General features: G+C 40.8%; 1 protein-coding gene across 1 annotated transcript; it reads left to right on the plus strand.

The window, feature by feature from the left end:
• The first annotated feature begins 114,495 nt into the window (after positions 1–114,495).
• Positions 114,496–353,098, plus strand: LOC120538322 (neuronal growth regulator 1-like). Its single transcript, XM_039767784.1, has 6 exons — positions 114,496–114,775; positions 221,465–221,590; positions 266,609–266,740; positions 295,630–295,750; positions 345,708–345,859; positions 352,853–353,098. The coding sequence occupies exons 1-6, from the start codon at positions 114,496–114,498 to the stop codon at positions 353,059–353,061; spliced, it is 1,020 nt and encodes a 339-aa protein (XP_039623718.1). The 3' UTR covers positions 353,062–353,098.
• The last annotated feature ends 223,618 nt before the right edge of the window (positions 353,099–576,716 follow it).

Consider the following 576,716-nt stretch of genomic DNA (forward strand, 5'->3'; position numbering starts at 1 on the left):
TATGTGTATGCACTGTACTCCATTATCGTGCTACTCTGTCGGTTCTATTGGAACATGCACCATTCCCACCGAACTAACTAATGCACTTGGTCCCTGGTGGTAAAGTGAAATACAAGCTAGAGAAGCAGAAAGTTAATATAGTTTAATATTATAATGGTCAGAAAATTCATTATTAATATAAACCTCTCTGCGGTGGGTTGGCACCCTGCCCGGGATTGACTTCCTGCCTTGTGCCCTGTGTTGGCTGGGATTGGCTCCAGCAGACCCCCGTGACCCTGTGTTCGGATTCAGCGGGTTGGAAAATGGATGGATATAAACTTCTATGCCAAAGTAAAAGAGAATTAAGATGTGACAATCCACACCATGCAACCTGGTAGTGCTAGATGTTCAGTCTCCTCGGAGGCTCTGGTCTTCTACACTGCACATCATGATGGTGGTGGAAGACTCTGATCAGCTCATTGTCTGATTTGATAAAGTTAATTTTAAATATGGTATGGTCCTGTCCCCAAGAGCCTCATAAATCTTGCCTGTCTATGAGCCTTTCAGTCAAGGGCTCATAACAGTAAATTTCCTATTTGCAAGGTGGCTGGCTTCACCTTGTCAGAGCTTCTGATGTCAGAAAGTCTAGCTGTGTAACTTGTCCTTCAAACCAGTAATTGTGCTTATCGGTTAGGATCAAGTGGCATGGCATACATTTAAGGAGTGTAAAACAGACAAAAGTCTGATAGCGCATGTGGTGCTAAATGATAATTCCAAAGTACCAGCTGAGTGATATTTCTAATTCATGAATTAAGATTTTATTTAAGTAGATTTTATGTGGATGACTTAGGCGACAAATTTACAGTTTAACATATGTCTGAGAAACAAAGTCTCACTGACATATTCTTCCTATAAAAATAAGTATGCTAGATTACCTAGAATTTTATTATCCCAGAAGGCTAATAGGGTGTTATTAAACAGATACAAGAAAATAACCCACTATATGACAACCAATAACAATTAATATATACACCTGTAAGAATTCTACAGATTAGAGTAATGAACTCTAAAGGCCCCTCCATACTAATACATTTTCATTTAAAAACACACATATTAGTCTTTGTCAGGGCATAGATCGTTAGATTGTATTATTTGGCAGGTACTATATATTGTCTGTATTCTGCTACTTGCGATTTAGAGAGCAAGGCAGATGTCTTCCTACTGGCCAACCAATCGTAAGCATTATCTTGTAGGTAACCACCCAAATATCAGATTATGATCTGACCTATGCATGTAATCCTCCGATCTACACCCTGTCAAGTAAGCAAACCAGCCACCGTGGTGCAATATCTGAAGCATCGCCTCAGGTGGTGACGTCTGAGGTTTGATCCCCACGAGGTGAAGGAAAATGGCGTACACCTAATAAGCCACAAATAGAGCGAAACACATGTTCAGTGTTGTTTGGCAGATACTATATCACATATATACTAGGGGGGTGTGTCCCTCTGGCCACCTGTGGTGGCCCATCCCCATGTCAGTGGCTTGGTTCGCTCACTGTTGGTCCATGGGTATATTCCAACATGATTGTCAAATTGTCCATGTAAGATGAATGGTAATGTACTTGCTGAAGTATCACCAGTATCTAACTTAATATGGGGAAGGAGTACGACTTCTCCTGCATGATCACCAGTCATGATTTTGCCAGAAATTGAATGTTTATGGAGTGTTACAGTTTGTAAGCATGTCCTGTTACATAGGCATGACATGGAACATTCCATGTTCTTAGTGAAACAGATGTATATAACGTATTTTGTTTGACATTTGCGTATTAAATTGGTTGTAATGACATGAGAGTATCGTTGTTGTATTCTCCTAATAAAGCTGTAGAAAATGATATATACTGTAGATGTTGTGAACCACAAAACACAACCACACAAACACAAGTCCTCAGTAAAATGTAAGGTTTATGATTAACAAATACCTTACAAAAGGATTATTTAACAATATTGCTCCTCCCCTCCTCCCAAGTGGGTGTTGCCTGTCTCCATTAACAGCTCTTATTCGCGGCTCCTTTCATCTTATACCCAGGAGTACTTATAGTGATGGGACATAGCCTGATGGAAGCACTTCCAGATCAATCGGAAGTCTTACAAGGTAGGGATTACTAGTCCAAATAGCTGCACCGTGGAACTACAGTTCCCATTATGCCTTGCAGGTATCCATGTGGGAATCCTGGTCTGGGTGGGCTACCATCTAGCCATATTGGGGAAGCCTCTACACCTGATACAATGTCTCCCCCATTTCTTAATTGCGTGGGTCACCTGGCTGCGTAATTAACTATTCCCTGTCATCCCTTACAATGCATACTACAGTATATGATATACAGATTGGAAGAAAAATGAACATTGCATGAAAACACTGTATGAAAATGTTATATGACTATAAATGTATATTATATATATTATATATCTGTATATTATATATGTATATATATATATATATATATATATATATATATATATATATATATATATATATATATATATTTATACTGTATATATGTTGTGGTCCCCGGCCACGGCTGGAGCCCAGCCGGGACGCCCAGGAGGACCGGAGGAGGGCTTGTGCCTCCTCCAGACCGCGAGGGGGCATCCGCCCTGGTTATGTTGGGGGCCTTGGGTGAAGGGCTTGGAAGCCCAGCCCTGTAGGGACCCGTAGCCACCGCCAGGCGGCGCCCCGGTGCCTGAGTATCCCGTGTGGTACCCAGCCGGGACATCCCATGAGGACCGGAGGAGGGCTTGTGCCTCCTCCAGATCACGAGGGGGCGTCCGCCCTGGTTATGTTGGGGGCCTCGGGTAAAGGGCTTGGAAGCCCAGCCCTGTAGGGACCTGTGGCCACCGCCAGACGGCGCCCCGGTGCCTGGATATCTCTGGAGCCCAGCTCTTCCTGGTGTGGGAAGACGACAGGGGACACCGGGGCGTGTCTGCGGAGGAGTGCCATCTGGGTTCCTATTTAAGGGGCCGCCTCCCTCCAGTCATTGGTGGATGTCGGGTGGAAGAGGACAGAGCTGGAGAGAGGGCGGGAGGCGGCCAGGAAGGCATAAGGACTCTGAGGCCTGGACATTGGGGGAATCGGTGCAAGAGGCACTGGGGAGTGCACGTTAAATTGTAAATATATTGTAAATAAAGAGTGTGTGGTGAGAAACAATGATGTCTGTCTGTCTGTGTCCGGGTTCAAGTCCACAATGTATACAAATTTTAATGGACAGTCTGTAGTTTATTCTGGCCGGGACTCCCCAGTAATGTAAGGATGGGGGAGAGCAGCTTATCGGGGACACTGCCTTCCCCAGGACGATAGATGGCAGCTTCCCTGGTCTGCAGTGGTGCCCCAGATGCCCGCAGGGCATTATAGGACTGGGAGTTTGGCAATACAGCCCTGCTGGGTACCGTGTGTGCTGCCAGGAGATGCTGCAGGGAGACTGGAGAGTTCCTACTGTGTACATAGCTCGGAAACACTCCAAAGTCATGGGGATGGAGGTACAGACGCACTTCCAGGCTGAAGAAAAATACAGTTTTTTATCTGACCTGGAAGTGCTGATGAGTCATGTGGACGGAAGGTCAGAAGCACTTCCGGGTCAAAGACTATTTAAAGGATTTGGTGGAGACTCACCAAGCAAGCCAGAGTTGGGAGGAAGGAGGACAGAGCTTGGTGGGAGGAGTGGAGGAGAGATTTGTGTGCTGATTATTGTTAGAGTCGTGTGTTATTGTGGCTGTGGTGCTTTGGAGGCACTGGAAAAGAAGGGATAATTAAAAGAATACTTCTTGGTGCTTTTAACCTGTGTCCAGAGTGTCTGTCTGTTGGACTGAAAGAGGTGACAGCGGCCTCTAGCGTCTTACAATATATATATATATATATATATATATATATATATATATATATATATATATTGTGGAGGACTGCTGGCTTCTCATGCCGGTCCTCACCCCCAGGCCGCTGGGAGGAGCTCTCCCGACAGCAGGATAGTGCCCCGAGGTCCAGCAGGGCCTTATGGACTTTATAGTATTTATACGCAGCCCTGTTGGATACCTTGGGGACCACCAGGTGTCGCTGTGGGGGGGCTTATGGGCTCTGTGATGCCTTATGACCCGGGAGTACGTCACAGTCACGTGATGGGAAGGAATGTCGTGCTCCCGGGTTAAAGTAACGGATTGATGGCCCTGACCCGGAAGGAGTAAGGAACTGTGGACTGCTGGGACAGGAACACCTCCAGGTCAGGGGCCATAAAAGGAAGAAGACTCAGTCCAGACGGTGAGCTGTGCTGGGAGGGAGAGGAACAAAGTGTCTGGGCGAGGAGGAGTGATTAGTGTGCTATTTGATTATTGTTTATGAGTCGTGTGGAAGGTGCTTCGTGCACATTGGTGCTAAAAAATAAAAAGTCTTGGACTTTTACCTGGTGTTTGGAGTCATCCCTGAGGGTTCAAGGGAGCAATAGCGCCCCCTACAGCCACAATATATATATATATACTGTGCTTTCTACCAAAAGTGTTGTTCCTCCTACAGCTCATTGAAAAACAGTTTTTAGCCTCCTAAAAAGTGATGAAATAAAAAGAAGTTGTTCCCTGTATACCTGCATGTCTTTCATATGTCATCGAGTAAAGCAAAGCCAAGTGTGAAAAGAGATCAAGTGCTGCTTATTCTACAAAGATATTCTAAAATGGCCCTGGACACATTTGATGGTATGGCTTGAAAAGATCATCAATAATTGGATTCAAGGGATTTTTCAAACTTGCTGTTTCCCTTGAATTCATATCACATGTGTCTCCAAACATGCAATCAGTCACTGAGCCAAATTAAAACTGGAGCTGTTTGACAAGTCACATTAGCTCTATGTTCACAGACAAAAAAATGAAGCTTTCAAAGAAAAGACCACCATACCTACTGTGAAACATGGAGGGGGCTCGCTCACTTATGCTTTGGGGCTGCTTTGCTGCGTCTGGCACTGAGTGCTTTGAGTCTGTGCAGGGAACAATGAAAATGCATGTCTTTTGAGACATTCTGGATCTAAATGTCCTGCTCAGTGTCAGAAAGCTCAGTCTAAGTCGCAGGTCATGGACCCTCCAACAGGATAAGGAGCCAAAACACACAGTTAAAAGCACCCAAGAAAGGCTAAGAACAAAACATTGGACTACTCTGAAGTGGGCCTTCCAGGAACCCTGACCTGAATCTGACTGAACGTCTATGGAAAAAAACTGGAGTCTGCAAAAGACCCCCTTCAAACCTGACCCAGCTGGAGGACGAGAGGGCCAACCTACCTGTGGACAGGACCAGACATCTCATGGAGAGCTCCAGGAATTGCTTGATTGCAAACTCTAAAGATATTTGGTGAAGGGTTCCATCATTTTTGTCTGTGCCATTGTCATTTGTGTTGTTATTTGAAATGTTCTGTTGAATCAAAACTCTATTTTTATTAACTACGCTAGAAACAATGATGGGTGACAATTACTTTTGACAGTTTGAAGTTATTTCAGAGGCAATTGACAGGTTCTTCTTTATTCGTGGAAGGGTACCGACAAATTTGTACAAGTCTGTAGGAAATAAATTGATTGACGTGTTTCTGCAAGCCTTTAGCAGAACTGTGATTTTTTGAACATATTTACCACATGTAGGAATTATAAGCATAAAAATAAATCATTGTATTAAATGATCAGTACAATTTAACATAAGACAATACAATACAGAAATACAGTACAATATTACAATACAATAATTAGATGTAATTCAGTGCCACTGTGACGTTATCTTCGGCTGCAACTTTCCAAATATTCCTCCCTTTGGTGGGAGGATAAAACAAAAGAAATAAGGTTAGACATTTTAACTTCTATTTAAGAATCATAATCTACATTATCACAGATGGTATGGCTCCATTTGTATTCCCATAACACTTTTAAAGAAAATAGCGAGCAAAGTGTTAAGCAGATGGCACTTATTTGATAGAAATTCTAAGCAGATTGTTTGCAGATGTTTCTGTTCATATAAAAATGGGGAAAAAATAAAGTCAGCATTAACAACTAGATATGAAATATAGCTGTATTGTATGCCAACAAATATGAATAGAGAGGCAGAAATAAAAAAAAAGTCATTTTAGATTAAAAAAAAGTAAGAAGGGTCAAATTTATCAAATTTGTAATTTCCGACTTTTGTTAAAAAGTAATCATTTTGCAAAGAAATGGCACTTTAATAGAGTATTAAGCTGATATGTTGCCAAGTGTAACACAGAATCTCTTGTTTTACCTTAATTATTAATTACGAGCGATCCCCACAGGGCAATGGTGTTTGTCAAGGACTCACGTACGCTATGCACATTTTAAACAGCCATACAATCCACGCTTTCTCCTATTGTAAAGGGTAGTTTTTTTGAAGGATTCATAATATTATTCACCGTTTGCTTTCATGGTGTTCTGTATGAAAGAGTTTTATTCAGAAATTTCCTTTCATACAATGACTGCATTTCTCTGCATGTTCTCTCCATACAAAAGCCCTATCAGAATTAAATATAGTTCATCTGTACTGATTTAAGCAACACATACGTTTTCAGAGTGACTGTGGAAATATTTATATTTTCTAAAAATAGAGAGGAAGAAAACACAGTCAGATGACATCAAGCGTGTATAAGCGGGGCCCAAGGTAAGAGTGAATTCAAAAGACAACAGAAAAGGTGCAGTCATTCTTGTCAGTTTGATATTCATCCACTGTTTGTAAAATGTTACTCCGCAGAATAGTAAAAGACTTGTTGCTTTATTTTGTTTTACATAATGTGGTGTTTCATATGGCACTGGCAATGAATTGGTAGTAAATGGGTTCAATAAAAATAGAACATGATTTGAAGGCCCTGTAGATTAAATTAGATCATTAGAACAGGCCATTCAGCCCAGCAAATCTCACCAGTCCAATCCACTTAATTCTTCTAAAATAACATCAAGTCAAGTTTTGAAAGCCCCAAATGCTACGGTCTACCACACTACTTGGTCACTTAGATGTCCCGTATGTCTGTGGCTCTCTGTGTAAAGAAAAACCTACTAACATTTGTTTGAAATCTCCCCTTAACAAGTTTCCAACTGTGTCCACATGCTCTTGTTGAATTCATTTTAAAGTCACAGCCTCAATCCACTGGACTAATACTCTTCATAATTTTAAACACTTCAGTCATGTCACCTCTTAATCTTCTTTTGTTTAAACTCGTCGCTCTTCTCTGGACTTACTCCTCTGCTGTTATGTCCTTTTTGTAGCCTGGAGACCAAAACTGCACACAGGACTCCAGTTGAGGCCTCACCAGTGTGTTATAAAGCTTGAGGAGAACCTCCTGTGACTTGTACTCCACACATCAGGGCGCTAAATAACCTGACATTACTGTTGGTCTTCTTAATGGCTTCTCAACAATGTCAGGAAAGTACTGCAAAACACCAATAAATGTCTGGAACTCACTGCATGATTTTTTGTTTTTTATAATAATCATAATATTGCCAGCCCACCAGTAGGTTAAAAACTGTACATGAACATTGCTAGCAAAATGTCCTCCTTTTCCATGGCAGTAGAATTTTGCACTGTATATGTTGCAAGATGAAATTGCCAATATGTAATTGCTTTATAGGATCTGCATTATCAGTTTCTCCTGCTCAAACTGTCATATTCCACAGATCTGCATATTCCATCACATTCAGTTTTATACTTATACATATGATAGATAGATAGATAGATAGATAGATAGATAGATAGATAGATAGATAGATAGATAGATAGATATCCGTCCGTCCATCCATCCATCCATCTATCTATCTATCTATCTATCTATCTATCTATCTATCTATCTATCTATCTATCTATCTATCTATCTATCTATCTATCTATCTATCTATCTATCTATCTATCTATCTATCTATCTATCTATCAAGTCACACATGAGCAAGAGGGGCCACTGTTGCTAGCATCACTTGCTTCTGCCTCCACAGCTCAAAGAAGTTGCCTAGCAAGGTCAACTCATTCTGCCCCTTCTGGGCCAAGTCCTATAAAGTCGACGTCACCAGAAGAAGGCGTCTCACTTGGGTTTGAGCCAAACCAGAAAATTGTGCTCCTCAAAGCCAGACCCATTCAACTGAGTAGCATTTGCAAAGCAAGACATCTATGTCTTTGAGGGCATCGTGCATTTGTCTTGTTTTCAGTTTATTTCTTGAATTAAACTGGACAATGCAGCTCTTTTAGAGCTGATACTTAGTCCCGCTCAGTCATTCAGTCATTATCCACCTCACTATATCCTAACACAGGGTCACGGGGGTCTGCTGGAGCCAATCCCAGCCAGTACAGGGCACAAGGCAGGAACAAATTCTGGGCAGGGCACCAACCCACCGCAGGACACATACACCAGAGACAATTTAGGACCGCCAATGCGTCTTTGGACTGTGGGAGGAAACCCACGCAGACATGGAGAGAACATGCAAACTGCACACAGGAAGGACCCGGGAAGCGAACACGGGTCTCCTAACTGCGAGGCAGCAGTGCTATCACTGCACCACCATGCCACCCAAGATTAGAAATGCCGCCTGTCAATAGGTAGTTAGACTAATCGATGTGAGATATGATAAAAACATGGACAGGTTTCTCAGCTTTAGTCAAGATTGGCATCTGGCCCTGAAATTCATGTCGAAACCTCTGTTGGCGAAGTCTAGGCAAAATGAATATGGTGACCCCATATAAAAATGGAAATGGCTATGGAAGAATAATGAAACAAATATTTTGTCCAGTTGTGTCTGTGTTATCATGCTATTAGATGGTCTATGACATGCATCTAACATGAAAGATACCAATATAACCTCTTAAGTTATTTTCTTAATGGGGGCAGGAAGAAGTTTCAAAACCGCTAACGTGCTGCTGTTACTCCAATTCAACCACTATATATATATATATATATATATATATATATATATATATATATATATATATACAGTATATATATATATATATATATTTTATATCTATATATATATACAGACAGGAAGACACCGATGGTTCAAACACACACGTATTTATTTACACTATTTACAATCCCAATAAAGTCCCGCACAGCACACAGCGCCCCTGCACCAAACACCCTTACATCCAGGCCTCTCAACAGTTCTTCCTTTCACCGCCCTTGCTCCTCTCTCCCAAGCTTTGCCCTCTTCCTCCCGACTCCAGCTGATGACTGGAGGAAGGCGGCCTCTTATATACCCACCCGAATGTGCGCCAGGTGCCCTCTGACGATCATCCTGCGGCACTTTGTGGTGTGACGGAAGTGCCGCATGAGCACCCAGAAGCACTCTAGGTGTAACAGGTAATGCTTTTGGCAGCACTTCCGGGTGTGGTGGAAGTGTTGACGTTCAAGACTCCTCAGTCCTCCGGGTGCCCCCTGGTGGTGGCCATGGGCCCTTACAGGGTTGAGCTGCCATGCTCAGTTCCAGTGGCCCCCACACAAACCAGGGCGGCTGCCCTCTTGTGGGTCCCGGGGGTTGGCATAGTCCCTCTCCCAGTCCTTCCAGGCATCCAGCCCCCAGCTGACCACCACAATATATATATATGCACTGTGTATTTTTATATATGTCTGTATATATATATATATGTGTGTGTGTTTGTGGTTTTATATCCATTTATATATTCCAAATTGAAACAATATGTTCTCAGAAAGCTTAAACTGTATAGGAATGGATTAATAAAGGTTGACTTTAGGTAATATGAGATTTCTATGATACAATATTTGAAAACCAACTAATGCTGATGGAACACTGTGGTGATACAAACCATTTTTTTTGCTCTGTCCAAATTAGGCTTTGTTTTGTGCTCTTAAGGGGAAATATGAAAAATATTAAAGATAACATGATGAGAAAGCAACTTTGAATGAACCCTGACGCATCTGCTGAACTGACAGTCTTCCAGAGGTTTTGCAAAAATAAGTCCATAACAACATGCATCAATGACTGACATAAGCAATTATCAGGAAAGCCATAGTTCAAAGCACAAACCTGCCTATCGTTTGTCTTTGTCTATCTCTTTATTTATGTTATACATTACAGAATCGAGATATGCGGTGTATTAAATAATTTTTTATTATTATACAGTCCCTTGCAAATTTTGATTGATGTGGGTATGATTGATTCATTTTAAGATTTGCCTTCTATTTCATGTTCTTGTGGAGGCGGCACAGTGGTGCAGTGGAGACCTGGGTTCGCTTCCCGGGTCCTCGCTGCGTGGAGTCTGCATGTTCTGTCTCTGTGGGTTTCCTCCCAAAGGCATGCAGGTTAGGTGCATTGGTGATCCTAAATTGTCCCTAGTGTGTGCCCTGCCCAAGGTTTGTTGGCTGGGATTGACTCCAGCAGACCCCCGTGACCCTATAGTTAGGATATAGCAAGTTGGATACTGGATGGATGTTCTTGTGGGTATTTTCGTTTCTTCAAGGCCCTATGATATGCTATGAGCTTTATTTGTAAAATTAAATGAAGTGTTTGTGTGTCCTGAGATGTTACTGGCATACTACATATTGACAGACTCAACTTCTCGCTATTCTTTTTGATTATTCCAATTCCCTCAATAACATCAAATGGCGGTGGTGATCAATACCGTGCATACCATACAGTCAGTACTACACATAACACTTCTACACAGTTTATTAACTGGTCTGTTTTTGGAGATGTTATCTATGGTCATATCCTGAAGTAAGAATGCAGTAGCACCTTTTTTTATCACTGAGAGGACATATGGGAAGTGAGCTTAGAAAGTGGACGAATGTCAGTTGTTAGCACAATGGTTATCAGTCCTAAGTGGTATCACAAGTCAATTCAAGGCCTTTGTCCACTGTTTTTCTTGCATGTGGTGCTTTCAACTATCCTCTTTTTTTTTAATCTCAAAAATAGAGTTTTATTAGTGAAAGGAAAAAAAAATTAATAAATGCGATCCATCGTTGGCTCACTAACAGGAAGCAGGTTTACCCATTAATGTGTCACTTCCGAACTTTGTGAAACGGGTGAATTACTATCTCTTGGCACAAAGTCTCGTCTCGCAGGGCATTAAAGTATCTCTCTGAAAAAGTCTCGTCTCGTCCCAGGATTTTTTTATTATACTAGGGAGATACATTTAACATGCCTAATATGCCCTGAAGCAGAAGCAAAGCAAATAATTGTAACAATCACACCATACAACCTGGATTTTTAGCAGCTGTCCCAGACGTTACTGACCAGAGCATCCACTGTGTAATGGTGTAGCTCAGATATCTCAACACCATCGGTCTTCTGGTCTTCATTTCTTTCTCTTCCTCTATTGGTACTTAAAGCCTCACGAAAAACAGGATGACAACAGTCTGCCTGTCAACCCCCCAAACCCCCACTCCCTGGACCGTGCAAACCTGTGAATTTTTCTTATTTACAAGAATGAAGAGGGACCTTAAAGGAAAGTGTTTCCAGGATGTAGAGGAGGTCAAGAAGCATACAACAGAGGTATTGAAGGCTATCACTTTACAAGAGTTTCAGAACAGTTTTGAACAATAGAAAAAAGCGGTGGGACAAGTGTATTGTGTCTCAGGGAGAGTATTTTGAAGGTGATTACATTTTGGAAATGTTCAGAATAATAAACAATTAAAAAAAAAAAAAAGATTCTCGTTATTTTTGGGTCCCCCTCGATTACCCTGCTGTCCTTCCTGAGACTCTATGAATTGCCATGAGCATGGGAAAGGCACTATCTAAATAATAATAATTATTATTATTATGAACATCTCCTTTTATCTGGGCTTGGGAACGGCTTCAAAATGGAGGCTGGGTTACCACTGGAGAAATATTTTTGTCTAAAAGAAAGGTAGAGCTTGCTATTGAGCTGAACTCAAGTGTAAGTGCTAAGCACTGGGCTACTACAATATTACTAATAATTACATAATATTTTTATATCCTCCTAATCCAAATCAGGGTTAGGGTTTGAGGCCAGAGTCCAGAGTCTGTCACATCAGCTACAAACACAAGATAAGTACCATCGCTGGATTGTCCGTCTGACCATCGCAGATCTTTCTCACACACACAGGGCCAATTTAGACTCGCCAGTTCACCAAGAAGTCACGTTAATTACAAGTGTCGTGTCTTTAACTAATTTAAAATATGTTGCTGCTGATGACTGTGGGATTCTTTTTAAATGACAGCAAAAAAATGACAGAACAGTTTTAAGTACTTTAACGTAAAATATTATCTACTTAATAACAAAAAAAATCTTTCTATTAAAGAAATTACTGCAGTAAAACCTTTGATACAAAACAAAAGGTGTGTCATTCTGCTTTTGTCTGATGCTTCATTTGCTGGGCTCCGTTCTTTTGAAATCTGCTTGTGCAGCTGTCGCTTTTTGCTATTGGGAATAATGAATGCATTCAGAGGAGCGTTTATTATATATATATTTCCTTATTAAATTGTTTTCTTCTTGGCCTCATTTTAAAAATATATTAATAAATGTGCTTCTGATTGTGATCTTCTTGTGCCTTCCACAAAACCAAAATTCCTTGCTCTAGATAATAGTTAAATTCTCCTATCCCTTTCAAATATTTATTTATATATAATGTATATATATATATATATATATATATATATATATATATATAGTAACAAAGGAGCTATATAGGCGCCGGACCCGACACAGATGGACACGGAGGCACGTATAAAATAAACAAAGACTTTTATTTTCTTCACCTGTGGGGCACGTCTTCTCCGTGAACCCCACAGGCAATACACAGTCCCAAAGCACCACAAAAAGACCCACCACACAGTTCTTTCTTTCTCCTACCACCACTCCTCCTCAAGCTTAGTCCTCTTAGTCCGACTCTGGCCCTCGAGTGGTGGTGGCTGGCCCCTTTTGAAGACTCACCCAGCCGGGCTGTTGATTCCAGGCAGCACCCCCTAGCGGCCACCCCAGCTCCCAACCAGGCTGTGGAAGACTCCATCTCCCATGGAGCCATGCGGGAGGTTGGGGGATCACTGTTGGCCAGGGAGGCTGCAAGCGTCCTGGGGGAGGTATTGAGCTGCCCATGGTTGCTCCCCTGGAACATATGCAGCAGAGGAGTTCTGGCTGGGCATGGGTCCCGGCCGTCCATCACAATATATATATATATATATGTATGTATATTTTGTCTTATTTGTATTCAGTAAAGCAGATTCACAAAATAGATGAATAGACTGATTTTCAGTCAGTCAGTCAGTCGTTGTCCAACCCGCTATATCCTAACCACAAGGTCACGGGGGTCTGCTGGAGCCATTCCCAGCCAGCACAGGATGCAAGGCAGGAATAAACCCCGGACAGGGTGCCAGCCCACCGCAGGGCACACACACACCCACACACCAAGCACACACTAGGGACAATTTAGAATCGCCAATGCACCTAACCTGCATGTCTTTGGACTTTGGGTGGAAACCGGAGCACCTGGAGGAAACCCACGCAGACACAGGGAGAACATGCAAACTCCACGCAGGGAGGACCCGGGAAGTGAACCCAGGTCTCCTTACTGTGAGGCAGCAGCACTACCACTGCGCCCACCATGCCATCCTAGACAGATTTTAAGCTTGAAAACTGTTTTGGGTTTATTTTTAACTTTAGCTTAATTATTCTGTGATAAGGGACCCACTTATCAAGTAGTCATAAAAAGTGGTACAGGGTAGGGACAGGGTCTAACAGAATGACAAAAAGAAAAAAAACCAGGCCAACGTTGTAAGATGAACTCTATTATATTGTCTTGTTTGAATAGACCTGGGCCCATGTGTGGGTTGTGCAGAATGTTAGAAGTGGCAGTGTTTCTTTGCTACCAGACGATTCACGTTTCCTAAGATGGGACCACATGAAGGCCTCTATTGGCTAACTGAAGGATCAGTGATGATGATGATGCCACTAGAGGGACTTCTTGACTGGTGTCCCTGTCTCTCTTGATTGTCTCTCTCTCTCACACTTTCTCACACATGCACACACACGATTGATCATATTGTCCATGTGTACAATGCTGTTTGACATGAACTGAAGGAGACAAGCTTCAGTGGATGATCACCTTGCTGCAAAAAAGATAAAGCAACACTTGAAGCTGTGCACTGAAGAGCAACCAGATGCGTCCCCAGGATGTAAGGACATGTCCTGCTCTGAAAGACTCAGGGAAAGACAGAGGTTGGGAGCACGCGCTTAGTGTGTTGACGCACCCAGCACACGACGAACCACCTTGATTGGAATCCGACTGCAGCAGGTGACACCTCAGCACCACAGTATTTTTTGCTTTTTTATGGTGGCTGGTTTGGTAATTCTGGTTTAATTTCTCTGTAAGTTTGAGGACCTCATTGTAAGGCTGGATGCAGATTAACGTTAACAAAGCAATTGCAGGTTAAGGGCCTTTCTCAAGGACCCAACGGTGAAGAGTCACTTCTGCCATTTACGGTATTTGAACCGGCCACCATCTGAGTGCTGGGACCCAATGGCTAAGAGTCACTTCAGCCATTTACGGGATTTGAACCGGCAACCTTCTGAGTGCTAGCACAGATCCCTAGCCCCAGAGCCACCATTCTGCCCCAGGCTCAGGGAGGCAAACCTATTTAGTCTGGAACAGAAGAGGCCTAATCGAGGTCTTCAAAATTCTCACTGATGATTTTAATTCCTTTGACTAGAGAATCACATACATGAAGACACCATTGGAAATTAAGGAGAAATACATTTAGGACAGCACCCAGAAAGTATTTCTTTACACAAAGAGTTATGCGACTTGTCACGCAGTTGAAGAAGACACCTCAACAACCTTTGAGATGAATGTGGATGAGATATTGGGACATCTTCTAGGGACTGATAAAGATTCAAGCTTGATAGACTGAATGGCATCCCCTCGTTTGGCAAATTTCTTATATTCTTGTGATTATCATTCAATTCTTTTTGTTTTTCTTAATCAGACAGCTAAACTCACACTCACTCTTTTGGTTTTGAGTCACTTGCTATGTATCAGAATCCCTGACAATTCAGCCGTTGCACCCTGCTGCGTTTCTGGATTTGCAGGTTTGTTTCAAGTTTGTTTTTACGGAAGAAATGACTGAAAAATGGACTTCTGGCTTTCAGACAAAAAGAGGCTCGGAAATGATCAAAGACATCAACGGTAGATGGCCTGACGTTTAGAGTCATTTTCTTTAATTTCCCCTCATCACACTGGTTTTGTTCATGCCTGTTTTGACATTGTACATCATCAGTGTACAGTCTGCCGAATTAATTAGTTTAAATCCACTTCCCTGCCTCTTAATTGCTTGCTTTAAATGCATAGTTTTTATGTAACACATTTTAATGTCATTACACTATATGATATTGAATTACAATGGATTCACTCCAGATATGACAATGGAAATCTTCTGAAGCTCTGCTTAATAATTCATATAGTAATTCAATCAGTTCTTGTAGAAAAACTCAGCTGTCAGGGGTTACTGTGGGCCCGGAGACAATTCTGCATTGTTTTGCCTCCTTCTAACATACACAGATTTCAACCTAATCAATCTTTTGTTTCAGATATACTCTTGAAATTGAGAAGTGTCACACTTAATTTACAGCAAAAGTGACTGAAGTTTTTTTAAGTCAGAAAAAGAAAAAAAAAAATCAGGTCAGCGAAATGGGCCAAGTAGACCACCGTGTGTAGACTTCCACAGAAAGGTGGTGTTGTGTGTGAAAATTGCGACCCAAAAAGCTGTTTGAGAAACCAAGGAAATGTTCGAATGATTAGCACAATTGATCTGTATGTTATTAACACGTTTCAAAATTTTTGTAAGTTATGGGTTGTAAAATGAGCACAAATAATGCTCAAAAAGGGTTGAAATTCGAGGTGGAAAACTCTATTTAATACTGTTGATTTGAGGTGGACTACAACACCGCAATATATTGCGAGTACAACTCTACGTGTTGGTCATCAAACAGATGGGTTTCTGGAGCCCAGCGGAGGGGGCATTGGAAGAGGGCAGAGAGGTAGGAAGGAGCTAGTTGGGGTCAAGGATCTTAGAGATATAGAGGAAGTAGATGGATACACAAACTCCCTGCCATCTGCTACAAGCTTCTCTTGTGGGTTCCTTTGTTTTGAGATGTGTGAATCATCACACCTTCGCCATGAGATTTATTATTACAAAATGTATTATTTTATAGCAACATCCTACATGACTCTTAAACATTTTGCAGCCTGTTACAATGAATTCAACCTCATGTATTTATGGCTGTGAAGCACAACCTCCATCCATTTATGAATCGTCTACATCCAGTTTATTCTCAAGTGAGACAAAAGTCTGTCTTGCAGCACTGGGCACATAAACAGAAAATAACCCAGGGTGGGATCTCATCACAATAGACAGCCATCCTCTTTTTTAATATTTGTATTCTAATCCAGGACTCTGGTTTGCATACTCAATGACCTGACTGCACTTTGGACCACACTCTGTGAAGCTGTGAGGCAACAGCATTCTTTTCTCTACCATCATGTTGGCCATAACTCTCTATTATAAAAAAAAAAATCCTGGAGAGAAACAGTAGGTCGACAAGACGTGATCTTCACGTTAAGATCACGGAAGACACTTAAAAGACCCGCGAGACTAGAGAGATTGACCACGGAGCATCTCGCGGGGACCTTAAACATGAGACCCAGGACAATCTCGCGATGACGCAGAACATGAGATTCTTGCAAGACACGTCCTACTTACAAAAAAATAAGAGCACTACACACTCAGTAGTGTTTTGGCTTTGAGCACACACAGATCCAGGGCTCTCAGCACATATAAAGCGTATAAGGACAATCTATACATATAAAGGAGAGTTGGGATCCGAGAGACTGTGTTTGTGTGTTTGTGGAGGGATGGAGAGTTAAGGCGGGTGGGGGAGTCACGTGATCATCTCCCCTCCCATTCATGTAATTTCATTCACTTCATTTCGCTCCGAGCTGACGCGGTCTTGCCGTTCTTTTTCCTTAGTGTTTAGTCGTCTCTCCTTTAATGATTTACTGTTTATTAAACGCAGTACTTACTGAATAGTATTTTTCCCTTTAGTGTTTCTACTTAGTATTTTTTAGTGTTTAGTAGACGCGGTGTGCCGGTGTTCCCGGCGGCGTTGCGGTTTATTGTTACTTTCTACTTCGTTTTTGTACTTTAGTGTTTAGTAGACTTTTACTTTATCTCATTTACTGTTGTTTTTTACTGTTCCCGGCGCTGTTGCCCTTTTTTTACTTTATCTCATTTAGTGTTTGGTAGACTTTCACTTTATCTCATTTACTGTTGTTCCTGGCGGCATTGCCATTTTTTCCCGTTTCTATTTTTTATGTAGCATGTTCACGAATTAGTCATAGAGAAAATGTATATATTTTGGCTCCAGAAGGACAAACCAAAAATGTTGTATATAAAGAAGCTCTATAAGTCACATGTAGATACATAATTATTCCAACTACAGCGACTGCAGCGAAGCGCACGTGGTCTGCTAGTATGTTATAAATGAAACGTAGACGACTAAGCGAAGAAGAAAGCAGCATGGAGAAAAGAGACTCAAAAGCGTTGGAGAGAAAAAAAGAAAAAGAAGAATCTTGGTGCAAGTTCAGAAAGTAAGGAGAGTAATTATCAGCCCGGAACAAGTGGAATTGAAAAAAAAGCAGGTCCAATCTGGAAGTTGGCGCTATACACAGGCAGAACAGGTTAGAGATTATGAAAGCAGTGGAATTCAAAAGGCTCAAAAAAAAAAAAAGTTGGCATGATACACATGTGGAGAAAGTTAAAAAATATGAAAGTAGGAAAATTAGAAAGTATAAAAAAAATGAAAGTAAAGATCGCAGGACCGCAAACAAACAGAAATTATTACTTGAAAAAGGGAAAATAATCACCACGGACCAGGTGTCATTAAAAAAAAAGCAGGATAAAGCGAGGTCAGAAATAAAAGACAGAGTAGAAAACAAAGTAAAACGCCATAAAATGGTTAAAAAACAATGAGGCCAAACACATGCAGAGCAAGATACAGAATATGAAAGCAGAAAAGAAAATGACAGTGTCAAAACAAAGAAAGTAAACATCGCATTAGCGCAAAGAAAGAGAAATTATTACTCAGAGAAATAACGAAAAGGCGAATAGTGATCGAATATATGGACATAGGTGATATGTCAGAAGTATGTAAATCTTGTAAGGCTTTGAAGTTTAAGTCAAGAGAATTTCAAAAACAGAGTTTACCTCACATGCATTTATTATTAACTGCTGATGTTGTTTGTCTGTGCTGAAATTCCAAATAGAGAAACCTATCCTGAATTATGGTACAAAGTCATTAAACACATCTCATGGAGCTCATTTAAAAGATTCAGAATGTTGGGACTCGAAAGACTCCAAATATTGTTTTTGCAGAAGTTCTGAAATAAAAGTAAAACTAATGAAATAGCAACAAATCGAAGCAAAACAAAAACGGGGGTTGACGAACGAAGCGAGCAGGGGGCGAAGCCACCTAGTTAAAAAAAAAGAAAAACAGAAAATGAAAGAGAAAGTGTACACTGCTGGCCACAAAAATTGCAACACCCAGCATAATGCTTCATATTGGTCTTGCAGGATGATTAGGTCATGGCAGAGTGTGAAAATGGTGAGTTACACCTTCTGGATTTTCAACAATGGATATAAAATATCCCTACAAAGGGAACATCATTGGTTGTCCTCTGGCAGTTTGTGTACCCATAAGGATCTAACATGTCACATTGAAGATGGTGACAGCCATACGTCCAGCTCTCGGACTTTGAGTGAGGGAGATTCGACGGATTGGTGGGTTATCCTTCTAGGACATTGGTGCTAATGTTGGATGGAATGTGACCACAGTGACAAAAGTAAGGGGGCAGTGGGTTAGGAAGGGCTAAACCCACCAAAGTGATGGATCTGGAGCATCCCAACACACAAACGAATGGGAGGACAAACATCTTGTGAGCATAATACTAATGGACTGAAAAAAATGGAGAGAATAGCCAAATTATAAACTTTAGACCAGGGGCATCCAACTACTGTCCTGGAGGGCCATCTTCTTAATTAGTGAGCTGTTTTGCTGCTGTTATGCCTCAGTTTTAAATTGACGTGACTCAGACTCCCTTAGTTGTTTCTTTTTCTTTACTGAGCAATACAAACAATACTGAGACATAAAGCAAGCCACCACATGACCAGCTCACCTGAAAAATCAAGAAAGGTGAAGGGTCTCTGTCACATTGGTCTGCTCAGGTCACCAAAACATCTTGACAGTGGTCTTAAAAAAAACAGATCAGCAGTCTGCTGTGGCCGAATGAGAGCATCGACAAGTCATGACATTCAATAACAGCTTTAATTAACAGAATCGGCTTCTCATTAAGAGACTGGTTTGAGTGAAACTGGCTAGAGTTTGACATTCCAATGTCGGCTCGTTTCACATCTCATTTCTGTTTAATGAAGAAACAAATTCATTCAGAGGACTGAATCCTTAAAAACAGGGCTAAAAAAATGAAGGGAAAAGGAGTTCATTAGCAGTGAAAACTGATTAAGAAAAGGGTGAGAATGGAAACCTGCAGCCACTGTGGCCCACCAGGACTGGAGCTGGACACCCCTGTTTTAGACCAACAATTAAGGTCTTTCACATATCAAAGGTTGTCCACACATACTCCTCAGTGCTGTGTGCAGCAACAGGGCCTTTTCACTCAATACCCATTGCTTTAGATATCCTTGACTTGCAACCAGAGACATCTGTCACTGCACTGGTGTCAAGCATGCTGCCAATGGCAAGAGGACTGGCATCACATTATTTTTTCAGACATGTCCTGTTTCAGACATTTTCCTGCACCATGATGGCTAGATCTATGTATAAAGGGACCCTCCTGGAAGCAAGGCGCTACACAGGCCCGCATCAGTTAAAGTAGGGAATATGGCACCAGGGGAACTCCTGCCAAAAGGGTACCACCCAAATCTCCAACACTTTTGTGATGTATTGGTGGCCGGTACTGGCAATGCATATGAGGCTGAACAGGAATGAAACCTAATGGCATCCCTGTCATATTCCTGCATTGGCGATACACATCACTGTGTCTACTTTCTTATCTTTAGCCAAGTCTGAAGTTTTCTTCTTTTGTTGTACTTCCTTTTGTACATTCTGGAGGGTGGGACTGGACTGCATGTCTGCCTGGAGGGTAACCCCTGAGGAAGACAGGAATAGTTCAATCAATCAGTCTTTTATCCAGTCACAGATGAGTACTTGGATTCATGCTTTGCAAAGCAGAAGAGCAAAATTTTCCAGTTTCAATCAGCTTTTAATATTAATTTTCCTCCCGGCCCCTTACTTATGAAACAGCATCTAAGTATTTCATCAATTCGGCCAACCGTTTCTTTTTTGTGTACATGTTAAGAGGGGCCCCAAAAAAGGAATTGTCATCTTTCCTGTGTCTAACAGACGTATTTTTAAAAAGGAAGTTATCCAAGGTCAGCTTACTTCACCTTATCTTATGACAGACGCCTGTATGAATAACCTGCCTTTATAATAAAACGACTTTTAATCCTTAGTAACTTGCAAGCAATTACATTTTCTTTCACATTGCCAACCAGGATCCCGAGCTGTTTCGTCATGTGGTGGTGCAGCAATGTGCTGTACCAGTGCATGCTCCCCAACCTGACCTGACCTGAACCTTGTGTGTTTAAAGGGGTTTGTTGTTTGTTATATATCTTAAGCAAAATTTCCCCTATGGACAATTCAAATTCTATCTACAGTGTATCTGGAAAGTATTCACAGCGCATCACTTTTTCTACATTTTGTTATGTTACAGCCTTATTCCAAAATGGATTAAATTCATTTTTTATTCATCTCAGAATTCTATACACAACACCCCATAATGACAACGTGAAAAAAGTTTACTTGAGGTTTTTGCAAATTTATTAAAAATAAAAAAACTAAGAAATCACATGTACATAAGTATTCACAGCCTTTGTCATGAAGCTCCAAATTGAGCTCAGGTGCATCCTGTTTCCCCTGATCATCCTTGAGATGTTTCTGCAGCTTAACTGGAGTCCACCTGTGGTCAATTCAGTTGATGTGACATGATTTGGAAAGGCACACACCTGTCTATAGAAGGTCCCACAGTTGACAGTTCATGTCAGAGCACAAACCAAGCATGAAGTCAAAGGAATTGTCTGTAGACCTCCGAGACAGGATTGTCTCGAGGCACAAATCTGGGGAAGGTTACAGAAAAATTTCTGCTGCTTTGAAGGTCCCAATGAACACAGTGGCCTCCATCATCCATAAGTGGAAGAATTTCGAAACCACCAGGACTCTTCCTAGACCTGGCCGGCCATCTAAACTGAGCGATCTGGGGAGAAGGGCCTTAGTCAGGGAGGTGACCAAGAACCCAATGGTCACTCTGTCAGAGCTCCAGAGGTCCTCTGTGGAGAGAGGAGATCCTTCCAGAAGGACAACCATCTCTGCAGCAATCCACGAATCAGGCCTGTATGGTAGAGTGGCCAGACAGAAGCCACTCCTTAGTAAAAGGCACATGGCAGCCCGCCTGGAGTTTGCCAAAAGGCACCTGAAGGACTCTCAGACCATGAGAAAGAAAAATCTCTGGTCTGATGAGACAAAGATTGAACTCTTTGGTGTGAATGCCAGGCGTCATGTTTGGAGGAAACCAGGCACCGCTCATCACCAGGCCAATACCATCCCTACAGTGAAGCATGGTGGTGGCAGCATCATGCTGTGGGGATGATTTTCAGTGGCAGGAACTGGGAGACTAGTCAGGCAAAAGGGAAAAATGGCTGCAGTAATGTACAGAGACATCCTGGATGAAAACCTGCTCCAGAGCGCTCTTGACCTCAGACTGGCACAACGGTTCATCTTTCAACCGGACAACGACCCTAAGCACACAGCCAAGATATCAAAGGAGTGGCTTCACGACAACTCTGTGAATGTCCTTGAGTGGCCAGCCAGAGCCCAGACTTGAATCTGATTGAACATCTCTGGAGAGATCTTAAAATGGCTGTGCACCGACGCTTCCCATCCAACCTGATGGAGCTTGAGAGGTGCTGCAAAGAGGAATGGGCGAAACTGGCCAAGGATAGGTGTGCCAAGCTTGTGACATCATATTCAAAATGACTTGAGGCTGTAATTGCTGTCAAAGGTGCATCAACAAAGTATTGAGCGAAGGCTGTGATTTCTCAATTTTTTTATTTTTAATAAATTTGCAAAAACCTCAAGTAAACTTTTTTCACATTGTCATTGTGGGGTGTTGTGTATAGAATTCTGAGGAAAAAAATGAATTTACTCCATTTTGGAATAAGGCTGTAACATAACAAAATGTGAAAAAGTGATGCGCTGTGAATACTTTCTGGTAGAATCTATCTATCTATCTATCTATCTATCTATCTATCTATCTATCTATCTATCTATCTATCTATCTATCTATCTATCTATCTATCTATCTATCTATCTATTACAGTATATAGTGCCTTTTCTATCTATCTATCTATCTATCTATCTATCTATCTATCTATCTATCTATCTACAGTATCTATCATAGTGTCTTTCATATCTATCTATTTAGAGCCTCTATCTATTATATAGTGCCTTTTCTATCTATCTATCTATTGTGCCTTTCACATATCTATCTATCTATCTATCTACAGTGGTGTGAAAAACTATTTGCCCCCTTCCTGATTTCTTATTCTTTTGCATGTTTGTCACACAAAATGTTTCTGATCATCAAATACATTTAACCATTAGTCACATATAACACAAGTAAACACAAAATGCAGTTTTTAAATGATGGTTTTTATTATTTAGAGAGAAAAAATCCAAACCTACATGGCCCTGTGTGAAAAAGTAATTGCCCCTTGTTAAAAATAACCTAACTGTGGTGTATCACACCTGAGTTCAATTTCCGTAGCCACCCCCAGGCCTGATTACTGCCACACCTGTTTCAATCAAGAAATCACTTAAATAGGAGCTGCCTGACACAGAGAAGTAGACCAAAAGCACCTCAAAAGCTAGACATCATGTCAAGATCCAATGAAATTCAGGAACAAATGAGAACAGAAGTAATTGAGATCTATCAGTCTGGTAAAGGTTATAAAGCCATTTCTAAAGCTTTGGGACTCCAGCGAACCACAGTGAGAGCCATTATCCACAAATGGCAAAACATGGAACAGTGGTGAACCTTCCCAGGAGTGGCCGGCCGACCAAAATTACCCCAAGAGCACAGAGGCGAGTCATCCGAGAGGTCACAAAAAGACCCCAGGACAACGTCTAAAGAACTGCAGGCCTCAATTAAGGTCAGTGTTCACGACTCCACCATAAGAAAGAGACTGGGCAAAAACGGCCTGCATGGCAGATTTCCAAGACGCAAACCACTGTTAAGCAAAAAGAACATTAGGGCTTGTCTCAATTTTGCTAAGAAACATCTCAATGATTGCCAAGAGTTTTGGGAAAATACCTTGTGGACTGATGAGACAAAAGTTGAACTTTTGGAAGGCAAATGTCCGTTACATCTGGCGTAAAAGGAACACAGCATTTCAGAAAAGAACATCATACCAACAGTAAAATATGGTGGTGATAGTGTGATGGTCTGGGGTTGTTTTGCTGCTTCAGGACCTGGAAGGCTTGCTGTGATAGATGGAACCATGAATTCTACTGTCTACCAAAAAATCCTGAAGGAGAATGTCCGGCCATCTGTTCGTCAACTCAAGCTGAAGCGATCTTGGGTGCTGCAACAGGACAATGACCCAAAACACACCAGCAAATCCACCTCTGAATGGCTGAAGAAAAACAAAATGAAGACTTTGGAGTGGCCTAGTCAAAGTCCTGACCTGAATCCAATTGAGATGCTATGGCATGACCTTAAAAAGGCGGTTCATGCTAGAAAACCCTCAAATAAAGCTGAATTACAACAATTCTGCAAAGATGAGTGGGCCAAAATTCCTCCAGAGCTGTAAAAGACTCATTGCAAGTTATCGCAAAAGCTTGATTGCAGTTATTGCTGCTAAGGGTGGCCCAACCAGTTATTAGGTTCAGGGGCAATTACTTTTCACACAGGGCCATGTAGGTTTGGATTTTTTCTCCCTAAATAATAAAACCATCATTTAAAAACTGCATTTTGTGTTTACTTGTGTTATATTTGACTAATGGTTAAATGTGTTTGATGATCAGAAACATTTTGTGTGACAAACATGCAAAAGAATAAGAAAGCAGGAAGGGGCAAATAGTTTTTCACACCACTGTATCTATCATAGTGTCTTTCATATCTATCTATTTAGAGCCTCTATCTATTATATAGTGCCTTTTCTATCTATCTATCTATCTATCTATCTATCTATCTATCTATCTATCTATCTATCTATCTATCTATCTATCTATCTGTCTATTACAGTATATAGTGCCTTTTCTATCTATCTATCTATCTATCTATCTATCTATCTATCTATCTATCTATCTATCTATCGTGCCTTTCACATATCTATCTATCTATCTATCTATCTATCTATCTATCTATCTATCTATCTATCTATCTATCTATCTATCTATCTATCTATCTATCTATCTATCTATCCAACAAAAAACCAAATAAGATGAGCTTAGCCTTAAGTCCTGGAGAAAAGAAGGGGTGGGACTTCAGGCACTTCTGAGGTGGGCTCATAAGTAATCCTGTTTTGAAATCCTGTTAATTTGGAGGAGTACAAACAGTCAGTCAGCGGTGTAACCTCAACATATTTCCCCACTGTTCCGTTGTGTGTTTCAAATACTTTAACCTGTTCAGCTTACAGATTTCAAACAAATGGCCTAAGATTTAAAGACTTGTCAAGCTGGACAGGAGTGAAGTTTATTTTGAGAAAGTTGAAAAGCAATTCAGGACCTGGGGATATTTTGTACAGCCAATCTGTTTGCAGCTTGGTGTAACTTTGATTCCCATGGGAACTGATCTTCAGCTTGTGTGATACATTTTCCTGTGTTTTGAAAAACTGTAAAAGTGTTAGCCATTTTGATAGCTGACAGTAAGCCGGGTCTGTGTACTTAATTTAGACAAGGGGGTGGGAGAGAATGACTGTCTTTTATTAGAACTTTCTTCTTAAGCAGTCTCACTTCAGTTTATAGTTTAGCTCAGTTGGTGCTTGGCTTCAAGAGCCTTTGGTTCATTTGCTGCCTATCTCCAACTTTGAGAGGAGTCTCTGACATTTAAATGGAGCTTGCTATCTGCTTAGCAGCTGGATACTATCTACGGAGCTCTGTCTCCAGCAAAAAATCTTTCTTTTCATTTCTCACTTAAGAATATATAATCTGTAACTAAGGAAATGGATCGTCTGGGAATTGTCATCTGAAACCGCATGAACCCACCCAGGTTATATAACTCTTTGTGCTTCTTATATTTGATGCTATTGGTTGTTAAGCAAATAAATATAATTTTTAAGTAAAAGCTGAAACTCAAAGTCTCTGTTTAATTATTGATTACTTGTATTGCTGAGGGCTATGATGGTTCATTCCTTGTCTAACTGCAGTCCCTTTAGGGCACAGGAAACATTTTGTAAAATCTTTTATTGATGGTTGAAGTAAAGGAGTGAAACTAAAAGACAGCCCCGGTCAGAAAGCAGTCTGCCATTCGGGTCTTTACAACAACAACCACCTTTATTTCTATAGCACATTTTCATACAAATAATGTAGCTCAAAGTGCTTTACATGATGAAGAAAGAGAAAAAAAGACAAAATAAGAATTAAAATAAGACAACACTAATTAACATAGAATAAGAGTAAGGTCCGATGGCCAGGGAGGACAAAAGGACTGGAGGGAAAAAAATAAAATCTGCAGGGGTTCCAGACCATGAGACCACCCAGTCTCCTCTAGGCATTCTACCTGACATAAATGAAATAGTCCTGTTTGTATTTAGGGTTCTCATGGAAGGACTTGACGATGATGGTCATGTAGACTTCTGGCTTTTAATCCATCAATGTAGGACATCACGGTGCTTTGATTAGGTGGTGATGGCGCAGGTCACCACCACAGAAAACCGGGAAAAGAAACAGAAGAGAGAGTAGGGGTCAGTACGGATTTTAGAGCCACCATGAATAGTTAAGATAATAAATTGAATATACAGAGTATCAGGATTAAGTTAAAATTAAGTTATGAGAAGGCCATGTTAAAGTAAGGAGTTTTTAGCAGTGTTTTAAAGTGCTCCACTGTATTAGCCTGGCAAATTCCTATTGGTAGGCTATTCCAGATTTTAGGTGCATAACAGCAGAAGGCCGCCCGCCTCACCACTTCTTTTAAGTTTAGCTCTTGGAATTCTAAGTAGACACTCATTTGAGGATCTGAGGTTACGATTTGGAATATAAAATGTCAGACATTGCGATATATAAGATGGAGCAGATTATTTAAGGCTTTATAAACCATAAGCAGAATTTTACAGTCAATACTTTATGACACAGGTAACCAGTGTAGTGACATCAAAACTGGGGAAATTTGCCCTTTAGGGTTGAATATGTGAGGTACAATAAGGACATGGAGACAGTTTAGAGGTTACAAGTAGCATATACATAGCTAGTTTTGGCATTTCTTCCTATTCCCCAATTAGAAAATAAATAAGAGGTTAGTTGGAACCTTTTGTGTTAGGTGCATGTCACAGGTAATCTGAAAACACGACATAACACCTTGATATCAGTCCCTGTGAGTTTTGTGACTCATCCTCTCTTGTGACATCCATTCAACAGAGAATGAATTGCATAGGCATGCTAAGATGCCGCCAGCTTTGTCAGAGGTACAGTATATAAAGACAGGTTGAGATGCACTCGTGGTTATAACAACAATGCCCCTCTTGAGGACAGCATGGTCCTTTTAAAGAGAAGCAGAGTGGAGATGACAAAAATTGGAGAGGTGGAGGATGTTAACTGGGGACTTTGGAGTTATGGAGGGAATGGTGCCAGTTCCATGGCATCTCCCATAACCCTCTTCTGTGATTCCCTTTGCTTAGTACCATTAGGCCTGTATGAGCAATCACACCCTTGACACCAGATACTATACAGTAGGTTGTTTCCTGGTCTCACTTTACATTAATTGCCAGCCATAAACTGGCTTTCTATGAGAGAGAAACAGTGGAATGGCTTCTCCAGGATTGACTCTTGACTGAGGTCCATCAACCTTAAGATGGAAGTATTTTTTGTTATGTACATATGAATAATGGTCAATTTTGTATTGTAATCTTGTTAACCAAAACTAAATGGAAGTATAAAACAAATAAACATTCACCCATCCATTCATTTTCTTCACCCACTGATGCCACAACAGGGTCAATGGGATGGGGTTGTCTATCTTACATGCATTGGGCAAAACATATGGATTTACCTTCGGTGGAATGACATTCCATCACAAAGTACACCCAAACACATACACTCAGTCTCATTGAAATGGGGTCACTATAGAGTTGCCGATCAACCTAACATACAGTGTCAGTTGTTGAGATGTACTCTGGGAGTAACCATGAAACCCACAGACACTCGGAAAACACGTCAGCTCCACAAAGACAACCACTGGGCCAGATTCAAACTCAGGTCTCAGCAGCTGTGAGGAAACGTGTTATAAGATAGATAGATAGATAGATAGATAGATAGATAGATAGATAGATAGATAGATAGATAGATAGATAGATAGATAGATCATGAAAGGCACTATATAACAGAGATAGATAGATAGATAGATAGATAGATAGATAGATAGATAGATAGATAGATAGATCATGAAAGGCACTATATAACAGAGATAGATAGATAGATAGATAGATAGATAGATAGATAGATAGATCATGAAAGGCACTATATAACAGAGATAGATAGATAGATAGATAGATAGATAGATAGATAGATAGATAGATAGATACTTTATTAATCCCAAGGGGAAATTCACACCCAAGCAATCCCACCCCAAATTAATTCCCTTTTGGTCTAATTTTGGTCAGCTGCAGAAGTTCTGATTATTAATTTTGAACTTCAACTGTTTTAATATTTAAATTAAATTTTAGTCTTACGTAGATGTAAAGTTGCCAAGACAGGCTTTTGTTTTTGTTTGTCAACATTATGGCCATATTACAGTTTCTTTCCTCAGCATATGCTGTGACAGAGATGCCTGCATTTGTTCTTTTACCTTTTAATTACTGTGATATAAATTGTGTTGCTTTTCAGATTAATATTTCAAGTCATCTGGAGTAGATAGGCTATTAGCTGTGAGTGAGCAGTGCGCACTAAACATTTTATTTCACAATGACACCTTCGACATTCCATTGAACCCTCATTTCTTTCCTTAATTACCTCATTTCTCTGATCGATAATGCAATTTTATTTACGTCAAAGTTACTTCAATATTCACACACAGAATATCTTTATTGCTTTTATGATATTTTGGCTATTTTGTGTGCTCTGTTGTCTTTGTAGCATCGATGTGATACATAAACTAGTTAAAAGATTGCATCACAAGTGGTCTATTATATTATAGATTGATTGAAAGGAACTACAGTTCAGACAGAAATTCTTCACTTTCTCTTCAGTTTTTCTGATGATGGTGGCAACATGCTGAGCTGGACAGACCAGGCCACCCTTTCATCAGCCTGACTCTGGGACTCCTACCAATGGGCTCTGCATGGTACAAAATGGAGTCCCAGCTGAACTCCAAATTAATCTCCGTTCGTGAAGCAGTGGTTCTGTATTCCCACCTTATCACAGAAGGAGAACCTACTGACTTTGCATGGGAACCTCTATTTTTGACCCCTGTACTCACAATCCCATTCTTTTGGTGACTACTCACAACATGAGACTAGATGAGGACTAGAAGATTGAGGACTTACTCTATCTCTTACCTTACCACTGTCACAGTTCTAAATAACTACAAACAGAGCATGCATGGAGGGAATACAATGGGAACCATTTTTGGGGCCTGACCTGGTTGTGTTGTTCGTTTTTTTACTCATAATCTACTTCTTACCTGTAAAGTCTGTCAGGTTTTATAGTTTTGAAGTGTGTGTTGGTGCAGAGTTTTGTAATAATGAGGAGTTTGAAAATAATTCCACTAAACCTGACATAATTCATTTGTGTGTTTACTTTTGCTAGTGCTGAATCTCATAGGATGCAGAATTGTTAATGTTAATCTACTGAACAACTAGAAAGTGCCATTCACTTTTTAATTAAAGTAGTAAACACTCAGATTCCCAGAGTTTAATGTGCTTCTGATGAAACACAGCAATCCAGGTCTCCCTCCACTGAAGATGTCACCACCCTAACGATGCGTAGCGATTTCCCTTTCGCGCTCAGAGTGTAAAACTCTCCAGTGTGAATGTGTGTGTGTGTGGGTGGGACACATGATAGGCTCGAGAAAGTCCAGGGCTGTTTCCTGCTGTGCACCCAATGCCCATAGCATGGCCCATCCCCTTGCCCACCACCACAATATACTACATAGCCCTATATGTATTGCTACCAATGCACCTGCGTATGTGTTAGCACATCAGAAGACAGTCGTTGAAACAGAAAGTCACTCATTTTCAAGTCATGGATGGGGTGTGGCCCCTTGCTTAATGGGTTTCTTGTCCTAATGAACTTTATTGATTTTAAAGAATGCATTACAATGAGTCAATTACAATACTACATCTTCATACGGAACTAATCACATACCACCCTCCCACTATCCAGACAGCAGAAACAGAAAGAACCAAGAAGACTTAATTTGAAGTTATCACTCAAACAAATTGAAGTGTCCAAAGGGTCAACAAGGCTTCAGCACGCTCAGTTAATTGAGGGTTGCATAAGTACATGAATTGTTGGACTGTTCCCTTTAAAAGTAACTGGTTTTTCAGATTTTAAGTAAAATAGGACACTTTCCCATTGTGTTATGGTAGGATTCTTCCATTTAGACATTGTGTTCATGGCATACTATATCTCATAGCAAAGGATTGCTCTTTACACAATTTGTCCAACAGGGTCGTTCTGTGAAAGGATTTGGAATTATGGTCTTTCCATGAGAGTCTAATAGAAGAAAATGTGTTTTTATTCCAAAGAAGGCCTGAGTAGAGGACTTTACCAAAATATGACCCAGTGAAACAGGAGCTCAATTACCTCACTCACAGATTGGATTTGCTCGCCAATTTTGAGTTGGATGACACTTTTATTACACAAATTGACAACAACAACCACATTTAATGTGTTTCTATAGCACGTTTTCAAACAAATGATGTAGCTCAAAGTGCTTTACAAGATGAAGAAAGAAGAAAAAACAATCTAAATAAGATTAGGCAATACTAAGTAACACATAATAAAGTAAGGTCTGATGGCCAGGAAGACAGAAAAAAAAAGAAACTCCCGGGGGCTGAAGAAAAAAAAAAAAACAAAGCAAAATCTGCAGGGGTTCCAAGGCCATGAGACTACTCAGCTCCCAATGGGCATTCTAACATAAATGATCTAAATCAGTCCTCATGCTTTCCAGGCTTCACGTAATAAATTACAAGAAGTAAATATAAACAATATAAAAAATAAATATATATAGGGCGGCACGGTGGCGTAGTGGTAGTGCTTCTGCCTTGCAGTTAGGAGACCTGGGTTTGCATCCCGAGTCCTCCCTGCGTGGAGTTTGCATGTTCTCTCCGTGTCTGCGTGGGTTTCCCCCCACAGTCCAAAGACATGCAAGTTAGGTGCATTGGCGATTCTAAATTGTCTCTAGTGTGTGCCCTGTGGTGGGCTGGCACCCTGCCCGGGTTTTATTTCCTGCCTTGCACCCTGTGTTGGCTGGGATTGGCTCCAGCAGACCCCCATGACCCTGTAATGAGGATATAGTGAGTTGGATGATGGATGGATAAATATATATAAATATAAAAAATATAAAATCACAAGAAGTGTATTTTAACAAGAGGTAACTTCCACTTATTATCTAAAAATCACATTGCAAGATTGTTCTTCTGGTTGTGTTTCAGATAATCTAACAGTACAGTCTCTTTTTATAGCTTCAAAGTACTTACTATATCTTCATCACAGCTAGAATGCTGAATTTCTACATTGTGTCATAATGCACATTATTTTCATGTTTTTTTATTGTTGGTAACTCATTTTGGAGCAGTTTGAATTTATTTCCATTTTTCCCATTTATAATTTACGCAATGCGAATTACGACTCGCATGATTGCTATCGTCTCTCTTGTGATGTAACAGGAAGGTCCAGTGTAAACTCGGCTGCGGCACAAGACAAGATTATCCTTCGGCTGGATCAAACACAAACAGCAATCTGTAGTGCTAGCCACTTTCTATTCTAAGTATGCCAAAGTGAGAAGTTCATTTCAGTTTCATTCTTTTCTTTGCCTTTGACATCCAAGTTACGGTTTGTCCCAGTGCTTTGGTTGCTCAATATTTATTTTTCCATCTCTTGGTTTTAACTTTGCTACATTTCAGGTTCTTGTTATTATCTCATGGTCCTTTCCCTTCTCACAGTAAAATCTGTAATTCCGTCTCATTACATGCAAGGTATTAGATTAGATTAGAAGGAGATGGAAGGAGAATATTTGTTTGAATATACTATGTTGGGCTGACTTATGCCTGTGAAGGTACTACTATAAATTAAATTCCTTTGTATTTTCACCAGGAAGAGATCAGTCTTGTCACTGGGGCTCAGTGCTGCCCTCTACTGGTTTTAATACTCTAGAGGTTGCCTCTTTCAACCAAACAGACAGACACTCTGGACACAAGTTAAAAGCACCAAGAAGTTTTCTTTAATTATTTCTTCTTTTCTAGTGTCTCCAAAGCACCACAGCCACAATAACACATAAATCAGCAACAACCACAATATTCTCTGTCCTCCACACCTCCACCACCTCAGGCTCCCATCAGTCCTTTAAAATAGTCTGACCTGCAAGTGCTTCTGTCCTTCCGACCATGTGACTGGCTGGCACTTCTGGGTCTAATAAAGAACAGGGATTTTCTTCGGCCCAGAAGTACTTTCGGGGATTCTGTTGTCATAGTTCATTAGTACTTCCAGGCTTGGAGAGAATTTGTTTTCCCACCAACTTCCCACAGCATCCCTTGGCAGCACCCACGGTACCCAGCAGAGCTGTGCTGCTGAACTCCAAGTCCAATAGTACCCTGAGGGCATCCGGGGCATCGCTGCAGTCCAGGGATGCTGCCATCTATCATCTTGGGGGAGGCAGTGTCCTTGATAAGCTGCCTTCCCCCATCCCTTCTATTACTGGGACGTCCCGGCCGGAATAAACTGCCATCTGTCCCTTACATGGTCGATATATAAATACACATATACATACAGGGGTGGCAAAAATTAGGTTTACAGTTGTGGGTATGAAAAGCTGGCAATATGAGCACTTACGAGATGTGCACTGTGCTATTGTGACATTCTTTATAGGTAATAAAGTTATTGAGTTCATAAAGCTATTGTAATAATCATAAAATGCATGTTTGAAAATGAAACAAAATGATTCTGACGGTGGAAAGAGCTTCTTGCTGTCAGAACTTTTGTATACCTTCTCCTTCTTCTTATTATTATTATTAAAAGTGTGTAATAAAGGAATGAAGAGAGCTTTAGGTTGTTTTGGTGTGAAGGTGGAAGCACCATTTAGTAACGGAATAAAATAAGGTCCTTCATGGGAACATACAACAAAGTAGATGGATCACTAGTCCTTGAATAAGCTTGGCTTCCTGTTGCCTGTAGGTAGGCTTGTCTTCGCTAGGATTAGGGGCTGACTTCCGATGGCAACTTGTTTTATATTGGGGCTGGGGTAGAAGGGGTGGAGCTTCATTTGAGAGGCGGAAGTGACATCATTGTTTCTCTTCCACTACTCTACGGGAAATAAACATAAAAGTGACTGTGTGACCGTCCTCCGTCCCTAACTGTGTTACCTGCTCAAAGCCAAGAAGCTACTCCTGTGGCTTCCATGTGTGATAACCTAGTAATAGTAGCAGTAAGAGTAAAGAAGATAGATAGATAGATAGATAGATAGATAGATAGATAGATAGATATGAAAGGCACTGTATAAAATAGATAGATAGATAGATAGATAGATAGATAGATAGATAGATAGATAGATAGATAGATAGATAGATAGATAGATAGATATGAAAGGCACTGTATAAAATAGATAGATAGATACTTATTAATCCCAGAGGAGATCAGTATTAGACATAAGTCATAATATTAAGTTACTGGACAGAAATATTATCAATCCCAACACTCAGGGCCCAATTAAGACCTTTAGATGCCCGAAGGTTCTAAATTTTGATGTCCTCATATATACCAAATTCAAAATATAACTGATAATAAACCCTAAAATAAAATTTCATTTTTTGAAATAAAACATAGCTTACAGTAAGAAGAAAAATAATGTTCATTTTTGTATACTTCCACTTTATTTTTGAAAATTTTTCTCTTACATCTTGTAACTGGTGGGCTGGTGCTCTGCCCGGGGTTCATTCCTGCCTGGGATTGGCTCCAGCAGACCTCCATGACCCAGTGTTAGGATATAGCGGGTTGGAGAATGACTGACTGACTGGCTGGCTGATTTTCTAACTGCAGAGTGCTTGATTAGATCCTCAAAAGTAATTTTACATAACACATCTGCTTCTATACAGGGTGGTCCAGATTTAACTATGCAGATCCAGATCGTCTGGATGACTTTGATTTATTTCAGCTCGGTGCGAAGATGATTCTTCATGTCGTCAGTTCTCACACTTCTCGATGGTCCGGGATTTTTCGGGTGATTTTCTATGTAATAAACTTAATAAGTTATAGCGTAATGAAAATTGCATAACTAGATCCGGACCACCTTATACTTAGTTGACATCAGACATCCAGCCTGCCTTGTTTTGAATGTTCTGTTGGGATTTTGAATATGAGAATATGAACACTCACCTGAGCAAGTTGTGACCATTAATGTTGAAAGTATACAAAAGCAAATGTCTACATAGGGAAAAGCACACTCAATATTGTCTTCTGCAATCATTTTTAAAGTTCAGCATGACTGAATCTTGTTTTTACATTTTTTGCCGCACGGAACTTATGACACATATAAGCGATAAACTGCTAACTAAATTAGTATTCAAGTTCTCTAGGTGAGAACCCTGAGAATACGTTTCAATTTCAGCAGATGATGAAGTGTGTAAATTCAATACAAATGGCGTTAAAACTATTTATTTTGTTTCGACATAAAATTTCGTTCAAAATTACATTTTTTTCAAAGTATTATACAAAATGTGTATGACAGTGTTATGCTCTGCATTATTGTAAGTCTAACAATGCTGTGCTGCACTCACTCTCAGTGGATGACTGAACAGGACAGCCGTCAAGACCAAGACAAGAACGACTGTGTGAGCATCGGTGGACCGTGCGCCACTTACCAGATTCGAATTTTGCTGTATTAACAAGATTAAAATATATCATTGATCCATCCATCCATCCTCTTCCGCTTATCTGAGGTCGGGTCGCGGGGGCAGCAGCTTAAGCAGAGAGGCCCAGACTTCCCTCTCCCCGGCCACTTCTTCCAGCTCTTCCGGGAGAATCCCAAGCGTTCCCAGGCCAGCCGGAGACATAGTCCCTCCAGCGTGTCCTGGGTCTTCCCCGGGGCCTCCTCCCGGATGGACGTGCCCGGAACACCTCACCAGGGAGGCGTCCAGGAGGCATCCTGATCAGATGCTCGAGCCACCTCATCTGACTCCTCTCGATGCGGAGGAGCAGCAGCTCTACTCTGAGTCCCTCCCGGATGACTGAGCTTCTCACCCTATCTTTAAAGGAAAGCCCAGACACCCTGCGGAGGAAACTCATTTCAGCCGCTTGTATTAATATCATTAACCTCTATTATTAATATTTTATTACTGTATATTTATGTATGTAATGTTTTTCATTTAATGTGTCTGCCCGGCTTTGTGGTACGTGGTTCAGCTGCACCATTTGTAGCTTTGCACCACACTGTTCACGGTAAATCCAGCAATGGAAAATGTCTGTGGTTGCCCCCCTTCCCCTGATGCCCCAAGGACACGCTTATTTTGCTTAACGATTAATCCAGCCCTGCCAACACTTCTAAGAGGTGTCTTTTAATATATAAATTAATTAACTTTCTTTTGAGCAATGTCTTGGCCTTTGAATATTCAGAATTTCAATACTTGCCACCCAAGAGCATTGCAATTCAAATTAAATCAGAAGGCCAGCTGTTGTCGGGCTGTTAATTCTTAAAAAAGAAAAATGAACCATTATATCCCCCTAACAGACTTCAAAATTATTGATAACAAAATCTGTTTCAATGCTGATTCCCTTTTTGATTTTCTCTTGTGCTATTGCACATCTTATCTTCCACAGTAGCATCTACAGCAGGCATTTTCACAAACTCTTACCAAATAAATGATATTTTAATACAGTATTCAATAGTAAAGATAAAAACATACAGCTAAAGATGACTCAGGATTTACAAATTGTCAAAAAAACGGAAACAGCGTGGATAGAAAGTTACATATTGTTAGAAAGAGAATCAGCTGAGAAAAGTTTAAGTGTTGGGGTTTCCATCTTACAAATGTACAGTCATTTAAAGTTTTATCCCCTCCAACAATGCAGTTTTTCACATTTCTTCACCCAGAAAAGAAGTTATAAATCTAAATAAATCATTTCATTAGCTTTGAAAGTCCCCGGCTTCTTCACGTGATAAGTTGGCTACAGACCAGGTAAACTGTACAGCAGGCTATGCATCATATGAAATGAAAAGCTGCAATTGCAAGAAAATAATTATAATGATAAAGATGAACAATCCTGTGCCATCCAGCTTCCTTTTAAAGCTTCTGGTAGCTTGGAGGCAGTTTTTACACTTACCTAGGATGACAAGAAACAGTGGCTTGTAATAAAAGGTTTAATCAAAAAATACATATTTTATGAAAGAGAAGAATTAGTCTAGCAGAAGTGACACCGAGGACAAAGGTTAGTGATAAATCTTCTTCTGTTCACCTTATCACAAAAATAATAAAAAGGAAGCTTTTAAAGAAATGGTGCCAACGTGGAAAGCAAATATAAGATGAGGAAAGAACGATAAATCCAAAGCAGGACCCAACCCAGGCTATGTTTCATTTTTTTTACTGACTTTTCTTTCTTTCTTGGTCAAAAAAATATAATAAAAAGAATGAACAATTTGAATGAGACACAGCAGTTACTGATGTGCTTGGAAGTAGAATCCTTTATGCACATTGTTACTTGCAGTGAAGAAAAGTTTGACTTGATGACTGCTTGGGGTGGTCTAGCGATGGACATTTTGATTCATGTTACTGATTCGACTATTTTATTTGTTTGTTTCATTTAGAGTTTGTGGTATATGGAAAGTGTAGGGAAATTTGTCAGAATAATATAATGTAATAAGTGATATAGCCCTGCAGTGGGCTGGCGCCCTGCCCGGGGTTTGTTCCTGCCTTGCACCCAGTGTTGGCTCGAACTGGCTCCGGCAGACCCCCGTGACTCTGTAGGTTGGATAATGGATGGATGGATAATTCATATAATATGTTGCTATATCTCTCTATATATAAAATATCCAACATCTGTACGTCTGTCCGTTTTTCACGAGAGAACTACTTAACGGATTTAGATCTGATTTTTTTCTTTAGTTTGCTTGAACATTCCGGTTGATTTTGTGACTTCTCTCGTCGTGCTAATTGTTATAGTTCAGTTGCGGTATCGATGTATTTATGCAAATCCAAGAGAGTGGCTGTGGGCCGAGGGGAGGGGGAGGCAGGACCTCAGGAGTAGGGAGCCGGGTGGGGCCCACCTCACTCACGCGCCAGCCTCTGTTTGAGTTGTTCTACCTCTCACCATGTGTTAGAGCACACCTTGCCTCCGCTCAGCTAGCGATACCTGTTTGTTCAGCAGACATTATCATCTGGAGATTGTTAAGGAGTAACGTTTGGAGTTTCTTGAGAGAGAGATCACAGCTACGTGTGTTTTAGAGGGTAGCTGCTGATTGGCAGAGATATCATGACCACGTGCTTATCTCCCCACACGGGGGGACACTCTCCGATCAGATACAGTGGCAACGTTTGACATTGGAGTGTACCTACCTTCAGCTTGTCCAGAGATACCTTGACAACTTTTTTATATTTTTGCCAAAGCGATCACAGCTGCATTCTTGCCTCTGATAGCAAAATCAAAAATATTGTATATCTAGAGACCCTCAGATACGAAACCTACCAATATAAATTCTCAATACAAATTATAAATTTTTTTAAAAATATTTTTATTGATTTTTAAAGTTTGTCCTGTTTCACTACTACGCGGGCAGATATATACACATATATACACACACACACTGTACATAGTCATACACATGCAAATGGCAGACAGCTTGAGAGCTTTGATGACTGTAATTACCCAATGGACCAGGGGTTGGCATCTTGTACTAAAGCCGTCTCTTCTCTTCCCTCTCCAGAGTGGGAGACTGACAGCCACTCCATCTCTGACGTCACTTCTGTGTCTGTCCCCTCTTCCTGCCTCATGAACTCATAAAATGGAAATCGGACATCTGCATCTGTGAGGACATTGCTGCAATTGTTGTTTGTTTTTTATTTCCGTTGGGTCTTTCAATTATATGGGGTCACCAAGGTGGTGCCCCATCACTTGATTGTTGTTTGTATATACCTATACAGTATAGATTGATAGACAGATAGATAGAGTGCAAAAACCGATGGACGAGTGTCCCGACTAGGATGCCAAGAGGAAACTAAATGGATGGACAGGCATTCCGGCAGGTAGGTTGTTGATATCTTCAATATCTTTCCTGGTTGGAAAGCCACAGTGGAAGGACAGAGGATGTCTGCTTCCCGGGGTCATATATTCCCAGATACATAGGGCACCAGCATTCCCCAGTGTGGGGCTCCCATTGGTACACATGCAGGCCATGGCGACAGTTGCAGTCTGGATGGTTAGCCCTGTTGAGGTACTTGGATGCCACCAGGGTGGAGTGCATGGGATCTCTGTCCCTATTTTGGGGGATTACTGCCTGGCCCTGAAGTGCTTCCAATGTGCAATGTTGTGGCACCGGAAATCGCTTTGTCTTTAATCAGGTAGTCTGAGTCTGGTGGAAAAGGACAAGCCAGAAAAGGCAATTATTTATTATATTATTTGGGGTGAACTGATGCAGAAGCCTGTTTAGGTGTTATTAAATAAAAAAATTACCTTTATTTCAACTTGGAACTGTATTTTGCAGATTTGTGTTGGTGTTTGGTGCTCAGATCATAGAATGTTGCATAGTTTTACTGTCAAATAATGCAAAGAGTACGCAACACGTGTTTCGCCCTAATTCTGGGCTCATCAGGCATACACACTCACTGCACCCCCTCTCGGAGACATGAATGTAATTACCCCGATTGACATGCTGTCAAATACACGAACCACTCGCCGTTGCGCAATGTAAAGAGGCTTCACCTCTGATGCTGACATCCGAGGTTCGATCCCCAGTGAGTGTGTACACCTGATTAGCCCAGAATTAGGATGAAACATGTATCACGTACTCTTTGCATTATTTGGCAGTAAAAATATATATACTGTATATACTAGGGGGTTCCCCCCTGCTTGCTTCGCTCGCCAGCCACTTCACATCTCTGCCGCTCGCGTTGTGAAGTGGGGGGGTGAACACACACTAAGAAGATGCTGTTGCTCCTCTGAAACCCCCTCTTAAGCGGTGGTACAATGGGAAACAAATACAGTTTTTTTTAAACTCCTCTTTGCTCGATCAGCTGCTGTTGCTGCTGTCGTGCCGTGTCGCATGATCTCCATCTCACACAGCGCTTCGAACATTTAAAAGCCTGTAGAGCAGCTGTCCTACTCTTTGTCTTTTATTTCCGGCCCCGGGCGTGATTAAATCTTATAGCACAAATTCCTGTCTCATGAGATGTGAGTTCTTGATATTTTTTAGTTAATAATATAAAAATGGAATAAGAATCTGAAAAACTAACAACATGACATTAAAGTTCAATAAAATTTGAAAAGCATGATACCAAACATATATATGTGGGTTTTAAAATAAGCCTGATTTAAAGCGTGACAAGAAAGTGACATTAAAAACTTCACTGTTGCACTTTTAGGCTTAGGATTTTATATATATATATACATTGTATAGAGTATATACATATATATATATATATATATATATATATATATATATATATATATATATATATATATATAGAGAGAGAGAGAGAGAGAGAGAGAGAGAGAGAGAGAGAGAGAGAGAGAGAGAGAGATGAAAAGCAGGGTGAATGATGAGGCAGGGTAAAAGTCAAATGCTTGGGGTACCAAATAGGAAAACACCCATTTAATTTCAACAAAAAAAAACATAACTGTAACAGAGTCACGCTCTCATAGGCATTTTTTGTAGGGACAATTCTCTTGAATCAGTGCTCCTTCTGGGGTAGACTTTCTCTCTCTCTTTCTCCCTCTCTTTCTCTCTGTCTGTCTGTCTGTCTGTCTGTCTTAGGTGTTCACTACTGTGGTCAGGTCTGAAATGAGATGCCACCTTCCGACAGCATCTCCTTTTTATACCAAGCAGACAGGAAGGGGCGGGGCTTCCTTGGCAGTTTTTCAAGGCTATGAAGGAAAAAGTAAAGAAGACTGTTACTGACAGCACATCCTGTCATCCCAGGGTGGTCCGACATAACCTTGGGTAAGCCTGGAAGGCGACCCTCTGATGAGCATGTGTGACTATACATACATATACTGTATTAATACAGTTTGAGGTATCGATGTAATGGGCTCCAGCTCCCTAAATTTGTGGATTCAGTATTAACACTAAACCTGGTCAAGGTTTCGATGAGCCTGCATGGAACGCATAGTTCATAAACTTTAGTCACTCCTCCAATGTCAAAATATGGCCAAAGCTTCTAATGAAAAGTAGGAATCTGTATGAAACATCACTTTTGTTGCCTTCCTGCCTACAGAGTATGAATCATTCTATTCTTTCTTGAGGATTTATTCTTCAAAAGGCTAATGACGAGTTTCTAACCACAGTTATACATCACGTAGCACACTTGTAGGTTTTCCAGTGAAGCCTCAGCTTCTGGATCTTCATCAGATTGGCATGCATTTCTTGTCTTGTTGACATACGGTAGCAATGTGCGTGTGACATCAACATCCTATAAAAACTAATATTTTTTACCCCAGTGAGCACTGTTTATTTTTCCCATGCTTCACATTATTAACATTTTATCCCTTAACTGCTGTAACATGCAGATTTTTGAGCTCTAAAAACTAATGGGCTACAACTGCAGGATAACATTAAATGTGATCGTTTAACTGATTGATTGGGTACAACAGCCGTAATGGATAAAATGAAACTTTTCTCCCTGAATCAGAAAATATGATTGATGATTCATATGCTTTTTGTAAAGAAAAAAAAAAGAAAAGAAAAACTCACTCGTCCATTTTTTTTTTTTTACAAATTAAAATTAGAACTTAAATTTAATCTCTTCAAACACACTTGCCAACAACCCTCTACTAATTCTTTATCTCTCAATGCTGACATTTCCACAGTTAAAGCAGAGCTTAATTCTCTGATACGTCATTCGGGGGATTTTTTTTTTAAATCCATCATGCTAAGTGCAAGCATTTACAAGGTAGCAGGACCAGCAATTTACAATTATGGAAGCTTAAAGTGCATCTTCTATTTCATCAATAAAATCCCTGCCCAACACAGTAAAAAGCAGATCAGACTCACTTCTATGGAAAGGTTTGCGTATACAGTATGTTTCTTTTCTATTTCCATTCAAATTTTGCTTGCAAGAGTAGTGACCTTCACATCCATTTTTAAAAAGGTTGTTAGAGTGGTAAAGTTGGGCATAGTGGAGGCAGAAATAGCAACTTGTTGGGCACATTCTTGCAAAGTTTACTGTTATTTATCTGGAATTCCACTGTGAAAAAGCAGAGCTCCTGAAATGTGAAGGTTGTGTGGATATTACTTGGCACCAGGGAGGTGTGTTGCTCTACGCATGGCTTTCTGCTTTACGTTATAAAGCCTCAGGATTGTCTAACCTTTTACTTCTAATCTAGCTGTGCTACCCATCTAAGATCAACATAAATGATAATAAAATTAAATAATCAACAATAATAATAAATTAACCAGCATAGACATCAAGGTTAACATTTGCAGTGTGCCATTTATTGGAATGTATTTTCTAATGCATGTAGTAGTAAAATGCATCACATTTTTCATTCCAACAGATGGCGCATCACAACAAAATTGTAGTAATAAAAGGCATCAATCCAAATGTTTGTGATGCACCATTTGCTGGAATAACGCATGTTTCTGTTATTTTCGATTTGGTATGGGATTAAAAAAAGCAATTTTAATGTTTATATATACCATCTGTGTCATGACTCCGCCAAGGTTCCTCGTCTGGCTGAGGTTCCAAATCTTTTGTTCATTTTTGATTACTTTAATATTTTTTTTATGTGCATCATTCTTTAATTTTGCTTTTGTCTGTGTATATAAACTGCCTTTGTTATGTTCCATGTGTTTTGTTGGTGCTCCCCTAAGAGGCGAGGATACCTCCAAATCACCACCAGGAACTGCCCTTCGCCCAATAAATCCAGAAAGTCTTCCTCAGTTCCTGGCACTTCATTTCAAATTTGCTTGGGTGTTTGGTGAGTGTTTCTTAGTTTAGTTCTGTCCTTGTGTGATTAATTGGAGTTTGGACCACTTTGTTCTGTTTTTTTTTTTTATACTTTGCCATTGCATTGTGCTTTCTGATTTCTTCACCTTGGATTGCCTTTGCTGATAACTTGTTTTTGCCATGTGTGCTCTATGGAGCTTCATGTATTGACAAAGCATTTTGTGAAATAAACCTTTTTATTATATAAGGATTTGCCGATTGCCCTTATTGCTAGCTGGTGTTTGAAGGTGAGATCTCCCTCTAGTGGGCATTAGTGGAAGTACTTTGGGAACTTATTGGGACTTAATGTGCTTTCGGGCTCCAGGTGTACAACAATCTGTTGGAATAAGAAATGCAATACATTTTATTACTACACATGTTTGCAATGCGCCATCTGTAGGAGTGACTGAGACATACTGTAGCAACCGGACAGACACTTAGATACACAGCCACTTATCTTTTTATTAAGGTGGATTGTAGGGAGCAAATTAGGGCACCACCACTTCAAATGAAGTGTCCTGCATCCTCTGTTTTCAAACACTTTTCCTTACTTCAGTTACATTCAGAAAAATAGCAGACATTTTGTCAGACGTCAGAAAAACTAATTAATTGTGAATTATTATTGACTTCCTAAGAATTGCATTTGAACACTGAACAGGATCATCTCCAGACAGAGGAGCAGCTTCAGCGACAGACTGCTGTCACCGTCCTGCTCCACTGACAGACTGAGGAGACCCCACACTATGCGACACTTCAATTCCACCCCTGTGGGGGCTAAACATTAACATTATACAAAGTTATCGTCTGTCTGTTATACCTTCATTGTTATCACTCTTAAATTTAACATTGTTTTTATCAGTATGCTGCTGCTGGAGTGTGTGAATTTCCCCTTGGGATTAACAAAGTATCTATCTATCTATCTATCTATCTATCTATCTATCTATCTATCTATCTATCTATCTATCTATCTATCTATCTAGCTATCTATTATAGAGTGCCTTTCATATCTATCTATCTATCTATCTATCTATCTATCTATCTATCTATCTATCTAGCTATCTATCTATCTATAATATAGTGCCTTTCATATCTATCTATCTATCTATCTATCTATCTATCTATCTATCTATCTATCTATCTATCTATCTATCTATCTATCTATCTATAATATAGTGCCTTTCTATCTATCTATCTATCTATTATAGAGTGCCTTTCATATCTATCTATCTATCTATCTATCTATCTATCTATCTATCTATCTATCTATAATATAGTGCCTTTCATGATCTATCTATCTATCTATCTATCTATCTATCTATCTATCTATCTATTATAGAGTGCCTTTCTATCTATCTATCTATCTATCTATCTATCTATCTATCTATCTATCTATCTATCTATCTCTGTTATATAGTGCCTTTCATGATCTATCTATCTATCTATCTATCTATCTATCTATCTATCTATCTATCTATCTATCTATCTATCTATCTATCTATCTATCTATCTATCTATCTATAATATAGTGCCTTTCATATCTATCTATCTATCTATCTATCTATCTATCTATCTATCTATCTATCTATCTCTGTTATATAGTGCCTTTCATGATCTATCTATCTATCTATCTATCTATCTATCTATCTATCTATCTATCTATCTATCTATTATAGAGTGCCTTTCATATCTATCTATCTATCTATCTATCTATCTATCTATCTATCTATCTATCTATCTATCTATCTATCTATCTATAATATAGTGCCTTTCTATCTATCTATCTATCTATCTATCTATCTATCTATCTAATCACTTCAGTTTTTCTTTGTCTGGAACCTCCTGGCTCACCAGTACAAGAAAGCCCTCACATGTGATACACCATTAGTTGTGTCTTGATGTCTAGTTATGTAAGACGTCAGGCTTTTTGGGGTGGCCTCACGCCCCTCGATTACTCACGTCTAGGTCCTACCTTTCTTGTGAAATCTTCTGTTACTCTTACAGGTTGTGCTTCATTCTTTTACACCGTCAGCCCATGTTGATCTTAACCCCCACTCTTTACCAGTTATAATGGAGTAATTGCCAGACAAAGCATAATTAAACCCTAAACTATCCTATATTTTTCTAACACATTCATTTATCACTATTGTATTATGTGTTGTGGTCGAAAAAGTCATTGTAGCTTCCCATAAGAAAATGTCGATATACAACGTTTCGAGTTTACAGCACTCACTCCCATAAAAATGTAAAAAAAAAATGAGATGAGAGTGTTCTGGCTTACGTCGTTAGCGTCGTACTTACAGACTGTGTGGGCGAACTAGTTTGGTTGTGCACAGCGGAAGAATACGCAGCAACGTGATGTATGAGTGAGGGAGCTGGTGAACTAGTTTGGTTGCGCGCGGAGGAAGTGCTCTGTTTGTGTTGCTTTGTTTGCCGACTTTTTGGCCCTTATCATGGCTCCTAAACAAAAGTCAGAGTCTTCAGATGGTGGTGCTTCGAAGAAGAGGAAACCCATCACGGTGGAAGTGAAATTAGATATTGTAAAAAGATCAGAAGGAATAAAGGTAAGGAATTTTTTCACCTTCATTTTTATCATTTTTTCTGTTGCTACAGTCCAATGTACAGTACAATTTATGTCCATTTCCTTTTTCTGTGGCTTAGTTGTGTTTTTATTTCCTAGATTATGATTTTGCAAATGTATTAGGATAGGTAAGTGACTTAGGCTAGTGTGTGTTTCGACTTACACCAAAATTCAGGGTTACATCACTGTTGTAAGAACGAAACTGTGTCGTAACCCGAGGACCCCCTGTATTTAGTTCACCAAGCACTAAATGTTTCAAAATATTTACGCTCTGAAATAAAAGTTCACTGTGATACTTTGCATTTGTCATTTTTAGAGGTTGTAATGATGTAAGATGGAAATACGGTGGCTTTCCAGAGGGGGCTGAATACTTTTTCAACCCACTTTATAAGTCAGGCAGTGTGGAGCAGTGGTTAAGGCTTTGGACTTCAAACCCTGAGCTTGTGGGTTCAAATCCTGCCACTGCCCGCCTGGAAAAAGAAAAAAAATTTCAACAATTCTATCTTGAATGTTGTAAGTCAGTCGGTCAGTCATTATCCAACCCACTGTATCCTAACTAACACAGGGGTCTGCTGAAACCAATCCCAGACAGCAACAAACCCCGGGCAAGGCACCGGCCCACTGCAGGGCACACACACACACACCAAGCGTACACTAGGGACAATTTAGGATTGCCAATGCACCCAACCTTTGGACTGTGGGAGGAAACCAGAGCATGTTGTAAGTCACTTTGGATAAAGGTGTCAGGCAAACAAATAAATGTCAATGCATGAGATACAGGAAATGCACTGCACAGAATTGTCCATAGTGTGTCATTGCCCAGACCCCAAAGATACACAGAGCAAGTGTAACTTCAGACACAGCTTACATTTTGGCCAGTTCCCAGCCCCTGTACTTGACTAAGCCATGACTTCATTTCTAAATGGACATTTTCATTCTGATTCTGAAATGACAACATATTTAATGGACCAGCTGTAATCTTCTTTCTTTCTGCGATAAGAGACGCTAAACATTTAAGTCATTGCCATTTATTTTCAGGAAGTTCTGATGCTGTTTAAAACCCCCCTCAACTAATACACTCCCATCTTTAACACTACCGATCGACCTTTTCTTAATTTGCAGGCAATGGAAGTTCACCTTGCCTCGGACAAAAAAAAAAGTACAAAATGATTCATTAATATGAAGGCCTCCCATAAAAAAATAAAAAACGGAAGAAGTTTAAAATGTCACTTACAGCATATCTATCTGTAATTAAAGTGGCCATTCTTCATGTTTTATTTTTTCTTTTGTAATGTTTTAATGACTTTGTTTCCAGTCCTTTTAAACCTTACAGACAGATGAAAGGCCGGCCTTTCCAAATTTACAAAGAACAAGATGAAATAATAAGGTACAGTACGTGTCACTGCTACGTTTGAGAGAGTGACTGCTCCAGGCTTTCACTTTTCAGAGTTTAATAACACATTTAGTTCTACTGTATCTTTTCTTCACTGATCCACGACTTTTCATTTTCCCATCACACAGCACCTAAGCAGGTGTACATTTTTTAAACTTGAATTTAAAACCTTCTTTCCATTATGGGGCTGTTGTAAATGGACACTTTCTGGGCAGCATCAGGTGTAAGGCATCCAGAATGTGAAGCCAGACCTCCGTGGTCTTGAAAGAAGAGACTAACCACTTGCCTGCCGAGTAGCCAATGGGTCAGCTCTTACAGTCATATGAAAACGTTTGGGGACCCCTCTCAACCTGCATAATAAATGACTCTCCTTTCTACAAAAAAAGATAACAGTGGTGTGTCTTTCATTTCCTAGGAACATCGGAGTACTGGGGTGTTTTCCGAATAAAGATTTTAGTGATGCAGTATTTAGTTGTATGAAATTAAATCAAATGTGCAAAACTGTGCAAAAATGTGGGTCCCCTTGTATTTGGCTGATTTGAATGCCTGTCACTGCTCAATGCTGATTACTTGAAACATCAAATTGGTTAGATGAGCTTGTTAAGCCTTGAACTTCATAGACAGGAGTGTCCAATCATGAGTGGTCAAAGGTATTTAAGGTGGTCAATTGCAAGTTGTGCTTCCTTCCCTTTGACTCTCCTCTGAAGAGTGACAGACAGCATGGGATCCTCAAAGCAACTCTCAAAAGATCTGAAAACAAAGATTGTTCAGTCTCATGGTTTAGGGGAAGGCTACAAAAAGCCATCTCAGAGGTTTAAACTGTCAGTTTCAACTGTAAGGAATGGAATCAGGAAATGGAAGGCCACAGGCACAGTTGCTGTTAAACCCAGCAGGTCTGGCAGGCCAAGAAAAATACAGGAGTGGCATATGAGCAGGATTGTGAGAATGGTTACAGACAACCCACAGATCACCTCCAAAGACCTGCAAGAACATCTTGCTGCAGATGGTGTATCTGTACATCGTTCTACAATTCAGCGCAATTTGCACAAAGAACATCTGTATGGCAGGGTGATGAGAAAGAAGCCCTTTCTGCACTCACGCCACAAACAGAGTCGCTTGTTGTATGCAAATGCTCATTTAGACAAGCCAGATTCATTTTGGAACAAAGTGCTTTGGACTGATGAGACAAAAATTGAGTTATTTGGTCATAACAAAGCGCTTTGAATGGTAGAAGAAGAACACCGCATTGCAAGAAAAACACCTGCTACCTCCTGTCAAATTTGGTGGAGGTTCCATCATGCTGTGGGCTGTGTGGCCAGTTCAGGGACTGGGGCCCTTGTTAAAGTCAAGGGTCTATGAATTCAACCCAATATCAACAAATTCTTCAGGATAATGTTCAAGGATCAGTCACAAAGTTGAAGTTGCACAGGGGTTGGATTTTCCAACAAGACAATGACCCAAAACACAGTTTGAAATCTACAAAGGTATTCATGCAGAGGGAGAAGTACAATGTTCTGGAATGGCCATCACAGTCACCTGACTTGAATATCATCGAAAATCTATGGGATGATTTGAAGCAGGCTGTCCATGTTTGGCAGCCATCAGATTTAACTGAACTGAAGAGATTTTGTATGAAGAATGGACAAAAATACCTCCATCCAGAATCCAGACACTCATCAAAGGCTATAAGAGGCATCTAGAGGCTGTTATTTTAGCAAAAGGAGGCTCAACTGAGTATTGATGTCATATCTCTGTTAGTGCCCAAATTTATGCACCTCTCTAATTTTGTTATGATGCATATTGCATATTTTCTGTTAATCCAATAAACTTAATGCCACTGCTGAAATCCTACTGTTTCCATAAGGCATGTCATCTATTAAAAGGAAGTTGCTACTTTGAAAGCTCAGCCAATGAAAAACAAAAATCCAAAGAATTAAGAGGGTTCCCAAACTTTTTCATATGACTGTATATACACTCTATTGCCAAAAGTATTGGGACGCCTGCCTTTATACACATATGAACTTTAATGACGTCCCATTCTTAATACATAGGCTTTAATATGGAGTTGGCCTACCCTTTGCAGCCCTAACAGCTTCATTTCTTCTAGGAAGGCTTTCCACAAGGTTTAGCAGTGTGTTGATGGGAATTTGTGACCAGGAGGCACTGATGTTGGATGAGAAGGCCTGGCTCGCTCACAGTCTCCACTCTATTTAATCCCAAAGGTGTTCTATTGGATTGTGGTCAGGGTTGTGTACAGGCCAGTCAAGTTCCTCCACACGAAACTTGCTCATCCATTTCTTTATAGACCTTGCTTTGTGCACTGGTGTGTGCGCACTCATGTTGCCATCCCCACACTGTCCCCACAAAGTTGGGAGCATGAAATTGTCCAAAATGGCTTTGTATGCTGAAGCATTAAGAGTTCCTTTCACTGGAACTAAGGGGCCAAGTCCAACCCCACAAAACAATCCCCTCCACTAAACTTTACACTTGGCACAGTGCAGTCAGAAAGTACCGTTCTCCTGGCAAACGCCAAACCCAGACTGGTCCATTGGATTGCGTGATTCACCACTCCAGAGGACACGTCTACACTGCTCTAGATTCCAGTGGCAGTGGGCTTTACACCACTGCATCCAACACTTTGCATTGCACTTGGTGATATGTCAGGCTTAGTTGCACCTGCTCGGTCATGGAGACCCATTCATTCCATGAAACTCTCTCTCTACGCTGCACTGTTCTTGAGCTTTTGGAGGTCTGTAGCTATTGACTCTGCAGAAACTTGGCGACTTCTGCACACCTCAGCATGCGCTGACCCGCTCTGTGATTTGACGTTGCCTACCACTTCATGCCTGAGTTGTTGTTGTTCCCAATTACTTCCACTTTGTTATAACACCACTGACAGTGGACCGTGGAATATTTTGTAGCGAGTAAATTTCACGAATGGACTTATTGCACAGGTGGCATCCTATCACGGTACCAGGCTTGAATTCACTGAGCTCTTGAGAGCGACCCGTTCTGTCACAAATGTTTGTAGACGCTGTCTACAGGCCTAGTGGCTTAAGTTTATACACCTGTGGCCATTTAAGTGATTGGAACACCTGAATTCAATGGTTTGGAGGGGTGTCCTGTGTGGCGGGTGGCTAGGGGTGGTACCCAGCCGGGACGCCCAGGACCATGAGGGGGCGACCACCCTGGTTGTGTTGGCGTCCATGGGTAGAGGGCTTGGAAGCCCAACCCTGTAGGGGCCCGTGGCCACCGCCAGGGGGCGCTCCAGTGCCTGAAGAACCCTGGACATCAGCACTTCCGCCACACCAGGAAGTGCTGGGGGGAAGAAGACTGGGGACACCCGGAGGGCTTCCAGGTGTGCAGCCGGCACTTCCGCCACACGGGGGTGTGTCCGCGGAGGACTGCCAGGAAGCAGCTGGAGCCTATCCGGGCTCGTATATAAGGGGCCGCCTCCCTTCATTCGAGAGCAAGAGTCGGGTGGATGAGGACAGAGTTGAGAGAGAGAGGCGTGGAGGCGGCCAGAAGGAAGGCACTGGAGTCTGTGAGGCCTGGACTTTAGGGGATCGGTGTTGGAGGCACTGGGTTGTGCACTGAGTACTATTTGTAAATACTGTAAATAAATGAGTGTGTTGGGTGCTAAAACGATGTCCGTCTGTCTGTGTCTGGGTCCCGTTCCACACCTGATACTTTTGGCGATATAGTGTATATGAAGACACTCATGAAGTTGTATGCTCCTTCTCAACCACACTGGTGTGTCAATGAATGGAGTCTGGTGATGCCACATCTGCTTGGCATCAAATTTCAATCCAGACTCTTTTCACGTGTAGCTCCTAGCTGGTGGAACGATGACTCCACTGAAGACTCTGTTGCTCGGTGAATTCCTGTTAAACTCTAACTTTCTTGCCATGAATTCTGAGCTCTGCACTTGTGGTGATTGATTTGTCACATGGTTCTGAAGCAGATCCCACCAAACTGAAGATTACAATCAAATCAAATCAATCAAATCAAAATCTTTATTGTCATTGTAGCAATAATTTTTTTTTTGCAATTTTCCAGTGCAGAAAAAATACAATAAAAATAAAAACAAAACCAAAACACAATTACTCAAGTTACAACTAAAATAAGGGAATAAAATAAGTATCCAAAATTGTCCATAACAGCAGAACAATGTTTTCCACTCATACATACATACATACATACATACATAATATTGCACTTGTCCCTTATCTAATATTGACTTAGAATGAAGGTGCACTCAGTCAGATTGACCACTTAGCAGCATTCAGCATGGTGATGGTTGAAGGACAGAAACTGTTTCTCATTCTGTTTGTCTTAGTCTTTATGGATCTGAAACGTCTTCCTGAATGCAGGCATTCAAACAATGCATGTCCTGGGTGTGATGGGTCCTGAAGAATTTTCTTGATGTTCTTGAGACAACAGGAACTATGTAGAGGAAGATCCTATGGAGCTCTTTATTTTGTGCTACTGTGTGGTGCACAGAGACAGTAGACCAGGATGCTTTCTACTGTGCAGCAGTAAAAGGACACCAGCAGTTTCTCAGGGATGTTCTTTCTGAGCACCCTCAGGAAGTAGAGTCTCTTTTGGGCCTTCTTTACTACCTTAGCAGTGTGTGTTCCCCAGGTCAAGTCCTCCCTAATGGTGACTCCCAAGAAGCGAAAGTCTGAGACCCTCTCCACACAGTCCTCATTAAAGATGAGTGGCTGGATGTTGTCTGCCTTCTTCCTGAAGTCCTCGATGAGCTCCTTGGTCTTGGCTGTATTTAGGAGCAAGTTGTTATTTCTACATCACGTTGTCAGCCGCTCCACTTCATGCCTGTAGGCAGACTCATCCCCCCCAGAGATGAGCCCTACTAGCGTGGTATCATCAGCGAACTTAACAATGGTGTTACTGTAGTGGGGAGGAATGCAATCATTTTGAATAAAAGCGTCTGCTAAGCGAGTAAATGTCATCGTGGATCATTAGGTAAACCATTTTCTGAACAAAAATATTTATTGAACTGACAAAGGCAAGAACAAACTTACTTTTTTGGACAACAAAACCAATGTTCTAAATGTGAGATAACACAATATAAGAAGACATGACCTAACAGAAGCGAACGCACGCAACATTCTTGGTAATTCAATCCCAGAAATGCAATTTACAACTCAGTCACATTGGAGCAGCAAGCATCTGAGCCCAAGAAAGTTGAGTATGAAGTGTCATGTCATATTGCGATCAAACTATTTGACTTCACAACTTTCCCAACCTCTGAACTGTGTCAGATTTCATCTCTTAGCAAATTGCTTCCACGTGAAGATTAAAGAGATGGCTTTAATGCTTTGCTTTGTGACTTCGCTGCACTCGCGGGCGAACTTGGATTCCCTACCTTGTCGAGTTTCCGTGATCTTGCCCACATTTGTTGAACTGGCAACCATAACGTGGCTCAGGTGTCGAGTTGTGTGCACCTTACGGTGGACTGTCATCCCCTTTAAGTTGGGGTTTCTGCCTTTGAATTGTTTGCTACTGGAAAAGATGAGCTTATGAAATGGCATGAATGGGATCCCTAACAAGAAAAAAGATATAGTTCCATTTTCAGGGCTCTGAAGCCTATCATCAAGAGAATTATTGCTTTTCTGCTATTTTGTATTATTATGTATGAAGCTATTACAACGATAAACAAAGAGCCTGGAGGTATTGAAGCAGGAAATCGATGTGCATTGGGCATTGTTACTAGACTCTGTCAAAAAGTGACAGTCTGCCTATGACAGCTGTATGCCTTTGTTCACATGAATTGGTCAATTTTTTTTTTTTTTTTTTTAATACGTTCAAATCATGTACAATGTCACTGGAAGTCCATTTCTCTGCCTATTGTTTATATCTGCGGACACATCCAGGGCCAGACAAAAATGGTATTTTGATTGTATTGAAGGAATGAAGCCCAGCAGGGAGCATTAGCAAGAGACTTTCAAGTTTATCACAGAAAAAAATTGATAAGGACATCAAGCTAATGGTGGAGTCTTCTAAATTGCCCTTTTTATGGCTAATTTGACTGACACCTTTGTCCCAGGCAACTTACAAGATTGGGGGTATATTACAGGTATTTTATTATGACAGTTGGAGCACAGATAGGTTAAATGACTCACTCAGGGTCCTACAGTGAAACGGAAGTGGAAAATGAAGTGGCGACTTTGTGTTTCAGGGTCTTAGCCACTACAATACACTGCCTGCTGGATCAAAACTAAAAGTTGGCGGTTCAATTCCCACCTTCCCATATTGTGTGACCCTAAGCAAATCATGTAACCTTCTGTGTTCACAACTGCAAAAATGTCTAGAAAGGCCTTGTAGGAAATGTAATAGAAGTCAAGCAGCTTGAGGGAATCGTAGTCTGGTCGTTTTTAAAGAAGACCCTAATGATTGTGCTTGTCACAATGGCTTCAAGAATAACCTGTGGAATGGAGTATAAATGGCCACTCACAGACAGAGTTCATTAAACTTTGAGTCGGGGAGACAGGTAGATGACAGCTTACTGGCTTCAAGGAAAGTCAGTCTTACAGAACAGGAAAGATGGGTACAGTGCCATTCGTAATGTTTAGGACAAAGACACATTTTTCATTGATTTGCACTTCCGCACCACAGTTTAAAATTTCAGATCAAATAATTTAGATGTTGTGGTTAAAGTGCACATGGCAGACTTTCACTTAAGGGAATTTGCACACATTTCGGTCACACCATGTACAAATGGCAACACTTTTTCTAAAAGGTCCCCCCATTTTAGGGCACCATAATGTTTGGGACGCAACAATGGCAGGTCTATTAAAGTCATTGTCATATTTAGTTCTTTGTCGCATATCCCTTGTATGCAATGAGAGCTTGAAGTCTGCGATTTACAGACATCAGCAGATGCTGAGGGTCTTCTCCAGTGATGCTCTGCCAAGCCTCTAATGCAGCCATCTTTAGCTCCTGCTTGATTCAGGGGCTCATCCCCTTAAGTTTTGTCTTCAACATATGGAAGGCCTGCTCAATTAGACTGAAATCAAGTGTCTGGCTTGGCCATTCTAGAATTTTCCATTTTTTAGCTTTGGAAAACTCCAGTGTTGCTTCAGCAGTGTGTCTGGCTCATTATCTTGTTGTAGGATGAGGCACCGTCCAATAAGTTTGGAGGCCTTTACTGTATTTTGAGCAGATGAGATGTTTTTCTACCCCTCAGAATTCATTGAACCACTGCCGTCAGTAGTTCCATCATCACTGAAGAGAAATGTGCCAGGAACTGTGGCAGCCATACATACCCAAGCCATAATACCCTCAGCACCGTGTTTAACAGATGAGGTGATCTGCTTTGGATCTCAGGCAGTTCCTTGTTGTCTCCACACTTTGCTCTTGTCATCACTCTGATGAGGTTCATCTTTGTCTCGTCTGTCCACAAGACCTTTTTCTAGAATTCTGCAGGCTTCCTGAAGTCCTTTTTCACCAACTGTAGTGCGACCATCCTGTTTGAGTGATTAACTAGGGGTCTGCATCCTACAGTGTGTCCTCTGTGTTTCTGTTCATGAAGTCTTGTACAGATAGTCTGACACACACACAACGGCCCCCTGAAGACTGTTGCTGATCTGTCAGACGGGCGTTTGAGGCTTTTTTTCTTTACCATAGTGAGGATTCTTCTGTCATCAGCAGTGAAGGTCTTCCTTGGCCTACCCTTTCCTTTGTGATTACTGAGCCCACCAGTGCGTTCTTTCTTCTTCATGATATTCCAGACAGTTAATTTTGGGCATACTAAGATCTTACTGATACCTTTAATGGTTTTATTCTTGTGTTTCAGCCTCATAATGGCTTCTTTAACTTTCATTGTTCATGTTGAACAAAGGCAACTACAGACTCTAAAGGTTAGGAGCAAGCTGAGGTATCTCAGGTATCTCGAGATAAGTAGCCAAAAAAGACTCAAGACCCTAGAATTCTACTACATCTTTACCAGACACAAAAATCACAATCCAAAATCCGTGCACAAAACCAAACTAGAAGAAACTGAGGTTTGAAAAGTCCCTTCTTCAGACAAGATGTAAACATTTATATATTTATGGCAGATACAAAAGTAAGATTATAACAATAATACTGACAAAGAATACCAGAATATTTAAAATCACACACATATTCACACATATTCTTGATGTAAAGATCATTTTATATATCTGTAAGGTGGCAGCATTAGGGTTCTGCATAAACATTATTGATAAGACGATAATACTCCACATGGAGTGAGGTCTTCAGTTGAGTCCCTTGGGGCTGTCCTTGGTCCATTACTTTTTCTAATTTATTATTGATGACACTGATTTCATGAGTAGTTTGTGAACACATTTTTGTCATCTAATCAATGTGCTGAAGCTGTTGAAAAGGCACATAAAATGTAAAGTTATATTGTAAAACAATTGTTGAATATAAGTTAAAGGACGTTAGGCTTAGGCTATATGACGCACTATTGAGACCGCATCTGGAGTGCGGTGTGCAGTTCTGGTCACCACGATACAAGAAAGACATAACAGCACTTGAAGTTGTGTGGAGGAGAGGAACCAGGTGCATCACGGGACTTAAGGACATGTCCTACTGTGAAAGAGCCAGAGAATTAAACCTGCTTATTCTTGAGAAGAAGAGACTGTATGGGGACCTCATCCAGGTCTTCAAAACTCTCCATTGGAACTCTTTCAACTTAGTGGTGAATCACCCTACTCAAGGACATCAGTGGAAATTAATGGGAAGTGCATTAAAAACTGAAGCTAGGAAGCATTTCTTTATGCAAAGAGTTGTGGGAGTCTGGACCAAACTAGTAAGCCAAGTAGTTGAAGCAGAAACCTTGACAGCCTTTACAAAGTGTCTGGATGAGATACTGAGACAGCTTAGCTATTGGCTAAACAACAAGCTTGATGGGCTCAATGGTCTGATTTTGTTTTTTTAATTTCCTATGTTCTTATAAATAGAGCACTTATTATTATTATTATTATTATTATTATTATTATTATTATTTTTTTTGCAAAATGGTCACTCATAATAAATATTCTGTGAAAATCATCCCACAAGTACAAACTAACATTCAGCCATTTCTGTATCCGACAAACAAATGTTAGTGTACCATTCTGCTTCAATAAACCTGAGTGAAGAAAAAGGGAAAGAAACCCTGAAGGTGAATAAACAACGAGGGAGAAAAACAATAAAAATCAGGAAATGTCCGTCAGCCAGTACGACGCAACAAGAACGGACTGGCTACAATTTGTAGCTGCCTATTTTTTATGAAATTCACTAACTTTAGAAAAGAACATTCAAAACTTCACTTTTTTCAGTCACTGCGGGAAGCTTACTATTAAAAAAGAAAAAAAATCACTATTCTTGACATTGTTTAATCACGTTGATTATTATTAATGAATTAACGCTGTATAAAAATGAATGTTGTAGAACAATTTGGAGTCTAACTGAAGCAAACCTGAAATCATAATGAATCCACGTCCTGCAGTCCTCCCTCACTGTGTGTGATTATAACTGATGTTAATGAAGCAATGAATGCCGGTAACAAAATCTACATAAATTATCATAGATAAATTAAAAATGATTTCCTTAAAGGAAACAAGAAAAGTACATGTGATTATGCAGATACTACTCTTCTTTTGTGCTCTGCCTCATGCTGGGCATGCTGTAGACACAGGTACTTAAAGCAGCATGGCAGGTGCCCTTTTCTTTCACTTGGCTGTATGTTTCTTGTTCTTGTAGGTGGTACAGCATTGTCATTATTTTATTGAATCCTAATTCATTATAAATGAATCCCATTTATTTCCACTTTATCTTCTCACTTTACTGAAATGGTTTGATTAGCTATCGTCTTGGCATAATTGCCTTTCCAACCAATGCTATTAAAAACAGAATGCAAGGCCTGAAAAGTGTAGTTATAGGAGTAATGATTCGAAATTTGTGAAAGCACACTGTAAGTTAATTTTCTGTGCTGTTGTATGCAGGAAATGGGGGGATGGACTTACATGAAAACAAAAAAGAGCTTCCTGTTTCCACATTAAAGATGGAGTTAAATGAGATTCTATGCTGGAAGATACAGGCAGACAATGACAAGGAAACACAACTTACCCCTAGAGCAGCCGTTCCCAACCATTTCTCTGCCATACACCCTTAGAAAATGTTTGATTTATTGTTAGAACCCCCTACAAAAGGTATACCATATATGAAGATGAAAAAGTCAAATTTGTAATTTTTGAACCTCATATTGAACTTACAGTATGGCGGGTGAACAAATTGAACTCACAAAAATAAACCACCCTTGGATCTCTTCCTGCGATAATGAAAAATTAAATAAGATGATTAGCTTAATGTAAAGTAAGGGACCCAGCAAAACAGACAAAGCAAAGAACAAATGTAATAAATCAATTATATACAAATCACAAAAAAAGTAGATGGCAATAATCGAATCCATAACCACACACCCCACTACCCCAGCATAGACGTAAGGAAAAAAATCTTTGACAACAGACAACACACAACGTCCACACAGTTTTGTCTCTTCTTAAATGAAATTGTAGTCTCCACATGTGATATCCCAGAACAAAAAATGATTTACAGCTCACCCAACCAGGATCCCTTAACTGTCCTCTCTATTTTTTACTTTAGTATGTCAACTCAAGAACAACTGTACCAGGAAACTTTTTGAGATGGCCACCTCCAAACTCAAAATGGCTGACGCAAACTCCTGTCTGTGCATGGATAGTCCACGCCTGTGTCCTCCACCGTAACACTTATGTTCTGTATTGTTCTGCTTTTCCTGTCTTTTTGCACTACTTTCGAACTGTAGATTAGCATCCGTTACCATGGACACCTCCCAGAAATCATTGCAACTGACCGTACCTCACAAAGATCCTCCCTATTGGCGTCTGTTCAACATGTCTGTTTTATTCCTTATTCCTGTTTAGGGGAGAGAGAGGGTTTACATTGCAGACAACCCAGAGAGACAGAAGACAATGCAGAAAATGCAGTGCTACATAATTCCCCATGCCCCGTCTCTGTCAGAGGTGGTCCGACGTAAACCTTAAGGTTGACCACATTTACATTATCTACTGTATTTTAATATCTGGTTCTCTACACTTTTGTATGTGGTAGTTGTTTGGTCCTAGTCGCTTTAGAATTTAAGCAGGTCCTGTCCATTTAGGTGCAAGCTTTGAGGAATATCTTTCAGTTGAATTAGCGAAACAGTGAGTTCTAACCCAAAGCAGGTCGCCCGCAGAGTATTGAACTTTACTACACCGGGCATTGTGATATCTAAAATGTCTGGTTTGTCACACTTACCGATCCTTTCTGAACATTCCTCCTAAATTGTTCCAGGGTCGTGAGTGTATGGTATTGGGGTGTCTGGTAAGGGAACTGCCATTATCAGACAGTAACCCTAGTGCTACCAAGGCAGGAATGTATTTGTTGTTTTTGGTTGTGTGTGGTTACAGATCCAATTGTTGCCATTTATTTTTGTTATTTACATATAATTTATTTATCATATTTATTCTCTGTTTAGCTGGGTCATTTTCTTTACCTTAACTTAATCCATCCATCCATCCATTATCCATCCCGCTATATCCTAACTACAGGGTCATGGGGGTCTGCTGGAGACAATCCCATCATCTTATTTAATCTGTCATTATCACGGGAAGGGGTCCAAGGGTATTTTAGGCTTGGCCTGTTATCTGAATCAAATACATCTTCAGAAAATGTCGTGTCTTATAGCAGTATCGTCCGGGATGGGGTGAAGTATTATAGTAAGGCTAAGGCATCTAAGGCTTGTGCCGGCGTTGTTACCGATACCACGGAGTCAGTCCTTGGTTCCACACGAGCCTGAAATGGAAAAAGAAGTTTCAGAATATTGTTGGATATACACATAAAGTTTAGTTGTAATGAATCATGACGGTATTTTCAACTGAAGCCTTGCTGATTTGCAGGTAGATTAGTTTATGTCCTTTAAAACACTATAATCATATTTCCTTTAATGCTGCACCAGGGATGAAGATGCATGGTGAAAATGCATCTCATGATTATAGTTTCTAATCTTGTTACAATGGAGGCCAGGAAACCTTTTGTAAAACTCAGCACTAAATGTTTGTTTCTGCAGTTTTCTCAGTAGGGCATGCACTTCCACACATTGCCAACTTTTCCTGGGAGGAATTAATGTCTTCAGTTTGTACCTGCTGCTGTGTGGATGAAAAATTAGATAGAAGCATCATGCAGTACAGCGTTGCATTGTAAGATACCCCACTGTATGCACATCACATATACAGTGCAGAATATTTGAGACAATAACTTGCAGTAGAAAACTAATATTTTTGTTGTGAATATAATATTTAAAAAAAATCCTGTATTAGAGGATTTAATGTTTAAAAAATCGGGAGTATAAAATCTTGTATACCCAGATATGGGGATGGATATTTAAGGAGTAAACCACAAAACAATGGTTATATTTCTATATTATGTACATTTAAAGAACCATCAGCAACAAATAAAATTAATAATATATTGGACAATTATTATTAAAGTAAAGTTGAATAAATCAGACTCTGCAGCTGTATGAATAAAAGGTAAAGTACCACTTCTTTTTAACAGAAATAGCCCAAAAGTTAATAGAAATCTGCATTTTGTTCCTAATACTTGCTTGCAAAATTTGGTTGACTTAAGTGAAAGCGTACTCAAGTTATTGTGTTTACACACACACACACACACACAGATAGACACACAGACATAATTCCAAAAAATGGTATTTTCGGACTCAGGGAGATCTAAAACATCAATTTTTGGACGATTACAGTACTTTCCCAATACTTTGTATGCGAGAAAGTCAGGGAGGTCTAAAATGTCGAGATTCATCTAAATCTCGATATCAAATCTTCGGATGATTATAATACATTCTCCATACTTCGTGTACAAGAAAGTATAAAAGGAAAGATGTGAATGGTATTTTTCAGTACAGTACAGTAAAATAAAGTAAATAATGTGAATAAAGACAAAGGGAAGGAACTGCACATGTTTAATGCTTCATGCGTGTAAGAATCTACCCACAGCTTATCATGTTGTTTCAAACTTCTCCCTTTATCTATTGGTGAAGCTCCACAAGAAATCTGAAAATCCTAATAATCCTTCTCATCACTCCTCCATCTCCTCCAACTAAAATACAGTTAACCAGCCACAGCTAATGTAGAAAGAGTCGTTGTCTTCTCAAGTTAGACGAGTTAGAAGATCTATGCGTTGTGCAACATTCTGGTGTGCTTGGGCATTTAGTTACCTTTTTGAAAAGCTGGAACACTTTACTTTTTATTTATTTATTTGTCTATTAAACATTTCTGTATGAATGAGTCATGTTCAACTGTGATAATCAGATGCATTATTAAAATACATAAAACAAATGCTATTTAATTGCATTTTGCAATTATGAGCCCGTATAAGAGCTTGTGATGGCGTTTCGAAGACACCAAATTCTGACTCAAGCAATGCAAGAATTTAATTGACTGTACTATTGTTAGTTGTTGGTTGTGAAGGCTCTATAAATTAATTGCAATTTATATTTATTTAATTTTTTATATTTAAATTTTTATTTAGAATTCTCAATCTAACATTGTTGGCTGGAATGGTGTTAACATTGGCAGATATAGTAGCAGGGCTTGGTGGCACTTGTGGTAATGGTATTCTCAGTGAAACAATGACTCATTTTATTGAGCAGGTAATACAGTTGTGTAGTTGTGATTGGTGTATCGTAAATGCTGAGTACAAGTTTATTCACTACTAGCTCTGCTACCCTTCTAAGACGAGTTGGAATTTAGGTAATCAACGTAGATCTCAGCATTAACGTTTGCAGTGTGAGGTCGCTGAAGTCAATAACTACGGGAAAACAAACACCAATTTAAGAATATAGCAGGTTGGATAATGGATGGATAGATGGATACTTATAATCATTACAGTTAATAATGTTTTTTCCGCTTTCTCAAATGCACTATGTCCATGTCTCTGTTATATGCAACTTGGTGTGCGATTCATAAAAGTGTTACTGTTTATGAGGAACCATCTATTGGAATAAGAAACACAATGCGTTTTATAAAAATGTTGGTTGTACGCCATTTTTAGGAATGACAGAGACATAGCAGCCTTAAGGACACACAGACAATTAGCCTTTTACCAGCTGTGCTACCCATCTAAACTAGGTTGAAATCTAAGTAATCGATATAGGCCTCGGTGTTAACAATTGCAGTACTCCATGAAATGCATATGTCTTTGTTATATAGTACAGGATTTTTAAAGCAGTGTTAATGTTTATGATGTGCTATCTTTTGGAATGACAAATGCAATGCATTTTATTACTAAAAATGTTCGTGATGCTCCATCTTTTAGACGACAGGGACATAGCAACCGGACAAACACACAGACACATGCTGTTTTATTAAAGTGGATATGCATAATGACTTACGGAGCCACTCTTGGGGAGCTCATCTTTGTTATGTTGTCGTAATACAAAATACAGAAGTCTTCACTGGTCAGCCAAGTCTTTTTGAATGACTCTTTTCAGTGAATCATATTTACTGATTCATGAGTCCAAACAAATTGATTCAGCAGAGCTCAAAGGAACGCTAAAGCGCATGCATGTCCTTCCTGTGTGATGTCATCAGTATCCTTTGTTTCGGAGATAGAATTTTCAACGTGTATTCCCAACAACTGCCTGACTCTTGAGTCTCGACTCATTTCATTCTCTAACGAGTCACTACCTGAATATCATTTTAGCGATTAGCATTGTCACACACGTGCGTATGGGAGGCAACTAAAGGGCCTGAATAAGAAAAATTCCATTCCAGACCAGGGGGTGGCGGAGTGCACTAACTCTTTCTCTCACTTCTCTACAGACCAGTTACAGGAAATCCTGCCTGGCCCCGATGACGTCACTTCTGGTTCCAGGTTCAATGACACCAGTTCTGGTTCCAGCCCCACTGATGATATCACTTCCACTATTCTCCTTTAAAGCTGCCACCTTTGTGCTATCGAGTCAGTTCTGTTGTGGACTCCAGTCTGTACACATCTGTACATTATTAATATCCATTTTGCTGCCAGGAACAATATATGAGCCTTTTTGTGGCTCTTTTTGTCTTTTTTATGACAGCATTCATTTGATTCGTGAACAAATAATCACTACCTGAGAATCAGTCTTAACAATTGTTGCTCATTTCATTCACATTCACAGTCCAGTCATTATTGTTCATTTGAGTCACGAATGAGTCACTATCTGGGATCCTGTCTAATGACTCTCGTTCATTTGATTCACAAACAAATCATCATGAGTTACACAATTCTCATTCAATTGTAATTCAGGACTGAAACGTCTTACTTTAATTATGCATCCTAAATGTGTTATCATGCTTTGTGTATGGAAAAAAGGACAATGACATATAGATAATTAGTTCTATATAAATAATTATAAATTGATCCATCCATCCTTTATCCAACCTGCTATATCCTAACTACAGGGTCTCGGGGGTCTGCTGGAGCTAATCCCAGCCAACACAGGGCGCAAGGCAGGAAACAAACCCCGGGCAGGGTGCCAGCCCAACACAGGGCGCACACACACACCCACAAGCACACACTAGGGACAATTTAGGATCGCCAATGCACCTAACCTGCATGTCTTTGGACTTTGGGAGGAAACTCACGCAGACATGGGGAGAACATGCAAACTCCACGCAGGGAGGATCCAGGAAGTGAACGTGGGTCTCCTTACTGTGAGGCAGCAGCGCTACCCACCGCGCCATGTACATGATGTACAATTAATTAAATTCAACCAATCATCTGTAAATTAATAAGCAATGATATTATTTGTATACACACAAACATATACTGTATATCAAAATAATAAAACAAATTATGAAATGATATATTTGTGATGCCATTAGAGATGACCAAACCCCAGGCTTCCCGCATATGCCTGGCTGTAAATGAATCAAACAAATCAAAATAATCGATTCACTTAAACAGGTAGTTGAAAAGAAGTAAATCAGTAAAGTGAATCAAGATGTGCATCATTAATGAAGATTTCATACCTTGGAAACTTTGTATCATGAAGTATGAATCGCTGTATGAGTTGTACTGTGGGATAAGTGTGTCGTCTCCTGCCTAATCTTTACGTGACTGTTTTTAGTTTCTGTGTCTGTCACATGATTTAGAAGTCACGTGATGAAGCATCTATTTAAAAAGGGAGTGCAAAGCTTCTAACATTTAGGTTTCTGGATTTGCAGTAAAACAAATGGCCACAATTAGTGTTAGTTAGAGGCAAATAATGCAAGTTAGTGTGAGGACCATTTTCTGACTTTGACTCTTTCTATCTCTTTGTGCATCTGAACTCTGCTTCCTTTTCAACAAAGGCTGTTGTTTGGAATGTCCCAATTAGCTGTTTACATCTCATGCTCTTTTTTCTCCATTTCTATGGACATTAATTCTTTGAAAGGTGGCCATAACATTTATGTTTTAGGAATATTACTTTTGATACAACACAATACAGTACAATATACAATACATCCATCCATCCATTTTCTAACCCGCTGAAAACTGAATACAGGGTCACGGGGGTCTGCTGGAGCCAATCCCAGCCAACACAGGGCACAAGGCAGGAACCAATCCTGGGCAGGGTGCCAACCCACCGCAGGACACACACAAACACACACCAAGCACACACCAAGCACACACTAGGGCCAATTTAGAATCACCAATCCACCTAACCTGCATGTCTTTGGATTGTGGGAGGAAACCGGAGCGCCCGGAGGAAACCCACGCAGACACGGGAGAAAATGCAAACTCCACGCAGGGAGGACCCGGGAAGCGAACCCGGGTCTCCTAACTGCGAGGCAGCAGTGCTACCACTGCGCCACCGTGCCGCCATATACAATACAATACAATTTATTTTATATAGCCCAAAATCACACAAGTGTCACAATGGGCTTTAACATTCCTTGCCTTTTGACAGCCCCCCAGCCCTGACTCTCTAAGAAGACAATAAAAAACTCTTGCAGGGAAAAAAAATGGAAGAAACCTTGGGGAAGACAATTCATTCGAACGTTAGAACGCTCTAGACGAGAACAGGCCATTCAGCCCAACAAAGCTAAGTCCTATCCACTTATTTCTTCCAAGAAAACATCAAGTCGAGTTTTGAAAGTCCCTAACGTCTGACTGTCTACCACACTACTTGGTAGTTTAAAGAGAGAGTCCCCTTTCCTGGTAGGTTGGGCATGCAGTGGGCATCAAAAAATGGGGGGTAACTACAACACAATTCACAGAACAGAACACAAGTAATCCTCAGTACAATAGAAATATTACAAGCGTAGTGCAGAATTTAACAGTAGATGATATCACATATGATTTGGATTTGTTCAGAGTCCTGGAGACCTCCGCCATCACGCTGCCTCCGTCTATTGGCCATTCCACAGCTAAGTCAGTGCTGGGCCAGCCAATATGATGAAAGGACACCCTCTACCCGACGATTCAGGGATGACTTCACCTTAGGCAGGCAAAACAACTTGGCAGGTGGGCAGTGGCACCAGGTGCTACATTTGAGTACCAAAAAGAGAAACAGAATAAGTAAGGGTTAGTAACAAATTATAACTATCATGTTACTTATGTTTTAGTGCTAACGACTAACAACAGAGATGCAGTCTGTACAGTTAATCAGCAGCTCTAGTCAGGGTGTGCTAAACTGAAGTAGTGAGTCTTTAGGCCGGGATTTAAAAGCTGAGACCGAAGGGGCATCTCTTATAGTAGGAGGTAGACCATTCCACAGTTCTGATTGACTCGACGATGTATTGGCAACCATCCATAGCGGGCTCCTGACTTGTTCCCCCATTCAATAAATTAGTGGATGTGTAAATGAATGGATGCTTCAGAATGCTGTTGCCCCAGCATGGTACTGACTGTGACAAAGGTGTATCTATTTATATAAAATGCTAAGAGTTTTCTGTTTGTGCACCCCTGGGCTTTAAAGCTTTATCTTGGTCTCAATGGGGAGCTTATGATGTGATACGTGTAACATCACCTTAATCAACACAATAGCCACAGAATTTGGATTCACATCCTCCTCATGGTATGCAGCGACTTAAACACGTGCTACAAAAAGCTCTGTGAAGCACATTGCACAGGCAATGACGAAACCGATTGAAAAAGTGACATGAAGTGACATGGCTAAGAGAACAGTTGTGATGAACATCTTAGTAATAGCAATGTGAAGTGATCAACAGTGACATGGCAGAAAGAAAATCAGAGGTTTCCTAGTTACAAATAATCTCCCTGTCATAAAATGTATTTCTTGGCTTACTTTCTTTTCTAAGCTTCACAGTGAATGCTCAAACTAACACAAAAGATATTATGTTTTAAGGACTGTGTGTCACAGGGTCACTTTCCAGACTCATTAGATGTAAGCTCTACCACCCCGGGACACAAGGGGGTGCTGTAACTGACAGTATTGTCTGCTTTTCCAGCCACAGCCCAGAGAAACTGCCCTGTGAGGGCAACTGATTCTGGCCCAGCGACTAAAAAACCAAGATGCTCCAACCATGGTGGGCGGACCAGCAGATGGCGCTCCAACCTAACCTGTGTGATCTAAGCTTTAAGTTGCTGAAGCTGCACCTTCCAGGTGATATCGCCTTACCCTCTCAGTTGTAGCGCCATTGAGCGCCTGTAAAGTTATTAGTTATGAAAAGGGACAACCAGGTTGGTGCCCCATTTCTGTGGTGGATGTGTGTGTTCCCTCGGTCAAAGCTAGGATAACATTGCATGCTCTAATTTTCCAATTAATGGTTGTAATTTTCTGTAATTTTGAAAAAGTCCAGGGTCTCGTTTTGGGTTGGATTGCACACGACAGGCCGGTGGAATGACTTCCAGCTCCCGCAAAGCTGTATTGGATTATTAGAGAGGCTCCACTTGGCATTCCACCTAATATAATAACATTGCGCCTGCAGAAATATCATCTTCGCTTTCTTCCCAGCTTACCTACACATTTGTAATTTTTGAGCCCAGCATTCTTTTTTTCGTTTTGTGGCAGGCCCATGTGGGGGTTGTTGCCTGCAGAAATAACTGACTTGTCAGTTGACGCTGACTGCTTTCTCATTGAGATTTGTGTGGCTGTGCCTGTGCCCGCTATACTCATCCAGTAATCACTTGATTAGCTTCACCCTGAACTCCAAATTTGTCATTCTGCTGCTGCTATTCTGAAAGAGTAAGTATCTTCTTAGTTGTGCGGCATGCCAATTTGTTTCTGTGACAAGCAAGTTAATTAATTTATCCGGGGGAGAAAAAATGCAGGAAAAGGAAAAAAATAAATAAATAAGTGGTATATCCATCAGATTTGTAATACTATCATTGCAACAAATGTTCATATTTTGGAAATTCAGTATTTATGTATACATTATTTTAGCTTGAGTTTTGAGCGTTACAGCCATGCAATCAGTGTAAAAAATAGAAGAAGGCCCATGGATTGCGATTCCACTAATAAATCTTAATTACAAATAATGGCAAATCCAGTAATTCATAGGGGTAGGGGTAGAGGTAGGGCTGTGCCTAGCAGATTTACTCAAAGCTCTTCTCCCGACTCCATCCCTCAGTCCTGTTCGTTCCCACCTACATCACTAAATCTTTTGTTCTGCTGCCGCTTGCTTACCAGAAGTATCGTCCTCCTCCTCATTCCGTGTGATTCTGAATATGTATTTTAAGACTGTGCAAGACTGTATTTTATTGGTGCTGGAGAATCACTGCACTTCTATTGTTATGAATGTGGTTTTGTCTCCAGGTCGTAGTGATGTTCCCCAATTCAATCCCCAGTTCTTCATAACAAGCCCATTAACTGAAGCTTCCTCTTAGAAGTTAACATTTTGGGTATCCGCCAGTTTTGTAAAGGCTTCTTCCACTACCAGAGGGTTTTGTTTTGCCCCCATCTGCATTCTACATGTATCATCTCATACCTGAATTCATCCCCTCTTGTATGGTATCTAAAGCTAGAGACTTCATTGGACTGTAGTTTATAAAAGCTCTCTCTCCCTCTTTGTAAAGGTGTCATGCCATTCTCACTCAGAACTACCCTTCGATCCCCCCCGTTCCCACCTAAATTCTTTACAGTTGGGTAAACACAGCTTTTTTTAACACCAAAAACTAAGAAGAACCAAGCAATGCAATACTGTCTTTACGCAATGTAGCCTACTTGTTAAGGAACATCCACACCTTCTCTACATATAGAAAAGTTTGGGGCATTCAACCCAAGAAGCTCTTCCATCCTATAAATTTATATCGTCCATAATTGCATCAAGTCAAGATCTGAAGGACCCTGACATCCTACTTTCACCCACACAACTTAGTAATTTATGAATTAGGTTCATGGTTGTTTGCATGAAGGAACAACTTATATGCCCTTGACAAGTTTTGAACTGTGTCCTTGTGTTCTTGTTGCAGAATTTATTTTAGAAGTAATAACTGGGATCTACTCTACTAATTCCTTTCATAGTTTTAAATACTGTTCCTCTTTTAATCTCCGTTCTCTAACTATTAACATCTTTTTGTGGATTCAAGGGATTCCCATCCCCTCAGCATGACCTAACCACCAAAGACTTCTAACAATGTCACAGCCCTCTGTGAATTCATCCAACTCCGTATCCAGCTCTGTCCTTCTCTCACAGTCCTGTACATTTTCTTCACAAATCTTTTGACAAATACCCTGATGGTATCTCGTCTGGCACTGTTCTGGATCAGGTTTCTGACCCATACATTGCAACAGGTTGCACCAGTGACTAAATACATTTTGTATAGATCCAAGTCTAAATCTAAACTCCAACAAGATTGTTGAGTGAGGGGCTAACAACTCCTCCCTGTAAAAAAAAAGTTAAAACTGTTATGGAAACCCTAACTGTACACTTGAGGAAAATAAAGACGTGGAAATGCTGCCATAAAATGCTAAGCTTTTATTTCATCCCTTGACTCCAATGAATCGATCACGCCAGCTGGTTCATCAGCCATTTTTTGTATCTGGTTATTCTCCTTTAAGCTTTTGTCATCCAAAAATAATTATATGGGTCTTATAAGAAGATACTGGATGACAAGAAACATTTTTGAACACTAATTATTCCTAGGGGGGATTTCTTCTTTTTTTGTATTCATTCAAACAGTAATCAAAAAAGCCTGAGTGTGAAAAGGGCATTCAATGGTGCTGACTTTTTAAGTAGCCAAAGATTAGTTCCTGTGTATTAAAATCTATGCATTAAAAGTTTGTAAGATTTGGCATTTATAGTGTTGTCAAAATAAGTAAATCACATAATGTATTACTCTGTAATTTATAACACTAGAGAACAACATGTCTTCAGAGATTCCGTCAAGTCCACTTCATATGCCACAGTCCATAGATGGGCTGCAGGATTCAGTTGTGACAGCATGGCTCTTAAACATAAGCAAAGGTCTGGCCAGGCTTTATATTTCCAATTTGTCACCAGGAATGCGTGGACGTCATCGATGTAACCATATAAAGGTCTACGCACACGTTCCTGGATCATCCAGATCTGGATAACTATACTTTTCACTGAGCTTTGCTTTTGATCTGTTCATCCTGTTTCCAAGTTCTTGCTTTTCCATTTTAGCTTCTGTATGAGACTTTGATATAAGATATGACTTTTTGGTTTTGAACTTCGCTCAGGTTCTTACTCATGTTTTATTTCCTGATCCTTTTAAAATAATAAATATCTTCTCAGAAGGCAGTTTTAAAAGAAGTTTTTGATGCTGACATGGATGATATCATGTGACACACACTTCTGGTTGACCTCACCTAGCAACAGCATAGCAAACATCAACAAAATTGTTATAAAAATTTAAAGCCCATAAAATAATACAAGTTGGTCCTATGGGAGAATGCAAAAAAAATTACTGACATAAAAGAAAAGTAAACGTGTTCATTGGATTCTGGGGTCCCAAAATACCAATAAAATAATGTATAAAGAAACACTGAGAAAAAATAAAAACAGGAGTCAAATTATGACATATAGATAGTCAGACGACAAGAGGTTTTCCAAATTTTAATTGCGTAGAAGTTTGGAAATTCAATTCGATTTGCAAAATCATTAGGACAAAAAACATAAATCACATTCTAGTGATCCATCTTTAACAAAGTGCCAAAAAATATGTAACAACTTTATACATGTAGTAGTAATATTTTACTGCAAACATTATGGCGTATTTACAAAGTAAGCACCTAGTAATTATCTGCATAACTATTGTAACAAGAATAACCATTAGACATTGCAAACGTTTGGGGCAGTCACCCGTATAATTTTTCCCAGCTGCAAAACAGTTGTAAAAACATTGCCAAGTGTATACAATTGAGTCCAAAACAGAACTGCCTTATCATCCACAAGATTGCAGCTTTAAAGGCCAGTAGGGGAAGTGATGTCATCAGGATCGGAACCAGAAGTGACGTTGTTGGCTGCCCCAGAGCCGGGTGGGATTTCCCTAGAATGGTCTGCAAGAGAATTAATGTACTTTGCCACCCCCTGGTCCGGCGTAGAATTACTTGTACTCAAGCCCTTTAGTTGTCTCTTAAGCACACGTGCATGACACTATATTAATTATGTTTGCATGAGCTTTAATAACCTAGCTATTCATAGACATCTGGTTTTAAAAATGTCAATGTCAATTTATTTATATAGCACATTTAAAACAAAGTAGGAATGCTGTGGCCAAAGTGGTTTACAATAAAAGAAGAAAAAACATACAATTAACATAAATAACATAAATAGAAATAAAATAAATGAACATAAATAAAATACTGTAAATAATAAATAGAAGTAAGATTAGATAATCACAATGAGGAAACCATTAGTATTACTGAAGGTCACGAAATGAGTCTTTAATCTCGTTTTGAACAGTTCAATTGTAGACGACTCCTTTATGTGATGAGGTAAAGAGTTCCACAGACGAGGAGCAGCAGCTGTAAACACTCTGTCTGTCCCCCTTAGTTTTACACTTGGTACGAGGGACAACAAGAGACAACTGACCAGAAGATCTAAGAACTCTAGATGGCTGGTGTAAAGCACACAATTCAGATAAATAGGCAGGAGCAAGTCCATGTAAAGATTTAAAAACTAGCAACAAGATTTTAAAATCAATTCAAACTGACAGGCAGCCAGTGTAAAGAAGCTAATATTGGAGAAACAGAATCAGATTTTATTGCCCCAACCAGAAAGCGAGCGGCAGCATTCTAAACCAACTGTAACCTGCGTATCAGAGATCTGCTAATCCCAGAACACAGCGAGTTGCAGTAATCAAGGTGAGAAAAGATAAAAGCACGAGTAGCTTTCTCAGGATCCCTACAAGATAAAAAAAAGGCTTGATCTTACCTAAAAATGAAGCTGGATAAAGCAACTCTTAACTACAGAATTAATCTGTTTCTCAAAAGAGAGGTTACGTCAAAAATAACACCAAGATTGCGGACTTGAGGTTTGCAAAAGACAGAGAAAGAGCCGATAAGTCCAAGACCAATTTGGGCTTTAGCTGATGTCATTTAGGCCGTTATTCCGATTAGCTAAACTGAGTCAGATTTCTCTGTGGATTTCTCAGTTATGTGGCCATGTAAACTCTTAACTGGGTTAAACTTAAGGATTTTGTAGTCTTTGCGTCACAAATGCTTCCAACAGTGACGAGTAGAAAACAGTGGAAATGTTCCATAAAGACCAATTTCCTGTAGCAAATGGTTAAGCAATCACATTATTCCTTGTACTAGCTGAAATAATTTGTCAGAAAATTTCAGAAATCACTAAACTTATGTTGATGAGCTGAACATACAGTGCTGAGCTCAATGGTATAATCTCGAGAGAAACTGGCACCAACAACAACAACATGTAATTCTGTAGCATATGTTCATACAAAGGATTGAGCTCAATGGGCACAACAAGATGTTAAAGAAGTAGTTACATGCTGTGGGAGAACAACGGACATCCCAGCCCAGGAGGAGTGTGGGTTATTACCTGAACGGGAGGCTCAAGAAGAACAACAGAGGAATTGGCTGGGTGGATAAAAAGATAACTTTGTGCCCAGCTGGTATAAAATAATGAATGGAGCAGCAGAAGCCAAAACTTGGAAGTGACTTCATCCCCCATGCACTAGGTGGCAGTGGTCCTTGTATGAGAACCCAGTCAGGACACCTGCAGGGGTGCTAGAGAGATGGAGTCTGGAAGTGCACCCCCATTTTGGATTGGTACAGGGAGGACCATCCTTTGTTTACGGCCCGGAATTGTTTCCTAGTGGAGACAGAATGGCATCAGAAGCATTCCCAGGTCTGGAATGAAAGGAAGCCTTCTGCTACACGTGAGGGAGTCAGAGTCGGGGGGCATTCTGCCTAACACCATTGTTCTTAAGTAGTTCATCCTCTTATTTTTTAAGGATTTAATGCAGTGGGTCGCATGGCAGTATCTGCTTTTGTTAAGACATTACAGGACTTTGATCATGGGGTGGAAAACACCAACCTGAAATAAAATAAAGAAATAGAGAAAAGTTAAGATTAATAATGATTACATATTCACTGAAGAGAGTGATAATTATATGTGCATCTGTGTTATTAAGAAAAGAACTAAACTGAAACTACGATAAAGTAAAATTAAAAAGTTGGATTTTAGGAGTTTTTATAAAATGTTTTTTAACAGTATTAACCTGGCATATTTCAATCAGTAAAGTATTCCAGATTTTTGGTCCACTACAGTATTAGAAGATCTAAGATTATGACTTGGAGTGTTAGGGGGACAGGCACTTCAAGAGAGAGGAAGGTTAGTAAAGTTTAGTAGAATTTTAACGTTAGTTCTAAACGACACGGGTAACCAATGCAGCGATGCTAAGATTGGTCAGGTGGGCTCAGATTTTCTTTTTTATGGTTATGGATCTTTGCTTCTTCTGCATTCTGGACTAACTGCAACCGATCGATGTCTTTCTTGGGTATTCCTTTTGGGAGTGCCTTACAATAATCTAGCTGACTACAAACAAAAGCGTCAATTTTTAATTTTTCAGCATCTCGCATCTAACTGTTGAAATATTCTTTAAATGGAAAAATGTAGTCCTAGCAATCTAGTTAATATGCGATTTAAAGTTTAGGTTATAGTCCGAGATTACACCTAAACTCTTTACTTCCGCCTTTATTTTTAATGCTGAGCGATCAAGTTTATTTCTAAAACCCTGACTATTTCCATTTTTATTAACGACTGTTTACCGAAACTCGGCGGCCGTTGACGATGTTTAATCTCTTTTTTCATGCCTGTTTATGGGAACTCCATTAGTGGACTTGCACACGCAAGTGAAGGTTTTTAAGAAAGCAGGTTTCTGCCTTGACCAGGTTGCCCACCTAATCCCGGCTTTGTATGTGCATATAAACACACTCACTGTGGATTCAAAAATTGACAGATGGATGACTGGAGGGTGGATTGTTCCTGCTTGCTTGTGTACTCAGGGTAAGCCTATACAGCTAAGTACTCAATCAACATGCGGAGGTAGGATGACAAATGTGTCCTCACCCATGTGGCTGCTCCAGTTACGGATTTGCTACAGTTATATTGTAATGCACAGGTTGTCACAGATTAATTACTATGCAAGTACACTGTAATTATGGATAGAGAAACTAAAGTATGACCTCAATATTAATTCATGGGGCAGGTACTGTGTATAACAGAAAAATGCACTTCATTAAGCTCTACTCTGCAACAAATAGACAGCTTGAGCATTCTGCAGCATATTATTTACAATTTCAGAATGACGTGGACTGTTATAATGGAATTTTGGGCGCCTACCGTTTATGTAGGGGCTGGCAGGCAGCAGTGCTCTGTGCTAGGATGCAAATCATGATGGCTGAGTCTTAATCACCATCTGTCATCCAGCACAGCTCAGGGATGCAAACTGCAATATTCCCCTGACTCCTGTCCAGGCCTCTAGTGAAGAGTGCAGTGCAAAGTGATTGTCGCATGCTGGCTGAGGAGATGAGGCTGATTTGGTCGAGCCTGAGTTTGGCCCTTGGGGGTCTGCAGTTGTGTGTGTGTGTGTGTGTGTTGGAGAAAAGAGGGAAAGATCAGCACCTTTCCTTTAATTTTATGCAAAAGTGAAGTGAAGAAGCCTGCATGCTGAATGGAGTCCATTTATTTTCTGATAAAAAATGTCATTTTTACTGTGTGCACTTTTCAGCCAAACTTCAGTTTATTAATTAAAAAAAAAAAAACATTTGAAATTGGAGGCATACTGAATATTATCAGTCCCTGGCCCAGATCTCCTTTTGCAGTGTCTCAAATCTCTTCAAGGGCTCTTGAGAAATCAGAATGTAAAGCTTCTTTCCTCATTTTAACTTGCCACGTATATGTAAAGGTGTCAATGACTACAGAAGAAGAGGAGCTGTTTGCTCCACAGTACCATTCACACCGTTGTTGCCACCATTTTTCTCATATGGGTTAGCACAGCACACATGAATATTTAAAGGTTAAGCAGAGCAGACCCCATCTCCGCGATAAAGGCAAAATCTCTGTTTGCGTTTTATACATTACATTCATACGCTGCTGAAGGCTATGGAATCAGCTCCGCGGCAAAGGTTTATTTTAATGAACCAAAAGACGGAAAGTGAGGCGCCACAGATTACGGAGGGGAATGAGATGAGACAGAAGGTCCCCTGCTTCCAGCCAGCATGCACATGGTACTTCACACCGGCAGAGCTGCAAGCGACTTTCACAGGATCCAAGCAGCCCACTGCCGTGCCAGGCAGCCCACTTCTGTCCACCAGCAGTCTTGTTTTTGACAAAGTGATGTAAGCTCCTGTCATGTTGAAAATATTGCTATTTATATGCATATGTGTCATGGGTTAATAGAGCTGTGTTATCTAATGGTAATTTAAAAAAAATCAGGCTGAACAATAGAAGGCCTACCTGAATTTTATAACTATTATCAAATTATGAGTTAATTAGTCCACATTTAAGAATCCACAGATTGGTCCAATTCACTGGCCTGGCAATACACATACATGTGGATAATAAAGAAACATTCTTGGTGTTGTGCACCAACAGCATGAACATCCCAACATCAAGATTATCCAATCTATGTTGGATTGTCAAATTTTGTAATACTTTGCATATCTGTAAATGTGATCGATGCTTTTGTTTGAAATTTACTTTATATTGCAAAGTGCACATAGGCATTGCCATAAACACAACAAAAGAGCGAGAAAAAGGTTTGGGGGAACCATCCGTATATTATTCCTGGCTGCAAAATGGATGTTAATAATGTACAGATGCGTACAGACTGGAGTCCACAACACAACTGATTCGATAGAGCAAAGATGGCGGCTTTAAGGGAGAGTGGAGGAAGTGACGTCATCAGTGGGTCTGGAACCGGAAGTGAGATCGTTGGGCCCAGGACCCGGAAGTGACGTCACCAGTGGGCCCTGAAACCGGGAGTGGCGTCGTTGAACCTGGAACCAGAAGTGACGTCGTTGGACCCTCGGACCAGGAGTGATGTCATTGATTTTGGAGCAGAACTTCAAGTGAGGTCATTTAGCCCAGGGACCGGAAAGAGACATCATCATTGGGGCCTGAACCAAAGTGTCACACACACACACACACAACAAATCCACCACCAATCCCCCAATACCTGGTATGCAGAGAAGTGAGAGAAAGAGTTAGTGCACTCCGCCACCCGGTGGTCAGGCATGGAATTACTCTCCTTCAGGCCCTTTAGTTGCCTCGTGTGTGACAACATACACAAACCAACATAAATATTAATTTTATACTTAAACAAGGCACTTCTTATTTAATGTAATAAACTGCAGGAAATAGCTAAAGGACCTGTGCCATATCCTAAACGAAAGTTTAATAAATATTAAATCAAAATTCAAAATGAATAAACCAAGGAAGTAATTCAATGTTTAAATAGATGCAAAATAGGTTCTCCTGCACCACTGTGACTTCCTATAATATAGTGCCTTTCATATTGATCTATCTATTGCCTTTTTATTCCGTACCAATAAAAAGTATTCACCCTCTCTCGGAAGTTTTTGCGTTTTCTTGTTATTCAACATTGAATCACAGAGGATTTACTTTGACTTTGTTGAAAGTGATGAACCCAAAAAAAAAAAAAAGGATAAACAAATCTCTCTAAATTGGACTAAATTAATGACAAATATAAAAGACAAAATAATCAATTGTATATGTATTCACCCCTTTAAGTGAGTTGTTTAGTACATGGCAGCCATGAGAGCCTTGAGTCTTTCTGCTCAGATCTTCTATCAGCTGTCCACATTTCGACATTGCAATATATAACAAGCCTTCTGCAGAAAAGCATCACCACAGCATGGTGCTGCCTCTACTGTGCTTCACTGAGGAGATGGTGTGCTTTTAATAATGTGCTGTGTTCAAAAATGGCATTTGGTCTTCTTCCTCTTCATTTTTCCCCACTTCAGTGTGTGGTCAATGTGCTTGATTAACCTTCTCTAAACAGCTCAGTCCTGCAGCTCTTCGCCAGTCAAGCCTCTTTTCCTTCAGATCCTATTTTACTTTATCCATCCACCTCCACTTTGGCCTACCTCACTTTCTCTTCCCCTGGACTTCCAATCCCATCACTCTTTTGCTCACATCTTCATTGTCTCTCCTAATCACTTGTCCATAGCGCTCCATCCTACTGTCCTGTACGTTCTTAGATATCTCTCACATTTTTCTTATACTTCTGATTGTCTCATTTCTTATTCTGTCCTTTTTGTAACTCCACACATCTATCTCAACACTCTCATTTTTGCCACATCTAACATCTCTTGTGCTCCCTTTACTGCCCATGTCTCAGCTCCATACATCATTGCTGGACTTACTGGTGTCTTAAAAACCTCACCTTTAACATTCGCCTTAATTTTTTGATCACACAACACTCCTGATGCCTTCTTCCCAATGTTCCTTCCACACTGCACTCCACGGATCCTATATATTAAAAGGCATCCATGTTTTTCAATAGCTAACTTCAATCCTGATCGTCATTACACCTCAGATATTCTTCTTCCTATTTATCTTCCAAAGCCCTTCTCTGTTCTTCCAACGTCCTCTTCACTTCCTCTTTTCTGGTGCTACAAAACGCAATGTCATCATTTGAAAACATGGACCAAGAGGATTGATCTGATATCCCATGAGTCAACACATTCAGAGTCAGATTAAAGAAGTTAAGGACCAAAAGTAGGTGAAGACCTACTCGAACTGGGATCTTGTCAGTTACCCCAACAAGAATGGCATTTAGTCTGATGGCCAAAAAAGCTAAACGTAGGTCTCATCAGACCATAGAACCTTCTTGCAGCTTATTTCAGTGTCTCTGTTGTGTCATAATTTGTGTATTATGAGAATTTTGTTAGAACAATATGTGGGTATTTTGGCTCCTTTTTCTCTAGTTATACATTTCCTGAATGTAGTAATCAATTATTCACAGTCCCTCAAAATTATTTTGTTTTTTGATTGAGTGCCGCCATGTTAATATTCCTGTTGCCAGCACATGGCTCTTGGTTGTGTGACTCTAGGCCTTGCATTATCGACGTGACCCTTTAAAGAGTCTTTTGGTACCTGTGATTCAATAATAGAAAAATCTTAATATGTGAACGCATATTCTTTCTTGACTTTCTGATTCTATAGTTTCTCTCTCTAGCTTTCATTTTTGGTTTATGATAAGGCTTTGCTGTGGTCCGCATATTGATCTTGTGTTACAGTGGTGTGGACTGTGGTAGAAGTGATGGATGCATTCATCGTGGAGGTGGGATTACATCAGAGATCAGCTCTGAGCCCTTTCTTATTTGCAATGGTGATGGACAGGTTGACAAATGAGATTAGACAAGAGTCCCCGTGGACTATGATGTTTGCAGATGATGTTGAGATCTGTAACGAGAGTAGGAAGCAGGTCAAGGAGACACTAGAGAGGTGGAGGCATTCTCTGGACAGGAGAGGAATGAGGTGAGTAGGAAAAAAGACAGTATACATGTGTGTGAATGAGAGGGAGGTCAGTGGAATGGTGAGGATGGAGGGAGTAGAGTTAGGGAAGGTGGGTGACTTTAAATACTTGGGATCAACCGTACAGAGTAACAGGGATTGTGGAAGAGAGGTGAAGAAGAGAGTGCAGGCAGGGTGGAGAAGAGTGACAGGAGTGATTTGTGACAGACGGGTATCAGCAAGAGTGAAAGGGAAGGTCTACAGGACGGTAATGAGACCAGCTCTGTTATATGTGTGGGAGATGTTGGCACTGACCAAAAAACAGGAGACAGAGCTGGAGGTGGCAGATTTAAAGATGTTAAGACTTGCATTGGGTGTGACAAGGATGAACAGGATTAGAAATGAGTACATTACAGGGTTGGCTCAGGTTGGACAGTTTGGAGACAAAGTCAGAGAGGCGAGATTGTGTTGGTTTGGACATATGCAGAGGAGAGATGCTGAGTATATTGGGAGAAGGGTGCTAAGGATAGGGCTGCCAGGCAAAAGGAGAAGAGAAAGGCCTAAGAGGAGGTTTATGGATGCGGTGGGAGAGGACATGCAGGTGATGGGGGTAACAGAGCAAGATGTAGAGGACAGGAAGAGATGGAAAATGATGATCCGCTGTGGCAACTCCTAACAGGAGCAGCCAAAAGCAAAAGAAGATAAGGCTTTGCTGGATTAGGTTTAGTTTTAGAGTTTCGATTCATTTGTGGTTGATATACATTTCGTCTCCCGTTTCCCTTCATGTTTGCTTCTTCTGTGTGTATTTTTTCATTGTGGTTTTCTCTTTGCCACTCTCAAAAGTAGCTTTGACTGGTGAAGCACCTGCCCAACGATGTTGTTTGTTGGTGGCCTCCTTCACTCGTCTTCTTCACCCAGTGTTTGGCAGATTTACAGTTGTGTCATAATCATTTTATTTGTTTATGATTGATTTCATTGGACTCTAAGGAATATTTAGTAACTTGGATATTTTCTTGTCTCCAGCTTTTCAATCACTTTGTCACGGAATTGCTTGATGTGTTCTTTTGTCTTGATTGTGTAGGTCAGCCCATTATACTGACTCGAAAACTTCCAAGGGGTGCATACTTTCATATCGAATTGTATCTGTCTGTCTGTGTGACTAGAAGATGTGTTGATTTCATTGGCAAACAAAGAAAGATCCAACTGGCACAGACAGAAAAAACTGGCTCATTGCCAGAAGCCACTGTCTGTGTTAACAGGAGAATCTAAATTGTCAGGTTTCCATTGTTTTGGGAACAGCATTGAAGTTGTTGCTCTGGGGAAATCAATCACCTTCAGCCAACCAGCTTTAAACTCAACTTCTGACATCATAAACGAGAAGATGCATCCAAGTAGAAGAAAAGGACCTTTCCTTTTTTGTTCATGAAAACTTGCAAAATCATCTAAGCTTGAACAAAAAGATTCTCTAATAATTCAAATTCCTAGTGAATCTACTTTTTTATTCAATTTTGGTTTAAATATGTTTAAATTCTTTATGTTGTCAGAGGACAACTTTAAAGATGAATGTCTACAAGTTAATGAACAGTCCCGGAACAGCAACTTCAATATTCTACAATAAAACATGAACTCAAGAATATGAAATAGACCCTGTTAATATGTGTCTGGTCAAGTAATACATTTTGGTCACACCAGGTAGAAATGACAACACTTTTTGTGCACCATTTCAGGGCACCATAGTGTTTGGGACAATTGGAGTCAGAGGTATTTGTGATTCCTCAGTTGGGTTTCGTTGCTTCATAGGATACCTCGGCTTGCTTCTACTCTTTGGAGTCTGCAATTGACATTATTGAACATGAGGACAAGATCTGTGCTGATGAAAATCAGCAAAACCATTATGAAGCTGAGAAATGGAATGAAATCATTAGAGACATCAGTAAAACCTTAGAACAACTTAAATCAACTGTCTGGAATATCATTAAGAAAAAAGAACACACTGGTGAGCTCAGGAATCACAAAAGGGACTGCTAGGCCAAGGAAGACCTCCACTGCTGATGAGTGACAAATCCTCACCGTGGTAAAGAAAAATCCCCAAACACCTGTCCGACAGATCAGAGATGGTCTTCAGTGTGAAGATGTGGATATGTAAAAGATGACAATCAGCAGAAGACTTCATGAACAGAAATAAAGAGGCCACACTGCAAGATGCAGACCACTAGTTAGCCACACAGACAGAATGGCCAGATTACAGTTTGTGAAAAAGGATTTAAAAGAGCCTGCAGATTTCTGGGAAAAAGTTCTGTGGACAGATAAGACAACGATGAACCTCATCAGAGTGATGGCGAGAAGAAAGTGTGGAGACCTAAAGGAACTGCCCAAGATCCAAAGCAGACCACCTCTCTGTTAAACATGGTGCTAGGCGTGTTATGGCTCGGACAAGTATGGCTGCCATTGATCCTGGCACACTTCTCTTCATTGATGAATTGATGATGGAACTGCTGAAGAATTCTAAATGCCTCCAAACTCATTGGACGGTGCTTCATCTGAAAACGAGATAATGACCCCAAACATACTACAAATACACCAAAGGAGTTTTTCAAAGCTAAAAAATGGAAAGTTCTTGAATGGCCAATCTAGTCACCTGATTTAAATATAATTGATCAGGACTTGCTGAAAAGGAAACTTAATGGGACAAGCCCCCAAAAGAAACAGGAGCTGAAGATGGCTGCATTAGAGGCTTAGCAGAGCATCACCAGAGAAGACCCTCAGCACCTGGTGATGTCTATGAATTGCAGACTTCAAGCAGTCATTGCATGTGAGGGATATGCGACAGAGTGCTAAATATGACAACGACTTTAATAGACCTGCCATTGCTGTGTCCAAACATTAAGGTGTCCTGAAATGGAAGGGCATCTACTTTGTAGAAGAAGTGTTGTCATTTCTATATGATGTGACCGAAATGTCTGCAAATCCCCTTAAGTCAAAGTTTGAAATTTGCAGTTTAACCATGATGTCTGAATTGTTTGATTTTAAATTGTGGAGCAGAGGGGGATAATTCAAGCAAGATTTTATCTCCGACATTATGGAGGGCACTATATATATGTATATGTGTGTGTGTGTGTATATATATATATATATATATATATATATATATATATATATATATATATATATATATATATATATATATATAGTGACAGCAGGGGGAGCTGTCGCACCTCCAAACCCTCACACAATATGCCAAAACACCAGATAAAAAGTCACAATAATGAATTTATTACTATAATAATGTGCACTAAGCACCTCCACCTCCACTATACACAATTACAAATCAATAATCACAAATAAACACTAATCAATCCTCCTCTCCACCCAGCAGCTCTGTCACACACCCTCCCAACTCCGGCTCAGTCTGCTGGGGTTTCCCATCATCCTTATTAAGTCTGTTACCGGGAAGTCCTCCTATACCGGGTCATCTCCACATAATCCTTTCTCAAGTGTCCCGGAAGTACTGCAGTTTTCCGTCCTTGTGACTCTGAAGTACTTCCAGGTTGGCGTAACTGTAACAATCCCCAGGTTTTGGATGAGCTCCCCCTGGCGGTACCCACGGCACCCAACAGGGCTGAAGAAACGGGCTCCATTTTCCATGATGCCCTGCGGGAATCCGGGGCACCTCAAGGCTACAGGAAGGTTGCCACCTATTGTCCTGGATGTGTCGGCCGGGATGAGCTGCTGGCCGTCCATCACATTATATATATATATATATATATATATATATATATATATATATATATATATATATATATATATATACTGTAAGATCATATATATATAATATTTAAGAATGGGATGCAAGGCAAGTTGGCACAAGGGAAAGTTCAACGAGGAACCTACAAAAACTCCCACACACACATAGACATGCTCATGTATATACGGTAGCCATCCACTGAGTCAGTGTCTGAACATGGCGGAGTAGTTCATGTGATTAATGATCCCCTGAGCGATGCTGTCTTATACTCCTGATAGGACCACCCATGGGGACAAGGCCAGAGGTGTAGGCTACTCCTGAATAGGCTAACTCAACCACCCACATTGTCCCACCAAGGAATCCACTCAAAGTGTCGCGACTTCTTGCTGTCCATCGTTGTCCTATACATAGCTTGCCACGTTGGAGCCCCAACTGAAAGTTAGGTGGTGTGATTACAGATTGTGCACCCTCACTACCACCAGTATTAAGAACTCCTTTACGCAAGCTCTTCCTTCCATCCATCTACCTTCTTTTTATTATGCCCTTTACGTCTGCTTGTCAGGAATTAGACTGCTCTCCTACCAGCCTACGCACATGAGTGTCAGCGATGGACAAATGAATGGACAGCATCATCGTCAGATCAACGGACAGCCATGATGTATATAATAAGCAGTCACGACTGCCTATAATTTTCCCAATAGTGAGCCAGTATACACTAATTAAACAAAATAATTTTTAATGCACTTTTTTTTTTTTTGCTTCCCTGTGAAATCAGCAAGTTAATTTTTGCGAGCAGTTTAAAATAAGACATCAGTAGACATAAGATTGACAACAGTATCTGCTTAAGTTCAAGCGTAGTTTGCCTCGGTAATTAAAAATTAATTTAAATGCTACATATATCATAATCACAGCTATAATAATTACTGCCGTTATGATTCTGTTAAAATATCATCCATCGAAAACATACGGGCAGTGTACAATTATGTGTTATCTCCACTTGAAAAGAGCATGTTTTTGAGATAATGACATACAGCACTTGATACAGTATTATCCATTTATTGGCCACTCATATTGGTGACATTTACTCAGATCCTCTGCAGACCTGATGCGGGCTTAGATGAGGCCAGCGGTTGTTATGGCAATATTCTCCAGACTTCTGCTGGCCTTGTAGGGTTGTATATCAAGTACATTATTGTGTGAATTACAAAAACTGCCAGCTGTATGCCGTGGTGCTCTTAGTATATTATATCCTTTAAAGAACAGGCATATTTAGGATAATTAAAAAGAATATACAGGACTAAATTGAACACTAGTTAAAAATGTCTGTCTAAAGTGCCTAGAAACATAGTAGACACCATTGCATTTAACCACCATAAAGAAAATCTGATGGCTCACTGTACAAAACCAGCCCTGCTTTGTGCTGCTTGGCCAGACAATCCTAAATCACAAGAGGTTCTACAAAATGTGGAAATGTTGCTGAGAATCCCACTATGGTAACGTCCATCTGTCCACCTCTTTTCTGCACCCACCTACTCCATTGCAGGGTATCAGATAGTTGGAGCGAATCCCAGCAGCACTGGCCAACGAGGCACGTCTAATCCTACAAGGAACACCACTCCATCATGGGACACACTCACACACATGCACTCCCACGCTGGGATGAGCGAAGAACGAGAAGGACAAAGAGAGAAAAATACATGTTGACATGTGCTTGTGAAACTGAAATATTACAAGCAGGCGTTGTCTCCACATTACAAAAAAGGGCATACTGTGTAACTGCGTTTACCCAAAATTACCAAAATTCTGCAGCTTAAGCTTGTGGGGACGAGATCAGAGGTGTACTCCTGAATAGGCTAACTCAACCACCCACCCAGTCCCACCAGGGGATCCAGCCAAAGTGTTGCGACTTCCTGCTGTCCATCATTGTCGTGCACATGGCTTGCCACGTTGGAGTCCCAACAGAAAGTTAGATGGTCTGATTAAAGATTGTGCACCGTCACTACCAGCGTGTAAATGAGATTCAGCAAAAGCCAGATGCGTCGTAATGATTCCACAGTCAAAACATCTTCTTTTTTTAAACGTTTTAGTTAAAATTCAAAGTGAAACGTTTCTGAACTATTTAAGAACGGTCAGAAAAATGTATCAGTTGTCTCAGTTCTATGTTGAAAATGGGTCTTGTAAGTCCCTGTGCACTGGGTTCTGCTCTAAACGACAGCTGACTCAGTTATCACACTGTATCTTAATTTTAGCAAGAAAGTTCTATCTCGTACTAACTTACAGGGAGAAAACACTACCATTGTCTATGACTATGAAAGAAATTTATATTCTGTTGAAATTAAGCAAACATTAATATGAGTTTAACTCAAGGCTTTAAATTTATAAGACTGGCTCTTACATACTGTAAGTGTAATGATTGCAAGAATTAAGAAAATTGAAACCAGTACTGGACAGCATGGTGGCGCAGTGGGTAGCGCTGCTTCCTCGCAGTAAGGAGACCTGAGTTTGCTTCCCGGGACCTCCCTGCGTGGAGGTTGCATGTTCTCCCCGTGTCTGCGTGGGTTTCCTCACACAGTCCAAAGACATGCAGGTTAGGTGCATTGGCAATCCTAAGTTGTCCCTAGGGTGTGTGTGCCCTGCAGTGGGCTGGCACCCTGCCCAGGATTTGTTCCTGCCTTGTGCCCTGTGCTGGCTGGGATTGGCTCCAGCAGACCCCTGTGCTAGGATATATTGCAGGTTGGACAATGATTGACTGAAACCAGTACTGCTACCCGATTCTATAAACGGGTGGGACTAAATTTTATTTTATTGCAGTGAAAAAAAATTTCATTTAAAAATAAATTTTAGAAGTCCAGTCATACTAACAAAAATGGGGTCATCCATTTTTTCTTTTTTTTTTTGCATGTCTAGTTTGAATGATTTTTATTAACACTGATTTAAATGCACTTATAAATGATGAAAATTAACTGCCTACCTTTTGATGGTACATACAAGATACTCTCCGATTACCAAGTCACAAATGTCCAAACAACATCAGGTATAATTTTGAGTATAGTAACATTACACATTGTGATATGGCCAAGCGCGGGTAGAAGCAGAGCTATGACAAGTGAAGAATAGTTAGGACACCAGCCAGGTGGTTCCTTTTAATTTCTGACTCTTCTTCTTTAAAGTTAAGCAAGTGTCTTCTGACAACAAATGGCATAAGCCTGTAGGGCAAAACACAAAAGAAAATTAGGACTCTGCTTGGCCTCTTCAATAAATAGCAGGTCTCCCATTGAGCTCTGAAGCTGTCAGGTATCGGTCACAAAAGGCAGCTCAGTGGAGGCAGTCGAGCTTCTTATAAGGGGCGGAGCTAATTTCCCTCACTGGGGCGGCTTCTCAAAGCTGGGCGGAGTAAAGAAGATGACACAGTTAGCGACAGTGTCCCCTCTCGACCTCTCAAGTGAGTCACCAAGGAGATCCCCCGACGCACATGTATCACAACATGTATCAGAAAACAGACTGATTGCCATTCAAATTCTGTAAACGATTAATAAAATATCTATCTATCTATCTATCTATCTATCTATCTATCTATCTATCTATCTATCTATCTAAATGCCAAAAGTGACTCTACTTTGTTGGGCCCTTGAGTAAGGCCCTTAACCTGCAATTTCTCCATCCTGGGTATGACGTTAATCTGCATTCAGCAATACATGTAGGCCCTCCAAGCTGCAGGGAAAAACCTGGGGGTTGGTGGCAGAAATGGCACTCCAGCCACCATAAAAAACCTCACACTGTTCCACTCCATCTGAACTAGAGAGATGCTGAGGTGTCACCCATTGCATGGCTGCGCTCAGGTCCTAATCTGGGATCCTAAGGTGGTTTGTCATGTGGTGAGGTGCAGCAATGCACTGTATCAGTTCCTGCTTCTAACTTCTCTCTCTCGTATTTTATGTACAGTATGTACAACACTGCCTCATGAGCTTCATTTGACTTATGTTTTGAACATACATGATGCATCGGAATCAATGAGTGGATCGGCCATCAATTACAGTGCCCTACCCTCCATGAAGTTTGTGACAAAGACCCATCTCTCCTTGATTGACCCCTCTGGTCCACAGTTTAAAATTACAAATCCAACAATTTGGACATTGTGATAAAAGTACACGTGAATGAGTAGATAGAGCCGTGACCAGCTACAGCCTTAAACTGAGTTCTTTATCAAAGGCAGAGTTAAAAGTGGAATGAGAGCAAATTTCACACACAGTTTAGGAAGTAAGCCATGAACATGTGGAAAAATTTACCAAGGATTAAAGTTATGATTGGGACAATTTCACTTGATGGATTTTGCTAATTTTAGCTAAACAGGAGATGATGAACTAGGACTATGTTAGGGCAACCAGATGTTTTCTGATGATAGCACTGGGCTGTGGGCATTTCAGTGGCTTATAGTGCACAATTATTTTTTTCACAACTGTAGAATTTTGTGCTGTATCACTACTAAGAGAATACATGTGTATATGTTTAACTGCTAAAACTGCTTGCACATCCAGACCAGGGTAGGAGACCCCTTGGCCTCGCCAACACTTGTACTTGAGATTTCATTCTTTTATCATTACTCACACCTCATGATAATAGGTGAGGACAGGGATGTGGATCGACCGGTCAACTGAGAGGTTCCCCGCCAAGGACCAGTACATCACCCACAGAACCAATTCAGTCTAAGCTTTTTGATCTCACATTCTCTTCTTCCATCACTCATAATCAAGATCCTGAGATAGCTGAACTCCACCATTAAGGTCAGCTCAACCCCTACCTGGTAAGAGAAATCTGCTCCTTTCTGAGAGAGATCTGTGGCCTTAATGGTGCTGATATTCAACCCCAGTTGCTTCACAACTGCCAAAGATCACAGTCAGATGAGGCAAAGAGGACAACGTGATCTGCATAATGCAATGATGGTAGCCCTAACTTCCCCAACTGGACACCCTCACATCCTCTATCGCATCCTGATATCCTGTCCATGGTGACAAAACCCTACGGTATCTCTATCTCCGTCTTTCTTGTTGCGTAATTCTCATGGATTTATAAATAGATCTTCATTTGTAATTAATGTCAAGGTTTCTCCATGGTCAATTAACACTTAAGTGTAAATTCATTTTTATCGTGTGTATTTGATTAGATTTAATGTGGTGATTGTTTATGTTTGAATTTTAGGGTTTGTAGGTTTGGAGCATATTACCAAGAAGGTAATTATAGCAACTAATTATAAAAGCTGAATTTACATTGTTTGTCTTAGCTGGGAGTGCTGAAATGTGTGAACATTGTCTGGTGCTGTTTTTTTTCACCTGATGTGATCTTTCCTAATACGCGTACACAGCTAAAGCAAGCCATCTAGCTAGCGTGCATATTAATATACAGTAGACATGAGATTTGCAGACACGGGTCATCTTATTGAAATGACATTCTCTGCGTCAAACAGAACTGAGTGAACAATTGATGAAATGTGATGTTACTGCAGTGAGACATTCTGTAAATATTAAACAAATATAAATACTTGCTAAACAGATTCTTTGGAGAATTAAACTAATACTGGTTAGGACCTTCTTTTGCTGTTAAAACAACCTCAGTTCTTCCTGGCATGGACTCCGCTAGGTGCTGGAGACAATTTTTTTTTTGGAGATTCTGGTCCATGTTGACATGATGGCATCATGCGATTTCTGCAGATTTGTCAGCTGCAGATTCATACTGGGAATCTCCCACTCTACCACATTCTAAAGGTGGTCTAATGAATTCAGATCCAGTGACTGGGAAGACCACTGAGGAACACTCAGAATGAGAATGAAACTTCATTGTCACATTCATGAAACTAATTGGAGACAACTTCTGTCTTCTTCCATTGGGTGCATTAACATCTGGAAATAGCCATGAGAAGATGGGTTAATTGTGGCCAAGAATGGATGCAGATGGTCAACAACAACACCCAAATAGGCCGTGACATTCAAGCGATGACTGACTGGTATTAATTACATCTTGCCTGAAGAAGGGGCCTAAGTTGCTTTGAAAGCTTGCATATTATAATCTTTTTAGTTACCCAATAAAAGGTATCATTTTGCTTGACTTCTCACTAAATTCATAATGGCAAACATGGTACAACACCCTAGTGCTATTAACAAGCCGAAAGTGTGCCATGAAAACATTCCCCACACCACTACACCAACACCACCAGTCTGGACTGTTGACACAAGGCAGATTGGGTTCATGGATTCATGCTATTTGTACCAAATTCTGACCCTACCATCTGTGTGTCTCAGAAGAAAATGAGATTCATCACCAGCAGGCGTTGCTTTCCAGTCTTCAGCTGTCCAGTTTTGATGAGAGCCTGTGCCCACTGCAACCGGCAGTTTTTATTCTTAAGCTGACACTAGAGGAACCTGATGTAGTCGTCTGCTGTTGTAGCCCATCCACTTCAGTGTATGACATATTATTCATTCTGAGACACTTTTCTGCTCACCACGGTTGTACAGTTGTGTGAATCTAAGTTACCGCAGCCTTTCTATCAGATCAAACTAGTCTAGCCATTCTCCTCTGACCTCTGTCATTAACAAAGCATTTCTGCTTGCTGAACTCCCTCACACTTTTTTGTGTTTCTCAATATTCTGAGTAAACTCTAGAAACTGTCGTGAGTGAAAATCCAAGGAGATCAGCAGTTACAGAAATACTCAAACCAGCTTGTGTGGCGCTAACAACCGTGCTGCCATCGAAATTACTCAGATCCCATTTTTCCGAAATCTGGTATTTGATGTGAACATCCACTGAAGCTCTTGTCCTGCATCCGCATGATTTGATGCATTGTGCTCCTGTCACATAAAAGGCTGATTATATAATTAGCAGGTGAACGGCTGCTCCTAATAATTTGCTCAGTGATTTTGTATGTCTTCAGTTTAGGCTGGTACAGACATCTGTATTGAGGCTGATACAGGGGATTTTCCCAGGAAATGCTGAACTGTTAGTCATTTTAGCTGTTTTCAACTAAAATGCATGTTTCTGTCAGAACATTTCTTATGTTCTTCTTGGTGAGCACCACTGGAAAAACGTAACCAGCGACAAGATGTCAGCTCTAATAGTTCTTTATTATTTTGTATCTTCATCTTCATTAAAGCTAATTGCTTTTTGAGTTTATAATAGGGTAGTAGCTCTGCTCTTCACACAGTGGCCAGGAATATCCAGTTATGGGCAGAAGTCTAAATTTCAGAAAATAGATGGCACATTAAATAAATATGGTTTTGTTTTTTAAATATTTATTTTAAAACAGTTATTGATTTGTAATAACATAATGATCAAAGTAAAGCAGAAAGGGCTTCACAGAGATTTACTTCGCTATAACCACCCACAACCCACCATCGCTTATAAGTCAAGTAAACGTTCCTTGAACTTATGCAAGCTGACCTTCAGTTGAAATAAGATGTCTGGCATACATTTTAAGATAAAAAATAAAGAGTAAGAAGTGTATGTGTTTATAGCTTACGTCTGTGTATGAATTTGTATATACAGCATATATGAAGTAGCCCAAAGGGTTCACCGACAAAAGCGCGATAGACATATGCGCCCCGACAAAACCACGACTGACAAATGAGCGCCGACAAACCCGCTAACTGGTTTTCGACAAATGCGCGCTGACAAAATCACGAGAGAGGCCAAGAGAGTGGGACACCTTTGCTGCAATTCTTCCTACATATGCATGGCGTGATCTTAAGGACTATCTGTGTGCCGCATCTCATAATATTGACTTCTAAAATAAACATTATTATATATGCATTAAACTAGTAATTCATATTTAATGAAACTTTTGCGATTTTGACGGCGCGTTTTAATCGGTGCTATTTTGTCGGCACGCATATGTCTATCGCTCAAATGACGGGTCACAGCCCAAAGTCGATTGAAACGCACACAAGATGTTCACTGTGGATAGCCTCTACTCTGTTAGGCATGACAAGAGTTATAAAAGAAGAGCAATCAGAGCCATCACAGAAACTAGCAGAAAGAGCCTCAAGATAGCTCTGGAAAAAGAAGAGCGCTCTGTGGACTGTAGCTACTGGGATGCAAGTCAGGGACTGATCATCCCTGGCTGGGTCACCTGGGTGTGAATGTCCGATGTTGCAACACTCAAAACACCCAATGACCCCAAGATACATCACTGAAGATGTGCCCCAGTGCATCTGTAGGATGTATTTCGACACACACAAATTCTACAATGAAAAGTCATTAATAATTTCAATTATTGGTTTTTTTCAAATATTTCAGAATACAATTTTGTGGTGATTACGAGACACTTTGAAAAGGCCAAAAATTGAGTAGAGGCAAACATGGATGAGAAAGGGAAGCTTTCAGACTTTACTTTAGTAGAAAAACACATTTTATTACGAAAAAGAAATTATTGGAAAAACTATTGTTGTAAGTAAACCTCCCTATTACTTCTTTGGTAGGACAGCAACATTCATTCACACATCAATCTGTTTATCGATCCACCTTTGTCCGTGTCATTGGGTGGACAGACCACAAGAAGCCAGGAAGAATATTATAGGAACCCACCAGGCAAACCCCACTTGATTGGTAAGAAGAAAGAAATAACAGAAAGAGTACACATGGACACAAAATAAGGTTAGCTGGGATTTTTCTTAGAAAAAGGATTCCATTGATGAAAATGAACCACCACCTTCCTAGGACCGCTCGATTTTATGGCGTCCCGAACAGGAGTGGCAGAGTCTGCTCCTTGGTGCCGTGGGTGAGGCAAGTCATCCTCTCTGAGCGTCTCCTCGAAACTGTGGGTGAAAGTGAAGATACACTTAGCGACAGAACCTCTTTTCATCCTGGATTGGTATCGCTTACCTTAGCAAAGCCAGGAAGGAGATCCCTAGATGAAAATATGTGACAACCATTATGTTCTTTATAGGTTTGTGAGGACCCAGAACCTATTTAGCCAGCATGGTACACAAGAAAGAACCTACATTTGGACAAAATAACCTCCAACACAAGGCACATTCATATACACACTCAGCACTAATTCATTTTAGAGTTGTTCAACACTCAAATTGATTTTGAACAATGCTCTAAAGTAGTAATCAATGCAGATTGATGAGTTAACAAACTCATTTGTGCAATGTCAAAAACATTTTACATGGTAATAAACTACAAGTGACTGCACAAATGTGAAAAGAAATATGCACTTTGGAAAAATATTTGAGTCGGGCCACAACAGTGGTTCTATTTTGAATGGCACCATCATGGATGAGGTGTTGGGCTTTAACTGCTCAGGGGTCTGGAAAATCTGTAAAAGAATGGACAAAACAAAGTCAAAGTTTTGGGGATTCACTCCATTTAGTCAAAAACAAATAATTGATGAGTAACAGGTCTTAAGATACAGAAGTTCAAAATAGAACAGAACTGAAGGAAACAGAAAATGGCTGCCATATATAGTCGGTAAATGGGAAATGATGTAATTGGGGGAATGGTATTCTGGGAACTGGAAGTGACATCAGAAAGATCTGAGATCTTGATAACCAGAAGAAGAGGTGATGGTGCTTGTCTTCTGAGGACTGGAAGTGTTGGGAGGTTGATGGTTCATCTGTTGGTCTGGAAAGAGAGGGGTGAAAGAGTTAGAGGTCAGCACCAACTCCTGGTCTAGTGGGAACATACACTAGAAAAAACTCACATGTGTATCAGACAGGTCGTAGAAACTAAGCTGGGGGCAGCTTTAAATGTAAACTCACAGTTTTTTGTAAAGGTCTTCATTTTCTTCACCAAGGATGGAATAGGAAAATCTGTATGATACAGTGTAAATCTCCTTCTGTTGTGCCAGTGTTCCATGGTCCTCATAAGAGGTGCACCAGACTCACACATTGACAGCATCCATAATACACAATGGCATAATATGCTCCCCAAATCCTCTGCTCTTGCTGTGTACCTTTTGAGAATAATTTCCAGATTTCATTGCTGTCCATGTAAAGACTTTGGTGGCCATCTGACCTAAGGGAAAAGCAAAGTCATCACTTACAAATACAAAAGAAAGGGAAGGATGAACTGAGCAAAAATAAGTATTCAAAAGGTTAAAAAGTCAAGAAGAAAAAAGATGGAAAATGCAAAATGTCTACAAATATTAAACTAAACCATATTTTATGCTTGCCAAATATTTAACGAAAAATAGAATGTATGAGAAGGATTTTAAAATTGCAATTAATTGTTCCGGGCAGGTGGAATGAGAGTATATTGGCATAGCAGATACATTCAACAGCTGTTAACCACAGATGTGTTCTTAAGAAAATATTGCTGACCTACAATAGCTGATAAAAGTGTGAGAATAATTAGTATTACACTGTGTATTAGATTTAGTGTATTGTGTATTTTTCATAAGACCCTGCAAGACTTTCTAACACACTAGAAAACAGCTTATCATATTTCATTTTCAAAGTCAATCTGAAAAAGGAGTCTTTATGATAATTTTAAAATACATTAATTAGTAAATGTGTATGAACGTGCTTAATGATGGCATTCCATCTAAGGTTAGTGCCCACTCAGAATGTGTTATTTTTGTGCACACCTCACGAGCATATCATAGAATAAGTGGGTTCATAAATTAAAGTAATGCTCTACCCAAAGACGATGTGTATTGATATATCTGTTATCCTCTGTAGTTTACTGTGATGGGCGAGAAAATTGTTAATGTCATGTTTTCATCCAGAGTGTTATAATAGGCAGTGCCAGTCAGAACCCATTTGGATTGCTAGGTAGTGTTGGTGGTTGTTGTCCCTTGTTGTTCTAACATATACTGTAGTCTGTATTACTAGAATGGGGGGAGTCCCCCCTTCGGTGTCCGGAATGCACGCCTGGTTCTTCATATACCCTGGACTTTAAAGAGCACTCACACATTTGTGTACAAAGTGTGCACACTTTTACTCTCATAAATGGCAGCCATCTTATCTCTTTTTTCTATTTTTGAGCTTTTTATCTATGTTAATGCAGACACAACAAATCCAGACCATAGATGTAATTAAAGTAACACCACAATTATGTTCATAATTTTGTTTCTGTAGTCCCCAATAAAAAAATCCACTGGATATGAAAAAAATAAAGGTTGAAGTGGTGTTATATAAAAATCCTAGTTTCTTCTCCCGTTAGGGGTCGCCACAGCGGATCATCTTCTTCCATATCTTTCTCTCCTCTGCATCTTACTCTGTTACACTCATCACCTGCATGTCCTCTCTCACCACATCCATCAGCCTTCTCTTAGGTCTTACTCTTTATTTTCAGCTCTATCCTTAGCATCCTTTTCCCAATATACCCAGCATCTCTCCTCGGCACATGTCCAAAACAATGCAATTTCGCCTCTCAGTCTTTGTCTCAAAACCATCCAACCTGATGCTATCCATTCCTAATCCTATCCATCCTTGTCACACCCAGTGCAAATCTTAGCATCCTTAATTTCACCACCTCCAGCTCTGTCTCCTGTTTTTTGGTCAGTGCCACCGTCTCTAACCAATTAAAAAAAAACAAAAAACTCCTTCTTTGGCCAACAATACCTCTATTTCCACCAGTACCCTGTTGGCTAACAGTACTGGTGTCAGCCATCGTTAGCCCGGGTCTCGACTAATCCTGTATGGAAATCTGTATTGTTTTCTGCATATTGACCTGTATCGACGCTAGGGGTCGCTGTTGCTCCGTTGAACCCGTTAGACAGACGTCCCAGACACACGTCTAAAAGCACAGAATAATAATCTTTAATAATTCTTGAAATAAAGTGCCTAAAGCACTCTCCACAATTCTCAATAATAAACACAATAATAATTCAATACAACAATAATCCAATCCTCCACTCCCAGCAGCTCCGTCCTCTACCACCCAACTCCGGCTCCCTGCTGAGGTTTCCCATAGTCCTTTTATACTTCGTGACCGGGAAGTATTTCTTCTCCAGGTCACCATCACATCTTCCTTTATCAAGTGTGCCGGAAGTACTACGGACTTCCATCCTCGTGACCCCGAAGCACTTCCGGGTTGACGTCCTCATAATATCCCCCTGGTTCTTGGTGAGCTCCCCCTGGCGGCACCCAACAGTGCTGAGGATACAGACTCCATGTCCCATGCTGCCTTGTGGGAATCCGAGCAGCCATTTTCATTCAGGAGATCTGCCATCTAGCATTCCGGGGGATGTAGTATCCTGAAAAGGTTGTTTTCTTCCATGAAGGGACGTCCCAACCGGACTGAAATGCTGGCCGTTCACCACACCTGGTACAATTTTAAACCGGATGCTCTTCCTGACGTAATCCTCCCCATTTACTGAGGCTTGAGACCGGCATGAAGAAACACACTGGTTTGTGCATCCCCTGTGGCTATATAAAAATCCTAGTCTAAACATAGCTAAAGTTATTACCTTTAGGTCATTCTTTTGTTTTTGCAAAAGAACTTTGCATTTCTTGTCACTCATGATAAAAAATAATTGTAATTAAAAAAGCACAAAAACAAACAATGTGTTGACTATTGTTTCTAATTAATAAATTATTCAATAGATATTTATACCACTCAGAGTGTACACATCAAGTACAGGGCCACGGCAACTTTTGTCTTTTCTTTAAAATATTCATTTTTGCCGCACAAAGAATATTTGCAAACATACATATGTCTTATCTTGATTTCACCATAATTCATCAGACTGGAAGGCCAGAAAAGGAAAAGCTTTTATTGTAGGAAAAAAAAATAATAAATATGTGTCAGAACCATGCCCCTGATATAATTATGGCTTATAGATGAAGTGCTTAAATGAGTTTGGATAAAAGGATTAGTGCCTGCTTTACTTAATGATTGCCATACTGTAATTAACAGTAACATTTAATCATCTTCACCTCGTTGAAGGTGCTTTTCAACTCACCAATGATTTTTTGTTTCCCTACATAATTATAAAACTTTATTTGATGGGGTCATTTGACAATCATCAAAGGCCATAAAAATACAAAAATGTGAATATATGAAATTTAAACAGATTAACCTGCTTAAACAACAAATAAATTGTACTCTCTTATTTAGCAGTCCACCATAACATACTGATAAACTTTCTATTGTCATGCCTAAATAACCATGCATTGCACAGTAGGCATGGAAAGATGGTGGTCTTGAAGCAAACCATGCGTTTCTAGGGTATGAATGATACTCTACTAATGGGAAACGATGATTATTATGTGACCGTTAACAAAATGCCAAAGTACGAAATAAGGACCCAAAAAAGGTCCTGAAACTACCATTTTGTGTGTCTGCTTGATGTGATGCTACCTGCTTGCTCAGCAAATTATACACATGCCGTCCATATCATACAAAATGCCTACGCGTTTAAGTTGTGTCTAAATGTCAGAAAAATGAAAGAAAAAACATGTTGATGTTCTTTGAACAAAATAGATTGAGTAAAGACTTGATAAAAACTCTACAGTGGGTAAAGAAGGAGACGCAAAAGAAGCTGCAAAAGAAAAAACAGATGAATAAGCCGTATAAGAGTAATAACTCCAATGCTATTGAACAACAGTTAAAAAAGATATTAGGGAAGCTAAAAGGCTGTTAGAGAGAAATATTGTAGAAAAGGGGAAAGATGAAAGAGATTCTTTTAGTATTTTAGTAGTTAAGGACAGTCAAGAAGGTGGTTAAGTGCATCAGGAACAGTAAAAGTGATTTTAAATATACAGACAATGAAAGAGCAGATACCCTGAATGTTTTGCCCTACACTGGATAACCTCCCAGGAGTAACAGGGACTACTAAGGAGGTACTGAGGGATTTGGAAATTGTAGAGGGAGAAGTGTTTCTTAGATTAAATAGGTTGAAATCTAACAGATCACCCGGACTAGAAGTGCTTAAATAGGTTAGTGAGAGCACAATATAAATCCTTGAAACATATTTTTTCGAAAGTCAATGCACACTGGGAAACTTCCTAAGGACTAGGAAATGAAAAATATTATTTAATTGAATGTAAAGGGTGAGCAGGCAGATCCAAGTAACTATAGGTCAGCGGGCTTAACATGCCTCATAGGTAAATTATTGGAAGCAATTATTAAGGAGAAGATCGAGCAACACATGGCAAAAAATGGACTTTTAGGGAAAAGTCAGCATGGGTTCAGATGAGGGAGGTCGTGTTTTACTAATATGCTGGAATTCTATAAGGAAGTAACAAAAGGATACAATCAGTGTGGAGCAAAGGGTATTATTTATCTTGATTTCAGAAAGCTTTTGATAAGGTGCCACATGAGAGGATGGGCATCAAACTAAAAGAAGAGTTCAAGGTTTGGTGCATAGATGGGTGCAGGATTGGCAGAAACATAGCAATCAGAAGGTGATGGTGTGAGGAACCGGATCAGAATTGAACGATGTTAAGAGGAGTGTACCACCGGGGCAGTGCAGGGGCCACTGCTATTTTTAATATACATAAATTATTTGGATACAAGCATAAATAACAAGCTGGTCATGTTTGCAGATGATACCAAGCTTGGTGGATTGGCAGATAATCTAAAAACTTGATGAATCGTTACATGAATCGAAGGACAGCATACAGGCTTAGTTAGAGGAAATTTAATGTAAGTAAATGTAAGGTTACATATCGGAAACAGTGGCGTAGCTCGAATTTGTGCCACTTGGGGCGAGGTGGTGCTTCAATTTGACTCCCTCCAACATATCTGAATATGTTAACCTATTTAAACAGAAAATTAAAATGACGTATAGAGAAAAACTAAGATACATTTTGCATACATTTATACATATATAGAGAAACAACAGTAATTTTTCACATATACTGTAATTATTTATAAGCATCAACTAGACAAGAATATAGTATGGATGCAGTGATAAAACGTGTTCTGATTATTAGTTTAATATAATTACGCTGCAAGAAACAGAACCAGTGTAGTGTACAAGTGATAGGTGCGGATGTTTTCTGCGCAGAGAAAGAACGCACTTGGATTGATGATGAAACAAAATTATAAATTGTAAATTAGTTGTTTATCTTCCTAGAAATTATTATCGGTGTACCGCATAAATATCAACTGCTGTGTCTGATGCTGTTCACAGAAGGACAGTCTGAAAATTATTTTTTGTGGATAAAAATCAGAGAATTTTACTTTTTCATTCATGAGTGATATTTTTCTGAACCCTGCTGCTTACACACAAATTGTACTGAGCCTTTTGGCCAATAATGCCACCTCCAAAAATGGGTCGGCTGCCCGCCCCTAACGATGCCACTGATTGGAAATGAAAATGTTAGATTTGAATACGCAGTGGGAGGTTTGGAACTTAAATGTACCCCTTAATGCGGACTTCGCTGTCGTAGGGGACTTACATTGATGGATTGAATTCCACATGACCATCATCGTCTAATTCTTCCATGTGAAACCTGAAAACCATGAGGACTGATTGAGATCATTTATGTTCGGTAGAATGCCAAGTGTGGTCTGGGTGGTCTCGTGGCCTTGGAACCCCTGCAGATTTTTTTTTTTTTTACCCCAGCCCTCTGGAGTTTTTTTTTGTTTGTTTTTTTTTCTGTCCTCCCATCCATCAGACTTTATTTTATTCTTTGTTACATAGTATTGCCTAATCTTATTTTTATATTTTTCTTTTTTCTTTCTTCATCTAGCATAGCACTTTGAGCTGCGTCATTTGGATGAAAACGTGCTATAGAAATAAATGTTGTTGTTTTGGGTGAATTAGATGTGTGGGTTTGGTGAGCTTTGTTGGGCTGAATAGCTTATTCTCCTCAAAATATATCTGTTGTTCAAAAGTGTGTGACATGTGTTGCTATGTGACACAAATAAAGTGCTGTTATTGTGCATAATGCTGACTAATAAATGCACTATAGGCAGCCCTACTCTAATGTGTGGTCATTCATGCTTTGTGATTATTCTAAACATAACATGACATGATTAATGGCATTAACTGACTAACAGATGTTTCCTGGTAACCACTTTTCTGTAGTATTTGTTATTTTTCCTTTAAATTATATAAAATCTCTCAAAATGGTTTGTCCTCACTTCTTCTAATCAGTGTCATGATTGCAATGATTGCAGTGTTGTGTCTGTGTAAAAAAAACTGCCCCTCTCCTCCAAGAAGCACGATGCTGCTGGCAAATCATTTTGAAACCACACCGCAAATGAAAAGAATAATTGGAAAAAAAAAAACCTCTTTATGACTGTATTTATGTATTTCTCTTCTGCTAGTCTTATTTATTAACTGTATTTATCTTTACATCAACGCAACCGTGGCACAAGAATTTCACTCTCCTGTTGCAGTGTATGTGATCTCTTTTAACTTAAACAGAAAATGTAGACTGCTATGAGTAGGCGACTGAGGATGTCTGTCTATCCATTTTCTGAGCCTGATTCTTTCTGTTACTGGTTGCCATTGAGTCAGAGCCTATTGTTTTAGGTTGACCCGCTCTAGGCAGGATGCCCAGAGCATTGCAATGCACACTCACACCTTTAATAAAACTGGGCCGAAATAAAATTGCTAATGAACCTAGCAGGCACATCTTTAGGATATGGGCAGAAACTAAAGTACCCAAAGACAATCTTCACAGACACTGGGAGGAAATGAAACCTTAACATCTACGGCATACTGTCCATTTATTTGGAGGTGGAAGGTAGCAGCAGGAATCACTAAAGGGTCTGTGGTGCCCTAAGAATGAGAAGGCTCTGTTTTCTAACTGGTCGTTTTACGCAGGCCTTAGATAGAAAGCTTCTGTTGAGATGTTAACAGCCTTACCATAGCTTGAGACTGAAAGCTGTTTAACATTTTAATAGGAGGGTGCAGCCAAGAATCTGAAAGATAATTTGAACGAAAATTGTTTATGACATGGATGTCAGATTTGTCTTCTAGCTAAGTTATGTACAACATGGAATTAGCTCCAAGAGACTGAAAAGGCTGTGTATACCGTGAATAGCTACTGTGTCTTTAGGAAGCATAACAAGAGGTCTGTGGTGAATTTCCTCATTTGGCCCGTAATCAGTGACTACCTCTGGTCCCGTTCAAGGGTCATTGACTCCGATACCCCTGCTATACTGTGTGCTTCTGGGAAAAAAATAAAAAGTGTGTCATTAAAGCAATGCAGTCAAAGCAAAATGATGTACAGCATTGCCAGTGGCTCTGAAGGGGTCAGGGAAGAGGATACGGAGCAGTGCCCGGCACCTGATATTTGGCCATAAATCACTTCAGTTTTTGGTGCCTAATAACTGGAATGATTTATGACTACAACTGCAGTTAATGAGACATGGATGAGCTGAAGTTTCTGATCATGGGACAAATGTTTATGGATACGCACCGGTTGTACTAAGTAAGGCTTTGAGGTTCTATACATAAAACGCTTTATTAATTATACTATAAAAAGATAAGTATGGTAGTTTACTTTGCTGGTCTTCAGCAATATGTCATATACTGTCAATGGTTCTCAAGTTCAGTTTGGGGGGCAGTGCCGCCTGTGGCTGTTGGTTTTTCATCCAACCTATTTGACATGAACAAGTCATTTTTACCTTTAATTGATCTCGTTGTTTAATTAGCTGTCATTTTATGTATCTTATTTTACATTCAGGAAGTAAATTAGTGTTAGATTTGCATTTGCATAAAATGAAGAAATTCTTCTTATTTGGGGTGGCACGGTGGTGCAGTGGTAGTGCTGCCACCTCGCAGTTAGGAGACCCGGGTTCGCTTCCCGGGTCCTCCCTGCGTGGAGTTTGCATGTTCTCCCCGTGTCTGCGTGGGTTTCCTCCCTCAGTCCAAAGACATGCAGGTTAAGTGCATTGACAATTCTAAATTGTGCTTGGTGTGTGCCCTTCCTGGGGTTTGTTTCCTGCCTTGCACCCTGTGCTGGCTGGGATTGGCTCCAGCAGACCCCCGTGACCCTGTAGTTAGGATATAGCGGGTTGGAAAATAACTGACTGACTCTTCTTTTTTGCCATATCTTACCAAGCTTAACTACTGTCATTTTTTTTTTTTTGTCAATGAACTATTACTGTGCAGTTTAATTATTTCTGAATACTAACAATTCATGACAAGCACAGTAGCCACCAGGTCAAGTGACACCCCCTGCTAAAGGGAAGTTATTTTAGTGTTACCCATTTTCTGTGCATATTACTAAATAATGGTCATAAATAACCAGAAAATATAAAATGAACAAAACACAAACAATATAAACCAATTTGTTTGTATCTAAATACCTGAGTCATTCAGTAGAAAAAATGACCAATTTTTATTTTCTAAACTGACGCAAAAAAAAAAAACAAAAAAAAACACAAAGTGGGAAGTATGACGTAATGTATTTATATATAACGTAATGCTTGTTTGACTTGGGAGTTCAATGAAAAGAAGGAGTAAATAGGTTGGAATGAAAACCTGCAGCAGTGTGGGGCATCCGGGACTGAACTAGAGTGCAACACACTGCCTTCTAAAAACGCAACATTCTGTTAGTGTCAGTTGTTTGCAGTGATGATTCCATTGGGACTTTCATCAACATCATTTGCCCAACTTCAGACCCTACTGTATAATTATATTTAATATCTCCCTTTCCAGAAAGAATTTGATTTTTTTTTACAATGAATGTCATTTACAGAAGATGAAACAAATTCTGTATTTTGCCGAGGTTGATCTATAGGGAGTTTCCTGAGCCCAAAGATAGATAGATAGATAAGAAAGGCACGATATAATAAATAATAGTCTCAGATAGATAGATATGAAAGGCACAATATAATAAATAGATAGATAGATATGAAAGGCACAATATAATAAATAATAGTCTCAGATAGACAGACAGATAGATATAGATATGAAAGGCACAATATAATAAATAGATCGATAGATATGAAAGGTACTATATAATAGATAAATAGACAGATGTGAAAGGTACTATATAATAAATAATAGTCTCAGATATATAGATGTGAAAGGCACTATATAATAAATAATAGTCTCAGATATATAGATATGAAAGGCACAATATAATAAATAGATCAATAGATATGAAAGGTACTATATAATAGATAAATAGACAGATAGACGTGAAAGGCAATATATAGTAAATAGATCGATAAACAGATGTGAAAGGAACTATATAATAGATAGATAGATAGATGTGAAAGGTACTATATAATAAATAGATCGATAGATATATGTGAAAGGCACTATATAATAAATAGATTGATAGACAGATGTGAAAGGAACTATATAATAGATAGATAGATAGATGTGAAAGGTACTATGGGGAAATTCAAATGCACACAGTAGCAGAAAGAAGAATACAGACTCACATGATAGATAATACATCCAATCAATGAATCAATTGATAATGAATGAATAAATAAATAAACTTATCAAGTCTATCGGGTAGAAGCACTGAATTGTCTGAGAGCAGTGGGCAGAAAAGCCCCACAGAGGCGCTTCTTAACACACTGTGGTGGAGTGAGCCAGTGGTTTAAAGTTCTTCAAGACAGCACCTACTGGAGGGGATGGAAGGGATTGTTCAGCTTTGCATCGAATTTTGACACTGTCCCCTTTTCCACAACAGCTTCCAGCGTGTCAGGGTTCACCCGGTGCTGGAGCAGGCTTTCCTGATACGTTTGTTCAGGTATTCTGCTTCTTTTGACCTCAAGTTGCTTCCATAGAAGATCATAGCATGAAACATCACTGGCTACCACAGACTGGTAGAACATTTCCAGCAGTTTGCTGCACACTCTCTGGCCCTTCTAGTCCAGCATGACTGTGTTGTCAGACCAGTCCAGTTATTTTTGTTAATGTGTACCCCCAGGTACTTGTAGCTCTGCACCACTTCCACATCCTCCCCCTGATTGATGACTTATCTCAGAGGCTTCTTGCCACACTGGAAGTCCATCACCAGCTCTTTTGTCTTGCTGATGTTGAGTTGCAGGCGGTTCTCTCTGCACTACAAGACAAAGTCCTCCTTTTCTGTACTTAGGCTACATTAATAAGAAGATGAGTCAATTATGGGCAAGTCATCTGAAACTTTCTGTAGATGGCAAATTCTGGTATTGCACTGGAAGTCTGTTGTGTAGAAGGTGAGCAGGAAGAGAGACAAGGCAGTTCCCTGAGGTGTTCCAATATTACACATCAGCATTTCTGACACACATCCCCTCCACCACACAAACTGCTGTCAGGTAGTCCATGATCAAGGAGATTGTGGGAGCATTGATGAGGCAGAATGGTGTTAAAAGCACTAGAAAAGTGAGATGAGAGCATCCATCACACCTATATGTACCCGATAGGCCAGCTGTTCTGAGACCAGGGGTTGTAGCTGTTTTAGGACCAGCCTCTCAAAGTTCTTCATGATGTATGAAGTAAGATCAACTGGTCTAAAGTCTTTGGGATCACTGGAATATCATTCTTTGGTGATGGGACCACACAGGATGTTTTCCACAGCTTGGGAACCGTCTTCAAATTCAGGGAAAGGGAGAGCAGATGCTGAAGGACCCCACCGAGCTGGCTGGCACATGTTTTCAGCACCCTGGAGCTGATTCAATTCGGCTCTGAAGCCTTGTTTATTCAGAGTTTTCCCAGCTCTCTCCTCACTTGATCAGTAGAGAAACGCAGTCCAGGCAGTGGATGGGAGCTGAAGAGCACAGGTGTGATGCAATTGTAGGGGAATGTTGTGCAGGGTGCAGATGTTCTCAAGTTTGTTTCTAGATAGATAGAAAAGACACTATATAATAGATAGATAGTATGATTGCCTGTATTAGAGAAGCAGCTGTCCTGACCAGGATGAAAGCTGATTCCTTGCCAGGAACTCAGGCCGCAAAGGAAGGACAGAGATGATTGGGCATCCCACCTGGGATGGGTCTGGGTGCCTTTCCCAGAAGGGATGTCTGCTTAGAAGGACAGAAGGTGCCTGTTTCCCAGGGTCATGTTTTACTACTGGTGGGACACTCATATGGATAAACTGGGAATTGCTAGTGATTGTTAGTGTCCAGTACTGTCATTTTTGCTTCCTCAAATCTTAATAAAATGCCCATGCAGTGACTCTTAATTTAGCCAGATGTGAGTGAGTGAGGGTGATATGCCCTCTGATGGACTGGCAACCCCTTTAGACTTGGTGCCTGTTTTGCACTTGATACACTCTTGTGCTCCATGACACTGTAATAGTTTTGACATTTTCTGAGACGCTGCCTGACTTGTAAATAAAGAAGTGAGCTTATCTAAAAGTGATGTTAGAAAGAAAGCAAACTGAAAGCAAATCAGGAAAAATGTGAAGCAACAGTGAAGACCTGCTGAGCGTAATTAGATGGCAGTTGTCTTCTGTGCCTTTAGATATAGTCGAGTACATGAAACGGGAGATGAAGTGCCTCATTGTTGGCTGTGCGATTTATCAACTGTATGGAACCAGCCTGCCAACTAATATTAAAAATGCAATTCACTTAATCTGCCTGTGCACCATTAGTAAAAAAAAATACATCTCTTAAAACTTGAAAAATGAGAAAGAAAAAGAGTACTGTTCTATACATATGAAACACTGTCAATGGTGTTCACAGAGAAATATGTTTCTTGTATACTTTCTGTAGAAATTCTAATCTACTGCTTAGCCAGCAGAGTACATTATGAGGAAATAATAAAACATTAATTAGCACAAATGAACATGTTTAAACTGTATTATGTAAAGATTGGGAAATAGGCAATATTCAAAAGCAAAAGAAAATATAAAGGCACAATGCTTTCTATAAAAAAATAATACTTATAAAAATTATATATAATTATGTTGTATTTTCTTAAATAGGCAGGTAGATGAGGGGCACCCTCCATAACATTTGGAACAAAGACCCATTTTTCCTTGATTGACCCCTCATTTTACAATTTAAAATTACAAATCAAACAATTCAGATGTGATTTAAGAGCACATTGCAGACTTTCATTTAAGGGGATTTGCATTCATTTTGGTCACACCGTGTAGAAATGACAACACTATTTCTACATTTCTGGGCAGCATAATGTTTGGGTCATAGTAATGGCAGGTCGTATATAGATTCATGTACATTCTTTTTAACACACTATAAATATATTCTTTTTGATGGGCTAATATAATAATTTCTTGAACTTGACGGTATCTGCATGGCCTCATGTTTATTTTGGTTAAGGACCAATATTTGGTTGCTTTGCTTGCTGAATTTTGCTTGGCTCTCTTTCACAGGATTGTCTCTTACTCAAAAAAAGTGGGTTTGCTGATTAATTAGCCTTTTTTGGTCCATTACCTCCATCCATTACTAACATCGAGATCTGCCAAGCACTTTAAAGCCTTGTGTCTTCTCCTGATCTTTTGCTCTTCTTTCCAAATAATTTCAATAAGCACAGGCATTATACGTCTACTCCTATCACCAACGATATCATATCTAAACTCAGCTCACTTTCTCTGTGTCAGGCTCAGGGTGAACTGGACAAAGGACATCCATCCAAGACAGAATGATAGTTCAGAAGCTAAAAATATGACCACATGAACACTCAGTTCAAGGACATCCCTGCTGGGATTGGGCAAGATTCCTTACCTTGATGGGAGGCACAGGAAGAAAGGCAGGGTGTTCCTTGTCTTAGCCAAGAAGATGCCAGTCTGAAAGTGGGTATGCTGGCATCCTGGAAGGGTTGGACTGAGGAGCAGTACCCATCCAGGAGGCCAGTGTGAAGGAAAGACTGGGGGAGACAACCAGCCAGGGCTACATACTCCCCCAACACAGTAGGTGGCAGCATCCTTGGGTGGCATTACCACTATGGACACCCATAAGGTATACTGGAAACTGTAGTCTTATGGACCAGCCTTCCATTCCCATCTCTCATAGGGTGATGTGGGGATTTGTGGACCCTGTTTTCAGGGACTTCTGCTTGACTATGAGTTGCTTCACATGGGCTATGTCCCAGCACTGGAAGTGCTCCTAGGTCTAAGATAAAAGAAGTGGCTCAAGCTCATAAAAGAGATTCACAATTAGAAGAAGAGCTGGTCCACACTGGCCCGGGAGAAGTGGAGAAATGAACAAGAGAGAAAGAGAGAGAAGAGAGAATTTTGCTTGTGGAGAACCTGTGAAGGTATTTTCTTAAAATAAACATTTTTTGAACCTGTGACTCATGTATTTGTGGTTGTTTTAGGTTATGCTGCAATTCCACCTACTGGTCACACATTTTAGATCTACAAATTGTTAAAAGCGTGTGTTTGGACCAGGGGAGCACAGGTGGAAACCTATAGGAATGTGGTCAAGAATCGATCCAGGTTTCTGTAGATGACAAGTGCTGGTATTGCACTGGAAGACAGTTCCCTGAAGTGCTCCAGTATCACACTCCACCGTTTCTGACACACATCCCCTCTGCCTCGAAAACTGCTCTCTGTTGGTCAGGTACTCCATAATCCAGATTGTGGAAGCATCAATGAGGCAGAATGGTGTTAAATGCACTGGAAAAGTCAAAAAATATCCTCAGATGAGAGAATCCAACACACCTGTAAGTGCCTGATAGACCAGCTTCAGAGGATCCATATGTTACGAAACAAGAGGTTGTAGCTGTTTTAGGACCGACCTCTCAAAGGTCTTCATGATGTATGAAGTAAGAGAAACTTGTCTGAAGTCCTTGGGGTCACTAGAATGTCCTTTCTTCGGCATTTGGACCACACAGGATGTTTTCAAGAGCTGGGGAGCCTTCTGCAAATTCGGAGAAAGGGAGAACTGGTGCTGAGGCTGGTTGGTACATGTTTTTAGCGCCCTGGGGCAGATTATATAAAGCCCTAAAGCCTTGTTTATGCAGAGTTTTCTCAGCTTTCTCCTCAATTGATCTGCAAAGACACACAGTCCAGGGAGTGGAGGGGGACTGGAGACCACAGGTGTGATGTAATTGTAGGGGAAGCACTGGTGGAAACCTATAGGAATATGGTGAAGAATAGATCCAGGTTAAAGCAGGAGCAGTGAGGTTCCCAGCCCCTAAAACGTAGAACTACTGCAGTGCCTTGAAACAAATCACATAGCAAAGACATGATCATTTGAATCTCATATTTATAACTCCTGTATTTTTTTTTACAGCTAATGACTCATTGTTTCTATATTACGCCCATTCAGCTTTGAATGCTAATAGCCAATGTTGATCACAAAAAGCATGAATAAATACAACTGTGTGATGTTATTGCAGGAGAAACACAACTGCTTCTGTTTCTAGCAGGTTCCAAACTAAAGCACTCCCACAGGCTCATGTGATTAGTCAGAGAACGTTACTTTACAGTATTAAACACAAAAAGGGGCAATACTTTTACAGAAATGGGCGTCATTTTTTTCTGCATTGTCAGGGCAGTGTGATGTGAACTTCTTGTCAGTCATTTTCTATGCTCTTACAGTACCTTGAGGGGCTTGTAATTGCCTCTTGTGCTCGTTGTAGCAATGAGATAGCTGCTTTCAATTGCCATACCGTACAGCTATTAGACGCGGCGTAGATTTTTCAGCTACAATAATTGTCCTTCTATCCTTGGACACTTCAGTTAGTTGGTTCCCAAAGCTACAGTTTGAAATACTTCTCTTCAGGGTGCAAAGAATGAAATGAAATGTTGTTGGGATGTCTAAAGCACCCTGAGGCACGGGAGGAAGCAACTTTTATACAAATAAGGCCAAACAGACATTGCCAGAGCTAATGCATAATTTCTCTTTTATGGCAGTCGGGGACTTGTAGTGCTGTGTAGACAAGTTGCGTCCAGCCCTGCTGAGTTTCCAATGAAGTCAGATAATATTAGATCAAGCATCTTTCACAGTTTGAACATTTAACAAAGCAAATGATGTAATAATTTAAAGCATTCCGAGAACATTGAAAAATTGAAAGGTGGCAGTGTAGGTGGCAGCCATATTGCTTATTCATCTGTGGTGTTTTATCTTGTTATTAGTTTACCTGTGACATGCAACTAACAGAAAATATACCGATACAACCTCATATCTTCAGAAAGAAGAAGAAGAAATGTCAAAAACAGATCTGTAATTGTTACCTGTAACCTCTTACCTGTCTCACTGTCTGTCTTGTGTCCCACATATTCAGCCCTAGGGACATCTAATGGCTGGCTGCTCGCAGCCTGAGATTGTCTTTTAATTTCACTTCTTTATTTGGACCCGGTTTAACAGCAATAGATGACATCACTGCCCTTTGTACCCTTAAAGGACTACAGCTAGACAAGGAACAAACAATTATGCTGTCTGCAATACTGGAAATCTTTAATCAGACTGAGACACTGAGTTTACTTAAAATGATATTTATTTGAATGATAACCAAGAGCAGCAAATAATATAAGCAATACAAAAAAATTCTACGACCTGGGTGGGTTCGTACAGTCTTTATGTACTCTTCATTCTATCCCAGATGACATTTTTTGAGATGGCAGTTGCTTAGTTATTGAGTCTTCTTCTTCCTCTTCATCGTTTCTCACTTCTGTGTGGTTTCAATGTGCTTGGTCAACCTCCTCCTTACAATTTGGTCCTGCAGCTCCACACCAGTCAAGCTCTTTTGGTTTTTCTTCCCCTGTACTAACATTCCCTCTCTTGCCCACATATTAAATGTCTTCCCATGTACTCATTTCAGTGTTTAGTTTGGTTCAATTGGTGCTGTGTTGCAAGAATAGAGTGGTTCATTTTTTTACCTTTCTAACACTTTGAGAGGAACCACAGACATTTAAATAGAGTTTGATTGCTATTTGTTTAGCTGCTGGACACTTTCCAAGGAGCTCTGTCTCTAGTGAGAAGTCTTTCTTTTCAACTTTCGATCAAGGATATGTAATCAATAACAAAGGACTGTTGTTTGACTGAAGAATTAAGACAAAGTTTAATGGTAAGGTTTTTAAGACAGTGGTAGGACCACCAATGACGTATGGAAACATGGGCATTGAAGGGAGTGCAGGAGGAGAAATTAGATGTGACAGAAATGAAAATGTAGAGATGGATATGTGGAGTTACAAAAAGGACAGAATAAGAAATCAGAGGTGCAACAAAAGTGGGAGAGATAGCTAAAAAAGATACAGGAAGTGGTATGGACACTTGATGAGGAGAGACAAGAGAGTGATGGGAATGGAAGTCCAGGGGAAGAGAAAGTGAGGGAGGCCAAAGCGGAGGTGGATAGATAAAGTTAATGAAGGTCTGAAGGAAAGAGGCTTGACTGGGGAGGAGGTTCAGGTATAAAAAATAATGTGGGCTTTATTCGTATTGTAATCGAACCCCCAGTGCTAAACCTGTCCTGACACAGATCCTCGAGTTATTGACATATTGTGATTTTCACAGCCACTGATATCAAAATGTCAAATATTCTCTGTTTGCAGCTTTATTTTATATTATGAATTAGCTTAATAATATTAATGTAATTCAAATGTGATTCTTTTCTACACAATTTCAGGTTTTCAAAAAACATAGTATATTGAACTCTGATTGATTTTAAGTGGGCAAATTCACCATTGAAATAACACTTCTAGGTAGAGTATATAGATAATCATAAGAGAGAAGAGGTTGTTAGACATATTATTGTCCTGCCTACACGTACCTGCTGATCTGAGTGCCCCTATAGTTGGACAAAAAGAATCCTCATCTATCCATTTGTTCATTTTCTGAACTTACGCTGTCCATTAGAGATCCAAGAGAGTGATGCCTTACAGTATTCTGTCAAAAGTGGCCCAAAGCAGAGTGTCAGAGTGTCAATCCTGCTCCCACCGCGATTAACTCACTATACTGCTGTTACAAAACTGTGCATGTACAGTATGGTAAAAACGACTTGTAGTACTTAATTTGTATGTTTCATTTTAGCGTGTTTTCATTTTAGAATTATTTAGTCAAAGTCAAAGCGAACTTTATTGTCATCTCAACCATATACAAGTATACAGATAGACGAAATTACAAACTCAGGGTCCACAGTGTAACAACATGAAGTGCAAATAATAAACTAAAAGTAAGTTAGAAATAGAATTAAAATTAAAATACAAACAAGACAATACATTGTGCAAAGACAAGACAAAGAAGTAGCAGCAATATTGACGTGTAGTGAGCAATATAAACATTGATGCAATGTATGGTATTTGCAATCTAGATACATAAATATAATATAATATAATAATTCTTAACTTGCGGGCTCAGAGCTTATGTGGGAAATGTTCTGCAACTGAAACAGCAGGCAGGCACAAATGACCTCATTAATTTTCATGAGGTAGTTTACCAAGGGTGTCGAATTTTGGACTAGATAAAATTTTGGGATGTATGCAAAATAGACATAGACAGGAATTTTGGGAAGATAAGCATAAAACTGTTAAAAGAGTAGCATTGTGTATTAGAAAGAATATGTTTAAATAAAATGACCAGTGTGTATATGCTTGGAAGAATATTTGAAAAGGAGTTTTGGGGACCTTAAAATAAACATAACATTCAGTGAGATCATGGGAACATATCGGATGTTCCAGTTTTTTGACTAATACAGAATCTTGCATAAGGCAGTCAGCACGGCACTTTAAATTCAAAGGATTTTAAAAGAAACATTAAAAGAGTGTATGACCACAAGGAGGTGCCAGAGAGCCCAAACTACAGCCACAGCAATACAGCACTCACTGATGTGATAAAATAAAGAATATTTATTCACCAAAAGCAGTTTTTAATAATCCTCTCTCCAATAATAACTCACAATAACAAATAAATCAAAATATTTCTTTCTCTTTCTCCGTTTTGAGTGTTGCATCCTGACTCGGACTTGAATAAAGTGAGGCAGCAGACTCCTTTTTAGACAGACCCAGGAATGCTTCCGGTGCCATGCGTTGTTGTCTGGGAAGCACTTTCGGGCCAAAAATAAAGTAGGGAGGTCCTCTCCTATCAGCACCATCTGTCGGCACATGAGGACCCCAACGGGGCTGCATTTCCAGACTCCATCTCCCAAATACCCCTGCAGTTGTCCCGGCTGGATTGCCTCATGAGGACTACAGCCACCATATCGGGGACGGAACAGTTCCTGACTGTCATCTTCCACTAGTCTATCTGTTATGTCATGCCAGCCGGGCACAAAGTTATTCTTATTCCCACTGGCCAATTTGCCTGTGTCATTGTATTGGCGTCCCATCCACATAATGTAACATTCTCTGTTCTGGCCATGATGCCCGTTCTCCTCTTACGAGAGAAAGAGACTTTCTGTTGTGTTGGGAGACCACAGCTCCACTCCCAAGCATCATAACAAAGACCGCAAATCCACCTGATATGAAACTTGCTGTGTGACCCTGATTGGAATGATTCAAATTTAAAATTTACACCTTAGGTGTTTTTTTCTTCAAATAAACATATGTAATGATAGAAATAGTTTGAGTACCGCTTTGCTGAAGTTGTCCTGTTGTTTACTGACATTTAGCAATGACCGATGATTGTTAAACTGTGCCAATGTAAGTCACTTACTGTAAGGTGCAGTGATTAGCCCTTGGCTTCTGTTGATTGTGTAGTGGCTTCAAAGGTGGCCATCAGAATACAAAAATCGAACATGAGTAACGGCTTCTGATTTTTGCTAGTGTATTCTGAAGGTTAGGCCTTTCAGGAAAGCAATCTGAAGATGGGGTCGACACATCCGCGAATCTTGGCAGAGAAGTCTTGTGAGCAGATCGGTTTCCAGCCCCTTATAAGATATTAAAGTCGAGGTAGTCAGCCCCGGCCAGTGTTGAGATAATCTTGCTTTGTATTTGAGCCTATTTGTGCTGAGTGAATGTTGAATAGGTAACATTTAGTAGGACGTATGTATAAATTAACAATAACAGTTTAAGCATATCCAGTATTAACTTGTCCATCATTGGAGATGGCACTGGGGAAATTCCAAAGACCAAGAAAATGGCAAATATTATCCTGTTATATAAAAAGGGTGACTGGGCAGATCCAAGCAACTACAGGCTAGCAAACTTAACGTCCATCACAGGTAAAATAATGGAAGGAATTATTAAGGGAATGACTGAGCAGCCCATGGCAAGAACAGGAGTTTAACTGAACAGTCAGCATGGGTTCAGACGAGAGAGGGCATGTTTTACTAATATGCTGGAATTCTATGAGGAAGCAACAATAGGATATGATCAAAGGTGGAGCAGATGATATTATTTATTTTGACTTTCAGAAAGCACTTGATAAAATGCCACATGAGAGGTTGGGCCTCAAACTAAAAGAAGTGGAACTTCAGGATGATGTTTGTAGATGGGTACAGAATTGGCTCAGACACAAGAAGCAGAGGGTGACGATGTGAGGGATCTCATCAGAATTGGCCGATGTTAAGAGTGGCGTCCAGCAGGGTTCAGCGCTGGGGCTGCTGCTATTTTTAATTATACAAATGACTCCGCCCGCCTAGTAGTGAAATAGGACAAACTTTAAAAATCAATAAAAAAACAGGTATCGCTAGCTAAGCAGAGGCAAGGAACGGTCCAAAAACGTGGCCAAAGGTAGACCAATTCGAACGGAGGCTGGCGAGTGATTGATGAGGGCCCTGCCTGATTCTTCCCTCCTCACGTCACACAGTCCACTCAGCCCGGAGCCTCTGTCTCGGATTAGTGTGAATAAATCGCTCCTGTAAGCGAACTATGATACTAAACGTGATCACAGAAGTCACAAAATCAACCAGAATGTTCAAGCAAATAATAGAACAAAAACCTGATCTAAATCGGTTAAGTAGTTCTGTCGTGAAAAGACATACAAACAAACAGACGATGGATTTTATATAGAGAGAGATTTGGTTAGGAATATAAGTAACAAGCTGGTTAACTTTGCCGATGCTACCAAACTAGGGGGATTGGCTGATCATCTTGAGTCCATTGAATCATTACAGTGGGAATTGGACAGCCTACAGGCTTGGGCCGATTTCTGGCAGATGAAATTTAGTGTCAGCAAATACAATACAATACAATTTATTTCTGTATAGCCCAAAATCACATAAAAAGTGTTGCAATGGGCTTTAGCAGGCCCTGCCTCAAGACAGCCCCCCAGCCTTGACTCTCTAAGAAGACAAGGAAAAACTCCCAAAAAAACCCCATGTAGGGAAAAACTGGAAGAAACCTTGGGAAAGGCAGTTCAAAAAGAGAGACCCTTTTCCAGGTAGTTTGGGCATGCAGTGAGTGTCAAAAAGAAGGGGGTCAATACAATACAAATGTAAAGGAAGTAAAATGTTAGGTTTGAATACAGAATGGGAGGTCTGAAACTCAAAAGTCCACCTTATGAGAAGGATTTAGGAGTTCCAGTGGACTCGACACTATCAACGTCCAGACATTTTCAGAAGCCATTATGAAGACAAACAGTAAAGTTAGGTTATTTAGCACCCTGATGTGTGGAGTACAAGTCACAGGAGGTTCTGCTCAATCTTTATAACACACTGGTGAGGCCTCATCTGGAGTCCTGTGTGCAGTTTTGGTCTCCAGGCTACAAAATGGACATAGCAGCATAGGAGTAAGTCCAGAGAAGAGCGACTAGACTGACTCCAGGGCTACAGGGGATGAATTATGAGGAGAGATTAAAAGAGCTGAGCCTTTACAGTTTAAACAAAAGAAGATTAAGAGGTGACATGATTGACGTGTTTAAAATTATAAAGGGAATTAGTCCAGTGAATCGAGACTGTGACTTTAAAATGAGTTCATCAAGAACACGGGGACACAGAAACTTATTAAGGGTAAATTTCACACAAACATTAGGAAGTTTTACTTTACACAGAAAACCACAGATACATGGAATAAGTGACCAAGGAGTGTGTGTGGTCAAAACTTTCAAAATGTTATTTTAGAAGCGTTAATTGGATGGGACTGGAGAGCTTTGTTGGGTTGAAGGGTCTGTTCTCATCTAGATTGTTCTAATGTTCTAAATGGAATTAATATAAAAAGTACCTCAGAGATTAAAGTGCTTTTCGTTGATGCCATAAACTTTAATTCGGCTAATTTAGACACACACTTGGGGAAAAAAAACAATGTCATCATGGGAGAATGTGCAAACTCCATACACAAACACAGTGAAACAGATGGGAGTTGAACCCTGGTCTCCGGAGCTGGGAAGTACATATACTTTATTTTGATATTATTTCTCACATTATTTAATTACCGATATAATGTATAATTACTTATTTAAATATTTGCTCTGTATGTAGGTGGAATGAGCATTGCAAGGAACCAGAATATCTTCCAGAAATATTTTAATTATGTTATTTTGATTTTTCTTCAGCGCTTCTACCACCTACAGTGCATATACTGTTCATATTTTAAAGACCATTTTATTCCTATACAGCTCATTGGGAATAAGGCCGTTCCGGATGCTTACAGTCACTGTAGGTCAAATGAGCCATTAATTAATTACATTTGAGCTCTTCAGTAGAAATGGATGATGACGGCTTACTCATAATCACTGAAAATATTCAAGTAAAATGTCAGAGCTAAAAAAACGCATGAGAGTATCAGAGGGGCCCTTAAGCAACGGCATATGGGGTCTGTGTGATACTCTATCAGTATTTTAATTAAGCCAGTTTTTATTAATTAGGCAGTCATTATTATATAGTGACTTTCATATTCAAATTCACGCAATACAAACATCTTGTGCTCATTTCTGATCTTGTCATACGGCCGTTTCATTTCATTATTCACTTGCAAACTCAAAGCCTTATTGTAGTCTCAGGGTACAAGATACAATTGGGAAACGAGACGGGAGACCCTTTTGGCACCGCTGTCCCCTTTGACTGTGTACCAGGTGGCTTCAGAGAGTATCTCCTGATTAGTCTGCTATGAAATTTAAGACCGGCTAATACAAACACTTTTGTTTTCACTTGAGGGATGAAGTAGATCTGTGACCAATAATCCAAATAAATCAATGAACTTTGAATTCATAATAAATATGCACACTTTTTTTTTTATCACTGCAATGGCTCTACAAAACACAAAAAAATATGATTACTGAAACCTTAGTCTCTAAACTGTAGCATTTATCAAGCTCCTTTGTTCTGTAAATTGCCTCCCTAGCGGCTGATACACCGATGACTCATGTGCTAGCCAGCTTTTCCATAGTGGCGGCAAAAGAAATTCCAAGCAAGAAAGTAAGTAGCAATGAATAGAACCATATTATAATTTACCCCGCAGAGATCAGGCACGGTACATGACTTATTCCTTTTACATTTCACGAAAATGTTGCTACACAAATGAGATCATTTAAGAAATATCCATAAGGCTGCGACACATGACATATGCGCAGTGCAGCAGCATCGCATCTTGAAACCTACCTGATATGAAATACAAAGCAATGCCAGGTGACAGTCGAATCTTAGAACATAAGATTAGAAATTATTTTCCATTAAAATTTCTATCCATCCATTCAATTTCTGAATTGCAGTTAGACGGAGTGTGTAACGCACCTGGTAGGAGTCAAACCTGAATGGGATGCCGGTCTGTGACTGCAGCACTCGAACCCAAAACCATCGATAACATGTCCGAGGAGGGCAGACACAGTAAGCAAGAGGTAGTGCTTTGTGATTTTATAACGTAATGTTTTGTGATAAGGTGTAAATCATGCAGTGCCGTCAAAGAAATAGATAAACTCATAGACCAGCGTTTCTCAACCTTTAAGTATTTGCGACCCGAGTTTTCATAACAGTTTTAATTGCGCCCCCGTAATGTTTTTTTGAAATGTAGATGCATATTTCATTATACCTACTTAACTTTTATCGATATTTATCTAACTCTATGTTTATTTTTCTAGTATCAGAATGTAGTTTAAGTTAATTTGTTTTGGCTTCAACAGATGTTTTTTTCATAACGCCGCACAGGTTGAGAACCACCGTCATAGACGCTTCCGTGAGTTAAAAAGTCAATCGATGAGTAATTCAAATGATACAAAAACAGAATTAAGCCTTGCAGTCATTGGGTTTTTTCTCTCTATCTCGCTCTCAAGCCCAGTGCATCTTCTCAACTTCGTCTCTCCAGCTCAGCCAGTGGAAACTCCAGCAACAGCGTTTCCCACTTCTGGATTCTGTTCCTGGCTGCCTTCCTTGGTGTCTGCCGGACCACTCTGAACCAGCTGTCCTTCAGGTCTTCCACCATGCCCACTGCTACAGCTTTTATGGGTTCCCTGGGAGGAACACCTCGATCGTACCCCATTCCTCCACTTTACTTTCCACCCCTGGAACGCTGATCTCTTGTTCCTTTGATGGGGCTTCCAACTGCTCTGCCTCCTTTCCATCACATTGGCTTGAATTTCATGTTGATGGCATTCTCTGTCCCTTTACTTGATACCTTCGTGTTTCCTGCTCAGGTTTCTTCTTCTACCCTTTTCAAGGGATGTAGGTCTGCTGGTGTAGATTGCACTCTCTGGATCACTGATGAGGTACGCTGAGCCAAACATCCTAATTTGCAGCTTAGTATCGCTCTGCCACGCTACCACACGCACCTACAGCCCGCACAGGCCTGAGCGCATATTTATTTATTTAAAATGGTACAATCGCCATGGACCTCGCAATACCACACCATATATCAAAGGGCACACTCACTTACGCTGGTTAATTTAGAGATGGCAATGTAAGTAACATGAACAACATTAGGACATGTTAGAAAATCGTAACTGTATGACTATAGAGTGAGTGTAAATCACCAAGTTCTTTATGTATTGGTCAACTCTCACACTCTAAGCTTAACAGACACACGAAGACACAGAAACACATACACATCCCATCACTCCTCAGTACTCTGCATGGTGACTTACTAGCTTTGCCACCTCTGAATATAACCTATACACTAATTGCTAATATACTGTACCTTGGTCCCCATTGTCAAAGAATAGACAAAGAGCAACAAAAAGGTATGGGGCAGCCTCCCGTATACTTGAACCCGGCTGCAAAATGGTAAATTGATTGCACAATTGTGTACAGATTGGAGTCTTAAACAGAACTGATTTGGCTGAGGCAAAGATGGAAGTTTTAAACGAAGGCTAAAGTGGTAACGTCAGAAGTGACGTCATCGGGGCCAGGTGGAATTTCCCGTAACTGCTCTGCAGTGGAAAGAGAGAAAGGATCAACACACTATGGCACCCTCTGGTCTGGCGTGGAATTCCCTTCATTCGAGCCCTTTAGCTGCCTCCCATGCGTATGTATGTGACCCATGGTGGCTGACACGTCTACACAGTGTCCTCAGGCCCTTCTCAAAACTGTCATCTCTCTCAAGCAGGTCTGGGTCAGGGAGCTCCATCATGTCAGACGGCATTCTTCAGACTGAGACCCCCATTTTCTGGGAGCGCCCGTATTTATGTTGAACTGACTGAAGAGGTGTGGTTTATTTAAATGGGGAGGTGGCTTAGGTGCCCTCATTGGACAGCTTCTTGGAGCTATTGTGGAGAAAAGAGACGTCAATGTTAGCATTGATGACCCCTCTTGCCAGGGTGGGGTATTGCAACTTGTCTGAGCCGGGAAGTTGATCCTCAGACACCCGTGCCTGACAAAAGACATGCGCTAGGATTAATGTCGGATTAGTTAAATAGCGTATTAGACCATGTCTTTGAACTTTGGTTCTTAATAGGAGAAACTTTGATCAGTTTGTGTGCAAGATATATATTTGTTTTATTAACAAAATGGGTCTGATCAGTTTTAAAGTCAGCCCCTGACACCACCAAGCAAGAACAGCACAAAAAGGCATGCATAATCTCCAGGTTTAAGAAATAAAAATTCAAAAGCAACATTTCATGTTCAAAACTGCATAAACAAATTCCCCAAGATTGGATCAAAAATATCTGCCCTCATGTAAATCTGTAAGGTACGGAGACATTTTTCAAAAGATACTGCTAAAGGATGTGGATTCCCGTGCACACAGCCCCTGCTTTATGATGTCAGAGGCTAACTTTGAAGCTGATTGGTCGAAAGTGGATGACTATCCTGGAATAAAACATTGAATGTTGCTCCAAGAACAACAGAAATCCAAAGCTATCAGATCGCGGATGGATTAAGCAGATTTGGGAAACAGATGGATGTAATACACATTGTGGTGGAAAGTTGTCAAAGTGGGCATTGAGTCCTATCAATTTTACTATGTGTGAAAACAAAAAATGGTAAATATTCATAAATTTGTCAGTCAAAATGTTTCCTATTTTAAATAAAGACTTCCAGTGTAAATGAGCCAATCGAAAAGCATATGTAAAAGCTGTTCTGCAAAAGCTGGTAAATGCCTTTAATTCTAACGAGCGCCCCCTTTCTACTTTTCAGATGCTACCTTGCAGATGTAACTTCAAAAGGAGCCTGGCTGAACAGATCCAGTATCATTTTTGCCGGCGAGGACAAGTGGTCGGTGGACCCTCGTGTGTCAATTGTTTCGAGTATTGGAAGTAAACGGGAGTACAGCTTACAAATACAGAATGTGGACATCACTGATGATGGTCAGTACACGTGTTCTGTCCAAACTCAGCACAACCCGAGGACTGTGCAAATCTACTTAACAGTGCAAGGTACGTAACTCTTCAACATATGCATTCTCCACTTGTACGAGGATCCAAACATTATGTAAGCAAAGACAACAAACAAACCACAAAACAAAGCTGATAAGAGGTTAATGCTGCAGAAATCCTGGGGAAAAGTAAAGAGCAAAATTAGAAGTATGATGAAAGCATGGGGTAAAATACACGGCAAACAAAAACACGATCTTAACAAGTGCCGTCAACATTTCATTCTGTGTGTTTTTGTATTTTTTTTTCCTTAATGATATTTTTTAAAATGGATTTCCTACCCAAAGCTTGATTGTCAGATGTTTAATGGCTCAGTTCTAGTGTTGGATACCTGATTTAAGACGCCATCCCTGGTGTAATTGTCATTAGTTGTTGATGCAAAGTGCAATCAAATGCAATCAAGTCTACAGTCAAATTCATCTTTGGCTGTAGATTTCAGTTTTTAAAGGCTGACATTTTTATATAATGTCTACCCGATCCTGAATGAATGAGGTTATATCTGTTACAAGGTGTGGTGGACGGCTGTGGCACTTAACCGGCTGGGATGCCTGTGAACTGGAAGGACCTGAGGGAGAGAATATATATATTACAGTACCTCCTTTGGGCCACTAGATGGGAGTCTCCCTGGGTTGTGGCAGCATCATGGTTTCCCACAGTGCTTCATGGGAAATGGAGTTCTGTGACACAGCCCTGTGCCGTGAGTGCTGCCAGTGGGTGCTGTAGTGACTGGGGAACCCTGCTTAGTGCCGCTCCAGCCTTATCCAGGCCAAGCCTTCGGGACATCAGAAGTACTTCTGGGAATCACTGCCTTCATTCTGGGAATCTGAGTCAGGAGGGAGAGGATGATGCTTGCCAGATGAAGAGTGGAGGTGGAAGGACTGAGAGGCACAGAGAGGAAAAGAAGAGAAAGCCATTGCGGTGGGCTGTTCATTTTGTACTGTGCTTTGCTAGTGGAAAACACTTTGGGAAGAGTGAACAAGCTTCCTCCTGTCAGATTTCTTGCTTAAAGAGTTTCCACTAGGGGGCATTAAATGCCTGTGGGGCAACTGCAACAGAAGGCAAAAGAGGATGTGTGAATTGCAGCACAAGAACCCCAATTGAGTGGATAAAATGTAACGTTTCATTCTGTCTAGTGGTAAACACAAATGGTATCATGGACTGGCACTAAAGATTTCGATAAGAACATATCTATACGTTGTCACTAGGGAATACGTTGTCTGGTAATCGGGAGCCCGGGATTCCCTGACATTTTTCATTCCCACATTCCGGGGAATGTAACTGCTATAATTCCCGGGTGAACGGGAACGGCCAAGCTCGCATATAAAGCGTGTAAAAGTGTAAAAATTGATCAAGAAATAACAGAGTTATAGCTGAAAATAATTAAGTGGCATGGCTTTTTGGCCCACAGTGTAGTGTGTTGCCGATTAATTCAGTCAACAACAGACCAGCAGCAGTCGTCAGTCTCCTGGCTCCCACTAAGACTGAGCACAGTGGACTGGGAGGAGTCTGCACTCTGCAGCTCACAAATGCCGGGACGGGGAAGACTTCATGGACGTCTGTGGCACATGCTGTTGACAGTACAGGCTGGTGTCAAGTTTCCAACTGGGGCAGAGCTCGGGTCCAGTCGGCAGTTGGAACATCAGTTGTTCGTGTTGAAAGCCTCGTATGAATGGCCGAGTTTGTCAAATTTAAAAATGACAGAGTTTGGCAGCATTTTTTGTGCGACTGTGCAGCCTACTTCAGTGGAGGCAGAGCAAGCTTTCTTAGCGGCTGGCATACTCTGCACGAAGGTGCGCTCTCGCCTGGACGACCGTATGCTGGACATGTTGTGCTTTCAACGCTGTTTATTTTTGGATTTTTTTTTCTCCCTAAATAATAAAAACCATCATTTAAAAACTGCATTTTGTGTTTACTTGTGTTATATTTGACTAATGGTTAAATGTGTTTGATGATCAGAAACATTTTGTGTGACAAACATGCAAAAGAATAAGAATTCAGGAAGAGGGCAAATAGTTTTTCACACCACTGTATTATATAAGCAGAATAATAGCTGTTTATTTTTGGGAGCATGATTTTGGTGCAACGTTGCCAAAACCCTCTAGCACATAAGGGGTTAAAGTGGTGCCTAACGATTTCCTCTTTGTTTGATGATGTTCATCAATAATGGCTAAAATGAACAGATCACAAGCTGTCAATGGAAGGTAAAGAGAACCGACAGCCCCGCATCAGAGCTGTGTTTGCTGCCAGCAGTTACTCAAGTCCTACTGATAAAGTAAAGCAGCATATCTTGAATTTCCAGCTCCCGTTATTCCTTCATGTACTTTAAAGAGATGCATATTTAGTCTGCACTGTTCAGCTATTAAGAAAACAACCGAAGCGTTAAAATCTGATTTCTGATGTTTTCTCACAAGGTAAATGAAAGCCATCTCTGTTTAACAAAAGTAGACATTGCCTGCCCGAGTCTGTAAAGTGACTTTTTTGACACAATGAAAAATGGAATGCAGAGAAGCTGAGATTTTATGGTGCTACTTTCAATAAAAATGCTCTCACTAAATATTAAAAGAAATCTTACTTTTCTGCTGTGGTTTTGGAATTTGGATGAGAGTGAAGTTAACCTTTTTAACATTTTAAAAGTACAGGTTCTTAATGGGTTGTGTGTTTTTTTGTAGAACTATTGGTTGACAAAGCACCATTTTATTGTCATTAAGAGTTCTTTACATGTGAAGACAGTTGTTTCTGCTTTGAAAAACTCTTCAATACGTCGAAAAAATGTATGGTAAGCTACCTAGCAGGACACTAACAGATTAAGAAAACCTATGTTATTGTCGCCGTAGAGTCCTTTGAAAATCAGCAGCCATTGCTATTTCACAGATCTGTTGCCGTCTATTTGTGGTTATTTACTGTAGGGAGCCCGTTACAGATCCAAATAAATAAACGGATCTATCTGGAACGTTCATGTGGATGGGTCTTTTTGGGAACCAAAAATGGCTCCCCTATGGCACTGCTCTGAAGAACCACCCTGGCACCTTTATTTTTAAGAGCGGGGAACATGAAGGGGGGGACCTGGAACACAAACCATGGTCTTCTCAGCCCGAGGCAGCAGTGCCATCCTGCCCCACACAAAATGTTACAATCTGAAATTTATAAACAAGATAATATTTGGGAAGAAGCAAAGAATAACCTGCTCGCTAACAATAAAAAATATATTGAATGAAAATAGACAAGGGGCGGCACAGTGGTGCAGTGGTAGCACTGCTGTTAGGAGTAAGGAGACCTGGGTTCGGTTCCAGGGTCCTCCCTGTGTGGAGTTTGCATGTTCTCCCTCTGTCTGCCTGGGTTTCCTCCCACACTCCAAAGACATGCCGGTTAGGTGGATTGGCGATTCTAAATTGTCTCTAGTGTGTGCTTGGTGTGTGGGCTGGTGCCTTGCCCGGGGTTTGTTTCCTGCCTTGCTGCCTGTGTTGGCTGGGATTGGCTCCAGTGACCCTGTAGTTAGGATATGGCGGGTTAGATAATGAATGGATGGATGGAAAATAGACAATTCTGCACTTGTTAAAATCCCAGAATCACAACGTTTGCTGGCATTTCGAGGGGAAGCGTGAAATGGGACAACTGGCTGGAGGGAGCCTAAGAGTGTGAAGGTTAGGAGTCCTCTAATCAGGGAGTGGGTTGCTAAAAAACAAAGTTGTGACTGCTTTCCATCGATTAGGAGCTATTCAAGTGGATGGCGGTGCTCCAGGAGTGTCACAGACACCCGTATTGTTGCTTTCTTTTTTGAGTAAAGCCTAAAGCTTTTAATGAAATCTAGAGTTCTTCGACTCTCCTCATACCCCAGAGCCTATTTATGTCTGGAGAATCTCTGTGTTTTCACAATAGTTCAGCAAAAGCAGTCGCTGAAGAAACACTGGGCTCAACAAAGGGATTCCAGCTGCACAGTAATGATGAAAATAACTGATTTAAGTTTAACAAAGGGACTCATGGGATTAGTGTCTATCCAGGTCTCTATTAACTGCAATGAAACCAAACCAAAAGGGGAAAACAAGTGCTGGAATAACTGCCGAGCACATTGTCATTGGAGGATTCTTTTTCACATTCGTAGAGTTAAAATAAAGTATTGCCTTTAATATACCAAAGCTTTAGTAAGCGTAACTTGGGAAATTCTCATATACTGTTAAACCCATATCTGGCTTAACTACCATAAATATAAAAATGGCGTTTTCCATGAGAACATATCATGGCTTAAGGCAGCATTTCTCATCTTTTACGTATTTGCGACCCGAGTTTTCATAACAGTTTTAATTGTGCCCCCCTGTTTTTTTGAAAGGAGCCCACTAATACCAATCTGTTCTTTTTTAATTAATGATATATCATAGATGCATATTTTATTATACCTACTTAACTTTTATCGACATTTATCCATCCATCCATTGTCTAACCCGCTGAATCCGAATAGGGACATTTATCTAACTCTATATTTATTTTTCTAGTATCAGAATGTAGTTTAAGTTAATTTGTTTTGGTTTCAATAGATGTATTTTTCATATATTCAATTCTTGTTTTCTTTTTTTGACATCTTCGTGCCCCCCCTAGGGGGCCCGTCCTACAGTTTGAGAACCACTGGGTTAAGGTGAGGAATTCTGCTTATCCTTGCCCCATTTCTGATCATCTTCAGATATAAAGGGCGAATAAAGTGTGCGTTCATAGCTTTGAACAAAACAAAATTTTAACTGTGATGTTTTTATTTGTGCATGGAGTAATTCTTGAGGCACCGCCAGTAAAATATATATTCATCCATTTTTAAAAACCAACCACTCTATAGCTTGACCTCCATAGCTTATCCATTTAATTATCCAAAGTATAGAGGCGAGTGATCGAGAAGCAGTGGCGAACTTAGGACCTTTAAGAGAGCGGTGCTGGAGCTTTAACAGATTTAGTTATCTGTTTTCAGCGGTGGGCTGGCGCCCTGCCTGGGGATTGTTCTTGCCTTGTGCCCTGTGCTGGCTGGGATTGGCTCCAGCAGATCCCTGTGACCCTATGTTAGGATACAGTGGGTTGGAAAATGACTGACTGACTGAGTTACAGTTGTGCTTGAAGTTTGTGAACCCTTTCGAATTTTCTATATTTCTGCATAAATATGACCTAAAATATCACCAGATTTTCACTCAAGTCCTAAAAGTAGATAAAGAGAAACCAGTTAAACAAATGAGACAAAAAATATTATATTTGGTCATTTATTTATTAAGGTAAATGATCAAATATTATATATTTGTGAGTGGCAAAAGTATGTGAACCTTTGCTTTCAGTATCTGGTGTGTCCCCCCTTTGCACCAATAACTGTAACTAAACGTTTCCAGTAACTTCTGATCATTCCTGCACACCGGCTTGGAGGAATTTTCGCCCATTCCTCCGTACAGAACAGCTTCAACTCTGGGATGTTGGTGGGTTTCCTCACATGAACTGCTCGCTTCAGGTCCTTCCACAACATTTCGATTGGATTAAGGTCAGGACTTTGACTCGGACATTCCAAAACATTAACTTTATTCTTCTTTAACCATTCTTTGGCAAAACGACTTGTGTGCTTAAGGTCGTTGTCTTGCTGCATGACCCACCTTCTCTTGAGATTCAGTTCATGGACAGATGTCCTGACATTTTCCTTTACCATTCTCCGATATAATTCAGAATTCATTGTTCCTTCAATGAAGGCAAGCTGTCCTGGCTCAGATGCTGCAAAACAGGCCCAAACCAGGATACTACCACCACCATGTTTCACAGATGGGATAAGGTTCTTATGCTGGAATGCAGTGTTTTCCTTTCTCCAAACATGACGCTTTTCATTTAAACCAAGAAGTTCTATTTTGGTCTCATCCGTCCACAAAACATGCTTCCAATAGCCTTCTGGTTTGTCCACGTCATCTTTAGCAAACTGCAGAGGAGCAGGAATGTTTTTTTTTTTTTGGAGAGCAGTGGCTTTCTCCTTGCAACCCTGCCTTGCACACCATTGTTGTTCAGTGTTTTCCTGATGATGGACTCATGAACATGAACATTAGCCAATGTGAGAGAGGCCTTCAGTTGCTTAGAAGTTACCCTGGGGTCCTTTGTGACCTCGCCGACTATTACACGCCTTGCTCTTGGAGTGATCTTTGTTAGTCGACCACTCCTGGGGAGGGTAACAATGGTCATGAATTTCCTCCATTTGTACACAATCTGTATGACTTTGGATTGGAGGAGTCCAAACTCTTTAGAGATGGTTTTGGAACCTTTTCCAGCCTGATGAGCATCAACAGCTCTTTTTGTGAGGTCCTCAGACATCTCCTTTGTTCGTGCCATGATACACTTCCACAAACATGTGTTCTTTAAATAACACAGGGTGCCCACTCACACTTGATTGTCATCCCATTGATTGAAAACACCGGACTCGAATTTCACCTTCAAACTAACTGATCATCCTAGAGGTTCACATACTTTTGCCACTCACAAATATGTAATATTCGATCATTTTCCTTAAGAAATTAATGACCAAGTATAATATTTTTGTCTCATTTGTTTAACTGGATTCTCTTTATCTACTTTTAGGACTTGAGTGAAAATATGATGATGTTTTAGGTCATATTTATACAGAAATATAGAAAATTCTAAAGGGTTCACAAATTTTCAAGCACAACTGTATCTGTCATCAGTTCTGTCCCTAACCTTGCATGTCAACCAGGGGACACACCAGCTTCCCAAACCCGACACAGACAGACACTAGGCACAAGTCCAACAACACTCACAGCTTTATTTTAATGTGGGAAACGCTTCCTCTTCATTTCCCACCAAGGCACCGTACAATAAAGTACCAAGCACAAATAAAGCAGCACACAGCACTTTGCCTTCTTTTCTTTTTCTTCTTCCTCCCAACTCTAGCTTCTCATTTTTAATCTTAGTTTTGGTTTATAATTTGTGAAATGTCTCACACTTACTGTTTAATTGATTTGAGAAGCGTATCTCAGTATTATACTAAAATGTATTAATTAAACAATTTGTTGCGTAACAGAGAAACAGAGTAGGCCAGCGGCTCATTATACTTCTGAAGTAGGCAGTAAGCGTATGTACACTTTTAAGAACTGATATCCTTGTGGTTTTAACAATTTCGTCAAGACCAGCTGTCAGAAATTCATCAATGATCTGACTCAGCAGAGCCTGCTTGATTTCTAAAAAAAGTCATATACTTTATTCTGTTGTGCCTCGAGTATTAACTGCCAATTATAGGCCTGAATTGCTCTTGGGCCAAGCCTTTACTAATGAGGTCATCTTATCTGCTTATCTGCACACATACATCTTTTGGAGACCCCCCGATAAAATGCATGAGAACCTGTAGAGAACATGCAACCAGTATTAACTTAAGCAAGTGAAAATCTGATCAAGAATAGGCCTTAACTTTCCTTCTCACTCTCTGTGCAGTAGTGCTAATTGTCTGGCTTTTTCCATGTAAAGTAGACAGAAGTTTCAAGGTAAGGTAATCATACTCATTAATCATGGTGACCGAGAATGGTGACATGTTTCTGTTGTGATGCGGCAACACAAACACAACAAAAGGGTGGGAATCCTCCAAAAATAACTCAACAAAGCAAGCCTTGAAATATACTAGCCTGCCCAGAAAAGGCTCGCCACAAAGCAGACAAACTCCAAATGCTACACTCAGGCTGCGGCCTACACACGACTAAAAATGGACAACTGGCTGTAAAAGTTCAAAATGCACAAAAGTATGTTGTGAGAGTGAGGTACAGTTAAAACCTTTGGCTTGATGTGACAAGTCTACATGGAAACCTCTGCGAACACAATGAAAAGTAAACAGTTCAATAGCGTAAAGCCAACCAGAATGCGCCTAAATTGGCAATCCAAGGTAAACACATTCCAATACACAATTCAAGGGCAGACGTTCAATAAATGGAACAAAACAATTCAGAAATCAGAAAAGAAATCAACGACCTTTGTTACACCTGCGGGTCCAAGGATCTCCTCGCTGGTTCACTCAAGATGTGTGACAATCCGCCAAGGCAAGTGGGGTTGCTGTTGCTAATTGTGTCTTCTCTCTTTCTTCCTTCAGCTCCGAGAAACTGCCCAATGAGGGCTCCTATCCCCTCTCCTTCCGATCCTCACGAGTTTAAAAGTTTGAGTGCCTGGAACAAGCTGTATTTTGAGACAGAGACCTGACCAGTCTAGTGCTCCTCATTAACAACAACAACAACATTTATTTATATAGCACATTTTCATACAAACAGTAGCTCAAAGTGCTTTACATATTAAAGAATAGAAAAATGAAAGACACAATTATAAAACAAAATAAATCAACATTAATTAAAATTCAATAAGAGTAAGGTTCAATGGCCAGGGGGGACAGAAAAAACAAAAAAAACTCCAGACGGCTGGAGAAAAAATAAAATCTGTAGGGATTCCAGACCATGAGACCACCCAGTCCCCTCTGGGCATTCTGCCTGACATAAATGAAACAGTCCTCTTTGGATTTAGGGTTCTCACGGAAGGGCTTGATGATGATGGTCACGTAGACTTCTGCCTTTTAATCCATCCATCATTGTTGGAGCATCATGATGCTTTGAGTAGGTGGTGGTGGTGCAGGCGCAGAAACCGGAAAAAGAAACAGAAAAGAGAGTAGGGGTCAGTACGGATTTTAGAGCCACCATGAATAGTTATTATGATGAATTGAACATACAGAGTATCAGGATTAAGTTAGATTGAAGTTATACAAAGGCCATGTTAAAGTAATGTGTTTTCAGCAGTGTTTTAAAGTGCTCTACTGTATCAGCCAGGCGAATTCCTATTGGCAGGCTATTCCAGATTTTAAGTGCGTAGCAGCAGAAGGCCGCCCGCCTCACCACTTCTTTTAAGTTTTGATCTTGGAATTCTAAGCAGACACTCATTTGAGGATCTAAGATTACGATTTGGAATATAACATGTCAGACATTCCGATATATAAGATGGGGCGAGATTATTTAAGGCTTTATAAACCATAAGCAGAATTTTAAAGTCAATCCTGAATGACACAGGTAACCAGTGTAGTGACATTAAAACTGGAGAGATGTGCTCAGATTTTCTTTTTCTAGTTAGGATTCTAGCAGCTGCATTCTGCACTCGTTGCAAACGATTTATATCTTTTTTGGGTAGTCCTGAGAGGAGTGCGTTACAGTAATCTAGTCGACTGAAAACAAACGCGTGAACTAATTTCTCAGCATCTTTCAGTGATATAAGAGGTCTAACTTTACTTATGTTTCTTAAGTGAAAAAATGCTGTCCTAGTGATCTGATTAATATGCGATTTAAAATTCAGATTACAGTCAACAATTACCCCTAAGCTTTTTACCTCCGTCTTGACTTTTAATCCATTAGACCTATTCTTAGTTAAGGTTGGCTAAAGTGAGCCTCTTATTTATGTTACTTGTGCTGCCCTTGGAGCCATATTGCTTTGCCACCAGAAGAAATTGACTTTGAGTTAGAGAAAAACAAAAGAAAAGACATTAAATGGGACAACTCGGTTGCCATCCCAACTATTCCTTTGTTGTCACGGTCTGTACTACCTACGCTTGACCCCACCAGTAATACTCACAAAACCTCTACACAAACTCAATGATCCACTGCTGGGTCCTTCTTTCTGACTTCTGTAGTGGTCAGGGGCCGCTAAGATTCACAATTTATTTATTTTAGTGGAGGAGAACCCAGGGACACCCCCAGCCTTGGATCGACCCACACACACTAACAACAGAGACCAAATAAAGCACACTGGGAACATTAAACAATTAAGAATATAATGTAATTAAATTATCTAAATGCAAACAATAATACCACCCCTGACCCTTTCGGCGATATTACATTTAACATATAAACACAAACAACACACAGCAAAGTCCATGAAAAAACCAAACCGGATGCAATGAGAAGTGACGAGATTGAGTCCAGCGATCTGTATGTAGAAAGGGAATGGAAAACACAGTCCTACTGGTAGTGGCTGAAAGGATGATAACGGATGGATGGTTCAGGAGTGCTCCACTCTTCTGGGAAAGCCAATGAATCCAAACACAGTCCTCAGTATACAGTATACAGGTAGACAGACGATCCAGACCCCAACAAACAAATACTGTATTTACACGTGTACCATGCACACATTTTTTCCCGAAAATTAGCATTAGAAAATCAGGTGCGTGTCATACACGAGGAAATGTAATTCTGTAATGTTTACTTCTTCTGCTTGGGCTCGCACTCCGCTCTCTCTCGCTCGCTTGCTCGCTCACTCACTCGCTCTCTCTCTCTTGCTCGCACACTCGCGCGCTCTCGCTCACTTGCTCACGCTCTTGCTTTGACAGCGCGCTCTCTCTCTCTCTCTCTTAATGCTTCCTCGCGTCGTACACGGGGCAAAACTTTTTTCGCGATTTTCTTTGTAAAAATTAGGGTGCGCGTCCTACACGAGGACGTGTGGTACACGAGTAAATACAGTACAATCCAGGACATAATGATGATACAGTAATCCCTCCTCGATCGCGGGGGTTGCGTTCCAGACGCCATAGGTGAAAATGCGCGAAGTAGAAACCATATGTTTGTGTGGTTATTTTTATATATTTTAAGCCCTTATAAACTCTCCCACTCTGTTAACATTATTAGAGCCCTCTAGACATGAAATAACACCCTTTAGTCAAACGTTTAAACTGTGCTTCATTACAAGACAGAGATGGCAGTTCTTTCTCACAATTAAAAGAAAGCAAACATATCTTATCTTCAAAGGAGCGCCGTCATAAAGGAGCGTGTCAGGAGCAGAGAATGTCAGAGAGAGCGCTCGCAAAGAAAAGCAAACTATCAAAAAATCAATACATGCTTTTAAGTATACAGAAGCACCGTGATAAAGCGGCATTTTGTAGAGGAGCGTCCGTGTCCTCTGTGCAAACAGCCCCTCTGCTCACACCCCCTCCGTCAGGCAGAGAGAGCGAGAAAGATAGAGAGAAGCAAACAAGCACAGCGCGGGAGGCATATCTTATATCATTGAGGAGTTTTAGTTAATATGTAATACGTGCTCTGATTGGGTAGCTTCTAAGCCATCCGCCAATAGCGTCCCTTGTATGAAATCAACTGGGCAATCAAACTGAGGAAGCATGTAACCTAAATTAAAAGACCCATTGTCCGCAGAAAGCGGCGAACCAGCGAAAAATCTGTGATATATGTTTAGATGTGCTTACATTTAAAATCCGCGATAGAGTGAAACCGCGAAAGTCAAAGCGCGATATAGCGAGAGATTACTGTATATGGCAGAATAAACAGCAACATACAACAACAAAAACAACCTTTTTTTTTTCTTCCTGACACCTGTCCTCCTTTTAAACCTCTGTGGCCACCTTTGACCCCAATAGCCCATGCAAGGACTGCTGGGAGATGCAGTTCTAACTAATAGTAGCATTGCCACACTTCAATATATTGGCAGATGGAGGACCCAACAGCAGTGATATCAGGGTGGCCCTGCCCCATAAAATACAGGGAATGGAGTCACATTTAAATACATTACAATACAATTTATTTTTTTGTGTTGCCCAAAATCACACAAGAAGTGCCGCAATGGGATTTAACAGACCCTGCCTCTTGACAGCCCCCCAGCCTTGACTCTCTAAGAAGACAAGGAAACCCCCAAAAAAAAACTTTGTAGGGAAAAAAATGGAAGAAACCTTGGGAAAGGCAGTTTAAAGAGAGACCCCTTTCCAGGTAGGTTGGGCGTGCAGTGGGTGTCAAAAAGGGAGTAAATACAATACAATACACAGAACAGAACAAATCCTCAATACAGTATAAAAATAAAAATTAAAAATGAAAATTTAAGACAAAATAACACACTTGTCCTCATGAGTACTTGGAGAAAACCCAAGCAAACCCAGAGAGAATGTGTAAACTCGACACAGGCAGCAGCTAATCCAGGTTTCAAACCCAAGACTTGGGAGCAGAACTAAGTGATGTGCCATCCTTGAAGCCTTAACTCACCATAGTTAAAGAATTGTTAATAATAATAATAATTCTTTGAATTTATATAGCGCTTTTCTCACTACTCAATTGCAGGTTAAGGGTCTTGCTCAAGCTGGCTGTAACATTCAAATGTTATGAATAGTCTGGTTTCTTATGTGGTATTTAGCTGCAAGATAAGTAAACTTTTAAGAAATCATGACTGACCTGCAAGCTCAGGAAGTACTGACAGACATATGAAGCGGTGACAGACACAACATACTTGAGAATAAACCTCTGGGGTTTATTTTACTATGGAAACAATAATTTAGTTCCTAGTATTTTGATAGGCAGGCAGGTTTCTGCACTATCTAAAGCAATATAAGCCTTCCTTTAAACAGTTTACTTATACAAATTATTCCCTATTTGCTTCATCGGAGCACACAATTCATTAATTTGCACAGGCCAGAGGAAAAGCTTACTGGTCAATAATTGAACATATCCATTTAATCTTCTTTCTGGAACAGAGATACCGAGCTCTGCTCTTAGCAGGTATCTCTGCCATCTTCAGGGACCAGAAGAGTTTTGTTAATTAACAAGTTTGATATCATTTTCTTCTGAACTACTAGTAAAATCCCTTCAGGCCCAAGGGTTTTGTTTGTCTTTAAGGCACCTTTGGTAATGGTGTAATACATCTGACACTTGAGTTTTAAAATCCTTTAATACAGATCTTATTCTTAATTCAGCCTGGGGCCTTACATTAATTTCTTCTTTAGCATAAACTTGAGTTAAGACTTTATTTAGTCCATTAATTAATTTCTGGACATTTTTAAATATCACCCCTGACAAACATTATTTCAGTCTCTTCCTGGATTGTTTTTAGCTTTTTTCGACATATATTATAAGCATCTTATAACCAAAAAATAAATACTTCCTAAGGGATGCCCAATTTAAAACCCAAGATGAAAATAGAGCTTTCATTATAACTGATGTTACTAGCCAGGGTGAGGTTGTACTGCTATAAGGTCTAAACTCCTTGGTATCTGGACCAAGAATGAATGCCAGCATCCAGTTGGCAGGTTGTATATATATGGTAGGAACTGGAGGAAGCTTGTGATGGTCGGGCAGCAATGATGTCAGGTGTCTTCTGGAGAATTCCTCGATTCTAATGATGGAAACGGAGAAGAGTTTAGCGACTGCGTCATGCCCCTATTCTTCCCAGTTGTTTACCCTCCGCAGACCCTATGAAACACTCCACCATTCTCATTTGTTTAACAACATATATTGTCATGCATGCGTACTAGGGGGTCAACTTCTGGGGTCACCTAAAGTAAGTAGTACCACTTCAGGACGAGAGCTGACGCTGCCATTAATAGACTTGTCTCCTTTGTCCCTCACACCCTGGAGAAACTGCCCCTTGAGGGCACTGAACAGAAATAAGCCCTATCCCTTCCAGTCTGAACCATATAAAAACAGAGCCACCACAAAAGATGGTGGCTCATTTTGATGTGGAACTGGCTTTCATGTTGACTTAGCCAAACCTGTTGTTGATTGTCCAGATAAGAAAACTACTCTCTATTTAAAGAGTCTGCACAGTGAAGTGTTTAATTCTGTTGTCTCCTTTTCCTTTGAATTAAATGGGCTTTTTGTTGCTCACTTGGCAACCCAAACTTAGATTCAACATTCCTCAGGATTTGGCTTCATATTGATATGACAGCCTCACGCAGCTGCTGCACATTAATGATGTAAATCTCCTGTTACACCACATCTCAGAGGTGCTCTACTGGATTGAGATCTGGTGACTGTGGAGGTCATTTGAGTACAGTGAACTCATTGTTGTGTTCAGGAAACCAGTCTGAGATGATCTGAGCTTTGTGAACGTGGCACGTTATCCAGCCGGAATTAGCCATCAGAAAATGATTACACTGTGGTTATAAAGAGATCGACATGGTCAGCAACAGCACTCAGGTAGGTTGTGGCATTTAAATGATGCCTAATTGGTACTAAGAGGTCCAAAGTGTGCCAAGAAATATATTCCCTATACCATTACACCACCACCACCAGCCTGAACCGCTGATACAAGACAGGATGGATCCACACTTTTGGGTTGTTGACACCAAATTCTGACCCTACCATCCAAATGTTGCAGTAGAAATCAAGACTGATCAGACCAGGAAATGTTTTTCCAATCTTCTACTGTCCAGTTTTAGTGAGCCCGTGTGAATTGTAGCCTCAGTTGCCTATTCTTAGCTGACAGGAGTGGCACCTGCTGTGGTCTCCTGCTGCTGTAGCCCATTTACTTCAAGGTTCGACGTGTTGTGTGTTCAGAGATGCTCTTCTGCATACCTCGGTTGTAATGAGTGCTTATTTGAGTTACTGTTGACTTTCTATCAGCTCAAACCAGTATGGCCATTCTTCTCTGACCTTTGGCATTTTCATCCAGAGAAATGCCACTCACTGGGTATTTTCTCTTTTGTGAACCATTCTCAGTAAATCCTAGTAATGGTTATGCATAAAAATCCTGGTAGAGCAGAAGCTTTTGAAATCATCAGACCAACCCATCTGGCACCAACAACCATGCCACGTTCAAAGTCACTGAAATCCTCTTTCTTATGCTCAGTTTAAATTTCAGCAGGTTGTCTTGACAATGTCTGCAGGCGAAAATGCATTGAGTTGCTGCCATGGGATTGGCTGATTAGATATTTCCAATAGATAGATAGATAGATGTGAAAGGCACTTTATGATAGATAGATAGATAGATAGATAGATAGATAGATAGATAGATAGATAGATAGATATGAAAGGCACTTTATGATAGATAGATAGATAGATAGATAGATAGATAGATAGATAGATAGATAGATAGATAGATAGATAGATAGATATGAAAGGCACTTTAGGATGGATAGATAGATAGACAGATAGATAGATAGACAGATAGATATGAAAGGCACTTTGTGATAGATAGATAGATAGATAGATAGATAGATAGATAGATAGATAGATAGATAGATAGATAGATAGATAGATAGATAGATACTTTATTAATCCCAAGGGGCAATTTAACATTAACAAGCAGCTGAACAGGTGTACCTAATAAAGTGGCCGGTGAGTATACTGTTATTTTGGTAATGTACAGTATATGCACACATGCCATATTTAAACAGTAGTATACTCTAATTTTGTTTTCTCTCAAAGCTGGAGCATTATAAAAAAAATAGCAGCAATCAGTAATATTGTCATATTAAAATTTGTTTCAATCAGTTTTTCCTAAAATTGCCTTTTTAACAAAATTATAGCTATTTATTTATTTCTTTTTGCTTAAACATCATATTGTTTCATTTATCCTGCTAATAGTCTAATGGTGCCTCAGGTCAAAAACAAGGTTTGGTTAAATGAGTGGATGATGATCCATCGGATTGTCACATTTATATTTCATTCATAATGGAAACTGTCAGAGTACAATTTAGATTATCATTTAAATTTTTCCAAAATGTGTTTGATTGGATAGATCTCTTTTCTATAAAATTGTACTGTGAACTTTTGCTTGGTAGTCTCGGTAATTGTGATTCAAGAGGCTCTGTTTTATTGAGTGCCCTGTTACGTGACAAGAAGTTTTTATTGCTTATTTGTACTTTATCTTTCACAAGCATACAGGGGTCGGACAAAATAATGGAAACACCACATGACTTTGATGTAAATAAATCCCCATTACAAATTCAGCTGCAAAGGTGAGTCAAATGAGTTTGATGGTCAATTAGCAGTATGTGTCAGCTGTAAAGAGATTTGACAATTAACACACTGATGTGTGACTTTTTAAAGCACTATGCCGTACCTGAAAGTCCCGAAGTGGCTAAATAGTCAGAGCCCAAATAGCAATTGCATTAATCATAAAAACAAAATAACTTAATGCATGAAAATGAGCAATCTCATAAATAATGACAGCATATGCCATTCATGCACAAATTCCATCGACAAAGTGAAACGTTTACAAGTCACAACTCACCAATGTGGATAGATGGATACTTTATTGCGTAGCTTCTAAATGTTATAAAGTACTTCCTCAAAAATGGCAGCAGAACTGAATGGGCATCTCTGTGGGCCAGTCTTAACAATAAACTGTAGGCTGTGAGGTTCACAAAGCTGGAGTTCATGTCAGAGCTTCTGTTCAGATAAAATGTAACATGTAAAGATGTGTGGCCGGGATGTTATCCTGATCCCTCTGAAATGATTCAGCTGATCCTGCATTATCTGTCTTTTCTCCAAGTTTGCTATCATCTGAAAACTTGCTATTTGTACTCTTGCGCAGATCATTTATGTATATTAAAGCTCTGTCCGCGTAGTAATGAAATGGGACAAACTTTAAAAATCAAATAAACAAACAGGTATAGCTAGCTTAGCGGAAACAAGGTACCCTCTAAAATGTGGTCAGAGGTAGAGCGACTCGAACGGAGGCTGCCGAGTGAGTTCCCTACTCCTGACGTCACGTTTTCCCCTCCCCTCGGCCCAAAGCCTCTGTCTCGGATTAGCGGGAATATATCGCTCCTGCAAGTGAACTATGATTCTTAACACGGTGACATGAGTCATACCATCAACCGGAACGTTAAAGCAAATTATAGAAAAAAACCTGATTTAAATCCGTTAAGTAATTCTCTCGTTCGCTAGCTAAGTGGAGTTTAGGTACGCCCTGAAGCTTGAGCGTGAGTGAGGAGGGCACCACCCCTCTCCCCTCGGTCCGCTGTGTCTCTCTCTCAGATTCAGGCAAATAAATCGGTAACGCAAAAGCGAACTATGATACTAAGCGCAATAAGAGAAGTCGCAAAATCAACCAGAATGTTCAAGTAAATTATAAAAAAAAAACCTAATTTAAATCCAGTAGTTCTCTTGTGTGAAGCGAACAGACAGACAGACGTTGGATTTTATATATAGAGAGAAGAACAGCATCGACTCTGAGGAATATTACTTTTAACATGACTTAATTCTGAAAGGATCCTCTCTCCATAATCCTTTATTCTCAGTTTTTAATACAATTTTGTACCCACCTACACACAGCACACTGCAAGCCCAATTCTTGGAGGTTTCTCTAAGTGCCTGCACGTTAACTTTTATATTCAAAGATGACACCAGTTTTCAAATTACCAGAATATTCTTTAATCCATTAACACCCCTCACTCACACCTTTACATGTGTAAATCCGCACTCACATACACACACACACTCACATCCATTCCACCATTGACTTCTTACATGAATACACATCATGCTATGCTGGTTTTGTAATGGAAGGGTCCAATGGTAACCCTATATTCACCCTAGATTCCAACTTTTTAAGTCACACTGACCCCCAGTCTGTTGCAGAGAAGTAGCTGCAATTGTGGTCATCATTAAGGTGAACTAGAGTTGACTGCACCTATTGTTAGAATCCTTCCTGTCTTCACTTATCTCTGGACCCCAGGTGGGTTATCAGAAAGAGTTCAAGGCGAAACAGAAATGAGGGTTCATAGTTATAGCTTTTATTCCCTCAATATACTATAGAATAGCCTTTTCTACAATAAGATTCTTAATTCAGAAACAAAGAAAACGAAAAGCTGAGTGTGCCAACTCCTAACAGTACAACCTGGATGGATAGCAGCTGTTCTTGCCAGAAGTCTAGACACCCAATGGGTCTCGATATCAGGTGGCTCTTTCAGACTTTGATCTGGTGTGGTCTGTGGATGAAAATCAAAGGAAGAATAGACACATCAAGCTCCTGTCCTGGCAAGCCACTCATATTTATGCCAATCATGTACCCCTTGGACCAAAGGGATCAAAATTTTAGGGCCACTCCCCTTTCCATGTGCATGCTTTGTGCCTTTAAACCAATCCTGGTGTGAAGGATGGCCGGCCATATATTCCGGCCCACATCCCGGTCTACTGATCGTCTTCGAGATGTTTCTACACCTTGTTTGGAGTCCACCTGTGGTCAGTTCAATTGACTGGACCGATTTGGAAAGGCACACACTTCCAAGCCGCCAGAGGGAGCCCTCCCAGCAGCATGGAGGTTCCTTGAATTCCAGCAGGGCCTCATGGACCTTGTAGTTTTCATAAACAGCCCTGCTGGATACCATGGGGACCACCAGGAGCCGCTGTAGGGAGGCTTGGGGAGTGCTACGTGCTCTATAACCCGGAAGTACGTCCTGGTCACATGAACAGTAGGAACGACGTGCTTCCGGGGTGAAGAAAAGGACTTTGTATCTGACTCGGAAGTGATAAGGAATCTCATGGGCTGTATGGTGGATTCACTTCCGGGTCAGGAGATATAAAAGGACCATGGGAAATCCCAGACACTGAGCTGAGCTGGGAGGAAGGGTGGCTAAGTGTCTGGGAGAGGACTAGAGTATTGTATTAGTTGTTGTGTATTGTATGAGTAGTGTGGAGTGGAGGGTGCTTAGTGCACATTATTATAATAAAAATAATAAGTATTGTACTTTTACCTGGTGTTTGGCGTGGTGCCTGAGGCTTCAAAGGAGTAATAGCGCCCCCTACTGCTATACTGGTAAGGGGCAACCTATGCTGTCCAACCTTCTACAAATCAGTGTTCTACTCGTGGTCCTGGGCTAGTGCAAAACATGTCTTTCATGTTTGTAGACCTACAGATGTGGCCAAAAGTTTTGAGAATGACACAAATATTCATTTTCACAAAGTTTATACTGCCTCAGTTTTTATGATGGCAATTTGCATCTACTCCAGAATGTGATAAAGAGTGATCAGATGAATTGCAATTAATTGCAAAGACCCTCTTTGCCATGAAAATTAACTTAATCCCCAAAAAAAAAAAAAAATTCCACTGCTGTTGAGAAGAAGACTTCAGGGCGCCCAAGAAAATCCAGCAAGCACCAGGACCGTCTTCTAAAGTTGATTCAGCTGCGGGCACCACCAGTGCAGAGCTTGCTCAGGAATGGCAGCAGGCAAGTGTGAGTGAGGTGAAGACTTTTGGAGAAAGGCCTGGTGGGTGTCAAGAAGGGCAAGCAAAGTAGCCAAAAAAACCATCAGGGACAGACTGATATTCTGCAAAAGGTACAGGGATTGGACTGCTGAGGACTTCTGGGGTAAAGTCATTTTATCTGATGAATCCCCTTTCCGATTGTTTAGGGCATCCAGAAAAAAGAAAAGGTGAGTGGTGCTATCATCAGTCCTGTGTCATGCCAACAGCAAAGCATCCTGAGATCATTCATGTGGTGGGTTGCTTCTCAGCCAAGGGAGTGCACTCACAATTTTGCCTAAGAACACAGCCATGAATAAAGAATGGTACCAAAACATCCACTTCTCCCAACCATTCAAGAACAGTTTGGTGGCCAACAATGCCTTTTCCAGTATGATGGAGCATAAGGCAAAAGTGAGAACTAAGTGGCTCAGGGAACAAAACATTGAAATTTTGGGTCCATGGCTAGGAAACTCCCCAGACCTTAATCTCACCGAGAACTTGCGGTTAATCCTTAAAAGGCAGGTGGGCAAACAAAAGCCCATCAATTTTGACAAACTCCAAGCATTGATTACGCAAGAATGGGCTTCCATCAGTCAGGATTTGGCCCAGAAGTCGACTGACAGCATCCCAGGGTGAATTGCAGAGGTCTTGAAAAAGAAGGACCAACACTGAAAATATTGACTTGTAATGTAATTGTCTACAGAAGCCTTTGGAACGAATGTAACACTTATAATTCTACTTCAGTATACCATAAAAACTTCTGCCAAAAAGATCTAAAAACACTGAAGCAGCAAACTTTGTTAAAACCAATATTTGTGTCATTCTCAAAACTTCTATGTCTAAGAAGTGACTACACTAGACTTCAAGTTCTTCTATTCTCTGGTCTTGACTTGTTCTATGGTCACCTGGCCAATTATAACATAGCAGATAGACCTTTTTATAATGTTCTGACTTTTTATAAAACACTCATCATTACTACAGAGATGTATGCCCAGCTTTTATACAGTTTATTCAGAAAGTATTCAGACTACTTCAGTTTTTCACATTTTGTTATGATGCAGCCTTGTGCTAAAATTATTTGTTACATTTTTTTCCCACATCAAGCAACACTCAATACCCTAGAATGACAAAGTGAAAATAGGATTTTACAATTTTATTGTGAATTTTTTAAACATAACAAACTGAACTATCACATTGACAAATGTATTCTGACCCTTTGCTACTTTAAATTTGGCTCAAGTGCATCCCGGTCTACTGATCGTCTTCGAGATGTTTCTACACCTTGTTTGGAGTCCACCTGTGGTCAGTTCAATTGATTGGACCGATTTGGAAAGGCACACACTTTCCTATAGAAGGTCCCACAGGAGACAATGTGTATCAGAGCAAAAATTAACCCAAAAGGTCAAAGGAAATGCCTGCCAAGCTTAGAGATAGGATTGAGGCAAGTCAAACATCTGGGTAAGGCTACAAAGAAATTCATGCAGCACTGAAGGATCTCCAAAAGCATGGTGACCTCCATAATTCTTACCTTGCACTGTATTCTCGCTATAGATCACAATGTCATCTGCAAACAACATAGTCCATGGGGACTCCTGCCTCATCTCGTCTGTTATCCTGTCCATCACCATTGCAAATAAGCAATGGCTCAGAGCCGATCCCTGATATAATCCCACCAATACTTTACATCAGGCATGTCAAACACGTGGCCCCCAGGCTGCATGCGGCCCGCAACAGAAATCTGTGCGCCCCGCATGACAGGTCCTAGTTAGCACTGAACTTGTACAAAATGATTACTATCATTTGTGATTGAATCATTCTGCCTCTTCGGTGTTACATATTGACTTTTCTTACTTCTGCCTTCTGACAAAAGTGCGTTTTCCCATGGCATTACGGTACTGGAAACGTCATCTGCTAATATAGCCACGAGCCTTGATCAAAGTTAATGAGCTGCAACGTCACAACTGAAGTGCTACGCTGCAGCAGTGGGCAGCAGGGGTGGCCTTAGGCATGTGCAAACTGTGCACCTGGACAGGGACGCCAATTCCCAGGGGCCTCAATGCCAATATATATTGAATATAAAACAGAAAAAGAAAATAACGACACAGCTGATGGCAATGTGGCCGAAAAACATTGTGTTTCTTGTTAATTAGTACGCTGTATTTACTAATGTCTCTAGAGTCAGAGCAGTAACCTATATGTAGTATTGTAACGTTCTGCTGTAATGAGAATTTCATGGATCGCCACTTGGTTTTTTAAGTTACGGACACACGCATATAGAAGCGTGTCATGAGCACGAGGTGGCTATGCAGTGTCTGCAACGGATGTGGCCATCCACAATGCATAAGATACCATATTGACATTGGCGGGCAAAGGGGCCACCGATTCTTTCTCTGCCCAGGGCCACCACGAGCCTAGAGCTGCCCCTGCTAGGTTACACTATTGGCAGGGCTGCTGAGACTGGCCACTGGGCAGAACTGACCCTCACGAGTAGTAATAACTTGCATATTTTCATGGTTTTTTTTGCTCTAGTTTTATGTAATTTTGTGCTAGTATTGTGACGAACAGTTAGTACAGACTACAGCTGAAGATCTGAAGTGGACGCGAGAAGTTGGTGAGTTGTTTATTAACATATTTTTGTGATTTTGAGTTTGTAAAATTAGTGTACGTCAGGTGGCTTTTTGCATATTATGCTTATTTTACAATATAAACTTTGAAGTAAACTTAGTAAAGTAAAATTAGATTTTTGGAGGATTTGTTTTCCAACTTGAATTACTGAGCAATGAATTCAGTGAGTGTTTTCGTGATTTCAGTTCACACGAACAGGACTTTGCGCTGTTCTCTTACAACGCGCCTGAGAATATCCAAATGGAATTGATTGAACTGCAGTCAGATTCTATTCTGAAGGCAAAATACAACTAAGTTGGTGTGCCAGGCTTGTATGCTTATCTGCCACCCTCATATGTGCAGATCCGTAAGTTGGCATCGAGAGTACCGTCTATGTTCGGAAGCACCTACCTTTGTGAGCAATTGTTTTCATTAATGAAAGCTACCAAACCCCACATCGCTCAAGACTTACTTTCGAGTACCTTTCATCCCTTATAAAAGTTGCAGCTGCACAAGATTTCAAGCCTGATATTGACAAACTGGTTACTAACAAGAGCTGCCAAGTGTCGGGACAAAAGAAATAGATCTCACACTGTAAGACTCCTATATAATATAATGAATATAACATAATAATATAAGGACCTAGCTAAGAGGCTAAGACTCTAATTGTACGTTGTTGTACAGAGAGTGTATGGAAATAAATTGCTTTTCTTTAAACTTTAAGTGTTACATTTTTTAAAGTTTTTAGTATTGGAATGAAAGCTACAGTAACTTTGTATAATAGTATAATAGCATTTGTTACAGTGCGGCCTGGTGACGCACATATGGCAGCCGAAGCGGCCCACCAATGGTAGTGAGTTTGACATGCCTGCTTTACATACATCTGTCACTCCTACCACTTCCCTCATACATATCCTGTACCACTTTTACGTACTTCTTTGCCATTCCCGACTTCCTCATACAATACCACAACTCCTCTCGAGGCACCCTGTCATAAGCTTTCTCCAAGTCCACAAAAATGCAGTGCAACTCCTTTTGTTCTTCTCAATACTTCTCCATCATCATCATCATCATCATCAGAGCTAACATCACATCAGTGGTGCTCTATCCCAGCATGAAGCCAAACTGCTGCTCACTAACCATCACCTCCCTTCTTACGCTGGTTTCCACTACTCTTTCCTGTAACTTCATACTGTGGCTCTTCAATTTTATTCCCTTATAGTTACTACAGTTCTGAATGTCACCCTTATTCTTAAATATCGGCACCAGTACACTTCTTCTCCACTCCTCAGGCATCCTCTCACTTTCCAAGATTGCATTAAACAATCTGGTAAAAAACTGCACTGCCATATCTCCTAAACACTTCCATGCTTCCACAGGTATGTCATTTGGGCCAACAGCCTTCCACGTCATAGCTGTCCTTAATTTCTCCCTACTAATCCGTTATGCTTCTTGGTTCACTGTCTCCACATCATCTTGTCATCATTCATCTAAAATGTATAAAATAAACTCCCTCTCTAACAATACCTATCATAATACAATACAAGTAAGGAACGCATTCATCCATCTGTTATCGATCCATTTCAGGGTTGCAAGGACCAGATCCCACCACAGCAGCACCCGCCTCTGTTAAGGGTCATAGGGTTGAGAGCTTATTGGGAAAAATGTATAACACAAAAGCAGTGTACGGTATAAATGATGAAAGGCTGACAGTTTCATTGGAGGATTCAAAGTCTGATTTCAGATAAAGCCTGACTTCTACCCAGCAGGCACAGATTTTTCTTTCAGACCTAATTTCACATTTCCCCCAACAGATTTTTGCAAAGAGAGAGGACGGTAAATAATTGGGCGAAACAGAAAACTGGAAAAGATGATTAAAGGCTGGATGCTGTCGTTTTCCTAGCTTTGCTTTGAGCAACCTTCAGTGGCGTTTGAAACTTGATTCATTAATATTTCCTGTCTTTCATAACCAATTTTTTTTTTCTCTTTCATAGACATTTTTGAAGTAGATTGTTTCTGAGTTTTCCTCATTTCTTTCCTGCCATTTCACAAACACTGCATATTTTCCAACCTTTGTATAAGCACAGAGAAACTAGAGGCTGTCTTCCCAAATTTCCCCCCACCTGTTTATTTTTGTCACCCTCTGCATCCACCCCTGAAAGCGGGTCCTCTAATTTACAGGGAAAACTTGGGGGTTGGTGGCAGGATTGGCACTCCAGCCACCATAAAAAAAAATCTCACACTGCTCCAGTGTGGTGCTGAGGGTCACCCGCTGCACTCGGGTCCCAATCCAGGTGGTTTGTCGTGTGGCACTTCTCCCAACCTCTCCTCCTCTCTCCCTATTAGATTATATTAGACAAACTTTATTAATCCCAATGATAAATTCAGATGCATACAGTAGAAGAAACGAAAAAAACAAGGATACCGACTAACAGGACAGATAATACAGCCAATCCATCAATCAATTAATTAATTAAGATATAGTGTGCAGATATTTCATGACTACATTAAGCGAATAGGATTGACAAGCTTTGATTGGCTGAACGGCCTGTTCTCGTGTATATTGTTCTAATCGGGGGGAAGCATTAATTAAGTGTTCCAAGAGAGCACCTCCTGGACTGGATGGAGGGAGATTTCTTCATGATGGCATCCAATTTTGCCACCATTGTCTTTTCCACAACAGCTTCCTGTGAGTCCAGGGTTTGCTCTGTGATGAAGCAGCTTTCCTGATATGTTTGTTCAGGCATTGTGCATCTTTTGAGCTGAAGTTGCTTCCCCCGGAGACTGCAGCGTAGAACTCCACACAGGCTACTATGAACTGGTAGAACATTTCCAGCAGCTTGCTGCCTACATCAAAAGACCTGAGTCTCCTTAGCAAGTCCAGTCTGCTATGGCCCTTCTTGTCCAGTGCCACTGTGTTGTCAGACCACTCTAGTTTAGTTTAATGTGAACCCCAAAGTACTTGTAGCTCTTCCACACCCTCCACCTGGATGTTGACTATTCTCAAAAACTCCTTGGCATGTCAGCAGTCCACCACCAGTTCTTTTGTCTTGCTGATGTTGAGTTACAGATTGTTGTCCCTGCAGCCCAAGACAAAGTCCTCCACAACTTTCTGACTCATCTCCATTATTAAAATAGCCTATGATGGAGGAGTCTTCTCAAGATTTCTGTAGGCAGCAACTGCTGGTAATGTACTTTACTGCAGGGGAAGGTTGTGCAGGGTGCAGATGGCAATTGGGATTCCAGATCCTCCTCAGCTTGCACAAAGGGGCTATCTGTGCTGGGGGAAAGCTGGAACGCCAAAAATGAGTCAAACCTGTTGAAGAACTGTTTCAATTCCCATCCTCTGCATGTTTTACAGCCTGCTTGTAGCCGGTGATAGTCCTCATCCCATTCCACACTTCCTTCATACTGTTTTGTTGTAACTTGTGCTCAGGTTTGTCACTCTGTATTGGGCGTTCCCCTCATGGAGCTGCTTCTTCATTTCTGAAATTTTATTCTGCTTTGGGAAATTGGAGCCAAACCTTGCATTTGGCACACGGCACAAACCAACCCCTAAGCAAATGAAGATGAAGTAGTGTCATGTTTGAAGTTTTTAAAATTAAGAAAGTAATTAGTTCAGTGAATCCAGACTGTTACTTTAAGATTAGTTCGACAAGAACACAGGAACATAGTTGGAAATTTATTAAGGGTAAATTTTGCATAAATGTTAGAATGTTTTTCTTCACACACAGAACCATAGACACGTGGAATAAGTGACCCAAGTAGTGTGGTAGAAAAATCATGACTTTAAGGATCTTCAAAGATCGACTTGATATTTAGATAGGACTGGTGAGCTTTGTTGGGTTGAATGGCGTGTTCTCGTCTAGACTGTTCTAATGCTGTACAGTATAACGTTTTTTATTTTTATATGGCAGAAAACATTATGAAAGGAGCAATTTAAAAAGAATAAGTACAAAAGTTTTTTTTTTTAATGTTAAGCAAGAGCAAGGAAAGTTGAAAAGCAACTTGCCTCTAGGTGAGCTTGTTATTATGGTACTTATTTAGAGTTGAAACTTGATGACTGCTTGGCATCATAAACAACAGCACAATAAACTGAGGGCAGATGGAGTTAAAATGGTGTCAAAATTCCAAGTAGATTTTTTATTAATTTCCAGATATATGTATTACAGTCGAGGAGTTATAATTAGCAATCAAACACACATTGCTTTAACTAAAAATGAAAAATCAGTCCAATCGAAAATGCAATTAACCCACAGAAAGGGTTAACATTTATTAATCTTAAACATTAAACACTAAAAAGCCCACCTTTACCCAGTGTGGAGAGCTAATTAATAATGAAAAGCCCATTATATTATGCTTCATCATATTGACTGAAAAAACAGAGGAGTTAAGTAGAAACATTGGCAGGAGCCCAGCCAGTATCATTAATGTACTTTCTAGATTCAAAAGAAGCTCTGCATAGTTCGGTGCAATGAAAATTATATTTTTTGGGTTTTTTCTAACATAATATCTTGTTTTCCAAATGAGTTAGGGAGAGTGCATTAGGATTCATCCTGTAGAGCAAAATTAGCCATAACACAATAACAATGTAAAGTAGGAAATCGCACATAGTTGTATCTCATCGTAACACTACTTGTTGTAAGAGGGACTGGGATGACTGTAAGTCTGACGCTGTTATTCCAAAATAACATCAAGTATGGTTTTAAAGGTTCCTAAAGTCCTGTTGTCTACACACTACTTGGTCATTTATTATCCATGTACCTATAGTTCTCTGTGTGAGGAAAAATTTCCTAAGGTTTGGGAAAAATTTACCTTTACCAAGTTTCCAACTGTGTCCCTGTGTTCTTGGACTTATTTTAAAGTAACCATCTCAATCCGCTGTACTAATTCCCTTCATAATTTTAAACACTTCAAAATTATATATATATATATATATATATATATATATATATATATATATATATATATATATATATATATATATATATATATATATAAGTCAAGTCAAGTCAAGTTGGGGAGCATACACTGGTACAGTGCATTGCCGCACCCACTACATGATGAAACAACTCAGGATCCCAGTTGGCAACCCCCTGGCAGACACTCGGTCCAATCCCTCCCTCCGGAAATGACCCTCTATCTGCTGCAGCCAGGTGTTACGTGGGCGACCCCTTGGCCTGTTCCAGCCACTCAGGTCCCCAACAATGAGGATCTTATGAACTGGATCACCCTCAGGGAAATGCACCACATGGCCATAGTGCCGTAACTGACGCTCCTTCACAATGCAGATAATGTGCCTCATTCGTGACTCCATGAGCAACCGCTCATTCAACACAAAGTCAAACCAACGGTACCGAAGAGACACAATACCAAAGGAGTGACAAGAATGACACTTAGACATCAAAAAGGTTTGGGGCAGCTACCCGTATAATGTGCTTTGGCTGCAAAAAGGTGTTTTAAAGGTTATAAGTTGTTCACTCGACTGAGTCCAAAACAGAACTGCAATATTGATTCAAAATGGAGGTTTTAAAGGCCAGTGTGGGAAGTGACGTCATTGGAGCTGGAACTGGAATTGACGCCGTCAGAGGCAAAGTACTGAATTAAGGATCTGAATACTTATAAACAAAATGAAAGATTTCAGTTTTTGATTTTCAATCAATTTGAAAGCCTTTATGAAAACACATTTTCAGTTTGTCATTATGGGTCACTTAGAAGAGATTGATGTGCAAAAATTTCACATTTATCCATTAAAAATTGAAATCTACAGCACAAGAAAGTGTGTAGATAGTGAATGGGGTCTGAATAGTTTCTGAATCCACGTCAGATGTTGGACTCTAAAAAAGGACAATGCCAAGCAACAAAGAGCCACTGCTGTCACTACTGTCCTGATGGATGAATGCTGGTGTGCAGGGGTTTGCATTAGCCTTCCTTCTCCCCAGCCCACCTCCTTTAGGAAGCTGTCGGTCACAACATCTGGAGACACAAGCGTCTGTCTGGCCATGGCCAGCAAATTCATTACGCACTTCTGCAGGGATGGGATGACATTCCACAAGTGTGATTCTTTGGCTGTGAATGCCAGAGACGTCAAACAGTTGGGTCGACAAGAGGTCACCATGCAAGAAAATGAAGATCTATCTACAAGAGTCCTGTTTCCGTTCACAGCTGGTATTGTTTTGCTGTTGTAATGTTTTATTTCTTATTCTTGTTTTGCTTAAGTTTATTTCAGCAATGAAGGTTAAAATTTGTATCCAACAATGGGTATTGTGTTTTTTCTAATCGGTATATGTTCTGCAAACTTTAAAATTATATGTTTGACCAGTTGTGAATAAGAATTCCCCTGTCTGCAACATGTGAAAAATAAAACAGCTGAACTAAACTAAATCTAAATGTCTTGATTCTGCATATACAGTGCTGCATCTGGAATTACTGTATATTTAATGTGATGAAAAGCTGTTTCATTCAGTTTCGCATTTGGTGATACTCAGCTTAATGTTTATGGATTCATACATCTTCAGTTTTAAATCTCTGTATAGCTGAAAAACCATGGCTTTATTTCAACACATCTAAGTGGCTTATTGGTATCACTGTAAAATGTTATTACCACCACCAGCTCATCCAACATGTATTATTGATCTTTCCTTATATTGAAAATGTGTGTGTTATTCAGTGCTTTTTATCTGCACTGCATTCAGATGGAAGTGATCACAAAGGACCCGTCCATATTGAGACTCTTTAGGCCGACGTGGTGTCCCTGATAACACATTCACCTGCTCTGGTTATTCATTCAGCTGAATCTCCCATCCAAGGAAGATGGTTCGCAATTAGTACACCTTTCACACCATTCTGGTTTGTGGAACACTGGAATTCAGTCAAGCAGTCTATCAGCTTATAAGGCTTATCGCTTAACAATGGCCAAGTCCTCCTGCCAGTGGTAATGCAGGCATCTCCCTGGTTGCTCCAGTTCAAAACATCTTTGCTTCAGCTTCTATGATTTACTTAAAAACACCGAATTTCATAAAATCTGAGTGACATCAGTAAATAGTGATGAAGGTCGTCGGTGTTAAGTTTGGTGTCTATTTTAGGATATCGTCAGTTTTCACTTCTCCAGTCATTAAACGTTAGTATTACTCCATATCACTACTCTGTTGCATCTCATCACTCATCGTTACTCAGTAGTGGTGCATCACGACTCGCTACTCATTCATCATTCTTCACTACTCACTTGTTTATTCGTCATGTACACTTTTGTTCCCTAATATTCATATTTCAATAGTAACAAAGAGAAAGTATTTGACTGATGCTTTAGAACATTAGAATATTAGAACAATCTGTATGAGAACAGGCCATTCAGCCTAACGAAGCTCACCAGTTATATGCACTTAATTCTACCAAAATAAAATCAAGTCGAGTTTTGAAGGTTCCAAAAATTCTACTGTTGACCACACAACTTGGCCACTTATTCCATATATGTGTGGTTCTCTGTGTAATGAAAAACATACTAAGTTTGTGCGAAATTTAGTCTCAATAAGTTTCCAACTGTGTTCCAGTGTTCTTAATAAACTTATTTTACAATAACAGTCCACAGGACTAATTCCCTTATAATTTTAAACAATTCAGTCATGTCTCCTCTTAATCTTGTTTTGATTAAACTGAAAAGGCTCAGATCTTTTAATCTTTCTTCATAATTCATCTCCCGTATTCCTGGTATCAGCCTGGTTGCTCTTCTCTGGACCTTTTCTAGTGTTGCTGTATTCTTTTTGCAGAACTCCAGATGAGGCCTCACCAGTTTGTTCTAAAGCTTGAGCAGATCCTCCTTCGACTTGTACTACACACATCACTTCTCCAGATGAGGCTTCACCAGTGTGTTATGGACCAATAAGCTTCATTTATATTTATATTTTATTAATCTACATTCCCATGCCCCTGCTGTCACTCACACAAGCCCACATCAACATGGTGAATGCCTTCATCAGAGAAGAACGATGGACGACATTGTCCACTGTTTCTGCACATTTGCATGTCAGTTCAGATCTGCACATGCCATAATACATGATGACTTGGGGTTACCATAAAGTTTCTGCAAGATGTGTACCCAAACATCTTACTGATCAGCACAAGCCAACATCATTTGGTGAATACATTTTAGCAGGTTTCACTCCCTCTGCCCATGGAAATCTCTGACCTTAGAGCACCAATGTTCATTTGGCCTAGGCTTCATCTAGACCAGGGGTGTCAAACTCCAGGCCTGGAGGGCTGCAGTGGCTGCAGGTTTTCATTCTAACCCTTTTCCTAATCATTGACCAGTTTTTGGTGCTAATTAACTTCTTTTCCCTTCATTTTAATAGCCCTGTTTCTAAGGATTCAGTCCTCTGAATTGATTCGTTTCTTCATGAAATGGCAGCCAAACAAAAATGAGACGTGAAACGAGCCAACAGATGAGCAGCTAAACTGGGATTTCAAACTCCAACCAATTTCACTCCAACCAATCTATTAATGAGAAGCTGATTCTTGCTGTTAATTAATCAAGCCCGTTATTTAATTTTGAGGTCTGTTGCTGCTCTCATTCTGCCACAGCAGACATTTCCAAAACTGTTGATTTTCTGTTTGGCAAAATGTTTTGGTGACCTGAGAGATCAACCTTACTGAGACCTTCACTTTACTTTATTTTCAGATATTGTGTGATGGGCACAGGTGAGCTGGTCATGTGGCAGCTCGTTTTGTGTCTCATTATTGTTTGGCTGCTAATTAAAAAAAAGAGTCAATTAAGGGGCCTGAGTCAAGTTAATTAAAACTAAAGCAAAAGAAGTTTGAAACTGGCCACTAATGAAGAAGAGGGTTAGAATGAAACCTGCAGCCACTGCGGCCCTCCAGGCCTGGAGTTCGACACCTGTGATCTAGACTAACTGCATTGTGCATGTTCAAACTACCCATAAGTCACTGAGAAAGTGTTGTATTGCAACAGCTACTATCCTTTACAGTTACAGCATAATTTTAAAATTGCCTTTACTTTTTGATTTACCCTTGATTTAAGAGTTTGACAGATTCAAATATTAGCTACCAACATGCAGATTCTTCACATACTCACATCTCTTCAAAAATCTGTGTCTTCTGTTTCAAGGGGCAAAATAATAAAGGCATAACTAGGGGCTTTGCCCCTTTTCCGAGAAATCTTTGGGAAGAATATTCTCAGTGTTTCTTCTGGCAGATCATGAGAAAAACATTCCTTTCAGACAAATAAAAGCAAAATGTAAGATATGTATATGTATAATTCAAAGGAGAGTCATCGAATGTAACATAATAATGATAATAATAATAATGTCTACATGTTCTACATGAAAGAATAATACTTTTTAATTAGGTTATACATGTTAGTGTAAACCTTATTTAATACGCAGATATTGGATACTGATTGAACTTCACTGCGGCCTACAGAACGTTTGTTTCCTACTGCTGTTGGGAGGACAACACTACACGGTCTTTAATGCGGTTTTTAAAGAGACAGTAAGGATTTTAGAGAAAGGACCAGGAGAGGAGACATAAACTGAAACCATGGCAAGTTCATTAATTGGAACTCAAGCCTATTTTTCATCAGTCCAAAGTGCTAACCATAAATCAAAGTGTTATGATTGTGAAAAATTTAAGACAGGTTTTCACAGTCTGGAGTTTTCTTATCCAAGTAATCTAATTCTGATCTTACTTTCTATCTAACACTCGTCCTGAGCAAACAGTTACAGCAGGGTCAGGTCTGAAGAGGGTCTTCTCCAGACTGTATGTTTTGTTTCTTTCCATAGATGTTCCATAGGATTCAAATCAGGGGTCCTAGAAGGCCACTTCAGAATGTCCAATGTTGTGTTCTTAGCCATTCTTGGGTGCTTTTAGCTGTGTGTCTTGGCTCATTTCCCTGTTGGAGGGTCCATGATCGGTGACTAAGGAAGAGTTTTCTGACACTGGGCTGTACATTACACTCCAGAATGTCTAGATTTTCTTGAGATTTCATTATTTCCTAGATAGACTCAATGCACCCTCTGCCAGATGCAAAGCAATCCCAATACTAAGCAAGTCTCCTCCATATTTCACAGTAGGTTTGATGTTCTTTTCTTTGAAAGCTTCATTTCTTCAGATGTGGACACAGAACTGATGTGACTTGCCAAAAAAGCTCCAGTTTTGTCTCATCTTTCCAGAGGATATTCTCCCAGAAACATTGGAGGTGTTCAATATGCATCCATCCATCCATCCATTATCCAACCCGCTATATCCTAACTACAGGGTCACGGGGGTCTGCTGGAGCCAATCCCAGCCAACACAGGGCGCAAGGCAGGAAACAAACCCCAGGCAGGGCACACACACACACACTAGGGACAATTTAGAATTGCCAATGCACCTAACCTGCATGTCTTTGGACTGTGGGAGGAAACCAGAACACCCGGAGGAAACCCACACAGGCACGGAGAGAACATCCAAACTGCACACAGGGCAGGGAGGACCCGGGAAGCGAACCCAGGTCTCCATACTGCTAGGCAGCAGTGCTACCCACCATTCCACCATGCCCCCCATTTAATATGTATTTTTGCAAATTCCAGTCTGGATTTTGTATGTTTTTCTTTCAACAGTGGAGTCTTCCTGGGTTTTCTTTCATTGAGCCCACTGACACTCAAAAAGCAACAAATGGTGCAATCAGTCACGGATGGACCCTGACTTTGGGCATCAGCTTGTATCTATTTGGAAGTTGTCTTTGACTTGTCCTTGTCTGACATTCTCACTCTCCTTCTATCTGTTCTGAGGTTGATTTTCCTCCTGTGGCCGCGTCCAAGGAGGTTGGCTGCAGTCCAGTAATAAGATTTGCAACTGTAGTCACAGGAACATCAAGTTGTTTGGAGATGATGGTCTTCTAGCCTTTGCCTTTAGTATGCTTACTTTCTTTCTGATCTCCTCAGACGACTCTCCTTTGCTTTCTCTGCTCCATGTTCAGTGTGGGACACACGATGACACCAAACAGCAGAGTGACGACTTTTCTCCATTTAAATCGGCTGAATGACTGATTGCATGATTGGAGACCCGTGTGATATGAATTCAAGGAAGCAGATAATTTTAAAATTTGCTTTTCATTTCATCTATTTTGGGGAAGCATAGAACACTTTTTCAATGGGCTGTAATGGGACCAACAAATTTGTCCATATCTGTAGTTCAGAACATATACTGTTGCCGTATTCCAGTACATTTATTGGCTGATGTGCTCTTTTTGCAGTCTTAACTGAATGAATATTTTTTTCCCATGCTTGCAAAAGTTCATTGTCAAATGGCTATCTGATATGTACTATTAGCACAGCAATGACAGCTGAATTTTATGCATTGCCGACATCAGACTGCATACTTTAATGCTGAACACTTGTATAATACCCGTCAGCCAAAAATGCTCAATAGGAGTCCTTTTTAATGCAAAAAGGAGTAAATGATGTGAGGATTAGGAACTGCCTCCACTGTAGCCCACCTGTAGTTGTGTACAAGGTTCTTTTAAATTATTCACATACTGTTTTGTTCAGCAGGTCAGGGAGTGGCAGCGCTGAATGGTTTTCAGACCCCGAAGAACCAAACTACTTATTACATAAAAGAATCGCAGGTCTTATGTGCAAATGTCGGTTTCTTGTTGCTCTCATAGCTAAAAGGAAAGTAATCTTATTTGATTTAGAATGTACTATGAGATCGCTTGAGGGTTATACAATATTGCTTGCTAGCCGGAGACTCGTACAACTGTCATCTAGGGATCAAGGGATTTGTCTTGACAGAATGTTACAACAGCACGTCACCTCATTCAGAAAATCAGGATTCTGGAGTGGCTTTGCCCGTCCCATCTTTTTAAGCAGTCACCTGGTAATTAACTGGAATTAGAAGGAAAAGAGAGTACAGTCAAATTTATGCTTTATTTTTCCTATCATCAGGTAATATGCATCCATAACCTCAAAGAATTTCACTAGTGAGATTAGCGCGAAAAGAAATTTTTTTTACCATATTTCATTCTTCCGATCTTCATTTAATCATCTTCAGGATATCACGTATAACAGATGCAAAAGAATTTTGAGCCCCCACCTGTTCATCATACTCTTCACTTTCACAAGTGAGAATGTCTCATAACATGATGTTTTACAAATGATAAGCCGACGGCGGCCTCTGTTACCATCATAACCAATGTGTGATTTTCACAGATATTGCTCTGGTATAAACACTTACCCCGTTCTCAAGTTATGAGTTTTCTAAACTCCTGTGGGGGCTGGGTGGTCTCGTGGCCTTGGAACCCCTACAGATTTTGAATTTTTTCTGTCCTTCTGGCCATTGACATTCATGTCTCTGCTGACTTTTTCTATGAAGTCAGTAGATGGATTGGGAGAACATGGAGGGTCATGAGGTTGCTGGAAAAGGGTGTATGGCGCTGCCGATATCTACGCAAAAGGACGATGGTCCAAGTCTTTAGAGTCCTGGTGCTTCCTGTCTTGCTATACGGTTGCGAGACATGGACGATATCCAGTGACCTGAGACGAAGACTGGACTCCTTTGGTACCGTGTATCTCTGGAAAATCCCTGGGTAACATTTGTTTGACTTTGTGTCGAATGAGCGGTTGCTCATGGAGTCCTGAGTGAGGCACATTACCTGCATTGTGAGGGAGCATCAGTTATGGCATTACGGCCATGTGGTGCATTTCCCCGAGGGTGATCTGGCTTGTAAGATCCTCATTGCTGAGGATCCGAGTGGTTGGACCAGGCCAAGGGGTCACCCACGTAACACCTGGCTGCGACAGATAGATGTCATTTCCGGAGGGTGGGACTGGGTCTTCCTGTGGAGTTGCAAACTGGAATCCCGAGTTTTTCGTTGTGTAGTGGCCGCGGCAACGCACTGTATCAGTGCATGCTCCCCGACTCGACTCTTCTGGCCATCAGACCTTACTTTTTTCTTTGTTAATTAGTATTTCCTAATGTTATTTTTATATTTTTCTTTCTTCATCTTGTAAAGCACTTTGAGCTACATCATTTGTATGAAAATGTGCGTTGAACCTGACTAGGAGCCACAGCCCATCCCAGTATGACTGGGTGCATGATGAGTCTCAAGTGATTTGCAAGTGTTAATGATAAATTCAAGAAGCCCGTCTCAGGTTGAAAAAAGAGCCATTATTTCATGCATGGAGTCATCCAGTAAAGAGGAAGCAATGACTGACTTTGCTTCATTAATACACCGTTAATTACAAATGTATGTGAATAATTTTCACCATTCCTTATGAGTTACTGATAAATGAGACCATGAAGCAAAAATGTTTCTTTTCCTATTGTATCAAGAATTTATCAGGTTAGTCTTGCACATTGTAACCACAAGGGGTGCCAGAGAGCCCCAAATCATAGATACAGTACATCAGCACACGTTATTAGGATCAAATAAAGGCTTTTTATTCTCTCCAGTGTAAGACAATACACAAAACACGTGAAAGAGTTGAAGATCCACCCCATATACTTGGAATGAAGTTATGAAAATACGTCTTTACAGACAGGAGTCCAAAACAGAACTGAAGAAATAAACAAAATGGCTGTCATATGTAATCAGAAAAAAGGGAGTGATGTAAGAGCAGGAATGACAACAGGAGTAGGTGGGTTTCTGGGACCGGAACAGGAAGTAGTATTAGATTGTCTTCTGGGGATCGGAAGTGGTGTTAGGTTAACATTGAATGTTCTGCAGGAAAAGAGGAGACAGAGTTAGAGGACAGTGCCGACTCCTGGTCCGGCTGGAACATGCACTTATTTGAGCCCATAAACTGCCTCTAATCGCACATGTGTGACATGAGGCACTTCTCCCCAACCCTCTCTCTAATAATCAACCGCAATTATACAATAAATGAATAATAAAGTACAATTCTTCCTCCTTCTCTCCTCCAGTTGAGTGTTGCCTGCTGCCTCTCGAATCTGACTCAACCATGTGTGGCAACGGGCTCCCTTTTATATCGCACCCAGGGATGTTGCCAATGCCACATCCTATATTCTGGTAAACACTTCCCGGTCATAAGAAAAGTCTGGAGGCCCTCACCCAGATACATAGGAACCCTGACAGGGCTGCACTTCTGCACTCCAATTCCCAAGCATCCCTGCGAGTCTCCAGCTGGGCTCCCATATGAGGACCACTACCATCTAGAATATGGAGGATGGAACAACTCCCAATTCTGTCCATTATTTCCTGCCGGCTGGACACAAAGTTATTTCTCTGGTCTGCGAGCCAATATGCTTTTGACGTTGCTCTGGCCTCCTGTGAGGGGTAATGTATATTTCACCGTCTCACCTGGGACGCTCGTTCTCCTACAACATGCTTAGCTGAGCTGAGAGTTTGGTAAAACTAGGTGAAAGATCAAAGCTTATAAGTTTACAGTTCCCCCTTTTTTGTTCTTTAGAACAACAATTATTACCTGAAGCAACAAATTTGAGTAAGTCTACATTAGCATAAGGAAGTTCTAGTTCAGGTGGCAGATAGGAAGTAGTCACCATTGCATGAGTCACCAAGGGCATAAAGCTTGAGTAGCACATTTTAGAATACAATAGCACAACAAGATAATAATGACAATGACTCTTAGAACAACAAATAGTCCTTTTAACCATGCTGGACAAAAAGGAAGGAGAACAGTAAACCCATTGGTGTTTGGTCCAGAGATCCAGTTTGGGGTTTTATAAGCCAGGTCAGAGATGTTATGAGAAGGATCTAGAATGTAAGGGTAAAATGTTTGTACTATCACCTTGCAAGTGCCTCACTGGGCTTAGTAGAGCACATCCAGGTTCCTACAATTTGGTAGGCAAGAGCTTCAGTCAAGAGTTCTTGGAGGGCCTCAAAGGCAATATTAGCTCTAAGTTGCAGTGCATCAGCCAGCTCATTTTATATATCCTCCTTCCATAAACCCAACCACATGGGGTAAAAAGACTGATCCACATTGCAGGACATCTCCGATAGGAGACACATGAAGAACTGAGATGATTGCATGCATAACTCGAGAAGAAGGTGGCATAGAACGTGAATGAAAAATAACATCAGGGAGCATATAGGACAAGTAACAGATTCGCACCAGCCCATGTGAAAAAAAGAAAACAAGAATCAAAAATATGAAAAATACAGTTATTGAAACCAAAACAAATTAACTTAAACTACATTCTGATACTAGAAAAATAAATATAGAGTTAGATAAATGTTGACAAAAGTTAAGTAGGTATAATAAAATATGCATCTATGATATATCATGAATTAAAAAAGAACAAATTGGTATTAGTGGGCTAAAAACATTAGGGGGTTGTGTGGACACTTTTTCTATAGTATCGTTTCTTGTGACTGAAGACAGAGAGATATAATTAAAGTTAGTAAAAAATCTTTTATTAATACACACCAGGCAAGGGTAAGATGACAGAGAAGCACAGTCCTAGGACACCTGCCCTTCATCTGCCCCGAGGGGTCGGTGTCCCAAATCTTTTATAGAGCCTTTGTCTTAGGACTTTAGTTGCACAAGAATTTCAAACCGTTACATCTTCCAACATTTTGCTTGGATCAGCATTTACCACATCCTTTAAGTTCATCAGTTGGTCACTTGTGGTTTTTTGTTCGTTAGGAGAAACAAGAAGTTGCACTTGCACTATAGACAAAACAAGGCCTGCGTGGCTTTTGTCACATACACCAGATTGATCAATACTGATCAACTTTTTATTATTTTTCCACAGGTGCGATTAAAACTGTTATGAAAACTTGGGTCGCAAATACTTAAAGGTTGAGAAACACTGCTATGTGCAGCCACATATAAGCATGATGACCACAAATGAAATAAGAGTTGTTAGGTGTGCCAGGTTTGTTGGTGAGAACTGCTTAAATTTGAACATCAGACAAGTTAAATTGGTGTCCAAAACCCTTATACAAAAGCGAGAATGTATTTTGGCAGTTTTCCCTTCAGTAACGGCAGTGGAAGAACGGTTCATCATAAAACAGGCCGTGTACCTTTATAGTTTAGAGTGGAAAATACAGTGGCTTGGTAAAGTAAAGAAATATTTCAATCGAGTAAATCACTGCCCTCCATTCTATAAATCCGGAGCGTCTTCCCCAATTCCTGGCGGTTCATTTGAATGCACTAGAGAGTTGGTGAGTGTCACTTGTGTTTTTGCTGTGCTTTGCTATTTTGTTTCATTGAATTGTCAGACGACTTTCTTTCCATAGGTGGGTTGTCTTCCCACTTTGCCACCACCTTCTTCTTTTTACAGATTTTGGTTTCGAAGGGGTGGGGTTGGTTTCCCTCACTGGCCGGTGAAAGAAGACAAGGTGGTTAGCGATCGTGTACCCCCTGCTGTCCCAGGGTAACAAACCGGGAAAGTTACCAATCTGATGCGTATGAATGGCAATAGTAAATAAAGCTTAATAAATTCCCTTTCAACTAATTACATTTATGGCACAAGAACAAGGTTTTAAAATACTCGTGGAATGGAGCACAATCCCCTCAAACATGCCCTTAAAATCAAGACATTGTTAGATTTACCTTGCATTAAAATGTCTCGGTGCTTACCATATCAAATAAATGATTAAACAATTTAGCCAAAGATGCTTACACAGCACGCCATAGCGGGACCCTGTAGTTGGACTTAAAGAACTGTTAATAATACCTGCTGTTTGCAGTCAGGAAAAGTCAATTAACTCTCCAACTTTAATATGATTTGTCAGTTCATACAGGTTATGTATGGTGTGATAAGTCAGCAGAAAGGAATATAAAATACTCCAAATGACTTACTAATTACAATTTACATTCATGATCACATTATTAGCCATTCATTCCATACTTACATTGGGTGATTATCACCATTGACGGTATATTTTACTATCAAAATATCGTTTATTACTGTGGGCGAACATAATATTTTTTTTCTAGGCATGCTTTGGTAACTTGATAAAATTAAACACATCATACCTGTATAAAGTATACACCATCCAAGGCTGCAGTGTGACTATGCAGTGGAGATTCGTCTTCCTCTTCTTTCGGCTGCTCCCGTTAGGGGTCGCCACAGTGGATCATCTTGTTCCATCTCTTTCTGTCCTCTCCATCTTGTTCTGTTACACCCATCACCTGCATGTCCTTTCTCACCACATCCATAAACCTTCTCTTAGGCCTTCCTCTTTCCCTCTTGCATGGGAGCTCTATCTTTAACATCCATCTCCCAATATACCCAGCACCTCTCTGCTGCACATGTCCAAACAAATGTTGGAACCCTCATTAAATTATATGCAAGTGAACGGCAATTTCTGTTGCCTTTATGTAACAGAACAGGAGTTGAATGGAAATGGTGACAGGGGTCCTCTGGGATGTTCTGCTCTATTCTATAGTCAAGGACATTCCTACCTGAAACGCTCCCTCCAACTACCACTATACATTGTTCTACTCTACCAGTCAAAAGGTTTAGAATACCTCAGTTTTTATGGAAATGTATGCAGTTTAATGTCTAGTTTTGAAGTATTGCTGTAGGACAAACCCCTGACCTACCAAACGCAGACCAGTAGGTATTAGAACAATCTAATCAGTCCAATCCACTTATTTCTTCTAAGAAAACATCAAGTCGAGTTTTGAAAGTCCCTAACGTTTTATTGTCTACCACACTACTTGGTCGCTTATTCCAATTGTCTATCGTTCTTTGTGTAAAGAAAATCTTTGTAATGTTTGTGCGAAATGTTCCCTTAACAAGTTTCCAACTGTGTCCCTGTGTTCTTGATGAACCCATTTTAAAATAACAGTCGCGATCCACTGGACTAATTCCCTTCATAATTATAAACACTTCAATCAGGTCACCTCTTAATCTTTTTGGACGCTAGAGGCGTTGTTGTCCTGTTGAACCCACCAGACAGACATCCAGAATACACGTATAAAAGCACCTCACACTTCACAATTCTCCTTAATAAATCAATAATCAATAATACAATAACCAATAACACAATCCTGCACTCCCAGCAGCTCTGTCATACTCCCTCCCAACTCTGGCTCGGCTTGCTGGTATTTCCAGAGTCCTTTTATAGTTCATGACCAGGAAGTATTTCTTCTCCGGGTCAAATGCCACATCCTCCTTCATCAAGTATCCTGGAAGTACTGCAGGCTTCCGTCCTCGTGACTCCGAAGTACTTTCAGGTTAGTATAACAGGAATAGTCCCCAGGTTCTTGGTGAGCTCCCCCTGGCGGCACCCATGGCATCCAACATGGCTGAAGAAACGGACTCCATGTCCCATATTACCGTGATGGAATCCAGGAAACCATTTCCATCCAGGGGAGCTGCCATCCAGCGTCCCAGGGGATGTAGTGCCCTGAAAAGGCTGCTTTTCTTCCTTTTCTCTGTTGAGGGATGTATGGCCAGACTGAAACACCTGCCGTCCGTCACATCTTCTTTTGTTTAAACTGTAAAGGCTCAGCTCTTTTAATTTTTCCTCATAACACATCCCCTGTAGCCCTGGAATCAGCCTCGACCTTTTCTAGCGCTGCTATGTTCTTTTTGTAGCCTGGAGACAAAAACTGCACACAGTATTCAAGATGAGGCCTCACCAGTGTGTTATAAAGGTTGAGCACAACCTCCTTGGACTTGTACTTGTGTATTGCGTGGTGCTGCAAAATGCTGTGGTAACCATTTTTGATTCACAATGCCAGTCGCTCTGTTTAAGTCACCAGTCCGCCTTCAACAAAATAAGACCGTCACACTTCCTCCTCCATGTTTGACAGTTGGTGTTACACACTGAGGAACCATCCTCACACCAACTCGATGGCGTACACACACTGTGCCCGATGAACCAAAGATTTTAAATGTGGATTCATCGGTCCGTTTGACTTTCTTCCAGTTTGTGGTAGTCCAATGCTGGTATTTCATGGCCCTATTTCGTTCTTTAAGGAGCAGCTTTCTAACTGCTACTCGCCTTGTTAAACCTGCAGCACAAAGGTTCCTCTTCACAGTAAAAACTGAGACTTGCTTTTTTCGACTGTTATGCTGTGTCTGAAGATGTTGTGCCGTGAGGCCCCTGTGATCACACAAGCTAGTGGCCCTCAGAAACTTGTCTTCTGATTGGCTTGTGACTTTGAGTCTGACAGATCTCACCCTATCAGAGTTTCTTCCAGTTTCGATTTTGCCTTTGCATTGTGTAGGACACCACCGTACTCACTGACACTTTGATTTGTTTTCTAATTTCTCTAAATAAAAGGCCTGCTCTTTTAAGGGTAATAATGTTCTGTCTCATTTCATTTGTTAATTGCCATTTTCTTGCCATTATAGAGTGTAATATTGTCCAAGTAGTACTTCTGAGGGTGTACTAACACAGCCTGTTCCAACTCAGCCTTAAGACAGACAGGGGAGTTTTAAGTAATCAACAGAAGTTGGGACACCTGTGCTAATTGTCTGCTTCAACTTGAAAGGCTTAATTTACTGTAGTTGCTGCAGAACATCTGTAGGCTGGAATCTACTAGTTGTTCCCTGAAGAAGGCCCATTTGTAATATTCTGATATTTCCTTTTCTCAGGTTTTTTGCTAACCTAGACTTTAAATTTAAATATCTGTCAGTTTATTACTTACTGCTCACCATTTCAGGTCATTCATTGTACAGGTAGTCCCCAGGTTATGGACATCCGACCTACGACTCACGAATGAAGTTGCAGCTGCGATGCATGCGCCTTAGTAACTGCCGCTCCGTCATCTTCGGCCTGGGGATGCTGCAAGCGGTAGCTGGGTGGAGACTGGAGGGGAGTGATTTCGCTGCTTGCGCAGTGTAGTGTAGCGTACTTGCCGCAGCTCCCAGCGTCAAGCGGTTTCACTGCCCCCCGCCACACACAGCCGCCCGTTTGTTCTAGGTGGGCGGTTGGGGCTGGACGGAGGCCATTGAGGGTGAACGGGGAGGCGGGGGATAGCATTGTAGTGTGCCTTGGATGACTGCCTGTTGAATGGCAGTGGAGGTGACTGTGAGGTGGGCTGGTGATGAACCGCCTGTCGCTGCCCCCATTCATTGTCAATAGCAAGCCTGCTTGTACTGTTACGTACATAGCAGGAAGTTGTCTCGTGTCAGTACATCAGACCTGCTGATGAGGGGTGCCTTCCTGCTGTACAGTGCTGTGTATTAGAGCTCATCTGTACCTTTTGTCTTCACCCTTCAACAATGTCTGTGAAACATAAATCTGATGCAAGTGCTGGTGATAGAGTAAAGAAGAGAAAAACCATCACCATGGAAAATAAAGTAGAAATAATAAAGAGGTCAGAGAGAGGTGAAGCTCCATCATTCATTGGCAGAGCAATTGGTTACAGTCGGTCAACTATAGCATTTATTAAAATAATGTACCTGTTCTGACTTACATACAAATTCAACTTAAGTACAAACCTATAGTCCCTATCTTGTATTTCATCCATCCATCCATTATCCAACCTGCTATATCCTACCTACAGAGTCACGGGAGCCAATCCCAGCCAAGGCAGGAAACAAACCCCGGGCAGGGCACCAGCCCACCGCAGGGTAAACACACACACCAGGGACAATTTTAGAATCGCAAATGCACCTAACCTCCTTGTCTTTGGACTGTGGAAGGAAACTGGAGCACCCGGAGGAAACCCACGCAGACACGGGGAGAACATGCAAACACCACACAGGGATTACCCGGGAAGCGAACCCAGGTCTACTTACTAAGAGGCAGCAGCACTACCACTGTGCCACCGTCCCGCCCTCATTGTATTTCAACTGATTAAAATTGAAGAAAAACTGAGGTGCTCTAAAACCAGCAGAGTGTATGTATATATATATTTATATATATATATATATATACATACACTCACCTAAAGGATTATTAGGACCACCATACTAATCCGGTGTTTGACCCCCTTTCGCCTTCAAAACTGCCTTAATTCTATGTGGCATTGATTCAACAAGGTGCTGAAAGCATTCTTTAGAAATGTTGGCCCATATTGATAGGATAGCATCTTGCAGTTGATGGAGATTTGTGGGATGCACATCCAGGGCACGAAGCTCGTTCCACCACATCCCAAAGATGCTCTATTGGGTTGAGATCTGGTGACTGTGGGGCCATTTTAGTACAGTGAACTCATTGTCATGTTCAAGAAACCAATTTGAAATGATTCGAGCTTTGTGACATGGTGCATTATCCTGCTGGAAGTAGCCATCAGAGGATGGGTACATGGTGGTCATGAAGGGATGGTCATGGTCAGAAACAATGCTCAGGTAGCCCGTGGCATTTAAACGATGCCCAATTGGCACTAAGGGGCCTAAAGTGTGCCAAGAAAACATCCCCCACACCATTACACCACCACCACCAGCCTGCACAGTGGTAACAAGGCATGATGGATCCATGTTCTCATTCTGTTTACGCCAAATTCTGACTCTACCATTTGAATGTCTCAACAGAAATCGAGACTCATCAGACCAGGCAACATTTTTCCAGTCTTCAACTGTTCAATTTTGGTGAGCTCGTGCAAATTGTAGCCTCTTTTTCCTTTTTGTAGTGGAGATGAGTGGTACCCGGTGGGGTCTTCTGCTGTTGTAGCCCATCCGCCTCAAGGTTGTGCGTGTTGTGGCTTCACAAATGCTTTGCTGCATACCTCGGTTGTAACGAGTGGTTATTTCAGTCAAAGTTGCTCTTCTATCAGCTTGAATCAGTCGGCCCATTCTCCTCTGACCTCTAGCATCAACAAGGCATTTTCGCCCACAGGACTGCCGCATACTGGATGTTTTTCCCTTTTCACACCATTCTTTGTAAACCCTAGAAATGGTTGTGCGTGAAAATCCCAGTAACTGAGCAGATTGTGAAATACTCAGACAGGCCCGTCTGGCACCAACAACCATGCCACACTCAAAATTGCTTAAATCACCTTTCTTTCCCATTCTGACATTCAGTTTGGAGTTCAGGAGATTGTCTTGACCAGGACCACACCCCTAAATGCATTGAAGCAACTGCCATGTGATTGGTTGATTAGATAATTGCATTAATGAGAAATTGAACAGGTGTTCCTAATAATCCTTTAGGTGAGTGTATATATATATATATATATATATTGTCGCAGTTGGGGGCGCTATCGCTCCCTTGAACCCTCAGGTACCATGCCAGAACACCAGGTAAAAGTGTAAGAATTATTATTTATTATAATAATCAGGTGCACTAAGCACCACCACTCCACTCTTCTCAATAAACAATACTAACAATACACTAACCAATCCTCCGACTTTCCGTCTGGGAGCTCCCTCAGTCCTTTTATATTCCCTGACCCGGAAGTGTTCCCAATCCCCAGTCCATGTGATCTTGTATCACTTCTGGGTCAGGTAAAAAGTACTTTTCTTCACCCCGGAAGACCTTCGCTCTTCCGGGTCATAGTGCACAAATGAGTCCACTGGTCTCCCGACAGCGACTCCCAGTAGTCTCCTAAGGTATCCAGCAGGGTTGTGCATAAAAACTTCATAGTCCATGAGGCCCTGCTGGACGTCGGGGCCCGTCTATGCTCTCGGGAGAGCTTCTCCTGGCCTGGGGGTGAGGGCCAGAATATGAAGCCGGCCATCCACTACAATATATATGTATGTTGTCAAAGTGCTGGGGTGCCACCCTTTGGTAGAACCCATTTAATAGGACAATCGATAAAATTAACAGAAAAAAAACAAAATCATGACTGTATGTTGAAGGCTAATTGGCCAAACAAGCTCCTCTGCAAATAAGCCTTGGTGGAAGCAAGCTGCAGAATGAATACTAACTTCCAGTTATCTGTGTTCTTATATAACAGATGGACTAAAGGGGGGTGAGTTCAAATAACTGATCGAAGATGTGTTTGTGGGGTCTTCTTTTCCTCCATTCTAGTTACCAACTGTGCACGCTTTCCAATGCTCATGAGTCTCATAATATATATTGTAAAAGAATACAAAAACAAAAATTTGGGGCAATATTATAATACAAAAATAATAAATGCTTCTCAGTGATAAAATGCCTCTGCTGATGAGAGTCTGAGATTAGACTTCTTAAGATGGCGACAATCAGTCAGTCAGTCAGTCATTTCCCAACCTGCTATATCCGAACTACAGGGTCTGCTGGAGCCAATCCCAGCCAGCACAGGGTGCAAGGCAGAAAACAAACCCCAGGCAGGGCACCAGCCCACCACAGGGGCCCACAAACACAAACACACCAAGCGCACACTAGGACTAATTTAGGACCAGATGGCGACAATTCCAGTAAAATATAGGCCTGGCAGGAAGAGGTGGGTCCAGGTGGAATAGAAACTGGAAGTGATGTCAGAGGTGTTAAGGTTGTCAGTCATCTAGTTTGCAGAGAAAGGAAGAGAAGAGTCATTAGTTTACAGTGCCACCTTGTGGATTGGCAAGGAATTACCACCACCAGAGCCAGTACACATGTGTGTGACAGTATATATATAGACAGGCACTGCGGCCTAGTGGTTAAGGCTGTGGACTTCAAATCCCACCAATGACACTGTATGACCAGGAGCAAGTCACTTGACCTGCCTGTGCTCCAATTGGAAAACCCAAAAAACAAATGTAGCCACTTGTATCATAAATTTTGTAAGTCACTTTGGATAAAAGCACCAGCTAAATAAGTAAATGTATTGATAGGAGGCGGGCTTCATGTTGGCTGTCCAACCCGAAATGGTTCTAAGAAAAGTGAGAGAGAACATAAAGACTGGGAGAAAGCATTTTTTTTTTTGGGGGATACAACAAGAAAGAAAAGATTACAATTGAACACAACTGCTGTCACCCTGTTACCTCATTTCCTACCTGGTGGGGTAGCTGGCTTGCCCATCTAAATGTGTGATTAAAGCCATTGCGTCTAACACCACCTGTCCCCTGGCTACTTCCTGCCACCCGTCCGACTTTACCCAGGTGTGAAAGGCAGTGTGTTCCACAATGTGCTGGTGTCTCATCTCGGACCGACTTCCTTGTTGCTTCTGAGACCACTAAGACAGACTTTCATTAAAACCTGTACTGGAGTAAGTGCAGCCCACATACAAGTGCATCAATCAGTTAGCACTGCTATTGTCTAAATGCACACCTACTTCCCAGATTTTTTTGGAACTTTAAAACATGTTGAAAAGGGATTACCCCAGAACACCAACCCCTTCCCACCGTGCCACAGAGACGTTCGACATCTCTCAGAGGTTAACTCATTTACACAGGTCAGAAGGTATTCCTTTCATAGCAGCAGCTGTAAGGAGGCCCATGGGCCTGTCTCCACAACAGCACTTTTAGCAGGAACATTGACACACTACAGTTGCTCTGTTGTTCTTCCCGTGAGGGACTTCAGAATTGATGGGCTTTTACATTGACTCCCAAGTCCCTGGCCCGATTGGCTAGAGACAGCATTCTACAAATCATGGATCACTGAGTTGTTTTGGATAGGCGCCCCAGCTGCTGTTTCACATCGTCTGTGAGCCCACGGAGACATGAAATCATGAGGCACACAAAATGCATCATGACTGTCAGTAAAGATTTAACTCTCCCTGTTAAATCTGAAGAAAGCAGAAGCATAAAGTAAATAAATAAATAATATAACAAAAAAAAAAATTTCAACAGACCAAAGTAAATGATGCCTGGAAAGCGTAAATGTTTCAATTTTAATAAGCAGCTGCTCTGGACAACTGATTATCAAAGAAATAAGATTTCAAACAAAGTTGAAGAGCTTTACTAGAAAATTCCTTGCTGATATGTCAGTGATATCAATACAGGGCTATTCAAAATGAAAGAGCAGATTTCAAAAATGTATTTCAAACTACCTGTATAAGACAGAAACACATTCCGCACATCACTGGATAGAAGAAAGTTCAAAGTTTGGTCCTGTGGTCCTTGGGGTTGCATGCACTCAACATGAGCACCACGTGTAGCGCGACAAACATCAAAATGGTAGACCATTTCTTGCCACACACGAGTCAGCTGGGCCCTAGTTACTGAATTCACAGCTTCCTCAATTCGATGTCGCAGATCTTGAAGATTAGCGGGCATATGTGGAACAAACACTCTTTCTTTAATGTACCCCCATAGATAAAAATCACAGGGGGTAAGGTCTGGAGACCTGGGAAGGCAATAGATGATGAGCAAAATCTTGTTGTCCACCTCTTTCAATCCATCATCCTGGAATGGTGTCATTCAGGTAATGCCGGACCTCCAAGTGGAAATAGGGGGGCACCATCTTGAATGAAAATGAAGTCAGCGCTCGGTGGCATCCACTGGTACTTTTAGATGGGCTTTTAAACTTTGAACTTTCCTCTATCCAGTCATGTCCAGAATGTGTTTCTGTCTTATACAGTTTGTTTGAAATACATTTTTGAAATCTGCTCTTTCATTTTGAATAGCCCTGCATTGTGTGGAAGTCAACCCCGACACAGTCACACACAGTGACACAAGTCCAAAAATCACGTTTTATTTTCCTTCTTTTCCACAATGCTCAGCACAATGCACAAATCACCGAATCAATATGGCTTAGTCCCTTCTTCCTTTCTCCTACTTTTCTTCTCTCTTTCTTTATTTCTCTCACTTCTTCTGCCGCCTACACTCCTCTCCGCAAGCTTTGTCCTCCTCCACCTGACTCTGGCTCCTTGAACAAAGTGAGGCAGCCTCATTTATAGTGCACCCGGAAGTGCTCCAGGTACACTCTGACCCTCTTTTGGCAGCACTTTCCGAGTGTGGCGGAAGTCCTGCATAGCCACCCAGAAGAGCTCCAGGCAGCACTTCCGGGTGTGGTGGAAGTGCTGCAGTCCAGGACTCTTGGACTGTCCAGGCGCCTCCTGGTGGTAGCCACAGGCCCCAACAGCATTGAGCTTCCAACCTCCAAGCCTGTGGCCCAGATGCAATTCAGGGGGTTTGCCCTCTCACGTTCCTGGAGGTGTTGCCCCGAATATATCCTTTCCCCCGGTCCTTCCATCACAGGGGCATCCTGGCCGGGCAAGGGTCCCAGCCATCTGCTTTATGTGAATTTTAATTTAAATAAACAGATCAACTCTTAAAGCTCCTTGTAGACCTCAGCTGTGCCCACTTCATCTACCATCACTTTATGCCAAAAAATTATAGCACTATATAAGCTGTGACATGTGTTCATTTGCACCTTTACGCATCAACTTTTAAAACTGAGAGTTCCAAACCACTAGAGTTTCAAAAGCACTACTAAAAAAAAAAAACCCTCACTAGAGGGGGAAATCCTGTCAAAACCCTGGCTAGATACAAAAAGGGCCAAGTAAAATCTTTATTAAATAAAAGATTTACCATCACAAAAACTCTCTGTAAGTACATAAGCATCCAAGGAAAATCAAGGGCAGTCCAAGACAAACAACCCAATGGTGAAATCAAAAACCAGAACAAAATGGTCAAAAAAATTCAATGAATCAAAATAGCGAAACACAGCACTCCCCAACTTCCTCACGCCAGGAAATTCTCCAGATTTGCAGGGTGGAGGGAAGTTCCTGGCAGCAATCAGTAGTTCCTCTTGAGGGAACCACCCACAAAACACATGGAACACAGCACAGGCATAGAAAATAAAACTGACAAAATAATAATCCTTTGCATTTATATACCACTTTTCTCACTACTCAAAGCACTCAGCAATTGCAGGTTAAGGGCCTTGCTCAAGGGCCCAACAGAGCAGAGTCCGAATTGGCATTTATGGGATTTGAACTGGCAACCTTCTGTTTGCCTATGCAGATCCCTAGCCTCAGAGCCACCACTCCACCTCAAAAGACACGAATAACCTTAACATACCTCCTAAAAGACATAAGACTTTGTACCCCAGTCAGGGGAGGAACCCATGCTGAGATATAGCACAACCAATGTTAGAGATAAAGCCATCAAGTATCCTCACATGTGAGAGTGAATGGGTATGTTTTTACTTATATGTCTTATTTTTTTTTATTTTACACTTTTGGAATGGTCTCTGAGTAAGATCTTTAAATTCTGCTTCTGCATTGCACTCCATTTTTTTGTGAGTGGGTATTATTATGGTGTTGAAGGTACCTGCTGTAGCGATGGTGTTCTTCATCTGCTCTAGTATCTACTTTATGTGATTGAAGCGAATTGAGTCCTTCTCCGTGATATCTTTAGGCTGGCTGTACATAAAGTGTTGACCTTCTGGATGAGGTAGAGTTCACCCTTTGAGACCACCACACTTCCAGCCTACTATTGCAGCAAACCTCCCAGGCCTACAAATCATTAATGTGACAATATGAGGAGGGTGGTCCTTCATGTGTGCATATTCATTGACAGGGTAATGGACCAAGAAGAAAACAGACACTCGGCTCATTGCATTGGCTTACATTTTCTGAAAAACCTTAGAAATTTATTTTAAAAAATGTTCAGATCAAAACTTAATCTTTTTTTATCAATATCTAGTGCAAAAAGAATTATTAAAATTGGATCATTGTTTCTGGAGGTAATACCCTAATTAATAATGAAAAACACTTCTTTTGGTAAACTTAGAAAAAATAGTAAACACTAAGAATGAGATGCTCAGATGGTGCATTTATTTAGGATTCTACACTTTGAGACTAATTTCTCATTTGCTTTTGTCTACTCTCATGAATTGTTAAAAAGAATGATAGAACAAGAGCTATTTCTGAGCGTATTTTGACATGGTGCCATCTTGTTCTGTCAAGCACTTGCATACTATATTGAATCCCAATTAAATGCCTCCAGCTTATATTTTACTGGAAAAAAAAAAATATATATATATATATATATATATATATATATATATATATATATATATATATATATATATATATATATTAAAATCCAACATCTGTCTGTCTGTCCACTTTTCGTGGATTTTTTCAGAACTATTTAATGTATTCAGATCGTTTTTTTTTTCTATAATTTGCTTGAACATTCTGGTTGATTTTGGGACGTCTCTCGTCGTGCTAAGTATTATAGTTCGGTTGAGACAGGCTGCAGGCTGAGGGAAAGGGGGAAGCAGGACCTCAGGAGTAGGGAGTCGGGCGCCAGCCTCCGTTCAAGTCGCTGCACCTTTCGCCAAGTGTTGGAGCGTACCTTGCCTCTGCTTAGCTACCAATTATTGTTTGTTCAGCAGACATTATCATGTACAGATTGTTAAGGAGTAACGTTAAGGAGCGGGCCAAGGGGGCGGGGCAGGGCACTTCTCACTCACGTGCCAGCCTCAGGGCGTATCTTACATCCTCTACGTGGGATTGATGTGCTTTATCGGCTTTCTCTATACAGCTCAGCCCTGCACCTCTTCCTCAGTCAAGCCCTTTTCCTTCAGATATTTTTTTTTTACTTTATCCACCACCTCCACTTCAGCCTCCTTCACTTTCTCTTCCTCTGTACTTCCATTCCTATCACTCTTTTGCCCTCATATTCATGGTTACTCTTCATCAGATGTCCATACTCCTGTACGTTCATAGATTTCTGTCTCGCTTTTGTTGTACCTCAGATGGTCTCATTTCTTATTCTGACCTTTTTTTGTAACTCTACATATCCATCTTAACATTCTCACATCTAGATCCACATATAACTTCTTCTCCTGCTGTGTTCCTTTCACTGTCCATGTCTCAGTTCCACACATCACTGCTGGTCTTACCACTGTCCTCACCTTTAACCTTCACCTTAATTCTTTGATCACACATTACTATTGATACCTTCTTCCAATTGTTCTATCCACACTGCACTTTGTGGATTATCTCTGCATCTAAATTATCCACCTTGGACCATTACTGATCCTAGATACTAAAACGTATCCAGTATTTTCAATAGCTAATTTGAATCCTGATCATCATTAAAACCTCAGATATTCTGTCTTCTTCCTGTTTATAGTCAATCCTCTATCTTATACAGTAAAGCCCTCTCCATTCTTCCAACTTCCTCTACTCTGGTGCTTCACAACAGAATATCATCAGCAAAAAGCCAGTATGAGGGGGATTTATCTTTTACCCCATGACTCAAACTAGGATTTTGTCTGTTACCCCAGCACTGTTTTTAACCCAAGTCCTCACTCCCTCATTCACATCCTGGACAATCCTCACACACTTCTCTGGTCCTCCGCCTTTTTCTCTCATGCACGTCCAGTGCTCCTGATGTGGTCCTCTATCATAGGCCTTCTACAAAACAATAATCACCATATGCAAAGCTTCTTTCTGATCTGAACTATAATTCACTCTGAATTTTTAGGACTTCTCTTGTCTCAGTCCTCTGTCATGCTGGAGGTGCTCCAAGCCTCCTACTATCCCATCAATAACCTCTCTTTCTCCTTCAACAAAACAGACATCACTTGCCCCCTAGTCCTATTAGATTATACATCTTTTTTTTCATATGGCCTTCCTGGTTCCAGTCCTTTTCTAATGGCACCCCTTTATGCTAAGTAAGCACGTTTACACAGATCGATATTTTATGAAGTTGAATTGAATTATACCAGTTAGCTCCATAAAATACTGTAAAGGTGCAGTCATCACATTGTGCAGTTGCTTAGTATGTTGAGAGCTGGTAAAACAAATGAAAAGCTGCCACTCGGGTGTGTCGATATGCACCTGCTGTTCTGGGCCCGCCACACATTAATACGATCGAATGCATGGAGTTACTAAGATGTTGTCAAAAACACAGGCCTTTTTTTAAGTGATTTGGACATTGTCAGATATGAATGGCCATCTTTTACTCCTCTGATTTTGTCTGGCAAATCCCACAATCAATCTGAGATATCCATTGTTGGATATCAAGCACATGCCGGCTTGGTTTCCATAAATATAATGTAAGAATTAGTTAATGCTTGTAGGATATCATTATTGTGATGATGCTAATCAATTTCGAGATGCCGGCTCTCATCTGACTTCAGAGCAGATCAGAAGATCGAATTAGTGGCTGAATGACAATCTCTAATTATACCCTACATGAGATTTTTGAATGATCTACAGCTAATGTGCGATATTACCTCTGAATTGTGGCAGCTGCTGAACAGGATGAGGTTTGCCTAAGATGCAAAATGAAATAGAGGTCAACAGTCCAGCATTTCTTTGTGATTGCAATAAATTGTTTTTATGCTGCCGGCGAATTCAGCCAAATGCTGGATGGGAGCTGGAAGGTCCACAGCTGTGTAGAATCATGTTTTAATCAAAGGCACTTGAGCTTTTCCTGGAACTGTGAACATCTCGATTAACCACTGCTTACAAAAACACCACGCGAAGCTGCCCCTAAATAGTAAAATCAGACAGACAGGCAGACCGACAGAATGACAGTGTTAAAACATCAGGTAATGTACAGTACACATTGGCAGCAAGAAGGTTGTATGCATATTTTATGATAAGGCCCTGCTGGCCACTGCCAAGAGTTGATTCTACAATAAAATAAAATAAAAATAAAAAGAGGAATAACCTTGGAGGGCAATCATCACCCCAAAAGCAGATTGTAGACATCATGTAGTATATGTGTACCAAAGTTTAGGTCAGTAGGTAAAACGGTTTGCGAGCTACAGGTGATTTAAAATCATGGACAGATAAACAGACAGCCACGGTGGCGTATTATATAAGAAGATACACACACACACACACATATATATATATATATATATATATATATATATATATATATATATATATATATATATATATATATATATAGATATATGTATATATATATATACATATATACAGTACATACACATATATGTATATATGTATATATATTGTGAACGCTGGCCCCGGCACAGACAGACGGACACCATATTCTTTCCACACACTATTTATTTATATACACTATTTACAAAGTCTTTTGCTCACGTGCACCCCCAGTGCCCTCTCGCACCGAATTCCCCAAAGTCCAGGCCCACAGTCCTTTGTGCCTTCCTGGCCGCCTCCAGTCCTTCCTTCCGCTCAGTCCACTTCCTCCCGACTTCCCCACTCACTGGAGGGAGGCGGCCCCTTAAATACTGCCCCGGATGAGCCCCAGGTGCTTCCGCCATCTGTTCCTTGGCCACGCCCCAGCGTGGCGGAAGTGTCGGCTGCCTTCCTGGCAGCTCTCCGGGCGCCACATAAAGTCTTCCCCGGCACTTCCTGGTGTGGCGGAAGTGCCGGGCTCCCGGGATAATTAGGCCCTGATGCGCCGCCTGGCGGTGGCCACGGGTCCCTACAGGGTAGGGCTTCCATGCCCTGTACCCGAGGCCCACTGCCTAACCAAGACGGACGCCCCCACTCCGTCTGGAGGAGGCACTTGCCCTCCTCTTGTCCTCCAAGGCGTCCCGGCCGGGCTCCAGCCCCAGCCGCGGACCGTACGGGATGAATCGGCATCGGGGCGCCGCCTGGCGGTGACCACGGGCCCCTACAGGGCTGGGCTTCCATGCCCTTGACCCGTGGTCCCCAACAGAACCAGGACGGACGCCCCCTCGCGGTGTGGAGGAGGCACAAGCCCTCCTCACGTCCTCCAAGGCGTCCCGGCCGGGCTCCAGCTCCGACCGGCGACTGCATGGAATAAACCGGCATCGGGGCGCCGCCTGGCGGTATCCACGGGCCCCTACAGGGTAGGGCTTCCATGCCCTCGACCTGTGGCTCCCAACTAAACCAGGACGGATGCCCCCTCGCGGTGTGGAGGAGGCACAAGCCCTCCTCTCGTCCTCCTGGGCGTCCCGGCCGGGCCCCAGCCCCGGCCGGGGACCACAATATATATACATATATACAGTACATACACACATATATATGTATATATATATTGTGACAGATAGAGGGCGCTATCATCCTCTTGAACCCTCGGACAATACGTGAGGCACCAGATAAAAGTCCAAAATAATTACTTTTTATAAATACAAAGTGCACAAAGCACCCTCCTCTCCACAATACTCATTAAATAAACAATAATCCACAATAATACACAATCCACCACTCCCAGACGCGTTGCCACCCTTCTACCCAGCTCAGCTCAACGTCTGGGATCTCCCACAGTCCTTTTATAGTCCTAGACCCGGAAGTGTTTCTTCTGTCTCCGTCCATGTGACTGGTAACACTTCCGGGTCAGATAAAGACTCCTTTTCTTCAACCCAGAAGCACGTCATTCCCCTTGTCCATGTGACTCGGACGTACTTCCGGGGTATAGGGCAAATAATTGCTACTCCTCCCTGCAGCGCCTTCTAGCATCCCCCTTGGTATCCAGCAGGGCTGTGGATAAAAACTCCATTGTCCATAATTCCCTGCTGGCATTTGGGGCACCCTTATGCTGCAGGGAGGGCTCCACCTGGCGGCCTGGGGGTATTGGCCGGGATGACTGGCCGGCCATATTCCACAATATATATATATATATAAATAGTGGTCATAAAGCCTTGACACGTAGAAAGATTTTGTATCAGTGTCCCATATAATTGGAAAGTGGATGAAAATTTGAAGATTTGTTGAGAAAGGTCTTTACAGACATGAGTCCAAAACAGAACTGAGGTTATGATACAGACAGGGTGGTTTAAAAGTCGGAAGGGGGAAATGATGTCATCTGGGGTTGGAACTGAAAGTGGCATCATCTTGGTTGGAACTGGAAGTGACATGATATAACCCAGGTGGAATTCAGGCCTGCGGGGAAGAAAGAGAAAGGACCAATGCACTCTGCCACCCCATGGTCTGACCAGGAATTACCTTCTTTTGAGCCCTTTGCTGATATATATGTATCATTGATCAAGGGAACACTCAATCAACTGTCTACTCTCACTCCAGAACACAATGTCATGCATGAATATCACAGTCTGTGGAGACTCTTCTCTGACCTCTTCTCTCAACCTGTCCATCACTATTTCAAACAGGAAAGGGCTCAGAGCCGATCCTTGATGTAATCCAAACTCTCACCTTGAACCAACCGCACACCTCACCACAGTCACACTGTCCTCATACATATCCTGCACCACCCTCACATACTTTTCTGCTACTCCCGACTTCCTCAAATAATACCATAATTCCTCTCCATATGCTTTCTCTAACTCCACAAACATGCAATGCAATTCCTTCTGACCTTCTCTGCACTTCTCCTTCAATACTCTGAAAGCAAACATCCCATCTATAGTACTCTTTCCTGGTATGAAATCATATTGCTGCTCTCAGCCAAGCATCCATCACTTTTTCCCATAACTTCATGATTAGATATTTTGTAACGTTGACCAACTTACTGACTCATTAACTCAATGACAAAAATGCTATTTCATGTTTAACTTAAAAATTGAAATTTGGAAGCATTGTGCATGCCCAGTGTAGGGCGCAATTACATATGTTTTCGGCCATTTCATTATGGACGAAAATGCTTTTATAAATGATGCTGTAAACGGAGAACGTTTTCATTTTAAAATGCTGTTTTTAAATAAAACTGTTGTATCGTGGATGTAGCATAAAACTGCAGCTTTCCTCAGTCTTTGTGGGCACATTGTATGCATTTTACTTTCAGCCGAGTGCTTAAGGGTTGCCAGATCAGAGAGAAATAGATGCAGACGTTGTTTCCTCAGATCGACGGTGTTAGTTTCAACTTAGCTGATCCAACATGAGCAGTTCTCGCACACAGAAGTCCATCCCATGACTTTAGACAAAGCTGAACCATGCAGCGACACTGCAATACAAGAAACAACTAACACATAATAGAGACAAACTACCAAACAGAACAATGACAATAAATAAATACAAATGTGGTTATTGCAAATTAAAAAGAAATATGTAGAAAGTCAATCAGACAATCCCAATAGCCAAGCCATAGAGGGCTAGTATCTTTGAATCGCTAGTACAAAATGACTGGCTATGCACATGTTTATTGGGTGGAACGAACAAAGTATTGGGGTGCCTGCTGGGTTTCCTCCTTTATTCTCTGGGTGAATTTCCCCTTAGGATTAATAAAGTATCTATCTATCTATCTATCTATCTATCTATCTATCTATCTATCTATCTATCTATCTATCTATCTATCTATCTATCTATCTATCTAAAGTAAGCAGGTGCTCGATGGCGCTAATATAAACATAAATCACCTTTATGCCTGAGTTAATTGATGCATCAGAAACTTGGAGAGCTCCGATCTTGTCTAAGGTTCGGGTCCAAATGAGACGCCAACATCTGGGGGTGTCCCCCTTTTATGGCGGTCCCAGGTCAATTACCCTCAGGGGGCATCTTCTCTGAGCCGAGGAAGAAAAAAGAGGCAAGCCTGTTAGTAGCCAGTGTGGGGTATTTTCATACCTGGGATGAGTCCTTGAGGTGTTTCTCGCACACGCATTTGTGACATTAACACTTTGAGGGCTGAATATCTTTTCCAGTTTTCAGAAAAGCACACAAAGCAATGGTTTCACACATAAATCAATATAAAACATCTTTTGCTGCATGCCATGGCTGCTGTCAGTGCCCGTTCGGTGACTCTGGCAGCAGCGGCTGGACTGGCTGCCTGGCTGTCTTCATGCAGCAGTAGCAGTCGCAGTGTGACGCAATCTGGTTTGTACCTCTTGTCCTCATTAGAGGCAGTCCTTCCAGGTGGACATTGGCTAAGATGCATTAGCTACACGGACATGTTCAGCACCACAATTAGCTGACGCTGGCCCCTCACTTTCGTCTTCGATCTCCAGATCACTTACATCAAGGTCTGACAACTCAGAGTCAGACTCAGTGATATGATATGCAAAACGCCATCCACGGAGTATTATGCTTTGCTTTTTGCCAGATGTCAATTCCATTTGAGGGGTTGTTGATTGCTCTTCACTACTCAGGAAATCTCAGTCAAATCAGCGAAGCTAACTTTAAAGAGAATTAAACTAAAACATAACTGCGAGTTTTGTCACAGTTTACAACTAATTACTGTTTTCTACCCCTGAATTTCGACAAAAGTCGACATCCGCCGTGAAAGAGTTAAATAATTGAGTCTCAGGTAAGGATCATTTCATAAAGTTCATGACATGCTGATGTTGCTTCCAGAGGCAGTTTTCAACACCGTTTTGAGTAATAAAACAGAAGATAGATGAGTTTTACACACTTCAGCACACTGCTCTGTGAGTTTGGGTGGTCTACCACTTCAGGGATGAGCCATTGTTGCTTCTCCGTGCTTCCACTTCACACTTTCAGTTGACCAGTGGCGATCTAGCAAAGCAAAACTTTCACGTACAGACTTGTGGAAACCTGAGAAAGTGCCAGATTTAAAGTCACTGAGCTCTTGAGTGTGGCCCATTCTATCGTCAGTGTCTTGTCTCTGCAGATTGCATGGCTATGTGCCGATTTGATGAATATGTTAACAAATAAACCCCTGAACTCAATCACATACTTTTGGCCATTTCGATTAAGTACTTGTTATAGTGTATACTTCAACCAGCAGAAGACTTTGCAAACTTACTTTTAGATATTCTTTAATTTTGCTGTTTATAATTCCAAGAGAGACCCTTCTGAATTTAATGTGCTGAGTGAATGAAGTATACAAAAATAGTAAGACTGCACCAAGTCTGATAAGTTATCTAAAATTACACATGTGGCATTTTGTCAAAACTGAAAGCCTAATTGCATATCAGTAATTATTAAAACCAATTTTACAGTTAATTGATTTGTGCATTTGAAGGAGTTTTAATGTGCAAGGAAAAAAAATGAAAAAGAAGTAATTAGTAAACATTTTTAACACTTTGCAAATATAACCTTCAAAGCATGTTTTTAGTTATTACAGACAAATTCTGTTCACATCTGAGCAACATTTACGGTGCTGCTTAGGCCTTGTCAGCGTGTCCACTTTGAGATGTGGTGCCTTTTGTCGTACAAAAATACCAGAAAATGCCAAAATGTCACCTTTTTTCACCGACACACTCTTTAGGCATCCCTGTTTTAGCCACCAGCACAGGAAAGAGAAGCTGAAAGAACCTGAAATTACCATTAAGTCCCTCACATTTCCGACGCCAGTTCTTGATGGGTACCACCTCCAAATCATGCAAGCTTCTTGGCACAATGCTTCTAGCTGCCAGTACCTACCAGAGAGTGGCACACCAGTGTGGTAATGTAAATTGAATTTGTTGTATCCTTAAGTGGCTCAGTGTGAGTGAGTGTGGCTAAGTACAGTACGGTATTCAGACACCATTACTTTCTCAACACTTTATTGTGTTATATATTTAATTTTAAATGGAGAATTTTGCCATTTTACCCAACAATCTACACTCAATAACCCATAATGACAGTGAAAATGTATTTTCAGAAAGGTTTGCAAATTTATTAAAAAATCAAAAATTGAATTCTCTCACTTATTTACGTATTGTGGTAAGTGGCCCGGACACAGACAGGCGGATAAGTTCAACTCACCCAACAGACGTTTAATATGCAGTTCCATATTTACAATAGTGCACAGCAAACCCCCAAAGTCCTCAAAAATCCAGGCCTCTCACACTATGCCTGTTTCTCTTCAGGCCGCCTCCTTGCCTCCTCCAACACCTCGTCTCCTTCTCTCCCAACTCCAGCCATTGTATGAAGGGAGGCGGCCCCTTTAATAATCACCCGGATGTGCTCCAGATTTTTCCTGCCAATCGTCCACCGACACACCCCAGTGTGGTGGAAGTGCCGGCTGCATTCCCGCAAGCACTCCAGATGTCCCTGTTCTTCTTCACTCCATCACTTCCGGGTGTGAAGGAAGTGCTGAGGTCCAGGGCTCCAAAGGCATAGGGGCGCCCCCTGGCAGTGACCACGGGGTCACTTCAAAGCTCTGTACCTGTGGCCCCCAAAGGTACCAGGGAGGTCACCCCCACATGGTATGGGGAAAGCACAAGCCTTCCTCCAGTCCTCATGGGGCTCCCGGCTGGGTTGCCCGTCCCCCAGTCATCTCTGACAGTATATACACACTAAATTCAGTACTTGGTAGAATCTCATCTGTCAGCAATTCCTGCTAAATTTCTACAGACTAGGTACACCTGGATTTGGGCAGCTTGGCAAATCCTCTCAATCTCTTCATTTGACTGCATGGGAAGCTTCTGTAAATGGCCATCTTCAGGGTTCTCCACAGATGTTCTCTGGGGTTTAAGTCTGTTGCTTCATTTGAGCCAATCAAGGGCAGTGAGACTTTTTCTGAAGCTGCTCCAGTGTTGTCTTGTGGTGCTGTAAGGTGAACCCCCACTTCAGTCTGAGGTGGTGTGCACTCTGGAGCAGGTTTTCTTCAAGGACCTCTCTGTATTTGGCCACATTCATCTTTCTCTCATTTCTAACTGGTCTCCTTCTCCCTGCCCCTGAGTAGTACCTCCATAGCATAATACTGACAGGACCAAACTTCACTGAAGGGATGGTGTTGGGTAGGTGGTGAGCACTGCCTTGACATAGTGCTTCGAGAATGACCCAAAAACCTCAATTTTTGTCTCCTTTTCCCTCATCCTCTCAGAGTCCTTTCAACTGCCATATGCCCTTTACTCAACAGTGTCCTCTGACTGCCACCTGATTTATGGAGTGCTGCTGAGACGGTCGTCCTTCTGACTGATTCTCATAACACAGCAGAGGACTTCTGAAGCTCTTTTACTGCAGCCATTGGGTTCTTGGTCACCTCCCTGACGAAGGCCCTTCTTTCTCGGTGTAATTACATTTGTTAAGGGTTTCCAAGTAGTTCAAAAAATTTCAAATGCAGTCACCAGGAAGGCATTCCAGGAGTAGTACAAAAACGTCTACGTTTCAGGTGCCTATGGCAAGCCGAATGAACATTTAGAGATATCTCAAAATGCAGTTCAGATAGCTTAAAATGCAATTTACTTTTTAAGATATCTGAAATGCATTTTGAGATATCTTAAAATAATTTCCTTTACATTTTAAGATATCTGCAATTAATTTTGAAACGCATTTCAAGATATCTCAAAAACATTTTCGGAAATCTCAAAATAACTACTTGTGCATTTTAAGATATCTCAAATGTATTTGTAAGTTATTAGTGCATAGTCTATGGGAGGTTCTTACGACCCCCATAAGTTGAATTGAATTGCTATATTCTACCTATTTCTAGCCTCTCTGATACATCCTATACATTATATTCAGTTAGTGACCTGTATGGCAAGTCGAATTAACATTTAGAGATATCTCCAAATGAATTCCAGATATCTTAAAATGTAATTTACTTTTTAAGATATCTGAAACTCACTTTGAGATATCTTAAAATAATTTCCTTTACATTTTAAGATATCTGCAATACATTTTGAGATATCTCAAATGGATTTCAAGACATCTCAAATACATTTTCAAATATCTCAAAATAACCGTGCCTGCACTTCGAGATATCTTAAATTGACCTCTCATGCATTTTAAGGTATCTCAAATCACTTCCTGTAAAAATGCCTGTTCTTTCAATGGGACTTCCTGTTTATTACAAGGCATCTTAAAATGTATTTGAGATATCTTGAAATGAGCAGGAAGTGATTTTGGGATACCTGAAAATGGACAGGAAGCTGTTTTGAGATATCTGGAAATGCATTTGAGATATCTTGCAATAATTAAGTGTCTTTTAAAAGACATCTTAAAATGTATTTTAGATATCTTGAAATACAACTTGAGATATCTAGAAATGTATTGTAAGATATCTGAAATGGACCAGAGATCCATTTTAAGATATTATGAAATGAATTTTACATATCTAAAAATGTGTTTTAGACATCTCAAACAACATCCATCCAGTATCCAACCCGCTATATCCTAACTACAGGGTCATGGGGGTTCTGCTGGAGCCAATCCCAGCCAACACAGGGCATAAGGCAGGAACAAACCCCAGGCCGCACACACACCCACACACCAAGCACACACTAGGGACAATTCAGGATCGTCAATGCACCTAACCTGCATGTGTTTGGACTGTGGGAGGAAACCCACACAGACACGGGGAGAACATGCAAACTCCATGCAGGGAGGATCCGGGTCTCCTAACTGTGAGGCAGCAGCGCTACCCACTGCACCAACGTGTCGCCCTTCTCAAACTACAGTGAGTTATCTTAAATGCTTTAATTATATTTTGAGATATCCTAAAATAACTTCCCACTCATTTTAAGATAACTCAAATTCATTTTGAGATATCTGAAATGCATTTTCAGATATCTCAACATAACTTCCTGCACATTTTAAGATATCTCGAATACATTTCCTGTGTGCTATAAGAGCAGGAAACAAATTCTTCTGGAAGTTCAGCTGTTTCATAAACGTGATGGTTATCAGGCTTAACTCTCATTCAGTGTGTGTGTCTCGGTGTTTCCACCATGGTGTTTGTTGCAAAGAGACATTTACACACAGCTTAGTGCAATAGCCTACATTATTATGTTTTCCTTCCTCTTTTTGTACTTTGATGATGATTATCATTATCTTTGTGGTTAAGCATCAGCATTAGGATCAGAAAACTCCAAAACGTCATCACAAATGTTAACCTGCAGCGATGGCTGCCCTCACACAGTGAGACGTCGTTCATTCTCAGATGCGGCCCCCTACTCCACACAGGGATTGGGATGCTTTGTGAATGCTTCTTATGTCCAACTCTGAGGAGGATAAATTCTTATCCTACAGTAGTGTGATTTTCAGGACAATTCCTAGAAGTAGTTCTGAGATGCTTGATAAATACGGGCCCTGGTCAGGTTTGCTTTTATTTAGGGGCCTGTTCATTCCTTTTCTCCATTTTGTCGTGCTGCATTTGCAACACATACAGTAAATGAAAATCTTACAAACTGCAACAACAAAATTCCGGTTAAATTCTAAATAATTCTAAACCATACAAAACATTAAAAAATGCAAAAAGGGATTAAGAAAATCAGGATGGGGTCTGAGTGCCAGTATCGTAGCACTAATTTGTTTTCTTTGCCCCTAACCATTCTTGCCTTCGAGGTCACGATCAGAAAAATACAAATTTAACATTGTGTTAAAAACGGTCAGTCGTTTTCCCAAAATGAGTCATACAACATTTTGAGGTGCCATGTTAAGGATTCATCACACTAATTACAGCACCTACGGGCTGTTACCTAATTAGGGGTCTTGCCCCTACACTATCAAAAACCATAATGACATGATTAGCAAGAGCCAGAGGGGAATTAACTAAACTAGAAGGAACTGATATGAATTAACTAACAAACATAAAATGATTAATAAAGAAGCAACTTAAGGGAAGCATTTAAGGAAAAAGAATGAGAAAGAAATTAATAAACTAGAAATGAGACCCTCATGAACTCCCAACGATATTTTAGTCTCAGTAGCATTTTAGTATAATTGTATCTGTAGTAAGGCCGGACCACCAAGCCAAATTCTTGCCTGCAGTAAAGTTGACCTAAGTTCATTTCAATCTAATGGAGTCCTGAATGAGGTTATGCTCTGGAACTGGTTTGTCGGTGGTGAACGTGGGCTCCAGTTCTCTTCACAAAGTCCAGATTTACCAAGTTACTCCATTGATGTAACTCCACCATCAAATGAGTCCCAAAGAATTGAAGGCTTCCAATTGCTTGATCATACTTTGTCTTGCCATTAATTATTCTGACACCGAAATGGTCCTCCAGCTTTGCCTCCATGAGTTCAGAGGATTTTTCCTAATGTTCTTCACACTCCATGATCTACAATTTTGCCAAACAGCTCACTTACACCTGCCAGACTGAAAGGCACCCTGCTGCTTCACCTTTAAAGTGTGCAAAATTCCTTGCAGCTACGCCCCATGTGCTTCATGAAAGTGGGACACAAAGACTCATGAAAACATTATTTTACCTGAAGATGTAGCTAAAACTGCATGATGTTTAAAATGAGTTTGCTATTTACTTCTGTGATGGTGAGGAAGAGAATTCTGGGCTTGGACAGGAAAAGCACCCAACAGGGCCATAAGAACGTAAGAAAAAGCCACTGTACTGTCATGCAAGTGTCGAAGGAAGGGCACTGCCAGGGTAGGAAGACATACCTTGCAATATATTGCAAAAATCAATCTTAATGCTTACATCTAATGCAAAATATTTTTAAAGGATTTCAATGTTATCACACCATGACTCACAAATCAGGACAATATGGTGTTATGGAGTGTCTGGAAATTCTCATTGCCACTCATCGTAATGATGGGCTTTTCAATTCACTTTAGTGATTTGATTCTTTCAAACTACCTGTTTAAGTGAATCACTTAGTTTCTATTCATTGGATTTATTCAGAGCCTGGCATGTGTGGAAAGTCTTGGTTGAGGGAGCCCCTTGATTGCATCACAAGTAGATAATTTAATAATTTGTTCAGTGAATGGAACGCAAGGAGCCAGGAGAATGGTTGGGGCTGCCCCATTTAATTGTGATGCCTCAAATCAATTAACTTTTATACAAGTAATTATCTTCTTCTTCTTCCTCTTCTTTTAGCTGCTCCTGTTAAGAGTTGCCACAGCAGATCATCTTCTTCCATATCTTTCTGTCCTCTGCATCTTGTTCTGTTACACCCACCACCTGCATGTCCTCTCTCACCACATCCATAAACCTCCTCTTAGGCCTTCCTTTTATCCTTTTCCTTGGCAGCTCTATTCTTAACATCCTTCTCCCAATATACCCAGTATCTCTCCTCTGCACATGTCCAAACCAACGCAATCTTGCCTCTCTGGTTTTGTTACCAAACCGTCCAACTTGAGCTGACCCTCTACTGTACTCATTTCTAATCTTGTCCATCCTCGTCACACCCAATGCAAATCTTAGCATCTTTAACTCTGCCACCTCCAGCTCCGTCTCCTGCTTTCTGGTCAGTGCCATCGCCTCCAACCCATATAACAAAGCTGGTCTCACTACCATCCTGTAGACCTTCACTTTCAGTCTTGCTGATACTCGTCTGTCACAAATCACTCCTGACACTCTTCTTCACCCATTCTACCCTGCCTGCATTCTCTTCTTCACTTCTCTTCCATAATCCCCATTACTCTATACTGTTGATCGAAAGTATTAAAACTCATTCACCTTCGCCATTTCTACTCCTTACATTGTCACCATTCCTCTGTCCTCCCTCTCATTTGCACACATGTATTCTGTCTTGTTCCTACTGACCTTCATTCTTCTCCTCTCTAGACCATATCTCCACTTCTCCAGGGTCTCCTCAACCTGCTCCCTACTCTCGCTTCAGATCATAATGTCCTCAGCAAACATCACAGTCCGCGGGGACTCCTGTCTAATCTCGTCTGTCAATCTGTCCATCACCATTGCAAATAAGAAAGGGCTCAGAGCCGATCCCTGATGTAATCTCATCTCCACCTTAAATACCTCCATCACTCCTACCACAGACCTCACCACTGTCCCTCATACATGTCCTGTACAACTCTTACATACTTCTCTGTCACTCCCGTCTTCCTCATGCAATACCACAGCTCCTCTCGAGTCACCCTGTCATATGCTTTCTCCAGGTCCACAAAGACACAATGCAACTCCTTCTGGCCTTCTCTATACTTCTTCATCAACACCCTCAGAGCGAACATTGCATCTTTGGTGCTCTTTCTTGTTATGAAACCATCCTGCTGCTCACTAATCATCACCTCACTTCTCAACTGAGCTTCCACTACTCTTTCCCATAACATCATGCTGTGGCTCATCAATTTTATCTCCCGGTATTTATTACAGTCCTGCACATCCTCCTTATTCTTAAAAATCGGTACCAACACAATACAATTAATATTCTATAAATGTAAAATTAATTCTATATTTAACATGATGCCATTGTCAGTTTCCGTTACACAAAGCATAATAACACATTTAAGAGACATAAATCAAATAAGATTTCATTATATTGAAGAATCACAAGTGAATGTAAATTGTTGAACAAGAATCATTGGACTGATTCTCAGGTAGTGATTTGTTCTCAAACCAAATGAACGAAATTCATTAGACTGATTGTTATGAAGTGACTCGCTTGAGAATCAAATGAATTCAAGTAGGGCTGTTTCTGGGCATAGGTTGTCCAGGCAAGGGCCTTGGGTGCCCTCTAGTGGTCAGGGTGCATTACTGCAGCCCTCTGTAGACATTACTACCTTTAGTTTGTTTAGAAAGATTTGTCTGCACCAAACCAGAGCACAAACAAAACGTTTATGTTGTGCGCCTCAGCAGCGCCTTCACTGTCTTTACAGTACAGTACAGTACAGTCTGTGTGCCGTTTCATACACTAGTGCAGGCAGAGTGCCAGAAATCTCGTGTGACATGTGGCCTCCTCGCTAACTGTGCATCGCACTTGTGACAGTGAGGCAAAGCCGTTTCAACTTTGGCAGTAAGCTGCTGCCAGGACTAGAAGTCAGGGCTCACCCCCTTGGTCTTCCCATGTGACGCACTGCTTGCCAGATGGGCACACAGCTGGGTCCCAGTCCCCTCCTCCTCCTCCTTCTCTTCAAGTGCGGCACTGCAGGGTGAGTGACAGCCTACCTGGGTGCAGTCCAGACTCCAGCGGGTGACTGAGTCCAGGAAGCATCCTCCTGTCATTGCTGCTGCCCGCTTGGCTTGTTCCTCATGTCATGTACTAAGGTGAGAAGGTCTCGGAGGTAGGACAAGTGGCACTGCAGCAGGGACACTATGGCCACTACACCACTAGGGAGTTTAAACAATACGTACATTCCAGTTGAGCATTACACAGGGATGCATTTAGCAATATAAGATATTTACATTCAAAGTGGTTTCTATTTTGTTGTTCTATATAAGTTTTGTATATTTTGGTACATACATAAAAGAGTCCTATTGTTATATTATTATTATTTTATTATTCTGTTTACATTTATGTATTTTTAATTAAGTAAGTGATTAACCAGTGTTAGTGGAATATTGTGTGTGTGTTGGTGTCTGTGTATGGTGGTGTAGAAGGGTAGATAGATTTTCTTGCCTGGCCCACCAAATTGGTCAGACTTCTGATTCATGCGATTCTTGCACACGCATTTTAAAAATCTACCAGCATTGATGACATCATGTAACAATCAACTATATCCAAGTTGAATTGTTAACACACCAAGGTTGAATTCTAGAATATGTCCAAACAAAACTATACCCCTTTAATTTACAGTGTGACAAAACCAAAATATATTTGAATTTAGATTTCTCATTAACCACTACAGATACTGCAACATACATATTTTTGTACACAGAAGTAAAATGTTAGAATAAACTCTAGAAAAATATCTTATTTTCAATTTTTCCATCAAACAAGGGAATAGTCTCTGTTTTCTTTACAAAATAGGATTGATCTCACTCATTCCATGTGGACATTCTTAACTCCATCCAATGCTGGTTGTTTTTTTTTTTTTTCCTTTTCTAGAGTCATGGAACATCCAGTAAGCATAATACACTAAAGTAATTATCTGGAAGCTTCTCCATTCCACCTAGAACTCCACAACCACTTTGAAATCCTTAAGATCAGTCCCAGCAGCCTACTTTCCAGGCCTGTCTTCCCCAAGATGGAAGATCTCCTTTTTCTTGTCTTTTTTCCAGTATTTCTTATTTTTCTAGTTTCCTCAGGATGATGCGTTTCCCAGCGGTGAGCTGGCGCCCTGCCCGGGATTTGCTTCTTGCCTTGCACCTTGTGTTGGCTGGGATTGGCTCCAGAAGACCCCCATGACCCTGTAGTTAGGATATAGTGGGTTGGATAAAGGATGGATGGATGGATGATGAGCTTCCTGTTACACTTTGCATCAACATAAAAGTCCTTCCTGTGTTCACATTACCTCTGGCAGTCTTTTCAAAATAAAAGCCTAGCAAGGAATTGGAGTTACAGTAACACCCAATCACTTCCAAGTGTACAATTCTAGCTCACTGCGCCTTTTTCACAATCTTCAGGATACACATGTTCTTCAGCATTTAGCACTCACGTTGAGCTTCACTGAAACGATTTCTTTGTACTCATAAAATCGATTTTTTATGATTTATTAAAAAGTTCAAAAAGAACAAATTGTACATGAATGCCCCATCACATTCAGCCAGCCTCCATCATACCAAGCCAATATGGCCTTATCAGTTAGTCCATGATGTTTGGGATGTGGAGGAAAACCAGCATGAACACAATGAAAATGTGCTAACTTTACACAGATGGCAATCAGATCTGCATTGAAGCCTAGTTGGCAATGTGAAGGTTTGGATATTTGTATAAATAAATATGCCATTGCTGTGTGCATCAATAGGGCTAATAGGTTTATGAAGCATCTCACTTGAAAGGTGCTATCTAAAATATAGATTTATTGATTTACTGATACAAATAAACTATAACATCTAATTTTATAATGCTACATATAATGACTTTTTTTCCAAATCCATGGCTCAGTTGTTGTCCTTGGTGCTGTTGCTGTTGGGTACGTGGAAGTATAATAACGAATGACCGTGTCCCTTGGCATGTGTTATGAGAGGTGATGCAGGAATGTGGAGTAACAGTGCCACTCTTGTGTGCTATTGTTTCTTTATATGAACAAAGTGAACGCTGTGAATAAATACTTGCCGTTAAGTCAAATTCATTCTCTGTTGGCGTTGGGCTCCATCAAGACTGTATCTTGTCACCGCTCTTGCTTGGGGTGAACGTGGGCAGAATATCAAGGTGCATCTGAGGATGTGAGGGTGTCCAGTTGAGGAGGCTAGAGGTAGCATCATTGCTTTGTGCAGATGATGCTGTGCTCCTTGCCTAATCTGACTCTAGCCATCAGCACTCACTTGAGTGATTCGCTCCTGAGTGTGATGTTGCAGGGATGAGGATCAGCACAAGTCTGAGGTTTTGGTTCTCTCTGTCTCTTGGAAAAAGAGTGGATTGTTCTCTGCAGATGAAAGTGGGAACACTGCCCTTAGTGGAGAAGCTCAGGTATCTCAGGATCTTGTTTACAAGTGAAGGGAAGCAGTAAAAGAAGGGAACTTTAGATCAACAAGAGGATTGTAGCCATGGCAGATGCTCTGTAGGTTCTGTGCCAGCCTGGTGTGGTGAAGCAGGAGACAAATTTATAGAGAAAGTTCATGGTTTACCAGTCGATCTTCGTCACTATAATCAACAATGGTAATGAGCTGTGGAGAGGTTGGGAGCATGCGCTGATAACACATTTCTGCACCCACCACACAATGAACCACTTAAATTGGGACCTGAGTGCAGTGGGTGACACCTCATCTCCACACTGGAACAAAGTGAGGCTTTTTGCAATGGCTGGAGTGCCAATCCCACCACCAACCCCAAAGTTGGAGGACCTCCTTGCAAGGCTGGATGCAAATTAACGTCATACCCAGGACGAAGCAATTGCTGATTTAAGACCTTACTCAAGTGCCCCAACAGAGTAGAGTCGCATCTGGCACTTACAGGATTTGAACCGGCAACCTTCTGATTGCCAACGCAGATCCCTAGCCTGAGAGCCACCACTCATCTCCTAATGAGCTGTGGGTAATGACTGAAATAATGAGGCTGTAAATGCAAGCAACAGATATTAGGCTTCTTCTCAGGGCTGCTGGGCTGACACTCCATAACTGAGTAAGAAACTCAGCAATTCAGGACAGCCTCAAAGTATAATCTCTCAGTGGAGTTAGTTGAGGTGGTTTAGGGATGTTGGAAGGATGTCCTCTAGTCGCCTCACATTGGACAGAGACCCTGCTGTAGATCCAGGACACACTGGAGGAATGGCATCACTCAGCGGGCTTGAGATTGCTTAGGAATTTCCCAAAAAAGAGCTTAGGACAATAATGTGTGGACTGATCCGTTGGTGTGCTGCTGCTGCCACCCTTAGCAGTTTGAGACGAGAGATGAGACATAAAAGGTACCTTCTCAAATGCACGATCCCCTCGCAGATACATGACATTCATCAAAATGAACAAGCCAAACCTGTGATTGCAAGGCACCACCCGTGTTTCTGTCTCAGCTTGTCACAAAATGCAAAGCCTGAAAAGAGAACATGAATTCTGCCATTCAGTTATTGCAGAAAAAGCCATTGTATCTGTTTCCCCTTCCACTCAGGAAATAATGTCGACGCAAATGCGGCAATAAAGGGCGACATACTGTAGTGCACAACACTCATGGACGCCAAAACCATTTTCAAGAAGCTATGCGTGGGTTTGCAAGCTATTTCACAGCACAACCCATGAATTCAATAGTAAACTAATGGAGCAATACATTGAGTTTCTTGCAAACTGGTGATTTAAAGTTAGAATTTTCCAAGGGCAATTTGTTTATGCTGTGAGTAAAAGTGAACCATGAATTTTAAAGCTTTTCCTGCCAATCTGTACTTTATATCCTTCCATAATATGCAGAGGGGAATTTTCAAGCGAATGAATAAATTCATTTTCTGGACTTTCTTATTCTATTACTGTGATATGAGTGAAATCAGACACTCAAAAGGGTGCCAATCCATCCCATATGTGTTGGAGGTACGCATTCTATCCTCATCAGCATTATGTCATAACACCCCAGGAAGAGAGGGGGCACTGTTGCGAACTGTGTCATCTCCTTTTGCCCCCACAGCTCCAAGAAGATGCCCCATGAGGGCAACTGACTACATTCCTTCCAGTCAGCACGCTATAAAGCCCCAGCTTCCACAGAGGAGGGTGTCTGCTAATGGACTGAGCTGACCCCAGGATGGAACCCCTTCCTGGTCACGACAAACAAAATCAAGAGCAGCAGTCCTTTGTCTATTGAGGCTATTTTCATTTAGTTAAATCTTATTGATGAGATGCTCCATAATGTGTTGTTTTGGTTTTTATTTTTGGTAGAATGAAACAGGACAACTCGGCCAGCATCCTAACTTTTTGTATCTCTGGGCTGTGTCATTCCTCACTCAATGACAACAGATAGCAAAGATTTTCAATCAAACCCATTTCTTTGGTTTGGACTGGGTCCTTGATTATGTTTGGGTTTTGTTTTGTACCAAAGCTTACCAGCAGGCTTTGTCGTAGGAGCCCAGAACTGAAGGTTCAGAATGGATAAATCGATTGACTTGCTGTCTGTTTTTCTTGTTGCACACTTATGAATTGCTTATTAAGTGCAACATTCAAAGAGATGTCATGCATTTATATCCAATAGGCATCTCTTGGTCTTGTAGCTACCGATTATATGATCTCATTTAAAAATGGATTGGTTTTTTTCTAGTGTAAAACACAATGCTCCTTTATCTGCGATGACTTTTGAATATGCAGGAGAGCACCCTGGAAATAGAGCAGTGGCACCAAGTGCCACATCCAGACACTGAGAAGAGAAACAGAATAGATGAGGGTTAGTAACAGATTTAAAAAGTATATTACTCATATTTCTATACAAATGACTAACAAAGAGAAATGCAGTATGAATAGCTAACCAGCAGCTCTAGTCAGGGTATGCCAGACTAAAGTTGTGAGTCTTCAGCTGGGAAGGGGAATCTCTTACATAAGTAGGGAGATTCTTTCACAGCTTCAGGGCCCTATAACTAAAAGCTTGACGTCCCACTGTTATTTTATTAATCCTTTAAATTTTAAGCAGGCTGGCATCATGTGATCTTAATGTGCACTCTGGTTTGTAAGTAATGATAAGTTCACATAACTGAGCAGGGCCTTCACCATTTAAGGCTTTATATGTTAAAATGAGGATTTTGAAATCGTCCCTAAGCTTAACTGCGAGCCAATGTAAGGACGTGAGAAATGGAGTTATGTGTTCGTATTTCTGGTTTGTGGTGTAATAATTCTTACAGTGACATTCTGAATTAACTGAAAGCTACTAAAAGAATAAATCAAACAGGCAGTAATTGCAGTAATCAAACTACTTGGACTTCAAATGTGGTAATCTCATAGGATGCCACCTTTGTCACACGTCAATTGTTGCTCTGCTAGATCTGCCCTGGTCAACTGGAAATGCTATTACTGTGAAGTGGAAGTGTCAAGAAAGCAACAACAGCTCAGACACGAAGTGGAAGGTCACAAAAACTCATTGAGTGCTGAAGTGTGCAACATGTAAATACCACCAGCCGTCTGTGACATCCAAAGTGCCAGTAGAAGCAACATCAGTGTGTCAGAAGCTTCATTATATGGGCTTCAATGGCTGAGCGGCTGCATACAAGCCTATGATTGCTCTGCATGGTGCCAAATGCCATCTGGAGTTGTGTAAAGCACACCCCCATTGGTGGAAATCTGTTCTCTGGAGTGATGAAGTGTGCTTCGCTATCTGGACAAATCTGGGTTTGACAGATGCCAGGTAAATAACAACTACCTCCAGACTACATAGTGCCCACTGTAAAGTTTTGTGGAGGAGGGGCAATGATCTGGGGCTGTTTCTAGGGTTTTGAAAAGACCCCTTGGTTCCAGTGAAGGACACTGATAATACTACAACATACAAAGTGTCATGGATGGCCAGGAGCCTTGCCCGTCTGGGAACACAAGGATTGTGGAAGGACCAAGGGAGAGAGCATATTCAGGGCAATACCTCCTCTAGAGCACTAGATGGCAGTGCCCCGGGTTGCAGCGTTGCCTCAGACTCCCACAGGTTGGAGTCTGGAGCAGCCCTTTTTGATTCCGTGGGCACCACCAGAGGGTGCTGCAGGAACGACTGAGCCCTTTGTTGCAGCACTTCTGCCACACCCAGAAGAACTGCCGGAAGAAGATCACAGGACACCTGGAACACTTCCCGGTTCTCTATAAAAGGAGCCAGAGTTGGGAGGGAGAAGACAAAGCTCGTTAGAGGAGGAGTGGAGGTAAAGAGGAGAGAGAGGGAGAGAAAGGAACGAGAAAGAAGAAGATTACTGTGCTACTTGTGCTCGGTGCTTTGTACTGTACTGCTTTGGGGAGTGATGGAAAGTGCTTCCCTATGTGAATAAAAAAACGTGTGCTGTGCTGGAACTGAGTTCTCTAACCATTGTGGCAACAGTTGGGTGAAGGCCCTTTTCTGTTCCAGAATGACTGTGCCCTTCTGTGCACAAAGCCAGGGCCATAAATACATTGAAGAACTCAAGAGGCCCTCACAGATCCTTGTCCTCAATGTTGTTGAACACCTTTGGGATGAACTGGAATGCCAGATGAGCCAGATCTTCCCATCCAACATCAGTACCCGACCTTACAAATACTCCTCTTTGGAAAGAATGGACACAAATTTCTACAGACATACTCCCATATCTTCTGAAAGCACTTCGCAGAAAGGTGGAGGTTGTTATAGCCATAAAGAGGGGCAAGCAAATCCATATTAATGCATTAGGTTCATATAGGCTGCATAGGTACGACAGTCAAGTGTCTACAAGCCTTTGGACACTTAGTTTACGTATACAAATTACCGCCTATTTTCAAGTCAGATTTTTCTCTCTTTTATAAGTTACCTGACCCTCAGTAGGTGTCTCTCGCTACATTCGCTCTGCCTCAGCTATCATGTCTCCTCTGAATATAGCGAAGTCGCAGCTAGTGTCAATTGCATTATTTTCTTCTTTACTGCTTTCTCCGTGTTCTCACTTGATATCCAAAAAGACGCAGCTATCATCTCTGTCGGCAGTATGATCATTTATGAGGTGTTTACCTGAAGTGTAAAAGATACACAGAGTTTTCTGCACTGTGTATATTCTTTTATGTTAAACTAAAACATTTCCATTTATATCCCCTGGAGGATAATCCTCAGTTCACTGTGACAGACATGCATTAAGCTCAGATCGATTGCTGTAATTGCATACAGTATATAGTAGAAAAATAAAAATTCATGACCAGAAATAATTGGCATGGCAGAGGAATACTGCCATGTGTTCACATGATAGCTGGAGCTAGTGTGGAACAAGGCAGGCATTGCAAAATACTGTACACGTTTAAAAAAGGGAGAAAAAAGAGAAAAGATGGGAGCAGTCCATTCAGCATAATGCAGCTCATCAGCTTCCTATTCTCCTGGTGATTATAAGACACAGTGAAGCCAGGATTTAAAGGCCCTGAGTGTACTACTGTGCAGACCATGATTAGACTTGAATTCTCGGCACTTTAATTTGTGACCCAGCATCTTATTTGCCTTTCAGATTGCTTCTGTGTCTCCTGAATGAGGGTAGCAATGAGTTTAAAATACATATTAAATATGTGTATGTGGAGATAGTTGTTATATAGTGGAATGATATTAATGAAAGTCACTGTGATAGATAGATAGATAGATAGATAGATAGATAGATAGATAGATAGATAGATAGATAGATAGATAGATAGATAGATAGATAGATAAGGTACTATATACTGTAATAGATAGATAGATAGATAGATAGAAAAGGCACTATATACTGTAATAGATAGATAGATAGATAGATAGATAGATAGATAGATAGATAGATAGATAGATAGAAAAGGCACTATATACTGTAACACATAGATAGATAGATAGATAGATAGATAGATAGATAGATAGATAGATAGATAGATAGATAGATAGATAGATAGATAGATAGATTCAGATTATACAGGTTGTGGGGTCCCAAGGGATGCCCTACTTAATATCTGAACTGTATAAAAGGATACAAAGAATAATGCAGCACAAAAGATGAATCCAGCTTTTCAGCCATAACCTTAGCTGACGTGTAGTTTTTATCAGGGAGAGAGCAAAAGATACTGCATGAAAGACATAATAACATAAGAAATTTGACCAATGAGAGCATTATTTATTTTTTTAACATAAACTGCCAGCCCATCAGGTGCCCATGGGCCCACAGGTTGAAGACACACTACTCAAATGTGTATGATCTCTACTGTTTTGGGTCAGAACACTGCGTATGCAATCCTGTAAAAATGTCTCATTTGTTTCTCTCCGTATGCCAATATTAACCTATCAATTCATTTTTATGCTCCTTATCCTTATGAAAGAAACAATGTGTGTGTGTGTGCGCGCGTGTGTGTGTGCAGCAGACCATTGAGTTATATTACAATTTTTAATTGCAAAGCTAAACTGTGATATTGTCACTAGCTTTGTTGTTGTGTCCTTTTATTTTTAATTTCCTCATTAACTGGCAAAATGTTTTCACTTCATTGCTTTCTCTTTCAACTTTTTTCAAAGAATCATTCGGTGCCTACATGACAATGTAAGAACCGTGTGCATTAAGTTAGTTTTTCCATTAACAACACAAGTTGCATTGTTCATTTCAAATGTATTAATGGCAAGATAACACATTTAATCCTTCTGTTCGACTTTCTGATTTGTGCGGTGGCCCTGAGCTGCGGTAATGACCTGGCTTGGGAGAGATGAATGCCTTTGCCGAGGTCTGAAATCTGTATTCACACTTTTTAATTTCATTCTTTTAGAATAAATATCCTTCATTAGCTGTGTTGTAAAAGTGAATCGTACCATATTCACTCTTACACCTAGTCACTGAACTGAAAATATATTCTAAAAACTATTCTAAATGGACAAAGAAGCTTACTATTAAAGATATAATTATCCAAAATAAAAAGAAATGTAATCTTTACAATTCTTATTAGGTTTAAAAAAAGGGATAACAAGAATATAATGAGGTTATTTCAAGATATTAAAAAAAAAAATTGCTTTAGTAAAAAAATATGATGAGTCACAACTCTTCATTAAGGATACCTTGAAAATTATGGCTTTTTATACTGTAAGTTGTATGGGGCACGTGGAACTGGAGATAAGAATGGAAAATGTGAGTAGATTCTAACGAATCTGAGGCCATACAAAGATAACAGCCACTCACATAAAAAGTTAAGGTCCTATCCGCAAAGCTGAACAAAGTGCTTAGAGTGAAGCATGTAGACATGACATCTCTGCAATACAGCGAAAAGGAAGAAATTGTAGCATTTGATTCACACCTTCTGAAGATGCTGATTTGTTTTTTTTCAATTGTGGGGACCCCAGGAACACACCCAGCCTTGACCCGACACGCACACACTCACACCCACACTGTTAGTGGCACAGAGATTAGATAAACAACAATGAAATGTATTACTCAAATAATGAAAAAAGAACAAACAGTATAAAAAATCCACATATGCAAAGGCCCTCCCCAGCTCCCCAATGGTGATAATAAATCACAACACTAACAGCAAACAACTAACAGCAACATCCAAAACAGTCCTGTAGAGCAGGGGCAGTTGATAATGGATGTGTGAATGAAAAATCCAGTGAACAGCTTTCTGAAAGCAATGTAAAGTTTTGTCCTACCAGGTTCCTGATGCGGTGTGGGTTTTGAGGTGATTGAGAGAGCTCCCTCACACAAAGATGTATCTAATCAATTTGAAGTCGCACAGACAGGCAGGTATAGGGCAGCACATACCATCCTGACTGTAAGAGCCATTTTCCTAGTTCTATAAAATGTATGAATATTTACTAGATGATAATGCATAAAATATGGGAGGTTCCTATAACCCCGTGAATAGAATTGAGTTGGTATTTTCCTGTCATTTCTTAACAGTTTTGAGTAAACAATGTTCTTCACTTAGTGTCTAGCCTTGCCTTGTGTAAGGTACAGAGGCATACGGTTTTTTAACCGTGTCCTTGTTTGTGTTCACGTTCGTGCTTGCGCACGTGACCATGCCTGGGCGCATGTCTATGTGCCAACGGCCTACGGGCCTTTTGAGTGTGAAGTAACACGTAAAATAAAAGATTTAAGAGTTGAACCGTATGTTTAAAGCATACAGAAGAAGAAATAAATAACCTTTAAATACAGAAATAGCCAAAGCTTATTAAGAAAAGCTACACATTACATACATTTTAGATACATTTTTCCTTTTTTTTTTTGCCTTTATTCTATGTATGTAACTATTTTTCTTTTTATTCTTGTATGGATTATTTGCTTTTAACTTTCACTAAATATTTTTAAAACAAACTTTTGGACTGAGAGATTTCTTTGACACGTGTCTTACCCGTGCCTGACTTCGCCTTATACATCGGCGGCTACACTGACAGAAACTATAATCCAAGGTGGTCAAGTTGTAATCCGATTGCGTGTATGAGGCGCATTCACAAACAGACGATCCTCCTGGCATCTTTTAGGTTCGTTTTCAAAGAGCCCACCTGCTCAGTCTTCTTCCCAGCAGACCCAGCACCCTCCAAAGCTGACCAGTAGTGTTATACCATAAGGGGCCGCTGGGAGATGTAGGACATTTTAAGTAGCACTGATACAAAATGATCACTGTTGCCACTACTGGTCTAATGCTAGGTGCAGGAAGGAGGTTAGTGGTTGTTTGGTGGTGAAGTTGCAGGCACATTCCACTTCACAATAACCTTTTCTGCCTAAACCTACTCCTCAGCTATGTTCACAGGCTCTGGCTAGTGTCCAAAAGACTAAGATCATAAGTACAGATAATCTATAAAAAATGAGATTCCTGTCCAGGGATGCTTGGCTCATTTTCCATCATATGGTGTTTAGCTCAAGAATATGGAAGGACCTTAGAGCAGAATCACTGCTTCTTTGGAGTGTCAGCAGTCAGTTAAGGTGGTTTGGGTGTGTAGTCTGGATGTTCCCTGGAAGGTACAGGTATACGAGGTGTGGCAGAAAAGTAATGAGACTGATTTTTTATTTACCAAAGTTTTTATTTTTTTCAAACATCAATGTTATCCCCTTCAAAGTAGTTCCCTTGGGCAGCTACACACCGATGGAGATGTTGTTCCCACTGTTGGTAGCAGCACTGGAAGTCTTCAACCGGTATGGTCTTCAGCATGTCCATTACACTCTTTTGGATGTTTTCTAAAGTCCCGAAATGACATCCTTTGAGGACATTTTTCAGTTTAGGAAAAAGGAAAAAGTCACATGGACTGAGGTCAGGTGAATTTTCGATTGTCCTTCTGCTCAATTGTGAGGTTTTTCGGCACCATTTTGGCACAGACCTTTCGCATGTGCAAATGTTCAGTCAAAATATGATGAACAGTAAATCTGTTCAAATTTAATTGTTCACTCAACATTCTTAATGTTAAACGACGGTCTGATCTTACAAGAGTGTTCACACGTTCCATGTTTTCATTGGTTTTCGAAGTTGAAGTCCTCCCTGAACGGTGTTCATCTTCAACGTGTTTTCTGCCTTCCAAAAACGATTTGTGCCAGCGAAAAACTTGAGCTCGGGATAAAGAATGTTCCCCATAGGCCTGTTTTAACTTTTCAAACGTCACACTTGCCGTTTAATGGCACAACGTTGCTCCAAATTCCGCTGTTCCATTTTGCGTGACGCCCAACCAAAAACACAACTTCGCTAATAGCAGTCACAAAAATCACGTAGTTAACGGAAGGAGTTGAAACTCGCACTGAGCTACGGAGGGTACTGATACACGTGCTCTATCAAGGACAACAGCGCAGCGTTGCCAGATCGCTTGCAGTGTTGCCAGTCTCATTACTTTTCTGCCACACCTCGTATTTGGCATAGCCCACTCAAAAAAGACCGCAAATACATTTGAGGGATGCGGCTGACCTATTGAGCATCTGCGTGTTACTCAGAAGAAGCTGGAAACAGCTGCCAAGAATTGGGGAACCTGGTCTCTCCAGTCATGGATGGTATCTTCACGAGGGTCACCAGGAAAAGTTGGAAAGTGAAAAAGTGAGGTATAAATATATAATTTGTTCCAAAGAAAATAATTATATTCAATGGAAAGTAAAAGAAATGTTTATATTTAGCAAATAATATCATAGGTTTGCTCACTTTCAGTTCTCGAAAGTGAAATATCTTAAGAATCTGAATGAGTGAAGAGTTAACTTCTAAAGGCTTTCACAGAAAAGCAAATTTTTCAACATTTCATATAAAATGCCATACGCTCTATTTTTGGGAAATGAAGGCTTTTCATAAATTGTATGGGCATGTGGAACTATAAATCAGAATGGAAGTTGTGAATCTGAGGCTGTAAAGAGATAATAACAACTCTTAAGAAAAGTTGGGGTCCTATCTACAAAGTTGGTAAAGGTTGTGGCCTGCAGGGTGCATTCCAGCGCCCCAAACCCATGTGGGATGAAAGCCAGACAAATTAGAGCTCCTTAACTCTTTCAGGGCTGATGTTGACTTTTGTCAAAAGGAGGAGTTGACGATAATAATCAACTGTAAACTGTGACAAAACCAGCCGTTATGTTTTAGTTGGAGTCTTGTTGCTAGAAGGAAAGTTAGCTTTGTTGGTTTTGACGGAGATATCCTGTACTCCAATGAGTAGCAAGGCACAAACAATGACAAAAATGGCCCTGGCACCTGGCGAGAGATGAAAGCGGATGCGTGAAGCAAAATACTCTGGGGACGACGTTCTGCCTATTCTTGCTGAACTGGACTATGACTTGTCGGACTCCGATTATGATACAAGCGATCAAAGACGAATGTGAGGTCCCGGCTTCAGCTGATTGGTCCCCAGCTATTCGTGGTGCTGAACAGGTTCAAGCAGCTGACATGCCTATGATGCTGTTCACCTGGGAGGACTGCCATCTAACAATAATATGAGGTAGAAACCAGATTGCAATACACTATGATAGTGACCGCTGCTGCAGCCCCAGCCACACAAAGACAGACTGGTAGTACGCCCGCCGCACATTCTTGGCAAACTGGTAGCCACAGCATGCAACAACAGATGTTTTATGTTGATTTCTGTGTGAATCCATTGCTTTTCAGAAAACTATGTTTTCTGGAAAAAATATTCAGCTCTCAAAGAGTTAATCCTCACAGTATTCTCTTGGTGGCACCCACATGTCCCAAAAGGACTGAGTTGCAGAATTCCATGTCCCATGGTGCCCTCTCGTAATCCAAGGCATTGCTGAAAACCAGGGGGGCTGCCATTTCGGGGGGAAATAATTCTCTAAGCATACAGACTCCCCTAATCTTTCCATTAAGAAGGCGTCCCCACCTGGCAATAGAAAAATGGAGAGTAGACATTTTTGTAATACAGTGCTTAGGAAGAAGTTATCCCTGTGGCCACTCTTGGTCTTATGCTGGTTTTATTTTGGTAGGTCCAGGAAGGTAGGAGCTTGTATTGGTTGGTGGGAATGTCACAGTTAAACTAAGGCACATTCCCGCTCACCATAACCTTTCTGCTTACACCTACTCCTCAGTTATGTTAAAAGGCTGTGGCTAGCATCCAAACAAATGAGATCATAAGTACAGATAATCTATTAAAAAATGACATTCCTGCCAAGGGTTGTTTGACTCATTCTTCATCATATGGTGTGAAGCTCAAGAATATGGAAGAACATTGGAGCAGAACCACAGCTTCTTTGGATTGAGAGTAGCCAGTTGAGGTGGTTTGGGCATGTAGCCAGGATGTCCACTGGGAGATATACCTAGTGTAGCTGCTGGTAAATAAGGCAGGATCAGGCATGGGTCAGATACATGCCAAAAGAAATCTCTCAGTCCAAAAAGCTTTGTTTTAAAAAAGGTTTAGCGAACATGTAAGCAGACAGTCCACACAACAATAGAGAAGAGTTGTTAAACACATAGAATAAAAGGCAAAAAAAAAGAAAAAATGTTTATTGTTAAACTTCAATTGTTTCTATACCAGGCGGCACGGTGGCACAGTGGTAGCGCTGCTGCCTCGCAGTAAGGAGACCTGGGTGTGTTTGCATGTTCTCCCCATGTCTGTGTGGGTTTCCTCTGGGTGCTTCAGTTTCCTCCCACAGTCTAAAGACATGCAGGTTAGGTGCATTTGCAATTCTAAATTGTCCCTACTGTGTGCTTGGTGTGTGTGTGTGGGTGTGTGTGTGTGTGTGTGCCCTGCGGTGGGCTGGGGCCCGGCCCGGGGTTTGTTCCTGCCTTGTGCCCTGTGTTGGCTGGGATTGGCTCCAGCAGAACCCTGTGACCCTGTTTTAGGATATAGCGGGTTGGTAAATGACTAACTGACTGTTTCTATACCTAAGGATGAATTATTTTACTCTGCTTTACTTCACATTCAGTACATACTAAACGTACAGCTCTGCACATACAACTGAGTAAATTAAGGCACAGTTTGAAACCTTACTAATGGCAAAGCAGGTCACAAATTGAAAATTTACCAATTCAATTTAGCTAAGGGGGTTATAAGAACCTTCCATAATCTATGCACTAATTTATATATATATATAGGGCGGCACGGTGGCGCAGTGGTAGCGCTGCTGCCTCGCAGTTAGGAGACCCGTTAGGGTTCGCTTCCCGGGTCCTCCCTGCGTGGAGTTTGCATGTTCTCCCCGTGTCTGTGTGGGTTTCCTCCGGGCGCTCCGGTTTCCTCCCACAGTCCAAAGACATGCAGGTTAGGTGGATTGGAAATTCTAAATTGGCCCTAGTGTGTGCTTGGTGTGTGGGTGTGTTTGTGTGTGTCCTGTGGTGGGTTGGCACCCTGCCCAGGATTGGTTCCTGCCTTGTGCCCTGTGTTGGCTGGGATTGGCTCCAGCAGACCCCCGTGACCCTGTATTCGGATTCAGCGGGTTAGAAAATGGTTGGTTGGTTGGTTATATATATATATACAGTATATATATATAGTGTTACGCACGCACGAATTGGAGACCGCGGACGGACCTTAACACGCTTCGGAAGACGTTCGCCGGCAGGGAGTGGCGGGGTATTAACCTTTCTCCTTTACTTTCTTCCAGGAAAAAAGACGCTCCGCCACCATAAGCCTCATTTGCCCTCAGCACGTTACTTCTGCCCTTCCTCTGCCATTGTACCTGATGTCATCAATCCCATCTTCCCTCACGGTTCCTTCCCAGCATTCCTCCACTTCCGGCTCCTCCTACATAAAATGGCCGCTGACGCCATCTTCGGCGTCGCGCATATGAACTGTTGTGTTTATATTTTGACCGCTTATTTTTTTGATTAATTGTGGATTGTCTGCAATATACGGGGCCGGAAAACCCCAAACCTTTATGCTGCTTGTTGTTGCATCTTTTACAATATATATATGTATATATATATATATATTGTGAGACTTGCCCGGACACCACCAGTCGGAAACCACATCTTTATAAAGATGCACATGTTTATTAAACACAATTACACACAGGATTACATTACCAAGCACAAATACAGTGCACTCAGCTCCAATCACCTCTTCTCCGGGCCTTATCAATGTCCGTGGCCGCCTTTCCTTTCCTTATGGGAGCTTCGTCCTGCTCCGACTCCCGACACAAGCTCCCATACTGTAGGAAGGCAGCCCCTTTTACTCCCACCTGGATGTGACATCCTTCCGGCAGCACTTCCTGGTGTGGTGGAAGTGCTGCCCTTTGCACTGGAAGCACACAGGGCATCCCTGGAAGACTCATCCACCATCTTGTAAGGGGTGGCAGAAGTAATTGTTTCCCGGATTCCCTGAGGCTTAAGGCGCACCCTGGCGGTGGCCACGGGTCCCAATTGGTTGGAATGTTTCTCCTCCTCTCCATGGTCCTCTCCTGATCCAGGGCAGTTGCCCCCTTATGACCCCGAAGACATAAAGGTCACCTTCTGGTCCTTTTAGGCGTCCCAGCTTTGACAATATATATGTAAATTTCCCCTTGGGATTAATAATCTATCTATCTATCTATCTATCTATCTATCTATCTATCTATCTATCTATCTATCTATCTATCTATCTATCTATCTATCTACAGTATACTCAGCAAAAAAAGAAACGTCCCTTTTTCAGGACTGTGTATTTCAACAATAATGTTTTAAAAATCCAACTAACTTTACAGATCTTCATTGTCAAGGGTTTAAACAATGTTTTCCATGCATGCTCAATTAACCATAATCAATTAATTAACATGCACCTGTGGAATGGTCGTTAAGACCTTAACAGCTTACAGAAAGTAGGCATTTAAGGTCACAGTTCTAAAAACGCAGGACACTAAAGAGACTTGTCTACCGACTGTGAAAAATACCCAAAGAAAGATGCCCAGGGTCCCTGCTCATCTGCGTGAGCGTGCATTAGGCATGCTGCAGGGAGGCATGAGGACTGCTGATGTGGCTAGGGCAATAAATTGAGATGCCTAAGACAGTGCTACAGGGAGACAGGAAGGACAGCTGATCATCCTCGCAGTGGAAGACCACGTGTAACAACACCTGCACAGGATCGGTACATCCGAGTATCACACCTGCGTGACAGGTACAGGATGGCCACAACAACTGCCCGAGTCACACCAGGAACACACAATCCCTCCATCAGTGCTCAGACTATATATATATAGACAAACATTTAATGTAACTTAAATGACTAGTATAGCCCATTCAAAAAAAAACCTCAGATATATTTGAGGAATACAGCTGACCTTCATGAAAAGAGTTGCCAAGAATAGCAGAACCTCCAGTCTTGCATGGTATCTTCATGACCCTCACCAGCAAAAGTGAGGATGTGACTAAGTGAGGTATAAATGTATAATACCAGAGAGATTAATGCAAAATGATTTTTTAGCAAAAAATATCATAGGTTTGCCTTCTTTGCAGATTTCAGGTAAATTAACCAAAGAAAAAGTATCTTATAAATCTGAATGAGTAATAAACGTCTGAACAACTTCACAGAAATTCATTGTTTCATAAACAATTAATACCACGTGGGTCCACTTTCTGGGACATTAAAGCTTTTCATAAGTTGTATGGGGCATATGCTCTCTATTGCTGGTCTTATTTTGGGACATCCAAGAAGGAAGCATCTTGGGTTGGTTGGTGGTGATGTCACAGATTAACTAAGGTACAATCCAGCACAATCCAGTATAATCCAGTACACCATCATCTTTTCTGTATAAATATAGCACTACCAAATAAAAGCTGTAAACCAGTGGCAGAATGTTTGAAAGAAAGTGTGCTTTAATTACAGGGCAGCACTGGCAGTTCACATTTGCTTTGGAGATGATGGTAGCTCAGAGGCTTTGGGATGAAGCAGCCTTTGCTTTAAGTTTGTGTATCTGGAATAAATTACTTATACATCCCGCGATATGCCTGGAGTTACTTAAGCCTTCAACTGCATTTTGCTTACTGTCTTGCCTCTGTTCCTTCAGGCGAGGTTTCACTCCTTGTGAACCCGATCAGACGACAGTGGATTTAGAAAGTGGAAGACTAGATGTTATACTGAAGGTTTAACAATAAACACTTTGCTTGTTCTAAAGTGTAATGTAATTCAGTGTTCTCTATGCTTCATCAGTTTCCGCAATGTTAGGTTAAAGTCTTTGATCTGGTAATTTTCTGCGCTCCTTCGTTTCTGCTACATGCTACTTTATATGTCATAAATTATGTATACCCATTAGCATTGCGCTTTTCTGTTTGCTTTCTCTACCCCAAATGGGTTAATGCATTTACGAGATGGAGGGTAATACCGCAGCACTGATGTTTCTGTTATTTTCTCAAGACTCCTAGGTGTTTCATTTTTAATGATGTTACCATCTCTACACTGGTTTTCCTTCTATTTTTAAATGCTTATTCCTTTAAGGCCTTCCATTTTACTATTGCAGTTGATTTTGTTTACCCAACAACATTTATTTTGGGATTTCAGAAATAAATAGATTTTGGCCTCTTTTGGACCATTTCTTCCACCCAAGTATATCCTGCCAGGTTTGCTATGTGTTTGTATGTGTGTGTATGTGTGTGCAGATCAAGATAATTAGAAACATGATGAATTGTTAAGAATAATCCTTGGTTATTCAAAGGATGAGCCAAAAGGATGGGCAAGAAAGCCAGCAGAAGGCTATGCACACGTTAGACAGTTGCCAAAAACTGGAAACAGCAAAAGAATTCCGTCTCTCTTTGCTCCTTCCAAAGACACAACAAATATGGCAGGGGGTAGGAAAAGGCAAACATGCAGTTTCCATGAAGTTGAGAGTCAAAAAGGAAGGAGAAGAGATATTACAGCTGGAGAGAGCAACAGGGCATGTTATTGCGGGAAGGCAGCAGCCACAAGACCCTGGCACGCATCATGTCCCGTATGGACAATAGGTAGCTGTGGTGATTTAATCTCAAAATCATCAGTGTCTGGCTTGTACAGAGCAAGGCCACAAGAAAGCTTTACAAAGGCGGATTTATTGAACAAAAAAGACAAATGCAGCAAAAGTGTACAAGTCTGTATGAAATTATCATAGAATTAATTAATAAAAACTAGGGGGCTTCACCCACCCTCCCTCTCTGCCGCTCACGTTGTGAAGATGGGGGCTGAACGCACCCCAAGGAGATGCGGTCGCTCCTCTGACACCCCCTCTAAAACAGTGATATAATGGGAAACACATACAGGTTTTTTTTACCTCCTCTTTGCTCGATCAGCTGCTGGCTTGTTGCTGCTGTCGTTCCGCGTGATCTCCATTGCGTGCTGCACACTTCTGTCATATCACCTATGTCCATATATTCAATCTCTTTTTGCTTTTACCTTTTCATCAATATCGCATTGAATTTTGATTCCGCGTTTGGAATTACATCGTGACAACGCAATGTATAACTGCCCGTGAGTGAATATCGTTTCTTTCTCTCTACAAGAAATGTGTCTGACATAATCACGCAGGACTTCTGTCCCCAGGCGTGGTTACATCACTTGGCACATAGACTCGTCTCATGGGATGTGAAAGTGTCTCTGAGACAATGACATCTCGTCTCCTTCCAAGATGCTTTTTATAATAGAGAGATAATCCAAGTAAATGTGGTATATCTTTGTTTCTGACAATAAATCTGTGGAAAGCACCTTGAGTTGAATGTAAATGTAGGATAAGGTGCTATATAAATAAAGTTATTATTATTATTAAAAGTCCAAGGAGGTTATGCTCAAGCTTTATAGTGCACTGGTTAGACCTTACCTGGAGTCCTGTGTGCTACATAAAGGCTACAAAATGGACATAGCAGCACTAGAAAAAGTCCAGAGAAGAGCAACTCGGCTGATTTCAGGGCTACGGAGAATGAGTTATGAGGAAACATTAAAAGAGCTGAGCCTTTACAGTTTACGCCAGGAGTGGGCAATGTTGGTCCTGGAGGGTTTTAGTTCCCAACCCAATCTCTTAATCAGTGGCCAATTATTTTCTGATTAAGATCCTATTGGTTAAGTGACATGTTGATGCTTTATTTTGGTGGCATCGCTCGTTAAGGTTCCCCACCCTTAATTGCTTATTTCACTCTTAAACAGCTGCATATAGTGTACTGTTTTAATAGCTCCTTAATTAGCAATAAGATGCAAATGACAAAGGAGCCAGCAGTTCTCCATCTAACTTGTTCCCATTTATGGTCTGAGACCGGCTAGGATTGGTTTCTAAATAAGCGATTGGGTTGGAATGAAAACCTGCAGCCACTGCGGCCCTCCAGGATCAACATTGCCCACCCCAGGTTTAAGCAAAAAGGAGATGAAGAGGAAACAGGAATTATTAAAGAGAATTTCTTCAGTAGATCGAGACAGTGACGTTAAAATGAGTTCAACAAGAAGAAGGGGACACAGCTGGAAATTTGTTAAAGGGACGTTCATACAAATGATCATTTCCTTAGTCACTAGGATTGAGAGTGATTCTCCTTTAGTTTAGCTGGCTAAGATGGCTGTACTCTGTCATATGAATCCGGGGCCCAAGTTCAGAGTAAGGACGGGCAAACGTGTGACGGGCACAACCAAAGTGAATTCCTGCTGGTGACACCCAGGTGGTCAAAGACAGAGTTGGGCAGAAAGGATTAAAAAAAGATTTTGCTGATAAACGGTGGGGAAGTTACGTGATCAAGGCATCACCAACCTGTATATCCAGGCAGAGTAAAGCAGCCAGGTTTTGTTTTTTGTCCACGTTTTATTCTTTCTACTTTTTATTCTCCCTGATGATTTTGTTCCTAAAAAAAGAAAAAATAGTGCCATCTGTACTCTTCAGGATAATTTCAGGTATGAGAGTGTCCTTGTGTGTTATACAGTATACTGTACTCAGCACTTGAAAATTCATAGCAAGTTCTTGCACTTTGTGAGTGCTATTGGGCATGCCATCATGGGCCATTGTTTTTAACTGAAATGTGTTTCAACCACTAACCTCCCGGGGGGCATCTGAGAGATCAAATCACTTGAGCGTGCTCAAACAAAGTGATGTAACACTGGAAAAGTGCTCGTGTTCACATGCTTTGCCCTTTAATGTACTCCTGCAGTGAAGCAGTATGCCATACTGTAGGTAGAACAATTTTTGGTCAAATGCAAACGTGAACGTTTACATAGATATATAGATAGATAGATAGATAGATAGATAGATAGATAGATAGATAGATAGATAGATAGATAGATAGATAGATAGATAGATACTTTATTAATCCCAAGGGGAAATTCACATAATCCAGCAGCAGTATACTGATACAAAGAAATAATATTAAATTAAATAGTAATAAAAATGAAAAAAAATAAAAATAAAATTAATGTTAGCATTTACTCCCCCGGGTGGAATTGAAGAGTCGCATAGTGTGGGGGAGGAACGATCTCCTCAGTCTGTCAGTGGAGCAGGACAGTGACAAAAGTCTGTCACTGAAGCTACTCCTCTGCCTGGAGATGATCCTGTTCAGTGGATGCAGTGGATTCTTCATGATTGACAGGAGTTTGCTTAGTGCCCGTCGCTCTGCCACAGATGTTAAACTGTCCAGCTTTAATCCTACAATGGAGCCTGCCTTCTTAACAAGTTTTTCCAGGCGTGAGGCGTCTTTCATCTTTATGCTGCCTCCCAGCACACCACCGCGTAGAAGAGGGCACTCGCCACAACCGTCTGGTAGAACATCTGCAGCATCTTACTGCAGATGTTGAAGGATGCCAACCTTCTCAGAAAGTATAGTCTGCTTTGACCTTTTTTACATAGAGCATCAGTATTGGCAGTCCAGTCCAATTTGTCATCCAGCTGCATTCCCAGATATTTAAAGGTCTGCACCCTCTGCACACAGTCACCTCTGATGATCACAGGGTCCATGAGGGGCCTAGGCCTCCTAAAATCCACCACCAGCTCCTTGGTCTTGCTGGTGTTAAGGTGTAAGTGGTTTGAGTCGCACCATTTAACAAAGTCTTTGATTAACTTCCTGTACTCCTCCTCCTGCCCACTCCTGATGCAGCCCACAATAGCAGTGTCATCAGCGAACTTTTGCACGTGGCAGGACGCCGAGTCATATTGGAAGTCTGATGTATATAGATTGAACAGAACCGGAGAAAGTACAGTCCCCTGCGGCGCCCTTGTATTGCTGCACACAATGTCAGACCTGCAGTTCCCAAGACGCACATATTGAGGTCTGTCTGTAAGATACTCCACAATCCATGCCACAAGGTGTGAATCTACTCCCATCTCAGTCAGCTTATACCTAAGGAGCAGAGGTTGGATGGTGTTGAAGGTGCTAGAGAAGTCTAAAAACATAATTCTTACAGCACCACTGCCTCTGTCCAGGTGGGAGAGGGATCGATGAAGCATATAGATGATGGCATCCTCCGCTCCCACCTTCTCCTGGTATGCGAACTGCAGAGGGTCGAGGGCGTGGCGGACCTGTGGCCTCAGGTGGTGAAGCAGCAGCCGCTCCATGGTCTTCATCAGATGTGACGTCAGAGCAACATGCGAAGCTTGATTGAATGCATAAGCCCTGCTTAAAAGGAGCCTAGAAGAAAAATTGAATAGGGGTTCATATTATTATTAAAAATAAAATAAGGTGTATTACGCTCAAAATAGGAGCATCCGCACAGACTAGGGATAACAGTGGAGTGCCATGGTAAACAGCTTGTTTTCAAATTGTAAATTGCAGTTTTATGACATTATATATATTGTATATATACTAGCCATCCCCACAGTGAGGAGGGCCTGGCCCAGCTCTCTACCCTGACGTCACTCTTCCCCTTCCCCTTGGCCGCAGCCTCTGTCTCAGATTAGCGTGAATATATCTCTCCTGTAATTGAACTATGATTCTTAGCGCAATGAGAGAAGTCGGCAAATTAACCGGAATGTTGAAGCATATTATAGATAAAAAATGATCTAAATCCATTAAGTAGTTCTCTCGTTCGCTAAGTGGATTTAAGGTTATGCCCCGAGGCAGATGCGTGAGTGAGGAGAGATCTGCCCCCCTCCCTGCAGCCCGATGAATCTCTCGGATTCGGGCTAATAAATCTGTACCGCAGGCAAACTATGATTCTTAGCGAGATGAGAAAAATCACAAAATTAACGGAATATTCAAGTAACTTATAGAAAAAAACCCGATCTAAATCCGTTAAGTAGTTCTCTCGTAAAAAGCTGACAGACAAACAAACGGGTCTAAAAAGCTTTAAGAAATTTTGCGATTGGACCACGAAATGAACCGTTTCTTAGCGAGCACCTATGGGCCAAGGGTAACCTACTTTCCAAATTTCAAGTCCCAAGTCCTCAAGGTTCGGGAGATTTCATGATGAGTCAATCAGTGGTATTTGGCTTTTATAAATATACAGTACATATATATATATATACAGTATATATTGCAGTTTGGTCTAATTTTCGTACTGCTTCAGCTCAGGATGCTCCGATCAGGTTTTTTAAGGCCGATACCAATCACCGATTTCATGTTATTTGATCGGCCAATTCCGAAACTGATTCCAATTTTTTCCCCCCTTTATCCCTTTAAAAGATTTTTAAATTAAGTTTTTGCATAAACAGAGGCACAGAAGCCTTATGCCTTATATTAAAGAGTATTTTTATAATTCAACTATAGACCACAAGTGTTAACTGTTCATTTTTTATTAACAAAATTAAATTCTGTAGGCTTATTCTTCAGTTACCATAGAAATATGAAAATATATAAAACTACATGCTTTAACTAATAAAATATGTACAAAATATGTATCCATAATACATATGGCATAAAAGAAAATAAAATTCTTCTCCTATTTACAAGCTGTCATATTCTTTATTTTATTCTGTAATGTACCTATCTGAAACAAAGCTTAATTAAAAAAAGGTAGTGTGGAAAGCAGGATGCGTACAGCCCCCTAACCTAACCCGACACAAGTGCGGCACACAACACACAGAGTTGGGGGGCACTTTTTCCTCGCTCCCCAGAGGACAGCAGAGTACCAAGCACTAAAGTACACTGCTCACAGTCCTTTTCTTTTCTTCGCCTCCTTCTCAGTACTTTCGCCTCCACTCTCTTGCTAGCAAGCTTCGTCTTCCTCCTCCCGACTCTGGCACCCCAAACGGATTGAGGTGGCTCCTTTTATTCAGCTCCTGGGAGTTCTCCAAGTGCTTCATCAGCGTTACCAGGAATCACTCCCAGGTGTGATGGAAGTTTGAGGTAAGGCTCTGAAGCTCCCTCTGGCAGCTGTCACACACATGCTCATGGGAGGCAGCTAAAGGGCTTGAATGACAGTAATTTCACACTAGACCAGGGGGTGGTGGAGTGCACTGACTCTTTATCTCACTTCTCTGCAGACCATTTACTGGAAATTTTGCATGGCTCTGATGCTGTCACTAACGGTTCTGGCCCTAATGACACCACTTCCAGTTCAGGCCCCAATGATGACACCACTTCTGGTTCAGGGCCCACTGATGATGCCAATTCGGGTTCAGGCCCCAATGACAATGCCACTTCTGGTTCTGGCCCTGACGAAACCACTTCCGGTTCAGGGCCCAATGATGACATCACTTTTGGTTCCAGCCCTTATGACACCACTTCCAGTTCCGGCTCCGTAGATGATGTCACTTCCTCTACTTGTCTTTAAAACCTCCATTTTGACCATCTTAGATCAGTTCTGTTGTGGACTCTAATCTGTAATAAATTTATTCAGCCAATTTTGCAGCCAGGAAACCAATATACGGGTGGCTGCCCCAAACCATTTTGTGTCTCTTTGTCAAGTTTATGGCACGGCCCTCACGGAACCCAACAGGGCTCTACTAAACTCCAGCTCCCAGTGTACTCTGCCCGATTCCGCGGTGCCACAGCCGCCCAGAAGGGCTGCCATCTAGCATCCAGAGGAAGGTAGTGCCCTGTGGGTGCTCTCTCCCTCCGTCAGTCCATGCAGATGGCATTCCGGCCGGGTAATGGCCGTCACCGCCCATCGCAGTAGTTAAATGTGAGGTCATATAGCAGCATGGTATGTGGAGTACAAGTCCAAGGAAAATCTGCTCAAGCTTTATAACCCATTGGTGAGGCCTCATCTGGAGTACTGTGTTTGGTGTTGGTCTCGATGCTGCAAAAAGGACATAGAAAAAGTCAAGAGAAGAGAGACCAGGCTGATATTAAGGGCTACAAGGGATGAATTAAGAGGAAAGGGTACAACAGCTGAGCCTTTTCATTTTAAGCAAAAGGAGATGAAGAGTTGACCTGATTGAAGTGTTTAAAATTATGACGGAAATTAGTACAGTGGGTCAAGACTATTATTATAAAATCATTTCTTCAAGAACAGAAGGATACAGTCATAAACTTGTTAAGGGAAAATTTCACAAAACATTAAAAAGTTTTTCTTTACACAGAGAACCACAGACAAGCAGTCTAAAATATATGAAGATGCTTAGTTATTTAACACCTTATACACAAATAAAAGTGTTTTAAAATCAATGCTAACGCTGGGGAGATATGCTAAGATTTTTCTCCTTCCAGTTTTAATTCTTCCAGCACGGGCTCCAAAATGCTGCCAGAAAAAGGGGTGAGCTGTCAGGTGAGCATGCAGTCACTAAACGTGACATGGCCAGTGACGTTCAGTCGTTTACACTGATGTGATCCGGTGACAAGTTTGACGACAACCTAGTCGGCAAGTGTGACATATGCCATGACAAGAAGTTGTGTTATGTGACATCAGCTTAAATCGTAGCTTCATTTCAAAAACACTTAGAAAATTGGTTAGGAAAGATCAATACTTGGATAATTGCATCCCACTGCTGCTTTGTAAGCCACCGCACTATTGACGACACCCGATTCAACTCTCAAGGACACACCACTGGCGGGAACAGAACAGGAACGAGAACAGAAAACAACAGCCATGCCAAAAATAAGTGTAAATAATGTTGCTAACAACATAGCAGTAATTCATAAAAGATAAAAAAAAACATATTATGAATCCTCATATTCAATAATGCAGAAAACTGCCCAGAAATAACATTGAGGAAAATACGTATTTCTAGACAAAAATGACAAACGAGCTCAATCATAAAATATTTACATTCAAGAAGATGTACTGTGCCATTTTTTTTAATGAACTAACATCTCTTAAACTGCTCACTGCCATGTGCAGAACGAAACTTTACAGAATTTACCCAGGTTGCACTGCGTATTTTTTGCATATTACATTGTGGCCGGGGTAGAGAGTTGTTTTATTAAACTGATACTGATTTAAAATGACCTGCAGTCAACAGGGTACTAAGAAAGACTGAACAATCTTGAGGTCCTCACTTTTCTTTGTGAGGGTCATGAAGGTACCATGCAAGTGGAGGTTCTGCTATTCTTGGCAACTCTTTACAGGAAGGTCAGCTGTATTTGAATTGGCTACACTAGTCATTTAAGTTACATTAAATGTTTGTCTATAGATAGATAGATAGATAGATAGATAGATAGATAGATAGATAGATAGATAGATACTTTATTCATCCCAAGGGGAAATTCACATACTCCAGCAGCAGTATATTGATAAAAAACAATATTAAATTAAACAGTGATAAACAGGCAGGTATAACAGACATTGACTTTGTATAATGTTAACGTTTACCCCCCGGGTGAAATTGAAGAGTCGCATAGTGTGGGGTCTCCTCAGTCTGTCAGCGAAGCAGGACGGTGACAGCAGTCTGTCGCTGAAGCTGCTTCTCTGTCTGGAGATGATCCTGCTCAGTGGATGCAGTGGATTCTCCATGATTGACAGGAGTCTGCTCAGCGCCCGTCGCTCTGCCACAGATGTCAAACTGTCCAGCTCCGTGCCTACAATAGAGCCTGCCTTCCTCACCAGTTTGTCCAGGCATGAGGCGTCCCTCTTCTTTATGCTGCCTCCCCAGCACACCACTGCGTAGAAGAGGGCGCTCGCCACAACCGTCTGACAGAACATCTGCAGCATCTTATTGCAGATGTTGAAGGACGCCAGTCTTCTAAGGAAGTATAGTCGGCTCTGTCCTCTCTTACCCAGAGCATCAGTATTGGCAGTCCAGTCCAATTTAACATCCAGCTGCACTCCCAGGTATTTATAGATCTGCACCCTCAGCACAGTCACCTCTGATGATCACAGGGTCCATGAGGGGCCTGGGCCTCCTAAAATCCACCACCAACTCCTTGGTTTTGCTGGTGTTCAGGTGTAGGTGGTTTGAGTCGTACCATTTAACAAAGTCCTTGATTAGGTTTCTATACTCCTCCTCCTGCCCACTCCTGATGCAGCCCACGATAGCGGTGTCGTCAGCGAACTTTTGCACGTGGCAGGACTCCGAGTTGTATTGGAAGTCTGATGTATATAGTTTGAACAGGACCGGAGAAAGTACAGTCCCCTGCAGCGCTCCTGTGCTGCTGACCACAATGTCAGACCTGCAGTTCCCGAGACGCACATACTGAGGTCTGTCTGTAAGATAGTCCACGATCCATGCCACCAGGTGTGAATTTACTCCCATCTCTGTCAGCTTGTCCCTAAGGAGCAGAGGTTGGATGGTGTTGAAGGCACTAGAGAAGTCCAGAAACATAATTCTTACTGCACCACTGCCTCTGTCCAAGTGGGAGAGGATGTTTAAAGGATATTGTGTGGCCTTTTTATTTTGCTGCGATACAAAATACGCACTGAGAATCTTTTTTGCATTTGACTTGAAATGTTACTTTATAGTCTGTTAGTAACTGTGATGCTGAAGCTGAGGAGGGGTACAGGAGAACAGATCTGTACATATTCCATATAACGGAGCCTCTTTTCTGGACCAGGGTGGGGAGTAAGTAAGGTGATATCCTCCAGTAAACTCTTATAATAAATGGCCAAGATGTGAAGCTGAACCTGAGGAAGGGTCCAGGAGAGCAGTACTGTGTAATGGAGCCCCTTGCCTGTACCGGAATGGGAAGCCAGTTAAGGTGATATCCCCCAGAACATTTAGTTCACCAACAAGCACTAGGCAGGAGCCACCCTGGTTAAGAAGCAAACATACCGAACTGCCATTAAATGGTTGTGTGTGTGTTGTGCTTGAATGATGACCTGTTCAGGGATGGCCGCAGTTTTAAAAGCTTCCCTTTTCCTCAGAAAAAGCGATTATAAGGTGCTTCACAAAGCTGGCAGGAGTGCAGTTCAAAGCAACAAGGTGACAAAGTGTGGCACCAGAATTCATAAGTGATAAATTACAGGGAAATAAACGTCAAAGGTTAAACTGAAAACTGAATGCACTTAGAAGCAGACTGTCAGTAAGAACTACCGTATAGTCAGTATCGGTATGGTAGGTGCCATGAACAATTCTTACACCTAGCATTAATATTTTATTTTTATTTTATTTAAGCATATTTTTTATTTTCCATCCATTATCCAACCCACTATATCCTAACTACAGGGTCACGGGGGTCTGCTGGAGCCAATCCCAGCCAACACAAGGCAGGAAACAAACCCTGGGCAAGGCGCACCCAACCTGCATGTCTTTGGACTGTGGTAGGAAACCGGAGTACCAGGAGGAAACCTACGCAGATACGGGGAGAACATGCAAACTCCACACAGGGAGGACCTGGGAAGGGAACCCAGGTCTCTTAACTGCGAGGCGGCAACGCTACCCACTGTGCCACCATGCCGCCCATTATTATTATTATTATTATTATTAGTATTATTATTACCATGCTTATATTAACTTCACCTGTTTGTTGTATGGTACAAATCTTGTAATCGATATTTAACCCACTTCCTATTGTTCAAATGACTTGAAATTTTGCACACTTACTCACTTCCGATGACAATACATGAATCAATAATCAGTTTCACTACTTGATCAATTAATCCATGTTAATTAAGAAATGAAATTTTCATATGAAGAATAGTTCAAGATTTCACCAATAGATGGTGCTAGTAACGGATAGAAATATTATCCAATAGATGGCGTTAGTATTGGTTAGAACATTTCATTTGAGAATAAGTTGAAAATAATATATATATATATATATATATATATATATATATATATATATATATATATATATATATATATATATATATATATATATAAACTAATAAAAGGCAAAGCCCACTCACTCATCACTAATTCTCCAACTTCCCATGTAGGTAGAAGGCTGAAATTTGGCAGGCTCATTCCTTACAGCTTACTTACAAAAGTTGGGGGTAGGTTTCATTTCGAAATTCTACACGTAATGGTCATAACTGGAACATATTTTTCTCCATATACTGTAATGGACTTCTGCTCCATGGCCGTGGGGGGGGGGGCGGAGTTGCGTGTCACATCATCACGCCTCCCACGTACTCACGTGAACTGACTGTGAACGCAGTACGTAGAAAACAAGGAAGAGCTCCAAAAGAGCGCTGAAGAAAAACGCATACAAGCTTATTCTTAAGTGCAGCTACTGTGGAAACAAAGCACGGTGTAAACCGTAAGTTTAAATTAAGTTTATAGACACACTCACGCTGTCGTTTGTCATGCCTTCAACAAATACTTTATTCGCGAGATACAATTTAAATGAGAAGACACGAGGTATAAACGAGACTTTGGATCACTTTGTAATGGAGTTAAAATTGCTGTAGCGAGAAACTTTTAAGTGCCGGGTCTTAGCTAACATTAAATAAAGCCGTGGACATCGCAACATCACACAAGAGAGCAGCTCACGTGAACTGACTGAACGCAGTATGAGTGATCACTTTCATGCATCAAACCTGTTCAAAAAACGCATTACACAATTGACAAGGTAGGAAAAGAATATGCTCCGAGTTGAGCTCCACAGCCATTGATTTGAGGCAAGATTGCTTTTCTCCTGGACAACTATACGTTGCATTTTCAAGAGTGAGCTTGCGCAGCTTCGTCATATTACAACGGAGTGCTGAACTGACAACGTGCTATATAAAGAGAACTAAAGCAATTGTAATAAATGAACAATAAAACAGCGGAGAACCTGTGGATTAAATAAACAGGGCAGCTTCCTTGGTGAAGCAAAGAAAAAGGGTGGCCTTATATGTCGTTCGTTTATTAAACAGCGGAGAAGCTGTGTAAAGGCTGCTTCACAAAAAACCAGCGGAGCGCCTTATATGAGCAGGCAGTCAGCTAAAGAAGGGAATCAATAAATATCTATAATCGTAATAAACGAACAAAAAATAAAGTACAAGCCGCGGATTAAATAAAGGAAATGGGTACCTGAACAGAAAAAGTAAGTCTCAAATAGCTACACAATAACTATAACAATTGTAATAAACGAACAATAAAACAGTACAGAACCGCGAAGCAAGGAGAAACGACGGCCTTATATCGTGTTCATTTATAAAGCGGTGGAGAAGCTGTGTGAAGGCAGCTACACAAATAAACAGCAGAGCACCACACTCTGAATGTATTCCTCGCATCACCGTTATACCCTCTGATCTCCCATTTACAATTGAAATGCCTCCAATTTCCAGTAAGGCTCTGCTTCACGATGACAAGTAATAAGTCTCAGGGACACACCCTACAAAAGGTCGCCATTGATTTGAGGCAAGATTGCTTTTCTCCTGGACAAAACCATACGTTGCATTCTCAAAAGCAATCTCAGTGCACAGCTTGGTCATATTACAACCGGAGTGCTGAACTGACAACGTGGTATACAAAGAGAATCTTAACAGATAGTTATTGGTATATTTTCTCTCAGTTTAAAAAGGTTTTCTTTTCTTCTTAATAAAAATTTAAAAGCAGCACTTCGTCGCTGCGAAACGCGGGGATTTTGCTATATACAGTATATATATATGTGGATATGTATGTATATATATATATATATATATATATATATATATATATATATATATATATATATATATAAATACTTTTTCAAAGCCACGCTTATATTAAGTTAAAAAGTGTACTAAAAAGTGAAAAATAAGTCTCTCATACATCACTCGTAAAATAAAAGCGTGGGCACTTTTCATCAATTAATATTCAAAAAACACTTCTTAAAATCTTAGCAAAAGCACCCACCTTTTGTTTTACGAGTGATGTATGAGAGATTTATTTACTTGAATTATGATCACATTATGATTGACATTTAAAACTGCCATTGAAATATGTCTCTTGTGTGCACCTTGCGTTCACATCGTGATTGTTTGTCTTCCCTGTGCAGTTCAGACCAGCTTTGCTCTTACTCTTGTTTTAAAGGTGGTCACTACCCACATCTGATCACCCGAGTGTGGTCTGAGTCTTCCAATCACAATTCAGTCATAAGAGCATTGTGACCTGTTGGGGGGTGTTACAACACTCCAACTCCCCGACTCAACTCAACTCTACAAACTCAAGTCCCCGGTGTAAATAAATGATTTATTTCGGAAATACCTCCAAACAGGTTTCTTAACAAGGTTTGCAGAATCACAGTTCTCTCAGTCTTCCTTTCTCTTGCTTCTCATTTCTCTTTCTCCACTCCTCACATCCTAGTTTTGTCCACTTCCACCTGACTCCAACTCTTACAGTTGAGGCAGAGCACCTCCTTTTATGGACCAAGAGTACTTCTACTGCCAGGGCAGAAGCTCCTCACAGATCCCTAGAGTACCACTCTGGTACCACCCATGGAGCCCTGCGACTCTCTGTATGGGTATTGTATCCCAGGGTTGCTGTAATATGGGTGGTGGTAGCAGAGGCGGCCTTAGGGGTGTGGGGGGCCTCGGGCTGACCAACCCCAGGTGGGGCCGGTTACGTCAAACACTGTTACTGGAATGTGTGGACTGTATAAAGTTGTGAGCCAATTTAATAAAAATAATGTTAACATACACCAGATTTTCTCATTACAGTATTCAGCTAAATTTTTGCAAGAAAACACGCAGACTTTATAAAATATAACAATATAACCTATTAAAAAAGTGCAATTCATAATTCATACCATGAAATGCAATGCGGTGTCATGTGGAAATTAGCAGGGCCTCTTCTAGAAAAGTCCCCAAATAGCAAGTATCCTCTGAGTCTCGATATGCAGGATGTCGTAGTCATAACTCACGTTGATGTCATGTCAGCCGGTTATTATTAGCAATACATGTTTTTGTTCATTAATATTTGTACTATGAAATGTTTTCAAAGATGTACATGTTAGGAATTTGACCTTGATGAGGGTTTTTAAAAGTGTTCCTGGAGAATATAACTTGACAAATCCGCTCGAACGGGACACGTAGACCTCAAAAGCAGGGCCCCCTTAGGTGCGGGGCCTGGGGCGGTCACCCCACTTGCAACCCCCAAACGGCGCTGTTGGTTGGGGAAGTAAATAGACCAAAACAGGCGTCCTCCCCATGTTTCTCTGTTACAGTGACTTTCAGGCAAGGTAAGGGTCCTCAGCCCAGCCCTGTTGGGACACCAGCATATTGGTTCTAAGTTTGCTAACCTCCTCGCAAAGGCAGGGAGCAGCCTGCCTTTCTTCTTGGCCACTCAGTAAGGCCACGTAAAGAATCATGCAACATCCCACCCGAGATGCTGACCCATGCATGCTGGCCATCACAGTATCTACACCTGGTTTCTTAATTTGGTCAAGCGGTATCCAATTATGATTTAATTACAGAAAACACATTAGTGCCAGGTACTGTATATAGGGAGCCACAGAGAATATTACCATAAAGGTCTCATGCAAAATGCCAGAAACAAAATGTGAACGTCAGTTGAGACACAACACAGTGTCACCGACAAGCATTCAAAGGATTCATCAAGTATTCAGAATCCTTCACTGTGTTCTTATTTTGTTATGTTACAGCCTTATGGCAAAATTGTTTAAATTATTTTTTTCCCTCATCAAGTAACACTCAATAACCCAGAATGACAACATGAAAACAGGATGTTAGAAATTTTTGCAAATTTGTTAAAAATGGAAAAAGTGAGATATCATATTGACACAACTGTATTGCTCATCACTGTTTGAAGTCCACCTTCTGTGGGTTTAATTGGCTGGAAATGATTAGGAGAGGCACACACCTGTCTATAGAAAGTCCCCCCAGTTCACATTGTGGATCAAAGCAAAAGCCAAGCCATGAGGTCAAAGAAACAACAACAATATTTATTTCTAGAGCTTGCTTTCATACAAATGATGTAGCTCAAAGTGCTTTACAAGATGAAGAAAGAAATAAGAAAAAATATAAAAATAAATGTAGGCAATACTAATTAACTAATCTCTATATATAATCTTCATTTGGATCTTGATCTTTGTTTGTCCACGAATGAATTAGAAGAAGAAGCACTAGATGGCAGTAGAGAGACAGCTAAAACATAGGCATTGCATTAAGAATCTCCTCCAGGCTTATACTACTGAAGACTGTAGTACGCCAGTCACACCTCAAAACACAGATATTCAAATTAAACAAATTGTTGCGCTTTAAATTAACCATTTAGATCATTGATTTAGATCTTGATCTTTGTTTGTCCGCGAATTCCACGCATGCGCAGACCACCTTCCAGTTTAGTATGTTGTTGTTACTCACGGATATCAACAATGTGCCGGAATAATGAAAGGGGTGGTGGACAGTGTTACACTGGTTAACTCCTGAGGCCTGGTTAGAGAATGAGATTGCCGAAGATAAAAGGTACGTGCCTATGTAACATATGAATGAAAGAAAGACAGTGGGTAAAATAAATGACAACGTTAACAGCACGTTCCGAAAATTATTATTGTTACGTTGTAGCCGGCGAGTGCTACGCGTCTCACAGTTGTACCGTGGCTTGCTTACATGTCAGTGAAGTGATCCCTATTTATGCTTTAAAGAGCCTGGATACCTATGTGTCCCCCTTTTATAACCATTGCTCCGTGTATATTGCCTTACTCTTTGGATTGCCACAAAGAAACCTGCGAGATTGGAGAAAGGTTAAGAAGACATCGTGAGAGGAAACGATAGCGTCATGAAAACGAGATGGACTATGAACGGACAGAAGCAGAAATGCTCCCACACTACCACATAATTACTATCCGGACAGTGATTCAGAGTAGGCCGTTCCTATCGAATCAATATACAAGGGTTTTCTTTTGTAATTTTGTTTCCCTTAGAAAAAATCATAATGCTGTGTGAAGAAGGGCCCAGTTCACGACTGGCAGCCACGTTTAAACAGGGAGCCCTTCACAGACAACTTTAACACGCGCAACGTAGTTGGACGCACATGGCTAGTTATAAAATAATGTCTGATGGCCGGGGAGGACAGAAAAAAACAAACAAAAAAAAAAACTCCAGAGGGCTGAAGAAAAAAAAAAACAAAATCTGCAGGGGTTCTGAGGCCACGAGACCACCCAGCCCCCTCTAGGCATTCTATCGAACATAAATGATCTCAATCAATCCTCATGGTTTTCAGGCTTCACGTGGAAGAATTAGATGATGATGGTCATGTGGACCTCTGGCCTTCAATCCATCATTGAAAGTCCACTACAACATCTAAGTCCTCATAAAGGGGTATATTTAAGTTCCAAACCTCTCATTGCATATTCAAATCTAACATTTTCATTTCCAATATGTAACCTTACATTTACTTACACTAAATTTCCTCTAACTAAGCCTGTATGCTGTCCAGGTCCCTCTGTAACGATTCATCAGGTTTCAGATTATGTGCCAATCCACTGAGCTTGGTATCATCTTCAAACATGACCAGCTTGTTATTTATGCTTCTATCCAATTAATTTATGTATATTAAAAATAGCAGTGGCCCTTGCACTGACCCCAGAGGTACACCACTCTTAACATCATTCAATTCTGATTCGGTTCCTTGCACCATCACCCTCTGATTCCTATGCTTCAGCCAATCCTGCACACATCTATGCACCAAACCTTGAACACTTCTTTTAGTTTTATGACCAACCTCTTATGTGTCACCTTATCAAAAGCTTTCTGAAAATCAAGATAAATAATATCCTTTTGTTTCACACTGATTGCTTCCTTCTGTTACTTCCTCATAGAATTCCATCATATTAGTAAAACATGACCTCCCTCATCTGAACCCATGCTGACCTTTCCCTAAAAGTCCTGTGTTTGCCAAGTGTTGCTTGATCTTCTCCTTAATAATTGCTCCCAATAATTTACCTGTGAGACACATTAAGCCCACTGAGCTATAGTTAGTCAATTTTTAAAGTGCTCCACCTTTATTAACCAGGTGAATTTCTATCGGTCAGCTATTCCAGATTTTAGGTGCATGACTGCAGAAGGCCGTCTCACCACTTCTTTTAAGTTTAGCTCTTGGAAATCTAAGCATGTTACGAATTAGAATGTAAGGTGAAAGACATTCTGAAATATAGGATGGAGCAGATTATTTAAGACTTTGTAAACCATAAGCAATATTCTAAAGTCAATTCTAAATGGCAGGTAACCAGTGTAGAGACATCAGAACTGGGGTGATGTACTTGGATTTTCACAGAAACTGCGTGAGGAGCTCAGAGACAGGATTGTCCTTTTCTTCAGACTCACATTTAGAGACCAAGACTAAATTTACAAACTCTACTTCTCTTAAGTGTATATCTGTCTTATACAAGTGTGCATTATTTGTTTTACATGTAGTATTTATTCAATATTATTATCTAATTTTAATATTTTTTAATTTTCTTATAACTATTACTTTGACGCCTTGTAAAGCATTTTGAGCTCTGTACATAAATTGTTGTTGTAGAGACAGGATTGTATCTCTTAGCCTGTGGTCACTGATCTCGCCAAAATATTCATGCTGCATTGAAGGTTTCCAAGAGCACAGTGGCCTCCTTAGTTCCTAAATGGAAGAATTTTGGAGCAACCATAACTCTACTTAAAGATAGCCACCTGGACAAACTGTGCAACCGTAGGACAAGGGCTGTAGTAACAGAAGTGACAAGGAACCCGATGGTTACCCTGGCTGAGCTGTGCAGAACCTGTCTAGAGATGGGAAAAGCTTTTAGAAAGCAACCATCTCTGCAACTCTCTCTGGGCTTTATGACAATGTGGCCAGACAGAAGCCTCTCCTCAGTAAAAGGCACATGGGAGCCCACTTGGAGTTTGCAAAAAGACACTGAAAGGACTCTAAAATTGTGAGGAGCACTTTGAGATTCTCTGGTCTATTGAAACCAACATGTATGAAGGAAAGCAGGCCCCACTGCACAATACCATTCCAAAGGTGAATCGTGGTGGTGGCAGCATCATGCTGTACGGTTATTTTCCAGCTGCAGGGACTGGAAGACTAAACAGGATTAAGGTTGTACCACTCCATAAGCTAGTACGATTATAATATGTGCTACCGTCCTAGAGTGGCAGCAAGAAGAAAAAAAGTAAAGAAATGATCCAGGGTGCGAGCGACCAACACTACTTTCCCACTAAACCACCACAAGTAAAGAAGTAGTGATGGGTCGTTCTTGAACGATTCATTCATTTTGAACGAATCTTTAATGTGACTCGGGAAGAACGAGTCGTTTCGTGGGAGTGATTCGTTCAGACGCGCATGCGCATTTGCGCAACTTCCTATAGTTTCTGTATTGGAATTGATTCACCTGTTTCGAGTCTTCTGGTTTTTCGAGTCGTTCGTTCATCACGTGACAGCCCCATAAGCTTAACCAACTCAGTCTGAGCTGGAAACAGAATTGATTAGTTCATCTCTTGAGTCTTCGAGTTCGAGTCGTTTGTTCATCACGTGACAGCCCCATACGCTTAACCTATGCAGTCTGAGCCGGAAAGAGAATTGAATGAAATGACTCGAAAAATGATTCGTTCACTTCCCATCACTATAAAGAAGCACACCAGCAAAAGCAAAGTTGAGTTATAAATGAATTATTATTGTCCTGTAAAATGAACCCGGATTCACCTGACTTTTTCCAGAGAGTTGAGTAGCTTTCCCTCTTGTGTTTTGGTGGCGTCTGCTTCTCCTTTGACTCTGGTGCTCTCTTCTCCTCCTTCACCGATTTACATTTGGGCAGCTCCTCCCCTTACAGTTCATTCCCCATGAACCATTGGCCAGCCCTGCACATTTAGCCATTCCGTCCATAACAGGTCTAGGGAAAGGTGCCAACTGCCAGTGACACCCACACATATTCATGACAACCGTTACAAGGTAAAGTCAAACAGAGCAAAGTATGGAGATATCTTTAATGAACACTTGTTCCAGAGCGCTCTGGTCCTCAGACTGGGCAAAAGGTGAACATTCCAGCAGGACAGTGACCCTACGTACAAAGTAAATATGATACAAGAATGTAAGGTTCAACTCTCAGCTGCCCAGCCAGTGCCCGGACTTAAACCTAATCGAATATCCCTAGAAAAAATTGAAAATAGCTGTCCGATGATGGTCTCCATCCATCCTGCCAGAACTTAAGAGGATCTGCAGGGAAGAATGGCAGAAAAATCGTCAAGTCTAGGGGTGTGAAGCTTGTTACCTCAAACCCAAGAAAACTCCAGGCTGGAATCTCAGGCCAAAGGGGCTAAGTTCTGACTAAATGCTCTGAGTATTTGTGTCAATTGAATATTTTAGTTTAGTTTCTAAGGTGTTAGCACAATGGTGCAGCATAAAAATTGTGAAAAAGTGAAGAGGTCTGAATATTTTATAAATCCGGTGTATGAAGAAAGCTCCAAAGAGATGGAAATTTGAAACTACTGGAAGTAGGCTTCCACCTACTATCGGGTTAATAACTCCATTCATTAAACTTTTTATTATTTTTTTTTCCTTCCGTTTTTCATGTAGTGTTATATGACACTTAGCAAAAGGGTTTCATTATGAAGGTGGCAGCTTGTTGACTAGATAGCTCTTGACATATCACAAAGTTATTTAAGGATCCCGATGCCTCAGATTTTATTTATTGCCTGACTCATACCGTACGTGATAGGGCAGTGCACCTCAATGGCTGCCTTGCGTTTAGCGTTACCATAAAAGATTCCAGCCCACATAACACTGCCTTGGAGTAAGCTAGGGGGCTTTGAACTCCAGTCCTGCAGCGCAACTGTCTTTGTAGGTTTTCATTCTATCTTTTTTCTTAATTAGTGACCATTTTCTGATGCTAATTAACTTCTTTTGTCTAAATTTCAATTGACTTGCTATTTAAAACTCAGATCCCTTAATTGTCTCTTTTTTCCTTAATTAGCAGCCAAACGATAATGAGATACCAAACAAGCCAACATGTGACCGGCTAACCTGTGTCCATCATACAATATCTGAAAATAAAGCAAGGTGAAGGTCTCAGGGATGTTGATCTGCTAAGGTCCACAAATCATTTCAATGTTGTTCTTAGAAAAATGAAAATGAACCATTCTGAAAATGTCTGCTGTGGCACAATGAGAGTACCAGCAAGCCGTTGAATAAAATAACAGAGTTAATTAACAACAAGAATCGGCTTCTTATTAAGAAACTGGTTGGAGTTTGAGGCCCCGACTTAGCTGGCCATCTGTTATCTCACTTCACATCTCAGTTTGGATGCCATTTAAGGAATAAATGAAGCAATTCTGAAGACTGAATCTTAAAAAACATGACAATTAAAATGAAGGGAGAAGGACTTAATTAGCAGCAAAAACTGGTCACTAATTAAGAAAAGGGTTAAAATGAAAACCTGACACCACAATAGCGCTCCAGAGTTCAAGACCGCTGGATTAAATAGCTTGAGAATGACTGAGCAACACTTAAAAGGAAAATAAACACCTTGATGATTATATACTAACTAGCAAAATACCCGCGCTTCGCAGCGGCGAAGTACTGACTTTTTACTAAATTTTTATTAAGAAGAAAATTAAACCTTTTTAAACTGAGGGAAAATATACCAATAATTATTTGTTAAGGATCTCTTTGTATACCACATTGTGAGTTCGGCCCTGCAGTTGTAATAAGACCAAGCTGTGCGCTGAGCTTACTCTTGAGCATGCAACGTACAGTTGGCCATGTGAACAGTAATCTTGTCTCAAATCTCACAGCTTGGATTGCTGCTGTCATGATCGGTTTGAGTTTCATGGTTTGTTTCAATTACGACAGTATTTGCAGGATTTGTTGTGTTGAAGTGACATTCGGCATCTGTCAAGCGTTGTAAGCACACAACCGGTTTCATCGATAACTTCACATCCAGCTTTTGAGAGTTTAAACATTCATAAACATCACAGTGTCCACTACTGAAATCGTCACCTGTGAATCTAAGATGTTTAAGAGGCACTGGCAGTTGTCAAAAGGTGTAAAATATTTGGCCATTTCGGTACACTTGAAAGCGACAACCGAACAATTCACCAGCAGCCATCAACTCATATGCAGATCCATAGGTGAAGGGGTTAAGCACAGTGCTCCTGTGTAGTATAATTATCTCCTATACCGTCATCAGTCCACACCTTGATCCTGTCCCAGTCATTCAATACATAAGACACAATGTTCCTCCGGATATCAAGAGTGAGCCTGATATGGCCGTGCAATATGTAACACAGAGAATGGAAAAGGTAGGTGCCATCTCCGGGCATGGAAACCACTCGGTAAGTGACAGTTCTTTGATCGATAGTGATCACCTCGATAGACATGTTAATGGGGGTACGGTTGGAATGATAAAGGAAATGGGTACCTGAACAATGTAAAGTAAGTCTAAAATACCTAAACAATAACTATAATCGTAATAAACAAACAATAAAACAGCGGAGAAGCAGTGGATTAAATAAAAAGGCTGTAGTTATCAGCAGGGAGACATGAATCCCGTGGCCAAGCAAGGAAGGGAATGTAGAGACTGGAGCGACGGACGGTCTTATATAGGCAGGCAGCCAACAACATGGGAGGTGTTGGGATGGGGGACCGCCGCCTCACACGGTGACCGAGCTGCAGGCTATGGACGTATATATGTACGTAAGTAGGATTCAGTTAGCGTTGGGAACCCATGTACCAAATTTCTTGAAGATGAGCCCATAAGTAACAAAGACCGTTGAAATGTTCAATATGGCGGCTGAAAGTGGTATCATACCACCGAAATAAGTACTTCCATTGGTTTCGGTTAGTGCAGGGAAGCCGCCTACCAAATTTCGTGAAGATGGGGCCATAAATAAGAAAGTTCAACATGGCGGACATTGTCGACCGTTATGACCATTATGCATAGAATTTCTAAATGAAACTTGCTTAACTTTTGTAAGTAAGCTGTAAGGAATGAGCCTGCCAAATTTCAGCCTTCACCTACACGGGAAGTTGGAGAATTAGTGATGAGCGAGTGAGTGAGGGCTTTGCCTTTTATTAGTATAGATATTTTGTTCACGTTTTTACATATGTGTTATTAAGAAAAATGTGCATAAATCTGTGACTTAACTTGGGGGACAATGAAAAGAATTGGGGTAATAACACGGGATAATCCCATTTAATTTAAATATGTAAAGAACCAAAAATTTAATTTCACAGACTTCTATAGGATATTTTGTTTAAGTTTATATTTTTCACATTTGGCCCTTTTTGTGTGAATTTGCAATTGATTTCAGGGTTTTCTACCCCTGGGATTTTGACAATGAAATTAGTTTTTCACTTTAGAGTTTAGTTTTATTGTTGTGAAATATTTTTAGAATGTGTCCACCGCTGTTTTTGACCTCCTGTGTCCTCTGAGATGGAGAGCTATACATTCACAACACAATAGAAATAAAAGTGTGTTCACGTCCAAGTTCACGGATTCAATAAAGATCAAGTTCTTGCTGTTTCCTTTGTTTAATAACCTGCTGGCTAAATACCTTTTATTTTTGATATATTCTAGTCTTATTCTTGTCTTGTGATTTGGTGTTGGCTGCTGTATTCCCGATCTCCTAATATTCAAGCTGTTTTTGTACTTTGATTGCGTCTTTTCTGCTGGCTACCTTACAAAATCTTTCATGCCTTCCTACAAAGCACAACACGCTCTCTTCTCTTCCAAAATGCTAACAGGTTTCTAAATGATGTCTGCGATGCCTGGTTGCCCACAACTGGCATATTCCTCTTTAACCTATGACTTCATGAACTGAGGATGGACTAGTGTAATTAGGATGTGTAACAAGCAAAGGTTGCTGCGGAGTAGCGTGCAAATTTAAGTGTGGTGCTTCCTTCTTTTATCTCTCTATGTATAAGGCTATAAAATGTCCACCTGTCCGGTGTACATTCTCAGGCATAATGTCATCTGGTAATCTGGTAATGTCCATTGAACAAAGGCAGGTGGCCACTGTAAGACAGTTAACCATGCAGCGTATTTCTGTGTGCCTATTCTCTGGTGTCCAAAACAGCACTGGAATGTCGGTTGAAGAAAGTCGACAAAAAGCACAAAGAAAGAGGGATGGAATGTCCAATAAACAAAGACAATAAGACTCAAAAAGAAAAATGGATGTAAAAGCTAGAATGTCCACCGGACAAAGGAAAGAAGATGCCCAAAGAAAGAGTGATGTAACGCATATCTGGGGAACAGAAGTTCATAAATGCACAATGAGGTCGAAACAGAAGGACATGCCATTGTACCATTAAGCTCCTTTTAATAAACGGACATTTTGCTATGCTAGTAAATAAATAATATGATAAAGAAAGTGTCTTTGTAGAGGTTAAAATCCCAAGAAATCAATAATCCAATAAATAGGTTAACACTAAGGTTTAAAACACAGTTCTCTCCCCAGAACTTGAGCCCCAGTGCATCCATCCACATCCACATCTGTTCTGCTCTCCCCTAGGGTCTGCTCAGATGGCAGAAGACACACACTGGAAAACGTGGTCAATCATCACTGGAACGTGTCACCTCTTCCTTCCTTCGCATCCGAGGGGATCCACATGCCCTGCTTCCTTGTCCCATTACTGTCTCTGGGACCTCATTTGTTGCTCCTGCTACTCTGCTATGAACGCTACCACTGGAGCACCACTGCTCTGCGCAGGGTTTCTTTCCACCTGCCATGCCTCCTCTCCACTGCAATGCCTCCTCCCTTCTTCTAGTTGATTCACCTCTGTCATCTCCTCCGATCTCTTTTCTCCCTTTTATATCTTGTGGGCACTTAGAGAATGTCAGTGGAGAACAGCTGAGGAGATTATTCCTGCATTTAACAGGCAATCAGCTCACCTTCCCATTGAACACCCCATGGAGTGCCCCCCATACCCATAAGCCTGAGCTGCTACACTATTTCTAAAACTAAAACACACACTGCCACAGACCCCCAATGTTCTTCACCACAATGTCCCGATGCTTCAAGAGGCCTTTTTGTTGGGATAAGTGGGTTGGTGTCTGGTCATCTTGTTCTACTTCATCGAGTTGCACCTCAGGGTACCTGAAGAAAGGACAAACCCTGCAAACATTATCATTCAGAGATGCCCACCATTTCTGTTATCAAGAGTAAGTCTATAATTGCATGAAGGAGTGATGGGGATTTCTAGAGTTTGTTTTGTTGTCAGATTGTGCTTGAGATTTAAAATGAACACACATCTCACTATGATATGGTTGTGGCTGTAATCAAAGCTGTCTGTTTAAGCACTTTTATCCTGCAGCAGCACTTTATCTAAGATAATTAAAATTCATGATTTAATTTTTTTTTTTTTTGGTTTGTTTCTTTACAGTTCCCCCAAAGATATGCGAAATCTCTCCCAACGTTGTGGTTAACGAAGGCAGCAACGTGACACTCTTCTGTCAGGCGAAAGGCAAACCAGAGCCTTCCATTTCTTGGAGACATATAACTCCATCAGGTGAGTAGGAATCCTATGCCAATAACTTTTATACCCACAGCCCACCGTACTTCATGCTGCTTCTTCAAATTGCTCTTATATTGTATTTTGAAAGTCAATGTCAGTCTGGATGTGCAGATATACCACAAGGAAAAAAAAGCATTTTCTCAGATATTAAGAAAGAGAAGTCAAATTCCTTGAGTTCAGCTGTCTGTTGCAGTGAAGGACGGGCATTAGATCATGTGACAGTTTAAGAATGCACATGTTAAAAATATTTTTTCTACTAACGCTAATTGACAAATTCTTATCTGGTTACCATAACCTATAAATTAACTTGATTTATGTATTTAATAATGGTAACCAGACTTACTTTTCCATTATTAAAGAATATAGCTGCTGCCATGAGATTCCCAAGGGTTGCTAGGTCCCCTGGTGAGGCCTCTTTAATGGTTGTTATACAGGGCTGATTCTTAATAAATCAATATTTTATACTGGACCTTTATTCTGGAATATAGTTAAATGAATGCAATATATAATACATATTAATACAGAAGGAGTTGAGTTGGTTTGCTCAGAGCTGTGCAGAGAATTGTAAAGATTCAAAACTTTGAGATAGGTGTTTGAAGCGCAACTCTGTTAGTTTATACCTACTTTCCTGCTAAAAGTAGGGCACATCACAATTAGGATGCCATGTTATATAGTTACGAAGCAGAAATGCTGTACTTCTGTATGTTCTGAGTTATTTCTACTTTACTCAAGTATTCAGTTTTCTGCCTACTTTTACTTCACTGCTGTACCTTTACTCCAATATACTTTGCCGGACATGTTTGTTGCTGCAATAATATGCTGAAGGTGGCGTGGGGGTAGTGCTGCTGCCTTGCAGAAACGAGACCAGGGTTCACATCCTGCGTGGAGTTTGCATGTTCTCCATGTGTCTGTATGGGTTTCCTCCCACTGACCAAAGACTTGTAGCTGAGGTGAGTTGGCCTGTGTGTGTGACTGACGCCCTGTCCAGGGTTTGTTCCTGCCTTGCTCCCCATGCTTGCGGTGACTGGCACTAGTTTCCCCATGACTCTCATCTGGATCAGCGGGTTCTGAAAATGGATGGGTATAAAATGTAGAGAGATCCTACAGTACGTTGAATTGCACTGTGGAATACCTGGGGACACACCTGCCGACAAAGACTGGCACAAGTGCAGCACACAACACACTTTTGTTTGCACACTTGCAGCACTCTTTCCTTGCCCCCCAAAGCACAGCACAGTAGAAAACACCAAACATCACAATACACAGTCCTTTTGTCTTCGTCTCTCTCGCTCTCTCTCAAACTTCGGCAACCTCCTTTCCGACTCATGAGGAGTGGCAGATGGTTCCTTTTATAGGACTCCAGGTGTCCAATGAGCTTCAGCAAGGTTGAGCTTCCATGCTCCAAACCTGTGACCCCATGGCAAGCCAGAGGGGCTGCCCTCTAGCGTTCCAGGGGAGATAATGTCCTAAATAAGCTCTCCCCCCCAGTCCTTCCATTATTGAGGCGTCCTGGCGTACTTAAGTATACTGTGACAGATGGCCAGGGCCCATGCCCGGCCGGGCTGCCCCTGCAGCATATATGCCAGGGGAGCAAGCATGGGAGACACAACATCTTCCCCTGGCAGCCTCCCTGGGTAACAGCGGTGCCTCAGACTCCCCCAGGGCTTCATGGGGGTTGGAGTTTTGTGCAGCCCTGCTGGGTTCTGCAGGCACCACCAGGGGTTGCTGCAGCAGGAGCTGCTAGGCCCTTCTGGGAATTAGTTTCGCCACACCCGGAAATGCAACCAGATGTCAGCAATCAGGCATCTGGAGCACTTCCGGGTGGCCAATAAAAGGAGCCAGCAACCACCACTCAGTGGCCAGAGTCGAGTGACAGAGGACGAGGTTGCCTGGGAGGAGTAGTGATGCAGAGGAAGAGTGGTTTGCTTTTGTGTGTCCATCTTTTGGAACTGTGTTGTGGCTGGGCGACACAGGGAAGACGTGCCCTCCAGCTGAAGAAATAAAAGTCTCCTTATTTTATACGTGTGCCTCCTTGTCCAATCTGTGTCGGGTCAGGCGCATATATAGTGCTTTATTACAATACTTAATATCAGATACTGTCATACTTCTACGTGAGTAGTCTTGGGCAAATTTTCCTTTTACGTGAGTAACTTTTCAGTAAGGCATCTCTACTGTACTTGTACCCAAGTATGGCTGCTGAATACTTCACACAATGCTGGCATAATGGAAAAATGGTCACCAGCCCACCAATATGAAACAAGTCCAAAGTAGTAGTTGAATACTGTATTTAGACAAACAGATGAAAATCAAAATGAGTGATCATAGACAAAACAGTAATAAGGTGACTGTAAAAAACAGAATGACGTACAAGATGGACAGGGTGTTGTATTCAGTCAGGTAAATGTTTAGATACAAGCGGCAGGATGGAGTTCATGAGGTTTTGTTTTAGGGGTAAGACAAAGCATTAAGCAAAATTTCAGTTTCACAAGAAAACATTTTATCTTTTAATCAAAATATGAACTAGAACTGGAAGTCATAACTTGAATTATTCTTTCCAAGGCCTTATAATTGGCTTGAGCACAAGCCTCTTGTGGGGTTTGGATTACCAGATGTCCCATAATTCACGGGACAGTCACACTTTCCATACCCGATGTTTGTGCCCCAATTTATTTAGAAGGAGCAGGCTGAAGACGCATCCATCCGACATCCTTGTAAATTTAAAAGTAACCGAGGGGCTTGAGTATCTCTTGCTGGACCGTAGAACCTGCCCATCCTGTCGTAATCCTTCCAATGAACTTAACATTGGACCTGAGAGTCCAGACCTCGAGAGTTCAGTATTTTTTGAATTTCACTAATTCTCACTACTAGCGCTGATTGTTGGAATTTGGCAGGTTGGCAGTTTCCTAAGAAGTCGCCTCTTCGGCTGGCTAAGGCAAAGATCCTATTTTCCTAGTGCCACATAATGCTTTGCAAGGCCAGTGTGGCTATAACAGAGCAGTAGAGCTGTAGAAGGGGATGCCAGTACCCGATCTGTGCTACCTGCCCAATTTGTGTTGCGCACGTGCAGAGCATTCACATCTGTGTACTGCAAGGCATACTCCACCTCACACTTTCTGCTTCATGCACATCGGGAACTCCAGAAAGATTTACACCCCACATGGCTTTAGCCTCCTTAGTGTTATGTTTACTCCCAGAAAAATGAACCAAAAATATATATTTCATTTTGTTTTCAGTAAGAACAAATTTTATTATTTGTAACAAACATGTAAATAACAAAACATCAATATAAATTCAGTTGGAAAATTATGTTAAGTGTGCACTGCTGCACTGATGAAGATTCAATATGCGTCCTTCGTGAAACAGTCACCGTCACACATTGCACTCGTGACAGTGGCAGTGTGTTTCTTTGCATACTATTCTTATAATATTTTTTCTGCTGCTTGCGCATAAGAGTGTAGAATGGCAGTGCCTGATGCTTTGTGTTATTGCAGACTATCACGATGCAAGGCTTAGTGACTTCCAAATTTCCCTCGACACAAACATTGACAGTGGCTGCATTGTGAACAGTGCTTAGGAGGCTAATGTCTTTCTTCTGCTTCCTTTTGAATGCAATCATTTTGCCGTTATGCCACACACCTACTTGCACCGTGGTTAAGCTTCACAGGACTGAACTCACCAGGTATATCATGGCGGTTCAGTTATACAGTGCACTGTGCATCAGTTTTGCTATCCGTGTCAATGTCAGATGACAGATTCACAATGCCACCACTGTCACTTGATTCAGCTAACGGTTCAGTTTCACCTTCTGATACTGGCTTTACGGTATTTTGTTGACACACCAGTGTGTGTTTTAGTTGAAGGCTCCACCCCACTCATGAATATTGATGAGTTACCATAGAATGGCAAAACGCATACAAATATTTATGATTGTTTTGCAGCATGATGTTGTCTTATCTACTAGGTGGCAGCAGAATACTGTCCTAAATGTTGTTTGGGTGCAACAACACTTATTCCGAGAGACATTCAGGATTTACCATTTTTCCAACGAGCCTGAGAGACGTCAAGGAAGTTAAGGTGATCAGCAACAAAACACGTTAAGTGTTATAAAAATGCAGTTGTTGCATACTTAGCATCTTTGCTTAATGTCTGATCGGGGTTATTTTAAAAAGCTGGAAGCTTTTGATCCGTCTGTTTAGTAGGTCACCAGGAAATCCGTTACAACAAAAGCAGGCCTTGAAGTTTTTGCCAAAGTCTCACTCTAAAAAGTAAAAGTTGCTTATAAATGCTCTTATTAGTGTATTCTTATGGCTTTAATCTGTCGTTGCCTGCATGGAGTTAAACCTGTTTATGAGAGTCTCACAAAGTTTCCTGTTGTCTCTTGATGTGTCTAATGAATTGTTTCTGGAAGACAGTCATTTGAGTCTTGAGCCCAATATTGTATTATCGACTTGACACTACCAAGACCAGCTGTCGGCCATGGTTAAGCTATCAGTATTTCATTTTGCACATATCTATTTATCTCAAGGTTGAACCGCCGTTGGGATCTCCCGGGTTGGTTTTTAAATTTGCTTTGTCTGTTACAGTGCTGTGCACAGTGCGTTATTATTTAATCTCGAAGAATTTCCCCTAATCATTTCAAATTTTTTATCAGTCTTGACTTGGCAGGGCATGACATAGTCACCTTTGTTTTCTTCCTAAGATTTGTTTTCTTGTTGTTGTTTCTTTCACTTTATTTTAGACGACATGCTGGGCAGTTTGTTTTTTTTTATTTTTTTAAGAAGCTGAAAGGGGAATCTTCTATGGATGTGGGTGACTTTAGATACAAGAGAGAAGGTGAACGGGTTATAGACTGAAATATACAACTACCTTAGATTAATAGAGTCCAGCTGCAGAAGAGACAGCCTGAAGTCTCGGACAGATTCCGCGACCTGAGACATTCTAAGGCCCGTAAGCCAACGCCCCTTTCAGCAGCATCTCTTTTGACTCCACCCACTTTCTAGGAGTCTCTCCCCCTGTTTCACTGGCGTACTGATGCATATATGATACGCACCTCTCAGTACCTGCTCTCAAACCAGTTGACTTGGTAGTTTGGAGGCCTGCTTATCTCCGCATTTATTAAACTTCTAAACTATTGAGGTCTCTTAGTTCTGCATCTGAAGCAAAACCACAGAATGGATGTGTCTTTTCTTATTGGTTTAACTCTTTCAGGGTAGATGACGACTTTTGTCGAAATTCAGGGGTAGAGGACGGTAATCAGCTGTAAACTGTGACAAAACTCGTCGTTATGTTTTAGTTTGACTCTCTTTTAAGTTAACTTCATTGATTTGACTGAGATTTCCTGCGTGTGCATGAGTAGTGAAGAGCAAACAACAACCCCTGAAATGGCATTGACATCTGGCAAAAGACCAAAGCAAATGCGGAAAGCAAAATACTCCATGGATGGCGTTTTGTGTATCATATCGCTGAGTCTGACTCTGAGTTGTTAGACTTTAATGTAAGTGATCTGGAGATCGAAGACGAAAGTGAGGAGCCAGTGTCAGCTGATCGTGGTGCTGAACATGTCCGTGTAGCAACTGCACCTACGCCAACGTTCTTATGGGAGGACTGCCTCTTACGATGACAAGAGGCACAAACCAGATTGCGTCACACTGTGACTGCCACCGCTGCACGAAGACAGCCAGGCAGCCAACCCATCTCGTATTCCTGCTTGTCATTGAGCTGCCATTGTGCATCTGCTGCTGCCAGAGTCACCGAACGGGCGCCAACACCAGCCATGGCATGCAGCAAAAGATGTTTTATATTGATTTATGTGTGAAGCCATTGCTTTGTGTACTTTTCTGAAAACTGGAAAAAATATTCAGCCACCAAAGAGTTAATATATATATAAATATATATGTGTGTGTGTGTGTTTTCAGAAGTCAGTTTTTTTTTGTGAAAAAATAAAATTAATCAATTTTATTTAGATAAAGCAACACATAATGTTAAAAATGTCCACTGAATCCAATTAGTAAATTATTTAATTGCACAGTTATACAAGAATAATAAGAAACGTAATTTTCCTCACATAAATAGAAAAAGGGCTCCAGGCCTCATAGTGTCTGAAGTGCTAAGATCTGTCAGAGTCCTAAAACTGTCCTGAGTGCAGCTGCATACTTCTCTGATAGATAGATAGATAGATAGATAGATAGATAGATAGATAGATAGATAGATAGATAGATAGACGGACGGATATCTATCTATCTATCTATCTATCTATCTATCTATCTATCTATCTATCTATTTATCTATCTATCTATCTATCAAGTCACACATGAGCAAGAGGGGCCATTGTTGCTAGCATCACTTGCTTCTGCCTCCACAGCTCAAAGAAGTTGCCTAGCAAGGTCAACTCATTCTGCCCCTTCTGGGCCAAGTCCTATAAAGTCGATGTCACCAGAAGAAGGTGTCTCACTTGGGTTTGAGCCAAACCAGAAAATTGTGCTCCTCAAAGCCAGACCCATTCAACCGAGTAGCATTTGCAAAGCGAGACATTGCTATATCCTGTTTTTCTGTCTTTAAGGGCATCGTGCATTTGTCTTGTTTTCAGTTTATTTCTTGAATTAAACTGGACAATGCAGCTCTTTTAGAGCCGATACTTAGTCCCGTTCAGTCATTCAGTCATTATCCACCTCACTATATCCTAACACAGGGTCACAGGGGTGAAAAATGGAAAAAATATTCAGCCCCCAAAGAGTTAATATATATATAAATATATGTGTGTGTGTGTGTGTTTTCAGAAGTCAGTTTTTTTTGTGAAAAAATAAAATTAATCAATTTTATTTAGATAAAGCATCACATAATGTTAAACATGTCCACTGAATCCAATTAGTAAATTATTTAATTGCACAGTTATACAAGAATAATAAGAAACGTCATTTTCCTCACATGAATAGAAAAAGGGTTCCAGGCCTCATAGTGTCTGAAGTGCTAAGATCTGTCAGAGTCCTAAAACTGTCCTGAGTGCAGCTGCATACTTCTCTGATAGATAGATAGATAGATAGATAGATAGATAGATAGATAGATAGATAGATAGATAGATAGATAGATAGATAGATAGATAGATAGATAGATAGATAGATAGAAACATGCATGCGAAGTGTATGGGTGCCCCCGTGAATGAGCAAAAAGACCAGCACTGGTTAAAAATTATCAGAAAATTATCATACACTATCTGCGGTGGGTTGGCACCCTGCCCAGGATTGGTTCCTGCCTTGTGCCCTGTGTTGGCTGGGATTGGCTCCAGCAGACCCCCGTGACCCTGTGTTCGGATTCAGCGGGTTAGAAAATGGATGGATGGATGGATATCATACACTATTGCATTCAAACTTCATTTGTAAAATCTTCAATTGCGATTTTAAAATTTTCATAAACATGAAGTGATAGCGCTGCTGCCTCACAACAAACAGACCTGGGTTCATGTCTTAGATGCTTCCTGTATGGAGTTTGCATGCTCTCCCCCTGTGTGCATGGGTGTCTCCCCACAATCCAAAGACATGCAGGTTAGGTGGTCTGGCAACATTAAATTGGCCCAAGTGTATGTGTGTGTGTGTGTGTGTTCACCCTGTCGAGGGGATTGTTTTTGCATTGTGCCCAAGTGATGTATCAGTGCATCCTCCTAACTTCCTCTCCTCCTCTTATGCTTGCTGGGATTGGCTCCAGACCCCCATGACCCTGCTCGGGATTAGGTGGATTTAGAAAATGGTATGGCATTAAAATATCAAATGCTTTTACATTTGCATCAGGAGCAGATTTACCTACTGTCACTGTGGCTGTCAATGTGTTCAGCTGGTTCTCCATTGAAGTCCATTACAGAATAAATTCTGTAATCTCTGTTCTGCATAAAAATATAACATTGATATTTTTCTCAGTATCCCTATGAACAATACAGATTAAATAACAGATAAAACCTGTTTTAGATGGAGGATTCTTTTAGGACCCTGACTGGCTACATCTTTTGTTTGTGTAAAGTTTAGATTCCAAATGTATTTTTAACTTTCACGTATCAAAACCCTCTAGAAGTGGCATCAGATATACGACCTATGGTAGGGTTAGACTTGACACTCAGAACGCTAACACGCACACATCATGGCTGCCACACATTCCCAATGCTCATTTGATGCGTCCCCTGAGCACGTTGTCAGAAATTAACACGACGTGTGCACGAGTTACGTTACTGGCAAAATTTTGGGTGGCATGTGTGTTGAAGTTTTGGTACGTGACATCAGCATCGTTGTTTACTATCAACATCTCCATAGTGACAAACTTGCCTGTCTGAACAGCTGGCATCAAATCGGCAGCTCTTTGAAAGTGGATGTAGAAATGTGCAAGAGATTCGAGATTTATACATCCGTGCAAAGTGGAAAATGTCTGAGAAAAGAAGTGGGGATTCGGCTGTTGCGTGATAATGCAGTGTGACGGTGAGCCGCATTGCAGCTCCAATAGGATGAATGTGCGTGCTTCAATGTTTGATGAACGGCTTGATATGAAGAAGCAAATGATGAAACTTAAATGCTGACATACGAAAGTATTTATGGTGCTTTACTTCATCTATTTCTCGCATAGGCAATAAAAGAGTCGCTTATTCCCCATCGTAATGACACTGTAGCGGTCTGGTGCCGTTAAGATTCACACCGTCAAAGAGACGGCGATTTACCCTATATGCTCACGTATAACTCGGGTCTTGAAACTCAAAAAATCAATCATAAAATCAGACCCCGACTTATACGCCCGTTCAATAATACAACACTTTTTTTTTTTACATCTTCTTGCCTCCTCCAATCTCGCACCAGTTTCTCAGACACATCGAATTTTGTTGTAGCCGTGCAGTTACCAATTTCTTTCGCTACTTCAACGAAGTTTAATTTAAAACCAGCTTCATATTTTCTTCTGATTGAACGCTTTATCGTAGATATGGGATACTCTTATGATAAAAGGTGTATGAGGGTGTGAGATACAAAAAACACAAAATAGTGCAAATGTTGCTTCGGAATAGCTCGGGTATAACCGTGTGGTCATGTAGGCACAATAGAGAGAGAGAGAGATTAGGAGCACACGCTGATACAGTGCATTGCAGCACCCACATGGAAAAAAAAGGCTGTGTGCTCCGTGGTTACTCTCTAAGCTGGGCGTTAGCATATCGTAATCCCTTGTACCAATAGCGTGAGTTTTCCGCATTTGACTTATACGACCGACATTATAAAGTATCAGAAATTATACTGTAAAATCAACTCTGCGGGAGAACTTATCTGCGAGTATATACTGTATGTAGTTTTTTTGGTGGAGATTCCGGGGACGCACCCAGCCTTGGCCCGACCCGCACGCACTCACAAGCAGAGACAAAAAAGCCACCGGTAATAAAAAAGCAAATAAAGAATGTATTAAACAATAATGTACAATACACAAGAAAATAAACCACAACAATAAACACTCACTATAAAGTCCATGGAAAACAGCAATGGATGAAATGCAATGATGGAGGTAGATAGTCCGGAGATCCGCAAGTTGGATGGGAATGTAAAGATAGTCCTACCGGTATTTCCTGATGAAGTGAAGATGGATGAATGGGATCAGGAGCGCTCCTTTCTTCACAGGATGACAACAAAAATCCTCGGACAGTCCTCATGTTCAGGAAGTCACCAGACAGACCATAGCCCAAAACAAGAGACAATCCAGGACAAAGCAAGAATCCACAGGTATCAGAACGGAAGGTAGATAGGCAGGTAACACAAAATACTTCTCTTCTTTTTGGTAACACTAGTCCCCTTTTAAATGTCGCACCGGCCTCCTTGTACCCAACAGCCCCCTGCACCCTCAGCAGATGACCAATCAGAGCCACTGCAGGGACTGCTGGGAATTGAAGTTTCAAGCACTGTTAAAACATAATACAATTAGAGCTCTCACATACCACCTTCTGTGTTGCTGTTGCTTTCTTTGTTTGCACCTTCAGAAAAGCATAACGCACTGCCACCTGGTGGAGTCCTCCACATTTACATAAAGTACATGTGCATAGTCAGTACACTACTTGCATAGCAGCAGCAACCACAAGTGTATGCGTCACATGGGGTCAAGTGTATCCCAGCCCTACCTTGGTACTGAATTCACTTTGATTTCTAAGACATTACATAGGGATCTATAACACTACCAGATGACATCTTTAGTTTTAGATGTTTAGGGTCTCATCTTCAAGCTGTTAGTTCATGTTGCTCCTAATGGATATATTCTTTCCTACCATTATTTCTCGTCTTCTGCCCAACTCACACTCCACTGTCACTCATTCAAACTTGTTATAATAACTTGTTGCCAGAAATAATTCCTTTCAGAAATGAACCTCACTCAAATTACAAAAACTTCTAAACCATTCCAGCTCTTCTCTTTTTTAGAATTTTTTATCCCAGTACAAAAACACACCATAACAACATGGCTGTGGTTCATCTACCTCATCTACCATCTTTGAGGTTATTTCCACATCTCAGTTTTCTCCTAAGTGCATTTCGGGTCATACCTCATAATCCAAGCAGATGTTCTATCATGAAATTAGAAATTCCTGATAAAACATCTTGGATAGTGATCAACTACAACTTGAAATTTCTACCACCTGCAGGCTCAGATATTATTCAAAGTGTCATTTGTCAATTATTTCAATAGTTCTTTTTGGACGGTATGTGAGCCAAGTTTTTCACTTGCACATCTCCTTTGTATTTCCAATTTCTGCCAACCCATTAAACACCAGTCACTTCCACTGTCAAGGAGAAATTCTGCCAAAGGTTTTTGTTTCAGTGTGACGTACACATGATGAATTCACTCATACCTGAATATTAAAAGGAATTGTGACTTGTAGGGGGTGCTAACTAGACAACATCCTACATGCCCTTATTGCAATTGGAGTCCAGTAAAGTGCGCCGATCACTTCAGGAGTTTTGGACACTGCTGCAAATGGCCTTTTTATTGTGTCAAAAGCATGTTATGTTTTATGTGTGTGTATATACAGTTTATATACTGTGGACGCTAGGTGGCACTGTTGCCCCTTAAACCCAACGAACAGACATGCAGGACACAGGTTAAAAGCACCAAGAAGATTTTTTAATTATTTTATTCTATAAACATTGCCCCTAGGCACCACAGGCTCAAATAACAGGTAAATAATCAAAATAGCACAATAATAAACACAATTCTCTCTCTCTCTATCTCCTGCACACCTCCCAGCAAGTTTTGTCAACCTTCTCCTGACTCCGATTCACTTGCTGGGTTTTCAGCAGTCCTTTATATAAGGTCCGACCTGGGTCAGATGGAGAACTTGAGTTTAATGTTTGCCCGGAAGTACTTCTGGACTCCTCGTCCTCATGACTTGATAGTACTTCCGGCCTATGTAGAAAATAAGAGTCCTAAAAAGGGCTTCTCACAAACTCCAAAAGTCCATGATACCCTGCGGGAATCTGAGGCACTATTAAGCTGTAGGGAAGCTGCCATCTAGTGCTTTGGGGGAGGCAGTGTCCAAACATAGCTGACTTCCCTCATCCTTCCATCCTCAGGGCGTCCTGGCTGGGTGGAGCTGCTGGCTGTCCCTTACATTATATATGTCCTAGGGTTTTACCCCCTACTCACTACACTTGCCACCCCCCTGCCTGCGCTACGCGCCAGCCACTTTGCATTTCTGCCACTCGCGTTGTGACGAGAGGGGCTGAACCCACCCCAAGGAGATGTGGTCGCTCCTCCGAATCCCCCTCTTAAACGGCGATACAATGGGAAACAAATGCTTGATCAGCTGCTGGCTTGCTGCTGCCATGCCACGTGATCTGCATCTCACGCAGCGCTTCAAACATTTAAAATCCTGTACAGCAGCTGTCCTACTCTTTCTCTTTTATTTCCGGCCCCGGGCATGGTTAAATCTTTTGGCACAAAGTCTTGTCTCGTGGGACGTGAGTTCTTGATATTTTAACTTTATAATTTAAAATTGGAAGAAGAATATGAAAATCTAACAACATCACATTAAAGTTCGATAAATTCTGAAAAGAATGATACCAAACATTTATATGTAAGTTTTAAAATAAGCCAGATTTAAAACGTGATAAACACCATCACATAAAAAGTCACATAAAATTGTGGCACAAAATCGTTTAGGTTTAGGATTTTATATAAAGTAGATATCTCTATTATATAAAAAAAAATCCTTTTTTTGGAAGATTTTTTCAAGTCCCGCAAGATGAGTCTTTGGCCATGAGATGTTTTCAAGTCATGCTCTCCTCTCAACCATTTTCAGCCACACACAGTAATCTCACCTCTCATTCGAGTGAATGCTTTTGACAGACACAGTTCCTGCTCTCTCAGCTCTTATAAATTTTAACGTTTTCCTCACTTTAAGTTCCCAATTAAAGAAGATATATTATTTCCAAATCTTATTGAAGGGTTATCAACATAAAAAATGAAATGCAATAACAAATGAAAGGTAATATAGTACATTTTCCGCCAATAACATTACACAACAAAGGAGATCTTGACATGTCATTCATATTAAAATGTTAACAGTTTCCCATTAAAATAGCTATTGCAAAGACAATTAACAAATCTCAGAGCCAAACATTAGACAGAAGTCATTTTATTTAATAGAGGGAATGAAACGAAATTCAATCACGGGCAGATATACGTTGCATTGTTACGATGAAAGTCCAAACACAGAATCAAAATTCAATGCGATATTGATGAAAATTTAATTTAAAAACTGTTTTTAAAGTTTAAAAAGTATTTGCGTGTTAATTTGAAAGCCAAACAGAACACAATCGTATTACGCAATGGATAATTCTAACGCAACATGAAACATAATTTACTTTCAAATTATTACATTATTACATTACTGTTTTATAACATGGTTAATTATTTGCTGTAATGTAAAATAGTTCTATTATGCATATGTAACATTTCCCATGAAAATAAAAATCTGTTTGAATTGTATAACTGCATCCCCATATGTGAGTGACAGAACTGCAAAGAGGCTAGCAGGTAGTGCAGGCACAGGGGTTGGCAAGCGAAGCAAGCAGTGGGCAAAGCTCCCTATTTTATATATATATATATATATATATATATATATATATATATATATATATATATATATATATATATATATATATATATATATATATAAATATATATATATTTTTTAATAAAGTATTTTATAGCCCGACCCGGCACAGAATGACGCAGAGGCATGTACAAAATAATAACAAACATTTATTGATCTTCAGCTGTGGGACACGTCTTCCCCGTGCCACACAGCCCAACTCAGTCCCAAAGCACAATTGCAACACAACACACTCTCTTTGTCCTTTATCACCACTCCTCCTCAAGCTTAGTCCTCCTCCTCCCAACTCTGGCCCTTAAATGGTGGTGGCTGGCCCTATTTATCGCCCACCTAGAAGCGTTCCAGGTGCTTGACCACCTGTTCCTAATTGCACTTCAGGGTGGGGCTGAAGACTTGTCCAGCCGGGCTTTTGACTCCATGGAGCTCCCCGTAGCGGCCATCCAAGCTCCCAACCAGGCTGTGGAAGACTCCATCTCCCTTGGAGCCATGCGACCGGTTGGGGGATTACCATCGGCAAGGGAGGCTGCCACCAAGCATCCAGGGGGGGGTATTGAGCTGCCCGTGGATGCTCCCCTGGAATAAATGTAGTAGGGGCGTCCTGGCTGGTCATGGGACCCGGCTGTCCATCACACTATATAAATATATATATATATATATATATATATATTGTAACAAGACCACTAGGGAGCGTGCTAACCACTCAACCCGACACGGGAGGCACACTTATAAAAACAAATAAATGCTTATTTTTCTTTTTTTTCTGCCTGTGGGCAACGTCTTTCCCGTCTCCACAGACACAACACAGTCCCAACACAAGAAAATCCACACAATACTTTTCTTTCTCTTCTATCTTATTCTTTCTCCTCCAATCCTCTCCGGCAAGCTTTGTCTCCCTCCTCCCGACTCTGGCTCCCTGAGTGGTGGCTGCTGGCTCCTTTTATAGCCAACCCATTTCCAGCTGCACTTCCGGGTGTGACGGTAGAACCACCCATATGGGCTCAGGAGCCACTACAGCACCCACTGGTGCACCGTCGGATTCCAACAGGAGCCCTGTGGGAATCACACTGCCACCCAGGGGAGCTGCCATCTAGCGTCCCAGGGGAGGAACTGTTTAGTCCATGCCAGTTCCCTTGGACCATATGCACAATATATACAGTATATATATATATATATATAAAATGTCAATGATCTGCTTCTCACAACTGCAGATTTTACCAACCACAAGCCTTACCTTATAGGTAACCACCCAAATAATCAGATTGAGATCAGACCTATGTATAGAATACTCCGATCTCCACCCTGTCAAGTCAACGGGCCAGCCGCCATGGCACAATGTCTGAGGCTTTGCCTAGGGATCTGGTGTCCAAGGTGTGATCCCCACAAGAGGTAGCCGAGATGCATGCACCTGATGAGCCCAAGTGAGGGTGAAACACATGTTGTGTACCCTTTGAACTATTTGGCAGGTATTAAATAACATACACTACAACTCCCATCTTACCCTGTTGAATTCACATGGTTACCAGAGTCCTGGGATGCTGCCATCTAATGAATGGGGGAAGAAAATATATAAATTTAGGAGCTTTTCCCCACTGCTCCTTATCTGGTCTTCCTGACCGAGTAAGGATCCCATACTCATCCCAGCCGAGATGCCATATAATCCTGCTTGGCACTTACAATATGTATACTTATGATAGGAGAGGAAATCACAAAAGTAGTTGATTACAATAAAACAGTACATCATAGGAAAACTTAAAGGTGATTTTTATGATCAACAGGCCAAAATCTGCATTATTCAGTATTTCTATTGCCGGCAAAATGTAAACAGTCAGATTGCAAGGAATGTAGCGGCAGCCTATATGTTCACACAATTATCTACAGGTCGGTAACATTTTTAAGTGTCAGTTCATAAAACTTGCATTGCAAAGTCGTGTCTTCACTGCTCCTTTCATGGTATTACAGTAAATGCACTCTGAGGTCCCTTCATACTTAGTGAGTAAAACTGTGAGTTCAACAAATATACCACTTACTGAAACTTATTATTTTATATGTTCTTCCCAGCACAGTAGAGCACCTTTTCATCGCTTCGATGACATTTAGCTTACGTATTCATTTTTCTTTCTCACATTGTATTATAACAAATGAACAAGACAAGAATAGCAGTTTCTAGCTTTTCAAGCTGGCAGCTCAAATGACCAGGTTTAGTATTTAAACAGACCCCCAATGTGTCCAAAGCATTGAGATTGGTATTTGGAAACATACAATGTTAAATACAATGAAGGCCACACGGTGTAGCATTCTTTATTTGTAGTTAGTGAAAAATCTGCACTTTCAAGGAAAGAGCAAACAATAGCAATCTGAGCTTCCTCTTGTAGGATGTAAGCCAAGTTATTTGCTTGTGGACACATTCACATACATAGAGTTAAAATAAAACCAATTTTTATTTTATATTACATTTTTACATCATGCACCTTCACGGGGTCTTTATGGAAAAAAGGATTTTTCCTATCATTATAAAATAAAATTCTAAAATATAAAGTGAAAATCAATGAGCTTAATGTGGCCCCAAATGAGATAGCAGTTAATATTTATAAGAAAGACTTGTCAGCATACATGTAGGGGACTGTAGAGGGTGCTATGGAGCCAAGAGGCCAAAGACATTACATGGGTGCCTACATTATAAACAACATGAGGAGGAGAAATAAAAATGCAAAGCAAACAAACCACATAGGGACTTCTTAAACTGTGTTTGATCAACGACCTGACAAAATAAGTCAAATGGGATAACCAGGGGTCTTATTTATAAAGCTTGCGTATGCACAAAGATTTGGCTTGAAATTTGCATATGCAACTTCCCGCACAAATGTCGGGATTTATAAAAGGAAACTTGATAGGAAAGCGTACGTATGCGGCGTTTATGGCAACTCTGACCCATGTGTACGCAACATTTTGGAGAAAGTGGAAAATGGGGACCCCCTTGATCAAGTAGGGAATAGCAGCCAGATTGTGATGACGATTCACATGCACAGTTGTAGTATGGCCACATAGGTATTGTTGTTTATAGTGTTTGCACCCAGTCGCGTCTCGTCACAGCACCCCGTTTAAACTAATATGTGTCTGTTTAAATGTCGTCCCCGTAATGAGAAACGGGGAAGGATGTTGCGGGGAGGCAGCGACCCCTGGACACGTCAGTACCAGAGTTTGCCAGTTACATCCGGCACATCATTATTTAAACGATCAGGAGGGAAAGAGGAAGAGAGGAAGGAGAGAGACGGAGATTTCAAGTATCGACAACCGATCAACATTATTCTGCTATTATTTACATCACGCCTTGTTTCAGTTTGCTTCTCGTTCCGCCGGAATCACGACAGCACCATCATCGCCAGAAACCCCAAGGTTGGACATTATTATCCACCATTCGCCGAGGAAGCACGGTGAGGTTGTTCTGTTTTACTCAGGAGATTCAAACACATCCATTTTTGATCAGTCATCCGTATTCTGGACAGTGATTTACCCAGACTCAATTTCACGTTGTGGATGCTAGAGGCACTGTTGCCCCGTTGATCCCACCAGACTGACGTCCCAGACACACGTGTAAAAGCACGAGAAGAATCTTTAATAATATTTCTTCAAATAAAGTGCACATAGCACCACACACTCCACAAATCTCCAGTAAATCAATACAATAATAATAATAATCAATCACTCCTAACAGCTCCATCCTCTACCACCCAACTCCGGCTCGATCTGCTGGGGTTTCCCACAATCTTTTTAAAGTCTCTAACCAAGAAGTATTCCGTCTCCGGGTCAAACGCCTTCTTCAGGTGTCCCGGAAGTACTGCGGGTTTCCGTCCTCGTGACTCCTAAGTACTTCCGGGTTAACGTCACCATAATATGGTTCTTGGTGAGCTCCCCCTGGCGGCACCCACGGTACCCAACAGGGCTGAAGGAACTGTCCTGTGGGAATCTGGGGAACCATTTCCATCCAGGGGAGCTGCCATCTAGCGTCCTGGGTGATGTAGTGCCCTAAAAAGGCTCTTTCTTTTAGTTGAGGGACGTCCCGGCCAGACTGAAATGCCGGCCGTCCATCACAACATTTATTGTCATTCAGTACTCATCCATTGATATTATTTGTGTTTTGTGTTTGTTATACGTTTGCAGGGGCAAGGGAGGTTTTGTTATTGTATATGTGTTGTTTTCATTTTGCTGCTTTGAGGGAGGGATATATATATATATATATATATAGATATATTTTATGTCGTGGGTTTGTATTCTTAAATCTGTCATTGTGTTGTATTTAATATACAGTATTCCTACACTTATTTTACATATCTGCTTTTGTTTGCTAGTCTTTGAACCGTCGACTGGGGAAGGGGGAAAATATTATTTGTCAGAGGTATGGCTTGTGTAAAAGGCGCTATATAGCGCCCGACTCGGCACAGACCACGCAGAGGCAACGTGTACAAAACACTCAGGCTTTATTATTTTTCTTCAGCTGTGTGACACGTCTTCCCCGTGCCACACAGCCCAAACACAGTCCCAAAAGCACAAAGCCACAAAACTCACTTCTCCACCTTCTCTTCCACCACTCCTCCGCAAGCTTAGTCCTCCTCCTTCCAACCCTGGCTCCCCGAGTGGTGGTGGCTGGGGCCTTTTATAGCCCACCCGGAAGCATTCCAGGTGATTAACCACCTGGTCCTAATTGAACTTCTGGGTGGGGCTGAAAGCTCGTCCAGCCGGGCTGTGGGAAGCAGGCAGCTCCCCCTAGCGGCCATGCCGGGCCCCAACCAAGCTGTGGAGGACTCCATCTCCCATGGAGCCCTGCGGGCGGTTGGGGAATCACCGTCGGCCAGGGAGGCTGCCACCAAGCGTCCCGGGGGAGGTATTGGACTGCCCATGGCGACTCCCCCGGAACAGAAGAAGCAGGGGCGTCCCTGCCGGGCATGGGACCCGACTGTCCGTCACACTTGGTATCGGTAGGTTTTCTTAGTAATTCATCCAGGCCACAGGTCCTGGTTATGTGGCTGCTGTCTGGATAACGAGTCGGCCTTTACACTGTAAATCAGATCAACAAGCTGTTATTATAATGTGTGTTCACATAACAATCATATTACACCTTAAAACGACGAATATGAAACACAGACTGTATTTCAGTTCCCTTTTAGACAAAGCCAATGCTACCTATTTGCAGTAAAGAACTTTTTTCTTGTTAAACTCTTTCAGGGCAGATGTCGACTTTAGTCAAAAGGAGGGGTTGACGCTTGTACTCAACTGTAAACGGTGACCAAACCTGCTGTTATGTTTTAGTTGGACTCTCTTTGCTAGGAGGAAAGTTAGCTTCATTGGTTTGACCGAGTCTCCCTGCACTCGTGTGAGTAGCGAAGGGCAGACAACGGCAAAAATGACATCGACATTTGCCGAGAGACTGAAGCGAATGCATAAAGCAAAATACTCCATTGATGACGTTTTGTGTATTATCACTGAATTGGACTCTTTACTTGCCGGACTCCGATTTTTATGTACATAATCGAAAATGAACATGAAGTACCACATCAGCTGATCGGTACTCAGCTGATTGTGGTGTTGAACCCTGTCATGCACCTGCCAGGGCAACGTTCACCTGGGAAGACCTCCACTTACAATGACAAGAGATACAAACCAGATTGTGATGCACTGTGACCGCGGCTGCTGCTGCAGCCAGTCTGTCGTGCCATCCTTGAGTGGTTGAGCCACTGGAGACTGTGAACTGGTGGCCACAGCACACAGCAACAGACATTTTATGTTGATTTCTGAGTGAAAACATTGCTTTGTGTGTTTTGTGGAAAAAATATTCAGCCCTCAAAGAGTTAATTACTGTTTATATCGGCTACCTTATGTCACCTCTAAGTGAACGGGCTGAAACATTTGGAACATCTCAGACAAGCACTGCTGTGCTGGAAGCCATTAACTGACCGGTGAGGCACTGCATCCACTTGTCGTAATGTGTGGGTGCAAATACATAAAACATAACGAGTTTCTGTCAACATAAAATGGCAATTTGCAGCAGCATCCCATTCTCCTAATGTAATCGAAACACTTTACTGAACTCATATTGTAATAAGGGCACCTAGCAAGAATGAAGCTGAGTTTGTTAATCGTAAGCAGTGACATCATATTAATGCACAAGTCATCCGTGATGCCATGAGGTGCCTGAAAAACGTTGTGCCTCAGTCGGCCTGTGATTGATTTATTTTGAGGCAAAGTAGCTTTGGCAGACGTGGTGGTGCTGTACACAGTGGCTGGCTTGTTGATAATGTAACTGGCCGAACCCTCATACATGTTTCATATGGCCTGTACTTTTCATTGTAACAGCAGTCAAGTCCTTATATGGGCCAAATGATACTGGCTACCCTCTAAGACGATGACACCTTATGCCTTTCCCAGACCCCCAGAATACAGAGGGGAGGTACTATAATGTCACACATGATCTTTCGTTCTCAGTTGTAGAGCATAGCCTGATACTGTTGAATTCAGGGGGTGGAGTCTCGATACATCAGGAGCCACTTAAGTTTTTGATTGCATATGTATGAGGTTAATTAGCATGCTCCATTGTGAAGAAAACACAAAATGCACAGTTTAAGGGTTGGGGATTCTGTCCCTATATACCGTAAACCACAGTAAGAATCTGAGAGTTCGATATCACGTCAGGTTTATAGTATACAATTGACAGACAATGGTGCGTAACACGGAAGAAGAATTTATATGATGGAGGACGGAAATAGGAAAGCTGGGAGGATGACGTGGGGGATCTTGGAACGCTGGTGATGCCAGCTGTAAGCAAATGGAGGTAAAGTCATTAGGAGGTGGCTCGGATCTCTGGACAAGGCTTTTGACACAAATTCAAGGTGCTGTGGGTTTTTTTTTCTTCGTCTTTCCTGTTAAAATAAAGAGAGAGGTGTTAACATGTTGTCTTAATCCCACATCTTGTGGTTTCGCGTGGCTCATCGGGTCTTTTAGCCACACTCTAATCGCTCATGTGTGACACCATATACTGTATGGATGACGTTTGGCTTGCATTCCCATAAGCAAAAACAAAAGTGATTGTGATTTATAAATGGTAAATGGTACAGAAATGTCAATACACCAGTTATTATAAATCTGATTCTTCATGTTGTTGGGTGTGTGCATATTTTCACAATCAAATTCACTTAAACTTGTATAAATGAGGCCCCACAAAATGCACATAACGCCTTAAAAAGGCTCAGAACTGGGAGATCAAAACTACAGAGCAAAGTGCCAAAAGCGTGATACAAATATGCAGTCCAAAAAACAAGTAAAGATCTCTACTAAAATGACAATCAAAGGAAGGAAGAACAAAGGGTGTTGAATCTGCATTTCAGACAAGGAAATGAACTTTCAGACAGCCCTTAAACCCGGCATGTCGAAATGGCCACCAAAATGATACAAAAAAAGTATACACTCACCAGGGAATTGTATAATCAAAAATAAATGTCAGAAATTAAATCTAAGATTCCAAAAAACTTCTGAAACAAGTATAAATTCAACCACGACTGTAAAAATAAGAACATCAAAAATCGGAACAAAAGTTGTATCCTAAAATACTTCTGATTTTTACCATAAATGGGAAGAAATTAGAAAAGATCTGGCTGCAAAAAAAAAAAATTAGATACTTAGATTTTTGTAAATAAGAAAATTAGAACAAAAAATCTAAATGTAAAATTCAAAATATATGAAAATCAAAATTCAAAGAAACAAAACTTGAAGCTTCAGAATCAATAGAAAATTTAAAACCTCTATAATTATTACAATGATAGATCAGTAAATCAATCCCAAAATGCATTGTGAACGGTAATATTTACAAGCAAAGAAGACTTTCCTATTTTAGTAATGATGATACAAGCTACGTATAGACTGCAAAAAAAGTGATGTGCAAAAACAGATTTGTAAAATACCGCAATATGGCATAGCATGTCTGGAGTAACAGGATGCAAAAATTAGTTGTGAAGATAAACAAAACCTGTTTATTTCCATTTGAATGTCATTTTTTGTCTTTGAATAAGACAAAATATATTAAAACAATGTTCTAAAATACGCTAGATTAATCAGTCTTCTGATGGTCAATAGTGTTAAATAAGGAAAATGGAAATTTCGAGGTAAGGTTATATTTAATAATCAGGATGCTGAAGACTTAAAGAGTAGCAATGGAGCATCTGACTGGAGCTCTTGAGAGAATGAGCGAGGAGTCTGAGTCTCTGGGCTTGCAAGTGTCCTGGATAAAAACCAAGAACCAGGCCTTTAACTTCCTCTTGGGTAAGACCATCAGCAGTGTGTCTGTCTGCAGAGAGAGTGTTGATCTCGTCGAGAGGTTTACTTACCTCGGCAGTGACATTCATGTCTCTAGTGACTCTTCCTATGAAGTCAGTAGACTAATTGGGAGAGCATGGAGTGGTCATGAGGTTCCTGGAAAGGAGTTTGTGGCACTCCCGATATCTCTCTATTAGAAAAAAAAATCCTGTAAAGGAAAAGCAGGACGACGATACATGATCTTCTCGGAAGTTCTCGGAAGACACTTAAAAGTCCCGTGAGACGCAAACAATATCAAATAACACTCAGTCGTGTAAAGGCACGTAGCACACACAGATCCTGTGCTCTCAGCACATATAATGCATATAAGGACAATGCGTTCTAAATGAAACGTCAACGACTAAGCAAAGAAGAAAGAGCAGCGCAGAGAAAAGAGACCCAAAAGTGTTGGAGAGAAAAAAAGGCAGATAAGAGATTATGAAAGCAGTGGAATTTGAAAGGCTCAAACAAACAATGGCGCGATACACATGCAGAGAAAGGTAAAGAATATGAAAGTAGTAAAATTCGAAAGTATTGTAGCGACCCAGCTATGTTGAAGCCTTTTTGTTTTAAGTGACTGTTAGGTCCGATTGAGGGAGGGCGGAGTATAGCACGGAAGACTGGATAGCAGGGTTACAGCAGCATAAAGACAGCAGATGATCCGATGGCACCTTCTTAGCATGCGTTCATCTGCCGACCACGACAATGTGAGCAGCATTATACTGTAACGGCCGACCCCTTATTCCCAGCCGGCAGCTACACCTCCAAGACCTGTGGCCTGGATAATTAACTGAGAACCTTTCCTGCCAAGCCGTACTCTTACACAGATAAACTTTCCCCCCCAATCGACGGTTTGAAATGCAAAGACAATAAGCAGAATGTAAAATTAAACAAGAATAAATGTATTAAATGACACAAGACACGCCACAAGACAAATGTACACCCTAATATTCCTCCACCCCAACAATCCCAAAGCAACACTGACAATATATATATATACAAATCCCCTCCCTTGTCCACGTAACATATAACACACACCACACAAACGACAAATGGCTAGCAAACAGAATGAGTGTGAACTTGAGTCAGATACGTGAATAAATGTCCTGAATACGGGTACTGATTAGTGGCGATTGTAATGTTTGTATTTCCCGGCGTTTGGAACAACCTCACCGTGATTCCTCGGCATGTGGTGAATGATGATTCGACCCCGGGGTCTTCAGCGGCAAGCAGGTTGAAAGGCAGTCCGGATGAATGAAAAACAAACTGGATGAAAGCGCAATGGAATGATTCGGCAGGCAAGTTGTGATCGTGAATGCGATATTGTTCTCCTCTTTTTCTCTCTCTCTCTCTCGTGCTAGTCTCCTTCGTCTCCTCCTCTTCTCCTTAAATAGTCCGTGACAGTAGTAATTGATTAATTGATATACACAGGTGCTTTCCAGATTAGTGGTTGTGAACTCCTCCCATCATCCATCCTCCTTTACGGGGACAACATTAACTGATACACATACACGCAGTCAATGGGACAATGAAACGAGACACACACACAGCACTGACATTTAAACACTATGTGGCACCGCTACAATACGTCCTGAGAAAGAGATTTAACCACGCAGCTCACCAGCAGCAAAAAGCCTGCAAATGATCAGAATTCTTCTCCTTAACGTGCGTTCAGCCAAACTAATCCTCGGTCTCCCCCACTCCACCACCTTCACAACGCGAGCGACAGAGATGCAAAGTGGCAAAAGGACAGCTGGTGTACAGGCTTTGAAATGATCGGGCAGTGAGACAAGCAGAACAAGCAGCTCACCAGCAGCAGAAAGACAGCAGATGATCAGACGGCATCTCCTTAGCGTGCATTCAGCCGCACCCCCTTCACAATGCGAGCAGCGTTATACGTTCGGCAAGAAAGAGATGTAACCACACCCGGGCCCTTTTTAAAATAAAAGTGAAAACAATACATATGTAACAATTCCCATGAAACTAACAATCTCTTTAAATTGTATATTCGGTAAACCAAACCTGGGGGTGGGCGAGCGAAATGAGCAGGGGGGTGGAGCCCCCTAGTCTATACAAAAGGATGAAGGTCCAAGTCTTTAGAGTCCTGATGCTTCCTATTTTGTTGTAGGGTTGCGAGACATAGACGTTATCCAGTGATCTGAGATGAACACTGTATTCCATTGGAATTCTCTTCGAAGAATCCTTGGGTATCACTGGTTTGACTTTTGTTTCTCAGGAGTCCCAAATGAGTCACATTACTTGCATTGTGATGGAGCGTCAGTTACGCCACCATGGCCATGCGATGCAACTGTCTGAGTTTGAACTGGCTCACAGTATCCTCATTATTGAGGACCCGAGCGGCCGGACCAGGCCAAGGGGAAGCCCACGTAACATCTGGCTGTGGCAGATAGCTGCTCATTTGTAGAGGGTGGGACTGGACTGTGTGTTTGCCTGGGAGGTTTGCCAGCCAGATTTCTGAGCTGTTTCGTCATGTGGTGGGTCGGTCAACGCGCTGAACTAGTGCATGATCCCCAACCTGACTTGGTACTGGACAGTGGACACATGTTATATGTTGATTAGCATTCGCTAGTACGAATTTCATTGGACTCCATAGACATGACAATCATAACCCTATCAACCTATCATTTCAACAAGAGAAATTCGAAATTCAGAAAACAAAGGAAACAACTTAAAGCAAATTACAAAAAGAATCCAATAATAATGAAGCCAAACACCACAAATCCTAGAACCTAGTATAAACAAACAAAGCTAAACATATACTCAGCCAAAAAAGAAACGTCCTCTGACTTTCAACTGTTTTTACTTTCAGTAAACTTAATGTGTAAATATTTGTATGAACACTAAAAGAGTCAACACCATAAGACATAAACTAAAATTATTTCACAATGTGTCCCTGAATGAAGGGAGGCTCAAAATCAAAAGTACCAGTCAGTATCTGGTGTGGCCACCAGCTGCTTGAAGTACTGCAGTGCATCTCCTCCTCATGGACTGGACCAGATTTGGCAGTTCTTGCTGTGAGATGTTACCCCACTCTTCCACCAAGGCACCTGCAAGTTCCTGGACATTTCTGTGTGGAATGGCCCTAGCCCTCACTCTGCGATCCAACAGGTCCCAGACGTGCTCAATGGGATTGAGATCCGGGCTCTTCCACTGCGAGGATGATCAGCTGTCCTTCCTGTCTCCCTGTAGCGCTGTCTTAGGCGTCTCACAGTGCGGACATGGCAATTTATTGCCCTAGCCACATCAGCAGTCCTCATGCCTCCCTGCAGCATGCCTAATGCACGTTCATGCAGATGAACAGGGACCCTGGGCATCTTTCTTTGGGTGTTTTTCACAGTCGGTAGACAAGTCTCTTTAGTGTCCTGCGTTTTTAGAACTGTGACCTTAAATGCCTACTTTCTGTAAGCTGTTAAGGTCTTAACGACCATTCCACAGGTGCATGTTAATTAATTGATTATGGTTAATTGAACATGCATGGAAAACATTGTTTAAACCCTTTACAATGAAGATCTGTAAAGTTATTTGGATTTTTAAAACATTATTGTTGAAATACACAGTCCTGAAAAAGGGACGTTTCTTTTTTTTGCTGAGTATACAAGAACCTATAAATCTAAAATGAAAATAGCAAAGAGACTGCTAAACCTAAAAAGAGCACAAACTTGGGGCTGAAGAGCACAACTAAGAGCTTATGCCACAGTGGCTGCCTGGAGAGTTTTTCCAGCCCTCAAGTACTGAAGTCATAACAGATTGCAGCACTTGAGGGGCTTTTACCTACTTATTAGTCTTGCCCTTCACATTAGCAATTGACACAGTAACATAAAGGATCAAACATAAAGAGGAATTAACAAACTAACAAAGCATTAATAATAATAAAAAAAACTGCACACATAAAACTCTAATGTACCAAATCAGAAAAAAAGAAACAAAATGCCAAAGAATAGGAAAGCAAAACCCAAAGGTAAAGGCTCATCCAGAACAATAACAACAGCACATGCGCCTACCTACAGTATGTGTTATGAGGGGGCTGCTCCACTTCCTGACACAGTACTCCACCCAGCAACCCTTTCCCTAAACCCCTGCACCCTTTTCTCCAAAATCTTTGGCTGGTCTTATTCCCTCGATTCTGAGATTTTGACCACTACTCTCCTTGCATCTCCGAGCTCAAAATACCATCACCTGTGGCTGTGGCTGTAATCCCAATTCCTGCCTTAACCTGTTCTCCCTTGTCGTGCCCCCCATAAAGTGTCATACAATTCTTGTAGCAGAGGGTCAGGCAGTCCTGTGCTAGGATTGGATATCTGCATTTTAGCACAGATTTTTTCAACCCAGGAGGTGCTACTATTACTTCTGTGATTCTGCTTCTGCCCACAACTCTTCTATGGCACCGCTAAAACATGGTGGCATCTACATTTGTTTGGGTGTGGCGATGTGTGTTTTCAATTCCAACAAGTGGTGAATCAGGGCTGTGTGTAATCTTGTCCCTCTTCTGGATGACCTCAAAACCTCAGGAATGTTGGCCCTGACCACCCCATCCAGTATTTTTAGACTGATTTCTGCTTACATACAGGCACATCTTTGGGTCACAGCATTCTTGACTTACGACATTTCTGCAGACACAAACAAACACATAAAATCCATAAAGAAAAAAAAAATCCGTTAATTTTCGTCTAAAAAATGTCTGTTGTTTTACTTAGAAATGAAGCAAACTAATTCTGACTTGAATGAACACATAATGGTTTTCACTAAAGCTGATGCACAGTACAGTACAGGATGTACATTGTCACCATTTTCAATCATTTTATGCTTTCATAAGTAACCAGCGGCATGCACAACTGCGCAAATAAGCTCAGTCAGAGGCAACCAGCTGGCTGTTTAGCTGAGCGCGAGAACCTGCTGCTTGTAATTCCCAGCATCCTACGTATGCATCCCAGCCAGAGAGTACAGCCGCACATCTCACGGTCACCAGTTCGTGGTGGATTTTTGTAACATCATTTTCCTTTTTCCCAATCCATCTGGTACTTTATCATTATCAAAAGCTGCAAGATGTTCAAGTTTACCAATTGGTGGTTGCCTGGGCCTGAGTTGCCTTGAAAGCTTGCATACTGTAATCTCTTTAGTTAGCCAAGAAATGGTGTCATTTTGCTTGACTTCTCACTATAATTGGTGGTTGAAACTTTAAATTATTAATTTTTTTTATATAGTATAGTTCAGTAATACTCCTTCACTGACATTTTTCTGTAAAGTAAATCATAAAGTTTTATCTGTTGTTGCTGATTTCCCATTAACAGACATTTCATAGCACAAGTTCCAGTGTGCGTACAAAATCAGGTTGTGAATGTCTACAGGAGTGCAGCTCATAAAGTGAGACTCCTCTGTGTGTGCACAGCAATAAGGGGATGGTATCTCAGTAAGCATAGTATGTGCAGCATGTCCATCCATCCATTATCCAACCCGCTATATCCTAACTACAGGGTCACGGGGGTCTGCTGCAGCCAATCCCAGCCAACACAGAGTGCAAGGCAGGTAACAAACCCCTGGCAGGGCGCCAGCCCACCACAGAGCACAAACACACACCACACACACACTAGGGACAATTTAGAATCGCCAACCTGCATGTCTTTGGACTGTGGGAGGAAACCGGAGTACCCAGAGGAAACCAAACGCAGACACGGGGAGAACATGCAAACTCCACGCAGGGAGGACCCGGGAAGTGAACCCGGGTCTCCTAACTGCGAGGCAGCAGTGCTATCCACTGCACCACCGTGCCACACCGTACAGCATGTCAATGAAGCTAAATAGTATTTTAAAATATCATTTTACAATTTTAAGTGAACTCCATTCATTTTTGATTTATTAGGTTCATTTACTTTTGAAGTAGTCAGTCATAGTTGGTAATAACTGCATTTATTGAACCTAATCTTCAATTATTCAATCCAGCAGTCTACAAGACTTGTAGCATTTTACATTTTTAATTTTTTTTTTTTACACTGTCAGAAAAAGAATGACTTGTGGTTTTACTTACTTTGGTGAAGCGGGATATTTCTTAAGCTAACAAGCAGTTTCAGGGAAATACAGTGGATTCACAAAGTATTTAAATCCCTTTACTTTCTGTCCACTTTATTATTTTGCAGATTTCATTTTAAATGGATAAATATGTCATTTTTTGACCTTCAATCTTCGCTCAATACTCAATGTTTTCAGAAATATTTGCAAATTTATTAAAAGACGTATATCCATACTGTATACCCATGTCTCTCTATTATAACAGAAAATCTTGAGACAAAACTATTGCCACAAAAGTACAACCACACCCACAGTCCTCTCACCTCTCATTCATGTGAATGCTTTTGTCAAACACAGTTCCTGTGCTATCAGCTCTTATAAATGTTTATGTTTTCCTCACTTTAAGTTCCCAATAAAAGAAGACTTATTATGCCCAAATCTTATTGAAGAATTTCATCCTGAAGGGTTATCAACAGAAGAAATGAGTTCACAGGCAATCCTAGCATTGAAAAACGATGAAGTCAAACGAATTGTACATGAAAATTGTCGATCGGTTACATGGCAATCACATGTAAAATTTTAACAGGCAACAAGAAAGGTAATGTAGTACATCTTCCATGGATAACATTAGACACCAAAGGAGATCTTGATATGCCATTTGCATTAAAATGTTTACAGTTTCCTGTGAGAAGAGCTTTTGCTATGACAATTAACAAATCAGAGAGGCAAACATTCAATAAAGTCAGTTTATTAGAGAGAAAGAAACAATATTCAATCACGTGCAGTTATATGTTGCGTTGTCACGATATAAGTAAAAACACGGAATCAAAATTCAATTCAATATTGACAAAAAGTTAATTAAAAAAATTGTTTTCACTGAAGTTTTACAGTAAAAGTGTAAGTTTAAAAAGTATTGTGTGTTAATTTCAAAGCCAAACAGAACAAAAATGTATAATGCAATGAATACCTCTAACGCAACATGAAACATAATCTTCTTTCAATTTATTATTACTATTATTATATTATCTATACTAATAAACGGCAAAGCCCTCACTGACTCACTCACTAACTGACTGACTGACTGACTGACTGACTCATCACTAATTCTCCAACTTCCCGTGTAGGTAGAAGGCTGAAATTTGGTAGGGTTATTCCTTACAGCTTCCTTACAAAAGTTGGGCAGGTTTCATTTCGAAATTCTACGCATAATGGTCATAACTGGAAGCTGTTTTTCTCCATTTACTGTAATGGAGATGAGCTTGAAACCCGTGGGGGCGGAGTTTCTTGTGACATCATCACGCCTCCCACGTAATCACGCAGTACGTAGAAAACCAGGAAGAGGCCCAAAAAGCGATGAAGAAAACATGCATTATATAATTGAGAAGGCAGCGAAACAATAAGAAGCGAGCGAGGGACATATGCAACCATATTCATGAGTTCTGCTACTTCGGAAACAAAGCACGATGTAAACCTAAACTTTAAATTAAGTTCATAGACAGGCTGTCGCTGACGTTTGTAATTTAGTGCCTACCCATATAAGGCCGTCCGTCAGCTGCAATCCAATAGCAAACTGCCACGGGTAAATATTCACGGGTGAAGGACTGTGCTTATGCAGAGGAAGATGAGATGGTCAGGGTGGTGTTTGGCACAAACTCAGCGAAACTGCGAGAGAAAGTTTTAAGTGCCGGAACTTCGGTAACATTAGATACAGCCATGGACATAGCACGACATGGCACCAGCACAGCTGGGAAACTTCGATGCATGTACACCGAGCGGCTCACGTGAACTGACGCAGTGCACAGACAAAAAGCAACAGTTCCAAAGAGCTGAAAAAAACGCATTACACAATTGAAAAGGCAGCAAAAAATATGAAGCGTCTGATACATACAAGCATATTCATAAATGCAGCTACTGTGGAAACAAAGCACACGGTGGAAAAAGTCAATGTCCCGCTAAAGGAAGACAGTGTAAAAAAACATGCATGCAGTGTGTCGGGTCTCAGATAAAGAAGAAGACGAGCTGTTTATTGATGCAGTAAAAAACGAATCGATGAATGAAACCTGTCATCTTTACAACGATTGACAAACACGGAATGTAACTTGAACACAACACATATCCTACAAATACGAACCTGATTGAAAGAAATAATGATAATCAAATCCTTGATGACAGCAACACTCAGTAAAACTCACAAAACAATTACTGTATATTGACAGTCATGTTACGTTATTTTTAAAATGTTCCCTTTTCTTTTTCATAGTTTCTTCAAGACACTACGTCTCCGCTGCGATACGCGGGTATATATATATGTATATATATACCCGATCTACATACTCGAATAATGGATACTTTATTCGCCATCAATGATTGTTTTGGTAAAGCCATACTCAGTGTATTCATTAGATGAACGGTAAAAAAGTAAGAGCGAGGAGAGGATGACTTATTGAGGCATGCAAGCAAAACCACAATAGCACGCGGGCTCGATGTACGAAAAAATATATCTTTTCAAGTTCTATTTACTCCATATGTGTCAAACTCAAGGCCCGCAGGCAACATCCGGCCCCGCGTGTAATTATATCCGGCCCGAGATCATTTTATATACTGTATTATTGTTATTAATGGCCCGGGGATATGAAGCACTGGTAACACAATAAACTACAGATCCCATAATGCAGCGCTTCAGCTGCCTTGCCGAACACTTACCGCGTCACCGCCGTCTCTTTAGTCATTTCCTTACTTTGTGAAGGAAGCAGCTTTCTCTGAGCTTCTGCACTGTTTTATAAACGAACGATATATAAGAAAGTCCTTTTCCTTGCTTCGCCAATGAAGCAGTCTTTTTATTTAATCCACGGGTTCTCCGCTGTTTCATTGTTCATTTATTATGATTTTTATAATTATTGTGTAGGTTTTATTTAATCCACGGGTTCTCTTCTGTGTTCACTGCGGTGTCTTCTTTCGTTACGAGCTTGCCAAGGAAGCAGCTTTCTCACAGCTTCTGCACTGTTTTAAAACGAACGACATATAAGAAAGTCCTTTTTCCTTGCTTCACCAACGAAGCAACCTTTTTATTTAATTCACGGGTTCTCTTCTATTTTATTGTTAATTTGTTACGATTGTTACAGTTATTGTGTAGGTTTTATTTAATCCACGGGTTCTCTTCTGTGTTCACTGCGGTGTCTTCTTTCGTTTACGACCTTCGCCAAGGAAGCAGAAACTTACAACCACCGAAACTTTGTAACGGCACAAGACTTCAGGTCAAATCTACAAAACAACCTAATTGAAGCAACTATATTTACTGGCAGTGCCTCAGGTGACACAGCTTTTATTCCTCGCATCCCCGTTATACCATCTAATCTCCCATTTCAATTCAAACGCGTTCAATTTCCAGTAAGGCTCTGCTTCGCAATGACAATTAATAAGTCTCAGGGACAAACACTACAAAAGGTTGGCATTAATTTGAGGTGGGATTGCTTTTCACATGGCCAACTGTATGTTGCATGCTCAAGAGTGAGCTCAGCACACAGCTTAGTCATATTACAACCAGAGGGCCGAACTGACAACGTGGTATACAGAGAGATCCTTAACAATTAATTTTTACATATTTTCGTTCAGTCTAAAAATATTTACTTTTTTATTAATAAAAATATTCAGACAGTATTTCACCGCTGCGAAGCGCGGGTATTTTGCTAGTAGTTTATATATTGTTATAGGTTTACTGTTTTTTACTATGGTTAATTACTCGCTGTAATGTAAATGTAAAATAGTTTGTTATTTTAATTACCATGAAAATAAAAATCTGTTTAAATTGTACATCCGCAACCCCATATGCAAGCAGCAGATCCGCAAAAGTGGCTAGCACGTAGTGCCCACCTGGGGATTGATGAGCGCAGCGAGCAGGATCCAGAACCCCCTAGTATATATATATATATATATATATATATATATATATATATATGTATATGTATATATATGTGTGTGCGTGTGTGCGTATGTGTGTATGTATAGTGATGGAGGGCTGTAGTTTTCTCCTGGCCCGGGAGGCATCATTGTAGTGGAAGGACTAGGGGAGAAGATGTACACAGGGCACTGCCTCCCCAGGTGCACTAGATAGCAGCCCCTCTTGGTTGCAGTGGCACCTTGGATCCTCGCAGGACTCCATGGGAGTTGGAGTCTATCACAGCCCTGTTGAGTTCCATGACAGCTACCAGGGGGAGCTGCAGATCCCCACTTTGTTGGGCTTTCACTACACCTGGGAGTGATTCTAGACCTCAATAACAAGCCACCTGGAACACTCCCAGGTGCAGCTTGAAAGAAGCCACCTTGCTTCATTCGGGTCCCAGAGTCAGGAGGAAGAGGGCAAAGCTTGCCAAAGGAGGAGTGGTGGAGAAAGGAGAAGACAAAGGCAGAGAAATAAAAAGAAGAAAGTACTGGACTCTTGTGCTTTGTACAGTTTGCTGGGATTGTGCAGTGGAAAACGACTTGGGAAGCAAGCATGTGTGTTGGGAAATTGTTGCTTCCCCAGTGTCCACTAAATGTATATGTAAATGTAAACGTGGAGCACAACACTCAGAAAAGTCCTTTATGAATGTGAAGGAACAATATAGGAGACTTTTAAAGACACACAACAAACATGATAATCTTAACTCCAGTTGTAAGTTCCAGGAAGATAAAAGTATTCCAGGGCATCTTCTCTAGTGCTATTGAGCTTCAAGGTGGCAGGACCATAATCTCTGCAAAACAGAAAAGCCAGCCATTGGAGAGAACTGCTTAAATTGGTAATTAAACAGTTGTAAAGGTTTTTAATACCATGATACATGAGACTTAAACATTTACAGTATTAATACCAGTATAGTAATACTTTACTTTATTTTCCATTTACAACTTCTTGTATAGGGAATTTATTTTTTCGCATAGCTCAGCTTTCTCAGGGTTTTAGGGGCAGAGTGCAGGGTCAGCTATTTGTACTGGGCCCCTTGAGTAATTGGAGGTTAAGGGCCTTGCTCAAGGGACCAATGGAGCAGCATTCCTTCTGGCACTGCCGGGATTTGTACTGACGATCTTCAAGTTACCAGCCCAGATCCTTTACAAGCAGAGTTTTCTCTGTAATGTAATTGACTCTACAAATTGAGCATGCCACCCGATTCTTCAATATACATATATATTTTGTCATGGACACCAAGCATGAATGCCAGTACAATGGAGAGACAGGGTGAGATCACCTACATTGACTGCTTGTTAACCAGTGAAATGAGTGGCAATCTCCCTGGGCTATGGGGCCTGCATGGACACTCGCAGGGTAAGCTGGGAAGTACAGTGTTGAGAGACGGCTCTGCTGGGTTCCATGGGTGCCATCAGGAGGAGCTGCAGGGACAGGTACCCAACTTTATGTATTTTCTACCTGACCTGGAAGTATTTTTGATGTGCAGCATTGTAACTCCCGGGTCTGGCGTAAAGGGGGTTCAATGCCTCACCTCAGGAAGTCACAGGTGGGGGGAAAGGAAGAAAGAGAGGGTGAGAAGAGAATTATGGTTTGGTGCTGTCTCTAAGTTATACAAAGAAGTCTTTGGTGAAAATATTTGCTAAAACAAATTATTATTTGAACCCAGGACTTGTGTATATACTCAGATGCTTTCTGTATTCTAAGGGGTCTGACAAACACAGCTGACTATATAGTGTAATCATGAGGGATTTCAAGATTTATAATGATAAATTGGAAAATGAATTTGTAACAAGTGAACTAAAACATGGTTAGTTTAACTCTGTAGATTGCAATTGATTTTTTAAACTATACTGCAAATGTTAATCTTGGCTCTTGCGAAAGAGGGTGGGTGTATGTGTGAGATGTAATGAGAAGAAAACTGGATCCCTAGGGAGTCATCAGAAAGTGTTGCCTTTTCCTGTTGCTCAGATGTTGCTGACCCCAGGGGCACTGGGCACTTTAATACAATGAGAATGTGTTTCTAGCTGTATGTATGGACAGACCCTGAACTGGATAAACTGGATTTGGGAATGCAATGTTAACAGTGAAAATGAAAGGTCTTTCTTATATTTGTAATGATATCTGCTTCAGCTTGAAGACTTGTATGCTCTTCCTTCACTTTACAATATTTCACCATAGTCATTTGTGGCTAAAGATGAATATATACATACATACACACTCAAACACACACACATATATATATATATATATATATTGTAATGGAAGGACTGGGGGAGAGGACATATTCAGGGCAATACCTCCCCTGGAACATGAAAGGGCAAACCCCCTGGCTTACAAGCTTAGAAGCTCAACCCAGCTGGGGTCTGTGGCCACCTCCAGGGAGCACCTGTACAGTTCCGGAGCCCTGGACTGAAGCATTTCCGCCACACCCGAAAGTGCTATCGGAAGAGGATCTGAGAACACCTGGAGCACTTCCGGGTGCAGTATAAAAGAGGCTGCCTCACTCCATTCGAGGAGCCAGAGTCGGGAGGTGGAAGACAAAGCTTTCTGGAAGATGAGTGGAGGTGGCAGAGAAAAAGAGGGAAAGAAAGGAAAAGAACAGAAAGAGAGAGAAGGGACTGAGCAGTATTACTGTGGGTAACTGTGTACTGTGCTCTAAAGTGGGGAGCGGAGAATAGTGCTGCCCCACAAGGAAATAAACTGCGTGTTGTTTTTGCACTTGTGTCTCTGTGCCTATCTGTGTCCGGGTTTGGGGAGCTGTACGGCACCTGTTATACCACTATATATATATATATATATATATATATATATATATACTAGGTGTATTAGCCCATGCTATAAAAAGCCCAGGGTCCTAGGAATTATGGAAATCGCCAGAAAATAAATTGAAATGAAGAGATGCCAGGTAATTGAAAGAAACTACTATGGGCATCCCTCTCCTAGGAGGATTCGTTTAACTGATGTGCTCACCTCGCTTCTGTATTAATGGCTAAGAGTGAATTACTTCAGAGGTTTTGTTTGGCATCATTTGTGTATCCTCGGAGGTGGAGCTCTCACTCCAACTCCACCTCTCACTTCCGGGCTGGACAGACACACACAATTCCACGCGTAGACGTTTATATACAAGATATATATATATATATATATATATATATATATATATATATATATATGTTATGGTAAAGGTGCTATATAGGTTGTTCAACCAACACAGACTGACAATATACTGACGTATAAAAATAAACAAAAAGGTTTTTAATTTTTCTTTCGCAGTGAGGCATGTCTTCCCCCAAAGCACACAAAAGTATAAAGCAAAACACCACCATAAAACACTCTTCATTCTCCTCCACTCCTCCAATGCAGCTTCGTTGTCCTCCTCTCGACTCTGGCACCCGGAATGGTGACTGTCGGCTCCTTTTATAGCCTGTCTGGAAGTGCTGCAGGTGCTCGTTGACCTACTTCCAACTGCACTTCTGGGTGTGGCTGCGCTCCCACCCAGATGGGCTTGTTAGGCCATGCAGCTCCCCCTGACGGTGGCCATAGAGCCCAACAGGAATGAGCTCTGGTGTTCCAAAATATTGGCCCTGATGAAACCCAGGGGGGGCTGCCAACGAGTGTCCTGGGGGATGTAGTGTGCATCCCATGACAGATGGCCTGGAGCCATGCCTGGTCAGGATGCCCAATTGACACTATATATATATATATATATATATATATATATTGTGAACAGGTTGGACACATTGTGGAGTTCTGGCGCTTGATGCCAGAAGTGAGTACTCTGTGGTGAGGATGAGACACATGGCGATTGATAGAAAGTTGGTGAAGACTATGTGAAGTGTTCTTGTGCCTAGCTTCAGGCATTAATAACAGTTTTGAAGCACGTCACTCAAAGGGTAGGTTTCGTGTTAGGTCCTTATAATGGACTAAAGAAAATGATGAAAATTGTGAGACTGAAGATGATAGAACATGTTCTGTAGTACCAATCTGTTGTTATAACAGTGTGCTTTATAGTCAATTTATCATCATATAATACAATTTTACTTTTATAAATGAAAATATTTGGATTTCAGAATTGTTGAAAACTGCTGGGGAAGCAAGTGCTGTAGCCAAAATGCTGCGAAGGGCAGGATTGTAAGGGGTAATAATTCAAAGAAAAAATGCCTCAGTAGTCTATTTGGATCATCATCTTCTTGTAGGATGAAGTGCCACCCATTGGAGGCCTTTACTGGAACTCAAGGAGATCAGATGTTTCTCTACACCTCAGAATTCATTGTGCCACTGCCATCAGCAGTTCCATCATCAATGAAGAGAAGAGTGCCAGGACCTGTGGCAGCCATACAATCCCAAACTATAACAGAAGTTTAACAGATTAGGTGTTCTGCGTTCTCGGGCATTTCCTTTTCGTCACACTTTGCACTTGTCATCACTCTGATGAGGTTCATCCTTGTCTCATTTGTCCACTTTTCTCAGAATTTTGCAGGCTCTTTTAAATCCTTTTTTCACAAACTAATCTAGCCATCCTGTTTTTAAACCTAACTAGTAGTCTGCATATTACTGAGGTTCTGTTCATGAAGTTTTCTGCTGATAGTCGTCTCTGACACACACACATTGACCCCCTGAAGACTGTCTCTGGTCTGTTGGACAGGCGTTTGGAGATTTTTATTTACCATAGTGAGGATTCTTCTGTCATCAGCAGTGGAGGTCTTCCTTGGCCTATCAGTCCCATTTTGATTACTGAGCCCATCAGTGTGTTCTTTCTTCTTTATGATGTTCCTAATAGTTGACTTTGGTCATCAGGTTTTTTGAAATGTCTTGAATGGTTTTATTCTTGTGTTTCAGCCTCATAATGGCTTCTTTGACTTTCATTGGCACAGCTCTTATCCTCATGTTGAACAATGGCAACTACAGACTCCAAAGGGGAGAAGCAAGCTGGGCTATCTTATGAAGCCATGAAACCTACCTGTGGGATCACAAACAGCTGTGACACCAATTGCACCAAACAGTATGGGGGCCTGAAATGGGGGGAGTGTTGTGTGATCAAAATGTATGTAAATCCCCTGGAATGAAAGTCTGTAGCGTGCACTTTGAAATTGTCTAAAGTGTGAATTGTAATTTTAAACTGTGGAACAGAGGGCTAAGTCAATGACAAATGTGTGTTTCTCCCAGGAAATTTTGATGTTATTTGAGCAGAAGTGGGCATCACTATTTGGGAAAAGAGAACACCCATTTTTTTTTTTGCTTTTAAATTAAAAGTAATTTTGTGTTCATGTGACTAATATTCAGGAATCGAATAGATTATCTTTGCAAAGCAGGGGAGGCCTTTGCTGACCTTTACCACTGAATAAACCTCTGAACCGCCATTGAAGGTGCAGTACAGCCGCAACAACAACATCCATTCGTGTGGCACAATTTCATACACAGGGTGCAGCTCAAAGAGCTTTCAAGATGTCAAATAGTTATAAGAAAAGAAAAACACAATTAATTAAGTAAGACTAATACTAAATAGATAACATACAAGTAAATAATACACATACATATTTGTAAGTAATAGACAACTAAGTCAAGTCAAGTCAAGCTGGGGAGCATTCACTGGTACAGTGCGTTGCTGCACCCACCACATGACGAAACAACTCAGGATCCTGGTTGGCAACACCCCAGGGTAGATATGCGGTGCAGTCCCACACTACAGAAATGACCCTCTACCCGCTGCAGCCAGGTGTTACGTGGGCGACCCCATGGCCTGGTCCAGCCACTCAAGTCCCCAACAATGAGGATCTTACGAGCCGGATTACCCTCGGGGAAACGCTCCACATGGCCGTAGTGCTATAACTGATGCTCCCTCACAATGCAGGTAATGTGCCTCATTTGGGACTCCATGAGCAACCGCTCATTCGACACAAAGTCAAACCAACGGTACCCAAGGATTTTCTGGAGAGACACAATACCAAAGGAGTCCAGACTTTGTCTCAGGTCACTGGATAGCGTGCATGTCTCGCAACCATATAGCAAGACAGGGAGCACCAGGACTGTAAAGACTTGGACCTTCGTCCTTTTGCACAGATATCCTAAGTGCCACACACTCCTTTCCAGTGACCTCATGACCACCCCATGCTCTCCCAATCCATCTACTGACTTCATAAGAAGAGTCACCAGAGACATGAATGTCACTGCCAAGGCAAGTAAACCTCTTAACAAGGTCGTCATTCTCTCCACAAACTGACACACTGCTGATGGTTGTGCCCAAGAGGCAATTAAAGGCCTGGCTCTTGGTTTTTATCAGGACACTCGCAAGCCCAGACACTCAGACTCCTCACTCAGTCTCTCGAGCGCCCCGATCAGAGCCTCCATTGACTCCGCAAAGATCACAGCATCGTCTGCAAAGTCAATATCCGTGAATTTCTTCACCAACAGATGCCCAACAGCCGCTGGACCCCATGACCTTGCCCAACACCCAGTCCATATAAGAATTGAACAGAGTAGGAGCAAGAACACACCACTGACGAACCCCAGAATCAACTGGGAAAAACACAGAGGTCCTGCCTCCACCCTGCACAGCACTCACAGTACCAGTGTATAGGCCGGCCATGATATCCAGCAACCTCGCAGGTATCCCACGAACCCTCAGGATGTCCCACAGGGCAGCTCCATCAACTGAGTCGAACACTTTACGAAAATCAACAAAGGCTGTAAAGAAACTCTGCCGATATTCACATTTGCACTCCATGATAACCCTCAGTGCCAGGATGTGGTCGATGGTAGACTTCTTAGGCGTAAAACCAGACTGCTCCAGTCACTGGTAGGTGAGCAAGTGATCACGGATCTTATTGAGGATGACCCTAACAAGGACCTTACCCGGTACCGAGAGCAGTGTTATCCCCCTGTATTTGCCGCAATCCAGGCGATCACCCTTACCTTTCCAGATAGGGATGACAAGTCCCGTTTTCCAGTCAGTTGGGATGATGCCAGTCTCCCAAATGGAAGCAAAGACTGCCTGCAATGCCAGGAAGACAGCCTGACCACCAGCCTGGAGAAGTTCACCCCGGATACCACAGATCCCTGCAGCCTTTCCTCCCTTCAGCTGGTTCACCACCTGTGCAATCTCAGTGAGACTGGGTGCTTATTATTTAATTTTCAAATATGAGTCCAATGATAAGGTCAGATGGCTGGGAAGACAGAAAAAAAAACTCCTTAAGCTGGATAAAAAATAAAATGGTAACACTTTAGGTGCTGCAAAAATGCATCAATTAATCATTTCCTCTTATGGAACAAGACCTTATCAAAGGCTTCTTTTGATCTTCATAACACTTACAGAACATCAGTAGAACAGTTATTCATCTCTGTGAAGTGTGGCATTTGATATGCTGGTAAAATTAGTTATGAATATGATTGATTCACAGGTCTTATAAGGAAGTATGCAATAGCAGGAGAAATATGTCTCACTTAAGCCACCTCGGACCATTCCAAAGTGAAGTTATTTTAGTAGGCCATATTGCACAGATGAACAGCCACTTTACACATGCCTAGTAAGTATTATCATCAGTCAAAGAAGCATTTGCTACATAAGTGTAAATGTGTAATGGATGCATTTTTGTAGTAACCAAACTAATTTAATCTACAGGGGGTTTCAAGGCCAAAAGACAGCCAAGCCCCCCCCTAGGTGTTCTTAAGTAGGTCCTTATTGGCTTTTTTTAGGCTTCGTCTTAGAGGAGATGACGCAGAGTGTTTCGTGGGTAGTTGGGCTGTCCGCTTTTCATTCAAACATCACAGGCGGCTGCACAGGACTTTGATCAGGTGGCGATGTAAAGCGACATCACTGAAGAACCGGAAAAGAAATGAAAGAAACGTAGAGATAAATCAGTGGTTCTCAAATTTTGGGGTGGACCCCCCTAGGGGGGCGTGAAGTAACAAAAAGGGGGGCGCGAAGATGTGAAAAAAAGAAAACAAGAATCGAAAATATGAAAAATACATCAACTGAAACCAAAACAAAATTAACTTAAACTACATTCTGATACTAGAAAAATAAATATAGTTAGATAAATGTCGATAAAAGTTAAGTAGGTATAATAAAATATGCATCTATGATATATCATTAATTAAAAAAGAACAAATTGGTATTAGTGGTATTTTCAAAAAAAAGTTAGGGGGGCGCGATTAAAACTGTTATGAAAACTCAGGTCACAAATACGTAAAGGTTGAGAAACGCTGGAGATAAATAAAGATTGCAAATTCACCTAAGTATATGATAATTCTGCAGTATGTGTAGCATGCGTTTACCCAAAATGACCAAAGTTCTGCAGCTTTTGTTTGCTTCATAGGATTCAGGCGATAACGACGCGTTGAATTGATTCCAACGACAAAATATTTTCATTTTTAAAAGCTTTAGTAAAAATTCAAGGTAAAAAAGTTCACAACAAAAAATAGGGAAAAAATGATATCTCTCTATTATAAAGAAAAATCTTGGAAGGCTTGCAAGGAGACGAGACGTAATTTTGTAAGAGAAACTTTAACGTTCCGCAAGATAAGGCAGTGAGACAAAAGAACAGCTGCTGTACAAGCTTTTAAATGTTCGAAAGTAGCAGCAGCAAGCCAGAAGCTGATCGAGCAAAGAGGAGGTAAAACAAAAATACATTTGTTTCCCATTGTATCACTGTTTAAAAGGGGGTTTCGGACGAGCGACCACATCTTCTTAGTGTGCGTTCAGCCCCCCTCTTCACAAAGCGAGCAGCAGAGACGCACGCCTTGGTAGGGGCGAACGAAGCGAGCTATAGTAGCAAAGAAAAGAAAACTTCTGTTTAAAGCTTATATATTTTGTTTCATTCTTTAAGTTTGCTCATACAGTCGAGCCATTTCTAAACAGTCAGAAAACTGCATGCCTATCCCATTTACAAACCGCAAATGGGTCTTTCAGTCCCTGCTAGCAATGGGACTATTCCAAAAAACGCACCGACTTATTCAACACTCTGTATTACAGATATAGCTGAGAAAGTTCTATCCCATATTAACTTACAGGGAGGGCCGCAAGGGGCGGGAAGAGGGGGCGGTCCGACCCTGGTGGCACATTTTTAGGGGCGGCATTATTGGCCAAAAGGCTCAGCACAATTTGTGTGTAAGCAGCAGGGATCAGAAAAATATCACTCATGAATGAAAAAAGTAAAATTCTCTGATTTCTATCCACAAATGCTTCAAAAATACAGACACAGCAGTTGAAATTTATGAGGCAATAACAAAAATAAGCATAAACACTACACTACTACTACTATAATAATTTCTAGGAAGATAAACAACTAATTTATAATTTTGCTTCGTTTATCAATCCGAATGCGTTCTTGCTCTGCACAGAAAAAATCCCCACCTATCACTTGGACACTACACTGGCTCTGGTTTTTGCAGCATAATTATATTAAACTATTAGAACACAGCTTATCAGTGCGTCTATACTGTATTCTTGTCTAGTTGATGCTTATAAATAATTATATGTGAAAAATGATTGCTGTTTCTCTATATATGACTAAATCTATGCAAAATGTACTTTAAATTTTATCTATACGTCATTTTAATTTTCGATTTAAAGAGGTTAACATATTAAGATATGTTGGAGGGAGGCAAATTGAGCAGCACAAACTCTAGCTACGCCACTGCCAGTGGCTACGGGTTTTCATTCTAACCATCTTCTTCATGAGTGACCAGTTTTTGCTGCAAATTAACTTTTGTCTTAGTTTTAATTAACTTGACTCGGGCCCCGTATTTGTCTCTTTTTCCTTACTTAGCAGCCAAACAATAATGAGAGACAAAACAAGCCACCACAGGACCAGCTTACCAGTGCCCATCATACAACATCTGAAAATAAAGAAAGGTGATGGTCTCAGTAAGGTTGATCTCTCAGGTCACCAAAACATTTTGACTTTGTTCTTAGAAAAAAACAGAAAAATCAGCATTTTGCTGTGGGAGAATGAGAGCAGCAACAAGCCATGGAGATAAATAACGGGTTTATGGCTTCTCATTAAGAGACTGGTTGGAGTTGGAAATCTCATTTTAGCTGGTCATCTGTTGCCTCGTTTCACATCTCATTTCTGTTTGGCTGCCATTTAATGAAGAAAAGAATACATTCAGAGGACTGAATCCTTAAAAACAGGGCTATTAAAATGAAGGGGAAAGGAGTTAATTAGCAGTGAAAACTGATCACTGATTAGAAAAAGAGTCAGAATGAAAACGTGCAGCTGCTATGACCCTCCAGCCCCAGATTTCAACATTCCTGCCATAATCTATAGCTATGAAAGAAAATGATATTTTATTCAAGTTAAAAAACACCAATATGAGTTTAACTTAAAGCATTAACTGTCTAAGACTGGCACTTATATTATACATATTTAGTTTATTAAGAGCAGAACAAAAAAGTAGATGCAAAAAAGGGAAATTAAATAAGTGGATTTTTTTTTTAAAAGGATAATACAGTGTTAGTCTGCTGTATCTCTGTTGGTAAAGAATTCATGATTTTTGGAGGATAAGAGCAAAGGCTGCCTTACCATATTTTTTGCTTGCCTCTTGGAATAAAAATCAGGCTGCTAATAAAAGATCTAAGGTTATGACTTGAAATGTAGGGGGATAATGTATGAAAGGTTAGGGTTAGAGTTAGGAGCAAGCAGCGAGATTATTGTAGGCTTACATCTCCTGCATCTTCCATCCTTGTATGTTACCTCAGTTTCATCATCTGCATCTTCCATCCTTGTATACTGATACCTTAAATGGATTCCTTTTAGCTTGATTTTACTGTACAAGGCAATGGACGTCTGATAATGTCGCATGAGTGAGTAATCCCTAGTGCAGGAGATTGCAGATATGATGCAAATGTCTACAATGGCTTAGCACAGCAAATAATTGTGTACATTGCCTTTTATCCAGTGAATCAGGGCAAATCCTTAGTGGTTTGCACGGCCTGTTTATTTTACAGCTCTTGAGAAAATTGAATTTATCTCTTTTCTTCCGAATCAATTTCTCCTTTCCATAGGCTTTACCTTAATCGCTCTTCCTCATTGCTATCATTAAAGGCAGCTCTTTGCAAGAGGAAGCTCAGGCAGATGCCAGAGCCAACTCAATCAGGAGCAGGAGCGTTCTGCTAGAAATATGTCTGATTGTATAATTACACTGCTGTGTATGGATGATTTAATTAATGTCATATTAAACCCACTTAACTTTTCATCTAATTTCTCCTTCTTTGTTCTCTGAATTGTCATTTTAAATGAACGCCCTTTTTGATGAGATATCTCATATGAGCTTATTAAAGTCAAATTTCTGCAGGTGTCTTAATAAGAGTAAAATGTGTGGAATTACATACACAATACCACCCCCCCACCACCACCTTATGTGTGTGCGGGTATGTCTGTGGGTGGGCGGATGTGTGTGTATAGGGGGGACATACTGACACAGTGGTCAACTGTTCTGCAGATGCTGGGTTAGAATCGATCTGGTTGCAGTCTCAGTCGAGTCTACACCTTCACCTGGTCATTGCACTGGGCTTTCTTTCAGTTTCCCCAGTTTTCTTTCAGTACCTAAAATATGTGCATATTACAATAATCTACTCTCTGTATATAAAATCCTAAACCTGAAAGTGCAACTATTTTATGTGTTGTTTTTTCAGAATTTATCGAACTTTAATGTGATGTTGTTAGATTTTCAGATTCTTATTCCGTTTTTAAATTATAAACTAAAAAATATCAAGAGCTCACATCCCGCGAGACGAGACTTTGTGCCAAGAGATTTAACCAGGCCCGAAAATAAAAGACAAAGAGTAGATGACAAAGACAGCTGCTGTACAGGCTTTTAAATGTTCGAAGTGCTGCGCGAGATGCAGATCACGCAACACGGCAGCAGCAGCAGCAGCAGCAGCAAGCCAGCAGCTGATCGAGCAAAGAGGAGGTAAAAAAAAAACTGTATGTGTTTCCCATTGTATCACCGTTTAAGAGGGGGTTTCAGAGGAGCGACCGCATCTCCTTGGGGTGCATTCAGCCCCCCTCTTCACAGCACAAGATGGCAGAAATGCAAAGTGGCTAGTACGTAGCACTTGCTAGGGACATTGGCGAGTGAAGTGAGCAGGGGTCAAGCCCCCTAGTAATATAATAATAGGCAACCCTTGTAAGAATAGCACAAGGACAAGTTAGAACATGATCCCTGTATATTTTCAGGAGAAAAAGAAAAAAAAAAAACAATGAGGTGATGTTTTGTAGGAGGTGCTTAAATAGGATCCAGACAGGAAGAAGCGGGTCCAGGAGGACATATGATGGAAGTGACATCAGAGGTGATGTCAATCTTCCATTCTGCAGATAGGGAAGAAGAAAAGGCATTAGGCCACAGCGCCAAGCCCTGGTTTGGAGGAATATACAGGACAGGAAATGGACTGATTTTGCCCAAACTTTGTGTAAAGAATGGGAATAATGGTGGAGCAGCTGCCTTCCAGTTCCAGGAGACTGCCTTCAACACACCTTTAGTTTAGGATTCACACTTTAACAATACATTTAAGAGGTGCTGTCCTTTTGGGCCATTTTGATTGAATCATTTTATTTTGTCTGTGTCTTTTATGCTATGATTATTATTATTATTATTATTGGTAGTAGTAGTAATGTTGTAGTAGTTATAAAGTATAAAGTTATTGTTGTTGCTGTTGTTGTATGCTGTAGCATCCTCAGTGTTTTATGACAAGTCAGTGCCCATGAATGCAAAACTGATACTACTATCATGTGCATATGCTTGGGAGGCATCTTAAGTGTTCTGGTGAGGGTAGTTACATGCCGAACCAGGTTTTGGTGAAGTGTATTAATGCTTTCTCTCTTCCCCTATCTGCAGAACAGAAGAATAACAGTCCTTCCACTGTTGACGTCACTTCCATTGTCTGCCCTCCTGGACTTGCTCCTTCCTGCCTGAATCTCATACGACCGAAAAGTCGGCCATGTTTGAGTTAGATCTGCATTGGAGTCCCATCTGAAAAGACATTATTCCTATCTTTGTGAAAAGATCATTTCTTTTTCAATTTCAATTTATTCATACTGTGCAGGGCCACAGATGCACACCAAACCTTTTTTGAGTCTGCTTCTTGTCTTACAGTAGCGTAGTCGGCAGGACTGCTGATCTGACCTATCAGGACATTTCCTTAGTAATAGCTACCATGGTGGCCAACCTGCATTCCCTGAGGATCCAGACTGGAAGAAGAGACAATGGAAGTAACACCAGTGGTGGAAGGGCTGTCAGTCTTGTGTGCCTTCTATTCCTGGTTGCAACTTATACTTGACCCCATTCGGGATGCCAGATCTACACAGGTGTGACAAAAACATTCAGACCACACACAGATAACAACTTGGCCTGTGGTTTGAAACTCGGATGCAGGATCGGTGCCACCATCACGCAACACATAGCAACATACGAAGAGTTACATTTTTGTTTTGTATATTTTATGTGGTTAACATTTGTTATGTAATGAATGTGCACGTATACAAGGCATTTGGAATTAAATTCATCACACACCTTGTTTAGTATCACTTTAATTGTTTTTCAATAATACATTTGAACAAAACCGCATACTATAATTATGTTTCATGTTTCAATTTAGCCAAGAAAACTGAAACTGGAGAATATCTAGTAATAACAAGCATCACAAGGGACCAGTCTGGAGAATACGAATGCAGAGCTGAAAACGAAGTGGCATTCTCAGATATCAAGAAAGTGAAAGTCACAGTAAACTGTAAGTATATAAAGACATTTTCTTCCATTTTTTTTATTATTAGAAGATGAATATTGACACATGACAAGTATTTTCAATTGCCTCAGGCGTCACTTTTTTTTTTTTCCTTGACACATCCCTTTTGAATTATTCTGAAGATGATTTCTTAGAGCTTCTTTTGTAAATCGTGTTAAAATTATACAGTTATTTTCTCCAAGTGCCCGGTACCAAGAAAGAACTTGAGTTCTCCAAGTGCCTGTATATTTTCGGTGACACTATTAAAGAATACCTGCCAGTAAATTAAAGCTGAAAAATGTTTAAACACCAGTCAGAATGTACTGTAAATAGCGCAGTCAAAGTTAATTTCTCTTCAAAATATGATTAAATGCATTGCTGAATACTCTAGGCAATATGGTGAAATTAAAGTCTTTCATATTACTACGGTAAGGAATGTTGGCTATACGAACAAATCGCATCTATCAAATGTAATTTGTTGTAGCCTCACTCAAAATTAAGCATAATAATTTAGCACTTTTGCTTTTCATTTAGTACATTTTCTGCAATGTGTGTGTGTGTTTTGGGATAGAAACAGTAAAAACAGACGCTTGCACCACAGCACATCGGCTTCCTAAGGGACGGGCTGAAGGGGATTTGCTTTTCTCTTGTCATCTCCTGCTTGCACTGCATGAAATGTGGTGGCTTCATAAAAACTGAAAATTTTATTTAAATAATTTATGCCAAATTTTTTTTTTTCCTTCTGTAATATGTATTTTCTTCCAATTGCTGTAAAATTATTCGGGGTTGTACGTTGCTAGGCTGTGAGTATTGCTTTTTACATTTTTTGGCGTGCTAGAAGTGAATCACTGAGAGTTGAGTCACTTTTTTTAGACTCCTTTTTAATATCTCAGCACGGATACATCGTTCAGATCTCTCATGTGCACAAATCACCGTTAATAAAAAGTAAACATAAATATTATTGACTTCCTTTGAAACTTCTCACCATTTGATAAACTGCTTGAACCAAAATGAAAATTAATAACCTGCATGTGAGTGGTAAATTGTTTGAAAATGATCTGAGGAATATCAAATTTCAGCCTGCATTGACAGCCTTCTATAAGCACATTGTGTGATAAGATAGAAATTCCCACATATACATTTTCTTTTTGTTAATTTTTGGGAGATGATTTTATCATTGCTTTGCATCTCCTGTTTTTCGAGCACACCTCTCTAAGATATCATTTTGGGGATCTCCCTGGCTGTAATGTTCCACACTTTACAAGTAGACCAATTAAAGGAGTCTTCATCACCTTTAACACACATGAGGCGTTTAATTCAATGCACTGATTGCATGTAGTGTTGCTGATTACTGGCAGATGTACTGCCACTCCCCCTCCTTTTACCTGCAGTTTGGCCCAACCCCTCCTGTTAGTGTCAGTTGCTATGCAACATAAATTAGACTTCAGTCACGTGATGGAAGAGCCACGCAAAAGTCAGAGCCTAACTAGAGGCTGTCACTCTGATGGTGGGAGAATAGCAACGGGCATTAAGATTCAATTTACGGATTCAATTGTTTCTGTTCTAAGTCATTTGATTCTTTTCATTCATCAATAGAATTCAGGGTTGCAGGCACTGAAAAAAAATTTTCAGGGGGGGGGTCCTTTGAATGAGTCACAAATATATAATCACAAAATGCATGCATTATTATTTATATTGTAGCAGGGACAAATGTTGAGGCAGGGCAAATGCTAAAAGCTTGGAGTGCCAACCGGACAAAACCACATCTTTTTCCAACTGCAACGAAAAGCACACATCCATAGGTGCTCTTAGCTAGGGACAATTACTGTGACTGGGTGTCGCACTTTCTCTCTTGCTCTCTCTCTCTCTCTCTTTTCGTAGGATTTACTATGGTGGTAAGGTCCAAAATGAGATGCCACCTTCCGGGTGTGTCTTTCTTTTATACTGAATGGACCGGAAGGGGTGGGAATTCCTTGACTTTGTTGCCATCAAGGGGTGGTTTCTGGAAGCTATGAGGGAAATAGTAGACAAGAATGTTAACGACAGCGCCCCCTCTTGTTCCAGCATGGTATCACATGCCTTAGATGAGCATGGAAAGCGTGATAATATGAAATTATATATTAAATGTGCTGATAATTTACCTCATTTAAGCACAAAGCATGACGATATAGCGAAAAATTAGGTGGTTGTGAAATCAACAGCTACCCTCTAAAACACACGTAGCTCTGATCTCTCTCAAAAATGTCAAATGTTACTCCTTAACAATTTGTAGATGATATTGTCAGTTGAACAAACAGGTATCACTAGTGGAGGCTGGCGCAGTAGTGAGGAGGGCCTGACCCGTTCCTCTCAGCCTGCAGCCTCTCTCTCAGATTCACACAAATAAATCGGTACCACAAGTGAACTGTGATACTTAGCACGATGAGAGAAGTCACAAAATCAAGCAAATTATAGATAAAAAATTATCTAAATCCGTTAAGTAGTTCTCTTGTCAAAAGCAGACAGACATACATACAGATAGATAGATGTTACATTATATATATATATATATAGTTTGCCAGGGGGCTGGGGCTCATGCCCAGTCGGGACACCTGTAGGATGGAAGGCCCGGGAGAGGAGCAATACCTCCCCCAGAACACGAGAAGGCAGCCGTCCTGGTGGGTGTTGGGGCCATGGGAACAGAGCTTGGAAGATCAACCCTGTGGGGGCCCATGACCACCGCCAGTGGGTGCATGGACATTGGCTAAGCCCTGGACTGCAGCACTTCCTGGTGAAGAGGTAATCAGTTAGCACCTGGAGCACACCCGGGTGCATTATAAAAGGGGCTCCTCACTCCATTGAGGTGGAGGATGGAGTTTGTGAGTTGAGAAGTGAGGGGAAAAAGAAGGAAAGAAAAAGAGAAGAAAAGATTGTGAGCAGTAGTGCTGGTGGGTTGTGCACTGTGTGTGCTGTGCAAAGGACTGTATTGAAGAAAGAAAATAAAAGAGTGTGTTTGGACTTCTTTGTGTGTCCTGGTGTCTGTCTGTAGTTGGGCTGATCTTCCACTTTATATATTTATATATATACTCAGCAAAAAAAAAAAACGTCCTCTGACTTTCAACTGTTTTTACTTTCAGTAAACTTAATGTGTAAATATTTGTATGAACAGTAAAAGAGTCAACACCATAAGACATAAACTAAAAATGTTTCACAATGTGTCCCTGAATGAAGGGAGGCTCAAAATCAAAAGTACCAGTCAGTATCTGGTGTGGCCACCAGCTGCTTGAAGTACTGCAGTGCATCTCCTCCTCATGGACTGGACCAGATTTGTCAGTTCTTGCTGTGAGATGTTACCCCACTCTTCCACCAAGGCACCTGCAAGTTCCTGGACATTTCTTGGGGGAATGGCCCTAGCCCTCACCCTGCGATCCAACAGGTCCCAGACGTGCTCAATTCCTTCGACGATAAACACAAATCCGTCCATCACCCCTGGTGAGACAAAACCGTGACTCATCAGTGAAGAGCACTTTTTGCCACTCCTGTCTGGTCCAGCGAAGGTGGGTTTGTGCCCATAGGCGGTGTTGTTACTGGTGATGTCTGGTAAGGACCTTCCTTACAACAGGCCTACAAGCCCTCAGTCCAGCCTCTCTCAGCCTATTGCGGACAGTCTGAGCACTGATGGAGGGATTGTGTGTTCCTGGTGTGACTCGGGCAGTTGTTGTGGCCATCCTGTACCTGTCACGCAGGTGTGATATTCGGATGTACCGATCCTGTGCAGGTGTTGTTACACGTGGTCTTCCACTGCGAGGATGATCAGCTGTCCTTCCTGTCTCCCTGTAGCGCTGTCTTAGGCGTCTCACAGTGCGGACATGGCAATTTATTGCCCTAGCCACATCAGCAGTCCTCATGCCTCCCTGCAGCATGCCTAATGCACGTTCACGCAGATGAGCAGGGACCCTGGGCATCTTTCTTTGGGTGTTTTTCACAGTCGGTAGACAAGTCTCTTTAGTGTCCTGCTTTTAGAACTGTGACCTTAAATGCCTACTTTCTGTAAGCTGTTAAGGTCTTAACGACCATTCCACAGGTGCATGTTAATTAATTGATTATGGTTAATTGAACATGCATGGAAAACATTGTTTAAACCCTTTACAATGAAGATCTGTAAAGTTATTTGGATTTTTAAAACATTATTGTTGAAATACACAGTCCTGAAAAAGGGATGTTTCTTTTTTTGCTGAGTCTATATATATATATATATATATATATATATATACTGTAGGTGTGTGGCTCAGCGAGACTAGGACACAGCCAAATCCTAAATTTCAAACTCCCAGAGTGGCTGGGGCATCTAATAGGAAAGTTAAATTCCAATCAGAAGTTTAACTTGCTGTTTTCTCGTGATAGGGCTAATAAAATAATACAACTCAGCTGGTATTATTAGGTACAGGATGGTGTCAGAGCACTTAATGCTGCTGCCTCATAGATTTGTTGTCCTAAAGTTAAACACCTGGCCTGGGCAATGAAATGAGCAGTTTACGGTTTCCCTTGGGTCTGTGTGGGTTTTTTTTTTATTGTTCTCTGATCTTCTATCCACCTCTAAAAATTGTGCGTGTGTGGTCAGTTGGCATTCTAAGTTGTCCCGTGTGGGTGTGCACATAAGAGCGTCTAAAATGTGCTGGCATAAATGTCCAGTTTTTTTCTTCCACCAACGCTGAATTAGATTAGATTTTGTATTATAACTATTATTATTATTACTATTATTCAACACATGTTTTAAAATGATTGCTATTTATTACTGTTACTGTATTTTGATTGACTTTGGCTAAGCATGTGTAACAAATTACATAAGTTCTATCTACACAAATTTACTTTTAATAGAATAATGCTAACATTTAATTTTATGGGAGTAAATGTTCACAGATTACATATTTCATGTCTACGCCGATATTTTTGTCCAGCGGTGCTGACATTTCTACTTTTTCCAGAGATCACTATGTGCATTATCCATTTTCTTAAAGCAATTGGGCTTTTCAGGCAGTCATTTTCTTGTTCATTTCACACTGTCTTGACTCGGAGATTCTCGTATTTGTTTGATTCAGTATCTCTTTGTGGTTCAGTGGCAACATTTGCTAAACTGTATTAGTGAGCCCATTTAGCTCATCTCTTCAAATGACTCTTTAAGTGTAAGTGGATTAAAAGAATTGATTGGGTTTAAAAAAAGCTTAAAATTGCCCAGGACCAATAGTGTAAATACTAGAAGAACATTCTAGCCTTCTCTTTACTGTGTCTCTAAAGAATTGATCATACTATCCATCTTAATAAAATGACAAGTGTTTGTGTGTCTGTCAGGTTGCTATGTTGTAACAACAATGGCAGCTTGTTACCTGCTCTGGCTAAAGTCTGAACCTGGCCACACAAAGCTGCATTTACCCTTTAGTTCCTTAACGTCTCTCCACTTAAGTTCCCCAGTCAATTGAAGAAAAAAAAACAAATATATTGTTCAATATGCGTTAAATGAATATATTGGCAGAGGATGAAATATAACACACACACACACACACACACACACACACATATATATATACTAACTGTATAAGGCTGTGTTGTAAAAATCCCGGGCTCCTAGAAATCATAGATTCTGGCACTTCAATCAATCAATTGCATCGGTTGTGCGTTGGCGGCTAAGCAAGGTTCTCTTTCTTCGGTGGTTTCATTTTGCTGATGTGTTCGCCTTCGTTGTCTATCAGCAGCTAAGTGAGTTTCTCTCTCCTTTGAGGTTTTGTTTTGCCAATGTGCTCACCCCGCTTGTGTATCAGCAGCTAAGCTGCTAAGTTTCTCTTTTCTCGGCAGTTTCACTTTGATGATAGAGTCGCTTTTTTTAGCTTCATGCTGTAGCCTGGGCTGGACAGTGTGGTGATATAACGTTGACAAACAACTTTAAAGAGTTGGGGAATAGCCGCGTATATTGCTTTGTTGCAATAAAATGGTCAAAGTATATGAAATTCAATCAAACATTCGACAGTCAATGATGGTGTAATGGTGGCTTTTATACATGAGACAAAATGGCTGCAGGAAATGATCAAATGGGAAGTGACGTCATCAAAGTAAGACCGGAAGTGACGTCATCGCCAGGAGCCGGGAGTGACGTCGTCAAGATGGGACTAGAAGTAACATCATCATCATCAGGCGCCGGAAGTTACGTCATCAAGGGGGGACCGGAACGTCATGTCATCTCCAGGAGCCGGAATTGATATTACAGATAAGGAAGTGGTTGATGTCTGAGTCTCGGAGTTATTGTTTATTGTATGAATAGTTGTACAGTAATCCCTCCTCGATCGCGGGAGTTGTGTTCCAGAACCCCCCGCGACAGATGAAAATCCGGAAAGTAGAAACCATATGTTTGTATGCTTATTTTTATATATTTTAAGCCCTTATAAACTCTTCCACACTGTTAACATTATTAGAGCCCTCTAGACATGAAATAACACCCTTTAGTCAAAAGTTTAAACTGTGCTCCATGACAAGACAGAGATGACAGTTCTTTCTGACAATTAAAAGAATGCAAACAGATCTTCTCTTCAAAGGAGTGCGCGTCATGAGCAGAGAATGTCTGAGAGAGAGAGTGAGATAAAAGCAAGCAATCAAAAAATCAACACGTGCTTTTAAGTATGCCGAAGCACCGCGATAAAGCGGCATTTTATAGAGGAGCGTCCGTATCCTCTAGGCAAACAGCTTCTGTGCAAACAGCACCTCTGCTCACATCTCCTCCGTCAGGAGCAGAGAACGTCAGAGAGAGTGAGAGAGACAAAGAAAAGCAAACAATGAAGCACCGCGCGGGATGCATATCTTACATCATTGAGGAGTTTTAGTTAATATGTAATACATGCTCTGATTGGGTAGCTTCTAAGCCATCCACCAATAGCGTCCCTTGTATGAAATCAACAGAGCAAACAAACTGAGGAAGCATGTACCATAAATTAAAAGACCCATTGTCCGCAGAAATCCGCGAACCAGCGAAAAATCTGTGATATATATTTACAGTAGATATGCTTACATTTAAAATCCGATAGAGTGAAGCCTGCAAAAGTCGAAGATATAGCGAGGGATTACTGTATTATTTTTCTTCTTTGGTTCTATAAGGTCAGAGAGAGAGGCATTAGTACCCTTAAACAAACCCTCATCCGTTATTAGATCACTCACCTTAGGACTTGTTGACTGCCTCCGAAGTGCACATGTGTGACAACAGACAGACACACTTCCACACATAGACGTTTATATATATATATATATATATATATATATATATATATATATATATATATATATATATATATATATATATATATATAATACACTATCGTGGCTGCTCATTTGTGATTTTGAATCACCTGTAGCTCGCAAACCGTTTGACCGATTGACCTGACATTTGCTACACATATACCATGTGACGTCTATTATCCGCTTTAGGGGGGTGATGATTGGCCTCCAAGGTTATTCCTCTTTTTATTTATATTTTATTGTAGAATCAATTCTTTGCAGCAGCAAGCAGGGCAGCCATGCTGTGTATGCATACAGGCACCGTTCACATCCCTGCCACCTTCGCCGTCACTTCCCCTACCTCTTCATATCTTACAGGTAAATCATTCTTGAGGCAGATTGAAGACTTAAGTGCCAGCTTAAGTAAAAAATTAAAGAAAATTAACTAGGGCAATTGCAACACAAACACTGACTTGATCAGTTTTAACAGGTAAAGATGCCGAATGAAAGAAAAGAAGAAGCGGGCCGCTAGGGTGGAGAAAAGAAGAGCTGCTCAGGAAGCAGCAAGCGCATCAACCTCTGAGCAAAGGAAAGTCAAGTGTATTCACTGCACGTTATCGTGCAGTGTGCCGTTATGGTATATATATATATATATATATATATATATATATATATATATAATTATCTGATCCCAATGCAATTGTAAACATATACAGTGTGGACCCCAGGGGCGCGTACAGCTGCCCTAACCTAACAGACAAGTAGAGACACGTGTTTGGCACACAGCACAAGTTTATTCACGTGGGGAAGCGTTTTTTCTCTCCTTCCCACAGCACAGTGCACAAAGCACCAAAATATCCAAGACTCAGTCATTTCCTTCTTCCTTGGGTCGCTCTCAGTCCTTCCACCTCCACTCCCCCTCTTACAAGCTTCGTTTTCATCCTCCCGACTCTGGCTCCCCGAGTGAGGCAGCTCCTTTTATTCATCTCCTGGGAGTGGCTCATCAGCATTACCTGGAATCACTTCCAAGTGGGGTGGAGATCCACTGTAGGGCTCTGCAGCTACCCCTGGCAGCCCCCAAGGAACCCAACAGGGCTGCACCAAACTCCAACTCCCAGCATGTCCTGTAGGAGTCCGTGGTGCCACAGCCACCCAGGAGGGCTGCCCTCTAGTATCCCGGGGAAGGTAGTGTCCTGTGGGTACTCTCTAACCCCGGTCCTTCCTTCCGTCCTGATCGAGAAATGGCCGTGGCCAGCCATCACAACAGTGATGGTGAAAAAGAACAGAAATGGCCTCGACATCCCTTGTCTTAACTAGAAAACATATATAAATTACAAACAAAAAACAAACGTATATATGCACACAAAGTCTAATATGAAACCATAGAAACAGGATACAAGACCAAGTAAAGCTTTACTGTATATATTGGTGACAGGATACTGTAGTTGGTTGAGAAAGTTACAGAAGGTCACTAGAAGCTGAATCTACAGTCTGACTGCCTCCACCAATATCGTACAAATATTTTAACATTTGATTTAACAAGAATCTGCAATAATACAGAGACAATCATTAAATCTGTCTATAAGCTTGGTAAGAACTTATTAATTTCTAGCAGAATACATTCGTACTGCTTGCCCATTTTCTGTCCCAAACCGAGGTAGTGTCCCGATATGGTCTGCTAGCCGGCATTTCGTTTAAATACAGCAGTAAGCACATTGACTTGTGTGATCATAGACATCCCAGAGTCGAGATGCATGTCTAAAATGTCATTTGGATGGAGGTATTGTCATTGTCTGAAATAAGCAGACAGTAGACTGTTTCTCGCTTGGATGGCTTCCTTTTATTTCTCAGTGCTTTGCTTGTTCTCCAGAGTGCATGTTTGCTAGGGCGTTTAGCTTTTGATTATGCCTGATATAGTATATTCTCATTCAGCAGTTTGGGAAACCAGACAGCCTGCTCCTGAACTGAAAAATAGCCAACCTGAGGGTTTTTATAACCTTACCTTCAATTTCAAAATAGTTGAAGCAATTAAAATGATGATGTTGTTGCTTGGAATTGAATTGGAGGACATATGACAGAGCTCTGTTATAAATTATTCAGAACATGCCATTTTTTTTTCACATTTGTTGTATTGAAAATATACTTTAATACATTGACTGTTTTTCAACATAACTATATATAACGTCCAAAGGAAAACAGATTTCTACGAATCCATCTAAAATAATTATAAATGTAAAATCATAAAATCAGTAAGTATTATTTTGCTACTTATCTAAGAAACACTCTAGCTTGATGGGATGAGTCACCTAATTAGTCCACCTATGCGTCACATGATCCATCCAATCTCAGAATGTGATGTCACATGAGGTGGCATGGTACCAATTCTAATGAAGACAGAGGAGCACTCAAGTTCAAAGCAAATCTAGGGTAAGGCCATTGAGAAATAAACCAATCAGAGCAATGAGAGAACAACATCCTGAAAACGTCACAAACCAGTAGAGCACGGTGGCCAGACCTCCAAAAGCTTGACTTCAAGTGCTCTCAGTATGGACTGTGTTATGTTTCTCTAGATACTATAGCTTCCTTCCAAATCCTAGATGTGGATTAGGTTGAGTGGTGACTTAAAATTGTGGATAATTGCTCAGCAGAGGACTGGTGCACCAGGGAGGGTTGCCAAGATATGCTCCAGTTCCTCATATCCCAAAAGTAGAACAATCTGAGTGGACACATGAATAGCACAATTTGCAGTATTTCTCTAAGGTCCATCTATCTTGTTGAACTACGCAGACCAATACTAAATCATGGGGAGACAGACAATGCTGACAAAAACCACCCCTGGCTGGGGACGCTCCTCTTTAGATAGATAGATAGATAGATAGATAGAGATAGATACTTGATTAAACAGATACTTTATTAATCCCAAGGGGAAATTCACATACTCCAGCAGCATACCAATAAAAATAAACAATACTGAATTAAAGCGTGATAACAATGCAGGTATAACAGACAATAACTTTGTATAATGTTAACGTTTACCCCCACGGGTGGAATTGAAGAGTCGCATAGTGTGGGGTCTCCTCAGTCTGTCAGTGGAGCAGGATGGTGACAGTAGTCTGTCACTGAACCTGCTCGTCTGTCTGGAGATGATCCTGTTCAGTGGATGCAGTGGATTCTCCATGATTGACAGGAGCCTGCTCAGCGCCCTTAGCTCTGCCACGGATGTCAAACTGTCCAGCTCTGTGCCTACAAAAGAGCCTGCCTTCCTCACCAGTTTGTCCAGGCGTGAGGCGTCCCTCTACTTTATGCTACCTCCCCAGCACACCACCGCGTAGAAGAGGGGGCTCGCCACAGCCGTCTGGTAGAACATCTGCAGCATCTTATTGGACTTCTAAGGAAGTATAGTCGGCTCTGTCCTCTCTTGCACAGAGCATCAGTATTGGCAGTTCAATCCAATTTGTCATCCATCTGCACTTCCAGGTATTTATAGGTCTGCACCCTCTGCACAAAGTCATCTCTGATGATCATGGGGTCCATGAGGGTCCTGGGCCTCCTAAAATCCACCACCAGCTCCTTGGTTTTGCTGGTGTTCAGGTGTAAGTGGTTTGAGTCACACCATTTAACAAAGTCCTTGATTAGCTTCCTATACTCCTCCTCCTGCCCACTCCTGATGCAGCCCACGATAGCAGTGTCGTCAGCGAACCTTTGCACGTGGCAGGACTCCGAGTTGTATTGGAAGTCCGATGTGGTTTAGTACACTTTAGGTGTAGTCGGTCACATCGAAGCACTTTAGAGCTAAACAAGTAGGTGGCAGATAGGAGGAAACATGAACATAGATTCCAGAGAAGAAGAGCATACTGGTATTTGAAGCCACTGGTGCACCAAGCTCTATCAAAGGTACTGTATCTTTTCTGCATAAAATGTGAAATGATGCGAAGGACACCACAAAATAAGTTTGGGATAGCCAACCTGTATACTTAAAGATTAGGCCTAAAAAAGAAAAAAAAAAACAATTGTTACTCTTTACAGAACTGAGTCCACAATTGGACTGTCTTACCACAAGCAAAATGGGGCCTTTAAAGCCGGATAGAGGAAGTGATGTTGTCTGGCCCAGGACCGGAAGTGACGTCATCAGGCCCATAACAAAAGTGACATCGTCAGCCCCAGAACCGGAAGTGATGTCATTGGGCCCAGAACTGGAAGTGACATCATCCGTACTACCCGGAGGTGGCATCATCAGGCCCAGGCAGAATTCCCTACAGTTGGTCTGCAGAAGAAAGAGAGAAAGGGTCAGTGCTCACTGCCACCCCCTTTTCCGGCATGGAATTGCCCTCTTTCGAGCCCTTTAGCTGCCTCCCATGCATGCATGTCTGACAAAAGATATTTGGGCATGTCTGATCATTTATGGAATCAGTTTTTTTTAATACATGAAAAATATGTTAAACAATAAGCGATTTTCCATCTTGATTAATTGCAAGAAGCCACACATGACTTCATCCCCTCTCTGCGGTAGATTTTCCAATATCTTGAGAATATAACACAAAAAGTTAGAAACATTCTTTGTCCTCACATTCATGGTCTGTACTCATCTGAAAATCCGTCAGTGTTTTAGCTGGTGATATTCTGTCACTATGGAGTAGGGAGCATGAATGGATTGGCAGCATACATTGAGAAAGTGGGAAGGATAGCTGAGACAGACGTTAGAAGCAGTGGAAAGAAGAGCAGTTCTAGTGATTTCCTACCGGAACAAGAGTCACTGCACAGTTGGCATCGCAAGGTGCATTATAATTGGAAGATAGGGATTGGACAAGAACACCCAAAGGCTGTTGAAATCACTCACGCTGACATTAGGGGTCATCTTTTGGCTATTCAGGTTTGCTGATGATTAGGTTAATAGTGACGGAAGTGTAAGGTGTTTCACATTAAACCTCTGAGTTATTTGGAATAGTGTTGGTGATCGTTGTGAGGAGCCATGGTGAGCTGGATTCTTATTTGATTTTTTGTTCTTTTCTGATATATTGTGTGAAATAAATAGCCTTCACACACAGAAAAAAAGGTTTGGGGCAGCCACCTGTATACGTGAGCCCTGACTGCAAAAGCACAGCTGTGTACAGGACTGAGTCCAACATAGAACTGAGGAAACATAAGAAGTGGAGCGGGTTTTAAGGCAGGGAACTGGAAGTGACGTCTTCACAGCCGGACTCGGAGGTGACATCATCGTGGTTAGAACCAGAAGTGATGTCATGGTGGCCAGAAAAAAACAGAAGTGACATCATCGTGGTTGGAATCAGGTAGAATTTCCCATGTTTGGTCTGCAGGGATAACAGAGAAAGAGTTAGCGCACCCCGCCACCTGCTGGCCTGGCGTGGAATTACCCTCATTAGGTCCTTTTAGCTGCCTCCAGTGTGCACTTGTGTGATAATTGTTTCTGAAGAAGAAAACCTCATCTTTTTGTTGTCACTGCATAACTATTGGAAGGTGCAGTCGAGTACGGAAATTAGTCCTTCATTATCATTTTGGCACGTTCCTTTTTGGTGTCTCATTAACTTTTCAATGTGTTTGAGCAGTGCATCTCACTGATTTTTGATTAATGTTTTATTGTCGCTTGCTACAATGATGAACAGAATTTGTTTTCTTGCCTGGGGGAGTGACTTTGTTTTCCTGCTGTCTCGCAGCAAGGAGGCCAGGGTTTGTATCTTGGGTCCTCCCTGCATTGAGTCTTCATGTAGCCAGCAGCCATGCCACATCCACTTCAGACCGGATCATCCACATGAAGCTAAGTATGTTTGGGCTCAGCCAGTACTTGGATGGGAGACCATCCTGGAAAAAGTTTGGGTTGCTGCTGGAAGAGGAGTTGGTAAGGCCACCAGGGGTGGTCTGAATGTGTATCCCAATGCGCCAGTGCAGTGACGGGGACACTGTGCTGTAAAAATGGCATCATCCCTCAGATGAGATGTAAAACCGAGGTCCTGAATCTCTGTGGTCATAAAAGATCACTGGGTATCATTCATAAAGAATAGGGTATAACCTGATGTCCAGGCTAAATTGCCCACCTCGACCTAGTGATTATGACCCTTGGTCTCTAATTGGCTAACTATCTCTCTCACCCCTTCACCACCTAACATTAGGTGTGGTGAGCATACTGGCACACAAATGGTTGACGTTGCATCATCCTGGTAGATGCTGCACATTAGTGGTGGTTGAAGTGGCTTCCCAATGTCTATGAATATTATTTTGAGTAGTTTAGAAAAGTTCAATATAAATGTCATTTATTATTATAATTATTTATTACTAGCTGTCCCCAGCGGCTCTGCCCGAGTAGTAGTGAAACAGGACAAACTTTAAAAATCAATAAACAAAAAGGTATCGCTAGCTATGTGGAGGCAAGGTACGCTCCGAACCACAGAGGTAGACCGACTCCCCACTCCTGACGTCACTCTTTCACCTCCCCTCGGCCCGCAGCCTCTGTCTCGGATTAGCGCGAATATATCACTCCTACAAGCCAACTATGATTCCTAGCGAGATGAGAGAAGTTGCAAAATCAACAGGAATGTTCAAGCATTTTATTTATATTAGCTAGCTAAGTGGAGGTAAGATACACCCGAGGCTGGCGCTTGAGTAAGGAGGGTCCCACGCCATCTCCCCTTGGTCCGCAACCTCTCTCTCTGATTTGTGCAAATAAATCAGTACCGCAAGTGAATTATGATACATATCGCAATGAGAGAAGTCGCAAAATCAACTGGAATGTTCAACCAAATTACAGACAGACATTGAATTTTATAATGTATATATAAAGATTATTTTTATTATCATGTTCTCCCCATGTCTGCATGGGTTTCCTTTGAGTGCTCCGGTTTCCTCCCGCTGTCCAATTGGCGACACTAAATTGGCCCTAGTGTGTGTTTGATGTGTGTGTGTTCGCCCTGCGATAGAATGGTGCCCTCTCCAGGATTTGTCCCTGCCTTGCCCCATATACCAGCTGAGTTCAGCTCCAGCCCATTAAGCGATGACGTGACATGACAGTTCTCATCTGCATCTATCACTCACTACTGCTTTCAAGTCGGTCATGAACTACAAAGTTCCCAGTGTTTAATCAAGAGCACCCATCATCACGGGGGCACAGACTCACCCCATTCACAGACCTTACAGTCTATGTCATTGAAACATGGAGTACAGAGGGAGGGCAAGCAGACGTCACAGACGGGGACCCAGGTTTTGGGTTTTCCCAGTTTCATGGAGCTGCCATAGCAAGTTAAGATATAGTAAAATATGAAAAATAACAAAGGGGGCTAAGATTAACTTTTACCATCTCATTATACAAATTCTAATATTATAAACTTTCAACCCAACTGATTTATACATCTTTCAGTGTTGAAAGATGCAAAATGACTGTTAGGTGATGGCTGAGAAAATGAAAACCAACATGACAATTCCTTAACTTATTTCAGGGTATTAAAGCCTCTTGGTATTTAAAACTATTTTACATGTCTCCAGGCCTTCCGCATTTATGTCATTATAAAAGCGAGGTCAAATAATTTCCAAGTATAATTACAGTCTTGCAGGAATCAAGTGAACAGCTCATCCAGTCATGCTGACTTAACTGCTTTTAGTGCTGCCTGCTCCTTAAGAATCTGGCATTAAGTACGTTTAAAATCCGAGAGTGATTAGACCATCCATTAGGTGAGCTGCGGCAGGTCAGCACAACTTTCTCTGGTTAAGCGCTGCTTGTATAATCCCATTCCATCTGCCCCTTCTAATTAAACTTGTTTATTTGAGGGGGGAAAAGGATATTTCATATTATGTACAAGACAAATATTGATTTTAAAGAAACTTAATACTGCTTATTGCTATAATATATTCTGCTAATAAAACCCACCGATCTGTATTAAGAACTTGCCGATAAAAAATCCTCCCTTTTTGACTGACGGTGAGCAAAGTGAGCCATTTAATGGAAAAAGCAAACAGCTTACACGTCCTCATAGTGTATACACCTCAAATTCTTTCTTAAATATTCAGTAAACGATTGGGATAAAAATGAAACACCTTGTAAGCATGCATTGTTTTACCGCAGAGCAATGCTAATCTAGTGTGACCTGCCACGTTTGCAGCAGAATGTAACAATAAGCTATTGTATCTCTAGCAGGCAGGGCCGTGCCCTATGCTGCTTGAATAAGCTCCGCCCTCTCACAATCCTATATCAGAATAAGTGAGTTTAGAAAATGAGTGAATGAGGCGTATTGTATCTCTGAGGGGCAGCATAGTGGTGCAGTGGGAGCTACTGGCCTGCCTGCCATTTCCATTTGTGTGAGCATGTTTGTTCTTTTTTCTTCTTTAGAGTTCATATGTTCTTGCCATGTCTGCATGGATATTTTGCTTTTCTTCCCATATCCCCAAAGACATACAGTGGATTCAGAAAGTATTCAGGCCTCTTCCCTTCTTTTTCTTTTAACATTTTGTTTTGTTTGCTCCTTGTGCTAAAATCATTTCAATTCATTTTTCCCATATCAAGCAACACTCAACACCCCAGAATGACAAAGCAAAAAGAGCCATTTAGAAATTGTTGCACTGAAATATCGCATCGACTCAAGTATTCAGACCCTTTGCTATTAAACTTGCAGCTCGACTCAGCCTCACCTTATCTGGAGTCCACCCTGGGTCAGTTGGATTGATTGTACGTGATTAGGAAAGGCACACATCTGTCTATAAAAGGGCCCAAATTTTGACAATGTTTATCAGAGCAAAAACCAAGCCCACCCACGGAGTCTGAAGGAACTGCCTGACGGGCTTAGGTAGAGGATTGTGTCAATGCCTTGTGACAGTGTGGGTTGGCTCCACGCTCCCACTTCTCTTTTGAGAGCCTCTTGAACTCGACACCATCAATAACGCAACTAGATGAGCCAGGCAGATGAGGACATGCACGCACAACACATAGCAAGGGGTAGGTGCAAATGGGCTTAGTGTTTTTATTTAAGCCATCAAAACCAAAACAAATCTACAAAACAGTGTGCAAAGTTCTGTGCAAAATCCATAATTATTAAATAATCCAATAAATCAAAGCATTCATAGTGGAGGTTAAAACCATTAAATAGAAGATCCATAGGAACGAAGTTAAAAACACAGTCAAGAAACTGTCCTTAAAAGTCAGAGCCCTGGTGCCCCTTTATAACTGACGTCTCCTCGACTTTCCCTTTCGGACATTGCAGTCTGAGGAGAAGTCCACCAGCAGGTGCAGACAACCTTTTGTCCTGGCCGGGGTTGCCTCCGCCAATACCATGGTGTTCCACGGGGAGCTGTCGAGCCATGTTCTGCTCTGCTACGCGCCACACCCACCGCTGCCACCGCCCACCTGTCCTCCTGCTGTTGCCAAACTCAATGAGACCTCACGACGAGAGCACACTCCTAAGTGTGATGGTCGTTTTTGCTATCTGGTCAATCAACAGGAGCGACCCCTCAGCGCCCTCCTGAGCGTTTGGCCACACACGCTCTTCTCTGGGGCTCCATCCCTGTCCATCTGCTTCCTTTCAGCACGCACTGGCTCTCGTTGTCTTTCTCACTCACTTGCTCGCTCCCTCGCATGTTTGCCTCCATCCCTTCATTTTCTTACTTTTCTTCCCCCCTCTCTCTGTGTCTTCTCACTCTCCTTTTATACACTGGGGATGGTTGCGGGTGCGACCGCCCGATTGCCTCCCCTGGTTGATAACAAGACAATCAGACCACCTACACATGCTGGCAAAGCAGCGTAAGTTCGGCTGATTGCCTTCCACAAATTCCTGTTGTCAAAAATTAATATACAGTATGTTCATTTTGTGGCTGTGTTTGTGTAGATCTGATGAGGAGCTCCACACCTTTGGAGGATTATGGGGCATCTCCTACACCAATGCTACTACTACCACTACTACAAATTTACATAACCTAAGTTGGCTCCCCATAGTTGCTGACTTTGTGAACACCAGCATCACGCTGGACAAAGTAGATCAAGAATTGAATAACCGCATACAAATGGGGTCTGTCATTTTTAGTAAATGCTTGGCCGACATCTTTGCACTTGTTTCTTCTTGGTTTTGAATTCTTCTAAGTTCATCCAAAATAGACAATAATTCTGCATTTGTAACTCCCTTAAATTAACAAAGTTTGGTATAATATAACGTTTCACGTGCCTACCCGAATCTCAAATTGGGACACAACTGCTGCCGTGCACACCACCAGTTCTGCTCCCCAACAGGCCTGACCCCATTGGCTCTGGTTTCTCCCATCCCCTTCATAATGGCAGTGACATTCATATCCCTGGTGACATTTCCTGTGAAGTCAGTAGACGGATTGGGATGGGTGTCATGCCAGCTGACTGAAAAACTTGTCATCCCTATCTGGAAAGGGAAGGGTGATCACCTGGATTACTGGGGTCATCATCAACAGGATCCATGATCACTTGCTCACCTACCAACAACTGGAGCAGTCTAGTTTTTATGCCTAAGAAGTCTATTATTCACTGCATCCAGTCACTGAGGGGTCTCATGGAGTGCAAACGCGAATATTTCTTTGTAGCCTTTGTTGATTTTCATAAAGCGTTTGACTCATTTGATGAAGCTAACTCTTCCTATGAAATAAGTAGACTGATTGGAAGAGCATGGGGGGTCATCAGGTCACTGGAAAGGAGTGTGTGGCGCTCCCGATATCTCTGCAAAAGGATGAAGGTCCAAGTCTTTAGAGCCCTGGTGCTTCCTGTCTTGCTATATGGTTGCGAGACATGGACGCTATCCAGTGACCTGAGACTAAGACTGGACTCCTTTGGTACTGTGTCTCTTCGGAGAATCCTTGGGTACCGTTGGTTTGACTTTGTGTTGCTCATGGAGTCCTGAATGTAAGGGAGCATCAGGGAGCATTACGGCACTACAGCGATGTGGCATGATTCCCGGAGGCTGATCTGGCTCACACAATCCTCATTGTTGAGGAGCCGAATGACTGGACCAGGCCAAGGGGATACCCACATAACAACTGGCTGTGGCAGATGGATGGTAATTTCCGGAGGGTGGGACTGGACTGCCTGGGGGGGTTTACAACTAGGATCCAGAGCTGTTTCATCGTGTGGTGAGTGTGGCAAAGTGCTGTACCAGTGCATGCTCCCCAACCTGACCTGACCTGAGTTAAAAGCTTATTTTTTGAGTTCAATTTGTTCACTTGCTGTACTGTATGTGGTTCAATTTGTGGTTCAAAAATCAGATTTCTTCATCTTTAATTGTGATATTACTTTTGTAGGGTGAGTGAACATAAATGAAACATTTTCCAAGGGTGCAGTGCCTAGGAAAGGTTGGGAACCACTGCATTATAGAAAGGTCCTATCGGTAGCACTGTATTTTATGCCTGTGTAATTCAGGTGACTTGCAGATTTTTCAAAGGTTGTTTCAGAGTAATTGCACTGCAGGCACGCAGGAATTAAAGGAGTGTAAAATAAAGTGTGACTGGGGTTTGTTTGTAGACTGTGATTGATTAAAATTCCCCCCAGGTTCACCTCTCCGTGTTACCTTACAAGCTCCTCTTCTGTACCCTTCAGTCCATTTTGAGATGCTGCTTACAGCAAGCGAGGGGAAGGCTGTGGCAGCTGCATGCTGAGTGTGATGAGCCCAAATATACTCTTCTCTGCAACTGATTACAGTTCCTGCTGGGTGAATCTTAAGCATGACTCAGCGGGCTGAGAAATACAGACCCTCGCCGTCGTCCTGCCCAATTTTATGGTGCAGTATGCTCACAGAGCTAAGGACTGCATTCATCCATGAAAGTGTGATATTGTGTTACCAACCACTTTGAGGTGAATGCGGAACTCATTTTTCTGAGTATACTTTTAGTTTTAATTTTTCACAAGCTCCTTCTTTTAATATATACCCTGCACATATATGTTGTACTTTATAATAAATGATATACCTCAGTTTTGATCCAATGACATTTTACTTTCCAATATCTATATCCTATCTATTTTTGATATTCCTTGTAAAGTGTAATAAAGTACAGGACAAGTCACCCGGTATATTATGCACAAAGATGAGTGGTCTATTGAGACTGGTATTAAGTTCTAAAAGCCTGGGCTGACTGAAAGGGAAAACTGCAGGCATAAACAAGTTTAGAAACAAGAAGGGAGTGTTTGCAGGAAGGAAGTGGCCTGCCAGTAGTGATGTCATCAGTGGGGGCCGGAAGTGAGGTCAGGAGCAGGTGGAAGTGACTGACTTAGGTGGTCTTTTCCTCTGAATTTCTGTAGGAAGAGTAGAAGAGGCATTAACTCTTATAGGGCTAATTATTATTTTTTTCCTTTTATCCCAGGGCTGAATATTTTTCGAAAGAAGCACAAAGCAATGGTTTCACACATAAATCAACATAAAATACTTATGTTTTATATTCCATGAGCCCATGCAGAATGTAAATTCACATTCTTATTTCATTCCTTTTTGTCTCATCACTCATATGCTGAAAGGTACTTTCTGGAAAACAGCAGCTTGAAGTTATCGAGTGGCTGGCAATCCGTAGTGTCCACTAGCATGTCGTATCTTCTGATGAAGTCCAGTTGCCAGCTTTCCTCCCACATACAGTACCTATGTCTGTGTAGTTCACCCAGGCGAACGTTGCCTTAGACGCGTCAGCTACACAAGCGTGTTCAGCACTACAATCGGTTGATGGAGGTACCTGTCTTTCGTTTTCGATTTCAAGATCATTTGCATCAAAATCAGAGTTTGCTAAGTGTCTACGTAGGTGAACGTTGCCATAGGCATTTCAACTGCACAGTCAGCTGGGGACCGATCAACTGATGCAGGTGCCTGTGTTTCATTTTCGATATCCAGATCACTTACATCAAAATAGGAGTTCAAGAAGTCAGTGTCCGATGCACAATAAATAAATAATAGCATCTGCTTCACTCTCTCGTCCGATGTCGATGCCATTCTAGTCATTGTTTATGCTACTCACGTACACTCAGGGATATGACGTCAAATCAGTGAGTGTAACAGTCCTTCTAGCAAAGAGGGTCTACCTATAACATTGCAGTGAGTTTTATTGATTTTTCTGCTATCTGCCCCTGAATATCAACTTTAGTTGACATCCGCCCTCTACCCCTTGTGTCGACAAAAGTCGACATCCGCCCTAAAAGAGTTAATACTCAGCGTTAACCCCTGGTCTTGTGTGTCAATGTCCCGATTTGAACCCTTTGACTGCCTCCCAAGTGCACGTGTGTGACAAAAGATTGCCCTTTCCTGACAGCATACCACAGCCCACTTTTTGCTGCCCACTGGCCCCGCTCTGTGGCAATTAAAAAATACACAGCAATTGCTGATATGAGAACGCCATGCTGATTCTCCGCTACTCATCACATGTCTTCAGGCAGAGAACTTTCCTTGATTGATGGTGCAGCAGTAGCGTTTCTTTTTGCTTTTCATAGGATTTCCACTTCCAACATTCTGTATATATACGGGACCAGGTGTAGCTGATGTTCTGGTTAAGCGACATTGCCACCCCTGTTGCATCCACATGTTTACTCTTGATTTCCCTTCATTCTGAGCTATATGGCCTTGTTCTGCTTTTACTGTGTTTTTGGGAGACCGGCTCAGTTTTAGGCAGACTTGTTTCAATATGCGCTTGGGGAAAACTCTTTGAAAATGTTTCTAGCGAATAGGGGTGAAATCTGACACTGCAAAGGCTTCACCCACAGGGTTTCTTTCTAAAACACTGGCACTCAACTCCTCCAGTCTGTGCACTTTAAACCACTGGGGGGTTTCAGGGAGAGAGCAAAAGAAACCTGAACAAAAGACCTGAGAGAAAATAGAAAGCTAAAATTGTGGTTATCAATTCAGAAGCTCAGTAGCACAAGTAGTAAGGTGTAATGAGAGCGGTGACTGTGGAGACAGACAGACACACAAACATGTAGACAGCCGCAGCTACTTGGCTCCACGTGTTTGAGAAGTGTGTCTGTCTGCTATGATATCTTTCTGTCATTTTGACTATTTAATCACTATATGGCATAACAACAGCAAGTCGTGCTTAGGAAACATCGTGGTCTATGTATATATCATGTGTTAACATGCTGTGGCTATTTTGTCATGGCTTATTTGCGTTTCCAGTTGGACAGTAACGTTAAATTTCTTTAGTTATTTGCCCAGACTTGTAGTCAGAAGGTGGATGTTGTGCAGCCTCGTCTGTGCTTCTCCTGGTGTTGCTCGGCTGATTTGTTGATTCAGGTGTTTTGAGTACTAAACTCTTCATCTCCTGTGGCTCTTTGTTATCTGCTTTCTTAACGGCAGTCCATTGGATGGAGTAAAACTCATCTTTTACTTCAAATACATATTTTGCAGTTCATATTTTCACAACCATAGCTGCCAATTCTTTCAACCTTATATTGATTCCTACACTATCATCATAATTGTAAAAAACAGAGAGCACATACAGCACCTGATGACAACGTATCGTTCACTTTCACCACAAGTCCATTGATGCCGTTGAACGCCAAAGCATGATCTGATTTTACAGAAAGGTTTTGCTTTCAATTAATTATGCTTATTTTTAATCAATGCAATGTGCTGTCCGCATATGCTACATGCATGTATATGTTACTAGCTGCCCCCCTTCGCCCGTGTAGTAGTGAAACAGAACAAACTTTACAAAAAGGCAAGGTATGCTCCAAAATGCAGAGGTAGACTGGCTCCCCACTCCTGACGTCATGCTTCCCCCTCCCCTTGGCCCGCAGCCTCTGTCTCAGATTAGCATGAATATATCACTCCTGCAAGCGAACTATGATCCTTTGCGCAATGAGAGAAGTCGCAAAATCAACTGGAATGTTCAAGCAAATTATTGAAAAAAAAAAACTAATCTTAATCCGTTAAGTAGTTCTCTCGTTCGCTAGCTAAGCGGAGGTGGGGTACATCCCTAAGTGGCACGTGTGTGAGGAGGGCCCCACCCCTTCTCCTCGTCCCTCTGTGCATCTCTCGGATTCGCAAACTATAATTCTTAGCGTGATGAGAGAGGTCGCAAAATCAAATGAAATGTTAAAGCATGCAGTCAGTCGTTGTCCAACCCGCTATATCCTAGCACAGGGTCACAGGGGTCTGCTCGAGCCAGTCTCAGCCAGCACAGGGCAGGAACAAACCCCGAGCAGGATGCCAGCCCACCGCAGGGCACACATACACACACACATACACACACACACACCAAGCACACAGTAGGGACACATTTTAGGAATGCCAATGCACCTAACCTGCATGTTTTTGGACTGTGGGAGGAAACCCATGCAGACACGGGGAGAACATGCAAACTCCATGCAGGGAGGACCCGGGAAGCAAACCCAGGTCTCCTTACTGGGAGGTAGCAGCGCTACCACTGCGCCACCGTGCTGCCCATGTTGAAGCAAATTATACAAAAAAAAAAAAAAAATTAGCTAAATCTGTTAAGTAGTTCTCTTATGAAAAGTGGACAGACATATTGACGGATAGAGAATTTATATATCTATATATACAGTACAAGCCAAAAGTTTGGACACACCTCCTCATTCAATGTGTTTTCTTTATTTTCATAACCATTTACATTGGTAGATTCTCACTGAAGGCATCAAAACTATGAATGAACACATGTGGAGTTATGTACTTAACAAAAAAGGTGAAATAACAGAAAACATGTTTTATATTCTAGTTTCTTCAAAATAGCCACCCTTTGCTCTGATTACTGCTTTGCACACTCTTGGCGTTCTCTCGATGAGCTTCAACAGGTAGTCACCTGAAATGGTTTCACTTCACAGGTGTGCCTTATCAGGGTTATTTAGTGGAATTTCTTGCTTTATCAATGGGGTTGGGACCAGCAGTTGTGTTGTGCAGAAGTCAGGTTAGTTGGACGATCATTTATTTTTCAACAGGACAATGACCCCAAACACACCTCCAGGCTGTGTAAGGGCTATTTGACCAAGAAGGAGAGTGACGGAGTGCTGTAAATGGTCATGAAAATAAAGAAAACACATTGAATGAGGAGGTGTGTCCAAACCTTTGGCCTGTACTGTATGTGTGTGTGTATATATATATATATATATATATATATATATATATATATATATATATATATATATATATATATATATATATATATATATATATACTGCTCACAAAAATTAAAGGAACACTTTAAAGAAACACATTAGATACATCAGATCTCAATATGAAGTTGGATATCTATACAAATAACGACAGGGCAATGTCTTAGGAACAAAAGGATGCCAAGTCTTTTAATGGAAATAAAAGTTTTCTGCCTACAGAGGGCTCAATTGTGTAGACACCCTAAAATCAGAGTGAAATGAAGATGTGGCAGGCTAGTCCATTTTTTTAAAAACTTAATTTCTGCTACTCAAAATGCTTTTCAGTATCTTGTGTGGCCCCCACGAGCTTGTATGCATGCTTGACAACGTCGGGGCATGCTCCTAATGAGACGACGGATGGGGTCTTGTGGCATTTCCTCCCAGATCTGTATGAGGGCATCCCTGAGCTGTTGTACAGTCTGAGGAGCAACCTTGCGGCGCCTAATGGACCGAAACATAATGTCCCACAGATGTTCTATTGGGTTTAAGTCAGGGGATCGTGAAGGCCATTCAATTGTTTCAATTCCTTCATCCTCCAGGTACTGCCTGCATACTCTTGCCACATGAGGCCGGGCATTGTCGTGCATTAGGAGGAAACCAGGACCTACTGCACCAGCGTAGGGTCTGACAATGGGTTCAAGGATTTCATCTCCATACCTTATGGCAGTCAGAGCACCATTTCCTACGCAGTAGATGTCTGTGCATCCCTCCATGGATATGCCTCCCCAGACCATCACTGACCCACCACCAAACCTGTCATGTTGAACGACGTTGCAGGCAGCATATCGTTCTCCTTGTCTTCTCCAGACTCTTTCACGTCTATCACAGCTGCTCAGGGTGAACCTGCTCTCGTCTGTAAAAAGTACAGGGCGCCAGTGGCGGACTTGCCAATTCTGGTGTTCTTGAGCAAATGCCAGTCGAGCTCCACGGTGCTGGGCAGTGAGCACAGGGCCCACTACAGGACGTCGGGCCCTCAGGCCATCTTCATGAAGTCTGTTCCTGATTGTTTGGGTAGAGACATTCACACCAGTGGCCCTCTGGAGGTCATTCTGTAGGGCACGAGCAGTGCTCAGCCTGTTCCGCCTTGCACAAAGGAGCAGGTATCGGTCCTGCTGATGGGTTGAGGACCTTCTACGGCCCTGTCCAGCTCTCCGAGAATAACAGCCAGTCTCCTGAAATCTCCTCCATGTTCTGGAGATTGTGCTGGGAGACACATTAAACCTTCTTGCTGCAGCACGTGTGGATGTGCCATCCTGGAGAAGTTGGACAACCTGTGCAACTTCTGTAGGGTTAAGGAATCGCCTCATACTGCCAGTAGAGATGATTACTCAAGCCAAAACTAGCACGAGTAGAAAACCAGCCAAAAAAGATCAAGAGGGAGAAACTTGAAATGACCTCCACATGTAAAACCAGTCCTGTTTTGAGGGTTTTCTAATTGTTGCCACTTTAGTGCACCTGTTGTTAAGTCCATGAACACCAATACAGCTGAAAGTGATTAACAATGACCTCAGCTGCTTAACCAACCAGAAAATTATCAGACAGGTTTAATTGATTTCATGCCAGGCCCAATAAAAAAAGTGTTCCTTTAATTTTTGTGAGCAGTGTATATATATATTTATAAAACACTTTCAAAACAACATGAAGATTGACCAAAGTGCTGTACAGTAAAACCCAACATTATCAGACACACAATAATCAAAGGGTAAAAGAAAAAGAAATACATAAACACATATAGAGAGATAATAGAAACACAGGACAATGAAAATGTTTTGACGCACCTTATGGCCATCCCTGTCTATTATAAAGTTGAAACAGAAATAGAAATGCGTGAAGTGTCCTATTCTTATCAAAGATGGTGGTTCTTCTGGTCATATGGCTGCCAGGCAGGAAGAGGTGGATCCAGGTAGGCAGACACCAGAAGTGAACTGTCAGTCTTCCGGTCTGAAGAGGGAGGAAAAGAGAGAGCGTTATCACACAGCGCCACCCCCTGGACTGGTGAAAAGTTACCATCACCTGAGCCCTTAAACTGTTTCCCGTGCACATGTGGGTGACAATGTTTCATAGAAGTCTTTTGGCTGTAGACATTCCATTGCAATCTGTATTTTTACGTTGGATCAGGTCAAGGAGAGCACCACTGTTCTTAGCAGTCCAAAATCCCCACCCTTTCTTTGAGCATAGGGTCCAGTAGAATTCTTTCAAGTTAAGGGTGAATCACATACTCAAGGATGGAGAAGTGAAGGTAAAGTGCATTAAGACTTGCTGTGGGATTGCAACATTGTTGAATAATGTACCGCAGTGAGATTTGAAGTTCACCGGAGGATGTTGGCTCAGTACAGAAATGAAAACAGTGTGACTCAACGATAAGCTTTTGAATGGGCAGAATGGGTAACTGCAACAGTTAGAAGCTGACACAATACAACACATTTGTGATGGCTTGTGGGTAGTCTGAACACGGAAATCACAGCACTCGGCCACCAGACTAGTTGAAGCCAATAGTAAATGAACATGGACCCTCCGCCGCAACATTCCAGCATTGTCAAATAACACGCCATAGTGAGAATTCTTTGGATAGAGGGAGTGAATCCTGCTGAAATTCGATCAAAGATGTTGGCTCAGTACAGAATAAAAAACAGCCTGACTCAACAAAAAGTTTATGAATAGCTAGAAAGGTTTAAAACAGTAAGAACAAGTGTAACTGATGAAGCTCGATCTGGTTGACCATCAACATCAGACACAAAAGCCCAAATCAATATATATTTCTATAGCACATTTTCATAGAAATGATGTAGCTCAATGCACGTTACAAGATGAAGAAAGACAAGTTTATAAAAAAAATATATAAAAATAAGATTAGGCAATACTAAGTAACAAAGAATAAAGTAAGGTCCGATGGCCAGGAGGACAGAAAAAACAAACAAACAAACAAAACAAAAAACTCCAGATTGCTGGAGGAAAAAAAAAATAAAATCTGCAGGGGTTCTGAGGCCATGAGACCACCCAGCCCTCACTGGATATTCTACCTGACAGAAATGATCTCAATCAGTCCTCATGGTTTTTTGGCTTCACGTGGAAGAATTAGATAATGATGGTCATGTGGACACCTGGCCTTAAATCCATCAATGCATCGTGTCCTGATCAGGTGGTGGTGGTGCAGATCACCACCCACCACAGAAAACCGGAAAAAGAACAGCAGAGAAAGTAGGGGTGAATGTCTCCATTAGAGAAGATCGGTGGATTATGTTGTCTGCTGTTGCTGAACATTTGGATATCAGCTGTGGATCTGCACGTACAACAGTGCATGATGCCTTGGGACACCATAAAGTTTGTGCAAGATGGGTGCCCAAAAACCAACGCCGATGAGTTATCTCTGCTGAACTCCACCTATATCGCTGAATAAAACATGTTAGCCTGTTTGTTAGGATCAATTACGATGGTATATCAAAAAGTAAAAACAGTTTGAAAATTATGTAGAAACTGCAACAGGTCGAAGCTGACGCAATGCGGCACGTTTTCAGTGGCTTATGGTTAGTTTGAACATACACGACGCAGCACAATGTCGTCAGTCTAGTTGACGTCAAAGTCAAATAAAAATGGCTCATCAGCTGCGGGATATCATTACTATTGAATAGTGTGACAAAGTTTGATTCCTTTGGGCAGAGGGAGTGAAACCGTCTGAAATTCACCAAAGGGTGTTGTCTGTGCAGTTCTGTTTGGGCACCCACCTTGAGTATCATCTTGCGTACCCCAAGTCATGCACTATGACAGATACAGATCCATAACTGATATCCAAATGCCTCGCAACAGTGGACAACGTAATCCATCAGTCTTCTCTGATGAAACCCTGTCGATGTGGGCTTGTGTGCACTATGTTGATTATCGACCAAATTCAGCTTTGTCGGTTCCTCTTGTTCTTTCTACTTTAATCCTTTCTACTCATTCATAAACTTTTCATTGGGTCAGGCTGTTTTCACTTCCATACTGAGCCAACATCTTCAGGTGAATTTCAGCAGGTTTCACTTCCTCTGTCCAAAGAATTCTCACGATGGTGCGCTATTCGTCAATGGTGGAATCTTGCAGCAGAGGGTCCATTGGCTTCAACTAGTCAGACTACCCATAAGCCATCACAAACGGGTTGTATTGCATCAGCTTCTATCTGTTGCGGTTACTACGTAATTTTCAAACTGTCTTTCATTTTTGATTTGGAACGAGCTTGATGGTTTGAACGGTCTTATCTCGTTTGTCAAATTTCTTATGTTATTAATTGAATTTCTTTCTATGGCCATTTTTTTTTTTAGGACTATTTCTTTTTTCTTTTGGTAGCAGTCCATAACAAACGTATCTTCTAAATGCTTGATGGCCTCGATTTGAGTTTGAATTCTTGTTTCATTAATTTTTTTTTTTCTGTTTTCTCTTTAAATTCTCTGCTGTTTTTTTGTTTCTAGATTGACTTTGAAGTAATTTGTCATTGCATAAGCTCTGCCAATTTTATCTGCTGGATTGTACACTCTGTTACTTTCTTGAAATAACATTTAAAAAAAAAATAAGCTTGATGGCATTAAGCTCTAAAACCACTTTTTGCTTATCAGATGTGATGAACTGCCTTAAATTGGGTACCTGCTAACTGCATGCTGCATACTGAGTAGAGATTTGTCTTATTTCATATGGATCTTGCGTACTCTCAGCACAGAGCTCATTTTTAATGGAAGCCCAATGTATGTTTAGAGAACTGGTCGCATGGCGAGCCAGTAATGGAAGTCGTGTATTTACTGCATAGTCCATCTGGTTAACCTCTGGGTCACAGTGGCCCACGAGCAATTCTTCATTGATTTTATATTGCATCACTATTACAAGACACAGCTGAAAACATCTGGTGCAAAAAATGCATATTTCCCAAGCCCCCTGAAACTGCAGAGATGACTGACCATGGAAAGCAGGGTTTCTATGTGTTTAGTTATAGTGTCATGCATGTCATGCAATTAATAACAAGCGGCACTTAGTCATTGTCAGGGGATCGACAACAACATCCAGCACCTTTTATAATATTTTTAGGATGAGTCGATATACTGTTTGGTAAGAAGTGCGTACGAGAGTATCGATGGAAGAAACAGTAATTAAGATAACAGATTGGCAGTGTTTACTTAAGCACAATATATGTGAATTAATAAGGAAACAGTTGATTTGAGGTTACTGCTGTAGACAGCTGCATGCGTCTGTATGCTTAAAGAGAAAAGTATCGACAATAACCCTGCTGCTATCCTCAATATTTCTCTTTAAGTATTTCAGCTAAGCCTTGCAAGCATTTTTTTTTTATTTGAGAAAAAAAAAGCATGATACAATTCCTAATTGCAAGGCTAAGCTTACCTTTCAAAAGTTCACATCACACCCAATAGAAATGTTCCTCAAGGATAATCACCTGGCTCCTGCACGGCACAGCTCTTTGTCACAGCTCATCGACGATGACCCTGTGTGATACCCGGGAGCCACAGTCATTTATAAAACTGTTTCTGCATGCTTTAGTTAGTGCAGAGCTAAAAGACAAGAACATGTCACCGATGTCTAATGTTTTCCGTAGATCCTCCGATAATACTGGAGATGAAGCTCACCGGAATGGGCCTGGGCCGCCCTGGATTGATACGATGTGAGACCGCTGCAGTGCCCTCGCCGCTTTTTGAGTGGTACAAAGGAGAGAAGAAGTAAGTACTGTGTCATCATAAACCGCTCGGGTGTGTTTGTGACCTAGTTATGAAATAACTAATGAGAACTGTAAGGGGAGGTTACTGTTAATCAAATGTCATTCCTTTCACCTCAGTTGCTAGCTGATCAGGAGGTTATCTATAAACGTTAAAGGATTAAGTTCAGCATTTTTCAAGTCAAGCTTTTTTTATTCACAAACATGCTATACAGTATATGCAACTGCCACACACACTGATGTTCTAAATGTAATTGTTTTTTTATAAATTTTAAATATTTTATATCTTACCCACACTAGCACTTTGCATTGCAGTCTAAGGGGCATGGAGGAGAAGCTTGAAAATTTAACCAAATACATCCATTTTTCAAGACAAGACAATTGTCGAATACCGATCTGCATGTTGCGATAACACACACATTGTAAAATACTTTATACGTGTCATTTTTGAACAACATAAACACCAATAATATGAGATTCAGCCATTTTAAAAGAAGACCAGCTGTGTGTGATAGTACTTGGTATCCTTGCACAACAACTTTTCACCCACCCAGGACGCGGCGTACTTGCAACAGACCAAATCACAGTAAACTTTTCATGTCACGTGGTTGGTTTTGTTTTGATTGAAATTTACGTGAACATTCACACAAGCTAAAAGAAATATTCCTACCATGATAAAAATAGCACCAGGAATACGCGATAAAACAATTATTTACAGATCTCTTTCCTTATCACAAACATGCGTTGGAAACACAGAAGGCGTGGATCAATACTCAATGGCTGTCTTGGCTTGAAAATTGGACATATTTGCTAAGTACTTAAGCGTTTCCTCCGTTCCCCTATACCTTTCATTGTAAGGGTCTAGATCGGGCAAGAAACAGTAATACATTCAATTTATAGAAAGTGCTTACTTTAATAGTAATAGATGTCATTTTGTAGTAACTAGCTAAAGTGTTACCAGACCATCCTACATTGTAGAATTTCTACATTTGAAACCAATGAAAGGCAGATACAGCAAATTTGTTTCAACATAAGGGTGAATCTTGTACTTGAGGATATCAGAAATTAAGGGGAAGTGCATTTAAAACTGAAGCTGGGAAATACTTCTGGATACAAAGAGTTGTAGGACTCTGGAACAAACTACCAAGACATGGAGTTGAAGCAGAAACCCTGACAGCCTTTAAGAAGGATCTGGATGAGATGTTGGGACAGCTAGGCTATTAGCTAAACAAATGGGCTTGATGGACCGAATGGTCTCCGTTCGTTTGTCAGGTTTCTTATGTTCTTTGAAGTTTGTAAGTCTCCACTTTACAAATGGGTTTATTTGAGATGAATGCCTGTAGAAACATCCATCTTAGCTGTTAGCACGTTACTCAAATGCCTTCAGTTCAGCACGTTGGGAATGATGAATGGAGGGCATGCTGCCGTTACACAAAATTAGTCGTATTTTCTCATTAAGCTGACTTACAGTACTCACTCTAACATGGTCGGATGATAGAAAATCAATGGGCAGAACACTTGAAAGCAAATGAAAGCAATGTCTATTACCACTGAAAATCAATTCATTGCACACGTTGCTAAGGGTTTAGCTTCTGTTAGTTAAAAACAAAATACTAACTGACCACCCAAATAGCAATTGAGTAATAGCCCAGTGCTGACCCATGCTTACCACCTTCATTTGGCCCATGGAAAGGTGGTGATCAGCTCATCTATATCTGGCATCAAGAACGCAGCCTCAAATCAACCTTTATTAAACCAAAGCTTGAGTATACACTGGGCCAGACCTGGGGCACAACTGAACCTTCTGAAGATGATGTGTGAAGCCCAACTGGGCCAAAGCACAACTATAGCTCAACCTTAATAAGACCGTATCTGAAGCAGGATGTGGGCCTGAGCACAGACACACCACAAAAACTGCACACCCCAAGAGAACTGAGACTGTGTGGTCACAGCAAATATCGACTGAATGTAATTTTGTTTTTTTTTTTTTTGTCTGTAGAAAGTTTATAGATTAATAAAAAGTCTTAGTGTCATTCTTTTAGGGATCATCCTTCCTTAACAGCATTTAATCTCAAAAGCCTAACATGTCTACACATTTCATGGACATTAAAGGTAAAGTGTCCCAGCCAAATCGGCCTTTCATAGACACGTGTGGTTAGTTACAACTTATTGTTGACCCAAAATGGAAATGACATACACACTTTACTTTAAAGTTTATTGTATTTGGGGCATAATAGGCCCAAAAATACAAATGCCATGGAAACCCTTCTGGTTACTGTTAGGCCTAAACTGCAATGCCAGGCATACTGGATGTGTGGTGTCACAAAAATGACCAAGAAACATCACAAAGGTTTGGGGCAGCCACCCGTATAATATGCCTTGGCAGCAAAAATGGGTAAATTGTTGAGATATGATCACAGGTTAAGAGTCCAGAACAGAACTGATGGCATGAAGGCAAGATGGTGGCTTTAAAGGCCAGTACAGGAAATTACGTCATTGGAGCCAGAACAGGAAGTGATGTCATTGGGGCTGGAAGTGTTGTCATCAAGAGCGCCAGAGCCAGAAGTGACATCTTTGGGACCAGAAGTTTCATCTTCAATTGCGCCCGGTACTGGAAATGATGTTATCAATGTCGCCAGAACCTAGCGGGACTTCCCGTGGACGGTCTGCAGAGGATTGAGAGAGAGAGAGAGTTAGTGCAGCTTGCCAACCCCTGGTCTGGTGTGATATTACTATTATTCAGGCCCTCTAGCTGCCTCTCAATTGCACGTGTGTGACAGTGGTTAATTACATTTGGGCAATTAATGGTCCAGAATCTAAATGGCATATAACCCTTAAATATGGTTCAAGTGGGCCACTTTTGCCAAAAATATATTACATCTGCTTGATTGCATGTGTACAAATGGCATGAACTCTCCTACATGTGGCTGGTAACAGCTGGGCCATAATTGGTTTATAACTCTAATGCCAGACGCACTTTACATGAAAACTAGAATTTCTCTACTGTGGAAATCGCTAATTGTGGTTGGTTACATCTTCACCACTTCTGGGACACAATATATTTGCCATGGCCATAACTGAACCTTTAAGTGCCTAAAGGCAATCATATTTAGGGCAGAATTGTCTGCTATCTGGGCAGGGACAGCTTATTGTACCTGGATGAGAGCAAAAGTGCATGTGCAGTCTTCACAGTCTTACAGGGTGTGTATTCCCTCATAACATCCTTAACAAATTCTGTCAATAAAAACGGCCAATGCTGCCCTATAGTGGATTGTTTTGTCTTGGTGGAGTAATATATTGCTCTACTTTCCCCTTTTGTATTATTAATAAATAGCCTTTGTCAGAAAGCCTAATCTCACAGACTTACCACTGTTTATAAGGTATTATAGTATATAACTTCTCCTCCCCTTCCCTTCTATATCTATAACCTCAGGCAATCAGGTATAGTAAAAGACAAGCAGGAGTTGTTACAATTTAAACAATGTATTATTGGTACATTTGAATATTGGCAAACATACAACCTGATTAAATGGTGATGTGTAGTTTCAGGCGGCACACAGACTTGTTAGTTACTGGTTTTATCTCTAGTTAAGGAATCATTTGTGGTCAGCTCGCCGCATGCCTGTTCAAAATGGCTGCCAAGCTGAACTCTTCATTGTGTCGTCCTTTCAGTTCATGGATCAGTTTGGTAAGAGAGAGAGATGCTCCTTCATCAGATGTTAGTAAGAGAGAGATGCTTCTTCCTCATCAGAGGTTAGTAAGAGAGATTGTGAAGTTAAGCAAGTAAATTTATGGATGTTCTGTCCAAACCCTACTGCCAATTGGGCATTGTAGTACTTAAAGGCTTCTGACACAAGCCAATTCCAAACAGCCATACTTCAGACCAATGGGGGAATAGAACATCTTAACACCTGCCATCCCTGCCATCCCCCCAAACCATATGTTAAGGTAACCTGGCTTTCTTGCGGGGGTTGAAAGACTTTAGCAAAGAAACACTTGCCAAACTGGTTTAAGGCACTTCCTCCCCCAACTCTGTCGATAAATTCAAAGAGACCCATTCCTGGTTTAGTAAACATGAATGCTTCTCACTAATGTAACACTAAATTACATTGCTTTGCCTAAATTACAAATAAAGACATACAAAATATTTATCAAGTTATATGCAAAATCTTACATCACAACATGCATTCACCCAGTAATAGTGTAGTTACTCCTCCAAAGAGAAATATGTCTGTGGTAGGTGTATAACGACACATCCATGCCCCTTTACCCACCCCAATCTAACCCAGCAATGTTGCTCCTGCACTCTTGTAAATAACAGTTCTTTAATGGCAGGTTATGTTTCTCTACTGGGTTGTGTCATTCCTTGTAGAACTATTGTTTTACAAAGCACCGCTTTACTGTGGGAAGGGTTTTTCACATGTAAAGTTGGTTCTTTATGCTTTAAATGCGCTCTAATATGCGGAAGAAAATAACTGAAAGCTTTAATGTATGGTAAACCACCCAGCAGAGTACTTAACAGATTAAGAACACCATAGTCTGTGTTGTTGTATGCAGCAAGAGTCGTTTTAAATTCAAGACCCAAATATGTTACCATCTATCTGTGGTTATTTACTGTATGGATCCTGTTATGCATCTAAATTAATAAAGGGTTCTTTCTGGAACCTTCATGTGGAATGGGTCTGTGAGGAACCAAAAATGGCTCCCCAATGGCATCACTGTGACCACTTTAATCTTAAGAGTGTACATGCTCTTCATCAATGTCACACAAGGACTATCTTGTGTAAAATTAAATTTAGTGTCCCTGGTCCAAAAATGCACCATCCCTAACTAAAAATAAGAATAATTATTTAATAAATATTATTGAGAAGAATCAATTTAAATCAAAAAACAAATTAAAAAGCAAAATTAATCTAAATTTGAAACACACACACCAAACCAGAAGTACACAATGAAAATTTTCACTTTAAGAGAGTACAAAAAGGGGTGCAGACTTACAAAATAATAAAATAAAACTAAAGGCCAGAACAGCCTGTAATTCTACTCTATGCCTTCTGGATAGGCCTCCCCACCGGGCTGCCTAGCCCCAAACTCCAAAAGCAGGTTTTCCGACCCACACAGGTCCAAAATGGGCCTAAGGTCTGAATAAAAAAGCCTCTAACAATCCAAAAACCTGAAAAAAAGAATAACTGATCAAACTCTGGGTCAAGAATAAACAAATATATTTGAAGATTTATTCAAACAAATTCAGCAATAGAATAAGAAAAAAAGGCAGTAACACAAACAAGCAAAATAGTTTTTGCCAAAGGCAAAACTTAAAAGCAACTGGCTCCAAATAAACATCAACTGAAACAGTACCTTAAAGCAAAACAGAACATCAAAAGAAAAAGAAAATGAAACATCAGGAGCCAAAGTTGACAAGGCTGAAGCTGCAGAGAGAACAGTAGAAATGGTGAATACTGCTGAGGCAGTCCCCAGCTGCACAACCAGGTGGTCCCGCCTCCTTGGGCTCTACATAATGGAGACAGGGCAGTTGACAATAACAAAGTAAACTAATAATAACAGCATTTATTTCTATAGCAGATTATCATACACAGGATGTAGATTAAAGTGCTTTACAAAATTTCAAAGAAATAAAAAATATTAAAATTAGTTAACAGTATTAATGAATATCCATCCATCCATTATGCAACCCGCTATATCCTAACTACTGGATCACGGGGGTCTGCTGGAGCCAATCCCAGCCAACACTGGACACAAGGCAGGAAACAAACCCCAGGCAGGGCACACACACCCACACACCAAGCACACTCTAGGGGCAATTTAGGATTGCCAGTGCAGCTAACTTGCATGTCTTTGGACTGTGGGAGGAAACCGGAGCACCCGTAAGTAACCCACGCAGACACGGGGAGAACATGCAAACTCCACACAGGGAGGACCCGGGAAGAACAACATAAAACCAATCAATATGGAGCTTTGTAAACTAGCTGTGCTATCCATTTAAGACGGCTTGAAATCTAAGTAATCAAAGTAGACCTCAGCGTTAACACTTGCAGTGCACCACATATTGGACTGTATTTTGTAATGCATGAAAAATGACTGCAAACATTTGCAATGCGCCATTTGTTGGAATGATTGTTGGAATATATTTAAATAACAATAAAAAGACTAGATAAACCTATGGCTATACCATAAGACATGCAAACTGAAAAGGGTCTCTTAGAGTTATATTCTTCTATGGTTATTCCCCTGGCTTAGGTCTGTTTCTTTTATATTTCATATTTTTGTTGCTTATTATGTTTCCATATTTTGTTAATTCTGTTTTTTGGTTTGCCTATAAGTAACATCAAGTTTTCTTTGATTATGTTTCCTTAATTATTTAATTTGTAAGTAGTGTGTTTCTATGTCTTTAAAGGTATTCCTTGTGTTTTGTGAGTGGAACCCTTAAGAGGTGGAGCCCCCGTGATGTCACAGGTGAAGGACCGCCCTCAGCCTTAATATTCTCAAGCTGGGAGCGGATCCTTCAGTCTTGCATTGACATTTATAGAGTTGATACTGAGTGTTGCTTTCTTCTGCTATTTGGATTTATTTGCCTTTTTTCTTGGTTTTGATTATTGGGTTACATTTCAGGACTTTGTTCTGGATTGCCTATTTATGCAAATCCTTTGGCCTTATTTCTTTTCCCTTTCACATTTTGTGTTTCTGTTTTGTCATTTACAAATATCTACTTTTTATTTAAAGCTTACCATTTGTCTTGTCCTTAAGACATGGCTTTTAAAGATTTTTTTTTCCATTCCCATAAAGGGCATTTATGATACTGTATCTTGAGAGATTAAAGTCTCATCTTAGCTAATCATTTCATCTTCTTGAAACACTTTTCCTGATGAAAGTCATGGTGGCAGCACACCAAGCTGGTCAGCCCAGACTTCCCTGCCCCCAGATAGAAATTCCAGCACTTTCTAAGGAATTCCCAGGTGTTCCAAAGCCAGAGGTATGATTCCTCCCTGCATGCCCCTGGTCTGAAAAGGGTCACCACCCAATGGGACATGCCTTGAGTGGCTCTAGAGGGAGCCACACCTTACGACACCTCCATAACCACTGCAAGTGACTCCTCTCAATTCACAGGAGCAGCGACTCTACTGTGAGGCTCTCTCAAACCACTGAGCTTCTCACTCAATCATGGAGCATCAACCCAGCCATCCTGTGAAGAAACTCCAGTTTCTGCTGCTTGTACTTGAGATCTCCTTCTTTTGCTGACTACCTACAGCTCATGACCATAGGTGCGGGCAGGAATGTTGATCAACAGATAAACCAAAGTTTTTTGCCTTTAGACTTTAGACTGTCAGCTTTACGGACCAGTACAGTGCCAGCAGGTCCCATATGCTGGTGTGAGGGGTCTATTCTAGGCATGCAAGGGAAGGCCCTTGCCTGGTTGATGCAACTTTTTCAAGGCCTTTCACTACTTGTTATGCATTCAAAAAACAAAACTAAGAGACAAGAACTAAAACTAAGCAAAAACACTATTTTTTTAAAAGAATGAATGCAAAGAGTGGATGAAGAGGGCAGCAGCAAACACACACTATTGTCACAGCACATTTATGAGGGAGGTGAGAGTCTTAAATAGTCCTCTCAGTTAACTGCACCCCTCTTGACTACAGGACCTGACAGTCGTTATTCTAAACTTGCTGTCCCCCATGGCTCCGCCAACGTAGTCGTAAAACAGGACAAACAATGAAAAAATAAATAAAATGTAAAAGCAGAAAGTAGGTATGCTCCAATGTCAAACGTTGGCACTGTATCTGATCGTGTTCAGCTCTGACGGGAGAACGTCCCCTGCTTGGGGAGAAAAAGACATGGCTGTGATATCTCTGACGTGAGTGAGGAGGGCCCTTCCCCTCGGCCCACAGCCTCTCTCTCAAATTCAAACAAATAAATCAGTGCCATAAGCGAACTATGATACTTGGCTCTATGAGAGATGTTGCAAAATCAACCAGAATGTTATAGCAAATTGTAAAAAAAATCTGATCTAAATCTGTTAAGTAGTTCTCTTGTGAAAAGCGGACAGACATATAGACAGTCATTGGATTTTATATATATACTAGCTGTCCCCCATGGCTACACCCACATAGTAGTGAAACAGGACAAATCAATAAAAAAATAAAAAATTGTAATTCTGGCCAAGCAGAAGGTAGGTATGATCCAATGTCAAAAGTTGGCACTGCATCTGATCATGTTCAGCACATGATATCTCTGGCAATCAGCAACTACCCTCTAAAACACACATAGCTCTGATCTTTCTCTCAAAAACGTCAAACGTTACTCCTTAACTATCTGTAGATGATGTCAGCTGAACAAACAGGTATCGCTAGCTAAGCAGAGGCAAGGTGCGTTCCAACACATAGAGAGATGTAGAGCGACTTGAACGGAGGCCGCCACATGAGTGAGGAGGGCCCTTCCCCTCAGCCTGCAGCCGCTCTCTCAAATTCAAACAAATAAATCAGTGCCATAAGCGAACTATGATACTTAGCTCTTTGAGAGATGTTGCATAATCAACCAGAATGTTCAAGCAGAATGCTAGCTAAGTGGAGGTAAGGAATGCCCTGAGACTGGCGTGTGAGTGAGGAGGGTCCTGTCCCCCTCCCCTCAGCCCACTGCGTGTTTCTTGGATATGCGCAAATAAATCGGTACCCAAAGCGAACTATGATACAAAGCGCAATGAGAGGAGTCACAAAATCACTCGGAATGTTCAAGCAAATTATAGAAAAAAAACAGATCTAAATCCGTTAAGTAGTTCTCTCGTGAAAAGTGGACAGACAGACGGACCAACAGACGTTGGATGTTATATTTATATAGATATATATTTAGATGAAGGCCTGTCCCTACAAATACAGAAGACAGTTAAGAATAAGGGACCAGGGAAAAATGATAAACACCAAATAAAGCAAAGAAAGTGTAAGGAATCTGGGAAAACAAAAACATGAAAATAGGGCACTGCAGTAACCCTAACAGCGGGACACAGTGTGTGTGAGGCAGCGGTGCTAACTACTGCAGCACAGTACCACCCCTTGACACCATTGTGTTATTTGTATTTTTGTCGACTTGATTATGACATGACTGTTGTGTTTAGCCGCACTATGTAGCAATGAGGACCAAGTTCAGAATCCCTGCTTGAATTCCCCAATTAACCTTTTGCTTTGTGACTTGCAAAGAATTCTTTCAAGCGAGTTCTCTTTGCAAGATCTGTATTCTACCTGTAACTGTAATTTTAAAACCGTGTTTACAATAGGGTTGAAGGCTTATCCAGCATTTTGTCAGCTGCATAATATATCATTACATATAGTCTTGCTTTATAGGCTGATTTGCACCTTCTTCTCTATAATTTTCTGAAATTGTAGAGCGACTCCTTGGAGAGCTTATTCATTTTATCATAGTTTATATAGAAATCACAGTCAATGATTTCCATGACTCCTATGTCTCAGATCTAAAAGACGATAAAATTCAGATAGACCTTGCCCTTGTGAGAACTCTAACCTTGTAATGAAACGGTCATGCACTAGCATTCTCATTATACCTGGGTTCTCACCATTGATGTCAGTAAGGTTAACAACAGGAATGTGAATGACCTCGTCCCTCTCACATCGACTGCTAATGCAGTATTAAACATGTCCTCTGTGGGATGTGTAGGAGGCTCACATTAAAATACATGACATCACTCCTTGCCTACCCAAGTTTCTAAGTCAGATTTTATCTGTAACATTGTTTTTGACCTCTCTTTATATTCTACTTGCCCTCCTCCATAGCCCGACAAATTTTCTTTCTTTAGAACGGGATCGAATTTTAGCCACTCAAAAGAAATCATTGGCTTTATTCCTATGCATTAAGGCAAATGCGTAGTTAATTAACCCTTTGTTAGATTTTTAAAAAGCCATTGAAGTGAAGCTTCATTTTTTGCTGTCAATTCTGGTGACCCTATTGCTGTTTGCCAAGAGTGTAGGAACATCAAAAGATTTGATGAAAGCTGGCAGTTTTGCCCAAAATAGCTTTTCAGTTCTTATTCACTGCACTAAGCTTTTGCAAATAAATATCCAGTTATATTTAAAAGTTCTGCTACCTTCAACTGTACTGCCAAGTTACACGTATTTAGAATTCTATAGAGACAAAATATTAAAATGATTTCTAGTACCTTCATGAGTGATGAAAGACAAAGCAAGAGCTACTTACTTTATGAACCCATTCATCCATCCATTCATTCATTTTCCCAACCTGACATTACTGATCAGGATCAGGGGGATCCAGAGCCTATCCCGGCAGCATTAGACACAAGGCAGGGACCAATCATAAGTAAATATTTCTACTTGTATTGCTGTATTGCTGTTTATTTTAAATTGAATCCAAAGCTTAGACATTTTTGGGACGGCTACTGTTAAAAGAGGGAGAAAAAATAGAGAAATGTCGTAGGACCAGACAAACATGACGACAGACCGGAGCAGGAGATGAAAGAAAAAAAAGGGAAGGATGGAGTAGAAAACAGAAGTGTGGACTCACCTGAAACACTATATGACCCCCAGAGCTAGGCGTCCATTGACTTACGCCTGTGGAATTCACATAGTGTGCTTATTGTCATGTACCAGTGGGCTCCAAGAGGTTTCTTCTGTGCTTGGCCGAAGGCGGATGGCACAGTAAAAATAACAATGTATACATTGAAGCAATAGCAAACCCCTGATTTCCAAAACGTAAAATGAGGGATGGATGGAATTCGGTCAAGACCTAAGCACTACACCGGAACATTGATAAAACGCACCAGAAAAATGTCAGAATAGATTAAATATATTAACCACCAAATATATACGTTGTGAAATGAACAGCCTCAACACACACAAAAAGGTTTGGGGCAGCCACCTATATATTGTCCCTGGCTGCAAAAGGGTTTTCATATAGCACTCATGTGCACTGTTTTGAGTCCTGAACTGACCTGAAGAGTTGAGAAAAGATGGCAGCTTTATAAGCCGAAAGGTGGAAGTGATGTCATCTGGTCATAGCCGGAAGTGACATCAGTCTGGGCGCCGGGAGCAGAAGTGACTTCAGTCTGGGTGTTGGAACCGGAAGTGACATCAGTCTGGGCGCCAGGAGCAGAAGTGACTTCAGTCTGGGTGCTGGAACCGGAAGTGACATCAGTCTGGGCTCTGGGACCAGACGTGATGTTGAATCAGACAGGTTTTCCCATATTTGGCCTGCAGTGATAACAGAGGTGGGTTTAGTGCACCCCTCCACTTGGTCCACTCAGATCCCTCCTAGTCGCACGTGTGTGACAATGTATGTATCTGTTCACAAACACGGCAAAGAAAATAAATGACAAACATATAAAACAAATGCTACGAACAAATGACAATTTGTACAGTCCCGAAAAAGTCTTTACGTTAAGTGATGAGCATGGATCCTGACATGCAACGGTTAATAGAAGGAAGGATGAAATGGAATAATCCGCTGTTCTAAACTGCTTCGGATAATGTAAGGCAGTCCTATCATCAGAGTTGAGAAGGGGAATGATCTTCTGAGGTGCACCTCTTCAACAAAGAGCCACTGCCATCCCTACATCCAATGGCCGTACAAAATCGCCCTCCGCTGCGGACATCCAGTTCATAAAAGTGATTATTTTGGGTGCCGCTGATGACAATGTTGGTGGAAAATGGGAAAGTCAAAAAGTCCTGCCACATCCTCCCCTTCCATATTCATATGAACAGTACCTTCATCGACACACTACGATTCCCACAAGCCCCTTGGCATCTGTGCAAACCTGTTTAAAGACACAGACCCCAAACCTACAAACCAGGTATCTGTGCTACAAGCTTACTAACATTTAACAATCAACAAACGGGGCATGCTACATAAAAAGGGAAACTCCCAATGTGGCAATGCTACAACATTATATTGATGGATGTTGTATTTCTTACAAAAAGAATGAGGACATGTTGAAGTTGATGTCTTTTTACTAAAGAATCAGTCAGTTTGAAGGCTGGATCCATAAATGACAACCTTTTCTTGTGACCAGCGAGTTTTTATAGAGGAGCAGACGGTTATGTCCTTGGCAGAAGTGACTTCAGTGGTCCTTTATACTGCCCTCCTTCATTCTAGGACAAATGGAAAACAGGTTACAGGCAGTGTCGCACTCAATTCCTTCCCCGTAATACAAGGTATATATATCAGACATGTCCTAACTTTGCATGCTTGACAATACACAAGGTAATATAAGAAGCGAGGGGAAAATCGTAAAGGCATTGGGGTGCTCAGATCGTACAAGGGGGAGATCATAAAAGCATTGGGGTCTTTCCATATACACTGTTAAATACAAACAAAAGCTAAAATAATGAAATAAAGTTCATAGAAAATAATCAAATGTCTGTTATCCTGCGATGAATAGGAATGACAGCACTTCCTAAGCATGTGCCCCTTTTGGTTTCGGGTAAGCAGGCAGTGTGGACAATAGCTCCCTAGTTGGAATAAGTTCTTTTGTAATTGCGGCGTTTTAAGTAACTGGAAACTATATAGATATCATATTAAAAGGCGATACCTCTCCCATAGTGATACGCGGTAAAAATCACATAAGAGAAAATAACTTAGCTTTCTTTACTGATGATTTACACGGCATTACAGACAAGGAACCCATAATAGCAAGACAATACCAAGGTGGGATCTTGACCTTTACAGGCTGCCATTTTTCGTCGCTGTGCTGGAAAGCTTTTCAGGATGGATGACGATATCACCCATCCGTCCGTCGGCTTCGAAGTCCAAGCCTTTTATAATGGTTCCTCCACGTGCAGGCCACCATGTCGGCAAATAGTCCATTTCCAAACAAGGAAAGAAGATCCCGTGCTCACTTCCTACAGAGGACAAAATAACATACACCTGTCTTTAGGCTGACTACACAATCCTCAAGCTGTCTCCCTCCATCTTGTCCTATGCTTGGCTAAGCACTTCTAAATGCTGAGAGCCCCTTTTGGCCTGGCCTGTACATGTGAATGGATTTATAAAATAATTTCTTGTACAGAGCACAATGAGATTAAACTTACATTCTTATTACAGCTGGACATCAAACCCTGAGGTTGTCGGTGAAAATCCCACTTTCTGGCACTGTGTGCCCACAAGCAAGTCACGTGACCTGCCTGTTCTCCAATTGGAAAATGAAAAGAAATGTTACCAATTGTATCATAAATGTTGTAAGTCACCTTGGATAAAGGCGCCTGCCAAATAAGTAAATGTAAAATGAGTGTCTCCTCTGGGAGCTCTTGAAACAGGTTTGTTAGTAAAAGCTGGCTTCCATCGCCATCACTCCTTAAATAGGTCCCAGGGCAGAGGCGTTGGGATCTGCTGGTGAAAAGCAGACGTGATGTCAAAGCTCACCCTGGAACTTGTCCTCTGGTTTGCAGATAAAAAAGATGGAGGCATTAGATTGTGCTTGCTCCCAAGCACTTTTGATTGTTGTATGTTGCGGGTTTTAATTTTGTTCTTTGCACTGTTTGTCACTTGATGACCAGGGCACTGTATTTATCCATCTATTAGATAAATAAGTTGATTGAATTTCTCTGTTTCTGTAGATTTACTGAAGAATGAGCAAACCTGCATGTCCTCTCTCAGCACATCCATAAACCTCCTCTTAGGATTTTCTCTTGCCTGGCAGCTCTATTCTTAGCATTCTTTTCCCAAAATACCCGTCAAAACCAACAGGGGAATCTACTCACAATGCCACAGAGTAGTATTTTAGGACTGAGTCTAACAAGCATTTGACTGCTTAGTGCTAGGAATATGGCAGCCTTACGGTGGGTCAGAAGGAAGAGGTGTGCCTCTGAGGCTGGAAGTGGAAATGACGAGAACCTTGGAAGTGGATGGGATGTCTCTGGAGGTGGGACTATGCATTCTGTGCAGGGACCGGAAGTGTCATTAGGTGGGTTTTGCTTCTGGGGATCTGCAGAGGAAAGAAAAGAAGCATTAGTACAACCTGTCAACTCCTGGTCTGGCATTACTGCACTCTTAGTCAAGCTCATCGACTGTGTGACAAGAGATAAGCTGTTAGTGTAATGTGTGGTCTTGTAGAGTCCTGTGATGACCCTATTTTCCCATTTGTGCTCTTTATGTTTTATAATAAAACTAGGGGGCTTTGCCCCCTGCTTGCTTTGCTTACCCACCCCTCCTCCAACAGTCTGTGCCGCTCGCATTGTGAAGAGGGGGGCTGAATGCACCCCAAGGAGTCGCGGTTGCTCCTCTGAAACCCCCTCTTAAATGGTGATACAATGGGAAACACATATAGTTTTTTTTACCTCCTCTTTGCTCGATCAGATGCTGGCTTGCTGCTGCTGCTGTGCTGCGTGATCCACATTTCACACAGTACACTTCTGTCATATCACCTATGTCCATATATTTAATCTCTTTTACCTTTTCATCAATATTGCATTGATTTTTGGTTCCGTGTTTGGAATTACATTGTGACAACAGAACGTATAACTGCCCGTGAGTGAATATTCGTTTCTGTCTACAAGAAATGCGTCTGACATAACCACACAGGACTTTTCCAAATCTCTTTGCATAAGCTTGGCACGAAAATGTCTCTCTGAGACAATCATGCCTCGTCTCCTTTCAAGATTTTGTTTTATAATAGAGAGATATCTTCAATCCCAAACACTTACCACTCTTTATGAGTTATAGCAGTTCAGCACTTCTCCCCCATCCCCTTCTACATTTATGATCTCCAGCAAATAGAGTGAAGAGGCAGCCATGAGTTAAGTGACATATTTAATTATGTATTATTATAAATAAAAATAATAATAAGGATGCAGAGTACAATGTGAATGTTGAAAAACCATACCCTTACAACCTAACTATCAGTACAACTTATGACCCTAAGCGGCTCTCAACTTCTCTTCAGTCTTACTTGGTTTCGCTACCACGTGACCCTTGAATGGAGTATAAAAGCAGGCTGTAGGGCTGCCGAGTTGTTTTTGTCGTGGAGAAGATAGAAGAGAGAGAGGTGGTCATCTCCTCATGGCCATATGGTGTGAGAGCGAGAGAGGTAAAGGCAGGCAGGACGATTAACATTATACTTTTCTTGACACAAATCATGAAACAAATGGATCATTGTGGTGCAGAATGGTCTCCGATTCAAAACCATTCATAAACAGCCATACTTCAGACCAGTAGAATTAGTCGACCCGTCTCATTCCTGGGCCATGTACCATTGAAAGCACTCAGGTATAGCTCATCCCCCAGTAATCTTTTCCTGCCAGCAATTTGGTTTATGGCCTTCCTGTGATCCATGGCTTATAGAATGGGTGTCCAACTCTGGTCCTGGAGGGCTGTAGTGGCGACAGGTTTTCATTCTAATCGTCTTTTATTTTAGTGACCAGATTTTACTGCTAGTTAACTTCTTTTGTTTGCCTTTGATTTGATAGACTTGACTCAGACCCCTGAATTGTTTCTTTTTACCTTAATTAGCAGCCAAACAAATAATAAGACACAAACCGAGCCAAAACACGACCAGCTAACCTGCGTCCATCACACAATATAAGAAAATAAAGAAAGGTGAAAGTCTCAGTAATGTTGATCTATTCAGGTCACCAAAACATTTTGATTTTGTTCTTAGAAAAAAACAGAAAATCAACAGTTTAGGAAATGTCTGCTGTGGCAGAATAAGAACAGCAACAAGCCATGGAATGAAATAATGGGTTTAATTAGCAGCAAGAATCAGCTTCTCATTAAGTAATTGGTTGGAGTTTGAAGCCTCGAGTTAGCTAGGCATCTGCTGGTTCGCATCTCATCTCATTTCTATTTGGTTGCAATTTAATGAAGAAAAGAATCTGAATCCTTAACTACAGGGCTATTACAATGAAGAGAAAAGAATTTTATTAGCAGTGAATGTAGGTGACTGATTAGGTGAAGAGTTTAGGCCAGGTTTATACTTCATGCGACGCAACACATGCTCCAGTGGACGCTCCTGCTATGCAAGCGTTTTACTGCTCATACTTGTGCATGTACTTTACGTAAATCTGGAAGAATCCACCAGGTGGCAGTGCGAGATATCACGATGAGAAAATGTTCGGCTTCCCTGTATTGTGAATTGCCTGAAACATCCATTAAATTCCAAGGACACCTTGCCACAATATCTCTGAAAAGGATGTTTAATGATTAAATCTACCAATCCCTGGATAATGCATAAGCTCCAAGCAAGATGAATACAAGCAGTGATATAAACTCTAGCGTCATTTTAGTGTCACCAAATCTGCATATATTTGGAAACCTGAGCACATCGTGGAAACCCAGCAGGAAAACACCAGCGACGTGACTCCCTGCAACAGAGCAGTGCTACTGTTCCACCACCGTGTCACCCCCATGTGTGTAACTATTAACAGTATTCATTATTTAAATGAAATTAATGAATTATCTTTAAAATGTAACATAAATACTTTAATGCATTTCATCATGAAATTGATATCAAGTATAAATCTAATACATTTAATGTATTCTATGTGGCGATTGCTGCCTGCTGCTGCTGTCAGTTCACGAGGAAGCCCCAGAAACACGTAGCAATTAACAACTGGGTTGGTTTTAAGATGACGTTTATGACGATCTTCTTTAATGATAAAATAAACTATAAGATGAATGTGGACATTTAGAGATTAAAGCCGAAATTTCCACTTTAATCACAAAATACACCTTTTCACCGTGTCCTTAATTATTTTCTCTGTGGCTCAAATACAGCGCTATACATTCTGTTGCTATTGTGAAGGTGCAAAAACAAAGACGGCACAGATATGTCCATGGACTTTTAAAATGCATTGTGTCATTACGATGGGGAATATGCAATGCTATATAAAAGCACAACAAATGCATTTGTATCAAACCATTCATCAAACATTGAAGCAGGCACATCGATCCTCAAAGCGGCTTTCTGTCACATGTACAGAGTAAACAGAGACTCTGATGTCACATTCTAACTTTTATCACACTGCTACCCCGACTTTTGCACACGTCTCGTTAGTTTCTGAGGACCTGCTCAGAGGATCCGTCAAATGAACACTTGGCAGCCATGATACTTATGAGTAAGCCTTCTGAGCGTGAGGTATAAACAGGCCCTTAGAATGAAAACATGCAGCCACTGTGGCCCTCCAGGATCAGAGTTGCTCACCCCTGTCTTATAGGCTCATGTAAGTCTAAACACGGACACCCTTGCCAGACCAACCTGATACTGTTCATGCTCCATAGCCCCTGCCATAAACGTCACGTCCTCTGTCAGTCCTGTGGCCTCATTTGAGGGTCTGGTTAGGTAAACATCCAGGCACCGCTGCTCTTCTCAAGAGAAACACTACCTAATATTATATTGATTTTGTCTAGCATACAAATAAAGACATAAAAAATGTTTATCAGTTTATAAGCCAGATATCGCTCCTTTTACAACTCCACTGCAGTGTAGTGTGCCAAATGTCAGGATAATGTATACAAGAAAATAAAACAGAGTATAGATAGCTACAGACAGACATCAGTGAAATGATCTCAGAGTAAATATCGTCATCGCCACATTTAGGTAAGGACGGTGCAAAAAACCTTTAGAGTGAAACGTCCCAGATTAAGAAAGACTTAACTTCCCTGTCACAGATTAAAGGAGACGCGCTTCACTTTTGATTGGAAGGCTGGGCCGCAAGTGTCATTACAAAGCAAACAAAGTTGCCTAAAAATATGAAATACAATGAATTTTTGATGCGCTGTTTTTTCTGTGATGCCGAATGTAGTCGGGTACTTCTGACTGATAAAGAACAAAGGCTGTTAATATCTGTCACTATTTCTGTAAAAGGTTTTAGCTGCTGCTTCATTTTAAATTATAATTCAGTCTGTTACCTCAGTGATGCTCAATGCGCTTATGTGGCAACAGTCGTATCTCTGGAAAAAAAAAGAAGAGCAGTTGTGGCAGATTTTAGCTGTATTATTATTTATTATTTTTCTGATTCTTTATTTAAAATTGCAGATATGGGGTATGAAAGGGTGAAGGGAGAGGGGGGATTAAGCGGCTTGCGATGAGAAGAAATGACGAGGGATTTTCACCTTTGTTGTTCTCTGTTTTGCATGTTATTCACTCAAAGTTAATTAGCTCTATTTTTTAATTTTAGAATAAAACAATAAATGCAAATTAGCATATAAAAAGATTGCTTTCAATTTTCTGCAAACATTGGGATGATTTCAAACTGTCGATTGCAATTCTCTGCTAACTCCTCTGCTGTGCTGTGGTGCGCTGAAGCCGAACCTCGGCAGCGCCAGCCAATAATTGAACTGCGCCTTCTTTCTGACTTACTGTTACACATCTTATCACAGGTTTGCTCATTTGAATCAAGTCATAACACCATTTGGAGATTTTGTTTTGATATTTTTTTGTTTTTAAGTAATCAGCTTTGTAATTAAATTTTGCGATTTTTTTTACTTTTTTGCTACCAATAAACATCACAGCACCCATTGGTGGAATGCAGACCTGACAACCCCGCTATTGCCTATTGGCAGTTTCTCACATGTACTGTTTAACCTAAAAGTGCACAAATATTTTTTTCTGCTTTTAAAAGTTGAATATATTTTTATGTGGCAGGCTTTGTGTACGTTTGATAAGGAGGCCCCCTGCCTAAATGGGGCTGCAAGGATGTCCACTGTGCAAAAAATTGCAACTCTTCCTGGGGAATTCCTGGGCGAGCTGAGAGATATAATCCCTCCAGTGTGTCCTGGGTCTGCTGCGGTGCCCATGCCAATTTAGGGCTGAGCCAATGGTCAATGATACCTTTCATCGCTGATTGGTGCTCCAGCTCTCCAAACCCCTGACACAAAGGCTCAGACACAAGTGTAAAAGCACAAAGAGTTTGATTGTGAGAAACGTTTTCCTTGCAAGCGTTTCCCACCACCAACACAAGCACAGAAATAAACAGCACACAGCAATGCTTTTCTTCTCTGTTTCTCGCTCTCTTTGTCTCTCAGTCACCACCTCCTCTATTCCTCCATCCAAACTTCATCCTCCTTCCTCCCGACTCTGGCTCCTGAAGTTGAGGCAGCTAGCTCTGTTTATGTAACACCCGGGAGTAGTTTTCAGTAAGCGGGGTCCGAAAGCACTTCCTAGTGAGGCGGAAGCCCCATGAAGTATGCTCCCCCCAAATCTCTGTAGCACCCCCTGGCAGCACCCATGGAACCCAGCAGGTTTAAGTCACCAAACTCCAAGTCCCATGATGCCCTGTGGAAATCTGTGGCACTGCTGCATCCAAGGGTGTTGCCATCTAGGGATAGGGGGAAGATAATGCCCTGTGCGCACTCTCTCTCCCAGTCCTCCCATTGCGGAGGCGTTTCGGCAGGGTAAGGGCCCTGGAAGCTCCTCACACTGGGCACATTGTTGGTTTAAATAGTCATCATCTATTGGCATGAAACATTTGCAGAAATTTCCTCAAAGTGCCAAACTGCAGCCCTCAATTAATCTCAAACACCTTACCAGGAAACTGTCAGGCACTCATATTCGGAGAAGCAGGTGCTTGGCTACAATTTACAGTTTAGACTCTTGTTTTTATTTATTTGGTAACTAAACTTTCCTGCACCGTTTCCTGGCTAGGATTCTTGATACACGTCCTCGGCACTGTTTGCTTAGCTTCTAGTGTCCTTGACTCTGACACGTGCCTTGAAACATTATAACTTAGTGACATCTCCTGATTCCTAATTCTATTAAACAGAGAGGACAAATTCAGACATGCAAACTGGAATTAAAGGGACAAGCAAAATCATGGTTCACAGCCAACAAGAATGTCATAACAGAATTACACGTAAATCCTCCTGCTAACCCTGCTTGATAAAATGAAACGATTATCTCAAAGTTGTGCAGTCCGTACACTGAGTGGCAATCTAGTTAGAGTATTCTGCTGTAGGTCCTTGTTGAACTTGTTGTAACTGATAGAGGATCAAGAAAACAGTTGAAATGGAGGGGAGAAAATGGAGAGCTTTGTCTGTCACCTTTAACACTAAGTTATACTTGTACCTTTTGTGGAAGTGTTTATTTGATATTTGGACTTCAGTCTTCACACATTATACACTTTATGTCAAAATTTATTGTCATTATTACTGTAACAAGAAAAAAGTTTCTGTTTTAGGTATTTGTTCAACATCTCTTGCCTCGTATTTTCAATTATACTACATTTACTCAGATCGTTGTAGACACGGAACACTCATGAAATGCATGTGTTCCAAATAACAATGTATTATTTACCCAATACAACTCCAGGCATCTTACACCCAGATAAACAGAATTGAGCTGGAAGAACTTTTTGTTGGACTAGAGCTGTGGCAGTGGGGGGATAGAATAGCAGGCTGCTTGCTGCTGGTGTTGATCGACATATTTGCAAAACAAAAGACGTTAATGGAGAGGTGCGAAGGAATTTAAGGTGGCCTGGGATTACAAGTTTTTTCGTGAGAATGACAGCAGAGTGTGATAAATTGATCATTCTGATCATAGTAATGTGACCTGTGGGTTCATGTGATTTTTGCCATCTAGAGAAGAGCAGCAGCAGTGTTAATGAAAAGATGGTGTGGAACTGGACCTGGACACAGACAGGCGGACATCGTTTTTTCACCCAACACACGTTTATTATCTACACTATGTACAGAGTTCATAAGTACACAACCCAGTGCCTCCAGCACTGATCCCCCAAAGTCCAGGCCTCACAGTCACAAATCGCCTTTCTTCTGGCCGCCTCCACTCCTCTCCTCGATCTCCGTCCTCTTCCACCCGACTCTTGTCAATGAACGGAGGGAGGCGGCCCCTTTTATCCCAAACCGGATGGGATTCAGCTGCCTCCCGGCAATCCCCCGCGGACACACCCCCGTGTTGCGGAAGTGCCGGCTGCGCACCCGGAATCCCTCTGAGATGTCTCCAGTCTTCTTCCCCCCAGCATTTCCTGGTGTGGCAGAAGTGCTGAGGTCCAGGGTTCTTTAGGCACCGGGGCGTCGCCTGGCGGTGGCCATGTGCCCCTACAGGGTTGGGCTTCCATGCCCTCTACCCATAGCCCCCAACACAACCAGGGCGGTCGCCAACTCGCGGTCTGGAGGAGGCACAAACCCTCCTCCGGTCCTCCTGGGCTTCCTGGCTGGGATCCACCCCCAGACGCATGCCACAATGGTTAGTTTCAGTTACGGGATTCTGCTGTAGTTCCTTGTTTAACCTTGCAGGCCTTACAGGAAGATGCTTCATACTCTAAATAATGTATTTCATTTTTCCGACTAACCCAATGGTCTTCTCTTGTTTGTCAAACATCTTATTTTCACATTCTAGTGTAATCTATAAAAGAAATTCATCTGTCCGGAACACCCTGAAGTCATCCATTCTGAGCTCCCTTTGAAAATGCTGCACCTGAACCAAACTCTGTTACTCGCTATTTCTATTCTTATGTCCGACCATAATAATGCCTCTTAGAGTAAATGAGTTAAAAAACAGTTTATTTTAAGGCTGCATCTTTGACAAAGCAAGAGTTTCAATTTATTGGGACTGAATGATATAAACACATACTCCAAAAAATGTCAGGATCTCCTATTTTGAATATTTCTTGCATCTCAACTAGGGATATCAGTGTAAACTTTCCTTAACTAGGCTTAATTTATTTTTGAATAGCGCTTCTGGTTATGATTTTGCATTTAGGTAAATTTTTTGTCACCAGTTTGTAGCGGTTGCGATGATGTTAAGATTCATACCGCCCAAAAGACGGTGATTTGTTTACTTGTAGGGACCCAGGAACACACCTAGCCTTGACCCAGCATGCACACACTCATACACAGAGACACTTTTAATGGCACAATGAATAAATAAGTAATGATGAAATATATTAATGAAATAATGAAGAAAAAAATTAACACACAATATTAACCCAATCACGTATGAAAGGCCCTCTCCAGCTCCCCAACGATGATAATAAATTACAACTATAACAATAAACACTAAAAAATAAACTCAAATAATAAACACTAACCACAATGTCCAAAACAGTCCAGTTTAGCAGGAGCAGTTGATGATGGATGAGTGAAGGAAATACCTTGTGAACAGCTCTTCGAAGGAATGTAAAGTTTTGTCCTACCAGTTCCTGATGCGGCGTAAGGTGAATGGGTGTGCTCACCAAATCAAGACGAACTCACACGGACAAGCAGGCACAAGACAACATGTAGATCAAGATGGAAACTGCAATCTAAAGTGGCCAAGCTATAAACCAATTAAACAGGCTATTAAGACAGGCATATGAATAAATAGACAAGTGATCGCAATCCCAAAGGCATCTTTCAAGTTCATTATAAAGGGGCCACATGCTCAGTCTTCTTTCCTAGCAGTCCGTGCATCTTCTGAACCTGTCCAGTATCATTATACCACCAGTACTGTTGGGGGATGTACTACATTTTGATTAGCACTGCTACTAGCGTTACAGCACTATTACCATTCTGGAGTGGGCGTGTCCTCACAGGTTGTGGCACTGTCAATCATGATACAAAAAAGGTCATCGAAGGATATACTTTCTCATCTAACTACATGGATTCCAAAATCCTTTAAATCTTTTTAAGAAAAGTTCATTGTTTTGTTTATTTTGGTTTTTTACCTCTCCGCAATCCTTCTTGACTTTGACTTTGCGTTGCAATTTTTGACTTTAGTTTAAGTTGTTCTCCAGGTTCAGACCTTTACTTCAGTTTTTTGACTACATTCGTTTTTTCATACCACACTCTCATGCCAACTGGGCATTACAAAAAGTCCCCAAAAACAGGCCAGGATCTTTATAATCCTGCAAAGATATGGCCTTAGGTCAAGTTGCTAGTCCCTAACTACTACCCACAGGCTTTGGCTTATCTATGCCAAAAAGCAGGAAGTTGGCTTTAAAAGGTGAAAAAGGCTTTAAATAATCAAAAGTATGTCAAAAATATCTTACAAGAGAGAGGATAGCTGTAAACCTCTGCCTTGTTCAGACGACCCAAAAATATCTTTCCAAATGAGGAATGCAAAAACTATTGAATATACTGTAAATCCAGGGTTGTTATGCTCAGAATATATAAAGCACTAGTGACAGCGCATCCGGGGTTATTGTCTGCAGTTCTGGTCCTCATGTAACAAGAAAGACATAGCAGCATTTGAAGCTGTGCAGAGGAGAGCGAACAAGTGTACCCCATGATTTAAGGATACGTCCTACCGTGATAGGGTCAGAGAATTAAACCTGTTTAGTCTCGAACAGAAACAATTTCATGGAGACCTAATCCAGGTCTTCAAAATCTTTAATAGCACTGATTATGTACATCCAACAGAATCAACTAAAGAGTGAATCACATACTCGAGGACACCATTAAAAATTATGGGGAAGTGCATTTAGGAAATAAGCTGGGTAGCACTTCTTTATACAAAGAGTTGTGGGAATCTGGAACAAACTACTGAGTCTTGGAGCTGAAGCTGAAGCCTTCAGAACCTTTAAAGAAGTTTCTGGATGAGATTTTAGGACAGCTTAGCCATTAGCTAAACAAATGAGTTTGAAGAATTAAGTGGTCTCCTCTTATCTTTCAAATCCCTTAAGATTTTAAAAGCAAATACTCAATGACAAGAGTTGTTGCCTCATCCACCAGGAAGTGGAAGGAGGTTCCTCAGATGTAATGTCATAGTAGCTCCGTCTTAGGGGGCTCCACAGACAGAACACAAGAAACATAGGCAAACATACTGTAATACACAATACATAAATACTAAATAATGAACAGACATTACAGAAATTACATAAAACAAAACAAAAAAAAATAAGGCAGAAAATACACAAAAGCTAGAGAATAAACCCAAGCTGAAACATGACGTAATTATTTCTAAAAATATTTTTAAAGGACGTTTTTGGCCTCTGTTTTTATTGGAATGAAGTTTAGTTTGCTGAGCCTAGATGTTAATCAGTGCATGAGCTTCTCCACCCACGCTTGCCAAGGTCAAATTTTATCTACTTGCCTTGTTGACCAATTTGGTGATCGCAAGATGTCAGTATTTGGCAGGACCAAGAGTTATGTTACAGTACCTTATACTATTTTTTCTTATCGCCACTCTTGGCACATGGCTTTATCGTGATTAAGAGTGCTCTTATCAGATGAGGTGAGCAGATGTTGGTCAGCATGCCGCCATTCCTTCATGTAGAAAATCATCTTTTTAGTTTAGTATGGGATTCTGCCTGGAAGGCGGATTGTTGCACACTGTGAAATGAAGCTTTCTGCTTTGCAGGCCTGTGGCAGAAATGAAACTCTGTTATGTCAGGTCAAAGAAGCAGAGCAATGCCAGCTTGATGCAGCATATGGCTTATAGAATAATTACATAACGTGACATTCTCAAACTCTCTTAATCCACTTTAGGGTCAAGGCATCAGAACCAGCCCCAGACAGGGTGTCAGTGCAACACTGTGTCTACGTACACACAGACACGCAAATTCACACTTACACTAATGAACTTCACACAAACGCCTTTGGGATAGAGAAGGGAAGAGACTGTGCAATCTCCACATGGACAATGACTGATGTGAACCCACAAGGCTGAATCTGTGGGGCAGCAACACTAATCGATGTGCATCCAAGCAGAATGTAGGTAAATATAAAACACACACTGACATGTGACAAAAAATATATATAAGATTGAAATAAAACCACCATGTGGTATGTTTTATATAATATAAGTAATTATTGCTATGACAGAACACATTACTGGCATGCCATTCATGCTTGTTTAAACTGATCCTGCAAGGTAAGGCTCTGCAACCCTGAACTGAATCAAGAGGGTCTAAACTTATGTCTTGTGTGGCCACTAGGGAGTGTCTCAGAACCCCAGACAGAACTAGAGATATGCCAGTCCCAGGTTCAAAAGACCTTTCATTGTAAGAAGATACCTTGTGACAACAAGGTTTTACCCAACAACACCAGAGTTCCTATTTTCCTTTTCCAGTCTTCCCCAGGCAGGTACTGTCCTCTTCCTCTCCTATCTCCAACTACCCTGGGTGAGACCAAGTGACTTCTTTTATGCCAGACCTGAGAGTACATCTGGTGCTTCAACATTGCACTCAGGAAGAATATCTGAGTCAAATGGAGAATCTTTAAATTGAAAAAGTTCTCTGAGAGTGGTTCCCCTTGGTGGCACACAAGGAATGTAGCAGGGCTGCCCATTGGGACTTCAACACCCAGGCTTCCCTCTTCTGGGACTTCTGGATGTGCACACAGGCATCCCAGCAGGTGATGCTGCCACCTGGCATACTGGAGCACCAAATACCCCATTGAGTCATTGTTCAGGATAGTAAGTAGCTTCCTGAGTGACCATCAGTTCTACAATTCCAGTGAGTCCATTATGACTCCAACGATTGATCCAGCGGTCTTTAATATGTTTGTTTAGTTTGTTGGCATCACCTGCTTCTTCTTTTGGCTACTCCCGTTAGGGGTGGCTACAGCAAATCATCTTCTCCCATATCTTTCTGTCCTCTATATCTTGTTCTGTTACACCCATCACCTGCATGTCCTCTCTCACCACATCCATTAACCTTCTCTTAGACCTTCCTCTTTTCCTCTTGAGTGGCAGCTCTATCCTTAGCATCCTTCTCCCAATATACTCAGCATCTCTCCTCTGCACATGTCCAGACCAACGTAATCTCGCTTCTCTGACTTTATCTCCAAACCATCCAACCTGAGCTGACCCTCTAATGTCCTCATTTCTAATCCTGCCCATCCTCATCACACCCAATGCAAATCTTAGCATCTTTAACTCTGCCACCTCCAGCTCTGTCTCCTGCTTTCTGGTCAGTGCCACCATCTCCAGCCCATATAACACAGCTAGTCTCACTACCACCCTGTAGACCTTCCCTTTCACTCTTGCTGATACCCGCCTGTCACAAATCACTCCTGTCACTCTTCTCCACCCATTCCATCCTGCCTGCACTCTCTTCTTCACTTCTCTTCCACAATCCCCATTACTCTGTACTGTTGATCCCAAGTATTTAAACTCATCCATCTTTGGCAGCTCTACTCCCTGCATCCTCACCATTCCACTGACCTCCCTCTCATTCACACACGTGTTCAGTCTTGTTCCTACTGACTTTCATTCCTCTCCTCTCTAGAGCATATCTCCACCTCTCCAGGGTCTCCTCAACCTCCTCCCTACTCTCGCTACAGATCACAATGTCATTAGCAAGCATCATCGTCCATGGGAACTCGTGTCTAATCTCATCTGTCAATCTGTCCATTACCACTGCAAATAAGAAAGAGCTCAGAGCCGATCCCTGATGTAATCCCACCTCCATGTTGAATGCATCCGTCACTCCTACTGCAGACCTCACCACTGTCACACTTCCCTCGTACATAACCTCTACCACTCTTACGTACTTCTCTGCCACTCCCGACTTCCTCATACAATACCACAACTCCTCTCGATTCACCCTGTCATATGCTTTCTCCAGGTCCACAAAGACACAATGCAATTACCTTCTGGCCTTCTCTATACTTCTCCATCAACACCCTCAGAGCAAACATTGCATCTGTTGGCATCACCTGAACTAATGGCATTTCTCCAACACGCTACCACATGGTCAAATGTACCAGCTGCTAAAGACTGGTAGAAAACTTATAAGAGTTGCCAGCATACACCAAACAACCTCAACCTCCACAATAGAGGTGACTCTGACTCTTCTTGTATTCGGATAGCCTTTGTGTTGGTCCTCCAGTCAAGCCTGTCATTCAGAAGTGAGATATTTGTATATCCTCACCAAACAGACATAAAGCTACTACTATCATTTCAAAAATGATGTTTGTCCACCATGGAAAAGTAAACACTGAAGCTGTCTCCATGTTTTTACCATCACTTCCCTGATGTCATTACTGAGATGATCGTAATCACATGATGCAGCCACTACTAAATATGCAAAATAAGATGGGATAAAAATAAAACTTTATCAAAGCAAATCAAAACTCAGATTACAGTAGATTTCAGAAACAACGTTTCAGGACCAAATACACATATAAAATACGAGTACGTTAGAATCTCAAAGATTGCTAGCAAATTGACGATAGTTTTTGATAACTGCAAACACAAAGGAGTTTGAACAAGATTTCCTTTTCAAGGCTAACCAAGAAGGTGCCATCACTCCAAGTAGTACCATTATGAGATTAGGAGTAATTGTAATTTTGGCACTATCGGATATGTGAGTGAATATTTTCTGATACGTATGTGAGGAACTAACAAGACCTGTATGTGATTACATGGTGTGCGGTTAAAATTCTATCCAAAATAAATTTGTACATAATTTTAATCTTTTAATATGCTCTTGATGTACAATTTTAAAATGAAATACCACTGTTCTTACAGAAATTGAAGGAGAGCGTAGTTACGAATAACTGAATTCCATTCCTGATCTCAGATGCTAAATGAATGGTCCTTTTCCCATCATTCCTTAAGACAATCAACGGATGCACTCCATGAAATTTGTTGAGAAACATTTCTTAGATAAAATATATTCAAGCTTAGACATTGATGGTAGATATGCAAAGTTCGGCAAATTATTTTTGGCAAAATGTGCAACTTGTTCCTGGAAATTTATTGTAAATAAGAAAACAAAAGGTGGTGCTCCAACAAGGAGATTCCCATCTGATACATTTTTACGTACGCAATACAGAAGATGGAAAACTACAAAAATAGCATTTTGGTGCCCTCTAATGGTGCTGGATATAGAATTGCAGGAATGTCCGTTCAGCTCATAGTCTTTAGTCCCTTTTATGCTGCATTCACGTACTCTCAGACAGACAGCGATGACAAGTCTTGGAAATTTCACTTGATTTATATGTTGGAAAATTCGGAGGAATCAAAGCTACCTGAATTCCTTGAGTTGTGACGTAACGCTTACCTTTCACCTCAGTCGTTTGTATTAAAAGAAAATACACACTTAAAACATTTATTTAGCTCTTTATTTCCACAAAAACAATATTTATTTTTAATTAGAGTTTTCTTAAAGAACAAGCAACAAATCAACGGCGACTTTGTGTGTTTCTGAACAGTCCGACCAGAAACCCACTGAAGTGGGAAGGTGGAACGTCACAATTTAGAGCTCCGAGTAATCCGAGAAGCATGTGAATGTGGCATTATTCTAGAGATGGTGTTAAAGACGGGGAGGAAGTAACGTGAGGCATCTTTCTGCCACTGTTTCTCTATTCTAAGTAGTGTAAAAAGGAACAGATTCGACACACGTAAAAAGGTTTGGGGCAGCCACCCGTGTAATATTGTTAATAATGTTTGTTTTAAATAGCACAGAGCTTTTCAAAATAGAACTGACCAGGGTTGGAAAAGATGGCGGCTTTAAGGGATCAAACCTAAAGAGATGTAAGGAACTGAAAGTGATGTCCTTCTGACGTCAGCCTGTGCGCCAGAAGTGACATTCTTCTGGGTGCTGGAACCGGCATCATCAGCACTGAATCCGATAGGTTTTCCCGCAGCTGGTCCATAGAGATAACAGGAGAAGGTTTAATGCACCCCGCCACCCCCTGGCCTGGCTTGGAATTAACTTTGCTTGGTCCATACAACATCCCCCTACTCGCATATGTTTGATAATAGGAAAAATGGAAGCTATGTGAAAAAAAAAAAACATTTCATCCCATTGCAACACCCTCGGTGTAAGACTCTAACCAGTCCTGTGAATACAACACTGTATTTAACAGTCGACCGAAGGATGTACATACAATATCTATGTAGAGACGTCTCGGAGGTCTGGATACCAAATGATTTTCATGACTTAAATTTGTAGGTTAAGTTAGTTGATACTATGATCTCCGTGGAGCTGGAATAGAATCTTGGCTGTAAAACTTTTCCTACCTGTATATTGGTTGCATATTTAAAGTGAGTGATGACCAACTAGATCAGCGGTTCTCAAACTGTGGGGCACACCCCCCTAGGGGGGCGCTGAAGCTGTACAAGATGGGCGTAGAATAAATGAACAAGACATCTGAATTTTATTTTTGCATTTTTATTTCAAGTTTAAATTTGCAAGCATATAATCACAACAAATGCATTATAATTAAAATTAAAATAGAACATTTCTAAGGCATAGATCTAATGACTAACTGACGAGCAGCGCCGCTGCTGCTGCTTTTATAGTCACGTATTTTCAATCCAGAAAGTTCGAGACGTATCGGTATCTGTCGTGAACAGTAGATCAGGTGATAATGCGGCGCGACTGCACCACATTGGCAGCGTAGCCAATATTGCCAAATTGAGTTAAATAATTTACTGCATATTGGGTTATTTTCATGATACAACTAACAGCGGTACAATATTTCTCAGACAAAAATACGTTCGTCTCGCACAGATTGACTTCATCGGTGTCCTCGTTTACGAGACTTTTAAAAATTAAAACATATTTAACCCTTTCTTTACATAAAAAATAATTAAATAAGAATAAATAATTTATTCTTTGTTTTTGGGATTAGAATTACTACCAAAAACCACACAAGGCATTTTAACAGTTATTAAAGCATTTTAAAAAAAGTAAATTGCCAAAAATTTCATCGAAGTTAGTCAAACCCATGCAAATCTTATGGAAGTAAAAATGATAGGATACCGTGACACCGCACAAGTATCATACCTTTGTTAGTTGTATCTTGGGTTATTCTCATCTATCTTATTCCAGGTAGAAAAGGGGGGGCGCGAAATACGAAAATTTGAGAACCGCTGAACTAGATGACAATAGTAATTGATAATTGGAATAGAAATGAAGCATGTCAAGATGACTTTGAGAAAGATGTCCTTTCCAAAGCTGACCCCACTCTGTTCTCTTCTGAATCCTTCCATAGTCTTACAATCCAACTGAGTGGTAAGTAGTGCCATGTCACCCTCAGCTTTAGACCTTTGTAGAGTCATCATGTTAATGTGTGGACTTTTTCCATTCCAGATAAATTAAATTTTGATTGAATGTAACGTTTCTATAAGAAAGAGTGCTAAGAGCTCTGGACTGATATTCATTTTGACAATATTAAATCTCCTAGCTCTCTCAGAGCTAAAGAGATGACCACTTATTAACATCTTGTTTGATGCTTGCCATCATATGGCAGAAATTGAATTTGAAAAGATCTTTACATTTTCTTATGATATCTGAACGGTTCCCAAGATAATTAATGAAAAGTGTTTTAATTGAATATGGTGCGCAAGAGAATTGAAAAGTACACCCTTATTCAAGTTAATTCTGATCCCGGAAATCCTATAAAAGTCTTCCAATTGATTTAACACGACTAGCAATGATGAGTTTTGATCTGTAACAGCACTGTGAAATTAGCACAGATACTTTTTGTTCAATTTCTTTCCTTATAATCCCTTGGCTGATAGCCGGGAACTCTACACTAAGTGCAAAAATGCATTGCAAAAAGCAAGGCCTGGTTTTGGGTTCTGATATGAAATAATCAGAATTCATTTTATTTAGAAGAATTGAGGATTCTGTGATAGAATTTGATAATTTGATCCTCCCGTGACCCTGCTCAGGATAAAGCAGGCTTGAAAATGGTGTGACGTGCTATGGTCATTTATTCCAAGTACATGTATTAAATCTAAAACTGATGTCCTTCAGTTTATCAAAAAGCTTGAGGAGGCCTCAGTCCATAAAAACAATCCAGACATACATGGTCGGTGATTTTAAGTGTGAAGGACTTTCAAGAAGCCCCATGAATAATACCATTAATGTTATCTCATGAAATACCTTAATCTATATAAATAAAATCACAAGCCCTTTGTTTGACTGTCTGTCCTTTCACCAATTATATAGAAAAGGGCTAAACTGATTTTCACAAAAGTATGCATGTGTGTTGCTATTGGTCCAACTCAAAATGTACGCTATAAAACAAGAAAGACTGTAAATGTAAATCAAGCCAAAAAAGCATTGGCAATGCAGGGACTACAATTCCCATCAGCCAGCAGGAGTATGCTGGGACTGATGAGAGGACACCTTTATCAGTGAGCACAAAATGGCCTAAGCAGGATCTCATCTAAGACTGTAGGTTTAGTATTTTGTTCTCAGTTAATTTGTATAACAAATCACTGGATTGCAGCTTTTGTTTAAGAATACATCGTTTTGTCTCATTGTTGCCTGTGTTTAGCCATTGTAACCACAAGGGGGCACCACAGAGCCCAAATCTCAAGCACAGTATCACCCAACACGATTCTGGAATTGAGTAACGGTTCTTATTTGCCAACAACACATTAATAATAACTATCAGAGAAAATTTTGATCTTAAATACAATAAATAATCAATGTTTACCTCTTTTCTTCCTCTAAGTGAGTGTTGCCCACTGCCACTTGACTCTGGCTTAGGGTTCAAATATTTGGGAGTGGGTCAGCCGCTCTGTGCTGAATTTTAACTCCCTACAAGCCCTTGCGTCCTGGTCTGGACTAACTCCATACCTCAGGCATTTAGTTGGCTATAATCTGCGGCAACCCATCGGGGACGTAATAACCAAAGTGGTGGTGTTGGTGAGGTCAGCAGGGGGCGCTTACCCTGTGGTTTGTTTGTAGATTCCAATGCCACAGTGCAGTGACAGGGGCAATGTGCTGTAAAAATGGCACCATCCATGAGATGAAACATAACTGAAGTCCAGACTCTCTGTGGTCCTAAAAGATCCTTGGACCTCCTTCATAAAGAGCTGGGTGTATCCTGATGGCTAAATTGCCCACCATGGCCTAGTCATTCCAGCCCCCTAATCATCCCCTGTCTCTAATTAGCTCTAACTCTCTCACCCCTTCACCACTTAACAGCTCATGTGTACTGGTGCAAAAATGGCTGCCGTCACATCATCCAGCTGGATGCTGCGCATCAGTGGTGGTTGAAGTGGCTCCCCACTCGCTAAAGTGCTTTGAGTAGTGAGAGAAACACTGCATAAATTTAAAAATTTTTTTTTTTTTATTAATGTGGGATTTAACATCTATTTGTAAATCAACAGTAAATGTGGAAATGCAAAGTGGAAGCGTTTATAGTTCCACTCCAACAAGTGGTTATGGCAATTATGGAATTCAAGCAGACACAAAAAGAAGAAATTCTTGACTCAAGAGAGCAGAGACATTGATGGAGGGGTAGTATAGATAATAGATTGGAAAGCCAGCAATCATAAAAGGATCGACATTTAAAAAACAAGTAAATATTTGCTTTCTTATCTTAACCAGTCCAAGACACGTTGAAATCAAAGTAGTCAACGCAGACCCCAGTGCTAACGCTTCTAGTGCACCATCTATGGGAAAGCATTTTGTAATGCACGTAGTAATAAAATCTTTGTGATTTGCCATTGTTATATTTCAGCCCATGCTGGGTGTCAAATCTGTGTTTGATGTCCTTTTTTGTTACCATCTGAATCATTCATTTATATTAATGTTTCATTTGTTTATTATCTGCATTGTGTACTGCGTCCTCTAAACCCAGAGGTTCTCCCATAGTTGCTGGTGGTTCATTTTGAATGTTGTGGCAGTAGGGGGCGCTTGTGCTCCCTTGAACCCTCAGGTACCACGCTAGACACCAGGTAAAAGTCCCAGACTCTTTATTAATTTGTAACAATGTGCACACAGCACTCTCCACAGTCCTCACACAAATCACAAACAATACTCTCTCCTCCTCGCCCAGACACTTCGCCCTCCTACCTCCCAGCTCAGCTCAGTGTCTGGACTGGCCCATTATCCTTTTATAGCCCCTGACCCGGAGGTGTTCCTGCCCAATCAGTCCACAGTTCCTTATTCCTTCTGGGTAAGGGTAACCCGGGAGCACGTCGTTCCTTCCTGTCACTTGACCGTGACGTACTCCCGGGTTATAGGGCACATAAGAGCCCACGAGCCCCCCTACAGCGACTCCCGGTGGCCCCCAAGGTATCCAGCAGGGCTGTGTATAAACACTACATCGTCCGTGAGGCCCTGCTGGAACTCGGGGCACGATCCTGCTGTTGGGAGAGCTCCTCCTGGCGGCCTGGGGGTGAGGGCTGGAGCACGAAGCCGGCAGTTCTCCACAATGTGTTCTGGGAGTTTGGTGAGTTCTTGGGCCTCTTTTTGTGAATTATTGACATTTTGACTTTCATGCTCTGCGTTTGCAACATTTCTGGATCACTATATATTGGGGCTTAGTTTTCTTTGGATTGCCTTGTGTGGCAACTGCATTTTGCATTTTGGGCTCATCGGAGCATCTGTGCAATTGGAATACTACTCTGTGAAGAATAAACCTTTTATTGTATAAAGATTCTACGAGAGCTTTTTTGTGTCTAGCCAGGAATTTTGATGGTGTGCCCCCAAAGTGGTCAAAGTAGTGCTGTTGCAGCTTTTGGGAATTTCATGCTTTCAGACTCCTAATTTACGACAGACATCTGGTGGAATGACGAATGCAATGTATATGTCTCTGTTATAGGCCATTTGGTATGAAATTCATAAAAGCAGTGTTCATGTTTGTAATGCACCATCTGTTGGAATGTCAAAGGCACTGCATATTGTCACGCTTGGGTCACAGATTAGCACAGAAACACAGGCGGTTGTAGAAAACAGGAATTTTATTCAAACACTGCAAACAAACATTTGTCTCTTTTTCAAAAGTTTAAACGCTCCATGACAAGTCAGAGATGACAGTTCCGCTAGAGAGAGAGAGAGAGAGAAATAAAAGCAAAACAATCAATTCCAAAGCTGACAGGCGCTGTACAAGGCTTTTAAGTAAGCGGAATACCGTGCACGAGGTTTATCACGCGTTATAACACAAATAAGGTAAGGAGGGTAAAGAGCAATGTGAAGGTAGACTGCCAGCCCAAGGGCATCTGTGTCCTCTGAGGGTGCGATCAGCCCTCCAGCTTACAATATGTCTCTGTTATAGGCCATTTGGTATGAGATTCATAAAAGCAGTGTTCATGCTTACAATGTGCCATATGTTGGAATAACAAAGGGGTTATGTTGTGATATTAATGTTATTTAATTTGGACAGTAGGTGGCACTATACAAATATATATAAATAGAACTGGGAGAGGGATGGGAGAGAGTTCCTGAAAGGAGATTGTATGAGAGAGGCTTTTCTATAATAATGAAGGTATTTGGAGATTTCTTTGTGTACTAATCAATATAACAAAAGGCAATGCATTTTATTGCTACAAATGTTGGAATGACACACAGATACACAGACACTTGTCCTTTTATTAAGGTGGATACCTGGGCACTGCCAGGTACTTCAACTATCCATCTTCTAACCCGCTGAATCCAAATACAGGGTCACGGGGGTCTGCTGGAGCCAATCCCAGCCAACACAGGGCACAAGGCAGGAACCAATCCTGGGCAGGGTGCCAACCCACCGCAGGACACACACAAACACACCTACACACCAAGCACGCGCTAGGGCCAATTTAGAATCGCCAATCCACCTAACCTAACTACTTCAACTAGTGTTTGATAAAATGGTGTAAAGGAATTGTTGACATTTGTAGAGCAAATTAAGGGACTGTCCAACTCTAATTACAAAAACACCACCCTTATTTATTTAATACATTGAAATGATTCTACTGGTCCCAGTGTAGTGGATGCCTATAGTATTGCTGCAGTGATCCTATGTTTGAGATGTTTGATCAGTTTTCATATAAATTAAATGTAGAGGTAAGGGAGTACATGAGTAAGGAAATAAGAAGAAAATCAAAGTAAATGGGACTCCATCTGACATGAAAATGTTTCTTAATATTTGCAAACCAAAGACAAACTGTAAAGAAGGCCATTGTTGTTCCGGCAGTTGTGTATTCCCAGTTGAATTTGCAGGTGCCAGACTGATTTAAGTGCTTCATTTTAGGAACTAGTTTTATTGATCACTATGTCATACTTTAACTGAGCACATCAGTTACAGCGTAGAATTGACGGCTAAAACTGTTTACACTTTAACGGATTCAGAATAGCTAGTGTCACTTATGGAATAGCATGCTTCTTTAATAAAAATAACTAGCTGAAGTGTTTCTTTTCTTGCTTATTTCTTCCTCTGACTAGAGCAGTCTGTTGATGTACAGATTACTGTGAATGTTTTCTTCTGCTAGCCCCTTTTGTTATGTGCTCAAGGTTGACTATCCTCACTGAGGAGAAAGTGTCCCCTTGCTGATTTTCCCATTTGATTTCCCTTCAGTTCAACTATTCTTTTACAATGCTCACACATGAATATAAGCACAGAGTGAAAATGACTATAATATGATAGTATCAGTAAACATTTAAATATAATAACGCATACACTGGAACCTCGGTTTATAACCAAAATTTGTTCCGTAACCCGATTTGGTTGTGACCCGAAGTAATTTCCCCCATAGGATTATATATAAATACAATTAATCCGTTCCAGACCGTACGAACTGTATGTAGATATATTTTTTTTTTAAGATTTTTAAGCAAAATATAGTTAATTGTACCCTAGAATGCACAAAGTAATAGTAAACTAAATGTAAAAACATTGAATAACACTGAGAAAACCTTGAACAACCGAGAAAACTAACACTGCAAGAGTTTGCGCTGTAGCGCTACGAACTGCTCGCTAAAAACACTTTTTTTAATGAGTTTTAAGCACAGGGAAAAAAATGAACATTTGAAAAATCTGTAACTTAATAAACTACCAAGAAAAGCAACATTACGAACCGATCGCTGTAAACAGAAGTGAAGTGAAGGTTAAAATCCAATAGAAAAAAGTCTTCACTAAATACAACGAGGTGTCGCAGATAACGCTCTTGTCCACCTCTTGAACCCTCAGGTACCAGTCCAGACACCGGATAAAAGTCCAAGACTTCTTTATTAAATAACAATAACGTGCACAAAGCACCCTCCGCACTACTCATAAACTAAATCAACACAACAATCACACTATTCTCTCCTTCTCGCCCAGACACTTCGCCCCTCTACCTCCCAGCTCAGCTCAGTCTCAGGGCTTTCCCACAATCCTTTTATAGCCCCTGACCCGGAGGTGTTCCTGCCCAATCAGTCCACAGTTCCTTATTCCTTCCGGGTAAGGGTAACCCGGAAGCACGTTGTTCCTTCCTGTCACGTGATTGTGACATACTCCCGGCTTATAGGGCACATAAGAGCCCACGAGACCCCCTACAGCGACTCCCGGTGGCCCCCAAGGTATCCAGCAGGGCTGTGTATAAACACTACATAGTCCATGAGGCCCTGCTGAAACTCGGGGCACGATCCTGCTGTCGGGAGAGCTCCTCCTGGTCGGCCTGGGGGTGAGGGCCGGAGTAAGAAGCCGGCAATCCTCCACAGAGGTTAAAACAATGCTCGGATCTGTCTCTTTAAAAACAAGCCCGGTGAATTCTTTAACTGCCTTCTCGGCCTTATGTGGCCAGCCCTCTCTCTGTCTCTCTCGCCCGCATGTGTGTCTCTCTCACCTATGACTGTGTGTGACGCTCTCTCGCGTGTGTGTGTCTCTCTCACCTGTGTGTGTGTGTGTGTGTGTGTGTGTGTGTCTCTCTCACCTGTATGTGTGTGTGTGTGTGTCTAACTCGCGTGTGTGTCTCTCTCACCTGTATGTGTGTGTGTGTGTCTCTCTCTCGCGTGTGCGTCTCTCTCACCTGTATGTGTGTGTGTGTCTCTCTCGCATGTGTGTCTCTCTCACCTGTATGTGTGTGTGTGTCTCTCTCTCTCGCGTGTGTGCGTCTCTCTCACCTGTATGTGTGTGTGTCTCTCTCGCGCATGTGTGTCTCTCTCACCTGTATGTGTGTGTGTCTCTCTCGCGTGTGTGTCTCTCTCACCTGTATGTGTGTGTGTGTGTCTCTCTCTCGCGTGTGTGTCTCTCTCACCTGTATGTGTGTGTGTCTCTCTCGCGTATGTGTCTCTCTCACCTGTATGTGTGTGTGTGTCTCTCTCTCTCGCGTATGCGTCTCTCTCACCTGTATGTGTGTGTGTGTGTCTCTCTCTCACCTGTATGTGTGTGTGTGTGTGTGTGTGTGTTTGTGTCTCTCTCTCTCGCGCGTGTGTGTCACTCTCTTGCTCTCTCTCGCTCGCTTCACAGGGAATGCACTGGGAGAGATTGAACAAGTGTGGAAATCATCGGCGAGTACAATCCGAAAGGGAAACTGGCTTGTTTGTATACCGAGTGTGTGGTCGTGAACAGATGCAAAAGTTTGGCAAACTTTTTGGTCGTAAACCGAGGTTGCACTGTAGTTGGAAACTTGCTAAGGATAAGTTTTGCACCAAAGTTTGAAAACCTCTTCACCAGAAGTCATTTTTAGGGTTCTGTCAAAAGTGCTCCATTCCTGTCTTTTTAGACCAGAGACGTTTTAAATGCTGCTTGGCCAACTCCAACCAGACTGTCAAATGCCTTTAAATCAAGAGTGATTTTCATCTGGCCACTCTACCAGAAACTCTTGATCGATGGAGTGCTGCTGACTTATTCGTTCTTCCGTCAGTTTGTCCCATCTCGGCAGAGGACATCTGTAGCTCTGTTAGAATGAAAATTGAGTTCTTGGTCACCTTCCTGTCCATAGTCCCTTCTCGTCTAGTTACTCCTTTTGGCTGGACGACCAGCTCTAGGAAGAGTCCCCGGGGTTTCAAACTTTTTCCATTTCACAGTTTTTGAGGCCAGTATGCCCCTGAGAAGACTCGCAGCTTTAGAAATGCCCTGATCTGTGCCACACCACAATTTAATCTGCAGAGAGTTCTACTGACTTAGCCCAAAGGACGCGCCACCCACACAGCCTACACTAAGGGCCTGTCTCTGAGATGTCGGCGAATATCAAACTGCAAGGAGAAAACTCATGTGTGGAGTATAAGAGGAAAATATATTGTTAAAACAAATAAAGCTGCTCATTTTTATGTTATAGCATTTTATGCCCTAAATCACATCAGAATTTTTAACTTGTGCTTGCTCTCTATAAAATAATCAAGCAATATTTGTAACACATAAAGTCTAAAGTAAACTGGTGCAGATTGCTAATTCTTTGGTTCGCAGTCAGAGTTAATCAGTTGCTCCTGACTCTTCTTGTTGTTGTCTAAGGAGGAAGAGGTCTCAAGTGCCGGTAAATTGTACTGATTCCCAACATGCATCTGTTTCTCCTGTGAATCACCCAAACTTCAGGTCACGTTCAATTCTGCTATTGAATTATTTTGAATACTGATCATGACTGGTGATGAGTGAAACAGGGCAGGTTACGATTTGAGTACAGGTCAGGTTAGGTTGGGGAGCATGCACTGGTACAGTGTGTTTTCGCACCCACCACACGATAAAACAGCTCAAGATCTCGGTTTGGCAACCCCCAGGCAGACACTAGGTCCAATACCACCCTTTGGAAATGACCCTCTTATCTGCTGCAGCCAGGTGTTACGTGGGCATCACCTTGGCCTGGTCCAGTCGCTCGGATACTCAACAACGAGGATCCTGTGAGCCGGATCACCCTCGGGGAATCGCACCACATGGCCGTAGTGGTGTTACTGACACTCCCTCATAATGCAGGTAACTTGACTCATTCGCTCATTGAACACAAAGTCAAACCAGCGGTACCCAAGGATTCTGTGAAGAGACACAGTAGAGAAGGAGTCCGGTCTGTGTCTCAGGTCACTGGATAGCAGGAAGCACCAGGACTCTGAAGACTTGGACCTTCATCCTTTTGCATAGAGATATCGGGAGCGCCACACACCCCTTACCAGTGACCTGATGACCCCCCATGCTCTCCCAATCCGTCTACTGACCTCATAGGAAGAGTCACCAGAGATATGAATGTCACTGCTGAGGTAAGTAAACGTCTCGACGAGGTCGACACTCTCTCCGCTGACGTGCCCAAGAGCTCATTAAAGGCTTTGCATACGATTTCACAAAACCAACACAACAAATGTCTAAAATCCTGCTTTTGCTTGTTTGTTCTGGGGTATTGAGTGTTGCTTGATGTAGGGAAAATGAATTGAAATGATTTTAGCACAAAACTGCTTCTTTAGCTTCTTCTTTCGCATGCTCCCGTTAGGGGTCGCCACAGCGGATCATCTTCTTCCATCTCTTCCTGTCCTTGACACCTTGTTCTGTTACACCCATCACCTGCATGTCCCCTCTCACCACATCCATAAACCTTCTCTTAGACCTTTCTCTTTTCCTCTCCCCTAGCAGCTCTATCCTTAACGTCTTTCTCCCAATATACTCAGCATCTCTCCTCTGCACATGTCGAAACCAATGCAATCTCGCCTCTCTGACTTTGTCTCCCAACCGTCCAACTTGAGCTGACCCTCTAATGTCTTCATTTCTAAAACTCTTTCATCCTCGTCACGCCCAATGCAAATCTTAGCATCTTTAACTCTGTCACCTCCAGCTCTGTCTCCTGCTTTCTGGTCAGTGCCACCGTCTCCAACCCATATAACATAGCTGGTCTCACTACCATCCTGTAGACCTTCCCTTTCTCTCTCGCTGATACCTGTCTGTCACAAATCACACCTGACACTCTTCTCCATCCATTCCACCCTACCTGCACTCTCTTTTTCACCTCTCTTCCTCAATCCCCATTACTCTGTACTGTTGGTCCCAAGTATTTAAACTCATCCACCTTTGCCATCTCTACTCCCTCCATCCTCACCATTCCTCCGATCTCCCTCTCATTCACACACATGTATTCTGTCTTGTTCCTATGGACCTTCATTCCTCTCCTCTCTAGAGCTTATCTCCACCTCTCCAGGGTCTCCTCAACCTGATCCCTACTATCACTACAGATCACAATGTCGTCAGCCAAAGACTGCAATGTAACAAAATGTGAAAAAACTGAAGGGGTCTTGAATGCTTTCAGAGTATACAGTAAGTATTGGGGGGCAAACACCAACCCTTAGCAAATTTTGACCACTCAAAGGTTGGTTTTGATGGCTCATGAGACTTCACAGAGGATTCTCTTCTAGGTTTAAATTAAGAATCGACTTTGTCATAGATGTTTCTCCTAGAATTCCGTAGGAGACACAAAGGAGATGCGAGATACAACTGAGGTGAAATGAGTTATTTATCCATCTATTGATTATCAACCCGCTATATCCTAACACAGGGTCACGGGGGTCTGCTAGAGCCAATCCCAGGGTGCAAAGCAGAAACAAATCTCAGGCAGGGTGCCAACCCACTGCAGGACACACGCACACATTAGGGACAATTTAGGATCACCAGTGCACCTAACCTGCATGTTTTTGGACTGTGGGAGGAAACCCACGCAGACACGGGGAGAACATGCAAACTCCACACCGGGAGGACCCGGGAAGCGAACCTGGGTCTCCTTACTGCGAGGCAGCAGAGCTACCACTGCGCCACCGTGCCACCCGTGAAAGGAGTCAGAATTGAGAATTTGGTTTGAGAAGCCTGTCGTGTTTTGTGAGATCTTTTTCTAGTCTTCTTTCCGGGATTTGAAATCCAAACTGCTATGCCATATTGTCTGCTTTATTCTTCCAGAATGAGTCTGACCCAACTGGAGCAGGGCAATATAAATTAGAACAATTAATAGTATTACTCAGAAGCAAGGACTACAGCTTTGCAATCATAATAAAGTGTTTCATTACTCATTACATTCATTGTTGTCGAAGAGAAGCCAAACAAATATTAAGGAGAATTCTTTTTTTCATTTTTCATTCCTAAGGGAAACTAGTATTCCATTGCCTTTGTGACATGCAACAGTAAAGTAACTGATTAAATAATAATCAGCACAACAGACAATGATACAACATAAATGTGCGTATGCTGTACATGTGTGGTGTCCTGTGCAATGGCACCGTTGCACAGTTTCAGACTCCGGGCACTCTGTGCCATAGCTGAATGACCAGGGGATGGGAGAACTGAGATAATGATGATTGGTTTATTAACAGTAATATAGTGCAAAGATTTACACAGTTCAATGTAAACATGGGAAAGGCGCTATATAAATAAAATGCATTATTATTATTGTTATAAGCGTAGTGCCAGTTGAATCCTGCAGATGCCTTCTGACTTGTAGGCCTCCAGATCACTGGAGCGACTTGCAAGAAGACAACAACATTGAATTGCCACTGAGTTCTCCCTCATTAGAGTGCTGCAATGAGTAACGTTTTCCTCTACTAGAGCCATTTATTTATTTGTGATAAGCTATAAATAGCAAAAATGCTACATTTAAATTGTCTGCCGACTCGGCTTATCATCACATGTGGTTATAATTAAAGCACAAAACATTCAGCATTGACTCTGGTGATGCTGTAATGTGACTTTTGGGAGCGCTGCACGGAGTCTTGTGTGTGCACAGGATCACCTGGATCTTATCCAATCAAAGATGGGAAAAAAACACCCAGTGGTCCCTGAGGACACAGAAAGATTCTGGGGAAATTACAAAAGTGTGATGGAGCCAGAATAAAACAATGATTTACCCAACACTGGGGTCTGCATGTACCTTGCGGCATGTGAAATGTTGAATCGAAAAGCTACAGTAAAAAATTAGAAATACTGAGATGTATTCTCTCGTCGACTTCCTTATATTTTATATAATCCAAACACAAGTTCAAGTTCATAGTTATGTAACCAACAACCCCAAATAAAGTCAACATGAATATTGCCACAAGGCAGAAATAATCCCCCAGCCCAGGGGTCCCCAACTCCAGGAGGGCCACAGAGGCTGCAGGTTTTCATTCTAACCCTTTTCTTAATTGGTGCTCAGTTTTTGCTGCTAATTAACTCCTTTTCCATTCATTTTAATTGACTTGTTTTTAAAGATTTGATCCTCTGAATTGCTTTATTTCTTTATTTAAATGACACCCAAACTGAAATGAAATGTGAAGTGAGTGAGCTAACGGAAAACCAGCTAAGTCAGGGCCTCAAACTCCAACCAGTTGATTAATTAGGTGCTGATTCTCATTTTTAATTAAACTCGTTCTTTAATTCCATGGCTTGTTGCTGCTCTCGTTGTGCAATAGCAGACATTCTTGAGATTGTTGATTTTATCTTTTCTAAGAGCACTGGTAAAATGTTTTGTGGACCTGAGTAGATCAACATTCCTGAGACCTTCACCTTTCTTTATTTTCAGATATTGTATGATGCATACAGTTGGCCGGTCCTGTTTTGGCTCATTTTGTATCTCATTATTGTTTGGCTGCTAATTAATGAAAAAGAAACAATTAAGGGTTCTGGATCTTCAAGAGCCGGTCAAATAAAATGAATTCTAAAGGAATTGATTAGCAGTAAAAACAGATCACTGATTAAGAATAGGGTTAGAATGAAAATCTGCAGCCGCTGCGGCCCTCCAGGACCGGAGCTGGAGACCCTGCTCTACTTAGTTTAGTGCGCTAAAGAATAAGTCAGGAAACATACAAGCGTGGACAAAATAATAGAAACACGTAACAAATTAATATCAAAGACCTAATAAGGTCTACAGGCAAACTTTGCCTTGATAAAAGCGTCAGTCTTTCTTGGAATGCTGCCACAGGAGTCCTGAAATGTGCATAATGGGAAATGGCTCTGTTTTTCAAGAAGAAAAACTTAAAGTACTGTAAGGGATGAAAAAGATGCTCCAGAGAGCCCCAAAAAAGATTCTATGATGTTAAGATCTGATGATTGAGGAGGCCATGGAGGCTGATGACTTTGTCCTTGTGTTGCGAAACCGCTAATGAAATAACAGTGTGTATGGGGACATTACCATCCTGGATTAGTATGATGGACACAGTTTGCTGATAATGTTTTGGCCCATCTTGTATCTCATTATTTTTTGGCTTTTAATTAATAAGGGGAAAAAAACAATTAAGGGGTCTGAATCTTCAAAAGCAAGTCAATTAAAATTAATTCAAAAGGAGTTATTTAGCAGCAAAAACGGGCCACTAATTAAGAAAAGGGTTAGAATGAAAACCTGCAGCCACGGCGGCCCTCCAGGTGATGGGGACCCTGGCCCTAGCCTGTCTATCTCAGGATGTGCACACAAACACACCCACACACACACAAACACACACCCACGGGCCAGTTTTAATGCCTAAAACTGGCCCTAACCAGCCCTAACCCTAACCTAACCTGCATGCGTTTCAACTTCTCCAGTTTCCTCCTGCAGTTCAGATGGATTGACATCACTAACATCGGTCCATGTGTGTGTGTGTGTGTGTGTGCACCCTGAGATGGAGTGGCCCCCTTCTCCAGGGTTTGTTCTAGATGGGATAGGCTCCAGCAACCTCTCTCCCCTCCTACCCCAAGTCTGGATTAGGCCGGTTAGACAATGACATGACATGACTCTGAATGGCTACTTTGACATTATGTTGCTTAATGCTGCTTTTAATGATGTTTGCTTTTTGATATCACATTAAAAAATATTTATTTTAGTCATATATTGAATTTAAGCTCAAAAATAACATTTTGGAATGATTTGTTGTAAATTATGCAACATATTAATGTATATTGATAGTTGGGTTACTAATTATAAGATTATAATGACCTTATGTCTGCCATAAATAGCAGAATCCTGCTGTGGGCTTTTAGGAATTGCAATCCGCTTACACTGTACGCTATCTTAAGCCAGTTAAGCAAAATGCTAATTATTATATATGATGTAAAATTAAAAGAGGTTGTTGTCTACCACAAGCAAGCACCATGGGAGAGTGGGAGTCAGAAATCCATAAAAGGATAAAGAGAATCAGACTAAAACAGTAATAAGACAAGGAAAAACAATGTGGGTGATCTTCCAAAAACAATTTGTCTTATGCTAACGAGGAAGTGAGAAGCCCCTTAATTTAACACCACGTCTTCAGACATCCTGATCTAAAGAAGCTGTCTCCTTCACCCAGCTCTGCCTACACTCTGACATGATGAGAGTTATCTGACTTTCCTCTCATATAAAGGAGCCAAAAATCGGCTTCCTTGATTTATGTATTTATTTAGGTGAAAGCGGATTATTCAGTAGACAGATTCTACATTTCACGCCTTCATGTTTTTTTTTTTTTTCAGTAATTTCCACAGGACAGTCTCCCTTCCAGTTAAGACAATTTGCTGGAAACTGACTTCTTCCTTGAATTTTTAATCAAAAAAAAAAAAAAACACTCAGAAGTAAGTCAGTCGGAGCTGTATTTAACACTTTTTCAAAGCCTGAGCAGACCACAATAGGAAGTCATGACCTCAGATCCTTCAAAGGGGTTTGTTTGTCTATTAAAAACAACCACAAAGGGATAGAAAAAGACCAAACAAAAAAAAAAATGGAAGCGATGCAGCACTGAATAGAAATAAGCGCATTACTTTAGGCTGACCCTGCTAGCCCCAAGTCCTTTGAGTTAGGCGGCAGCCCCATTAACAACTGCACCTCTGCTTGTGACAAAAGATAGTTAACAAAGACTCGGAAGACATTTTGGAGAAAATGCGTATTGGCTGGCAGCGGGAGACTGGGTTTGAATCATGACCTGTGCACACACCGTGCGGAGGGTTTGTGCTTTCTTCTGTGCTTGCGTGGCTTTCTTCAGGGTAGTGCAGTTTTCCTCAAATGTCCTAAACAAGTGCAAGTTATGCAAACCAGTGACTCTACACTGGAAGAGAGAGAGATAGATAGATAGATAGATAGATAGATAGATAGATAGATAGATAGATAGATAGATAGATAGATAGATAGATAGATAGATAGATAGATAGATAGATCCTGAAAGGCACTATATGATAGATAGATAGACAGATCCTGAAAGGCACTATATGATAGACAGATAGATAGATAGATCCTGAAAGACACTATATGATTGATAGATAGATAGATAAGGAAAAATTCACGTACTCCAGCAGCAGCATACTGATAAAAAACAATATTAAATTAAAGAGTGATAAAAATGCAGGTATAACAGACAATAACTTGTATAATGTTAACGTTTACCCCCCCGGGTGGAATTGAAGAGTCGCATAGTGTGGGGTCTCCTCAGTCACGGTGACAGCAGTCTGTCGCTGAAGCTGCTCCTCTGTCTGGAGATGATCCTGTTCAGTGGATGCAGTGGATTCTCCATGATTGACAGAAGTCTGCTCAGCGCCCGTCGCTCTGCCACGGATGTCAAACTGTCCAGCTCTGTGCCTACAATACAACCTGCCTTCCTCACCAGTTTGTCCAGGCGTGAGGCGTCCTTCATCTTTATGCTGCCTCCCCAGCACACCACCGCGTAGAAGAGGGCGCTCGCCACAACTGTCTGATAGAACATCTGCAGCATCTTATTGCAGATGTTGAAGGACGCCAGTCTTCTAAGGAAGTATAGTCGGCTCTGTCCTCTCTTGCACAGAGCATCAGTATTGGCAGTCCAGTCCAATTTACCATCCTGCTGCACTCCCAGGTATTTATAGGTCTGCACCCTCAGCACAGTCACGGGGACCAAGAGGGACCTGGGCCTCCTAAAATCCACCTCCAGCTCCTTGGATTCGCTGGTGTTCAGGGGTAGGTGGTTTGAGTTGCTATAGGTTGTGTTCCTATACTCTTCCTCCTGTCCACTCCTGAAGCAGCCCATGGGAGTGTGTGTAGTGTGTGAATGTAGTGACGCCATGGGAGAAAGTTGAGATTTTGTGTTTTAGCAGGGGCAATGTGACTGTGGGGGGTCTGGCTCAATGAGGCCTCTTCTCATCAGGGATCCTCTCGAACCCAACACTGTCAGTAATGTAACCGGATGAGCTGGACAATGAGGACACCAAATGAAGCAAGGGGAAGGTGCAAAGTGCAAACAGTGCTTTTATTAAAGAAAAACCTCAAACAAAAAATCAAAACTAGTGTCCACAGTGCAGGGTTCAAAATGCTCCACTGCTATAATCTCTCTATTATAATAAAAAAAAAATCCTGGGCTTCATCTCCTGCGGTGGGCTGGCACCCTGCCCAGGGTTTGTTTGCTGCCTTCTGACCTGTGTTGGCTGGGATTGGCTCCAGCAGACCCCCGTGACCCTGTAGTTAGGATATAGCGGGTTGGATAATGAATGGATGGATGGGCTTCATCTGATATGATCTGATAGAGTAGAAAACCAGAAGGGAGGCTAAACATCTATGTGAATTCTCCAACTTTCCGTGTAGGTAGAAGGCTTAAATTTGGCAGGCTCATTCCTTACAGCTTACTTACAAAAGTTAAGCAGGTTTCATATCAAAATTTTATATAGGTGGCTTCCCTGCGCTAACCGAAACCAATGTATGTACTTATTTTGGTGGTTTTGCCCAGAGGGGACTGGGCGGTCTCATGGTCTGGAATCCCTACAGATTTTATTTTTTCTCCAGCCGTCTGGAGTTTTTTTTGTTTTTTCTGTCCCCCCTGGCCATTGAACCTTACTCTTATTCGATGTTAATTAATGTTGATTTATTTTGTTTTCTTATTGTGTCTTTTATTTTTCTATTCTTTATTATGTAAAGCACTTTGAGCTACTGTTCGTATGAAAATGTGCTATATAAATAAATGTTGTTGTTGTTGTTGTATGACGCCACTGTCGGCCGCCATATTGAACTTTCCAACGGTCTTTGTTACTTATGGGCCCATCTTCAAGATATTTGGTACACGGGTTCCGAACGCTAACTGAATCCTACTTACGTACATATAAACGTCCATAGCCTGCAGCTCGGTCACCATGTGAGGCGTTGGGTCCCCCATCCCAACGCCTCCCACGTTGTTGGCTGCCTGCCTATATAAGGCCGTCCGTTACTCCGGTGTCTACATTCCCTTCCTTGCTTCGCCACGGGATTCACGTCTCCCTGCTGATAACTACAGCCTTTTTATTTAATCCATGGCTTCTCCTCTGTTTCATTGTTCATTTATTATGATTGTAGTTATTGTGTAGGCATTTTAGACTTACTTTACATTGCTCTGGTACCCATTTCCTTTATCATTCCAAACCCCATTAACATGTCTATCGAGATGATTACCATCGATCAAAGAACTGTCACTTACCGAGTGGTTTCCATGCCTGGAGATGGCACCTACCTTTTCCATTCTCTTTGTTACATATTGCACGGCCATATCAGGCTCACTCTTGATATCCAGAGGAACATTGTGTCTTATGTATTGAATGACTGGGACAGGTTCAATGATGTTTATGAATGTTTAAACTCTCAAAAGCTGGATGTGAAGTTATCTATGAAACCGGTTGTGTGCTTACAACGCTTGACAGATGCCGAATGTCACTTCAACACAACAAATCCTGCAAATACTGTCGTAATTGAAACAAACCATGAAACTTAAACCGATTATGACAGCAGCAATCCAAGCTGTGAGGTTTGAAACAAGATTACTGTTCACATGGCCAACTGTACGTTGCATGCTCAAGAGTAAGCTCAGCGCACAGCTTGGTCATATTACAACCGGAGGGCCGAACTCACAATGTGGTATACAAAGAGATCCTTAACAAATAATTATTGGTATATTTTCCCTCAGTTTAAAATGATTTAATTTTCTTCTTAATAAAAATTTTAAGGCAGTACTTCGCCGCTGCGAAGCGCGGGTATTTTGCTAGTTAATACTAATTGTGTAATCAAACCATTGAAATACTGACTGAATTTGTCCACATTACTGCCTAGGGAGATAAATTACATCATCTTGGCTAATGTTTAATTGTTCATGAACAGAAATTATTCACTTGGTTACTAACACTTTAATGATGAATCATTCTGACTCTGGAAAGGATTACAAGAGCCCTCAGAAGCAATGATGTGAACAATAAGAGAACTTTTTTGCTCGGGTTTGCATAGACTGCCTATAAGCACCATAAGCAGAGCACTTCCTGGTGATGTCTCCCTTAGCCCTGCCTTCTGTGTAACAATGCCACTATACTCCACCCATCCACTATGCACATCCTGCCAACTACACCAAGCATTTTCCATGGAATCACACCACCGTCCATCCCAGGTCACACATTATGAACTGTGGGAACTGCTGGTTATCAATGGCTCAATTACACAAGCCCTCCGAAGCAGTTCCCTTTCCTATGATTTGAACAATAAGAGAGATGTTTTCCACAGGTGTGCAGTGGAGTCTGGATTATAAAAACCCTCTGAAGCAGCTCCCTTTCTGCACCGTTAACAAAACGAGAACTCTTTTTTCCTCAGTCGTGAAGTGACAGCCTATGAACTCTGCAAGCGGATCACTTCTTAATGATGTCAGCTGAACTCTCTCTCTCAGTCAAACCCACCTTACTGTACAGCCCATCCATCTCCACACTTGGCCCATTCATTGTGAATATCCTGCCGACTACGCTAAATTTGTTTTTTTGTGTTTAACTGCACCATAATCCATCCCAGGTTTCACATTTTGTAGTGTTGCGAACCCTCAAAGTCTGCATTACAAAAGTCGTTAGAAGCAGCATCCTTTTCTGCACTATAAGCAATAAGAACTAATTTTTCCCCAGCCTCGCATTCATATTGCAAAATGAATAAACTTCTTTGCAAAATAAATAAGCTTCCACTATCATCTGCAAACACGTTTTTGTCAGGCTAGTATTCACTGACAAAATGTCAGAGTCTATTATGGTTGGTTCACTCACATCAATGTCAACATGTCTTAATTGAGGCCATTTTGATTATGCAATATTTAATTTTTATTCATGACTGGGCAGATGTGGTAAGTTCCCACGAATTATACTGGGTCTTATCCTGAAACATCGAAAAGTCGGGTTTTCCAGGATGCTCACCTTCCGACCTTCAAGTCAGCCATTTACTTGCAAATTCCTAGCATATCCTGCATGTGCGAAAGGTTTTAGACAAACGTACTCTGTGGCTGTGCATATCATCTGGTATATGAGGATTAAACTACTGATTTAAACTAAACTTATCCACAAAAAGCACTCTTTCATGTATTCAGAGACAGTGTGGCCTGATTGTACTCTTCTGTTTTTGTTTTAAGGATAAAGCCCATATGCTACAATTATTTTTGAAGGAATGAGTGCTATTGTTTGATATATATATACTGTATATATATGAAAAAATGAATGAAGGCTAAGAATTCAAAGTCCTAAAAAATAAATATGATCAAAAACCATGGAGTGTGTTTAGAATTCACCTGCTTATGATTTTCCTCTTCTGCCTGCAATTCTAAGACAAAATCTGTTGGCAAGTTTGAAAGCCCTCTATTTCACCACTTTACACCATGTTACTAGATAATTAGGTCCAAGAATTAGCACTTTGATTCAAGGAATATTTTTTTTTTCCAGGAGATTTGTAAAATTTTCTCTTAACAAGCTTTCCAGTTGAGCCCCCGTACTTTTTTTTGAAGAACTAATTTGAATGTAGCAGCAGGCGCTAACTTTAATTATTCACATCAGAAGCCTGAAAATTCTTACAGGTCTCCTTTTAGTTCATTTAATGGCTCAGACGTTTCAGATTTTTGGAGTAATAATGACAACTTCATATTATGAAACTCTCAGAAGCTCCATGTGGTCGCACTATGTGTAGAATTGTTATAGGCACCCTAGGTTCCCCAAGACCACTTGGCAACAAAATCTGACGATTCCTTGCCAATCTTATCAATGTTTTCCAGCAACAAATACAGTAAATAAGCCCACCCTGGATCAGATCCATTTGTTTTTAAAGGGAATTCTTGATACAGCAACGTTCTTCATGAAACCTGCTGTAGTGTTTTAAGGTAAGGTATTGTCAGGTATACTCCCCCCGACATAATCATCCTTTACTTTTAGAAAGTACCTTTATTTTACATAAATTTTCAAAACATTTCCTGTTTTCACTTTGTCACCATGGGTTACTGAGTGCTAATTCATTCATTTTCCACTACTTATCCAAAACCAGGTTGTGGGGACAACAGTGAGACCAATATGTCCTTTTCTCCACCCACACTTGCCAACTCATGCTATGGGATCCCAAGGTGTTCCCAGGCCATCTTTGAGATATAATCCAGCTACTTGATGTTGGGAAAAAAATGATCTTAAAATGATTAGAGCACAAGATTACAATGTAACAAAATGTGAAAAAATTAAAGGGGTCTGAAGAAATCTGAATCCAGTGTATATCTGATGTGAGTGTCTTCAGTTTTCACCTTGCTGATGTCACTCTGCAGGCTTTTCAATGGACGCCAAGGGATTACCATTCAGAGCTACAGCACAAGATCTGTTCTCACCGTGTCCAACATGACAGAGGATCATTATGGAAACTACACATGCGTCGCAATCAACAAGCTGGGAGCGGCCAATGCCAGTGTGCCTGTAATGTGTAAGTCAAAATGACCTGAGCTATCTCCTTTTGATTATTCTTGTGTGTTTAGTTCAGCTAAACTGTAAACTAATGATTAATCATCATAAGACAAGCAATACTTACCATTAATTTGAATTATTTCTGATGATAAATAGTATTGTTAACTGTGTTTATATGTCTTAATCATTGGGATTGCTTACAGATGATATCTTCTCAGAGTTCTGCATGAAACAACTAAAGTAATTCGTATTGTGTCTGTCCCAGCAGTCAGCTGTCTTTGAAGGCGCTATAGTTTGGCTTCACTAAGTCTTCGTTGAATTTTTGTGTTAAGTGCTTTGACTGTAATAAATGTTTCCAGTTGTACCAGGTGATCTACCCAGTTGTGTGACACGTAATTTGTATTTTTCTACAAGTTTTAGTTGCAGTTTAAGGGCTTTCTTTATAACATTAACAAATATGTAACACTGATAATGAAACCTTTATTTACAGATTATGAAGTGTTGTGAATTTCCATGGTCACATTTTGCCAACAGAGCACAAGGTGATGTAGCAATTAACACTGCTGATTCATAACTCCAAGGTCCTGGGGCCAAATCTTGGCCCAGGAACCTACTGTACACCCAACAATATTATTAATACCACTGTCTTGATTTTGCCTGATCCTCTTGTGCTTTTTGAGATAGTTCTGGGTACTTATTTCTTCTTACATCTCTATGACACCAAATGGGTCCAGTTAATTTGTGTGAGGATGAGTGCTATGCAGTAGACTGTTATTCCATCCATGATTAGTCCCTGCCTTTGCTTTTTTCTTGTGATCAAATCTTTAATTTAAGTTCAATAAGCAAAAAGGACAACCGATAATCACAGAAGTAATCGGGAGTGGTTTCCCCCTAGACTTTTTGTATACTCAGATATGGGGATGGATATTTGAGGAGTAAACCACAAGACAATGAATATATTTTATATTATGTACATTAAAGAACCATCAGCAACAAATCAATTCAAATTATTGATATATTGAACAATTATTATAAAAGTAAAGTTGAATAAATCGGACTCTGTAGCTGCATGAATTAAAAAGTACCATTTACGGTTAGTGGAAATAGTTCAAAAGTTGATAGAAATCTACATTTTGTACCTAATACTTGTATGCAAAATTTGGTTGACCTAAATGAAAGCGTACTCAAGTTACTGTGTGTAAATACACATACACAGACATAATTACAGAAATGGTATTTCTGGACTCAGGGGAGTCTAAAATGTCGAGATTCATTAAATTCTCGAAATCAAATTTTTGGACAATTACAATACTTTCCCTACGAGAAAGTAAATCAGATTAAGGAAGGTCTAAAACGTTGAGATTCATCCAAATGTCGAGGTCGAATTTGTGGACGACTACAATATTTTCCCTATACTTCGTATACGAGAAAGTAGAAACAAATTGTGGTGACGGTAACCAACAAAACCCCTCGCCTCCCCTCCCCTACCCACACAACCTTCCAAAAATCACCCTGTCAAACGTTCCCTAGAGGACTGAAAGCTGCCGATGTTTGTGTTGCCCAAGAGGAGAGAGAAGAACCAGAAAAGGTAAGAATTAAACATTAAGATTGGTAGTGGGACATGTACCCCCAGCTCCCAATCAAATGCACAGAGGTTTGTCTTTTCTCTACATTAGACAATGCTGAACCATCAATTGTTCAAATAAGAGTAGAATGAAGAAAGAGAAAGAGTCCAGTGAGAGAATTTGATTAGTTTTGCAGAGATGGTACCAGATAGAATAACCTCTGTTGGATAGAAGTTAGGACAAGAGAAGAGAAGTCTAGGAGAAGAAATATATGAGGCAAATATTAACAGAGAGCTTAGAGGTCCGTTAATCCAGAAAGAAGAGACTGGAGGACAGTCTCAAGTCATATGTAGGAAAGTGCCAGGGACAGTTAAAGGGCACAAGTGACAGATGGGATCAGTGGCCAAATACATAGCACAATGTTTATGAGGGGTGAGGTACAAGAGATGTACACATTTACTTATTATTAAGTATTAGCCGTGGCACCTGTTGAAGACAGGTAGTAGAAGAAATAAAAAATATTTGCTGTCTCTTGCCCTATGTGTTCCTTCAGCATCTTTCCTCTGTATTTGCATGGGTGAACGTCTCTTCACCGGCGTGTTCCCATAAATCCTTCTTTTCACACTCTCACGTTTATGCTTGCCATCTTTGAAGGCAACTACTCTCTAAGTGGGGCTCAAATGTCTTTACTCCTCCACATGAGTCTCACACTCGCACTTCCTCTTTTGTTGCGTCACCAAAGCCAAACTGGCCAATCAGATTGCTCAGGAAGACTGAAGATATGCCTTAGTGTTGTATTACATAGTGGTTGACTTTCCACGAGATGAGGGGTAAAGAAGATAGTCACATGGCCTGACTGAAAATAAGGGTAGGAGCCCAGCAAATCATTAAAGGCCTTTATTGACCTCTTAGGCACAGCCATCAGCAGTGTGTCTGTCTGCGGAGAGAGTGTCTATCTTATCGATAGGTTTGCTTACCTTGGCAGTGACATTCATGTCTCTGGTGACTCTTCCTATGAAGTCAGTAGACGGATTGGGAGAGCATGGGGGGGGTGTCATGATTTCGCTGGAAAAGGGTGTGTGGTGCTCCCCGATATCTCTGCAAAAGGATGAAGATCCAAGTCTTTAGAGTCCTGGTGCTTCCTGTTTTGCTATATGGTGGCGAGTCATGGACGCTATCCAGTAACCTGAGACGAAGACTGGACTCCTTTGGTACTGTGTCTCTCTGGAAATATCCTTGGGTACCGCAGGTTTGACTTTGTGTTGAATGAGTGGTTTCTAATGGAGTCCCGAATGAGGCACATTACCTACATTATGAGGGAGCATCAGTTACGGCACTACGGCCAATGGGGTGCGATTCCCCAGGGGTGATCTGGCTCACAGGATCAGATAGAGGGTTATTTACGGACAGTGGGACTGTACCACATGTCTGCCTGGGGGGTCACCAACCAGGATCCTAAGCTGTTTCATCGTGTGGTGGGTGCAGCAACATGCTATACCAGTGCATGCTCTGCAACCTGAACTGACCCAGCAGATACTTTAATGCAGACTTGTATGTAGGGATGCCACTGGCTTAAAGCTTGGAGAAAACAAGGAGGCAAAACTATAAGAAGGGTGGAAAGGGAGAGCAGAGGATATCAGAACCTTATTAGCCTTAAGGACTGATCAGATTTGAAATGAGAAGAAGAAGGAAGAAGAAGGAACAGAAAACCTGGACCTCAGTATTTGGAATGTTCCAAGTCCAGAGTCATCATAAATGTCAATAAGCACCCTGATGCAGTAATCAGCCCATGGATGATAAGTGATGGGTTTTCCAACAAAATTGGATTCTGAAAGATGGGTGTATAGCTGTGTCAAACTGCATTTGGGCAAAGATGTAGCTCAACTTTCTGAGAAATCTGGAAAGTATATATGACTAAGGGGCTTAAAGAAGGGCATGACACTTTTATTTCAGAGCAGAAAAGAGAAGAGCAGGACACCATATTGGATTCAATAGGGAACTGGGATGGTAGATTTGTAGGAGGATTTCACCTGTTATATATTGGTCAAAGAGTAAATGCCCAATTATATAACTCTATGTCTAGCTGAGATACTGCCCCTTTTACGCTTATCAGGAATCAAAGTGGATTGTTTAATGGATGGTGACTCTTAACATTACTTAGAAAAGCAGACTTCCATCCATCCATTATCTAACCCACTATATCCTAATTACAGGGTCACAGGGGTCTACTGGAGCCAATCCCAGCCAACAAAGGGTGCAAGGCAGGAAACAAACCCCGGGCAAGGCACCAGCCCACCGCAGGGCAAAAGCAGACTTAAGAGATGTAACTTCTGAGCCATAGTTGGAGTCGGAGGTACCAGAAATTGAGGGGTCGATGTTAGAGATGGAGTCTGTGGTAACAGGAATTATGGAGTTGGTACACCAAACCTTCAACATACTGTAAATTCTGACCCCTCAGTCCTTTGTGGGACTATGCTCATCTGATACTTGCCAAAACAGAACGAGAAGACAAGAAGAAGGGACCATGAGAAAAGGGATTCCTTGAAACTCTTAAAAATACAACATGTAATTAGACGATGTATTTTCCTGCAGAAAAGGAGAAATGTTGCTGCTCAAATAATTTAATGAGTTAGCCAAAGGACTGACGGCATGGGGAATGAAAATGGAGCAGACTTTCCCAATTAGTCTTATAGTATGAAAGGATTTCAAATGAACTAAACACACAAGGATCTGAGGAGAGATCAGAAGGAACATTACCAGGAAAGAGCAAAATATTGTTAGTATATATACAATAGGTGTGATCAAATCAAGACTGCAAAGAACAATGCATGTAGCAAGGGGCTCAAGTACGATATTAAAAAGTACAGGTAACGATGGACAGCCCGGTCTGACAACTTTTTAAACCTGAAAGGGTTGAGAAAGAGCTGAGTTGGTGAGGATTCCTGCCTTATGTTAAGAAAAACCATGGAAAGGTTATTAATTTAATGTAAACTTTCCAAAGTTGCCTTCTTCCATCAGGATAAACTATTATATTTCCTAGAAATGTCTATGCTGCCAGTTATTTATATCTTCTATTCCTGTCCTGAAGTAATTCTTGCTATTTTAGTGGACCTGTCTCGTAAAATGTACATGTCATCTGCCATTAAAATTTCATTTCATTCACATAAGTTACTCAAAGTCAGTCCTTATCTCTCCATTGCAGATGCAGCAATACAGATACATCATCTCAAAATGGCTATCATACCTTTGGGGCCATCACTGCATTATTGCAATTATTCATGAAAGTACTCATGCAGTACTCAATTTCCTCCACAACTACATTGGATCTGTAAAGAAAATGAACACAGTGTCCACTTGACGAAAATAAAGCATCAATATACAGCAGATTGATACCCTACAAATTAGTCACTAGGCACAACTAACAGGGCTGCACAGTAGGAATGTTTATTGATTTGATTACGCTTTGTAGCACTTTGAGACACCAGATGTTGCGGCTTTTCTTCCATTTGTGAGATTCTGTTAAAAATAGGCCAGGAAATTTGTATTAATTGCACCGAAACACCCACTGCGACCCCTGGTACCTCACCCTCCATCTTTCCAATGGAGACAACTGTGCGCATGTAGGTTATCTCGTAATTACCAGGAACATTTTTGTGTTTTTTTCGTTTGATTCGTTCGTTTTATTTTAGTCAATTTTTTGTTTATTTTCATTTTATATGTGTTTGTTGCATTGCACATTGACAAATTTCTGTTGATCTTCCACATCTTTAGCTTCTGTTTTTGGCTGCTTGGATAATAAATCATTGGCTTGTAAGCATGTCAGATCATCTCTTTTGGAGTCATAATGGACTCATCGCTATCTGCACTACACCCAGAAAGTGGACATCAGCGTTTAAAGAGGCTGTTAAGGGGATGTTATGTCGCATTGCATGATGTGTGTAGTAAAAGTCAAGGGAGTGTTGTGTGTATTTGTGATTATGCATAATACACAATATACGGTGGTGAGTCAATAATTATCCACTTCTTATTTTTCTTTCGGCTGCTCCTGTTAGGGGCTGCCACAGCGGATCATCTTCTTCCATATCTTTCTGTCCTCTGCATCTTGTTCTGTTAAGTCAATAATTATTCACACTGTTATGAAAATATTTTTTTTTTTGTTTGGCTTGGCTGTACATCTTTCACTGAGCACATGTGGACATGTGTCCATCACACTGGAAAAGGCATGGTTGGTCACCAGACTGTTCTTGGATGGTTGGGAGAAGTTGATCCCGGGGGATGCTTTGGTTCCATTCATTATTCATGGCTGTGTTCTTAGGCAACACTGTGAGTGAGCCCTGCACTCCCTTGGCTGAGAAGCAACCCCACACATGAATGATCTCAGGATGCCTTACTGCTGGCATGGCACACGACTGCTCACCTTTTCTTCTCCAAACAATCGGAAAAGAAATTCATCAGATAAAATGACTTGACCCCAGTAGTCCTCCGCATTCCAATCCCTGTACCTTTTGTAGAATATTAGTCTGCTCCTGATGTTTTTTTAGTTTCTTTGCTGCCCTTCTTGATACCCACCAGGTCATCCACCAAAAGTCTACGCCTCATTCACACCTTCCTGAACAAGCTCTGCACTGCTGGTGCCCCCCGATCCCGAGCCATGAATCGACTTTAGGCACTTGCTTGACTTTCTTGGGCACCCTGAAGCCTTCTTCACAACAATTGGCTCTCTCTATTCTAACTCAGGGGGAATCTCCAGCCGTGTCCTCGTCGACACTCTCACCCATGAGAACGAGAAGATCACTGAAGTGATATCAGCAGGTCCTTTTGTGGCAGGGCTGACGTGCAGTGGAAATGTTTTTTTTTTTGGGATTAAGTTCATTATCATGGTAAAGGGGAACTTTGCAATTAATTGTAGTACATCTGATTACTCCTCATAACATTCTGGAGTAGATGCAAATTGCTGTCATAAAAAACCGAGGCAGCAAACTTTGTGAAAATGAATATTTGTGTCATTCTCAAAACGGTTGGCCATAACTGTACAGTTTGGCTGAAGGACCAACTCAAGGAAGAACCCTATTGGATACAAACTTCTTCCATTTCATAATTACTTAGTCATTATACTCCTGGGAAGATTCAAAGCTTTAGAATTGGTTTTATCCCCTTGCCCTAATCTGTGCCTCACACACTTTGGTCACGGTGGTCTACAGAGAATTCCCTGTTGTTTTTTTTCTAACATGTAGTATGAATTGTGGGACTTTAATATACACAGCTACACATGTGCCTTTCTAAGCAATGTCCAATAAAGAGTTAAAGCAAGCAGGATGCACCTGACCACAGTGTGGAGTGCCACAGCAAAGGACCTGAATACTTTTAAAAATGAGAGATTTCACTTTTAAAATTTTAATAAATTTGCAAACTTTTTTGAAAACATGTTTTCCCTTTGTCATTGTGAGCTGTTGTGCATAGATCAAACCACTCTACATCAGAGAGGGTGCCAGACTTCCGCTTCCTGGGAGTCCACATCATGGAAGACCTGTCCTGGGGTGTGAACACAGCTGAACTGGCGAAGAAGGCACAGCAGAGACTTAATTTCCTGAGAATCCCCCAAAAACTTCCGGTGTCCTTCTATCACTGCTCTATTGAGAGTATTCTGTGCTACTGACCACACTGCTATCGTGGGCTGCATCAGGAGTGGGCAGGAGGAGGAGTATAGGAAGCTAATCAAGGACTTTGTTAAATGGTGCGACTCAAATCACCTACACCTGAACACCAGCAAAACCAAGGAGCTGGTGATGGATTTTAGGAGGACCAGGCCCCTCATGGACCCCGTGATCATCAGAGGTGACTGTGCAGAGGGTGCAGACCTATAAATACCTGGGAGTGCAGCTGGATGATAAATTGGACTGGACTGCCAATACTGATGCTCTGTGTAAGAAAGGTATGAGCCAACTATACTTCCTTAGAAGGCTGTGGATAGTTGTGGCGAGCGCCATCTTCTACGCGGTGGTGTGCTGGGGAGGTAGCATAAAGAAGAGGGACGCCTCACGCCTGGACAAACTGGTGAGGAAGGCAGGCTCTATTGTAGGCATGGAGCTGGACAGTTTGACATCCGTGGCAGAGCGACGGGCGCTGAGCAGGCTCCTGTCAATCATGAAGAATCCACTGCATCCACTGAACAGGATCATCTCCAGAGGAGCAGCTTCAGAGACAGACTGCTGTCACCATCCTGCTCCACTGACAGACTGAGGAGACCCCACACTATGCGACTCTTCAGTTCCACCTGGGGGGTAAACATTAACATTACACAAAGTTGTTGTCTGTTATACCTGCATTGTTATCACTCTTTAATTAATATTGTTTTTATCAGTATGCTGCTGCTGGAGTATGTGAATTTTCTCTTGGGATTAATAAAGTATCTATCTATCTATCTATCTATCTATCTATCTATCTATTGTAGAACCTTGCCTGGACACAGACAGACGGACATCGTTTAAAGTCACCCAACACACGTTTATTTACAATATTTACAAGTGCACAACCCAGTGCCTCAGCACCAATCACCCTAAAGTCCAGGGCTTAACAACGGCTTTCCTTCCTTCAGGCTGCCTCTTTTCCTCTCCTCCAAGACTCTGTCCACTTCCACCCGACTCCAGCCATTTTATGAAGGGAGGTGGCCCCTTTTATACACACCCGGATGTGCTCGAGGTGCCTCCTGGCAGTCTTCCACCACCACGCTCCCATGTGGCGGAAGTGCCGGCTGTATCCCCGGAAGTACTCCGGGTGTCTCTGCTCCTCTTCCCCCCAGCTGAGGTCCAGGGCTTCAAAGGCATCGGGGCGCCCCCTGGCGTTGACCACGGGCCCCTACTGGGTTGAGCTTCCAAGCTCTCTACCTGTGGTTCCCAAAGCAACCAGGGTGGTCGCCCCCTCGTGGTCTGGAGGAGGCGCAAGCCCTCCTCTGGTCCTCCAGGGCATCCCGGCTGGGTACCACCCCCAGCCGCGTGCCACACTATCTATCTACTGGCTCTGCGTGGGGTTTTACCAGCTGCAAAACAGCACGGAGGAGAACACATCAGCGGATCATAAAGATGGTCCATCATCGGCTGTTCTTAAAACATCTTGTAAGAATTCTCACACTCCGCTCATGACATGTTCTAACTGTTGCCATCAGGCAGAAGATATAGGAGAATCAAAATTAAGACTAAGAGACTGAATAGCAGTTTCTACCTGCTGCTATTAGGGCACTAAATGCCACCTCATCACCTTCAATGCAGCAGTGCAATAGATGACATCTTGTGTAATAATGTTTCATGTGCAATAAGGTCTTATGTTGAATGTTTGTGTTCCACCTCATTTCTTCTTATCCTTTCCTATCCTTTTGTAATTATATTTATTTATATTTTGACACTGCAGGGACTGCACCAAATTTCGTTGTATTTGTTACAAAGACAATAAAGATATTCTGATTCTGAGATTGAAAAAAGGGCAAACGCATCTATTTAAAATGAAACACAAGAAAATGTGCAGAAAGTGTTGGGGTTTAAATACTTTCTGAGATTTTCAAAATCAGGAAGTTTGGCTTAATTACCTTTGATTCAGTATCCGCCTCTTGCCAAGATTCATGAAAAATTGCGAAATAATTGCAAAACAGACTACCAGCACAAATCTCTATGTGCAGACAGCACTTGCGGTAATAGGCTGAAAAAAAAAGAAAAGAGACTTACAAACGTAAGGTGCTGTGTGTTTTTCTTCTCACACACAATTAACCTCACATCCATCTCTACAGGATGCATTGGCTCGTGTGTCAGACTCAGAAAGGCTTGCTGCACTGACAGAGGCAGCAACACACACAGCACACAGTGTGGTTCCCTGATGCCAGCAGGTAGGAGTGGGCTGGAGGAATGCTGGATAATGCACTGCTTTGTAAAGTACAGGAGACCTGGCACACCAAATTTACTGTATATTCCAAATGTGGGCGAGACACCGAAGAAACAGACATAAGGATGGCATAACAACCATGAAGGTTTATTTAAACGAGTCTATATTCCAAATAAGGTTGATCCTAAAAAAAAAAAACAGACAGGGATCACTCAAGGAAAATTAGAATGAGCAAATCCAAAAGGGCCAAATCTACAAAGTACTAAAGAGGCAATTGGGCCAGAAATCTGAATCCAATCCAAAAGTGGATAACTACTTAAACACACAAACAATTTAGGGAAATGGGAAGGGTTAAAAATGCAAAAACAATCGAAGAAATCACAAAACCAAAGGGAGCTCAGCATAGAGGCATAGTCAAAAATTAAGATGTCTGAGCAACACTAACATATATGTGTCCCCTTCTTATGTTCCCTGTGCCCCTCCACTACGTCACTTCGCTAGAATAAAAGCTGCATGGACGGGATTAGCCCTGAAGCCAATGGCTGTCAAGTGGGAAGGGTTTAGGGTAGAACCGAGACCACTCTTGACACCTCCCTCAAAGTGCTCTCATATTCACAAAAACACAGTCTTACCCCTGCCAGGGTCACTCTTTTCGACCAGAAGCAAATACAATTTTTGGGCACAAATTGTGAGTCCTATTCCATGGGTGCATAGGGGAAGTATATAAGCTCTTGATGTCTCCTAAATATTTTCTAGAAGGTACATCAGGCTAACGACAAAGAGAATAAAAAAGATGATAATGTCATTGGCCAGGAAAATCACTGATTGATGCTTAAGCACTTCTCTCATTCACAAAGACCCTTCAGACTCTTTACCCACACACCCTTGTGAAACCACAACAGAGCCAAAGAAGCCCCAACCCTTCTAGTCCATCCAGTTTAAACTGGAAATGCTCCTGGAAGGTGATCAGTTTGAAGGTAAATAGCCTGTCATCATAGTGCTATTGAATAAGTGTTTCATTTGAAGTTTCCTTTTTGTTAGAATCATTTATAATACTAGCTGACGCCCACCGTAGCATACGGCGATGTAAGAATAGGAACGGAAAACGGTGAGAAAGAAATTCAGAAATCAAGAAGAAAGATACTTCTTGAAAGACACAGTTGTGAATGGGCGTTTTGCTGGAGACGACAGATAATGAGTCGAAAGATCTAACCTTAGAAAAAGCCATGTACAGTACAACTCACTGTGGCTGAAGACTGGTTGTTGTAGATTAACGCAAATCTTTCCAAACGTAATGCAAGGCGGGATGCTGAGGTCATGTTTGAAGTAAATGACAATGGTAGCATGGAGAATCTCGGAAAGAGCTTGAATTTCAGCTTCGCCACCATAAACTCCAGATGTTGCCATGTATTGATAGCACTCATGACTTGTTGTGATAACTCGACTTGCGTTGGAATGAACAACAGGAAGAACGTCTCCAAATCTGTCCCAATGTGACGCAACGAAATCTACTGCCCTATGTCGTAGTGAGAGTGCATTGCCTTCGTTAACCATTTGTGTCAAGAAATAACCCACTGATAGGAACAGACAATTGCCGGATCCCGGAATAGAGATGACGTTGTACAAAAACCCGCCAACAGAGAAGATACTGTCATTCATTTTATAACAAAAGCTTAGGAAACAACTGTCGCAGTATAACGAAAATAGCAAGGAGCGAAACCAATTCCAGTGGTCGAGAGAGTACCTTCCTGTAGCAGGCTATAGAAAAGACTCCCAGGCGCACACATGGCCGAAGTGAAAGGTCACACAGTCAGGCTAGATATAGGGTGGTGACATGACATCAATGGGGTCATGAGAGAGGAGCGGGGAATGCGGTAGTCCAAAGGAGGAATAGGAATCAAGAAAAGTAGCATGGGGGTGTATGGGAGGCCGCAGGCAGCGTGGGTAAGGGTTTGGAAGAGGAGGAATAGGAATCAAGAAATGCCATGTGGGCTGCATGTGGGGTGGGGCGGTTTTGAAGAGGAAGCAGGATGAACCAGAAGAAAAATATATATAAGAGATATTGACTGGTGGACAGACTGTGAGAGAGCCAGCAAACTAGTTGGGGCACCAGCCAGGCTACCCCATTTAATCATCTACACGGGGTGTCGTAACACAGTCTGTTCTTTATTTAAACAAAGAGAGGGGTTTTAAGTAATCAACAGAAGTTGGAACACCTGTGCAAATTGTTTGCTTTCGGTTACAAGGATTAATTTACTTTAAGTGCTGCAGAACGTCTGTACATTGTAACCTATTAGTCGTTCCCTGAAGAAGTTTCCTTTTTTGCAGTTTTTGCTAACATAAACTTTAAATTAAAACCTCTGGTAGTGTACTGCTTACCTTTTCACCACTTTAGTTCATCCATTGCATTTGAACTGATTCAATTTGAAGAAAAACTGAGGTTTCTTAAAACGTTCAACTGGTAGCATGTGTACTATATATATAAAATATGAGACATAAATAAAAGGTTTTATTTATCGAAGATATGTTAACAGCATAACACAGAAATAGGTGACTATTCTCTTGCTGTAATACGCTGTTCTGCCAAAATTTCTTTGTTTGACCAAACCTTTCATAATTTTACATGATTACACACTACTTCGTTAACACTTACCTGATAAGCATATGGAAATCACGTAGACCTTTGCCATATACAGCATTAGAACACAGGAAATATTAAGATGGTCAATTGCACCTTTGTTACTTCATAACCTTTTGACACTTATTCAAAAACAAGGGCAGCACGAATAGCTTATTTAAGTTAGTTAAAAGACCTTGTGAGCCTAAGAGCCCAAAATGTTCAAGTAATAGAAAAAAATATTTGTCTTATATCATGCATTATGTAGCTAAGTTTTCCCAGAATGACCAAAGTTCAGCAGCTCTAACATACAAAATGGGATTCAGCAAAAGCCTGACGCATTGAAATGATTCCACAGAAAAAAATCTTCGTTTTTAAAAGCTTTAGTAAAAATTCAAAGTAAAACAATTCACACAAAAAAAGGGAAAATTGATATAGCAAAAGAAAGAAAAATTCTGTTTAAAGCTTTAAAATTCTTGTTTCATTTCTAATTGTTACAAATCACTTCTAAATGTTTCTGAACCAAACGGTCAGAAAACTGTATGCCTACCCCATTTCTAAGTTGAAAATTGGTCTTTTAAGTCCCTGTGAACTGGAACCAGTTCTAAACAACAACTGACTCAATTAACACAATGTATCTCAGTTATAGCAAAAAAGAAAGTTTTATCTCATTCTAACTTGCAGGGGGAAAAGACAATACCATTGTCTATGACTAAGACTGTCTCTTACATAATATATAGACATGGCTAACTGATAGGAACCTTGGCTCAGGCGGAGGAAACAATACAAATTATCTTTCTTTTTTTATCAAGGGATACCTTAGCAGTAGAGTGTTGTACCGTGTTAGCCATAGATTGATACAGTAAAAAGTAGGGTGAAATGACACCTTTTATCGGCTAACTAAATAGATTACAAATGCAAGCTTTCAAGGGAGCTAAGGCTCCTTCTTCAGGCATTGGATACCTTAAACATTTAATATTACGGAGGTGAGAACTGCTGCTGATGAAACTGAGATGTCGTTTTTTTTTTATTTGATATACTTTATTAATCCCCGAAGGAAAATTGTTCATTCGATTGACCGTTGGAGATCAGAGCGCAGGGTCATCCAGTTTAACTGCTAGTGGCATTTACAAATAAATGTCTTATTCCACATATATTGTCTTAACCTCCTTGACATTAATCCAGAGTCTTTCTCAGGTTCAGAAGTCAATGTAAAAACAGTTAACCCCAAGTGTTTCTTGGTTTAAGCTGTTCTGATCTGATATACAATACAATACAATTTATTTCTGTATAGCCCAAAGTCACACAAGAAGTGCCGCAATGGGCCTCTTGACAGCCCCCCAGCCTTGACTCTCTAAGAAGACAAGGAATAACTCCCAAAAAAAACCCTTGTAAGGAAAAAAATGGAAGAAACTTTGGGAAAGGCAGTTCAAAGAGAGACCCCTTTCCAGGAAGGTTGGGTGTGCAGTAGGTGTCAAAAAGAAGGGGGTCAATACAATACAGTACAATACACAGAACAGAACAAATCCTCATTACAGTATAACAATAAAAATTTTAGAAGTACAGAGCAGAATTTAACAGTAGATGATATCACATAATATGATTTGGATTTGTTCAGAGTCCTGGAGACCTCATCCATCAAGCTGCCTCCCCCATTTGGCCATTCCACAGCTGAAATAATGCTAATCCAATGAAAGGACCCCTCTTTCCCATGATTCCTGCAATCCTCCATCAGGGATGACTTTACCTTAGGCAGGCAAAACAACTTGGCAGGTGGGCCGTGGCACCAAGTGCCACATTTGAGTACGGAGAAGAAAAACAGAATAGGTGTGGATTAGTATCCAATTATAAATATCATGTTACTTATGTTTTAGTGCTAATGCCTAACAACAGAGATGCAGTCTGTACAGTTAATCAGCAGCTCTAGTCAGGATATGCTAAACTGAAGTAGTGAGTCTTCAGCCGGGATTTAAAGCCGAGACCGAAAGGGCATCTCTTATAGTAGCAGGCAGACCAGTCCACAGTTTAGGGGCCCTGTAACTAAAAGCTCGACCTTCCACTGTTATTTTATGAATCTTTGGAATCATAAGCAGACCAACATCTTGAAATCTTAATGTGCGCTCCGGTTTGTAAGTCATGATGAGTTCAGACAAGTAAGCCGGACCTTGGCCATTTAATGCTTTATATGTTAAAAGGAGGATTTTGAAATCTGCCCTAAACTTAACCGGGAGCCAGTGTAAGGATTTAAGAACTGGAGTTATGTGTTTGTATTTTCTTGTTCTTGTAATAATTCTTGCAGCAGCATTTTGGATTAACTGGAGGCTGTATAAAGAACAGTTTGAACATCCAGTGAACACCGCATTGCAGTAGTCAATCCTACTAGAAATAAATGCATGAATTAATTTCTCAGAATCCTGTTTATTTAGAAAGCACCTTAATTTCCCAACATTTTTAAGATGGAAGAAACATGATTTGGACAACTTTGTAGATGCTAGAGTCAAAAATAACTCCTGGACTGTGGGCTTATTCAGTAAAATTAATGGGGATTCCAACTGAGTTAAATGATGACAGAATATTGTTGTGATCAGCGTCATTCCCTCCAACAATTAACATCTCTGTTTTATCTGTGTTTAAAGACAAGTAGTTCTCATTCATCCACTCCTTTAATTCACTAACACAACTAATTAAAGACAACATCAGAGAAACTTCATTTGATCTAAATGAAAGGTATAACTGGGTGTCATCTGCATACGAGTGAAAATTAACATTATGTTTCCTAATGAGAGATCCCAGTGGAAGCATGTAAAGTGAAAACAGTCAAGGTCCAGTACTGAGCCCTGCGGACACCATATTGAACTTCTGTGTATAATGATGGAGTCCTGTCAGCACATTTCTGTACATATTGGAATCGATTTGATAAATAAGAACTAAACCAAGCGATTGCTTGTGAGCCCAACATCATTTTCTAGCCTGTGCAGTAAAATAGAATGGTCAATGGTGTCAAATGCTGCACTTAAGTCTAACAACATAATTACAGTGGAGTTTCCTTCATCAGAGGATATCAGAATGTCATTTACAACCCGTGTTAGTGCCGTTTCTGTACTATGACCAGTGTGAAAACCAGACCGGAATTTCTCAAATAAATTGTAATGCGGAAGGTGTGACTGAAACTGATTGGCAACTACTTTTTTTAGTATTTTAGAGAGAAAGTCAAATTTGAAATAGGCCTATAATTATTTAAGTATGTGTGGGTCTAGGTCTGACTTTTTAAGTAATGGTTTAATGACTGACACTTTTAGTTCATCAGGTACTGTGCCATGAAATAATGAACTATTGATAATGTTTAGAATAGGCGCTGCAAGAACATCCATTGCACTTTTTACTAGTTTTGTTGGCACTGGATCTAGGGAACAAGTAGTGGGCTTCATTTTAGAAATTAAAGTTAAGACTTCCTGCTCAGTTACAGGATTAAAATTACTAAAGTGCTGAATGCAATGTGAGACAGGGTCTGCTAAGCTAGTATTTGGTTTGTACTGTGATGCTGAGATCTGGGATTTTATATTTTAAATTTTCTAATTGAAGAAGTTCATAATGTCTGTACTGCTAATATCTGTTGGTATTTTGCACTGTAGATCTCAATTCCCATTTGTTAATTTAGCCACTGTTCTAAACAGTACCCGAGGATTTTTATTATTGCTATCTATAATTGTAGAATAGTATTCTGAGCGAGCCTTAAAGAGAACTTTTTTTATATTTTTTAACACTCTCTGTCCATGCAATTTGAAAGACATGTAGTTTTGTTGTTCTCTATCTGCGCTCCAGTTTTTGACACTTTAAAGAGCTCGAGTGTTTTCATTAAACCAGGGAGAGTTTCTATGTGCTTTGATCACTTTTGTTTTAAGGTGAGCCACTGTGTCCAGACCATCTCTCAAGGTCACATTATAATGTGATGTTTGCTGATCTAAATTGTTTTCCATGTTTACATTAGATTTTAGCTGATGTATATGGTTTTCCAAACTTACACTGAACTTACTCAAAGTATCTATAAATTTTGAAGCAGAATTACAATCTAGATGTCGCACTGTCTTTGTTTTAATCAGTGAGTGCGTTGGCAAGGGCAGGACAAAATCAAATGTAATTAAGCACTATAACTGTGTTGAAATCTGTTTTAATATTTAAAATGAATGCCTCAAAGGATGTAAAGTCGCCTAAATTTTTAGACGTGATTTGCATTTTGTTACAATGAATTATTCCAAGGCCTCCTCCTCGACCAAAATCTCTAGACTTATGAAGGAACGAGTATCCATCTGGTGACGCCTCAGCTAGGGGAACAGTGTAACATTTACTAAGCCAGGTTTCAGTGAGAAGACACAGATCAGATTTTGTACTTAATATAATATCATTTACCAAAACAGCTTTACTGCCAAGAGAGCGAATGTTCAATAAGCAGCATTTAAAACTGCATACTTCTTTCTGAACTGGTGATATATTTTTTGTTTCAATTTGAAGTAAATGTCTATTACAGATGCCCCTGGTGGAGGGTCTGGTTTTATCTCTTGGTCTAATTATACACCTTATTTTTTGGTTGTTTAAAGTTTGCATCAAGACTAAATTTACTGGATGCCCCACAACAGGGATTATACTGGGTTAATCCTGAATGACATTTGAGACAGTACTATGCTGCCATCTAGAGGAATAAATAACATCAGGCTGCAAAAACAAAAAAGTGTTCTGCCACATGGAGCCTTGAACCAAAGAATACAATGGTGTGTAAATGAAAGCTGTAAAGGCAGTTTTAGAACAAACTGAACAACTAATAAGTTGAATTAAGCCACAGTGATGGCAATGTGAAGTACTCATCAGACATTGGCACAGAGAGTGAAACTAATACACCACTGTATGACCAAACCACCATCGATATGCCTGGAAGTTCACCAAAGTACTAGTAGGTGTGTGGAGAAAAATTTAAAATGACTGTAATCAAGTGGAAGAACAAGAAATATGTTAGCCACTTAAGCACCATTCACAATGAAGCAACTGTCAATGTTCTTGTCAGCGGAAATGTAGAAGTCACTAAGCCTTGTGCTGTGGAAGTGTGCAATAACACAACGGGTGTGTTGATTGTGCGGAACAGGCACTGACCTTATCATGCGCAAGCGACCGAAAAAATATTCTAGAAAAAAATGTGTAAAGAAACATGCAATTACATCGGACTGTGTGTTGGTTACCATTTCAAAACATATCACAAGAAGGATGTGTACTAAATCTGCATCGGTGCAGCGGTGGACAGTCAACATACCTATTTTTTTTTACTGTATTTATGCTGGTATTTTGGTTTGGTTTTGGTTCATTTTGGCATTTAGATGATTCTCTTACACATCGTAATATTTTTTCTTGTTTTATAAAATGTACATTTTTGCCTTTTTTTCCTGGGGTAAACATAACGCTATGGAGGTTACGACAGTTAAAAGACCTTATGTTAGTAGGAGTCTAAGATGCTAAAGTATCCCCAAGAAGATTTATCTCACATCACATATATTACACAGACATGACGCCTGCACCAGGTAGCAGAAACACTACAAGGATCATCCTTCTCGATTTTCGTGGGAGATTAAGGTTGGTCAATCAGACTCCTGAGCCATTTCTTTTAAGTCAATAGTCTTTGGCTATGCCTGAACTGACAGGGGTTTAAGTCAGAATATTAGTGGATCGGTTACCAACACAACTTTCACTAAAAAACACATTAGAAGGATAAAATAAAACTTATGAACAGAACATAAAAATCAAGTAATTCTGATTAAAAGTAAATCAAAGGACGAAGTAATACAGGAAAGAATAATAAAAAAATGATAACATTTACCGTGAAAGATTATAATTACACATTATCATCATATCGAATGAGTACCCCGTCTGAGTGGGAAGTATGGCCAGAAATTTATGTCAGGTTATAATTAAAAATGTTGGTGGTTTTGGCAGGTACTGGAATAATGTACTCTGTATATATTTTTCAAACTGAATCATATTCTTTTTTAACATGTATTAATGAATAATTGTGCAAAAAAGTGCACATTTATGTCCATTGAAACATTTGTTAACTCTCTGTTACTTAACTAGATTCAATGGCATGCATTTTTTCTAACTCTCTTCCTGCTTCAAATTGCACAGTACTTTGGGCAATTTCCTTAAAGGAGTGGCCTCATTTATTACACACAGCTCACAAAAGTGTCTGTACACAAAGACATTACCTTTGAAACATTAATACACAAATAGATATATATTTGACATTTAGAAATAGGTGGGTCACGGTCACAAGGTGTAAGGTGAAGGGTGCACACTGTCTGGGGGCATCAACCCCAGAATTAGAAGTGTCAAACCATTTTTATGGCCTTGCGGAGCTGGACGGTGTCTCTGATGATTCTGAGATGGTAGTCAGGGATGAGGAGCCCCCAAGGGCCATGTCAAAACCAGTTCCCACAAAGAGTGAGGTAGTCATAGCTGAGGACTCAATCATTAGGGGGGTTTGAAGTGCAGGTGTGCTCCAGAGACAGAGAGTCTTGCACGGTGTGTTGCCTTCTGGGTGCACAGGTGGGGGACCTTCCTGCACAGTTGGATAGGCTCTTGGCCAGAGTGGAGTTGGATCCAGTTCTCATTGTCAATGTTGGCACAAATGGCTTACATAAGGGTAGTCGGTCAATTCTACGGTCCAAATTCAAAAAGTTAAGTGCCAGACTGAGGAGCAGAACAGACAAGATAGTCTTCTCTGAAGTTCTGACTGTGCCAGTTCAGTTAAGAAAGAGGAGATTAAAAGGCTAAATGCGTGGCTCAAATCTTGGTGCAGGGTAGAAGGGTATATGGTTTACGGGGCATTGGGACTCCTTTTGGAACAGATGGGACCTGTTCTGTTGTGACGGGTTACATCTGAACCGGAGGGGCACCAATGTATTGGGGAGGCATATGAGTAGGTTAGTCGAGGGTTGTTTAAACTAGGGAATGGGGGGATAGGGAGTTTATGACAGGCCAGGTTTAGATCATATATATAGAGGAACAAACAATGGTGTAGAAATAAAAATGCTTAGTAATGTAAATTCTAACTCAACATTGAAATATATATATATAAATATTATATGTATGCACGCTATAAAACCACAACTGCCATTTCCTTTTGTAATACAATATGCTTTACATTTAAATGTATTCAGAAGCTCTTCAAACACAGCTAGAGTATTGTCACATATCGTACAAGGGATTCATTGTTTTAGTAAGTGTCCACTAAATTAAATTCCTGCATCTGCCCAAGATATAAAGAGCAGCCACTTAGCCGTGTGCTTTTATCTCTACGTGCTTTTTTGCCGTGTGCATTTGTCACCTTCTTTTTGTCCCAAGCACTTTTGTTGCTGTGCCTTAATGTATTGCTCACTAACGGCTAACAGGATTTCTTCTATTTAAAATAAGGTCTTTTGTGACCCAAGGTTATAGTTAATGTAACCATGCTGACCACATATTGTGTTGCTACCCTGACAAAATATAAATTAGTTAACATTACTAAATAATAATGAAAATAAAAAATTAAGTATAAACCCTAATTATTACATATACAGTGCCTCATTTTATACGCCACCTTTTAATCCTGAATGTGTGAAATTAATCAAAATTAATTCATTAGACAGATGCAACCTAATAAACTAACATGAACACCAGCTACATGCTGGCTTCAAATTCTTTATAGTACAGGATGTCTGTGAATCAGTCAGCTGATGATGGCCAGTGCTCAGAGGTACTTTGGGAGGAATCATCACTACTGAATCTGTCTGCAGAAAATATGCAGCAATTAGGCTGTACTGGCATGTTTTTTCTTTTTTATTTGAATTTTAGATTTATGTTAGATTTAGATTTTATGTCACATGAGTACAGAGTACTAGTGTGTTGTACTGTGTTAGCTATTATGGATTGAGCAAGAACTTCAGCAAACTGAAATCTTTTATTGGCTAACTAGAAAGATTACAATATGCAGGCGATCGAGGCATTCAGTCAAGATGTAAGAAGGGGCCAGAGTTGCCTCAAAAGCTTGCATATTGTAATCTTTCTAGTTAGCCAATAAAAGGTGTCATTTTGCTTAACTTCTCACTATGTCATCCATCCATCCTGCTATATCCTAACTACAGGGTCATGGGGGTTTGCTGGAGCCAATCCCAGTAAACAAACTCTGGGCAGGGCGCCAGCCCACCACAGGGCGTGCACACACACACACACCAAGGACAATTTAGGATCGCCAGTGCACCTAACCTACATGTCTTTGGGTGGAAACCAGAGTACCCGGAGGAAACCCATGCAGACACGGGGAGAACATGCAGACTCCACAGAGGGAGGACCCGGGAAGCGAACCTGTGTCTCCTAACTGCAAGGCAGCAGCGCTACCCACTGCGACACTGTGCCGCCCTCACTATGTCACATGAGTGAAAAAATATATTACTTTTGGAGAACAGTATAAAAAACATTATATGCAGGATGGCTGTCTATTTAACCTGCCAGACTACCATGTTGCTTACAGTGATGGTGTCAGCACAATTATAATTTTCTATTATACAGCCCAAAAAACAATAGCCATATAGATTACAATTAGGTCTCTGAACTAAACTGACTAGCTTGTGCAATTTGTAATGATTAGCTTTAAACATTTACCTATGATTTCTGTTTATTGCCTCCTCGTTAATATATGCAAATAATGCAATATCATCATCCATTCAATGCATGGCATCCATGTTCCCAACGTAAATGAAAATAATTTAATCATGAAGTTATTGGCGTTGGGGAACGAGAGAGGATGAGATTTGTGGAGTTTAAATGTAAAGTTTTAATTGAGAGATACTAATACTTTGAATTAAATCTGTCTTTCGCAATACAGTCTTCAGTGCAGTCCTGTTACCAAGTTTATTGTTTAATTTTATTTTGCCAGGTCTGTGTCTACTATACTATGCTAGTTTGAGGATTATTAATATTATTATCAAGGTTGAAGCCTATCATTATTTGAACCCTCCAGCATTGATGGGTCGGTATCTATGCATATCGCATTGTATACACACTGATTATGCCAATTTCTAAAATTTTGTTAATTTCTATAATCCTTTTAAGGACTCAGTCACAATGTCTGTTAAATGTCTATTAAGTTTTGCGTTAGTTAAAAAGAGCTGCCGTCTTTTAGCTTAAAGGATGGGTTGAAACTGCCGAGGAGTTTAGAAAAGAATGCAGGTGGAGTGGACCGACACAACCAACGTTCATTTCGCAGTTTAATATTATACATATGCAATGTTTGTAATGTCTATTTTGTGTTTTATTGTTTTAAAGCTAATCTGTTTCATTGTTTCTCATTTTTGCCTCAAATAATATATTACTTATTTATCTTTTTTGTCTTATGTTTAGAGAATGCACTGTATCGCACAGCCTGTATAGCAATGTGTATTGTTGTAAATTAACTGTATCATCTCATTCCTATTATGCATATATGGGTTGTGGAGGACTGTTATGGATGGCAAAACTGCATTTTGCCTCAGGTGGCATTTCTGGCACCGGCCTCCCAGTATACGAGGTGCGATCCAAAAGTTCCTGGAATGCATTTATTCTGCAGCCAGAAGGGTTTGGTTATATCAATCACCACTAGATAGCAGTTCAAGTTGTCCTTGAGAGCTGTTATCACGCATTATAACGTCAGTGCAGTTGTTTTTCAAGTCGCAGTTCTCGTTTAAACTTCGGTTATGTCTGTGAAGGGTTGTTCGTGGAAATGAGTGATTTGAAAGAGCAAAGAGTATGTGTTAAATTCTGTTTTAAACTGGGAAAAAACAGCAAAAGAAAGCCATGAAATGTGAAGGATGTCACCCACAAGGAATTTGTGCCACAAGGACAGACAGTGAATAGAGCATTCTACAGGGATGTTCTAAGGCATTTGCGAAATCAAATTCGCCGAACACGTCCTCAGATGTGGGCTGACAAGTCATTTCTTTTGCATCACGACAGTGCACCAGCTCACACATCTCTGATTGTGCACAAATCTTTGGCTTCTACAAAGTTTACTCCCTTTCCCCACCCTCTGTACTCCACTAATTTAGCGCCGTCTGATTTTTTTTTTATTTCCTAAGATGAAGTTGAGGCTCAAGGGACGCAGATTTGAGAGATCCAAGCGGTAACAATTGACATCTTGAACACACTGACAAAAAACGACTTCCAGAGGTGCTTTGAAAGGGTGAAATCTCGCTGGGATTGGTGTATCAACTCAGTGGGTGACTATTTTGAAGGAACTGTTCACCATTAATTGTTATTTGGTGTGTATGTTTTTAAATAAATGCATTCCGGGAACTTTTGGATTGCACCTCGTATTACAGTTTCATTGAATAAGGATGTTTGCATGGGAAGGCATCCCACCTCAGTTTTGGTTTCTGCCTTAAGGCCATTATTCTAAGGGTGGGCTATGGATGTTCCATGAGAAGAAAAAGCAAATCCACTCTGAAAAGCATATTTCAGTGACAGCATAAATCTCCTGATAATATAATATTCAGAATCCCACTTAATCCTATTCAGGGTCACGGGGGAAAATTATATTTTAAAGAAGTGGCAAGGAAACTAATAAGATATAAAGAATGCACACTCTAATAAAAATGCAGAGAAATGTAAAGAAAATGACAGTAATAGTAATCAACATATACTGTAACAAGAAAAGAAATTAAGCTTAGCTAATCAGACTTAACCAAATTAAAAAAATGTGTGTGGGAAATAAAATCTGTCATATGAAATACCTTCCTATAAAGATAAACTCTTTATGTTACACTTTAAAGAGTCACGGTGGGGTAAATTAAAAAAGATTTCAATTATAAAGGCTAAAGGTAAAATCTCTATTTTGGAACACCCACATTATTGTGAGAAGAAACAACAGCTGGCAAAGTTTGCAGGTAGGAGTTCACGAAGGCTGAAAAATGGTAAAATGACGAGTGTAGTGTATGCAACCAGTGCTGCTTTGTAATATTCAGGTTGCCCACTCTTGGCACACTCCTCTCGAACCAGGAACATCAATAGACATTAAACCAGAGGATGGACTTGGCAATGAGGACACATAAAACAGCAAGGGTAGGTGCAAAGTGTGCCATGATTTTATTAACAAACTGTGTTGAAACATTAAAGTGCAGAGTGGTCTTTCAATAAATAATCCATAATAAAAACAGCATTCATGGCGGAGGTTAAAATCAAAAGTCGTCAATAAAAATAATTTAAAAACTAAGGTTAGAATCTATCCATTAAAAATCATCACAAGTCTTGATGCAACCCTCTAAACCTGATGTCTCCTCAGCTAGGGCGACAATTGTCATTCATTTAGGATTGTGGCCCTGCCACCATTCCATGGTATTAAGTGGGGGAGAAACCTGCAAACCCAGCTCCTTTCTCCCTTGAAATTCAGTGGGGGTCACTCAGTGCAGTTAGTCACATCTGCTCCTTGGGTGCTCAGCAGCTCCCTTCACCCGTGGCCACCTCCCGACCGCTTGCCTCCACACTGCCACACCAGCGCTACCATGATCCTGCCTCTATTCTCTTCTTCTCATTTTAACCTGTGGCTCTTTCTTTCTTGTGTTTGTTCTCATCTGATCTTTTGTTCTTTTATTCTTTTCCCCCGTCTTCTACTCAGGCCACTTGTATGCTTCAGTGGGTGCAGGTGAATTAATTATGAATCCCAGCGAGCTAATGAGGAAATTGTCCAAAACGTGGTCTTCGCGGATTCTCCCATCATCAACCCAGGGCCGCTCATCTACGCTACCGCGTTATCCTATGACTCACACCACCATAGACTTTTATCTCAGTTCACCACATGCTTGAATTATGTAAATTATTTGAGTTCTGAGAATTACAAATAAAGAATATATTGAATTTAAATACTTTGATAAATTATACATTAGGCGGCACGGTGGCGCAGTGGTAGCGCTGCTGCCACACAGTTAGGAGACCCGGGTTCACTTCCCGGGTCCTTCCTGCGTGGAGTTTGCATGTTCTCACCGTGTCTGCGTGGGTTACCTCCCTCAGTCCAAAGACATGCAGGTTAGGTGGATTGGCGATTTTAAATTGTCCTTAGTGTGTGTGTACACGTGCCCTGCCCTGGGTTTGTTTCCTGCCTTGCGCCCTGTGTTGGCTGGAATTGACTCCAGCAGACCCCTGTAGTTAGGGTATAGTGGGTTGGATAATGGATGGATGATCGGCAAGGAGAAGCATCCATTAACGATACATACTGTATTTAGCTAACACTTTTACACAATGTGACTTCTAAGTGACAATAGTGCAATCATTTATGCCTTCCTACAAATGGAGTATTGAGGTATTAAATGATGCAAATGGGATCGTCAGTAGCCTTGTAGCTTTGAATGCACTAAGTGTATTGTAACTGTCTGACTATTTCTGTTTCATAAGGGTTTTATTTCTAGGAAGAGTAATGGTAATCATTTTCCATATTGACGTCTAATACCTTTGCAGATTAGAGGAGGTGAAAATCAAAAAAATTCCAATTTGATTCAATTTATTCTTGTACAGTATAGGCACTTACACTTATTTACAGCTTTATTACAATATTGGTATTAGTATTAAATCTTAAAATATTTGCATATATAAACAATAAGACCAAGGTAAGCAAATTAGACTGAATGGCCTGTTCTTATGAATATTTTGCTAATAATTGAAATAGCAAAGTAAAAATATTAATGATTGAATATATAAATAAAATCATGTCAAAATGAAGTCACATTAACATAAAATAAGAGATATTGCCAGGAACAATGAAGGTGCGAAAAACGAAAATTCCAGCCGATAAGTTTTTAGCAAGATATCCTGAGTAGCTTATACAAATGATGTCTGATCATTGCTGATAGTGGTGATGGCACCTGGTGGTAGTTTCCTTTGTCACACATGCACAGCCAGATGTCCCCTGACAAGCACTACTACTCTGGGGTGAGGGGGGCGCTGTCACTAGCGATATCCTCTTCTTTCTCCAAAGCCCAGAAAAGACAACTAACTATGACATCATTAACAAGTCCTTCCCCTTCCAGTTGTTCCATCATAAAAAGCAGCAAACCAGATAGGTGGTGGATTCCGATAAAGCAAACAAAATTACAGAATCCACATCAGGCTGATATGATTTCAGCATCTTTTGAGTTCAACCTTGTCTACGTTATTTTGCAGTTGTTGATTTTGATTCAACAGGGTTACCAGGGTGGGACCCCTACTTTTTCCCCCGCTTCTGACTGCCTCCTTGCAGTGATTCACACCTTCAACTTGTAAAAAATGTTAATATTTTTGGGTAATTTATTTTTGAGTTTATACCTATTTTTATAATACTCTCACACCCTTTATAAATTAACCTTTAAACCGCCGTAACTGGCTATATTCGGTTCCCAATGAAATTTGCCAGCATGCCAGAGCCGAGTATATTTGGCGACATACATTCGTTGAATGTTGCAACCGGCTATAGTCGCTTCCCAGTGCAATTTGCCAGCACACTGGAGCTGGAGCTGATCAGTCCATGCCGTACATTCACTGAGCAGCCAGTTTATGACCACTGGCGCCCCCTAGCGAATCAGCATCGCTGTCCCTGGGATTCAGTCGCCACACTGGACTTGCCTACAGGCATCAGCGTTGGCCTCTGTGTGCTTGCGTGCAGCTAGTTTAAGCGCAGTTGGTTTGGTGATTTACTGAATTTCATCAATGGCGTCAGTTGCACTTTGTACATATAATCATAGATTGGTGCTGTAGTTTTTTTTTTCATAGTTTTAACAGTTCATTGGCAGTGTGTAAAATTATCAGTGTTGTAGTAATTGTGAAGCTCTTTGCATGAAAAAAAACTATGTGTTCCATTAAAATTTCACTTTTTCTTGGTGAATTGTAACATTTCCTTAAAAAGTGCAACAAAAAAGTATTTGGCGTCCGGGGGTACATTAACCCCACAAGTATTTGGCAGTTTAAAGGATAAATTATTTCCTGATGTATGCATCTTAATAGAAGAGTCGCAATACAACATTCAAATACATAGTTATTAACAAAAGAAGAAACATCGGTCGGATCAAAATCACTGTCAATCCAGTGATTCAGTAAAAGAGTTATGATGTGTTAATCTTAAACAACACTAAAAGTAAAACCCTTCCCAATGCAGAGAGCTGACTAATAATGAAAAGCCCATCTTACTTTGTCATGATAATTACAACAACAGAGTTAAACAGAAATGATGGTGACTTATTTTAGAATAACATTAATGAATTCTTACCTGATTCGACAGAAGTTCTGTACAATTCCACACAAAGAAAATTTGATCATAAAGTAAGACATCATTTTCCCACTGAGTTATGGTGAATGCATTAGTATTCTTCCAGGAGAACAAGATTAATCAATATACTAACAATCTTCTTCTTCTCCTTTCGGTTGCTCCCGATAGGGGCTGCCACAATGGATGTCCTCTCTCCCCACATCCATAAACCTTCGCTTAGGCCTTCCTCTTCTCCTCCTGCCTGTCAGCTCTATCCTTAGCATCCTTCTCCCGATATACTCAGCATCTCTCCTCTGCACATGACCAAACCAATGCAATCTCACCTTTCTGACATTGTCTCCTAACCGTCCAACTTGAGCTGACCCTCTAATGTCCTTCATTTCTAATCCTATCCATGCTCGTCACACCTAATGCAGATCTTAACATCTTTAACTCTGTCACCTCCAGCTCTGTCTCCTGCTTTCTGGTCAGTGTCACTGTCTCCAGCCCATATAACATAGCTGGTCTCACTACCATCCTGTAGGCCTTCCTTTTCACTCATGCTGATACCCGTCTGTCACAAATCACTGACACTCTTCTCCACCCACTCCACCCTGCCTGCATTCTCTTCTTCACTTCTCTTCCACAATCCCCATTACTTTGTACTGTTGATCCCAAGTATTTAAACTCATCCACCTTCACCAGTTCTACTTCCTCCATCCTCACCATTCCACTGACCACCCTCTCATTCACACACATGTATTCTGTCTTGTTCCTACTGACCTTCATTCCTCTCCTCTCTAGAGCAGATCTCCATGAAATCACAGTGAGTTTTAGTCACCAGATAGTCCAATCTAGTATTACTCCAAAAATAGCTACATGAGGATTTAGAATGATTGTAAATCCATGATAAATAAATATTCTCAACAAAAAGGAGGTTTTAATTTAGGACATTCAAAAAACATATGACCAATCAAGGCCAAAGCTATGTACATTATTAAAAACTAAAGTCTAATCCCCAATATATTTTAGATTATAATAATAATAGAGAGATCTCTTTCTCAGCATTGCCTCCGATCGTGTACTGATAAGTAACGACTCAGGGAAATACTACCTCATTGCTAGCTAAAATAGTCTGATACTTGGCCATTGATGGAGAATAAAGAAAATTAGGCAGATTCTTTTTGACAAAGTTCCTGACTTGTGTATAGACAAATATACGTGTGTTGAAGGAATTCCACACTTACAACAGGCTCCAACACATTGTGAATATAAAGATCTCTCACACTTTGATGACATAATTTCATAGAGGCCGAATGAGGCTACTGTGATGCTTCATATGCTGTCGCTAGAGTAATTATTGCAATTTTAAAGTTAAACACATTCTTTTCCAGTTGCAATCATTTTTAATTTGCTTTAACATAAAGGCAGCTGAAACTACACAATTCCAGAGACTGAAAAAGGTATTAGACATCTATTTGTAAACATGTAAATTTTAATTTTTTTTTCACTTAAAATTTCAAAACAGAATTTTGATGGAATGTGAATAGAATGCAACAGGCATAAATCATTTTATTATTAGCCAGTGATTTGTCCTTAGATAGATAGATAGATAGATAGATAGATAGATAGATAGATAGATAGATAGATAGATAGATAGATAGATACTTTATTAATCCCATGGGGAAATTCAAAAATTTAATATCTTCTACGCAAAGTAACACAGTATTCTTAAACTAGTTGTTAAACAGCATCTGGCATGAACCCTGGATGGAGTTCTAATCTATAACAGAGCCTAATCACGCACAAACCCACACTCGCACAGGGCTAGTTTAGAGTTGCCAATTAGTCCAATAGCCATGTCTTTGGTGATGTGAGAAGAGAACCATAGAACCTGCAGGAAAAGCCCCACAGGCATGGGCAGACCACACAAATAGCACAACGAGAGCAACACACAACACAGGTTCCCTGATTCTTACCTGTCATGGGCTCTGCCTGTAACCTTCCCTTGTGTATGGCATTTAAACTGGGCTCTCCCACATTTGAGTCTGTCTGCTAAGCATGACCTTTAACCCAGCAGTCACATGATGGGACAAAAGAAATGAAACAGAAGTCACTGATGGATTTATTAAAGGTAGAATTATTTTAGCTTCAGTGGTTGTTTAGTATAATGTACAATATACTCCTGCAATATGGGAACTATCCATGCATTATCCAACCCGCTATATCCTAACTACAGGGTCACGGGAGCTAATCCCAGTCAATACAGGGTGCAAGGCAGGGGACAAACCCCGGGCAGGGCGCCAGCCCACTGCAGGGTGCACACACACACACCCACATGCCAAACACACACTAGGGACAATTTAGAATCGCCAATGCACCTAACCTGCATGTCTTCGGACTATGGGAGGAAACCCACGCAGACACGGGGAGAACATGCAAACTCCACGCAGGGAGGACCCGGGGAGCGAACCCAAGTCTCCTAACTGCAAGGTAGCAGCGCTACCTACTTTGCCACCGTGCTGCCCATATATGAACTAATCTCTGGGTATTGAAAAAGGTTTTTATAGAGTTGGATAGCAGCATCTGTCTACTGTGCTCCAAAAACTGTGCAGTTTAAATTATACTCCAGTCTAGAACCTTCTATTCAGATAAACAATATAAATTCATATTTTTACTTTAGAATACAGAAGTAGATGGTTCTGGCCATTGTAAAAAGCTTTTTGCAATACTTTTCCACCATTCCCTATCTAATTGCACAAACAGCTGGAGATTTGTGGGGTTGTTAGGGAGAGACTTGAATAAAAATGTCTCTTTATAGTGATAACTTTGTACTCTATATACAGTAACTGGTCCATACTCGACTTGTGACAACCAGAAACATTGAATTGTTTGAGTAAATATTGTAGGAACCATGGGTTCAGAATTAAATTGAATGAGAATGTAATGTTCCCAGTAAGTAGTTCTGCATGTCAGATTAAACAGGATCATCTTCCTGTGATTGTCTCAGAAACGTTCAATTATCTAGGAATTACTGATGGAAAGCCTGAAACAAGATGTTAATAGATGATCACCTCTTCATTTAACATTGGTTGGCAGAATTAATATTGCTAAAATGAATATCCTTGCAGATTTCCTGAATTTTTGTTTTTAGATTATCCCTATATATTCTGTTTCTGTAGCCGAGGATCAGACCGCCAAGGTCCCCGCCTTCGGCCACCACCCAACTCACACTGCACCCAACCTCCTTGGCCCCTCCCATAGGTGGTGAGCCCATGGGGAGGAGGACCCACGTTACCTCTTCGGGCTGTGCCCGGCCGAGCCCCCGGCGTCTCAGGAGGGGGAAGCAGTGCAGTGTCAACACCGTATATAGTGGGGATGGTGCGCTGCTGACCTCGACTCGAGACATTGTGGGTCGGTGGGAGGAGTACTTCGAAGACCTCCTCAATCCCACTAACATGCCTTCCAATGAGGAAGCAGAGCCTGGGGACTCTGAGGTGGGCTCTCCCATCTCTGGGACTGAAGTCACCGAGGTGGTCAAAAAACTCCTTGGAGGCAGGGCCCCAGGGGTGGATGAGATACGCCCGGAGTTCCTTAAGGCTCTGGATGTTGTAGGACTGTCTTGGTTGACACGTCTCTGCAACATCGCATGGACATCGGGACAGTGCCTCTGGATTGGCAGACCGGAGTGGTGGTCCCCCTCTTTAAAAAGGGGGACCAGAGGGTGTGTTCCAACTATAGAGGGATCACACTCCTCAGCCTCCCTGGAAAAGTCTATTCTGGGGTTCTGGAGAGGAGGGTCCGTCGGATAGTCGAACCTCGGATTCAGGAGGAACAGTGTGGTTTTTGTCCTGGTCGCGGAACAGTGGACCAGCTCTTCACCCTTAGCAGAGTCCTGGAGGGTGCATGGGAGTTTGCCTGACCGGTCTACATGTGTTTTGTGGACTTGGAAAAGGCATTCGACTGTGTCCCTCGGGGAATCCTGTGGGGGGTGCTCCGGGAGTATGGGGTACCGGACCCCCTGATAAGAGCTGTTCGGTCTCTGTACAACCGGTGTCAGAGCTTGGTCCGCATTGACGGCAGTAAGTCGAGCCCGTTTCCAGTGAGAGTTGGACTCCGCCAGGGCTGCCCTTTGTCACCAATTCTGTTCATAACTTTTATGGACAGAATTTCTAGGCGCAGCTAGGGTGTTGAAGGGGTCCGGTTTGGTGGACTCAGGATTGGGTCACTGCTTTTTGCAGATGATGTTGTCCTGTTTGCTTCATCAGGCCGTGATCTTCAGCTCTCTGGATCGGTTCGTAGCTGAGTGTGAAGCGGCTGGGATGAGAATTAGCACCTCCAAATCCGAGAGCATGGTCCTCAGCCGGAAAAGGGTGGAGTGCCCTCTCAGGGTTGGGGAAGAGATCCTGCCCCAAGTGGAGGAGTTCAAGTATCTTGGGGTCTTGTTCACGAGTGAGGGAAGAATGGAGCGTGAGATCGACAGGCGGATCGGTGCGGCATCCGCAGTGATGCGGGCTCTGCATCGGTCTGTCGTGGTGAAAAAGGAGCTGAGCCGTAAGGCAAAGCTTTCAATTTACCAGTCGATCTACGCTCCTACCCTCACCTATGGTCATGAGCTATGGGTAGTGACCGAAAGAACGAGATCGCGAATACAAGCGGCTGAAATGAGTTTCCTCCGCAGGGTGTCTGGGCTTTCCCTTAAAGATAGGGTGAGAAGCTCAGTCATCCGGGAGGGGCTCAGAGTAGAGCCGCTGCTCGTCCGCATCAGAGGAGTCAGATGAGGTGGCTCGGGCATCTGATCAGGATGCCTCCTGGACGCCTCCCTGGTGAGGTGTTCCGGGCACGTCCAACCGGGAGGAGGCCCCGGGGAAGACCCAGGACACGCTGGAGGGACTATGTCTCCCGGCTGGCCTGGGAACGCCTTGGGATTCTCCCGGAAGAGCTGGAAGAAGTGGCCGGGTAGAGGGAAGTCTGGGCCTCTCTGCTTAACTCTTTTAGGGCTAATTTTTTTTTCTTATCTCCCAGGGCTGAATATTTTTCAAAAACTAACATTTTTTAAAAAAGAACACAAAGCAATTGTTTAACATATCAAATCAACAAAAAATATTTACTTTTGACAAATATTACTGTCTTGCATGTTGTATGAGCCTGCATGCTCTATGATTTCACATACATATCACATACATTTTACACAGCAAAGTCCTGCAAAGTCTGATCTCGGTCCAAGCAGCCAATTTCAGTCATTGCCACATTGCACTGCTTACAATACGTGTTGCTTTGGTGCCTACTTTTCAATTGTCTGCTGCTGCACTTTCTCACATATATTGTTAGTGTGTGCTGTAGAGAGACAAGTCACCCTTTTGCCATTGTGCCATTCCACTGCCACCAAGTTTTCTGCCCACATGAAAACCGTATTGTCACCTCTTTTCATCTTCTGAAACTTTATGAACTTTATGCATGGCATTATAGCCTGGCTCACCCCATGGGATTTGCTTCTGTTTATTACAGAAGTGAATAAAACTTTGCAGCAGCACGTACCTATCACCATGCTACATAACCTGTCCAAAGCCACCAGGGGACAAAGCACGCTTTGGACTAATGCTCCCTGAAGTTATATCGCCAGTTCTGTCCCATCTCTATTTGTAATACCACAGCACGCTTCATCTCGTCTTTTGTTGTGTGTTTACACTTTGAAAAATGAGAATGCGATGCAAACGCAGCCCGCGATTGAAAAAATTTCTCTGCCTACCTGTTTATCTCGTCTGACGGTAGCTGAAAAGCAGCATCAGGAGAGAGCAGCCTGAAGTACAGCAGCTGGTGATCTGTCGTGTCCAACAGCAAGCCATGCCGTCTTGTGAAGTCCAGTAGCCAGCTCAGCTCTCAACGGATCAATGTCTGTGTATTTATCCCACGCGAACCTTGCTGTAGATGCATCGGCTGCGCGAAGCGCTCAGCTGGCAGCAGATCTGCTGGCGCGGCATCGGCTGGTGTTTGATCAGCTGATGCCGGCTTCTCACTCTCTTGCTCAATCTCCTGATCACTGTCAATAAAATCCGATTCTGAAAAATCAGAGTATCAGATAATGCGCAAAACATTGTCATTGTCTGCCGAGTGTTTTCTTTTCTGCACTCGCCTCGCTCCATTGTCACATGTTGATACCATCTTGCCATTGTTTACATTTCGCAACTCACGCACACGCTAGGATTAGTTGCCGAGTCAACGAGTCTATCATTCTTCCAAGCACAGAGGGAATGCCTGTGACGTGACAGTGAGATTTGTCGCCATTAACAGCTGATTATCACCCTCTATCCCTGGATGTCGACTTTAGTCGACATTCGCCCTCAACCCCTCCTGTCGACAAAAGTCGACATCCGCCCTAAAAGAGTTAAGCTGCTGCCCCCGCGACCCGACCTCGGATAAGCGGAAGAGGATGGATGGATGGATATATATTCTGTACATATTAATCAATCTTCTTTTAAAACTTCTTGATACAATTGTTACTTCATTCATTTGTTACGCAAATTAGTCACATAAAATGAGATGTCCTCATGAAGAGGGGCATGTGACACTGTCTAGTTTTCAGTTTTTAGTTCATGAATGAAGGGAAGCAAGCAGAACGTAATGGCACCATACCTTCTTGGAATGGCTTTCGGTTCTAAATCTTCATGATATGCTTTGCTATGTGCTTTGCCACGTACTAATTCTCATCCATTTCTCATTAAGCTAGTGTCACACCATTTGTCCAAAATATGGTACCAGTCCAGGAGGCACGTTAAAGCCTAGATGCTATTTTCAATTGTTCTCATGCAGAATAATCAGTCATCTTTAGTGTTTACAATGTTTAAGTCATGGAAGCCTTTAGGAATAACCAACTTTTTGTAGAACTCTATGTCGAAAGTATGTTTTATGAACAATTACGTCTTAAACAAAATCCTTACACTACTTCAACTATATGCAACCTAGAATTGTTTGAAAAGAAACCTGTCCTGCCTTCCCTAATCTTCCATCAGCATCGAAGGTTGAAATGGCATGTTCTTGTAATGATGATGTAGGCAGAATTTCCACACTTTGTTAACTTATCTCACTTAAAACGATTTAAGGCAATGTTAGCAATGGAGCCTTTTAATTAGAATTTAAGATAATGAACAGAACTCGGCCATGAACAAGATGCGCTTTTCATCGATTGTTGAAAGTGGGAGGAACCTGGGCCTGGGCCTGGAGAGTGGGGTCAGGCGGCAAGGCGATGACAGCACAGGTAATCACGACATTTTTACACAACCGTAGTTTAGTAAGAATACAAAATTATAAGACAAAAAATTAGAGGGTGTTATAAACCTTAAGAATTAATTGGGAGTGGTCTTCCCTAGACTTTCTCATATACTCAGATATGGGGATGGATATTTGAGGAGTAAAACGCAAGACAATGATTATATTTTTATACTAGCAAAATACCCGCGCTTCGCAGTGGAGAAGCAGTATGTTAAAGAAGTAATGAAAAAGAAAAGGAAACATTTTGAAAATAACGTAACATGATTGTCAATGTAATTGTTTTGTCACTGTTAGGAGTGTTTCTGTCATATATATATATATATATATATATATATATATATATATATATATATATATATTGTGAACGATAGGGGGCGCCCTCGCTCCCTTGAACCCCTGTCCACGACTCCAGACACCAGGTAAAAGTCCTCAAGTTGACTTTATTTTCTTGCCACAGTGCACAAAGCACACTCTCCACCACAATACTCATAAATCACCAATAAATCACAATAATACAATCCTCCAGCTCCCAGACGCGTTGCCACCCTTCCACCCAGCTCAGCTCATTGTCTGTGAGTTCCCATAGTCCTTTTATAATCCCTGACCCGGAAGTGTTCTCAATCCCCAGTCCATGTGATCCTCAATCACTTCCGGGTCAGGTAAAGTTCTTTCTTCAACCCGAAGTCCGTCGCTCTTCCTGTGACGAACCTCCGGGTCACAGGGCACCTAAAAGCCCTCGGTCCTCCCTGCAGCTCCCTCCTGTGGCCCCACAGCATCCAGCAGGGCTTTGCATAAAACTCCAATGTCCATGATGCCCTGCTGGTCTTCTGGGGACCTCCACGCTGCAAGGAGGCCTCCATCTGGCGGCTTAGGGGTATTGGCGATAAATGGCCGGCCATCCATTACAATATATATATATATATTCACACACATATAAACATATATATATATATACATATCCATACATATATATACATATAAACATATACACATATATATACACACACATATATACATACATATATATATATACATACATACATATACACAGTCTTTGGGGTGCGAGCAATTGTTGCTGGGGGTGCCAGAATCCATGAAGGAAGAAAAATGAAAAACATTATTTGTACAAAATCTTAATTTATTTATCCATTCCTAAATAATTAAATGGGCAGGCTATTTCGTATTAGTGCAATTCGCTGCTTGTTAAAACGGATGACTCCCGCTCTTACGTGCAAGTCTGCGTGGATATTATGAACTATCGTTTCTGTTCAAGTTCTATTTAAATTTTAAATAGAAGGAATTTTTATTTAGTCGACAGAATATTATTCCGGAATAAATCAACTCAAACCTTAAATAACTTATAATATTTTGCTCTCCATAAAAATATATCCTGTCTAAATTATACAAGTTAGAAATAAAGTAAATGTTAAAAGAACAAACATTCAAATTTGTAATTTTATATAAAAAATAAACTTAAATTTTAAATATCCCAAAAGATTTTGCTCTCCATAAAAATATATCCTGTCAAAATTATACAAATTCAAATATGAACATGGTGCATAACAAAACCTGGAAATATAAATAAAATGTGTTCTTTTCAGCAATAACAAATCAAATCATTCAGTTGTCTTTGCTCATATGTCATTTTAGAGCTGGACGCCTGGCATCTTTTTGGCACAAGTTCGTTTCTGTTTGGTGTGAGGTTCTGTGTTGTGGAGATTCTCAGGATGGACTGCAGGTGCTCATCAGTGAGGCGACTCCTGTGTGCTGTTTTGTTAGTCTTCATGACTGAGAAGAGCTTCTCACACAGATATGTGCTACCAAACATACACAAGGTTCGAGCCGCATGTAGACGGAGCTGGAGCATTTGTGCGGGAATGGAGTGAATAAACTGTGCGGGCCGTGCAGTATCGTACTTTGCCTTCAGTGTGCCATTACACTGCAGCTCAATCACCTCCATCTGAATCTGCACAGGTGCAGTTTCCACATCGATGGCAAATGGGTTGCGAAACAACTCAAAATTCTTTTTTTGTTCTTCAAAGTCACCAAAAGCGCCGTGCGCACAGTTTATTAGCAAAGTGCATATTTGGGAACACCGTTGTGCCGACTTGGTTCAACATTACTTGGCAACAGGGAAAGTGGGGCAAGTTGCACTGGTGTCTCCCATAAAAGTAGCTTCACTTGAAATCACTTTGTGATTTTGCACGGGTAAAAACGTCTGCTGAAGTGTCAGATTCTTCTTTAACTCTTCTGCTTTCTGTATCTTGTGCATTGCATTCAGGTCTTTCAGGTTATCTTGATGTTTTGTCTCATAGTGCCGTCTTAGATTAAATTCTGTAATTACAGCCACATTAGCTCCACAAATGAGACACACGGGTTTACCAGCAATGTCAGTAAACATATACTCAGCCTCCCATCAGTTTTTAAAGGCTCTATGTTCAGAATCACCTTTACTCTTCAGCATCTTGTGGGCTAGTTCGCAATAACTTGCAGCATCATAAGCTAGACTTGATTAACGCGGTAAGTGTTCGGCAAGGCAGCTGAAGTGCTGCATTATGGGATCTGTAGTTTATTGTGTTACCAGCGCTTCATAACCCAGGGCCATTAATAACAATAATACAGTATATAAAATGATCTCGCGGGCCGTAATATAATTACACCGGGCGGATGTGGCCCGTGGGCCATGAGTTTGACACATATGGACTAAATAGAACTTGAAAAGAAATATTTTTTCGAATGTGATTGCGCAATTCAGATCGAGTTGACGCGCAATACAGTACATCGAGCCCGCGTGCTATTAAGGTTTATCCTCCCCTCGCTCTTACTTTTTTACCGTTCATCTAATGAATACACTGAGTATGGCTTTACCAAAACAATCATTGATCGCGAATAAAGTATCCATTATTCATGAAGCTTCAATTGGTGATCTGTCTTTCTGCGTTAACCGCATATTTTTCATCGTCTCAAACCAAGAGGATGCGAAGGTAAAATTAATCGAGAAGCGCGCGTACATACTCAGTGCATCCCCTCTCGGGAATCGAACCTTGGACGTCGCGCTAGAGGCGAAGCTCTACTATTGCGCCACGGCGTGTGGTTTGTCTATTTGAGCGTAGCAGTGTAATTCAGTTTTTGTTCAGCACTCTTTGGAACTGTTTTTGTCTGCGCACTGCGTCAGTTCACGTGAGCCACTGAATATGGTTTTATATGTCACTTGCTCGCTTCTAATTGTTTCGCTGCCTTCTTAATTATATAATGCATGTTTTCTTCATCGCTTTTTGTAGCTCTTCCTGGTTTTCTACATAATGCGTGATTACGTGAGAGGCGTGATGATGTCACATGAAACTCCGCCCCCCACGGCTTTTGAGCTCAACTCCATTACAGTAAATGGGGAAAAATAGCTTCTAGTTATGACCATTATGCGTAGAATTTCGAAATGAAACCTGCCCAACTTTTGTAAGGAAGCTGTAAGGAATGAGCCTGCCAAATTTCAGCCTTCTACCTACACGGGAAGTTGGAGAATTAGTGATGAGTCAGTGAGTCAGTCAGTGAGGGCTTTGCCTTTTATTAGTATAGATTATGTGCATTTAAGAACCATCAACAACAAATCAAATTAATAATATAATGAACAATTATTAGAAAAGTAAAATTGAATAAATCAGACTCTGCAGCTGCATGAATAAAAAGTAAAGTACCACTTTCGGTTAGCGGGAATAGCCTAAATGTTGATAGAAATCTACATTTTGTACCTAATACTTGTATGCAAAATTTGCTTGACCTAAGTGAAAACGTACTCAGGTTATCGTGTTTATACCCACATACACACAGGCACAGACACAGAGACAGAATTCCAAAAATGGTATTTTTAGACATAGAGAGGTCTAAAGCTTCGAGATTCATCAAAATCTCAAAATTGAATTTTTGGAGGATTTCAACACTTTCCCTGTACTTCATATACAAGAACATCAGGGAGGTCTAAAACGTTCAGATTCATCAAAAATCGTGACATCGAATTTTTGGATGTTTACTATACTTTCCCTATACTTTGTATATGAGAAACACAGGAACTAAGTTTGGGACACTAGCTGTTGATCTCTTGATCTCCATATATTGTATATAAGTAATATGTTACACTTAAATAGCACCACTGACAATCCCAAGGTCCCGTTAAAAAAAACCAGTGGGGGTAAAAGAGAAATGTTCATTGAAGAGAAAAGTCTTTAAATCAGATTTGAAGGTAGAAAGGAACGAGTAGTCACAGAGAGATCGGAGAAGAGAATTCCAGAGTTTAGGGGCCATGGCACTGAAGCTTCCCAGGTCTGGTGCATGGGACAGCATGTAGATAATGGCTAGAAGACCTGAGAGAGCAAGAAGGGGAGTAGGAGATCAAGAGTTCACTATGGTTAAGTTATTGAGGAGCAAGATTTTGAATTTGATACGGGGCTGAACCAGTAATCAAAGTCGCTGACAGAGAATGGTGCTGATGTGAGCAGAATGCTTCATATACAGTGCCCTCATAATGCTTCGGACAAGGACACATTTTTCCTCGATTTACCTCCGCAGTTTAAAATTACAAATCAAAAAATTCAGAAGTAATAAAAGTGCATATCACTGACTTTCATTTAAGGGTAATTGCATACATTTTGGTCACAGCATGTAGAAAGGACTCTCTTTACATTGTCCCCCATATCAAGGCACCACAATGTTTGGGACACAGCAATGGCAGGTTTATTAAAGCTGTCATATTTAGGACTTTGTCGCATATTTGTTGCATGCAATGACTGCTTGAAGTCTGCAATTCATGGACATCACCAGGGCACACAGAAATGTTGCGTAAAAACTTTTCCACATTCAAATCGCGATGTATAAAACCTACACTTGGCGTAAAGCCACGCACTTTTCCACGGTACCTCATGCCTTGTTGTACGCAAGTTTTGCAGATTGGCGGCACCCAGCGTCAAAGCAGTGCTACTGTTCCTGTGTGTCTTATTTTCCTGACACGGCTTTATAAATACACTGAAACTAACCACATATTGTTTATTAGTGTAACGCATCTGATTGTAATTAACTTGTAACAATATAATGTTCCAGGGAATAGCCATAGTATTCCAAATACCATAACTGCCTTAGCGTTGTTACTCTCACTTCTCCTTCTTCTTCTTCTTTCAGCTGCTCCCATTAGGAGTTTCCACAGTGGATCATCTTTTTCCATATTACTCTCACTGCACGACTCGGAGTATTTATATCACTGTATCTGAGTGCGAATCACAGCAGCAGTTGATCGGAAAGAGAATTATCGGTATACAGCTTCAAGGACACGCTGTCTCAGCCACGGCAAAACGTTTCAAAGCCTTTCTTGTACGGACCTCGCAGTTCAGAAACAGTTTCATCCCAAGAACTATAAACGCACTCAATCAATTGTTCCTTGTAGAACTGTTTGTACTTATAAGTAGAATTACCTCACTGTAAACTTGCACTAAAGTTATAATATAGCATAACCTGAGCCACTTTATAAAGCGCGTATTTACATATGATGACGACATCATTTTTAAGGTGAAATGCAGTAAAATATGTTTATTATATTATACAGATAAAACTTTAACTTCATTTAAATAATCTATATTCTTCACTGGGAGTGTAGTGAAGGATAGAATAATTAAACATGTACCACGAAGATATTTCAATGTTCCTTAAACGTTTTGAAGAATCGGCGCTAAGCTTACAGATGGCTTAACGTCTATTACAGAGCTGATTGTGTGGCGATCGGTTACTTGGGGAAAGAAAAGCAAGGACTGCAGGCGGCTACGTAATATATATTGAATATAAAACAGAAAGAGAAAATAACAACACAGCTAAAAACGCAGCGACAAATTTCAGCAAAAGTTAAATGCTTGTGTCATGAGCACGAGGTGGCTATGCAGTGTCCGCAACGGACGTGCATAAGCTGCCTTACTGACATTAGCGGGCGAAGGAGCCATTGATTCTTCCTCTGCCCAGTGCCACCACAAGCCTAGAGCCACCCCTGAGTACTGCTGTAATAAATTATTTCATCGAAGGTCGTACACAATCACTGCGTCGTGAAAGCCATGTTTAATAACGTGCTTTAACTCCTATCATCATAAAAATGATATCATGTATACATTCTCAGTATTTTAGTTATTCAGAGAGCTGTAATATCACGAATGTAATGGACTCTGTGTCCAGTTGGAGGAAGAGAGCCGGTTTAAGAAGCAAGTAGTGATTCACAGACATAGATCACATACGAGTAGAAGATCAAATACAAAACAAAGCATTTAACGTGCTACTTTAATTACGATGTGATTTGAGAAACTGGTTAATTAAACGATTTTAAGATAAAGTTTATGATGTTCTACTTTAATGACAAAATAAAGTACGTGATTAAAGTGGAAATGTCGAGATTGAAGTTGACATTTCGTGCTTTTTCCCCACCGTGCGCCTTTTTTTTTCTGTACCCTAATAAACTTTCATATGACACTCAGACAGTGGGCTACGACTCGCCTTTTCACGGCGACTTTGATATGTGACTTCTTTTTTATTTCCGGCACTGTGCGATTTTGTGAATGTGAGCTTTCAAGTTTCTCCAACACGCTATGTCACTCGATCGACTTCCTTTTGTTGATTATACCACGGCTTATTTGAACAAATAGTATGTTTTTCCTTTGCCTCCACTTGGTATTCACTGAAATTCTTATATTTTCCCTCGTGCTTTTCCCATTGTCTTTTCACAGAAGGCTGAGCTTAAGGGCGATTTATATTCATTTGCATATTCAAAGAGGCGTAATTCTGGGAGGAGTTGGGGCGTTACATAAAGCGCATGCACGAGCGTTAGTTTTCACGCTGATCGGGATTTATGTAGCGATAGAACGTGGAAGTTGGAGTACGCACAGATTCCTGCATCTGGATTTTTCTGTGCGTAAGCACATTTCGGCTTTTGTGCTTACGCCATGTTATAGTGCGAGTTCTACGCACGGCGTCATACATGAGGCCCCAGGTGTTGAAGATCTTCTCTGGTGATGAAGCCTCTAATGCAGCCATCTTCAGCTCCTTCTTGCTTCGGGGGCTTGTCCCCTTAAGATTTCTCTTCATCATATTAAAGGCCTTTCTCAATTGCATTTAAATTGGGTCACTGGCTTGGCCAGTCAAGAATTTTCCATTTTTTTAGCTTTGTTAAACTCCTGTGTGGGCATCAGCAGTCTGTTTGGGGTCATTATCTTGTATGTTGAAGCATCATCTAATGAGTTTAGAAGCATTGACTGGAACTTGGGCGGATAAGATGTTTGTATACACCTCAGAATTCTTTGTCATATTGCAGAGATGAACACTTTGGTGATGCTTTACGTTATGAAATGGCATACTAACAAAATGTAAATTTGGAGTGGTCAGAGGTAGCTTAACTGAGATACAGTTCTCTTGATATTCCATATCTAGCATAAGGCCTGTGCATCCTTTATATTAACAAATCATTACCATCATGTCAACATGCCACACTGCACAATGATGAATAACGATCTATTGATATTTTATATATTAGTGTTATGTAGAACAAAAGAAGTCTTTGTTAAGTTCTTGTTACATAATAGTAAATGAATAATAAATGCATTTTTGCAGTACATAAACTAAAGTAACCTAATAATCTTATATATAAATGTCTATGCGTGGAAATGTGTGTGTCTGTCCGGCCTGGAAGTGAGAGGTGGAGTCGGAGTAAGGGCTCTGCCTCCGAGGAAACAGAAACTTGCTTAGCCGCTAATAACAAATGTTAGGCCAGCATGTCAGCCAAACGAAACCTCAGAAGAAAGACACAGTCGGTTAGCCGCTAACATCGTCAGAACGGTATCCGCTTTTACTTTTCCTCCTGGCGCTAATGCACAAGTGATGCGAGCACGTCGGCAAAACGAATCCTCCTATGAGAGAGACACCCAGAGTAGTTCCTTTCAATTACCTCACATCTCTACATTTCCATTTTTTTATTAGTTTCTAGGACCCCATGCTTTTTACAGCATGGGCTTACACAGCTAGTAATAAATATTTACATTTATGTAGTGTCTTTCTAGCTACTCAAAGTGCTTTATAAAGACAATGAGGGGCCACTTCAACAACCGTCAATGTACAGCATCCACCTGGATGACTCGATGGCAGTCATTCTTCTACCAGTACACTCAACACACATAAGCTATTAGGCGGTGAATGGGTGAAAGTGAGAGTTAGCCAATTAGAGACAAGGGGTGGTTAGGTAGAATGCCCAGAGGGGACTGGGTGGTCTCGTGGTCTGGAATCCCTACAGATTTTACTTTTTCTCCAGCCGTCTGGAGTTTTTTTGTTTTTTCTGTCCTCCCTGGCCATTGAACCTTACTCTTATTGGATGTTAATTGATGTTGATTTATTTTGTTTTATAATTGTGTCTTTCATTTTTCTATTCTTTAATATGTAAAGCACTTTGAGCTACTGTTTGTATGAAAATGTGCTATATAAATAAATGTTGTTGTTGTTGTTGTTGTTGTTTGCGGGCTGTGGTGGGAAATGTAGGCAGGACATCAGATTGAACCCTGTACTCCTGACAGATACCCAGAGGTCTTTCATTACCACAGAGAGTCAGGTGCTTGGTTTTATGTCTCACCAGATGGACAGTTCCAGTCTTTGCAGCATTGGGGTCCACAATCAGACCAGAGGATAAACATCCTCTTCTGGCCTAACCAACGCCTCTTCCAGTGGTAACCCAGTCTTTTTTGTTTGGTCCTCAAAACCAGTAGTGACCAAGCCCAAACATCTTCTGCTGTAAGTCTGAGAGTGAATTAACTGGATAAGGCACGTCTCTTGACTTGCTTCTGGACCTCCATGAGTGTTTCCGGCCTCTGCTGAGCTTCAGGTGTGTGTCAGGTTCAATGCAATTATTCCATTTTTCCTGCAAATGAAGCAGAAGAAGCTCTGAGACATATCCCTTCCAAGTGTGTCACCTGTGCTCCAAGAAGGTGGAGTAAAGTGTAATACCTGAAAAAAAAAACCTTAGACGAACAAAAGCAATGCAATTAAAAAGACAGCATGTAATTGTGCAAAATACCAACGTTGAGCAGAGTAAAAAAATGTGTGAATATGTACAACAGAAGGTACAAATTACAAGGTTTGAAATAATAAAATGCAGACAAGTAGCTCTGCATGACACACACTTCAGGTTACGAGAACGTGCTCCTCTCAGCTGCGATACTGCGGCACCCACCGTCTGCTAGACTGGAGTGTTTTCTAGCAGTGATGTTATCCAGCTTCTTGTACTCTGACTCGTATGTAGTAAAAAAAAAAAAGAAGAGAATGGTTAATACAGCTTTGTTTCTCCCAGCCCCTAGCATAAGCTGCTAAGTTCTAAAAGAAAAAAAAAGCCAGCGGATTTACTGGCAGTTAGCCAGGCAGAGATAAAAAGCAGATGAAATATACAGCACACTGTCCTTGTTGTCAGATGTGGAAATTACTTATCTCACAAAAGCATGCATATTCCGCTGCCTACATGTCTCTCTGGATTTTTACCGTGTTTTACATCAACTATTCACTTACAGTTAAGCAGGAGTACAAACACGTTAAAATAAAAAGAAACACAGCCTTGAGTACTACACCATAAATATCATAGGCCTGTCAGTGATAGCCATACATCTCAGATAAAAAGCAAGATGTGAACGGATTTGCTCAGTTTACCACAGTTAGTTTGTTTCACTTTGGAATGTAAAGCAGATGCTTGCCATCACATGTGTATGGTGTTCCTAAAGAATCTTGCTTCTTATCTGTAAAAAGTAAAATGAAAGTGAGATGCTGCTTGCCAGTGTGCCATGTGTTGTAGTCACTTGACAAAAACATTGCGAGTGAAAGCTTCAAGTTTCTTGCTCTGCTTGTTTCCTTGAATGTTTCACAGGTGTGAGTTATTCACATGGTTGGCCCTCCTTACTTCTGTAATAATTAAGTAAACATTATTCTGTAACATTAGATATGTCATACGTGGAAGAAATTGTTACCTTACATATATATTTATTAATAATCAACCCAAAGAACCAGGCAGGAGGAAGCTTGTCCATTACGCCTTTTATTATCTCTTCAGCAAATGCCGAACAGGGAGCATCCTGTTACAGCAATCTACTAAGGGACTGTGATCTGGGGCCTTATGTACAGTATAAATGGTGCGTACACACAAAAATGTTCTGTACTCCCATTTCCACACTCACACTGCAATGTATAAAACCTAGCATGGAACTGGTGCCCCGTTCAGGGATTGTTCCTGTCTCATGCTGTATGTTTGCTGGGACCCTGGATGGATAGATGGATGGAATCATTAAACATGCACTACAAAGACATTTCAATTTTCCTTAAATGTTTTGAAGAATTGCCGTTCTAAGCATACAGATGGCTTGACAGTTATATCAAAATTGATTGTGTGTCAATTGGTTACTTGGATAAAGAAAAGGAAGGACAGGAATTGGGGGTTAGTACATTTGAAAGAGACAGTACTGCTACAATAAATTATTTCATTGAGGGTCGTGCGCGACACAGCAAGCATCTTGCGGGAGGTAGGAACAATTTCTGAATGGGGCTCTAGCTTGTTGCTACCATGTTTAACACAAGCTTTAATTCCTATCATCATGAAAATGATATCAAGGTTACATCATAGTATTTAAATTGTTCAGAGAGCTGTAATATCCATATGACCCTCAGACAGTAGGCTATGACTCGCCTTTTCACAGCAACCTTGAAATCTGAGCACTTCTTTTTATTTCAGGCACTGTGCGACTTTCTGATCTTGAACTTTTGAGTTTCTCCACACTCTGTGTCACTCAATCAACTTCCTTTTCTTGTTCATACCATTGCATAAACCAACAGTACATTTTTCTAAGCCTCCACTTGGTATTTGCTGAAACTCTTATTTTTTCCACGTGCTTTTTCCATTGTCTTTTTACTGAACACTGAATGGAAAGGGCTATTTATATTGATTTGCATATTAAAATATGCAAAATTATGGGGCGAGTCGGGGTGGGGTGGCAGGCACATGGATGAGCGTTACTTTTCACGCAAACCTGGATTTATGGAGTGGAAGTATGTGGAAGTTGGCTTATGCACGGTTTTGTGCATCTCAATTTTTATGTGCGTATACACATTTCCACTTTTGTCCATACGCCATGTTTTAGTGTGATTTCTACACACAGGGTTATGCATGACTTCTTTGGATCTCATCTGTCTGTGCTTGCCTTTGAGCACGACACAGCATTTAAATTACAGGACAATATCACACTCACCTGAAACTGCCAGTGTACGACAGAAACTCTTGATGGAGTTATGGGGGTGAGTTCACTGCCTGCTGTCTCATTTTCGCTTCATGATATAATTTAACCTTATATTTTACATAAAGCCATTCTATTCCTACTAGCACTAGTGCACACAAAGTGGCTTGCTTCCTTGCCCATCTGTGTGGTTACACCATCCTGTGATAGATTGGCATCCATTCACAGTTAATTCTTGCCTTATGCCCGATTCTGCAAGAGGAGTTTTAACATATGATTATTTTAAATGTCAGAAAATTATAGGGTCACTGTAAAATAGTTATTTATACAAAATGTATTTGCTTATGTTGCATTAACTTTATTAGAAACCCTTTTTCAATGTTTACTGCCAAAAGATAAATATTCCACCCAGGGCTTGCATCCTGCTTTGTGCTGGGTTGCTGACAGAAATGTACTGGCGTTCCACAATTTTACACATGAATAAGCAGAAAAGGGCAAATGAATGAAGTATTAATCTGTATTATGAACATCACGTTTCACTCTTGTAGAACCCCAGAATCCAGACTAATGTCAAGAAGGCATAATTAAATGAAAAGGTGTTTTTATTGAATAATGTGACTAACACAAGGAACAAAAAATGCTTCAACTTGTCCAAAAAGTAAAACATAAATAATAATTACAAAATCAGTATGCATAAACCATGGCACACAGACTCCATTATCCTTTAATCTCCTAAGCATTCCATTTTTTAGCGAAGAAACTTGTAAAACGCATTGCATGTTTTGCTTGGAAAAATTACATATTTATTAAATCTCCTTTTTCTACTGTAAAACATGCAAAACACTAAAAGTACAAAGCCAGATGTGTAAATCTTCTTATAGAATACGTTACCGTGGCTGTCCGTTTGTCTGTCCAGGATTTGAAATCACCTGAAGCTCGCAAACCGTTTGACTTATTGACCTGAAATTTGGTACACATATACTATGTGACGTCTACTATCCACTTTCGGGTGATGATTGACCTCCATGGTTATTCCTCTTTTGATATGTATTTTATTTTATTGTAGAATCAACTCTCGGCAGCGGCCAGCAGGACGGCCGTTTGGTGCATGTGTACGGGTGCCGTTCTTCATCCCTACCATCTTTGCCGTCTCTTCATATCTTAAATCATTCTTGAGGCAGATTGAAGACTTAAGTGCCATCTTGAGTGAAAAATTAAAGAAAATGTACTAAGTAATTGCAACACAAACACTGACTTAATCAGTTTTAATGTGAAAAGATGCCGACGAAACAAGAGAAGCAGCGGGCCGCCAGGGGGGAGAGAAGAAGAGCTTCGCAGGAAGCAGCAAGCGCATCAACCTCTGAGCAAACGAATGATAAATGTACTGAGGAAGAGGATGAAAACTAGGAATGCTCAAGTCAAGTGTATTCGCTGTACGTTGTCATGCAGTGCGCCGTTACTGATGTTAAAATTATAATAATACTAATAGAAATAATGCCTATATTGTATATACTGTTAAAATGTGTTTTTTTGTGTGGTATATCTTGAAGCACGTTGAAATACATAATCCAACTTCACCGGCGGGACAATAATAGTGTGATTCCTTACAGATTTTCCTTCTAGACTGATCAGCTTTTTAACAGCACACTGCATAAGTGCGATTGACACAAGCGTCGCTTTTTGATTCATTCAGATCACTTTCGATTTCACGGTCTGTTTCAATTCCACTGCCTGAAGGTAGATTCACTTCGTCATCACTGCTCATATCACTGTCAAGAGCGTGCAACACCTGGGCTGCTGCAAAACGTTTCTTACGAGATGTCATTATGAGGGTAGGATAAGACATGTCTGCACCATTGCCTGGGAAACACTCGGCCCTGTCGCTTACACAAGGCTCTTTTTCAGCCCGAGTAATCTTCGGGTCTAAAATTTATACGAGATGCGTCTATACAGTTTCCCAAGAGACACGTGGGACTTAACCACTAAGGAGGGTAATGATTGGAAGACTCAAAATGAAAACACTATTTGTGCTAAAAATGTCTTTCAAGGCCTAATGCTAGCCAGAAATGATAAAGATATGAACAAACACCTGATGTTTAAGTCTGCAAGGGTTTGCTTTATTCAGATTCCCCTGCATGGTTAGACTGAGTGCCTGCCTATACAGATTAGCCACTAATGAGCACAATACCATCACAGTGCTAGAGGGGAAAACAAAATCTAAAATGTCTCAAAACACAATGTACAAAAATGCAAACAAATGACAAAACACTGCAAGAAAACTGATGGTGCCCTGCTTTCCAAAAAATACGAGAAAAGCTAATGGATTAGTTGTGTCTATTCCTCTGTTTGAAAGGGAATATACAAGCATGATGCCATATGATGACTTTGTCAAAGGAGAATGAGGCAATGCTCACATTGTGATATGATTATGCTGTGGTTGTCTTCAACCTATACCAGACAAGCAGGCTAAACAAAACAGTATCAACAACTGAGAACTACAAAGCTTATAAAAATTATTCACATACTTAGAATGCTATACAACACTGAATCGCTTCGACATTAAAGAGTCTCTTTTTCTGCTGATTGGTGTAATCAAATCCAAATTAAATCACCGTGACTTAGTGTAGTATAACAACAAAATGTGGAAACTTCCAAGAGGGTGAACACTTTTTATATACACTTGTAAACTCGAACATTACCCAAATGATCTCAACTGGCTGCAGAACCCAACACTTCTCACAGAGCCTTCTTGACATAAGAGTTTCGGAAAAGGATTTGAACTTTACCCCAGTGTTCTAGTCATTTCGTCTTCCTTACACAGCTAGTGATGTTGCTGTAGTTCCAGTAAAGAAAAAATAATGCAGTCTTTTAAATAAGCTTGGGATTTCTGCACTGTCTATCGTATGTCTCATGAAAGACAGCTGCAGAATAAAATGTTGTGTCTAGAATTATTTAGCATACAGGGATGGACAAAAGTAGGTTTATACTTGTTCATTTGGAAAAAGACATGCAGGTTATGACTATTATGTAAATTTCCCCTTGGGATTAATAAATTATCTATCTATCTATCTATCTATCTATCTATCTATCTATCTATCTATCTATCTATCTATTACAATAGCTTTATTAATTTTATTAACTCAAAAGAATGTCACAATGGCACAGTGCACATACTGTAGGTATAATCTCGTAAGCGTTCAGATTGCCAGCCTTCATTATTTACACATTCTTGTAGTCTACTTGCTAAGTAAGGATACAAAATAATAACAATAAGAAGAAGACAAAAAATACAAATAAATAATACAATAATTAATATATCTATATATATAAAAGTCAATGTGCGTATGTATGTTCCAGCATCACGTCCAAACGGCTGGAGTGATTTTCATGAAACTTGGTACGTATGTTCCTCATTGATCGACTAATAATACTGTAGGGTGAAATCAACCCTAACCCTTCTGGGTAGGGTGGGGGGTGATCTTGCGGTCTTGTATGCATGTTATCATCCAGTTGACACTCAGAACGACCACCAGAGGGTGAACTGGAGGCGACTGCCAGCATTCTTTTTGTTTGAGCACCACCAGCGAGCCCTGTTGTTTTTGAAATTAAATAGAGTTCTACGCATGGAAGTGTGTGTGTCTGTCTGGCCTGGAAGTGAGATGTAGAGTCAGGGTGAGGGCTCCAGCTCCATGGATACACAAGCAAGGCCAGCACACGGGCAAAAGGAAACCTCTTAAGAAAGACAGTCACTTAGCTACTAATGCACAAACGATGTGAGCACTTCGGCAACATGAGTCCTTCTAGCAGAGACATGCCCAGAGTAGTTCTGATAATTGAAATACTTTCTAGGCTTGCACAGTTAGTAGATAGTAGGCGACTGCCAGCATTCTGTATTTTTGAGCATCACCGCGCCCCTGTCGCTTTTCAAATTAAATAGAGTTGGCCGGTTCCGAGTGTCAACTAGATGATAATATACATACAAGACCACAAGACAAGGACATTAGTGAGTCTTCATCCATCCATCCATCCATTATCCAACCTGCTATATCCTAACTACAGGGTCACGGGGGTCTGCTGGAGCCAATCCCAGCCAACACAGGGTGGAAGGCAGGAAATAAACCCCAGGCAGGGCGCCAGCCCATCGCAGAAAACCCACGGGGAGACAAGGGAAGAACATGTAAACTCCAAGACCCGGGAAGCGAATCCAGGTTTATTGTTTATTAATTTATTTTTATTTTTAAAGTATTTTCCTCCTGGACAACTCACAATTAACATGCTCATAATTGCAATCCTACTTTTCTTCACCTCTGTATTGTTTCCTGGGTGTGAATCCTGTCCCGCGGGCACTCCTTTTATGACGTGTTTAACTTTTTCCGGTGTCTGCGTCGATTTTCTCTGAAGTATATATTTTAGACTGAGTAACAGCTCCAAAATGAGAGCAAATGTGTCCTATGATGGGTTAGGAGACTATCCAAGGCTTCAAACCTCCTTGGGCTAATTGCTGCTGTAATGGCCCATGGCCCAGAACTAGAAAAGCAGAAAAGGAAATAGATTGATGTATTCAGAATTTTTAATCAGGCAGTCAATTCAAAGGCACTACTTATTAAAACTCTGATGTAAATCATATATCTTCCATCCTGTAGCAACTGCACAGCACTGCACATAAAGCCCGGACATGATGTTCATTGGCCGTGAATCTCTAGTTGCTTTGGTGATAGTCAGGATCATTTTGCAATTTTATCCATAAAATTTCTGTGATATTAAAGCAATCATTACTGTTGAAATATTTTACTGTTATATTGTAAAATAGAAATGGTACATTTGAATATGTCCTTTTCAAAGACACTCCAGATGTGGTCTGTTACAGTTTAAACATTTAATTTTTGTTCATCTGATTTTGACGACAGCCACGTGGTCACACATTCAATTTCCAAATGTGACTCACTGGGTGTCCCTGCGCAATTTTATTGAATTTTATCTGCTAGAACTCTACCTGTAAAGATTGTTAAAAATAATTGCACTGTATCCTGATTGTGTGAGTAGTCTTAGACAAAATGCATCAGCCAAACGTTGTGTCTTTATGAAGTTACTCAAGTCCTTCAATGTTTCCTGTCATGATTCCAGTTAGAAGTGACTCTTCTGCAGCATGGAGGACAAGCACACTCCAGAACAGCTCGGAACAGCTCCACCTAGGCTTATTTAATAAAAAGTGTATTCCCAGTATGAATGAGAATGCCAATTGGTGGTGCTTACCTTGCACTCTATGCTTCCAGAATAGGCTCCATTGTCAGTGATGCTGAACTCGATAAGTGGACAAACTGTAACATTACTTTAGGTTGATACCACTGAAGCGGGATTCAAGGAATTACCATCCATCCATCCATCCATTTTCTAACCCGCTGAATCCGAACACAGGGTCACGGGGGTCTGCTGGAGAGAATCCCAGCCAACACAGGGCACAAGGCAGGAAACAATCCCAGGCAGGGTGCCAACCCACCGCAGAGGGAGTTACCAGGGAGCTGAAAATAACACAGTGGGGAAAAGACGGGCGACTTTGAAGATCAATACCAGAAACATCTAATTAGAGGACGACACCAAAACCATTCCACTAAGGTTAAGATCCTGCCTTTTTAGAATATCAAAAAGAGTGCCAGGTCTCCAAAACAAAAGCTAGACCTGCACTTCACCAAAGTAGTGTACAAATGAACACAAATTACAAATTAGTGTAAGACTCACCCATCCCAACAAGCCGAATCCCAAACTCAAGGGCCAGGCTTAAGGCCTGCACAACTCCAAAAATGGGGCATAGGCTTTATATTCAAAATATCCATAAAGAAGAAAGGAAAACCATGAACACCCCTAGCCTACAAAAACTAAACAACGTTCCTTTGCTATTTGGAACATTTATTCAAAAAGATTTTAAAAAATAGAGAGCAAAAGCAGAAATAAAAAGTGATACGTATATAAAGTATGGAATAACAATTACAGCTGAGTACTTAATTACAGCGTCACACTGTATAACACAAGGTAATAACACCTAGTTACTCTTTAATTATACAGGTAATTACAGCGTAATTGGGACACCTAATCTAAAGCGATGCTAAAAGGTTATACCTAAAAGGCAAAACTAAAAGCAAACAAATTCAACTATTGGTCATAAACAAAAAATCAGATAAGGAAAGCATTTAGAAAAGTAGATACTACAGTGCCAAAGTGCTGTGGTTGTGGGTTTATAAAGGTCTGGGGTGGTCCTACAGCTGCAGCATCAGGGTGCCCTGCCCACGTAGGCTCAACATAACAAAAACAAGGAACATATAAACAAGAACTATTAGATATATAAGCAACATAATAAAATACAAAGAACAGAACTAATGAGAAAAAGCATATTCTTTGGGAAGATCATATACTTAAAACTTTTATTCAAAGGAAAACAACTGTACCCATGGGCTGCGACTGCCACACAGAATACAGCAACCTCAAAATATAACAGCTCTCTGAACATTCAGATTAATGTTGAGATGATACAAGTCACTTTCATGATTCAATGAATTAAAGCATTGTGGCCAGAAGGAGGAATCCACCGAGCCCCAAACCTCAGTCCTGGGTTCAAATCAAGAGTGTTTTTATTATACACCATTCTTTTTACAAACCTTTATTGGCAGATATTCACAATGCCGTCTGTTCATGTTGGAGAAGTGAAGGAAGTAGGAAGGGAACAAGTGTTGCCTTGTTCCTCCCGATTTCGACCTGTCGAGTGAGGTAAGGTGACCTCTTCTATGACTGACCCGGGAGTACTTCCAGTGCCAGTGATTTACAACCAGGAAGCACTTCTGAGTCAGGTCGAAGCTCTCTATGGGAGTGAAAACATTTTCTGGTGGACCCCGAGGAACCCAACAACACTAGGTTCCTGAACTATATGTCCCATGTAGCCCTGTGGGTGTCCAAACTAGGGGCTGAAGAGAACATTTCTATCTAATGTAATTGGGGACATAGGTCATCTCCGGTCTAACCCCCAAGGGTCATGTGAAAAGACAATTTCTCCTCAGGGATTAATACAGTGTACCAATAATGCCCCCAAATCCATCCATTATTGCCTCACCCCAACTGGAAAGGTAACAGGATGGGACCAACACCTGAGCATAGAGGCCTTCTGTAACGCTGGGCTAGAATCCACAGTTAGGATACGAGTCCATCCACTTACTGCCTTTACTGCATTTACTGTGTTACATTTTAACGACAAAGCTAATAATCATAACTTCATAAGATAATGATATTTATATGTTCTTTAAAAGTGTTGAAGGATCACTGCTCTAAGGATGCAACTCACTTTACTTTCATGGAAACATTGCAATTGGGTATGTGGAGAAGTGAGGAAAAATAGAAAAGGGAAGGACAGGAGCTGTTTGAACAGAGAGAGAGTATGGCTGCAATAAAGAAATCCCATCCAGAATAACATCCATTGAGTCCTATACTTGTGTCTTTGACCACCACCTCAAAAACCCAGAGCTTACACACAATTCAAATTAACTTCAGTGGTCTGGAGCTGATACCCATTCATACATCCATCCTCTTGGAGACTTGTCACATCTGTCTTAAAGGTTCTCTGCATTGAACATACAATTGATTTTGAAGTCACTAAGGCCTTTTTATGCATATTGTCGGAGTACCCATGACGACTCCACCTGAGCAAGTTCAACAGCCCAAAAAGGAGAAGGAGCTGAGAATTTGTTGGTGTGTGGCTGCTGGGTGTTTGTGGGTATCCCCTTTGTGTTTGTCTGTAGACATTCGTAACGAAACGTCGGGTGGTTAGTTACAAGACAACCCAGCACATCGGTAAACTCGCAGAGTGATGGAACACAAGGTGTAGGCATAGTTACTGCATGTATCTGTCTTTTTATTTTTGTTTTAATTTTTAGAAAAGTGTAATTTTTTTATTGTGTGTTCATCATTTTTATTTATGCTTGTTTCAGAAACAATATGTGTTTGATTTTGTGCTTATTTATATGCTTTGCCGTATTATGTTATTATATTATGATGTTATGTTTACTTTTTTTTCATTCCACAGGAGGATTAAAGCACCACCTTACAATGAAAGTATTGCCAATCGACTGTTATTCAATCGACTTGTGATGCTTTTCAGTTGGCGACTTTAGCAGTGGGAGTTAACTAAGCAGTATTACTGCCTGCTTAAAGTTTAGTGTGTTTATATATCAAAGTTCTTTTTTCACAAACAGGATATACAGGTCAAATTCCATTAGAACAAATTCCGTTTTAAGAAAATACAAATTTATTTTTTTTATCCTGGCCAGTCTCCTATAGAATTAAATGTTGAAAAAACCTAATTGCAGAGAAGTCTGTTGTATCTGCAAAATTTGTTCCAACAAAGTAATTTTTCATGAAAAAAAGCAGTAAAACACGTATATTTCTTCAGGCCTTGGCCCAAAAATCGTGGTTCAGGATCTCCGCTGAACAGCCAGTTGGATTTCACGTTTTACTCAACATTAGTTACACTCTTATGATGGAGCAAAGCTCAAGAAAGGTTACTGCAGACCAGAGATGATGTGGATGGATCTAAAGGCAGGGTAACTATTAATCAATTTGGCTTCAGTTCTACTTGCAGACCTCTGGAGGTCCGCCGTAGCTCAACTAGATTGAGGATTCATTTTTGTCTCGCCCTTTGGCAAAATTATGAACTACTGAACTTCGCTTCTGTTTATGCTGCTCAACCAGTTTCCAACTTGTTTCATAACTACACACAGATTAAAGCACCACCTTATAATGAAAGCATTGCCAATCGACTGTTATTCAATCGACTTGTGATGATTTTTTTTTGCCGACTTTAGCAGTGGAATTAACTAAGCAGTACTTACTGCCCGCTTAAAGTTTGGTGTAGTTATATATCAAAGTTATTTCTTCACAAACAGGGTATACTGGTCAAATTCCGTTAGAACAAACTGCGTTTTAAGAAAATATGCATTTTAATGAATTTATTTTTTTGATCCTGGCCAGTTTCCTACAGAACTAAACGTTGAAAAAACCTAATTGCAGAGAAGTCTGTTGTATCTGCAAAATTTGTTCCAACAAAGTAATTTTTCATGAAAAAAGCACTAAAACAAGTATATTTCTTCAGACCTTGCCCCAAAAATCGTGGTTCAGGAGCTCTGCTGAACAGTCAATTGAAATTCACGTTTTACTCAACATTAGTTACACTCTTGTGGCGGAGCGAGGCTCAAGAAAGGTTACCGCAGACCAGAGATGATGTGGATGGATCTAAAGGCAGGGTAACTATTAATCAATTTGGCTTCAGTTCTACTTGCTGACCTCTGGAGGTCTGCCGTAGCTCGACTAGATTGAGAACTCATTTTTGTCTCGCCCTTTGGCAAAATTGTGAACTACTGAACTTTACTTTTGTTTATGCTGCTCAACTAGTTTCCAACTTGTTTCATAACTACACACCAATTAAAGCACCACCTTATAATGAAAGTATTGCCAATCGACTGTTATTCAATCGACTTGTGATGATTTTTTGTTGGCGACTTTTGCAGTGGAATTAACTAAGCAGTACTTACTGCCCGCTTAAAGTTTGGTGTATTTATATTTGAAAGTTATTTCTTCACAAAGGGTGAAGGGTGAAGGGTATACTGGTCAAATTCCGTTAGAAGAAACTGTGTTTTAAGAAAATGCGCATTTTAACAAATTTATTTTTTTGGTCCTGGCCAGTTTCCTACAGAACTAAATAAAAAAAAAAACTCATTACTTATACAGTAAGTCTGTTTAAACTGCAAAATTTGTTCCAACAAAGTAATTTTTCATGAAAAAAGCGGCAAAATGTGTATTTCTTCTGGCCTTGGCTCAAAAATCGTGGTTCAGGAGTTCCGCTGAACAGCCAGTTGGATTTCACGTTTATGCCACTTGGTTTACTCGACATTCGCTACACTCTCTGCTGCGATGTGAAGTTCGAGAAGGATTACTGCAGACCGGAGATGTTGCGGGTGGATCTAGGGGCGGAGTAACTGTCAATCAAATGCAGCTTGAGTTCTACTTGCAGATGTTTGGAAGTCTTCCGCATCACGACTAGACTGAGGATTAATTTTTGGCTCACCCTTTGTCAAAATTGCGAACTGTTTTTGCTGCTCAACCAGCTTCCAACTTGTTTTATACCTGCACACCAGAAAGATTTGTGGCATTTGAATGCGTCTTTGAATTTTGTGATTGCAAGTTTATTGATCCAATAATTCTTATTTTTGAATACGACCTTCATTTAATCAAACATGATCTTTGTATGTTGGCACCATTCATAAAAGCGAGGGGGCTCGTGCTCCGGATACTGAGGGACGCCAGTTATGTAGCTCAAGTGATGTTCGCTCTGGAAAGTCTGCCTTATTGACAGAGATGGACACCTTATTGTAACTAAAGATTCGCATGTTCTGGACAGCCAACCCCACTCCCTGGATCTACAGTATAAAGTAATTAGTATTGACTGCGTGCTTGTGATATAGCGGGTCCACAGCTCGCTGAGCAAAGACCATTTCTTTTAATAATTAATCGCCGCACTCGAGATGGCTTCGTGGCATGCCGCGGGGTGATCTGCGTTTGTGGTAGTGATGGGTCGTTCTTGAACGATTCGTTCATTTTGAACGAATCTTTAATGTGACTCGGGAAGAACGAGTCGTCTCGTGGGAGTGATTCGTTCAGTCGCGCATGCGCATTTGCGCAACTTCCAATAGTTTCTTTATTGGAATTGATTCACCTGTTTCGAGTCTTCGGGTTTTTCGAGTCGTTCGTTCATCACGTGACAGCCCCATAAGCTTAACCAACTCAGTCTGAGCCGGAAACAGAATTGAACGAAATGACTCGAAAAATGATTCGTTCATTTCGCTGAACGAGACTCAAAGATCCGAGTCAGTAAAATGATCCGAACTTCCCATCACTAGTTTGTGGGCATTTCTCACCGAGTGCACAGGTGAGGAACTGCCCACACCCGTGATTATTCCTGTGGCAAATTTGTTACAGCTGCTATGGCCCCTCGCATTATAAAAAAGATGCGCGAGTCAGTTAAGGGAGATGAGAAAGATCAAAAGAAAGTAAAGAGAAAGAGAAGGAAACGGAGGTTGGCAGTAGGAAGCAGTAAAGTGAGAGCGAGCGATTCGGTGCAGGAGGAAGCAGGCGAGCAAACGCTTGCAGGCAGCCTGGGTTTTTGGCCTACACCCGGGAGAAGTGGTTGTGGTCGCCCCCGCAGAAGTTTGTTTCGTAGGGCGGGAGTGACCAGGAAGGCGCAGGACTCTCCACAGGAGGTAACGGAAGTCGGGACTTGGGACGCAGTGTCCCTAACGTGAGAGCATTGGCCGTTAAGGGATTCCCAACTCGCTGTCCGGAGGAGCCTACCGGAGCCAAGCATCGGTGAGGCAACTGACAGCAGGAGCAGAAGTAGGCAATAAGAAGGTCCGCTGCATTGAGAGCGTCTCGCCTGTTGCAAAGACCAACCGGGAGAAGCAGGTGAGACGCCAACGCTAGATGCTAGTTTTAAACGAAGGCACCGGGTTTGTCATTTGTTTTTGAAAGACTGCTTCCTGAACGTTTTAACCTCGTTTTAAAGGATTGTTTTTTCTATTTTTACCTCCTGTTTTCTTTTTATGGATTATTTATTTAATGAAGAACTTTGGCACTGCACTTTATTTATTGAACACAGTTTTTGATTTGATTCATTTTAATAAAAGCACTTCTGCATTTTTCGTACCATCCCCTTGCTCAGTTATTGCCTACACGGACTAGCTCATCGGTGACATTACCGACGGTGTTGGGTTCAAGTGCTTCCAAACATCAAGGGGAGTGTGGAGCCAGAATCCACATCGTCACAGTGCTATGGACACCAAGAAGCGGCATTTTTTTTTTTTTTTACTCAAGCAGCGTGCGCTTCGGAACACCTAACACTGTCTGTCTGCAATATGGACACCGAGGGATGGCACTTTGGTAACTCAAGGAGCTCCGCTCCATAGGGGCTTTGATTGGCAGTAATTTACAGGAAAAGCTGGAATGTCATGCTGGCAATTTGAAAAAAAGATTTGCCATTGAGTTCTGCATTCTGCAGTCGGCTTTGTCAACTGTACATGCTGAAAGGCCGTACTAAGTGCAATTTGCATTATAAAGAAATCTTTCAGTCCCAAGCAATTCATTCTAACGGAATTTGACCGGTATATGCATTTGCCACACGCAATCATGTTGTAAAGTTAAGCACTTTCTTTAAATTAAAAAAAATATATATCTTGCTCACTATGGCAGTTTACAATGGAGGGTATGGGTCACTGAGTAAAAACTTACCAAACAGGTCTGTTTTTTAAGCCAGGACAGTTGTCGAGTTGCCTTTGATCACAAAAGGGATCTGGAAATAAATCATTTTATCGCATATTCCTGGTACTATTTTTTTTTTTTTTCTCATGGTAAGGATACATTTTCTATTCTCTTGTGCAAATTCTTTCTTAGATACAAAAATAAATCAAAACAAAACCAAACAAACAGGATGAAATGTCTGCTGTGAGAAGGATGTTGTGTAGGAAAACTAAGTACTGAGCTATCACACGGATGGTTGTCTTTAAAATGTCCGAATCTCATAATATTGGTGTGTTTTTGTTCAAAAATTACGTGTATAAAATCTTTTACAATGTGTGTATTACTGCAAGATCAATACGTGTGAATTTCTTGGCTTGAAGAATAAACATATTTGGAAAGTTTCTGAACTTTTCCTCCATGCTACATAGACTTTAATGTAAAGCATTATCAACAAGATATTTTTTTTAATTACAGAAAGCGATTAACTTTAGAACACGATTTTGCATGGCAAATGTATATATTGCGTATTTGTGAAGAAATAACTTCAACTTGAAAAATACCAAACTTATCCTTTTAAGGGGAATTTGGGGAAATGCATGGAAGAGTAGCTCATCCTTTCCGTACGTGCATCGTGAAATTGCTGATTAACTGCTAAGCTTCATTGTTTTCTGGAATCGCACCCCAGAACTTCATCAGCCCTGAGCTGAGCTCTTCATTGTCTTACAGGATGCCTTCTATACCTGTGACGTATCTCATTCAGTCCTAAAGTTTAAAAAGTAACCTTGAGGCTAATACAATTCAGTAAAACTCATCCTAATGGATGGATGATTAGTTTTACTGCCTCACAGCTACAAAGTATTGGGTTCAAAGCCCATGTGAGAAGACTGCCCATTCTCATAGGATCTACATAGGTTTTTTTCTTAGGTATTCTGGTTTTCCTCACACATACCAAAGTTGTGTCTGACAACTTTAAATTTGCCTGCTTGAGTGTGATCTGCAATGATCTGGTGACCCATACTGGGTGGGTACCCACCTTGTGTATTATGATGCTGAGACCGTAAACTGAATCATCTTATTTCGGCTGCTCACATTAGGGGTTGCCACAGCGGATCATCTTCCATATCTTTCTATCCTCTCCATCTTGCTCTGTCACACCCATCACCTGCATGTCCACTCTCACCACATCCATAAACCTTCTCTTAGGCATTCCTCTTCTCCTCTCCCCTGAATACTCTATCTTTAGTATCCTTCTCCCATTATATCCAGAATCTCTCCTCTGCACATGTCCGAACCAATACAATCTCGCCTCTCTGACTTTGTCTCCAAATCGTCCAACCTGAGCTAACCCTCTAATGTTCTCACTTCTAATCCTGTCCATCCTCATCACATCCAATGCAAATCTTAACATCTTTAACTCTGGCAGCTCCAGCTCTGTCTCCTGCTTTCTGGTCAGTGCCACCGTCTCCAACCCATATAACATAGATGGTCTCACTAATGGATTAAAAAATGGATGACTCTTTTGATTTACATCTACCTTTCCCATAATATCCAATAGTATATTTGAGACTTTTGTGGACCATTTTCAGAATACTGTTTGTCCATCACCATTACTAATATAATCCTATTGTACAGCAGAGCTAAAATATGCCAACAGGAAAGTGCATGCGAGAATCAGCAGGTGTCCTGTAACTATATATACAAATGTCAATATGTATATATAGCTATCAAAGTCAAGATTTGCTATAATTATGTATATTTTGTCAGTGAATCAGTAGTTTTGGTGCCTGTCTCGTCTATGCATGCTTGTTCTTCTTTTCTGTCTCCATGTTGTTGTTAATACATGAATGTCCTTTTTTTTCCTCCTTTTTTCTATAGCAATAATTGAACCTACTACTAGCCCTGTCTCAAGCCCAGGTCAGTATCCACATACTGCACTGATTCAGTATACTTGGGTACTCGGCGCCTATCTGTCGCTAATTCAATAACATGACTTGATCTCAAATGCTACTTGAAATGTCTGCTGGTTAGTACAACACGTTTGCAACCAGCTTGTTGTGTTGACACGTGAGAGCCAATGTTGTCATTTCATGCCATATACACATCCATTCAGCATACACGGGGAGTTACGGCCACGTGCAGCTCTCATTTGTGGCTCTGAGACCAATGCTGTAGTATTGTTTTTTCTTGCTATTTCATTCTGCATGAAAAAAATCTGTCTGTTATTTTTATTTAAATGCATTTATTTGTGTTTTTTTTTTTTTAATTTTCTGTTATAGATTCTGATTCAGTTTGTCTTCCAAAAACAGGGCTGCTGATCTCTCTGCTGTGTGACAGAAGAAAAGCTTACTCCTTCACTAACGAGATCTTCATATTTGTCACAAATACTGTAGTTCAAGTCTTACTGGACTTTCCAACTTGAGTATATTCATAAGTTTTGGTAAAACACTGCTACTTCGCGGGTTCAAATTACCATAACCAAGACTTTTGTTTTTGATTTTTTTATTATTTGTTCTTGGCCTCTAAAATGATTGAGGTTTCATTTTATGGGTTTTAGAGATATGGTGGCCACATTTGTTTTTGAACATGATACATTTTTTCATGATGTTGAAAATAAATAATGTTCTCTAGCGATACCATTTGTTTGTTTTCCCTATAGTTGTGTTTTGATGGTTGTTATGTCATTGTTTGGTAAAGTCAACTGGGAATCTGTAATACAGTGCATCCGGAAAGTATTCACAGCGCATCATCACTTTTTCCATATTTTGTTATGTTACAGTCTTATTCCAAAATGGATTACATTCATTTTTTTCCTCAGAATTCTACACACAAAACCCCATAATGACAACATGAAAAAAGTTTACTTGAGAGTTTTGCAAATTTATTAAAAATAAAAAAAACTGAGAAATCACATGTAGATAAGTATTCACAGCCTTTGCTCAATACTTTGTCGATGCACCTTTGGCAGCAATTACAGCCTCAAGTCTTTTTGAATATGATGCCACAAGCTTGGCAAACCTATCCTTGGCCAGTTTCGCCCATTCTTCTTTGCAGCACCTCTCAAGCTCCATCAGGTTGGATGGGAAGCGTCGGTGCACAGCCATTTTAAGATGTCTCCAGAGATGTTCAATCGTAGTCAAATCTGAGCTCTGGCTGGGCCACTCAAGGACATTCACAGAGTTGACCTGAAGCCACTCCTTTGATATCTTGGCTGTGTGCTTAGGGTCGTTGTCCTGCTGAAAGATGAACCGTCGCCCTAGTCTGAGGTCAAGAGCGCTCTGGAGCAGGTTTTCATCCAGGATGTCTCTGTATATTGCTGCAGTCATCTTTCCCTTTATCCTGACTAGTCTCCCAGTTCCTGCTGCAGAAAAACATCCCCACAGCATGATGCTGCCACCACCATGCTTCACTGTACGGATGGCATTGGCCTGGTGATCAGCGGTGCCTGGTTTCCTCCAAATGTGATGCCTGGCATTCACACCAAAGAGTTCAATCTTTGTCTCATCAGACCAGAGAATTTTGTTTCTCATAGTCTGAGAGTCCTTCAGGTGCCTTTTGGCCAACTCCACGCTTGCTGCCTTGTGCCTTTTACTAAGGAGTGGCTTCCGTCTGGCCACTCTACCATACAGGCCTGATTGGTGGATTGCTGCAGAGATAGTTGTCCTTCTGGAAGGTTCTCCTCTCTCCACAGAGGACCTCTGGAGCTCTGACAGAGGGACCATTGAGTTCTTGGTCACCTCCCTGACTAAGGCCCTTTTCCCCAGATTGCTCAGTTTAGATGGCCGACCAGCTCTAGGAAGAGTCCTGGTGGTTTCGAACTTCTTCCACTTATGGATGATGGAGGCCACTGTGCTTATTGGGACCTTCAAAGCAGCAGAAATTTTTCTGTAACCTTCCCCAGATTTGTGCCTCGAGACAATCCTGTCTTGGAGGTCTACAGACAATTCCTTTGACTTCATGCTTGGTTTGTGCTCTGACATGAACTGTGAGCTGTGGGACCTTCTATAGACAGGTGTGTGCCTTTCCAAATCATGTCCAATCAACTGAATTTACCACAGGTGGACTCCAGTGAAGCTGCAGAAACATCTCAAGGATGATCAGGGGAAACAGGATGCACTTGAGCTCAATTTGGAGCTTCATGGCAAAGGCTGTGAATACGTATGTACATGTGCTTTCTAAATTTTTTTATTTTTAATAAATTTGCAAAACTCTCAAGTAAGCGTTTTTCACATTGTCATTGTGGGGTGTTGTGTGTAGAATTCTGAGGAAAAAAATGAATTTAATCTATTTTGGAATAAGGCTGTAACATAACAAAATGTGGAAAAAGTGATGATGCGCTGTGAATACTTTCCGGATGCACTGTATGCGACATGACTGAGTTGAAGGTATAATGATCAAGTGTGGTGAAGTGAGACGCAGGCCCATGGTGGTACAAGTTCGTAAAGTAAAAATCGAAAGGCAGCACAGATCCCATGAGTGTAGGTGGATGAGAGAAAACCCGTGTGGCCACAGAGATTTTTGATGAGAGAATTAGCGAATCGCATTTAATGTGCTCAAAATCCGTTAGCACAGGTGTCCCTCATTAGGGCTCTGAGGTTCATTTGGCACACGGGTGATGAATGTGGTCTGTGAATGAGATTAGGAACTATTCAGAACAGAGGTTGCTGGCTAAACAGGAGAATCTTGCCGAGCAAGATGTGAAGAGCATGGGAGGCATGGCAGTTAGGAGGTGGCCCTGCAGGGAGTGAAAGGATTGGTACCCAGAGACGGGTCATTCGTGTTGAGCGATTAAGGAGCAAGAGCAACCTCAGGGCTTTGTGAGATCGTCCTATGGACAACAACAGATGGTGGTTGGATGATGAAGCCCGGTTTGGGTGTGCCGGTGGGTAACGATTGAGGCAACTGGGATGCAAGCCAATTTGAAGGTTGCCAGTGTCTCCTCTGTGCTGCCAAGACCTGAAATGTGAGAGGAGCAAAAACTGAAGGAAAGAAAGTCACAGAGGCTTGGGGAACCCAGTTTTAATGTTTTCATTTTATCCTTGATGGTTTAACCCATTGGATTTATTGATTTTTTTTTTTAGTGAATTGGACATTAGGACAATCTAGATGAGAACGGGCCATTCAGCTAAACAAAGCTTAATTCGTCAAAAATAACATCAAGTTTAGTTTTGAAAGATCCTTAAGTCCTACTGTCTACCACACTACTTGGTCACTTTTTCCTGGTTTTCTGTGTAAAAAAAATGTCCTAATGTTTTTGTGAAATTTACCCTTAACAAGTTTCTGACTGTGCCCCCGAGTTCTTGATGAAATCATTTTAAAGTAACAGTCCTGATCCACTGGATTAATTCACTTCATAATTTTAAACACTTTAGTCAGGTCTCCTCTTAATCTCCTTTTGCTTAAACTGAAAAAGCTACACTCTTTCAATTTCTCCACATTTATCTTACCTCTTTGTCCCTGAATCAGCCTCGTCGCTCTTCTCTGGACCTTTTCTAGTGCTGTTATGTCCTTTTTGTAGCCTGGAGACCAAAACTGCACACAGGACTCCAGATGAGGCATCACCAGTGTGTTATAACGGTTGAGCAGAAGCTCCTGGGACTTGTACTCCACACATCAAGGCGCTATGTAACTTAACAATCCTCCTTAATGGCTTCTGAACACTGTTTGGCAATTGATGGTGACGCACTGGCTTTTATTGCATTATTTTATTAATTGAAGAGAGACTGCACTGCACTTGATAAACAATTTAAACAATTTAAATGTAAAACTCTTACTTATACAATAAAACGTCTGCGCGTGTCCAGTCCCCTCTGAGCAATCTGATTGGACAGTTTGGCTTTGGTGACATGACGAAAGAGAAAGTGTGAGTGTGAGATGAACAATGTAAAGTGTATGAGGCACACTGCGAGAGTCGCCTTTAGCTCTTTGAGGGCTGAATATTTTTTCCAAAAAACTCAGTTTTCTGAAAAGCACACAAAGCAATTGTTTCACACATAAATCAACATAAAACGTCTGTTGCAATGTGCTGTGGCTGTTGTTGACACATGTTCAGCATCTCTGGCAGCAGTGGCTGCATGGGGGCGTCTCGATAGTCAGTAGGAAAGGACAGTGAGCCAACTGACTGCCGGTCTTCACACAGCAGGTGGGCGGTGGTGGCAGTTGCAGTGTGACGCAAAATGGTTTGTACCTCTTATCATAAGTGTCTGTCCTTACAGGCGAATGCTGCTGTAGGTGCATCAGCTACACAAAAGTGTTTAGCACCACGATCAGCTGAGGATCGATCAGATGATGCTGATAACTCACTTTCATTTTCAATATCCTTCTCCAGATCACTTGCATCAAACTCTGAGTCTGGCAAGTAAGAGTCCTATTCAACGAAATTATGTAAAACATCCATGGAGTATTTTGCTTTGTCCATTCGCTTTGGTCTTCTGCCATATGTTGATGCCATTTTAGAGGTTGTTTGCTCTTTGCTACTCATGCACGTGTAGGGAATCGAGGTAAAATCAACAAAGCTATATAACTTTCCTTCTAGCAAAGAGAGTCGAGCTAAAATGTAAGGACAAGTTTTGTCACAGTTTACAGCTGTCCTCTACCGCTAAATTTTGACAAAAGTCGACATCAGCCCTGAAAGAATTAAAGACGATAAGTATAAAAGCGGACAAGAGGTGAGAAAGGAACCTTGAAAATAATGACAGAGTCTGAGAAGGAAGATTTACAGGTACGCCCTCGAGAAGGGGACCATCGGACAAGAGACAATCACAAATGCAAATACACAGGAAAGGCACTGTGGGAACACGTAGGGCAAGAGATAGCAAACATTTTTTGATTATTGTATTACCCGTTTTCAACTGGTGGCTAGCTAATAATAAAATTAACTTTTAATAACTTTTGAAGTTATTTACCATTGTTTGTTTGTTCTTTGCCAGTTTAATATCATCCAAGTAGTACTTCAGAGGGTGTAGTAACACAGTCTGTTCCAACTCTGCTAATCAACAGAAGTTGGGACACCTGTGCAAATTGTTTGCTTCCAATTGTAAGGCTTAATGTACTTGAATTGCTGCAGAACACCTGTAGGTTGTAACCTATTAGTCGCCCAATTGTAATTTTCTGATATTTCCTCTTTTTCTCAGTTTTTGCTACCTAAACTTTAAATTTAAACCAATGGGCAGTTTTTCTGCTTACCTCAACACCATTCATTGCATTTTAACTGATTAGGTTTGAACAAGAAAAACTGAGGTGTTCTAAAACTTTTGACCAGTAGTGTATCTGTATATACTGTAAATGTGGCCATTTCAGTAAAAAATTGTTTCTGAACAAGCAACATATTTTCACGCAGATGCACATGGGAGACAGCTTAAGGACTTTGGTGATAGTAATTTCCCGCCAGACCAGGGGTTGGCACTGTATACTAATGCCTTCTCTTATCCTCCTTCTCCAAAATGGAGGACTGACAGCCCACAGACATATATAGATAGACGCCGCATTCACTGTGTTGCCGAGTCGACGATACGTCAGCGCGTCCACCCTATTGCGAGTGGCAAAAGTGGCATTTAAACTAATACAGGTAGACGTGGTTTTCTGATGAAAAAACAATAACGTTTAAAACAGTATCGTTTACATACAACAGATTTTGGCAAATCGTTTACATGTAATTATTTATATTCATTTATACACTCAAAATGGCAATTATTAAATAACTAGCTGATTACCCAGTGGCTTCGCTCACTGAGTGCATGGGAAAAAAATAAAATGTATTTATAAAATAAGTTATTAAGTAGTAAAACATTTTGATAAAAGAATTTAAAGAGCATATAAGAAGCATATAAATTATTAAACAGTAAAACATTAACATTTAAGAAGTAAAGATACATTGAGTACTACTGCAATGGTTTCGGGTAAACTACCTGCTTGACAACCTTGCACTACGTGCCTGCGATTTAAGAGAAAAATGATTCTGAGAATTGTGGACGCTGCCCTTCCGTGCTTAACGGGCAGAAGGTCCAATACTTTACATGAAGAGGTCGGTATATCTTCTTAGATGTAAGCCCTCCATCTTCTTAAAAGAATTCATCACAAAAACAACCTTGAATGTTGCGGGGTTTTAGTAACCCGAACTCGCCTTAAGGGACAGTAAGTAGCCGTGCACTGCAATTTACCAAGAGAGTCACGCTTTGATGGAGCCGATTACACTCATTTGCAAAGATTTCCACTGTTCTAGGAGCCGACGGGGCACTTGAAGTGTCACAAACAGTGCGAGAAGAGAGGACACCGTCTGAAACTGTAAAGCTGTCGACCCGGCGGAGCAGCCCGACATTCCGTGCCTCCCAGCGTCCACCTTGTTGTCACGACCCCTCGCCGCTGAAGGCGGTCTCGTCTTCACATTGTTTACAGCTTGGCGCAGTTGAAAAGTAGAAAAACGCAAAGCTGTCTTCTTCATCTCTTCTACTATCAAGTACTGGCAATTAAAAAAAAGTTACAATGTGGCAGTTTCCGCGACGTTCATTTGGACGAATAAATAAAACTTCTCTGTCAGAACTCACCTGGCGGCGGACGGCTCAGCGCTGGAGTCCACAGAGGAGGGCTAGGAGAGGGCGACGTGGGGTGCACTTCTATGGGATAGATCGCCGTGTTTGTGTTTACTTCTTTTCAATATCAGTAAAATAACTCTCACACAAATAATAACAATTAGTAATATGATATAAAAATGATGTCCACAAAAGTGATTACAGTAGTTCCTGTATTATAATATGTTCTGTGGTCATACGTAATTTCTGCGAAAAAAAATGTATATATAGATAATAATAATAATTATTGTTATTAAATAATTCCTCCCATATAAGTAACATTTCTTGGACTGCCTTCTTCCATCTCCGAAACATTTCTAGATGTCCTGTTCTTACGCAACACAGTACTGAAGTATCGGTTAATGCCCGATTCACCTCACGTATAGATTACTGTAATGCTATGAGTTACAGAGAGACAAGCATGCTTCAGATATGATTCTACTAACATTTCTTTTTCGTCGACTTTCCTTTCCATAAATTTCAAGGCCTTTTATATTTTATATGAATTTCCCCTTGGGATTAATAAAGTATCTATCTATCTATCTATCTATCTATCTATCTATATGCTCGATGTGAATAACATTTAAAATAATGAGAGAGACACTCATTTCAAGCGAACGTAGCTTAACAATTGCAATTATATTTTAATACGTTTACATGAAGACATACTTTTTCCCTGTGCTTTGTCCCTTTAGATCGAGAGGAATGTGAAGCTGCACATCATTAATTGAATGAGGGAGAAATCTGATGGCCAGCAGAGCCAAATGAGCAAAAATCCATCCATCCATTTTCCAACCCACTGAATCCAAACACAGGGTCACGGGGGTCTGCTGGAGCCAATCCCAGCCAACACAGGGCACAAGGCAGGAACCAATCCCGGGCAGGGTGCCAACCCACCGCAGATGAGCAAAAATGCAAAACAAAAACAAGAGTACTTAGCAGTGTATTAGTTAAACATAGAGTTGATCTCGTTACGCTGTTCACAGCAACAGCACTTAGACATGAGAGTCATCTCCTCTTAATTGAAAAAATGAGTTTTGTGATCTATTGCAGAAACAGTACTACATAAAAGGACTGCAAATCCCAGCATCCCTGGGCAAACTGAATAATTGGGCAACTTTAGCTGTTGCCGCAGAGGCAGCAGGATAAAAGATAAAGGAGCTAGTTTTAAAAGAGAGCCATAAGAAGCTGGCAGGATCGTAATCAGTGGTGTCTTTTTGTTTTGGTGCTTCACTGACAATTGGATTACGGTTACACCAGTTCGATTACAGTTTTCTCTGGATTTATATTCTTGCCCTGTGCCTGCTTGCTTGTGTGGTTTCATCTGGAGAGTGCTACCAACTTCTACAGATCTTCACGTACATTGGCATCACAGTAGGATAAAACGTCACATAACTTTCAGGAGGCTGTTTGTAGAGGATTTCATTTCATGACTACACCACCATCATCTGCACATGCGAAACTGGACTGTGTCGTGTTTATCATTTCGTGCTTAGTGATTTGTTAGATTTCTTTTCTGTCTGTAATAGTAATCATTTTTGTGCATATGCATGCAAATTTATTATAATAAGTTAAATCTTGTAAAAAGTTGCAGCTCAATAAAGAACTGTCGAGTTATGCGCTTTGTCTGGGGGTTGCCACGCATCTTTGTCTCACGTGATTAGCTTGTGCAGTGTTCATCTTGTTTTACTCATAACATTTTACATCTTATTTGGTGCAATAAATAATAAATTGTAAATGATAACTCTATATTCTTAAGTCATTTATTTTTAACTATGATGTGCTCACACATCCTAATCACCTGCACCATTTGGCCTGCCCGCTTTTCTAACATAAGTACTCCAACCTCAACAGTGCAATTTTGGCTCTCCTGCCAGAGAAATGTGTTCCTATCGCTATCCCCACTAGGCATTCTTGGACCCCCATTTGTCTCCCGTACACGTAGTACAGAACTTCTACCACTTGACCCCATTTTTCTGTCATACTCCAGATCTTCCAAGCTGTAGTCCTCAGACTCTCTAATTCACAGTTCTTACTTACTGTCTCTCCTTCATCTCCCTTGCCACCAAACCAACCTTCCTAAGGTTTAGAAACATCATAATTTGCGTTTCCCCCTGCCTGTGGTTTGGTCAGGTCCTATATACTGCTGAAAAAATGAAATGATATTGTGGATGAAATAAACGAATAAGTAAAAGACATTCACATCAATAAGTGTGCTAGGAAAATGCCTTACAAAATGTATCATTTTTTAATCATATTGTGACATTTGGCATTGCCGCACAAAACACTTTTGTCGCATAAGACACAATCTGCAAAGATGTGCAATCCTACTGTAAAGTGGAAAGAATGTGAAGCTGCCTTGCAAAAAAAAATAATGAGGCCATTGTGGCAGGGAGAGTTTCTAATTAATTTGGTTCGTAAAGGTCAGCCATATGAAAAATGTCATTTGCTACTTAGAGTATGTCAGATATTTTAGTGGCTCCTGTGACAAAAAAAGAGAAAAGGATATGTGCATCAAGAAGAGATGATAAAAAACTACCAATGTAATCTTTTTATTTTATCATAAAGCAAACATATCTACTGTTCATACATGTACTCAGAGGAGCATTTCACTTCTCTTTGTATCTTTCATTCTTACAGTTTCATTTAGTATAATATTATGAAAAAAAAGAAATGAAGGATCATACTAGTTATGATTTATATTATTGAAATGGATTTGCTGAATAAATTGTTGGCAGACACAATTCTTTTGGCAAAGACTCAACAATACAAATGTTCATTAAGATGCGCAGTAGCATCAGGAACAGCCATGTGAAAAACTAAGTACATCTCCCGATGAAATGCTTTTTCTTTTCTTTTAAAGATTTGGAAGATGTGATCTTCTTTTAAACAGTATCGTATACAAGGGTAAATTAAAAGGGTAAAGGGAATCTGAAAATTATACTTTAACCGCAATGGACAGAAGCTGACACAATAGGCCACTTGCGCAATGGCTTATGGGTAGTTCAAACACACACAGCACAGCACTTGGCTGTTAGTCTAGCTGAAGTCAAAGACGAATGAACGTGGAGGCTATCTCCTTCAGAGAGTGTTAGCTCCCTGGGAATGAGTTCTTTTGTAATTGCGGCATGTTACATAACCCGAATCTATATAGATATAATATAAAAAGGTGACACCCCTCCCTTAGTGATACGATGGTAAGAAATCACATTGGAGAAATAACAGCTTTTTTTAATGACGGCTTACGCTGCATAACAGACGAAGAAAGCCAATGGCAAGAACCCAGTTCGGGAGTGGGGGCCCAATGTGTAGAGTCTGCCATTTTCAACACTGCGCTGAAAGGATTTTTAGGATCGGATGACGTTATCTCTCATCCGTCCGTCGGCTTCAAAGGTGTGCCAGGCAATGTTCCAAGGCTTTATACCCTTTCTTCATGTGCAGGCTCCCACTTAGGTGAATCATGCCATTCCAAACAAGGCAAAAGAGGATACAGTTTCATGCTGACTTTGACACACAAAAATAGTCTATAATGGTCCTCAGTGTGATTGCCCATTTCCCTGTTGTCTTATAATGCTTGCATAGCAGGTCTTATATGGTGAACCTCTGTGCTAAATCTGGCTCTGTGTCAAATGTGCACGTTTGTGCCCAGGGGTCTTGGCATATGCAAGAAAAAGTTAATGTCTGTAATTTTAAATATACATTTAAAATATACATTCCACTAGATTAACTATGAGGTCTACATTAATTACTTTTATTTCAGCCTGTCTGAGATGCGCATTACAGCTTTGTTATTAATATAAATCCGTCACCAGAAATTTTAATAACAAACTAATATCATGAACCTTATATCTGAAACAATTAAAAAAAAATAATAGCAATGGTATAATTCTTAACTTCTGCGGTGGGCTGGCGTCCTGCCCGGGGTTTGTTTCCTGCCTTGCGCTCTTAGTTGGCTGGGATTGGCTCCAGCAGACTCCCGTGACCCTGTAGTTAGGATATAGCGGGTTGGATGATGGATGGATAATTCTTATTATTTTCCTAGCAAAGGAAATTTAACAATTATGATAAAATTCTTAATAATAACAAAAATCCCATGAAGTAATCATGAACAAGACTGTCATAACACATTGTTTTATCAAAGTTTTTATTGTTTGGAATTTATTTGGGAAAAATTTGAATTTATTCTTATTTTCCTTATTTCTTATTTACACAACGCAAATTATAGGTCACGTGACTGATTGTAGTTCATTTAATGTAACTCGAAGTTCCGGTATAAATACAGGCAAACGTCAAGATTTTTGTTCAGTTAGATAAAAAATAATCAATGATCTTTAGGGTCAGTTTCATTTCTATGTAGGCCAAATGCTATTGTTTCATTTTTTTTCTGCCTAAATCCTTCACTTGCTCGACATATTTTTGATCTTCCAGTTTTTACCTTGCCTGGAGCTGACTACAGATCTGGTTGATGTTATTATCTCCTGGTCCTATTGTCAGTCTTAATGAATCCAAAGACTCCTCATATGCTGAAGGATCAAGAGGACTTTCCCCTCCAAGAACAACAAAGTGCTACCTGCTCTACCTACCACACTACCTATCTAACATTTTATGGTGCCACTCACATCTACCCATCTAAGTTTTAAAGTTGTCAACCCAAACTATAAGATTATCTAACTTTAAGAATATTTAGCAATGATGTCACAGCATTTTTACATATTTCTAAATTAGAACACTAGAATTTTGACAAAAACAGGAAGTCAAACATCTAAATCAAATATGGCAGCACAGCATTTTCACGTATTTCTAAATGTGAACATTAGAATTTTGATAAAAACAAGCCATTCAGCCCAAAAGCTTGCCAATCCTTATCATCTTTGGTCTCAAAAACAACATTAGGTTGAGATTTGAAGGCCCCTAAAGTCCCACTTCCTACCACCTACTTAGTAATTTACTGAATTGAAGCTGGAGAATACTTTAGGAAGAAACCCTGTGGGTGGATTTTGTCGCTATTCACTGCAAACATTTTAGCGAGCTGTCATCAGACGTAGGCTCCGTTTGAGAATAACGTCTGACGTCAAAAGGATAAATAAACCATCTTTTGAAGTTATTTACCATTGTTTGTTTGTTCTTTGCCAGTTTAATATCATCCAAGTAGTACTTCAGAGGGTGTAGTAACACAGTCTGTTCCAACTCTGCTAATCAACAGAAGTTGGGACACCTGTGCAAATTGTTTGCTTCCAATTGTAAGGCTTAATGTACTTGAATTGCTGCAGAACACCTGTAGGTTGTAACCTATTAGTCGCCCAATTGTAATTTTCTGATATTTCCTCTTTTTCTCAGTTTTTGCTACCTAAACTTTAAATTTAAACCAATGGGCAGTTTTTCTGCTTACCTCAACACCATTCATTGCATTTTAACTGATTAGGTTTGAACAAGAAAAACTGAGGTGTTCTAAAACTTTTGACCAGTAGTGTATCTGTATATACTGTAAATGTGGCCATTTCAGTAAAAAATTGTTTCTGAACAAGCAACATATTTTCACGCAGATGCACATGGGAGACAGCTTAAGGACTTTGGTGATAGTAATTTCCCGCCAGACCAGGGGTTGGCACTGTATACTAATGCCTTCTCTTATCCTCCTTCTCCAAAATGGAGGACTGACAGCCCACAGACATATATAGATAGACGCCGCATTCACTGTGTTGCCGAGTCGATACGATACGTCAGCGCGTCCACCCTATTGCGAGTGGCAAAAGTGGCATTTAAACTAATACAGGTAGACGTGGTTTTCTGATGAAAAAACAATAACGTTTAAAACAGTATCGTTTACATACAACAGATTTTGGCAAATCGTTTACATGTAATTATTTATATTCATTTATACACTCAAAATGGCAATTATTAAATAACTAGCTGATTACCCAGTGGCTTTGCTCACTGAGTGCATGGGAAAAAAATAAAATGTATTTATAAAATAAGTTATTAAGTAGTAAAACATTTTGATAAAAGAATTTAAAGAGCATATAAGAAGCATATAAATTATTAAACAGTAAAACATTAACATTTAAGAAGTAAAGATACATTGAGTACTACTGCAATGGTTTCGGGTAAACTACCTGCTTGACAACCTTGCACTACGTGCCTGCGATTTAAGAGAAAAATGATTCTGAGAATTGTGGACGCTGCCCTTCCGTGCTTAACGGGCAGAAGGTCCAATACTTTACATGAAGAGGTCGGTATATCTTCTTAGATGTAAGCCCTCCATCTTCTTAAAAGAATTCATCACAAAAACAACCTTGAATGTTGCGGGGTTTTAGTAACCCGAACTCGCCTTAAGGGACAGTAAGTAGCCGTGCACTGCAATTTACCAAGAGAGTCACGCTTTGATGGCGCCGATTACACTCATTTGCAAAGATTTCCACTGTTCTAGGAGCCGACGGGGCACTTGAAGTGTCACAAACAGTGCGAAGAGAGGACACCGTCTGAAACTGTAAAGCTGTCGACCCGGCGGAGCAGCCCGACATTCCGTGCCTCCCAGCGTCCACCTTGTTGTCACGACCCCTCGCCGCTGAAGGCGGTCTCGTCTTCACATTGTTTACAGCTTGGCGCAGTTGAAAAGTAGAAAAACGCAAAGCTGTCTTCTTCATCTCTTCTACTATCAAGTACTGGCAATTAAAAAAAAGTTACAATGTGGCAGTTTCCGCGACGTTCATTTGGACGAATAAATAAAACTTCTCTGTCAGAACTCACCTGGCGGCGGACGGCTCAGCGCTGGAGTCCACAGAGGAGGGCTAGGAGAGGGCGACGTGGGGTGCACTTCTATGGGATAGATCGCCGTGTTTGTGTTTACTTCTTTTCAATATCAGTAAAATAACTCTCACACAAATAATAACAATTAGTAATATGATATAAAAATGATGTCCACAAAAGTGATTACAGTAGTTCCTGTATTATAATATGTTCTGTGGTCATACGTAATTTCTGCGAAAAAAAATGTATATATAGATAATAATAATAATTATTGTTATTAAATAATTCCTCCCATATAAGTAACATTTCTTGGACTGCCTTCTTCCATCTCCGAAACATTTCTAGATGTCCTGTTCTTACGCAACACAGTACTGAAGTATCGGTTAATGCCCGATTCACCTCACGTATAGATTACTGTAATGCTATTATATCTGGCATCCCACAAAAACGTACCCATCGCTTACAACCTCTTCAAAATTCTGCTGCCAGAATAATTACCTGCTGTTCTAAATCCAATGAACATGCTACACCGATTCTCTCGCAACTTCACTGGCCTCCTGTTAACTACTGAATACAATACAAAATACGTTAACATGTAAAGCTCTCCGCAACCTCACTCATCTCCTCATGACTTGCACTCCTTCTCGCTCACTCAGATCCTCATCTACAGCTCGACTTTCTGTATCACACATCAGACTCAGTGCTGTGGGAGCTCCAGCGTCTCTCATTGTGCTCCTCAACTCTGGAATTCTCTTCTCTCTCATATACGTCAGCTCGATTCAATAACACATTTTAAAACTACCCTCAAAACTTATCTTTTCAAACTGGCATACCAATTGTGAATTTTGCACTGTCACTGCCAGGTTTCTTTGTTTGTTTGCTAATTATTGCTTTTTGAATTATCGTTCTCTTGTTTTAATTTTACTAATGTTGTTTGATTTTATTGTAAGGTGACCTTGAGTGCTAGGATTATAAAATGGGATTTTCTAATGGCCAAATATAACCAAAACTATTGTTCAGCCTTACTTATGAAATGTAATCCCCCGGGATCTGGTTTGGAGCGTACAGCGGTTTGTACAATGCCAAGCAGCACATTATTCATTACTTCACTCCACAGCAGTGCCACTCGCAATATGGCGGCGACGTTGACATACGATGCTGCTGGTCATGCGGCGTCTAGTATTTCTATGTCTATGTGACAGCCACTTCATCTCTGTGTCCGTCTGCCTGGACTCTCAGCTTCCTGCCTTGTGAACTCATAACCCAGAAACCGGCCATCTTGAGTCACTTCTATTATGGATTTGCGTTTGTAAAGATGTTGCTGCAGTTGTTGTGTGGTTTTCTTTGCTTTAAGCCTTTGAGTTATATGGGGTCACCAAGATGGTGCCCCAACTCTTTATCATTGTTTGTGTCCTATTTTACAATGTATACATGAGTGCTTTGAGCTACCAGTGATGTTTACGTAGTTGAAGTGCTGAAACTGGTGTTTTTGACATGAGCGGCGTTCAGTTTGCTAAAGTTAAATGATCAGTCAGTGTCAGAAAAAAAGCAGGGAAAGCCTGTAATTCGGGATTGTGGAGATAAGGAGCGTACTTACAGTGCACACTGACACTTTGACAATATGTCTAAGCATTTTGACTGTCATGGCTTAAACGATGATTTCCATTTTGGCGGCACTGACTTATTCATTGACAGGATTATTTGCTTTTGAGGCATGAGTTAAAGATTCTGAGTGAGTTATGGCCTTTTGCAGCTTAAGCATAGTGGTGGACTGCATTGTTTAAACTGTTTAAAATGCACTCACAGTAGTGGGAATGTTAAGAATGTTTCTGGAAATGTGTCAAAGCAATTGAGAAAAAACTGTAATATAACCCTAATAATTTTCGGTCCTTCAAGTAATTTGAAAATGTAAATACACCCAATGAGATGTTTCTTTTTGAAAAACATATGGACATATCAAGATGTGATCTTCATTTTAATAGCATCAATAGATGTAGGTGATATAATATAGTAAACACTAAGCCACATTTACATTTTGTAGTCCATCGTATAATTTAACTAAACACAAATTTCGCACGTGGAACAAAAAAGTCCATCCCTACATTTATTATTATTTATCATCAAATACCTCAGTCTAGAATCGGATGCACCAGATCAGGTGCAGATGATCAGAAAATCATTAGAGCAGATCTTGTCTGCAGCTCTTTTTTAAAACCTCAGGCCTTATGTTAGCTTTACTCTTTGTTGTTGAAGTGTGTTTTATCATCATGCCAAGATCAAAAGAACTCTTGAGGCCTTCAGAAAGAAGGTTTAGGGATGCCTAGGGCTCTGGGATGTAAAAAAGATCTCTGAACAATTGGAAAGCAACGATTCCACTGTCTGGAAGATCATCTAGAAGCAGAGATGATTTCAATCAACTGCCGGCATGCCCCAGGAAGTTCAGTCTGCGAAAAAGAGAACAAGATGCTGAAATAAGTCTCTGAATAACCCAGAATTTCATCATATGACCTGCAAGTCGCCTTTGCCACTGTTGATGTGAAAGTGCCTACCATTAAAAAGGGGCTGCACAAATTAGATCTAAATGGGAGGTGTGTTAAGAAGAAACCTTTGCTGTCCAGAAAGAACATCGGGGCATGACTAAAGTTTACCCATGAACACCTAAGCAAAGACCCGGTCCTCTAGAATAATGTGATCTAAACAAAGAAGGCCAATGCACCAGAAGACATTCTTGGCAGAAACCAAAGACAGCAGTTGACCCGAACAACCTGATACTAACTGTAAAGCATGGTGGCAGAAATGCTCTGGTCTAAAACTTCTTTTCTGCAACAGGACCTGGGCAGCTCATCTTCATAGAATCCACAATGAATTCTTCAATGTACCAGAGGGTGCTTGATGAGAATGTGAAACCATCTGTCAGAAGATTGAAGCTCAACCGAAAGTGGGCTTTGCAAAATGACAATAACCCTAAACATAATGACATGGCTGAGAAGAAAGAAACTGAGGATTCTGGGATGGCCAAATCAAATACTGGAAGTTGCTGTGGGCGGATTTGAAATGGGCTGTGCACAAAAGACACCCCCCAAACATCGCAAAGCTGAAAGAATTCTGTGTGCAGGAGTGGGAACAACTTTCTCCCAGTCAATATCAGAGACTGGTAGACAGTTACAGGAGGAGGGAATACCAGCTATTAGAGCCAACAGAGGGCTTCACGTTTTCCATAGACAGAAATGGCATATCTGTTCATTTTGTTTCAATAAATTATTGCAAAGTCATATTTTCACTGATTTTTTACCAATATACATCACCTTTCTCTATACATACTGTTTAAATGAAGATGAAATCTTGATAGAATATATCCAGATATGTTAAAAAAGAAAAAATAAATGTCATGGTTTGTACTTTGTATATAGTGCCTTTCACATCTATCTATCTATCTATCTATCTATCTATCTATCTATCTATCTATCTATCTATCTATCTATCTATCTATCTATCTATCTATCTATCTATCTATCTATCTATCTATCTATCTATCTATCTATCTATCTATCTATCTATCTATCTATCTTGCCTACTATACTAAAATCAATATCTATCTTTTGTCATTTACATCTATTTTTCACACTTTTAACCATAACTAAGTGCTCATGTATATCCAACACTATAATTAAATTGAAGTAAAGTTCAAAATTAAGTAATGCTCAATTGTTTGACGCTTCTAAAATGCAGAACATTATGACAACAGGACTGTTCATGGACACAACCTCGTTGAGATTTAAGTGTTGTCAGATATACAGAATATTTTCTGTGAACATCACTTATGAAGTTGGTGAACTGATCAAATCATTGTGCCAAAGAGGAGACCATGTTCATTATGCGGAAGAAGAGCTGTATGGCATATCTGGCAAAGTAACATTTCTGTTGGACAGAGCTGTATCCACTTCCCAAGCGTAAAGATTTGTTTGAAGACTTGCCTTTATAGGGTAGATTTTACTTACCTGTATGGTTAAGATCAACAGAGTTTTCATAATAAGCATAAGACTGTGGCACTGTTATGGCATTCAGTTTATTTTATGTTTTTGGTGTAAGCTTCTGTCTGGTGGTTTACCGACTCTCTGCACTATATGATGGTAGTAAGTGACATTTTTTTATTGAGACAAGCAACTAGAAAGGAAAACAGCAAAGCAACAGTCTTACTCAATGTAGGCATTTATTATTTTAAATCATTTATGATGGGTAATCCTAAACTGTGGCAGTCAGGGTAGCAAAAACCCAGGGGTGGGAGGAGTTTGGAGAGACCATGGACAGTGACTACCGATCGGGCTCAAAGGGGTTCTGGTAAACTATCAGGTGACCCAGGCTGGTCCCAGCAAGTTAGGTGAAATGTTTACCTGGTTTGAGGATGTAGTCTGGAAGTTTAAGCTTCATTTTAGGAGCTCCTGAACCCTACAGACCTGTCCTTTGTGAAAATGGCAGAGCCAGAAGCTGATGGGAGATCAATGCCCATTTCTCTGAGGAAGGGAAAGCAACTCCATGGTGGTAAGGCCCCGGGGGTGGATGAGATCCACCCAGAAATGCTGACGGCTCAGGACATTGTTGAGCTGGTGTGGCTGAAATGCCTTTTCAATGTTACATGGTCATAGGGACCAGTGCCTCTGGAAAGGCACACTAGGGTAGCGGTCCCTACTTTTATTTTTATGAAGGGGCACCAGAGGATATGCTACAACAATTGGGGGATTTTACTCCTTGGCTTTCCCTGGAAAAGCGTATGCAATTGTACTGGGAAGGAGACTCCACCCAGTCATGGAACCTCAGATCCAGGAAAAGTAATGTAGATTCCATGCAAACCATTGAACAGTGGACCAACACTTTACCGTCATGAGGATCTTGGAGATGGCTTGGAAGTCTGCACAATTGGTCTACATGTGTTTTGTGGAGTTAGAGAAGACATATGACTGTGTCCCTCAAGGGATTCTGTGGAGGGTGCTGGGAGAGTACGGGGTCCCAGGGTCCTTAATATGGGCTCTTCTGTCCCTTTATAACGGCAGTGAGAGCTGTGTCCACATATTCGGAAAAACATCACCACCATTCTCAATGGGCATGGGTCTTTGCCAGAGCTGTGCTTTCTCTCCTGTCCTGTTTGTGATTTGGGAATAGATAGCAAGGCACAGCTGGGGAAGGGAGGGTGTCCAGTTCAGTGGCCTCAGAATCACATCACTGCAATGTTGACACAGTCCTATTGGCTTCATAGACTGTAAACTCCAGCACACGCTGGCACAGTTTGCAAATGAGTGTGAAGTGCTAGGGATGAGGATCAGCACCTCTAAATCTGAGGCCATGGTCCACAGTAGGAAAAATTTGGACTGTCCTATCAGAATGGGAGGTGAGTTACTGCCTCCTTTGGAGGAGTTTAAGTACCTCGGGGTCTTGTTAATGAGTGAGGGGAAATGGGATGTTGAGATCGACACAGAGATTATTGTGACGACCACAGTTACAGTGGGATGCAAAAGTTTGGGCAACCTTGTTAATAGTCATTATTTTCCTGTATAAATCGTTGGTTGTTACGATAAAAAATGTCAGTTAAATATATCATATAGGAGACACACACAGTGATATTTGAGAAGTGAAATGAAGTTTATTGGATTTACAGAAAGTGTGCAATAATTGTTCAAACAAAATCAGGCAGGTGCATAAATTTGGGCACCACAAAAAAGAAATGAAATCAATATTTAGTAGATCCGCCTTTTGCAGAAATTACAGCCTCTAAACGCTTCCTGTAGGTTCCAATGAGAGTCTGGATTGTGGTTGAAGGTATTTTGGACCATTCCTCTTTACAAAACATCTCTAGTTCATTCAGGTTTGATGGCTTCCGAGCATGGACAGCTCTCCTTAACTCACACCACAGATTTTCAATTATATTCAGGTCTGGGGACTGAGATGGCCATTCCAGAACGTTCTACTTGTTCCTCTGCATGAATGCCTTAGTGGATTTTAAGCAGTGTTTCGGGTCGTTGTCTTGTTGAAAGATCCAGCCCCGGCGCAGCTTCAGCTTTGTCACCGATTCCTGGACATTGGTCTCCAGAATCTGCTGATACTGAGTGGAATCCATGCGTCCCTCAACTTTGACAAGATTCCCAGTCCCTGCACTGGCCACACAGCCCCACAGCATGATGGAACCACCACCATATTTTACTGTAGGTAGCAGGTGTTGTTCTTGGAATGCTGTGTTCTTTTTCCTCCATGCATAACGCCCTTGTTATGCCCAAATAACTCAATTTTAGTTTCATCAGTCCACAGCTCCTTATTCCAAAATGAAGCTGGCTTGTCCAAATGTGCTTGAGCAGACCTCAAGCGGCTCTGTTTGTGCTTCCTCTTCATCACTCTCACATACAGCATCTCCTTGTGTAAAGTGCGCCGAATGGTTGAACGATGCCCAGTGACTCCATCTGCTGCAAGATGATGTTGTAGGTCTTTGGTGCTGGTCTGTGGGTTGACTCTGACTGTTCTCACCATTCGTCGCTTCTGTCTATCCGAAATCTTTCTTGGTCTGCCACTTGAGCCTTAACTTGAACTGAGCCTGTGGTCTTCCATTTCCTCAATATGTTCCTAACTGTGGAAACAGACAGCTTCAATCTCTGGGACAGCTTTCTGTATCCTTCCCCTAAACCATGATGGTGAACGATCTTTGTCTTCAGGTCATTTGAGAGTTGTTTTGTGACCCCCATGTTGCTACTCTTCAGAGAAAATTAAAGGAGGAGGGAAACTTACAATTGACCCCCTTAAATACTCATTATAGGATTCACCTGTGTATGTAGGTCAGGGGTCACTGAGCTTACCAAGCCAATTGGAGTTCCAATAATTAGTTCTAAAAGTTTTGGGATCAATAAAATGACAACGGTGCCCAAATTTATGCACCTGCCTGATTTTGTTTGAACAATTATTGCACACTTTCTGTAAATCCAATAAACTTCATTTCACTTCTCAAATATCACTGTGTGTGTCTCCTATATGATATATTTAACTGACATTTTTTATCGTAACAGCCAACGATTTATACAGGAAAATAATGACTATTAACAAGTTTCCCAAACTTTTGCATCCCACTGTATGTAGTCGCTATACCAGTCCATAGCGGTGAATGAGCTAAGCCAGAAGGTCAAGCTCTTGATTTATCTGTCAATCTACAGTACATCCCTACCTTCATTTAGGGTATGAGTTTTGGGTAATAACAGAGGAGACGAGATCATGGCAACAAACAGCCAAAATGAGCACAGATATCCAGGAGAGAGGCTAGGAGTAGAGTCTTTGATCCTCCGCATTGAGGGGAGCCAATTGAGGTTGTTCAGGGCTTCTGATCAGGATGCCTTTCGGTAGTGGTTGTATGGTCAAGACCAGCTGGGAGGAGACCCTGGAGAAGACACATAATTCACTGGGAGGATTATACCTCAAAACTCACAGTATGAGTTGGCAAGTGTGGATGGGAAAAGGAATGTATGGGCCTCACTGCTAAGACTGCTGTTCCTGCGAAAGTGGTGAAAAATGAAGTGAGATGAGATGATGGGTAATCCTTATTTGTAAGGTAAAGCCAAACTTATTCAAAGAGTATTCAGGTTCTCTCAAAAGTAACTAAATGATGACTGTGTGGCATCAAAACAGGAACACTGACAGAGATTTGGATGAGATGTAAAACCAAGGTCCTGACTCTCGTAGTCATAAATGAACCCCAGCATCTTTCAAAATCATAGGGGTAGTCCCAAGGTCCTGGCTAAAGTGCCCACCACAGCTTGGTCATTTTGACCCCCTAATTATTCCCTGTCTCTAATCAGCTAACTATCTGTCTCAGCCCTTCATCATCTAACAGCTAATGTCTGATGAGTGTACTGACACAGTAATGGCTGTCATTGCATTATCCAGGAGGGGCTCCACATTAATGGTAGTTCTACTGGTTTCCCCTCAGTCTAAATAAAGAACTTTGAGTTGTGGTAAAAGTGCTACATAAATGTAGATACTAATAATAGCAATAATATTGACAGCAAGAGCGACTCATTGTGCATCAAAAAAAAGTTGATAATTGTTTTGTGTTGCTTTAATCTGCTCTATTGCACTCTCTGCCTTTTCAATTTTCTGATATTTTTTTTATTGTGCATACGCTCAACACATAATGGAAACTGTGACGTGCAGGGGCTTCAAAAATCCAAGGCTTTTATTAAAAACACAATGCTGTGTAATCAGTTCAAATCAGATTTATTGTTATGTGTAAAAAAGGACAAAGAAACTCTTATGTGCGCTTTTCACTATGACCCTGCCACTTAGCATGTATCTCACTCTGTAGCAGGTTATGTAAAAGAACAACATGGAAGGTAATGGGCAAACAGTTGACATTTAGGGAAGAAATAAAAAATAATCATATGACTTGAGCACAGATCTGTCTGTAGTTACAAGCCATGGCAGAACGTAACCACCGCGGAATCAGAATTGCAGAAGCAAAAGTAAGGTTATAAGCAGAATACAGCTTAGTGCTCGGGGCTTTTGGGATGTCATAACTCTGTGAGCAAAGAAATGAATAGGAAATGTATTTTTACATCAAGAAAATTAGTTCCAAGAATCCACTGTAATAACAGGACATTGTTATTATATACTGTAATGTTATATTGTAATTTGTGTGTGTTTGTGTATCTGTCCAGTTGTTATGCCCCTGTTAATGCCATTTGGTATGGGATTTGTAAAAGCAAGTGTTAATGTTTATAATGCACCATCTGTTGGAATGACAAATGCACATAACATGGACATATTGCATTGCATTTGTCATTCGAACAGATGGTGCATTATAAACATTAGCACTGCTTTTAGTGAATCCCATACCAAATGGCATATGATAGAGACATACGCATTGTGCAGGGTGGCGCACAGAAACTGGAAATTTTGGAACTAGGTGTTGGCGACCCTGGGGTGTCAGCAGTTGCTTGAGACCAATGTGACCTCATTTAGAACTCCTTGCCATTAGTTATAATGGAGCAGTGGAGTGGTGCGCAACGAGCATTCGCTGGGAAAGCCTTTTATAAGGAAGGTGATAGTGTGAATGCTGCGTAAATTTCGAATTTCGGCGTCATTACCAGTTGGGACGTCACAATCGTGTCCCGTCTGCTCATGCGATTACCACATGGGTGCGCAATTTCGAAGAAACAGGTTCAGCCTTCAAAATGAAGCCCCCCGGTGGAGCCACTTTGCATACTGCCTGACAATCGATGGCATCTAGTCGATGACTGTTTGGAAGGCGCATAATTTCACGTAACGGTGACATTCCATGGCCTCCAGGATCCCCAGATCTCACTGTTTGTGATTTTGTTCAGTGGGGACATCTTAAAAGCCAAGTGTACTGCACACATCCTGCAACTGTTGCTGAACTAAAAAGGAGGATTGAAGAGGAAATCACTGGCATTCCTCTTGACATGTGACGTTGAGCAATGCAGAATTTCCACAAGAGGCTGTCAAGAATGTGTACGGAGAAATGGACAACACCTTCTTTTTACTTTCTTCAAAACAGAAAATGAATTTTGGATGAATATTGATTACCATCATTAATTGCATACCCTGTACAATACATTTCATCATTAAATGTATTTTGTATTGTGTTTATTCGTACACTGAATGCCAATTGAAAATTTTCCATGCGCCACCCAGTATTAGTCATTCCAGTGGATGGTGTATCACAAACATTTGTTGTAATGAAATGTATTGCTACAAATATTTGTGATGTGCCATCTGTTGGAATGAAAAATGCAGTGCATTTTATTACTAATACATTTTAATAACTGAAAACGTTAACACCAAGGTCTACCACTTTGATTACTTCGATTTCAACCTGTGCTAGATGGGTAGCACAGCTAGTTCTGCAATAAAAGGATAAGCGTTGGTGTATCTGTGTTCATCCGGTTGCTGTGTCTCTGTTCTTTCAACAGATGGCGCATCACAAACATTTTTAGTGATAAAATGCACTTTATTTGCCATTCCAGCAGATGGCGCATCACAAATATTTGTAGAAATGCATTTTATTGCCACAAACATTTGTGATGTTCCGTCCGTTGGAATGATCAATGATAATGTTATTACGGGCATCACAAAACACATTCCAACAGATGGTGTACTGCAAACGTTAACGCTGAGGTCTACGTCGATTACTTAGAATTCAACCCGTCTTAGATAGGTCTCCAAATAAATCAAACGCATGCTATGACGAGCGACAATGTGTTTTCAGATTACAGGGCTGTGTCTTTATTTTTCAACATAATGAAGTATCATAAGTACATATAATTAAACAGAACATGCACACTGGTTAAATACAAATTCAAAAACCTGAAAACCGTTAAGTGTCGTATTGAAGAGTTCTTCACTTTTATCACTTAATTTCTACAGGGAATGAAATAATTGTTTTTTTCCACAATTTGTCTCTCCGAGACACCTGCTATTTTTATCTTGAGACTTACAGAGTAAAACCGAGAAGTACCAATTATTATGTTGGGTGCAATCCATTTCCTTGAAAGGTTAAGCTTATTACCTCAAACACACTGAACGTTATGGAAAAAATGATTCTCTGAATTAAAATATAAGAGTGTTATTTCCAGAGAAAAATGCAGTCAGCCATGTGAACGGAGAGGCACATGCATGCGTTTTATATGCTTCAGCCAAAGGTAAAATTATAACAACAAAACTGCAGTTCATAACATTTATCAAAATGTGAAAGCCTGAATCAAAGAATGCACCACAATTGCCGGCACCAATGGCCGCCCACAGCCCTGATGTTTCAGAGGGTGGATGGCTGAACGATATTTAATACAAAAGTAAGAGCAGGACATTTATATCCAAAAGTGAGTGCATGAAATTAGCAATAAAAAGTAAAGGCATTAAATTAACCCAAAAAAAAAAAGGGAAGAGTGTACTATGAATCAATGAAGTGAGTGCCTACAATTAACAAATGAAGGCTGAATATATTAAATTAGTATCAAAAAGTGTGTGATATTAAAAATAAAGTAAGTGTATTAAATTAACCCAACCTGTGTGTATTAAATTAACCCCAAAAATGAAGCATTCGAGCAATAAATACAATCCAGACTTAAGTGTGTGAAATTAACTGAAAAAAAAAAACAGTGAATGAAATTAACATCAGAAGGAGAGCGTGAAGTGTCCATCAAAGAGCCCCTCCACACTCACATGAAGGGGGATTTAGAATTGCCTGTTAACCTCATGCGCTCATCTCTTGGATGTACCTGGACCGCAACGCACAGAGACACAGGGACCCCATGCAAAATTCACCAGACCACCACCACCGGGCACAGACCCCGATGTTAGTCACGGCACATGGCAGCTAGTTAGAGTGAGCGTGTGAAATATACATCAGAAAGCTGAGCGAAGTCTCAACATGTGCTCCATCTGGGAACACTTCTAAGCTTCTCTAAGCTGCTTCCCAAAAGAGAAGAGTGAAGGGAAATTAGCATTTCTAACTTGATGCCTGCATTTCTGTCATTTTTAGTATATATAATATTATGGTAAATGTCTTCTTTTTCCTCTTCGTCCTTTCCCACTTCTCCGTACAGCTCGGTCTGCACCTCCTCCCCAGTCAGGCCCTTCGCCTTCAGAAATTCTTTTACTTTATCTGTCCCCCTCCGCTTCGGCCTCCCTTGCTTTCTCTTCCCTTGGACTTCCATTCCCATCACTCTTTTCCCCACATATTTATCGTCTTTCCTCATCACATGCCTAGCCTACAACCCTGTCTCTCTATTATATAAAAAAAAATCTTGGGGTGAGATGACACCTTTTCAGAGAGACAAGCCGTGACTTTCTCAGAAAGACACTTTCACGACCCGTGAGATGAGACTTTGTGCCAAGAGATTTAACCATGCCCCGGGTTAGATGGCAAAGTAGAATGTTGTAAAGAATTCAAAAACGTTGGCGCGATACACATGCAGAGCAGTTTAGAGATAATGGAAGTACGAAAATTCAAAAGTCTCGAAAAAATGATAGTAAAGATCGCATTAGTGCAAACAAACGGAAATTATTACTCTGTGAAATAACGGAGCAGTGAAAAGAGATCGAACATATTGTTCGGTTTTAAACTTTAAGTCAGAGACTTGTAGATCGTCTAATTCGAGTTGCCATCAGGGAAAAGTAGTGTTTCTTCTCAATGAAGAGGCGTATCCACAACAATTAAATCTACATATGCTGTCACGCTTGGGTCACAGAGTTGCACAGATACACAGGAGATTTTAGAGATAGAAACGTTATTCAGAGACTTCAAACAAACATAAGTCTCTTTCAGGAGTGAATCGAGATCCGTGTGTAGTCGGAGGGGACAGCTCCATCTGTCAATTAAAAGAATAGAAAATCTTCCACTTCATAGGGGCGCGCCTCGGGAGTGGGACCCCCAACAGGAGTAGAGGATGTCTGGGGGAGAAAAGAGACAAGGCAGTGAGACAAAAGGACAGCTGCTGTACAGGCTTTTAAATGTTTGAAGCAACGTGCGAGATGCAGATCACTAGGCACGGCAGCAACAGCAAGCCAGCAGCTGATCGAGCAAAGAGGAGGTAAAAAAAAAATGTTATTTGTTTCACCGTTTAGGAGGGGGTTTCGGAGGAGCGACCATGTCTCTTTGGGGTGCGTTCAGTCCCCCTCTTCACAACGTGAGCAGCAGAGACTCGAAATGGATGGCACGTAGTGTGGGGTTTGCAGTTAATTGGCAAGCAAAGCGAGCAGGGGGCAAAGCCCTCTAGTACTTTCTTAAAGGTGTCTCTCCCACTTTTGTTGTACCTCTGATTGTCTCATTTCTTATTAACTCCACACATCCATCTCAACATTCCCATTTCTGCCACAACCAACTTCTTCTCCTGCTGTGCTTCCTTCACTGCCCATGTCTCAGCACCACACATCATTGCTGGTGATTTAAAAACCTGACCTTTAACCTTCACCTTAATTCTTTGATCACACAATATTTTTGATACATTCTTTCATAATATTAGGGTAAGTGTATATAATCATTTTATAGTATATACATATATTGGATTCCGAAAGTTTTTAGACCCTTTGCTATGACAGTTGAATTGTGGCTCAGGTGCAACCCATTCTATTGCCCTTCACCTTGTTTGATCAATTCATTTGACAGAACATGGTTAGGAAAGGCGCACTCCCATCTGTGGAAGGTCTCACAGTTGAGTCAAACCAAGCCACGCCGTCAAAGGAATTGCCTTTAGTGCTTAGAGACAGGACTGTGACGAGGCACAGATCTGGGAAAGGTGACAGAACAATTTCTGCAGCATGGTAGGGTACAGCGGCCACCTCAAATTTTTAAACGGAAGAAGTATGGAACTAAGATGACTCGGCTGTGTGCAATCCTGGAAGAAGAGTGGAGACCAGGAACCTGATGGTCAATCTGGCTGAGCTCCAAAGAACTTTTGTGGTGAAGGGAGAATCTTCCGTAAGGACCACCATGACTGTAACACCCCCATTGATCTGGGCTTTATGGTAGATTGACTGGATAGTTTTTCCTCAGTAAAAAACACACGTTAACCTGTAAAAGTGCCACTTAATTCAAGATAAAACTGTTTTTCTTATGTTAATTGTGCAAAAACAACTGTCAAACTGTCCATATGTTTATCTGTTCTGCAGATCGTTCTTTCTTTGGGCTTAAACTGCGTCTCGACAACATGCGTGCCAAGATAGGACAGATATGGCAGATTCACATAAAACCCATGTCACATTAGACTTTCTTTGTCACAGCCTTTATTTACATAGCCTTAGGCAGTCGTTGGCCCGCTCTTGTGAAGCTGATCGCCTTAAGCCAAAGTTACAATACACGACTTTTTGTCCTGGTGTGGTCAGATTTGCCGACCTCATCACTGCACTTTGTCAAATTGCACGACTGGCAATCGTAAGCCATGTCAGTTTTACCAAATGAGGGCCAATCTTCCAGCACAGTCGTTCTTGCTCCTTTTCCTGATAACCAATAGCATGCTGTCTGAAAGAGCTTGAAGTGTTAACTGCTGCAGTGGATTCAGCAGCCATCTTCCCTTTATTTCTTTTCCCAAACGTGTTATGGTATGTAAAATCGGAGCCATCAAACAGACATTGTTGGACTTGTTCATAAAGAGTTTGTTCCCTGTGGACAGGCTGTTAATCAGCGACTTTACATTAAACTGATAAGCCGTCTGAGAGAAAGCATCAGGAAAAAATGTCCAGAGAAGTGGAGCAATCCCAAACTGGCTTTTGTACCCCACTTGTCAGTCAAAGACTTTTTGACCAAAAAACAATGTGGCTTTTACTTTGCGCTCCCCATATTTGTCAGATCTCACTGCCTATAATGAACTTTTAGCCCTAAAATTACATTTGAGACTGAAAGGAAGAAGATTTGCTAAATTTGTCACCAGATTTGAATGCTCTCTTTTTCTCATTCGGGAGGCCCTTTAGCTCTTTAGTAATCCCAGGGATTGTTGTTTGGAAAGCATCACACTGTCTTTGAGGGTAACACGCTGTTGGCAGAAAAGTTATTATAGTCCACAAGGGGGTTTGCCCCCTGCTCACTTTGCCGGCCTGCTCTATGCACCAGCAACTTCGTGTCTCTGCCACTCGTGTTGTGAAGAGTGGGGCTGAACGCACTCCAAGGAAATGCATTCGCTCCTCCGAAACACCTTCTTAAATGGTGATACAATGAGAAACAAATACAGTTTTTTTACCTCCTCTTTGCTTGATCAGCTGCTGGATTGCTGCTGCCACCATGCTACGTAATCTGCATCTTACACAGCGCTTCAAACATTTAAAAGCCTGTACAGCAGCTGTCCTACTCTTTGTCTTTTATTTCAGGCCCCAGGTGTGGTTAAATCTCTTGGCACAAAGTCTCATCTTGCAGGACGTGAGTTCTTGATATTTTTTTAGTTTATAATTTAAAAATGGAATAAGAATCTGAAAATCTAATAACATCACATTAAAGATTGATAAATTCTGAAAAGAATCATACCAAACATATATATGTAGGTTTTAAAATAAGCCAGATTTAACATACAGACATAAAAACATCACATAAAATCATTGCACTTTTAGGCTTAGGATTTTACAGTTTTTTACAGAGAGTAGATTACAGAAACTTTAGAAGTTTTTATCCATGAGAGCAAATAAAAGGATTACCAAAACTGATAAAATAGATGCTGGAGCCTCCTTGTCCAGCGGTTGTTCTTTCCTCAAGCCTCTGGGATAAACCAGTTTGGAAAATGGATAGATAACCAATGTTGCACGGTTAAGTTCATTTTGAAATTTTGCCATCCCTTTGCAGTTGTCAAAAATATGAATGTTATCTGTGGAGTTGCATTATCTCTCTATATATAAAATCCAACATCTTTCTGTCTGCCTGTCTGTCCGCTGTTTTACAAGAGAACTACTTAACAGATTTAGGTCAGGTTTTTTCTATAATTTGCATGAACATTCTGGTTGATTTTGCAACTTCTCTCATCGCGCAAAGTATTATAGTTTGGTTGCAGCACCGATTTATTTGTGCGAATCCGAGAGAAAGCTGCAGGCAGAGGGTTGGGGGAGGTGGGACCCCAGTAGCAGGGAGCCGAGCAGAGCCCTCCTCACTCACAAGCCATGCCTCCATTCAAGTTGCTCTATCTCTCGTCACGTGTTGGAGCGTACCTTGCCTTCGCTTAGCTAGTGATGCCTGTTTGTTCAGCAGACATTATCATCTAGAGGTCATTAAAGGGTAACATTTGACGTTTTTGAGAGAGAGAGAGACCACAGCTAAGTGTGTTTTAGAGGGTACCTGCTGATTGGCAGAGATATCACAGCCATGTGCTCTTCTCACCACACGGAGGACGCTCTCCCGTCAGAGCTGAACACGATCAGATACACTGGCAACATTTGACGTCGGAGCGTACCTACCATCCGCTTGCCCAGAGATATCTTGCCAACTTTTTACATTTCTTGGCAAAGAGATCACAGCTACATTCTCGCTCCTGGATACAAAACCTATTAATAAAAATTCTTCTCAATACAAAATGAATATTTTTTTTCTTTTTAAAGTTTGTCCTGTTCCACTAGTACGTGGGCGGAGCCGCGGGAGACAGCTAGTATAGGATAAACACATATTGGGTCATCAGCTACTGAGGTTTGCACTTCCATCAATAGCCATCAACAGCTTAAACTGAGGTTTTGTGTTTTTTTTTTTTTTTGTAGTATATCCTGTCCCATAAGCTTTCAACAGCAATTTACGACAGTACTTACTATGTAGGACAATAGCTATCATTAGCCCTGACTGCTTGACTACTCCACTTATTTCTCAGTTACTGTGTGAAGTGCTTCTCCTTACCCTGCAATGTCGTTGATTGGCTTGTGTAGCACTTTGGGCTTCAGTGGTACGCGCTGAAACTGGTGTGATGCAACATAAAGACTGATTGAGAGGCTGAAGGGTTTTACTTATAGTTTCGTTTGACCTGACACAAATTGCACGTTTCATTATTTGTCATATTGTAAATGCTAGAGGCAAGGCAAATTAACATATAGAGGTACAGTGAAATACAGAACATCAGGGATATCCATTTCAAGAGATTCAAGTGTCGTTTGCATTGTTCTCATACTGCTTCCCATAAATATTGTTCTCTTCTGAGAAATAAAAAAGCGGTAAAAACACAGACTCTCAAACCAGCTTAATGACGGTCAGGGTTTTGGGGAGTGGAACCTGCCATGGCAGCACTGGATGGGGTGCCAGCCAGTCCATGGCACATTTCTGGAAATGTAGGAGGAAAACCTGCAAAGACGCAAAGAGAAGGTGAAGACTTCTGCACGGGCAACAAGTGGGTGGAGGATTTGAACTTAGGGTTAGGGTTAGGGTTTGTCCTATTTTTAATGGAAGAATAAACCCAGCAACTTCCCTAGCTTTTAAACTTAGGAACCAGAAAAATAATTAATTCATTAAATGTAATGGATTCATAGCTACACATAGAAGCTATTTAATTTACTCAATCCACAGATAATAATAGTGCTGCAGCCTTATTTTTTATGTACAGTAATGCTACACAACTTTAAAATAAACTTCCATTTACACAACAAACTAATGATGTCTGCTCAGATGGGACAACAAAAACATTTATTTCTATAGCTCACTTTCATCAGAACGATGTAGCTCAAAGTGCTTTACAAGATGTCAAAGAGAACGTTACACGAATAGAAAAAAAATATAATAAATTTATATGATCTTATAAAACAAAGGTATATAATTAGTAGAAGAGTAGCATCCTTATATAAAATATCATACTGTAAGTCTCTAAAGATGAGTCCAGTGATAAGGTAAGATGGCTGGGAGGACAGAAAAATCTATCTTTATATATAATACGCTACCGTGGATGTCTGTTTCTCTGTCCAGGATTTTAAATCACCTGTAACTCGCAAACCATTTGACCTATTGACCTGAAATTTGGTACACATATACTACGTGACGTCTACTAACAGCTTTCAGGGTGATGATTGACCTCCAAGGTTATTCCTCTTTTTATTTTTCTTTTAATTTATTGTTGAATCAACTCCCGGCAGCGATCAGCAGGGCGGTCGTGCAGCACATGCGTACGGGCGCCATTCTCATCCCTACCACCTTCGCCGTCACTTCCCCTACCTCTTCATATCTTAAATCATTCTTGAGGCAGATTGAAGTAATTGCAACACAAATACTGACTTGATCAGTTTTAACGCGGAAAGATGCCAACAGAAGAAGAGAAGAAGCGGGTCACTAGGGTGGAGAAAAGAAGAGCTGCTCAGGAAGCAGCAAGAGCATCAACCTCTGAGCAAACGAATGCTAAACGTACAGAAAAAGAGGATGAAAACTATAAGTAAACTGCATTCACTGCAGGACATATTTTACAAACGCAGTGTCCGCAAGGCCTGCAGCATTGTGCAGGACCCCTTACACCCCTCACATGGACTTTTCACACTTCTGCCATCCAAGAGAAGATACTGCAGCATCAAAGCCAAATCTGTGTGGCTGCAGGAGAGTTTTTACCCCCAAGCTGTTAGACTCCTTAACACCAGGCTGCCCCCTGGGACCTTCCACACGGCCTCAACCACCACTAAAAACAGAACTTTTATACATGAAAACCACTGCTAAGATGAGTGTGCAAAAGAAAAGAACTGAAAATCTCATACTGACCTCTAAGGATTTTGACACTCTTGATATCCTTATGCTATGAAACATTCTGACCTGTCATTGTCTACACACGTCTTAAACAACTATTATCATACACTGATAATTTCTGTATTATCTATATCTATTATTTATTATTTATTATATTACATATCTTATACATCAATATTGCTGCCAATTGTTTGTCCTATCTTTAGACAAGGTCTTGTCTTGTTTGTGTTTTAATTTTAAACTTTTATTCTATTTTTAATTTACTATTTGCACATAATGTTGTTACACTGTGGATCCTGAGCTTCGCAATTTCGTCTATCTGTATACTTGTATATGGTTGAGATGACAATAAAGTTCACTTTGACTTTGATAAATGGTGCGTACGCAGAAAAATGTTGTATACGAACCTTTTCCACGTTCAAATTGCGATGTATAAAACCTAAACTTGCCGTAAAGCCATGCACATTTCTACAGTAGCTCATACCCTGTCGTACGCAAGTTCTCCGCTCAGTTTTGCAAACTGGCGGCACCCAGCGTCAAAGCAGTGTTACTGTTCCAGTGTGGTTTCCCTTTCTTTTTTAGATCCACATCCCTAACGCGGCTTTATAAATACACTGAAATTAACCGCATATTGTTTATTAGTTTAAGACATCTGATTGTAATTAACCTGTAACAATATAATGGGCCACAGAATGGTCAAACTATTCTAAATACCATAGCTGCTTTAGCGTTGTTACTCTCGCTGCAACTTATTCTTCTTCATTCAGCTGCTCCCGTTAGGGGTTGCCACAGCGGATCCTCTTTTTCCATATTACTTTCACGGCACCACTCGGAGTATTTATATCACTGTATCTGAGTGTGAATCACAGATATACAGCAGCTGATCGGAAAGAGAATTATCAGTATACAACATCAAGCACACACTGCCTCAGCCATGCTGTCTATTGAACTGCTCTCACATGGCAAATGCTTCAGAGTCTTTCCTGTACGGACCTCGCGGTTCAGAAACAGTTTCATCCCAAGAACTCTAAACGCACGCACTCAATCAGTCCATCAAGTGCTCCTTGTAGAACTGTCTGTACTCATAAGTACAATCACCTCACTCTAAACTTGAGATACAGTTATATATAATATTGCACAACCTGAGCCACTTTATAAAGCGCGTATTTACATATGATGACAATATCATTTTTAAGATGAAATGCAGCAAAATATGTTTATTATATTATACAGATAAAACTTCAACTTATAATAACTTAAATAATCTATATTGTTAATGATTAAATATGTGAGGACACGGTGCAGCAGCGCTAGCGAAGAGCTGGAGCTCCATTCACGGATTGTTCCTGCCTCGCGCTGTATTCTTGCTGGGGCTGACATGACACTGGAAGTATAGATGGAGAGAACATCTATTATAGAGCTGATTGTGTGGCGATTGGTTACTTGGAGAAAGAAAAGGAAGGACAGGAATTGGAGGTTAGTACGTTTGAAAGAAACAGTACTGCTGCAATAAATTATTTCATCGAAGGTCACGCACAACGCAGCAAGCATCTTGCGTGAGGCATGCACAATCACTGTGCCACCGTGTTCTCATGTTTAATAACATGCTTTAACTCCTATCACCATGAAAATTATATCAAGTATACATCTCAGTATTTTAATTATTCAGTTAGCTGTAATATTACAAAAGTAATGGATTCTGTGTCTTGTCGGAGGAAGAGAAAGCCCGTTTAAGAAGCACGTAGTGATTCACACACATAGAGCACATAGTAGATCAAATACAAAACAAAGCATTTAATGTGCTACTTTAGTTACGATGGGATTTGACAAAGCTAGTAAATTAAACAATTTTCAGATGAAGTTTATGACGTTCTACTTTAATGACCAAATAAACTACATGATTAAAGTGGAAATTTCGAGATTAAAGTTGACATTTCGTGCTTTTTTCAAACTGTGTGCCTATTTTTTTTCCTCTGTACCCTAATAAGCTTTCATATGACACTCAGATGGAGGGCTATGACTCGCCTTTTCACGGCGACGTTGATATCTGACAACTTCTTTTTTATTTCGGGCGCTGTGTAACTTTGTGAACTTGAGCTTTCGACTTTCTCCGACACTCTATGTCACTCGATGAACTTCCTTTTGTTGTTTATACCACTGTTTAAACCAAAAAATAGTAAGTTTTTCTTTGCCTCCACTTGGTATTCGCTGAATGCCTTTGCCATTTTCTTTTCACAGAACGCTGAGCTTAAGGGCTATTTATGTTGATATGCATATTCAAAGAGGCGTAATTCTGGGCGGAGTTGGGGTGGGGCAGCTGGCGCATGCACATGCGTTACTTTTCATGCTGACCAGGATTTATGGAGCGGAAGAACATGGAAGTTGGCATTCGCACAGATTTATGCATCTGGATTGTTTTGTGCGTAAGCACATTTCCGCTTTTGTCTGTACGCCATGTTTTAGTGTGAATTCTATGCATGAGGCCCCAGTTCTTTAAATTTTGGCTCTTGGAATTATAAGCAGACCACCATCAGGACATCTGTGGTTATGATTTGAAGCGTGTGGGGACAGGTACTCCAACATATAGGAAGGGGCAATGTTATTTAAAGCATTATACACCCTTAGTAATATTTTAAAGTAAATTCTAAATGACACAGGTAACCAATGTAATGACTCTAAGACTGGTGTGAGGTGCTCAGAGTTCCTTTTTCTGGTTAAGATTGTGGCTGCTGCATTCTGCACTTAGGTAGTCCTGTTAGGATAGCATTACAATAATTTGGTCGATTAAAAACAAAAGTTTCAATTAATGATGTGTTTTCTAAGGTCCTGAATGTGAATTTTGCATTTATTTTCATAATGGAAATTGTGTTTAGTTATTAGAAATTGTTTTTGTCGCCATGTTGTTTCTCTTGAGAAGTGCAATTTTTGTCACCGTCGTCACGATGTGTAAGTGGTTGCTGTGGAAGTTATGTGATTGACCTCATCAGCAGGCCGAGTTTGTCGTTTCTCAGACAAAACAACATTTGTGTGTGTATTAGTGTTGTTGTTCAGACTTCCCCGCTTTTGATCATTGCATTCTATTTCCTTACTTCAGTGGTTCTCAACCAGTGGGGCGGGCCCCCCAGGGGTGGCGCGAAGTAACAAAAAGAGGGGCACGAAGATGTAAAAAAAAAGAAAACAATAATCAAAAATATGAAAAAAAATCTGTTGAAATCAAAACAAATTAACTTAAACTACATTCTGATATTAGAACAATAAATATAGAGTTAGATAAATGTCGATAAAAGTTAAGTAGGTATAATAAAATATGGATCTACATTTCAAAAAAATGTTAGGGGGGGCACGATTAAAACTGCTATGAAAACTCGGGTCGCAAATACTTAAAGGTTGAAATTTTTAGCTTGGCTTAATGTTTCGTCTCCTGGGGCCACGTGTATAAAACCTTGCTTAGATTCCATACTGAAATTTTGCTCATGCTGAAAAGGCAAAAGTGGCTTATGCGCGAAAATAAATCTGATTTATAAAACCTTATGTACACCATGTGACATGCCAAGCTCCTTTATAAATTTCAGATCAACTTAAAAATATACAAGGTGTGATCAAAACATATGGTGAATGTTTAAATAAAAAAAAAATTATAGTAAAAGACACATTGCCATCAGTCCTCCTCAAAATACTCCCCTCTCGCTTCGAACACGCTTATCCCATTGTTTCCCCACTTTCTGGAGCAGTTCTTTTGTGAGTGTCTTTAGTTCCGCTGTCGTGGCTGCCTTGATGTCAATCAAGATCCAACATCAAGGTAATGATGATGTTGTTTTATGATCTTGATGGAAGTGTACAAGCTGAGTTTGTACCCAGGAACACTAAGGGGAATTCTAAATATTATAAAGGTTTAGGAAATGATGTGAGAAATGGGTAAACGGTTTCATCCTCCATCGTGACAATGCTCCTTTTCAAACATTGCTTCTGGTACAGCAATTTCTGACATTCACAAAAGAGGACATCTAGAACTGCTTCAGAAAGTGGCAAGAACGATGGGGTAAGTGTGTTCAAAAAGAGGGGGAGTATTTTGAGGGGATTAATGGCAATGAGTCTATTACTGTAATCATGTTTTTTTTTTTTATTTATTTAAGCATTCACCGCATTTTTTGATCACACCTCGTAAACTTGCGTAAGAACTTTTTGCCATTTTCTGTCACCTCCCACCAGTAATCATTTATGGCTTACAAAACGCCTTTTTTGAATATTCATGATCTAATCACCATATACATTTGCATATGATCTTGACTGATGCCTCCTCACAAAAGCCACAGAAGAACAGAGAGAAGAAAAGACAGAAATTACAAAACCTGAGTGAATGTGAACTTCAGCTATTACTAAGTGACGTGGAGGATCGCAAAAACATTTGTTTTAAACAAACGAGTGGGAGCAGCCAAGTGGAGAAAGCAATAGCAACGTACCACAAGAACTGTTAGATATTAAGAACATTTTTATTGGGTTTGGGTCACCAAAGCACTCATGGCCCATTTCAGGTGGCAGAAGCAGACCAGGTTTGTGCCTTATGTTGTACAATAGTGGACAAGCTACTACAACGTGGCAAATCTTTTTGGAGCTGTACAGCAGTATCTGACGAGTCCAGGCACCGCCATCTACTTTCTAATGAAGCAAAGGTCTGCTCTGTTGTTATTATCATTATTATTTAGGAGATGCCTTCATTCAAGGTGACTTACAAAGCAAGTAATAATATATAATCTACAACTAGTATAATATATGAGGGCTGATTGAAAGGTAATGACACTGATCTTATTTTTATTCAATATCATATTTATTCAGCATTTTATTTATTCAGTATGACTCCACACTGAATATATTTTTTTATAAAGTTTCAAAAATAATTCAAAGCCAAATAGCATACTGTGTGCGACATTCCTTTTAGCGTTTTTCGCCTCATTATCTGAGGAGAACCTCTTTCTGTGCAGTTATTTTTGCAGTTGTTGTTTCCTTACCACTCTTTCCAAACTCAATGCAAAATCCAATCACACACCTCTGCCATATTCTCAAAGTAACGTTTCTTTCATCCGCCATGACGACTCGTACGAGGTGCTTCCACTTGTTGTGACAGAAGACTGAAGAATACGGTGGTCCACCTGCAGGTTCACATATGTCGATGTATGCTGTTCACAAACGCCTGCACAGCATTCTCATGTCCACCTCCATGAAAGAGAAACAGGGACAGTCTCATTACCTTTCAATCAGCCGTCATATATAGTATAGTATAGAGACACTCCATGTTATATAAGACATTTAAAAATATGTGTTATCTCTTACCCTACTTGTATCTTCAGTTCCTTTCCTCTGTATCCTCGTGTGTCTGAGCCTCTCGTCACTCCCTTTAATGAGTGTGTTGCTGTAATGGCTGTTTCTCAGACACTCATTTCAAGTCATCTTGCTCACCTCCTGTCCACTTTAATACTTCACATCTTTAAAGGTGTGCCTCCTACACCTTTACTCGTTCTCATGCATCTCACAATCACACTTCCTCTTTTGATCATGCCGTTTTCTGAAGCTGATTGAATTGATTTCATCATTAAGGGTTTGTCCTTCCTGATACTAATCCTCTGTTATTTATCTGGGCTTGGAACTGGTACCAAGTTGGGCTGGTTTTTCCCGCTGCTGGCAAGATTGGGTGTATCCCTGACTAGTCTAGAAAAATATAAGACACATGTGGTAGGTCCTTCATGAGGTTTTAGCAAGCTAGAGGTCCAGACTACTGCGCTAGTTATGATGTAATTATCTGTCATTTCCTTATGATGTAATTCATGTGAAAATAACAACTCATTACATTTCTTGCTAATAACAAAAAACATGGAATATTCTGTCTTCTGACATTTGTCAAATAGCAGTATTAGTGTTGGAAATTGATGCATTTATTAGAAAACAAGCAACTCTGTAATGAGTATTAATAGCAGCAGATTAGGACTGAAGACATGTGTTGTATACCTTGAACAAGCTGTGTTCTCAAAAAAAAAGCATGTAAAACTTTTTTGTTACCAGGCAATTATCATATTGTATCTTGGTTGAGCTTCCCATTGAGTCTGACACAATGAAAGTAGTATTTCACCAAGAGCTGAATAACACGTTGACTGCTAAATGCCACTTAACTTGTAGTCAGCGATTTAATGACAGACACCACCTACATGTCATCTCATATATCTACGGGCTGTGTGCCAAATACAAGCATATTTCACAAAAATAATTTACATACCATATATACTTGTGGATAAGTTGGGGCTTGATTTTACTGTATAATTTCTGGTATTTTATAATGTCGGTCATATAAGTATATATGCAGAACATATAAGGCAGAACACTCACGCTATTGGTCCAAGAGATTATGATATGCTAACGCCCACCTGAGAGAGAATTACGGAGCACATTACCTTATTTTCCTAAGTGGGTGAGGCAATGCGCTGTACCAGCGTGTGCTCCTAAACTCTCTCTCTCTGTCTCTATTGTGCCTACGTCACCACACGGTAATACCCAAACTATTCTGAAGCAACGTTGGCATTGTTTTGTATTTTTTGTCTCACACCCTAATACACCTTTATCGTAAGAGCATCCCTTATCTATGATGGAGCATTCGATCAGAAGAAAATAGATAGATAGATAGATAGATAGATAGATAGATAGATAGATAGATAGATAGATAGATAGATAGATAGATAGATAGATAGATAGATAGATAGATAGATAGATAGATAGATAGATACTTTATTAATCCCCAAGGGGAAATTCACATACTTCAGCAACTGCATACTGATAAAAACAATATTAATTAAAGAGCAATAAAAGCGCAGCCCCATTTAAAAAATGCAAGGAGAGTGTGACACATGGATAACAGACAATAACTTTATATAATATTAACGTTTACCCCCCCGGGAGGAATTGAGAGTCACATAGTGTGGGGGAGGAACGATCTCCTCAGTCTGTCAGTGGAGCAGGACGGTGACAGCAGTCTGTCGCTGAAGCTGCTCCTCTGTCTGGAGATGATCCTGTTCTGTGGATGCAGTGGATTCTCCACGATTGACAGGAGCCTGCTCAGCGCCCGTCGCTCTGCCATGGATGTCAAACTGTCCAGCTCCGTGCCTACAATAGAGCCTGCCTTTCTCACCAGTTTGTCCAGGCGTGAGGCGTCCCTCTTCTTTGTGCTGCCCTCCCCAGCACACCACTGCGTAGAAGAGGGCGTTCGCCACAACCGTCTGATAAAACATCTGCAGCATCTTATTGCAAATGTTAAAGGACGCCAGCCTTCTAAGGAAGTATAGTCAGCTCTGTCCTCTCTTGCACAGAGCATCAGTATTGGCAGTCCAGTCCAATTTATCATCCGGCTGCACTCCCAGGTATTTATAGGTCTGTACCCTCTGCACAGTCACCTCTGATGATCACGGGGTCCATAAAGGGGCCTGGTCCTTCTAAAATTCACCACCAGCTCCTTGGTTTTGCTGGTGCTCAGTTGTAGGTGGTTTGAGTAGCACCATTTAACAAAGTCCTTGATTAGGTTCCTATACTCCTCCTCCTGCCCACTCGTGATGCTGCCCACGATAGCAGTGTCATCAGCAAACTTTTGCATGTGGCAGGACTCTGAGTTGTATTGGAAGTCCGATGTATGTTGGCTGAACAGGACCAGAGAAAGTACAGTCCCCTTCGGCGCTCCTCTGTCTGGAGATGATCCTGTGCAGTGGATGCAGTGGATTCTCCATAATTGACAGAGGCCTGCTCAGTGCTTGTTACTCTGTCACGGATGTCAAACTGTCCAGCTCCGTTACTACAATAGAGCCTGCCTTTCTCACCAGTTTGTCCAGGCGTGAGGCGTCCCTCTTCTTTGTGCTGCCCTCCCCAGCACACCACTGCGTAGAAGAGGGCGTTCGCCACAACCGTCTGATAAAACATCTGCAGCATCTTATTGCAAATGTTAAAGGACGCCAGCCTTCTAAGGAAGTATAGTCAGCTCTGTCCTCTCTTGCACAGAGCATCAGTATTGGCAGTCCAGTCCAATTTATCATCCGGCTGCACTCCCAGGTATTTATAGGTCTGTACCCTCTGCACAGTCACCTCTGATGATCACGGGGTCCATAAAGGGGCCTGGTCCTTCTAAAATTCACCACCAGCTCCTTGGTTTTGCTGGTGCTCAGTTGTAGGTGGTTTGAGTAGCACCATTTAACAAAGTCCTTGATTAGGTTCCTATACTCCTCCTCCTGCCCACTCGTGATGCTGCCCACGATAGCAGTGTCATCAGCAAACTTTTGCATGTGGCAGGACTCTGAGTTGTATTGGAAGTCCGATGTATGTTGGCTGAACAGGACCAGAGAAAGTACAGTCCCCTTCGGCGCTCCTCTGTCTGGAGATGATCCTGTGCAGTGGATGCAGTGGATTCTCCATAATTGACAGAGGCCTGCTCAGTGCTTGTTACTCTGTCACGGATGTCAAACTGTCCAGCTCCGTTACTACAATAGAGCCTGCCTTTCTCACCAGTTTGTCCAGGCGTGAGGTGTCCTTCTTCTTTGTGCTGCCTCCCCAGCACACCACTGCATAGAAGAGAGCGCTCGCCACAACCATCTGATAGAACATCTGCAGCATCTTATTGCAGTGTGTCTGACCACAATGTCAGACCTGCAGTTCCCGAGATTGGTTTTAAGTTAAATGTCGTTGAAGTGGTGAAAGAAATTGGTAACTGCGCTGCTGCAACAAAATTCAATGTGTCTGAGAAACTGGTGCGAGAATGGAGGAGGCAAGAAGATGTAAAAAAAAAATTAAGTGTCACATTTTTGAATGAGCATATAAGTTGGGGTCAGATTTTATGATTAATTGTTCGGGTTTCAAGAGCCAGCTTATACGTGAGTATATATGGCATATACAGTAGAATCACAATCATGTGAATATCTGACAGAGTTTAGCATCTCATCAGCATCAAGTCCAAATGGAAACTGTTGCAACGAATTGTGCAAGATCAAGAAGTTTAGACGCAGCCAAGTTATCACACGGCTGGAGAGTACAAAGCATTTTCTATTGTATCGGCCAAGTATGAGGTGACTGAAATGGATTTTTAAGAGAAATACTTTTGCTCAATAACAAAATGCGTTTAATTAGTTTATCAAATAAACATGAATGTCAGCGACTTATGGAATTTGCCTGTTTTGACTGTGCCAGTCAACGTGTTAAATAGACAAAACGGGCAATGCAGAATAATAGTTTCAAGCCAGGAAAAGGCAAACACTTTCACTGTCACAGCAGCAATTTGGAGTCATCAATATACACCGGCGGGGAGCTACAATTTATGTTGCTACTGGGGATTAGCACAGCATGTAAAGCCAAAAATTGCTTTACAATCCAAACATTATGGGATATCCTGCCATAAGTTTGCACAGACGTAAAAATAACTGAACAGTATGTTTATGTTAAACACATTATAATGATTCTTAACAATAAATACAAAACAGCAACAATGTAAAAGTACACAAACATATATTTTACTTTTCTGTATATAATTGTGATACAGTATATTTACAATTTTTCCGTGTTTTACACTTTCTGTCTTTGCGTCTTGTGGGAACTTTAAAAAAAATGTCATAAAGAAATAAAAGCAAATAAAAACACTATTAGTGGGAACATCTTTAAGGGGTGATGACAGTCATTAAGTATGGCAGCCATACTATAGCAGATGTGATGATAATGCTGGATAATGATCAGTGCCATATCTAATGAGGGCAAAGGAGCAACGCTTTTAACTTAACAAGCTGCCATCTATTGGGAGAGGTTTTTGGTTTGTGGAAAGTGATATGATGGCTAACTCTATCCTGGATTAAGTAAATCAAGTGAAAGTGTGATTTGACGATGAAATACCGCTGACCAGCTTCACTGTCCGCTGTAGTGACTGGCTGCGTTAGATGACTTGCAAGAGAAATGGGAAGAAGTGCGACTTCTTGTACAACTTGGCGTAAACCATTGCTGGGAATTAAATACCCAAAAAATGAAAAATGTGCCTTAGAATACTTGAGCATAAGTCATCTGGGAGACGGTTCATTTACCCTCGTTTGCTAGTTCTTTTACGGCATTTCAAAGCATCATTCATATATGGATAACTGTTTCTGAATACCACTTTTAATTTTTAACTCTTTGAGTGCTGAATGTTTTTTGCAGGCCACTCAGTTTTCTGAAAAGCACACAAAGTAAAGGTTTCACATGTAAATCAACGTAAAACGTCTGTTGCTGTGACTGCTGTCGACGCCTGTTCAGTGTCTTTGGTGGCTGTGCAGGGGCAGCTTGATGGCCGGTAGGAATGCGTGGTGGGCCGGCTGCCTGGCCTGACTTTGCGTGGTGGTGCGACGCAATCTGGTCTGTACCTCTTGTTATTGTATGTGACGGTCCTCCCATGCGAACGTTGCTGTGGGCGCATCAGCAACACAAGCACATTCAGCACCATGATCAGCTGAAGCTGATACCTCACTTTCGTTTTCAGATCACTTGCATCAAAATCAGAGTCCAACAAGTCAGCGTCCGATTCGGCGATAATACTTAAAATGTCATCAACGGGGTACAGTGATCCCTCACTATATTGCGCTTCGACTTTCGCGGCTTCACTCCATCGCGGATTTTAAATGTAAACATATCTAAATATATATCACAGATTTTTCGCTGGTTCGCGGATTTCTGCGGACAATGGGTCTTTTAATTTATGGTACATGCTTCCTCAGTTTGTTTGCCCAGTTGATTTCATACAATGGACACTATTGGCAGATGGCTGAGAAGCTACCCAATTAGAGCACGTATAACGTATTAAATAAAACTCAATGATATACAATATGCTTCCCGCGCGGTGCTTCGCACACTTCAAAGCTCTAACAGCCTGTATTGATTTTTGATTGTTTGCTTTTCTCTGTCTCTCTCACTCTCTCTGACATTCTCTGCTCCTGACGGCACTCCTTTGAAGAGGAAGATATGTTTGCATTCTTTTTATTGTGAGAAAGAACTGTCATCTCTGTTTAGGCATAGAGCACAGTTTAAACTTTTGACTAAAGGATGTTATTTCATGTCTAGAGGGTTCTAATAATGTTAAAAAACATATTTAGAAGGTCGTAAACAGGTTTTCTATGCTCTAACTGCAAAAATATTAGATTTATAAATAAAGAATACTACTTCGTGGAAATTCATTTATCTGTCTGGAGCGGATTAACCGATATAAACGAGGGTTTACTGTATAACTGTGCGGAGAATATTTATAAACAGTGTGGGAGAGTTTCTAAGTGCTTAAAATATATAAAAATAACCATACAAACATATGGTTTATACTTCACGGATTTTCACCTATCGTGGGGGGTTCTGGAACGCAACCCCTGCGATCGAGGAGGGATTACTGTATTTTGCTTTTGCTTTGGTCTCTCGCCAGATGTCCATGCAATTTTAGAGGTTGTTTGCTCGTCGCTACGCACACATGCACAGGTAATCGAGGTGAAATCAATGAAGTTAACTTTCCTTCTAGCAAAGAGAGTTGAACTAAAACATAACCAGCAAGTTTTTTTTTTGCCGTTTCCGGCTGATTACCATCCTCTACCCCTGAATTTCGACAAAAGTCAACATCCGCCCTGAAAGTGTTACAATGGTGTGGAAATGACAGCTCAGGACTGTGGCAGGGCTCCAACTAATCAATTAATCATCTGAAGACAAGAAAACAAAGAAAAAACAAATTAAACGGGAAATCGAACAAAGGTAGAATGAAGTTTCGTCAGTCTTACCACAGCTCCATCTTGTGGGTTGCTCTGACCAAAAATGGTGCCTCCTTCCAGGTTGCCTGGGGTTTTATGGTGGCTGGACTGGAAGAGGTGGGGCTGAATGCCTTCATCAGGGAGCTTCTCAGCATTGTGGGGTGAAAGAAGGAGATGGCAGCGTCAGTGGCAGCACCCCTCCTCGCCTCTGTGGGTTATTACATACCTAAACTGAGCCTGCGACAATGGGTTATTAACTACTACTATAATGTGACTATATAGTAGCCAAGAAGGCATGTTCTTGTAGTGCACATCCTACCAAAAGACGAAGGCAGAAGGATATACAAAAAAAGATTATTTATTTAATCAAGGATTAGACAAAGGGAGAAAACAAAACAGAAAAAAAGTAGAATTAAAATAACAAAACCAGGGTGGCATGGTGGCTGCTCTCTTGTTAGTCTCCAAATGCCACTGAACACTCTTACCCTCTTTATACCCAGAATGGCTAGTCCTAGTGACTTTTGGCACTTCAAGCCTCTATGCATTTTGTCATGGAAGGGTTTTGGGGAGACCCTATTCTAAAACAGATTCTTTTATTTGCACAACCAGATTGTGTGTTACGTAGACCTACGCATACTCTATGTCCTCAACCTGGTCTATAATGAGACACAGCTCAGCATCCACAATGCACCTGCAGCTGGGACTACAGATCAACTGCTGCTGTGCTTCACTTCTCTAATAGAGGATGTCTTTGTTTATTCATTTACACTACATGTTAGGAGGATGAATAGAACAAATATTAAATGCCAATAAGGGGAGCAGGCAAAAACAAAACAAAACTTTCATTCACTCTTTACAGATTTAGCATTCTTATTAAGAAGAAAAAGCAACGGATTTGGCAAATCTTTATTTATAATACGCTACCGTGGCTGTCTGTTTGTCTCTCTGGGATTTTAAATCACCTGTAGCTCACAAACCGTTTGTCCTATTGACCTGAAATTTGGTACACATATGCTACGTGACGTCTACTGTCCACTTTCAGGGTGATGATTGACCTCCAAGGTTATTCCCCGTTTTATTTTTATTTTATCGTAGAATTAACTCTCGGCAGTCGCCAGCAGGGTGGCCGTGTGGTGCATGCATACAGGAACCATTCTTATTCCTTACCACCTTCGCCATCACTTCCCCTACCTGTATTTGACCTGACACAAATTACACGTTTCATAATTTGTCATATTGTAAATGCTAGAGGCACGGCAAATTAACATATAGAGGTACAGTGAAATACAGAACATCAGGGATATCCATTTCAAGAGATTCAAGTGTCGTTTGGATTGTTCTCATACTGTTTCCCATAAATATTGTTCTCTTCTGAGAAATAAAAAAGCGGTAAAAACACAGACTCTCAAACCAGCTTAATGATGGCCAGGGTCTTGGGGAGTAGAACCTGCCATGGCAGCACTGGATGGGGTGCCAGCCAGTCAATGGCACATTTCTGGAAATGTAGGAGGAAAACCTGCAAAGACGCAAAGAGAAGGTGAAGACTTCTGCACGGGCAACATGTGGATGGAGGTTTGAACTTAGGGATATGGTTAGGGTTTGTCCTATTTTTAATGGTAGAATAAACCTAGCATTTAAACTTAGGAACTAGAAAAATAATGGTGGGTGCATTAAATGTAATGGATTCATAGCTACACAAACAGGCTATTTAATTTACTCTATCCACAGATAATAATATTGCTGCAGCCTTATTTTTATGTACAGTAATGCTTTAAAATAAACTTCCATTTACACAACATAATAATGTCTGCTCAGATGGGACAACGACAACAGCATTTATTTCTATAGCTCATTTTCATCAGAACGATGTAGCTCAAAGTGCTTTACAAGATGTCAAAGAGAACGTTACACAAATAGAAAAAAAATAAATACATTAATATGATCTTATAAAACATAGGTACAGTGGAACCTCGGTTTACGAGTAACTTGGTTTACGAGTGTTTTGCAAGACGAGCAAAAATTTGTAATAAATTTTGACTTGATAAACGAGCGATGTCTTGCAATACGAGCAGTATGGATACACTTTGTCTGCTGAGTATCATGTGATCACAACTGAGCTGATGGTTCTTCTCTCTCTCTCTCTCCTTATCTTGCTTGCTTGCTCGCCCAGCGCGTCTCTCTGTTTACAGCGAGTCTCTCTCTCTCTCTCTCCTTATCTGCTCGCCCAGCGTGTCTCTCTGTTTACTACAGCATTGTGACTGTGTGTGTGTGCGTGTGAAGTGCGAGTCCCCATCTTGCTCCCCAAAACACGAAGCTGAGTCTCAGTACTTTAACACTAGTTTTATTCAGCTTGAAACAGCAACAGCACTGTTATTTATTGCAGCGGGATCTTTATAATGTTCCTTGTATGACCCATTGACGACAGGCGCTTATAGCATGTCTGCGATCTTTTTGGATGCGCTTTTACGGCGAACTGCTACAGCGCTGGGAGACTTCGATTGCTTTGGGACGCTCTTCCGCGTGTCTTGCTGTTGGGTGGAATCCCACATGAGTTTAGAAACTCACACCAGCCATGATTCTTTTTAAAGGTAAAGTGCAGGTTAATTTGTATTATGTATTTTACTTTATATTTTGTCTTAATCATTTTTATATGAATAGTTTTGGGTTGTGGAACGAATCATCTGAGTTTCCATTATTTCTTATGGGGAAATTTGCTTTGATATACGAGTGTTTTGGATTGCGAGCACGTTTCTGGAACGAATTATGCTCGCAAACCGAGGTTAGGTTCCACTGTATATAATTAGTAGAAGATTAGCATCCTTATATACAATATCATACTGTAAGTCTCTAAAGATGAGTCCAGTGATAAGGTAAGATGGGTGGGAGGACAGAAAAAAATCTATCTTTATATATAATACGCTACCGTGGATGTCCGTTTGTCTGTCCAGGATTTTAAATCACCTGTAGCTTGCAAACCATTTGACCTACTGACCTGAAATTTGGTACACATATACTAGGTGACGTCTACTATCTGCTTTCAGAATGATGATTTACCTCCAAGGTTATTCCTCATTTTATTTTTTATTTTAATTTATTGTAGAATCAACTACCGGCAGCGATCAGCAGGGCGGACGTGCAGCACATGCGTATGGGCACCGTTCTCATCTCTACCACCTTTGCTGTCACTTCCCCTACTTCTTCATATCTTAAATCAGGGGTGGGCAAATTCAGTCCAGGAGGGCCGCACTGGTTACAGGTTTTTGTTCCAACCCAGTTGCTTGATTAAAAAACAATCCTTGTCAATTATTTAATTTCATGGCTTACTAGTGCTCCAACTCTGCCATGTCAAGTCATTCTCATATCCTAGATTTTTTTTACTTTCTAAGGATATCATCCAAATGATTTGAAGGCTAAAATGAATGAGTAATTCTGAGTGCTTCACTTTTTTCTCTTCACTTTCCTTCCAAGTATTTAATTAAACCCAATAGTGCATGAGAAAGACACACAGGTGTAAGTGGAAACAAGCAAAATGGAGGAATGCTCTTATTGCTAAAAAGGAGCAATTAAAAACCAAGACTACAGCTGTTTAAGACTAAAATAAGGGTTCAAAATCTTAATTTTGAGACAACTAAAGTGAGGCAGAAGTGTTACTTGAGCAATAATTGCTTCTTATTAAGCAACTGGGTTGGAACAAAAACCTGCAATCCCTGTGGCCCTCCAGGACTGAATCTGCCCAGCCCTGTCTTAAATCATTCTTGAGGCAGATTGAAGACTTGAGTGCCAGCTTAAGTGAAAAATTAAGGAAAACATACTAAGTAGATGCAACACAAACACTGACTTTACCAGTTTTGATGTGAAAAGATGCCGACGAAAGAAGAGAAGAAGCGGGCCACTAGGGTGGAGAAAAGAAGAGCTGCTCAGGAAGTGGCAAGCACATTAACCTCTGAGCAAACGAATGCTAAACGTACAGAGAAAGAGGATGAAAACTATGAATGTTCAAATCAAGTGTATTCACTGCACGTTATCGCGCAGTGCGCCGTTACTGGTCACCAATAACACCTGGATATTTCATGACTTGTCCTAACATTGTGCCATTCAGTCTCCTAAGGTTACACTGCTGAGTCTCACGTCATGGGTCTTCTAGGTGGCTACAGTATGTTCTTCCTTCATCTTCAAGCTGTCCAATGTCATTTCAGCAGATCATATCAGCACATGTTCACAAAGAATTCCAACGGTCCAGAAAGTGACGATTAAATCTAAATGTGCTACTGTATGACCTTTCCCTAAATCCTACTTGTTTGTAAGAGGTGCCTGCCTGTTCCTTTGTGAGAGTGCCTTCTGTCCCAACTAACACTTCCTCTTCCTGTGGTTCAATTTACTGCTGTTAGAGGGGTCAAAAGTTCAAGTAAGAAGAAAAGAAACTAAAGATTCAACATACAGTTTAACGTCATAAAATATCGTCTATAATGCTTTTAAGCACTTTAAAGCACACTCATCTGCAATCATTTCTGGGAGTGGACCGTGCACTCAGGTTTGCTCTTTCTTATTCCAGCCACATTACACTGACCTGTAATTCACCTTGCTGTGTGTAATAATATCAGATTGATGAGGCCAAAAGGACAACATCATTTACAAGTAACAGAGATGAAACGTTTCATTCTGCAAAATGGACGCTGTCCAAGCTGGAGCTGAGCCTTTGTAGTTTGCAGATGAAAGTTATGACCGAGACGGCACTGACCCTTCATTCCAACCACCGCATTGAATGGACACCATGGAATGCCAGTGAACACAGAGACCAGACAACATGCAGCAGCATCAGCAGCCACAAAACTCCATACTCTTGATGTACCCTTATCTGTTTTAACCCTTTCGGTCCGGGATTTTCTGTTTTTTATGGGAAAAATGATTTTGTGAGATATTCTACCTTTGGGGTGTCTAGGAAGTTCAAAAATAAAAAAAAACAAACTAAAAAAAAAATCACTATTATTATACAATAGCTGCCAATACTACTCACTTCACTTTCATGTTTCGCGGACTGTTTGCCAGTCTCTCCAGTCTGAGCTAATAGTAGCACGCCCGGTTCCAACGGTTGCAAACATACCTGTGCTTTACAAAAATGGCTGCAGATATATGTACTAGTAATAGGATGTCAGGGCTGAAAGGGTTAACTGTGTATAATTGTATTAATCTCATAACAGGAACAGAACAGTGACACAGTGGTTAGCACTGCTACCTTATGGGCCCAGCAGCCTGTTTTGTGGAGTTTGCATGTTCTTCTTGGCCCTGTTTGAATGTCTGCGTGAGTTTGCCCTGGTATGGAGTGCCTTGCCTCTTATACTGTATGTGGTTTCATGAATATTATGTTATAAAATCTAATAATATTATAAATATCATTGTTCTGTCTATTTATGCAAGCAACCAATTTTTTTTGTGCGCTCATTATCATGACGGTACCAGCACCATGCCTTATCAGTTTCATGTAAATGAGATGTTTAGTGCAATGTATTTTTATTAACTACGCTCCTTTGTGTTTTATCATTCCAGCACCAAGCACTGCACAGTATGGAGTCCGAGGAAGTGGAGAAGTTCTTTTTTCCTGCTTGTACCTGGTGTTTGCAGTCTACTTCTTCTTGATCAGCCTATACTAGCTGAAGATCTCCATTCACAATGAATGTAAAGAACCCTAAAAGAACTGCAAACTCGTACCTTGACAGGATCCAATCTGGTACAGTTGGTTAAAAACAGTGCGGGATATCAACAGCATTACTAAAATGGGGATGCTCACTCCTTTTTGAATCGACCATTATGTAAATACCTTATTTCAGTATTTTGTTTATTGTTTGTTTTTTTGTTTTGTTTCATTTTTTTTATTATTACATACATTAGCTTGTGAATCATTTCTCATTGTTGCATATGATCGCCAAAGTATAGGAATTCTTTTGGTGATATTACTTGTTGCACTATGTTTTGTTAATTTAAATGACTGAAAAATTGCTGGTTTTGCAAGGTCTCAAATTTGGAGGTTTTTAAAACAGAATTACGCTCTTTTTCCCATTTGGCATAAAAAAATGTATCACATTCAGAAAATCAGAGAGGTCTATTAACATAACCCTACAGAAAATTCTATAAAGTATTCTAAAGTGTTTAAGTATTCTTTATAAGCTTCTCCAAAAGTATACATAAATTATAAAGCAGTAGCGAGAATGGGACACAGGGTGTGTACGCGCGCGCGTGTGTGTGTGTGTGTATTTTTGAAGCAGAATCCTTGGAAATGCATCACTTACAAAACTGAATTTTACTTTCATTTTTCCACAAAAGTTTACTACTGTCTTCTAAATTATCCTTTTTGAAAAATATTTTAAAATGCAGGGATGGAATCAAAACACAATTTCTGCTTCAAAGAAGACATTTCAGACTCATCGAGGACTTTGTGGTTCAAATTATTGAAAAAATATATTTTAGTTGTTATTGGTATTTAATAATTTTGACTGGTGTTAATGTTATTTATACATGTGGTTGTAAATTAGCTTTACAAACTTCAATCAATGAGTTAAAAGGTTTTGAAACTTTGGTACCCATTTTGAAATTCATATCAACGTGAAAAGATATTGCATCTTGCAAAACCTCAAGCGCCACCATTCTGCCTTGTTTCCCCCAGGCATAAACATCGGTGACTGTTGCTGAAGCTGCCCCTAACCTAACCTAACACCTAACCCTGTCTTAATAAGGGGAATCGATCTTCTGTACAATTTCAACCTTATTTTGTGGTTGTGGTTGTTAAAAACACGGCCAAGTGTTTAATCGTCTCATCATTGTGTGCTGATGGCATTAAAATGATCACGATTGAAAATTGTTTCATTAGTCATCAATAAATATCTGTACGTCTATGACTTCTGTTACTCATTTATGCATTTTACATGCAGCCCAGGGATAGATGAGAAATTTTACAGTTACTGGAATTTAAAAAAAAAGTGAGGAGACTATTCAGTCCATCGGGCTTATTAAGTGACGCTTGTTCCACACTAACACAGTGTTTTCATTTTAATTTTTTTTCCATCCACTCTAGGGTTTTTAGATATTTTCTAAAAATTTACCATCCATATTGAAACATGAAAAACTCATAAATCTTTCTTATTGGGCTCTTGCTGTTTTTTTAGTACACAGCAAATACGAAGCAAATCGAAATACAGAAAGAACGATAAAAAAAGAAAAAAACTAATTGCCATTTTTGTGAAGAGATATAATGAAGTACCACAAATGAGTAAAATGTTACCAAAGCTTTGGAAAATATATAGTAGCCCTGAAAAAATAAATACTGCTGAATATTCTTGAGTTTCAATGCCTATAACCAGTCAGGTGATGCAAGGAAGATAGGAAACGAGAGGAATATCCCCAGAGTAAAGACAGCATCACAGGAGACAAAAGTCAATTCAGTACCACGTCACAGATTCGAACTTCTCAGTTTCCTGCTACACGAGACGAGACACACCATTTTTATACGTACACACTTTGGAGGGCATTTTTAATAGGATTCTTTTTCAGTAGTCAAAAATTCTGTTTCAGATTTTTCCACGATAGTGTGGACTAGGTCTAAGTTCTTCTGCAACCACTGTAAAAAAGAGACACATCATAGGAAGTTGGAGCTCCATCCATATAGTGTTAGTCCATCCATATAGTGACCCACTATACTTTAAAACTATGCACAAAAAAGCAGCACTAAATAATTGGCAGAGACATCTTTCCAGACGCAAGTTCAGAACAGAAACCAAGAAGTAGATGTCCAGATCCAGAGTTATACAGTCACTCTCCAGGAGACCAGACAGTGGGAGTGATGGCAGTGGTGGTGTAGCTGTCAGTCTTCTGTTCTGTAAAATGAGGAAGAGAGAAGGCATTAGACCACAGTGTCAGCCCGTGTTTTGGAATGCAATTAATTTACCGGAGACCTTAAGGTGTCTTCCTTGCTCACGGACATGATGGTGATTGCTTCAAGAGGTACATCCACTTCATTAAACCTACAGTAGCATTCTTTGGTCATCAGTAGATAAGTGACCCAATGCTTTCATCTAGCAAATACACAGAATAGCAAACTGTCATTTTCACTACCCTTTGTGCAAAATGCATTTTTTTTAATTTTAGGATAAATAAACATATCCATAGCTGGTTACAGAATCTATAGGAAGGACCCAAGAAATAGATGGCTTCTGAACACTTTCAAATTGCTGCAAAACCAGTTCAGCTAAGAGTCCTGATAATGGAGATCCCATTGGCTTGCCTTCTTTTAGATATTTTCCATTAAAATGGAAGTGGGTTGTTTGGTAAAGTGATATTAGATGAATTAGCTTAGTGGTCAGCTTCGTTCGTGCCGTTATGGTGGGGTTGTTGTTTAGTTTTGTCAATCAAATCTCTGTGACCGTTAGAAGGAAAGACCCGCGGTCTCTGATTTACACACATATAAGTTCCACCAGACACTCGTTTAACTGGGACACCGTGAAAGTAAAATTCTGGGCCAGTCCCAAGGGTACCAGAGAGCTGGCTCAATCGTGGCTCTCTAATGAAAACCCCATTAACAGACACTTGGACTTCAACCCAGCATATGCAGGCTTAAAAAGAAGAACATCCAAAGAATAAAAAAAGACTTTATGACCAACACCTTATTAATTCATTCCCACCCTTCACTTGATATATATTGCCTTTGATTCCTATATGTCTCATCATTTTCCTCCAAAAATAACACCTGGTAGGTATATATATATACTGTATATAATTACATTCGTCTCAGTCTCAATCTGATTATTTAGGTAACGCTTGTGGTTGGTCGGCGAGTTGGCAAACATCCGCCACATCCACTCAGTAGCGAGAAGCAGCTCATAGATACTGTATGTGATATCGTATCAGCCAAATCTTTGCATTATTTGGCAGATACCATATCACACACACATATACTGGGTGAGTCAAAATTATGTTAACATTTGAATGGCGGAAACAATTTATTCACAAAACATACTTCACATGTGCAAGATGATTTACAGGAATGTCCCAACCTGTTCGCCATCATGTTCAACACCCAACAACTAATGAGCAACAATACCATTTAAAGCCCGGACACATATTTTGCGGGGAATAGAGGATACTACAGTTCGTATGTCGTTCAGGTCATTGCTATCACAAACTTTCCTGCTATACATGCACTCGTTCACCATACCCCATAACCAGAAATCACAGGGTGTCAAATCAGGGGAATGTAGAGGCCACAGCAATGGTCCACCACGGCTTATCCATCGACCTGTAAAGGTGTGGTCGAGATTAAAAATAATCCTTTAGTGTTAACATAATTTTGACTCACCTTGTGTATGTATGTATATATGTATGTTACCACCATAACCCAAAGTTCGGCCAGTTCCCAAATTGGCCGGCCATTTTGCATTTTGGCCAAGAGGTGTGGCCAAAGTCCGAATTACTAGAAATGACCAGTGTATATGCTACTTTGGCTGGCCATTTAGTGAAGTGGCAAGAACTCCTTGGCCAAAATCCGATGTGCTGATGTAAGACTGTCTGCTCATAGTGCGAAGATGCTTAAAAATTTCAGATGCAGATTCAGCAGTGAGTTTTCCATTCCACACGAGAAACTGCTCAAGGCGGGTCATGTTCAGAAAGTGGACGCCACTTGAGACGGCCTTCCCCGCGCCCAAACACTAACCTTAATGTCAATAAAATGGGTCCCTGATGTTAAGTCACTATGTTAGGGCCAAAATGATAACAGAAATGTGAAATCTACTTATATACCTAATCTTAATTATTGTGAAACAACCAAGTGGCGCCTGCTTTCTGAACAAGAGCCACCAAGGCTACACTCGATGCAATTGCACTACTAAGTGCACAACAAATCGCTAGTCATGCCTTTTTTCTTCTGACTTTGGCCGATCGCCCCATGCTATTTCGCAAACTATCTGGCCAAATCCTGAAATCAAGGAAAAGATCTGACATTGGCTGGTCAATTTACAGCAACATTGGCCATTCTTCCCGCTTTGGCCGATTTTGGATTTGGTAATAACATACATATATATATATATATATATACATTTATAAAAAATAGCACCATCCTTAGGACTGACTGCTGGACACCATTGTTAACATCAGCCAATTCTGATGCAGTTCCTCTCACCATCACCTTATACTTCCTGTGTCTGAACCAATTTTGCGCAGTTGTGATCATAAATCAAACTAGATAAAGACATCAAAAATAATTACTTTTTGAATCGTTTTGTTTGTCATGTTAGGTTGCGATACTCAAGTGTTTGTTTCGAAAAAATTCCTTGTTCATGAAAGAGAAATTTTACAGTGAACTTTTTTCACAGCTAGTTTCTAGTTACTTCTGTCATCTTCTAATGAAATGAAATGCTTTTAAAAACTGTAAAAGAAATGCACTCACCTCCCTATGTTCATACCTTTAGGAATTTGTTAGACCCTTTCATGTCTTCAAATTTAAAACACAGAAGTAGTCAGTGAGTGATGCATTATTACTTACTACATATTATTACTTACTTATTAATTTTATAGTGTAGACCTTACAAAATGTCAATTAGTGCTGTTTTTCAATTGTTGGCAACAGTCATCAACGTGATTCTGGGGAAAACAAATGCAAGAACGTGGCTATTTAAGAAAAACTCTCTCATCGATTTCCCATCCGTGACACTGTCTGATCTCAAAAGTGCACTAAAATTCAATCAGCTTCACGAACGACCAAAAATGCTCAGCCTACTGCTCTGTCTTCCTTAAAAAAAACAAAATGCAGAGAATGCTTACAAAATAAAGACAGGGTTTGTTACATATCTGCATGCACATCTATTTTTGTTTAATATTTTAAAATTTATTAAAGCTGGTTGACAAATGGTTCCACTGTATAAAACTTCTGCAAGTTCTGTGCTCCAGCTTGTGACGTCTTTGCAGTCTAGAATACAACCAGCACACTTTTCTCAGTATATGACATTCAGTGTTCACTATTCTTGCAGCAGTAGGGATGGTGTCCATGTTCTAGATGCATTTTCAATTTACATATCAGGTATTTATCGGTGGGATATTGTTATAGAAATTATTAAAAAGGAATCTGGAAGATTATTATAGAATTGTGGCTTGCTATATTTTCAGCCAAGCTGGGATCTTTGTGCCCCATCATTTGGGGACAAGTGAGCTGTGGTAATGTAGCATGTCCTATTAACTCGGACCATTTAGAAGTTTAACTTGTTTTATTATTTATTTTGGTAAAGAAATATTAATATAATGGTTTATAAGAAAAAAATGGAAGTTTACAATGTACAGTGGCTTAAACTGTTGGTTTTTATGTGCCATAAATTTAGCGCAAATCTACAAGCAGCATAAAAATAAAGCATGTAATGTATATTATTGAAAGAGACTTCTAGCAAATTCAGCTTTTTAAAATATTGAATCGTGGCTATTAACTCAGTAAGGTTTGATCATTTTGATATAATATTTGATTATTCATTTATAATTAATCAATTTAAAAAAAGACCAAAGGCCCCAATACTTACATGTTAACACCATAATGACAGAATTCTGAAAAACAACTCCAAAAAAAGATTTTTTTTTTTTTTTAGTTAACTTGGTGTATACTATGTGAGTTTTGGAAATCTGTTTCTCAATTATGTTGGCTGGCAGGCTCCAGAATTGCTAATTTAAGGCCACATCCATCTATGCCTCCATCTTAACCAGCAATGGGCCTTTAGCTAAAGGTAATGACATGTTTAGGAGATTTGTCCAGCTAGTCTTAGGCCATCTTAGGGAGCTTAATGTTGTCAGTTAAAATCATCCTGGGTGGAGTGGATTGGAAAATTTAGGCCAAACGGGATTAATAAACTCAGCACTGGTGTAACACTGCGACTGCCAACATTTGTTCCAATTAATTTGAGGGTTTTAATTCAACAGATCCCATTTACTTTCTTCAGCATATTATCAAGATTTGCTGGCTGATTTCGGTCGATGTCATATTTTTAAAGCAGCTTTTTGATGTTAAGCACACAGGTGATTTCCTTCCACTGGTAAATAATCATTTAATATCTTCTCAAAGAAAATTATTTAGCATTAACTGACAAAAATTTTAAAAAAAACAGCAACTCCAAAAGAAAAGACAAAAAGTTTGTAACACAAAAACAATGTCGTCAGAGAGGTGGAATAACAGCATACATCAATTTTCTGAATCCACTTTTCTAAGGAGTTGTAGATTTTCAGCACCATCAAGTGTAAGGCAGTACCTGGTCCAGGGTGGGCTACTAGTTCATCACAATTCATACTTGCACATACACACCCATACTCACACAAAAGAAGAGTTTATTGATCCAAGCTAACGTAATATACACACCTGACATGAACCCATAGAAATAAAATATAAGACATTAGCTCCCTCCATTGTGTTATGTGTTTACTTCATGTTTAAAACTGTTGTGTGAGGTTTTTGGGTGGTGTTAGAATGACACAGACGGGTCAGAAAGAGTTAGAACACACACACACACATACATATATACAGGTATATATATATATAACTATATATATATTGTAGAATGATAAAACAAACATGCAATACGTTTAGGTCTTTTCAGACTGGAATCCCAGATGAGACTGAGGTGAGGTAGAGTGAAAGATGGTTATATTGGATGCAGGCAGGAAGAGACGGGTCCAGGAGGACGTCTGACGGAAGTGACATCAAAGGAGGTTTGAGTGTCCTGCACAGGGAGGAGAAGAAAAGGCATTAAGCAACAGCGCTAACCCCTGGTCCAGAGGAGAATTACCCTTCAGCTGTCACCAAAACATACATGTGTGACAATAGCTACGACTATTTTGTTTGTAGCAATAATGTCTGTTGTTAGACCTATTTTTGATTGTTGTTGCGATGTTTGACTTCATCACATTACCCCTACTTAAGATGGCGGCGTGACAATGGATATATCTGCACATTAAATTGAAGACACCCATACTCATATATAATGGAACAATTAATTGTTTCCAGCTACCTTGATGTATATACTTCTGGGATATGACTATAAACTGGAATACCTTGAAAAATTGGGACCAAACTTGTAGAACTGTAATGTGAGACATTAGCTTGACCCATGTAAAACAATGACTCTTCCAATTTTATTGCAAAAATTCATGACACACTACGACTAATTTATATAGCAGTAATTATTTTGGCTCCTTTTTGTTTAATATTTTGATTTCTACAATATGTGGGTTATTTAAGTTTGGGGAGTTATTGAAAAAATGTATAATTATTACAGCGCCATTAGAATGGCATCATCTTCTATTGTTCTTATCGCTTTATGAGGTTTTCCAGTTGGCCACTACGATGTTATTTGTAGCAACAATGTCAGTGGCAAGCCATATGTTCAATTGTTGTTGTGATGTTTGACTTCATCACACTATTCCTACTTAAGATGGCGGCAAGTCCAATATATGCTTCTCCGTATTGGATCAAAGATTCATTCACTGTTTCGTCTCTTAAATATTTTTTGCATGAGGAGTCAGAGAAAGGACATTAGACAATTGACTGAGTATTTCTGACCTTGAGCTTTGAATAACACTTTGAGATTTTACCAATCTTCCCTAGACATTTCTGCTTTTCGACCCCTGCCTTACTAACAGACATTCTTTCTCTCTTTCCTTTACAAAGTTTCAATTTTTTGGAACTTCTTTCACTTCATACCATGTCTGCTGCATCAATTACAATGATAACCTGAGGATGACTTTATGCACTAAGAAACAAGTTATCCAAACTATTCTATAACATTTCAGTAATTATTCACCACTCTGATGCTGATCTTTCTGATCATAAAATAGGTGATTACCATAGCAGTTGACAAAAAGAATTCATGATTAATTGCAGAATTACGATTTTTGAAAGTTCATCTAAAGTGCCTCCTTCTCTTGCACAATTTGGCTCAAAAACTAATTAGCACATCGTCATCTCATGATAGGCTGAAGTTTCGAGTTTGGGATTTTTCATTACAGCCATTTTAGCTCTAGACTGTCCTCAAGAAAAGGTGACACACAGATACAGACACACACCCATCATCGATTTACCAACATTTTTGGTGTTAGGAGACCCTAAAATGTTAAGATCCGTGGAAAACCAGAGATGAAACATTTTGATGAATCTAAAGCTTTTGCTCCTCCCTCATAGACAAAAGGTTATGGAGGGGAAAGGTGCAAAGCAAAAAAAGGACACCTTTTCAATTAAAATGTGAAATTAACTAAAGATAAGTTAGTTGGAACCAAAATGCAGTCTAAGTGGCCTTCCAGGGTTTAGTTTAGAAATCCCAGTCACAGAGATAGCAAGCTTTCTAGGGTTGCAGGAGCCTGTTGGCCAACCTTTATTTATTTATATATTTATTTGAGGAACCATCAACCAGTCAAGATGTACATCTGGGAATGGGAAGACATTCATTCTCTTTTTACACGCACATTTTTAGTATTTTGCTCTGCTTTTGTAATTGTACTGAGTAAGATGAATGAATTGAAGATGATCCCGTTTTCCATGCGTTCTGACACGTGCTTTAGAGCTGGAGAAAGGAACGTTCTTTGGGTTCACTGTACATCCAGTCTTGCCAGAGTATCAAGGTTCTTCAACGCACCAGCTAAATGATATTAGACTAGGATCAAATTCGAAGAGCGCATTGAGCCTCAGACATATAAAGTATAAAAATATAGTTGCACACAGTTGATCGAAAATGGTAAAAGAGATGTGCTAATGTTGTTGTTAAGTTGTACTATAGTGGAGATGTGTCCGAAACAAACAGTGTTGAATATGTGCTGGCTGTAAGGAGTATTGTACAATAGTCGATTTTGTATAGTCTGAGTATCTCGTTGAAGATATATAAAACTTGTTCATTTGAAGCTGAAGCCATATCTGTTGGACATCTTTCCAGAATTAAAGCTAATTAACATATTTTAAGCTTGGATCAGTTTTGCCTGGAAAATTACTCACTGTATTATGAACAATAAAGAAGATTCTAATGGCTTTAAAATAATGTCAGTTATTTTACAAGTCAAAATCGGTGGGAACGTCTAATATACAGGGTGGTCCAGATCTAATTATGCAGATCCAGATCGTCTGGATGACTTTGATTTATGCGGGGACGATTCCAGTTTGGCATGGAGATGATTCTTCATGTCGTCAGTTAGCACACTTCTCGATGGTCCAGGATTTTTTGGGTGATTTTCTATGTAATAAACTTAATAAATCATAGCATAATGAAAATTGCACAATTAGATCTGGACCACCCCATACAGTATCTGTAAATGTTGGGTTTTTTTTTTTTGGTTTTTTTTTGTAGTGTTTTATCTTAGGGGTTTCCTAAATTTTCTCCAAAGAGTTAAACCCACCTTATCCAATAGAAGTATGAGCTGGGTTGTAATATTATATTATAAGTAAGCGCCTGATTAAAAAATAGCAAATTAAAAGTTATGGGCAGATTATAAATCAGAGCACTTTCTTTCTTCGTGTCCGATTATACCTCCATATGCTGTATCATTTTATCACATTAATTTGTATCATTATAAAAAGCTTCTTGTGCATGTGAGGCTGTGCAGCATTATAAAGTAAAATAAAAAGACCAAATTGTTATATTTTTTTTTCTGCACTGGCTCATACTTCAGTTTGTAGGCATTAATAAGAAATTAAAAGGCATTACAAATTATTTATTTATTTTTGTTTTAATTTAAGAAAGAAATGTAACTGGCATCATTAAAAAGCAGCCATGCATTGACCATCTGGCGTCTTGCGTTCATGAACCTCTTCTAAGGCCTCTGATGGATATGCTCAGTAATTAAAGGACGGTTTAGTGTGTGGTTAGCAGGGCTGCGTAGGAGACTACATGTCAGATGCATCACTTTGTGTGCCTGTGAGGGTCAATATTAGAAGCTAAGTGTAAAAAAAGCTGCATCAACCCTTTTTAAGGCTGCATGGTGCTGTCAGCCAACGCATCTTGCTGCTGCTGCTGCGGCCTCAACTTCACATTGCTATTGACAGTTAAAGGGAACGTCTCTTCCTGCATCTCACATGTGGCCATCTGCTTAAGTCTGATGCTGGAATCCTGCACATTTAGAATATCAACTGCTTTATTGCTTAATGTCATCGCTTTATTAAGGTCTCCTCTTCTTTATCCATATCTGCTTGATGACAAATTCCGCTGTGTCTACAAAAAGAAGAAGCCGCAGCTTGAGGGTAAGCAGCAGGGAGGGTGCGATCAAGTCGTTTTCTACAGTAGCAGAATAAATAAACTCAAAGAGGAAATCAAGCAGTAACTTAGGCAGTGTAAGAAAATTGAAACTAATCTTTTACACTTGGACTATCAATGCTGTGAACCACTAGGTGACGTTGCAGCACCCCGAACCCCAGACACAGGTTCAGACTCCAATAACAAGATTTATTGCCACAAATACCTTAAAGTATCCCACTGTTGTAGCAATAAGTCCTCTTCCCAGGTGAGCTTTGTCCGACTACTCTTCCAGCGGTGACCCCCAGCTTATTTTAGACTCTGGAGTACTTCCGGCACTATCACACTGCATCCTGGAACCTCCCTGTGAAAAGAGAGTCTGCCTCCAGCAGCTCCCTCTAGTGGCACCCAAAAACCCCAACAAGGCTGCCCCACCAAAACCACAACACCCATGCAGCCCTGCGGGTATTGTGGACGAAAGTTGAGAACAACAGCAGGCAGACACAAATAAAAAAGTAAAAAAGCAATTTCTTTATTCTTGGTGAGAAGAGAGAGAGACTCTGCAGAGCCTGTCAGCTAAAATGTATGCTATACAGACTGAGCCTGCTCTAAAAAGGAACTTAGCTCAGTTTTATACTAGTTTTTTACTAAACAAAAAGAGGAAGTATGTCAGTTTGTCAATTTGAGGTCATGAAGAGTTTGCAAGTAGCTTAAGATGACACATTAAATCAGTACGTGCAGAAGTACACGGTAGTCAGTGGCCCAAAGTCCCAGGTTCCCCGTCCAAATTAGGCTATGTAATTCAGCTATGGTTAGTTTTACAGAGACAGCACTTTGCAAAACATGTGCTGCCCTATTCTTCTGCATCATCAGGGTTACAACACTTCAACGGCTATGTGGCAGTTACAATTTAAGAATCTTTTCTCAGCTTATAAAAGGATTAATGTTATACTGTCGGTTAATGCACAGCACATTCTTATTATAGCTTAAATTTCAGTTAATAATGTTTTTTCTTTCTCTGTATCCGAACGGGATCCATGGCAGAGGGCTGTCATCACTCAGTGTACTGGGGACGCACATGGCCCTAGGAAGCAGTCTTTCCCTGTCCATCCTTTATAACGGCCTCCCAACCAGGCAAGGTACAACTAACCAACCCACTTGGGATGCCCGTCCACCCACATCCTTCCATTAAAAGGGCCTCCCAGCCAGGAAAGAGATCATATATCCTGGCTGGGATGCCAGCCAACCCATGTTGCCCTTTACAATGCATTGCAATTTTTTGCTGAATAAAATCATTGCTAAACATTATCAGAAATGTAAAAGCAGACAGCCTGAGCCACTATGAATTCCCTCCACTGATTTCCTGTTTCTTCTGGTTTTACTTTTAGTTATGCCATCTACATTAATTTAACTGAAAACAACATTTCAAAGTTTGAATTTCTCAATTTCATTTATTCTTATCATTGTTTAACATTCTAAAATATAGGGTTATAGGGTTATTATTTTCACGTGTATTATAATATACACTAATGTTTAAAAGTTTGGGGTCCTCCAGAAATTTTCATGCTTTTGATACACATTGATACCTCTTGTTATCAAGATACCATTAAATGGATGTCAAAGTACAGGCAATGGCTGCAATGGCTACTACTGCTTATAATGACTGATTTTTAATTGGTTATTCACATAGGGCTCCCATTTTTAGCAGCAGTCCCTTCAGTGTCCTAATGGTAAACTCCCTTAGCTTATCCTTAATTAGTCCCATTTACATGTTAATTGGTTATTAGAGAAACCTTTATAACTGCATTAGCACCACTGAAACCTGATATTCAGTTCACTTGGGTTGCAAGGTCCTGGCATTCCCAAAGTTAGGCTCTGGGTTCAGTCATTTTAAGTAGTAATTAGCCATTACCCACACCAATCATGTCTTGGCGATATTTATAAATCAGTTTAATGGTATCTTGTTAATAAAAGATATCAATTTCTGTCAAAAACATGAACATTTCTGGAAGATCCCAAACTTTTCAATGGTATTGTAGGTTCACAGGATGTCAGGTTCTATCCCAGCATCACTGAGTACAAAGACTGACAAGAGAAAAAAGATATTTGTTCTCATTTGATTTGACCAAATTGCCATTAAAATATGTTTTGCAGTTCATTTTTCAATTGCATAATGCAGATGATATCACTAAAATGAGGTGTTTGGGGGTGGAAAGCAAGAGTTATTGGTCTCTTAGGGTTATTCCTCAACCTACATCAATGTTCCATGGCTCCTTCCACGTGGCTCCACATGCCCTCATCTGGCTCACTCACTGCCCGCGTGTTCACACCCACTGTCGGTTGCACCACCCATCACTTATTAGGGTCAGAGATAACACCATTTTTGTTCTATTTCCCCAACTGCCGACTGCAGTTGCTGATCTCGTCACCAGACCGTTTAATTTTACGCAACGTGCCACGTCACATTTAGCGATGGAGAGCCTACCTTAAAGCACAGTCATGGCCGCTCCTTTACGTGAGCGCTAATAACGTGCTGCCTGACAGAGCAGAGCGCTGTTTGAAGGGTTAATAGGTACGGTGAGTTCAGCTGCCATCTCGATGTATTTTTTTTGGTTAACACAGTATAGGCCATGCAAAAATTCACCAATGACTCCTTTACTTTTATGTAACAAGACCTTAATAAAGGCTTCTTTTAGTCTTAATTATGGTTATAAAGCTTCAATAAATTGGTTATTCCTCACTCTTCAGTGTGGCATGTGATATGCTGGTAAAATTAATTATGGAAATGAAGGAATTACAAGTCTTATATTGAAGTATGCAATATCAAGAGATATACGTCTCACTTAGGCCACTTCAGACTGTTGCAAAATGTAACTGTTTTAGTAGGCCATATTACACAGATAAATAACCACTTTACTGATGTGTTCTAACTGTAATTAAGACAAAAAAGAAACTTTGTTAAGGTCTTGTCACATATAAATGTGTTACACTTACATTTTTGAAGCACCTAAACTGAACATGTGGCCCTTTCTCCAGTCTGCTGTGGTACATAAGACATGAGATAGATGAACTTCTTCTCTCTTTGTGAGCTCCAAAACACCTTAGTCAGTCCTCAAGCATTCATTGGTTGTCAGCTCTCAAACACACTACGACTAACAACAAAATTGTGTCTGTTTGATAGATAGATAGATAGATAGATAGATAGATAGATAGATAGATAGATATGAATGGCACTATATGATAGATAGATAGATAGATAGATAGATAGATAGATAGATAGATAGATAGATAGATAGATAGATAGATACTTTATCAATCCCAAGATGAAATTCACATACTCCAGCAGCAGCAGCATACTGATAAAGAACAATATTAAATTAAAGAGTGATAACAATGAAGGTATAACAGACAGACAATAATTTTGTATAATATTAACGTTTACCCCCCAGGGTGGAATTGAAGAGTCGCATAGTGTAAGGGAGGAACGATCTCCTCAGTCTGTCTGTGGAGCAGGGGCGAGTCGTGAACTAGTTGGTGTGAATTGCTGGGCACATCACATTACACAAGTGGCTTGACAGCAGCGTGCCAATGACTGCCGCTGATTCTCTGTAAATAAAAATCACTGGAAATGTCACGCAATGTGGCTTGGTCTTTACAGGAGTGCACACTGAGATCACATGAGCTGGAATCAGCCACGGACAGAATTCTATATAATCACAAAACTTTGTGAGCAGAAACCTCCCTGTACCCAGTTGGCCAAATTAGAGCTGTCATAAGCTGGCATGCATGTCTTTAAGATCAGGAGGAAATCCTCGCAGATGTGGAGAAGACCCCAGTGAGCAAATTACAGACTGAAGCAGGCTGCTTTGAACTCGGTTAACCATTTTACCAAATTATTCCCCGTGTACTCGGCAGTGTATTACAATGATGGAAAAATATGTATTGAAGGCAGATTTGGAAGAACTCATTTGATTGATTTAAAGTGTCTTATAGTGTGAATTATTTTGAATCTATTCATCCACTTATTGCTCAGATGGCAGTTATTAACCACAAGGTTCCATTCACTTATTCGCATTGCCTTGAGTTTTTTTTTTTTCCTGGTAATCTATTTTGTTAAAAAAGTTATTCAAAAGTTTGAAAAATAATTGAAAATCTTTCAAAATAAACTTTGATTGCATAGTATTGATTGAGATTACAGTTGAGATATCCGATTCAGAAATGAAACATTTGAATAACGATGAACGTTCCATAGCTTCATAACCACTTAATGTGACATGCTGCACATTAGAGCAATTAATTGGCTCATTAAAGAAGAGCGGCTGGAGAGGAAGGTCACCTCATGCAGTCAGCTTTAAAGCTGTCCGCTATAAATGCCCTCCAGAACCTTCTCAGTAGTCATCATGCTTTTATCTTAGCTACAGTGTCGGAATTGACATTTATTACCGCTCGTTGGGTTCTCTTACCAGGAACACTTGGCCGGCACAAACAGAATATATTGCCATGCATATTTAAAGGAAAAAAATACATATGCAAATTTGCATCCACCTTTACAAGAACAAAGGCACTGGCTATGAATTAGCTACACTGGAAGTCTCAGCTATGTAAATTGGGCAAAGTCCTCTCCACAGCCATTAACATTTTGAGCAGCCTCCCATTATATAGTGGGGTCTAATAGCTTCAAGCACTGGTCAAACTTTCTGTCCAACCTGAACCTGGAGCAGTCTTGCCATATTCACTCTCGGTATTGTTAGTGGCAGTGGCACTCTGAACTGCCGAATGGACGAAAGAAGTTCTCAGTCAACACATTTAAAGCAAATGAAGTAGATTAGCTCTTAAAATAGATGTTTAAGTCCACTGTGTCAAAATGCCCTTCCCACACAGTGCCATAAATACTTATTTAATATTTAATAAAATGCTAAGGTCTGTATGAGACACTCAGAGCAATCTGATTGGTCAGTTTTGATATTTTGTGATATCACAAAATGGTCAGTTTTGCTTTTGTAACACAATGGAACATGTGAACGTGAGACCCACGAGGAGGAGTAAAGGTGTAGGAGGCTTGCTGAGAGTTGCCTTCAAACACAGGAGGTTTAAAAGCGGACAGGCGCCTCAGAAATGACAAAATCTGAGAAAGGAAAGGACCTGAAGGTACACATAGGGCAAGGAGGAGGAGGTTGAGAGCATGCGCTGATTACAGCGTGTTGCCGCACCCACCAAACTACGAACCACCGCGATTGGGACTCGAGTGCAGCCGTGCAGTGGGTGACACCTCCGCACCACACTGGAACAGTGTGAGGTTTTTTACAGAGGCTGGAGTGCCAGTCCTGCCACCAATCCCCCCAAGTTTTCCTTGAAAATTGGAGGACCTGCTTGCAGGGCCGGATGCAGATTAACGTCATACTCTGGATGAAGCAATTGCAATCTAAAGGCCTTGCTCAAGGGCCTAATGGAGTAGAGTCACTTCTGGTGTTAACAGGATTTCTGATTCTGATTGCTGGCACAGATCCCTAGCCTCGAAGCCATCACTCTGCCCCAGTATTAAAATAACAGATGTGTCTTAATTTAAATGTTATAATGGGTCATTCACTTTAGTTAAGTTAGCCACATCTCCTTACAAATGTTATTTTAACTCTCCATTTGAACAATTTTCTATGACGTTGAACCTATCACTGGATCTTTATCCATATGGAAATCACATTTTCTACTTCCCTTCACACTGTAATTCACCTTATTAACTCTGGAAATTCTGGGATTTGCTATCTTCAATGAGACAGAGTTTCACCTAAAGGGATACTGATATTTTCTAGGAATGGGTTTTTAAAAATGGATTTGTTCCTCTCTAAATGTACCTGGTACTCCAGTGTTTCTTGCAGAGTTTGTGTTTAGTTGAATCATCTCATCACCCTTCAGCTATTTGCAGCAAACGCCGATGTCGTAGGCAGTGAGTTACACTCAACGCAAGCCAAATAAGTGCCACATTACCAAAGATACGACTTTCTTGAGGCGGTAGACCAAAAGAACCAGCACTGGCGGTGGCTTCTTAAATGTTCTGCTGCAGTCAGTAAGTACAACCTTACATCAAACACAAAAGGGCGATTTCAAAATGATGTTATGTCTCCGAGTTATTTTGCTTAGTTGCTTTTTAGCATTTGGATTTCCAAGTTGATAACATTAATACAATACAATACAATCGAATTTATTTTTGTATAGCCCAAAATCACACAAGGAGTGCCGCAATGGGCTTTAACAGGCCCTGCCTCTTGACAGCCAGACTCCCAAAAAAACCCCAGTAGGGAAAAAATAGAAGAAACCTCAGGAAAGGCAGTTCAAAGAGAGACCCCTTTCCAGGTAGGTTGGGCGTGCAGTGGGTGTCAAAAAGAAGGGAGTCAATACAATACAATACAATACACAGAACAGAACAAATCTTCAATACAGTATAAAAATAAAAATTTTAGAAGTATAAAGCAGAATCTGCAGTGGGTTGGCACCCTGCCCAGGATTGGTTCCTGCCTTGTGCCCTGTGTTGGCTGGGATTGGCTCCAGCAGACCCCCGTGACCCTGTATTCGGATTCAGCGGGTTAGAAAATGGATGGATGGATGGATATAGCAGAATTTAACAGTAGATGATATTACATAATATTCTTTGGATTTGTTTAGAATCCTGGAGACCTCCGCCATCAAGCTGCCTTTCCCATTTGGCCATACCACGGCTGAAACAGTGCTGGGCCAGCCAATCCAATGAAAGGACCCCTCTTTCCCATGATTCCTGCGATCCTCCATCAGGGATGACTTTACCTTAAGCAGGCAAAACAACTTGGCAGGTGGGCCATGGCACCAAGTGCTACATTTGAGTACTGAGAAGAGATACAGAATAGGTGTGGGTTAGTATCCAATTATAAATATCATGTTACTTATGTTTTAGTGCTAATGACTAACAACAGAGATGCGGTCTGTACAGTTAATCAGCATCTCTAGTCAGGATATGCTAAAGTGAAGTTGTGAGTCTTCTCTTGTAGTAGCAGGCAGACCAGTCCACAGTTTAGGGGCCCTGTAACTAAATGCTCGACCTCCCACTGTTATTTTATTAATCCTTGGAATCATAAGCAGACCGGCATCTTGAGATCTTAATGTGCACTCTGGTTTGTAAGTCAAGATAAGTTCAGACAAGTAAGCCGAACCTTGGCCATTTAATGCCTTATACGTTAAAAGGAGGATTTTGAAATCTTCCCTAAACTTAACCGGGAGCCAGTGTAAGGACTTAAGAACTGGAGTTATGTGTTCGTATCTTCTTATTCTTGTAATAATTCTTGCAGCAGCATTTTGGATTAACTGGAGGCTGTATAAAGAACAGTGTGAACATCAAGTGAACACCGCATTGCAGTAGTCAATCCTACTAGAAATAAATGCATGAATTAAGTTCTCAGAATCCTGTTTATTTAGAAAGCTCCTTAATTTCCTAACATTTTTAAGATGGAATGCGGATTAATACAATGTGGATAAATCAAACTGATCCCTAATATTTGCTTTTGCCAGTATTTCCCTCAAAACATTTAAATTCTTCATTTGTATTGCAGAGCCACACAAGAAGGAACGTTCAGCTTTTAGTCTGCGTCTAATTAATGAATGTTATTTAAATAAGTGTAGTAGGATGGGATGAAAGGAGTGGATGCAGTCCTCTAAGAAGATTCAGTACTGCTCAGAGTGTTTTCCATTTTGTGACTGTAACTCTCGGTGTTGCTGGGTGCAGTTCCAGTCTCTTAGAAATGGCTATGTAACCCGTTCTGGACTGGTCAATATCAATAACCTATTTTCTGATCTATTCATAATTTTCCTGCGATTATGACATTATATCTTTGCTGAACCTTTGCATTTGTGGTTGACTCTGACGTTAAGGGTCAAAATAAGTCCACTTCAAATTCTAATAACATATTGAATCAGGCTGCTGTGATCATGCCTAGCTGTGTTCCATCAGATGTTTCTAATTGTCTCTTTGATTAGGCCAATTTAAGTAGGGGACAAATACTTTTTTCCCACAATGCCAGCAGATGTTGGAGATCTTCCTTCGTTAGATGAAAAAAGCTGAAGGAAACATTTTTTATTCATGCAGTTGCCATTTATCTAATACTATCAAAATACCCGGGATTCACAGCGGAGAAGTAGTGTATTAAAGAAGTTATGAAAAAGAAAAGGAAACATTTTAAAAATATCGTAACATGATTGTCAATGTAATTGTTTTGTCACCGTTATGAGTGTTGCTGTCATCAAGGATTTGATTATCATTATTTCTTTCAATCAGGTTTGTATTTGGAGGATGTGTTGTGTTCAAGTTACATTCCGTGTTTGTCAACCGTTGTAAAGATAACAGGTTTCATTCATCAATGTTTTCACTAACTAATTCGGTACTCGTGAATCTAAGATGTTTAACAGGAATTCCTGGTATTAAGTTGTGGATTTGCTTGTGAACATTTAGCGGCAGCGTGTGTATGAACTTAATTTAATCTTTCCCAGTCCTGCAAAGTCAGTTCACGTGAGCCGCTTGGAGTACATGCATCGAAGCTTCTCAGCTGTGCTTGTGCTATCTCGTGCTATCTCGCGGTGTCCACAGCTTTATTTAATGTTAGCTCAGACCTGGCACTTAAAAGTTTCTCTCGCACTTTTGCTGAGTTTATGCCAAACACTATTCTATTCCTGACCATCATTTCTTCGTTTGCATAAGCACAGTCCTTTACCAGCAATTTTGACTCCAGTACACAGTGATGAAAAGTCTCGTTTATACCCTGCGTCCTCTCATTAAATTTGTATCTTGCAAATATCGTATTCGTCTTAGGCATGACAAATGGCAGCGGCAGCGTGTGTATGAACCTAATTTAAAGTTAAGCTTTACACCCTGCTTTCCTATATGTTTGCATAAGTACAGTCCTTCATCAGCAATTTTAACTCTGTTACAGCAATTGTAACTCTGTTACAAAGTGATCAAAAGTCTTGTTTATACCCTGCGTCTTCTCATTAAACTTGTATCTCGCGAATATCGTTTTCGTCGTAGACATGACAAATGCCAGCAGCAGCCTGTCTATGAACCTAATTTAAACTTTAGGTTTACACCGTGCTTTGTTTCCGCAGTAGCTGCACTTATGAATATGCTTGTATGCGTCACTCGCTTCATATTCTTTTGCTGCTTTCTCAATTGTGTAATGCGTTTTTTGAACAGGTTTCATTCATCGAAGTGATCACTACCCAAATCGGTACTCGTGAATCTAAGATGTTTAACAGGCATTCCCGGTATTAAGTTGTGGATTTGCCTATGAATATTTAGCGGCAGCGTGTCTGTGAACGTAATTTAAACTTAAGCTTTACACCTTGCTTTTCTATTGATATGTGTACAAAGGCTTGTTCAGCGTCGGAGGGTTTCCGCAGTAGCTGCACTTATGAATATGCTAAGCACAGTCCTTCACCCACGAATATTTACCTTATATGGGCAGACACTCAATTACGTGGGAGGCGTGATGATGCAGGACGCAACTCCGCCTCACACGGCGACTGAGCTGCTGGTTATGGCCGTATATATGGATGAAAGTAGGTTCCAGTTATGACCATTACGCGTAGAATTTCGAAATGGAACCTACCTAACTTTTGTAAGTATGCTGTAAGGAACGAGCCTGCCAAATTTCAGCCTTCCACCTACACGGGAAGTTGGAGAATTAGTGATGAGTCAGTCATTCAGGTCAGTCAGTAAGGGCTTTGCCTTTTATTAGTATAGATTAGATTTTGTACAATATCAGGAAGGCAGCAAATACTTTGTGACTTGTGATAAGCGAAACCGACAAATTTAAATTCACACAACTGACGGTAAAATTAGTTTTGCAGTTGATTTCTCGATTGTGAAATGCAAAACTCACTAAGGAGATTTTCTTGGGACTGTAAAGGGTTTATTTTATTTGGTGGGAAACAAGCAATATTGCTCCCTAAACCCTCATTAATACTTTTTCTTGTATGAATGGTACGGATTTTGCTAGAAGTGAAAAACATTTTTTTTGTAAATTTTAGCGCGATGCAAAACAATGAGTTTTGCTGCAAATTTAAATTTGTAGAAATCATATTACTCATCATTATTTGAGGCACTGTATATATACAGTAATCCCTCCTCGATCGCGGGGGTTGCGTTCCAGAACTCCCCGCGATAGGTGAAAATCCGCGAAGTAGAGACCATATGTTTGTATGGTTATTTTTATATATTGTAAGCTCTTAGAAACTCTCCCACACTGTTTATAAATATTCTCCGCACAGTTATACAGTAAACCCTTGTTTATAGCGGTTGATCTGCTCCAGCCAGATAAATGGATTTCCAAGAAGTAGGATTCTTTATTTATAAATCTAATATATTCGCAGTTAGAGCATTGAAAACCTGTTTACAACCTTCTAAATACGTATTTTAACATTATTGGAGCCCTCTAGACATGAAGTAACACCCTTTAGTCAAAAGTTTAAACTGTGCTCCATGACAAGACAGAGATGACAGTTCTTTCTCACAATTAAAAGAATGCAAACATATCTTCCTCTTCAAGGTGCGCCATCAGGAGCAGAGAATGTCAGAGAGAGAGTATAGTAAACAATCAAAAATCAATAGGGCTGGTGCGCTTTTAAGTATGCAATCACCGCAATAAAGCGGCACAATGAAGGGATCAATGTGAAGGTAGCCTTTCAGCATTTTTTTACAGGCGTGTCCGTATCTTCTAAGCAAACAGCCCCTCTGCTCACACCCCCTCCGTCAGAAGCAGATAATGGGGCCAATCATACATCTCCCTGATGGTATTGCATGATGGATACGTATCTGCCTGTATTTCTCACAGAGAGTGAGACACGGAGAAAAGCAAACAATGAAAAATCAATACGGGCTGTTAGAGCTGTGCGAAGCAGCGCGTGGGAAGCATATCGTATATCATTGAGGAGTTTTATTTAATATGTAATACGTGCTCTGATTGGGTAGCTTCTAAGCCATCTGCCAACAGCGTCCCTTGTATGAAATCAACTGGGCAAACAAACTAAGGAAGCATGTACTTTAAATTAAAAGACCAATTGTCCGCAGAAATCCGCGAACCTGTGAAAAATCCGTGATATATATTTAGATATGCTTACATTTAAAATCCGCGATGGAGTGAAGCCGCGAAAGTCGAAGCGCGATATAGCGAGGGATTACTGTACAACAATTTAATAACTTACTTCCAAAGTAGAAGTTCTGTCCAGAATTGCACAAGTAATAGCAGGTTCTGCAAATCTCAAGAACGACAACAATATCAACTCTCATTTCTAAAGTGAAACTTGTTCAAACACTTATAAAATATCCATCTCTCTCTTTGCTTGTGAAACATGGACCCTGACTTTTCAGACCTCCGAAGAAGAATCTTGGCCTTTAAAATGAGATGTAATTGTAAGATCCTACACATCTCATACAAGAACCATATCGCCAGCTGTGTAGAAGGAGTCAATCGCCCAGCAGACTATTTGCAGACTTCCTGACAGTGGTAAAGAAGAGAAAGCTCAGGTGGTGTGGGCACATCTCTAGATCATCCAGCCTCACAAAACCCATCTTACAGAGCAATGGGCCACAAGGAAGAAAACGAGACAGAGAAAGAGGTGGGAAGACAACACCCAAGAGCAGGCTGGATTGTCTCTCAGCTTCTTTCAGAGAGCAGCACATAGCAGACAAGAATGGTGGAAGATAGTCAGGATTTCCATAATGCTCCAGTGACCTAACAGTTAAGGGAATGATGAGGATGATGAATAAGCCCCACTGCTTGTTAACAAAAAAATAGAGACAATCATGGAGTGCAACTCAATATATACCATACACAGGCATGGTCAAGGAATTCAGTTGTAGTTAAGCCAAATTTTAACTGTGATTATGATTGTTGGTAGAACCCCTGCTGGTTCCACCGTCTCAGAAAAAGCTGCGCTCTGGAGATTTCCAAATCTCAACGGCTCAAATACTTTCAAACAGTTGTATACAGAAGGGAATCTTTGAATATACAGTGTGTTGGGTTTTGAATTGGATGGCCTACAGTAGGCCAGATTTCACTCCAGTCACCTAAGAGCACAAAAAAGAAGCTGTAGTGGGCACATGATCATCAAAACTAGTTGAATGAAAATTTAAAAAAATGTTACCTGGTTTGACAAATTTTTGACTTCTTTTTGAAACATGGAAAAGCAAGTAAAGCAAACTCATTATGTTTCACTTCAGTTTCTGGTTGGAGGATATTGCTTTTCTATCCATGGCTGTGAAAACTCCATGAAATGAAATGACCAATCAGTATCAAGAGCCGGGTCAAGGGGCTTGAATAGTAGAGGCAAGAAGGCATTCCAATCAGGACTCTGTTCTAGTGCACTCACTGCTACAAACGTGATTTTCAACAGAAGGCATGTGTCAGTAAAACACTCAGAGGTTTACTAGTCTACCATTAGTGCAAGTAACTTTTCATGTAGTGCATCTTTGTATGTTTTAAATATTCAAATACTGAATGTAGACCAGGATTTAACAGAGTTAATGTGATTACCAAGTTTGGGTTCTTCCTTTTGATTGCCACATATTATACACTCACTGGCCACTTTATTAGGTACACATTGCTAGTACTGTGTTGGGCCCACTTTTTCTTCAGAACTGCCATAATTCTTCAACAAGGTTCTGGAAACATTGAAGAGTTTGGTCCACATTGACATGACAGCATCACGCAGTTGCTGCAGATTTGTCGGCAGCACATCCATGATGCGAATCTCCCATTCCAGCACATCCCAAAGGTGCTCTATTGGATTGAGATCTGGTGACTATGGAGGCCATTTGAGAACTCATGGTCATGTTCAAGAAACCAGTCTGAAATGATCTGGTGCGTTATCCTGCTGAAAGTAGCCAATTAGAAGATGGGTAAACTGCTTTTAAAAAGGAATGGACACGGGCAGCAACAATACTCAGGTAGGCTGTGGCATTTAAATGAAGCTCAACTGGTACTAAGGGACCCAAAGTGTGCCAAGAAAATATCCCCCACACGCCATTACACCTCTAAAAACCAGCCTGAACTGTTGATTCAAGGTTGGATGGATCCATGCCTTCATGTTGTTGACGTCAAATTCTGACCCTACTATCCGAATGTCTCAGCAGAAATAACATCTTTCCAATCCTCTGTTGTCCAATTTTGGCGAGTCCGTGCAAACTGTAGCCTCAGTTGCCTGTTCTTTGCTGACAGGAGTGGTACCTGCTGTGGTCTCCTGCTGCTGAAGCCCATCTGCTTCAAGGTTTGACTTTTTGTGCACTCAGAGATGCTCTTCTGCACCCCTCAGTTGTAACGAGTGGTTATTTGAGTTCCTGTTGACTTTCTATTAGCTTGAACCAGTCTGGCTATTCTCTTCTGACATCAACAAGGCATTTTCGCTCAGAGATCTTCTGCTCACTGGATATTTTCCTTTTTTCTGACCATTCTCTGTAAATCCTAGAGATGATTATTCATGAAAATCCAAGTAGATCAGCAGTTTCTGAAATTCTCAGACCAACCTGTCTGGCACCAACAACCATGGCATGTTCAAGGTCACTGAAACCACCTTTCTTCCCCATTCTTGATTTTCAGCAGGCCATCTTGACAATATCTGCATGGCTAAATGCATTTAGAGTTGCTGCCATGTGATTGGCTGATTAGGTATTTGCGTCAACAAGAAGTAGAACGGGTGTACTTAATAAAGTGGCTGGTGAGTGTATAGTTATGTAGTATTTTTCTTCATCATCTGCACTTTACCAAATATTTAAAAGATGTGTTCTAAATGCTGAAAGAAAAAAATGGCCACAAATTACGTTGTTGACTTACTTAGGCAAGAGGCAGATACTCCAAAGCAGCAGCAGGATGATGACGGCACTCCAGCAATGAATGAAGCCAACGGCAGTTCCACCACTGGCCTGTCTACTATTAGAGTCTGTAATCTCATCATATCAAGAGCTTGTCTCTTTGTAAATAAAGCAGTACAGGGTAAGAGATTGTAGTTCAGAGGCCAGCTGCCTGTAGCTCTTAATGACTGGGTGGAACTAACTACCTTAATGACAGAAAAATCTTTAAAAGCATCCCTAATGTTCCACATCTTTCTGGAAAATAAGCCCGGAGCTGGACATCTGAAACAGAAGGTGGTTTTAAAAAGCAGTGCCATGATGACCAGGTAGCCTGGTGCTTCCATATGCGACGGGTGAGATGGAGAGCATACTTGAGGTGGAGTCCCTTGAGAAGATGGAGGGAGTGTTTTGAGTTTAACAATAAACATGTCAGAGTGTCTAAAGATTGCTTGCTTTCTTTTTGTCTCTTCTGTCTCAGTACTCGTTATAATAGTTACCTATTTTAGATCAGCTGTCTCTTGATGCTGATTGAGGATAGACAGCGGTCTTAATCATGATGCCCCTTGATGCTAATCGGTCATTTGATTTCATTTAGTTTGCCTCAATGAGTGCCATATTGAAAGCCAATGAATCATTTTTAATTGTGACATAAAAACTCACACCAAAATAGAGATACTGTGGTCTTCCAAAGACTACCGTTTGTATGTACACTTTAAATAAATATAGAGCACAAAGAAATGAGGGTTGGGGTCCTGTAGCATGACCCATTTAATCAAATTGTCCAAAGGACGAAGTTGAGGAACAATCATACCAAAACAAAACAATTGATGGTAGCCATTTTAAAGTAGAAGCCCCTCAGAGGTGCGGAGCTTCAATCTCCTCTGAAGATGATCTGAATCTGAACTCTGACTTCTGGCTGTTTTTTGGTTTATATGACTCCCCTATTGGGAGGGGTGAAGCTTTGTAGGCACCAGACGTGACCTCAGTGGTAAAAAAGGGCTTTTCTCTCCCTCTACTTTAAGGAAACGGATGGAACAAATGTTACCGGCGCTATCACACTTAACTGTTTCCCTGTATTTGTCCAGCACAAACCCATATAATGCTCTGTAAACTTATGTGTCTGACAACATACAGTACATATGGCAGATTAAATGGTGTGTAACTTGGCTGGCAAAGTAGACCAGTGTAGGCAGGCAAAAAGTATGGTCTCCCCATTTAATTGTAGCAAAAAAAATAAATAGCTGTGTATCTGTAAAATGAAACTGCTGTAAATATGACTGCTATCCTCTTTACTTTTAAATTAGTGCTGGCAATGGAGTTGGAGCTCTGTCCTCCTCCACAAGCGGGTCAAAGACTGTCACCACATTCCTTGGGCGGCACCTTTTTATGTTGTTAGTCCCAGAAGGGGTTGAATCTCCTCTGAGCCTTGTGGGCAGAACTAGGAGTCTTCCTTAGGTCGCCTTTCGATACTATTGGGAGATAAAGAAGATAACGTTGGTGTCAACACCATCTCTCATCCTGGGGTGGAACTGCTTACCGCACCAGATCCAGGAAGGTAGTCTCCAGGTACACATGCATGACAAGCGGTACAAGTGCCATGTTTCCTGGTTTAGACTCACAGTAGTTGGTAAACTAGATTTTTGTCTTTCTTCTGCATAGTTGGTGTATTGAGTGCACACTATAAACTTTCTTCTTCGTTCTTTGTGTATCCATTGTGGAACTGGCCCTGGACACAGACAGACAGACATCGTTCGTTCACCCAACACACGTTTATTATGTACAAATATTTACAATAAAGTCAGTGCACATCCCATTGCCTCCAGCACCTATCCCCCAAAGTCCAGGCCTCACAGTCCTTTGTGCCTTTCTTCTGGCCGCCTCCAGTCCTCTCTCCAGCTCCATCCTCTTCCACCCGACTTCCACTCTCGAATGCAGGGAGGCGGCCCCTTTTATACCAACCTGGTTGGGCTTCAGCTGCTTCCCGGCACTCCTCCATGGACATACCCCCGTGTGGGGGAAGTGCCGGCTGTGCACCCGGAAGCCCTCCGGGTGTCCCCATTCTTCTTCTCCCAAGCACTTCCGGGTGTGGCGGAAGTGCTGGGCTCCAGGGTTCTTCAGGCACCGGGGCACCGCCTGGCGGTGGCCACAGGCCCCTACAGGATTGGGCTTCCAAGCCCCCCTACCCGAGGCCACCAACACAATCAGGGGGGGTCGCCCACTCGTGGTCTGGAGGAGGCACAACCCCTCCTGCGGTCTTCCTGGACGTCCTGGCTGGGCTCTACCCCCAGCCGCATGCGACACCATGCATTCCATCTTTTCTGAACCATGCAAAACCTTGTTCCACCTTATTTGCTTAAAGGTCTTCTTGAGTTCCCTGATTACATTTATTTAGAAACTTTTCTACTGAAAGTATCCTTTCCTTCCTAGATCCTCTTCCTTGTACCATTTTAGATCTTTTCTGTTCTATACAATTAGAAAATCTCGGTAGCAAAACGGTTTCACTTTCTGAACCCTCTACTGTGATGTTTAGCTTACTGCCTTCTTTTTCTGCCATCTTATCTTCAAACACGTAGAGTGGCTTTACATACTTACATGGCTACACACAAATCGTTTCTCCACTTGAACACAGAAACCTTCAATGTCTTAAGTCCTATTCGGACAGGATTCATTTTATGCCAGGAGGTGAGTAAAGTGAGTTGTTCAAGTAGGCCAGTACACACCAGTACTCTATCACCGGCAGTTCCCTGTTCGTGCATTATGAGTACCGGTAGTTAATGTATGTGTAGTGGTGCCCATTGTCAGTTCAGACAACATTAGCAGCCCTTATTTATAACAATAATAGGTTCATTTGCACCTCCAAGGAAAAAACCAAAACCCAAGCCTTCTTTCCTTTTCTGAATGTTCTGATATAAATTGTGCATATCAGTACACATTCGGACCTTTTAGGGGATACACTATCCCCATCTATTCAGTAAGCACACAGAGTAGCGGCAGTTTTTTTAACCACATCAGGCATTGGATGAAGTAATTATTACCAGAGTACCTCTGTTACTTTAGTCGCATCTGAATTGCTCAAATGATGGAATTTTACGAACAAGTTGATTCACATGGAATCAGTTTAAACCAGGGTCTCATCTTTAATAAAAATGATTTGTAGACTGAGTTGTGAATGCACAATTCATAAAAATAACTGACATGAGTGATTTGGACAGACAGGTCCTCCTGTAATAATCATTTTACCTCCTGGTGTAAAACTACTCCCATCAATAGAAGGCTTTACTCCATCATCCTTTTAGTTTTCTGTATAAGGATTGTCTTGTCTCTCTATTATAAAAATAAATTCTTGGGACGAGACAAGACTTTTTCCCTGCGACAAGACGTGATCTTTTGAAGAGAGGCACGTCCCGCAAGATGGTCAAGTCACGTCATACTTACAACCTTTGGAAGCAAGTCCCGTGATACACATGCATAGCAGGTTAGAGATAATGTAAGTCTCAAAAAAATGCGAGTAAAGATCGCATTAGCACAAACAAATGGAAAATATTACTCGGTGAAATAGCGGAACAGCGAAAAGAGATCAAATAGTGTTTGAGAATGTCTAGGTGAGAAGAGAGACAAGGCAGTGAGACAAAAGGACAGGTGCTGTACAGGCTTTTAAACGTTCAAAGTGCCGCACGAAATGCAGATCACACGGCACGGCAGCAGCAACAAGCCAGCAGCTGATCAAGCAAAGAGGAGGTAAAAAAAAACAACTGTTATTTGTTTCACATTGTATCACCATTTAAGAGGGGTTTCGGAGGAGCGACCGCGTCTCTTTGGGGTGCGTTCAGCCCCCCACTTAACAACGGCACATAGCAGTAGGCGGGGTTGGGTTGGCGAGCGAAGAGAGCTTTGCCCGTAGTAATAAACTAAAAGAATGTATTTGCTGCTTAGCAATCCTTCATACATTATACTCAACTATGGCCAGCAGAAATACACATTCGATCAACTTTGTAGGCTTCAACCAGACCGTAGGCATTTGACACCTAGTGGAATATTTAAATCCACACCCTACTCCCTTGCTGTTGACAGAATTTTGTAGTTTTTGCACCCTTTCTTGTACGTCTCTGTTCACCTGCCAGTAAAGAGCGATTTAGTCATGAAGTGTCACCTGCTGAACACTTTGCTTCTTCCCTGCAATGCTGTGCAGCTTATTTGAGATTTTTGCTTTAGAAAGGGAGTACTAAGGAAGAATAAATATTAACAGATCATTAACAGAACCTCAAGTCTGAATTTGTCCCTGACAACCCTGAGAGACTAGCTCTCATGCAAACTACAGTTCATGTATTAGGAAAAAAATGATCTGCACCTTTGGCTAGTGATTTAGTTTATACAATCCATATAACAAAGTTTAGTTTCAATTCTGATCTTTTGCTAAAAATTATATCTGCCGTTCTCGGAAAAAAATGAAAAATCCTGTCAAATTGAGACTCAACAGGTTTAGAAAGGGCCATGCGAAATATGGGCGGAATTACGCAAGAATAACTGAAAAGCAAACAATATGCTATTCCTGTTCTCTAATCTAAATAATAAAATTCGATCTTAAGAAAAAATTCCCTAAATTTTGAAATAGAAATGGATTTTTTGCTTAAGCACCTGTTAACAGTTTTGGTTAACATTCTTCATTCTTCACAAAAAGCCCAAAAAGTTTTTTGCCAACAGCACAATCATTTAATTGCCATTCCTTTTATTCAATGATGTAGTTGGGATACCATACTTAAGGATTTGATTTTTTAAAAAAGTTGTGAATCTATAGTCCAGGTCACAATTATGACAATTCCATCGCACATTGAATTCATTCTCCACTTCCTAGTGAACCTATGTACGTACATAAATATTATTATAAAAAACACACTTTGAGATCACCAAAGAGTTTGGAAAACACAGGTCTCTCTTTTTACTTTTTAGCAGAGAAAAAATGAAGACATTTTAGTGATCAACCCGTACTTGCCGTGGAGACTCTGCTAAGCAATTTTGTCCCTTGGCTTATCTTCTTGGTCTGCTCCCTTTTCTCGTTTAGTTGACTATAAAACGTTGGAGGCCCTTTCGTTGTGAGATGCCATCGCTGGACCCTCACTCTTTTGTGTTTCGCTGCTTGTGGGAAAACAGACACAGCGCTAAAATAAATGGCTGGTGACCACGCCCCTTTGTGTCAAATTATAAAATGTTTTCCTCCTATCACATCTACTAGGATAAGTCACATGTCATTGAGATTAAGCAATTGAATTTTCTAGAAAAATTACAGCAGTCTTTCTAGAAGCTACTATCTGTAAAATTGGAAGGCACTAACTACTACTAGAAGATTGTAAATCACAGTTGTTTTTCCAGTACAGCCATTGACCTTTAACCAGTTAGCTTTAAACTCATCTTCTGACATCATAAAGCTGGAAGTGCATGAAAAAGTTTTGCAAAATTATCAATTTATGCTACAAAAGACCCTTTATTTTGTGTTATGTTTCAGCTAGGATTCCCTCCCTAGCTGGGGCTCAAATTTATGTTTCATGTCCATTTGTCCATTTTTGATTCTGTTTATGTTAAAATCACGTATGTTTATTATTTGTATTATTCTTTGTTTTTTTTATATTGTCTTTGTATTTGTGTTATATGCTTTCTGTTTTGTGGATGGTAACATCCCCTACCCATCACCACCTGGGACTGCCCTCTGCCCTACAAAGGTGAGGGTTTCCCACAGTTCCTAGTGGTTCACTTGAATGTGCTAGAGAGTCAGTGGGTTTACTTGTGTTATGAACTGAGAGTCCAGAGCAGAAGAGTCCCAAAAAATGCTATCCACTAGAGGGCGATATTGCCATCACAAATTCGGTAAATAACAGGGCAAAAACAGAATATTGATAGATACATAGATAGATAGATAGATAGATAGATACTTTATTATATCTATTTATAGATACATATTACTTTATTAATCCCAAGGGGAAATTCACATAATTCAATCTTTATAAAATAAAAGGTTTATTCCGCATGAAAATGCTCTGTTACACTGCAAAGATTTGAAGAGTATAAAAGTCGGAAAGGCAATCCAAGGGGAACAAAGTCCCGATACAGTAATCCAAAGCAAGGTCAAAACATTTGGACGTGAGCATCAGTAGGCTTTGTACCCAAACTATTCTCTAACATTTCAGTAATTATTTACTTCTCTGACACTGATCTTTCAGATCATAAAATAGGTCACTACAATAGCAATCGACATGAAGAATTCATCATTAATTGCAGAATTACAGTAGTTGAGGGTTCCTTCTAGAGTGCCTCTTCTCTTGCACGATTTGGCTCAAAAACTAATCAGCACATCATCATCTCATAACAAGCTTAAGTTTCAAGTATGGTATTTTTCCGTCCAGCTGTTTTAGCTCCAGACTGTCCTCAAGAAACTATGGCACAGACAGACACACACCCAGCATCGAGAAATCAATGTTTTCAGTATCAGGGGACCATACAATGTTAAGATTCATTGAAAACCGGAGATTGAAATTTTTCAGTGAATCTAAAGTATTTGTTCCTCTCCCATAGACGATAGGTTAAAGTGTGGGAGGGTGCAAAATCAAAAATAAAACAGAGAGGCCAAAATTTCCAGATGCCTCAATAGCACATGCACAGAAAAAATCACAATAATTCACAGACTTCCATTCAAATGATTAGGTTAGATTAGATTAGATAAACTTTATCGATCCCATGGAAAAAAATCAAAGGCATACAGCAGGAGAAACATAACAAAAAGCAAGGATATAGACTAACAGGACAACTAATACAGCCAATCAATCGGTCAAGCAATCAGAATGTATATTATGCAAATATTTCAAAATGAACTTAATGAGTACATCGAGTGGAAACATTGAATTTCCTGATACCAGTGGGCAGAAAAGCCCCCCACAAGTGCTTTTGGTGGAATGAGCTGTGGCTAAAACTGTTCCAAGACAGCGCCTCCTGGAGGAGATGGAGGAAATTTTCCGTGATGGCATCCAATTTTATATGAACTGTGGGAGACACCCTGGATTTACAGGGCAAAGGGCAGTTGCTGGTGGTGACTGGCAGGAGCCCCATATCTTGAGGAACTACTCACAAAACACATGGGATATAACACAGGCAAAGAAAGTACCACAGATATTTAATAAAAGTAACATGACCCTAAAGAATTGACTCAACCAAATTTCCCTCAAGAACTTGTGTCTTTTGCTTGTGCTTTGTGACTTGTGGAATTTCTGACCATTTTCGCTCTGTTTTTTCGATTTTTGCCATTAAATTGTGAATGGCTACATTGCTTGCTTGGACTGCCTTATTGTTTTAGGCAATTTATTTTGATGTTTTGTGTTCCACTGAGCTTCACGTTATTAGTGAGCATTTTTGTATTTATCATGATTCTACACCAGCGCTTCCCGATTGGGGGTGCCAGAATCTATCGAGGAAGAAAAATGAAAAATACTATTGATACAAAATCTTAATTTATCTATCCATTCCTAAATAATTAAATGGGCAGGCTACTTCGTATCAGTGCAAGACGGTGCTTGTTAAAACAGATGACTCCCGCTCTTATGTGCACTTAGTTCTGTGTGGGTACTATGAACTATCGTATCTGTTCAAATTCTATTTAAATTTTAAATATAAGTAATTTTTATTTAGTAGACAGAAATATCTTTGGTAGGAATGCAAGTTAAATTTAGTCATCATTGCATAACTTTTTCTTCACCATAGAAATTTTAAGACTAAATTCAACTTGCATTCCTACCAAAGATATTTTTGTCGACTAAATAGAACCTACTTATATCCAAATAGAACTTGAAAAGATATATTTTTTCGAATCTGACTGCGCATTTTAAATCGACTTGACGCGCACTACATCGAGCCTGCGTGCTATTGTGCTCTCGCCTGCCTGACTCAATAAGTCACCATTGCTTCGCTTTTACCTTTTTACCGTTCATTTAATCATGGCTAGTCGCGAAAAAATTAGAAAATGGAAGGAGGAATACACTGAGTATGGCTTTACCAAAACAATTATTGATGGAGAATAAAGTATCCATTATTCATAAAGCTTCAATTGGTGATCTGTTTTTCTGCATTAACCTCATATTTTTTCATATTTCTTCTCAAACCAAGGGGGTGTGAAATCGGCCTCGTCCGTCACAGGGGGTGTGAGGGTAAAATGAATTGGGAAGCGCTGTTCTGCACGGCCCTTTGTGTCACTAGCCAAGGTTTTTTGATAGGATTTCCCTCTCTAGTGGATATTCTTAGAACTGTTAGAACTCTAGAGCAGCATGACAGAGTCACTCATACAAATGCATGTATCGTAAAATTGATGGTCATATAGAGCTTTAACATAGCCTGATATATTTTATCCATTATGAAAAATTTTAAAATCCTTTGTCTTTGAGCATAAAGTCTCTACTTTATGATGGAACAGGTTGAGTTTAGAGGGTGGATGGCTGTCCTGGAGCAACAGCAATGCAACAATGGAGTGCTGTTCTGTAGACAAGGAAATGGTTTGTAATGCCTTATTCGCCGTAAATAAAATTCTGTTCTGGTTTTTATATTTGAAGGAATTTATCGTTATTATGGTTCAGTAGCCTGCTGTTATAATAGTAAGCAAAAGTGAGAGGCATAACAAATTTTAAAAAATGATTACATAGCAGAGATGATTAACTTCCTTAAGCAACTGTTGGCCGAGGCATGTGTAATTTGTTTGCATTCAGAATAATGAAACGCCATTAGTTACACCAGTGAAACGCCACTTGCAGCAGACAATAATATGCTACAACTGTTCATTGGTGCTACTTAATACAACAGTTATTGCATTGCTATTTAAAATATAGGTTATGCTTTATGTCATTCTCATATTTCATTATTCACCACCCAGATTAAGCATGTGTGCTTTGGAAATCAATAATTTGTTACAGTATGGATGACATGTGCACATAGAGGGGGCTATGGAGGGTGTGCGATGGTACAGCAGCCTAAATCAAATGTAACAGAGTGAAGATCCGCTCACTTCTCTGGACAGCATCCGGTGGGCAGTATTATATTTTTTCTTTTTTTGACAGTATTAAAATTAGAAAGCAGCTTGCTTTCCTCAGCTAGTTCAGAAAGATACCAACCATTTGGTCCCAGGAATTCCCCTGATTAGATTACAGTTATGAAGCTAATGAGGCATGCACTGCTTACTTCTCCGTCATACATAATTATATTCGTCGGTACCAAATTCCTTTCATATAGATGGGTGTTAAATGATCTGCAATGATCAAGCATTTTTGTTCCAAGCAATTCAGTCTTAATAAGCTTCACTGATTTACTGGATTTCAATGCATTACCTAAATCCATGGAGTAACACATTTCTGTTACAAAATTTCTTGTTAATTAGGGTTCTCATTATTGTATCGCTCATTCGTGGATGGAATTCAAAAATGGAAAATTTTTAATTTCCTGACTGCTACAGTTGATTTGGTCAAGTTTGCGTAATATATAGTGCCTTTCATTAAAAAAAAAAGAAACATGATCATACCATACCTTACAAGTGCATATATATATAAATACATACAGTGGATATACAGCAGTTACAAGGAGACAAAAAAAATATTTAATTTTGCTGGTAATTGTATTTCCATGATAATGTGTTAGAAAGATTTTTTTTTTGTAATAACAGTTCCAATGACTACGTGTTTCTCCTGTTTTACAGTACATTTGTTTGCAGTGATGTTACGAGAATGGCGTTTTATCAAAGTCCCATTGCAGATGGATTTACCTAAGCTACCCTTACATATTTATTTTGACTTGAATTGTCTGATTTAGCGTCAGAGAAGGCAAAGTGTTAAGATGTACAAACAATGCATCATATAAGATGGACAAACAAAACGTCATATAAGACAGACAAACAACACGTCATATAAGACGAACAAACAACACAACGCGTCATATAAGAAGGACAAACAACACAACGCGTCTAGGTGCATACATGTAAATGACATCATTTGACTCTGTGTGTGTGGCACAATACAAACTACAAAGCAGTAAAGGATGAAATGCAATGGGGAAGCCGCCATGCAGTGCTACTGTATCTTCATGACATGTTGTGTAACCACAGAGAAAGCGTACACTCACACCTGGGACATCGATGTATGGAAATGCAGTATTCCGTATGAGCAAACAAACGTTTTTGCCTTAATATATTCATGAAAAACTAGTGTTTTGCATGTTCATTTGATTGGTTTGTTTTCAAATTTGCGTGAATTATTCTGATTCAGTGTTTTGTTTTGTTTTTTTAATCACTATATTGGTTCTCTTTATGTTTTTCCCTGAATTACATTTTCATGTAAATTATTGTTTATTTACAGTTCCAGTGAGTGCTTTTTTAACACTGTATGAGAGTTGTAGTTCTTTAGATACTTTGGACACTTTTATATATCACAGTTTAATGTATTTGTTGTGTTTTTGTAGAGTGGTATTTTTTTAATAGCTAAAATGAAAATAATTGTATGCATATGTAACTGTACATTATTAAACTTGATTTAAAAAGAAAACAGATCTGTGCTGTAATCATTCACTTTTAGTGCTCTGTTATAAACTTCACGGCTTAATGAAGCAAGAAGCAGTGTGCTGCAGATGGACATTTATGGGGAAGCCCTGGGGCAGGATGGCCCACCCTTGGAATTATGTTACCAAATTAAATCTCAAATTAAAGGTATGCTTTCCTCAAATTTTTAGGCAACACTTCAGGTAAATATAATAATAATGAACAAACACTATAATAAAATCCATCCTGCCCTAAGCAATGCTTTTTTGCATATTGCTATGAACGAAGTTTCAATAAGTGAATTTAGTGTGATCGTCTCAGCTGAGGAGTACAGCAAGCCATCTTAACATGTAATTCCTTTAATTTGATATCTGCTTTCAAAACGTTAATATCATTGAGTTTTAAATTTCCACTTAGAAATTTGATATCGGGCCTATACAATTTCATATCAAGCTTTAAAAATTTGATATCGAGCTTTTGAGATTTGATATCAAGTTTTTAAAATTTCTTATTGTACTTTTAAAATTTGATATGATAGCTTAAATGCTAGTATACATGCATTTTTAAACTCTCACGTCCTAGTTTGTCATTTTAATATCACGTTTAAAAAATTTGATAATCACGCTTTTAGAATTTGATATCATGCTTTGTAAATTTGATAAAAAAAATGGATGTCAACATTGTAATGTTTGATATCAGGCATTTAAATTTGAAATCGAGCTTTTGAAAATTGATATCATGCTTTTAAAATTAGATATCAATCCATCCATCCATTATGCAACCCACTATATCCCAACTACAGGGTCACGGGGGTCTGCCGGAGCCAATCTTAGCCAACACAGGGCGCGAGGCAGGAAACAAACCCTGGGCACTGCAGGGCACACATACACACACACACACCAAGCATGCACTAGGGACAATTTAGACTGTTGGAGGTTACAATTTCATATCAAGCTTTCTGAAATATGATATCAAGGTTTTAAATTTTGATATTTCATATGAGAGCTTAAATGGTAATATATATGCATTTTAAACTCTCACATCCCATTTTGATATCACGGTAATGAAATTTGATATGAGGCTTCTAAAATTTGATATCAGGTTTGAGGAGGTTGAAATCAAATTTCAAAAAGCATGTTATCAAATTTCAGTAGGGATGGTAGTAGGCAGCTGCTGTTCTCCAGATGTGCTGTTTGGAGATCTACCCACAGAGTTCCATTTGTGTCTGATCATCAAGAGAGTTTTTTTCTTCAGGTCCTCACAGTCACCTTTCAACCTGACAACTACCAGAAGCATTGAGCCAAGACATCACTGAAGTGACTTCAGGACAAGTCTCTGACTGCCTTTGAGTGGCACAGATAGCACCCAAACATAAACCTCACAGAACACACGTGGAGAGACCTGAAGATGGTGGTTCAGAAATGCTACCCATCCTGTCTAATGGAGTTTGAGAGGATCTGCCAGGAAGATGGGGACAAACTGCAAAAATCCAAGTGTGCAAAGCTATTAGAGACTTCCCAAAGAAACGACACAAAGCAGAAATTGGTGCGCAAGGGGCTTCAACAAAATATTAAATTTAGGTTGTGAAAGCCTATATAAATAAGAGAGTTTTTGATTTTTGATAAATTTGCTAACCTTTCTGAAAATGTGTTCTCAGTTTGTCATTATGGGTTATTGAATGTAGATTGATGGGCAACAATGGCAAATGTAATAATTAAATCTACCAACACAATAAAGTGTACAGAATGTGTAGGGGTCTGAATTTTTTTCTCTTTATATATATTTATTGTAAAAAAAGACTCAAAAACAAAGAATATATATATATATATATATATATATATATATATATATATATATATATATATATATATATATATGGTAGAAATGTGGCCCAAACTTTAACCAGTACTGTAAGTACATATATGTAATTAATGAGATTAGAAGATCAAATTGTTTAGGTCTTTTTTGAGTTTTTACTTGAGGATGAGATGCCGGTCAGAGAAGACACAACACTTCTTAACCTTGAATTGCATTATGGAAGTTAGTAAACTAATTGATTATAGATTAGAACTTTTTATCCTTTTCCTCTTTTCATGAAATCACATTAATGATTATGATGCATTAAAATAAGTGTTTTTGATTCTGGAAAATACACTGGGAGGATATAGATTTGCATTGCTGCTTCATAACTGCGGGGATCAGCGAGATTCATCTAAAGCCTCTAGTAGTGTTCTTAGTGTAAAGAATGTCTTTGCAAGCAACTCATCATTTTGCATTTTTTATTACATTCATTAATCTTTTATAATTCAGTCAAAAGCTAATGGGATCATAAATGTTAGATATATTATGTGCTGTGCTAAAGGAAGCAATAGGTCATAGATCTACACTTTTACAGCTTGTTTTATTTGCTTGGTTTCATTCCTTATGTTTCACTTCTTGTGAATTCTGTGACATTTTCATGCTTTATCTTTTAATGCCCTCTCATCCAGTAAAATTAAAATATTTTTATAGTTAAGCATACAGAAACATGACTTCATTCAATGGTTTAGTTTTCTTTTATTACTTTGAGGGCAAAATTTTAGTTTTTCCCACCACAAAGTGAACAACCAGTTAAAATCAATGACATATTCACATTTTCCTCCTTAATATTTTTGTTAAATAGCAATAGGGGAGTGAACTGAAGCTTAATCCCCCCCAGATACTTCAGACAATGATTAAGATTAGTGTTAGGGACAGTCATACATTACTGGGCTGATTGTTCACCAGCTGGCCTAATTCTTCTGTTAGAAAGTAAATCAGCCACACCAGACAGCCGTCTCAACTCCCTCTGCAGCAAACCATTAATAGATAAATGGCCGTATGATTGTGGACTCGAAACAAAAGCAGATAAAGTACCAATGGAGTGCATATAAACCATAAATAATCCAAATGCTTAATGTTTTGCTCTACAAATATCAAACCTCTGCAACATACGCCAGGTCAAGGGTGGGCAGACTCGGTCCTGGAGGGCCGCAGTAGCTGCATATTTTTGTTCCAACCCAATCGCTTAATAAGAAGCACTTATAGCTCAAGTGACACTTTTCTGCTTCATTTTAGTGGTCTCGCTTGTTAAGCTTTGGAACCTTATTACTTATTTTAGTCTTAAACAGATGTATTTTTGGTTTTTAGTTGCTCTTTGTTAGCAAAAAGATGCAAAGGACAAAATAAACCAGCAGTTCTCCATTTAACTTGTTTCCTTGTACACCTGTGTGGATTTATTGTGCAATATTTGGTTTACTTCAATATTTGGAAGGAAAGTGAAGGACTGAGAATTACTCATCCATTTTAGGCTTCAAATCATTTGGATGATGTCCTTGGAAAGGGAAAAAAAAATCGAGAATATGAGAATGACCTGACATGGCAGAGTTGTAGTGGTCTGGTGCCGCTAAGATTCACACCGTCGAAGTGATCGAGATTTATTATTATTCTTTTTCCAGTGTTGGCCCGACCCACACACACTCAGAAGCAGGGACACAAAATCAATGAATTAATAAATAATATATTAAATGAAAACCCAATACACAACAACAACAATCAGACAAACCTTCCCTTTTCCCCTATGGTAATACATTTGGAACATAACAATGAACCACAACAATAAACACTCACGACAACGTCCTTATATAGTCCAATACAGCAAAAGCAGGTAAAATGATATGGTGTGAAAATGAGAATCCCGAGAACGACTTCCGTAGAAAATGAGTGAAATAGTCCAACTGGTAGTCCTGAGCAACGTGGGGTAAGATTTCCAGGAGCAAACCTTTTGAAGACGCACGACAATTAATCCACCACTGTACACACGACAGGCAGGCAGGCACGAGACAGTCCATTCATCCTAATAGGAAACGATCCAGGCCACAATTAATTTTTCAGATGACACGTTGGACTGGATACCCAAAAACACAATCTCCAGTTGCTACGTCAGGCCCCCCTTTTCAACTTTCCCGCTGGCCTCTTTCATCCCCAGCAGCCCCTACTTCCATTTCAGTCATCCTATGCACATAATCCCCCTTGGGCTGCTGGGAAATGAAGTTCTTCCAACGGTAGCACTATTACAGAGTTAAACACCGTTAGACACCATCCCATATGTGACAGTTGTTACACAGATACAGTCAGGTAAATTCATACTGCAGTCAACAGAAAACCCCAGACAGGTGAACTCCATTTAACTAATTCTGGGTCTTCTAAAACCAACTGGCTCCACCAGTGACGGCTGAGGTATACTAAATTAAAGTCAATTTGGGTGAATTGGGTCAATACTTATGAGTTCAATTATTTTGTCTTTTCTATTTGGAATTAATTCTGGCCACTTTGAAGAGATCTCTTCACTTTGAAATTAAAGAGTTGCTTTCTGTTCATTAATGTCAAAAGAGCCAAATTAAAGCCGCTGTGATTCAATTTTGTATAATTAGGGGGCTTTGCCCCCTGCTTGCTTCGCTCGGCAACCTCCCTGCCTGCGCTACGCACCAGCAACTTCATATCTTTGCCACTCGCAAACAGCAAAACTGTTAATTCTCGTGGATAGGCCTCTTCATTGAAGAAGAAACATTACTTTTCCCTGATGGCAACACGAATTAGATGATCTACAAGTCTCTGACTTAAAGTTTAAAGCCAAACAATATCTACATACATCTGTCATATCACCTATGTCCATATATTCGATCTCTTTTCGCTTTTACCTTTTCGTCAAAATCGCATTGAATTTTGATTCCGTGTTTGAAATGACATCGTGACAATGCAAAGTATAGCTGCCTGTGAGTGAGTGAATATCATTTCTTTCTCTCTACACGAACTGTGTCTGACAATAGCATTCACACAAGTGAGAAATGATTGAACCGTTTGCGTGGTTGTAAATGTTTTAGATGTGGGCAGGACTTTTCCATATTTCTTTGCATAAATTCTTGTCTCGCGGAACTTTAAATTTTTTCTCATGGGATTTCACTTTCACCAAACAACCAGTCTTTTAATTCTCGTGGATATGCCTCTTCATTGGGAAGAAACACTACTATTTCCCTGATGACAACACGAATTAGACGATCGAAAAGTCGCTGACTTAAAGTTTAAATGCAAACAATATATTCAATCTCTTTTCGCTGTTCCGTTATTTCACCTAGTAATAATTTCCATTTGTTTGCACTAATGCGATCTTTACAATAATTTTTTTGAGACTTTCGAATTTTCGTACTTCCATTATCTCTAACCTGCTCTGCATGTGTATTGCGCCAATGTTTTTGAATTCTTTACCACGTTCTACTTTGTCATCTACTCTTTGTCTTTTATTTCCGGCCCCGGGTGTGGTTAAATCTCTTGGGACAAAATCTCGTCTCGTGGGACGTGAAAGTGACTCTCTTCAAAAGATCATGTCTTGTCGCAGGATAAAAAGTCTCGTCTCCCAAGATTTTTTTATTATAATAGAGAGACAAGAAAATGTGAAAACCTCCAAGGGGGTTGAATACTTTTTATAGGCATTGCACACAGATGGCTATGTGACCAAACTAAGCGAGAGAAGCTGAGAGAGAAGTTATTCCGACATTACAGGCGTGTTACAACATCACCTTTCCCTAAAACCCCACAATCATTGTAGAGCCAAGGAAACAGGAAGAAGGGGAGTTGGTGGCTCAGTCAATACATGACTGTGCTGAAAAACCAGTCTGAATACTCACAATCTGGAGGACGTACTTCATGACAGGTATATATACGGCTTGAGGAATGAGGCCATGGAAAAATGTGCGTTAATAAAGGCTACACTCACACTCCACAGAACAACGTAAATAGTGGTCTCAATGGAGACTGTGATACAAGTCCCAGCAACCCAGTAGATAACAACCTTTATTTCTTTACCAAAGTATTTTAGCAAAGATCATGTAATGGGGAATCACAGGAATCATCGGGTCGAGGGGTCCTTTTCATCGGATTGGCTGGTATAGCGCTGACTCAGCAGTGGAATGGCCAATAGGGGGAGGCAGCTTGATGGCCGAGGCCTCCAGGACTCTGAATAAATCTGAATCATATTCTGTGATATCATCTACTGTTGAATTCTGCTCTTCTATTGCACCATTCTATTGTATTAAGGATTAATTGTGTTTTCTCCTGTGTATTGTTTTGCCCCCCTTTTTTTTTGATGCCCACTGCATGCCCAAGCTGCCTATCTTTGAACTGCCTTTTCCAAGATTTCTTCCATTATTTTCTCTACAAGGGTTTTGTTTTATTGGCAGTTTATCATTGTCTTCTTAGAGAGTCAAGGCTGTGGGTCTGTCAAAAAGCAGGGCCTGTTAAAGCTCATTGCAGCACTTCTTGTGTGATTTTGGGCTACACAAAAAATAAATTGTATTGTATTGCTTTACAAAATGTCAAATAAATAGTTACAAGCAAAGTAAAGCAAATGAAACTTAGAACAGAATAATAATGAATATAATATAATAAATAAATGATAATGTGAATTTCCCCTTGGGATTAATAAAGTATCTATCTATCTATCTATCTATCTATCTATCTATCTATCTATCTATCTATCTATCTATCTATCTATCTATTATATAGTGCCTTTCACATATCTATCTATCTATCTATCTATCTATCTATCTATCTATCTATCTATCTATCTATCTATCTAATGAATGAATAACATACAATAAATACATAAATAAATAAGACACACTACCAAAAAATATATACATCAATCATCTAAAACATTCTTACCACTGACAGGTGAAGTGAATAACATGGATTACCTTGTTACAGTGGCACCTGTCAAAGGGTGGGATACATTAATTAGCAAGTGAACAGTCAGTTTTTGAAGGTGATGTGTTGGAAGCAGAATAAAATGGACAAAGATAAAGATTTGAGTGACTTTTGACAAGGGTCACATTGTGATGGCCAGACAACTGGGTCAGAGCATCTCCAAAATGGAAGGTGTTGTGGGGTGTTCCCAGTATGCAGTGGTTAGTACCGACCTCAAGTGGTCTAAGAAAGGACAACCAGAGGCAGGGTCATGGGTACACAAGGGGAGAGAAACCTAGCCTATCTGGTCCGATCCCACATAAGAGCTACTGTTGCACAAATTGCTGAAAAACCTAATGCTGGTCATGAGAGAAAACTGTCAGAACACAAAGTGCATCTCAGCTTTATGTGTAAGGTGCTGCGTAGCCGCAAACCAGCCCAAGTATCCATGCTGTCCCTTGTCAACTGCCTAAAGTACAATACAATACAATTTATTTCTGTATAGCCCAAAATCACACAAGAAGTGCCCACACAAGCCCTGCCTTTTGATAGCCCCCCAGCCTTGACTCTCTAAGAAGACAAGAAAAAACTCACAAATAAAAACCCTTGTAGGGAAAAAAATGGAAGAACCCTTTGGAAAGGCAGTTCAAAGAGAGACCCCTTTCCAGGTAGGCTGTGGTAAAAAAAAAAAGGGGGTAAATACAATACAATACGCAGAACAGAACACAAGTAATCCTCAATACAATGCAATAGTGCAATAGAAAATTTACAAGTGTAGAGCAGAGCAAAGTGCCTATAATGGTCATGTGAGTGTCAGAACTGGACCATGTAGCAATGGAAGAAGGTGGGCTTGTCTGAGGAATCCCATTTTCTCTTACATCATGTGCCTGCCTGGGTGTACATGCATCATTTACCTGAGGAAGAGATGGCAGCAGGATGCATTATGGGAAGAAGGCAGTGTGATGCTCTCATTAATGTTCTGCAAGGAGTCCTGGCATTCATGTTGGTGTTACTTTGACACCTACCACTTATCTAAAGATTGTTGCAGACCATGTACAACCCTTCATGCCAATGGTATTCCCTGATGGCAGTGGTCCCTTTCAGCAGGACAATGTGCCCACCCACACTACAAAAAAAGGTTTAGGATTGATTTCAAGACCACGACCAAGGGTTCAAGGTGTTGACTTCCTCCAAATTCCCCAGATTTTAATCCGATCGAGCATCTGGAGAATGTGTGGGAAAAACAAGTTTGATCCAAGGAGGCCCCACCTGACAGGACTGAAAGGGTCTGCTGCTAACGTCTTGGCGCCAGATACTACAGGGCACCATCAGAGGTCTTGTGGAGTCCCTGCCTTGCTGGGCCAGATGGCGATGGTGAAAACAAAGTGGAAATCATCACAACTGACAGCCATTCCACACAGAACTTATCTTTAGTAAATCAGGGAGGATAGTCGCTTTAAAAACCCACGTGCATCGCTCCAGAACTGACTTTCTTCCCTGTGCCATACATCTTTTTAATAAGGATTATGGGAGATAATCAAATTTGTAAAATACAGTTTTTCATATGTATCATGTAACCATTATAGGAAAAAAATACACCGTTAGACTGCTAGAAGTGGTTAGCAAAGAATTTGTTTTCAAATGATGTAAAGGTTTTAGAATTTCTGTGTACATTTTGATCCGTCTCGTCTCCGTTTTATTTCATTTCTGTCTGTTCCTGGATGCAACTGAGAAGACAGTTTTCATATTTTTTTTGTGTGTATGTGTCGCTAAATAAAAACCTTAAACCTTAATCAATCAAAAACTTTTGTTATGGCAATCCTTCATTTTATAGAGAAAATTTGCATCACGTGTCATGTGAATACACAAAAAAAAGTCTTTCAAAAAGTCGCATTTGTTTAGATTACATTCTTATTGGATTTTTCCAACCACGCTTTGACAATCAGTACTGCTGCCGATGATAATAACCCGCTGATCCCCCTCTGCATTCTCCATGTTCTCAGATCAAATTACAGATTATAAACTGGTTGGAAATGTACAGTATATAGAAGACAAATATTGCCTTCTTTTATTCTGTTTTGCTTTGAATATCAGTGGCATTGTTGATTGCATGCACCATTGATCTCTTCTGCACCCCACAGGTAAATATGGTGCACGTTTAAACCGAAAATGAGCTTCTGCTCAACGGTGCTTCAAAAAGTGTCTGCCTCTACAAAGATGAAAGGGCTGACCTTTGTATCAAATATCTAATGAAGAGGAAAATGTTTTTATTTTTTTCCTTGAATTCATTACATTTCCTTTCATTACGCTGCACGGTGGCACAGTGGTAGCGCTGCTGCCTCGCAGTAATGAGGAGACCTGGGTTCACTTCCCGGGTCCTCCCTGCATGGAGTTTGCATGTTCACCCTGTGTCTACGTGTGTTTCCTCCCACAGTCCAAAGACATGCAGGTTAGGTGCATCGGCGATTCTAAATTGTCCCTAGTGTGTGCTTGGTGTATGGGTGTGTGTGGGCTGAAGCCCTGCCCGGGGTTTGTTTCCTGCCCTGTGTTGGCTGGGATTGGCTCCAGCAGACCCCCGTGACCCTGTAGTTAGGATATAGCAGGTTGGATAATGGATGGATGGATGTTTTCATTACATAAAACTACATTAGTATATATATTAAAACATGTGAGTTATTAAGTAAAATTGCACATACTTCTATACAGTGTCCTCCATAATGTTTGGGACAAAGACACATTTTTCCTTGATTTCCCCTTCCGCTCCACATTTTAAAATTACAAATCACACAATTCAGACAACTCCCTGGTTGGAATAAGTTCTTTTTTAATTGCAGCGTCTTAAGTATTCCGAACCTAAATAGATATATTATAAAATGGCAATACCCCTCCCTTAGTGATACAGCGGTAAGAAATCACATAAGAGAAAATAACAGCTTTCTTTAATCACGGTTTACGCGGCATAACAGACGAGGAAGCCATGACAAGCCCATGTGTAGAGTCTGCCATTTTCGTTGCAGCGCTGGAAGGATTTTCAGGATCAGATGATGTTAAATCCAATCCTTCCGTCGGCTTTAAAGGTGTGCCGGGCAATGTTCCAAGGTTTTATACCCTTTCTCCATTTGCAGACCCCTACTTAGGTAAATCTTGCCATTCCAAATAAGGCAAAGAGAGGATCCAATGTTATGCTGACTCTGACACACAGAAATAGTACAATGCCCATTTCGCAGTTGTCCCTTTCTTGTCTTCTAATGCTTGACTAGCAGTTCTAAATGATGAGCCCCTGTGTGCTAAACCTGGCCTTGTGTTAGCTGTACATGTGGGAAGAAGCAGATTTATAAAATATTTTTTGCACAGAGCACAATGACAGATTAAACATATACACTTATTACAAGTGCACATTGCAGACTTTCCTTTAAGGGGATTTGAAGACATTTTGTTCACACCATGGAGAAATGACAACGCTTTTTATACATGACTCCAATTTCAGGACACTAAAAATGTTTGGCACACGACAATGACAGGTCTATTAAAGCCGTTGTCAGATTTAGGACTTGTCGCATATCTCTCACATGCAATGACGGATTGAAGTCTATGATTCATGGACATCAGCAGGTGCTGAGGAACTTCTCTGATGATGAAGACTCTAATGCAGCCATCTTCAGCTCCTGCTTGGTTCAGGCACTTGTCCCCTTAAGTTTTCTCATCCGCATATGGCAGACCTGATTAGATGGATTTAAATCAAGTGACTGACTTGGCCCTTCAAGAATTTTCCATTTTTTAGCTTTGACAGACACCTGTGTTGCCTCAGCAGTGTGTTTGGCTCATTACCTCACTGTGGAGTGAAGTGTCGTCCAGTGAGTTTGGAGGCCATTACTGGAAATTGAGCAGATCAGATGTTTCTATACACTCTGTGCCACTTCCATCAGCAGTTCCGTCATCATTGAAGAGAAGTGTAACAGGACCTGTGGCAGCCATAAAACCACTAACACCACCATGTTTAACAGATGAGGTGGTCTGCTTTGGATCTTGGGCAGTTCCTTCTCATCTCCACACTTTGCAATTGCCATCACTCTGATGGGGTTTATCTTTGTCTCGTCTGTCCACAAGACCTTTTCCCAGAATTCTGCAGGCTCTTTTAAGTCCTTTATCACAAACTGTAATCCGTCTGTCATGTTTTCATGTTTGCATCTTGCAGGGTGGCCTCTTTTTTTCTGTTCATGGAGTCTTCTGCTGATAGTTGTCTCTGACACACACACACACATCGCCCCCCTGAAGACTGTGTATGATCTGTCTGACAGAAGTTTGGGGCTTTTTTTTTAATGTAGTGAGGAGTCTTCTGTCATCAGCAGTGGAGGTCTTCCTTGGCCTACCAGTCCCTTTGTGATTGCAGAGCTCATCAGTGTGTTCTTTCTTCTTCATGATATTCCAGACAGTTGATTGTGGCCTGTTATGGTGTATAAAATCTTGGTTTCCATTATATTTTGTTCAAGACAAGACAACAGATGAACTAAGACAAATTAAAGCAGGTTTTTCTTCCCTTACACCTTACTTTTATAACACTTGTTCATAGCTTAGAAAGAACGCTGAGTTGATACCTCAGGCTATTGATTACTTTATGGATGGACATCTGGAACAACAGTTTGGTTTACAGCATGGGACAGGAAGAACTACTGATACCTCAGAGTACATCAAAGGTTTCGTTGTGTGGGAAAATGGACAGTGAATTAATTCATCAATCATTTTGACAGCCAGCCAATCAGGTGCATGTGTTGTGAAACCAAGGCATGACATTTCATAATAAATATGCCTTGGTTTGAAAAGCAATCAAGAGAAGCAAAGGGAGAAGAAGAGAGAAGCAAAGAAGAAGAGGAACGGACGAAGACGGCCCTGGTCGTCAGAAAGGCATCATGAACATCGATTGCTAAATTAAACGCCTCCCTGGGACATTCATCCTTGTCATCTGTAACTTTTTCGTAAGCTTTTTCTAAAGACTATATATATTCAGACTTTCCTATCAGTACCTATTTTCTAGTATTCTTTGTTCTTGTGGTATTATTATTATTCTTGTAATAAATACCATGCTGCTTTTATCTTTCAATGCTTTGTCTTAATGTCTAGAGTGATTGAAGTAATAAGTTAGATTTCTTTGAGCACCTGGTGACAGCCGGATTTTTGCCATTATTTCTGTGCTGCGAGGTTTATAAGGCTGAGAGTGAGAGCTCTACTCAACAGAAGGGACAAATACGAGAAAGAAGCTGATGAATGGCCTATAGTCAAGAGTGCTTAGTCTTTGTATGTTTAATTGTATTCTTGTAGACCAAAAGTAATATTTAGGTCTGAGATATCACTAAAACATTGTATTGTTGTTCGTGCCGAAAATAAGTAAGTCTCTTGAAGTGCTGAATGACATTCCTATAGCACTTATGTGGTTTAAAGTGCTAAGGGTTAATCAGCGTGTGTGTGTCATTCATGGGGCACAGTCGTGGTTAGGGTGTGTGTTCATCTTAAAGTGCAACAGTAGACCAACCCGACTTGACGAGAACACTTACCCTTGAGGAAACAGGTAAAAGGGCAAGTAGAGGGAAATACCACGATAATACATGGCCATATTAAGATCTTACTGATATCTCTAATCATTTAATTCTTGTTTTTCAGCCTCATAATGGCCTCTTTGACTTTCATTGGCACACAGCTCTTGCCCTCATGTTGAACAATGGCAACTACAGACTCCAAAGTGTAAAAGCAAGCCAAGGTATCTTGTGAAGCCATGAAACCCACCTGAGGAATCACAAACGCCTATAATGCTAATTGTCTAAACATTGTACTGCCCTGAAATGGGGGGACCGTGTAGAAAAAGTGTGTGACCAAAATGTCTGCAAAACCTCTTAATGAAAGTCTGCAATTTACACTTTAATTATGATGTCTGTTTGAATTGTGTGATTCATAATTTTAAGCTGTGGAGCAGAGGAGGAAATCAAGGATAAATGTGTCTTTGTCCCAAACATTATATGGTTTTATTTTTATGCTGTCGCTTAATGAAACATCTAAGTTTGCGTAATATGAAGGAATACATAATAATGAAGTAATTACTGTTCCTTATTATTGTTTTTTACCTTTCATAAATAAGCCTAAGTAAAGATATTGGACTTAAAACTTGGCCAGGGTGCTGTACTTTGGGCAGCATAAATGAGGCTGGAGTTGCTAATGGGGTTTGCTGTGCCAATCAAAGCATTGGGACCAAAAAATAAACTCTTTAAAGTAAGTCAGCACTCCATGCATTGGTTAACATCTTCCCCTGTGTGCACTGCTGCCACAGCAGGCTTTCACCACCACTCCAATCCCCCATTGATCATGAAGCAGGTTTAATAAATAAGCAAATCCATAAAATTCAATTTGTTTTGATGCCTGCCGGTTTGAATCCTGTAAACGGCAAAAGTGACTCTACTTCGTTGGGCCCTTGAGCAAAGCCCTTAACCTGCAATTGCTCCATCCTGGGTATGACAGTAATCTGCATCAAGCCCTGCATGTAGGTCCTTCATCCTGCAGGTTGGTGGCAGAACTGGCACTCCAGCCACCATAAAAAACATCACACTGTTCAACTCCATGTGAACTAGTGTGGTGCTGAGGTGTCACCCGTTGCATGTCTGCGCTCGGGTCCTAATCTGAGATACTGAGGTGGTTTGTCATGTGGTGGGTGCAGCAATGTGATGTATAATTGCAGGCTCCTAACCTCTCTCTCTCTGTCTCAAATTCTCACTAACATGCCTGACGTGAACTCTCACTCTGGTTCTTGCCTCCCACCCATGCCACATTATAAGTATGGAAGATTATTTATGGCAAAATGTAATGCACGAAATGCATATGCATTACATTTCAGTCTCATTAGCACGCTGGAATGCATTTCATTTTGGGGTTTTATCTTATACATAAACATCTAAGCGTGGAAGTGTGTGTGTCTGTCTGTCTGTCCGGCCCAGAAGTGAGAGTTGGAGTTGGGGTGACGGCTCCACCTCCAAGGATACATAAGTGAGACCTGCACGTTGGCAAAACGAAACCTCCGAAGAAAGAGTCACTCGCTTAGCCGCTAATACAGAAGAGAGGCGAGCACATCGGTAAAACGAAACCTCTGAAGAAAGACAAAGTCGCTTTGCCGCTAATACACAAGCGATACGAACATGTCTACAAAACGAAACCTCCTAGGAGAGAGATGCCCAGAGTAGGTCCTTTCAATTACCTGACACCTCAACATTTCAGTTTTTGTTCCTGACGATTTCAATAGTCTAGGACCCCGGGCTTTTTACAGCATGGGCTTACAAAGCTAGTTGTGTTATAATTAAAAACATATGAACCGAATGATCGAATACTTTTCAGTACGCCTCCCAATTATCAAATCAGTTAAAAACGCAATACAAATGCATATTACATTTACATTCATGTGCGTAGATCGTGTGTCATAACTGAAAGTGCTGCAAACATATTACATTTCACTTGGTGGCTGCTCAGAGTGTAATGCATTTCGATTTGACACCAAACTGTAATCGAGCCCAAATTAAATGCAATCAGATGCCCAATCAGCTTGAAAAGGTGTGGCAAGAGGTGTCAATAGTGGGGATAAGAGGCGTCTGTGTTCTGGTGGCGGGCATAAATTTCGTTAGTTTGGACTGTGCCGTGATTAACCGAAGCGGCGAGTTTGTTTTAGATATGACGGATAAAGTTTACTCTTATGTTAAGTTGTTTTCTTTTTATACCTGTTAACATATGCTATGTGGTTACATTTCCGAGGTGTGAGTTGTCAGCAGTTTTAATTTCTTCTTTCGGCTGCTTCCATTTAGGAATCACCACAGTGGATCTTCCGTCTCCATCTATCCATAACTTTTACATCGTTTTGTGCCACGTGGATTGCCTTCATGTCCTCCCTTACCCATAAAGCTCCTCTTTTTCTCTTGCCTGGCAGTTTATCGTCAACATTCTTTTCCTGATGTACTCCTCATCTCATCCTCTTCATGTGCCCAAATCATCTCAACTTAGTCTCCAAACTGTCGTACCTGTGCTGTCCCACATCATAAGCGAATCATAAGCGAAAATCATAACAACTGCAATTCCGCCACTTCCTGCTCTGCCTTCTGTCTTTCCGTCAGTGCCACTTTCTCCAAACCATACAACACACCTGGTTTCCCTACCATTTTATCAGCATTTATAATACCACTGTATTGTTAGCAGTTTTAACGAAATACTGAAAATAGTGAAGCTTTTGTTGGCAATGCTGTGCTTGGTTCCTTAGTAGCTTTTATTCATACACTCTGTGAAAATATCATATTATATACTGTATATTTTTTCCCTTCTTTTGTTATGAAAGGAAGTGAAATTGTCACTTACATCGACAGCTTCCACCCGTGCAATGAGAGAGCAGATCCACTCCTTATCCACTCCCTGTTCGCCTTCTTTAGCTCTGGTTGAACACATTGAACACATCTTACCCCAACCGTTGACACCTCTTGCCAAATCTGTTGATGCTGATTGGACCATTGATTGCATTTTACACTTCTGGCACACATAATGAAATGTAATACGCTAGGAGAGAGTAGCTGCTAAGTGGAATGCGAATAAGTTTGCATTGTTCTTAGTTATGACACGCAACCTATGGGCATAAATGAAAATGCAATACGCTTTTGTATTTCAGAAATCAATAGTAAGAACAATCTCTGGCTGCTCTCTGACAATGACTTTGCCTCTTCCTTTACATTTTGTGTGAAGTCAAACTGCATCAAGTAACTTTATTGTCATACCATCCATACAGCATATTGCAGCATACAGTGTCACAAAAATGATGTTCCCCAGGACCGCTGTGAAACATAATCATAAACACAGGACAAGTGCAAGACAGGTAATGAACTCCAAAAAGAATTCCTCCAAGTGTTCACCTCTCTTGTTTTGAAGTGATCATTACAAATATAGCATGAGATGAAGAATATGTCATGGATCTCTTCTCTTAATTTAATTAAATCTTGCTGTTTCTGTTAACATCAACCATTTGCAGTTTCTGCCTTCAACCCATTGTGCAGCATTAGTGTAATAGATAATTAACTGACTGACAAAAAGTAAGAGCGATGCTGTGTTTTTTATTAGGATAATGCATCGTAATGTGTCACCCGAGAGCTCTTTGAGGAATATACTTTACCAAGCTGATGATGTACCGCAGGGACTTTAAATTGACTGCAGCAAAGTGTGTTGGACAACATGGTAGGCCAATGTACTGCACACTAATCATTTTTATTTCATTCTCTTAAGTGCCCTTGATGCACACATTTAAGATCTGCTAAAGGTTTACATGATGGTTTGCCTTGTGCCAGGCACATCTGGAGTCAGCTATAAGAGTAGAAGTGTTAAGATGGATGTCAGCTTAACATTGAACTTGATTAAAAATTTATGGTTCTAAAAAAATATTTATCTACATTATACAGTACAATGATGAGCGACAACATAATGACCACCCACCTAATATGCTTTTGTTTGTCCATGGACTCTATAATACTGTGTGATGAGAGAGGTCCTGGAGTGTGCAGTCTCTGAACAGAGTATACTCTGAGATTGATTGGGGTGCTTGGCTGATTGCGCACTCATGCGTGAATTTGAGTCGGTCAGTCAAGTGCTTCACTCACACCTCAGAAAAGACAGATGGAGGACAGCACCTGCACCCAATTAGGACTACATAAGAACCCTGAATGGCAGAGAGGAAGACTTCAGATCAGATCAGAAATGAAAAGGAGAGTAAAGAGAGAGAGGTTAAGGAAGGAGAAAGAAGCGGGATGGTGAGTAGCCCATGTCACGAGGAAAGGAGGCTGGTGGTCGAGAACATGCCTCAGGAAGTGAGTATCAGACCTGCGCTTGAGTGTGGGGCGAAGGGGCTCTCCAACTGAGCAAACACAGAGAGGAGCAGGAGCGGCCCTGTTGTATGATGTCTCCCTTTTGAAGACATGAGTGGGGTTCGGCAGTGGGGTCCTATGAATGCTGATGGACTGGCGGTAGGAACCTGAACCTGGGGTTAATTGGATGACTGCACTTTTCAAACACTGTTTGCCTGTTTGGTTTTAATAAAAGCACTTTGAACATTTTCACCAACCCCTTGCTGACTGTGTGTGTCCTCATTTACCTGGCTCTTCCTCGGGTAGGTTATCGACCAGGAGAGTGGAGCAAACCTGGACCATCATAGCTCTCTGGAGGTATCTTGCAGTATCTGGCACTAGGACATTAGCACTGATCCTCTAACCCCTATAAGTTGCAAGATGGAGTCACCATTGATCACACTGGTTGTTCCAACACATCCCGCAGATGCTTGATTGGGTTGAGATCTACAGGATTTGAAGGCCAGAGTAAAAACCATGTTCTTCAAACCATTTCTGAACAATTCGTGCAGTGTGGCAGGGTATACCTTCAGGTAATGCCATTACCAAAGTGGGGTGTACCTGGTGTGTTTGAACGGGTGGCACATGTCAAATTAACGTCTACATGAATGTCCGGATAATTAGCTGACTGACTAAAAGTAAGTGTGATGCTGTGTTTTTTATTAGGATAATGCATTGTAATGTGCTGAAGGAACATATCAAACTAATGTCCACATGAATGTGTGGACCAAGGGTTTCCCAATAGAACATTCCTCAAAGCATCACACTCCCTTCACGGTGCTTCCTGGTGTCATCTTGTCCTCAGATAAACAATGCACATATATTCAGCTATCCACGTGGTGCAACTGAAAATGGGATTCTTCAGACCAGTCAGCCATCTTCCATTGCCCCATTGTTCAGTTCTGATGTTTGACTGCCCATTGTAGGCACTTTAGATGGTGAACGGGGATTAGAATGTGGCAACACAGTCTTATACACAGTAGGGTTTTCAATGCACTGTGTGTCGCGACACATTACACCCATAATTCACCCACTTCACATTCACCCTATTGAGGCCAGCATTTGGTTGGTTCACCTTTGGCAGCCATGACAGGCTTGAGTCTACTGGGTCAGAGCATTTCCAAAATGGTAAGGCATGTGGGGCGTTTCTAGTGAATAAGATTCACCTAAGCGAGAGGTCAAAGAAGGCTATCCTGTCTGGTAGAAACCAACAAAAGGCATACTGTAGCACAAATCGCAGATAATTTTCATGGTGGTTTCCACTTGAATTGGGTAAATACTGTTGTGACGTGAAATTTTGCATACAAGTTGATAAATATTTTGTATGTCTTTATTTGTAACTTAGACAAAGCAATGTAATATTAGTGCTACATTATTGATAATAACAGCAATGGGTGATGGTTTAAGAACCCCTTTCCCCCTTTTAGGAATGATTCTCTTTGTAATTTTCCGACAGGGTTGGGTGAAGTGCCTCAAACAACATTTCTCTGCTAAAGTCTCTCAGTCAACCCCACCAGGAAAGCCAGGCTGCCTAACTGCCAAGCTTTAGCTTAACACCTGGTTTGGAGGGCAGGTGTGAATGGATTCTGTCTACCATTTGGTCTGAAGTATGGCTGTTTGGATCTGTCTTGTAGCAAAAGCCTTTAAGTACCATGACACCCTATTGGCTGTAGGGGTTGGGCAGAAAACCTATAAATTTGCTTGCTTTACCTCGCGCTCCTCTCTCTTACCAAACTGATGAAAGACCACCTCACACACCATGAACGGAAAAGGACAACATAATGAAGAGCACAGCTCGGCAGCCATATTGAGACAGTCATGCGACCTGTTCTGAAGAAAGCTGACCACAAATGATGCCTTTACTAGAGACATTTTAATTAACTAACAAGTCTGTGTGATGCCTGAAACTACACATCAACATTTATCAGGTTGTATGGTTGCCAGTATTCAAATGTACTTTGCATATTGTTATTATTTATGAATATTATCAATAATACATTGTTTAAATTGTAACTTAACTCCTTCTTGTCTTTTACTACACCTAATTGTCTTAGGTTATAGAAGTAGAAGGGAAGGTGGGGAGAAGTTATATGGTGCAGTACCTTATAAACAGTGGTAAGTCTGGGAGATTTCAGGTATTCTGACAAAGCCTACATATTAATAATACAAAAGGGAAAAGTAGAGTAATATAATACTCTACCAAGACAAAACAATACACATGCAATCCATTGATTTAAGATTTGATATTGTAACTAGCTAAAGTACCTGGTATATTTTTGAAGGGGGTACAGTAAGAAAGGAAAGTTTTATGTGTTTTGTAACTGGAGACCCTGTTGTTAATGCTAGTTCCTTCATCCACACTGCCTGTCTATCAATATCTCTGCTCTTCTGGGTCGAGAATTTGTTCTTTTGGGGTCTTTGCTGGGTTGTAACCATGAACACTGTCATCTGATATCAATCCAATAGAGCATCTTTGGGATGTTCTGAAATGGGAGATTTGTATCATGGATGTTTGGTTGACAAATCTGCAGCAACTGCGTGATGCTATCATGTCAACATGGACCAAAATCCATGAAGAATGTTTCCAGCACCTTATTGTATCTACGCCACAAAGAAGTACGGCGGTTCTGAAGGCAAAAGGGGGTCGAACCTGGTACTAGCAAGGTGTACCTAATAAAGTGGCTGGTGAGTGCACATTTAGAGCACTTTGCAGGGATCCATCACTTTGACATTAAAGATTCAATCAATATCAGAAAAGCCTAATTAAATCCACTGTTATTCAATGTTTTACAACATTAAAATGTGAAAATGTCCAAGGGTGTGAAAACTTTTCATATCACCGGCAGACTGTAGCATAAGTAAAAGTGTTTGGTTGTGAAACTGAACAAATCTCTCCAGCCATCCGTCCATCTGGCCCACTTTAAAATCACACGGGTCTGTCTAAAGTTATTCTGACAGCACTGGGAACAAGGCAGCGATGTGAACGTAGAGTTTTGACACTCTAAAGCATCACAGCGGGCTGCCTTCCTACCCACGACGTAACAGCATCTAGCTCTATTTATGTTAAAAATGGCCAGAATGGGGAAAAGAGGGGCAAAATATAGATGGATCTGCACTGCCGGTTCGAATCCCCATCACTGCCAAAAGAGATCCTACTCTGCTGGGACCTTGAGCAAAGCCTTTAACCTGCAATTGTTCCAGAGGCGCACTACAATGGATGAGCCTGCGCTCTGACCCCAAGGGGTATGTGAAAACTAACAAATTCCTAATACAAGAAATTGTATAAGGCGAAATAAAAAACAAACAAAAAAAAAATACTAGTATGGCAGGTTCTCCTGGTGAACACACCGTAACACTCATTGAAAATAATGACATTTTTTTTTTTTGTAAGACCGAAAAATACATTTTTAATTATCCTAAAAAGCACATATTTATTTCAATGACATTTATTGTAAACTACGAAAAAATATCATCCTTATGGATGCCTCAGTCTCTCCATGTAGGCAATGACATGCAACATCTGTGCTGCTAATCATAAGTCAAAGCAAGAAGGCCTGCCTGTCTGATATGCACGTAGGTGGGGTAATCTGAAAAGCTGTAATCAGCCACAATTTCAGTTTTCTACACAGCAATACCAGGCTGCCATCTGTTCCTTTGTCAGGAGGTGTTAAACGCACTGAAGGGGTTAATACTGCTTCAGATTTGATCCATGCAACACTCGCTCTATCATTTTCCAATAACAGTGAATTTATTTTTCACCAGCACTATTCATGTAATCAAAAATAATCTGTTTTGCATAATATATAAAATTTCCACACATCCACTGAACAAGCAACCCCAAAAAGCTGCCTCTTTTAAAGCGTTGCAATTTGCAAAATGCAAATCTGATATCTGACATGCAAATATCGTGGTATGTGATTGAAGAACACTATTCATGTGCAAATGTCAGAATACAAGAACGGAGGGGACTAATGGACCAGGAGATTATAAACCCGCTATGCTGCTTCGGAATGAAACTATGAAGAGTGTGTGAGCAACGCTGGAGCACCACGAGGAACGGCCCTGTCGCCTTTACTCTTCATTCTGTACACCTCAGACTATAAATATAACATCACTGGTAGAAATTCACAGATGACTCTGCACATATGGGTTGTGTTGATAAGGGGGATGAGACAGAGGAGGGGAGTCAGGGGGAGAACTTTGAGAATTACCTGCAACTCAACGTCAGCAAAACCAAAGAGCCCCTACAGTCGGTCAATATGCATAGAGCAGATTTGAAGGCGGTATAATGCTAAAAGTGCTTGGGGGTCCACATCAATGACATGCTGGACTGGCCCAGTAACACAGAGGAGCTATAGAAGAAAGGGCAGAGTGGACTCTTATTTGTTTATTTTTAAGACTTTACGCTCCTTTAAAGTGAGAAGTGGCATCCTTTAAATGTTCTACATTAACTCGACACTGTGGTGTGCTGGGCTGGTAACACCACTTTCAAGTGAGGCCCACCAAATCAACAAGCTAAATAAAGTGGTGGGCTCACTTATGGGATGCACTCTTCACCCACTGAAGGTAGTAATAAAGGAGAGAATGAAGACAAAACTGAGTGCCATTATAAGCAATCCTGCAGACCCTCTCTCTAACGCACTAGCATTGATGATTTTAACCAACAAATTATTCAAACAAGTACTTTGACCACAAGCTACAAGTCTTCATGAACACCTGCCTGCAAGAGATACTGCATATTCGATGGCCACAGCCCAGGAGTTCTGGCAGAGAAGCCTGCCGAAGCCCAATGTCCATATCATCCAGGCAAAGAAAATGGAAATGGATCGGGACCACACTATGCAGGAAGCAGACAAACATTCCACATTGTGCCTTGGAATGGAACCCCCAGGGAAAAAAAGAAAAGATGAAGACCAGTCCTGACATGGAGAGAACCCTACAATCAGAACCCAAGACCATCGGTTCAGTTATATAACACACTCTGGACTTCCTGGAGGTAGCAGAAGAGGAGAGGATTAAAACAAAACTGAGTGCCATTATGAACAATGCTGCAAGTCCTCTCTGTGACACACAAACACTGAGGACTTTCAGCCAAAGAATTATTCAGCAGAAGTGCGTCAAGAAACGTGAGTGGGGGGCTCCGTTATACCAACAGCCGCGCAGCTGAATAATGCTTCAATTTGACTGTGACTGTCGAGTTAGAAGTTTTCCTTCTTTTCTTATATCTTCTTTCTTTGAAGTCATTCTGGTGAGTTTTCAGACCTTTTTTTAATTAAGTATCTGCCAAATAATACAAAGAGTATATGACACATGTGGTTTGCCCTAATTGGGGCTATCATATAGTGCCTTCCATATCTATCTATCTATCTATCTATCTATCTATCTATCTATCTATCTATCTATCTATCTATCTATCTATCTATCATATATTGCCGTTCACATCTATCTATCATATAGTGCCTTTCACATTTATCCATCTATCTACTGTTATGTTATACGATCAAGGATATTCAATAAATAGTGTCTTTTGTAGCAGATCGGTAATTTTAAATTCATTATATTAACAATTCACATTTGCATTATCTGTATCTATATACAGTACCTGATATTTGCTCAGTGCGCAAACAGCACAGGGTGTCAAAGTGAGCAAACATGTTTATCAGGATATGTTTCATTACTGCAGTAGCATTATTAGCTTTATGTTTCTTTTGAGCTTTAAGATATTAAAAGGATTACAGACAATAAGTTCATATTAAGTAGGTCATCCAGATGTTTAATTGGGTCAAAAACTTTTCCTAGCTAATATATTTTTAGACTTTGTAAGCTATGTATTGATTAGGTGAGAACTTTGTTGTATTTTAGTTAGGGATGTGAATAAAAACCGTTGGAACAGTTTGTCAATTTGAAAATGAAAACCATTGTACACTCCAGTCTCTAACACTCCCTCCTTGACAATGTCCTTCACAGAAGATACAATTACAATATAGCTTCCCTGACAAATTGCATCTCGATGCTATCAATCAAACTTACACACCCGAATCCAGTGAAATATTTCAAATAACAAAGCAACCGCTGGCGGTCCAGGTAAAAGTTTATCTCACAAAGCCAGATGTGTAATAAATATGTCTGGAGGCCACCATGAGGCACATTTTGCTTCAAAGTAGGCGGGAGCACACAGTCGGCTCGCTGAGTCTCACGTTTCTAAACCAATCCAATGCCTCATAAAGGTGGCATTTAAAGAGCAAAGAGCTGCAAAGAGCAGTAGTGTTCTTGTTGAGATGGTTCAACAGAACCTGCAATGAGCTATCTACAGCCAAAACGTCTCCTAAGAAGACCCCTATTAAACACGTAAATGTGCATTGTATTGGTGGAGAGCACACTGCACTCGTTAAAACAAGCATAAACTATCGCAAGGGGAAAACCTTTCTGCAAAAGAGGAATATAGTTTGGCATTTAAAGACATCAGTGGACGAATGGTAAATGTGAATGAGACGTTGTCGCAGGTGCTGTGTGTGCTCTCTGCTGTTCCTTTATGATGATAGTGTAGAGGTTGATGTAAGCTTGAAAGAAAATATTAACCTCAAAAGATGCACGGTGTGTAAACGGTGTGTCACACTCCGTCCAAGGGACTGCTGTTAAGAGAGCTGATCACAGCACTTTAAAGGACTCTCATCACTTACATCTAACACTGATTACATGAATAACCGAGAAGTGTTTTTCCTTCTCAGGCTGATTGTCCATGCTGATATTAATTATGCCAAGCTGATAAATAAATTTAGTTTTTCACATTCCAAAGAAATTAACCAAAAGATAAAGATTCAGATTAATAAAGACTCAAAGTTTAAGTCAAATACGTAGCAAATAAATATCAAATTAAGATTTCAATAGGTAAAACTATCACTTGCCAGGTATGACTGAGGACAGATTTTGAGTTTAAATCAATGCCAAGCAACAACAATTTATTTCTTGTATAGCTCTAAATCACACAAGAAGTCCCCTTAATGGGCTTTAACAGGCCCTGTTTTTTTTTTGACAGTTCCGAGCCTTAACTCCTTAAGAAGACCCCCCCAAAAAAAACACCATGTAGAGAAAAAAAAAAATGGAAGAAACCAGAGAGAGAGAGAGAGACCCCCTTCCAGGTAGGCCGGGCATGCAACGAATGTCAAAAAATGGGGTAAATAATCACAAAACAGAACACAAGTAATGCTATTCACAGAGCTGGATGGCCAATCTATCATGGCAACCTCAGAAATACAATACAGCAGTACAAAAGATTTTGTTCTTACACAGCACTCCTCACCAAGTGCAGGCGCAGAGCACCGCAATGACGCTCAAGGCACAATGCAAAAATAGATGATACTACTCACTAAATACACAACTATCACATATGAGTGTACACATTTGTTCAAATTTATCAACAACCAAGCAGGAACTAATTAACATAAATGAAAAACAGCAACATCTGTCCATCAGCTAATTGTAGAAGCACAGGCAGACTGTAGAAAAGGAGAAAGTGGGGTGAAATGACACCTTTCATTGGCTAACTAGCCGATGAAGGGGCCTTAGCTGCCTCGAAAGCTTGCATTTGTAATCTACTTAGTTAGCCAATAAAAGGTGTCATTTCACCCCACTTTCTCCTGTATCAATCTATGGCTAACACGGTACAACACTCTACTGCTATGTAGAAAAGGAGTCAGACAAGCAAGACACAGGCAGAGTCCTGGAAATCTCCAGCCAGTGCAGGGCTGGTCCTTTCATCTGATTGGCCGGCCTGGCACTGACTCAGCTGTAGAATGGCCAATAGGGGGTGGTGGCTATATGGCCGAGATTTCCAGGACTCTGACTGTGTTTGGCTTGTCTGACTCCTTTTCTACAGTCTGGCTGTGGTTCTACAATTTGCTGAAGGACACATATTGTTGTTTTTCATTTATGTTACAGTGGAACCTCGAGGTACGAGTTTAATTCGTTCCAGCACTGAGCTCGTATAGCGAATTTCTCATATCTAGAACAAACTTCCCGATTGAAAATAATGGAAATCCAGTTAATCCGTTCCGCACCCCCAAAAATATCAACATAAAAATCAATTTTCCTAACAAATAACACTGATAAATAATATATACAAGTGGAACCTCGGTTTGCAAGTAACTTGGTTTATGAGTGTTTTGCAAGATGAGCTAAATTTTTTAATTTTGACTTGATAAAACGAGCGATGTCTTGCAATACAAGAAGTATGGATACACTTTGTCTGCTGAGCGTCATGTGATTATAACTGAGCTGATGGTTCTTCTGTCTCGTGCGCATCTCTCTCTCCTTATCTCTCTCGCTCGTGCACGCGTCTCTCTCTCTCTCTCCTTATCTCTCTCGCTTGCTCGCTCGCACGCGCCTCTCTCTCTCTCTCCTTATCTCTCTCGCTCGCACGCATGTGCCTCTCTCTCTCTCTCTGTCTCTCTCTCTCTCTCTCCTCTTGAGGGCAATCGTCTCCTATTCTCCGTCTGCATGTCCACGATATTTTTGGATACGCTTATACGGTGAACTGCTACAGCGAAACAATGAAATCACTATCGCACAAACGCATAGATCCTCACACTACGGGAGAACAAGGAACACTGAGTGAGCTGACGGGCTGGCAGCGTCAGCTTGGGTGAATCCCCGAGTCGAGGCGGATCAGGAAACACGTCACGCATACCCACAGCCTGGCTCGTGGCTCTTTACGCGAGCAAATGCTCGTATTTAGATCCAAATTTTTCGCTCAAACTTTCCTCTTATCTTGAATCTCGAGGTTCCACTGTAATTAGTTTCTGCTTGTTTTTTGATAAATCTGAACAAATGTGTATACTCATATGTGATAGTTCTACCCCATGAATCCAGTGCTCCTTTACCTGAGATGACTTTTCCATTGGCAGGCAAACACCTTGACAGTAGAGCAGTGCAGTTCTGGTCACCACGCTACAAGAAAGACATAGCAGCATTTGAAGCCATGCAAGATGAGAATAGCCAAGTGCATCATAGGACTTATGGAGAAAAGTCAGAGAATTAAACGTATTCAGCCTTGAGCAGAGGACCTAATTCCGGTCTTCAAAATTCTCCAAGTAGATCCAGCAGAATTCTTTCAACTAAATAGTGAAATCACATAGTCCAGGACACCGGTGGGAATTAAGGGGCAGTGCATTTAGGACGGACGCCCGGAAGCACCTCTTTACATAAAGAGTTTGTGGGAATCCAGAACAAACTACCAAGACATGTAGCAGATGCAGAAACCTTGACATCCTTTAAGAAGTATCAGGACGAAATATTGGGACGGCTTAACTATTAGCTAAACAAGCGAGCTTGATGGACTGAACGGTCTCCTCACATTTGTCAGATGTATCATGTTCTTATGTTTCTATAGCAAGTGTCAAGGTCAGTGAGATCCTTCTGCTTTAAACATTATAACCACTGATGGCTTGACTTTCAGCCGGGCTGTATGCAGCGCAGTATGTTAATCTTTCTTTTATTCCTTTTAAAATAAAATGTTAAGAGTTTGGAAAATGTTGCATCTAAAACCAAACTGTCCCCTTATGGGTTTCCCCCTCTCTTTGTTCCTAGATGAGCTGTGACAGAGTTGTGCTTCTCTGAGTGTTGGTCAGCCTGTGCATCCTTTTTATGTTTCTCGCATTTGCTTTTATACAGTAATGAGAATCTACACTTAACTTGACTGCATTCAAAAACTTTGCATTGTTCTTGCTTAATAAGAAGGCATTGGTGTTGCATTTCAGGTAGCGATTAAAGAAAAGTACATTGTGTACATTACATTTCTTATAGAGTAACAGAGAGTGTGGAAGAGAGGTGAAGAAGAGAGTGCAGGCTGGGTGGAGAAGAGTGCCAGGAGTAATTTGTGACAGACGGGTACCAGCAAGAGTGAAAGGGAAGGTCTACAGGACGGTAGTGAGACCATCTATGTTATATGTGTTGGCAACGGTGGCACTGATCAGAGAGCAGGAGACAGAGCTGGAGGTGGCAGAGTTAAAGATGTTAAGATTTGCATTGGACGTGACAAGGATGGACAGAATTAGAAATGAAGACATTAGATGGTCAGCTCAAGTTGGACAGTTGGGAGACAAAAAGGTGAGATTGCGTTGGTTTGGACATGTGCAGAGGAGAGATGATGGGTATATTGGGAGAAGGATGTTAAAGATAGAGCTGCCAGGCAAGAGGAGAAGAGAAAGGCCTAAGAAAAGGTTTATGGATGTGGTGAGAGAGGACATGCAGGTGATGGGTGTGACAGAGCAAGATGATAAAGACAGGAAGAGATGGAAAAAGATGATCCACTGTGGCGACCCCTAACTGGATCAGCCAAAAGAAGAGGAAAAAGAAGTAGACATTGTATACATATTTAGCTTTTATGGGTGTTTTCATTCCCAAATTAAATATGCAAATTGCACATTTGGGGACTGTGCATTATTTCTCCTTGTAGATTAGTCATGGAGTGATAAATCTTGGTACGTGTAGCCCTGTCTTACACAGGTCACTTACTTCTTAGTGACTTCTTTAATGGCAAATAAGCGCACATCTGTGCAGAATACAAGCTGGTGTACTCAGCATTGGTTTAATAATAATTGGTTTAATAATAATTTAGCACTTTGAGATTTACTACTAAAGTGCCCTATAAATAAAATACATTATTATTATTATTATTATTATTGTTGTTGTTGTTGTTGTTGTTATTATTATTATAATACAGTTTATCCTAAGTCTATCCTAGAGTCTTTTGAACAAATTGAAATGAGTCCAAAGGACTTGAAAACCAACAGAGAATGGCAGAAGTCTCAAGTCCCCTTTGTGTTTTCTGTCCTTTAGGAGCGAGCAAAAGTGGCATCCTAATAACAAACAGGAGAACGCATGCAGGGCATTTAAAAGTGCACTCCCAACCTTTAAGCATTAACCTGCTACATAAGCATAAAACATTAAATAACTAACAAGGACTCCCAGTGCTCTGCAAAATATGCAAAAACGCTCTGGAAATTAGCTATGCAGATTATGAACTGTTGTAATTTAACATTAAGTTCAGAATTCTGAGGAATCATTTACATATTTTTGATTCTGTATTTCTGAACATTTACCAGATTTCTTGAATTCTAACATCGTTAGCTTTGTTAAAGTTTAAGGATTGGTTTCAAATGCCAAAATGAGCAGAACTGCTTGCACAGAGTGGGCTGCTCAGCATGCATGCGTGCCTAGTTGCACAAACACAAACTATGTCAATCAAATGGCGAGAACTGACGTATATAAATGTCCAAAGCACAGTTTGGACTGGAACAACTCACAACAATTATATAAAAGGAGTTTCCTCCGGGTACTCCGGTTTCCTCCCACAGTCCAAAGATATGCAGGTTAGGTGGACTGGTGATCCTAAATTGTCCCTAGTGTGTGCTTGGTGTGTGTGTGTGCCCTGCGGTGGGCTGGCGCCCTGCCTGAGGTTTGTTTCCTGCCTTGCTCACTGTGTTGGCTGGGATTGGCTCCAGCAGACCCCCGTGACCCTGTAGTTGGATGGATGGAGATGAGAGCTCCACAATCTAACAAATAAAGACACTGCCTACCAAGGAGTCTTTCAGGTTCTTTTGCTGGGATTGCAGGACCTCCATTTCCTGTGCTCAGTGAGTGACGCCTCCTTCCGGGCACCTGGGACTGCAAGGGGCGGAGTCAGTTGCCCTCACTGGGCGGTTTCTCGGCACTTTGGAGGCAAAAGAAAGAAGATACAGTTAACAGCAACTCCCCCTCTTGGCCTGTGTTGGTAATACCCAGGTGGTGACCCTCTGACCCACATGTGTGACGATATATATTGGGGTGTGAGGTAATCATAAAGGAAAAAATTAGTTTTCTGTGGAAATGTGAATATAAGGATATAGTAATAATCTCTCCATTATTCTCTATTGAAAATCTTGAGATGAGACTTTTTCCAAGAGATTTTTTCAAGTCCCGCGAGACGAGACTTTTGCCAAGAGATTTTGTCAAGTCCCGCCCTCCTCTCATCCATTTACAACCACGTCCACCGTCCACTCATCTCTCAATCGTGTGAATGCTTTTGTCAGACACAGTTCCTGCGCTCTCAGCTCTTATAAATTTTTACATTTTCCTCACTTTAAGTTCCTAATAAAAGAAGACTTATGTCCAAATCTTATTGATGAATTTCATCCCGAAGGGTTATCAACAGAAGAAATGATTACACGGGCAATCTTAGCACCGAGAAACGATGAAGTCAAACGAATTTATGCGAAAGCTGATGATCAGTTACACGGCAATGACATGTAAAATTTTAACAGGTGACAAGAAAGGTAATATAGTACATCTTTCGCGCATAACATAAGACGCCAAAGGAGATCTCGATATGCCATTCGTATGAAAACGTTAACAGTTTCCTGTTAGAATAGCTTTTGCTATGACAATTAACAAATCACAGGGACAAACATTCGAAAAAGTTGGTTTATTTATTAGAGAGAAAGAAACAATATTCACTCATGGGCAGTTACATGTTGCGTTGTTATGATGATGATGTAAGTCCAAACATGGAATCAAAATTCAATGCAAAAGTTAATTGAAAAAATTGTTTTTACTGAAATTTTACACTAAAAGTGTAAGTTTAAAAAGTGTTTGCGTGTTGTGGTGTATGGCCAGCTGTTTATCCCGGCCAATACCCCCAAGCCAACCAAGTGGAGCTCTCCCTGCAGCATGGAGGTGCCCCAAAGACCAGCAGGGCATCATGGACACTGGAGTCTGTATCCACAGCCTTGCTGGATACCATGGGGGCCTCTAGGAGACACTAAAGGGAGGAACAATGCTTATATACCCTACGCCCCGTAAGTATGTCCGAGTCACATGGACAAGGGGAATGACATGCTTCCGGGGTGAAGAAATGGACTTTTTATCTGACCTGGAAGTGGTAAGGAATCACATGGACTGGGGATTGGAACACTTCCGGGTCAGGGACTATAAAAGGACTGTGACAGCTCCCAGATGGTGAGCTGAGCTGGGTGAAAGGGTGGCAACGCGTCTGGGAGTGGAAGATTGGTTTATTATTGTGTATTTTGGAGTATTTAATGAGTATTGGGGAGAGGAGGGTGCTTTGTGCACTGTGCAGTATAAATAAAGTCAACTTTTGGAGTTTTATCTGGTGTCTGGCATCTTGGACAAGGGTTCAAGGGAGAGATAGCGCCCCCTATCTGTCACAGTGTTAATTTCAAAGCCAAACAGAACAAAAACGTATAACACAATGAATACCTCTAATGCAACGTGAAACATAATCTTCTTTCAATTTATTTCGTTTTACTATTTTTTACTATGGTTAATTAATCGCTGTAATGCAAAATAGTTAGTTCTATTATGCATATGTAACAATTCCAATGAAAATAACAATCTGTGTAATCGTACATCTGCTTCCCCATACGCAAGCAGCAGATCAGCGAAATGGCTAAGGCGTATCGCCCTCCCGGGGTTGGCGAGCAGGGGGCAGATACCCTTAGTAAGAAAATAATAATAAGTTGCATTTATAGATCGCCTTTCACAAATCCAAGCTCGCTTTACATATCGATGGGAAAAAAAGATCAAACAGAAGACAAAAGTCTGTCGAAGAGGAAAGTTCTGAGATGAGATTTAAAAGAGGAGAAATCTCAGAGAGACTGAAGAAGAGAGTTCCAGAGTTGAGAGGCCATAACACTGAAGAACCTGCCCTCTCAGGGTGGAGAGTCTGGTGTGTGGGACAGTAAGGAGATTACGGCTCAAGGGCCTGAAAGAGCGACAAGTGTACAGAGCTAGGAGCACAGCGAGGTAGCGGGGGGCAAAGGTTATGTAGGACTTTGAAGGTGAGAAGCAAAATCTTGAATTTAATCCTTGAGGGAACTGGTAACCAGTGAAGTTCAGAGAGAACAGAAGAGATGTGAGCAGAACGCTTTGTTTGGCTGCGGAGTTCTGAATGTACCGTAGTCTCTGTAAAGATTTTGCAGGGAGGCCGATGAAGAGGGAATTACAGTAGTCAATATGAGACATTATGAAACAATGAACCAGAGTTTGAGCATCATTAAAGGAGTCTAGCAATGTTACGGAGATGATAGAATGAAACTTTGGACAGAGACCTACTGTGTAGCTCAAAATTAAGTGACAAATCAAACACAACACCAAGGTTTCTGACAACAGGAGCAGGTTTAACAAGTGTACCATCAAACGCAACAGAGAAGTTAGATGCTTTTTTCTTTTCTTCCTCTTTCTTTAATCCATCTTATTAATTTATACATGAACTGGCAAAGCTAAGGGTGTTTTCTGTAGGGTGGGTAGAATTTGGATATTTGAATGACTGACATGACATTGGCTTTCCAGCTCCTATGTCAATGAATTAAATCATCGTCATCCACATTTAAGAAGGTTATGAATCTCGGCTCTCCCGGGGTCATAGTGCTGGGTTAGAGTTGCAACTTTTCTATGCTAAAATGATTAAAAAAAAAATAATTACATGAAAAAACTATGCAGAATGGTGGGGCACTGTGGTTAAAAAATTGTGAGCAGACCGAAAATGAACTGAAATGGCAATTAATTTCCAGAAGGCTTAGCACAAGTTCCTCTCACTAATGTTTTCTGGTCAATTTATGCAAAAATGAGAGACCAAAAATTACTGTTAACATTTTCGATAAAAGAAAGTGAAAAAAAGGTACATTTGGTTGATGAAAATGTATTATGCCAGATATGCAGGAAATTCAAATCATAAATGACTGTAAAGTACAGAGACCTAGCAAACCATTTGGCTGTTACAAGGTTGAGTTACACATTCTAGTAAAGAAATGGGATTTTTTTGAAGACTATTAAAGAGTATTAAAGACCCCGTAGGTTTAGTAATAAATGCACCAAAGGGAGAAGCTGGAAAGTGTGGGTTGTGAAGTAATGCTTGATGAAAACCATCAGAGAAATTTCAAAGTAATAACACCAGCACAGCTCAATACAACATGCTTTTTTTTTTTATATATATCAGCGACATTTTTCAGGAACATTACCCCTGCGGATACAGAATATCTTATAAACTGTTAAAAGCAGGAAACTTAAGGTAAACAAGGCATCACATGATCAAACCTATGCCTGCTTTTGGATTATTTCTTTCATAAATGAGATAGGAGTCAGCACAGTTAGGAGACCCGGGTTCACTTCCCGGTCCTCCCTGCGTGGAGTTTGCATGTTCTCCCCGTGTCTGCGTGGGTTTCTTCCCACAGTCCAAAGACATGCAGGTTAGGTGCATTGCCGATTCTAAATTGCCCCTAGTGTGTGCTTGGCGTGTGTGTGTGTGTGTGCCCTGTGGTAGGCTGGAGCCCTGCCCGAGGTTTGTCTTCTGCCTTGCACCCTGTGTTGGCTGTAATTGGCTACAGCAGACCCTGGTGACATTGTCATTACGATATAGCGGGTTGGATAATGGATGGATGGATGGAGATAGGAGTCCCTATGGACTGTGAAGTTCTCGGATGACATTGTGATCTGGAGTGAGAGTAGACAGCAGGTTGAAGCGAACCTGGAGAAGTGGAATTACGCACTGGAGAAAAGTGGAATGAGAGTCAGTAGGAGTAACATGAGCGTGAATGAGAGGGAAGGTGGTAGAAGGGTGCGACTGCAAGGAGCAGAGGTGGTGAAGGTAGGTGAATTTAAATACTTGGGGTCAACAGTCCAAAGCAAAGGAGCATGCGGCAGAGAGATGAAGAAGAGAGTGCAGGCAGGGTGGACTGAGTGGCAGGAGTGATCTGTGATAGAGAAGTATCTGCACAAGTGAAAGGGAAGGTCTATAAAATGGTAGCTAGACCAGCTGTGTCGTGTGGTTTGGAGATGATGGCACTGACAACAAGACAGGAGGCAGAGCTGGAAGGGGTGGAGCTGAAGATGCCATGCTTTTCCCTCTAAGTAACAAGGGTAGACGGGATTAGGAATAAGTATACGAGGGGCAGTCAAAAAGTTCCCGGTAATTGTGATATAGCAGTGAGTGAGAGATCAGATTACACATACAATGTGGTGGAGGGCGCATCTGTAGACCAGTTACAACAGGTCTGGATTGGTTTCGGTGTATAGTATTGCTTTAATTACCGTACCATAGTCATTCGGCGCAATGTGCCAGTTTGAACATCGAGCTAACATCAATTTCATGTGCAAATTGGGGAAATTAGCTTCAGATACGGTAGCGGCACTACAGCAAGTTTATGGTGCTGATGCACTAAAGAAAACTGCACTTTACGACTGGTTTTCCCAGTTCAAGAATGGACAAGAGATGTTGGAGGATGAACAGTGTAGCGGGAGGCCTTCAACGCCCAGAAATGAAGAAATGATTGAAAAAGTGTGACGAATGGTTCGAGCTGATCAAAAATAAGCATCACAGAGTTGGAACAAGAACTTGGTATCTTCCACGGATCAATTCCTCCGATTCTTACTGAAGATCTGAAAATGAGACGTGTCCGTGTGAAGTTTGTTCCGATTGCTGCTGATTACGGTTCAGATGGGATGTCGCATGTTTGTCGCTGAAAATCTGTTTCAGAAAAGTTTGTAAACTGCGGTTTTCTTTAGTGCATCAGCCCCATGAACTTGCTGCAGTGTCGCTAGTGCATCTGAAGCTGATTTCCCCAATTTGCACATGAACTTGATGTTAGCACGTTGTTTGAACTGCGAATGACTATGCACACGTCTAACTCAAACGGTAATTAAAATTACTTCATGCCGAAAACCAATCCAGACCTGTTATTACTGGTCTGTAGACATGTTGCGCCCCAACTCCACAACACTGTGTGTGTAATCTGATCTCTTGCTCTCCCACTATATCACAATTCTGGGACCTTTTTGACTGCCCCTCTGTGGCGGATGGCCAGGGTCTATGCCTGGTCGGGATGCCCCTTCACTATATGTTCAGGGGGAGCAGCCATGGACTGTGCAATACCTCCCCCTGGACACTAGATGGCCGCCCCCCTGGGTTGGAGTGGTGCCTCGGTTTCCTGCAGGGCTCCATGGAAATTGAAGTTGGGTCCAGCCCTGTTGGGTCCCACAGGTGCCGCCAGGGGGTGCTGAGCCCGTATGGGCAGTGTATAGGGTGATCCAGATTTAATTATGCAATTTTCATTACGCTATAACTTATTAAGTTTATTACATAGAAAATCACCCGAAAAATCCTGGACCATTGAGAAGTGTGTAAACGGATGACATGAAGAATCATCTTTGCACCGAACTGGAATCGTCCCCGCATAAATCAAAGTCATCCAGACGATCCGGATCTGCATAATTAGATCTGGACCACCCTGTATTCACCACACCTGGAAGTGCAACTAGAATGTGGCAGTCAACCACCTGGAGTACTTCCAGGTGGACTATAAAAGGGGCCATCAGCCACCACTCAAGGGCCAGAGTCGGGAGGAGGAGGACGAGGTTGCCTGGGAGGAGTGGTGGTGGAGGAAGAAGAAGAAGAAGAGTGTGGTGTGCTTTATTTTGGTTTATTTGGAGTGCTTTTGGGACTGTGCTGTGCCTGTGGGACACGGGGAAGACGTGCCCCACAGGTGAAGAAAAATAAATCTTTGTTTTATTTTTACGCGTGCCTCCTTGTCTCTTTGTGCCGGGTCGGGTGCCTATAAAGCGCTTTTTCACACCCTCATATTAGAGGGACAACACAGGTATGACAGTTCTGGTGACCAAGTGAGAGAAGCTGGATTGAGATGGTGTGGGCACCATTAGAGGAGAGATGAGGGGTACATCAAGAAAAGAATGTTGAAGATGGAACTGCCAGGCAACAGGAAAAGAAGATGGCCAAAGTGGAGGTTTATGGATACAGTGAGGGAGGACATGAAGGCAGTCAGTGTAGCAAAAAATAATGTAAAAGACAGGGTTAGATGGAGACGGATGATCTGCTGTGGCAAACCCTAAATGGGAGCAGCCAAAAGAAGAAGAAGCAGCTTACATATTGTATATAAAATGATTATTTTGATAGTGTGGGCCACGGCTTTTCTTCCATTTCCCTCTCCTTCTGTTGTAATATTTGATCTATTTTGACTTGTGATGGCTGTGAAGCCTGTTTCTCGAGCTTGGGTCACAGCCAAATTTGTTTCTAGGCAACACCAGAAGCCTTTTGGCCAAATTTTTTAAATTTAGTGAGCTGGCAAGAATTGGAACTCTTGCTGTCCTTCAGAAAATGCAAGAAGCTGAAGTGCTGCTTTGGAGTCCATGTTGTTCATAGCTTTTTAAGGGTTCAGCAGTAAAAGCCCACCAAGAGCTGCAAGACAGAGCTCTAGTCTGGTTACACTGAAGCTGATTCCTAATCCCAGAAGTGATTCCAGGGCACTGATTTGGAGGAGGCAAGAAAGGACCGGGAATTAAGAAGAGAGAGCTAAATCAAAAGCTGGACTACAGAACTTTGACACAGGTAGGTGGACAAGCTGACCTCATAAAAACTAGGAAAGGCTGGGCCTTTAAGGGGCTACAGGGGATTCTTGTTTTACTTATCTTGCCTTTATATTTTGTCTTTTCTTTTTTTTTTTATTGTTCCCTAAATGTGTTTCTTACAATACAAATATTTCATTTGAATTCCTTGGCCTCACTAGCAGTATTCTGGTTGTGGGGGTTTTCTGCAAGTATGTCCCTTGGTATTTACACCTGAAAATGTCAAGTTCCACAACTGAAGGACAGTGTTATGTGCAAATGTCATTTGTGCAAGTTAAGGGCGTTGTGAGTTCAGATGTTTATGAAAGGCCATATTGTGAATGTCCATTTAATGTGAAAGAATGGTCAAGTGCCATGTATGTACAATATATCCAAAAATCCGAACAAAATCTGAGCATATCTCTCCAGTTTTGATGTCACTACACTGGTTACCTGTGTCATTTAGATTTGACTTTGAAATACTGCTTACGGTTTACAAAGCCTCTGCTCCACCGTATATTTCAGAATGTCTTTCACCTGACACCCCAAATCGTAACCTTAGATCTTCAAATGAGTGTCTACTTAGTGGTGAGGCGGGCGGCCTTCTGCTGTTATGCACCTCAAATCTGGAATAGCCTGCCAATAGGAATTTACCAGGCTAACATGGTGAAGCACTTTAACAAACTGCTAAAAACACATCACTTTAACATGGCTCTCTATGGCTTCATATTACTTAATCCTGATGTTCTGTATTTGCATTTAATTATCATTATCATTCATGGTGGCTCTGAAATTCGTATTAACCCCTACGTTCTCTGCTCTTCTTTTTCCGGTTTTCTCCGCCACCACCACCTGATCAAAGCACCATGCTGTCCCTACATTGATGGATTAAAGGCCAGAAGTCTACATGACCGTCATCATCAAGTTCTTCCATGAGATCCCTGAATACAATGAGGACTGATTGAGCTCATTTATGTTAGGTAGAATGCTTAGAGGGGGCTGGGTGGTCTCGTGGCCTCAGAACCCCTGCAGATTTTATTTTTTTTCTCCAGCCGTCTGGAGTTTTATTTTTTAGTTGTTTATTTCTGTCCTCCGTGGCCATCGGACCTTTATTTTATTCTATGTTAATTAGTATTACCTAATTTTATTTATTATATATTTTGTCTTTTTTCTCTTTCTTCATCCTGTAAAGCACTTTGAGCTTCATCATTTGTATGAAAATGTGCTATAGAAATAAATGTTGTTGTTGTTATTATGGACAATGCAAACTATTGTTCGCACCACATCTGTATCTGGAAGATCGTTATTAGCGGAAGCAGTGGGAATTAAAACCCTGTTCCATGGTTGTTGTTTTTTATTTTATTTTATTCCTTCTTCTTTGTACAAACATCCATTGCTATTATGGGACTGTAACTTCTGTCGTCTAATTTACCCTGAAGAAAGCTCATGATCAATGAAACATTATATTCCTAATCCTCCTTTTCGTTTCTTCTCTGGGGCTCACCATGAAGGCTCACATGTTATTTATCTTCCACATTGTCACCTTTCAGGGTGTGATGCCCATACAGCTATTGGAACTCAGGTTCAATTCCTAGCCAAATCACTGTGTACAGTATTCAGGTCCTCCCTATGTCTGTGTAGATTGAGGTTAACATTACTGATGCAAGCAGTTTGATTGAAGTTAATTGTCATTAATCAGTGCATATATAATAAATAAGAAACAAAGGAAAAACATCTTAATCACTACATTATATAAAATATACTGTATATTAATAGAGTATAATGGATGGCAGGCATGGACTGGAATGCCAGCCAGACTAGTTCAAGATCCCTTAACTGGATGGGAGGCTAGTCCACCAATGAGACTGGGTGGAGCCAGGAGATGGGCAGGAACAGGAATTGATAAAAAAACCCTTAACTGGCCTGGGATGCAAGTACAATGGAAGGACAGGGGGCATGTACTCTCCAGAAACACAACAAGGAAGGTCCCTGGGTTATGGTACCTCTACGAATACTCACAAGGTATGTTGGGAACTGTAGTCCCATAGGATAGCCCTGTTGGGTTCCGTGGGTTTCACCAGGGGGCACTGAAGGGATTAATGAACACTACTTCATGGGACTTCCGCCTAACCTGGATGTGCTTCTGAGGGACAGGGTCATGGCAAAGGCCGTACTCCCGGGTCCTGGATAAAGAAAGTCAGAGTTGGGTGGTAGAGGACCAAGCTCACTGAGGAGGAGTGGAGGAGAGGGAAGAGACAGAGAGAAGGGAGAAGACGTTTTCATAAATGTGCTTGTGCAACTTTTGGAGAAGCCTGTGACAGGTATTTGTGCATAATAAAACATTTTTTTGAATATGGGCCTTGCATAATTGTGATTTTGTTTGGGGTGCTACAACTCTACCTACCGGTCTCAATAGACATGGACACATTTTTATGGTACACCTCAATGAATAAAGAAGAACCCACAATTGTCTCTGAAATAACTAGAGTCTGACAAAATTAACTGGCACCATCACTCTTTATTCAATATTGAATTAAAATCAGATTTTGCTTTAGAGCAGGATAAAGAACACACCCTTGACGAACCCCAGAATCAACTGGTCAATGCTTGTATGGACTGGATGTTGGGAAAGGTCGCGGGGTCCAGCGGCTGTGGGGCATCTGTTGGTGAAGAAAGATTCACGGATCTTGACTTTGCTGACGATGCTGTGATCTTCACGGAGTCAATGGAGGCTCTGATCCGGGCGCTTGAGAGACTGAGTGAGGAGTCTGAGTGTCTGGGCTTGCGAGTGTCCTGGATAAAGACCGAGATCCAGGCCTTTATTGACCTCTTGGGCACAGCCATCAGCAGTGTGTCTGTTTGCGGAGGGAGTGTTGACCTTGTTGAGAGGTTTACTTACCTTGGCAGTGACATTCATGTCTCTATTGACTGTTCCTGTGAAGTCAGTAGACGGATGGAGAGAGTATGGGGGACATGAGGTCGCTGGAAAGGAGTGTGTGGCGCACCCAATATCTATGCAAAAGGACAAAGATCCAAGTCTTTAGAGTCCTGCTGCTTCCTGTCTTGCTATATGGTTGTGAGACGTGGATGCTATCCAGTGACCTGAGACGAAGACTGGACTCCTTTGGTACTGTGTCTCTCCAGAAAATCCGTTGGGTACCGTTGGTTTGACTTTGTGTTGCTCATGGAGTCCCGAATGAGGCACGTTACCTGCATTATGAGAGAGTGTCAATTATGGCACTACAGCCATGTGACGCATTTCCCCGAGGCTCATAAGGTCCTCATTGTTGGGGACCCAAGTGGCTGCACCAGGCCAAGGGGTTGCCCACGTAACACCTGGCTGTGGCAGATAGAAGGTCATTTCCGGAAGGGTAGCCAAAATTTTCAAATAATAGCACAAATGAAAATAGCATGGACAAAAATGATGGGACCCTTCACCTAATATTTGGTTGCACAACCTTTAGAGGCAATCACTGCAGACATGCAATTCCTGTAGCTCTCCATGAGACGTCTGCACCCATCCACTCGTCCTAAGGAAGCTGCTCCAGCTGGGTCAGGTTTGAAGATGTCTTCTCCAGGCTGCATATTTCAGGTCTTTTCATAGACATTCAATAGGATTCAAATCAGGGCTCATAGAAGGCCACTGCAGCATATTCCAATGTTTTGTTCTTAGCCATTCTTGGGTGCTATTAGCTGTCTGTTTTGGTTCCTTATCCTGTTTGAGGGTCCATGACCTGCGACTGAGACAGAACTTTCTGACACTGTGCAGTACGTTTCACTCCAGAATGTCTTACGATTTCATTGATCCCTGCACAGACTCAAGGCACCTTGTGCCAGACACAGCAAAGCAGCCCAAAACATACTCGAGCCTCCTCCATGTTTCACAGAAGGTCTGGTGATCTTTTCTTTGAAAACCTCATTTGTTTCTCTGTGGACACAGAGCTGATGTGACTTGCCAAAAAGCTCCAGTTTTCTCTCATCTGTCCAGAGGATGTCTTCCCAGAAGCATTGTGGCCCATCAATATGCATTCTAGGAAATTCCAGTCTGGGTTTTTTATTTGGAATCCTCCTGGGTCTTCTACCATTGAATCCATTGTCACTCAAAAAGCAACATATGGTGCGACCTTGGAGTTCAGCTAGCATCTCTTTGGAAGTTGTCCTCGACTTTTTGTCTACCATTCTCACTATCCTTCAGCCCTTTCTGGTGTTGATTTTCCTTTTGTGGTTTTGTCCAGAGACGTTGGCTGCAGTCTCATGGACCTTAAACTTCTTATTGCTAACATTTGAAATTGTTGTCACAGGAACATCAAGCTGCTTGCAGATGGCCTTCTAGCCTTTGCCTTTAACAAGCTTGTCTAGAAGTTTCTTTCTGATTTTCTCAGACGACTCTCTCCTTTGCTTTCTCTGGTCCATGTTCAGTGTGAGACACGATGACACCATACGGCAGAGTGACGACTTTCTCCACTTAAATCAGCTAAATGATTGCTCGACTGAAGACGTATGCGATACGAATTCAAGAAAGCAGTTTGAAAAATCACTCAAATGCACTTATTTAGGATCATTTCTAGGAGTACCAACAAATGTGTCCAGGGCCATTTTAGGAGATCTTTGCAATACTTGTGTATGTAGGTCTCTTTTATAAGCTGATGTAATACATTTGTATTGATAGCCCCTATCAATGAGTGTTTTTTGTAGATATTTTGGTTTCACTAGTATCTGAACAGATCCTGCATAATTAATTTGGTGGCATTCCATGTCCTAGACACGCACGTTAGTGTAATTGGCATTTCTAGACTGGCACTCTCTACGTGAAATTATCCTGTGAAGAAGACAGCACCTTCTGTGTCTCAATGTCCAGAAATTGAAGAGAGGAGAGTCCACTTTCAGATGCTGTGTTCACCTCATTAATTCCTAAAAGATCTCTCGAGCTTATAAAACAAAAATAATAATTCCGCCTACGAAGAGTAGGAGGTTAATGGCCACTCTGGACAGGATATGTCACCTTGGCCAAACTAAATGTGTTCACGCAGCCTGTTCAAGTATTGCCACATTTTTATGGGAAAATAATGCAACAACAACAGTCGCGTTTCAGTGACACCTTTTTATTTTTTAATACAGTAGCAATCTCAGTGATGGTCTTTAATCTGCATCCAATAAAATTAGCTGCAGGCGATTAACCGCATCCTGGTGGGCTGTCAAAACATGTCCTAAGTGCACAACTTGAAAGATCAGAGGAGCTCTGACTTTCACTGTGACAACATCAGGATGTGCATGAGTGAGTCTAGCTGATGCTGCTGTCTGCCGAGTATTAGCCGTTAAGGCGACAAAGGCGTAAATTCACTGGTTCACTCAAGTCACGATCACATTGTGAAAGTTGTTGCACACCATAGCAGACTAAACATTCTGGGTAACAGAGAAGTTTGAGTTGACCTGCATGGCCTTGCTGCTGCTGTCATGTAGAACTGACAGATATTAACAATTTGCTATGCTTTGACACACAAGACTTTACTAAAAAGCCATCTTTCAGACACTCTTAATTTCAGCTAGAGTGTCAGTTTTCTCTCCACAGAGCCTCTGGGCCTTAACTGAAAAGATGATCAATCACAAAAGGACACCCTGAGATGTCTCCTCACTGCCCCATTTAAACACTTGCTCAGAGACAAAGGGCCATAACTCAACGATATGCAACATTGACAGAAGGAAATGTGTAGTAATCTTCCACCAAAAGGTTGGCCTTATGTGCACCAAAGAAACTAATGTCAAAAGTCAGGTCAAGTCAAGGTAATTTATAGAGCGCATTTGAAACAACAGAAATCGACCAAAGTGCTGTACACTTTCCATAAATACATACATATATATATATATATATATATATATATATATATATATATATATATATATATATATATATATATATATATATATATATATATATATATATATATATATATATATATATATATATATATATATATATATATATATATACTAGGTAGCTCTCTCCTGCTCGCCAACCCCACTGGCCTGCGCTATGCCTCAGCCACTTCACGTCTCTGCCACTTCTGTTGTGAAAAGGGGGGCTGAACGCACCCCAAGGAGACGCGGTCGCTTCTCTGAAACCCCCTCTTAAACGGTGATACAATGGGAAACAAAACACAGTTTTTTTTTACCTCCTCTTTGCTCAGTCAGGTGCTGGCTTGCTGCATCTCACGCGGTGCTTTGAACATTTAAAAGCCTGTACAGCAGCTGGCCTACTCTTTGTCTTTTAGTTCCGGCCCCGGGCGTGGTTAAATCTTTTGGCACAAATTCTCGTCTTGCAGGACATAACTTCTTGATATTTTTTAGTTTATAATTTAAAAACGGAATAAGAATCTGAAAATCTAACAAGATCACTTTTAAAGTTCAATAAATTCTGCAAAGAAGGCTACCAAACAAATATATGTAGGTTTTAAAATAAGCCTGATTTAAAATGTTACATAAAATTGTTGCACTTTTAGGCTTAGGATTTTATAGATACCAGGGTGACACAGAAAAACGGGAACTTTAGAAAAACCCAATAAAAATAGAAGAAATCCAACAAAAAAATTGTATTGACAGCAATTGAACCACCACAACTTGCCTTTTAAGAGACAGTAATCCAAATTAACAATGTCTGAAAATTGCGTCCTGTAGATGGCGTCCTCCTGTACGTATGCATTCTTCCAATTTGCTGTTGAGGTTCCCCATCGATCGCTGCAAAATCTCAGATGGGATACCACGAATTTCGTCTTGAATTCTTTGTTTCAATCCATTCAGTGTCCTTGGCCGAGTCGTGTAGACCCGACTCTTAAGGCATCCCCACAAGAAAAAATCACAAACGGACAAATCCGGTGATCTTGAGGGCCAGGGAATGTCACCGAATCTTCAGATGACACGGTTACCGAACAATTTTCACACAGCTGCCATTGATTGCCTTGCAACTGATTACTAAATTACTAAATGGCGAGATTGTTTACAGCTCAAGGTCCCTGTTCTGCAGTGCTGCCAACTGTACATGGCTGCCACTACGCATTTCAAAAGTTCCAGTTTTTCTGTGTCACCCTGTGTGTATATATATATATATAGTAATCCCTCCTCGATCGCGAGGGTTGCGTTCCAGAACCCCCTGCGATAGATGAAAATCCGCGAAGTAGAAACCATATGTTTGTGTAGTTATTTTTATATATTTTAAGCCCTTATAAACTCTCCCACACTGTTAACATTATTAGAGCCCTCTAGACATGAAATAACACCCTTTAGTCAAAAGTTTAAACTGTCCTCCATGACAAGACAGAGATGACAGTTCTTTCTCACAATTAAAAGAATGCAAATAGATCTTTTCTTCAAAGGAGTGTCTACATCAGGAGCAGAGAATTTAAGAGAGAGAGCGAGCACTCGCAAAGAAAAGCAAAAAATCAATACGCGTTCTTTTAAATTTGCCCGAAGCACCGCAATAAAGCAGCATTTTTTAGAGGAGCGTCAGTATCTTTTAAGCAAACAGCCTCTGTGCAAACAGCCCCTCTGCTCACACCCCGTCCGTCAGGCACAGAGAACATCAAAGAGGGTGAAATAGAGGCAGAGACAAGCAAACAATCAAGCACCGCGCGGGAAGCATATCTTATAGCATTGAGGAGTTTTAGTTAATATGTAATACATGCTCTGATTGGGTAGCTTCTAAGCCATCCGCCAATAGCGTCCCTTGTATGAAATCAACTGGGCAAACAAACTGAGGAAGCGTGTAGCATAAATTAAAAGACCCACTGTCTACAGAAATCCACGAACCAGCGAAAAATCCGTGATATATATTTAGATATGCTTACATTTAAAATCCGTGACAGAGTGAAGCCGCGAAAGTCAAAGCGTGATATAGCGAGGGATTACTATATATATATACACACACACACACACACACACATATATATATATATATATATATACAGACACACATATATATATATATATATACTGTATATATATATACAGGCACATATACATATATATATATACATTGTGACAGATAGGGGGCGCTGTCTTCCCCTTAAACCTTCAGACCAGTTGCCAGACACCAGATAAAAGCCCAAATATTTGATTTTAATATTTTGCAAATATATGCACCTCCACCTCCACTATAGACAATAATAAATCAATAATCACTACAATAACCATACAATAATCAATCTTCCACACCTCCCAGCAGTTCTGTCAACCTTCCTCCCAACTAGGCTCACTGCTGGGATCTCCCACAGTTCTTTTATATTCCCTGACCTGGAAGTGCTTCGATCCCCCCAGTCCATGTGATTCTTATCACTTCCGGGTCAGATCAAAACTCTTCTTTCTTCAGCCTGGAAGTACTTTATCTCTTCCGTCCTCGTGACTACAAAGTACGTCTGGGCTATATTGAACATATGGGTCCTTGAGCCTCCCTGCAGCGTTATCTGGTGGCCCCCACGGTATCCAGTAGGGCTGTGAAGGGAAACTCCAAGGTCCATGATGCCCTGCTGGAATTCGGCGTATTTCTAAGTCGCAGGGAGGGCTCCACGTGGTGGCTTGGGGGTATTGGTTGGGATAAGCTGCCGGCCATAGTCAACAAATATGTATATATATATAAAATATAAAAATATAAATATAAATATAATAAATACACTCACATACAAGTTTAAAAAGCTAAGGCAAACAGCAAGGCTTTAAGGCAGAATTTAAAGTTGGTGCTGACCTAATATAAGAATATATTATGCTGGGACCACATATATATATATATATATATATATATATATATATATATATATATATATATATATATATATATATATATATATATATATATATATATATATATATATTAATGATAACATTAGTAGTACAGCCACCAGATACATAACACTGATTGCAGCACCGCATAGTTGCTTCTTCATGTATGTTAATCATGTGTTCAGCTACAATCCTAAAACAAATCTTAAAGAAGCCCTTTCACTCCCCCTACCCTTCACCACACTAGCCACCTTAATAAAAGGATAAGTGTCTGTGTGTTTGTCTATGTGTGTGCCTGGTTGCTAAGTCTCTCAATCTGAAAGATGTATCATCACAAACAATTTAGTAAAAAAGATCCATTGCATTTGTCATTCCAACTGATGGATAAATTCCATCCCAAATGACACAAAACAGAGAAACATACACTGCATTTTCCATCTCAGCAGATGGCACATCACAAACATTTTTAGTAATGCATTTTGTGGATGTGCCATCTGTTGGAATGGTATAACTACATGCATTAAAAAATGCATTCCAATAGATGGCGCACTGCAAACATTAATGCTGAGGTCCATGTTGATTTACTTCGATTTCAACCTGCCTTAGGCATACTGTAAATGCATAGACTATGTTTGTTGACCCGAATATTCCTGTTTTAATAGACGTAATAGAAAATACCTTTTATCTTTTTTTTTTTTTTTCTCTTATGGTGATAGATACGTTCAGCTCCAGCACTGAAAACTAAATTGCTCTATAATTATCAAGGTTATTTGCATTTCCTGTTTTGTGCAACAGCATCGTGCTATTTTCGCCCATTATTTCATATGGCTGTCGTTACAGAAGCTTGCTGACTAATAGTCCTTATCCATTTTATATTTCTGTCAACTGCCTGCTTAATAAACTTTGGAGCAGTTCCAAAATAAGCGTCTGCTTTCTCATTTTACATTTGTGCCGCCTGTCTTGTGTCGAATGAGCTTATTTACATTTCTTCTTTATTTGGTTCCTGAGCATTTATTTTTAAACAATTATTATTTCTCTCTTTAACATTACTTTCAATTTTTCTATAGTTGCCTTATCAGTATTTATGAAATTCAAGGGTTGTGTAGCAACATCTAGGGTGAGGCACTGCACACCATGAATGGCTCAATTTAAGACAAATATGTGATTTTTTTGTTCTGTGCTTGTAAAATATATCTGTTGTGACAGACGGCTGGAGTCCTTTTCCGGCCGTAAGGCCATCATAATGGAAGTACTGGGGGGGCAGATGTACACAGGGCACTGCCTCCCCCGCAGCACTAGATGACAGCCCCCCTGGGTTGCAGCAGCACTTTGGATCCCCACAGGGCTCCATGGGAGTTGGAGCCTGGTGTAGCCCTGTTGGGTTCATTGACAGCCGCCAGGAGGATATTTAAAAAGTATGAAATTGTATTTTACTTCTGAAGGTGTTCAGATCACATAACTCCAATCCTTAACTTAATACAGTAGCCTCAATTTAAACTTAGGATTTACTTCAAAATTTTCAAAAATGCTTTATAATGTGACGTAAGTTTTTAAGAAAACATATCAACATACATTTTACATATCTTTCAGCCTACCTACCACTTACTTGGTTAATTGGAAAACAGCACATCTTGCACCTGGAAGATCTATAATTTAGGAAGTGACCTTAATGAAGTGAAATGAACGCCACCTGTCCTGGACACAGCTCAAAAACATCTTTTGAACAAATAACAGACAACCACAAAGGGGAAATGCTTAAAACAAAAATAAAAAAACAAGCTATAATCTTCTTCTTTCGGCTGCTCTCATTAGGGGTTGCCACAGCGGATCATCTTCTTCCATATCTTTCTGTCCTCTGCATCTTGTTCTGTGACACCCATCACCTTCATATCCACTCTCACCACATCCATAAATCTTCTCTTAGGCCTTCCTCTTTTCCTCTTCCTTGGCAGCTCTATCCTTAGCATCCTTCTCCCAATATACTCAGCATCTCTCCTCTGCACATGTCCAAACCAACGCAATCTCGCCTCTCTGACTGTCTCCCAACCATCCAATTTGAGCTGACCCTCTAATGTCCTCCTTTCTAATCCTGTCCATCCTCGTCACACCCAATGCAAATCTTAGCATCTTTAACTCTGCCACCTCCAGCTCTGTCTCCTGCTTTCTGGTCAGTGCCACCGTCTCCAACCCATTTAACATAGCTGGTCTCACTACCGTCCTGTAGACCTTCCCTTTCACTCTTGCTGGTACCTGTCTGTCACAAATCACTCCTGACACTCTTCTCCACACACTCCACTCTGCATGCACTCTCTTTTTCACTTCTCTTCCACAATCCCCATTACTCTGTACTGTTGATCCCAAGTATTTAAACTCATCCACCTTCACCATCTCTACTCCCTCCATCCTCACCATTCCTCTGACCACCCTCTCATTCACACACATGTATTCTGTCTTGTTCCTACTAACGTTCATTCCTCTCCTCTCCAGAGCATATCTCCACCTCTCCAGGGTCTCCCCAACCTGCTCCCTACTATCGCTACAGATCACAATGTCATCAGTAAACATCATGGTCCACGGGGACTCCTGTCTAATCTCATTTGTCAACCTGTCCATCACCATTGCAAATAAGAAAGGGTCCAAATAGGGGATGCACAAACCAGTGTGTTTCTTCATGCCGGTCCCAAGCCCGGATAAATGGGGAGGGTTACGTCAGGAAGGGCATCGGGTGTTAAATTTTTGCCAAATCAATATGCAGACAACAATACAAATTTCTATACCAGATTGGTCGAGCCCTGTGTCGCAGGCACACTGAGCATAAAAGGAGCAAGTAGGCTTGAAAGCCAGCAGAGGTGCTTGAAAGGAGAAAATTACAAATCAAAAACAAAGTACCAGTGAGAGAAATTTGTGATAAACCTTCACTATTGTTAACACCTCATTTGCATATGCTAATGAAAGTGATCTGTGATTGGCCAGCACCAGTGATGTCCTTCCTATCTAAATACTGTGGGCTGTGCCCAGCCGGGACACCTAGAAGGACCGAGAGAGAGACGATGCCTCCCTCGAACCACAAGACGGCAGCCGCCCTGGTTTGTATGGGGGCCACGGGAATTGAGCATGGAAGCTCAACCATATAGAGGCCCATGGCCACCACCAGAGCATGCCCGGACGAGTAACGAGCCCTGGATGTCAGCACTTCTGCCACACCCTGAGGTGCTGGCGGAAGAAATACCAGGGACACCCGGAGTGCCTCCAGGTACTCATGTGGCACTTCCGCCACACCATGAAGTGCCGCAGGAAGCTCATTAAGGGACACCTGGAGCACGTCCGGGTGGAAATCAAAGGGGCCGCCTCCCCCCAGTCATTAGCCAGAGTCGGGAGGAAGAGGACAGAGCTTGAAGGAGAGGAGTGGAGGCGATGAAGCAAGGACGGACCATTGAGAGGCCCGGACTTGAGAAGGGTGTTTGGTGCAGGGGCACTGTGTTGTGTGCGGGACAGTTTATATTGTAAATAAACGTGGGTGTATTTGGACTTACGGTGTCTGCCTGTTTATGTCTGGGCTGGTTGTCCACAATACCTACCTTGAGTTGGTCTCGTCCATTATGGGAGATGGACGTTAGCAGCTGTGTTATTTTTTTTTCTCTTATTTCTTATTATCCCGAGGTATCCTGTATTTACCCAGCCCAAAGAGTTTCTATTACAGTATATGCAAGCATACATAAACATGAACGGCAAGAAAGGGGCTCAGAAAGAAATGAAATCAAAAGCTACATCCAAGACTAGACAGTCATCAAGTCCAAGTTCAAGGTACGGCCATTCAGAGACTGACCTGGAACAGGCAGGCGAAAGCACAGACTTCCTAGGACCCCACTCCGCTGCATCGTCCCCAGTCGAGAGTGAAAATTGGGGCAAATGTGCAAGTGATGCAGGTCACGATAGCTTGTCGATTCCAGAAGATCACTTGAAACTGGAAAGGGCCTTGCAGTCCGCACTTTCATGTATTCTTTGTGAGCCGGGAGAATCGACTGTAATAGGGCTTAGCATTACACCTACGCAGAACGAAGGCCAAAATGTTATGTCCAGACTGAAGGTAATGATCACTACAATGGCTGGGCCACTGCTTGTGACATAAATGAGCTCAAGAAAGATATAAATGGTATGCTCAAGACAAACGAGAAGCTGCGGCAGGACAATAAAGACTTGGAGATACGTGTAAATAATCGTTCTGAGGCAGCCTTTAAAGTTATGCTGGTAAAAATTGAGGAACACATTCAGGAAAATGCATCTAAGTTTGAGGAAAAACTCAGAGCACTTGGCAATCAGCTGGAAGACGTTAAGCCAATCATTCATGACTCGAATTGAAACAGCCGAACATCTGATATCTACTGCTGACGGAAAAGCAACGGCTGCAAATTCCGAATGTAAAAAACTCGGAGACAGACTTGCTGCACTGGAAGATGGATGCAGAAGGAATAATATTAGAATCGAAGGTCTACCTGAGAATCGTGAAAGTCCAAACCCAGTGAAATTTGTAGCTGAGCTATTCTCAAAAATAACTGGAGAGGACTTTAACTCAGACACTGAGATAGCAGCAGCTTATCGCATACAGGGATCAAATACCTCTAAACCTAGGACTTTTGTCATGCGCTTCGAGAGATTACAATCTAAATTTAATATAATGTCACTTCTCAGACAGAAACAAGAGATTATATTTGAAAATAACCACATTCGTATCTTCCCTGATTTCTCACCCTCAACAGCTGCTAAACAAGCCGCTTTTTACAACATTAAACAGTGCTTACGGAAAGCCAAGATCAGATACAGCCTCTTGTATCCTGCCAAACGGAAATGGACATTCAAGGCAAGCATTATATCTTTACCACTACAGAGGAAGCAGAAAAAGAACTAAGAAAACTGAGCCCGACACTCTTCTGAAGAGTGACTCGCACCTTGTCGTGGCATGGCAAGAAAATGTTACAGGCTGTCTGATCCGCTTGCAATGATACTGGTACTATCATTATACACCCTTTTCCCTTCTTGGCCACTTTCTGTTTATGTTTTAATTACAATTATACTCGTATATGTATGTACGTGTGGAAGAAGTTAAATTATTAACTTGTAATTTTTTTTTTTAAAAAGCAGACTGTTTAACATCATACCCTTGGTTTATCCATCCATCCATTATCCAACCTGCCATATCCTAACTACAGGGTCACGGGGGTCTGCTGGAGCCAATCCCAGCCAACACAGGGCGCAAGGCAGGAAACAAAAGCCCGGGCAGGGCGCCAGCCCACCGCAGCTTTGGTTTATAGTTATTGTTATTGTTGTATTAGGGCTTACTATGCTTATCCAGGCCACTTTTTAACACCATTCCATGGGTCTACTATCTTATTACTATTACAAGACTGTTAAAGACTATATTTTATGCTTATTATATTTGGACTGTATTGGCAATCGATATCTCAATTTCAATCCTCATACGCTGCTGCTGGGGGGCTTGTTTTGTTTTCGACGTGCTCTGTCTCTAGGTATGTCAGAGGACTGAGGCTTTGTGAAGTGGGGTCCAGCCTCAAGTGGGGTGGCAAAATGGGGGGGTGGGGGACTAGGGAGGGATAGAAAGAGAGCAAGCTATATCTAATCTATCCTTTAAATCCTTATAATGATGCCAATGTAACAATACGCTTCATGGCAATATTACCTGGGAAAATTGGAAAGTAAGGTCAAAGCTGTCTCACTTTCAGTTAAGACTACAAAATGACATTGAAAATTCAGACTCAATGTCTCTATGACGGGACAGTTACCTTTGTGAGCTGGAATGTTAAAGGCCTGAATCACGAATTAAAGAGAAAGAAAGTATTCTCTCATCTAACAGGTCTAAGTGCTAAAATAGTATTTTTACAGGAGACCCACTTACTAAGCAAGGATCAGGTCTGGCTGCAAACGTTCCATTCCAGCTTTACTAAGAAAACTAGAGGTGTGGGAATTCTTATACATAGAACAGTCTCATTTGTAGCATCAAATGTAGTATCTGATCCTGAAGGGAGATATGTGATTGTCATGGGTAATTTATTTAACTGTAAAGTGATTTGGATAAATGTTTATGCACCCAATGTGCAAAAATGTATTTGCATACATTCCCAATATGAACCATCATAAAATTATAATGGCTGGGATTTTAATTGTGTTTCTAAATACCTAAGTTAATGGTGTGATGGACGGCCGGCAGCTCATCCCGATCAACACATCCAAGATGCTAGATGGCATCTTCTTTGCAGCATGGAGGTGCCGCAGATTCCAGCAGGGCACCATGGGAAATGGACTTCGGCTTCACAGCCCTGCTGGGTGCAGTGGGTGCCATCGTGGGACGCTGCAGGGAGATGCAGGGATTTTTATTTTCCCGGTAGCCCAAGTCACGAGGACGGAGAAACAGAAATACTTTCGGGCTTAAGAAAAATATGTCTTTATCTGACCCGGAAGTGCTATGGAATCACATGGACAGAAGGACAGGAGCGCTTCCGGGTCAAGGACTATATAAAGGACTATGAGAGACCCAGCAAGCAGAGCCGGAGTTGGGAGGGAGTGTGACGGAGCAGCTGGGAGGAGAGGAGGATTGATTTATTGTAGTGGATTGAATTGTATTATTGATTATTTGTGTATTGTGGTGGATGTGGTGCTTTAGAGGCACTAAAAAACTTCTTGGTGCTTTTAAACCAGTGTCTGCATCTGTCCGTTTTGTTTGAAAGGGCAACAGTGACCCCTAGCGTCCACTCATTGACAATGGGCAGGTCAGACGTATTTTTTTAGAAATATTCCCGTAAGCTCTACAATACTGGGCTCATGCTTTAACATGGGGGAGCGAACCCCACCAGTCTTGGCAGCTCTCCCTCAACATCGGTTAAATACAATGCCGGTCAAAGGCTTTAGAATACCTCAGGTCTTCCAGTTTGTCATCAAATTTAATCAACTGAAATGTGATGAATGACCGTAAATGGTGAAAAGGTAAGCAGGAAACTGCCGGGGGTTTAAATTTAAAGTTTACGTTAGCAAAAGCTGAAAAAAGAGGAAATTTTAGAATATCACAAGTGGGCCTTGTTTAGGGAACGGCTAATAGGCCGGAGGTGATTCCTGTAGCTAAAAGGCCACAAAGTTGTGGAATGATCTGCCTATGTGTAAAAGAGAGGCCACTTTGGTCTCAGTGTTTTAATCACGACTAAAGACTCACCACTCACTAAAGCGTCCCCATCATATTGAGAGAATATGCGAGCAGAAACAAGTAAAAGAAATCAAAGTGTTATTGCGTCAAACTGATTAGAAACACTCAAAAATGGACCATTCCATCAGAAATACAATAAACTAGAAGTTTTTGATACATCCTTGCAAGTTTTGAGTTTAAAATCATCCACAGAGTTGCTCTTGTCTGATACATTGAAGCCAGCCAGTCGAGCATTGCCATGATGCTACCTTATATTATCACACAGAAACACACAAGATCAGTTGATAACAGGTGTGGCACCTAGAGGGTGTCTTGGGACCCCAAACCCTTGACACAGCTGCACAGACACTAGTCACAGATTCAGATAACCTAGCATTTATAACTGTACCTGTACAGGATTCAGCAAAACACCATTCTTTTTCCTTTTGACTCCCCCTCATGCACACACTGACTCCCCCAAGTGAGCTAAAGATGCCCCATTTATCCCAAACTCAGGAGTACTTCTGGCACCAACTTATTGCATGAAATACGCATTTCTAAGTCAGGTGGACAGTCATCCCCTACATCTCCCCCTAGTGACACAAATGGCACCCAGCAGGACTGCCCAACGGTACTACAGTTCCCAACATACCCTTCAGGTTTACGCATGGTATGACGGACAGCCGGAACCCGCCCCTTTGACACTAGATCCAGGGGAGCAGCCATGGGATTCACGCTACGTCCCCCTGGAACACTTGGTGGCAGCCCCCTTGGGTTGCATCGGGCCCACAATTTGTGGAACACTGGAGCTCATCCCTTGTTGGGCTCCTTGGCCACCGCCAGGGGGAGCTGCACGGTTTAATGAGCCCGTCTGGGCGGGAGCGCAGCCACACCTGGAAGTGCAGCTAGAAGTAGGTCAACGAGCACCTGCAGCATTTCCGGGTGGGCTATAAAAGGAGCCGACAGCCACCACTCCGGCCGCCAGAGTTGGGAGGAGGAGGACGAAGCTGCCTGGGAGGAGTAGTGTTTTTGGGTGTTTTTCATTTAGTGCGGTTTTGGGACTGTGTAGGGCCTGTAGGACACAGGGAAGACATGCCCCATGGCTGAAGAAAAATAAATCTTCTTGTTTATTTATACCTGTGCCTCAGTTGTCAGCCTGTGTCAGGTCGACGCCTATATAGCGCCTTTTGACACAATGGGATTGCTGCAGGTGCGCTGCCATCTAGTGTATCAAGGAAGTATACAGTCTTGGATGGCTTTCTCTCTCAATCTGTCCATTTTATAGTTCCATGTGGGTGAAAAAGGACACCTTCCATCAGTCCGATGCCATCTCTCGTTACATTGTCTGCACTTATGATGTGGCCATTGTCTGAGTGAACAGTCATGTGGGAAGAGCTGGTGGACCTAATAATATGGTTGCACTGTGTTTCTGGGATATACTGTATATGAAATAATCAGGCTTTTTATTTCTTCTTCAAAAAGATAATTTAGCTAATAATAAACATTTCATTCTACTCTAGCCACACTTCTGCGTCATTACTCAATTGCTATCTCATTGAAATAAAAATAAATATAATATTAAAAAATCATGCAGCTCTAGGACAGAAATCTAACCTTTTATTAAAGGGAAAAATTAGCCGACAGTAGCAATTTTTGCATCTACTTTCCATATGAAATTATACCCTCATTAAATTCTCTTTGTGCTGCAATCACAAGATAGAAACCCATCTCGTTTTGATCTTCAGAACAAGAATGAGGTAATGTGTCTTATGAGGGATTATAGTAATTAATGAGCATTAGCATTTCACATTTCACAACCTGCCCCATGCTATATTTACTTAAGCACCAGCATAAAGTAGTGCAAGGGAGTGCAGACCCCCCTCGTAAACTGGAGACAACAGATGCATAACATCTTCTTCAGATCTCGACATGTGTGCCACGTAAACTTGCAGATAATTTCATCTTAATGCAATGCAAATCCGCCCCGATGACCCAGTGATCCAGCCAGCTTCCAGCTTTCCTAACAACGCGTCTCTCTGTTTCGATGGCTTCACCCTGTCTTATCTCATCATGTCTTCACAAAAATGGGGTTGCAACCCCCTGGGCTGTATTTGGTGCTGTTCAGTGGTGGTTTCTGTGCAACTGATTGGTTGTTTCTCTTGTCAGATTCAAATGAGTGTGAAGTGGACATCACTGAGCAGCCCTCACCTAGTGTTCACTTCTGACCTCCAGTTTAATGACAAGCTCTTGATAGTATAATATTGAAACTACTGAAATGAATTTATATATTTACACCCATATGTAAATACTAAATAATAAATTACTGTGTGTTTGTGTGTCTCCGGTCCCTCAGTTTGGCTTTGCAGATACAATTGACAGAGTAAGTGTTGGGCAAGAGAGGTTGAGACACTCAAGGAGAAGTAAAGGCATAGGAGGCACACTGAGAGTCACCTTCAACAATGGGAAGAATACTCTAGGTCCATCTAACATTGCTGGAAGTCAAAAAGCAGACAAGAAGCAATACGTGAGCCATGAAACGACGGAGTCTGAAAAGCAAGCTTTACAGAAACATGATCGAAAGAGCAAGTGCCGGACAAAAGGGGTTGGGACACATGAGGATACTGAGGAAAGGTGCATGAGGAACACTGAAGGCACACATAGGGCAAGAAATATCAATTATTTTAAAATGTAATTTATTACCTATCTTGCCAACATATCTTGCCAAATATAGAGTCAGATTGCTAGATGGACTTACTGTATGTCTGTACAACAATATGAGAGGATCACCAATTCAGTGCCCCAACCCCTCATGTTTGTTTCTGTTTCTTATTACAATACAGATACCTTGTCTCTGAGAGAAGGTTGCATTCAAAGTGTCTTGTATGTTATCTATAATTCTAACCTGAATCAAGATGGGGTCCACAGACCAGAAGCTCAGAATGTTGAGGATCCCTGACATCACTGTGAGATCCACCTCTCCATCACAACTCTTCCTGCCCTGAAGACAAATGACAATCCAACTGCCATCATGGATTTGTTTTGTTACATAGACTCACGTCTGCAAAGACAAAAATAATAATAACAATAATAATAATGATAAATAGGCGGCACGGTGGCGCAGTGGGTAGCGCTGCTGCCTCGCAGTTAGGAGACCCGGGTTCACTTCGCGGGTCCTCCCTGCGGTGAGTTTGCATGTTCTCCCCGTGTCTGCGTGGGTTTCCTCCCACAGTCCAAAGAAAAATTCAATTCTAAATTGTCCCTAGTGTGGGCTTGGTGTGTGTTTGTGTGTGTGTGTGCCCTGCGGTGGGCTGGCGCCAAGCCTGGGGTTTGTTTCCTGCCTTGCGCCCTGTGTTGGCTGGGATTGGCTCCAGCAGACCCCCGTGACCCTGTAGTTAGGATATATCGGGTTGGATAATGGATGGATGGTGTGGAGGACTGCTGGCTTCTCATGCCGGTCCGCACCCCCAGGCCGCCAGGAGGAGCTCTCCCGACAGCAGGATCGTGCCCCGAGTTCCAGCAGGGCGTTATGGACTATGTAGTGTTTTTACACAGCCCTGCTAGATGCCTTGGGGACCACTGGGAGTCGCTGTAGGAGGGCTCATGGGCCCTTGTGTACCCTATAACCCGGGAGTACGTCACGGTCACAGGACGGGAAGAAATGACGTGCTCCCGGGGTGAAGAACAGGACTGTTTGCCCTGACCCGGAAGGAAAAAGGAACTGTGGACTGTTGGGACAGAAACACCTCCGGGTCAGGGGCTATAAAAGGGCGGTGCCTCACTCCAGACAACGAGCTGTGCTGGGAGGTAGAGGAGCAAAGTGTCTGGGCGAGGAGGAGTGATTATAGTGTTGTGTTGAATTGATTTATTATATGAGTAGTGTGGAAGGTGCTTGGTGCTCTGTGAATCAAAATAAAGAGTCTTGGACTTTTACCTGGTGTCTGGAGTTGTACCTGAGGGTTCAAGGGAGCACTAGCGCCCCCTACTGCCACAATGGATAATGATAAATTCTTTACATTTACATTTCTCACTACTCAATGCACTTCAGTGAGTGGACAGTCACTTCAACCTGATGTGTAGCATCTGCCTGAATTATTCGACGGCAGCCATTACCACACATCAGCTGTTAGATGGTGAAGTGGTGAGAGAGAGAGACAATTAGAGACAGGGTGTAAATAGGGGGCCAGAATGACTACACAATGGTGGGCAGTTTAGCCCGGACATCAGGATACACCCTGTTATTTTTAAATGATGTCCAGGGATCTTTAATTACCACAGAGAGTCAAGGCCTCAGTTGTACATCTCCTCCAAAGGACAGTGCCATTTTTACAGCACGGTGTCCCTGTCACTTCATTGGGGCACTAGGGTCCACGTTCAGAGCATAGAGTAAGATGCTTCCTGTTGGCATCACCAACACCTCTCTCAAGAGCAACCCAAGCTTTTCCTAAAAGGTGTCCCATAGATGTACTGGCCGGGCCTGATTATGCTCAGTTTCAGGTGGATGACCTCTTCTGAAGTACATGTGGTATGGCTGCCAGTATGCCTTTTTGACTTGCTAACTAAGCATATTATTGATCCTGCACAATATACAGGGATTATTGGCTGCTGCTCCGCATATACTATGTGATGTCTACTATCCACTTTTGGGGTGCTGATTGACCTCTAAGGTTATTCCTCTTTTCATTTTTATTTTATTTTATTGTAGAATCAATTCTTGGCAGTAGTCAGTAGGGTGGCTGTTAGGCGCGTGCATGCAGGCGCCGTTCTCATCCCCACCACCTTCGCTGTCACTTCCCTTCCTCTTCATATCTTAACTCATTCTTGAGACAAATTGAAGACTTAAATGCCAGCTTAAATGAAAAATTAAGGAAAACATAAAAAAGTAATTGATGCAGATGAAAGAAGAGAAGAAGTGGGCCTCTAGGGTGGAGAAAAGAAGAGCTGCTCAGAAAGCAGCAAGTGCATCAACCTCTGAGCAAACGAATGCTAAATGTACAGAGAAAGAGGATGAGAACTAGGAATGGTCAAGTCAAGTGTATTCACTGCACATTATATATAGTGACAAGAGGCCTTGGCCATTACCTAGCCGGGACGCCAATGGATTAGAAGGACTGGGGGATAAAGCATCGCTGAGGCAATACCCATCCTGGGATGCTAGAAGGCAGCTCTCCTGGGCGACTGTGGAACCATTCATTCTTGCAGGGCATGCTGGGAGCTGGAATTTGTTGCTGTCCTGTTAGGTTCCGTGGGGGCCACCAGGGGGAGCTGCAGAGCCCTAGAGAGGATTTCCATCACACCTAGGAGTGATTCCAGGTAATCCTGATGAACTCACTCCATTTATGGAGCCAGAGCTGGGAGGAGGAAGTGGAGGCAGAGAAAAGGGAAAGAAGAAGGAAAAGAAAGAAGTACTGCATTTGTTGTACTGTGCTGTGGGGAGCAAATAAAAAGTGCTGCAACGCAGGAATAAATGTGTATGGCAAACTTGTGCCTGTCTGTGTCTGGGGAGCTGTACGCGTCCTGGTGGTCCACAATATATACAGTGTGTATATATATATATATATATATACACTGCTCACAAAAATTAAAGGAACACTTTAAAAGGATGCCAAGTCTTTTAATGGAAATAAAAGTTTTCTGCCTACAGAGGGCTCAATTGTGTAGACACCCTAAAATCAGAGTGAAATAAAGATGTGGCAGGCTAGTCCATTTTTCAAAAACTTCATTTCTGCTACTCAAAATGCTTTTCAGTATCTTGTGTGGCCCCCACGAGCTTGTATGCATGCTTGACAACGTCGGGGCATGCTCCTAATGAGACGACGGATGGTGTCTTGTGGCATTTCCTCCCAGATCTGTATGAGGGCATCTCTGAGCTGTTGTACAGTCTGAGGAGCAACCTGGCGGCGCCTAATGGACCGAAACATAATGTCCCACAGATGTTCTATTGGGTTTAAGTCAGGGGATCGTGAAGGCCATTCAATTGTTTCAATTCCTTCATCCTCCAGGTACTGCCTGCATACTCTTGCCACATGAGGCCGGGCATTGTCGTGCATTAGGAGGAAACCAGGACCTACTGCACCAGCGTAGGGTCTGACAATGGGTCCAAGGATTTCATCCTGATACCTAATGGCAGTCAAGATGCCGTTGTCTAGCCTGTAGAGGTCTGTGAGTCGCTCCATGGATATGCCTCCAAGATCATCACTGACCCACCACCAAACCAGTCATGCTAAACGATGTTAAAGGCAGCATAATATTCTCCACGGCTTCTCCTTACCCTTTCATGTCTTTCACATATACTCAGGGTGAACCTGCTCTTATCTGTGAAAAGCACAGGACGCCAGTGGTGGACCTGCCAATTCTGGTATTCTATGGCAAATTCCAATTGAGCTCCCCGGTGCTGTGCAGTGAGCACAGGCGCAGTAGACATTTGGGCCCTCAGGCAACCCTCATGAAGTCTGTTTCTGATTGTTTGGTCAGAGACATTCACACCAGTGGCCTACTGGAGGTCATTTTCTAGGGCTCTGGCAGTGCTCATCCTGTTCCTCCTTGCCCAAAGGAGCAGATACTGGTCCTGCTGATGGGTTATGGACCTTCTATGGCCCTCTCCAGCTCTCCTAGAGCAACTGCTTGTCTCCTAGAATCTCCTCCATGCCCTTGAGACTGTGCAGGGAGACACAGCAAACCTTCTGGCAATGACACGTATTGATGTGCCATCCTGGAGAAGTTGGACTACCTGTGCAACCTCTGTAGGGTCCAGGTATCGCCTCATGCTACCAGTAGTGACACTGACTGTAGCCAAATGTGAAACTAGTGAAGAAACAGTCAGAAAAGATGAGGAGGGAAAAATGTCAGTGGCCTCCACCTGTTAAACCATTCCAGTTTTGGGGGTCATCTCATTGTTGCCCCTCTAGTGCATCTGTTGTTAATTTCATTAACACCACAGCAGCTGAAACTGATTAATAACCCCCTCTGCTACTTAACTGACCAGATTAATATCCCAGAAGTTTCATTGACTTTATGCTATACTCTGATTAAAAAGTGTTCCTTTAATTGTTTTGAGCAGTATATATATATATATATATATATATATATTCAGTGGATTCAGACTCTTTCACTTTCTGTACACTTTCTACATTTGCGATTTTTGCTCATCAGTCTATACTCAATAACATGTAATGTCAAAGTGAAAAAATTTTCAGAAAGGCTTGCAAGTTTAATAATTCTTTCATTCATAAAAGTATTCAGATCCTTAATTCAGTACTTTGTAGAAACCACTTTGGTAGCAAATACAGCACTGATTTTTCTTAGATGCTTCTCTACCAGCTTTGCACACCTGGATTTGGGCAGTTTGTCATTCATCCCAGCAGACCCTCTCAACCTCTATTAGATTGTATGGAAAGTGTCTGTAAACTGCCATCTTCAGGTCTCTCCTCAGCTCTCCATGCACTCTGGAGCAGGTTTTCTTCAAGGTCCTCTCTCTGTTTTTGGCTGCATTCATCCATCCATCAATTCTAACCAGTCTCCCTGTTCCATAGTATTATGCTGCCACCACCATGCTTCCCCATAGTCATGGTATTAGGAAGGTGTTGAGCAGTGCTTGGTATTTGCCAGACGCAATGCTTGAGGTTCTAATCAAAGAGTTCCATGTTTATCTCCGCAGACCAGAGAATCTACAGCATACTTTAAATGTTGTTTGTCAGATGTTTACTCAAGATTGTCTCCTGTCTTGCCACTCCATAATTGCCTGATTCATGGAGTGCTGTTGAGTTGGTCATCCTTTTGACACCAGAAGACTTCTAAACCTAAACAAGAGTTCATGGTCACCTCCATGGCCATAGCCCTTTCTGCCCAGTTGCACAGTTTGGCTGGACAGCCAACTCCTGGTGGTTCCAAACTTCTTCCATTTCACAGTTTATCGAGGCCACTGCACTGCTATGAACACTCAAAGCTTTTGAAATGGTTTTGTTTCTATGTCCTGATCAATGGACCACCATACTCTGATCACAGAGATCTGCAGAGTTCCTCCTGGCTTGGTTTTCATCCTGACATGCAATGTGAATTGTGGGACCTTAAATACACAGGTACACATGTAGCTTTCTAAACTGTCCACTCAATTTAATTTGCCACCGGTGGACTCTAATGAAGTTCTAGTCAAATCTCAATGAGAATTAAAGCAAACATGAAACACGTGAACACAATTTGGAATACCACAGCAAAGGGTCTGAATTCTCATATGAATGGGAGAGTTCAGCTTCTATTTGCAAACTTTTCTGAACACATGTTTTCACTTTGTCATTATGGGTTATTGAATGAAGACTGATTGACAGAAATGGCAAATTTATCCTTTTAAATGTAAATGTGCAACACAACAAAGTGTGTAGTAAGTGAAGGGGATCTGAATGCTTCCTAAATCCACTGCATATTCATACAATGCCTTCAAAAAGTATTGACCTCTTTAGAAGTTCTCATATTTGACTTGTTATACAACATTACAGTGTATTTAATTTGACTTTTTGACACTAATCTAATAAATTGATTACAAGCCAATATGTTAGCCACAGGGGGCCACACTGCCCATAAGTTAGTCAGACACCATTTCTAGCACAAAGTAATTGATGTTCAGAATAAAATTATCTAAAAATGAATGTTTGCCTTGGTGGTGTCAAACCCTAACAGACAAAGATGAAGTTGTTATTGTCTCTGTTTGTCTAACTCGGTTCCATTACACAGTTTTGAAGATCTATCACTGGCTGCCCGTTGCAACAGAAGGCACTTTAATTCTGTCTCTCACACAAAGATAAAAAGGAAAAATAAAAACAAATTAACAATAAGAAACGAAAAATAGTTTTCTTTGTGCAGATTCCTCTGGCAGGAGAACAGAACAACAAATGAAGTTCTGCTGTGTATCACTAGAGCTTTGACTGTTGTGCACTTGATTAATGACTGAGGCAAATCAGAGAGGGCCTGTGCATGCTTATGAATACTTTAAGTAACAGAAAACAAACAAACTCAAAATTGAAACTAGCAAATCAACACTACCCACTCCTGCTCAGAAAGCTAAATTCACAAAATCATCGTCTTTAACTTCTGACACACAGCCTCAACCACCGACTCTATATTCTGTCTGATACATAGAATATACTGCAAGCAAAGTAACTGTAATATTTGAGAAGGCAAAAAAACAAAAGGAGATTTCCAGGACACATGTGTGGCAAAATGGTGACTTTTGTTGCATACCAACTTCAAACTGAGCCAAAGAAAACCAAAGAATTACAACTTAGAGAAGCAGAATCAGGATTCATTTTAAAGGCCAGGTACACTAATGTGTACTAGGAATCTGTCTTTATAATATTGGTGAAACATACAAGGAAAACACAGACTGTAAATGATAAATATAAAAAGATAAATCGTTATATTATAAAGTATGATACAGCATTCAAGGGCAATACAAAAAAATAGAGACAGTAGGTTTATAAAGTTCAGGAAGTGAAGTCTGCAGGTCTACATAGATACTGAGAAGAAGTTCGGGCCTGATTATTTAGGATAACAGTACAGTTGTGTTGATGTGTTGTTTTAGTTTTCCCGGTATGAAGGAGTTTGCTGGAGAGAAGTCACTGTTGATGCCCTTGATGAGTCAAATCAGCAATGATCTTTGGGGCCCTATTCCTTACCCTTGACTCATATAGGACTTTAATGTGCAGTAAGTTGCAGACGATGATCTTTTCACAAGTTCTAATGATGTGTCGCAAGTTGGCTTTAGCCTGAGCAGAGATGACACCAAATCGCAGTCATAGATGAGGTCAGAATGGACTTGATGATGGTTGTGTAGAACTGAACCAATATTGTTTGGGGAAGATTAATTTTCCTCAGCTGGAGTATTCCCAGAATATTCCTGGGAAACTCTATAGGTGTTTTTAAGATGTCACAGTATTGCATATCTTTCCCATAAAAGTAAATTGGACACCAAGAAGACGTCAGAGTTAATCAGAAAAATTACCTTAATAGATCAAGAATGCAGCAGGTCTCCAAATGAGGCACTTTATAGCAAAAGACAGGTTTTACAATCAGAATTTAACCTCTTGACAACAACAGAAACCGACCGTCTCATTTTTAAATTGTGGAATCATTACAATAAACACGAAGAGAAGGCTAATAAAATCTTAGCTCATCATATCCACAAGCATGAAATCTGCAACGCAGTAACAGAAATTACCAACACAGATGAAGATAAAATTATTGACCATAAAAATATAATCCACACATTTAGGGAGTACTATAAGTTCTTGTAGTCTTCTTAGTTGAAAGAAGGTGAGAGACACAACCACAATTACCACAGCTAGGAAATTCTTAGTGCAAAGGAACTGGACAAACTTCTGACATTCTCAGAACAACTGGATGCTATAAACGTACTGCAAAGTGGGAAAGCAGCAGGCCCTGATGGCTACCCAGAGGAATTATATTGAAAATGTTCAACTATGTTGGCTCTGCTTTTAGCAATGTTTATAGAAGCTAGAGACAACAGAATTCCACTTCAAACTTTTTTCCTAGCATTGATTACTGTTATATTAAAGAAAAATAAGGACTTAGGACAATGTGCATCATACAGACCAATTTTACTTCTGAATAATGATGTTAAGATTATGTCCAAAGTTCTAACTGGAAAGATTGAGAGACTGCTTCCTTCTGTAATATCTCAAGACCAACCCAGTTATATTAAAGGCAGATACCTTTAAACCTTCGGCATCTGTTTAATGTAATATAGTCACCCATAAAATTGAAAACATTAGAGATGTTATTATCTTTGGATGTAGAAAAAGCAGTTGACAGAGTTGACTGGGACTACCTATTCACCACATTGCACAAATTTGAGTTTGGCCCAAACATATGTGCATGGATAAAACTACTGTATACCAGTCCAGAAGCCTCTGTCTGTATTAACAACGTCATTTCAAACTACTTCAAACTAAAATGTGGTACTCGACAATGGTACCCTATATCACCATTGCTACTTACAATCACCATTGAGCCATTGGCCAATAACTTTTGAAATGCTTTAGAAATCAAGGGTATTGTCAAAGAAGGACTTAAATAGAAAATATCAATATATCTACTGTAGTTGATATGGCACTGTTCAATACAATTTTTCTATCAGCACGGAAAAAAAAACAAACAAGATGTGAACAGATGGTCTACCCTCCATCTCACATTAGCAGTACTGTTATGATGAGCATTCTTTCCAAGCTTCTTTTTCAATTTCAGAGTATCCCTATATACATTAACAAATTGCTCTTTTAGAAATTAGACACAAATATAACCACATTTATCTGGAATTCAAGACATCCACGACTCTACAAAGACCTAAAGCAGAAGTCGGCATTGCATCTCAATTTCAATTTTTTTTCTGGGCAGCAAATAAAGACATGGAAATTGACAAATATATACAAGCCTGGTGTGCAACAGAAATAAAATCTTGCTCTGCTTCTTTATAAGCCATGCTTTTTGCCCCAGTTAATATATCCATCTATCCATCCATTATCCAACCCGCTATATCCTAATTACAGTGTCACGAGGGTCTGCTGGAGCCAATCCCAGCCAGCACAGGGCACAAGGCAGGAACAAATCCCTGGGCAGGGCGCCAACCCACCGCAGCCAGTAAATAGCATCAATATGCAAATAATCCAATTATCCATCAATCCCTCTGAATATGGAACCAATGCAGGATGTACTTCAAGACAGCAAAGCTTTTTTATCTGTTGCACCTCTACATGATAATCACCCTTTTAGGCCATCTCAAACCTACACAGTATTTAATCTTTGAAAAACATCCGGGACTAAAACACTTAGTCACACAAAGATGGGCAGGCTAGGTTAATTGGTAATAAAATGAGATTAAGTGGCAGACTGTCTAGGTTTGTTTCCAGCTCTGCACCCCGGACCACCAGAGTAGGCCCTGGTTTTCCACAACCTAAACTGGATTAAGGTTTGAGAATGTTGCAGTACAGAGAAGATGCCAAGTGTGGGCAACTGACTCTGCCCCTTCTGTCCCCAGCCTATAAAGCCCACAGCTGCTAGAAGGAGGTGCTCAGTCTTGAACAGAACGCACAATAGGATGAAGCTCCTTTCTCTATGACCAGAACTAAATAACTGCCTAGATTGACGGCTACCTTATTCGATTTTGAGCTCTTATATTGGGTCTTAAATTCTTTTATTAATTTTAATTGAACAGATGATGAATGGGTTGGTGCCCCAATATTTCTTCATGAAATTTGCAGTACTTTCCTTGACTTCATGATATAATAGATCTCACACTGATAAGTATTAACTATATTTCTGGGACAATCAACCAGTAACCACTTGTTAAATAACCATTCTCTTATTAACCTGCTGTCTTCACCACAAAAATCGAAAGAGTGTTCTTCTACCATTTTTCCTTCCGATTTAGTAAAAATTAATTTGTCAAAAATGCATGGACGGATGAATATTTGAGCTTATCAAAATTCATGCAGGAGCAAATGCTTGGCTGTATAAAACCTCTGCTGTGAATCCACTGCAGTATATTAGTTTGTGGAAGCAGGTAATAGGGTAGATTTATTTTGCCTCTCCTGATATTCAATTATTTAATTTAATCAGTAAAGTTTCACTCACTAATAAGGAACATTATGGAAGTGAAAAAACTCATCCTTGAAAGTAAATGGCATACTATTAAACGAGAGATAAAGGCCTAAATGCATGAAACAATAAAAGAAAAATCAATCTTCATGACAGATGAGACAGTGAGATTTACAGTCTAATCAAAACGGCACAGGAAAAGATTAATGTATTTTGCCGTCTGTAACTAGATAGTGTTTTACCAAATATGGGAACACAATTATTCTAATGATCCCCATCCTCTTACTTTTTCTGCCCATATTTCATTCCCATAGTATATCTAACATTAATGTATTTTTTTCCAAGTTGTATTGCTAAAGAACTGCAAATAATTTGTTTCTGAATTGCTTGTCAAAACTACTTTCTCAGTAAAAGTCATTAATGACAATATTTGGGAATGTTGCAACATCACAAAAAAAATGACTAAATACTCTAATTTTTACAAGGGTTAGAAAATGAATAACTTTGAAATATTCAAGAACATCTTAAAGTACAACTATCACCATTGCTGGTGTATCACAGTGATGGCTCTTACAGAGCGCTGACCCTCCCCGCTGTGACAAAGATCTAAATGTAACAAATTATTTAAAAAAACAGACAACTCTTATATATTAAAAACAAAACACAAGCAGTAACATTTATAAGGAAATGTCCCCCGCGGTTATGGGACACTTCGGGGCAATTGCTATTAACGTCTGGCCAAATTTCTGTGATAACTTAACAAAAACTGACATCAATGCCAATGCGTCACCCATGCAGTTCTAGTTCTGATATTATCATAGTTACATGTGGGACATTCAAGCTTTTAGCTCCAATGGGATCACTTTTAAATAACTACTCACATTTATCAGAACCAATGGGCAGCTAAAAACAATAGATGAATAATAGAATACAATAAAATAATAGAATAATAAACAAACAAATAAATAAATAAATTACAGAAATATTACAAGCAAAAAAATTTTAATTGCACAAATATAACCATCAGGATAAACACACGATAACTTGTTTCAGAATTCTTATCCAAATGTAGCAGAGAGTACAGGGTTAGGGTGTTCAGAGGTAAAAGTTAAGAGATTGGATTTGCTGATGCTTGCATTTTGATATGAGAATGTTCAGCATATGTGAGGGTTTACAACTTCTGACAGTGAGGACCACATTTGAAATATTATTATTAGTTTTAATTTGCCTGTTTTTAACCTCCTTAAAGGTTAGATTAAATTAGATTGGATTTAAATGTATTAACATTTGAATACAGCAGGTCCAGCTAGCTGTGTCCACAAAAGGAACATGCCATATACAAGCCTGTTATATGTACAAATAGGTTATATGTAAATATTTATATATTTTTAAATATATATATCTTTAATACATATAAATGTGTACACATTGTGGACTTGGCCCGGACACAGACAGCCGGACATGTTGTTTTTCAACCACCACACATTTATTTACAATATTTACAATTATTTCCAACGGTCACCCAGACCCAAATAATGGTCACTAAGACCCAAATTAGTGCACAAATCCCAATAATCACACAGTCCTGGCCACAAATGCCTTCTTCGGGCCGTCTCCACACCTCCTCTGTGCTTCGTCCTTCCTCCTCCCGACTCCAGCCCTGAATGAATGGAGACGGCCCCTTTTATACTGTCCCCGGATGAGCACCAGGTGTTCCCGGCATTCCTTGCTTGGCCACGCCCCAGCGTGGCGGAAGTGCCGGCTATCCTCCCGGCAGCTCCCCTGGTGTCACCCTAAATCATTGGGGCGCCTCCTGGCGGTGACCACGGGCCCCTACAGGGTAGGGCTTCCATGCCCTCAACCCATGGCCCCCAGAGCAACCAGGAAGGCGGCCCCCACGTGATCCAGGGTGGGCTTTGACCCTCTTTTGGTCCCTCACGGCGTCCCGGCCGGGTCGTTGCCCCTGGCATCCCTGACAACATACATATGCCCACAAATACTGGAAGTGAGGTCAAGGATGGTAAAGACATCAGTCTTTCAGACTGCAGAGGGAGCAAGTGATAAATTAGTCGATAATTTTTGGTCCATCGTTAAGGATGTATCCTAAATTTCTAGGAGTTTTGCCTACGAGGTTGCGACCTCTGGTTCCTTCATGGAAAGGGATAAAACATCAGCTACGAGCTTATTTCTTTATCTGTGTTCTCCAGTGTGTAGATAAATTATCTTTATATATATATATATATATATATATATATATATATCTTCTTATATACAGTAATACATTATCGTGGCTGTTCGTTTGTCTGTCCAGGATTTTAAATCACCTGTAACACAAAAACCTTTTGACCTATTGACCTGAAATTTGGTACACATATCCTACGTGACCTCTACTGTCTGCTTTTGGGGTAATGATTTTTATTCCTCTTTTCATTTTTATTTAATTTTATTGTAGAATCAACTTTTGGTAGCAGCCAGCAGGGCAGCCATGCGGCGCATGCGTACAGGCACCGTTCTCATTCCATACCACCTTCGCCGTCACTTCCTCTACCTCTTCATATCTTAAGTCTTCAATCTGCCTCAAGAATAATTTAAGTGAAAAATTAAGGAAAATGTACTAAGTAATTGCAACACAAATACTGACTTAATCAGTTTTAACACAAAAAGATGCAGACGGAAGAAGAGTGCCAGTATAAGTGAAAAATTAAGGAAAACATACAAAGTAATTGATGCTGATGAAAGAAGAGAAGAAGTGGGCCGCTAGGGTGGAGAAAAGAAGAGCTGCCCAGGAAGCAGCAAGCGCATCGACCTCAGAGCAAACAAATGCTAAACAGAGACAGAGAAAGAGGACGAAAACTAGGAATGCTCAAGTCAAGCGTATTCACTGCACGTTATAATGCAGTACGCCATTACTGGTATATACACTCACCTATAGGATTATTAGGAACACCTGTTCAATTTCTCATTAATGCAATTATCTAATCAACCAATCACATGGCAGTTGCTTCAATGCATTTAGGGGTGTGGTCCTGGTCAAGACAATCTCCTGAACTCCAAACTGAATGTCAGAATGTGAAAGAAAGGTGATTGAAGCAATTTTGAACGTGGCATGGTTGTTGGTGCCAGACGGGCCGATTATTTCACAATCTGCTCAGTTACTGGGATTTTCACACACAACCATTTCTAGGGTTTACAAAGAATGGTGTGAAAAGGGAAAAGCATCCAGTATGCGGCAGTCCTGTGGGCGAAAATGCCTTGTTGATGCTAGAGGTCAGAGGAGAATGGGCCGACTGATTCAAGCTGATAGAAGAGCAACTTTGACTGAAATAACCACTCGTTACAACCGAGGTATGCAGCAAAGCATTTGTGAAGCCACAACACGCACAACCTTGAGGCGGATGGGCTACAACAGCAGAAGACCCCACCGGGTACCACTCATCTCCTCTACAAATAGGAAAAAGAGGCTACAATTTGCACGAGCTCACCAAAATTGGACAGTTGAAGACTGGAAAAATGTTGCCTAGTCTGATGAGTCTCGATTTCTGTTGAGACATTCAAATGGTAGAGTCAGAATTTGGCGTAAACAGAATGAGAACATGGATCCATCATGCCTTGTTACCACTGTGCAGGCTGGTGGTGGTGGTGTAATGGTGTGGGGATGTTTTCTTGGCACACTTTAGGCCCCTTAGTGCCAATTGGGCATCGTTTAAATGCCACAGGCTACCTGAGCATTGTTTCTGACCATGTCCATCCCTTCATGACCACCATGTACCCATCCTCTGATGGCTACTTCCAGCAGGATAATGCACCATGTCACAAAGCTCGAATCATTTCAAATTGGTTTCTTGAACATGACAATGAGTTCACTGTACTAAAATGGCCCCCACAGTCACCAGATCTCAACCCAATAGAGCATCTTTGGGATGTGGTGGAACGAGAGCTTCGTGCCCTGGATGTGCATCCCACAAATCAACATCAACTGCAAGATGCTATCCTATCAATATGGGCCAACATTTCTAAAGAATGCTTTCAGCACCTTGTTGAATCAATGCCACGTAGAATTAAGGCAGTTCTGAAGGCGAAAGGGGGTCAAACACCGTATTAGTATGGTGTTCCTAATAATCCTTTAGGTGAGTGTATATACTAAATGTGTAATAGTAAACTAAATGTAAAAACATTGAATGACACTGAGAAAACCTTGAACAGAGAAAATCAACATTGCAAGAGTTCACGCTACAACCTTACGAATCGCTCTCTGTAAACACTTTTTTTTAATGCGTTTTAAGCACAGGGAAAAAAATTAACTTTTGAAAAATCTGTAATTTATACAGAAACTAACCATAAACAACCAAGAAAACTAACCTTGCATGAGTCGAGTTCTGGCATGAAGGAAGTGAGGAGGAACTAGGTGGAGAGGAGATTACATTTTTGAGGTAAAGTATGTGATGATGCGGGTTCGCTGTATGCTCCCATGTTGCTTCCGGGAGCCCTTAAACCCGTCACCGTCAGTAATGTTACCGATGAGCACGACAGTGAGGCACTACAATGGAGCAATCGGATGGTGCAAAAAGAGCCAAGTGCTTTTATTAAAATCAACAAAACAACAATCAAAAACAAAGTCCAAATTAAATTAAGTGCAATGCTTTCAAAATCCTTCAATAAGTAAATGATCCCATAAAAACAGAAGTGAAGTGGAGGTTAAAATCCAATAGTAAAAAGTTTTCATTAAATACAATGAGATTAAAACAATGCTCGAAACAGTCTCTTTAAAAACAAGCCTGGTGCATTCTTTAACTACCTTCACGCTCTCTCTGTCTCTCTCACTCGCTCGCTCTCTGTCTCTCACTCAATCTCTCTTCTCCTTTGTCTGTCTTTCGCTCACTCTCTCTCTCGCTTGCTCGCACAGGGAAAGCACAGCGAAAGACTGAACACATGTGGGAATCATCGGAGCGTACGAACCAGAAGGAAAACTGGCTTGTTTGTCACCAGAGTGTGTGGTCGTGAACAGATGCAAACGTTTGGTGACCTTTTTGGTCATAACCCAATTTGTACGTGGTCCGAGACGTTCGTGACCCGAGGTTCCATTGAATATATTGTATAAACTGCATATATAAAGCTTTGTTTGCTACTTTGCTTTGTGATTTTCTGGGTTTTGACTTCTTGCCTGGTTTTTGATTTTTGATTCTGCTTCTCATCTGGGTTTCGATCCCTATTTTTATTTTTATTTTATTTGTTTTTCTTTTACTTGTATCTTCCACTTCTTCTTAGAAAAAGTTTCTGTCTCTACGGAGGCAGTACAATTTTTTTGTCCATTTTTGTTCTTGCTTTGTTTATATAGGTAAATTAATATTTTATAAAGATTCTTTGTTAACTTAATTCTCAAGGCAAAGGTTTTCATTTCCCTTGAGAGTCATTTTGATAGAGTTTGAGACATTTAAAAGTTATTTTAACTTTAAGTCTGTTCCCCATTTTTGAGGCCTGCCCAGGCCTCAGGCCTGCCTGTGGAGTTGGCAAGTCAGGCTGCTTTTGTCGAAGCTTTTCCTGGGCAGGCTAGGGAGATCCCAGGCCTGTTTTATGGGTGTTTTTTTGAAGCCTCACTGTTTTGCCATTATGTGTGCTGCTCTAATATAACACTGCCATTGTGGAGAACTTGGAGGTTGAGCAAAGCAGATGTTGATTTAGATAGGTTAGTGTTTGTAGTGTTTTTATCTTAGTTTTAACCTGTTCTTGGATTGCTTAACCGCCACCTTACATTTAACCTCCACTTGAACACTGTTTTCATCATGGAGTATTTATTTATGAAGAAATTACACTGCACATATGCACCAATCTGGTTGGTCTTTGTCCTCACTCATCCTCATCTATCTCAGTCTATGATTGTCAATGTCCCAGTTTTGAGAGGAGTATGCCAGCTGTGAGCAACCCTGGCATCACAATATAACAAGACCTATACACTGAATGCAACACGTTGAGGGTAATGAGGTTTATTGATATAAACCTGTGGTCAAAACTATGCAGGAAATATATTAAAGAAAGAAACCTTATCCTCAACTAGGACCACTGTGATACAGGAATCAGGCAGGAGGAAGATTGTCCACTGTGTCTTTTAATTACTATACAGAAAATACTGAAGAAGGAGAATTTATCACAGTAGTCTATTACAGAATGATCAAAAAATTAAGGGCAGAGGTCCATTTTTATAAACAACTGAATTTACATAACAATACTGATTAATGCATATGTTTATTCTGATTGGTTAGTTGGCTTGCACCCAAATAATTTATGCAAATAAAAGTCTAGCCCAGTGTTTCTCAAAGATTTTTTTCTGGAGTGGCCCACTTTGTGCAACCCAAGGTACACGACTGTTCTAATAACCATAAACGCATTCTGTCTCGTACACGTGCTCAACGGTCCGAAGGGACGGGACTACCGGAGAAGCTGATTGGAAAAAAAAAAACAGCTCTGAGGATCAGCACTTGTAGTGAGCTCTTTACTTGCATCTTCCAGCTGCTTGGACCCTTTGCCCACCCCTCTCCGCCAAAGAGGCAACTCGTATACCCTGTGAGACTCACCCAGATAGATGGACTCTGGCAGCCTGAAGACACGTCTGAAGTGCTCTATGTGGTGTGACGGCAATATTAGCAATCACGGAGCAGCTTTTCCAGGTAGTTCTGTCCGCCTCAGACAGGTCTGAACGCCAGTGCGCTACACTTTTATTTCTATGGCACTCCTAAGTAGCTCTCACGGCGCTGGCTCCTCTTATATCTTCTAGGTTCATCTATTACCCTTGAAATCTCTGTGTATGGGACAAGCTGATCTCTTAATCATCTCCTAGTACATCTTGTGTATTACATCCTGGTACATTCTTGTCTTTTATTCACTTAACCATTTCAGTAGTACTCTTCATTCTTCCATCCATTATCCAACCTGCGACATCCTAACTACAGGGTCACGGGGGTCCACTGGAGCCAATCCCAGCCAACACAGGGCACAAGGCAGGGTGCCAGCCCACCACACAGCACGCACACACACAACCCAAGCACATTCTGGGGACAATTTAGAATCGCCAACGCACCTAACTTGCATGTCTTTGGACTGAGGGAGGAAACCGGAGTACCCGGAGGAAACCCACGCAGACATGGGGAGGACATGCAAACTCCACACAGGGAGGACCCGGGAAGCGGACTGCGAATCAGCAGCACTACCCACTGCGCCACCATGCCACCAGCTCTCTTCATGACATTTCTAAAACAAATGCTAATATATTTCAATGTGCACTACAAATGCAAAATGCTTAACTGTTGTTACCTCTACATTATTCTCTTACATAACAAGTTAATTACTTTTTTAAGTTTCCACTTCGTCACCTAGGCACTGCCAGATAATTCAGCTAGTAAATATATTTATGGCTGGAAATATATCCATAAATTATCTTGAAACTCTTCATATTAACATAACATTTTACCTTTAAAAGCTACTCAAGGCTGATTCCTCAGGATTCCATAAAATAAAGCCGACTGCCTTTTCAAATATGAGTCATGCACTTAGAATGTGTTTCTCATTTTGTTTTTTCTTTTTTAGAAAGTGATTTGTTTTAAAAGACTTGCATGGTTTAATTGAGTTGCTAGAGTTCCCAGTAATAACTACAGTAGAACCAATTCACCCTGCTGAGACTTTCTTTGCCCCTGTGAACCATAAAATAAAAATCAGCATGCAGATCCGCTAAGGCACACATTCTTTGAAAATGTACAAGGCAATGTACTTGCAATCTTAAAGGAATTTTTGCCGCAAATTTCTCTAATAAAGGGAAACACAAGCAATTGCTGACACATCAAACGCAGAACACATCAAGCTCAGTATGCAAAGCAAGTTAGCCTCTGCCCCAAAGCGTGGCGGCTTTTCTCCTTTCTCCTCTGTCGGAAATCATTGAAAGAGCTCATTTATTTGAGTTTCTTGTGTCACTGAGTTTGCGAGTTGCCATTGAACAGGCATTAGAGCTGATTTGTTCAAGACATCATTTACAATATGGAATTTTGGAGAGATGCCGAACACTCATTATTATTAAATGTTTTAATATATTCTCTTTTTTTATTATTTTTTTTTTCCCTGTTTTCCTGAGCCTTGCACATTTGCATAAATATGCCATTCCCGTGTCTTATTTTTAATGACCTTTGCTTTTGTGTTAAGGTTATTATGATGTTCACCTCTTGTACTTTCACAGACTGGTTTTAAACATTTTTTGACAGCGCAATTAGGAAAGCCTGACATTTCTTGTGCAAAGAGACATTATTTCACAGAGTGGTTCTTCCGTGCCCAGAAAGCGTGCTGCTCATGTTGCCCATAAGAAAACCACGGAAGTTTGGCGGCCCAGGATGTCAGGCTAAGGCTGCAGTGACGATTCCCTTTGAAAAAGATACACTTGTGTTCTTTTATAGGAAGAGAAGTTCAAGGCCAAACACAATCCCCTCACTAGCTTATCCTTTTTCAAAGTTCAATGCCTTCTTATCTTTTTTGTAATTCTTTGCTTTCCTAAGCACAATGATGGGATTGGTGAGGATGGGAAGGCTGACCTCATGCTGTCCTTCAAAATGCCAGCCATTAGTCAGCACATGCAAAATACCCATTTTTTGGAGGGGTGCATCCAGATGTCTCTTGATGCCACTCTGGTGCCAACTCTGACGTCATTCACCCCTTCTTCATACATGTCTTCTGTTACTTTCTTGTCTCCTTTTTTAAGTCAGGTTGGCTTCCTTATGTAATTTCCATCTCAGGTTTCCCTCTGTGTTGTGGTTGTGCAGACAGAAGCCACAGACAGGGGTCTGCCCAACATGCGTGTAATTCAGGGTCTCATATCTGTATGCCCTCACAGAGCATTTTTTTTTTTTTTAGAAAATTATCAAAATTAATAAATATTACAGATGCCTGCCATACAAAATATGTACAGGGTGTCATCACCTGCGTGCCCCGTAATACAAAATATTCAGCCATCCATTATCCAACCCGCTATATCCTAACTACAGGGTCACGGGGGTCTGCTGGAGCCAATCCCAGCCAACACAGGGTGCAAGGCAGGAAACAAACCCCGGGCAGGGTGCACACACACACACGCCAAGCACACACTAGGGACAATTTAGAATCGCCATTGCACCTAACCTGCATGTCTTTGGACTGAGGGAGGAAACCGGAGTACTAGGAGGAGCTCCACGCAGACACGGGGAGAACATGCAAACTCCACGCAGGTAGCTGCTGCCTTGCAGTTCGGAGACCCGAGTTCACTTCCTAAGTCCTACCTGTGTGGAGTTTGCATGTTCTCCCCATGTCTGCATGGGTTTCCTCCCACAGTCCAAAGACATACAGGTTAGATGGATTGGCAATCCTAAATTGTCCATAGTGTGTGCTTGGTGTGTGTGTGTGTCCGGCGGTCGGCTGGCGCCCTGCCTGGGATTGGCTCCAGCAGACCCCCATGACTCTGTGTTAGGATATAGCAGGTTGGACAATGACTGATTGACTAATTATTATTAACACATGAAACACTTGTAAATGACAGATGGTGTCACTGAGCCCCAAAACCCCAGACACACCACACCAAACAGTCCAAGGTGCAAAATAAAGATTCTTACTCTCACAAAATTACCTTATAACAAGTCAGCTCCACAAACCTGTAATAAATACTCCTCCTTTTCCTCCTCCAGGTGAGCTTTGCCTTCTGCCTCCTGACTGACTCACTGGAGGAGGCTAAACGGCTTACTTTTACGTCAGACCTGGGAGTACTTCCAGTACCGAGGCATAGCCCGATGAAAGAACTTCCAGGTCAGCCAGAAGCCTCCTGAAACTGGGAGTCCCACTCCCTGCAACACCCCCTGATGGCACCCAAGGACCCCGACAGGATTGTCCCTCAGGACTACAATTTCCATATATCCCTGCGGGCGTCTTTAGAGGGTCCACGCTAGTGGAGAACTGCCATCTGTTACACTGGGAGATGAACTGTTCTGGATAACAAGCTCCCCTCTACTGTCCATTAATTTATCCCTTTGCATGGAATGTTGAAACAGCCCCATCCCGACTGGGTTACAATATGCCTCGTTCATATTGTCCTTCCATTGCAGCTTCCTGGCCAGTAAAGGGTCCAGTGCAGGACTTACACACAATAGGAAGCCAAGAAAAAAAGTGTCAATACACAGCAGCCATTACAGAACTGAGTGTCAGCCCAGACACATCCATCCATCCATTTTCTAACCCGCTGAATCCGAACACAGAGTCACGGGAGACTGCTGGAGCCGATTCCAGCCAACACAGGGCACAAGGCAGGAACCAATCCCAGGTAAGGTGCCAACCCACCTCAGGACACAAACACACGCCAAGCTCAATTTAGAATCGCCAATGCACCTAACCTGCATGTCTTTGGACTGTGGGAGGAAACCCACGCAGACACGGGGTGAACATGCAAACTCCATGCAGAGAGGACCCGGAAAGTGAACCCGGCTCTCCTTATTGCGATGAGGCCGTGCTACCACTGCGCCACCGTGCCACCCGGCCAGATACAATCCTTTAGGAATGTATAGGGGGATTAAATGATGTTAACTCTTGTGTTCGAAATAAAAATTGGAAAGATATTAAAGAAAGAAATCTTATCCTCAACTAGGACCTCTGAGTTACGAACCAGGCAGGAAGAAACTTGTTCAATACGTCTTTAATTTCTCTTCATGAAGAGGGAACAACCCATCACATCAGTCTGCTAAGGGATGGCTCCACAGAACAGAGACAGAGAGACACATTTATAGACAGCTGAATTTGCATAGAAGAGCAGAATTAATGCTGACATGACATCTGACATGACATCTGACATTTTATTCTGATTGGTTCATTAACTGACAGACCCAAATACTTCACCATAGATAAAAGTCTCCTTTCACTACATTCTTGTCTTTCCAAATACTTTTCAATTCTTATTCTTTTATGAGTTTTCTGTGTATGTGACACTGTCAGATCTTACTGGGTACGTGACAGTCAGACACTTTTGAAACCATCAACCAGAGCATTCTTGTTCTTTGTAGTTCGCTTGACCTTTATCTGGTTTTCTGATATGTTTGAACATGTTTCTGGCATTTATTAACTCCTTATGCAACTTCTATCAATTTATATACTGTATAATATATATATTTAATCGTAACCTTAGATCTTCAAATGAGTGTCTCCTTATAATTCCAAAAGCTAAACTTAAAAGAAGTGGTGAGGTGGCCTTCTGCTGTTATGCACCTAAAATCTGGAATAGCCTGCCAATAGGAATTTGTCAGGCAAATACAGTAGAGCACACATTACTTTAACATGGCCTTTTTATAACTTCACTTTAACTTAATCCTGATACTCTGTATGTTCAATTCTTCATAATAACTATTCACAGTGGCTCCAAAATCCATACTGACCCCTACTCTCTCTTCTGTTTCTTTTTCCGGTTTCTTTGTGGTGGCGGCCTGCGCCACCACCACCTACTCAAAGCTTCATGATGCTCCAACATTGATGGACTGAAAGCCAAAAGTCTACGTGACCATCATCATCAGGTCCTTCCATGAAAACCCTAAATACAAAGAGGACTGTTTGATTTATGTTAGGTAGTTTGCCCAGAGGGGACTGGGCGGTCTCTTGGTCTGGAACCCCTACAGATTTTATTTTTTTCTCCAGCCTTTGGAGTTTTTTGTTTTTCTGTCCACCCTGGCCATCGGACCTTACTCTTATTCTATGTTAATTAATGTTGACTTATGTTTATCTTTTATTGTGTCTTCTATTTTTCTATTCATTTTGTAAAGCACTTTGAGCTACATTTTTTTGTATGAATATGTGCTATATAAATAAATGTTGATTGATTGATTGATTCTAAGATAGATGTTATATTCTTAATATGAAAAGCCTGCCAAAACACTTCATACTAGCTGTGTAAGAAACCTAGAAACCATGGATTCTGGCACTTCAATCAATCAATCAATCGCATCGGTTGTGCATTAGCGGCTAAGCAAGGTTCTCTTTCCTTGGCAGTTTCATTTTGCCGACGTGGTTGCCTCCGTTGTCCATCAGTGGCTAAGCGAGTTTTTCTCTCCTCAGAGGTTTCACTTTGGTGGCTGAGTCGCTTTCTGTGAGCTTCATGCTGTACCCTTGCACTTCTGGGTTGGACAGACAGACACACACATTTGGTTCATTAACTTACACACCCAAATGAAAAAGTTTGGGAACCCCTCTCAGCCTGCATAATAATTGACTCTCCTTTCAACAAAAAAGATAACAGTGGTATGTCTTTCATTTCCTAGGAACATCTGAGTCCTGGGGTGTTTTCAGAACAAAGATTTTTAACGAAGCAGTATTTAGTCGTATGAAATTAAATCAAATGTGAAAAACTGGCTGTGTAAAAATGTGGGTCCTCTTGTCATTCTGCTGATTTGAATGCCTGTCACTGCTCAATGCTGATTACTTGAAACACCAAATTGGTTGGATTAGCTTGTTAAGCCTTGAACTTCATAGACAGGAGTCCAGTCAGGAGAAAAGATATTTAAGGTGGTCAATTGCAAGCTGTGCTTCCTTCCCTTTGACTCTCCTCTGAAAAGTGACAGACAGCATGGGATCCTCAAAGGAACTCTCAAAAGATCTGAAAACAAAGATTGTTCAGTCTCATGGTTAAGGAGAAGGCTACAAAAAGCCATCTCAGAGGTTTAAACTGTCAGTTTCAGCTGTAAGGAATGGAATCAGGAAATGGAAGGCCACAGGCACAGTTGCAGTTAAACCCAGCAGGTCTGGCAGGCCAACAAAAATACAGGAGCGGCATATGAGCAGGATTGTGAGAATGGTTACAGACAACCCACAGATCACCTCCAAAGACCTGCAGAACATCTCACTGCAGATGGTGTATCTGTACATCGTTCTACAATTCAGAGCAATTTGCACAAAGAACATCTGTATGGCAGGGTGATGAGAAAGAAGCCCTTTCTGCACTCACGCCACAAACAGAGTCGCTTGTTGTATGCAAATGCTCATTTAGACAAGCCAGATTCATTTTTATACAAAGTGCTTTGGACTGATGAGACAAAAATTGAGTTATTTGGTCATAACAAAAAGCGTTTTGCATGGCAGAAGAAGAACACCACATTCCAAGAAGAACACCTGCTACCTCCTGTCAAATTTGGTGGAGGTTCCATCATGCTGTGGGGCTCGTTCAGGGACTGGGGCCCTTGTTAAAGTCGAGGGTCTCATGAATTCAAGCCAATATCAACAAATTCTTGAGCATAATGTTCAAGCATCAGTCACAAAGTTGAAGTTACGCAGGAATTGGATATTCCAACAACACAATGACCCAAAACACAGTTCGAAATCTACAAAGGCATTCATGCAGAGGGAGAAGTACAATGTTCTGGAATGGCCGTCACAGTCCCCTGACTTGAATATCATCAAAAATCTATGGGATGATTTGAAGCAGGCAGTCCATGCTCGACAGCCATCAAATTTAACTGAACTGGAGAGATCTGGTATGGAAGAATGGTCAAAAATACCTCCATCCAGAGTCCAGACACTCATCAAAAGCTATAGGAGGACAGCGTCTAGAGGCTGAAATATTTGCAAAAGGAGACTCAACTAAGTATTGACGTCATATCTCTGTTGGTGCCCACATTTCTGCACCTGTCTAATTTTGTTATGATGCATATTGCATATTTTCTGTTAATCCAATAAACTTAATGTCACTGCTGAAATCCTACTGTTTCCATAAGGCATGTCATCTATTAAAAGGAAGTTGCTACTTTGAAAGCTCAGCCAATGAGAAACAAAAATCCAAAGAATTAAGAGGGTTCCCAAACTTTTTCATATGACTGTATTTCCCCAAAAATAAAAGTCTCATTTCACTACATTCTTGTCTTTTCCAATACTTTCCAATACTCTTTGAATTAAATTCTTATTCTTTTATGGAGTTTTCTGCGTGTGTGATATTGTCAGATCTTACTGGGTACATGACAGTCAGACACTTCATGTCAGACACTTTTGAAACCATCACCCAGAGCTTTCTTGTTCTTTGTTGTTCACTTGACCTTTATCTGGTTTCCTGATATGCTTGAACACGTTTCTGACATTTATTAACCCTTTATGCAACTTATAAGATAGATGCTATATTTTTAATATGAAAAGCATACCAAAACACTTCATACACAATAACTATATTACCCCTAAATGACTGTGTGTCCCCTTAGTCTAAATTTTCTTGCACACTCTTAGCTCTGCAATGGCACTTCTTCCTATTAAAATTAATCTTGTCAAAACATTTCTGGGCTTTTAGCCATCACAATCTAATTAAAATGACACATACTGTATATGCATACAAAATACAGTATAATATATAATATATATTGTATATAATTGTATAATTGCAAATAAAATATATATATACATTATACATAATACTGTATATACACATGTAATTTTTGAGACAAAGACCTATTTTTTCTTGATTTCCCCCACTGCTCCAAAGTTTAAAATTACAAATGAAACAAATTCAGACATCGTGATTAAAGTACACATTGTAGACCTTAAGGGTATTTGCATACATTTCGATCACAACATGTCAAAACTACAACATCTTTATATATAATACGCTACCTTGGCTGTTTGTTTGTCTGTCCAGGATTTTAAATCACCTGTAGCTCTCAAACCGTTTGACCTATTGACCTGAAATTTGGTACACATATACTACGTGACGTCTACTGTCCGCTGATAATTGCCCTCCAAGGTTATTCCTCTTTTTATTTAATTGTAGAATCAGCTCTCAGCAGTGGCAAATTTGTGAAATTATATGCTAAACAAAAGTTGTTTTGTTCATCACTAATTGTAACTGTGGCATACATTATTGCTAGCATCCTCTCGCACTCTTGAATAAACATTTTCTGGTCCTGGCAGTTTAACTTTTATGGATAGGCCATGGCCACCAGAGGGGCAGTTATACCTGTAGTCACTTCTGAAGCTTCTGAAGTACTAGTGGCTACTCTGAAGGCACCACACAGAATAATAATGCAGTGTTCAGAAGAACCAGGTAGGACTCCATAAAACACGTGTCAATGTTGGACAATTCCTGGTTAGGACAAGAGATAATGGATGCTAACTCTGAGGCAGGTTGGAAAGTGTCAAGAGGCCAGTATCTGAGATGTGGCCAGAGATTTTAAGAAAAGTCTCAATAAAAGTTAAGAGAAGAAATCAGAATGAATAATAATAATAATATTTTTTTTTTATATAGTGCATTTCCTATGCTCAAGTGGGGAAGCTGGTTCATATACTGTATTGAAATTAGCTAATCTGTGGTCTTCCCTGCATTCCCTGTATTGCCCCAGTCTGCTGTAATTCCACTTATGCTTACTGTAACAAACTAAGCACACTTAGGTAAAATGGGTTGTGCTGACAGGACTCAAGTCCTATCAATCTGACTGAAAATTGAGTGGCAAAGATTAGTTTTAGTATTAATACACTGAAGAGAATCCTGAAGAGCAATCAGCCATGCTGGTACACGAGAACACTGCTGTGATTGTACCCCAATTATAGCTTTGTGTACGCCGCTGTTTAGTTGTTTGATGCACACCACACTGTTTTGGTTGACGGGGGAGCATTTTCACACAGCACGACATGTAATGTCATCGAAGCGACACATTATATACTAGCACACTGCTCATCTCGTTACCTGTGTTTGGATAGTCAAAGAAACAACCTTTGATTCGTATCACGCTTCTTTATTCTTTTTTTCTGGTAACAAATTTTCTGGCGTATCCCTTTGCCTTTCGGCTTCGCCACTTTCATTCTCGCTGTCCTCCTGGTAACAAATTTTATTTTCTGGTTACAATGCCTGTTTTCTTCTGACTAGTATGACTAGGCCATAACAAAGACAAGGTCAAGTATTGTTAGAACGTGTAACCACAAGGGGCTGCCACTGAGCTCCAAACCACAGACAAAACGTTACCCAACGCAATGTTTTTATTTGTATTGAACAGTTTTCCAATTAAGCAGCAACCAAAATACAAAAGTATAACCAAGACGTTCTTTTCCTCCTTCTGTCCACCTAATGCATGTTACCTGCTACATCGCAACTCTGACTCACCGAGGTGAGGCAGAGCAGCTCCTTTGTTCTCAGGTCGAGGAGTACATCCAGCCTTAGGACATGGTCTGCTGGAAGCTCTTCCAGGACAGGCGGAAATCCCATGAAGTCAGGACTGTAAACCCCTCCAGAACTCCCTAGCAACATTCATGGAACCCAACAAGGCTGTACTCCAGGACTCCAGTTCCCATCATGCTCTGTGGGTATCCAGATGGGTACCGGAGCCAAGGGATTCCACAATCTAACATATTTTGAGATATCCACCAGATAACATCTCCCCTGGTCCGTTCACTACACTGGCCTCCCAGTAAGGGTTTCCATTCATCCGTCGGAGAGATGCCAGGCCACGTGTGCCATTCATCGCAAAGGGCAAAACAAAACACTAAAGTTAAGATCAAAACTGCAAACATTTGCCTAAAATATTTTCATTTAAGTTTTTCTATCAAGTCTTTCCTATGAAGTCTCAGACGGTCCTTATAATGATAACACTTGGCCATTATTTGCTATGCCTACCTGAAGAGGTCAAACAATGCATAGCGTGCACGTCATGTGCTTAGCAATATGAAGCATCTATAGCAACGTTTCTCAACCTTTTAGTATTTGCAACCCGAGTTTTCATAACAGTTTTAATCGCGCACCCCTAACGTTTTTTTGAAAGGAGCCCACTAATACCAATTTGTTCTTTTTTAATTAATGATATATCATAGATGCATATTTTATTACATCTACTTAACTTTTATCGACATTTATCTAACTCTATATTTATTTTTCTAGTATCAGAATGTAGTTTAAGTTAATTTGTTTTGGTTTCAATAGATGTATTTTTCATATTTTTCATTTTTGTTTTCTTTTTTTCACATCTTCGTGCCCCCTTTTTGTTACTTCACGCCCCCCTAGGGGTGCCCACTCCACAGGTTGAGAACCACTGATTTATAGTTTCAAGACTGAGGTGCCAATGCTGAAAACCCACAAAATAACAGTAAAGTCACTTAAATAATGAAAAAAAAATCTAAATAACAACAAATAAATACTCATTAAAACAAAATAAGGACATCACAGACATGTTCCTGACAGAACGCAGGCAGCATTGCACCAAATACCGATTGCCACGTAGGTGATGTTAAAGAACGTCACAAGTTGGGCCAGTAAAAGCGTCCAAGCTCAAGCAGTGCATATTGTATCTTTCGTGACATGTTTTTATTTAAGTTGCCTAGTTGCTGAATATTTTGATAAGATTAAAGGTAAAAGAAAACTTTGTGTAATACAAAGGAAGACAATTAAGAATTCCTGGAAGTGCTTTTAGTGCACATCAGTATCCGGGGCATTCAGGTTTTTTTTGTTCTGCGCGCTCACTATAATAAAATTCATTCAATCAGCTCTCATTTTCTATATTTTTCTGGAGGAAGCCTTTTTAAAATATGGTTTAGTGTATCCATTTAATTTTTTTTTTTTTTGTTCAGCTGAGATGTACGCCACTCATTGATGCACTTTCAATTCTGGACATTCATCCATCAGCAAAATGGTTTTAAAAATAAAGATGACAACAAAAAAAAGCTTTTTATCACTTTTTATCCGAGGTAACATCATGGCTAAATTTAGTGAAGATTGGGAAAGAGTTACATTTTAATACAACCTTAATGCATTACAGTAGAATTTTACAATATTTATGATGCATATTGAATTTGTATCTATTGTAGTGCTGTCATCACGGAGAAAAGATCTGCGACTCTGGGTCATCGTTTGTTCTGAGTGAAGCTTATTGATTTAGACAAAGAAGAGGCGACTGTTGTACGTGTTTGTGAGCCACGTGCTCCACGTTTCTACTGCTAATAAAATGGGCATTTCATAGATTTATCATAAATGGAAACAGATGTTATACTTATTCAGGGTTTGCTACTATAGCCATACAAAAGCAAAGTCTGGTTTGTGAGTAAAAATAGGAGAAATGTTCCCCAAATGTATGCACCCCTGTTGTTCATTTACAGTGGATTTAGAAAGCATTCAAACCTCCTCACTTTATACACATTTTGCAGTGTTGCAGTCTTTATTTGGGTGTTTTTTCTGCCCAAAGCTCTGTCAGGGTGGATGGAGGCCGTTGGTGGACAGATAATTTTAGGTCTCCCCAGAGATGTTTGATTGGGTTCAAGTTCAAGCTGTGACTGGGCCACTCGAGAACATTCAGAGTTGTTCCTAAGCCACTCTTTGTGTTGTCTCTGCTTCACTGTCATGTTGGAAGGTGAATCTTCAGCCCAGTCTAAGTTCCAGTGCACTCTGGATCAGGTCTTCCTTAGGGATATCTCTTTACTTCACTTTGACTATTCTCCCATGTTCTGCCACTGAAGAATAGGCCCACAGCATGATGCCACCACCACCCTACTTCACCAGTGGATTTGCACTGCACAAGGTGCCTGATTTCCTCCACTCTAGTCTTGGTTTCATTTGATCATCTTGAGTCCTTTAGGTGTCTATTTGCAAAATTCCACAAAGGTTTCTTCTTGTTGTCTTTACTGAGAAGAGTATTCTGTTTGGCCACTCTATCATAAAGCCCATATTGTCAAAGCATTGCAGTGATGGTTGTCCTTCTGGATGTTTCCTCCCATCTCTATGCAGGTTATCTGTTAATTTTGTTTCCAATTCTGTTTCTATCATTAATTACTCAAACCTCTTAATGGTTTAGCTGCTGTGTTTTGTTTTTGTAACATCTTGTATGCCTTTTTAGGTCCTTGATTGCTGCCATTTTGAGTTCCCATCATTAGATCTGCTTCCAGGTATTTCCACGAGCATGGACTCAGAGGATGTGGCCTCTTTCTAATCGATGTGACAGGATAAAAGGACAGTTAGGGCTTCTTTTCTTAACCAGATCTCTAGGTAACAAAACCTGCGTGGTGACCACTGAACTTGTTGCTCATCCAGGGGGATCATTGGGTTGCTAGTCCTAATTCCCATAATTGCTCAGTATGGCTAGCCAGCCAGCACCAGGAAGAGTTATAGTAGGTCCAAACTTATTCCATTTAAGAATTATGCTGGCCACTGTTCTACTCAGGAATCTTCAACGCTGCAGAATTTTGTTTGTGGCCTTCCCCAGCTTTGTGACTTGACACAGTCCTGTCTTCTAAGCCCTGCAGACAATTCCTTTGACCGCAAGGCCTGGTTTTGCTCTGATACACAATATTCATTGTGGGACCCAGTGGCGTAGCTAGAGATGGGCGGAGTGGGTGGTACACCCTGAGTGGCACATTTTTCGGGGCAGCATTATTGGCCAAAAGGCTCAGTACAATTCGTGTGTAAGCAGCAGGGTTCAGAAAAGTATCACTCATGATTTCTCTGATTTTTATCCACAAACGCTTCAAAAATAATTTTCAGACTGTCCTGTCTGTGATGGCATCAGACACAGCAGTTGAAATTTACGAGGCGATAACAAAAAATCAACATAAACATTACACCGAGAATAATTTCTAGGAAGATAAACAACTAATTTACAATTTAGAATTTTGTTTCGTTATCAATCCGAATGCGTTCTTGCTCTGCGCAGAAAACATCCCCACCTATCACTTGTACACTACACTGGCTCTGGTTTTTGCAGCGTAATTATATTAAACTAATAATCAGAACACGGCTTAGCAGTGCGACTATACTATATTCTTGTCTAGTTGATGCTTATAAATAATTTTATGTGAAAAAATATTGATGTTTCCCTATATATGAATAAATCTATGCAAAATATATCTTAATTTTTCTCTATACGTCATTTTAATTTTCTATCTAAATAGGTTAACATATTCAAATTGAAGCACCGCACCACCCTGAGCGGCACAAACTCAAGCTACAACACTGGTGGGATCTTCTACAAAAAGATGTGCATCATTCCTAATCATTTCCAGTCAAATGAACTGAACTCAGATGGACTGCAAACAAGATGTAGACACATCTAAAGGACAACCAGTAGAATGGGATGAACCCGAGCGAAATTTCAAATGTCATTGCAGAGTCCAAAGACTTGTGTCAAGAGGATATTTCAGCTTTTTATCTACTCTCTCTATATAAAATCCTAAGCCTAAAAGTGCAACGATTTTATGGGACGTTTTAATGTCACATTTTTTTGTCACACTTTAAATCAGGCTAATTTTAAAAACTACATGTACATGTTTGGTATCATTATTTTCAGAATTGATCGAACTTTAATGTGATGTTGTTAGATTTTCAGATTCTTATTCCATTTTTAAATTATAAACTAAAATATCAAGAACTTGCGTCCCACAAAATGAGACTTTATGCCAAGAGATTTAACCACGCCTGGAGTCGGAAATGTAAGACAAAGAGTAGGACAGATGCTGTACAGGCTTTTAAACGTTCAAAGCGCCGCAGAAATTAAATGATGATCACATGGCACGGCAGCAGCTGATCGAGCAAAGAGGAGGTAAAATAAAACTGTATTTGTTTCCCATTATATCATCGTTTAAGGGGGAGCGGCCGCGTCTCCTTGGGGAGCGTTCAGCCCCCCTCTTCACAACACGAGTGGCAGAGACGCAAAGTGGCTGGCGCATAGGGCAGGCCGGGGGTGTTGGTGAGTGAAGCGAACAGGGTTAAGCCCCCTAGTTTTGAATAAATTTGTTAAACATTCTAAAATTCTGTTTTGCTTCGTCATTCTGGAGTATTAAGAGTTGCTTGATGAGGGAAAAAAATGAACTGAAATGATTTTAGCACAAGGCTGCAACATAACAAAATTTGTAAAATGTGAAGGGGTCTGAAGACTTTCTAAATCCACTGCATACAAATATAAAATTGAACTATTTGTATGGAACAAACATTTTATTTATCGAATGGTATCTTTTAAATCAATATGCCATCGTATGGACATCGCAAGTACATATGGCATTTTTGAAATGTCTTTTATTTATGGCCATGTAAATCACAATAATCATCCGGCTCCAACTCAAGCCTCACAATTATAACTTCCTGAAAGGTACTGCCATCAAAATTACCCATTTAAAGTAAAATAAACTGTTAAACCTTTTGAAGACAGGAATAACTACAAATATCATGTTTTATCATACAGAAAAATAAAAACTAGATACTTCTTTCTTTTCACCCAGTGAGTCACTGATTTTATTTTTTAGATCTCTGAGTGTAAGTACCTTAGCACTGTGCAAAATTGAAACAAATCAAGATGTGGTAACCATTAAAGTTATTAAAACTACTAAAGGGGAACAAGGAATCCGAGTCTGGAAGGAAAATTGAAAAATAGGATGTGTGCTAAAATCAAGGCATTAAACCGAATGGAATTTCAGATTTGCAATACAGTAATGGCATATTGCCGGTCGTGAACTTGTGTCCTGTGGTTCTTCTTAACGTTTGGAGTGTCTGCCCGCCTACATTCCTTCGATCTTCTAATGGTGGCCTGCTTATAATTTCAGGAGCAAAATTTAAAAGAAGTGGAGAGGCAGCCTTTTGCTATATGCATCAAAAATCTGGAATACATTTCCATTCGAGATAGCCAGGCTAATACTGCGGAATATTTTAAGAAACTCCTAAAATCGCACTTTTTTAATTTTGCTTTTTCGTACCTTCAACTTTAATTCTTAATAACCTACATATGCATAGAATTATCATTCTCTTTAGTGAATCCACAATCCTTACTGATCTTTACTTTACTTGGTGTTCTTTTCTCGTGGGAAAGGAATTATTTGAATAAAATGCATTATCATCATTACTATTATTATGGTTCTACCACCTGATCAAAGTCCTGTGCAGCTGTCTGTGATGTCTGAATGAAAGCGGGTACCCCCAAACAGTCACAAGACCCACCATGTCTAATCCTCTAAGATGAAGCCTAAAACGAACCAACTGTGTAGGCACATTAATGTTAGGTGGAATTCCTGGTGGAGGCTGGGAGGTCTTTTTGCTGAAAATGTATTTAATTATTTATTAAAATTGCTAAGATTTGCACTGGGTGTGACGAGGATGGACAGGATTAGAAATGAGGACATTAGAGGGTCAGCTCAAATAGGACGGTTGGGAGACAAAGTCAGAGAGGCGAGATTGCGTTGGTTTGGACATGTGCAGAGGAGAGATGCAAAGGATAGAGCTGCCAGGGAAGAGGAAAAGAGGAAGGCCTAAGACAGTGGTTCTCAAACTGTGGGGCGGGCCCCCCTAGGGGGGCACGAAGTAACAAAAAGGGGGGCGCAAAGATGTGATAAAAAGAAAACAAGAATTGAAAATATGAAAAATACATCTATTGAAACCAAAACAAATTAACTTCAACTACATTCTGATACTAGAAAAATAAATATAGAGTTAGATAAATGTCGATAAAAATTAAGTAGGTATGATAAAATATGCATTTATGATATATCATTAATTAAAAAAGAGCAAATTAGTATTAGGGGGCTCCTTTCAAAAAAACATTAGGGGAGCTCAATTAAAACTGTTATGAAAACTCGGGTCACAAATATGTAAAGGTTGAGAAAGGTTGGACTAAGAGAAGGTTTATGGATGTGGTGAGAGAGGACATGCAGGTGATGGGGGTAACAGAACAAGATGGAGAAGACAGGAAGATATGGAAGAAGATGATCTGCTGTGGCGACCCCTAATGGGAGAAAAAAGAAGCCGAAAGAAGAATCTGAAGCCATCTGTAATAAGCCAAGTTCAGTGACTGTAGAAAATATAGATAGATAGATAGATAGATAGATAGATAGATAGATAGATAGATAGATAGATAGATAGATAGTGTAACAAAGGCGCTATATAGGCGCCTAACCCGACACAGAAAGACACGGAGGCACGTATAAAAAGTACAGTGACTTTTATTTTTCTTCAGCTGTGGGACACGTCTTCCCCATGCCACACAGCCCAAACACAGTCCCAAAAGCACAAAGCACAAAACACAAGCAATTCTCCACCTCGCTCCTCCACTCCTCCCAGACAAGCTTTGTCTCCTTCCTCCCAACTCTGGCTCATCGAGTGGTGGTGGCTGGGCCCTTTTATAGGTGGGGCTGAAGACTCGTCCAGCTGGGCTGTGGGAAGCAGACAACCCCCCTAGCGGCCACCCCGGGCCCCAACCAAGCTGTGGAGGACTCCATCTCCCATGGAGTTGGGGTTGGGGAATCACCGTTGGCCAGGGAGGCTGCCACCAAGCGTCCCGAGGGAGGTATTGGACTGCCCATGGCGGCTCCCCCGGAACATAAGCAGGAGGGGCATCCCTGCCGGGCATGGGACCCAGCTGTCCTTCACAATAGATAGATAGATAGATAGATAGATAGATAGATAGATAGATAGATAGATACAGTGGTGTGAAAAACTATTTGCCCCCTTCCTGATTTCTTATTCTTTTGCATGTTTGTCACACAAAATGTTTCTGATCATCAAACACATTTAACCATTAGTCAAATATAACACAAGTAAACACAAAATGCAGTTTTTAAATGATGGTTTTTATTATTTAGGGAGAAAAAATCCAAACCTACATGGCCCTGTGTGAAAAAGTAATTGCCCCCTGAACCTAATAACTGGTTGGCCCACCCTTAGCAGCAATAACTGCAATCAAGCGTTTGCGATAACTTGCAATGAGTCTTTTACAGCGCTCTGGAGGAATTTTGGCCCACTCATCTTTGCAGAATTGTTGTAATTCAGCTTTATTTGAGGGTTTTCTAGCATGAACCGCCTTTTTAAGGTCATGCCATAGCATCTCAATTGGATTCAGGTCAGGACTTTGACTAGGCCACTCCAAAGTCTTCATTTTGTTTTTCTTCAGCCATTCAGAGGTGGATTTGCTGGTGTGTTTTGGGTCATTGCCCTGTTGCAGCACCCAAGATCGCTTCAGCTTGAGTTGACGAACAGATGGCCAGACATTCTCCTTCAGGATTTTTTGGTAGAGAGTAGAATTCATGGTTCCATCTATCACAGCAAGCCTTCCAGGTCCTGAAGCAGCAAAACAACCCCAGATCATCACACTACCACCACCATATTTTACTGTTGGTATGATGTTCTTTTCTGAAATGCTGTGTTCCTTTTACGCCAGATGTAACGGGACATTTGCCTTCCAAAAAGTTCAACTTTTGTCTCATCAGTCCACAAGGTATTTTCCCAAAAGTATTGGCAATCATTGAGATGTTTCTTA

Source organism: Polypterus senegalus, chromosome 10 (assembly GCF_016835505.1).
Source record: "Polypterus senegalus isolate Bchr_013 chromosome 10, ASM1683550v1, whole genome shotgun sequence".
Lineage (NCBI taxonomy): Eukaryota > Metazoa > Chordata > Cladistia > Polypteriformes > Polypteridae > Polypterus > Polypterus senegalus.

Excerpts from the sequence above, each read along its gene's own strand:
- LOC120538322 (XM_039767784.1), top strand. The coding sequence starts at position 114,496 with ATGCCTTTAATTCTAACGAGCGCCCCCTTTCTACTTTTCAGATGCTAC. Across the intron at positions 295,751-345,707 it reads TGGTACAAAGGAGAGAAGAA|GCTTTTCAATGGACGCCAAG; the intron begins GTAAGTACTGTG and ends GTCACTCTGCAG. Across the intron at positions 345,860-352,852 it reads TGCCAGTGTGCCTGTAATGT|CTGTTGTGCATAGATCAAAC; the intron begins GTAAGTCAAAAT and ends TGTCATTGTGAG.